The 515,119-nt window shown below is 44.5% G+C and overlaps 2 protein-coding genes across 8 annotated transcripts; one reads left to right on the top strand and one right to left on the bottom strand.

Annotated features, from left to right (window-relative positions):
* Positions 1 to 17,654: 17,654 nt before the first annotated feature.
* Positions 17,655 to 132,018, bottom strand: dnal1 (dynein, axonemal, light chain 1). Its single transcript, XM_063032882.1, has 8 exons — positions 131,975 to 132,018; positions 131,851 to 131,889; positions 111,031 to 111,140; positions 85,061 to 85,116; positions 61,501 to 61,556; positions 47,785 to 47,911; positions 36,512 to 36,652; positions 17,655 to 18,324 (listed from the first exon to the last, which is right to left on the bottom strand). The coding sequence occupies exons 1-8, from the start codon at positions 131,975 to 131,977 to the stop codon at positions 18,281 to 18,283; spliced, it is 576 nt and encodes a 191-aa protein (XP_062888952.1). The 5' UTR covers positions 131,978 to 132,018; the 3' UTR covers positions 17,655 to 18,280.
* Positions 132,019 to 251,835: 119,817 nt separating this feature from the next.
* Positions 251,836 to 514,400, top strand: LOC134349510 (polypeptide N-acetylgalactosaminyltransferase 16-like). 7 transcript variants are annotated; one of them, XM_063053962.1, is made up of 17 exons: positions 251,836 to 252,676; positions 259,926 to 260,011; positions 330,863 to 331,038; positions 348,372 to 348,521; positions 423,254 to 423,352; positions 445,123 to 445,190; positions 472,691 to 472,756; positions 476,181 to 476,302; positions 485,734 to 485,821; positions 487,343 to 487,427; positions 492,920 to 493,023; positions 496,973 to 497,099; positions 499,978 to 500,070; positions 501,049 to 501,132; positions 502,965 to 503,109; positions 506,055 to 506,174; positions 511,295 to 514,399. In XM_063053962.1, exons 1-17 carry the CDS (start codon positions 252,388 to 252,390, stop codon positions 511,445 to 511,447), a joined length of 2,055 nt encoding a protein of 684 aa, XP_062910032.1. In that variant the 5' UTR covers positions 251,836 to 252,387; the 3' UTR covers positions 511,448 to 514,399. The 7 variants fall into 7 exon arrangements, with proteins under 7 accessions (XP_062910032.1, XP_062910040.1, XP_062910057.1 ...); XM_063053970.1 differs by having other exon boundaries at positions 506,058 to 506,174; positions 511,295 to 514,398; XM_063053987.1 differs by lacking the exon at positions 499,978 to 500,070 and having other exon boundaries at positions 511,295 to 514,400.
* Positions 514,401 to 515,119: the final 719 nt, after the last annotated feature.

The raw sequence follows: 515,119 nt of genomic DNA, 5'->3' as shown, positions 1-515,119 counted from the left end.
ATCTCGTTAGTACTTCTATGTACTGATTAAGGAAACTTTCTTGAACACTTCTGACAAACTCTATCCCATCTAGTCCTTCTACAGTATGGGAGTCCCAGTTAAGTTAAAAGTACCTACTACATTAACCTTGTGTTTCTTGCAACAGTCTGTAATCTCTCTACAAATTAAGATAGCTTATATACATAGATTGATTACATGTGCATAAAGTGGCATTAGATACGGGATTGTCTGTATATAAGGTTATCCTATCAGAAAACGTGAAGCGGTGGTGGTGGGAAGGGCTAGCGGGTGGAGATGTTGATCAGTCTGTGATCTCTACAGATTTGTTCCTCTAAATCCTGTAGATTGGTGGGTGGTCTATAAGATAGCCCCATTAACATGGTCATACCTTTCTTATTCCTCAGTTCCACCCATAAATCCTGACTAGACGAGTTCTCCAGTCTGTCCTGACTGAGCACTGCCATGACATTTTCCAACTAGTAACACCACCCCTCCCCCTTTAATCCTTCCCGCTCCATCATGTCTAAAACAGAACCCTGGAATATTGAGCTGCTAGTCCTGCCCCTCCTGCAACCAAGTCTCACTAGTGGCTACAATATCATAATTCCATGCCCTGAGCTCATCTGCCTTTCCTACAATATTGAAATGTACACAACTCAGAATATTAGTCACACCATGCTCAACCTTCTGATTCCTGGTGGTGTCAGAGGTCTCAACAACATGTCTCCAGACCACTCCACTACCTGTTCTGGTTTCCATCCCTCTACAACTCCAGGCTAACCCCTGCCCCACCTCCCGTGCAGCACTAGCAAACCATCCTGCAAGAATATTAGACCCCTTCAAATTCAGGTGCAAGCATTCTCTTCTGTACTGGTCCTACGTTCTGTGGAAGAAAGCCCAATGATCCAAGGATCTGAAGCTCTCTCTCCTACACCAACTCCTTAGCCATGATGATGGTGAGGACAATATGAGTGAGGTTGATGTTCTGGAACACGTTGATATTAAGGGAGAGGAGGTGTTGGAGTAGTTAAAATACATTAGGACAGATAAGTCCCCGGGGCCTGACGGAATATTCCCCAGGCTGCTTCATGAGGTGAGAGAATGCTGAGCCTCTGGCTAGGATCTTTATGCCCTCGTTGTACATGGGAATGGTACTGGAGGATTGGAGGGAGGTGAATGTTGTTCCCTTGTTCAAAAAAGGTAGTAGGGATAGTCCGGGTAATTATAGACCAGTGAGCCTTACGTCTGTGGTGGGAAAGCTGTTGGAAAAGATTCTTAGAGATAGGATCTATAGGCATTTAGAGAATCATGGTCTGATCAGGGACAGTCAGCATGGCTTTGTGAAGGGCAGATCATGTCTAACAAGCCTGATAGAGTTCTTTGAGGAGGTGACCAGGCATATAGATGAGGGTAGTGCAGTGGATGTGATCTATATGGATTTTAGTAAGGCATTTGACAAGGTTCCACACAGTAGGCTTATTCAGAAAGTTAGAAGGCATGCGATCCAGGGAAGTTTGGCCAGGCAGATTCAGAATTGGCTTGCCTGCAGAAGGCAGAGGGTGGTGGTGGAGGGAGTACATTCAGATTGGAGGATTGTGACTAGTGGTGTCCCACAAGGATCTGTTCTGGGACCTCTACTTTTCATGATTTTTATTAACGACCTGGATGTGGGGGTAGAGGGGTGGGTTGGCAAGTTTGCAGACGACACAAAAATTGGTGGTGTTGTAGATAGTGTAGAGGATTGTCAAAGATTGCATTGATAGGATGCAGAAGTGGGCTGAGAAGTGGCAGATGGAGTTCAACCCAGAGAAGTGTGAGGTGGTACACTTTGGAAGGACAAACTCCAAGGCAGAGTACAAAGTAAATGGCAGAATACTTGGTAGTGTGGAGGAGCAGAGGGATCTCGGGGTACATGTCCACAGATCCCTGAAAGTTGCCTCACAGGTGGATAGGGTAGTTAAGAAAGCTTATAGGGTGTTAGCTTTCATAAGTCGAGGGATAGAGTTTAAGAGTCGCAATGTAATGATGCAGCTCTATAAAACTCTGGTTAGGCCACACTTGGAGTACTGTGTCCAGTTCTGGTCACCTCACTATAGGAAGGATGTGGAAGCATTGGAAAGGGTACAGAGGAGAGGATGCTGCCTGGTTTAGAAAGTATGCATTATGATCAGAGATTAAGGGAGCTAGGGCTTTACTCTTTGGAGAGAAGGAGGATGAGAGGAGACACGATAGAGGTGTACAAGATAATAAGAGGAATAGATAGAGTGGATAGCCAGCGCCTCTTCCACAGGGCACCACTGCTCAATACAAGAGGACATGGCTTTAAGGTAAGGGGTGGGAAGTTCAAGGGGGATATTAGAGGAAGGTTTTTTACTCAGAGAGTGGTTGGTGCGTGGAATGCACTGCCTGAGTCAGTGGTGGAGGCAGATACACTAGTGAAATTTAAGAGACTACTAGACAGGTATATGGAGGAATCTAAGGTGGGGACTTAAATGGGAGGCAGGGTTTGAGGGTCGGCACAACATTGTGGGCCGAAGGGCCTGTACTGTGCTGCACTATTCTATGTTCTATGTTCTATGTGTTAAACTGTGTGATGTTCCTAGTTCTGGCCTGGCCAGCACATGGCACGACCGTGGAGGAGGACTTGTCCTTTAACGTAGCACCTAATAGCCTGAACTCACCTTGCAGAATCTCATACCTCTTCTTACCTGTCATTGGTACCTGTACGGACCGCGGCCTCCACCTGCTCAACCTCACACTTAAGAAGGCTGGGAAGAGGGATTTCTCACAGGTTGGCAGCAGTTATTTAAAAAGGGATCTTCGAGAGCGAATGTCCATTGTACATGGCCTATCAGCAGCTATAACCGGAGCACTAACCATGAGTTAAATAGCAGGGAAGGTTGAAGCATGAAAGGGAGACACGGCCTAGCGGAGTGGACATCAACGGAGTGATCTGAGGCTTTGGCTCATTCAGGCTTTGGCAATAACGGGTTGAGGTGAGGTAAGTTACCCGTGAGGAATAGTAAAAGGGAGTATGTCTGTGAGGCCGGTGTTCTGTGCTGGGTGTCAGATGTGGGAAGTCTGGGAAACTCCCAGCCTCCCGGATGACCACATCTGCGCCAGGTGAGTCAGGTGGGAGGAGGGAATCAAATTAAGGAGACTAGGAGAGGGGGGGATTGGTTCACAAATGGAGAAGGCAGGTAGGCAGTGTGTGAGGGAGGATAGGCAGGGGACAGAGATCAGGAGCAATCAGACTGAAGATGTAAGGGGCAAGGAAGAAAAAGATAACAAAGTTGTTTGCTCCGTTAAGGATAAACGGAGAGTGGGAGGTGGAGAATTTCTCAAATGCATCTATTTTAATGCTAGGAGCATTGTAAGAAAGGTGGATGAGCTTAGAGCATGGATTGATACCTGGACATATGATGTTGTAGCTATTAGTGAAACGTGGTTGCAGGAGGGGTGTGATTGGCAACTAAATATTCCAGGATTTTGTTGCTTCAGGTGTGATAGAATAGGAGGGGCAAGAGGGGGAGGTGTTGCATTGCTTGTCAGAGAATATATAACAGCGGTGATCCGGCAGGATAATTAGAGGGCTCATCTATTTGGGTGGAATTGAGGAATGGGAAAGGTGTAGTGATGCTTATAGGGGTGTATTATAGACCACCTAATGGGGACCGAGAACTGGAGGAGCAAATTTGTAAGGAGATAGCAGATATTTGCGGTAAGCATAGGGTTGTGATTGTGGGAGATTTTAATTTTCCACACATAGACTGGGAAGCCCATTCTGTAAAAGGGCTGGATGGTTTTGAGTTTGTCAAATGTGTGCAAGATAGTTTTTTGGGGCAATACATAGAGGTACCAACTAGAGAAGGGGTAGTGTTGGATCTCCTGTTAGGGAATGAGATAGGGCAGGTGATGGAGGTATGTGTTGGGGAGCACTTCGGGTCCAGGGATCACAATACCATTAGTTTCTGTGTAATTATGGAGAAGGATAGGACTGGACCTAGGATTGAGATTTTTGACTGGAGAAAGGCTAACTTTGAGGAGATGCAAAAGGATTTAGAAGGAGTGGATTGGGACAATTTGTTTTATGGGAAGGATGTAATAGAGAAATGGAGATCATTTAAAGGTGAAATTTTGAGGGTACGGGATCCTTATGTTCCTGTTAGGTTGAAAGGAAAGGTTAAAAGTTTGAAAGAGCCATGGTTTTCAAGGGATATTGGAAACTTGGTTCGGAAAAAGAGAGGGATCTTCAATAAATATATGCAGCTTGGAGTTAATGAGGTGCTCGAGGAATATAAAGAATGTAAAAAGAATCTTAAGAAAGAAATTAGAAAAGCTAAAAGAAGATACGAGGCTGCTTTGGCAAGTAAGGTGAAAATAAATCCAAAGGGTTTCTACAGTTATGTTAGTGGCAAAAGGATAGTGAGGGGTAAAATTGGTCGCTTGGAGAATCAGAGTGGGCAGCTATGTGCGGAGCCAAAAGAGATGGGGGAGATTTTGAACAATTTCTTTTCTTCGGTATTCACTAAGGAGAAGGATATTGAATTGTGTGAGGTAAAGGAAGCAAGAAGGGTAGTTATGGAAAGTATGACAATTAAAGAAGAGGAAGTACTGGTGCTTTTAAGGAGTATAAAAGTGGATAAGTCTATGGGCCTGACAAGATATTCCCTAGGACCTTGAGGGAAGTTAGTGTGGAACTAGCAGGGGCTCTGACAGAAATATTTCAAATGTCATTGGAAACGGGGATGGTGCCGGAGGATTGGCGTATTGCTCATGTGGTTCCATCGTTTAAAAAGGGTTCTAAGAGTAAACCTGGCAATTATCAGCCTGTGAGTTTAACGTCAGTGGTGGGTAAATTGATGGAAAGTATTCTTAGAGATGGTATGTGTAATTATCTGGATAGACAGGGTCTGATTAGGAACAGTCAACGTGGATTAGTGCGTGGAAGGTCGTGTTTGACAAATCTTATTGAATTTTTTGATGCGGTTACTAAGAAATTTGATGAGGGTAAAGCGGTGGATGTTGTCTATATGGACTTCAGTAAGGCCTTTGACAAGGTTCCACACGGAAGGTTAATTAGAAAGGTTCAATCGTTAGGCATTAATATCGAAGTAGTAAAACAGATTCAGCAGTGGTTGGATGGGAGACGCCAGAGAGTAGTGGTGGATAACTTTGTGTCAGATTGGAGGACGGTGTATAGCGGTGTGCCTCAGGGATTTGTACTGGGTCCAATGTTGTATGTCATATATATTAATGATCTAGATGATGGGGTGGTAAATTGGATTAGTAAGTATGCAGATGATACTAAGATAGGTGGTGTTGTGGATGATGAAGTAGGTTTTCAAAGCTTGCAGAAAGATTTAGGCCAGTTAGAAGAGTGGGCTGAAAGATGGCAGATGGAATTTAATGCTGAAAAATGTGAGGTGCTACATTTCGGTAGGACTAATCAAAATAGGACGTACATGGTAAATGGTAGGGCATTGAAGAATGCTGTAGAACAGAGGGATCTAGGAATAATGGTGCATAATTCCCTGAAGGTGGAATCTCATGTGGATAGGGTGGTGAAGAAAGCTTTTGACATGCTGGCCTTTATAAATCAAAGCATTGAGTATAGGACTTGGGATGTAATGTTGAAATTGTATAAGGCATTGGTAAAGCCAAATTTGGAGTATTGTGTACAGTTCTGGTCACCGAATTATAGGAAAGATGTCAATAAAATTGAGAGAGTACAGAGGAGATTTACTAAAATGTTGCCTGGGTTTCATCTCCTAAGTTACAGAGAAAGGTTGAACAAGTTAGGTCTTTATTCTTTGGAGCATAGAAGGTTGAGGGGCGACTTGATAGAGGTGTTTAAAATCACGAGGAGGATTGATAGAGTTGACGTGGATAGGCTTTTTCCATTGAGAGTGGGGGAGATTCAAACAAGAGGACATGAGTTGAGAGTTAAAGGACAAAAGTTTAGGGGTAACATGAGGGGGAACTTCTTTACTCAGAGAGTGATAGCTGTTTGGAACGAGCTTCCAGCAGAAGTGGTTGAGGCAGGTTTGATGTTGTCGTTTAAAGTTAAATTGGATAGATATATGGACAGGAAAGGAATGGAGGGTTATGGGCTGAGTGCAGGTCGGTGGGACTAGGTGAGAGTAAGAGTTCAGCATGGACTAGAAGGGCCGAGATGGCCTGTTTCCGTGCTGTAATTGTTATATGGTTGTATGGTGTGTCAAGCTGCAGCTCTTTAGAGACCGGGTTAGGGAACTGGAGATGCAGTTCGATGACCATCGTCTGGTCGGAAAAAGTAAGGAGGTGATAGAGAGGAGCTATAGGCAGGTGGTCACATCGGGGCCTCGGGAGACAGATAAAGTGGGTAACAGGAGAGGGAAGGGCAAGAGTCAGATACTAGAGGGTACCCCTGTGGCTGTCCCCCTTGACAATAAGTACTCCTGTTTGAGTACTGTTGGGAAGGTGGGGGAGGGGACAGCCTATCTGGGGGAAGCGACAGTGGCCGTGCCTCTGGCACGGAGTCTGGCCCTGTGGCTCAGAAGGGTAGGGAAAAGAAGAGAATGGCAGCAGTGACTCTATTGTTAGGGGGTCAGACAGGCGATTCTGTGGACGCAGAACAGAAGCACGGATGGTAGTTTGCCTCCCAGGTGTCAGGGTCTGGGATGTTTTTGATCGTGTCCCCGATATCCTGAAGTGGGAAGGTGAACAGCCAGAGGTCGTGATACATATTGGTACCAATGACAAAGGTAGGAAAGGGGAGGAGGTCCTGAAAACAGACTGCAGGGAGCTAGGAAAGAAGTTGAGAAGCAGGACCTCAAAGGTAGTATTCTCGGGATTACTGCCTGTGCCACGTGACGGTGAGTATAGGAATAGAGTGAGGTGGAGGATAAATGTGTGGCTGAGGGATTGGAGTAGGGGGCAGGGATTCAGATTTCTGGATCATTGGAACTTCTTTTGGGGCAGGCGTGACCCATGCAAAAAGGACAGGTTGCACTTGAATCCCAGGGGGGCCAATATCCTGGCAGGGATGTTTGCTAAGGCTGCTGGGGAGAGGATTAAACTAGAATTGCTGGGGGTGGGAACCAAACTGAAGAGATGGAGGAAGGGACGGTTGGCTCACAAATAGAGAAAGCTTGGAGACAGTGTGAGAGGGAGGATAGGCAGGTGATAGAGAAGGGATACGCTTAGACCGATGGTTTGAGATGTGTCTATTTTAATGCAAGAAGCATCATGAACAAAGCGGATGAGCTTAGAGTGTGGATCAGTACTTGGAGCTATGATGTTGTGGGCATTACAGAGGCTTGGATGGCTCAGGGGCAGGAATGGATACTTAGAGTGCCAGGTTTTAGATGTTTCAGAAAGGACAAGGAGGGAGGCAAAAAAAGTGGGGGTGTGGCACTGCTGATCAGAGATAGTGTTACGGCTGCAGAAAAGGAGGAAGTCATGGAGGGATCGTCTACTGAGTTTCTGTGGGTAGAAGTTAGAAACAGGAAGGGGTCAATAACTCTGCTGGGTGTTTTTTTTTATAGACCACCCAATAGTAACAGGGACATCGAGGAGCAGATAGAGAGACAGATTCTGGAAAGGTATAATAATAACAGGGTTGTCGTGGTGGGAGATTTTAAGTTCCTAAATGTTGATTTATTTAAATATAAATCTCAGGATATAAAATTATTCATGGGAGATTTTTACTCCAAAGTTGGACAGGAAAGGGTTGATAACATCATAGGACCTTTTGGATTAGGGGAGAAAAATGAAAATGGAGAAAGATTTACTGATTGGTGCATCAGAAACAACCAAGTGATCACCAATACTTGGTATAAAAACCATCCACGCAGATTGTGTACTTGGATTAGCCCTGGAGATAGAACAAGGAATCAAATAGATTTAATTACCATCAATGAATGCTTTAGAAATAATATCACAAATTCTAAAGCCTATCCAGGAGCAGACTGTGGTTTAGATCACCATCCGGTAATAGCTACCATCAAAACAAAATTAAAGAAACTGAAACGTGGAAAAAAGAGGAAGAAGTATATGTTGGGAGAATTTAAAAATGATAGCATACTTCAGCAACAATTCAAAACAGCTGTAGAAAAACACCTCAATGAAAATGAAACAACACCTATTTGGGACAGATTTAAATATGCTATACAGCAATCAGCAGAGGAGATAATCCCAGTACAAGAAATCCAACACACCAGCAAGGGGTGGATAACCCAAAAAATTCTAGATCTGATGGAACAAAGAAGGTTAGTGAAGAATGATGAAGTGCGATACAGAGAGCTGGACAGACAGATCAGACAATTGTACAATATTGCAAAGGAAGAATGGCTGAATCAAAAATGCAATGAAGTAGAAGGCCATATTAACAACAGCAAAGAAATGCACAAGAAAATTAAGGAATAGAAGAAATAACTAAAGCAATGAAAAGCATGAAACACGGTAAAGCCACTGGACCTGATGGAATTTCAGTAGAAATGATAAAAACCCTAGAAGATCTGGGCATAGATACTTCTTTTGAACTGTTTAATGGTATATATGAGTCTGGTGTATTGCCTGACGATCTCTTGAAATCAGTATTTATAACTCTGCCAAAAATTCCTGGAACTATTGACTGCGAAAATTAGAGAACAATCAGTCAATTAATAAAGATTTTGTTGAGAATTGTTGAGTTGAATTAAAAACAAGTTGAGGCCAGAAGCTTCTAAACTGCAATATGGGTTTATTGAAGATAGAGGAACTAGGAACACAATTTTCATACTACAAATGCTTTCAGAAAGGGCAATTGAATATCAAAATGATGTCTTTTTATGTTTTATTGATTTTACTAAAGCATTCGACAAAGTGCAACATGAAAAATTATTTCAAATTCTCGCTAAACTAAACATTGATGGAAGGGATCAACAACTGCTTCAAAATTTATATTGGAACCAAATGGCAGCGGTAAAAATTAATGATAATATAAGCTGTTGGACTAAAGTTCAAAGAGGAGTTAGACAGGGATGTGTTGCCTCACCGGAATTATTTAATATCTATAGTGAAATGATTCTCAGAGAAATGGAAGACCTAGATGGGATAAAAATTGGAGGTGTTAACATCAACAATATAAGATATGCAGACGATACCACCCTAATAGCAAGTGCTGCAGAAGACCTACAAATCCTCCTAGACAAAGTAGTATAAACAAGTGCAGATTTTGCTCTAACCATCAACTGTAAAAAAAATAAATGTATGGTAATATCAAAACAGCAGGAAACTCCCAACTGCCAATTGTACATCGGTAACCAAGAGATTGAACAAAAAACCAGCTTTGATTACCTTGGTAGTTTTATATCACAAGATGCTAGAAGTAAAGTAGAAATAAAAAGAAGAATTGCCATTGCCAAAACCAACTTCCAAAAAATGAAACCCATTTTTACCAACAAAACATTTTTATGACAACAAGACTTAGGCTACTAAAATGTTACATTTAGTCAATCTTGCTGTATGCTTCTGAAGCATGGACTATAATACCAGAACTCCAAAGAAACTTAGAAGCAACAGAAATGTGGTTTCTTAGAAGAATGTTGAAAATATCATATAGAGATAGGGTAACTAATGAGGCAGTACTCCAATGTGCCCATACAAAAAGATCTTTAATGAGAACATTAAATGAGAGGAAACTTAAATTCCTGGGCCATGTCATCAGAAAGGGAGAAACAGAATGCCTTACATTACAAGGCCATAAGCCTGGGAAACACGGAAGAGGAAGGCAAAGAAGAAAATATATGGACACTGTGAAAGAACTAACATATCTAAATGTGCGAGATATCATTGACGCTGTGTGGGATCGTTCAATGTGGAGTGCCATGATTGCCCAAGCAAGGCACATGAAGAAGAAGAAATGTTGATTGGCATCTCCCTAGAGCAAGGGGTTTAGATGGGGTGGAGTTTGTTGGGTGTGTTCAGGAAGGTTTTCTGACACAGTATGTAGATAAGCCTGCAAGAGGAGAGGCAGTACTTGATCTGGTATTGGGAAATGAACCTGGTCGGGTGTCAGATCTCTCAGTGGGAGAGCATTTTGGAGATAGTGATCATAATTCTATACAATAGCATTGGAGAGATAGGAACAGACAAGTTAGAAAAGCATTCAATTGGAGCAAGGAGAAATATGAAGCTATCAGGCAGGAACTTGGAAACATAAATTGGGAACAGATGTTCTCAGGGAAATGTATGGCAGAAATGTGGCAAATGTTCAGGGGATTTGTGTGGCATTCTGAATAGGTACGTTCCAATGAGACAGGGAAAGGATGGTAGGGTACAGGAACCGTGGTGTACAAAGACTGTTGAAAATCTAGTCAAGAAGAAAAGAAAAGCTGACAAAAAGTTCAAAAAACTAGGTAATGATGGATCTAGAAGATTATAAGGCCAGCAGGAAGGAACTTAAGGATGAAATTTGGAGAGCCAGAAGGGGCCATGAGAAGGCCTTGGTGAGCAGGATTAAAGAAAATCCCAAGGCATTCTACAAGTATGTGAAGAGCAAGAGGATAAGATGTGAGAGAATAGGACAGTGGAAAAGTGTGTATGGAACTGGAGGAGATAGTGGAGGTACTTAATAAATACTTTGCAGTGTTCACTACGGAGAAGGATCTTGGCGATTGTAGGGATGACTTACAGTGGATTGAAAAGCTTGAGCATATAGACATTAAGAGTGCTGGAGCTTTTGGAAAGCATCAACAGACAATAGACAATAGACAGTAGGTGCAGGAGTAGGCCATTTGGCCCTTCGAGCCAGCACCGCCATTCACTGTGATCATGGCTGATCATCCACAATCAGTATCCAGTTCCTGCCTTATCCCCATAACCTTTGATTCCGCTATCTTTAAGATCTCTATCCATCTCTTTCTTGAAAGCATCCAGAGACTTGGCCTCCACAGCCTTCTGGGGCAGAGCATTCCATATATCCACCAGTCTCTGGGTGAAAAAGTTATTCCTCAACTCCGTTGTAAATGGCCTACCCCTTATTCTTAAACTGTGGCCTCTGGTTCTGGACTCACCCATCCTTCCCGCCTCCAGCGCGTCCAATCCCTTAATAATCTTATATGTTTCAATAAGATCCCTTCTCAGCCTTCTAAATTCCAGAGTATACAAGCCCAGTTGCTTCAATCTTTCGACATATGACAGTCCTGCCATCCCGGGAATTAACCTTGTGAACCTACGCTGCACTCCCTCAATAGCAAGAATGTCCTTCCTCAAATTTGGAGACCAAAACTGCACACAGTACTCCAGGTGTGGTCTCACCAGGGCCCTGTACAGCTGCAGAAGGACCTCTTTGCTCTTATACTCAATTCACCTTGTTATGAAGGCCAGCATGCCATTAGCTTTCTTCACTGCCTGCTGTACTTGCATGCTTGCTTTCAGTGACTGATGTACAAGAACACCTAGATCTCATTGTACTTCCCCTTTTCCTAACTTGACTCCATTTAGATAATCAAGTTGGATAAGTCTCTGGCACCAAATGAGATGTAAAACAGGCTATTGTGGGAGACAAGGCAGGAGGTTGCTGAGCCTCTGGCAATGATCTCTGCATCAGCAATGGGGATAGGAGTGGTTCCAGAGGATTGGAAGGTTGCAGATGTTGTCCCCTTGTTCAAGAAAGGCAGTAGAGATAGCCCAGGAAATTACAGACCAGTGAGTCTTACTTCAGTGGTTGGTAAGTTGATGAAAAAGATCCTGAGAGGCAGGATTTATGAACATTTGGAGAGGCATATTATGATTAAGAATTGTCAGCAAGGCTTTGTCAAAGGTAGGTTGTGCCTTATGAGCCTGATTGAATTTTTTGAGAATGTGACTAAACACATTAATGAAGGTAGAGCAGTAGATGTAGTGTATATGGATTTCAGCAAGGCATTTGATAAGGTACCCCATGCAAGGCTTATTGAGAAAGTAAGGAGGCATGGGATCCAAGGGGACTTTGCTTTGGGGATCCAGAATTGGTTTGCCCGCAGAAGGCAAAGAGTGGTTGTAGACGGGTCATATTCTACATGGAGGTCGGTGACCAGTGGTGTGCCTCAGGAATCTGTTCTGGGACCCCTTCTCTTTGTGATTTTTATAAATGACCTGGATGAGGAAGTGGAGGGATGGGTTAGTAAATTTGCTGATGACGCAAACGTTGGGGGTGTTGTGATAGTGTGGAGGGCTGTCAGAGGTTACAGCAGGACATTGATAGGATGCAAAACTGGGCTGAGAAATGGCAGATGGAGTACAACCCAGATGAGTGTGAGGTGGTTCATTTTGGTAGGTCAAATATGATGGCAGAAATATAGTACTAATGATAAAACCCTTGGCAGAGTGGAGGATCAGAGGGATCTTGGCGTCCGAGTCCGTAGGACACTCAAAGCGGTTGCGCAGGTTGACTCTGTGGTTAAGAAGGCATACAGTACATCGGTTTTCATCAATCATGGGATTGAGTTTAGGACTCAAGAGGTAATGTTGCAGCTATATAGGACCCTGGTCAGACCCCACTTGGAGTACTGTGCTCAGTTCTGGTCACCTCACTACAGAAATGATGTGGAAACTATAGAAAGGGTGCAGAGGAGATTTACAAGGATGTTGCCTAGATTGGGGAGTATGCCTTATGAGAATAGGTTGAGTGAACTCGGCCTTTTCTCCTTGGAGCTAGGGAGGGTGAGAGGTGACCTGATAAGATGATGAGAGGCATTGATCATGTGGATAGTCAGAGGCTTTTTCCCAGGGCTGAAATGGCTATCATGAGAGGGCACAGTTTTAAGGTTCTTGGAAGTAGGTACAGAGGAGATGTCAGGCTAAGTTTTTTTTACGCGGGGGTAAATTTTTACACAGAGTGGTGAGTGTGTGGAATGGGCTGCTGACGACAGTGGTGGAGGTGGATATGATAGGGTCTTTTAAGAGACTCCTGGATAGGTACATGGAGCTTAGAAAAATAGAGGGCTATGGGTAACCCTAGGTAATTTCTAAAGTAAGTACATGTTCGGCACAGCTTTGTGGCAGAGGGCCCTGTATTGTGCTGTAGGTTTTCTATGTTCTACTCAATCCAAGATAATACCACAACCTCATAAGATGAAGAACTCTAACAGATTTGTCAAGCAAGATTTCCCTTTAAGGAAACCATTCTAACTTTGACTTATTTTATCATTAGTCTCCAAGTACCCTGAAACCTCATCCTTAATAGATTCCAACACTTTCCCAACCACTGAGGTTAGGCTAACTGACATTTAATTTCCTTTTTTTTTGCCTTCCTCCCTTCTTAAAGAATGGAGTGAAATTTGTAATGTTCCAGTACTCTGGGACCATGCCAGAATAAGTGATTCTTGAAAGATCATGACCAATGCATCCATTATCTCCTCGGTAACCTTTCTCAGGACTCTGGGATGTAGTCCATCTGATCCAGGTGTCTTACCCACCTTAAGACCTTTGAGTTTGCCTAGCACCTTTTCCTTTGTGCAACGGCATTCACTCCTGCTCCCTGACACTCATGGACTTGTGGCACACTGCTAGTGTCTTCCACAGTGAAGACAGATGCAAAATACCCATTAAGTTAATCTGCCATTTCTTTGTCCCCCATACCTATCTCACCAGCATCATTTTCCAGTGCCCCATTATCAACTCTCATCTCCCTTTTACTCTTTATATAACTGAAAATACTGTTAGTATCCTGCTTTATATTATTGGCTTATTAGTTTCCCCCCATTTCATCTTCTTGCTTCTTCAGCTTTTTTGTTGTCTTTTGTTGGAATTTAAAAGCTTCCTAATCATCCAACTTCCAACTCACTTTTGCTACCTTAAGCCCATTCCTTCACTTTTATGCAGTCCTTAAATTCCCCTGTCAGCCACAGTTGCCTAGCCCTACCACTTGAGAACAACTTCTTCTCTGGGACATATCTATCCTGCACCTTGTGAACTATTCCCAGAAACTTGAGCCATCTCTGCTCTGCTGTCAACCCCACCAATATCCACCTCCAATCCACCTGGCCAAGCTCCTCTCTCATGCCTCTGTAAATCCCATTGTGATACTGATACTTTTGAGTTATGCTTCTCGCTCTCAAATTGCAATATGAATTCAATCATATGATCACTGCCTCCTAAAGGTTCCTTTATATTAAGCTCCCTAATAACATCTGGATTTTTGCACAACACCCAGTCTAAGATAGCCTTTCCCCGGGTAAGCTGAAGCACAAACTGCTCTAAAAGTCCATCCCATAGTCATTCAACAAATTCTTTCTCTTGTGATCTGACACCAACATGATTTTCCCAAAACCCTTGCATATTTAAGTCCTGCATTACAATTGTGTCATTACTCTTATTACATGCCTTTTCCAGCTCCCTTTGCAATCTCAACCCCACATCTTGGCTGCTATTTGGAGGCCTATATGATTCCCATAATGGTGCGTTTTTTTACCCTTGCTGTTTCTGAACTCCACCCACAAAGATTGAACATTCTCTGACCCTATGTCATCTATTTCTAAAGATGTAATTCTATCTCTTACCACCAGAGCCACACCACCACCTATCCTTTCGATACAAAGTATATACTTTGAGGTTAAGCTCCCTTCTAAAGCCTTATTTCAGCCACAACTCAGTGATGCCCACAACATCCTACTGACCAATCCCTAATTGTGCCACAAGTTCGTCCACCTTCTTCCAAAGGCGTCCTAGACCCTGGCACCCGGGAGGTAACATTTCATTTGAGTATCTGTGTATCTCATTCTTCTCCACAGAACCTCCTATCTGTTTTCCTATCAAATCCTCTATCACCACAGCTCGCCACTTCTCCCCCTTTTCTTTCTGAGCCACAGGCCTGCCTACCCTTCCCACTTTTATTGATCCCAAGATGGAGCACACTGGTTGAATGTCTTCCTTGCTGTAAAATCCTTTAAAGTCAAGGAAAGAGTTCCTTTGCCCTGGTAACATGCCACAAAACAACATTTGAGCGATGAATCTGTGGAATGCTCTGCCACAGACAGCACTTGGAGGTCAAGTCTGTAGGTACATTTAAGGCAGAAGTTGACAGTTTCATGTTCAGTCATGGCGAGAAGGCAGGTGTATGGAGTTGAGTGGAATCCGGGACCGGCCATGATGGAATGGCAGAGCAGACTCGATGGACTGAATGGCCGAATTCTCCTCCTCTGTGTTAAACAGTAAGGAGAGTGAATATGTGGAGTGGCCACCTACTGAAAGATCCCTATCAGATGGTTCAATTCTGCATGCTCATCAGGACTAGGTGGAGGAAGATCTTATTCACCTCATTGGAGCAAAACATTTATTGATGCTGGAAATTTAATCCAAAACAGAAAATTTTGGAAGCACTTGTCTAGTTAGGCATCAAGTGTGGGAATTTGACATCTTGTGTCAGGGACCCTTAGAAGAGCAAGAAAACTGTTTAAAATTGCAGAGAGGTGACAGCTTACCTGTAACAGGACATAGCAAAGTTAAGACCAGAAAATATAAGAGCAGAATTAGGCCATTTGCCCCATTGACTCTGCTTCACCATTTCATCATGGCTGATCTATTTTCCCTCTCAACCCCATTCTCCTGCCTTCTTCTTGTAACCTTTTTCATACTGACCTATCAACCTCTGCTTTAAATACACCCAATGAGCTAGCTTCTACAGCCACCTATGGCAATGAATTCCACAGTTTCACCACCCTCTGGCAAAACAAATTCCTCCTCATCCCTATTCTAAATGGACATCCCTCTATTCTGAAGCTGTGCCCTCTAGTCATCGACTCTCCCCACTATAGGAAACATTCTCTCCACATTCACTATCTCAGCCTTTCCACATTCAACAGGTTTCAATTAGATTACCCCTCATTCTTCTAAATTCCAGCAAGGCCCAGTGCTATCAATCGCTCCTCGTAAGATATTTCATTCCTGAAATTATTCTCATGAATCTCCTCTGAACTTTCTCTAATGTCAGCATATCTTTAAGTAAGGGACCAGAAGAATCACAATACATCAAGTGAGGCCTCACCAATGCCTTATAAAGCCTCAGCATTACATCCTAACTTTTATACTCTTATCCTCTTGAAATGAATGCTAACATTGAACTTGTCTTCACTACAGATGCAACATGCAAGTTAACCCTTTGCACCTCGGATTTTTGAATTTTCTGCCCATTTAGAAAATAGTCTATGCTTTTACTCCTTCTACCAAAATGCATAACCATATACTTTCTGACACAGTATACCATCTGCCACTTCTATGCTCATTCTCCTAATCTGTCTTAAATCCATCTGCAGCCTCCCTGCTTCCTCAACACTACCTGCTCCTCCACCAAACTTGGCCAAAAAGCCATCAATTCCATCTTTGATATACAGCATAAAAACAAGTGGTCCCAACACAGACCTCGTGTGAAACACCACTAATCACCAGCAGACAACCATATTTATCCCCACTCCTTCGCCTCCAAATCAGCCAGTCTCTATCCATGCTAGTATCTTTCCTGTAATACCATGGGCTCATATCTTGTTCAGCAGCCTCACATCAAAGGCCATCTGAAAATGCAAGTACACAACATCTACTGATTCTCCTTTGTCTATCTTTGAGGAATGCAGAAGAAACTTACCAGAAATTTACTCACACAATGGCCACTCTGCTTGTCTCTACCTTATTTTTATTTGCCCTTGCTAATGATTTGCGATTTGATTAGGCTGCCAGGAAAAAGCTGAAAGCCTGTGAATTCTCTTTTTTAAATCTCTTGCCCCGACCTGTGATATTAAATGATTAACAATCATTTTATAAGGCAGCTGGCAGTAAACGGAAAGGAGTGGTACAGCCATGTGTGTGGAGAGGAGGGAGGCAGGAGAGGAAGCAGTAAATGCCAATGGGAAGGACGCACAGGAGCCTTAGTTCCCACACCACCAGATTTAGGAACAGTTGTTACCCCTCAACCATCAGGCTCCTGAATCAGCGTGGATAACTTCGCTCACTTCAATACTGAACTGTTCTATCACCTATGGACTCGCTTTCAAGGACTCTACAGCTCATGTTGTCAATATTAATTAATATTGTAATTGCAGAGTTTGTTTTCTTATGCACATTGGTTGTTTGTTCGTCTTCATATGTAGTTTTTCACTGATTCTATTGTGTTTCTTTGCATCTCCTAAAAATGGCCACAAGAAAATGAATCTCAGTAGTGTATGGTGACATGTACCTACTTTGATAATAAATTTACTTTGAACTTTAAATTCAGGCACCTAAATAAACTACCATCAGTAATAGTTCTCATGAGAAAGGAAGTTAGCATCCTTACCAGTACAAACCCTTATGTGACTCCAGGTTCATGAATGTTATTGACGTTTTGGAAAACACTGGGGATGGACAACAAATTTAAAAACTTGACTGTACATATGCGGATAGGAGACAGATAGAAGATTAGCATAGATGAGGTAATTGGCAGCACCTGAATACAAGCCATACAAATTTCATAGAGGGCCGAAAGTTTCCAAATTAGTGTTGCACTTTGAAAATAATATGCATTCCAACTCCTAGACAGTCTACAAAAGTAGTGAAAAGGCTTTGGGTAAATTGTTGGGGAGGAGGAGTGATTAGGTGCTGGGGGATGGGGGGAATTGGGGCATTGTTGTGGAGGTGAAAAATCATTAGAAAGACATGAGAAAGTTAATCTTCTTTAATAGTTACCAGAATAAATCATTTTCCACAAGATTGTGCATACACGTACATCTTCTTCTGATAAATAATTTTGTATAAAACAGATAAAATCACTTTACAAAAATAAGAATATCACTTATAAAGTATGTCTGTTTGATGGAATAAGCATGGAGAAAAGCTGATGTTTTATTGCATTATCCAATAAGTAAGGGTAGGGCCTAATCCAATAATATTCATTGACCACATGCCTAGATTGTAACAATATTCATTTATATTACAATTGTTAAGAGTTTTAAAGAAAGCAATTTCATGTGCTTTACCAAAAATGAGCAATCGTTTACCATGTTGGCAAACAGTTAACGCACCTGCCACATAAAAGGTAGAAATTTTTTAAAAACTGTAATTCAAGCTATTATTTTCCTGTTCGTGGTTGAAGTTTTTCAGTGTTGGCCAGCAGATTTCAGATGATCACATTGTTTCAACAAACACAACAACAAAACAAAAAATCACATAGGCAACATGACAACAACGTGCTAGGAAAGTTCCAAAGACTGCAGGTTGTGATCATCTTCACAATGTTCACTTGCAAGGAAGATACAGAAAGTGCAATAGGAAGGTCTTTCGGTCATCAGCCTCAGTGATGTGAGAGTTAGTCCTCAGCCTCTTCTTCCACCTGTTTAATGACAGGCACCCCTACATTTACAAAAGATTACACAGTTAGAAAATTGTTTGCCATTTGACAACTGACAATTCCTCATTCAAGCTTAAGGATCCACTGATGAACCAGCACATTTCATGACTGAAGAATGCAAGACACAAGTCCCTTTGAAGCATAATGTAGGAAGCATAACTGTGGATTTCTAGGTGATCCCAAATCCCACATTCTTAGACATAAATGACTAAGCAATGAATGGCTTTAATTTCATATTTCCTTTTGACATAGGAAGTCATTCAGCCATTGAGTCCAAACAGTCCTATTCCCCTACCTATTTTTCCAGTAACTCATTTTCTGCCACATGCCCACCAACTTCACTAATTCTCTTGCGAACTACCTTCACTTGGGGAAGTGTACCGCAACTGATGCCTTACCAATCAGCTTGTCATTGGGATATGGGAGAAAAACACCGAAATAAGCAAATTTCAGGAATAAACATCAACTAACACATCGGGAAGAATTTTGCTCTTCTGAACTGTACCCAACACATTACTCTCCGCAACTTCTGCTATCTCCAAAGGGACCTCTTGCCAAACATATCCTTACACCCCCACCTTGCACCAGCTTTTCATAGGGATCGCTCCCTCTATGATTCCCTTGTCCATTCGCCCCTCCCCACTAATCTCCCTCCTGGCATTTATCCCTACAAGCAGCCAAAGTGCCACAACCTGCCCATTCACTTCCGTTCAGGGCCCCAAACAGTCCTTTTAAGTGAAGCAACACTTCACCTGTGAATCTGCTGGGATCATCTATTGTGTCTGATGCTCCCAATGTGGCCTCCTCTACATTGGTCAGACCCGTTGCAAATTGGGGGATCACTTCATTCAGCACCTCTGCTCCATCTGCCAAAAGCTGAACTTCTCAACAGCCAAACATTTTAGAACATAGAACAGTACAGCACAGTACAGGCCCTTCGGCCCACAATGTTGTGCCGACCCTCAAACTCTGCCTCCCATATAACCCCCCACCTTAAATTCCTCCATATACCTGTCTGGTAGTCTCTTAAATTTCACTACTGTATCTGTCTCCACCACTGACTCAGGCAGTGCATTCCACGCACCGACCACTCTGAATAAAAAACCTTCCTCTAATATCCCCCTTGAACTTCCCACCCCTTATCTTAAAGCCATGTCCTCTTGTATTGAGCAGTGGTGCCCTGGGGAAGAGGCGGTAGCTATCCACTCTATCTATTCCTCTTAATATCTTGTATACCTCTATCATGTCTCCTCTCATCCTCCTTCTCTCCAAAGAGTAAAGCCCTAGCTCCCTTAATCTCTGATCATGATGCATACTCTCTAAACCAGGCAGCATCCTGGTAAATCTCCTCTGTATCCTTTCCAATGCTTCCACATCCTTCCTATAGTGAAGTAACCAGCACTGGACACAGTGTGGCCTAACCAGAGTTTTATAGAGCTGTATCATTACCTCGTGACTCTTAAACTCTATCCCTCGACTTATGAAAGCTAACACCCCATTAAGCTTTCCTAAAATTCTTAACTACCCTATCTACCTGGGAGGTAACTTTCAGGGATCTGTGGACATGTACCCCCAGATCCCTCTGCTCTTCCACACTACTAAGTATCCTGCCATTTACTTTGTACTCTGCCTTGGAGTTTGTCCTTCCAAAGTGTACCACCTCACACTTCTCCGGGTTGAACTCCATCTGCCACTTCTCAGCCCACTTCTGCATCCTATTAATGTCTCTCTGCAATCTTCGGCAATCCTCTACACTATCTACAACACCACCAACCTTTGTGTCGTCTGCAAACTTGCCAACCCACCCTTCTACCCCCACATCCGGGTCGTTAATAAAAATCACGAAAAGTAAAGGTCCCAGAACCGACCCTTGTGGGACACCACTAGTCACAGCCCTCCAGTTTGAATATATTCCCTCCACCACGACCCTCTGCCTTCTGCAGGCAAACCAATTCTGAATCCACCTGGCCGAACTTCCCTGGATCCCATGCCTTCTGACTTTCTGAATAAGCCTACCGTGTGGAACCTTGTCAAATGCCTTACTAAAATCTATACAGATCACACCCACATTTTAATTCCAATTCCCTTTCCCGTTCTGACATGTCGGTCCATGGCCTCCTCTTGTGCCACGATGAGGCTGCCCTCCAGGTGGAGGAGCAACACCTTCCTCCTGGGGAGCTTCCAACCTGATGATATGAATATCAATTTCTCCTTCTGGTAATTCCCCACTCTGGCCTCTTGCCTCTTCTCACCTGCCTATCACTCCCCCTTGGGTCTGGTCCTCCTTTCCCTTTCTCCTGTGGCCCACTCTCCTCTCCCATCAGATTCCTTTTTCTCCAGCCCTTTATCTTTCCTACCACCTGGCTTCACCTATCACCTTCTAGCTAGCCTCCTTCCCCCACCCACCCCCCATTTTATTCTAGCATCTTCTCCCTTTCTTTCCAGTCCTGAAGAAGCATCTTGGCCCAAAATGTCAACTGCTTATTCATTTCCATAGATGCTGTCTAACCTGCTCAGTTATTCCAGCAGCATTTTGTGGGTGTTGCTTTGAATCAATCTGATGGCTTCCTTTTTCATTACAAGTCTGAGGTACAAGATATTGTATAAAGCCATCCTTTGATCATCAGTTATCTGGTGACCCACCTCATTTAACCTGTTTTTAATGATTATAACCTCTCAGCTCTAATTTTGCACGCAAATGATTTCTGTACATTCACCAGTGTTTCTACATTTGTTTCACAACAGATACATGGTAATTAGATTATGCTGTGAAGGCGGATGAAGGCTGCAACAAATCCATCAGCTCTAATCCTCGTGGTTTCCATGCCATTGGAATCAGTTGATGAAGTATCGTGTGCTTCTTGGAGTGTAACATCAAGTACACTTTAAACAAATACATGCACAGGCATCTTTGCTCTGTGGGCCACTTCTTCAAGTCTTTTGGCGATCAGGGAGGGCGATGGGAGCAGGCAATGTGATGGCTGGAAGCTCCTAGTCAAGTACCAGCACAAAAGCGGTGAATACTTGATTCAGTCGCTCAACTTTTGGACAGAAGCAGGATAGTTGTTCGGCAGCAGTATTCACACCTGAGCAGCCCTATTTAGGATCCTGAGCTGGGAAGGGTCTAGAAAAGGTGCCCTAAAAATAGTCTGTTTCACCCCATCCTGTATAGAAAGCCGCGTCCAGAGGGATCACCATCATGTGGTCGAAAAACATCGCGAACTGAAACTATGAAATTTGGAACCTGGAATGTACGATTCGAAGAAGGAGTCTGACAGTCTGAGTGGGAGTGCCGAGAAAGACATTTTTGAAATTTTCGTGATTTTTTTTCTCCAACGGCTTTCTGAGAGGCGGGACTGCGCAGGCGTGTGACGTCGGGCAGTGCAGCGCGGCAGATTTAAAAGGAACAAAGCCTCATAGAGCAGGCAGCGTAGTTTGCGGGCTACGGAGTGAGCCGGGAGCAGAGTGAAGGCTTAAGGGCTTCGGCTCACCGGGCTTAGGCGGAAGCGGGCGAGGCGAGGAAGGTTTGACATTCATTTTCTGTTGCTATTTGAGGAGAGGGGCGTTATGACTGTGAGGGCAGTTTGCTGTTCTCGGTGTCGGATGTGGGAGGCCCTGGAGTCTCCAAGCCTCCCGGACGTCTACATCTGCGCCAAGTGCATCGAGATGCAGCTCCTAAGGTACCGCGTTACGGAACTGGAGCTGAAGCTCGATGACCTTCGTCTGGTCAGGGAGAGCGAGGAGGTGATAGAGAGGAGTGGAAGGCAGGTGGTCACGCCGGGGCCACGGGAGGCAGACAAGTGGGTCACGGCTAGGAGGGGGAAGGGGAAAAGTCAGGTGATGGGGAGTACCCCGGTGGCTGTGCCCCTTAACAACAGGTACTCCTGTTTGAGTACTGTTGGGGGGGACAGCTTACCCGGGGGAAGCGACAGTGGCCGTGCCTCCGGCACAGAGTCCGGCCCTGTAGCTCACAAGGGTAGAGCAAGGAAGAGGAGGGCAGTTGTGATAGGGGACTCGATAGTAAGGGGGTCAGATAGGCGATTCTGTGGACGCAGTCCAGAGACCTGGATGGTAGTTTGCCTCCCTGGTGCCAGGGTCCGGGATATTTCTGATCGTGTCCAAGATATCCTGAAGTGGGAGGGTGAGGAGCCAGAGGTCGTGGTACATATAGGTACCAATGACATAGGTAGGAAAAGGGATGAGGTCCTGAAAGGAGAATATAGGGAGCTCGGAAGGGAGTTGAGAAAAAGGACCGCAAAGGTAGTAATCTTGGGATTACTGCCTGTGCCACGCGACAGTAAGAGTAGGAATGCGATGAGGTGGAGGATAAATGCGTGGCTGCGGGATTGGAGCAGGGGGCAGGGATTCAAGTTTTTGGATCATTGGGACCTCTTTTGGCGCAGGCGTGATCTGTACAAAAAGGACGGGTTACACTTGAATCCTAGGGGGACCAATATCCTGGCAGAGAGATTAGCGGGGGCTACTGAGGTGACTTTAAACTAGAATGGTTGGGGGGTGGGAATCAAATTAAAGAGGCTAGGCGTGAGGAGGTTAGTTCACAACAGAGGGATGGGAACCAGTGCAGAAAGACAGAGGGGTGTAAAGTGAGGGTAGAAGCAAAAAGTACAAAGGAGAAAAGTAAAAGTGGCAGGCCGACAAATCCAGGGCAAGCATTAAAAAGGGCCACTTTTCAACATAATTGTATAAGGGCTAAGAGAGTTGTAAAAGAGCGCCTGAAGGCTTTGTGTGTCAATGCAAGGAGCATTCGTAATAAGGTGAATGAAATTGAAAGTGCAGATTGTTATTAATGATTATGATATAGTTGGGATCACAGAGACATGGCTCCAGGGTGACCAGGGATGGGAGCTCAACGTTCAGGGATATTCAATATTCAGGAGGGATAGACATGAAGGAAGGGGAGGTGGGGTGGCGTTGCTGGTTAAAGAAGAGATTAGCGCAATAGAAAGGAAGGACATAAGCCGGGAAGATGTGGAATCGATATGGGTAGAGCTGCGTAACACTAAGGGGCAGAAGACGCTGGTGGGAGTTGTGTACAGGCCACCTAACAGTAGTAGTGAGGTCGGAGATGGTATTAAACAGGAAATTAGAAATGTGTGCAATAAAGGAACAGCAGTTATAATGGGTGACTTCAATCTATATGTAGACTGGGTGAACCAAATTGGTAAAGGTGCTGAGGAAGAGGATTTCTTGGAATGTATGCGGGATGGTTTTTTGAACCAACATGTCGAGGAACCAACTAGAGAGCAGGCTATTCTGGACTGGGTTTTGAGCAATGAGGAAGGGTTAATTAGCGATCTTGTCGTGAGAGGCCCCTTGGGTAAGAGTGACCGTAATATGGTGGAATTCCTCATTAATATGGAGAGTGACATAGTTAATTCAGAAACAAAGGTTCTGAACTTAAAGAGGGGTAACTTTGAAGGTATGAGACGTGAATTAGCTAAGATAGACTGGCAAATGACACTTAAAGGATTGACGGTGGATATGCAATGGCAAGCATTTAAAGGTTGCATGGATGAACTACAACAATTGTTCATCCCAGTTTGGCAAAAGAATAAATCAAGGAAGGTAGTGCACCCATGGCTGACAAGAGAAATTAGGGATAGTATCAATTCCAAAGAAGTAGCATACAAATTAGCCAGAGAAAGTGGCTCACCTGAGGACTGGGAGAAATTCAGAGTTCAGCAGAGGAGGACAAAGGGCTTAATTAGGAAGGGGAAAAAAGATTATGAGAGAAAACTGGCAGGGAACATAAAAACGGACTGTAAAAGCTTTTATAGATATGTAAAAAGGAAAAGACTGGTAAAGACAAATGTAGGTCCCCTGCAGACAGAAACAGGTGAATTGATTATGGGGAGCAAGGACATGGCAGACCAATTGAATAATTACTTTGGTTCTGTCTTCACTAAGGAGGACATAAATAATCTTCCAGAAATAGTAAGGGACAGAGGGTCCAGTGAGATGGAGGAACTGAGTGAAATACATGTTAGTAGGGAAGTGGTGTTAGGTAAATTGAAGGGATTGAAGGCAGATAAATCCCCAGGGCCAGATGGTTTGCATCCTAGAGTGCTTAAGGAAGTAGCCCAAGAAATAGTGGATGCATTAGTGATAATTTTTCAAAACTCGTTAGATTCTGGACTAGTTCCTGAGGATTGGAGGGTGGCTAATGTAACCCCACTTTTTAAAAAAGGAGGGAGAGAGAAACCGGGGAATTATAGACCGGTTAGCCTAACGTCGGTGGTGGGGAAACTGCTGGAGTCAGTTATCAAGGATGTGATAACAGCACATTTGGAAAGCGGTGAAATGATCGGACAAAGTCAGCATGGATTTGTAAAAGGAAAATCATGTCTGACGAATCTCATAGAATTTTTTGAGGATGTAACTAGTAGAGCGGATAGGGGAGAACCAGTGGATGTGGTATATTTGGATTTTCAAAAGGCTTTTGACAAGGTCCCACACAGGAGATTAGTGTGCAAACTTAAAGCACACGGTATTGGGGGTAAGGTATTGGTGTGGGTGGAGAATTGGTTAGCAGACAGGAAGCAAAGAGTGGGAATAAACGGGACCTTTTCAGAATGGCAGGCGGTGACTGGTGGGGTACCGCAAGGCTCAGTGCTGGGACCTCAGTTGTTTACAATATATATTAATGACTTGGATGAGGGAATTAAATGCAGCATCTCCAAGTTTGCGGATGACACGAAGCTGGGTGGCAGTGTTAGCAGTGAGGAGGATGCTAAGAGGATGCAGGGTGACTTGGATAGGTTGGGTGAGTGGGCAAACTCATGGCAGATGCAATTTAATGTGGATAAATGTGAAGTTATCCACTTTGGTGGCAAAAATAGGAAAACAGATTATTATCTGAATGGTGGCCGATTAGGAAAAGGGGAGGTGCAACGAGACCTGGGTGTCATTATACACCAGTCATTGAAAGTGGGCATGCAGGTACAGCAGGCGGTGAAAAAGGCGAATGGTATGCTGGCATTTATAGCGAGAGGATTCGAGTACAGGAGCAGGGAGGTACTACTGCAGTTGTACAAGGCCTTGGTGAGACCACACCTGGAGTATTGTGTGCAGTTTTGGTCCCCTAATCTGAGGAAAGACATCTTTGTCATAGAGGGAGTACAAAGAAGGTTCACCAGATTGATTCCTGGGATGGCAGGACTTTCATATGAAGAAAGACTGGATGAACTGGGCTTGTACTCGTTGGAATTTAGAAGATTGAGGGGGGATCTGATTGAAACGTATAAGATCCTAAAGGGATTGGACAGGCTAGATGCAGGAAGATTGTTCCCGATGTTGGGGAAGTCCAGAACGAGGGGTCACAGTTTGAGGATAGAGGGGAAGCCTTTTAGGACCAAGATTAGGAAAAACTTCTTCACACAGAGAGTGGTGAATCTGTGGAATTCTCTGCCACAGCAAACTGTTGAGGCCAGTTCATTGGCTATGTTTAAGAGGGAGTTAGATATGGCCCTTGTGGCTACAGGGATCAGGGGGTATGGAGGGAAGGCTGGGGTGGGGTTCTGAGTTGGATGATCAGCTATGATCATAATAAATGGCGATGCAGGCTCGAAGGGCCGAATGGCCTACTCCTGCACCTATTTTCTATGTTTCTATGTTTTTAACTCTGATGGATAACCCAAACTCAGACCGACCAGAGAGGAGGACTGCCTTTGTTGCCAAGGAACTCCAAAACTTCAACTTTGACATTGTTGCTCTGAGTGAGACCCGCAGAGCTGGAGAAGGGCAACTAAAGGAAGAGCAAGGTCAATACACCTTTTTCTGGAAAGGACTTGATCCTGAACAACTGAGGATCCATGAAGTAGGTTTTGCCATCTGAAACAGCCTACTTCAGAAGCTGACAGAGCAACCACTGGGAATCAACCAACGTCTCATGACTCTGTGAATCCAACTTGTCATGAACCAACACGCCACGAAGTAAAGATGAACTTCTACGCCCAACTTGACCACATCCTCTCCTCTGTTCCCAAGAACGACAAGATCATTCTCTTGGGAGACTTCAATGCCAGAGTTGGGAAAGATCATGGGCTCTGGACTGGAATAATAAGCAAAGAAGGAGTTGGCAAGGTCAACGCCAATGGAACACTCCTCCTCACCAAATGTGCTGAACACAACCTGGTGATTACAAACACCCTATTTCGCCAGGAAAACAGGCACAAAGTCTCCTGGCACCATCCATGCTCCAAACACTGGCACCTCATCAACTACATCATCGTATGATCTTGGGACCAACAAGATGTACTGATAACAAGAGCTGTTACTGGTGCCGACGAGTGCTGGACAGACCATCGACTCATCTCATCCACCATGAAAATGAAGTTTCGGCCTAAAAGGAAACACCAAAATCAGAACACTACTAAGAAATTTAATGTTGACATCCTTCAAGACATCAGCCATGTACAGAAGTTCCAACAAAATCTTCAAGAACAACTGCCTCAAAAAATCCCACCATCTGTAGAAGAACACTGGAATCAATTGAAGAATGCTATCATCACCTCCTGCAAAGAAACAATTGGGTTCAAGATGAAAAAACATCAGGATTGGTTCGATGATAATGACAAACTGCTCCAACAACTCATCGACGAAAAGAGAAAAGCTTTCATTTCCTTACAAAATGACCAAAAATTGGCTACCAAAAGGAAATGCTATCAGGAATGCAAAGCTGCAGTCCAGAAGAGCACCCAAAACCTGAAAAAACAATGGTGGAAGAAGAAAGCTCAGGAAATCCAACAACTAGCAGACACCAACAACACTCGAGGCTTTTTCAACACAACTAAAGCTATTTTTGGCCCATCCACTCACGGTCAAGCCCCTCGCAAAAGCAAAGATGGTTCAACCATCCTGAAGAGCAATGCTGACATCAATTCTAGATGGAAGGAGCACTTTGAAGATCTTCCAAATCAAACCGTCTCATTTGACAGGAATGTGATTAACAACATTCCAAAACAGCCGGTTGACAACTCACTAAGCAAAATACCAACACTTGAAGAAGTCAAGGAAGCTATCAAAACCTTGAAAAACAACAAGGCAGCTGGACTCGATGGAATACCAGCTGAGGTCTACAAAATTGGAGGTAATCAACTTCTCATCAAGATCTGGATAAATGAAGACGTACCAACAGACTTTAGAGACTCAGCAATCGTTACCATCTACAAAAGGAAAGGCAATCGATCCAAATGCGGAAACTATCGTGGAATTTCCTGTTAGCAACAGCAGGAAAGATCCTCACCCGCATCATGAACAACCGGCTCAAGCCTTTAGGCCAGAAGATCCTTCCGGAGACACAAGCCGGTTTTAGACCAAGACGTCGAGCAATCGACATGATCTTCACAATGCGACAACTACAAGAAAAATGTTGTGAACAACTTCAACCTTTGTACATGGCATTCATCAACCTCACCAAGGCCTTTGACTTGGTATGAAGGGAACTCCTATGGGATGTCCTATCCACCTATGGATGCCCTGAAAAGTACATTCGAATCCTGAGACTCCTCCACGATGGCAAGCTTGCCACAGTCATGGTCAGCAATAGTAACTGTGTGCCTTTTCAAGTTAGATCAGGAGTAAAACAGGGATGCATGATTGCCCCAACTTTGTTCACCATCTTTATTGTGACAATCATCCACATTATCAAGGACGACCTACTCCCGGGAATCGAAACAGGACAGATGGCAGACTTTTCAATCTTGCCCGTCTCAAGTCCAAAACGAGGACATCCACGAGTTCCCTCATCGAGTTCCAATACGCAGATGACAACAGTGTTGCAGCTCTGTCAGAAAACCACCTACAACAGATTCTGGCTGCCTTCAACCGTGCATACACAAAACTTGGACTTGCCAAGAAGACTCAGATCACCTATCAACTGTCACCAACTGAGACAAATCTGATAGAACCATCAATTCAACTTGGCGAAATAACCCTGGAAAACATGGACCACTTTCCATATCTTGGAAGTCAACTCTCCTCCAATGTTCTGGAACAGCTTTTGGACATCTCCGAGTCTTTCATGATCGTGACATCTGAACAGACACAAAAATGTTAGTGTACAAAGCAGTGATAATCCCAGCGCTCCTGTATGCATCAGAAACCTGGACAACATACCGATGACATCTGAAGGCACTTGAAAAGTTCCATCAACGCTGTCTTCGAATCATCTTAAATATCACCTGGGAAGATAGAAGAACCAACGTCAGTGTGCTAAGTGAAGCAAAAACAACAAGCATTGAAGCTTACGTCATCAAGAACCTACTGAGATGGAGAGGTCATGTTGTTCGGATGAAGGACGAACATCTGCCGAAACAAATCTTCTACTCCCAGCTTAAAGAAGGCAAATGTAAAAGAGGCAGACAACAGAAGAGATTCAAAGACGTCTTAAAAGCCAACATGAAGAAATGTAACATCGACATCAACAATTGGGAAACCAATGCCAAGGACAGGAGACTCTGGCAAGCCATCATCCAAGAAGGAACAGCAAATTTCGAAGCCAACAGATGTGCAGAATTAGAAGAAAAGAGAAGCAAATGGAAAGAGGCAGCAACAACCAAAACTCGATCTGCCATCTAGAACTACCTGTCCTGGATGCGGAAGAACTTTCAAAGCCAAGATTGGACTCATAAGCCACTTGAGAGCCCATAAGTAGATCAACAGAGCGAAGACCATCCTCCTCAACCTTGAAGGATAGCCATGACGACGACGAATTAGATTATGATTACCACATACCACAAGAGAGTGAAATATTTTTGTCTTCATGATATCCAGCCATTCCATAGGCAATTACGTTGAGGTAGTGCAAGAGGAAAAGAGAATACAAAACATAACATTGCTGATACAGAGAAAGTGCAAAGGCCATGATGAGGTAGATTAAAAGATCAAGACTTCATCTTTATTTTACACAGAGTCCATTCAGAGTCTGATTACAGTGGAATAGAAACCACCTTTGAACCCAGTAGTACATATCCTCAACCTTTTGGTACACAGCAAAATCCCAGAGATGGTCTTTAGAAACATGTAAATTTCATTAGTCACCTGAGGAAGAAGAGGAGCTGACATGCTTTCATAGCCATAGAAGCTACTAGACGGGATCAGAACAAATTATTGTTGACATTTACATGCATTTCCACCCCAGCACCACTGACACAGACAGGGTACTTTACCCCACTTCCTGAAGTCAGTTTCCAGATGACATAGAATGAAAGGCTGTTGTTTTGATACCATGTTACTGGCTTTACATCCCTTTTCTGCACTGTCTTGTCATTGTTTGAGGTCTGGCCCACCACTGTGCTGTCAGGTGCAAAGTTGCAGATGGATTTAGAGAAAAATCTAGCCAAATGGTTGAGAGTACACAGAGTAAAGTAAGGGGCTGAGGACACTGACCAGCAGCAAAAGGTCATAACAAATTGTTGTTTTAATTAGTTAGGAAGTCAAGGATCCAATTACACAGAGGGGGTGACATGTCCATAACACCTAGGAGTAGAATTAGGCAATTCCGCCCATGAAGTCTGTTCTGCCATTCCATTGTGGCTGATTTATTATCCTTCTCAACCCCATTCTCCTGCTTTTTCCCCTTAAACTTTGATGTCATGATTTATCCAGAACCTATCAACCCTTCACCTTAAATATACCCAATGACTTGGCCTGAAGCAGTCTGTGGCAATGAGTTTCACAAATTCACCACCATTTGTCCTCATCTCTGTTCTAAATGGACCTCTCTCAATTCTAAGGCATGATCTCTGCTCCTAGACAACCCCCACTATAGGAACCATCCTTTCCACATGCACTCTATCCAGGCCTTTCCATATTCAATGTTTTAATTATTGCTTTAAAAAGAGCTCTGACCAACGACCAGCCTGGATGTCGGAAGTTTTGAGAGGAGGTGACTTCAATCAGGTCCACTGCCCAAGTACAAAAGACAGCGACGGCTCGCTACAGCAAACAAGAGCTTTGACCAGCAGACAATCAGGAGATCTTAAAATTTGAGAGGGGGAAACTTCAATCACTTCCACTGCCCAAGTACGAAAGACAGCAGCGGGTCGCTACAGTGGAAAAATGGCTTTCACCAACAAACAACTGGCATTTGGGATTGATTAGTAAGAGCAAATTAAAGGAGGTCAGGGCAAATGCAATGGCCATCATCTGAGTGGACAGAGTCAGAATGGTGATCTTGAGGCTTTAGCTTTTTGAGGCTTGATAGAAGACAGGCATCAGTCAGAGAAAGCAAAAGAAAAGAAAAACTCTTCCCCCCCACCTTCCCTTCTTTATATCTGCTCAGCCAGGTATGCAGAGATGCCAGGAAGGTTACTTGAATGCTCTTCTTGCGGGATGTGGAAAGGCAGGGATACCTTTCAAGAATCACTAGGTTCTGGAAAACTAGAAAATTGCAAATGTCAATCCACTCTTCAAGAAGGGACAGAGGCAGAAGAAAGTAAACTATAGGTCCATTAGTCTGACCTCAGTGGTTGGGAAGATTTTGGAGTTGATTATTAAGGATGCGCTCTCAGGATACTTGGAAGCAGATGATAAAGCAGGTTGTAGTCAGCATGGTTTTCTCAAGGGAAAATCTTGCCTGACAAATCTATTGGAATTCATTGAAGAAATAACAAGCTACGAGCCCATGGTATTACAGGAAAGATTCTAGCATGGATAAAGCAGTGGCTGATTGGCAGGAGGCAATGTGTTGGAATAAGGGAGCCTTTTCTGACTAGCAGCTGGTGACTAGTGGTGTTCCACAGGGGTCTGTGTTGAGACAGATTATTTTTATGTTATATGTCAATGATTTGGATTATGGAATTGATGGCTTTGTTAGAAAGTTTGCAGACGATATGAAGGTTAGTGGAAGAGTAGGTAGTTTTGAGGAAGTAGAGAGGCTACTCTGCATTGGTAAGGGAATGTGATGCAAAGGCTCTGGGGCATTCACTTCCATCACTCATGACATGTGACATGACTGCACCTACACTACAAGGCGAGGCATCACAGGCAAGCTTCAGTGGACAATGTGGATCATAATCTGTGAGTACAGTGTCTGACATCAACATTTCCTTTGGCTTTTTGAAAGCCACCTCACGCAGCTTTGCCCATTGCCATTTCTTCCTAATCTGTAGTAATGAGTTCAAGTGATGGAGCAAAGTAGTCAGGTTTGGCAGGAACCTGTTGTAGTAATTGACAAATCCTAAAAAGGACTGCAGCTCTGACACATCATTTGGCCTTGGGGTAGCTACCACTGCTTGAATTTTCTCAGCAGACTTGTTGCATCAATGGTTTGAAATGTTTAAAGAATCCACACTTGTTGTGACATGCTCTGAGGCCATAATTTCAATCCTCAATATTGAGATCTTGGAGCTGTTGCTTGTCATTTTATTGGTAATAATGATGTCATTCACCAAACACCAGGTGTCTGGGCAGGCTTTGCAGCACCTGGTTTGCAGGTTTCTACCACAGTGCAGATGTTACTCCAAAACCAAGCCTATTAGAGCAATAAAGATTTTGTGACTTTGTATGGTGAGAAATGCTATGGACGTACACTTCTTCCAGTCAGCTGTAGGCAGGCCTCAGCTAAGTCCACTTTGCTAAACTGTTTCCCTCCAGAAAGGTTTGCAAAATATTCTCTATCCTGGACAGAGGTACTGGGTTGATGGTGACGTTCAAATCACCACAGATCCTGACAGACCCTCCTTCTTAGGTACTGGGAGGACTGACATTGTCCATAGGCTCCATTTTCATTTAGCACTATTTTACCCTTGATATGTTTGAGTTTTCCAATGCCATCCTTGAACACTACTGTGGCATCATCCAGGACCTTTTTAATTCACTTTCAGTTGACTCCATTGCAGGGGATGTGGCAAGCAAATGGTGGATGGATCTCCAATCAAGTTGTAGTTGTCTTAGGCAAATAGTCCTACAATGCTGGCTCTCTGTTTTTAACACACAAGGCTTGTTGGTTGCTGTACTTCACTGTTAAGAATGTCATTCCCACGGGAGTTATTTTTTCCTACAAGTTCTTAGTTTCCGTAATTTCCTTTAGGGTCAATAAAGTATCAATCTGTCTATCTATCTAATTTGATATCTGCAGGGAAATTAGAATCCTAATTCACTTCTGGTGTAAGCCATATTGCTGGTCTATTATTAGTTTTCATATAGTAAATCTAAATGCTAATCAGTCCTCAGTCACTCTCATCATCATCATCATAATCAAAGTTTTCATCAACAGTGTGCAGATTAGTGCTCTTTTTGAAACTGCAACTTTTCTTTTAATCTTTTTCTCTTCCCTGTGCAGTCCATTTATTTTTGTCTGCCCAACATGCTCTTTGTATGTGTTCTACTTTGTTGCATTTTCTGAAAGTTTTATTGTTTGACATCAACCTACATTGGTCTGTTGTATGTGAGCCCTTGCCACAATGATACAACAGTTTGTTCGGCCAGGCAGGTTTTTGTTCAGAAATGGTATTTTTGATCGAGCTCAATTTCATTCTCAACTGCAACTCAATTGCGTCTTTGGCTGCCCATTCCATTGCTACAGTGATTTCAACTGCTCTAATAAATGTCAGTCGTGCTTCAGTTAGGAGCAATTTTTGAATGCTTTCTTGTAAGATTCCACAAACTAAACGATCTGTCAGTGCATCATTAAGCCTGTTACTGAACTGACAATGTTCAACTTCTTCAATTCAGCCACATAAGCTGAAATGGACTCCCCTTCCTTTTGATTCCGCTTATGAAACCTAAAGCGTTCTGTAATCAACAATGGTTTCAGTTTTAAATGTTCTTGCATTATGTTCATGACATCAGCAAAGTTCATTTCTGTGGGTTCAGTTAGAGCAGTTAAACTTCTAAGCAAACTGTATGCTTTCCCACATATTGCACTCAGTAACAATGGTGCTCATTTTTCATCGGCTATTTCTTTTGTTTCAAAATACTGCGCATTCATTCAGTGTACATCATTCAGTCGCCACTGTAATGTTTGTGACTCCAGAAATTAATCGAAAGAAAAACACAGGAACCCAGGTTACTTGCCTATTTAGATTTTCTTACCTTTTGTTTAGTGAGACATTCCCATGTGATATGGTGGCGTAATGACGTATGCCAGTCACATACGTCTTACATATAACCCATAATGAAAGATGCAAACAAATAAAGCATGCTTAATCAAACAATGCATTTACAATATTACTGAAATATCAAGTACACTACTGTGTTCCCTTTCCAATGATCACTGCCTCCTAAGGGCCCCTTTATCCTCTTAATCAAATCTATATCATTACATAATACCCAATCCAGAACTGCTGTTCCCCTACAGTGTTCAACCACAAGCTGCCCTAAAAAGCCATCTCATAGACATTTTACAAATTCCCTCTCTTTTGGGATCCAGCACTAACCTGATATCCCCCAATCTACCTGCCTATTGAAATCCCCCATAATTATTGCAACATTGCCCTTTTTACATGCCTTTTCTGCCTCCTGTTGTAATTTGTAGCCCACATCTTGGCTATGGTTGGGAGGATGGTATATCACACCCATCAGGGTCTTTTCACCCTTGCAGTTTCTTTACCTACAAGGATTCTGCATCTTCCTATCCTATGTCACCTCTTTCTCAGGATTTGATTTAATTTTTTTTAATCAATAAAGCCACCCACCCCCTATGCCTACCTGCATGTCCTTTTAATGCAATTCATATCCTTGGATGATAAGCTCTCAACTACGACTCAGAGGTGCTCACAATCTCATATCTGCCAATCTCTAACTGCGCTACAAGATCATCTGCCTTATTCTGTATATACTGTGTGCATTCAACTATAGCACCTTCAGACCTGTATTCATCACCCTTTTTAATTCTGGCCTCCTGTTACCCCCTAGATCTAGGACTTTGGAGGTGAGTTTGTATGGAATTTATGGTCTTGAAGCTGGAGCTATGGTCAACAAACGTAAGTCTGACACAGATGTCTTTGTTATCCAGATTTCCCAGAGATAAGTCTAGGGCCAGAGAGATGGTGTCTGCTGTGGATCCACTTCAGCTGTAGGTGAAATGCAGTGGGTCGAGGTCGTCTGCGAGGCTACCTTTTGAACGACTTCCTGATGATGGATGACAGAGCCACCAGTTGGCAGTTACTGCCTTATTTTTCTGAGGTGCTACCATCATTATGACCTTTTTAAAGTAGCTGATCTATATAGGATCTGAGAACACAGCTCGGAACTCCATCCAGCCAGGCACTTACTGGAACTTCACTCTCCAGAAGAAGAGATGCTCTTTTGCACATGACGGTTGTAAATTGTTATTGGAGTTACTGTCACTTTCCTGTCAACTTGAACCAGTCAGGCCATTCTCCTCTGACCTCCCTCATTAACAGGTGTTTTTGCCCACAGAACTGCTGCTCACTTGATGCTTTTTGTTTTTCGCTCCATTCTCTGTACACTCTAGAGAAAATTCACTGTGTGAAAATTCCAGATGAGCAGTTTAAGATACTCAAATCACCCCATCTGGCACCAACATTTATTCCATGGTCAAAGTCACTTAGATCACATTTCTTCTACATTCTGATGTTTGGTCTGAATGACAACTAAATCTTTATAAGCAACATAAACAAAATGCTGGAGGAACTCAGCAGGCCAGGCAGCATCTATGGAAAAGAGTTAACAGTCAACGTTTCAGGCAGAGACCGTTCATCAGGACTTAAGAAAAAAGATGAGAAGTTAGAGCAAGAAGGTGGAGGGGAGGGGAGGTAGAAGTACAAGTTAGTAGGTGATAGGTGAAAATGGGAGAGGGCGAGGGGTGAAGTAAAGAGCTGGGAAATTGATAGGTGAAAAAGATAAAGTGGCAGAAAAGGGGGATTCAGATAGGAGAGGGTAGACGATCATGTAAGAAAGGGAAGGGGGAGGAGCACCAGAGGGAGATGATGGGCTGGTAAGGAGATAAGGTGAGAGAGGGAAACAGGAATGGGGAATGGTGAAGGGGTGGGGGGCAATTACCAGAAGTTCGAGAAATTGATGTTTATGCCATCAAGTTGGAGGCTACTCAAACCTCTTGACTCTGTCTGCATGATTTTCTGCATTAAGGTGATGGCAACATGATTGGCTGATATTTGCAATAACAAGCAGGTGTGCAGATGTGCCTAATTAAGAGGCCACTGAGTGTGGATTTCCTGTATAGGTCAGGGTCACCTCACAGCAGCCTTGTATGACTTTCTGTACTGGATCCTCATGCTTCATTTTCTCTTTGTAAGCAGTTGATGTTTCATCCAATGAAGGGTTGGGGCATGAAATATCCACTGTTTAATCCTCTCCAGTGGTGCTGCCTGACCTGCTGTGTGTGTTGCTTCAGATTTCCAGTATCTTCAGAATTTCTTGCCAGAGCACCATGAGGAACTTGCCAGAGCCTTCAATGCCTGAGCACCATGAGGAATTGATTAGGCAGTGGATCCCTCCTTCCCTCTTTGTCCAAGGACATCACACTATCCATCTGTTGAATTGAGAAGCCTTCAGGTTGTACAACAGGTGAAGCAGATATGAGTTACATCTCACATGAACGATGCATAGTACACTACATACTGAAATCCTCCGGGTGATTACTAAGATCTACCTTCATCATCTTTGCAAACAATCAGTCAGTGTGACCCTTACTTGCCAGAAAGGAATATCAATAAACCTGATTCAACCACTGTGTGGCAGTTTTAAAGATGTATTGTTTTAAGATTGGTCTTGCTCACCACTGTAACTTGCAACCTGCTAGGCTTCTACTTTATATCTGTCATAAACTAAGCTAAAGATTTACTGCTTGCATTGAATTTTGTATCCAACCCCTTCACCCACAGATCCCAATATCTTCAGATATAAAATCTTAGTTTTAAATTAGATCCACAAACTCATTCCTCCTTTTTCAGTACCCTCCTTCAGCCCCATCTCCAAGATTGCTGCTTTTTCCCAATGCGTCACTTACGTACAAGCCCCTAACTGCACCATTGGTTGCAATGCGTTCAACTGTAAAGGCCCATACTTTCCCCACATCCTAAGGCCACTGGCAATTCCAGCCCCATACAGCTGACTAAAGGGAGGATCAGGGTAGGATAGTTAATAGACATTTTGGGATCATTAGCTAACATATATTTTCAATAGGCAGTACAGCCTCCTTCTATGCCCATTATGAAGTACGTATTGGCCTAATTGACATACCATCCAGTTTTTTCAGCCGGGTGAGTCTCCTTGTTGCTTCATCCACCCAGGTGCCTTCAGACGAATACTTCTCTTCTAATGGGTTCCCCACAAATACAAGGTCAACCAGGTTAGGAAGATCGGCTAGCTTGCTAAACTCAGCTAAAGGCAACAAAGACAATTATGAGAAACTGAGTGCAGGTAGAGGGTTGAGGTGGATGGTGAGAGAGGGAGTGGCGGGGGGTAGCTGACAATGGGGGTGTCGGAAGTGGGTGACTGTGCAAGATTGGGGGCAAGTAGAGGGGATTGACTGGGGGAATAAGAGGGCAAGGAGGTGGGTAAGGGGAAGAAAGATGGGGTAGGTAGGGATAGAGAGGAGTGGCAAGGTTAGGGAGTGGGCAGTGCTGAGGGAGAGGAGAGTTTGATAAGGAAATTGGTAACTAATTGCTATCCTATGAATAAATAAAAATTCATTACCTGCACCCTCACCGGAATTAATATTTCTTCAAAGAGGTAAGGCAGTCCAAGTCAGAGGGGGTAAATAGTTGCCTAATGGTTATTATGCTCTCCTGCACATTGCATACAAAATCCTGAGGAGCTCTGACACAGGGAATGCTTCCTCTTGTGGGAGAACCTACAAGAGCAAGCATCCCCCTTTTAGGAGAGCCTAAGAATTTAAGGCAAATGATGTGCATATTTTCCTCTCAGCAGGTCAAGAATCTTTGGACCCTTTCCTCAAAGCTCATTGCAAGAGGAATGTTTGACCCTTTTAAAGTAGATGTAGACAGAGTCTTGTCAGACAAGGTTGGTGGGTGGGAAGGTGGGGGGAGGGTGAGAAGGGGTTGAAATGCTAACATAGGAATGCATAGCCAAAGTTAAAGTCAGAGAAGTGGCAAAGAAGTCTCAAGGGGCCAACTGGCCTTGTACACTGGGCAGAAAGTGGAACAAAAAAGGGAGATTTAACACTTCTCATGTTACTGATAGTGAGAGAATTTTATGCTCTACAAACATAAATGCCAAAAATACGCCTGGAGCATAAACCTGTCATTTTCTTAAATGCAAGCATTTAAATAGCTGCTTTATATATGCAGAATGCCACAAGATTTGCAGTGATTACTGTGATATTACAAATGCTAAGTTTGTATATAGTCTATTGTGGAGCACAGCCTCAGAATAGAGGGACATCCATTTAGAACGGAGATGAAGAGGAATTTCTTTAGCCAGCGAGTGGTGAATCTATAGAATTTGTATTTGTTGCCACAGGCCATTGTGGAGGCCAGTCATTGGGTATATTTAAGGTAGAGGTTGACAGATTTTTGATTAGTCAGGACATGAAGGGTTATGGGGAGAAGGCAGGAGATTTGGGCTGAGAGGGAAATGGATCAGCCAAGATGAAATGGCAGAGCAGTCTTGATGGGCAAAATTCTGGAGGAATTCAGGAGTCAGGCAGCATCTCTGGAGAGGAATAAAGAGCCATGTTAGGATACCGTTTTGTCAAGCACCTTTGCTGCCCCCACACAAACAGGATTTTCCAGCCAACCATTTTAATTCCACTGCCTATTCCTATCCTGACATGTCAATCTATGGTCACCTCTACTGCCACGATGAGGCTACTCTCAGGTTAGAGGAGCAACACCTTGCAATCCGTCTGGGTAGCCTCCAACCTGACAGCATGAATATTGATTTCTCTAACTTCTGGTAATTTCACACCCCCTTCCCCTCCTTTTTCCATTCCCCATTGTGGCTCCTCTCTTATCCCTGCTCTTCTCCTTGCCTGACCTTCACCTTACCCTGATGCCCCTCCTCCTCCTCTTTCTCTCATGGTCCACTCCCCTGTCCTGTCAGAATTCATCTTCTTCAGCCATTTACATTTCCTACCTACCACCTCCCAACTTCTCACTTCAACCCCACCCATCTATCTTCCCTCTCAGCTGGTTTCAACTCAGCCCTTTATTCTAACAAGCCGAGCCTTAGTTTAGTACTCCTCAGCCAAGAGAATCCCCAGGAATTTTGCTCAGGAAGGTAGTGATGAGCTGCCTCAGAGATCCACTTCATCTCAACTCATAACAAACCTGATATCCCTGGAACTTATCCAGTGAATCTCCACTGCACTCCTGCATGGCAAATATATTGTTTTTTTTTTAAAGATAAACTAAAACTGTACACAATACTCCAGGTGCATGTTCACCAAGGCATTATATAATCAGTAAACCTCTTTACCCTAGCAATATAGATTAATTTTCAGGATCTGCATGTCTATAGCAATTCCAGAGTCTATTTCCATCTCTAATTGTCCTTGAGAAGATGGTAGTGAGCCACCTTTGTAAACATTGTAGTCATACTGGTTCCAGTAATCCAGATAGATAGGGAGGACCCAGGATTTGGATAATGTTACAAGGAAGGAACACTAATATATTTCAAAGCCTTGATGGCATGTGACTTGGAGAAGACCTGCATGTGATGGTGTTCCCTTGCACCTAAATCCTTGGTTTCTTGGTGCTAGAAACTTGGACTGAGTTTCTCATCAGTACTGAGCCCCAGATCATTGATAGTGAAAACACTGCAATAGTAATGCTATTAACTGTCAAGGGTCAGAGACTAGATTCCTTCTTGCCTACATTTCTTTGACATAAATATTACTTGTCACTTTTCCGGTCCATGCTTGGATGTTGTTTTGTGCACACTTTATTTGACCAAGAGTTGTGACTGGAATTGAACATGTCAGTAGCACTGAGCCAACATAAAAATGGAGGGCTAAACTTGTGAATCTGTAATACAGTACAGTGTGATAACAGCATACAAAGACTATACAAGAGGCAGTAAGCAATCTCCTAACAAACTAATTAGACCAGCTGTACAATATTGCTATATATAGCCAGGGATAGTGGTGGAAATTATGTATCATTACTAATGACTAGATTTGTTTAAATTCTAGATTATTTACTAAACTTAAATTGCAGATTGGAACTCAGATGGATCTTTACAGCAAAACCATTAGCTTCGTGGTTATTGTTACTGAAAGAAATTTATTATTTTTATTCAAGATATACTTGTTTAATTTAAATTTCCCAGCATTCATAGTGGAAATGGAACAATGGTCCAGAACTCTTGTTTGCCAGATAAGTAATTTAATCACAATTAGTGGGTGGATGGGGCCTGGATAAGTGCTGGGAGCTCAGTGGAAGTGCTGCCTTGGGAAAGTCAAGCAAATAAATCACTCAAAAGCTACAAACCTGAACTGGGTTCATAGAAGCTCTTGGTAAACTCTTTGAGAAATCACCCTTAGGTCACATAAAAAGCAAGTGCTGCAGGGGCTGAGAATGCCTGCTCTTACAGGAGTTGCTTATGGATGGCACAGGCTGCATATGTACCCTTGAATTTCCAGGAAATAATGTTGCATATGGATTGTATCTCACTGTACATATCTGTCCCTGCTCCAATGCTTCAGATACACAGAGGACCAAGAAAGAAAATTGTAATCATAATCTATTTTCTAGATAATTATATTCAAATATTTTTAACTTAATAGCTCCTTTTTTTAAAAAAGGTTAAGGAAGATTAAGGATGGAGTCACATCAAAGTGGCTTAATCAAGCTTAAAATTGGGCTGAGAAAGCCAGTATGAATGTAACATTTCCTTGGAGCTTTAAAAAACACATTATAGGGTAAAAATTCAGCTATGGTCTCCACAATTGTGACTGGTGGACCCGTCTCAGCACACTTCATTCCACTGATTCACAAGAATGGAATGCCCAGAGACAGATACACCAAAAACAGATAATCTTACATGCATTTATGCTTTGAGAGGTTGGTTATGACTAGACTGAACTCCTGCCTCAGCAAGGACCTGAACCCATTGCAATCTGCCTATCGCCGCAATAGGTCAACAGCAGACGCAATCTCAATGGCTCTCCACATGGCTTTAAACCACCTACAACACAAACACCTGTCAGGATACTGTTCATCAACTATAGCTCAGCATTTAATACCATCATTCCCACAATTCTGATCGAGAAGTTGCAGAACCTGGGCCTCTGTACCTCCCTTGTAAATTGGATCCTCGACTTCCTAACTGGAAGACCACAGTTGTGGATTGGTGATAACATATCCTCCTCACTGACGATCAACACTGGCTCACCTCAGGGGTGTGTGCTTAGCCCACTGCTCTACTCTCTGTATACACATGACTATGTGGCTAGGCATAGCTCAAATACCATCTACAAACTTGCTGACGATACAACCATTGTTGGTAGAATTTCAGGTGGTGACGAGAGGGCGTACAGGAGTGAGATATGCCAACTAGTGGAGTGGTGCCGCAGCAACAACCTGACTCTCAATGTCAATAAGACAAAAGAGCTGATTGCGGACTTCAGGAAGGGTAAGATGAAGGAACACATACCAATCCTCATAGAGGGATCAGAAGTGGAGAGAGTGAGCAGCTTCAAGTTCCTGGGTGTCAAGATCTCTGAGGATCTGACCTGGTCCCAACATATCAATGTAGTCATAAAGAAGGCAAGACAGTGGTTATACTTTATTAGGAGTTTGAAGTGATTTGGCATGTCAACAAATACACTCAAAAACTTCTATAGTTGTACCATGGAGAGAATTCTGACTGGCTGCATCACCGTCTGGGATGGAGGGGCTACTGCACAGGCCCGAAAGAAGCTGCAGAAGGTTGTAAATCTAGTCAGCTCCATCTTGGGCACTAGCCTACAAAGTACCCAGGACATCTTTAGGGAGCGGTGTCTCAGAAAGGCAGAGTCCATTATTAAGGACCTCCAGCACCCAGGGCATGCCCTTTTCTCACTGTTACCATCAGGCAGGAGGTACAGAAGCCTGAAGGCACACACTCAGCAATTCAGGAACAGCTTCTTCTCCTCTGCCATCCGAATCCTAAATGGACATTGAAGATTTGGACATTACCTCACTTTTTTAAAAATATACAGTATTTGTTTTTGTACATTTTAAAAAATCTATTCAATATACGTAATTGATTTACTTGTTTATTTATTATGTTTTATTTATTATTTTTTTCTCTCTCTCTGCTAAATTATGTATTGCATTGAACTGTTGCTGCTAAGTTAACAAATTTCACGTCACATGCTGGTGATAATACACCTGATTCTAATAACAACCAAAGACAGATTTTACCCCAGTTTCCAACACTGCAGGATACTGAGGGAATTCAGAGACCTGCAATCTGCATTAGTATTTATAATATACACAAAATGCTGGAGGAGCTCAGCAGGTCAGGCAGCATTTCTTATGTTTCATTAGTATTTGTAGACAGTTTCCCACTACTGTCTGTAAAGACTTTCCATGTTCTCCCCGTGGGTTTACTCTGGGTGCTCGTTTCCTCCCACATTCCAAAGATATACATGATCATAAGACCATAAGACATAGGAGCAGAATTAGACCATTTGGCCCATCGAGTCTGCTCCGCCATTTAATCATGGCTGATCCATTTTTTTCTCTCAGCCCCAATTTCCTGCCTTTCCCCCTCATATTCCTTTATGCCCTGACCAATCAAGAATCTATCAAACTCTGCCTTAAATATACCTAAAGACTTGGCCTTCACAGCTGCCTGTGGCAATGAATTCCACAGATTCAATACTCCCTGGCTAAAGAAATTCCTCATCTTCATTATAAAAGGACACCCCCCCCCCCATTATTCTGAGGCTATATCCTCCAGTTTTAGACAGTCCCACTATAGGAAGCATCCTCTCCATATCCACTCTAACAAGGCCTTTCAACATTTGATAGGCTTCAATTAGGTCCCCCTTCATTCTTCTAAATTCTATTCAATAGAGGCCCAGAGCCATCAAACGTTCTTCATATGACAAGCCGTTTAATCCTGGAATCATTTTCATGAACCTCCTCTGAACCCTCTCCAGTTTCTGCACTTCCTTTCTGAGATAAGGGGCTCAAAACTGCTCACAGTACTCCAAGTAAGGTTTCACCAGTGATTTATAAAGTCTCAACATTACAACCTTGCTTTTATATTCTAGTCGTCCTGAAATGAGTGCTAACATCGCATTTGCCTTCCTCACCAGACTCAACCTGCAAATTAACCTTTAGGGAATCCCACACAAGGACTTGCAAATCCCTTTGTGCCTCAGATTTTTAAATATTTTCTGTCCATAGAAACACAGAAAACCTACAGCACAACACAGGCCCTTTGGGCCACAAAGTTGTGCTGAACATGTCCCTACCTTAGAAATTACTAGGCTTACCCATAGCCCTCTATGTTTCTAAGCTTCATGTACCTATCCAAAAGTCTCTTAAAAGACCCTATCGTATCCGCCTCCACCACTGTTGCCGGCAGCCAATTCCACGCACTCACCACTCTCTTTACCCCTGACATCTCCTCTGTACTGACTCCCCAGCACCTTAAACCTGTGTCCTCTTGTGGCAACCATTTCAGCTCTGGGAAAAAGCCTCTGACTATCCACACGATCAATGCCTCTCATCATCTTATACACCTCTATCAGGTCATCTCTCATCCTCCGTCGCTCCAAGGAGTAAAGTCCGAGTTCACTCAACCTATTCTCATAACGCATGCTCCCCAATCTCGGCAACATCCTTGTAAATCTCCTCTGCACCCTTTCTATAGCTTCCACATCCTTCCTGTAATGAGGCAACCAGAACTGAGCACAGTACTCCAAGTGGGGTCTGACCAGGGTCCTATATAGCTGCAACATTACCTTTCGGCTCCTAAATTTAATTCCACGATTGAAGAAGGCCAATACACCGTACGCCTTCTTAACCACAGAGTCAACCCGCGCAGCAGCTTTGAGTGTCCTATGGACACGGACCCAAGATCCCTCTGATCCTCCACACTGCCAAGAGTCTTACCATTAATACTATATTCTGCCATCATATTTGACCTACCAAAATGAACCACTTCACACTTATCTGGGTTGAACTCCATCTGCCTCTTCTCAGCCCAGTTTTGCATCCTATCAATGTCCCACTGTAACCTCTGACAGCCCTCCATACTATCTACAACACCTCCAACCTTTGTGTCATCAGCAAACATACTAACCCATCCCTCCACTTCCTCATCCAGGTCATTTATAAAAATCACAAAGAGTAAGGGCCCCAGAACAGATCCCTGAGGCACTCCACTGGTGACTGACCTCCATGCAGAATATGACCCGTCTACAGCCACTCTTTGCCTTCTGTGGGCAAGCCAGTTCTGGATCCACAAAGCAATGTCCCCTTCGATCCCATGCCTCCTTACTTTCTCAATAAGCCTTGCATGGGGTACCTTATCAAATGCCTTGCTGAAATCCATATACACTACATCTACTGCTCTTCCTTCATCAATGTGTTTAGTCACATTCTCAAAAAATTCTATCAGGCTCGTAAGGCATGACCTGCCCTTGACAAAGCCATGCTGACTATTCCTAATCATATTATACCTCTTGAAATGTTCATAAATCCTGCCTCTCAGGATCTTCTCCATCAACTTACCAACCACTGAAATAACACTCACTGGTCTATAATTTCCTGGGCTATCTCTACTCCCTTTCTTGAATAAAGGGACAACAACCGCAACCCTCCAATCCTCCGGAACCTCTCCCATCCTCACTGATGATGCAAAGATAATCGTCAGAGGCTCAGCAATCTCCTCCCTCCCCTCCCACAGTAGCCTGGGTTACATCTCATCCGGTCCCAGCAACTTATCCAACTTGATGCTTTCCGAAAGCTCCAGCACATCCTCTTTCTTAATATCTACATGCTCAAGCTTTTCAGTCTGCTGCAAGTCATCACTACAATCACCAAGATCCTTTTCCATAGTGAATACTGAAGTAAAGTATTCATTAAGTACCTCTGCTATTTCCTCAGGTTCCATACATACTTCCCCACTGTTACACTTGATAGGTCCTATTCTTTCATGTCTTATCCTCTTGCTGTTCAGATACTTGCAGAATGCCTTGGGATTTTCCTTAATCCTGCCTGTCAAGGCCTTCTCATGGCCCCTTCTGGTTCTCCTAATTTTCTCCTTAAGTTCCTTCCTATTAGTCTTATAATCTTCTAGATCTCTAACATTACCTAGCTCTCTGAACTTTTTGTAAGCTTTTCTTTTCTTCTTGACTAGATTTATTACAGCCTTTGTACACCATAATTCCTGTACCCTACCATAACTTCCCTGTCTCATTGGAACGCACCTATGCAGAACTCCACACAAATATCCCCTAAACACTTGCCATATTTCTTCCGTACATTTCCCTGAGAACATCTGTTTCCAATTTAAGCTTCCAATTTCCTGCCTGATAGCCTCATAATTTCCCTTACTCCAATTAAACGCTTTTCGAACTTGTCTGTTCCTATCTCTCTCCAATGCTATAGTAAAGGAGATAGAAATATGATCACTATCTCCAAAATGCTCTCCCACTGAGAGATCTGACACCTGACCAGGTTAATTTCCCAATACCAAATCAAGTACAGTCTCTCCTCTTGCAGGCTCATCTACATATTGTGTCAAGAAACCTTCCTGAACACACCTAACAAACCCCACCCCATCTAAACCCCTTGCTCTAGGGAGATGCCAATCGATATTTGGGAAATTAAAATCTCCCATCACGACAACTCTGTTATTATTACACCGTTCTAGGACCTGCTTCCCTATCTGCTCCTTAATATCCCTGTTACTATTGGGCAGCCTATAAAAAACACCAAATTATTGTCCCCCTCCTGTTCCTAACCTCCCCCACAGAGACTCAGTAGACAATCCCTCCATGGCGTCCACCTTTTCTGCAGCCGTGACACTATCTCTGATCAACAGTGCCATGCCCCCACCTCTTTTGCCTCCCTCCCTGTCCTTTTTGAAACATCTAAAACCTGACACTCGAAGTAACCATTCCTGTCCCTGAGCCATCCAAGTCTTTAATGGCCACAACATCATAGCTCCAAGTACTGATCCACGCTCTAAGCTCATCCACTTTGTTCACAACACTCCTTGTGTTAAAATAGATGCATCTCAAACCTTCAGTCTGAGCGCGTCCCTTCTCTATCACCTGCCTATCCTCCCTCTTGCACTGTCTGCAAGCTTGCTCTATTTGTGAGCCAACCTCCTCTTCCCCAGTCTCTTCAGTTCGGTTCCCACCCCCCAACAATTTTAGTTTAAACTCTCCCCAGTAGCCTTAGCAAACCTCCCCGGCAGGATATTGGTCCCCCTGGGATTCAAGTGCAATCTGTCCTTTTGGTACAGGTCACATCTGCCCCAAAAGAGGTCCCAATGATCCAGAAATCTGAATCCCTGCCCCCTGCCCCCTGCTCCAAACTCTCAGTCACGCATTTATCCTCCACCTCATTCTATTCCTATTCTCACTGTTGTGTGGCACAGGCAGTAATCCAGAGATTACTACCTTTGCGGTCCTGCTTCTCAACATTCTTCCTAACTCCCTGTACTCTTTTTTTCAGGACCTCTTCCCTTTTCCTACCTATGTCATTGGTACCAGACCTCTGGCTGTTCTCCCTCCCACTGCAGGATATCTCGATCTGAAACATCCCGGACCCTGGCACCTGGGAGGCAAACTACCGTCCGAGTTTCTTTCCTGCGACCACAGAATTGCCTGTCTGAGCCCCTAACTATAGAGTCCTCTATCACTACTGCCATCCTCTTCCTTTCCCTACCTTTCTGAACCACAGGGCCAGACTCTGTGCCAGAGGCACGGCCATTGTCGCTTCCCCCAGGTAGGCTGTTCCCCCCCCCCCCCGAACAGTACTCAAACAGGAGTACTTATTGCCAAGGGGTACAGCCACAGGGGTACTCTTTAGTACCTGACTCCTCCCCTTCCCCCTCCTAAAGGTGACCCACTTGTCTGTCTCCCCTGGCCCTGGCGTGACCACCTGCCTATAACTCCTTTCTATCACCTCCCTGACCAGGCGCAGGTCATCGAGCTGCATCTCCAGTTCCCTAACTCGGTCCCTTAGGAGCTGCAGCTCGACACACCGGGTGCAGATATGGCCATCCGGGAGGCTGTCCATTTAGAAAATAGTCAACCCTTTCATTTCTTCTACCAATGTGCATGACCATACACTTCCCAACACAATATTCCATCTACCATTTCTTTGCCCATTCTCCTAATCTGCCTAACTCCTTCTGTAGCCTCTCTACTTCCTCAAACCTACCTGCCCCTCCACCTATCTTCATATCATATGTAAACTTTGCAACAAAGACATCAATTCCATCATCCAAATCACTGATACATAATGTAAAAAGTATCAGTCCCAACATAGACCCCTGTGGAACACCACCTGTCATATTCCCATTCTTTGCCTCCTGCCAATCAGCCACTGCTCTATCCATGCTAGAATCTTTCCTGTTACATCATGGGCTCGTAGCTTGTTAAGCAGCCTCATGCGTGGCACTTTGTCAAAGACCTTCTGAAAATCCAAGTACACAACATCATCCGATTCTCCCTTGTCTATGCTGCTTATTATTTCAAAGAATTCCAACAGATTTGTCAGGCAAGATTTTCCCTCGAGGAAACCTGCTGACTATGGCTTATTTTATCATGTGCCTTCCAAGTACCCCGAGACATGACCATACACTTCCCAGCACTGAATTCTAAATGCCTTTTCTTTGCCCACTCTTCTGATTTGTTTACGTCCTTCCGTAGCCTCTCTATTTCCTCAAAAATACCTGCTCCTCCACCTATCTTTGTACTGTCTGCAAACTTAACAACAAAGCCATCAATTCCATAATCCAAATCATTGACATATAATGTAAAAAGAATATGGGTCAGTAAGGTAATTCATTATATAGATATAATTGGCAGTGCAGGCTCGTTGAAGAATATGGATCAGTAGGGTAATTCATTATATAGGTATAATTGGCAGTGCAGGCTCGTTGAAGAATATGGATCTGTAGGGTAATTCATTATGTGGGTGTAATCGGCAGTGCAGGCTCGTTGGATCAGAATGGCCTGTTACTGTGTGGTATTTCTAAGAAGTAACTTTTGTACGGAAGACTCAATCATAGCTTTAAGGGCCAAAGAAACAGTATTGTTTGCTGGTGAAGTGCAAATATTCCCATAAAGGACTAACTTACACTATTTTGAAGGGCGCTAGGTGAGTTTTTGCTGCTATACTGACCAATATTTATTCCTCAACCATGAGTGTTGAATCACATCAAACACAAATCGGTCATCCTGCTTCTTGCATGAGAACAGAGGCTGTATTTCAAAAATATTTCATTGATGATAAAGCATTTTTATGTTTTGATGTTATTATATGCTCTGAAGAAATGCAAGTTTTTCTTAAAAAAAAAGACATGGAACGTACCCCAATCCTTCACTAGGTTGTTCGACATGTATAGTACTTGTAGCTGCTTCATAGCATGAATTCCTTTAAGCTTCTCTATTAAATTATATGATATCCACAATTCTTCCAATGTCTCCCCGACTGCCTCCTGCAGAAAGTCAAACTGATTACAACAGCAAATGTACATAATGCTAGGAAGCTTCACTCGTTTCTTTGTACCAGCATTTAATGATCAAATAACAATTATTTCATTCCTGTGGAGTCTAGCAGTGCAAAAGGATTTGAAAGTTAAATAGGAAAATAGGCAAGCTGGCAGAATATTGAAGTTAATCCACAAGGCAAGGTACATTTAAGAATAGCTAAAAGCTAGTGGACAGGTACAAAAGAAAATTAATATAAACAAAGTAACCATCTTTACAAGATGAGCATCAAAAGAAGGAAGGAAAGTAAGAAAGAAGGAAATGCAGAGTTTTAGGGTGAGAAATCTAGAGAAGAATTAAATATTGTTCTTTTTCTCAGGGGACTGGGTTACCACGCATGGAAATATGTTAATAAAAATTTGTTTGGTAAACATCCGGAGCACAACTTCTAGTTCTGGACACCATGTTTCTGATATATTGGTTTTGTAAGGGGTTGCTGTGCAGTCATTAGACTGGTATCAAAATGGAGAGGTTTAAATTATGAAAATAGATTCAATAGTTCCATTTAATATCAGAGAAATATATACAATATACATCCTGATATTCTTTTTCTTCCCAGACATCCATGAAAACTGGAGTTCCCCAAAGAATGAAAGACAGTTAGAACATTAGACCCCAAAGCCCCCTCCAACTCCCCCCCACACACAAGCAGCAAAGCAACAATCCTCCCCTACTTCCACCCATTTTCACAAAAAAGCATCAGCACCCTCTAATCACCAAACGAGCAATAGCAAGGCCCCCCCCCATAAAGACCATGATAAGGAGTACGACAAAAACTAGTTGTTCACCCAACAATTCGACCTGCCACAGGCTCTCTCTCTAATAGAGGGAAAAAAAGGTGTCCCTTTTCACAGCGAGGCGGAAGGCCATAACAAAACAACACGCTGATTTATGGTATTGTAAGTCTGTCGCACCGCTCCCCCTCTCCTCTCCTTCCCCACCCTGCAAAGTTCTGTGATCTGAGAATTCGCAACAATCTCGAGAGCGAGAGAGTTACATAGATAGTAATGAATAACCTTCTCTCCCCTCTGCTCTACCACCATTTCAGTCACCCAATCTCCATCCAATTTCAAACATTCCTTTTGCAAATCACTTCCACCTGTAAATTAAGTATATTGCTTTCCAACTTTTTCCAGTTCTGATGAAAGATCATTGACCTGAAACATTATTCTGTTAACACACATCAAAGTTGCTGGTGAACGCAGCAGGCCAGGCAGCGTCTCTAGGAAGAGGTACAGTTGACAAGGGTCTCAGCCCGAAACATCAACTGTACCTCTTCCTAGAGATGCTGCCTGGCCTGCTGCGTTCACCAGCAATTTTGATGTGTGTTGCTTGTATTTCCAGCATCTGCAGAATTCCTCGTGTTTACATTATTCTGTTTCTTGCTCCACAAGTGTTGTCTGGCCTGCTGAATCTTTCAAGTGTTTACTGAATATGCTAAATTTGTATTCCCTTAATTGTGAGATGGGCAATTTAGATGTAACCAAGAACCGTTCTCAGATGAATTTAAGTTAGAGATACCACTAGACAGATTAAATGATTCATATATTAACTAAATAAATACAATAAAAATCCAATGAATGAAATGCCCATTATTATGGACTCTTCTTATCATTGATAAGACATTCCTTTTATAAATTTGGAACAGGAATGAAGCTGTGCTGTTATTTAAATGACGTAGACTTTGCGGCTGTAACATTTGTGAAACAGGCAGTATTAATCTTTCTCACTCACTCTACAAAACTGAAGGTCTCCTACATGAAAATCTGAAGCTGCAGTCTGGAATTTCTTACTGCTCCACTAGCTACAGTTTGCAATTTGCTCCAATGTTGCTTCTGGATATTAGTGATCTGATGACAACTTCAGGTATTTCCAAACTTTTCTCAGAGTAGATTAGCCTGAAAATATTATGCTTTGTGTATGATATATATAGATCCACTAAAGCAAAATTAATGGCAATTTGGAATTGGTAGTATCTTGCTGGCTCTAAACTACTAATTTTGTTTGGGTTACTTTATTTGTCTTCAGACTAATATTCCAAAAATTAAAAAAAGATTTTATTTTTGAAATTAAGTTTGATTCTGATACCTACGTTTACTGCACCGTTATGTTCCAATGACTGTTTTACATTCATAGCAGATGTCTAAAGCATCAGCATACAGTATTAGCAATAAGTAGAAGATGGACAAAGGAATAGGAGCAGTAGATAATACTAAAGAAAGAACATGTACACCATTGAATGGCATCAGACTGAAACATCAGAGGTCAAAGATAGGTTTTTATTGCCAGATTGTCCAGGATTGAATCGCTCGTCATATGAAGAGTGTTTGATGGCTCTGGGCCTGTATTCACTAGAATTCAGAAGAATGAGGGGTGGGCTAATTGAAACCTATTGAATGTTGAAAAGTCTTGACAGAGTGGATGTGGAGAGGATATTTCCTATGGTGGGAGAGTCTATGATCAGAGGACACAGCCTCAAAATAGAAGGGCATCTTTTTAGAAAGGAGATGAGGACGAAATTCTTTAGCCAGAGTGGTGGACCTATGGAATTTGTTTCCACATACAGCTGTGGAGGTCCAGTCATTAGGTATATTTAAGGCAGAAGTTGATAGATTCTTGATTGTTTGAGGCGAGAAAGCAGGAGATTGAGGCCGAGAGGAAAAATGGATCATCATGATGGAATGGCAGAGCAGACTCAATGGGCCAAATGGCCTAATTATGCTCCTGTATCTTAAGGTCTTATAATACAAATGGAGACACCAGGCTAAATATAGAAAACAAAGTGGAAAAGTTAATAAAAGGTCAGAGAGAAAGAAGATGACTCTGAGCCATCTTCTTTTCTTGCAGATACCATCAGGTAGGAGGTACAGAGAATTAAATCTCACACCACCAAGTTTAAGAACCAACTACTTCTCTGCAAACATTTGATTCCTGACCAACTGCCATAGCCTTAATCACTACAATTTAGCATTACTACTTTGAACACTGCACAAAATTGACATTTTTGTTCTAATTATATCCTTTCATGTAAAAATTCTGTATAATTTATGCTTATTTTATCTTTTTCTTATGAATGCTGCTTGTATGATGCTATGTACCTGGAATGCAGCTGCAAGTACTTGAGCATATGACAATAAATCTGACTTCGACTTTTAGAGTGTTGAAGTTAACAAGAGAAACCTCAATGTCTTCTATACTAACAAAAATGGATAGTAAGAGGGCTGGGCTAAATAAAGATTAAAATAGGAATCTATGCATGGAGCCAGAGATCATGGCTGAAACACATATTAGTATTTGGAATCTATTAATCACCAGGCAGAGGACAGTACCAACATCTCAGCAAAAGTGGAGAAGTAGATCAGAATCAGAATCCGGTTTAATTTCTCCGGCATATGTTGTGAAATTTGTTGTCCATGCAACAGCAGTACAATGAAATACACAATAATAGAGGAAAAAAATGCTGACCCACCATAGAATCTGGGCCATTCTCTCAGTAGCAGAGACACCGTAAAGTGTTGCACCTTGTCTGCTTGGGCCATGTCCCCTTTTGCAATCGCTGACCAAACGGTATCTATGCACAGGTCACCTCACTGAGTGGTGGCCACTTCCCCAGAACTCAAATCCGGCAACTGCTTTGTTTTCAGAGCACTCAGGTGACAGTAAGCTTGTGGAATGGCACCATCAGAAGCTCCCAAATGACCTACTGCTTGATTCTGCCCTGCCTTTCCTTTGCCTTCCCCATGATGGAAAACTGGCACGTATCAGGACAATGCATCAACATCAAAGTTCCAACGCCCTGGCTGGTACTTCAGGCTGAAATCATGGGCAAACAACGCTGCCAACCACTGATGGCCAGTGGCATCCAATTTTACCGAAGTCAGGAAATAAGTTAATGGGTTGTTGTCAGTCCTCACCTTGTACTTGGCACCATATAGATAGTCACTTAGCTTATCCACCACAGCCCACTTCAATGCCAGGAACTCCAACTTGTGTGTGGGGTTGTTTTGCTCAGAGGGTGACAAACGCTACAGGTCTCAACCCTGTGCCCTGATCCTCATACAGAACACCCCCTAAGCCCTCCCTGCTGGCATCTGTATGCAGTGCATATAGCAATCAGGGGTCGGCAAAAACCAGCACAGGTGCTTTCATCAGTACCTCCTTCAGCAACTGAAAGGCCTCTTCACATTTTGCATCCCATCTTTGTACAAAATGCTCTGAAGAGCTAAGGTAATCTTCACCATCCTCTCCTTTCACCCGCCTCCCTTTCTTCCCCATGGGAGGGTAACCACACAGAAGCTGATTTAAAGGGTGATTCACTTGAACCTCTGATAGCACCCACAGAACCCCAGGAACAAGCGCAGGCAGCTCACAGTCTGGGGCCTTGGTTATCTGATCACTGCCTCTATCTTAGACGGATCTGTAACTACTCCATCCGTGAGACTGTGTGCCCAATGTAGCTAACAGATGTTTGGCAGAACTGGCCCATATCCAGGGAAAGTTTTAACCCTTCAGCTTTCAGGCAGCCCAGCACCTTCAGTAGCCTCACTTCATGTTCCTCCAATGTGGAACTGAACACTATGAGATCATCCAGGTAAACGAACATCTCAAGCAAGTTCATATTCCCCACTGTTTTCTCCATGACACACTGGAAAGTCACCAGGGCTCCCGATATGCCCTGGGGCATCATTTCAAAGTGGAAGAATCCCACTGGACATGTGAATGCCATCTCCTCTTTGTCAGCCTCACTCATAGGTATCTGATAATACCCACACTTCAAGTCCAGCACACTGAACTACTTCGCACCACTCAGGCAAGCCAATGTGTCCTTGATTCTCGGGACCGTATACTGGTCGGGGACTGTACAATTGTTCGGAGTTCGATAGTCCACACACATCTGTACCCTCCCATTCTTCTTCCTGGCCACCACTATTGGAGACACATAGAGGCTTCTGGATTCAGCGATGAGTCCTTCTGCTTCCACAGATGCTGCCAAACATCCTCCACCTCTTCAGGTGACAGTTGCCATGACCTTTCTCTGAACAGGATGTCCTCTGTCATCCGGATGGTGTGGCGAGTGCTCTTGGAACAACTCACATCAAACTTGTCAGTAGAAAAGACACTTCCCATCTTCAACATTTTCTCTATTAACCTCCTCTTCCAACCTCCAGGTACTGGGGGGTCCCCAAATTTGAATGACTTGGCAGTCAACTTTCCCTTTTATGGAGACAGATTCTCCCTGGCTTGTCTCACAGGGACACTAGACATTATTGGCACTGGAAAGAGATACCGCCTGACCCTGAGGGTGACTTCCCTCTCTGAGGTATTCCTGACAATCAATGTCATCCTGTTCACCTGTACAACCGAGAGCTTTGGCTGTTCGGGCCTCACCAGTACCATAGCAGGTAAGCATGATTCCTCTTCATGGTCTTCCAAAACATCCACTGAGGACCTCGGCATCAGGCATTCTGGGAAATTTGGGGCTTCCTGTCACTCTAGCTACTTCCCCAGGCTGTAACACGACTGGTTTGGACTGGGTGTATCACACCATCCCTTGTTTATGCTCATCATCCAGCCCAGTGTGGCCATGCACTTCCTCAAAAGCAGCTTGGGACACAGGGCATTGCTTTCAGAAATCTCTCCAACTTTCTCCTTTCAGGCTCCTACTGCCCTCCCACTTACAATAGGAGTATTACTGTCACAATAGGGTTTATTTTAATGAAATAAGTAGTGCAAATTTTTTTTTAAAGTATTGGATGTGATAAAAACTTGACAAGAAAGTAGTACTGGAACAGCTGACCGAAGGATGGAAGTGCCTCCTAGGCTACTGAGAGATTCAGAAGAGAATTGCAAGAAGGCTAGGAACGTGCTTTTTGGCATAGCAGTGGATAGAGGAATGTGAAAATATTACATCCTTGCCCAGAAGGAAGTCCGAGGAAAATCTGGATCCATGGGTTGGCCAACATAACCTGAGTGGTAAAGAATCACTTTTAAAATGGTAATCAATAAAAATTACTAATAGTAACCTTCAGAAATCTGAATAAAGGAGAGCTATCATTGGATTTTTAGAGGCAAACTAGGTTTCACTAACTAAGTGTTTTGACAGGGAAAGTCCATGAAAGTAATGCAATGGATGTCAACATCTCAGTTGTACAGGTGAACAGGATGACATTGATTGTCAGGAATACCTCGGAGAGAGAGGTCACCCTCAGGGTCAAGCAGCAAATGCCAATGGTGTATCTCTTTCCAGTGCCAGTAATGTCTAATATCCTTGTGAGACAAGGCAGGGAGAAACTCTCTCTGAAAAAGGGAAAGTTGACTGCTGAGTCATTCAACTTTGGGGACTCCCCAGTACCTGGAGGTTGGAAGAAGAGGTTGATAGAGAAAATGTTGAAGCTGGGAGGTGTCTTTTCTACTGACAAGTTTGATGTGGGTTGTTCCAAGAGCACTTGCCACACCATCCAGGTGACAGAGAAAGGTCATGGCGACTGTCACCTGCAGAGGTGGAGGATGTTTGGCAGCATCTGTGGAAGCTGAAGGAAGCTGGGATCATCACTGAGTCCAGAAGCCCCTATGTGTCTCCAATAGTGGTGGCCAGGAAGAAGAATGGAAGGTACGGAAAGTGTGTGGACTATCGAACTCTGAACAGTCGTACAGTCCCCGACCAGTGTACGGTCCCGAGAATCGAGGACACATTGGCTTGGATTTTAATATATGGGGTTTCTGAGATTGAGGTAGGACCTCCCACTAAGAATAAGAATACCGAGCACCTCTTACTTTATGACATCATTGTGTGCTGTGACGTATGACATCATTGTGTGGTGTGTCATATGACATCATCATTATGTGCTGTGTCGTCATATAGGCATCCGTTAGTCTCGTGAGACTATGGATTTGCGCCTTGGAAGGTCTCCAGGGCGCAGGTCTGGGTAAGGTTGTATGGGAGACCGGCAGTTGCCCATGCTGCAAGTCTCCCCTCTCCACGACACCGATGTTGTCCAAGGGACTCTAGATTTTCCAGTCTATCTCATGGTGGGAAAAGCTCTAAAAATAAACCAGGAAATTATAGGCTGGTGAGAATGGTATCAGCAGTGGGAAAATTATTGGAAGATATTCTAAGGGACCAGATATATGAGAATTTGGATAGACAGGGACTGATCTAAGAAGAGTCGGCATGGCTTTGTGTGTGGTAGGTCGTGTTTAACCAATCTTATTGCGTTTTTCCAAGGAAGCTACTAAGAAAGTCGATGAAGACAAGGCAGTGGATGCTGTCTATGGGGACTTTAACAAGGCATCTGACAAGGTCCTACATGGGAGGTTGGTCAAGAAGTTTCAGTCGCAAGAAACCAAAGAGTGGTAATAGATGATTCCCTCTGACTGGAGATGTGTCTAGTGGAGTGCCACAGGGATCAGTGCTGGGTCCATTGTTGTTTGTAATCTATATCAATGATCTGGATGATAATGTGGTTAACTGGGTCAGCAAACTTGTGGATGGCACCAAGCCTGGGGGTGTAGTGGACAGCGAGGAAGGCTACAATAGCTTGCAATGGGATCTGGATCAGTTGGCAAAATGGGATGAGAAATGGAAGATGGAATTTAATCCAGACAAGTACGAGGTTTTGCACTTCGGTACTACCAACCAGGGTAGGTCTTACAGAGTGAATGGTTGGGCACTTAGGAGTGTGGTAGAACAAAGGTAGAATGCAGGTCCATAATTCATTGAAAGTGGTGTCACAGGTAGATAGGTTTGTAAAGAAAGCTTTTGACACATTGGCCTTCATAAATCAAAGTACAGAATACAGGAGATGGGATAGGTGAAGCCTAATTTGGGGTATTGTGTGTAGTTTTGGTCACCTACCTAGAAGAAAGATGTAAATAAAGTTGAAAGAGTACAGAGAAAAATTACAAGGATGTTGTCGAGTCCGGAGGACCTGAGTTATAAAGAAAGATTGAATATGTTGGGACTTTATTCCTTGGAAGATTGAGAGGAGATTTGATAGAGGTATACAAAATTTTGAGGGTACAGATAGGGTAAATACAAGTAAGCTTTTTACGCTGAGGTTGGGTGGGCCAACAACTGGAGGTCATGGATTAAGGATGAAAGATTAAAAAATTTAAAGGGAATATCATGGGAAACTTCTTCACTCAGAGGGCTGTGAGAGCTGCCAGCACAAGTGGTGCAAACGAACTCGATTTCAACGTTTTAAGCGAAATTTGGATAGGTACATGGATGGTAGGAGTATGGAGGGCTATGGTACCGGTGCAGGTCAATGGATGTAGGCAGCTTAAATGGTTTGGCATTGATTAGATGGGTCAATGGGCCTGCTTCTGTGCTGTACTCTTCTATGAGTCTATGACAAATGTTCCTGCTCAGTCAGTCAGCGGGTGCCGTCCTGAATCCGGGGTTGGCGGATTCTGCTACCTTATCAAAAATCAACAAGCTCACAAACTGAACTGGAGACCTTTCTGCTCCATATGGCACTGTAGTCTTTAACCTAATTTATCCCTGATGGCATCAACAAGTGGCGACTCTGCGTGCAGCTCCGATGAGAATCGTCAAATATCCCCATTCAGGACTACTACAGTTGAGATCCACAGTTACAGTCATACTTCAGTAAGCAGATTGTTTCAAAACATTTAAAAACATCTATCGATACTCAAATCCAGAAGGTCCCAGACTGCAGACTCATGTTGTGAGTGCAGTTCCCCTTTAAGAAAGCATGGAAGCCAAGCCGGTCTATAGGTGCAATTGAAACAAGAGGCTTTTGATGCAGCCCCTCCTCTCCTTTTCCTCTAATCCCAACTGTCTTGCTGGTGAATGTACAGTCTAAATTTGAAGACCTCAGAACAAGAATACAGTACCAGATGGACATCAGGGACTGCTGTGTACACTGATTTATGGAAACACGGTTCACCCCTGCCATTTTGGATGCAGTGCTGAAAATGACTTCACCATTCTCTGCAAAGGCAGGACAACTCAGTCTTTTTAAGGAGTATACTTTATGATCAACTCACCACGGTGCACAGACATGGCAGTTCTATCTCGGTCCTGACCAGCTGACCAGGAATATCTTGCTGAAATTTCATCCATTTTATCTGCTGAGGGCATTTTCCACCATCAGCCGGGTAGTGGTGTACATTCCACCTCAATTTAACACCTGGCAGGCACTGGAGGAGCTGAGCACCGTGATCAGCAGTCACAAATCTGCACAGCCAGATGCTTTCCATATTATTACAGGGAATTTCAACCAGGCCAGCTTGAAGAAGTCTCTGAACCACCAACATATTGCCTGTGGAACCAGAGGAGCCAACACACTTGACCACCATTATACCACCGTCATGAATGCTTACAGTGGCATCCCACGAGCATACTTTGGAAAGAGCTACCACCTGGCTGTATTTCTGCTCCTGGTGTATAGGCAAAGACTAAAGACCACAGCACCAGTGGTGATGAACAAGGTGGAATGGTCAAGAGAAGAGGAGGTGCTCTTACAAGACTGCTTTAAGACCAAAAGACATGGAAGCAAAATTAGGCCATTCAGCCCATCAAGTCTGCTCCACCATTATATTATGGCTGATCCCAGATCCCAGTCAACTCCATACACCTGCCTTCACAGCATTTCCTTTGATGCTGTGACTGATCAGAAACGATCAACTTCTGCCTTAAATATACCCACAGACTTGGCATCCATCGCAGTCTGTGGCAGAGCATTCCACAGATTCACCACTCTCTGGCTAAAACAATTCCTCCTTACCTCTGTTCTAAAAGGTCAACCCTCAATTTTGAGGCTGTGCCCTCTAGTTCTGGATACCCCCACTAGAAGAAACATCCTCTCCACATCCATTCTATCTAGTCCGTTCAACATTCAGTAGGTTTCAATGAGATCTCTCCACATTCTTCTAAATTCCAGTGATTACAGGCCCAAAGCTGTTAAACACTCATTTGTTAACCCCTTCATTTCCAGAATCATCCTCGTGTAACGTGCTGTAAGGTTTCACTGCTAACGTAATGGCCGCTCTGAGGGACTGGCACCCTCAGTCTGGGGGTGACATGACCCGGTACAGAATCTGGTTCTGCAACTCCAACCAAAGCCATTGTCTCAATAATGGAGCTTGCAGGCCTTCACGAACCTCCTCACAAGAGGGGTGTTGGTCCCCACCAGAATTGAAACGCCGCCCTTCTTGCAAAACACAAAGTCTAATCCAGGTGTGAAAGGCAGTGACATAGCTCCCCAATACACTAGGGGTCACACTCTGTTCCCCCGGTGCTACATAGGCCAGCCTATCCTAATTCTCTGAAACCTCTGCACCCCCTCACCTAACTCTTCAGGTTCAGACACGACTTCAGATAAGTCTTTGGTGGTAAGTTGCCCTCGTCAGTCCCAAAACAAAGGTCAATGGGCAACCTGGCCTTGCGCCCAAACATCAGATAGTATGGTGAGTACCCGGTAGCTTCAACAAAAGATGGAAGGGCGGGCGTGTCTTACGAGACTGTTGGAGACCCCAAGCAATCAGGTCCTGGGACTGGGCACCCCTGGCTATCTGGTCCACTCTTAACTAATCCACCTCAGCTGCCTGAATGACCCCTCTGTGCTGCAAGCAATTTAGCTGCCTCTCGAGTCGAAAAATATAAGCAGAAAGCTTCTCCACCTTCTCCTGTTGCATGTTTTCTCTCCTCTTTTCTCCCTGGCAAAAGACTGCAAAACCCCAGCTCCCAGACCCACAAGAAAGAACTAGATCTGTGGCATTCACGACTGGTGATCCAGAGCTATACAAAAAGCCCAGGTATGATCTATGGAAGGCTATTTTAAGAGCAAAAAAAAAATTCATATCGAAGTTAGAGATGAACATAAAGTCTGGCAGGGTTTGCAGGCTACTACTTCCTACAAGACGAAGTCTAACATCATGAATGGCTGTGATGCTTCACTCCCAAATGAGCTCAACACCTTTTATGCATGCTTTAAAAGAGAGAATAAAACTACACTTCTGCGAATTCTTGCAGCATCTGGTGACCCCATGATCTCTGTCTCGGAATGTGACATCAGAACATGTTTCAAGAATGTGAACTTTCGCAGGGCATCAGGCCCTGATGGTACATCTGGTAGGGCACTGAAAACCTGTGCCAACCAACTGGTGGAATTTTTCAAGGATATCTTCCATCTCTCGCAGTTGCAGTCAGATTCCCACCCATTCAAAAGGGCAACAATTATACCCGTGTCAAAGAAGAGCTGGATGAGGTGTTTCAATGACCATTGCCCACTTGCACTCACATCTACTGTGAAGTCAGTGGTCTGAGAAGCTGGGCATGGCCAGAATCAACTCCTGTCCAAGGAAGGATCTCGACCCATTGCAATTTGCATATTGCCACAATAGGTCTACTGTGGATGCAATTGCACTGGCTCTCACTTGGACTTGGATCACCTGGGCAGTAGTAATACCCAAGTCAGGCTGCTGTTTATTGTTTACAGCTAAGCATTCAACACCATCATACCTTTAGTCCTAATTAACAAGCTCCAAAACCTGGGCCTCTGTACCTCCATCTGCATCTGGACCCTCGATTTCCTCATTGGGAGACCACAGTCAAGGTGGATCAGAAATAACAACTCACTGACAACCAACACTAGTGCACATCAAGGTTAAACATTTAGCAGACTGCTCTACTCTCTACACTCATGACTGTGTGGCTACGCACAGCTCAAACCACATCTATAAATTTTCCAATGACACAACTATTATTAACAGAATTTCAGATGGTGATGACAAGTGTGACGAAAGAGGGTTACAAAAGTACACATAGACTAAGATGTTAACTGTCCTGTGCTAGCACCAGTGGGATCAACAGTTGATCTGCCACCTGTCTTCAGGAGAGAGAGATAAGTAAGACAATGGAGTAGCATTTGGAAATGTTAATGAAGAGACGAGAGAGTTTAACGGAAGGAGACACCGGTCTGAATACTGTCAAGACTGGCTCCTTTTGAACCCTGAACTGTTTGAAGTGTGATGGACAGGCGATACCCCAGCAGGGGGATAAAAACGGGCAGGTTCGCTAAGACAACACACACGACACCACGAGATAACGAGACCCTGGAAGAGGTGCGCCCCCGCAAGTCGGTGCGAGTTTTGGAGGTCTGGTCGCGGGGCCAGCCATAGACGCACAGGGTGGAAAGATATGGTTGGCGGGAACCTGGTGTGTGTCCGCCCTTGCCTGGGTGTCGGGTTCACCGCTGAAGAACGATCGTGTCTGGAACGGAGGGGTCACAGTCGGTGACCTCAGAAGACATTACAAAGGGCTCGCCCGAAAGCTAACTGCGAGGAATATCGAAGGTCTGTTTGGAATCCGATTTGTATATTCATTCGTTTTCTCTCCCTCTCTCCAACGGCACGACGGCGATTACTGCGAACTGAACTAAACTGAACTCTGTCACTTGTGATTGAACATTTTATCCCTAGACTGCGATAGAGCTGATTGACCCTATTATCCTAGTTCTGTGTACATGTGTGTTTATTCATTGCTAACCTGTTGCATTTATATCCTTACTATTAGAGTACTGTGTTGCTTATTTCTTTAATAAAACTTTCTTAGTTCCAGTAATCCAGACTCCAACTGAGTGGTCCATTTCTGTTGGTTTGACAACCCAGTTACGGGGTACGTAACACAAGGAATACAGGAGTGAGATGGATCAGCTCTTTGAGTGGTGTCACAATAACCTTGCACTCAATGCTAAACCAAGGAACTGATTGTGGACTTCAGGAAAAAGTTGAGAGACAACACACCGGTCCTCATCGAGGGATCAACAGTGAGCAGTTTCAAGTTCCTGGGTGTCAACATGTCTGAAGATCTATCCTGGGTCCAACTTATCGATGCATTACAAAGAAAGCACACCAGCAGCTGTATTTCATTTGGAATTTGAGGAGACTTAACAAAGACTCTCAAAAATTTATACAGGTGTACCATAGGGAGCATTCTAACTGGTTGTTTCACCATCTGGTATGGAGGGGACACTGCATGGAATCGGAAAGAACTGTAGAAAGTTGTAAACTTAGCCAGTTTCATCTTGGGCATGAGCATCCCCTAAATCAATGACACCTTCAAAAGGCAATGGCTCAGGAATGTGGCACCCACCATTAATAATCCCCATCATCCAGGATGTACCCTCTTCTTTTTGCTACCATCTAGGAGGTGGTATGGAAGCCTGAAGATACACACTTAATGTTTCAGGAACAGTTTCTTCCCCTCCTCTATCAGATTTCTGAATGGACAATGAACCCATGATCACTACCTCACTATTGGAGGTGGGGGGGGGAGGGTGTGTGTGTGTGTGTGTGTGTGTGTGTGTGTGTGTGTGTGTGTGTGTGTGTATGTATATGTGTGTGTATACGTGTGTCTACCTATTGCAAGGTACTGCTAACACCAAACAAATTTCATAACATATGCCAGTGATATCAAACCTGATTCCAACTTTACTACACCATTACAGAAAGAAGTTTAGATTTTAATTAAGGACGTTAAAATCAAATAGTCAATCTGTTATTAACTTACCAGACCATTCAAATTCTTTATGTTGTTTCTTCCGAGAGATAGAATTTTCAATTTCTCTGGAAAACACAATAATTCACTATTACATTTAATTTTACAATAATCAGCATGGATGTGTCAGCATGTTCATCAAACCATCCAATCACGTTGGGCACGTCACTTAGGACTCTCCCCCACCCACTTAATCTTATGGAAGAGGGGAGAATAAAATCAGTAAAATCCAATGTGTAAACAAAAATAGATGGGTAGATGAAAGATAGATAGATAGGTGGATGGACAATATATAGATATTTATTGATCCCAAAGGAAATTACAGTGTCATAATACCATTACAAGAGGACAGATATACAAATAAACAAATATTAGAAGGGAAGTAAAGAATAAAAAATAAGTTACCTCAATCAGTTTAACAAGGGGGTCATCACTTTCCCAGCTATAGATAACTCATTATAGAGCCCATGGGCCGAGAGTAAGAATGACCTCATATAGCGCTTCTTGGAGCAGCACAGTTGTCTTAGTTGATTACCAAAAGTTCTCCTCTGTTCAGCCAAATGGCATACAGAGGGTGAGAGACATTATCCAGAATTCTCAGGATTTTCTGTAGGGTCCTTTGTTCTGCCACAGCCTCCAGTGTGTCCAATTTGACTCCTATAACAGAGCCAGCCTTTCTAATCAGTTTATTGAGCCTGTTGGCATCACTTGTGTTGATGCCATTGCCCCAGCACACCACAACAGAGAAGATTGTATTGGCGACAACAGACTGGTAGAACGTGTAACGGAGACGCCAGCATACTCCAAAGGACCTCAGTCTCCTCAAGAAGTGGAGGTGACTCTGCCCCTTCTCGTACAGAGCCTCTGTGTTGGTGTTCCACTCAGGTCTGTCATCCAAATGCACCCCCAGGTACTTTTGTAGGTCCTCACCACATCCATGTCATTCAGGTGAATAGTAACAGGAAGCAGTGCAGGCTTAGTCTTCCTAAAGTCCGTCACCATCTCCTTTGTCTTACAGATGTTGAGCCGCAGATGATTCAGCTTGCACCATTTGAGAAAGTCCTCCAGCAGGGGCCTGTATTCATCCTCCTGGCCTCCCTTTACACACCCAACTATTGCCGAGTCATCAGAGAATTTCTACAGATGACATGACTCAGTGTTATACCTAAAGTCCGAGGTATACAGGGCAAACAGGAAGGGAGCCAGTACTGTTTATAACCATGTCTCACACACAGCTCTGAAGCCACACAAACTGCAGTCTGCCAGTCAGCTCGTCCATTATTCAGGATACAATGGAAGTGCCAAACTGCATTGAACTGAGCTTTCCCCCCCAGCAATGAGGGGTGTATAGTATTGAAGGCACTTGAGAAATCAAAAAACATGATCCTCACAGTCAAGAGAAGATCTGCAGATGCCGGAAATCTGAGCCACACAAATAAAATGCTGGAGGAACTCAGCGGGGCAGGCAGCAACTATGGAAAAAAGCACAGTCGATGTTTCAGGCTGAAATTTTGTGTGTGATGGTCCTCACGGTGCTGCCTGCTTATCCAAATGAGAGCAGGCTCTGTACAGCAGGTAGATGACAACCTTATCGACTCCAATGTGCTCCTGGTAGGCAAACTGCATGAGGATTGATGGATGATCTGACCAGGGGTTGGAGGTGAACCATGACCAGCCTCTCTAGGGTCTTCATGTTGTGGGAGGTCAGGGCCACTGGACGGTACGCATTCAAGACTTTTGGTTGGCCCTTATTGGGTACTGAAACCACACATGATATTTTCCACATAGTCAGGACCCTTTCCAGGCTGAGATTCAGATTGAAGATGAGTTGGAGAACTCCACACAGCTACTCAGCACACTCCTTCAGGACCTTGGGGGTTCATACCATCTGGTCCCAATTCTTTGCCGTGTCTGAGTTTCCCCAGAGCCCTTCTCATCTCCTCAGTAGTGAAGGTGAGTCCATGATGACTGGGAAGTTGATGGAATGTGGGGGCTGGTGGAAGGTGAAGATTGGAACGATAGCAGTTGGTATCTGGAGATGTGGATGTTAGGTGCAGGGCAAGGAGGGGATGTAGACAGTGGTAGCCTGTGTTCATCCACATGTTGAACTGGGGAGGAGGGAGGAATGGAATGAAATGAAATTGAATTGAATTGGCTTTATTTCTTACATTCTTCACATACATGAGTAAAAATCTTTACTGAAAATCTGTCTGAAAGTGCAAAGTGCAAATTATAGCAATTTGTAGTAAATAGTATGTGCAGTAAGATAACTCGCCAATTCATGGTGTTAAAAGTCGGATGCGTCGCTTTTTTCGAGCTCTGTGCTTGAAGAACTTGGGTCTCTGGGTACACAGCCAGTAGCTAGCTCGCTCCTTACGATCTTCCGTCTCCCATGACGCACTGGCCTCGAGTCCGCCCGCCTCCAAAGCCACAAAAATCTGGCACCCTGAAGGTGTGCTAGTCTTCTAAGCCGAGTCCTTGGGATACCGAAAGGTGGCCGATCGTAAGACCCCAAGAGCAGGTCCCATTTCTGCCAAGAACTGGGTCAGGGTCTTCAAAAGAACCCCGAAAAGGAAAAAAAAGAGATATTAAAGATAGAAATAGAGCTGCCTCTGAAGATGCAAGCAGAGAAGTCGCCGTAGGGTGCCACCATCCTAAGCTCTGCCCTCCGCAAAATCTTCCTCCTTTACGCTGATTTGTCACCACCTTTGATTCAGCCAACCACAGTGGTGTTGTCAGCAAAAGGTAATTATGGCATTAACCTCGCAGTCATAAGTATAAAGCGAGCAGAACAGGGGGCTAAGCACACAGCCTTGTGGTGCACCCGTGCTGATGCTGACTGTGGAAGAGATGTTGCTGCCAATCTGAACTGACTAGGGTCTGCAAGTGAGGAAATTGAGGATCCAGTTGCACAAGGAGGTATTAATCATAGGTCTTGCAGCTTACTGATTAGCTTTGAGGGGATGATAGTTTTGAATGCAGAGCTACAGTCAACAGCACCCTGATGTACGCATCTTCACTGTCCGAATGTTCCAGGATTGAGTTAACAGCCTATGAAACGGCATCTCCTATTGACTTGTTGTGATAGTAAGCTAAGTGGAGTGGATCCAAGTCACTGCACGTCAATTAATGAATAAATAAAGGTGCAGTCAGACACAACTGTCTAAGTGATCTACATTAATCCCACTGAAAATTTAGTGCTCTGCTAGATCTTCTGAATGCTAGGAATGTAATTGAGGAAAATTTTGCAACCCACAAATACAACAGAAGCACAACTTCCCACCATAATTCAGCTGTGGGAGGCTCAGAAAACTTGTATGAGCCAGTTGGCTCTATAAGAGCTCAACGGGGCAGTGACAAGTACAACAGATTTTCCAAATCTGTCAACTGGGATTACACTGTAGAAGTTGTGGCAAGGCAAGGGTTAACAACATCCAGACAAAGTTAGATTGCAAACACAGTGCAGAGGGCCCAGGCAAGAAAGGTCTTTGAAGAGAAAAAGTACCCAATGTTTTCAGAGATAAATAAGCTCTTCTCAAGCTTCCAGCCAGGCACAAGTATCAACTTTAACCGATCTTTCGATGACAAACTCTGCCATCTTCATCAGGGATAATACCTCTACACATCTAGTCCGCTGGAATATATACTCCTGTCATCCGTCGCTCCTGAACGGTTAGTCCTCATCCAATCAGGCTTCCACTGTTCCATCTTGTTTACAATTGAATTCCAGCTCTTACTTGGAGCAAGACCTTTATCTTTGTTAAAATTCTTTTCCTCTGTTTTTATTTCAAAGGCTTCCTTCACCTGATGGTCCCAGAAACCACTGGTACAACACAGTAGTTATGTACCAAAGTCAATCCTATTGCTATTGTGAAATTGGCAGTAGCAGAGTATTGCATTCGTAATGGCTATAGGATTGACTTCAACAGCATAAAATGACTGATTGGATGAGGACTAACCAATCAGGAGGGACTGATGATGGGGGAGGTGGGGGTGAGAGTGTTATGTATAACACTGGACTAGACATGAGTAGGCATCATCTCTGAAGATGATGGCAGAGTTTGTCATTGAAAGATCAGTTACAATTGATATCTGTACCCGCCTGGAAGCAGAGAAGATTTATTCATCACTGAAGTGCATAGCCTCCCTTTACAGAGCAGATTCTTGGAGCCATTTTCACTTACTGGAGATGAGATAAGAATAAAACAGAAGGATGTGAAACACACACACACACACACACACACACCAAGGGGAAATTGCTTTACTAACTTCAAAGTATCATTGGTTGCCAGCTTGTAGTTTCTATTAACTTTTAATACCTGATTTGTGAATGGCGATTTGTCCTGCAAGCAAGGAATTGAAACATATGCAGCTCACCAAATGGTCAATATTTGTAACTGCCAGTCAATCCTGTATAAAAATGGCATTTCTCTGTTCACTTCAGAACAGTGTGGTGACAGGGACCTCGCTGCTCTCCTTGTGCACAAGTAAAATAAACTATGATGCGTGTGTTCAAGGTCCAGTTAATCAGCAATGACAGTTACTCAGAGGTACCAGCAAGATGGCTAGCCCCTTAACTTTGGTACACGGGAGAAAGGAATTCAGCCCTGGTAGCTGATCAATTCTAAATTCTAGACAGCTCATATTTGAGGAAGGGACTGAGACTGCTGCTGGAATACAAGCTTCCTCCAGCGTGGCACACACAAAATGGTGGAGGAACTTGCAGGTCAAATAGCATCTATGTAAATGAATAAACAGTCAATGTTTCAGCTCCCAATAGCACTATGGGAGACAGAAGGCAGAAGGATGCAGAGGAGATGAACAAAATGTTGACCTAATTTGAACTAATCTAGTAGCAGCTCTATGAAAATGTTTCCCTCACACTAGATTGGCATAAGATACAGCACCATACAAAACACAATGATGGTAATGAATATGTAGAACGAGTGAGTAACGGTTTTCAAAAGTACTCTAAAAGTGGGCACTTGGCCAAGTGGTTAAGGTATTCGTCTAGTTACCTCAAGGTTGCTAGTTCAAGCCTCAGCTGTGGCTGCGTGTTTGTGCCCTTGAGCAAGGCACTTAATCACACATTGCTCTAGTCTGTGCGAGGAGTGGCGCCCCACACAGACTTCCAATCTGCTCCTTGTAAGGCACGAAAATGCCCGACGCAGGCCTCTCATGGTCTGAGTCGACGTTCCCCTCTCTCCCTAAAAGTGGGGATGCTTGTTTAATAAATGTCATTTTAAATAAATTACATACTGTTACAAAATGTATACTGTTACTTGTGTGAGATGAGAAGAGCTAAGTAAAATTGTGAGTGTTGTGCAATATTGCCAAAACCAATTAAAACATCATAGGATTAACACTGTTAAGGGGATGAGGACAATACTTACGTGAAGTTTCCCAGGCTGCTCCACGATAGCCTCTGGACAATATTGTATGTCATTTCAAAATTATTGCAACAGTTGTCCGATACAATTTTAACATAGTTTTGTTTTCATATTTAACTAAATTGACAGTGACCAAATTTTGGCTAATCATTACCAGATTAACTTCTGTTTAAAATTTCACTGTTAACATTAACTATTTTATATGCATATACTCCGGTCACCCACTTGATACTGTATTATTTCTGTTCTCAACAGCATAGGTTTATATTTTAGATAATACTATTCTAAATATGTGATTTTATAATTCATTGATTCCTGTCAACAAACACAGAAATGGGGATGCTGGACATGGTAGGGATAGAACATGGGGATGTCCTTGAAGGATAAGTTTTTGTTTTTGAACAGCTTGGGCACTGACCCAAAGATGCCCTCAGCACCAAGACAACTTAGTTAACAGTTTTTGCTTCAACTGCCACCAGCACCACAGACTATGCAGTTTCTTTTAAATAATTCTTTCCCAAACTGTGCTTAAGAACTTGTACAACCTTAATTTTGCCCCTTGTATTACCCCTTAACCATCAGACTTGTGAACCAGTGGAGATAACTTCATTTAACTTCACTTGCCCCATCACTGAATGGTTCCCACAACCTATGGACTCATTTTCAATGATACTTCATCTTATATTCTCGATATTTAGTCATTGAAAAGAAACAGGACCTTTGGCCCATCTAGTCTGTGCTGAGCTATTTAAAATGCCTACTCTTATTGACCTGCACAGGGACCATACCCCTACAATCAATGTACCTATTCAAACTTCTCTTAAACATTGAAATCAAGATTGTATATATCATTTGCACTGCAACTCATTCCACAATCTCACGACCCTCTGAATGAATGCAGAAGGTTGTAAATCTAGTCAGCTCCATCGTGGGTACTAGCCTACAAAGTACCCAGGACATCTTTAGGAAGTGGCATCTCAGAAAGGCTGCGTCCATTATTAAGGACCTCCAGCACCCAGGACACGGCCTTTTCTCACTGTTACCATCAGGTTGGAGGTACAGAAGCCTGAAGGCACACACTCAGCGATTCAGGAACAGCTTCTTCTCCTCTGCCATCCAATTCCTAAATGGACATTGAAGCTATGAACACTACCTCGCTTTTTTAAAAATATATTATTTCTGGCTTTTGGCACGATTTTTAATCTATTCAATGTACATATACTGTAATTGATTTACTTATTATTATTTTATTTTCTCTTCTATATTATGTATTGCATTGACCTGCTGCTGCTAATAGTACAGCACAGGCTCTTCGGCCCATAATGTTGTGCTGACCCTTAAACCCTGCCTCTCATATAGCCCCCCCACCTTAAATTCCTTCATATACCTGTCTAGCAGTCTCTTAAATTTCACTAGTGTATCTGCCTCCACCACTGACTCAGGCAGTGCATTCCACGCACCAACCACTTTCTGAGTAGAAAAGCTTCCTCTAATATCCCACTTGAACTTTCCACCCCTTACCTTAATGCCATGTCCTCTTGTATTGAGCAGTGGTACCCTGAGGAAGAGGCGCTGGCTGTCCACTCTATCTATTCCTCTTAATATCTTGTATACCTCCATCATGTCTCCTCTCATCCTCCTCCTCTCCAAAGAGTAAAGCCCTAGGTCCCTTAATCTCTGATCATAATATATCACATGCAGGTGAAAATAAACTTGAGTCTGATTCATGTTCCCCTTAAACTTTTCACCTTTCACCCTTAACCTATGACCTTTAGTTACAGTTACAGTGGAAAAAGCCTGCTTGCATTTACCCTATCCATACCCCTCATTATTTTGTATATCTCTATCAAATCTCCTCTCAATCTTCTATGTTCAAAAGAATAAAGTCCTAACCTATTCAATCTTTCCATATAACTCAAGTCTTCCAGACGTGGCAACATCCTTGTAAATTTTCTTTGTACTCTTTCAACTTTATTTACATCTTTCCTGTAGGTAAGAGACCAAAACTGCACACACTGTTCCAAATTAGGCCTCACCAATGTCTTATACAACTTCAAAATTACATCTCATCTCCTGTACTCGATGAAGACCAATGTGCCAAAAGCTTTCTTTATGAACGTATCAACCTGCGATGCAGTGATCCAGTTAATCACATTATCATCCAGATTGTTGATATAAATGACAAACAGCAATGGACCCATCACTAATCCTGTGGCACACCACTAGTCACAGGCCTCCAGTCGGAGAGTTGACCATCTACTACCACTCTCTAGATTCACCCACAAAGCCAATGTCTAATCCAATTTACTACCTCATCTTGGTGTCAAAATGGCTGTGTGCTGTGTCTAGTGTGGTAGTGTTTTGGATAGTGCTTGTCGCTCTCACTTTCGGCTTCCACCGCTGGCTAGTAGTCTTGTGAAAAGGAAAGATGAATGTCTAAGTCTCCCCTTGCCAGTATATAGCCTCTCCAACAGCAAGCCTCATGTACTGCCTCCTTGCTGGCAACACACAGAAACTGAACTCCTTTTGGACTCGGGCTGAACTACAGAGGATGGGGAGGAGGTCTGGCTCCTGCACATGGAGCACGCAGGCCCACCAGTGTGTGGACACACCCTGATGCTCGTGAACCAGATCCCCAACTAAGGGTAAATAGCCACTGCCTTGTGGGTAGCCTCGGAAGAGATGAAGGCTATGGGAGTAAACCCAGACAGGAAAACCAGAGTGGTTGGACGTTATTGAACATCCTTCTGGCAGCTCATGCAGCCAAGCTGGTGCCAAATGTATTGCTACATAAGCTTTTCCTTAGACTACAATGGTGAGGCCAAGAGGAGGATCTTGACGATTGGGCATCTCAGGATCTCCATACCTTCCACCCAAACTTGAGATGATGATGAGCTTCACCTATTGTCTTTCAAGACAGACCGATATGAAACACCACCTCATCTTGAATGCTGAGCGACTGGACCTTCTTGACCAACCTCTCATGAGGGAACTTGTCAAATGCTTTGCTGAAGTCTGTGTAGACAACATCCACTGCCTTGCCTTCACCAACTTTCCTGGTAACCTCCTCGAAAAGCTCTATAAGATTGGTTAGACACAACCTACCATGCACAAAGCCATGTTGACTATCCTTGATCAGTCTATATCTATCCAAATACTCATATATCCAGTCCCTTAGAATACCTTCCAGTAGCTTTCCCATTACTGATGTCAGGCTCAGTTTCCTGTTTTATTTTTAGAGCCTTTCTTAAACAGCAGAACAGCATTAGCTATTCTCCAATCCTCCAGCACCTCGCCTGCTACTAAATATCTCTGTTAGGGACCTTGTAATTTCTGCACTTGCCTCTCACAGGGTCCAAGGGAAACCCTGGTGATTGATCCACCCTAATTTGGCTCAAGACAGCAAACATCTCCACCTCTGCAATATGTATGCAGCCCATAAATTTGATGCTGTTTTCTTTACTTTTATAGAATCTGTGTCCATCTCCTGAGTAAATACAGATCTCCCCCATCTCTTTAGATTCAATGCATGGATTACCATTCTGATTTTCCAGAGGACCAAGTTTGTCCTTGCAATCCTTCTGCTCTTAACATTATCTGCAGAATCCCTTAGGATTCTACTTTACCTTGTCTGCTAAGTCAACCTCCCGATTTCTCTCTCTAAAGTGTTCTCCGGCATTTCTTATACTCTATAAGCAATCTTTGTTCCTACCTGCCTATACCTGCAACACAACTTTTTATTAAAACCCATGACCTCAATATCTCTTGAAAACTAGGTTGCCCATACCTGTTATACTTACCTTCTATTCTGACAGGCACATACAAGTTTTATATGTTAAAATTTTCACTTTTGAAGCCCTCCTACTTACCAAGTACACCTATGCCAGAAAACAGCCTGTCCCAATCCCCACTTGCCAGATCCGTTCTGATAGCATCAAAATTGGCCTTTCTCCAATTTAGAATCTGAACACATGGACCAGGCCCATCTTTTTTCATAATTACTTTGAACCTAATGGCATTGTGATCACTATGCAAAGATCACTACACAAACTTCTATCACCTGCCCTGTGTCATTCCGTAACCGCAGTTCACATACTGATTAAGGAAACATTTATGATAACATTTGACAAACTCTATCCCATCTTGTCCTTTTACAATATGGGATTTTACAATATTTCCACAATATGTGTAAAGTTAAACACACCTACGAAAACAACCTTATGTTTCATGCAACAGTTTACGATCTCTCTAGAAATTCGTCCCTCTAAATCCCACGGTCTGTTGGGTTGTCTGTATTGTAGCTCCATTAACATAGAAACATAGAAAATAGGTGCAGGAGTAGGCCATTCGTCCCTTCGAGCCTGCACCGCCATTTATTATGATCATGGCTGATCATCCAACTCAGAACCCCGCCCCAGCCTTCCCTTCATACCCCCTGACCCCCGTAGCCACAAGGGCCATATCTAACTCCCTCTTAAATATAGCCAATGAACTGGCCTCAACAGTTTCCTGTGGCAGAGAATTCCACAGATTCACCATTCTCTGTGTGAAGAAGTTTTTCCTAATCTCGGTCCTAAAAGGCTTCCCCTCTATCCTCAAACTGTGACCCCTCGTTCTGGACTTCCCCAACATCGGGAACAATCTTCCTGCATCTAGCCTGTCCAATCCCTTTAGGATCTTATACGTTTCAATCAGATCCCCCCTCAATCTTCTAAATTCCAACGAGTACAAGCCCAGTTCATCCAGTCTTTCTTCAATGAAAGTCCTGCCATCCCAGGAATCAATCTGGTGAACCTTCTTTGTACTCCCTCTAAGGCAAAGATGTCTTTCCTCAGATTAGGGGACCAAAACTGCACACAATACTCCAGGTGTGGTCTCACCAAGGCCTTGTACAACTGCAGTAGTACCTCCCTGCTCCTGTACTCGAATCCTCTCGCTATAAATGCCAGCATACCATTCGCCTTTTTCACCGCCTGCTGTACCTGCATGCCCACTTTCAATGACTGGTGTATAATGACATCCAGGTCTCGTTGCACCTCCCCTTTTCCTAATCAGCCACCTTTCAGATAATAATCTGTTTTCCTATTTTTACCACCAAAGTGGATAACTTCACATTTATCCACATTAAATTGCATTAACGTGGTAATACCTCTCTTATTACTGTTCCATCCATAATGCCTCACTAGACAAGTTCTCCAGTCTGTACCGATGGAGCACTGCCAAGACATTTTCCCGATTAGTAACGCCACCTCTCCCTCTTTAATCCCTCTCACTCTATCACGTCCTGAAACACCCTAACTACCAGATGAACTCAATGCCTTCTATGCCTGCTTTTAACTTCAGCTGTGAAGATCCCTGCTGCACCTGATAACCCTGAAATCTATGTCTCAGAGGCCGATGTTAGACTGTCTTTAAAGACAGTGAACCCTTGCAAGGCAGAAGGTCCCAATGGAGTACCCGGTAAGGCTCTGAAAACCTGTGCCAACTAAATGGCGGGAGCATTCAAGGACATTTTCAACCTCTCACTGCTACGAGCAGAAGTTCCCATTTGCTTCAAAAAAGCAACAATTATACCACTGCCTAAGAAGAATAATGTGAGCTGCCTTTATGACTATCACCTGCGAGCACTCACATCTACAGTTATGAAATGCTTTGAGAAGTTGATCATGACTAGACTGAACTCCTGCCTCAGCAGGACCTGGACCCATTGCAATTTGCCTACTGTCACAATAGGTCAACTGCAGATGCAATCTCAATGGTTCTTCACGCGGCTTTAGACCACCTGGACAACACAAACACCTATGTCAGGATGATGTTCATCGACTATAGCTCAACATTTAATACCAACATTCCCACAATCCTGATTGAGACGTTACAGAACCTGGACCTCTGTACCTCCCTCTGCAATTGGATCCTCAACTTCCTACTGGAAGATCACAATCTGTGCAGATTGGTGATAACATATCCTCGCTAGCGATCAACACTGGTGCACCTCAGGGGTGTGTGCTTAGCCCATTGCTCTACTCTCTAAATACCCATGACTGTGTGGCTAGGTATAGCTCAAATAGCATCTATAAATTTGCTGATGATACAACCATTGTTGGTAAAATCTCAGATGGAGATGAAAGGGCGTACAGGAACGAGATATGCCAACTAGTGGAGTGGTGTCACAGCATCAACCTTGCACGCAATGTCAGTAAGACGAAAGAGCTGATTGTGAACTTGAGGAAGGGTAAGATGAAGGAACACACACCAATCCTCATAGAGGGATCAGAAGTGGAGAGAGTGAGCAGTTTCAAGTTCCTGTGTGTCAGGGTCTCTGAGGATCTTACCTGGTCACAACTGTACGGGGTCTTTCTTTTGTTACATTTAAAATGGCGACTTTGTTATGTTAATCTGGGGAATGCGGCTTTGTTGTGCTTTAACGCTGAAGAGAGTTTGCGCTAACAGTTTGTTTTACTTTAAAATGAGATAACAGGGTTCTATTAGCGAATGGGTGGTTATGTATCATTTTGTTTTCGGATACCATGCTGTATGATATGACTGTGGACTGAGTTTTGGTGGGGAGTCGGAGGAGAGACGAGGAAGACCGCGGACGTGTGGAGAGGCTCCGGTCGATCACTCAGGGTGGTCCCGAGCTGTGAGTCGACGGAATTTGGGTGGTCGTCTGAAGTCGAATTGAGCTCCAACATAGCGCGCAAAGAACTTGGACTTTGATAAGTGTTGGCGCCTTTTTTTTCATTACTTTCCTCTCTGTATCAAATGTATATTAATGTCATAGAATTAGTAATATCTATAAAGTGTATTTGTTAAAATTTACTGGGTGTGCTGGCTGATGATTGATGTTTGTGATTGATTCAGGCGGCAACCGACCCTGTGGGGAGTGTTGAGGCATGTGCTGGGCTGGATTTCCCCTAGACATACATGAGCCAATATAACTGAACGTTACAAGTGGGGGCTACCGTCCTGGATTTGGACTTCTCGGGAAAGTTGTACTTGTCGTTGTGGTAAGTGGTGTGAAGATGGATCGAGATAAGATTGTAAGTTGGTGTGAATTGGAGGAGGTACCGGTGAATCATGCGTGTGTGGTAAGCGGGGTCAATTATCGCATTCCGGCAGAGGTGCTGGTGCGAGGGTTGAGTTGGATTAAAGGTATCGGGCAGGTAGAACTTGTAGCTAGAAGGGGTGGGAAAGAACCGGCGTCTAGCTGGATGTTGGTGCGGACGAGTGCCAACGTCATGACGTTGGAACTACCAGCGACAGTCCATGCCCCGGGGGAGGCGGGGCCGTGGGGTCTCCATACCCTCCCCGAGGACGCAAGTGAGGAGCTGCCGGAGGAGGAGGAGCTAGATGAGGCCCCAAGGGAGGTGCCAGTAGCCAGGGGTGGAGGTGTGGAGTGGGAAGGTTTGGCCAGGCCCGGCCCCCATGGGCAGGATGAGACTGCCGAGTTAACGGCTGCCATTACCTCCCTGGCAAGAAGGGTTGAGGGGCACCGCCCGAAGCTGAGAATTTTCTCGGGAGCCAAGCCCACCCCAGAAGGGGAGGATGACTATGATACCTGGGTTGAAGATACATCCCAATTGTTAGAGGTGTGGCCAGTTTCGGATGAGGAAAAGAGACAGCAATTGGTGGAAAGCTTAAGGGGCGGGGCGGCCTGGGTGGTCCGTGATCTGAGAGCGGCACATCCCTTGGCTTCCCTATCGGAGTGTTTGGACGCTTTGGAGGAAGTGTTTGGACTGTCAGGGGGTCCCTGGCGGCATTTAGCGGAGTTTCAACAGGTGGGGCAGAGAAGAGGGGAAAAGTTCTCAGACTATGCTTTCAGGCTGGAAGGAAAGCTTACGGGGTTGCTTCGACGAGGGGTAGTGAAGGAGGACGAAGTGGCGGAGTTAAGGATGAGCCAGATATGTAGCGGTTCCCGGGAGGATGACAGGGTGGCTTGGAGTGTACGGCAGTCATTTAAGCAGAGCCCCCCTCCATCATTCGGACAGCTGATCCGAGAGGTACGGGCCGAGGAGTGTGCTTTGGGCCGAGCAGGGGGCTCGGACCCTCAGGGACGGTCTTCAGCGGTTCAGGAGGTGGTAGTCGGGGTGAGACCAGAGAAATCCAAAGGGTCTCCAGGGGGCCGTATCGGGAGGAGAGAGGCGGCGAGTAGTGGGTGCTATAACTGTGGGAGAGAGGGGCATTTCCGCCGGGAATGTGAGTGGCCGGGGGCGTGCTACTGCTGTGGGGAAGCTGGCCACTTGCGGAAGGATTGTGAGAGACGAGATGCGCCGAGGGGAGAGGGCCCCTGGGCCACTAAGAAGGGAGAGGTGTCGAGAAACTTAGGAGAGGCTCAGTGAGGGAATGGACTGGAGTCTCCAGAGGAACACGTTCCCAGAAAACCGCTATGGAACCCCAGAAAGAACAAGCCCAAATTCCTGATGGACTGGTGGGACCCCGTTCCAGCGTGTCCCTACGGATAGAGGAAATCTTTGCAAAAGCCGTCCTTGACACCAGGTCGCAGGTTACCTTACAGTACCGGTTGTTCTACAACAAATATCTGAAACATTTGGCAGTCACTCCGTTTAAAGCATTGGAGATTTGGGGCATAAGTGATGGTGATTACCCGTACGATGGATACTTGTCAGTGAGATTGGAATTTTCGGAGGGAGATGTGGGAGTATCGGAAGCCTTTGAGACGCTGGTGTTGGTTTGTCCGGACCCGGTGGAGACCGGTGGTGCTGCCCTGTTGGTGGGGACTAACTCCCCTCTGGTGCGATGGCTCTTGGGAGCCTGTAAGAAGAAGGGGGGGGGAGAACTTTTTGGAGACCCTCTCGGTACACCTCGTGTTCCAAGCGGTGTACGAAGGAGTGAGTGACCCCCAGGGGCTGGATCCTGAGTGCAAACGAGGGACGGTGTGGTGCACACTCAGGCGAGGCCTAAGGTGATACGGCCAGGGGAGGCGGCATTAGTGATGGGGACCCCCAGATTCCCCGGATTACCGCCAGGCGAGGCCCTGCTAGTAGACGCCCCCGACGACCTGGAAAGGGAATCCTGGTTCCCGGCTGGGGCGCTGGTGAGACCTGAATTGCAGAGGCCCTCAGCTGTACAGGCACGGCAGATGGGGGTGATGGTAAGGAACATAACGGAGAGGGAGATCACCTTTAAGCGCGGGATGCCCCTGGCGCACTTGTTCCCGGTGATGGTGATGTCCAGCGCCCCCGTGAAGCCCACTGGAGGGAAACGGAGGGCGGCTGACCGAGGAGGCCTTTAATTTTGAAAACTCCCCTGTACCGCCGGCGTATAAGAGCAGGCTGGTGGAGAAGATGCTGAAGTTAGGGGATGTCTTTTCTCAGGACGAGTTTGATGTGGGATGTTCCAAGAGCACTCGGCACACCAGTCGGGTAACAAATGACACCCCGTTTAGGGAGAGGTCGCGGCGGTTGGCCCCGGCAGAGGTGGAAGATGTGCGCAGTTGAAAGACGCAGGGATTATTGCGGAGTCCCGAAGCCCCTATGCGTCCCCCATAGTGGTGGCAAGGAAGAAAAATGGGAAGGTACGCATGTGCGTGGACTATAGGACCCTGAACCGCCGCACTGTTCCCGACCAATATACGGTCCCGAGGGTGAAAGATGCCTTGGCCTGTCTGAGTGGTGCACAGTGGTTCAGTGTATTGGGTTTGCGGAGTGGTTATTACCAGATTCCAATGAGCGAGACTGATAAGGAGAAGACAGCCTTTATCTGCCCCCTGGGGTTTTTCCAGTTCGAACGAATGCCCCAAGGCATCTCGGGGGCCCCAGCCACCTTCCAGCGGCTCATGGAGAGGACGGTGGGGGATATGAACCTGCTGGAGGTGTTGGTGTACCTGGACGACCTGATAGTGTTTGGTTCTATGTTGGAGGAACATGAGGAGCGGCTGCTGAAGGTGCTGAGTCGGCTGAAGGAGGAAGGGTTAAAACTTTCCCTGGATAAATGTCAGTTCTGCAAGACGTCAGTCAGTTATGTTGGGCACATAATCTCGCGAAATGGAGTGGCCACCGATCCGGATAAAATAGCCGCAGTCACCACCTGGCCGAGACCTCAGAAGGTGAGCGCCTTACGCTCGTTTTTGGGGTTTTGCGGATATTACCGGCGGTTCGTGAAAGGATATGCGAAAATGAGTCATCCATTGAACCAGCTGCTGTGTGGCTATCCACCTGTGGGGAGGAGGAGGAAGGGAGACTGAGGGTCGGAGGTAGGAGGATACTTGAACCCGGGAGAGCCTTTTGGATTGAGGTGGGATGCTCAATGTGAGGAGGTGTTCCAACCTCTAAAAAGGGTGCTGACGCAGGCCCCAGTGTTGGCATTTGCTGATCCCTGGAAGCCGTATGTTCTACACACTGATGCCAGTCACGACGGTCTGGGGGCTGTCCTGTACCAGGAACAGGGCAACGGATTGAGGCCGGTAGCGTTTGTCAGTCGGAGTTTGTCATCATCTGAGAGAAACTATCCCACTCACAAGCTGGAGTTCTTGGCGTTGAAATGGGCGGTGATGGACAAGTTGAGTGACTACCTATATGGGGCCCAGTTTGAGGTGAGAACTGATAACAACCCCCTCACTTATATCCTGACCTCGGCGAAGCTGGATGCTACTGGGCACCGGTGGTTAGCAGCCTTGTCTGCCTATGAGTTCAGCCTGAAGTACCGCCCGGGGAGTCGGAACATCGATGCAGATGCCCTGTCTCGTCGGGCGCACGACAAATCGGGCACGGCCGAGGAGTGAAAGAGTGTCCCCGCCCAGGGAGTAAAGGACATGTGTCAAGTTGGGAGCGACGGGGAAGTAGGAGCCCCGATGGGAACGGATCGGGCAGTAGATCAACTGGGGGCTGACGATGACGCGCTACCCACTGTTTACTGTAATTTGACTGCTCTGCGGAACAGGCAGCTGCCGGAGTTGAGTCCCCAGGAAGTGGAGGCGGCTCAGCGTGATGACCCGAGCATTGGCACTATCTGGTACGCGGTTAGCCAGGGTGATATGGGGCAGGTGGAGAAGGTGAAACATGCCTCCGTTCCCCTACTACTGAAGGAGTGGCCCCGGTTGAAGCTGAAGAACCACGTCCTGAACAAGGTCACGTCGCCCCCGGACCACCCCCCGGCGCTGGCAGCTGGTCATGCCTGAGAAGTATCGGAAGACTGTGCTCCAGGCTCTACATGATGATTCCGGGCACTTAGGGGTAGAGAAGACCTGTGGATTAGTCAAGGACCGGTTTTACTGGCCCCGGATGAGGAAGGAGGTTGAAGAAAGACCTGTAGTTGTTGCGTCAGGAGGAAGACCCTGCCTGTGCAGGCGGCCCCGTTCTCCCACTTGCAGAGTGCGGGACCCATGGACCTGGTGTGTATGGATTTCCTGTCTATTGAGCCAGACACCAGCAACATCGCCAATGTCTTGGTCCTCACGGATCACTACACTAGATATGCGCAGGCTTTTCCTACTAAGGATCAGAAAGCGACTACAGTGGTGAAGGTGTTATGGGAGAAGTACTTTGTTCATTATGGCCTTCCCCGGCGGATCCATAGTGATCAGGGACGGGACTTCGAGAGCAGGCTTATACATGAATTACTGGGTATGCTTGGAGTTGAGAAATCCAGAACCACCCCCTATCACCCGCAGGGTGATCCTCAACCCGAGAGGTTTAACCGGACCCTGCTGGACATGCTCGGCACTTTGGAGATTGGTCAGAAGAGTAAGTGGAGTTGGCACATCGCCCATTTGGTTCACTGTTACAATTGTACGCGCAATGATGCTACGGGGTACTCGCCCTATTATCTGATGTTCGGATGGGAAGCGAGGTTGCCCATTGATCTACGTTTTGGGACTGAAGCGGGGGAAATACCTTCGAAGCCATGTCTGAAGTATATGTCTGATATGAGTAGAGAGTTGAAAAGGGCGTACGAGTTGGCTGAGGCGGCAGCCACCAAGCAGAACCAGCGGAATAAGAAGAGATATGATCAGAAGGTAAAGTTCGTCCAGCTATTGCCGGGAGACCGAGTCCTTATCCGGAATTTAGGACTACCTGGTAAGCACAAGTTGGCGGACCATTGGGCGGCCACCCCCTATGTGGTGGAGAGTCAGATGCTGAATCTCCCGGTTTACCGGGTGAGACCTGAGGGTGGGCAGGGGTCTGTCAAGGTACTCCATCAGAACCACCTGTTGCCTCTGGGTCGAGAGGTGAAGATGGACCCAGAGCCCGAATGGGAGTTTACTCCTATTACGAGGACTCTGCGAGGGCGCGGGGCGCGGGAGAGCCCGCTGCGAAGAGAACGGGGCCAGTCCCCACCTCGAGAAGGGATACGTCATCGGAAGATGATGAGTCAGACGTGTGGTACCTGCTTCCGTTTGCTGATTCCCCGGTGCCGGGAGAAGAGACTCTTGGCCCTTCCCTCACTGAGTTAGGGGAACTGAGGGAGGGTGTTGCAGAGCCGCCTGTATTACAGCCGGGATTGGGGGAGGGTGTTGCAGAGCCGCCTGTATTACAGCCGGGATTGGGGGAGGGTGTTGCAGAGCCGCCTGTATTCCAGCCGGGATTGGGGGAGGGTGTTGCAGAGCCGCCTGTATTACAGCCGGGATTGGGGGAGGGTGTTGCAGAGCCGCCTGTATTCCAGCCGGGATTGGGGGAGGGTGTTGCAGAGCCGCCTGTATTACAGCCGGGATTGGGGGAGGGTGTTGCAGAGCCGCCTGTATTACAGCCGGGATTGGGGGAGGGTGTTGCAGAGCCGCCTGTATTACAGTCGGGATTGGGGGAGGAGAGGGTGGAGCTGGAACCTGAGCCAGAGGGCTCACAGGGGCAGAGGGGTCCCGGTGAGGGGGAAGGTCCGACAGATAGGCCCGAGGGGTCAACTGGGGTGTCTGAACAGGGAGAGTCAGCAGAGGAAGTACAGAGGCCTCAGAGGAGTAGGCATCCCCCAGAGAGACTGACTTATATAGCGCCGGGAGAGCAGGGTGTGATCTCTACTGCCCTGCAAAGTTATGTCACTGCTTTATGCACCTGGGTTGGGTTTTGTGTTTTACAAGGAGCACTGGTGAACTCTGTTAACGTCATGAGGGCATGACTTTTTGTGGTGGGGGGGGGAGAGTGTACGGGGTCTTTCTTTTGTTACATTTAAAATGGCGACTTTGTTATGTTGATTTGGGGAACGCGGCTTTGTTGTGCTTTAACGCTGAAGAGAGTTTGCGCTAACAGTTTGTTTTACTTTAAAATGAGATAACAGGGTTCTATTAGCCAATGGGTGGTTATGTATTATTTTGTTTTCGGATACCATGCTGTATGATATGACTGTGGACTGAGTTTTGGCGGGGAGTCGGAGGAGAGACGAGGAAGACCGCGGACGTGTGGAGAGGCTCCGGTCGATCACTCAGGGTGGTCCCGAGCCGTGAGTCGACGGAATTCGGGTGGTCGTCTGAAGTCGAATTGAGCTCCAACATAGCGCGCAAAGAACTTGGACTTTGATAAGTGTTGGCGCCTTTTTTTTTCATTACTTTCCTCTCTGTATCAAATGTATATTAATGTCATAGAATTAGTAATATCTATAAAGTGTATTTGTTAAAATTTACTGGGTGTGCTGGCTGATGATTGATGTTGTGATTGACTCGGGTGGCAACCGACCCTGTGGGGAGTGTGGAGGCGGATGCTGGGCTGGATTTCCCCTAGACATACACGAGCCAATATAACGGAACATTACACAACATATCGATGCAGTTATGAAGAAGGCAAGACAGCAACTATACTTTATTAGGAGTCTGAAGGGATTTGTTATGTCAACAAATATACTCAAAAACTTCTATAGGTGTACCGTGGAGAGCATTCTGACAGGCTGGACCACTGTCTGGTATGGGGGGCTATTGCATAGGACCGAAAGAAGCTGCAGAGGGTTATAAATTTAGTTGGCTCTATCTTGGGTATTAGCCTACTGTGACAGGATCCTGAATTATCCCTTATGGACTGTGCCTTTAAAAAGAGAGAGAGAGTGTGTGTAGCTGTATAGCACAAACAGCTTGGTACCGAGAGAGAAAGGGGTGAGGACTGCTCACAGTTTGTTTGGGATTTCTGCAAGGACACTGCCAGCTTCTGAGTTCCTACAGAGAGAGAAGAGAGGAGCTACTTGATGGACAGCTGGTGGTCAGCATGCAGAGATAAATACAAGGTCAGCTGGTTGTTACACACACATGGTTTTGGACACCGGATGAGCTTTGTTGTGCCCAGAGAAAAGTGTTTTTTTTTGAAGGATCGATCAGGAGAATCAATCAGTGGCTCTCACAGTGTGGACAAGGGGTGACTGGTGGGAAGTTATTAGTGTGTTCAGCCCTCGCCTGGGTTGATAACTTACCCACAGAAGACGGTCTCCTTGTTGTGGTCACATTCGGTAACTTCTAAAGGATTTCGGAGGACAACAGAAAATCGACAGCATCTGCTTACCTGGAGAAATAAACACCCCTCTTTCTCTCTCTCTCTCCATCACTACTCAACTCAATACCACAACCTGAACTGATTTCATTTACCCATCATCGTAAGGCTGTATTCATTTACCTCCTAAGCTTGAAGAAGCTTGACTTTTATATATTTCCACACTTATATATACATAATCATTGCTAACCTGTTTGATTTATCTGATTTTATATTACTGTATTGCGTAGTTACTAACAAACGAGCTTTAGTAAATAGCAATACCAGACTCCAGGCGTATTTCCATTTCTGTTGGTTCTTTAACCCGTTACGGGGTACGTAACACTACAAAGTACCCAGGACATCTTCAAGTAGCAGTGTCTCAGAAAGGCACAGTCCATTATTAAGGACCTCCAGCACCCAGTGCATGCCCTTTTCTCACTGTTACCATCAGGTAGGAGGTACAGAAGCCTGAAGGCACACACTCAGCAACTCGGGAACAGCTTCTTCCCCTCTGCCATCCGATTCCTTGGACACTAGCTTACTTCTTTTAATATATATTATTTCTGGGTTTTTTGCATGATTTTTAATCTATTTAATATACATATACTGTAATTGATTTACTTAATTATTATTTTATTTTGTTTTTTTTCTTCTATATTATGTATTGCATTGAACTACTGCTGCTAAGTTAACAAATTTCATGACATATGTTGGTGATAATAAACCAGATTCTGATGTATAAAACAACAGAACCTTGAATACTGAATTGCCAGTCCTGTACCTCCTGCAACCAAGTCTCACTAATGGCTACAATATCATGATTTCATGCATTGATCCAAGCCCTGAACTCATCTACATTTCCTACGTTGAATTTCTTGCGTTGAAGTATACGCAGCTCAGGACATTCGTCTCACCATGCTCAACCTTTTGATTCCTGACTTTTGACTTAGTTCTTACCAACATCTGTCACCACAACCTCTTCACTATCTGTTCTGGTATTCTGGATCCCATCCCCCTGCAACTCTAGTTTAAACCTCCCCGACCCCCGCATTATTAATTCCCTCCCAGTTCAGAGGCAAACTGTCTCTTCTGTTCAGGTCACACCTTCCCTGCAAGAGAGCCCAACGATCCAAAATCTTATGCTCTCCCTCTGACACCAATTCCTTAGCCATGCGTAAAACTATAATCTTCCTATTTCTGGCCTCACAAGCACAAGCAATCCTGAGATCATAACCCTTGAGGTACTGCCCTTAAACTTAGCACTTAACTCCCTGAACTCACTTTGCAGAACCTTGTCACGCTTCCCACCTAGGGTCATTGGACCATGACCTCTGGCTGTTTACCCTACCACTTAAGAATGCCGAGGGCTCAATCTGAGACGTCAATCAATCCTGAATGTTGATTGGCCGCTGCTCAAAGCTCCAAAATGTCGTGAGTCACAGCCTTTTCTACTCAATCGGTGAATCAGTTTGTTGTCTTTTGCACATTGGTTATTTGTCTGCCCTGCTGGGTGCGGTCTTCCACTGATCCTAATATGGTTCTTGGATGTATTGAGTATGCTCACAAGGAAACTAATCTCAGGATTGTATATGCTGACATATATATACTTTGATAACAAATTTAATTTTAAGTTTGAACTTTGTAAAATGCAACCCGATGTAAGCCTGCATGTAATTTTTCTTTGATGGCTTTTCTTCCTAATCTGATACTGGGAAAATATTTTGTGAAAATTTTAGTGGATATGTGGTGTGTGCATCTCATAACAGCTGATGTGGCACAGCTAACTTTCCTCCTACTTTGCTCAAACAGCCAAACTTTTTGCCTGTATCCTTGCAGCCAGTGCTATTGTAAATAATTAAGACTCGCGTTATGCCTTAGGAGTAACACTTAACAATGAAAAATTATGGAAACAATGCGAGTTTCTCACCTTTTTGGGAACTCTGATAAATCACAGTGAATTAACTATGAATCTTTTCCTGCTTTTCAAATACCTACTGCTACTGTGTTGTTATAAACTACACAGCTCATACAAATGAGGAGAATGAAATAACTGGAGGGAACAAATGAGCTAACTCCTTTGCTAAGGCAGCAACACCAGATCTTTATGGTCACGTAGCACTCCAGTGTGACCAGGCTGCCAATACTTTCCAAAAAGTTTTGATGAACTTGTCCAATTACAGCATGATGTGTCAGAGGCTGAAAAGACCTTATGAACTAAAGCACACCACGTGCAAGACTGCCAACTTCCATGCTCTTTACTTCATCCCTCCCCCTTCAGGTTTCACCTATCACCTCGCGCTTCTCTCTCCCCTCCCAGACCTACCAGCCAAGAGAATGGGTACCGGTGAGATCTTACCAATGAAATAACTGTCTTGAGCCCTGGTTCATAGGCCTGTTTCAAGTATCATTAACTACATACTTACACTGCTTTGAAGGACCAAGGGAAGACAATGTGGATACATGCCTGACACATTAAGCTAGCAGTGCCACTAGACCAGGGAACCAGGGGACAGAAGAACCTTGATGATAAGGACTAATTAAATGAACTCGATAATTGTTACCTGTGACTTTAAGGGATTACGATGCATTATAAACTTTGGGTAATCTGGGCACCTATTTCCTGTTTAAGTACAGAATTGCCTCATGGCACTAACACATGTAGTTAAGACCTGACAATTTTATTCTAAGTAACAAGTCCATAACCTCCTCATTTGTCTAGGGTGGGAAGGGTAATAAACTCAGGTAAGAGAAACTCAAGAAGCGTTTGCAGCTGGAAGAAAAGAAACCATGAATTATCTTTTTATCCAACAACTATCCATGATCCTGAAGTTTCTTGTGTTATTGGTAGATAAGAACAGATAAGAAACATTGTCCATTATTTCCATTCACCTGTGTCCCTTGAACTTAAGGAAATGGAACTAATGCTGGATTAGGGATAACAGCTTGTTCTTTGTGCTAGCTTTTTGAAACTGAATTCTAAATAACAAACTGTCTAGTGGGATTTGAGTTCACATCTTCTGAATTATTATTCCAGATCACTACATTACAAGACTGGTAGCATTATTGCTAAAACTTGCATACTCAAAGTTGCATTGTACCATTAGTGAACATTTAAGGTAATGGATAGTATCACGGTATTTCAGAACACATCTCTGGCGATATAATTTCTCTGGATATGTTTTCTGGAGTGACAGAGGTTGAAGAGAGACTTGATAGAAGTTTATAAAATTATGAGAACATTGATTTTCAGTCAGTATTTTACTCCCAGAGTTGAAATGCCTTACCAGAAGGCATGCATTTAAAGTGAGAGGGGAAAGTTCAAAGGAGATTTGTAGGACAAGTATTTTTCCCCCACAGAGATTGCTGGGTGCCTAGACTGTACTGCAGAGACAATTACAATAGAGGAGTTTCTTAGACAGGCAAAAGAATATGCAGAGAAGGTAAAGGTATGGACCATGAGCAGGCAGAAGGGAGTAGTGTAATTAGGTATCATTAATTTAATTAGTTCAGCATATCATGGGGCAAAGGGCCTGCTCCTGTGCTGCACTGTCTGGTGTTCTATGTATATCTCTGATTTTTAAAGGTCTTAGGATGCCAGTTTTGCCAATGTAAATGTTGTTAACCATCATGTAAAAATGGCATGCAACAAGCGCCAGCAAAAATCCAAATGTACACTGTTCCCTTTAATTGAAACATTATCACAGTTTCATTTAAAAAAAAATGTTTGTTGTAAAAATAAAAACAATTGAAAGAAAACATTACTAGAAGTCTGACACTTACTCAGTCCATTCAAATTCGCTATTTTTTCAATGCAGTTAGTTGAAAGGGACAACTTTCTGAAAAACAAGGGAAGGAATATTTCAGATTTTAGAGAACACTGCACATACCCTTCTTTGCACTGATTTTCATTACTTAAAGCGGCACTACTGGTTGAGAAACAAAGATTTTTTTAAAAAAAAATGAAATCAAGGCCTTCAGGTCCGCAAAACACCACCAAAATGACCAAACTAGCACTTCTGAGAAATGGTGGTTAGAACAATGTTCTTTCATTTCCAAGGTACAATCAGTTTGCAGATGATACCACTGTAGCAAACTATCTCAAATAAAAATCAGAGTACAGGATTGAGAGAGAGCCCAGTGACATGGTTGACTTCAGCAGTTGAACAGGGCACGACTGTGCAAGTGCGTGGAAGTTGGACCGTGAGGCAGCGGGAAGGTTTAAAAGCGAGCAGATTGACGAGGGTCAGTCATTTCTTCGGCAGTTGAACGGGGCACAACTGCACGAGCGCGTGAAAGTCGGACCGTGAGGCAGCGGGAGAGTTTAAAAGTGAGCAGGTTAACGGAGCGGGTGACGGAGTAGAGGGATACAGAGTAGGAAGGCTTTGGCTCGAGAGGCTTCAGCGAGCAGAGGCTGAAGAACGAGCTTCACTCCATGTGAGGTAAGGCTGGGTAAGTTCCTTTAATTTAATTACCTTAGGAGTAGGTAATGGAGGCAGCAGTTAGGGCAGTTGAGCGTTCCGTTTGCAGGATGTGGGAAGTCAGGGTTAGCACAATCGTCTCTGATGACTACACCTGTAAAAGGTACATCCAGCTGCAGCTCCTGACAAACTGAGTTAGGGAACTGGAGCTGGAGCTGGAGCTGGATGAACTTTGGATCATTCGTGAGGCAGAGGCAGAAACAGAGAGGAGTTAGAGGGAGATAGTCACCCCTGAGAGTCAGGAGACAGGTAGCTGGATGACTGTCAGGAGAGGGAAGGGGAATAGACAGAATGAGCAGAGCACCCCTGTGGCTGTTCCTACCAATAATAAGTATATCATTTTGGATACTGTTGATGGGGACGACCTACCAGGGACAAGTTGAGGTGGTTGCGTCTCTGGCATGAAGACTGGACCCTCCGCTCAGAGGGGAAGGAGGGAAAAGAGGAGAGCAGTAGTGATAGAGGATTCGGTAGTTAAGGGGACAGATAAGAGGTTCTGTGGAAGAGATCGAGAATCCCGGATGGTCTGTTGCCTCCCTGGTGCCAAGGTCCGCGATATCTCGGATCGAGTTCTCGGTATTGTTACGAGAATACACATAAAATTAAGATGTTTGCTGGCCTGGGCTAGCATCAGTGGCATCAGCAGTTGGTCTGCCACCTGCCCTCAGGGGAAGGAGAGATAAGGAACAATGGAGCAGCGTCTGGAGATGTGTAATGAAGGGATGTGGGAGGAAGAGCTGTCTGGAGCGGCTCCCCCCTTTGAGCCCTGAACTGTTTGAAGTGATGGACAGGCGATACCCCAGCAGGGGGATAAAAAGGGACAGGTTCGCTAAGACAGACACACACGCCACCCGAGGTAACGAGACCCTGGAAGCGGTGCGCTTCTCACGAGTGGTGAGAAGAACCGGACAACGCACAGGGTGGAAAGGTACGATCAGCGGGAACCCGGTGTGTGTCCGCCCTTGCCTGGGTGCCGGGTTCACTGCAGAGGATCGACCGCATCTGGAGGAGGGGTCACAGTCGGTGACCTCAGGTGACATCACCAAGGACCCGCCCAAATGCTGTTTGTGAGCCATCTCGCTGGTCTGTGAGTGAAGCTGTGCTGAATGATGAGTTGTTCCTATTCTATGTCTCTCTTCCCCACCTTGTCCATCGCCATGGCAACGATTACTGCGAACTGAACTTTGAGTCATTTTGAATTTGGTCATTTAACCCCTAGACAACGATAGAGCTTGATTGATGCTGTTATCTTAATGCTGTGCACATGTGTGTTTATCATCACTGAACTGTTGCATTTATTACCCTTTCGATTACTATGTTGCTTGTTTCTTTAATAAAACTTTCTTAGTTCTAGTACTCCAGACTCCAACTGAGTGATCCATTTCTGCTGGTTTGGCAACCCAGTTACGGGGTACGTAACATAAGTGGGGTTCTCGTCCGCGATTTTGAACGCTAAATTTGGGACGGAGTAAATTGATTGGGTTAAAATTCCCGAAAGAAAGAAAAGACAAACAGCAGAAATGGAGGTTGAGGAATTTATAAAGGCGCCGACCTTGGAGGCATTAGAGGATGCCAGGAAATCGGAATTGTTAGCTGTGGCCAAACGGTTGAATCTTTCTAAGGTGAAGTCGACAATGAGGAGAGAGGAGATACATAGAGCTATTGTAGAGCACTATGTATCTAAAGGTGTGTTTCCCCAAGGTGAGCTGGGGGAGGTGTCTGTTGAAAAACCTGCTGGAGACGCAGTACAGGTACAGCTTGAAAAACTGAGACTCGAGCACGAGTTCCGGGTACGGCAGTTAGAACACGAAGAGAAAGAGAGAGAGGTAGAAAGGCAAGAGAGAGAAAGACAGTTGGAGAGAGAAGAGAGAGAGAGGGACAGACAGTTGGAGAGAGAGGAGAAACAGAGGGAAAGGGAATTTGAGCTGGAGAAGTTAAAGATAAGGGCCGAGCAGGGGCTCGTGCCGAACCAAGGTGGAGGGTTCCGGGCGACCCAGGAGGTTAGGCTGGTTCCCCCATTTGACGATACCGATGTGGATCGGTACTTTCTCCACTTCGAAAAAGTAGCTATAAGTCAGGACTGGCCGAGGGATAAGTGGGTTGTTTTACTTCAGAGTGTACTGAAAGGGAAAGCCCAACAAGCTTACTCCGCTTTATCCCCGGAAGATGCCCAGAAGTATGAGGTGGTGAAGGAGGCCATCCTCAGGACTTATGAGTTGGTCCCGGAGGCATACCGGCAGAGATTCCGGAATGCGAGGAAGCGGTGGGACCGCACGTATTTGGAGTTTGCTCGCGAGATGCAAACATATTGTGAGCGTTGGTGCGCCTCGAAAGGGGTAGAGGGGGATTATGACAGACTGCTGCAGCTGATTCTGATTGAGCAGTTTAAAGGTTGTGTCCCTGAGGGTATGAGACCCTACCTCGATGAGAAAGAGGCAGCCACGTTAGCCGCAACTGCTAAGTTAGCGGATGAGTATGCGTTGACGCATAAAATGAAGGTTGCCCCGAGTAAAGGCTACCAGAAGGGTAGTCAGGACGGCGGGGAGAGTCCACCGGAAAAGTCAGAAAGTAAGCCGGGGACTAGTGAAAAGGATAAGGCAGACCGGGAGCAGTCTGGTAGGAAGTCTCCTGGGGTCGTCTGTTATAATTGTGGGAAAGCCGGACACTTTGCGTCCAGGTGCTTTGCCCCAAGGAAGGAGACGGGGAAAGGAAAAGTGGAAATTTTGAATGGCTGTATCGAGCTGTTAAGCGAACCGCTAGGGAAGGACAGGTCTGAAAAAGTCCAGGAAGGGCGCGAGAGGTTTATCTCGGCCGGACTGGTGTCAGTGAAAAAGAGGTTAAAACCAGTTCCAGTGCGGATCTGGAGAGACACGGGAGCGTGTCAGTCACTAATACTGAAGAGTGTATTAGAGTTTAGCTCAGAGACCCAGACTGGGGAGGTAGAGGTCAAAGGTGTTGGGGAAGGGACAGAGTCAGTCCCTTTGCACCAGATACATTTACAGAGCAACCTGGTCTCTGGACTAGTCACGATCGGGGTGAGGTCCGAATTACCGATGAAAGACGTGGAAGTCTTGCTCGGTAATGACATCGCCGGAGGAATCGTGTTCCCAGTCGTGAGATTGACGGGTCAGCCTGCCAGCATGGAGGCCCCGCCCGCGATGGTGAATTTGGCTGAAACATTTCTGCCAACCTTGTATGAGACAGGGTGTAGTGAGATAAGAGGTAGTGAGGGAGCTGGGACGGACGTAGCAGTAGCCAGGAAAGAATTTGTGCAGACGCAGGAGCGAGACGAGGGGCTGATGGTTTTGGCCGAGACAGCTCTCTCTGACACAGCCTTGACAAGGGAACTAGTAGGCTATTGTGCGGATGAGGAAGTGCTAAGGAAGAAAGGGAAATCAAGTACAGTACCCGCAGATGAGGAGTGGGGGGTGGTGCAAAAGAGTTACGGGGATGAGGTTTTTAACATGGCCCACGAGGTACCCCCCGGTGGACATTTTGCGGTGCTGGAGGAAACAGTTGGTGGAATCATGAAAGAGAGTTACCGGCTGCCCAGGGGGAAAAATGTTATTGATCATGACCGACGCGAACTGACACGGTCACCGGCTTTTGATATGCTAACAAACCTAGTCGGTGTTAGCGTGGAAATCAATGAAGCTAGGGGCCCCTTGATAAGAGGAAAAAACCATTTTGAAAAGATTAGGATGGGATCGGTCAGATGGGAGAAGGCTATTGTTTTGGCCAGGTCTACTGATAAGGTCTCTCCCTTAATCCCCGAAGGAGTAATTAAACGACTCGCACCCATGTGTTTGATTGTCCCGAGGAACTGCAAAGAACTGGGACGTTGGGTTATGTCTGTTACAATAGGGCAGCCAAGCAAACAACACCCATATTTTTCGAGTAATTCAGTGACTAAAGGGCTGATGAACACAGAGGTGTGTATTGGCAATTTAATACGGCTGTCTGAAGCCAGCGTGATAGTGAGCCTTGGAAAAAATGAATTCGGCCACACGAATGTCACTTACCTGGGAATTGTGGTGACACAGGGGCAGCTGGCAGTGATGCAAGCTACAGTGCAGGCTATCGCTGACCTCCCAACCCCGACAGACAAGAGGGCCCTCAGAAGGCTTTTGGAGATGGTGGGGTACTGCAGGAAGTTTTGCAATAACTCTGCGGTCAATACCCGTCCCCCTCCTACTAAGCCCTTGCGAGGGAAAATTGAGTCGGAATGGGACGACCCTTGTTGTTGTGGTCCGGGACAAAACCAAATGAGAGGTTACATTGGTCGCAATTCATCAGTGTTTTTGGCCACTATGAAGTTTGCTGAGTTGGAGCCTGGTCTAAGGGATTATTAATAACACGTGTAAAAGGAACAGAAAATGTGATTGTCTGTCAAGGTGTTGACAATTTCAAATTCTCTGTATTAGCTAAATAACTGTTAAAGATGTATATTGTGTATGTATCAGATAATGTAGTCATGTTTGTAATTTTTACCTCCCGGTAAAAATCCTTAAAGGGGGGAAGTGTTACGAGAATACACATAAAATTAAGATGTTTGCTGGCCTGGGCTAGCATCAGTGGCATCAGCAGTTGGTCTGCCACCTGCCCTCAGGGGAAGGAGAGATAAGGAACAATGGAGCAGCGTCTGGAGATGTGTAATGAAGGGATGTGGGAGGAAGAGCTGTCTGGAGCGGCTCCCCCCTTTGAGCCCTGAACTGTTTGAAGTGATGGACAGGCGATACCCCAGCAGGGGGATAAAAAGGGACAGGTTCGCTAAGACAGACACACACGCCACCCGAGGTAACGAGACCCTGGAAGCGGTGCGCTTCTCACGAGTGGTGAGAAGAACCGGACAACGCACAGGGTGGAAAGGTACGATCAGCGGGAACCCGGTGTGTGTCCGCCCTTGCCTGGGTGCCGGGTTCACTGCAGAGGATCGACCGCATCTGGAGGAGGGGTCACAGTCGGTGACCTCAGGTGACATCACCAAGGACCCGCCCAAATGCTGTTTGTGAGCCATCTCGCTGGTCTGTGAGTGAAGCTGTGCTGAATGATGAGTTGTTCCTATTCTATGTCTCTCTTCCCCACCTTGTCCATCGCCATGGCAACGATTACTGCGAACTGAACTTTGAGTCATTTTGAATTTGGTCATTTAACCCCTAGACAACGATAGAGCTTGATTGATGCTGTTATCTTAATGCTGTGCACATGTGTGTTTATCATCACTGAACTGTTGCATTTATTACCCTTTCGATTACTATGTTGCTTGTTTCTTTAATAAAACTTTCTTAATTCTAGTACTCCAGACTCCAACTGAGTGATCCATTTCTGCTGGTTTGGCAACCCAGTTACGGGGTACGTAACAGTATTCTCAAGAGGGAGGATGAGCAGCCAGATGTCGTGGTCCATGTAGGGACCAATGACGTGGGTAGAAAGAGTGAGGAGGTCCTGAAAGGTGAGTTTAGGGAGTTAGATGCCAAGTTAAAGGACAGGACCTCCAGGATAGCAATCTCAGGATTGCTACCAGTGCCACGTGCAGGCGGGTTTAGAAATAGTAAGATAGTGCAGATCAACACGTGGCTGAAGACATGGTGCAGAAGGGAGGGCTTCAGATTTATAGATACCTTGGGAGGTTTTCCAGGGAAGGTGGGACCTGTTCCGGCGGGACGGTTTACATCTGAACTGGAGGGGGACAGATACTCTTGCAGGTAGGTTTGCTTGAGAGGCTCCAGTGGATTTAAACTAGATACAAGGGGGGAGCGGAACCAGAGTGTAGGAACAGATGTAGTGGAGAAGGAAGAAAAAGAAAATAGTAAAGTTGTTTGCACCGTTAGTGACAAACAGAGAGTAAGAGGTGGTAAATTTCTTAAATGCATTTATTTTAATGCTAGGTGCATTATAAGAAAGCTGGATGAGCTTAAAGCATGGATTGATACCTGGAAGTATGATGTGGTAGCTATTAGTGAAACATGGTTGCAGGAGGGGTAAGATTGGTAACTAAATATTCCTGGATTTCGTTGCTCCAGGTGTGATAGAATCGGAGGGACAAGAGGGGGAGGTGTTGCATTGCTTGTCAGAGAAAATATTACAGAGGTGCTCTGGCAGGATGGATTAGAGGGCTCATCTAGGAAGGCTATTTGGGTGGAATTGAGGAATGGGGGGGAGACTTCCGGTAGCGCTCATGGAGTGAAGTCGCGTTCTTGACTCGCTCCATTACCTCTGAGTTTTTTCTCTCTATGGTCAGCTATACTTTAATTAACTATTAAGGCATCAATTTTTACAATACTTTGAATTAAACTGAATTCTCTGACAATTGGATGATACTGAGATCGGCTATGTCTAAGAACGGGAAAGACGGCAAGGATGGTAAACCTCCGGTTAAACCGAAAGCTACGGATCTCCCTCCGACTGAATCACCGGTGACTTTGAAAGCTATATCGGAGTTAATTCAGAGGGAAATTTCAACCTCTGTTAGGGAGATGATTCGTACAGAAATTATGGGCTCTGTTAAAGACCTGATTCATATGGAAATCTCAACTAAGTTCCAGAAAATTGCCGATTTAATTGATAAGATGCAAACATGTATTGCGGAACATCAGTCGGCTATATCTGGTCTTCAAAAATCCGCGCAACAAAGTGAGCTTAAGATGGGGAAAGTCGAAGAAACAATTAATGTAATGAAGAAGAAACTTGACTTTTTGACTTTTAAAAACTCTGACTTGGAATCTAGAATGCGACGGCAGAATTTACGAATGATTGGCGTCAGGGAAGCCGTGGAAGCTAACAACCCTATGAAATATTTCTCCCAACTTTTAAAAGATGCATTCCCTACTGTATTTCCTGACCAACCACCGCTACTGGATCGTGTTCACAGAATCCCATCATACTCGTCTAGGTCAGATAGACCTAGGCATGTTATCTTACGTTTTCATTACTTTCAAGACAAGGAGAGACTGTTTCGATTCGCTCGATCTAAAGGTTTCATTGATTTTTCGGATCTTAAGTTCCGATTCGTGGAAGATTTCAGTAAACCAATTTGGGACCAACGGGTCCGTTACAGATCCGTGATGTCGGAATTCTATAAGATGGATTTAAGACCAGCGCTGCTGTACCCTGCACGTCTAAGGATTCGCATGTTAGATGGAGCTCTTCGTTTTTTTGATTCTCCATCGGATGCCCAGAGTTATCTGGATCAACTTTCATCTTCAACATCTTAATTGCCTTTTTTTAATTTTCTCCGTTGATCGGAGGCTGTGAATTGGTTGGTTTTAACTTTTCTGTGCCCTATTTGGGCAGAAAAGTTTACTTTCGATTTCTTAATATGGCTGCTAAACTTTCTTTTTAACTGCGTCATTTCTTTCTTTTCCCAGGGGATTCTGGGTGGTTACTTCCCTTTTGTCATCTTACGTATTTCCTGTGCGGCCTTAAATTTTGTAGTTTTTTTTAAATTTTATTCTGTTTTGCTTTTTATAATCATTTTATGTTAATAATCCTATTTTTTTTGTTGCTGTGTCTATTCATGAGTTTGAGGTTTATTGTGGTTTTTTTTTAATATATACTTTCCGGCTTTTGTTCTGTTCTGTGTGTATTTTAATTGAGCTAACTTTTTTTTACTTATTTTTTTTTACTGTTTTACAATTAGCTGATCCTTTTCATATTTATACCTTTTTTTTAGGGAGCGTATACCGGAAGTCATGGGGGTAGTTTTAGCGCTTGCTTCTTTCTGGCGGGTCTGCTTTAGATTTCGCCTTGGGGTCCTGGGGTGGGGGGCGGTGGGAGGGGCTTCACGTTTTAGTTTGTTTCTCTTTGGGCTATATACATTATTGAAGTATTGGTTGCGTCCTTTTCCCCGGTATCTTTTGTATGTTCTGTTTCCTCTCCGGGTTTGTGGGTCGCGCCTATTGTCAATCCTCCTTGTTATGGGTTGACTTTAGGATTTATGGAGTCTATTATTAATTTTGTCTCCTGGAATACTAATGGTCTTAATCATCCTATTAAAAGGAAAAAAGTTTTTAAAGTGTTCCGGAGACTTAAAGCACAAATTTTATTTTTACAAGAGACCCATGTACGGAGGGGGGACAGACTACGTTTTTTCAAATTTTGGAAGGGACAACAATTTCATTCGAACTCCAATGCTAAGATTCGAGGCGTCTCTATTTTTATAGACTCCTCAGTTACTTTTATACAACAGGATATTATCTCTGATCCGAATGGTAGATTTTTATTGGTTAGTGGTTTATTATTTAATAAAAAAGTAGTTTTGGTTAATGTTTATGCTCCTAATATGGATTGTCCGGAATTTTATAAATCATTGTTTGATCAGTTTCCGAATTTGAACGAGTTTTCATTGATTTGGGGCGGAGATCTTAATACCTGTTTATCTCCAGCTTTGGACCGTTCGGCTCCTTTACGGACTTTACCTAATAAATCTGCAAATTTGATTAATTTTTTCCTTTCTGATTCTGGGTCGACGGACATTTGGCGTTTTCTGCATCCTCAGGAAAAAGATTTTTCCTTCTTTTCACATGTTCATCATTCCTATTCAAGAATTGATTATTTTTTCATTGATTCTCGTCTCATTCCTTCAGTGATTAAATGTGATTATGATTCTATAACCATTTCGGATCATGCTCCACTTAAGCTTTCTATTAAAATTATGGCCAATATACCAAACAATAGACAATGGCGTTTTAATTCGCTGTTGCTTCAGGACTCGGACTTTGTTAATTTTATGAATGAACAGATTGAGCTTTTTTTTACAATTAACCATACAGAAGATATTTCGGTTAACACTCTTTGGGACACTTTTAAAGCCTATATTCGGGGTCAGATTATTTCGTATTCCGTTGCTTTGAGGAAGAAACAGAAGCAGGAGGAGATGGTAATTGTGGACAAGATTAAAGAAATTGATAAGAAATATGTTATGGCTCCTTCTGAGGAGCTATACAAACAAAGAACTGAACTTCAAATGGAACACAGTTTACTACTCTCGTCCTCGATTGTAAACCAATTAAAGAAAACAAGAAGTGATTTTTATGTTCACAGTGATAAAATTGGCAAGCTGCTGGCTAATCAATTGAAATCTAATTATGTTAAATCTCAAATCAATCAGATTTATAACCAAAATGATCGATTGATATTGGATCATGTGGGGATTAATCAAACCTTTTGTGATTTTTATTCTTCTTTATATCAATCAGAGTCTCCTCGAGATTCTAAATATATGAATGATTTTTTAGATAAGTTAGACTTCCCTCTGATTTCACAGGATATGTCTTCTTTATTAGATACTTCCATTACAATGGATGAGATTAAGAATGTTATTTTTTCTATGAATCTGGGGAAAGCTCCTGGCCCTGATGGGTTTACCGTTGAATTTTATAAATGTTTTGCTTCTTTATTGATTCCTTGGCTCTATAAGGTTTTTGAGGCTTCTTTGAAACTTGGTAAACTTCCGGAATCTTTTAATAGAGCATCAATTTCTTTAATACTAAAGAAGGATAAAGACCCTGCTCAATGTGCATCTTATAGACCAATATCTTTATTAAATGTTGATTCTAAAGTTTTTTCTAAGTTATTAGCAAATAGACTAGAAAAAGTACTTCCTTCTATTATTTCGGAAGACCAAACGGGTTTTATTAAAGGTCGTTACTCTTTTTATAATATTCGTACATTGTTAAATATCGTTTATACTCCCTCACAAAATGTTCCTGAGTGTGTTATTTCTTTAGATGCCGAGAAAGCTTTTGATAGAGTAGAATGGCCTTATTTATTTAAGGTGCTTGAAATGTTTAATTTTAGCTTGAAATTTATATCCTGGATTAAACTGTTATATCACTCCCCTGTAGCCTCGGTTCGTACTAACTCCTTAAACTCACCTTTTTTTCCTCTCTTTCGTGGTACTCGACAAGGCTGTCCTCTTAGTCCCCTATTATTTGATATTGCATTAGAACCTCTTGCAATTGCTATTCGAGAATCTTCAAATATTACTGGGATAACTCGGGGATTAAAGTCCCATAAATTATCACTCTATGCTGATGATTTACTTTTATATATTTCTAATCCTGAGAGATCCATTCCTGCTGTTTTAGAGTTATTAGCACAATTTGGTCTTTTCTCAGGTTATAAATTAAATCTTAGTAAGAGTGAACTTTTTCCGATTAATAAACATCTTCCCTTATATTATAAATTTCCATTTAAATTGATTAATAATTACTTTTCATATCTTGGGATTAAAATTACTTGTAAACATAAAGATTTATTTAAGACTAACTTTTTACCATTAATAGACCATATTACTCAACTTTCATCTAAATGGTTTCCCTTATATTTAACTTTGATTGGTCGTATTAATGCAGTTAAGATGTTTTTTTTGCCAAAATTTTTATATGTGTTTCAGGCATTACCAATTTTCGTTCCTAAATCTTTTTTTGATAAAGTTGACTCTAAAATTTCTTCATTTATTTGGCAGAATAAGAATCCGAGACTGGGTAAAATACATTTACAGAAAGCTAAGAGAGATGGAGGTTTAGCATTACCTAACTTTAGATTTTATTATTGGGCTATTAATATTCGACATATGAAATTTTGGTTACTTGACCGGGACATACTATCTATTCCTAAATGGGTAGCATTGGAATTACAATCTGTTCAGGGTTATACACTTGGTTCTATTTTAGGTTCCTCTCTTCCTTTTGATTCGAAACGTCTTAAGCAGGTCTCTAACCCGATAGTTAAATATGCTTTGCGCATTTGGTTTCAATTCAGAAAATTTTTTGATCTTAATCAATTCGGGTTAGCGATTCCTATTTTAGGTAACATATTTTTTCCTCCCTCTTTTACGGATCGCGCTTTTCAAACTTGGAAGACTAAGGGTATTTTACGGTTTTTGGATTTATTTTTAGATGGTTCCCTTATGTCTTTTGAACAATTATCTAATAAATATAACTTATCAAGAATACATTTTTTTAGATATTTACAAGTTAGAAATTTCCTAAGTACTATACTTTCTTCCTTTCCAATGCTTCCTCCTATATATATTTTAGATTCGATAATTAACCTTAATCCATGTCAGAAAGGTGCATCGGCTATGATTTATAATATTATTATGAAACTTAGGAAAGCTCCATTTGATAAGATTAGGGTAGATTGGGAACAGGAATTGGGGCTTACCATTTCTGTGGATGATTGGGGGCAGATTTTACAATTAGTTAATACTTCCTCTATTTGTGCTAAACATTCCCTAATTCAATTTAAAGTGGTTCATAGAGCACATATGTCCAAAGATAAGTTAGCGCGTTTTTACTCGCATATTAATCCTTTCTGTGATAGATGTTCGGGGCAGATAGCCTCTTTAACTCATATGTTTTGGTCTTGCCCTACTTTGGAAACTTTTTGGAGAGATATTTTCAATATTATTTCTAAGGTATTAAATATAGATATCTCTCCTCACCCTATTACTGCTATCTTTGGACTACCTAAAATTTCTAGTAATCTTTCCCCTTCAGCCCGTAGAATGATTGCATTTCTTACTTTAATGGCGAAAAGATGTATTTTACAACATTGGAAAGAGCTTAATGCTCCAACTACCTTTTTTTGGTTTTCTCAGACGATTTTATGTTTGAATCTGGAGAAAATTAGAAGTAACCTTTATGATTCTTCATTTAAATTTGAACAGATTTGGGGACCTTTTATTCGATATTTTCATTTAATGTAATATTTACCCTTCTTGTTTTTTCTTCACTGTTTTAATGGAGGTCGGGATTGAGGACGTGATTTTAAGTTTAACTCTGTTTGGTTTCAAGTTAGCCCATTGCTTTGCTTTGCTTTTAGTTAGTTGCACGGTGGGTTTTTTTTTGGGGTTTTTTTTTCTTTTTTTTTCCATTGATATATATAAAATCTAGTATACTATTATGTTATCTTGGTTTCTTATGCTTAAATTACATTGTTTGTAGTATTTTCTTTTTGGTATTGTTATCTTTTGGAATTTTATTATACTTTAACATTGTATTAATGTTTATATGGCTTACCTTTTTTGTATACTTACTCAATAAAAAGATTTAAAAAGAAAGAAAGAGGAATGGGAAAGGTGTAGTAACACTTATAGAGGTATATTATAGACCACCTAATGGGGAGCGAGAGTTGGAGGAGCAAATTTGTAAGGAGATAGCAGATATCTGTAGTAAGCATAAGGTGGTGATTGTGGGAGATTTTAATTTTCCACACCTAGACTGGGAAGCCCATACTGTAAAAGGGCTGGATGGTTTGAAGTTTGTAAAATGCGTGCCGGATAGTTTTTTGCAGCAATACATAGAGGTACCAACTAGAGAAGGGGCAGCATTGGATCTCCTGTTAGGGAATGAGATGGGTCAGGTGACGGAGGTATGTGTTGGGGAGCACTTCGGGTCCAGTGATCACAATGCCATTAGTTTCAATACAATTATGGAGAAGGATAGGTCTGGACCCAGGGTTGAGATTTTTGATTGGAGAAAGGCTAACTTTTTGAGGAGATGCGAAAGGATTTGGAAGGAGTGGATTGGGACAATTTGTTTTATGGGAAGGATGTAATAGAGAAATGGAGGTCATTTAAAGGTGAAATTTTGAGGGTACAGAATCTTTATGTTCCTGTTAGGTTGAAAGGAAAGGTTAAAAGTTTGAAAGAGCCATGGTTTTCAAGGGATATTGGAAACTTGGTTCGGAAAAAGAGAGATATCTACAATAAATATAGGCAGCATGGAGCAAAAGAGGTGCTCGAGGAATATAAAGAATGTAAAAAGAATCTTAAGAAAAAAATTAGAAAAGTTAAAAGAAGATATGAGGTTGCTTTGGCAAGTAAGGTGAAAATAAATCCAAAGGGTTTCTACAGTTATGTTAGTAGCAAAAGGATAGTGAGGGATAAAATTGGTCCCATAGAGAATCAGAGTGGACAGCTATGTGTGGAACCAAAAGAAATAGGGGAGATTTTGAACAATTTATTTTCTTCAGTATCCACTAAGGAGAAGGATATTGAATTGTGTAAGGTAGGGAAGTTATGGAAACTATGATGATTAAAGAAGAGGAAGTACTGGCACTTAAGGAATATAAAAGTGGATAAGTCTCCGGGTCCTGACAGGATATTACCTAGGACCTTGAGGGAAATTAGTGTGGAAATAGCAGGGGCTCTGACAGAAATATTTCAAATGTCATTAGAAACGGGGATGGTGCCGGAGGATTGACGTATTGCTCATGTTGTTCTATTGTTTCAAAAGGGTTCTAAGAGTAAACCTAGCAATTATCGGCCTGTGAGTTTGACGTCAGTGGTGGGTAAATTGATGGAAAGTATTCTTAAAGATGGTATAAATAATTATCTGGATAGACAGGGTCTGATTAGGAACAGTCAACATGGATTTGTGCGTGGAAGGTCATGTTTGACAAATCTTACTGAATTTTTTTGAAGTGGTTACCAGGAAAGTTGACGAGGGTAAAGTGGTGGATGTTGTCTATATGGACTTCAGTAAGGCCTTTGACAAGGTTCCACACGGAAGGTTAGTTAGGAAGGTTCAATCGTTAGGTATTAATATTGAAATAGTAAAATGGATTCAGCAGTGGCTGGATGGGTGACGCCAGAGAGTGGTGGTAGATAACTTTGTCAGATTGGAGGCCAGTGACTAGTGGCGTGCCTCAGGGATCTGTACTGGGTCCAATGTTGTTTGTCATATACATTAATGATCTGGATGATGGGGTGATAAATTGGATTAGTAAGTATGCAGATGATACTAAAATAGGTGGCGTTGTGGATAATCAAGTAGGTTTTCAAAGCTTGCAGACAGATTTATGCCAGTTAGAAGAGTGGGCGAAAAGATAGCAGATGGAGTTTAATGCTGATAAATGTGAGGTGCCACATTTTGGTAGGACTAATCAAAATAGGACATACATGGTAAATGGTAGGGCATTGAAGAATGCAGTAGAACAGAGGGATCTAGGAATAATGGTGCATAGTTCCCTGAAGGTGGAATCTCATGTAGATCGGGTGGTGAAGAAAGTTTTTGGTATGCTGGCCTTTATAAATCAGAGCATTGAGTATAGGAGTTGAGATGTAATGTTGAAATTGTACAAGGCATTGGATGGCCAAATTTGGAGTATTGTGTACAGTTCTGGTCACCAAATTATAGGAAAGATGTCAACAAGATAGAGTACAGAGAAGATTTACTAGAATGTTATCTGGGTTCAGCACCTAAGTTACAGAGAAAGGTTGAACAAGTTGGGTCTTTATTCTTTGGAGCGTAGAAGGTTGAGGGGGGACTTGATAGAGGTATTTAAAATAATGAGTTGATGTGGATAGGCTTTTTCCATTGAGAGTCGGGGAGATTCAAACAAGAGGACATGAGTTGAGAGTTAAAGGGCAAAAGTTTAGGGGTAACATGAGGAGGAGCTTCTTTACTCAGAGAGCGGAGGCTGTGTGGAACGAGCTTCCAGCAGAAGTGGAAGAGGCAGGTTCGATATTGTCATTTAAAGTAAAATTGGATAGCTATATGGACAGGAAAGGAATGGAGGGTTATGGGCTGAGTGCAGGTTGGTGGGACTAGGTGAGAGTAAGCATTCGGCATGGACTAGAAGGGCCGAGATGGCCTGTTTCCGTGCTGTAATTGTTATCTGGTTATATATGGTGTCACGACAACAACCTTGCCCCTCAAAGTTAACAAAACAAAAAAGCTGATCACTGATTTCAGGAGGTTGGGCAGTACACAGGCTCCTTTCATCATCAACCATGCTAAGATTAAGAGGGTTAAAAGCTTCAAATTCATAGGAGTCACCATGTCCTCATTGACCTTACTAATTTTTATTGATGCACCATAGAAAGCATTGTATCTAGATGCATCACAGCTTGGTATGGCAACTGCTTTCTGTGATGGAAGGAACTACAGAAAGTTGTGGATGCAGCTCAGCACATCACAGCAGCCAACCTCCCTTCCATGGACTGTCTACACTTCCCGCTGCTTCAGTAAAGCAACCAGCATAATCAAAGACTCTACTCACCCCAGACATTCTCTCTTCTCGGCTCTCTATTGAGTAGAAAGCCAGTAAGCACATACCACCAAGCTCAAGGACAGCTTCTACCCTGCTGTTATAAGAGCATTGAATGGTTCCCTAGTAGGATACGATGGACTTTTGACTTTGTTATGGTCTTGCACCTTATTGTCTACCTACAATGCACTTTTTTCTGTAGCTGAGCACTTTATTCTTCCATTGTTATTGTTTCACATTGTACTATCTCAATGCATGATGTAATTATCTGTATGAACAGTATACAAGACAAGCTTTACACTGTACCTTGTGTCAATCTATATACTACTAAAACTCTCATGCTCTGTTTGTCTGTTTGTGACCTCCAACTAGCGCAAATGGTGCATTACAGCGGCACTTTTTTTGGCTAAATCAAATTAAAATGCGCTAACTTACAGAATGCAGGCAAAGTTCAGGGTTATATATTCGTACAAAATTGCTCATTCGGCAATATCAACAGGCTCCCTTTCACCCGAGACCCGATCGGCCATCATGGAAATCGGGACGCCACAGCCTGATGCATGCCCACGGCCAGCCTGAGCTGCACCTCACGATGCTCACAGCAGCCACACCAACCGCAGCAAAAAGGCAAGGCTATCCAATTAGGAGAGCACCAACCACATCATCAAGAAACAACAGCATCTTGGAGGCTTTGGCGTTACTGCTTCCCATCTTCTATCAGGTATTAGGGTAAAAATATATGGATAGGCTAATTATGCCGTGTGGAAAGAGATGGGGGACATTATGGTCAAGAAATGATGCCAAATGTTGTCGGGAAGCAGCAAGGAGAGGGAGAGAACAACAATCGGATGAGGCCAGGGCCGCACAACTCCAGGATCAGAGAGAAAGAACAAATGGTAGAAGAGATGAAGAGACGAAGGATGAAAGGGCTGCGCGTCTCCAGAATGACAAAAACAGGCAAAGAAGGAGGAGAGAGGGAGAGACAGAGGTGCCTGGTGGTAGGACAGCGCATTCATGATGCAAAATACCCCTCAAAGTCAATGAGGATGCCCTTTGTCACATTGATAAAAACACCATTACTGCAAATTTACTCCAAAATGCAAAGCTTATTGTCTGGGATGAGTGCCCCATGATTAGGAGGGAGAGCTTTGAAGCCATGGACCGCACTCTTCGTGATGTATGCGGCAAGATTGAGGCCTTCGGGGGTATTTTAACCATTTGCTGTGGCGATTTCTGTCAGCTTCTAGCAGTTGTGAAACATGGAAGTGATGCTGATGTGGAGAATTCATGCATTACAAAAAATTATACCTACGGAGAAGTTTCAATTGAAGGGAAACATGCGATTGAGTGAGGGAGAAGGACGATATTCTCAGTTCTTATTGGATGTTGGAGAAGACAAGATTGAGAAAAATGAAACAATGAAATCAAATTATCTGAAGATATGATTCTGCCAGCAACAACAATGGAAGAATGCATTGATTTCATCTACACGACATTCGACAATCCTGCAGAACTCTTCTCCAGGAATTCTATCTTGGTTCCTCTTAATGAAATGATGCGAAAAATAAACTTCACATGCATTAGACACTTCCCTGGAATCATGAAAGAATACTGCTCCTTCAATGCCGTAAGCAAAGGAGCTAACGCCACTCATTTTCCTACAGAATTCCTTGATTCCATCGAACTCTCTGGATTGCCACCACATAAACTTTACACCACATGCTGTCGGAGCAGTGCTGCCAGGATAATCAAGGACACGATCTACCCAGCCAACACACTTTTCGTCCCTCTTCCCTCCGGGAGAAGGCTCAGGAGCTTGAAGACTCGTACGGCCAGATTTGGAAACAGCTTCTTTCCAACTGTGATAAGACTGCTGAACGGATCCTGACCCAGATCTGGGCCGTACCCTCCAAATATCTGGACCTGCCTCGCTTTTTGCACTACCTCACTTTCCATTTTTCTATTTTCTATTTATGATTTATAATTTAAATTTTAATATTTACTAATTTTTACTATTTTTAATATTTAATATTTGTAATCCAAGGAGCAGGAAGCGCAGAATCAAATATCACTGTGATGATTGTACGTTCTAGTTTCAATTGTTTGGCGGCCATAAGTATAAAGTAAAGTAAACTGGAATTGAAGAGGGGATCTCCCATCATTTCAATGAGGAACTTGGATCCACCAAGGCTTTGCAATGGAACGCGAATGATGGTGGAAGAACTGCAGGACAATCTCATCGTAGCAAAGATAAACATTGGTGCATTCAAAAATGACATTGTCATGATCCCAAGAATTACTCTCAATTTATCAGAAGGGGAAGATGTCCCTCTTCAGCGGAGCCAGTTCCCGATACAGTCATGCTTTGCTAAGACTATATATACATAAGGCGCAAGGCCAAACCATGGAGAATGTGTTGATTTATCTGGTCAGCTGTATGTGGCTTTAAGCTGGGGAAAAAGAAATGAAAATGGTAGAGTATTCCTGAAGGGTGGCAGATCAACCAGAAATGTTGTCATAAAAAGTGTCCTTCATTAAACGAGGAGGAGCAATATCTGTCTTGCTACGCGTCTTTCTTCTTTAATACACTGAGTTCTTCTTTAATTGCTAAAGCACATCACATCACACTGCACTACTTTTCTCTCAAAAGGTGCTCCAATGGGTCACCCGGTTGCCTAGTAGTGAACCAATTCCAAGGATAAATGCAAACAACAGGAATTCTGCAGATGCTGGAAATTCAAGCAACATACATCAAAGTTGCTGGTGAACGCAGCAGGCCAAGCAGCATCCTGACGAAGGGTCTCGGCCTGAAACGTCTTCCTATAGATGCTGCTTGGCCTGCTGCGTTCACCAGCAACTTTGATGTATGTTCCAAGGATAAATGTCTTGCTTTGCTGGCTGCATGGAACTAAGCAAAATGATTTCATCTATTCTGACTAGATCTTAGTTGCAAGGAAGTCAAGGACAAAATTGACAAACTTACTCAAATGAGCATTTAATGGGAGAAATAGAAAAAAATGTTAATACCAAAAAGGAGAAAAATTTACATTTACATTGTACTTTTATACATAATTAAGCCTTTTATTATTACATGTAGTTATGGTTATAACATGGGAAGTCAAACATATAACTGACTAATCTGTGTCCTAATGTTATTGTCTGAGCAATAAATGTCAAGAATACTGAGAAAACACCCCTACACTTCATTGGTTAGTGCTTGGGTTCTTTTGTGTACACACATATAGAACATAGCAGGAGTTTATTTTTCTAATTTGTGCTCTTTATTGTAAAATTTTGTGCAACATATTTAGTTTATGTTTTTCTTGTGAATGATGTGTTTCTGGATCATTGGGACTTCTTTTGGGGCAGGTGTGACCTGAACAATAAAGATCAGTTGTACTTGAATCCAATGGGGACCAATATCCTGGCAAGGAGGTTTGTAAAGGCTATTGGGAAGAATTTAAACTAGAATTGATGGGGGGTGGGAACCAAACTGAAGAGATGGAGGAAGGGATGGTTGGCTCACAAATAGAGAAAGCTTACAGGCAGGGAGGGAGGATAGGCAGGTGATAGAGAAGGGATGCGCTCAAACTGATGGTTGGAGATGTGTCTATTTTACTGCAAGGAGTATCATGAACAAAGCAGATAAGCTTAGATTAGAGCGTGGATCAGTACCTGGTGCTATGATGATGTGGCCATTACAGAGTCTTGGATGGCTTAGGGGCAAGAATGGCTACTTTGAATTCCAGGCTCTAGATGTTTCAGAAAGGATGGGGAGGGAGGCAAAAGAAGTGGGGGTGTGGCACTGCTGATCAGAGATAGTGTTACAGCTGCAGAAAAGGAAGAAGTCATGGAGGGATTGTCTACTGAGTCTGTGGGTGGAAGTCAGAAACAGGGAGGGGTCAATAACTCTACTGGGTGTTTTTTATAGACCACCCAATAGTAACAGGGACATCAAGGAACAGATAGGAAGACAGATTCTCGGACAGTGCAATAATAACAGGGTTGTCGTGATGGGAGATTTTAATTTCTCCAACATTGACAGGCATCTCCCTACAGCAAGGGGTTTAGATGGGGTGGAGTTTGCTAGATGTGCTCAGGAAGGTTTTCTGACACAATATGTAGATAAGCCTACGAGGAGAGGCAGTACTTGATCTGGTATTGGGAAATGAACCTGGTCAGGCATCAGGTCTCTCAGTGGGAGAGCACTTTGGAGATAGTGATCACAATTCTATCTCCTTTACCAGAGCACTGGAGAGGAATAGGAACAGACAAGTCAGGAAAACGGTTAATTGGGGTAAGGGGAAATATGAAGCTATCAGTCAGGAACTTGGAAGCATAAATTGGGAGCAAATTTTCTCAGGAAAATAAATGGCAGAAATGTGGCAAATGTTCAGGGGATATTTGTGTGGTGTTCTGCACAGGTACCTTCCAATGAGACAGGGAAAGGATGGTAGGGTGCAGCAAACATGGTGTACAAAGGCTGTAGAACATCTAGTCAAGAAGAAAAGAAAAGCTTACGAAAAGTTCAAAACACTTGGTAATGATAGAGATCTAGAAAATTATAAGGCTAGCAGGAAGGAACTTAAGAATGAAATTAAGAGAGCCAGAAGGGGCCGTGAGAAGGCCTTGGTGAGCAAAGTTACGGAAAACCCCAAGGCATTCTACAAGTATGTGAAGAGCAAGAGGATAAGACGTGGGAGAATAGGAGCAATTGAGTGTGACAGTGGAAAAGTGTGTATTGAACTGGAGGAGGTAGCAGAGGTACTTAATGAGTACTTTGCTTCAGTATTCACTACGGAAAAGGACCTTGGCGATTGCAAGGTAGAGTTACAGCGGACTGAAAAGCTTGAGCATATAGACATTAAGAAAGAGGGTGTGCTGGGGCTTTTGGAAAGCATCAAGTTGGATAAGTCACCGGGATCAGATGAGACATACCCCAGGCTACTGTGGGAGGGGAGGGAGAAGACTGCTGAGCTTCTGGCAATGATCTTTGCATCATCAATGGGAACAGGAGAGGTTCCTGAGGATTGGAGGGTTGCAGATGTTGTTCCCTTATTCCAGAAAGGGAGTAGATAGCCCAGGAAATTATAGACCAGTGAGTCTTACTTCAATGGTTGGTAAATTGATGGAGAAGATCCTGAGATGCAGGGTTTATGAACATTTGGAGAGGTATAATATGATTAGGAAAAGTCAGCATGGGTTTGTCAAAGGCAGGTCGTGCCTTACGAGCCTGATTGACTTTTTTGAGGATGTGACTAAACACATTGATGACGGTAGAGCAGTAGATGTAGTGTATATGGATTTCAGCAAAGCACTTGATAAGGTACCCCATGCAAGGCTTATTGAGAAAGTAAGGAGGCATGGGATCTGAGGGGACCTTGCTTTGTGGATCTAGAATTGGCTTGCTCACAGAAGGCAAAGAGTGGCTGCAGATGGGCCATACTCTGCATGGAGGTCGGTGACCAGTGGTGTGCCTCAGGGATCTGTTCTGGGACCCCTGCTCTTCGTGATTTTTATAAATTACCTGGATGAGGAAGTGGAGGGATGGGTTAGTAAATTTGCTGACGACACAAAGGTTGGGGGTGTTGTGGAAAGTGTGGAGGGCTGTCAGAGGTTACAGTGGGACATTGATAAGATGCAAAACTGGGCTGAGAAGTGGCAGATGGAGTTCAACCCAGATAAGTGTGAGGTGGTTCATTTTGGTAGGTCAAATATGGTGGTATAATACAGTATTAATGGTAAGACTCTTGGCAGTGTGGAGGATACTTTATAGTCGCCAAACAATTGGTGCTAGAACATACAATCATCACAGCGATATTTGATTCTGTGCTTCACACTCCCTGGATTACAAATATTAAATATTAAAACATTAAAAATAGTTAAAATTGGTAAATATTAAAAATTTAAATTATAAACCATAAATAGAAAATAGAAAAATGGGAAGTAAGGTAGTGCAAAAAAACTGAGAGGAAGGTCCGGATATTTGGAGGGTACGGATCAGAGGGATCTTGGGGTCCGAGTCCACAGGACACACAAAGCTGTTGTGCAGGTTCACTGTATGGTTAAGAAGGCATATGGTGTATTGGCCTTCATCAACCATGGGATTGAGTTCAAGAGCCGAGAGGTAATGTTATAGCTATATAGGACCTGGTCAGACCCCACTTGGGAGTACCGTGCTCAATTCTGGTCGCCTTACTACAGGAAGGATGTGGAATCCATAGAAAGGGTGCAGAGGAGACTTACAAGGATGTTGCCTGGATTGGGGAGCATGCCTTACGAGAATAGGATGAGAGAACTTGGCCTTTCCTCCTTGGAGCGACGGAGGATGAGAGGTGACCTGATAGACGTGTGTAAGATGATGAGAGGCATTGATCGTGTGGATAGTCAGAGGCTTTTTCCCAGGGCTGAAATGGCTAACACGAGAGGGTACAGTTTTAAGGTGCTTGGAAGTAGGTACAGGGGAGATGTCCGGTGTAAGTTGTTGTTGTTGTTTTTTTTTAAACGCAGAGAGTGCTGAGTGTGTGGAATGGGCTGCCGGCGACAGCGGTGGGGACGGATACAATAGGGTATTTTAAGAGACTCTTGGATAGGTACATGGAGCTTAGAGAAATGGGTGACCCTAGGTAATTTCTAAAGTAAGTACATGTCCGGCACAGCATTGTGGGCTGAAGGGCCTGTATTGTGCTATAGGTTTTCTATGAAATGCTATGTGCCTGTATTGCTGCTGCAAGTTTTTCATTGCATCTGTGCACAATGGCATTTGCGCATGACAATAAACTCAATTTTCACTTTGAATAGGCCATTCAGCTCTTTAGTCTCAACCTGCTATTCAATAAGATCATCTCAACACCATATTTCTACTCTCTTCCCATATCCCTTGATGTGTGTGTAGAAATCTTTTTCTTAAATATGTTCAGTAACTGACCTTCACCGCTGTTTGAGATTTAAGAAATCCAGATTCACACCACACTGAGTGATAAAATTTCTCCAGTTCAGTTTGCAAACCAACACTGTGAATTCTCATGTTAAACCATTTACACTCATATCCCAAGTAGTCAAGTGATATATCCACTGTCAGGCCCAACTGAATGTACATGGTTCAATGAAACACTCTCTTATTCTTTCAAATGCAAGTGGACTTAGGCCTTATCAATCCAATCTGCACACTCATGAAGGACATAAAGCTCAGAGGAACTCCTGTAATAATCACATGAAGCTGAGATTATTGAACTACAACACAACCATCTTCATGTGCTTGGTATGACTCCATCCAGTGGAGCATCTTCACATTTAGTTTACCAAAACTACGAAGTCATGCTCAGTCAAAAGATTCACTGATGTTAAAATCCGAGATTTTCATCTCACCTTGTTCACCTTGATACTGTAATCAGCCAAAGATCCTGGCAAAATCCCACCTGAACACAATCACAGAGCACACAAATAGGGCTTTCACTCTGCCCATTTACAATAATTTTATTTTAGTCTCCACATATTCACTTCACCAGATTCTGCCTACATAGAAGGGGCAATTTACAGTGGCCAATTAATATATCACTTGCACATCTTTAGCATGAGGGAGAAAACAGAACACCCAAAGAAAAGCTGGTGGTCATAGGAAGAACCTGAAAACTCCATAGAGATGATATTGAGGGCGGGCCACAGCTACAATGTTCACCCCATAATTATTACAGCATTAGTTAATATTATTAACAACATCTTCCATCAATTTACACTTATTAGAGAGCAAACTGATGGATAATGACAAAACATGGGCAAATTTTCTACATTGTCAAGTAGATGTCAGTTTCACAAGTCTACTGCAACAGTTTGGTTGGAGGTGTGGCTGGTTTCGCAGTAGAAATCTTTCACACTACAGCTAGGATACTGACAGATCACAGTATTCTTAACTGCTGACACCATATAGAGTGAATCAACGTGATTATGGGGATGTCAGACACCCCTGGCTGTTGCAAATGCTTCAGTCATTTCTTTGGTATGTTAAGAGGGGGATGATCACAGACCTTTTTCTAAACATTAGTGTTTAAATCTCCAGTATAATCTAAATCTGGAAGTGCTTTGATCTGATCCATTAGTTGCAGGCTTGCTTACAAACAAATTAACAGTCAAAGGCCAGTCGGGCCTTGGGGCTCGAACTTAATAAAATCACAGCTAATTAAACTATAACTTCGACTCTACAATTCCACCTACATGCATAATCTTTCAACTCTTGCTCATCAGGAATCTACCTCCTTCAATCTTAAAAATAATCAGAGTTTGCTTCCATTGCCCTTTGAGAAAGAGTTCCAAACACTCATGATCCTGAAAGAAAAATTCTCCTCCTAATGTCTTAAATCGACCACCTATTGTAGTGTCTCCTAGTTCTCAAGTCTCCCTCAAAAGGAGACATTCTCTCCACTGACTCCCTGTGAATGCCCCTCAGGATCCTACATTTTCAATCAAGTCACTTCACTCTTCTAAACTCCAGTGAACACAACCCAAGCTTGCCCAACCTTTCCTCAACTTAGTCACTCCTCCTTCTCACCATTCAGACAATATACTTTAAAACTGCCAAAAATGGAGATTTCACATTTTCCTCTGTTATTCCATTGGCTAGAACTTTTATCAGGTACTGTAACCAATTAGTAAATTCAACAGAACATCATTGTTTAGTACAGAGGTTTCACTTCAGTTATATAGGCTATGGTGAGGTCCAGAGTACCATGAACAATATTAACATTTTTATTTGAGGGTGATAACACATAGGAAGCATTTCAGAAAAGGATTACTAGAGTAAAATCTGGAATTGGCAGATTGCCTTGTGAGGAAAGGTTGGACAGGTTACTCTGGTATCCTCTGGAATTCAGATGAGTGATAGTCAACTTAATTGAAACAATTAAAGATCCTGAGGGATTTTAGGAGGGTGGATACGGTGAGGGCATTTGCTTTTTATGGGATATTTTAGAACTAGAGATTCCTGTCATCTTTAACATTTCGTATATTAACTTTTCCTATAAAATATGGTCAGAAATGGTAGTCTCAATTGATCACAATGCTCAATTCAATTTGCAATTCCAATGAACTAGCCTGAAAGGATCTAGGTAACATTTGGGCTTGGTCTGACAAGGAATCACTTATTTAAGACTTTTGCGCAGTAATATATTTGTCAACATGGAGTGGAGAGCGTGTTTGTAAATCTCGCAGGAGCAAAGGATGTTGGGAATGGCGAGGGTGGAGCATTGCCGGAGGGGTATGGGACAGATGGCAGAGGAGGAGTGCCAGGGGTGGGGATTGGAGAGGATCACATATACCCAGCCTTGAGACACCAGGCAAAGTCATAAGATTCCAAACAATTGATTTAATGATCATTACAGAATGTCTCTCTGGTGCTTCCCGCTCCTTCCCCTCCGTTCCTCTTTTCCTAACCATGATTCCACTCTCACTGCCCCCTTCCCACTCTCAGTCCACAATAGAGACCCATATCCGAATCAAGTTTATCACTGCATGTCATGAAATTTACTTTCATTTTGCAGCAGCAATACCAAAAACTACAGTACTCTCCAAAAATCTAAGGCACCTTAGCTATTGTGTGTACGTGTATGTTAAACACCTATGACTTTTACATAGTACTGCAACTTCTATCTCCCTCCCAACGAGGTTCAAGAGTCTTTTGAATTCTCTATGAAAGAGGGTAGAAGCAGAGTCTTAGAATGCATCAAGGAAGTGATAGAGGAATTCTTAATGAAGTAGTGAAAGATTACTTTAGGGAAACAAGAATGCTGAGATGATGTTGTAATCAGAACAGCTATGATCTTGAGAGGCCATGTGGCCACCTTTCACTCCAAATTTGTATGTTCATTTGAAGATACTTAGGAAAGGAAAAGAGATTATGAAAAAGATCAGATTAAAATTATAAGCCTGCAACAAACCAGCAAATGCAAGATTGAGCATTAATTTCTACAGCTTCCTCATCTCCACAATTGTTACTTCTGATTTGGGATGTGAATGAAATGACCAAAATCCTTGTTCCACTGTCAGTGAAATATCTATGGACACGGATATCAACAGATCACAACTCCTGGTCGTAAGGCCAAGATAAAGAATGCCCAATTAAACAAGATACAAAAATACCAGCGGAACAATTACTAAACATGTTAGGAGCTGCAAGGGTAGGAGAAATTTTGAAAGCATTATGGTTTTCAGGCTTTTTTTCAGTCCAATGGTAGCAAGACACAAATAAGTATGCAAGGTTCAATCCAAAAGAAAACTTACTCGCAGTTGATAAGCGTGGAAAGGGATGCATCCATCTTTTCAATGGGAGGGATCTGGCCATATAACTTCACCTCCAATGCTTCAGCTGCCTTCTCACCCGACTTTTCTTCCTGAAAAATCATAATTATTTTTCAACCTTTTAAACACTTCTGTCTAACACACAAATAATTTGCACCCTCCATTCCTTCTTCTGTTATTATCCCTCCAATGCATTGCCACAGATCCCACAACTATCTCTCCAGCATCTACAAAACTTGGAAATCTGTTCTCCTTCAGCTGTTAGTTTTTCCTAAGGTCGCCAACAATTTCATGCGGAAATAGAATTCCTTTACAGGTTTCCCCCGCTATCCGAAGGTAGAGCGTTTCTATGAAACTGTTTGTAAGCCGGAATGTTGTAAAGCGAAGAAGCAATTACCATTTATTTATATGGGACAATTTTGTGAGCGTTCGCAGCCCCAAAAATAAACTACCAAATCATGCCAAATAACAAACAAAACCTAAAATAACAGTGACATATAGTAAAAGCAGGAATGATATGATAAATACACAGCTTGTATAAAGTAGAAATACGCACGCAGGCGCTTGCGGCAAAAACAAGGCGCAAGCGCTTTCGGCAGAAAATCTCATGCAAGCGCTCTCGGCAAAAACACTCTCTCCAGTAACCTTTAAGCTATGAAGCTGCCAAATCATACCAAATAACATGTAAAAATACACAGCCTATATAAAGTAGAAATAATGTATGTACAGTGTAGTATCACTTACGGGAATCGGGAAGACAGCGCAGAGTGCACTGATGATGCTGTGTTAGGCTGAGTCGTCGGAGGTTGGGGTGGTGCAGTGGCCCCCATTCTCCAGGCCGCTGACCGATACTGATCCACGAAGAATGCAGGGGTCCAGCGGTAGCCGGGACGCATCCAGCACATCTTTAAGAAAAAAGCTGAAATAAACATGCTAATTAATTAGGTGCAGCCTGGCACATAATTAATTAGCTTGATTATTTCAGCTTTTTTCTTAAAGATGTGCTGTGTGCCTCCCGGCTACCGCTGCATTCTCTGCGAATCGGTATCTGTCCGCGGCCTGGAGGTTGGGGTGGTGGGACACTGGGGTGTCATCTCATCGTTGTCTGTTTCCATAGGGCAGGTAGCTCATCTTCTCCTATGACTGCCCGCCTCGATGTGGAAGGTCGAGGTTCGTCGTCTGCTGTGGCTGATGTGGAAGGCTTAAAAAACGACAGTATGCTTGATTGCTGAGTCTCGTGCATTTTTCTATCATACAGTTCTTTGTAAGCACTCAAACCATCTTGCAAATATGCCCTAAACCGACGTACCCTTTCAAAATTAAAGTCGTACTTTATCATTGCAGCGAAAATCTCACACAGTTGCTTCACATTCAGGTCCTGGACAACTTCACTTTTGGTCCATTCGCTACTGCTATCGGTTTTGATTGTTATCCTTTCCTCTTCCAATTGCATCAGCTCTTCATCTATCAGTTCTTGGTCATGGGATGCCAAAACCTCTTCAACATCATCTTCGTCAACTTCCACAAGCCAAACTCACTTCGTCCTTACTTCATTCACAATCGAAACGCTTAATTATGTCTAGTTTTACGCTAAGTGTAACACCCTTACGAGCTCTTTCAGGCTTTTCCGATACCTTAGAACTCATCTTGCAAACAGCTGCTCACATGCACGTGTTTAAGCAATGCTGGCTTGAATGCTGTTCCGAATCCGGGGGAAAGCGGCTGCTCGGGGCGCGGGCTGATTTTTTTTCATGCGCTGCCTTTTTTCGTAACAGTGAAAACACCTTCTGTTAGCGAAAACAGGGAACTAATATAGGTCTTTCATAACAGTGAGGTTTTGTAAAGTGAACGTTCGAAAAGCGGGGGACACCTGTACCTCACCAGAAAGCCTGACTTTGACAGAGACAATTTAGCAATTATTCCTTCCAGCCAAATGATGCTATAGAGATGTGCATAATTAGCCCAAACCTTTCAAAGCAAAATGGGTCAAGTGGGATGGAGAAGATATAGCTGTGGAAATCTGGGGGCTTGGAATGATAATTATCTCTACATTAATAACTAAAAAGAGAAGTTGAAGAAAAGGAGGAGTCTCTAGATCTGGACTGAGAAAGTGAGGGTAGAGTGGAAAATGGCAAAATAGGCCATGTAACTGCCTGTCCAGTTCAGCAATATGGCAGGAAGCAGTTATAGACATCAACACACCAACCAAAAGCTGAGGAAAAGAATCTGAGGAAGACAAACAATGAATATAACTGGACTTTAACACATTTCCCAGAAGGGGACAGGCATAGCTTGTGTCTATACAGATTTCCACGATACCTTTGATTTGAATTATAGAAATGTATAACAGAGAAATGGGTGCTTATAGTTCACCTCATTCATGCCAATCGTGATGCCTACCTACACCAAACCTCTTTATCCATATCAAGTCATATTCCTCTACACCTTTCTATCCAAGTACCTACTCTTTTAAACACTGCAGCTGTATCTGCCTTCATCAACTCCTCTCGCAGCTTATTCCAAATATTCATTACCCCTGTGTGTAAAACTTACTCCTCAAATCTCCTAAAAGAAATTCTCCTCTCTCATCTTAGGCATATGCCTTCTAGTTCTAGATGGCCTTGCATGTGAAGTTTAATGCAGACAAGAGGGAAGTATATCTTGGATCAGCTGTGATTACATTTCAAATGATCCTGACTAAATATCCTATCTATGCCCCTCAATTTTTTAAACCTCTATGAGGTCACTCCTCAGCATTTTATATAACCGGGAGAATAAACCTGGCAACTGTGGCCCTCCATCCCATGCAAATTCCTGGTGAATCTCTTCCACACTCCCACTATTGCTATCACTTATATCGCTACCACTTCTGTGGCCGCGAAAAGGAAACACGAATAGCAGTTTGCCCTCAAGCTGCCAGGGTCCACGATGTTTTGGAACACACCCACAATATCCTGAAAGGGTGAGCAGCCAGAAGTCATGGTATATATTGGTACCAACAACATAGATTTAAAAAAAGGGAGGAGGTCCTGAAAAAAGAATACAGGGATTTAGGAAGGAACCTGAGAGCAGGACTTCAAGGATAGTAATCTTGGGACTGCTCCCTGTGCAGAGCAACAGTGAGGATAGGAATAGAAAGAGGTGGCAGATAAATGCGTGGCTGAAGAATTGGAGCAGGGATCAGGAATTCAGATTTCTGGATAATTGGGACTTCTTCTGGGGCAGATGTGACCTGTACAAAAGGGATAGGTCGCACTGGAATCCAAGGGGGACTGATATTCTTGCGGGCAGGTTTGATCAATCTGTTGGGTTTAACTAATACGGCAAGGGGTGGGAACCAACATGATAGAACTGAGGATGAGCCAGCAGGTTTACTAGTAGATAATGGATGAAATATGATATCTCTTTTTTTCCTTTTCAAGGATCTTTTGAAGACCCTGACCTGGAGTTACACTCTAATTTCAGTTCTTTGCGGGAACACAGAACATCGGGAGCTGTGTGTCCAGAGACCTGAGCCTTTCTGCTGCCAATTCTCTGGGAGCAAAGCTTGGAAAAAGCGACGCAACAGACTTATAACATCATAAATCAGCGTGCTATTTGTTATGCTTCCCCTCTCGCTGTGAAACAGCGACACCTCTTTTTCTCTTATTAAGGAATTCTCTTGTTATGTCGAATTACTAGGTGAACGAGTAGTCTTTGGGGTACTACAAGTCTGTGGCTTTATTGATGCTTTGCTGCACACGAGTGGTCGATGAAGGGCACTGTGGCTTTTTTGCTGGTGGGGGGGATTGTTCCCTTGATGCTGCTTGTGTGTGGGAGGGGGAGGCTGGGGGGAGAGCTTTGGGGTTCTAATGTTTAACTGTCATTCATTCTCTGGGGTACTCCTCTGCTTTCATGGATATTTACGAAGGAAAACAATTTCAGGATGTATATTATATACATTTCTCTAACATTAAATGTACCTATTGAACACGAATGTAAAGAAAGACAAGCCAATGATTGGGTACAAATGCAGACAAAGCAAAGACTTAAATTGTACCACAGAGGCAAAATTCAAAAGGGCGAAGAACACAGGACCAAAGGTGCTGTATTTAAATGTGCGTAGCATTCGGAATAAGGTGGATGAATTCATAGTGCAATTAGAGATTACTGGTATGACGATGCGGCCATCACAGATTTGTGAGTGAAAGAATGCCACAGTTGGAACTTATCATCAAAGGATATATTTTGTATCGAAAGGACAGGCAGGAAGGCATAGGTGGTGGTGTGGCTCTTTTGGTGAAAAATGGAATTACCCCTTTAGAAAGAGGTAACATGGGGTCAGAGAATGTTGAATCTTTGTGGGTGGAATTAAGAAACTGCAAGGACCAAGATAGCCCTTATGAGAAGGCCTCTAAATGGTAGCTGAGATGTGAAGTTGAGATTACAAAGGGAGCTGGCAAAGGCTTGTAATAAGGGTAATGACACAATTGTAATGGGGGACTTCAATATGTAAGGGGATTGGGAAAATCAGGTTGGTGTTGGATTGCAAGAGAGGGAATTTGTTGAATGTCTACGAGATGGCTTTTTAGAGCAGCTTGTACTTGAGCCTGCTCGGGGAAAGGCCATCTTAGATTGGATGTTGTGTAATAAGCCAAATCTTATGAGGGAGCTTAACATAAGCAGACAGTGTTCATAATATGTTTGAATTCATACTGCAATTGAGACAGACAAGCACAAGTCACATGTATCAGTATCGCAATGTAATAAAGTGAATTACAGAGGCATGAGAGAGAAGCTTGCCCACGTAGATTGGAGGAGGATACTGGCGGGGATGACAGCAGAGCAGATATGGCTGAAGTTTCTGGAATAGTTCACAAGGTGCAGGATAGATATGTTCCACAGAGGAAGAAGTTCTCAAATGGCAGGGGTAGGCAACTATGGCTAACAAGGGAAGTTAAGGACTACATAAAAGCCAAGGAAAGGACATCTAGGTTCACAAAAGTGCATGGGAAATTGGATGATTGGGAAGCTTTTAAAATCTAACAAAAGGCAACTAAAAAAAACTAAAAGAAAGGATTCCAGGTGATTCAATCTCTCCTCGTAGTCTAACTCTTTCATTTCTAGAATCAACCTGGTAAGCCACTTCTGCATTGCCTCCAAAGCTTTCTCAAGTAAGACCACCAGAACTCACGCAGTCTCCAGATGCGGCCTCACCCGTAGCTTGTACAGTTGCAGCATAACCTCCCTGCTAGCAATGAAGGACAACGTTCCATTTGCCTTCTTGATAGCCTGCTGCACCTGCAAACCAACCTTTTGCGATTCATGCACAAGCACTCCCAAGTCCCTCTGCACAGCAGCACGCTACAATCTTTCAGCATTTAAATAATAATCTGATCTTTCATTTTTCCTTCCAAAGTGGATGACCACGCATTTACAAACATTGTACTCCATCTGCCAGACCCTCACTAAACCTATCTATAATCACTCTGCAGACTCTCTGTATCCTCTGCACAATTTGCTTTTCCACTAAATTTAGTGTTATCAGCCAACTCGGATACACTATCTCGGTCCCCTCTTAATGCATATCATGAACAGTTGCGGGCCCAGCACCAACCTCTGCCTAATGGCACACCACTCACCACTGATTGCCAACCAGAGAAACACCCACGTATCACAACTCCCTGCTTTCTACCGGTGAACCAATTCTCTATCCATGCTAATACATCACTCCAACTCTATTAACCCTTACCTTATGGACAAGTCTTTTATGCAGCACCTTATCGAAAGCCTTTTGGAAATCCAAGTATATAACCCTCTATCCACGGCGCTTGTTATATCCTCAAAGAACTCCAGTAAGTTTGTCAAACAGGACCTACCTTGCTGAATCCATGCTGCGTCTGCCTGATGGTTCCATTTCTTTCCAGATGCCTCGCTATTTCTTCTTTAATGACAGCTTCAAGCATTTTCCCAACTGCTGATGTTAAAATAACTGGCCTATAATTATCTGCCTTTTACCTATATCCATTTTTGAACAGTGGCATCTTTCCTATGGTATGGTGATCTAAATTGATTGAAACACACCAAGTGCATCCTCACCAGCATCTACATAACCATATCACGACCTCCCTACTTTCATAATCAATGCCATGACTTATGCCAAAAGCCTTCCTCACCATGTCGTATACCTATGAACATGGAACATAGAATAGTACAGCACAGTACAGGCCTTTCGTCCCACAATGTTGTGCCGACCCTCAACACTGCCTCCTATATAACCCCCACCTTAAATTCCTCCATATATCTTTCTAGTAGTCTCTTAAACTTCACTAGTGTATCTGCCTCCACCACTGACTCAGGCAATGCATTCCACGCACTATGAATCCACTTTAGGGGAATCATGTACTTGATAGTCCAAGGACCCTCTGTTCTACAACTACTTTCTGCCTGTTCCTTCAGTGCAACTACATTGATAAAATTTAGCTGAGTGTGTCCAACTTTAATCCTCTGGCTATAGAAATTCCTTCTTATCTCTGTTCTAAAGGTTCATCCTTGTATTCTAAGGCTGTGCCCTCTGGTCCTGGACTTCCCCCACTATTGAAAACATCCTCTCAACATCCACTCTTCCTAGACCTTTCAATATTCAATAGTGTCCAATGAGATCCCTCCCTCATTTTTCTAAACTCCAGTGAGAACAGGCCCAGAGCCATCAATGCTCCTCATATGTTAACCCTTTCATTCCCATGATAATTCTCATGAATTTCCTCTGAACCCTCTTGATGCTGGTACTTTCTATGATAGAAAAGGGACCAAAACTGCTCACAATGCTCCAGATGCAGCCTAACCAATGCCTTATAAAGCTTCGGTATTATATCCTTGCTTTTATATTCTAGTCCTCTCAAAATGAATGCTAACATTTCATGTGCCTCCCTCACTACCGACTCAACCTACAAGTTAATATTTAGGGAATTCTTGCACCTCTGATTTCTGAATTGCTCCTTGTTTAAAAAATAGTCTATGCCTTTATTTCTTCTACCAAAGTGCATTACCAAATACTTTCCTACACTGAATACCATCTGTCACTTCTTTGTCCATTCTTCTAATCTGTCCAAGTCCTGCAGACTCCCTGATTCCTCACCGCTGCCCACCCCTCCATTGATCTGAGTAAAAGAGAGGCAAGAGTAGATATCGGACCACTGGAAAATGACACTGGAGTGGCAGAAATAGGGGACAAGGAAATGGCAGATGAACTGAACAAGTTTTTTTGCATCAGTCTTCATTGTGGAAGGTATTATCAGTATCCTAGAGGTTTGAGAATGTTGGGGGCAGAAGTGAGTGTGGCTGCTATTACTAGGGAGAAGGTGCTTGGGAAGTCGAAAGGTCAGAAGATAGACAAGTCACCTGGATCTGATGGACTACAGCCAAGGGTTTGGAGAGAGATAGCTGAAGAGATTGTGAAGGTATTAGTACTAATCTTTCAGGAATCACAAGATTCTGGCATGGTTTCAAAAGACTGGAAGATTGCAAATGTCACTTTGCTCCTCAAAAAGAGAGGGAGGCAGAGAAAGCAAGTTGTTTGGGTCAATCGTTAAGGATGAGGTTCTGGGGCACATGATAAAATGGGCCAAAGTCAGCATGGTTTCCTGAAGGGAAAATCTTGCCAGATAAATCTGTTGGAATTCTTTGAGGAAATAACAAGCAGGATAGACAAAGGAGAATCAGTGGATGTTGTGTACTTGGATTTTCAAATGCTCTTTGAAAAGGTGCCACACATGAGTCGAAGATAAGAGCCCTTAGTATCAGAGGAAAGATACTAGACTAGCATGGATAGAGCATTGGCTGATTGGCAGGTAGCAAAGAATCGGAATAAAGGGAGCCTTTTCTGATTGGTTGCCAGTGACTGGTGGTGCTCCACATTGGTTGGTTTTGGGACCACTTCTTTTTATGTTGTATGTCAATGATTTGGAAGATGGAATTGATGGCTTTGAGGCCAGGTTTGTGGATGATATGAAGAAAGGTGGAGGGGCAGATGTGTTGAGGAAGCAGGGAGGCTGCAGAAGATTAGGAGAATGAGCAAAGAAATAGCAGATGGAATATGGTGTTGGGAAGTGTATGGCCATGCATTTTGGTAGAAGAAATAAATGTGTAGACTATTTTCTAAATGGGGAAAAAAATTCAAAACTCTGAGATGCAAAGGGACTTGGGTGTTTTTGTACAGGATTCCCTGAAGGCCAACTTGCAGGTTGTGTCAGTGGTGAGGAAGACTAATACAATGTTAGCATGCACTTTAAGAGGAGTAGAATATAAAAATAAGGATGTAATGCTGAATCTTTATAAGGCAACTGTGAGGCCTCACTTGGAGTATTGTGAACAGTTTTGGGTGCCTAAACTGAGCAAAGATGTGCTGGCATAGGAGAGGATTCAAAGGAAGTTCACAAAAATGATTCTGGGATTGAAAGGCCTATCATACGAGGAGTTTTTGATGACTCTGGGCCTGTACTGGAATTTAGAAAAATGGTGGGGGGGGGGGAGAGAAAGAACTCATTGAAACCTATTGAATATTGAAAACCCTAGATACAGTGGATGTGAAGAGGATGTTTCCTATAGTGGGGGGAGTCCAGGACCAGAGGACACAGATAGAGTAGATGTGGAGAGGATGTTTCCTATAGTGGGGGAGTCCAGGACCAGAGGACACAGATAGAGTAGATGTAGAGAGGATGTTTCCTGTAGTGGGGGAGTCTAGGACCAGAGGGCAGAACCTCAGAATAGAGGGGTGTCCATTCAGAACAGAGATGAGGGGAATTTCTTTAGTCAGAGGGTGTTGAATCTGTGGAATTCATTGGAGGCCAGATCATTGAGGGTATTTAAAGCAAAAGTTGATAGATTCTTGATAAGTCAGCACATGAAAGGTTTCCGGGAGAAGGCAGAATAGGGTTAAGGGGGAAATGGATCAGCTACGATCAAATGGCAGAGCAGACCAAATTTTGCTGCAGCGTCTTATGGTCTCTTACGGTCATCCAGATTATTGACATATAACATGACTATAAGTGATCCCAACACTGACTCCTGTGGAACAATATTAGACACCCGGCAGGCAACGAGAAAAGACCCCCTTTATTCTCAATCTTTGCTTCCTGCTAGTTGGCCAACCTTCTGTCTGTGCTAATAACTTTCCTGTAATATCATGGGCTCAGGGTCACTTGACGACTCCCTGATCTTTCACATCCTGGAGGACCATGCCACTGATATAAAACTAGTAAAGAAAATCTAAACAACCTTTCCTGGGCCGCTGTTTGGCCTCCTCATGCCCAAGGCTCTTTACTTACCACACACACACATAGGGCCACTCTTAGAATGATAGCTCAGCTAAAGCCTTTTATTGGCTGATGTATTTCACAAGTAGCCAAACAAACGCGTTTCTGTAAAGCTCTTAGCCAATCAGAACTGCTCCTATTCTTGGTCCAGTTCTTGCCAACAGACCCGCTGAAATGAGCATACTAATGGCACTTTCTTTACTGTCACATCTCCTGCAGCTGCAGAAAGCAAAGGATCAACATACACTGAAGTGACGTGGGCAGCACAATGGCATGACAATTATTGCTACTATTTCACATCTTGAGGGACTTGGGTTTGATCCTAACCTTGGATGTGCACAGTTTGCAAATTTCTTGACCCTTGACCACTTGGCCTTCTCCAATTTCCTCCCACATCCTTAGTATGTGAAGTGGATTAATTAACATGGTAAATTACCACTTAGAATAAATTAGCCATCCAGCATGGAAACAGACCTTTCAATCAAACTCATATATGCCCTGTTGTCTTGTGAACTAGTCTATCTGCCTTCGTTTGGCCAACAGCCCTCTAAACATCTCCTATCCATAGATAGCTTTTAAATGTTGCTAATATACCTACGTCAACCACAATTTCTGGCAGCACATTCTATATAGCACCACCCTTTGCATGAAAAAGCTACCTCAATATCCTATTTAAATCTCTCATCTCTGATCTTAAGCTCAAGTTTATTGTCATTCAACCATGCACATGTATACAGCTAACCGATACATCATTCCACGGTACAAAACGTAAGAACATAAGAAATAGGAGCAGTCGGCCATCTGGCCCATCGAGCCTGCTCCACCATTCAATAAGATCATGGCTGATCTGGCCATGGACTAATCTCCACCTACCTGCCTTTTCCCCATAGCCCTCAATTCACCGACTATGCAAAAATCTGTCCATCCTTGACTTAAATATATCTACTGAGATAGCCTCCACTGCTTCATTGGACAGAGAATTCCACAGATTCACCACTCTCTGGGCAATCCAGTTCCTCCTCATCTCCATCCTAAATCTACTCCCCTGAATCTTGAGGCTATGTCCCCTAGTTCCAGTCTCACCTACCAGTGGAAACAATTTTCCAACCTCTATCTTATCTATCCATTTCATAATTTTATGTTTCTATTAAGATTTCCTCTCATTCTTCTAAATTCCAGCAAGTATAGTCCCAAGTGACTCAATCTCTCCTCATTGTCTAACCCCTTCATCTCTGGAATCAACCTGGTGAACCTCCTCTGTACTGCCTCCAAAGCCAGTATATCCTTCCTCAAGTAAGGAGACCAGAACTGCACTTAGTACTCCAGGTTCAGCCACACCAGTACCCTGTACAGTTGCAGCATAACCACCCTGCTCTTAAATTCAATCCTTCTAACAATGAAGGCCAAACTTCCATTTGCCTTCTTGATAGCCTGATACACCTGCAAACTAACCTTTTGTGGTTCATGCACAAGCACTCCCAAGTCCCTCTGCACAGCAGCATGCTGCAATTTTTTACTATTTAAATAATAAATCTGCCCTTCCATTTTTCCTTCCAAAGTAAATGACCTCGCATTTCCAACATTGTACTCCATGTGCCAGACTCTTGCCCACTCACTTAACCTATATATATCGCTCTGCTGACTCTCCGTATCTTCTGCACAATTTGCTCTTCCACTCAATTTAGCATCATCAGCAAACTTAGATACAGGACACTTGGTCCCCTCTTCAAGATCATTAATGTATATCATGATTGCGGGCCCAGCACCGACCCCTGCAGCACACTGCTCACCACTGATTGCCAACCAGAGAAACACCCATGTATCCCGATACTTTGCTTTCTATTCGTTAAGCAATCTTCTATCCATGCTAATATATCACCCCCAGCTCTACACATCCTTACCTTATGGATAAGTCTTTTATCAAATGTCTTCTGGAAATCCCAAGTAAATAACTGTCATCTGTTCCCCTCCATCCACTACGCTTGTTATACCCTCAAAGAACTCCAGTAAGCTTGTCAAACAGGAGCTGCCTTTGCTGAATCCATGCTGCATCTGCCTGATGGATCCATTTCTTTCCAGGTGCCTCATTATTTCTTCTTTAATGATAGCTTCAAGCATTTTCCCATCTAGAGATGTTAAACTAACTGGCCTATAGTTACCTGCCTTCTGTCCACAACCTTTTTTGAACAGTGGTGTGACATTTGCCATCTTCCAATCCACCAGGACCTGCCCAGAATCCAGAGAAGTTTGGTAAATTATCACCAAAGCCTCTACTATAACGTCTGCCATTTCTTTCAGTACCCTGGGACGCATTCCATCAGGACCACGGGACTTATCTATCTTCAGGCCCACAAGTTTGCTTTGCACTACCTCTTTAGTGATAGCTACTGTATTGAGGTCCTCACCTTCCATCGCATCCATAACATCTCTCTTTGGCATGTTAGATGTGTCCTCCACCGTGAAGACCCGACACAAAATGGTCATTCAAAGCCTCTATTTCCTCATTACACAATATCAATTCCCCCTTCTCATCCTCCAAGGGACCCATGTTCATTTTAGATATCCTTTTCTGCTTTATATAATCATAAACATTTTTACTATCTGTTTTTATATTTTGTGCTAGTTTATTTTCATAATCTATCTTCCCTTTCTTTATTGCTTGCCTAGTGGTTCTTTGTTGCTTTTTAAAATGTTCCCAATCTTCCAATTTCCCACTACTTTTGGCAACTTTGTATGCACAAGCTTTTAGCTTGATGCCTTCTTTCATTTCCTTAGTTATCCAAGGTTGGCTCTCCCCACCCTTACTGTCCTTGCTTTTAACTGGAATACACTTCTGTTGAGCACTGTTAAAAATCCCTTCGAAAGTCTTGCAGTGTTTCTCGATCGTCCCACCATATAGCCTGTGTTCCCAGTCTACATTAGCCAAATCCTCCCTCATCCCATTGTAGTCTCCATTGTTTAGGCATAATGCACTTGCTTCAGGTCGAACTATTGCACCCTGCATTTGTATGAGAAACTCATTCATACTGTATCACTCTTTCCAAGAGGATCCTTAACTACAAGATCACTAGTTTCACCTGTCTCATTGCACAGGACCAGATCTAAGATAGCACGTTCCCTTGTAGGTTCAGTAACATGCTGTTCAAGAAAGCCATCAAGGATGCATTCTATGAAGTCCTCCTCAAGACTGCCTCAACCAACTTGATTCACCCAATCTATGTGCAAATTAAAGTTCCCTACGATAACTGCTGTTCCGTTCTTACATGCCTCAGATATTTCTCTGTTTATTGCCCGTGCCACTGTAATGTTATTATTCAGTGGCCGATAGACAACTCCTACCAGTGATTTTTTTCCCTTTACTATTCCTAATCTCTACCCAAATGGATTCGACATTCTGCTCTTTAGATCTTAAATCATCTCTCACTATCGCTCTGATCTCATCTTTAATTAAGAGTGCTGTGTCACCTCCCTTACCTTCCTATCCTTCTGTATTACCTGATATCCTTGGATATTCCCAATCCTCTCCACCCTGCAACCACATCTCTGTAATGGCCACTAAGTCATACCCCTTTGTACTAATTTGTGTCACAAGTTCACTGACCTTCTTTCGAATACTATGGGCATGCAAATAAATTGGCCTTATACTCACTGTGCTTTTAAAATCATGTAATCTTTTACTCTTTTGCACTTGATTTTTCTTCACCACTCTTACTTTTCTTTTTATCTTTTGCTTTTACTTTATCATTATCCACACTTTTTTTTTGACTTTATCCATACTTCCCCAATCTGTTGAACCCACCTCCCTACAATTTAGTTTAAAGGCCTATCCACGGCCTAGTTATGCGATATGCTAGGAGCCAGATCCCATCACAGTTCAGGTGGAGCCTGTCCCATTGGTACAGATCCCTCCTTCCCCAATTTCCCATGAATTTGCACGTGGCTCAGGTAGTAATCCAGGGATTACCACCTTTTTGGTTCTGCTTTTTAATTTAGTCCCTAGCTGCTCAAATTCCCTCAGCATAGTATAGATAGTCACACACAGCACATACAGTTACAATCCAGCAGATGCAGTCACAAAATAATATTAGCACAAGTCCGAGTGGCATTGCATTAAGATTGACAGGTTGACGAAGTGCATGTTGATGTAAGACAGTGTAATATTACTGGCACTATTATTATTTTAATTGAGATTCAGCTCGGAGTGGGCCCATTCAGCCCTTTGAACCACGCCGCCCAGCAATCCCCCCAATTTAATGCCAGCCTAATCACGGGACAAGTTACAAAGACCAATTAACCTATCAACTGGTACATCTTTGGACTGTGGGAGGAAACCGGACCATCCGGAGGAAACTCACGTGGTCATGGGGAGAACATACAAACCAATTAGAGGCAGCAGTGTGAATTGAACCCGGGTTGTCTGTACTGTAAAGTGTTGTGCTAACCAATATGCTACACAAATTTAAAATATTATTTATGATAATAAAACAAGCAGTATAAATACATCAAAATCAGCAATAAAAGATGAAAAGTGCAGGATGAGTGTGCGTGTGTGAGTAGGGGAGTGAGGGAGTTGGGGGGGTTCAGATGGGGTGTACATGTGTGCTGGGAGGCAGCAGGGTATTAAGAAATCTACCAGCCTGGGGGAAGAAGCTGTTACCCAGCCTGGCAGTTCTGGTTCTTATGCTGTGATACCTTCTGCTTACTGGCAGGAGGTCTCGGAGACTGTGGGAAAGATGAAAAGTGTTTTTGACAATGCTGGAGACACTGCATATGCAGCGCTTCTGATATACAGTATATCCTGAATGGGGTGGTGGGGGAAAGGAAGAGAGAGACCCCAATGATGTTTTCAGCAGTCCTCACTGTGCATTGCAGGGTCTTGCAATCTGATGCATTGCAATTTGCATACCAGGCAGTAATGCAGCTGATAAGAATGCTCTTGATGGTGCTCTGGTAAAATGTGGAGAGAATGGAGGGGATGGGGCTTTGCTTGCCTCAGTATCCTCAGGAGGTGGAAGTGCTGCTGTGCTCTCTTGGCTTAAGTAGTAGTATTGAGGAACCAAGTGAGCTGTCAGTAATATGCACACCTAACTCTCCACAGAGAAGCCACTGATCTGCAAGAGGGAGTGGTCAGCCAATACCTTCATGAAGTTCACAATCATGTTTTCAGTCTTGTCCACTTTGAGACTCAGCTGTTGTGTTTACACCAGTCCACTAGTTGCTCTACCTCCTCCCTGTACGGTGTTTCATCATTGTTGCTGATAGTGTTGAGTCATCAGTGAACCCAATAACATGGTTTAAAGATAGTAGCGTAGCAGTTAGCGCAACATTAGTACATCACGGGGCAGAGTTCACAGTTCAATTCTGATGTCATCTGGAAGAAGGTTGTATGTCCTTCCCATGAGGCATGCGTTTCCTCCGGGTGCTCTGGTTTCCGTCCAGATTTCAAGGAAGTACCGGTCAGTAAATTGTAAATTGTCCTGTGATATGGCTAGGGTTAAATAGGTGGATTGCTGGGCGATGCAGCTCGTGAACAGGAATAAATAAACTAACTGGATTCGGCATTAAATCTATACCCTCTTGTTTATAGCACCTCTCCTATGTTCCAGGGAATAAAGTTCCAGTCTACACAATCTATCCTTTTAACTCAAGCTTCTAAGTTCAGGGAACAAGCTAGTAAACTCTTTCTGATTTAATAACATCCTTCCAATAACATATTTATAGAAACTGTATAAAATTGGCCATAATACTCCATGTAGGGCCTTACCAACATCTTATTAAACTGCAACATAACTTCCCAACTCCCATAATCAGTGCACTAACTGATGAAGTCTTTCTGTGCCATAACATACCTCAGAGTCCTGCTATTCACTGAATAAATCGTACCCTGGACTACTCTCTCAAAATGCAATACCTCACATTTATCTGGATTGAAAGCTATTTGCCAATCATCAGATCTCATACCCAGATGACTGAAATCTGCTGTAATTTTTCATAACCTTCTATGTTGTCTACTTACTTTAGTGTCATTTGCACCTTAATAACCATGCCTTGTACACTCACATCAAAATCATTTATATAAATTAGAAACAAAAGGTCCCAGCACCAAACCCTGTATCACACCACAAGATACAGACCTCCAGTCTGACAAACAACTCTCAACCATCACCCTTTGCTTCCTACCACTAAGCCAATTATGAATCAAATCCACTATCCCTCCCTGGATCTCATACAATCTAACCTTCCAGATTAGACTTCCATGAGGGACCTTGTCAAAAGACTTTCTAAAGTCCTTACAGACAATATCCACTGTCCTACCTTTACTTGCTCTCTGGTTCCACCTTTAAAGAATTCCAAAAGATTTATAGACACAACTTCTCACATACAAAGCCATGCTGACTGTCCCCTCTCACACCCTGTCATTAGAAATTTACCCACTATTGGTGCCATGACTCTCTGGCCTGTTGCTTCCTTGTTCACTCTGCTACCCTTTATAATCTCCAGTCCTCTGGAACTCCACCTGCTCACAAATCCAAGTCCAAAAATGCACTAGGTCATCTCTAGAGATTTGTCCACTTCCATGCACTTTCAGGCCTCCAGTACCTCCTCCCTGCTAAATTCTATACAGTCCAAGACAACACCACTCATTTCTCTAACTTTCAGTTTTCTCCACAGTAAATACTGAAGAGAAATATTCAATAAAAATATCAACTATTTCCTTTGGTTCCACTCAGACGGCTTCACCTTGCCTGCCAGATATATCTCATATCCTCTGAATTTTTCTCTGAAGTGCACTCCTACAATTCTTGTAGTCACCAAGGGATTCACTAGATCCCAATTGCTTATGCGTAGTGAATGCCTTCCGCTTATTCTTACCCAGAGTCTCAATCTCTCTCAATAATCAGGGTTCCCGAAACCTATCAGCTTTGCCATTCACACTTACAGGAACTTGCAGGCCCTCAACTCTTGAAATCACACTCTCAGAGTCTGCCCACTTGGCAGGCACCCCTTTCCCTGAAAACAAACTTGCTCAATCAACCTCTGTAAGATTCACTTAAGGCGCCAAAATCTGCTCCGCCTCAGTTCAAAACCTTTGCCTGTAAACTGGCCATATCTTTCTTCGTAACTATTTAAAAACTAATAGAATTATGGTCACAGGACCCAAGGTGCTCGCCGACATACACATCCACTTGTCCTAGCACATTCACCAGGAGGAGTCCCAGGATTGTACTCTCTAGAAGTTCCTTCGATATATTGGTTAAGAAAGCTTCCTTGGACATCATTCACAAATTCCACAATGGTTGGCCTGTCAATATGATTTACCCAACCACACCCCAGCAGCTTCCAAATGAGTATACCTGTTATTGAGGGAAATGTCTACTGGGGAGAGGATCCTACAGTGTCTATCTCTTCCCCTTGCCTCTTCAGGTGGTCACCCAGTTATCTACAACCTGCACCCCAAGTGTGACCATATTCATCTATGACATATTCAGCATCCTGAATGATCCATGTCCAAATTCAGTTGCAGTTCCTTAATGCAGTCAGTGGTGCACCTCCCACAGATGTAGTCCTCAGGATGCTGGAAGCTTCCCCAATCTCCCACATTCTGCAGGAAATTTGCTGGTGAACACAGGCCAGGCAGCATCTCTAGGAAGAGGTACAGTCGACGTTTCGGGCCGAGACCCTTTGTCAGTCCTGATGAAGGGTCTCAACCCGAAACGTCGACTGTACCTCTTCCTAGAGATGCTGCCTGGCCTGCTGCGTTCACCAGCAAATTTGATGTGTGTTGCTTGAATTTCCAGCATCTGCAGAATTCCTCGTGTTTACATTCTGCATGAGCTCACCACTGACCTAACTTGACATCTCAACTAACTCATTCTAAATAGTAAAAGTTTTAATGATTTACCTGACCTCACCCGTTCCCCTTCTCTACTCAGCCTCCTCCCATCAAAACCTCTTGTACCAAAACCTCTGATGGACATTTATGAACAAGAATAAGATACAGGGTTATATAGAAACAAGGAAGGGGAAAATGGGCTTACTCCCTGGGAGCTGTCATTGATCTGATAAGCTGAATGTCCTCCTCTATCATTATAAATACAAGAAATAAAAACGCAGTGGGATTGCAGAGTTCAACCCACACCCCTTATTACCTAGAAGTATATCTGTATTTGATCTTGGAAAAAGATTTGTATTTACATATCGGCAAAAATTAAGACGTTTATCTCCCGGGAGAGGGGAGAAGATGGCAGCGCGCGCGGCCACTTCTGTGATGATATCTGTTATCTGTCAAGCAGGAGACCGTGCACAATTCTGATTTGATGGAGACAGACGTGAGAGCACGGAGGGACATCCGGAAAACTTCTGGAATGCCCGCTTTGCTGCTGCTGCTACTGTGTGGTAACCGGAATCTCCGGAGCTGAAGGCCCTGAAATCCTCGGCTTTGCGTGTTTCAGCGGCTGGGGAGAGGTCGAAGGCCCTCGGCAGAGGATGGCGCTCGGGAGGCTGTATCGGAGAGGCTGGTCAGAGGCTCGAAGTTTTCGGACGGATGGACTCAGTGTCGGCTGTGGTCTCAGTGTCGGCTGTTTCCAAAGTATTGGCAAGTTGACGGTGCCTAGAGGTTTACGGCAGGGAGTTTCTCCCTTTTGCCGCCTGCTATCGGGGACTTGGGAGTCAATTGACTCGGGACTTTGAGACTTTTTTTTTACTGTGCCCATGGTCTGTTGTTCAACAAATTATGGTATTGCTTTGCACTGCTGTAACTGTATGTTATAATTATGTGGTTCTGTCAGTGTTCGTCTTTGGTCTGTCCTGTTTTCTGTGATATCACTCCGGAGAAACATTGTATCATTTCTTAATGCATGCATGCATTTCTAAATGACAATAAAAGAGGACTGAATGTTCTCATAATCTAAAATATGCATTTGGTCTCTAGAAGCCTGAAGTCCCACACCACCACACTCGACTATAGCTACTTCTCTTTCATCATCTGGTTCTCAAACTAGAGTTTGATCAGCCTGATTACTTTGCACCAAAATGAACTTTTATAAGAAAAAAAACAGATTTTAAAAAGTTGTGTACATGTTTAACTTGTGTTTTTCTTATGAATGCTGCTTATCTAATGTCACAAATGTTTTTCGTTGCACGTGTGCATACATGTACTTGTGAATATGACTATAAACTTGACTTTGAAGAAAGTTTTACACCTTAGAAAGTTATCACTGGCTTGATTAAGAGGATACAAAAAAAATGACAGATGGAATCCATTCCAGAGAAATGCAAGGTAATATGCTTGGGTGGTAAAGATGGCAACAGAGTACAAAATAAATCATCATTCATTTGACACTAACAATGCATTTCACAATACGTTTCAATGAACATGCGAAAATAAAGCTAATCTTTAATGCTCATCAATTCTTGAAAGTACGGGACCAGAAGATAACGTAATTAAAAAAGGCATTTGAGATATTGGCAGAATTCAGGAGTAGGTTTATGTTATAACTGTATAAAAGGAAGACAGGCTATAGTCAGAGTACTGCACACAGTTCTTACCACCACAGCACAAAACAAATATGACAGCACTGGAATACAGAGGAGATCTGCAAGGATCCTGCCAGCCCTAGAAAATCATGGTTACCTGAAGGGGCCTTTTAGACTGGGGTTATTTTCTTTGGAATAAAGAAGATTGAAGGAACATTTAATTTAGGTAAAAATTGAACAAAGACTGCCAGCAAACATAAAAATGAATCCAAAAGCATCCAAAATGCTAATTTCCTACCGTGCTCTTCTCAATCCCAGTTCTGGTAAAATTTAACAGTGATGTGCCCTTGGACAGAGAGAGCCAGTAGACAGGGAGGAATGCTCAGGTTTACTGGGTACCACAGGTCCATCACGTAGGTAAAATATTAGTAGGCACAGGTGTCACGAGGGTATGCAATGCTTATAGTACACAAATCTGTCATCCAAATACAGAAATGGTGCCTGGTATAGCTGGGCATGGGATCTGTATTTATAAACTCAGGATACAGTACTGGTGAACAAGTTTAATTTTTGACAACAGCTACCATTTCACATTGGGCTACAAGTTTCATTGAATTATCTTCTCAAGTCAGGAATACGCATCTGAGCCTAATGCATTTCCCAACAAAAGGACAGTGGTTTTGGAGGATGAACAGGCTGGAAATGTGTCCAGCTTCCTAACTTGGGAGGGATTAAAGCTGAGGATCAGAGTGGCAGACGAAAGCAGCTAGCTTTTGAAAAAGCACTCAGTGATCTGAACTTTACTTAAAAGTGTATATCTGTATGTAATTGTAAATACTTTTGAGGGCAGCAATGTTTTAAAACAAAATAGGCAGGAACAGGTATTTAGATGATTATGTGTAGCATTCCATTTTCTCTTTCATTTAAGATTATTTGTTCCAACTCACACCATTTCAGAACATTGATTAGTCCATTGAGACTGTGCTGCTCCCATGACACTGTGAGAATTTCGTGGTGAAGACAGAAGCACTACCCATTGTAAGCCTATCCACAACATCTTATAGTGGCAACAATTCCAGCAACCTAACCTCATTCATCAACAGATTTAGGGACTAGAACAAAAAGAGAGAGGAAAGATGTAACAATCAAAGAGCTCAGGGCGAGGGCATTGGACAGAGGATAATGCGGTTGACTAGGTAATGGATGGGGGCATTCGAGTGGACTGCATAAGAGGCAGAGGGCACAGCGACAGATGAGATTTGGGACAGGAGTTGTTGGGGTCCATGGGCTGAGGGGCAGGGTGTGTAGGGGTCAACAAGGGATTGTAGGGGTGGTTGGGTTGAGGGATGGGGTGCTGGAGCAGAGAAAGGGAAGGGGATAAGGTTTTGGGCTCCATGGGACAAGGGACAGAGGTTACTAGGGTCAACAGGTGAGTGACAGATTGAGGGGTCAACAGGTGAGGGGTAGATGAGTTGTTGGACTCCAAAGGCATAGGAATTAGATGCTCGACAGAGAGAGGGATGAGGTGTATTGGAGCTCACAGGGTGAGGAACAGGATCACAGAAGCAGATATTATGATGAATGGAAGTGTGGGAGTTCACGGGGAGGGGACAAAGTTCTGGGGATAAAAGAAGAGCAGTAGGGCGAGAGGTGAGTTTAGGGGGATGGCAGTCTGTGTGCAGCACTCAGATTCGGTAGGGGACAAGGGTGGGAGGTGTACATTGGGAGACAGGGATGGTGGTCAAGGACCTCAGGTGGTGGGGCCAGGTTAATGTGCGCAGTGGGTGTGCAGAGTGGTGGGATAGGAGTGATTTGTACGGGGGTGGGGAAGAGAGGGTGGCAGGGTTGGGGTGATGACGGGTCAAGAGTGATGAGCGCGGTGGTCAGGGACTAGAGGAGAGAGGTGGTGGGTACGGAGGTCAGGCACGGTGAGGGGATGCGGATGGAAGGAAGATCAGTAACGGGTGGGGGTCGGGGTCAGAGGCTGACCCGGGAGTGTTTGAGGGAGGAGCGGGAATCCGTCTATTCTTACCCATTTGGCCAGAGCCTCTTTAATGGTCGTCGCTTTCGCCTAGAAAAGAAGAGTACATACGGCATTACCGAAGAGTGAGCCGGCGGACACAACAGGCGCGGAGGGCGAAATCGCAGTCACTCACCATCCTCCGGCTCCGCTGCCGTTGCTAGGCACACCGATGCCCCGCGCATGCGCGGCTCATGGGGGGCGGGGCCAAGTCCCTTCAAGGGCTCCGCAAGCCCGATGTCGGCTGGAGAGGGGTTTTGGGCCTATTCGAACCAGTAACAGTAACGACGGATCCCTACTAACAGATCCAGATAAAGCATGTGAGAGGTGGATTCAGTATATAGAGCAGCTGTTTGAAGATAATAGAGGGGAACTCCCAGACAGTAAACACCCTAATTCTGGCCCAACTATTACCAGAGAAGAAATAACTAAAGCAATGAAAGCATGAAACACGGTAAAGCCACTGGACCTGATGAAATTTCAGTGGAAATGATAAAAGCCCTAGAAGATCTGGGCATAGATATTCTTTTTGAACTGTTTAATGGTATATATGAGACTGGTGTATTGCCTGACGATCTCTTGAAAGCAGTATTTATAACTCTGCCGAAATTCCTGAACTATTGACTGCGAAAATTATAGAAAAACCAGTCTTATGAGTTACAAAATAAAGATTTTGTTGAGAATTGTTCTGAGTCAAATTAAAAACAAGCTGAGATCAGAAACTTCTAAACTGCAATATGGGTTTATTGAGGATAGAGGAACTAGGAATGCAATTTTCATACTACGAATGCTTTCAGAAAGGGCAATTGAATATCAAAATAATGTCTTTTTAGGTTTTATTGATTTCACTAAAACATTCGACAAAGTGCAACATGAAAAATTATTTCACATTCTTACTAAACTAAACATTGACCGAAGGGACCAACAACTGCTTCAAAATTTATATTGGAACCAAACGGCGGCAGTTTTTTTTAAGCATGTCGTACCAGACATTCAGCCATTCTTATCTGGCACGTGGTGTCAGGATTAACCGGGTCACGTTATGAACGTTCCTAACTTGTCCCTTGTATTTTTTACGAGGCTGAGTGGCTAGCTTGACACTCAACCCAGCTGCGTTTCCACGGATGCTGCCTGACCTGCTGAGTTCCTCCAGCGTGCTGTGAGTGTTGCTTTGACTGTACATTGTATCTGACTGTACACATGTACAATTACGTATACAATCTTAGTGCTTGGGCAATATTCTCCCATATTTCCCTTCCTTATTGCTTGTACATTGCAATTGAGTCGCAACGTAAAGATTTTTACTGCCTTGGATGTAAGAAATAAATAAATACAAATACAATGCAAGTATTCGGACTTATTGCCTCTTAGGAACACAGAATGTCAAATTCACCACCAGAGGCCATATCATACCTGTTTGGACACTGATAATGCCATTGCTTCTATTGATACCTGGTACAACAATACTCTACAAACAATGTTTCATCCACTGATACTTAAAACCCATCAAATTCTGATTCTGTACCATTGTAATGAGAAAGATCATAAATAAATGATTGTGTTAATAGGCCTTCATCATTACAATACTGTGGCAGTGTGGTTACTGTATCAAGTAATTTTGTGTACTTTCTGACGTGAATTAAATTGACCTATAGACGTAAGTAAAAATCAGAATATGTTGGTAACCCAACAATGGCCGATTATGACCAGACAGTCGTTGAGTTCAAGGACTTCACTAGACCATAAAATGATTTATCATAGGAGCAGAGTTAGGCCACTCAGCCCATCGAGTCTGCTCTGCCATTCCATCCTGTCTGATTTATTATAGCTCTCAACTCCATTCTGCTGCCTTCTCTGATGCCCAGATTGATCAAGAACCCATCAAACTCCTCTTTAAATATACTCAGTGACTTGGGCTCCACAGCTGTCTGTGGCAATGAATCCTACAGATTCACTACCCTCTGGCTAAAGAAATTCCTCCTCATCTCTATTCTAAATGGACATCCCTCTATTCAGAAGCTTACCCTCTGGTCCTAGACTCACTCACTGTGGAAGCAAGCTCTCCACATCCACTCTATCTAGGCTTTTCAATATTCAAAAGGTTTCAATGAGATCCCTCCTCATTCTTTTAAACTCCAGTGAATACTGGCCCAGTGCTCCTCATTTGTTAACCCTTTTATTCCTGAAGCAGTCCTAGAACTTCCCCTGAACACTTGCCAATGCCAGCATATCTTTTCTCAGATAAGGAGACCAAAACTCTTCACAATACTCCAGTGCAGTCTGACCAATACCTTATAAAGCCTCAGCATCACATCCTTGGTCTTATGTTCCAGTCCTCTTGAAATGGATGCTGTCCTGGCATTTACCTCTTTACCACCGATTCAGTCTGCAAGTTAACCTTTAAGGATTCCTGCACAAGGACTCCCAAATCCCTTTCCACTTCTGAGTTTTGAATTTTCTCCCCATTTAAAAAAATAGTCTATACCGTTATTCCTTCTACCAAAGTGTATGACCATACACTTCCCTAAACTATATTCCATTTGCCATTTCCATGTGCATCCTTGGACGTTAAGCTCCCAGCTATAATCTTCTTTCAGCCATGAATCACTGATGCCCACAATGTCATGCTTCCCAATCTGTAACTGCGCTACAAGTTCCATATACTGCGTGTATACAAGTACAACACCGTCAGTCCTGTATTCTTCACCCTTTTTGATTTTATCTGCCTCTTACATTGCAACTCATCCTGTTGACAATTTTGTTCTATCATCAACCTCTTCTTGCTAGCAGTCACTACATGTTGCCTTTGTTTGTAACCCAGCTACCTCCTCCTCAGTACTGTCATAGCTCAGTAATAAAGCAATCTCTGCTTGTAAGTTTTGCATAAAAATGTGCACCACACTTTTTTCCCTTAAAAAGGTTATCTATAGCCCAAAGGGAGGCAAATTTTAATTTTACTCATTGAAAATTGATGATTTTTGAAAAATCTATTTAGAACGTACTAAAGTGGACCTCATCTAAGTACTTTTGATTGAAGTAATCCACAAAAGAAAATGACTGTTCTGTGGGAAACTAGTAATAATTCAAACCAGCTGGACAAATTATCTGAGAGATGAAAAAACAGGTTTGGCAAAGTATCAAAGAAATACCTTTGATATTATCATAGAGGCTGTTTACGATGATCAACCAATGATATTTTTGGTTGCTCCTGATGGAATGGAAAATTATTTCCTTATTAATCCACTTTCAGCTAAAGTTCGAAGACAAAACATGAATGGTGTGATTGTTGCATCTTAAGGCATTACTTCAAAGCTGTTGTTCAGGGGAAATACTGCATATTTGGGATTTAAACTCTGTTTAAATTTGTCAAGTGTGGAGACTCTAAGTGTAACATTGATCAAGGGACTGCAATGGAAGAAGTTCTAATAGATCATAAAAAACTTATCATCAAGGTGAATGCACGATGGCTCCCAAAGCAGCCACTGAAACATTAGATCAAACATTGTCAGATCATAAACACAATAATAAATTAATGGTCAATGTTTCTTCTGTGCTTGCCAGAGATTTCAATGAAAGACTACCAGCAATTCTACAGAATACCAAAGCAGACAAATAAAAAGCCTGTATTAATGTGTCATATATTTAAGGAAACATTAGAAGTTAAAAAACGTGAAAAAAATCAAGTGCATTTTATCGATACTCCATTTGCAAGAGAGTTTACTTTGAATTTACTCAGATTAAGAAATGGAGAAATCAAACGTTAAGATTAAACAGGAATGATTTCAATATAAAACTTGGGACAAGTTATTACATCACATTATGATATGATGCAAGTTGTTTTTGCAAATATCTCTCAACACTGTTTGAATTATTAATGGTTCAAGTTAAAGTTTATTGTCATAGGCAATGAAAATTAGCTATTTGTAGCAATAGCAGCATAATACACTACAGAAATGACAAACCTAAGTTAACATGAACTTAAATTAGCATGAATTATACATGGAACACTACAAAAAAACATAATAGCATTAGGGAATTTGAGAGAGAGAAAGCAAAATATAATGCGATATAATGTTAGGGTTTCTGAGGTTGGTTAAGAAACCTCATGGTTGTTGGAGCTTGAGGTATGAGTCTTCAGGCTACTCTACCGCCTGCCTGATGGCAACATTGAGAAGAGGGCATGGCCCGGGTGTTGCGGTCCCTCATGATGGGTGTCATCTATGGGGCATCAGCATAGATAGGGAGAGCTGTATCTGTGATGGAACTGGATTGCACAAATGGGCTCTAGGTGAGGTCCATGACTCTCTGTAGCCTCTTGCATTCTTGTGAATTGGAGTTTCCGTACCATACGATGTACCATACGATACCATACCTATGATGCAGTCAGTCAGAATGCTTTCCATTGCACATCCATAAACGTTTGTCAGTGTCTTCGATAACATGCCAAATCTCCTTAAGGAAGCAGAGACATTGGCGTGTCTTCTTCGTGGTTATATCTATGTGCATGAAAGAGCAATTTTAAAACAATGCAAAGAACAAAGACACCTTGCGGCTTTCCAGACAACCCGTACAACATATCTATTGATAATGTGATAGGCATGAAAGAAATTGGACCTTTTTTGACTTCATTCTCCCCTTTCTTGATCTCTGTCCGCCTCCACCTCAGGAGGAAAACTATCCACTGATATTTACTGATAAACCTCTGACTGTCACAGCTACCTAGGCTGCACCTCTTCCCATTCTGCCTCTTGTAAGGACAGCATTCTTTTTATGCACTTTTTCCATCTCCATCATATTTATTCTTGGCCTTTCATTCCTTGACATCAGAAATGTCCTCTTTTTTCAGGAAACAAGCACCGGCCCCAAACTCTGGTTGATGGAGCTCTCACCCACATATCCTACATTTCACGCACTGCTGATCTCACCCTTTCCACCTCACTCCCTTCCATCCAGTTTCTATCCCCTGCCTTCTGGTTCCCAATCTGCCCAAAACCCACACACTGCTCGCCCTGAGCCCTCTCCCCCTGCTGTTCTCCTGTCCTACTCACTTTCCTTATTTGGTTCCATGCTCCATCTTCCTCTGCTACCAGCTTCCTTCATCCATTTGTAGCCTCCAACTATCATCTTCCAGACTCTGTTGCTTTTCCCTCTCCCCCTTCCTCCGTCTGCCTATTCCCCCTCCTCCCTGGATCCAGGTATCACCAGTTCTTATTACACTCCTCCCTCTCCTCACCTTTTATATTGGCTAAAACTTCCTCTATCTTTCACCCTGTGAAGGCCCTCAACCGGACACGTTGCCTCCTCTTTTTCCCTATATGTTGCCTGGCCTGCTGAGTGCTTGTAGCATTTGGTCTGTTGCTTCAGACTCAGTTTTGCTTTGAGCATTAACACAGCACAAGGGCAAATTGTTGACTTGAAACCCATTAATTTTCAAATGGTTACGTTTTTTTTTCAGTTGTTTCAGAGTTGAAACATATACTGTACATCTTTACTCTGGATTCAAAAGAAAGAAATAAAGTATTCTAAAGCACTTCAACATTGAAATCAGTAAACATTATGTATAAAAGTACATGCATATGTGGGGAGAACTGCATTAAAACTGGTTGGTAAGTTGATGGAGAAGATCCTGAGAGGCAGGAGTTATGAATTTTTGGAGAGGTATAATATGATTAGGAATAGTCAGCATGGTTTTGTCAAGGGCAGGTCGTGCCTTACGAGCCTGATTGAATTTTTTTGAGGATGTGACTAAACACATTAATGAAGGTAGAGCAGTAGATGTAGTGTATATGGTTTTCAGCAAGGCATTTGATAAGGTACCCCATGCAAAGCCTATTGAGAAAGTAAGGAGGCATGGGATCCAAGGGGACATTGCTTTGTGGATCCAGAACTGGCTTGCCCACAGAAGGCAAAGAATGGTTGTAGACGGGTCATATTCTGCATGGAGGTCGGTCACCAGTGGAGTGCCTCAGGGATCTGTTCTGGGACCCTTACTCTTTGTGATTTTTATAAATGACCTGGATGAGGAAGTGGAGGGATGGGTTAGTAAGTTTGCTGATGACACAAAGGTTGGGGGCATTGTAAATAGTGTGGAGGGCTGTCAGAGGTTACAGCGGGACATTGATAGGATGCAAAACTGGGCTGAGAAGTGGCAGATGGAGTTCAACCCAGATAAGTGTGAGGTGGTTCATTTTGGTAGGTTAAATATGATGGCAGAATATAGTATTAATGGTAAGGCTCTTGGCAATGTGGAGGATCAGAGGGATCTTGGGGTCCGAGTCCATAGGACGCTCAAAGCAGCTGCGCAGGTTGACTGAGTGGTTAAGAAAGCATACAGTGTATTGGCCTTCATCAATCGTAGAATTGAATTTAGGAGCCAAGAGGTAATGTTACTCCTATATAGGACCCTGGTCAGACCCCACTTGAGTAGAGTGCTCAGTTCTGGTTGCCTCACTACAGGAAGGATGTGGAAACCATAGAAAGGGTGCAGAGGAAGTTTACAAGTATATTTGACTGGATTGGGGAGCACGCCTTATGAAAACAGGTTGAGTGAACTCGGCCTTTTCTCGTTGGAGTGAAGGAGGATGAGAGGTGACCTGATAGAGGTGTATAAATTGATGAGAGGCATTGATCCTGTGGATAGTCAGAGGCTTTTTCCCAGGGTTGAAATGGCTGCCACAAGAGGGCACAGATTTAAGGTGCTTGGGAGTAGGTACAGAGGAGATGTCAGGGGTAAGTTTTTTTACGCAGAGCGTGGTGAGTGCGTGGAATGGGCTGCCGGCCATGGCGGTGGAGGCGGATATGATAGGGTCTTTTAAAAGACTTTTGGATAGGTACACTGAGCTTAGAAAAATAGAGGGCTATGGGTAACCCTAGTCATTTCTAAGGTAGGGACCCATGTTCGGCACAACTTTGTGGGCCGAAGGGCTTGTATTGTGCTGTAGGTTTTCGATGTTTCTATGTAAAAGTATTTTTATGCATTTTTGTTTTCAGTGTGTATGTTTTTATTGGTAGCTTTAATTAATCTACATAATTTTAACAACCTAAATATTTCATGGAAGAATTGTATAGTTAAGTTACTTTTTATTTAATTACACGCAGCTTCCTGGAAATAAATGCAAACATCATGGTTGCCTGTATAATAACCCAAGTAATGCTGGGTATAGTAGTTATTTTTTTTAATAAAATGGTCATTAGGCTTGGTTATTGGATGTAATTTTGCCACTCTTAGCCACTTCAGGACAGCTGGAATTTAATCTACTCATCAGGAGAACAGCAATAACTCTGCCATGATTATCCTCAATGTTGATGCCCCACAAGACTGCATCCTCAGCTCCTTACTTTATTGCTTGTACACTCACATCTGCATAGCCAGATTCTCGGACACCCTCTATAAATTTGCAAATAGTGAGTCAGATCTCAAGCAACAATGAGTCAGAGTACAGGAAGAAGATCAAGAACTGAGTGACATGGTGTCATGACAACAATCTTCCCCTCAGTGTCAGCAAGATAAAAAAGCGACTCGAAGTGGGGTAGAGTACACATCCTTGTCTGTATCAGGTGGTACAGAGGTGTATATAGTTGGGAGCTTCAAGTTCCTAGGTGTAAATATCAGAAGTAATTTGTCCTTGTCCAACCACGTGGATGCTATGCGTCAACTGTCTCTATTTCTGCTGAAAGCTAAGGAAGTTCAGCAGGTCCCAAATGACCCTTACAGGTTCTTACACATGTACCAAAAGCATCCTATCCAGAGCAACTGCTCTGCCCAAGACTGCAAGACATTGCAGAAAATTATGAACACAGCCCAGTCTATCACAAGGACCAGCCTCCCCTACATTGAGAGCAAGAGACTGCAGATGCTAAGGTCTGCAGCAATACACAAGAAGCTGGAAGAACACAAAAGGTGAGGCAGCATTTATGGAAGGGAAATGGACAGTTGTCCATTCATCTTTGGGTCATCACTTCATCTGGTCTGAAAGATTGAGGGGAGATAGCGCAGGTGGCATGGTAGTGTAGTGGTTAGCACAACGCTTTAGAGTACAGGTGACCCGGGTTCAGTTCCAGTCACTGCCTTTAATGTTCTCCCCACGACCATGTGGGTTTCTTCCAGGTGTTCTGTTTCCTCCCACAGAACAAAGACCTACCGTATGGTAAGGTAATTTTTTAAAAACAACCCCTCCCCCCAAAAAAAACAATCCGAATGTTGAAAGGCCCGAACAGGTTAGATAATGGCAAAGTTACTTCCCATGGTAGGGGAGTCTAGGACAAGAGGTCACAATTTCAGGATTGAAGGACATCCATTTAGAACAGCAGTGCAGAGAAATTACTTTAGTCAGAGGGTGGTAAATCTGTGGAATTTGTTGCCATGAGTGGCTGTGGAGGCCAAGTCATTGGGTGTATTTAAGGCTGAGATAGATAGGTTCTTGATTAGCCAGGGCATCAAAGGGTATAGGGTGAAAGCAGGGGAGTGGGGATGACTGGAAGAATTGGATCAGCCCATGATTGAATGGTGGAGTAGACTCGATGGGCTGAATGGCCTGCTTCTGCTCCTATATCTTATGAAGAGGTGAGGAGAAGGGACCCACAAAATACCTGACCTACTGTATGGATATCAATACATAAAAGGAAGCTTAGAAGTTTCCAACATTCTGTACGTACATATATTCATTCACGTGAACTAGTTGCCATTCTGCATGTTTAATAATTTTTCTTTTTTTTATCAATCTTATGTGTTTTTAATGTAATTCATTACAAAACTTTAGAGGCAATGGTTATCAAAGCAACCAACATAATTAAAGACCACCACCCACTCTGGAAATTCTTTCTTCTCCACCCCACCCCCCCTTCCCGTCAGAGAGAAAATACAAAATCCTGAAAGCATGTATCACTGGATGCAAGGACAGTTTCTCTTCTGTTGTTATAATACTATTGTATTACAATAAATGTACTACAACCTTTACTTTGGAACATTTTAGAGCTTCAAGGTACTTGCATTGTCAGTGTTTCAAGTTACTACACTACAATGTTACAAATTGTAACAATAAACACCAAATGGAAGTCAGTAGCTTATTGTTAATAAACCGCTGACCTGCTCTACTGTATTTCATTATACTCTTCAATTAATAAATAAAATCAAATGCATGTGATTTTTCAGTTTTCAGTCCAAGTATTCATAGTATGTATATTACAAAAAAAACATTTAAAGTGCTGCACAGTTTTTAGACCATATAAAAATTTACTGCTCAGAGCAATAGTTATTCTGGGTGACTGTAATAAAGATTAGAGGAGACATTGATACCCTGGGCCATGAACCACATAGGTAATAGCCTTCTGGTCACAGAAACACTTGGTAACCATTATCTGTTGCGCTGCCAATCAGCCAATTTGCCAGTCTCTCTCGAATCCCATGGACTCTCACCCTTTTTAACATGTCTGCTAAAAGCCTTGCTAAAATTCATGTAAGTAATATCAAATGTACCAAATCTGTAGATGCTCCTCACTAACTCTTCAAAAATTCAATCGTTTGTTAGACGTGACCTTTCCTGAACCAAACCTTGCTAAGTGTCCTTGATTAGATTTAAATGAATGTTTTTAACCCTCCTTAGAATATAGTCCCATACTTTATTTACCTTAGGTTAAGCTATATGTACAGTAACATTCTGTGCCTTTTTTGAGAATTGTGGGCATAGCTGGACATATTATGGAAACTAACCTTCCCTCCATGGACTCTGTCTACCTTCGTGCTTTGTGCTGTCTCGGTAAAGCACCCGACATAATCAATGATCCATCTCGGACATTCTGTCTTCTCCCACCTCCCATTAGGCAGAAGATACAAAAATCTATGTGGAAATACATTTGTAACCCTGAAGTCTTGATGAATTTATAACTTTTGTAAACCGTAATGTGACAAAATGGAACCTGTGTGATCCCAGTGTGCTTTGCTGGTTTGGATAGAGGCTTAGATGAAGTCTGTATGTGTTTAATGACAGGGGGTGTATTTATGATAAGGGATGTTTTGGCAACAGAGAAAAACAGGACACAGTTGTCATGGGGGGGGGGGAGGTGGAAAGAAGCCACAAAAGAGAAATGGGCTGATTAAAGAACAGATGTCAGGAACAAGAGATGGATCCAGGTAAGGAAGTTGATGAATCACTGGTCTCTGTAAATTATAAAAATGGTTTGTTTTGAGTTGTAAGTTTGAGGTTACATTCAAAAATGTTTTAATGTATGGAGGTAGATCTTCCCTTGCAAGTAATAAAAACTCACTTATAATTTGATCCACCCTTAATTTGTTGTAGTTTTTACTGTATCTCAGAAGAGTTAGCTGAACAGTGCATTACACCTAAAAGCACAACCACCAGGCTCAAGGAGAGTGTATAATCCCATTGTTATAAGGGTATTGAATGGTCCCCTTTTATGATAAGATGGACTCTTTAGCTCATAGTCTACCTTGTTAAGGCCTTAAACCTTATTACTACCTGAACTGCACTTTCTTTGTAACTGTAAAACTTTATTCTGCACTTTACTATTGTTTTCCATTGTATTATCCATTGGATGGTATCTGAGTAGCCAGGGCATCAAAGGTTATGGTGAGAAGGCGGGGGAGTGGGACTAAATTGGAGAATGGATCAGCTCATGATAAAATGGCGGAGCAGACTCAATGGGCCGAATGGCCTACTTCTGCTCCTTTGTCTTATGGTCTTATGGTCTTATGGTCTATTACCTCAATGCACTCTTGTAATGAAATGACCTTTGTGGATGGCATACAAAACAAAGTTTCTCACTGTACCTCAGAACATGTGACAGTAATAAACCCATTTGAGAATAGTAACCATAAGTTTTTGATTCTCACCCCAAGTCATTAAGTATTAAACCTAATCCTGATATATTCAAGAAGGAAATGAAAATACCTGTAAAAATTAAAGGGAATCAAGTGATAAGGGGAGAAGGCAGAAATAAACTACTAAATTGGATGTAGATTTGGGAACTGCTTTGTGGAGCATCTTAGAACATAGAACATCAAACAGAAAAGTCCCTTCAACCACTACACTCTTTCTTCCAGTGCAAGCCTGGTCTGAATCCAAACAGCCAATTCATTGCAGACGCCATGCAGCTTAATCTTCTGGATTGGGCTCCCAACAGGGAGTTTGTCAAACGCATTATCAAAATCTATGTAGACAGCATCTGCTGCTCTCGTCTCATCAGTCTCCCTCGTCACTTTGTCAAAAAAACTCAATCATGTTGGTAAGACACAACATGGCCTGCACAAAGCTATGCTGGCTCTCCCTAAATAGGCCATAGGGTTTCCAAATGCTCATATATCCCATCCCCTCGAACTTTCTCCAGCAACTTCCCTACAACTGACCTGAGGCTGCATCACTGTCTGGTATGGAGGCAGGGGAGCTACTGCACAGGACCGAAAGAAGCTGCAGAGGGTTGTAAATTTGGTCGGCTCCATCTTGGGTACTAGCCTACAAAGTACCCCGGACATCTTCAGGGAGCGGTGTCTCAGAAAGGCTGCATCCATTATTAAGGACTGCCAGCACCCAGGGCATGTCCTTTTCTCACTGTTACCATCAGGTAGGAGGTACAGAAGCCTGAAGGCACACACTCAGCGATTTAGGAACAGCTTGTTCCCCTCTGCCATCCGATTCCTAAATGGACATTGAACCCATGAACACCACCTCACATTTTTAATATATATTATTTCTGGCTACTGGCATGATTTTTAATCTATTCAATGTACATATACTGTAATTGATTTACTTATTTATTATTATTATTTTATTTTCTCTTCTTCTATATTATGTATTGCATTGAACTGCTGCTGCTAAGTTAACAAATTTCACGACACATGCCGGTGATAATAAACCTGATTCTGATTCTAATAAAGGATAAAACACATATGCGAGCACCTCACTAAAGAAAGGAACTAAGTTGACCAGTTTCCTGGCTCCCGTGTTTTTCATTTGATTAGTTTCTGGAGTCACAAAATATAACAGTGGTGATGAGGTAGTTTTAAAGTGAACTTGTGACGACTACCTACCTGTTGAAGTGCAGCACGTTTCTTTGGGTAGGGATAGAGGCAGCCAAGTTTCACAAAAGGCAGAAAACGGACAAAATTGACATCTTCATAAACAGTAAGTACCGGGTGGTAATAATAATAAATATATAAAAAGCAGAAATAGCAAGCTACATGGGATAGGCAGAACAGTCAATTACAAACAGGCAATGACTTGAGCCGTATTTTGAAGCCAATGAAAAACAAGGGCCAGTGTTACTGCGTGCAATGGATGGAAACGCATACAGTTTGTTTAGGAGTTTAACTGCAGCAACCAAAACAGCTGAAAACATCTTTTTTGATATGGTGAACATAACGCAGGGACATTTACAACCAAAACCACTGTTGATTGCAGAATTCTTTAGGCTTCATAAGTGGAATCCAAAAAAAAAGGCATTCCATTCCAGCTTATGCGACAGTATTGAAGAAATTGTTCAAGCATTTCCAGTTCAGAGATGGGCTTAATGATGCACTGAAAAATCATTTCGTTTGTGGAATCTTACAAGAAAACATTCAAAAATGTTTTGTCCTAACTTAAGCACAACTTACATTTAAAAGAGCAATAGAAATTGCTGTATCAATGAAAACAACACAGAGAGAAGCAAGTGAGTTGCAGTCAAAAATGAAATTGAGCGTGAACAAAATAGCAACGTTTCAACAGAAACCTTCCTGGCAGAACAAATTGTGTGACCATTGTGCAAGGGCTCACATACACCATACCAATGCAGATTTACAGGTTCATTTCATTTTATCATCAAAGCCCTCAACCATCAGGTCCCACACCACCAGGTTCAGGAACAGTTATTACCCCTCAACCATCAGGTCCCACACCACCAGGTTCAGGAACAGTTATTACCCCTCAACCATCAGGTCCCACACCACCAGGTTCAGGAACAGTTAATACCCCTCAACCATCAGGTCCCACATCACCAGGTTCTGCCATAATAACAATCCCCAACCCCCTCACTCACAGAAAAGAACAGCCACAATAACAAACCCCAAACCCCTCCCTCACTCACAGAAAAGAAAAACAATAACAATCCCCAAACCTTCACTTACAGAAAAGAACGTCACTAACAATCCACAACCCCCTCACTCACACAAAAGAACAACAATGACAATCCCCGACCTCCTCACTCACAGAAAAGAATAACAATAACAATCCCTGACCCCTCACTCAGTGAAAACAACAATAATAACAATCCCCAAACCCGCACGTACAGAAAAGAACAAGGTCACTAACAGTCCCCGACCCCCTCACTCACAGAAAAGAACAATAATAACAATCCCCGACCCCTCAATGACAGAAAAGAACAATAATAACAATCCCCGACCCCCTCACTCACAGAAAAGAACAATAATAACAATCCCCAAACCCTCACTTACAGAAAAAAACAACTATAACAATCCCCAAACCCTCACTTACAGAAAAGAACAATAATAACAATCCCCGACCTCTCACTCACTGAAAAGAACAATAATAACAATCCCCAAACCCTAACTCACAGAAAAGAACACTGTCACTAACAAATCCGGACCCCCTCACTCATAGAAAAGAACAACAATAACAATCCCCGACCTCTCACTCACAGAAAAGAGCAACAATAACAATCCCCAACCCCATCACTCACAGAGAAGAACAACAATAACAATTTCCGACCCCTCACTCACAGAAAAGAACAATAATAACAATCCCCAAACCCTCACTTACAAAAAAGAACAATGTCACTAACAAATCCCTACCCCCTCACTCATAGAAAAGAACAACAATAAAAATCCCCGACCCCCTCACTCATAGAAAAGAACAATAATAACAAACCCCAAACCCTCAATTACAGAAAAGAACAACGTCACTAACAATCCCCGACCCTCTCACTCATAGAAAAGAATAACGATAACAATCCCCGACCCCCTCACTCATAGAAAAGAATAACGATAACAATCCCCAACCCCCTCACTCATAGAAAAGAACAACAATAAAAACCCCTGACCCCTCACTCACTGAAAAGAACAATAATAACAATCCCCGACCCCTCACTCACAGAAAAGAACAACAATAACAATCCCCGACCGCTCACTCACAGAAAAGAATAACAATAACAATCACCGACCTCCTCACTCACAGAAAATAACAATAACAATCCCTGACCCCTCACTCACTGAAAAGAATAATAACAATCCCCAAACCCTCACTTACAGAAAAGAACAATGTCGCTAACAATCCCCGACCCCCTCACTCACAGAAAAGAACAATAATAACAATCCCCAAACCCTCACTTACAGAAAAAAACAACTATAACAATCCCCAAACCCTCACTTACAGAAAAGAACAATAATAACAATCCCCGACCTCTCACTCACTGAAAAGAACAATAATAACAATCCCCAAACCCTAACTCACAGAAAAGAACACTGTCACTAACAAATCCGGACCCCCTCACTCATAGAAAAGAACAACAATAACAATCCCCGACCTCTCACTCACAGAAAAGAGCAACAATAACAATCCCCAACCCCATCACTCACAGAGAAGAACAACAATAACAATTTCCGACCCCTCACTCACAGAAAAGAACAATAATAACAATCCCCAAACCCTCACTTACAAAAAAGAACAATGTCACTAACAAATCCCTACCCCCTCACTCATAGAAAAGAACAACAATAAAAATCCCCGACCCCCTCACTCATAGAAAAGAACAATAATAACAAACCCCAAACCCTCAATTACAGAAAAGAACAACGTCACTAACAATCCCCGACCCTCTCACTCATAGAAAAGAATAACGATAACAATCCCCGACCCCCTCACTCAAAGAAAAGAATAACGATAACAATCCCCAACCCCCTCACTCATAGAAAAGAACAACAATAAAAACCCCTGACCCCTCACTCACTGAAAAGAACAATAATAACAATCCCCGACCCCTCACTCACAGAAAAGAACAACAATAACAATCCCCGACCGCTCACTCACAGAAAAGAATAACAATAACAATCACCGACCTCCTCACTCACAGAAAATAACAATAACAATCCCTGACCCCTCACTCACTGAAAAGAATAATAACAATCCCCAAACCCTCACTTACAGAAAAGAACAATGTCGCTAACAATCCCCGACCCCCTCACTCACAGAAAAGAACAATAATAACAATCCCCAAACCCTCACTTACAAAAAAGAACAATGTCACTAACAAATCCCTACCCCCTCACTCATAGCAAAGAACAAGAATAACAATCCCCGACCCCCTCACTCATAGAAAAGAACAACAATAAAAATCCCTGACCCCTCACTCACTGAAAAGAACAATAATAACAATCCCCGACCCCTCACTCACAGAAAAGAACAACAATAACAATTCCCGACCCCTCACTCACAGAAAAGAACAATAATAACAAACCCCAAACCCTCACTTACAGAAAAGAACAACGTCACTAACAATCCCCGACCCCCTCGCTCACAGAAAAGAAGAACAATAACAATTCCCGACCCCTCACTCACAGAAAAGAACAATAATAACAAAACTCAAACCCTCACTTACAGAAAAGAACAACGTCGCTAACAATCTCCGACGCCCTCACTCACAGAAAAGAACAATAATAACAATCCCCAAACCCTCACTTACAAAAAAGAACAATGTCACTAACAAATCCCTACCCCCTCACTTATAGAAAAGAACAACAATAACAATCCCCGACCCCCTCACTCATAGAAAAGAACAACAATAAATATCCCTGACCCCTCACTCATAGAAAAGAACAACAATAAAAATCCCTGACCCCTCACTCACAGAAAAGAACAACAATAACAATCCCCAAACCCTCACTTACAAAAAAGAACAATGTCACTAACAAATCCCTACCCCCTCACTCATAGCAAAGAACAACAATAACAATCCCCGACCCCCTCACTCATAGAAAAGAACAACAATAAAAATCCCTGACCCCACACTCACTGAAAAGAACAATAATAACAATCCCCAAACCCTCACTTACAAAAACAACAATGTCACTAACAAATCCCTACCCCCTCACTCATAGCAAAGAACAAGAATAACAATCCCCAACCCCCTCACTCATAGAAAAGAACAACAATAAAAATCCCTGACCCCACACTCACTGAAAAGAACAACAATAAAAATCCCTGACCCCACACTCACTGAAAAGAACAATAATAACAATCCCCGACCCCTCACTCACAGAAAAGAACAACAATAACAATTTCCGACCCCTCACTCACAGAAAAGAACAATAATAACAAACCCCAAACCCTCACTTACAGAAAAGAACAACGTCACTAACAATTCCCGACCCCTCACTCACAGAAAAGAACAATAATAACAAAACTCAAACCCTCACTTACAGAAAAGAACAACGTCGCTAACAATCCCCGACGCCCTCACTCACAGAAAAGAACAACAATAACAATCCCCAAACCCTCACTTACAAAAAAGAACAATGTCACTAACAAATCCCTACCCCCTCACTCATAGAAAAGAACAACAATAAAAATCCCCGACCCCCTCACTCATAGAAAAGAACAACAATAAAAATCCCTGACCCCACACTCACTGAAAAGAACAATGACAATCCCTGAGCCCTCACTCACAGAAAAGAACAATAATAACAAACCCCAAACCCTCACTTACAGAAAAGAACAACGTCACTAACAATCCCCGACCCCTCACTCACAGAAAAGAACAATAATAACAAAACTCAAACCCTCACTTACAGAAAAGAACGTCACTAACAATCCCCGACGCCCTCACTCACAGAAAAGAACAATAATAACAATCCCCAAACCCTCACTTACAAAAAAGAACAATGTCACTAACAAATCCCTACCCCCTCACTCATAGAAAAGAACAATAATAACAATCCCCGACCCCCTCACTCATAGAAAAGAACAACAATAAAAATCCCAGATCCCTCACTCACTGAAAAGAACAATAACAATCCCTGAGCCCTCACTCACAGAAAAGAACAACGTCACTAATAATCCCCGACCCCCTCACTCACAGAAAAGAATAACAATAACAATCCCTGACCCCTCACTCACTGAAAAGAACAACAATAACAATCCCCAAACCCTCACTTACAAAAAAGAACAATGTCACTAACAAATCCCTACCCCCTCACTCATAGCAAAGAACAACAATAACAATCCCCGACCCCCTCACTCATAGAAAAGAACAACAATAAAAATCCCTGACCCCACACTCACTGAAAAGAACAATAATAACAATCCCCAAACCCTCACTTACAAAAAAGAACAATGTCACTAACAAATCCCTACCCCCTCACTCATAGCAAAGAACAAGAATAACAATCCCCGACCCCCTCACTCATAGAAAAGAACAACAATAAAAATCCCTGACCCCACACTCACTGAAAAGAACAACAATAAAAATCCCTGACCCCACACTCACTGAAAAGAACAATAATAACAATCCCCGACCCCTCACTCACAGAAAAGAACAACAATAACAATTTCCGACCCCTCACTCACAGAAAAGAACAATAATAACAAACCCCAAACCCTCACTTACAGAAAAGAACAACGTCACTAACAATTCCCGACCCCTCACTCACAGAAAAGAACAATAATAACAAAACTCAAACCCTCACTTACAGAAAAGAACAACGTCGCTAACAATCCCCGACGCCCTCACTCACAGAAAAGAACAACAATAACAATCCCCAAACCCTCACTTACAAAAAAGAACAATGTCACTAACAAATCCCTACCCCCTCACTCATAGCAAAGAACAAGAATAACAATCCCCGACCCCCTCACTCATAGAAAAGAACAACAATAAAAATCCCTGACCCCACACTCACTGAAAAGAACAATAACAATCCCTGAGCCCTCACTCACAGAAAAGAACAATAATAACAAACCCCAAACCCTCACTTACAGAAAAGAACAACGTCACTAACAATCCCCGACCCCTCACTCACAGAAAAGAACAATAATAACAAAACTCAAACCCTCACTTACAGAAAAGAACGTCACTAACAATCCCCGACGCCCTCACTCACAGAAAAGAACAATAATAACAATCCCCAAACCCTCACTTACAAAAAAGAACAATGTCACTAACAAATCCCTACCCCCTCACTCATAGAAAAGAACAATAATAACAATCCCCGACCCCCTCACTCATAGAAAAGAACAACAATAAAAATCCCAGATCCCTCACTCACTGAAAAGAACAATAACAATCCCTGAGCCCTCACTCACAGAAAAGAACAACGTCACTAATAATCCCCGACCCCCTCACTCACAGAAAAGAATAACAATAACAATCCCTGACCCCTCACTCACTGAAAAGAATAATAACAATCCCTGAGCACTCACTTACAGAAAAGAACAACGTCACTAACAATCCCCGGCCTCCTCACTCACAGAAAAGAACAATAATAACAATCCCCGACCCCTTCACTCACTGAAAAGAACGATAACAATCCCTGATCCTCTCACTCACAGAGAAGAACAATAACAATCGCCAAAGCCTCACTCACAGAAAAGATTAACAAAAACAATCCATGACCCCCTCACTCACAGAAAAGAGCAACAATAACAATCCCCAACCTCTCACTCACTGAAAAGAACAATAATAACAATCCCCGACCCCTCACTTACAGAAAAGAACAACAATAACAATTCCCGACCCCTCATCACAGAAAAGAACAATAACAACAAACCCCAAACCCTCACTTACAGAAAAGAACGTCGCTAACAATCCCCGACCCCCTCACTCACAGAAAAGAACAATAATAACAATCTCCAAACCCTCACTTACAAAAAAGAACAATGTCACTAACAAATCCCTACCCCCTCACTCATAGAAAAGAACAACAATAACAATCCCCGACCCCCTCACTCATAGAAAAGAACAACAATAAAAATCCCTGAACCCCTCACTCACTGAAAAGAACAATAATAACAATCCGGGACCCCTCACTCACAGAAAAGAACAACAATAACAATCCCTGACCCCCTCACTCACAGAAAAGAACAACAATAACAATTTCCGACCCCTCACTCACAGAAAAGAACAATAATAACAAACCCCAAACCCTCACTTACAGAAAAGAACAACGTCACTAACAATTCCCGACCCCTCACTCACAGAAAAGAACAATAATAACAAAACTCAAACCCTCACTTACAGAAAAGAACAACGTCGCTAACAATCCCCGACGCCCTCACTCACAGAAAAGAACAACAATAACAATCCCCAAACCCTCACTTACAAAAAAGAACAATGTCACTAACAAATCCCTACCCCCTCACTCATAGAAAAGAACAACAATAAAAATCCCCGACCCCCTCACTCATAGAAAAGAACAACAATAAAAATCCCTGACCCCACACTCACTGAAAAGAACAATGACAATCCCTGAGCCCTCACTCACAGAAAAGAACAATAATAACAAACCCCAAACCCTCACTTACAGAAAAGAACAACGTCACTAACAATCCCCGACCCCTCACTCACAGAAAAGAACAATAATAACAAAACTCAAACCCTCACTTACAGAAAAGAACGTCACTAACAATCCCCGACGCCCTCACTCACAGAAAAGAACAATAATAACAATCCCCAAACCCTCACTTACAAAAAAGAACAATGTCACTAACAAATCCCTACCCCCTCACTCATAGAAAAGAACAATAATAACAATCCCCGACCCCCTCACTCATAGAAAAAAACAACAATAAAAATCCCAGATCCCTCACTCACTGAAAAGAACAATAACAATCCCTGAGCCCTCACTCACAGAAAAGAACAACGTCACTAATAATCCCCGACCCCCTCACTCACAGAAAAGAATAACAATAACAATCCCTGACCCCTCACTCACTGAAAAGAACAACAATAACAATCCCCAAACCCTCACTTACAAAAAAGAACAATGTCACTAACAAATCCCTACCCCCTCACTCATAGAAAAGAACAACAATAACAATCCCCGACCCCCTCACTCATAGAAAAGAACAACAATAAAAATCCCTGACCCCACACTCACTGAAAAGAACAATAATAACAATCCCCAAACCCTCACTTACAAAAAAGAACAATGTCACTAACAAATCCCTACCCCCTCACTCATAGCAAAGAACAAGAATAACAATCCCCGACCCCCTCACTCATAGAAAAGAACAACAATAAAAATCCCTGACCCCACACTCACTGAAAAGAACAACAATAAAAATCCCTGACCCCACACTCACTGAAAAGAACAATAATAACAATCCCCGACCCCTCACTCACAGAAAAGAACAACAATAACAATTTCCGACCCCTCACTCACAGAAAAGAACAATAATAACAAACCCCAAACCCTCACTTACAGAAAAGAACAACGTCACTAACAATTCCCGACCCCTCACTCACAGAAAAGAACAATAATAACAAAACTCAAACCCTCACTTACAGAAAAGAACAACGTCGCTAACAATCCCCGACGCCCTCACTCACAGAAAAGAACAACAATAACAATCCCCAAACCCTCACTTACAAAAAAGAACAATGTCACTAACAAATCCCTACCCCCTCACTCATAGCAAAGAACAAGAATAACAATCCCCGACCCCCTCACTCATAGAAAAGAACAACAATAAAAATCCCTGACCCCACACTCACTGAAAAGAACAATAACAATCCCTGAGCCCTCACTCACAGAAAAGAACAATAATAACAAACCCCAAACCCTCACTTACAGAAAAGAACAACGTCACTAACAATCCCCGACCCCTCACTCACAGAAAAGAACAATAATAACAAAACTCAAACCCTCACTTACAGAAAAGAACGTCACTAACAATCCCCGACGCCCTCACTCACAGAAAAGAACAATAATAACAATCCCCAAACCCTCACTTACAAAAAAGAACAATGTCACTAACAAATCCCTACCCCCTCACTCATAGAAAAGAACAATAATAACAATCCCCGACCCCCTCACTCATAGAAAAGAACAACAATAAAAATCCCAGATCCCTCACTCACTGAAAAGAACAATAACAATCCCTGAGCCCTCACTCACAGAAAAGAACAACGTCACTAATAATCCCCGACCCCCTCACTCACAGAAAAGAATAACAATAACAATCCCTGACCCCTCACTCACTGAAAAGAATAATAACAATCCCTGAGCACTCACTTACAGAAAAGAACAACGTCACTAACAATCCCCGGCCTCCTCACTCACAGAAAAGAACAATAATAACAATCCCCGACCCCTTCACTCACTGAAAAGAACGATAACAATCCCTGATCCTCTCACTCACAGAGAAGAACAATAACAATCGCCAAAGCCTCACTCACAGAAAAGATTAACAAAAACAATCCATGACCCCCTCACTCACAGAAAAGAGCAACAATAACAATCCCCAACCTCTCACTCACTGAAAAGAACAATAATAACAATCCCCGACCCCTCACTTACAGAAAAGAACAACAATAACAATTCCCGACCCCTCATCACAGAAAAGAACAATAACAACAAACCCCAAACCCTCACTTACAGAAAAGAACGTCGCTAACAATCCCCGACCCCCTCACTCACAGAAAAGAACAATAATAACAATCTCCAAACCCTCACTTACAAAAAAGAACAATGTCACTAACAAATCCCTACCCCCTCACTCATAGAAAAGAACAACAATAACAATCCCCGACCCCCTCACTCATAGAAAAGAACAACAATAAAAATCCCTGAACCCCTCACTCACTGAAAAGAACAATAATAACAATCCGGGACCCCTCACTCACAGAAAAGAACAACAATAACAATCCCTGACCCCCTCACTCACAGAAAAGAACAATAACAATCCCTGAGCCCTCACTCACAGAAAAGAACAACGTCACTAACAATCCCCGACCCCCTCACTCACAGAAAAGAACAATAACAATCCCCAAAGCCTCACTCACAGAAAAAAAACCAATAACAATCCCTGACCCCCTCACTCACAGAAAAGAGAAACAACAACAATTCCCGACCCCCTCACTTACAGAAAAGAATACCAATAACAATCCCTGACCCCCTCACTTAGAGAAAAGAACAATATCACTAACAATCCCCGACTCCCTCACTAATAGAAAAGAACAACAATAACAATCCCCGACCCCCTCACTCACAGAAAAGAACAACAATAACAATCCCCGACCGCTCACTCACAGAAAAGAATAACAATAACAATCACCGACCTCCTCACTCACAGAAAATAACAATAACAATCCCTGACCCCTCACTCACTGAAAAGAATAATAACAATCCCCGACCCCTCACTCATAGAAAAGAACAACAATAACAATTCCCAACCCCTCACTCACAGAAAAGAACAATAATAACAAACCCCAAACCCTCACTTACAGAAAAGAACAATGTCGCTAACAATCCCCGACCCCCTCACTCACAGAAAAGAACAATAACAATCCCCAAACCCTCACTTACAAAAAAGAACAATGTCACTAACAAATCCCTACCCCCTCACTCATAGAAAAGAACAATAATAACAATCCCCGACCCCCTCACTCATAGAAAAGAACAACAATAACAATTCCCGACCCCTCACTCACAGAAAAGAACAATAATAACAAACCCCAAACCCTCACTTACAGAAAAGAACGTCACTAACAATCCCCGACCCCCTCGCTCACAGAAAAGAAGAACAATAACAATTCCCGACCCCTCACTCACAGAAAAGAACAATAATAACAAAACTCAAACCCTCACTTACAGAAAAGAACAACGTCGCTAACAATCCCCGACGCCCTCACTCACAGAAAAGAACAATAATAACAATCCCCAAACCCTCACTTACAAAAAAGAACAATGTCACTAACAAATCCCTACCCCCTCACTCATAGAAAAGAACAACAATAACAATCCCCGACCCCCTCACTCATAGAAAAGAACAACAATAAAAATCCCTGACCCCTCACTCATAGAAAAGAACAACAATAAAAATCCCTGACCCCTCACTCACAGAAAAGAATAACAATAACAATCCCTACCCCCTCACTCATAGCAAAGAACAAGAATAACAATCCCCGACCCCCTCACTCATAGAAAAGAACAACAATAACAATCCCCAAACCCTCACTTACAAAAAAGAACAATGTCACTAACAAATCCCTACCCCCTCACTCATAGCAAAGAACAAGAATAAAAATCCCTGACCCCTCACTCACTGAAAAGAACAATAATAACAATCCCCGACCCCTCACTCACAGAAAAGAACAACAATAACAATTCCCGACCCCTCACTCACAGAAAAGAACAATAATAACAATCCCCAAACCCTCACTTACAGAAAAGAACAACGTCACTAACAATTCCCGACCCCTCACTCACAGAAAAGAACAATAATAACAAAACTCAAACCCTCACTTACAGAAAAGAACAACGTCGCTAACAATTCCCGACCCCCTCACTCACAGAAAAGAACAACAATAACAATCCCCAAACCCTCACTTACAAAAAAGAACAATGTCACTAACAAATCCCTACCCCCTCACTCATAGAAAAGAACAATAATAACAATCCCCGACCCCCTCACTCATAGAAAAGAACAACAATAAAAATCCCAGATCCCTCACTCACTGAAAAGAACAATAACAATCCCTGAGCCCTCACTCACAGAAAAGAACAACGTCACTAATAATCCCCGACCCCCTCACTCACAGAAAAGAATAACAATAACAATCCCTGACCCCTCACTCACTGAAAAGAATAATAACAATCCCTGAGCACTCACTTACAGAAAAGAACAACGTCACTAACAATCCCCGGCCTCCTCACTCACAGAAAAGAACAATAATAACAATCCCCGACCCCTTCACTCACTGAAAAGAACGATAACAATCCCTGATCCTCTCACTCACAGAGAAGAACAATAACAATCGCCAAAGCCTCACTCACAGAAAAGATTAACAAAAACAATCCATGACCCCCTCACTCACAGAAAAGAGCAACAATAACAATCCCCAACCTCTCACTCACTGAAAAGAACAATAATAACAATTCCCGACCCCTCACTTACAGAAAAGAACAATAACAATTCCCGACCCCTCATCACAGAAAAGAACAATAATAACAAACCCCAAACCCTCACTTACAGAAAAGAACGTCGCTAACAATCCCCGACCCCCTCGCTCACAGAAAAGAACAATAATAACAATCTCCAAACCCTCACTTACAAAAAAGAACAATGTCACTAACAAATCCCTACCCCCTCACTCATAGAAAAGAACAACAATAACAATCCCCGACCCCCTCACTCATAGAAAAGAACAACAATAAAAATCCCTGAACCCCTCACTCACTGAAAAGAACAATAATAACAATCCGGGACCCCTCACTCACAGAAAAGAACAACAATAACAATTCCCGACCCCTCACTCACAGAAAAGAACAACAATAACAATCCCTGACCCCCTCACTCACAGAAAAGAACAATAACAATCCCTGAGCCCTCACTCACAGAAAAGAACAACGTCACTAACAATCCCCGACCCCCTCACTCACAGAAAAGAACAATAATAACAATCCCCGACCCCTCACTCACTGAAAAAAACAATAACAATCCACAAACCCTCACTCACAGAAAAGAATAACAATAACAATCCCCGACCCCTTCACTCACTGAAAAGAACGATAACAATCCCTGACCCCCTCACTCACAGAGAAGAACAATAACAATCCCCAAAGCCTCACTCACAGAAAAAAATACCAATAACAATCCCTGACCCCTCACTCACAGAAAAGAACAATAATAACAATCCCTGACCCCCTCACTCACAGAAAAGAGAAACAACAACAATTCCCGACCCCCTCACTTACAGAAAAGAATACCAATAACAATCCCTGACCCCCTCACTTACAGAAAAGAACAATATCACTAACAATCCCCGACTCCCTCACTAATAGAAAAGAACAACAATAACAATCCCCGACCCCCTCACTCACAGAAAAGAACAATAATAACAATCACCAAAGACTCACTCACAGAAAAGAACAATAATAACAATCCCTGACCCCCTCACTCACAGAAAAGAGGAACAATAACAATCCCCGACCTCTCACTCACTGAAAAGAACAATAATAACAATTCCCAAACCCTCACTTACAGAAAAGAACAACGTCACTAACAATCCCTGACCCCCTCACTCCACAGAAAAGAGCAATAATAACAATCCCCAAACCCCTCACTCACAGAGAAGAACAATAACAATCCCCAAACCCTCACTCACAGAAATGAATAACAATAACAATCCCCGACCCCCTCACTTACAGAAAAGAACAACGTCACTAACAATCCCCGACCCCTCACTCACTGAAAAAAACAATAACAATCCCTGACCCCTCACTCACAGAAAAGAACAATAACAATCCCTGACCCCCTCACTCACAGAAAAGAGCAACAATAACAATCCCCAACCTCTCACTCACTGAAAAGAACAATAATAACAATTCCCGACCCCTCACTTACAGAAAAGAACAATAACAATTCCCGACCCCTCATCACAGAAAAGAACAATAATAACAAACCCCAAACCCTCACTTACAGAAAAGAACGTCGCTAACAATCCCCGACCCCCTCGCTCACAGAAAAGAACAATAATAACAATCTCCAAACCCTCACTTACAAAAAAGAACAATGTCACTAACAAATCCCTACCCCCTCACTCATAGAAAAGAACAACAATAACAATCCCCGACCCCCTCACTCATAGAAAAGAACAACAATAAAAATCCCTGAACCCCTCACTCACTGAAAAGAACAATAATAACAATCCGGGACCCCTCACTCACAGAAAAGAACAACAATAACAATTCCCGACCCCTCACTCACAGAAAAGAACAACAATAACAATCCCTGACCCCCTCACTCACAGAAAAGAACAATAACAATCCCTGAGCCCTCACTCACAGAAAAGAACAACGTCACTAACAATCCCCGACCCCCTCACTCACAGAAAAGAACAATAATAACAATCCCCGACCCCTCACTCACTGAAAAAAACAATAACAATCCACAAACCCTCACTCACAGAAAAGAATAACAATAACAATCCCCGACCCCTTCACTCACTGAAAAGAACGATAACAATCCCTGACCCCCTCACTCACAGAGAAGAACAATAACAATCCCCAAAGCCTCACTCACAGAAAAAAATACCAATAACAATCCCTGACCCCTCACTCACAGAAAAGAACAATAATAACAATCCCTGACCCCCTCACTCACAGAAAAGAGAAACAACAACAATTCCCGACCCCCTCACTTACAGAAAAGAATACCAATAACAATCCCTGACCCCCTCACTTACAGAAAAGAACAATATCACTAACAATCCCCGACTCCCTCACTAATAGAAAAGAACAACAATAACAATCCCCGACCCCCTCACTCACAGAAAAGAACAATAATAACAATCACCAAAGCCTCACTCACAGAAAAGAACAATAATAACAATCCCTGACCCCCTCACTCACAGAAAAGAGGAACAATAACAATCCCCGACCTCTCACTCACTGAAAAGAACAATAATAACAATTCCCAAACCCTCACTTACAGAAAAGAACAACGTCACTAACAATCCCTGACCCCCTCACTCCACAGAAAAGAGCAATAATAACAATCCCCAAACCCCTCACTCACAGAGAAGAACAATAACAATCCCCAAACCCTCACTCACAGAAATGAATAACAATAACAATCCCCGACCCCCTCACTTACAGAAAAGAACAACGTCACTAACAATCCCCGACCCCTCACTCACTGAAAAAAACAATAACAATCCCTGACCCCTCACTCACAGAAAAGAACAATAACAATCCCTGACCCCTTCACTCAGAGAAAAGAACAATAACAATCCCTGACCCCTCACTCACTGAAAAGAATAATAACAATCCCCGACCCCTCACTCACAGAAAGGAACAACAATAACAATTCCCGACCCCTCATCACAGAAAAGAACAATAATAACAAACTCCAAACCCTCACTTACAGAAAAGAACAACGTCGCTAACAATCCCCGATCCCCTCACTCACAGAAAAGAACAATAATAACAATCTCCAAACCCTCACTTACAAAAAAGAACAATGTCACTAACAAATCCCTACCCCCTCACTCATAGCAAAGAACAACAATAACAATTCCCGACCCCCTCACATAAGAAAAGAACAACAATAACAATCCCTGACCGCTCACTCACTGAAAAGAACAATAACAATCCCTGAGCCCTCACTCACAGAAAAGAACAACGTCACTAACAATCCCCGACCTCACTCACAGAAAAGAATAACAATAACAATCCCTGACCCCTCACTCACAGAAAAGAACAACAATAACAATCCCTGATCCCCTCACTCACAGAAAAGAACAACAATAACAATCCCCAACACCTCACTCACAGAAAATAACAACAATAACAATTCCCGACCCCTCACTCACAGAAAAGAATAACAATAACAATCGCTGACCCCTCACTCACTGAAAAGAACAATAATAACAATCCTCGACCCCTCACTCACAGAAAAGAACAACAATAACAATCCCCAACACCTCACTCACAGAAAATAACAATAACAATTCCCGACCCCTCACTCACAGAAAAGAACAATAATAACAAACCCCAAACCCTCACTTACAGAAAAGAACAACGTCGCTAACAATCCCCGACCCCCTCACTCACAGAAAAGAACAATAATAACAATCTCCAAACCCTCACTTACAAAAAAGAACAATGTCACTAACAAATCCCTACCCCCTCACTCATAGCAAAGAACAACAATAACAATTCCCGACCCCCTCACTCATAGAAAAGAACAACAATAAAAATCCCTGACCCCCTCACTCACTGAAAAGAACAATAACAATCCCTGAGCCCTCACTCACAGAAAAGAACAACAATAACAATCCCCAACACCTCACTCACAGAAAAGAACAACAATAACAACAACAATAACAATTCCCGACCCCTCACTCACAGAAAAGAATAACAATAACAATCCCTGACCCCTCACTCACTGAAAAGAACAATAATAACAATCCCCGACCCCTCACTCACAGAAAAGAACAATAATAACAATCCGGGACCCCTCACTCACAGAAAAGAACGATAATAACAATCCGCAAACCCTCACTCACAGAAAAGAATAACAATAACAATCCCCAACCACTCACTCACAGAGAAGAACAACAATAACAATCCCCGACCCCTCACTCACTGAAAAAAACAATAACAATCCACAAACCCTCACTCACAGAAAAGAATAACAATAACAATCCCCGACCCCTTCACTCACTGAAAAGAACGATAACAATCCCTGACCCCCTCACTCACAGAAAAGAGAAACAACAACAATTCCCGACCCCCTCACTTACAGAAAAGAATACCAATAACAATCCCCGACCCCCTCACTCACTGAAAAGAACAACAATAACAATCCCTGACCCCCTCACTCACAGAAAAGAACAATAACAATCCCTGACCCCCTCACTCACAGAAAAGAACAACAATAACAATCCCTGACCCCCTCACTCACAGAAAAGAACAATAATAAAAATTCCCAACCCCTCACTCACAGGAAAGAAGAATAATAACAATCCCCGACCCCCTCACTCATAGAAAAGAACAATAACAATCCCCGACCTCTCACTCACAGAAAAGAACGTCACTAACAATCCCCGACCTCTCACTCACAGAAAAGAATAACAATAACAATCCCCAACCCCCTCACTCATAGAAAAGAACAATAACAATCCCCGACCTCTCACTCACAGAAAAGAACAACAATAACGATCCCCGACCCCCTCACTCACAGAAAAGAACAACAATAACAATCCCCAAACCCTCACTTGCAGAAAAGAACAATAATAACAATCCCCGACCTCTCACTCACAGATAAGAATAACAATAACATTCCCTGACCCCTCACTCACAGAAAAGAACAACAATAACAATTCCCGATCCCTCACTCACAGAAAACAACAATAATAACAAACCCCAAACCCTCACATACAGAAAAGAACAACGTCGCTAACAATCCCCGACTCCCTCACTCACAGAAAAGAACAATAATAACAATCCCCAAACCCTCACTTACAAAAAAGAACAATGTCACTTACAAATCCCTACCCCCTCACTCATAGAAAAGAACAATAACAATCCCCGACCTCCTCACTCATAGAAAAGAACAACAATAAAAATCCCTGACCCCTCACTCACTGAAAAGAACAACAGTAACAATCCCCGACCCCTCACTCACAGAAAAGAGCAACAATAACAATCCCCAAACCCTCACTCACAGAAAAGAACAATAATAACAATCCCCGACCTCTCACTCACAGAAAAGAATAACAATAACAATCCCTGACCCCTCACTCACTGAAAAGAACGATAATAACAATTCCCGATCCCTCACTCACAGAAAACAACAATAATAACTAACCCCAAACCCTCACTTACAGAAAAGAACAACGTCACTAACAATCTCCGACCCCCTCACTCACAGAAAAGAACAACAATAACAATCCCTGACCCCCTCACTCACAGAAAAGAACAACAATAACAATCCCTGACCCCCTCACTCACAGAAAAGAACAACAATAACAATCCCTGACCCCCTCACTCACAGAAAAGAACAACAATAACAATCCCTGACCCCCTCACTCACAGAAAAGAACAATAATAACAATCCCCGACCCCCTCACTCACTGAAAAGAACAATAACAATCCCTGACCCCCTCACTCACAGAAAAGAACAATAACAATCCCCGACCCCGACTCACTGAAAAGAACAATAATAACAATCCCCAAACCCTCACTTACAGAAAAGAATGTTGCTAACAATCCCTGACCCCCTCACTCACAGGAAAGAACAACAATAACAATCCCCGACCCCTCACTCACTGAAAAGAACAATAACAATCCCTGACCCCCTCACTCACAGAAAAGAACAATAACAATCCCTCACCCCCTCACTCACAGAGAACAACAATAACAATACCCGACCCCCTCACTCACAGAAAAGATTAACAATAACAATCCCCAAACCCTCACTCACTGAAAAGAACAATAACAATCCCTGACCCCCTCACTCACAGAGAACAACAATAACAATCCCCAAACCCTCACTCACAGAAAAGAATAACAATAACAATCCCTGACCCCCTCACTCACAGAAAAGAGCAACAATAACAATCCCTGACCCCCTCACTCACAGAAAAGAGCAACAATAACAATCCCCAAACCCTCACTCACAGAAAAGAACAATAATAACAATCCCCGACCCCTCACTCACAGAAAAGAACAATAATAACAATCCCCGAGTCCTCACTCACAGAAAAGAACAATAACAATCCCCGACCCCCTCACTCACTGAAAAGAACAATAATTACAATCCCTGAGCCCTCACTCACAGAAAAGAACAATAATAACAATCCCCGACCCCTCACTCACAGAAAAGAACAATAACAATCCCTGACCCCCTCACTCACAGAAAAGAACAATAACAATCCTCGTCCCCTCACTCACAGAAAAAAAAAGCCACAATAACCCGCAGACAAAGGTGGTGCCTTAGTAGTCTGGCAGTGAATCTCTACCTCACTGAGGCCAAATGCAGCTCTCTGACACCTCCTCTTACTTACCCCTGGAACAGGACCCACCAAAAACATCAAACCATTGTCTCCCGTACCACCTCTGCCCTTATCAACTCCAGAGAACTTCCATCCTCAGCCACAAAACTCATAATTCCCACATACCACACTGCTCGGTTTTACCTCCTCCCCTAGATCCACAAGCCTGACTGTCCCGGTAGACCCATAGCTTCTGCCTGCTCCTGCCCCACCAAACATGTATCTGCCTACCTGGACTCCATTTGGTCCCTTCCCACCTACATCCAGGATACATCCCATGCCCTCCACCTCTTCAATAACTTCCAGTTCCCCGGTCTTGACTGCTTCATTTTCACTATGGATGTCAAATCCTTAAACACTTCCATTCCCATCAAGAAGGCCTCAAAGCCCTCCGCTACTTTCTGGACAATAGACCCCACCAGTTCCCCACCACCACCACCCTCCTCCGGTTGGCGGAATTGGTACTCACACTTAATAACTTCTCTTTTGGCTCTTTCCACTTTCTTCAGGCCAAGAGTGTAGCTATGGGCGCTCGCATGGGCCCCAGCTATGCCTGCCTCTTTGTTGGTTATGTGGAACAGTCTATGCTCCAATCCTATTCTGGTACTGCTCCCCAACTTTTCCTTTGCTACATTGATGACTAAATTGTTGGTGCTTCCTGCACCCATGCTGAGCTCGTCAATTTCATCAACTTTGCTTCTAACTTCCACCTAGCCCTCAAATTCACTCGGTCCATCTCGGACACTTCTCTCCCCTTTTCAATCTCTTGCTCGCCATCTCTGGAGACAGATTGTCCACTGACATCTTCTATAAGCCCACTGACTCTCATAACTACCTCAACTATACCTCTTCCCACCCTGCCACATGCAAAAATGCCATTCCCTATTCCCAGTTCCTCCGTCTCTGCCGCATCTGCTCCCAGGATGAGGCTTTCCATTCCAGGACATCTCAAATATCCTCTTTCTTTAAGGATCGTGGTTTTTCTTCTGCCGTCAATGATGCCCCCACCCACATCTCCTCCATTCCCCGCACTTTGGCCCTCACCCCATCCTCCCGCCACCACAACAGGGAGAGTTCCCCTTGTTCTCACCTACCACCCCACCAGCCTCCAGATCCAGCACATTATCCTCCGCAACTTCCGCCGCCTTCAACAGGACCCCACCACTAAGCACATCTTTCCCTCTCCACCCCTCTCCGTCCCTCAGGTTTGAGGTACCTACGCTCTGTCCGCCAGAGAAAGCAGGATCTCCCAGTGGCCACACATTTTAATTCCATGTCCTATTCCCATCCTGATATGTCTATCCACGGCCTCCTCTACTGTAAAGATGAAGCCACACTCAGGTTGGAGGAACAACCCCTTATATTCTGTCTGGGTAGCCTCCAACCTGATGCCATGAGCGTTGACTTCTCAAACTTCTGCTAATGCCCCACCTCCCCCTCTTACCCCATCCGTTATTTATTTATATACACACATTCTTTTTTCTCTCTCCTTTTTCTCCCTCTGTCCCTCTGACTATACCCCTTGCCCATCCTCTGGGTTCCCCCCACCTTTTCTTTCTCCCTGGACCTCCTGTCCCATGATCCTCTTATATCCCTTTTGCCAATCACCTGTCCAGCTCTTGGTTCCATCCCTCCCCCTCCTGTCTTCTCCTATCATTTTGGATCTCCCCCTCCCCCTCCCACTTTCAAATCTCTTACTAACTCTTCCTTCAGTTAGTCCTGATGAAGGGTCTCGGCCCGAAACGTTGACTGCACCTCTTCCTAGAGATGCTGCCTGGCCTGCTGCGTTCACCAGCAACTTTGATGTGTGTTGCTAGAACCTGAGATGGTTTTTTAAAAAATTCTTCATGATCATTTATTTTACAGTTTAAACAAAGGCATTTGAAACTAAATATATAAAAAGCAATAAATTCCAACACCATATTGATTGCCCATGTAAAGGATTAAAATTCACTTAACATTCCTTGTTTTGTGTTCATTTTTAGCAGTAATCCACAAGGAGTGGAGTGGGACAAACTTTACATTGGGTTCAGTGAATGCTTGAATGTATGTAATTACCTGGGTCATGAATATATTGAACAGGGGGAATACATAGTCTTTACCATCTGCTGCTGTGTCAAGTCCCATCCTTCCATTGTGAGAGCACTCAGGCAGAGAAGCCAGTTTCATTCAGGAGCACATGATACATATGTAATTTGGCTGACCCTGAGCGATTCAGTTGAATCAGCATGTATAGTGCAGATGTGGAATACAGCCCACTACACAGTGTTTAAATGACATGATACTGACTTAGAGAAACCAGTCCCCTTGTGCTCATTCACCAGCGCCCACAATCCTTTGCATCCTGTAAAGGTCTGGACATTTTCCTTTGTTAAGCTTTATCCTCTGGTTCCTGTCTGATAGATCCTTTGCCTTCAAAAGAAAGCAATTATCAGCAGACCTCTGCACCCTGGCTCCATCGAGTCACATTTCCCCACCGGATCGAATCCTATGACTGGTTCTCCCCAGTGTCTTTTCTCTTCATCTTCTGCCAAATAAAGACCAGGGCCAATCCTCATATTCCTGAACCTGAGGTGGTTTCACAGCCACAAGTCACACCTGCAAGCAGAGCGAGACCTCGTCAGGAAAGGCACTATTCCCACAAGAGTATGTCATCCACCCCAGCAATTAAATCTTTAGGCTTGAAGGGATCAATTTAAAATTTACTATGCTGTGGACATCTATGTTATAGTTGTGTTATCTGGTACACTGTATACATAGTTGACTTGCATTCCATAGTGAGTTGGAGTTTATAGCTAGGCAGGGAGGTGAGTAGTGTATTTAATATTTCAGTAATATTTGAGTAATCTTGTAAACATATTGCTTGGTTGAACCTTCTGCATTCTGTTTGATCATTCATTGATCCTGTTATCGTTACTATTCTATAGATTTACTGAGTATGCCCACAGGAAAATGCATCTCAGGGTTGTATACGGTGACATATATGTACCTTGATAATAAAATTACTTAGAACTTTGAACTGGTTTAATGTGATAACTGTTCCAGTGAGGAGAGTAATCTGATAGTGAGGAGCTGGAATTGTCACGGTCCAGTCTGTTGACTCCTTATTTCAGTTAATTTCCTTTTCCTTGTGATCCACTGGACTCCTTGATTAGGGCACATGATCCTCATTCGAGCTGGCAGCGTAAAGACTCTGGCTTACATCTACTCGCTGCTGGTTCGTCACCGTAGCCAGTCTGGCTATGCTTGTCCTGGAGCCGCCGAGAATCATGGACTTGAAGTTGCTTCGGTGCCTGTGGCTGCTTAGTGGATTCAGTCGTTTTCGTGTCCAGCTGAGTTGCTGGCCGTTTTGCCACTACTCTGAGTCAAGATGCAAATTCTGTCATTTTCATGTCCTGCTGAGATTTGCTGGCCAATTGCCGCCACTCCAAACCAAGATACAAATGGACTGTCATTGTTTGGTTTTTGTCTTCTTGTTTCCAGCTGAGTAGGTCCGGCCTTTTGCCGCCACTCTGAGCTGGGAATTCTGTCTCTTCGTGTCCAGCTGGTGATTGCTGGCCGTTTGCCGCTTCATGAGCTACTCCGTGTTAAGATTTGTATTGTCTGTCTTCAGTTGGGTTAGTCATCTTGATTCCAGCTGAGTAGGTTCCAGCCGTTTGCTGCTACTGCGAGTTGGGAACTCTGTCTCTTCGTGTCCAGCTGAGTGATTGCTGGTCGCTTGCCGCTTCATGAGCTACTCCGTGTCAAGGTATGGATTGTCTGTTGTTGTTTGGTTTGGTCACCTCATTTCCAGCTGAGTAGGCCCGGCTGCTTGCTGCTACTCCGAGTTGGGTATTCTGTCTGTCCGTGTCTGAGTCCAAGTTCAAGTTCAAGTCCAGGCTCTGTATCCAAGTGTGACTCCAAGTCCAAGTCCAGGTTCCGCGTCCGAGTACAGGCTCCACGGCCAAGTCCAAGTCCAAGCTCCTCCTGTTTGTTGTCCCGCATTCTCGTCCACGTAAGCATTTTATCCTCGCTCCCCGGTTTTCCTGGCAACTATTAACAAACACACTTCTGTTAATGCTACTTACGTGTCTGTGTCCTGCACTTGGGTCCACTCCCTACACCGCTTGCAACAGGAATATTGTATGCTGCTCTGGTCACCAGTCTATGGGACGGATGTGATTGCACTGGAGAGGGTGCAGAGTACATTCACCAGGACGTTGCTTGAGATTGGATGTTTCAGGGGAGGCTCAGCAGGCTGGGCTTGTTTCCTCTCCAATAAAGGGGGCTGAAGGAGAACCTGATAAACATACACACAATCTTAATGGGAATAGTAGGTAGGATAGATAGTAAATTAGTTCAGTGTTGAGGAGAGTGCAGTTATCCATGATGGATCAGGAGCCTGAGGGGTAATAACTGCTCCTGTATGGCAACAGTGAGAAGAGGACATGGCCTAGATAGTGAGGCTCCTGGAAGATGGATGCTGTTTTTTGTGGCAGCACTCCTTGTAGATGTGCTCAATGGTGGTGGGGGGGGGGTGCTTTCCCCACAATGGACTAGGCTGTAAACATTAATGTTTGTCGGCTTTTCCATTCTTGCATATTGGTGTTTCCATACCAGGCTCTGATGCAATCTGTCAGAACACTCTCCACTCTGCATCGACAAAAGTTTGCTAAAGTTTCAGATGACATGCGTAATCTGCGCAAATTTCTAAGGAAGTAGAGGCTTCTTTGGCTCTTACATGCAGGTCTCAGGACAGATCCTCTGATATGATAATGGCAAGGCATTTAAAGTTACTGACCCTCTCCACTTTCAATTGTGTAATGAGGGGACTCCAGCATTTTGTGCATGTTACATTTATTTATTTTCCTCCCCTGGCCGGGTACAGGAGTACAGAATCAGAATGTCCCATTCTTGGTGTCTGGTTTCAATGGGCTTGAAGCATCTACGAATGTTCCTTTGTTTAATTGTTGCACAAGTATTAATAGAAACAATCACTCATCTGTTTTCAAAGCAAATCACCTAAGTGCCCTCTTGTGGTCAAACTGGCAGCCTGTGCAAGCTGGGTCCATGTAAACAGGGTCAAGATTTGTTCTCTTCTTCTGAGTTTATTAATGTTTATGAGCCCTTTTGTATGTATGGGGCATTCATAATTTGGCCATTTGTAGCTTAGGGTGGGCCCAAATGCCTCTCATAAATGCCTGAGGACAGTTTATGCTTTTGAAGTGTTGGTGCTTTAGGGATGACGAGGCTGGGATAAGAAATTCTGGAAATGGTGTCGGGATGGGGCTGTTCGGGATAGGGGGCTTGTACTGTGTACAAGAGAAAGTCAATGTCACTTGATGCCTTTCCAGTTGTAGTTTCTGATGTGGGTGTCAGGAGAGCATAGCGGTTACCACGATGCCATTACAGTTCGGAGTGTCGGAGTTCAGAGTTCAATTCTGATGTCATCTGTAAGGAGTCTGTACATTCTCCCCGTGGAATGCATGGGTTTTAATCGTGTGCTCCAAACATGTATCAATTGTTAGGTTAATTGGTTATTGCAAGTGGTCCCGTGATTAGGTTAGGGTTAAGTTTGGGGTTGCTGTGTGGTGTGGCTCGAAGGGCTGGAAAGCCCTGTTCCAGACTGTATCTCAATAAATCATTTAGTTAGTTCTTTCCAAAACTGAAGATGACACTCCCTTCCTCCAGGTGCCTGGCAGCTAGCACAGAACTATTTATTGCCAGTCCGAGTTGCAGATACAAGTGTGGTCAAGCATGAGTCCAATGAATCCATCTAACCAGTCTGCTCGATGAATAAAACGAAGGCCCACAGCAGGATGCATGGTGCCACCAAGGACTGAAGAATCTCATTTTGGAGGAGGCAATTCCTACAGGAGCATCTTATTTCCCAGTACTATGCCCTTTTCTATTACAACTATGTGAAGTTGCCATCTGCTCACTACCAGCCATTGCTATATCAAAAGTACTTGACAGGATGTAAAACACACTGGTGCTTGTGAACAGTTGAGAATAAGGAAGTTAGAGAATATTTTGGCACCAATAAGGAGAACATTCCCGAGTAGCACCATGGAATTATTCCTCTAGTTACAAAGGCAAAGGATTCCACCAGTAGTAAGGAGTGAGTGTATAACGCCTGGCCAATAATTGTCTTCCTTCTATGATTCTGGGAATGAAGAGGTTAACATATGAAGAGGGTTTGGCAGTTTTAGGCCTACACACACTGGAATTTAGAAGAATGCGGGGGTGGGGAAATTTCATTGAAACCTACTGAATGTTGAAAGGACTAGATAAGGTGGATGTGGAGAGGATGCTTCCTATGGAGGGGGGGATGGGGGGGTGGAGGTATCCAAAACTAGGAAAGGAAAGGTACATCACATCCGGAATTTCTCCGGTTAGCGGACGATTTCCCTCCACGCCACTCTGACGTAGTGGGGAACTGCGTACGAGGCAAGTTACAGCAGTGGTTTGCCATTGCCTTCTGCCAGGTGAGTTTCCAAAGAGATCACCGGCTCATAACCCAGCACGGATGGAAAGCATGCAGGGGAGCCGGCTGGATTCTAACTTGGGACCTTTCGTCCCAAAGTCCGATGCTGATGCCACTACGCCAGAGGCGACCTTATAGTCAGTGGTAAGGAGGAATTTTTTTTAGCTGGAGTAGTGAATCTGTGGAATGCTCTACCACAGGCTGCGGAGGAGGCCAAGTCCGTGGGTACATTTAAAGGAGACATTGATTGTTTCCTGACCAGTCAGGGCATCAAAGGATATGGGAAGAAGGCAAGTGTATGGTGTTGAGTGAGATCCAGATCAGCCATGATGAAATGGTGGGGCAGACTTGATGGGCTGAATGGCCTAATTCTGCTCCTATTTCTTATAGACTTATAGTCTTTGATTAACGATGAATGAACTGATCTGATTACAGGAGAACTTTTCTAAGCACTACTACTCTTTCAAAATTCAGGCAAGCACACCTATTAGCAATGGGAAGCCTAGAAATATGATAGTCACAGTGTCAATTCATGCTGAATGATACATTTGACCCATCATTCATGTCAACTTTCTGCTGAACAATCCAATCATCCTAGTTGTTTCCCCATCACCCCTGGTCATCCTAGTCATTTTCCCATCACCCCTGGTCATTTTAGCCATTTTCCCAACACTCCTGGTCATCCTAGTTGTTTCCCTCTCACTCACGGTCATCCTAGTCATCCCCCTGGCACTGGAGAACATTTCTCCCCATCAGCTCTGTACTTTGTTATGAAATTGTCTGTGGCTTGGTTTTCAGTACTCTCATTTCTGATGTTTTCCACCCATTGTGTAAGTACGTTCTTACTCACCTCCGGATTTCTTTAAATCTCTGATTGCTCATCCTTATACTATCAGAACCAGTGGATGTAGTGCAGCGGTCCCCAACCACCGGGCCGCGAGGAAACGATGTGATTCGCGATATGAGTCAGCTGCACCTTTCCTCATGCCCTGTCACGCGCACTGTTGAGCTTGAACGCACGCGAGGTCATTACCCGCGCGTCAACCATGTCAGCGCGGGAAGGAGATCAACTCCTCGAGTTTGCAAATGACGACGGGCTGAAAATTATGTTTGACATAACATCTCTGCCGGCATTCTGGATTAAAGTCAAGGGCGAATATCCTGAGATGGCCATGGAAGTACTGAAAACGTTGCTTCCATTTCCAATTTATCTCTGCGATGAATGTAACAAAAACTAAATTGCGGAATAGACTGGACTTAAGGAACCCATTCGAGTATCGCTGTCTCCCATCACCCGTCTTGTTGCAGGGAAACAAGCCCAGGGCTCCCACTGATTCAGCGATGTTGGTGCGTTGCAATGATTTTATATGTTCATACGGGGAAAATATGCGCTGTGTGTTTAATATCCAAACGTTACTTAAAATGTTATGATGCTATTGACTTACTTATATAACCATACAACAATCACAGCACGGAAACAGGCCATCTCTGCCCTTCTAGTCCGTGCCGAACGCTACTCTCACCTAGTCCCACCGACCTGCACTCAGCCCATAACCCCCATTCCTTTCCTGTCTATATTCCTATCCAATTTAACTTTAAATAATATCGAACTTGCTTCTGCCACTTCTACTGGGAGTTCTTTCAACACGTATTTCAAGCCCCCCTGTCCTCCCCTGATAATTGACTTATCGCTATATTCATGGGAAGAAAAATATGCGCTGTGTGTTTAATATTAAATTCGTTAGATAAACCCTTTTAGAAACGAAATTGAGTGTATTAGCCACTTATCACCGATATTCCGGTCGTGATTAACAGCGCCCCCCTCCCGAACAGAATCGCCAAAAACAATTTGTAGCAAAAAACAGCACGTGCACGCATACGCAGGTCACGCATGCGCACTGGTGCCCGCGCAAGGCTTCGTGGTCATTGTAGTCTTTTCGGGGTGAACACAACGTATTCGACTGCCACTGTACTCGTGTCCGTTGGCAACCACCCCCCGCCCCCCCCCCCCGGTCGGCCGGTCCGCAAGAATATTGTCAATATGAAACCAGTCCGCACTGCAAAAAAGGTTGGGGACCCCTGATGTAGTGTACCTGGACTTTCAGAAAGCCTTTGATAAAGTCCCACATGGGAGATTAGTGGGCAAAATTAGGGCACATGGTACTGACATGGATTGAAAATTGGCTGGCTGACAGAAAACAAAGAGTAGCAATTAACGGGTCCCTTTCGGAATGGCAGGCAGTGACCAGTGGGGTACCGCAGGGTTCAGTGCTGGGACCGCAGCTGTTTACAATATATATTAATGATTTAGATGAGGGAATTAAAAGTAACATTAGCAAATTTGCCAATGACACAAAGCTGGGTGGCAATGTGAAATGTGAGGAGGATGTTATGAGAATACAGGGTGACTTGGACAGGCTGGGTGAGTGGGCAGATGCATGGCAGATGCAGTTTAATGTGAATAAATGTGAGGTTATCCACTTTGGTGATAAGAACGGGAAGGCAGATTATTATCTAAATGGAGTCAAGTTAGGAAAAGGGGAAGCACAACGAGATCTAGGTGTTCTTGTACATCAGTCACTGAAAGCAAGCATGCAAGTACAGCAGGCAGTGAAGAAAGCTAATGGCATGCTGGCTTTCATAACAAGGGGAATTGAGTATAAGAGCAAAGAGGTCCTTCTGCAGCTGCACAGGGCCCTGGTGAGACCATACCTGGAGTACTGTGTGCAGTTCTGGTCTCCAAATTTGAGGAAGGACATTCTTGCTATTGAGGGAGTGCAGCGTAGGTTCACAAGGTTAATTCCCGGGATGGCGGGACTGTCATATGTCGAAAGATTGGAGCGACTGGGCTTGTATACTCTGGAATTTAGAAGGCTGAGAGGGGATCTTACTGAAACATACACGATTATTAAGGGATTGGACATGCTGGAGGCAAGAAGCATGTTCCTGCTGATGGGAGAGTCCAGAACCAGAGGCCACAGTTTGAGAATAAGGTGTACGCCATTTAGAACGGAGTTGAGGAAAAACTTTTTCACCGAGAGAGTGGTGGATGTATGGAATGCTCTGCCCCAGAAGGCTGTGGAGGCCAAGTCTCTGGATGCTTTCAAGAAAGAGATGGATAGAGCTCTTAATGATAGCGGAATCAAAGGTTATTGGGATAAGGCAGGAACTGGATACTGATTGTGGATGATTAGCCATGATCACAGTGAATGGCAGTGCTGGCTCGAAGGGCCGAATGGCCTACTCCTGCCCCTATTGTCTATTGTCTATTATCAGCTGATGGAGAACACATTCTTTTTGGTTAAATCTATGTCAGCTTATCATAATCATGTACACATTCATCAAATCTTTCCTTCATCTTCCTTTGTGCCAAGGAGAGCAACAGAAGCTTCTCTAATCAAACCTTGTAAAGTCCATCGCCTGGAGCAATTGTGGTAAAGCCTCTTTGACACAGTGTCAATTCACATAAAACCGCTCTAGGATATTCAGATCGATCGATTGTATGAGGCGACCAGAAATAGACATAGTACTCAGCATGTAGCCAAACCGGAGCTTTACAGGCAATAATAACAGCCATACGCTGTGCAAGTACCATGAGGCCCTTCACCGGTCAGGGTCGATCATGGATCGTTGCACAAGCCAGGGCCATATGGCATGGACAGCAAGCTGTTGCCCATGCATCCGGATCCCCATCTCCACGCGGCTGATAAGTGCACAGGAACGGCAGAGGCAGATACAGTTTGGCACCAGTGGCATCGCAGGAGTTGTCAGTCACTGTGGAACTCAATGTAAGACTGCCTGAAGTTGTCCAGCACTGTAGTTTTCCTCAGGTTGATTCCGGAAGTCTTCCCCATAAGAGGGTATAGCCACAAGACAGCGGAGGTTTGAGATCAGAGTTTTCCTTCTAAATGAGCTACCAACCATGGCTGACGAGCTCCATCTGCCCAAAGTGACAGGTTTTAAGACCCTGATAACCCGCCTTTGCCCCTTCTTCTGTCAGTAGAAATGGTTCCGCTGGGCTTGGTTGTCAGAGGATACTTGAGGTGCGTGCCATTGACCATTTAACAGGTAGTGGGAGCTCAACCCCACAACCACCCCTGCCGATGACAACTTTAAGGAACCTGTGAAAACTATACACAATAATTCAGTAACCTACTCATAACCACTGCAGGCATCATCTTCAAGCCTGATTCCCCACTTAACAAATCATAGCTGATAATCAAAATAGTTCTGCTGCCCTAACCTTTCGTTCTACTGATGTTCAGTAATCATACTTCCAGCAGGTTGCTTTCTCCAGATTTCAATATCTGCTGTGTCTTGAGTCAGTATCCTGGCAATGTTACTCACAGTGGGTAGCATACTCACAGTATTAAGGCAAGAAGCACTCTCCCAGTGTTAAGCAGGTAAAATTCTCCCAATGTCACCACAGGTAGCTGTAACACTGGGAGAATTTTACCTGCTTAACACTGGGAGAGTGCTATTTGTCTTAACACGACGAGTATGTAACATGGTGGCACAGCATTACAGTGGTTAGCACAATGCTTCACTACACCAGCCACACCATTTAATTCCTGGCACTGCCTGTGAGCAGTTTGTACGATCTGTGTGGGTTCTCTCCCAAAGACATGGCGGTTGGTAGGCGAATTGGTCTTTGTAAATTGTCTGGTGACGAGGTTAGGGTTAAATCGGGGTTTTCTGGGCAGCGTGGCTCCAAGAGTGGAGAGGCAATGCAATGCAATGCAATGCTGTGTCTCAATGATAAACACGTAATTGAACAAACAAACAACATTGTCCCAATCTTACAGCAGATGGTATTCTCTCAAAGTGGGGGCGACGTCTCAGCGTTACCGTGGGGAGCGTTGTCTCATCGTTACCGTGGGGGTGACGTCTCAGCGTTACCGTGGGGAGCGTTGTCTTGGCGTTACACTGGGGAGCGGTGTCTCAGCGTTACACTGGGGAGCGGTGTCTCGGCGTTACACTGGGGAGCGGTGTCTCAGTGTTACACTGGGGAGCGTTCTCTCAGCGTTACACTGGGGAGCGGTGTCTCGGCGTTACACTGGGGAGAAATGTCCCAGCGTTACACTGGGGAGCGGTGTCTCAGTGTTACCATGGGGAACGTTCTCTCGGCGTTACACTGGGGAGTGGTGTCTCGGCGTTACCATGGGGAACGTTCTCTCAGCGTTACCATGGGGAGCACTGCCTTGGTGTTACCTTGGGGAGCATTGTCTTGTCGTTACACTGGGGAGCATTGTCTCATCGTTACTGTGGGGAGCACTGTCTCGGCATTACCGTGTGGAACGTGGTCACCTCGTTACACTGGGGAGCATTGTCTTGTCGTTACCGTGTGGAACGTTGTCTCAGTGTTACCGTGGGAAGTACTGACTCTGCGTTACCGTGGGGAGTACTGTCTCGGTATTACCATGTGGAGCATTGTCTCGGCGTTACCTTGGGGAACAATGTCTCGGTGTCACGCTGGTGAGCGTTGTCTCGGCGTTACACTGGGGAGCGTTGTCGTTACCGTGTGGAGCATTGTCTCGGCATTACCGTGTGGAGCGTTGTGTCAGCGTTACCGTGGGGAGCGTTATCTCGGCGTTACACTGGGGAGCGTTGTCTCGGCGTTACCGTGTGGAGCGTTGTGACGACATTACCGTGTGGAGCGTTGTCTCGGCATCACTGTGGGGAGTGTTGTCTTGGCATTACCATGTGGAGCATTGTCTTGGCGTTACCGTGGGGAGCGTTGTCTCGGCATTACACTGGGAAGCACTGTCTTGGCGTTATCATGGAGAGCATCATCTCGGCGTTATCGTGGGGAGTATTGTCTCATCATCACATTGGGGAGCGTTGTCTCGGTGTTACACTGGGGAGTACTGTCTCGGCGTTACTATGTGGAGCATTGTCTTGGCGTTATCATGGGGAGCACTGTCTTGTCGTTACACTGTGGAGCGTTGTCTTGTCGTTACACTGTGGAGCGTTGTCTTGGCGTTACCGTGGGGAGTATTGTCTCGGCGTTACTGTGGGGAGCACTGTCTGAATGTTACCGTGTGGAGCATTGTCTCAGCATTTCCGTGGGGAGCGTTGTCTCGGTGTTACACTGGGGAGTATTGTCTCGTCATTACACTGGGGAGTGCTGTCTCGGCGTTACTGTGGGGAACATTGTCTCGTCGTTACACTGGGGAGTACTGTCTCGTCATTACACTGGGGAGTACTGTCTCAGCGTTACTGTGGGGAACATTGTCTCGTCGTTACACTGGGGAGTACTGTCTCGTCATTACACTGGGGAGTACTGTCTCAGCGTTACTGTGGGGAACATTGTCTCGTCGTTACACTGGGGAGTACTGTCTCGTCATTACACTGGGGAGTACTGTCTCGGCATTACACTGGGGAGCGTTGTCTTGGCGTTACTGTGGGGAGTATTGTCTCGTCGTTACACTGGGGAGTACTGTCTCGGCGTTACTGTGGGGAACATTGTCTCGTCGTTACACTGGGGAGTACTGTCTCGGCGTTACACTGGGGAGTGTTGTCTCATTACACTGGGGAGTACTGTCTCGGCGTTACACTGGGGAGTACTGTCTCGGCGTTACACTGGGGAGTACTGTCTCGGTGTTACTGTGGGGAGTATTGTCTCGTCGTTACACTGGGGAGTACTGTCTCGGCGTTACTGTGGGGAACATTGTCTCGTCGTTACACTGGGGAGTACTGTCTCGGCGTTACACTGGGGAGTGTTGTCTCGTCATTACACTGGGGAGCGTTGTCTCGGCGTTACACTGAGGAGCGTTGTCTCGGCGTTACACTGGGGAGTACTGTCTCGGCGTTACACTGGGGAGTACTGTCTCGGCGTTACTGGGGGGAGTATTGTCTCATCGTTACACTGGGGAGCATTGTCTCGGTGTTACACTGGGGAGCACTATCTCCTCATTACACTGGGGAGTACTGTCTGGGCGTTACTGTGGGGAACATTGTCTCGTCGTTACACTGGGGAGTACTGTCTCGGCGTTACACTGGGGAGTGTTGTCTCATTACACTGGGGAGTACTGTCTCGGCGTTACACTGGGGAGTACTGTCTCGGCGTTACACTGGGGAGTACTGTCTCGGCGTTACACTGGGGAGTACTGTCTCGGTGTTACTGTGGGGAGTATTGTCTCGTCGTTACACTGGGGAGTACTGTCTCGGCGTTACTGTGGGGAACATTGTCTCGTCGTTACACTGGGGAGTACTGTCTCGGCGTTACACTGGGGAGTGTTGTCTCGTCATTACACTGGGGAGCGTTGTCTCGGCGTTACACTGAGGAGCGTTGTCTCGGCGTTACACTGGGGAGTACTGTCTCGGCGTTACACTGGGGAGTGTTGTCTCGTCATTACACTGGGGAGCGTTGTCTCGGCGTTACACTGAGGAGCGTTGTCTCGGCGTTACACTGGGGAGTACTGTCTCGGCGTTACACTGGGGAGTGTTGTCTCGTCATTACACTGGGGAGCGTTGTCTCGGCGTTACACTGAGGAGCGTTGTCTCGGCGTTACACTGGGGAGTACTGTCTCGGCGTTACACTGGGGAGTACTGTCTCGGCGTTACTGGGGGGAGTATTGTCTCATCGTTACACTGGGGAGCATTGTCTCGGTGTTACACTGGGGAGCACTATCTCCTCATTACACTGGGGAGTACTGTCTGGGCGTTACTGTGGGGAACATTGTCTCATCGTTACACTGGGGAGCATTGTCTCGGTGTTACACTGGGGAGCACTATCTCCTCGTTACACTGGGGAGTACTGTCTCGGCGTTACTGTGGGGAACATTTGTCAGGTAGCACTCTTGCAATGTTACACATTGTCACATTATTACAATAGAGAGCAGGGTCTTAACGCTACTGTGTTGAACAGTGATTCCCGACGAGGGCAGTTACATGTGTTTAGGGGGCATTGGGGGAAATAGGAGTTGTCAGGGGATGTTCCAGATTCTTGGGTGAGGGGGGTGGTAAGCAGCTCCCTAACTTGAGGCATGAGACCTGACCAACCGTGTCAATTCGCTGCCGTCATCAACATCTGAAAGGCATTCCAAGTTTGAGTGATTTTTTAATTTCAATTTAGCCCCATTAATGATGGATAAATATGTACGTCATGATCTCTGAGTCTGAAGGCGGTGAAGACTTGAACTCTACTCCAGCTAAGAAACAGTAACTACAGAAAGTGTGTCAATACAATGTTACATACCTGGAGTATAATTTTATTCCATTCCCATCAGATCACAGACACCCCATGTGTCTTATTTGTAATACTGTACTGGACTGTCTGAAGAAGCTAATGAAGATTGCAGGAACACTTCCGCAAAAGTCTCCCTGAAAGGCTACTTGTGGTATTACTCAGTTCCAGAAGATGAAAGAAGCATTTGAAAAGCATTGCACACTCGAGTCATTTGCCAAGAAAGCTAAAGATGACCTTGATAATGGTCTCCTTGCTTTTTACAACATTTCCAAAGTGATTGCAAAGTGTGAAAAATCACATACAACTGCTGAAAGATTAATAATGCCTGCTGAATCAAAAGTGCTTACGACTGTTCTCAAAATGGATATCAGTATTTTAAGATCAATTCTTCTGAGTAATAACTCTGCAGCTCTTCGTAATGACAAAATGAGTGAAGGCATTGCGTATCAACAATGCACAGAGCTACAAAAAGCAGAATTTGGGATACAACTGAATGAGTCAATTGCTTCCGGATAAGAAGGCATTGCTAATGGCATATGTATAGTTTATCAAAATTGGAAAAGTTTATGAAGAGATTCTCTTTTGTAAAAAGTTAAAAACAAATATCAACGGAGAATCAATCTACGATGAGCTCAAAATGTTTATTGAGGATAAAAATATTCCAATTAGGAACATGATTTCTTGTGCAACAGATGGACCACCACATGTGATCGGTCGCCATGCTGGTTTAGTGGCATTCATGAATAAAGAAATTAAAGAAATAAAGAAGTCTTCTTGCAATCCATTGTATAATTTATCGTCAACATCGCGCAGACGAAAACCTCAGCCAACAACATTTTTCAAGCATGACTCTTGTAGTATCTGCTGTCAACAAAATTAAAGTTCATCCATTAAACAGCAGAATATTTTGCCAGTTATGTCAGGATAACAATGAAGAGTTTGAAGACTTGCTTCTGCACACTGAAGTGCACTGGCTGTCAAAAGGCCGCTGCTTAAAATGTTTTTTTGATCTTTCTGACACTGTGGTTGAATTTTTGCTCAAAGTTGACAGGAGCTTGGGAAACAAGATTGAACTTCTACGTGGAGATGTGGCATATCTAGCTGATCTGTATGACAAAATTAACATTCAAAATATGAAACTGCAGGGTGAGAATTTCAGTTTAATCCAGGTAAAAAGTGCAGTGTCCACTTTAAGCAGAAAGCTGGAAATATACAAGGAAAATATTGGGAGAAGAATGTTCCCTGCGTGGAAAGTACAGCACTATCTTTCGCAGATGATGATTTGCAAGAGCACTGCTTCCATCTACTGTCACTGAAGAAACATTTTCAGAACCGATTAAAGGATTTGAATGATCTGGAAATTCCAAACTGCAAGGTGGAAAAACAAGAAGAAAGCTTGAAAGAAATTATCGAAATTCAGAATAATGAAGAAGAAAAAAAATTTTTCCCCCCTATTCTCATAAAGTATGCTCTCCAATCCAGGCAACATCCTTGTAAATCTCTTCTGCACTCTCTCTATAGCATCCACATCATTCCAGTGCAGCAGCTTTGAGTGTCCTATGGACAAGAACTCCAAAATCCCTTGAATACTCCACACTGTCAAGGGTCTTACCTTTAATACTGTATTCTGCCTTCAAATGTGGCAACACTGTCACATGAAGTTTCCTGGTCTTTGGAGAAGAGCCAAGCTGCTTTTCATTGCATTTCCATGCTCCTACCTCATTGAAAGAGGCTTCAGTGCAGTGAACCACATGCTCACAAAAACAGAAACTTGGATATTGTTACTCTTAGGGACTTAAGGCTTTTGCTGTCACAGCTTGAACCAGATATTTCAACTTTTGCTAAAACCATCAAGCTCAAGGATCACATTATATCGAAGCTGTTGTGCAGCACATGGGTACTGTGTAGGCTAGGTTTAAAGACATAAACATTTAAAGCAGATTAATTTTTCTTGTGTTAGCATGTGGTAGACATGTTATTACACTATGAGGGAGCTGGAAAGTATATTGAGCCTACGAGGGGCTTTGGCAAGTATGAAGGTGCTTAAGGGCGGGGGGGGTGTTGGGCTATAAAAGGTTGGGAAACACTGGTATAGAGTATTGCCTCAGTGTTACAGTGGGGAGCATCGTCTCAGCAAACATCTCCCCAATGTCACACCAGGCAGCTGTCTCCCAATGTTGCAGCAGTGGGGAGCATCGTCACAATGTTAAGTGGGGGGGTACTGTCTGAGTACAGTGGGGAGCATCGTCACAATGTTAAGTGGGGGGGTACTGTCTGAGTACAGTGGGGAGCATCGTCACAATGTTAAGTGGGGGGGTACTGTCTGAGTACAGTGGGGAGCATCGTCACAATGTTAAGTGGGGGGGTACTGTCTGAGTACAGTGGGGAGCATCGTCACAATGTTAAGTGGGGGGGTACTGTCTGAGTACAGTGGGGAGCATCGTCACAATGTTAAGTGGGGGGGTACTGTCTGAGTACAGTGGGGAGCATCGTCACAATGTTAAGTGGGGGGGTACTGTCTGAGTACAGTGGGGAGCATCGTCACAATGTTAAGTGGGGGGGTACTGTCTGAGTACAGTGGGGAGCATTGTCACAATGTTAAGTGGGGGGGTACTGTCTGAGTACAGTGGGGAGCATCGTCACAATGTTAAGTGGGGGGGTACTGTCTGAGTACAGTGGGGAGCATCGTCACAATGTTAAGTGGGGGGGTACTGTCTGAGTACAGTGGGGAACATCGTCACAATGTTAAGTGGGGGGGTACTGTCTGAGTACAGTGGGGAACATCATTGCAATTGTTACACAATTCACACTACTTTGTAATCTACCTTGAGACTTATCACTTTACAAGCAGCCACAAAACAAAGAAACCCGTTAAAACCCATTAAACAAAGAAAGCCATCAAACACCCAATCTGTAGGGAATCGTGCAAACAATAGCAGGAAGCAAATAAAATTCAGACCTGAAGGTCTCGAAGGTGAGTCCACAGACACAAGCCAGACATCAGAGCAGCCAATCCAGGACCCTGCTGGCTGCAGAACACAGCCCTGGTTCAGTGCAGAAACAAGTAAAGCTTGTAGAGAAACAAGCTGAACACTAGCCGTCCCTCTCCTCTGGCCCTGACACGCTGACCTTTTCAAACTGGTCAGGTGCTTAAGTCAGCCAAACCTCCGGTCATTGGTTGATCTTGGAAGCAGGCTCGACTGCTTCAATACACCCTCCAGCCCAGGCCACGCTGCCTCGATTTGGCTTATACCTGATACGTCCAATCTGCCATGGTGCTTAAATCCGCCAAAAGCGGGCCGTATACCTCACTCCAACCTGGACCCTGATACTTCAATATGCACTCAGGCCTGGGCCCTGCTACCTCAACTTGGCCCACAACCGATCTTTCCAATGTGACAACGGGGAGTGTGGCCCCGGCGTGATAACGGAGCATCGTCTCGGCGTGACAACGGGGAATGTCGTCTCAGTGTGACAACGGGGAGTGTCGTCTCGGCGTGATAACGGGGAGTGTGGCCCCAGTGTGACAACGGGGAGTGTGGCCCCAGTGTGACAACGGGGAGTGTCATCTTGGTGTAACAACGGGGAGTGTCGTCTCGGCGTGACAATGGGGAGTGTCATCTTGGTGTAACAACGGGGAGTGTCGTCTCGGCGTGACAATGGGGAGTGTGGCCCCAGTGTGACAACGGGGAGTGTCATCTTGGCGTAACAACGGGGAGTGTCGTCTCGGCGTGACAATGGGGAGTGTCGTCTCGGTGTGACAATGGGGAGTGTCGTCTCGGCGTGACAATGGGGAGTGTGGCCCCGGTGTGACAACGGGGACTCTCGTCTCGGCGTGACAATGGGGAGTGTCGTCTCAGTGTGACAACGGGGAGTGTCGTCTCGGTGTGGTAACATGGAGTGTGGCCCCGGTGTGACAACGAGGAGTGTCGTCTTGGCGAGACAACGGGGAGTGTCGTCTCGGCGTGATAACGCGGAGTGTGGCCCCGGCGTGACAATGGGGAGTGTCGTCTCGGCGTGACAATGGGGAGTGTCGTCTCGGCGTGACAATGGGGAGTGTCGTCTCGGCGTGACAACGGGGAGTGTCGTCTCGGCGTGACAACGGGGAGTGTCGTCTCGGCGTGACAATGGGGAGTGTCGTCTCGGCGTGACAACGGGGAGTGTCGTCTCGGCGTGATAACGGGGAGTGTCGTCTCGGCGTGACAATGGGGAGTGTCGTCTCGGTGTGACAATGGGGAGTGTCGTCTCGGTGTGACAATGGGGAGTGTGGCCCCGGCGTGACAATGGGGAGTGTCATCTCGGCGTGACAATGGGGAGTGTCGTCTCGGTGTGACAATGGGGAGTGTCGTCTCGGTGTGACAATGGGGAGTGTGGCCCCGGCGTGACAATGGGGAGTGTCGTCTCAGTGTGATAACGCGGAGTGTGGCCCCGGCGTGACAATGGGGAGTGTCATCTCGGCGTGACAACGGGGAGTGTCATCTCGGCGTGACAACGGGGAGTGTCATCTCGGCGTGACAATGGGGAGTGTCGTCTCGGCGTGACAATGGGGAGTGTCGTCTCGGCGTGACAATGGGGAGTGTCGTCTCGGCGTGATAACGGGGAGTGTGGCCCCAGTGTGACAACGGGGAGTGTCATCTCGGCGTGACAATGGGGAGTGTGTCTCGGTGTGATAACGCGGAGTGTGGCCCCGGCGTGACAATGGGGAGTGTCATCTCGGCGTGACAATGGGGAGTGTCGTCTCGGTGTGACAATGGGGAGTGTCGTCTCGGTGTGACAATGGGGAGTGTCGTCTCGGTGTGATAACGCGGAGTGTGGCCCCGGCGTGACAATGGGGAGTGTCATCTCGGCGTGACAATGGGGAGTGTCGTCTCGGTGTGATAACGCGGAGTGTGGCCCCGGCGTGACAATGGGGAGTGTCATCTCGGCGTGACAATGGGGAGTGTCGTCTCGGTGTGACAATGGGGAGTGTCGTCTCGGTGTGACAATGGGGAGTGTGGCCCCGGCGTGACAATGGGGAGTGTCGTCTCAGTGTGATAACGCGGAGTGTGGCCCCGGCGTGACAATGGGGAGTGTCATCTCGGCGTGACAACGGGGAGTGTCATCTCGGCGTGACAACGGGGAGTGTCATCTCGGCGTGACAATGGGGAGTGTCGTCTCGGCGTGACAATGGGGAGTGTCGTCTCGGCGTGACAATGGGGAGTGTCGTCTCGGCGTGATAATGGGGAGTGTGGCCCCAGTGTGACAACGGGGAGTGTCATCTCGGCGTGACAATGGGGAGTGTGTCTCGGTGTGATAACGCGGAGTGTGGCCCCGGCGTGACAATGGGGAGTGTCATCTCGGCGTGACAATGGGGAGTGTCGTCTCGGTGTGACAATGGGGAGTGTCGTCTCGGTGTGACAATGGGGAGTGTCGTCTCGGTGTGATAACGCGGAGTGTGGCCCCGGCGTGACAATGGGGAGTGTCATCTCGGCGTGACAATGGGGAGTGTCGTCTCGGTGTGATAACGCGGAGTGTGGCCCCGGCGTGACAATGGGGAGTGTCATCTCGGCGTGACAATGGGGAGTGTCGTCTCGGTGTGATAACGCGGAGTGTGGCCCCGGCGTGACAATGGGGAGTGTCGTCTCGGCGTGACAATGGGGAGTGTCGTCTCGGTGTGACAATGGGGAGTGTGTCTCGGTGTGATAACGTGGAGTGTGGCCCCGGTGTGACAACGGGGACTCTCGTCTCGGTGTGACAACGGGGAGTGTCGTCTCGGCGTGACAATGGGGAGTGTCGTCTCGGCGTGACAATGGGGAGTGTCGTCTCGGCGTGACAATGGGGAGTGTCGTCTCGGCGTGACAATGGGGAGTGTCGTCTCGGTGTGACAACGAGGAGTGTCGTCTCGGTGTGACAATGGGGAGTGTCGTCTCGGTGTGATAACGCGGAGTGTGGCCCCGGCGTGACAATGGGGAGTGTCATCTCGGCGTGACAATGGGGAGTGTCGTCTCGGTGTGATAACGCGGAGTGTGGCCCCGGCGTGACAATGGGGAGTGTCATCTCGGCGTGACAATGGGGAGTGTCGTCTCGGTGTGATAACGCGGAGTGTGGCCCCGGCGTGACAATGGGGAGTGTCGTCTCGGCGTGACAATGGGGAGTGTCGTCTCGGTGTGACAATGGGGAGTGTCGTCTCGGTGTGATAACGTGGAGTGTGGCCCCGGTGTGACAACGGGGACTCTCGTCTCGGTGTGACAACGGGGAGTGTCGTCTCGGCGTGACAATGGGGAGTGTCGTCTCGGCGTGACAATGGGGAGTGTCGTCTCGGTGTGATAACGCGGAGTGTGGCCCCGGCGTGACAATGGGGAGTGTCGTCTCGGCGTGACAATGGGGAGTGTCGTCTCGGTGTGACAATGGGGAGTGTCGTCTCGGTGTGATAACGTGGAGTGTGGCCCCGGTGTGACAACGGGGACTCTCGTCTCGGTGTGACAACGGGGAGTGTCGTCTCGGCGTGACAATGGGGAGTGTCGTCTCGGCGTGACAATGGGGAGTGTCGTCTCGGTGTGACAATGGGGAGTGTCGTCTCGGCGTGACAATGGGGAGTGTCGTCTCAGTGTGACAACGGGGAGTGTCGTCTCGGTGTGACAATGGGGAGTGTCGTCTCGGTGTGATAACATGGAGTGTGGCCCCGGTGTGACAACGGGGAGTGTCGTCTTGGCGAGACAAGGGGGAGCGTCGTCTCGGTGTGACAATGGGGAGTGTCGTCTCGGCGTGACAATGGGGAGTGTCGTCTCGGCGTGACAATGGGGAGTGTCGTCTCGGTGTGACAATGGGGAGTGTCGTCTCGGTGTGACAATGGGGAGTGTCGTCTCGGTGTGATAACATGGAGTGTGGCCCCGGTGTGACAACGGGGAGTGTCGTCTCGGCGTGACAATGGGGAGTGTCGTCTCGGTGTGACAATGGGGAGTGTGGCCCCGGTGTGACAACGGGGAGTGTCGTCTCGGCGTGACAATGGGGAGTGTCGTCTCGGTGTGACAATGGGGAGTGTCGTCTCGGTGTGACAATGGGGAGTGTGGCCCCGGTGTGACAACGGGGACTCTCGTCTCGGCGTGACAATGGGGAGTGTCGTCTCGGCGTGACAATGGGGAGTGTCGTCTCGGCGTGACAATGGGGAGTGTCGTCTCGGCGTGATGATGTGGAGTGTGGCCCCGGCGTGACAATGGGGAGTGTCGTCTCGGCGTGACAACGGGGAGTGTCGTCTCGGTGTGACAATGGGGAGTGTCGTCTCGGTGTGATAACGTGGAGTGTGGCCCCGGTGTGACAACGGGGACTCTCGTCTCGGCGTGACAATGGGGAGTGTCGTCTCGGCGTGACAATGGGGAGTGTCGTCTCGGCGTGACAATGGGGAGTGTCGTCTCGGTGTGACAATGGGGAGTGTCGTCTCGGCGTGACAATGGGGAGTGTCGTCTCGGCGTGACAACGGGGAGTGTCGTCTCGGTGTGACAACGGGGACTCTCGTCTCGGTGTGACAACGGGGACTCTCGTCTCGGCGTGACAATGGGGAGTGTCGTCTCGGCGTGACAATGGGGAGTGTCGTCTCGGTGTGACAATGGGGAGTGTCGTCTCGGTGTGATAACATGGAGTGTGGCCCCGGTGTGACAACGGGGAGTGTCGTCTTGGCGAGACAAGGGGGAGCGTGGCCTTCTCGCCACAGATTCAACCTGCAAATTAACCTTTAAGGGATCCTGGGCAAGGGACTCCCAGGTCCCTGTATGCCTCAGTTTTTGTATTTTCTCTCCGTTTAGAAAATAGTCAACCCTTTCATTTCCTCTACCAAAGTGTATGACACTTCTTTGCCCATTCTCCTATTCTGTCTGTCCTTCTGTAGCCTCTCTACTGCCTTAAACTACCTGCCCCTCCACCGGTCTTCATATCATCTGCAAACTTTGCAACAAGGCCATCAATTATATCATCCAAATCATTGACGTATAACGTACTTGATTTGGTATTTGGAAATGAACCTGGTCAGGTGTCATTTCTCTCAGTGGGAGAGCATTTTGGAGATAGTGATCATAATTCTATCTCCTTTACAATAGCATTGGAGAGAGATTGGAACAGACAGGTTAGAAAAGCGTTTAATTGGAGTAAGGGGAATTATGATGCTATCAGGCAGGAAATTGGAAGCTTAAATTGGGAACAGATGTTTTCAGGGAAAAGTACAGAAGAAATGTGGCAAATGTTCAGGGGATATTTGTGTGGAGTTCTGCATAGGTACGTTCCAATGAGACAGGGAAGTTATGGTATGGTACAGGAATTGTGGTGTACAAAGGCTGTAATAAATTTAGTCAAAAAGAAAAGAAAAGCTTACAAAAGGTCCAGAGAGCTAGGTAATGTTAGAGATCTAGTAGATTATAAGGCTAACAGGAAGGAGCTTAAGAAGGAAATTAGGAGAGCCAGAAGAGGCCGTGACAAGGCCTTGGCAGGCAGGATTAAAGAAAACCCCAAGGCATTCTACAAGTATGTGAAGAGCAAGAGGATAAGACATGAAAGAATAGGACCTATCAAGTGTGACAGTGGGAAAGTGCGTATGGAACTGGAGGAAATAGCAGAGGTACTTAATGAATACTTTACTTCAGTATTCACTATGGAAAAGGATCTTGGTGATTGTAGTGATGACTTGCAGCAGACTGAAAAGCTTGAGCATGTAGATATTAAGAAAGAGGATGTGCTGGAGCTTTTGGAAAGCGTAAAGTTGGATAAGTCGCCGGGACTGGATGAAATGTACCCCAGGCTACTGTGGGAGGCAAGAGCGGAGATTGCTGAGTCTCTGGCGATGATCTTTGAATCATCAATGGGGATGGGAGAGGTTCCAGAGGATTGGAGGGTTGCAGATGTTGTTCCCTTATTCAAGAAAGGGAGTAGAAATAGCCCAGGAAATTATAGACCGATGAGTGTTACTTCAGTTGATGGAGAAGATCCTGAGAAGCAGGATTTATGAACATTTTGGGGAGGTATAATATGATTAGGAATAGTCAGCAGGGCTTTGCCAAGGGCAGGTTGTGCCTTACGAGCCTGATTGAATTTTTTGAGGATGTGTCTAAACACATTGATGAAGGTAGAGCAGTAGATGTAGTGTATATAGATTTCAGTAAGGCTTTTGACAAGGTATCTCATGCAAGGCTTATTGAGAAAGTAAGGAAGCATGGGATCCAAGGGGACACTGCTTTGTGGATCCAGAACTGGCTTGCCCACAGAAGGCAAAGAGTGGTTGTGGACAGGTCATATTCTGCATGGAGGTCGGTGACCAGTGGTGCCTCAGGGATCTGTTCTGGGATCCTTACTCTTCGTGATTTTTATAATTGACCTGGATGAGGAAACAGAGGGATGGGTTAGTAAGTTTGCTGATGACACAAAGGTTGGGGGCATTGTGAATAGTGTGGAGGGCTGTCAGAGGTTACAGCGGGACATTGATGGGATGCAAAACTGGGCTGAGAAGTGGCAGATGGAGTTCAACCCAGATAAGTGTGAGGTGGTTCAGTTTGGTAGGTCAAATATGATGGCAGAATATAGTATTAATGGTAAGACTCTTGGCAGTGTGGAGGATCAGAGGGATCTTGGGGTCCAAGTCCATAGGATACTCAAAGCTGCTGCACAGGTTGACTCTGTAGTTAAAAAGGCATACGGTGTATTGGACTTCGTTAATCATGGAATTGAATTTAGGAGCTGAGAGGTAATATTGCAGCTATATAGGACCCTGGTCAGATCCCACTTGGAGTACTGTACTCAGTTCTGGTCGCCTCACTACAGGAAGGATGTGGAAACCATAGAAAGGGTGCAAAGGAGATTTACATGGATGTTGCCTGGATTGGGGAGCATGCCTTATGCAAATAGGTTGAGTGAATTCGGCCTTTTCTCCTTGGAGCGACGGCGGATGAGAGGTGACCTGATAGAGGTTTATAAGATGATGAGAGGCATTGATTGTGTGGATAGTGAGAGACTTTTTCCCAGGGCTGAAATGGTTGCCACAAGAGGACACAGGTTTAAGGTGCTGGGGAGTAGATACAGAGAAGATGTCAGGGGTAATATTTTTACACAGAGAGTGGTAAGTCCTTGGAATGAGCTGCCGGCAACGGTGGTGGAGGTGGATACGATAGAGTCTTTTAAGAGACTTTTGGACAGTTACATGGAGATTAGAAAAATAGAGGGCTATGGGTAATTTCTAAGGTAGGGACATGTTCGACACAACTTTGTGGGCTGAAGGGCCTGTATTGTGCTGTAGGTTTTCTATGTTTCTATATAAAAAGAATTGGTCCCAGCACAGAACCCTAGTCACCAGCTGCCAGGGCACTCTTTATTCCACTGTTTGCCTCCTGCCAGTGGGACACTGCTTCCTCCGTTCTAGTATCTTACTTGTAATACTGTGGGCTCATAGCTTGTTGCGTAGCCTCACGTATGGCACCTTGTCAAAGGCCTTCTGAAAATCCAAGTACATAACATCAACCGATTCTCCTTTGGCTATCCTGCTTGTTATCTCTTCAAAGAATTCCAACAGATTTGTCAAGCACGATTTTCCCTTGAGGAAACCATGCTGATTATGGCTTATTTTATCATCTGCCTTCAAGTAACCTGAGAGTTTATCATAGAATTATAGAAATCTACAGCACATTACAGGCCCTTCGGCTGACAGATCTCAACCCTGTGCTCTGAAGCTGATACAGAACACCCCCTAAGCCCTCTCTGCTGGCATCCGTATGCGATACATATGGCAATTGAGGGTTTGCAAAAGCCAGCACAGACGCTTTCATCAGCAGCTTCTTCACCAACTGAAAGGCCTCTTTGCATTTTGTATCCCATCTTGCTCCAAAATGCTCTCAAGGGCTAAGATAATCTTTACCATCATCTCTTTTAGTTTTCCTCCCTTTCTTCCCCAAGGGAGGGTAATCGCACAGAAGCTAATTTAAAGAGTGACTCACTTTAGGCTAGTCCTTCACGAACATCTGATAGAATCCAAGGAACGAACACAAGGTGTTCACTGTCTGGGGCCTTGGCTATGTGGCCACCACCTCTATCTTAGACAGATCTTTAGCTACTCTATGCCGTGAGACTGTGTGCCCAACGTAGCTAACAGATGTTTGGCAGAACTGGCCCATATCCAGGGAAAGTTTTAACCCTTCAGCTTTCAGGCAGCCCAGCACCTTCAGTAGCCTCACTTCATGTTCCTCCAAGGTGGAACTAAACACTATGAGATCATCCAGGTACACAAACACCTCAAGCAAGTTCATATTCCCCACTGTTTTCTCCATGACACACTGGAAAGTCACCAGGGCTCCCGATATGCCCTGGGGCATCATTTCAAAGTGGAAGAATCCCACTGGACATGTGAATGCCATCTCCTCTTTGTCAGCCTCACTCATGGGTATCTGATAATACCCACACTTCAAGTCCAGCACACTGAACTACTTCGCACCACTCAGGCAAGCCAATGTGTCCTCGATTCTCGGGCGTATACTGGTCGGGGACTGTACAATTGTTCGGAGTTCGATAGTCCACACACATCAGTACCCTCCCATTCTTCTTCCTGGCCACCACTATTAGAGACACACAGGGGCTTCTGGACTCAGTGATGATCCCATCCTCTGCAGATTCTGCCAAACGTTCTCTACCTCTGCAGGCACCAGACGCTGCAACCTTTCTCTGAACGGGATGTCCTCTGTCACCTGGATGGTGTGGTGAGTGATCTTGGAACAACCTACATCAAACTCGACAGTAGAAAAGGCATCTTGCAGTTTCAACATCTTCTCTAAACAACTTCCTCTTCCAACCTCCTGGTACCGGGGAGTTCCCACAAGAATTGAAACTCTGATCTTCTCAGCTGGGTCCAGACAAACCAACTATAATATATCAAAAAACCTCAGCTACTCCCACATCTGCCTCTGAACACTCCAGCTTCAATGACAAGTAACCATCGTATGGATAGTCATCCATACCCAGACTGCAGATCACTGAGTGGTGTCAATGGTAAATGCATCAAATACCAGTTGGAAAACGAATGGTGCAGCAGAGTAACTTGAGAGCCAGTGTCAAGTATGGCGCTAGCATAAGTGCCCTCAATCCATGGCAATACACTGGATCTTGGCCCCACTAAACCCTCAGGAATAGGGTTTTTTTGCTTTGGGGTGTTCCTTGATATATTGCTGGGAACGTGTTCCCCCAGAGATGCCAGGCCGTCCCCTCACTGGGTCTCTCTGCGTAGGTATCCAGGTGCTCACTCTCCGAGGGTTTTCCTGTCGTTCACACTCCCGCCTGAAGTGTGCTTCTTCACCACAGTTCTTACAGACAATACCTGTTGCTCCCCTTCTCGCTGGACCCCGTTCTCTAGCAGCCCTCTGCTTAGTCCGTCCCCTCAGAGGGTCCAACTCCCTGTCAGCTTTATCGTGCGGGGCGGCTGCACTGACTGATAACAACCAGGACATCTCAGTCCTAAACTCTGCCATGAGCTCCTTTACCACTCCCGGGGTGGGTTACCAGTGGTCACCTCAGCCAAGGGGGCTGCTGCTGAGGACTGTACCCTGCTGACAGAGGCCTCCATCGCATTCTCCACCTCTCTTAATTCTCTGATCACCTCAACAAACAAGGGAGGGGCGATTGTCTTATGAGACATCCAGAGACCCCAAGTGATCAGGCCTGGCGAATGGGTGCCTTTTGCCACTTGGTCCATTCTTAACTGATTCACCTCGGCCGTTTAAATGCCACAAGCAACTCAGATGCTTTTCTATCTGAAAAATGTAGAGGGAAAGTTGAAACCCTGTCATGAACTCCATTGGGCTTCCCGTCGCACCCAACACACTTCCTAGCGCTTGCATGCAGCCAGCAGAAGTAGCAAAGGGATTCTGAGTCTTCAAGGATCTCACTACATCAGCAGCTGGCATCCTCAGAGCCTCTACCAATCGTAGTCTTTTTACGTCATCAGAGCACTGCCACTCACCCAGCAACTGAGAGGTCTGCCCCACCCAAGTCTTGTACTCCTCTTCCCCTCCCTTCAGGGGTGGGCTTCATTCCCGAGAACATGCTGAACGTATGATAACTGGGACTTTGAACTTGGGCATTTTGTCATTTATTCGCCAGGGAGTTAAGGGCTGATAGCAACTCAGAATGCTCAGCCCTCATTAGACCTTCCACATCAGGCTACACCTTCCCCTCACTCCACAGAAACAACAGCAACTTGCCTTTAAAGTCTCCACTCCCAGCTACGGGAGACTGGGCTTCTGCTTTGGCACGCTTGCCTACACTCCCCTCCTCCCCGAAAGTATGGACAGCCCACAACCTCCCTTCTCCCAAGGCCCCAGTAGTACCAGGCAGATCCACTGTCGTTACGTCAGCACTAGTCTGAACTAAAACAAAAGTCTTTGCCTGCCATTCTGCTCCATGACCGTAACTGTTCCTAATCTTTTAACTGTACTTAAAGTTTGAATCAACAATTCCTTGGGGCTATGAATACACGTGCATTGGTTACTGGTAGCCCCATGGATTTGCACCTCTGCTCACCCCCTGCTGCGTCCTGAACCATGTATCGTAATCACTTTACCGGACAATAGTTTAACACAGGCTTAAACACACAACCCACCAGATCACACAGCATCCAACAAAATCGATCCTGGAAGTTACCCCCAACAAATGTAACCCTACTGGTTTCCTTGGCTGCGTAGGTCTAGGGCAGACGCACTCTAGTCCCGCTAAACCCGTGAGATTGAGGCTCTCCCTCCCCAAACTTCGGTTTGTGCAGATGCTGTGTAATTTGCTACCTTGTTACAACTCAGTGCCAAGAAATAACAGACAACACACTGCACACGATTAAAAGAATTATATTTATGAAACTTAACTTTACTAAAGGGTTAGTAAAGAAAAAAACCCAAAAAGGGCCCATTTTAATTAAACAGTCAAATGTGCACAAGTTGGAGCTCAACTCTTCCAAAATTCATATTCTCCAATCCTCAGTCGATCTCAGCACCTGGCTCCATCGAATCACGGACCCCCACCGGGTTGAATCCTACCACCTGTTCTCTCCAGCGTCTTCTCTCTTCATCTCCTGCTGAACAAAAAAGCCCAAGACCAACTTTCTAATTGGATAATACACATTCCTCAGCATCCCTTATCTTCAACAATAACACAAACAGGCTGACAGCAGAACAGACTGCTCTTACAGAACTGCTAAATGAAATAGCCACAGCATAGCAGTAAAAACACTTGAACCAGGGTAATACTCCCCCCACCGCAGCTCCGAGACAACGTTGTCCACTGGAACACTTGAGTCAATACTCTGTAGTATAACATTGGGATGATACTCCCCACAGTAACAGAGACAATGCTCCCCACTGTAACATACCTCACTGTAGCATTAAGAGAATGTTCCTCACTATACCATTGAGGACCTGGTTCACACTGCAACATTGAAAGAATGTGCCCTACTGTAATGTTGAGAGAACATTCCCCACTGTAACATTGACATAACGTTCCCCATTGGACCACTGAGGACATGTTTTGAGACAGTAATCCCCAATGGACACTGAAACAATACTCCCAACTGTAACAATGAGACAAGGCTCCTCAATGTAATTTTGGCAGTTGTTCTACACCCTAACATGGAGGCTGTGCTCACCATGGCACCAGTCATAGATTGCCTTGCATTAAAATTATAACATATTACATTTAAAAGATAGCCTGCTCTTTTGCAGCAGTGATGAAATCGTCCACAAATAATGATGAAGGATCATTCAAAATGCAACAGAAACTGCCAGTGTGTTTCAGTAATGACACAGAGTGAATACTTACTGAATAACAAAACAGTGTATTCTAATTTGAAGTACTCTGTGTCTTTCTAGTAGAAACGGGAGAACATTCACTCCTTATTACTATCATTATTAGAATTTCTATTTGTAACCAAGGGAGACTGTTTCCTAGTAACCATGGGTGATCTTTTGCTTAGCAACCGATCATTAGTGTCTGCAGAACACTGAATATGTTCCCAATAGGAACATGAGAGTCATCACCCTGGTAACAAGAAATGTTGCCCTTATAATAACAGGAGAATATTTAAGAGGATCTTACCATCATAAACTGGAAATGTGTTTCTCATATAACAATTGGGACCGTTCCTTTAGCAATAACGAGAATCAGTGTCAGGTTTATTATCACAGATATATCACAAACTTTGTTGTTTTGCAACAGAAGTACAGTGCAATACATAAATTATACAACAAACGGTAACACAGCATTAAAGCCAGGACCAACAGGCTAAGGGACAGCTTCTTTCTACAAGCCATTAGACTTTAAATTAACATATCTGTACATTGTGACAGAGTCATAGCACAATGATTTTGACTCCCTCACGCTGTGAGATGGATGTAAGAGTTAAAAAAATTCAAATTCTATCCAATGTATCCGATTCTGTCTCTAAATTCCCACAGAATTGCTTTTCACTCGTAAGATAGCCTTCCTCGGCACATATCTGGACTTCTTATAGAGTTCTGGATCACCAATATTGATTTCCACAGATCTAGCTCTCAGCATGCTGAATATCACGGTTTATTCATAGTTTCTGGTTTGGGAATGTCCAGTATGTTCTCGAGGATGCACACTCATTCACACAGGTTTTGATGAAGTCAGTGGCAACTGTGGCATATTCATTCAGATCTGAAGATTAATCACTGAATATTGTCCAGTCCAGTAAGTGCAGCTCCACCTCCCCTTGACCATATCTTTGTGGTCCTCACCACTGGTGCAGTGGTCCTCAGTCTATGAATGTTGGAAGAGCTGACTTCCTAGCAACCATGAGATATTGATCCTTAGTAAGGATACTTAGTAAAGGTACCTTAGTTAAGATTCCTGGTGTCAGGCAAATGTCAACAAGACAAAGGAAATGTTTATTGACTTCAGAAAAACTCAAACCACTCACACCCTTCTTTACATCGTTGGCACAGCAGTGGAAACTGAGCAGTTTCAAACTCCTGGGAGTGTACATCTCACACAACCTCTCATGTCCCAGTGTCAAACTCCTGGGAGTGTACATCACACACAACCCCTCATGTCCCAGTTTCAAACTCCCAGGAGTGTACATCACACACAACCTCTCATGTCCCTGTGTCAAACTCCCGGGAGTGTACATCACACACAACCTCTCATGTCCCAGTTTCAAACTCCTGGGAGTTTACATCACACACAACCTCTCATGTCCCAGTGTCAAACTCCTGGGAGTGTACATCACACACAACCTCTCATGTCCCAGTTTCAAACTCCTGGGAGTGTACATCACACACAACCTCTCATGTTCCAGTTTCAAACTCCCAGGAGTGCACATCACACACAACCTCTCATGTCCCAGTGTCAAACTCCCGGAAGTGTACATCACACACAACCTCTCATGTCCCAGTTTCAAACTCCTGGGAGTTTACATCACACACAACCTCTCATGTCCCAGTGTCAAACTCCTGGGAGTGTACATCTCACACAACCTCTCATGTCCCAGTGTCAAACTCCTGGGAGCACACATCACACACAACCTCTCATGTCCCAGTTTCAAACTCCTGGGAGTTTACATCACACACAACCTCTCATGTCCCAGTTTCAAACTCCCAGGAGTGCACATCACACACAATCTCTCATGTCCCAGTGTCAAACTCCTGGGAGTGTACATCTCACACAACCTTTCATGGAAATGAAATACAATATTGGAAAGTGTGTGGTTATGCACTTTGGCAGAAGAAACAAAATGGGCAGACTATTATTTAAATGGAGCAAAAATTCAAAGTTCTGAGATGCAACGGGACTTGGGAGTCCTCGTACAGGATACCCTTAAGGTTAACCTCCAGGTTGAGTCAGTGGTGAAGAAGGCGAATGCAATGTCAGCATTCATTTCTAGAGGAATAGAGTATAGGAGCAGGGATGTGATGTTGAGGCTCTATAAGGCACTTATGAGACCTCACCTGGAGTACTGTGGGTAGTTTTGGGCTCCTTATTTAAGAAAGGATGTGCTGACGTTGGAGAGGGTACAGAGAAGATTCACTAGAATGATTCTGGGAATGAGAAGGTTAACATATGAGGAACGTTTGTCCACTCTTGGACTGTATTCCTTGGAGTTTAGAAGAATGAGGGGGGACCTCATAGAAACATTTCGAATGTTGAAAGGCATGGACAGAGTGAATGTGGCAAAATTGTTTCCCATGGTGGAGGAGTCTAGTATGAGAGGGCATGACTTAAGGATTGAAGGGCGCCCATTCAGAACAGAGATGCGAAGAAATTTTTTAGCCGGGGCCGGTGAATCTATGGAATTTGTTGCCATGGGCAGCAGTGGAGGCCAAGTCATTGGGTGTATTTAAGGCAGAGATTGATAGGTATCTGAGTAGCCAGGGCATCAAAGGTTATGGTGAGAAGGGGGGGGAGTGGGACTAAATGGGAGAATGGATTAGCTCATGATAAAATGGCGGAACAGACTCAATGGGCCGAATGGCCGACTTCTGCTTCTTTGTCTTATGGTCTTATGGTCCCAGTGTCAAACTCCTAGGAGTGTACATCACACACAACCTCTCATGTCCCAGTTTCAGACTCCTGTGAGTACACATTTCACAGAACCTCTCATGGTTCTAGAACACATCTTACACAATCAAAATGTTCAAAGTTCAAAATTCAAAGTAAATTTTATTATTAAAGTACATATATGTCACTATATACAACCCCGAGGTTCATTTTCTTCTGGGTGTATTCAGTAAATCTATAGAATAGTAACTATAACAGGATCAGTGGAAGAACAACCAGAGTGCAGAAGACAACAAACTATGCAAATGCAAATATAAATAAATAATGAGAACATAGCTGGCTGGTGGCATAGTGGCAGCAGCGCTGGACTTAAGAGCGAAGGCTCCCGAGTTCGAATCCAGCCGGCTCCCTTGTATGCTTTCCATCCGTGCTGGGTTGAGCATCGAGCTAGCAACTCGGCCTCGTAAAAATAAGAAAGCCTGCTAAAAAAAAACCGCCATCATGACCGCGTCCCAATGACTCCACTCGGAGTTAAGGGCTTTCTTCTTCTAATGAGAAGATGAGATAATGAGATCAAGAGTCCTTAAAGTGAGATCATTGGTTGTGGGAACATTTCAATTATGGGGCAAGTGAGTGCAGTGATCCCCTTTTCAATCAGGAAAGTTCACCAATGGCTCTTCTTTCTGAGGAGGCTGAAGAGAGCTAGAATATGCACATCAATACTCGTGACCTTCTACAGAAACCCCCTTTTACTGGGAAATGCGTATTGTTAGCCCCTTACTAACAGCCACTGGAGTCCGCGGCAAGAACCACTTTTCTCCGGCTTCATATATCTAGGGAGTATACAACTTTGGTCCCAACAAATCCATGGGGTTGGGATGCCTCATCCACCCAGACTCCGGTTTGTGTGAATGTTGTGTGATTTACGGCCCTGCAATAGCCAGTCAGCATGAAATAACAGATCGCACACTGCATACAATCATAAAGAAGTATATTTGTAAACATTAACTTAACCAACAAGTTAGTACAGAAAAGAAAGAAAAAAGCAAATTAATGAAACAGTTAAATGTGCACAGGCTGGAGCTCAAATCTTCCAAAAGCCATATTCACCGATCCTTGGCAAACCTCCGCACCTGGGCTCCATCGAGGCGTATCTCCCCACCGGATCGAATCTTATGACTGGTTCTCTCCAGCGTCTTCTCTCTTCATCTCTTGCTGAACAAAGACAAAACTCCACTACCAGTGTTGGTCACAAAACTGCTCCCCCAGGCTTCTCTAGAACCTTCTCCCCATTTCACTCTGCTGATTGGATGGTCCACATTCCTAACCATCCCTTATCTCCAACAGTAACTCAAACATTGCTTCTACAGAAAGACCATTACATGAAATACCCTGCAACAGTAGCAGTAAAACCTTTACCAGAGCGTTACATGCAGTAGAGAGAACATCATAACAAGCTGTATCATTGCATGGTGTGGAAACTGCACTACAGTGGACAGGAAGGCTCTACAACGACTAGTCAAAACTGCCCAACACATCACCAGCAGCAGCCTACCTGCCATCAAGGACATTTATACGGAAAGGTGCCAGAAAAAGCCCAGTAATATCATGAAGGATCCCACACACCCTAGTCATGGACTGTTTGTCCCACTCCCATCAGGGAGGAGGCTATGTAGCATCCACACCAGGGCCACCAGACTCACAAATAGTTAACAACAGGAATTCTGCAGATGCTGGAAATTCAAGCAACATACATCAAAGTCGCTGGTGATCGCAGCAGGCCAAGCAGCATCTGTAGGAAGAGGTGCAGTCGACGTTTCAGGCCGAGACCCTTCGTCAGGACTAACTGAAGGAAGAGTGAGTAAGGGATTTGAAAGTTGGAGGGGGAGATCCAAAATGATAGGAGAAGACAGGAGGGGGAGGGATAGAGCCGAGAGCTGGACAGGTGATAGGCAAAAGGGGATACGAGAGGATCATAGGACAGGAGGTCTGGGAAGAAAGACAAAGGGGGGGGGTGACCCAGAGGGTGGGCAAGAGGTATATTCAGAGGGACAGAGGGAGAAAAAGGAGAGTGAGAGAAAGAATGTGTGCATAAAAATGAGTAACAGATGGGGTACGAGGGGGAGGTGGGGCCTTAGCGGAAGTTAGAGAAGTCGATGTTCATGCCAAAATTTCCTTTTTTAAAGAAAGGGGCTTCCCTTCCTCCACTATCAACTCTGCTCTTAAACGCATCTCCCCCATTTCGCGTACATCTGCTCTCACTCCATCCTCCCACCACCCCACTAGGAATAGGGTTCCCCTGGTCCTCACCTACCACCCCACCAGCCTCCAGGTCCAACATATTATTCTCCGTAACTTCCACCACCTCCAACAGGATTCCACCACTAAGCACATCTTTCCTTCCCCCCCTCTCTCTGCATTCCGCAGGGATCGCTCCCTACACAGCTCCCTTGTCCATTCGTCCCCCCCATCCCTCCCCACTGATCTCCCTCCTGGCACTTATCCGTGTAAGCGGAACAAGTGCTACACATGCCCTCACACTTCCTCCCTTACCACCATTCAGGGCCCCAAACAGTCCTTCCAAGTGAGGCATCACTTCACCTGTGAGTCGACTGGGGTGATATACTGCGTCCGGTGCTCCCGATGTGGCCTTTTATATATTGGCGAGACCCGACGCAGACTGGGAGACCGCTTTGCTGAACATCTACGCTCTGTCCGCCAGAGAAAGCGGGATGTCCCAGTGGCCACACATTTTAATTCCACATCCCATTTCCATTCTGACATGTCTATCCACGGCCTCCTCTACTGTAAAGATGAAGCCACACTCAGGTTGGAGGAACAACACCTTATATTCCGTCTGGGTAGCCTCCAACCTGATGGCATGAACATTGACTTCTCTAACTTCCACTAAGGCCCCACCTCCCCCTCATACCCCATCTGTTACTTATTTTTATGCACACATTCTTTCTCTCACTCTCCTTTTTCTCCCTCTGTCCCTCTGAATATACCTCTTGCCCATCCTCTGGGTTGCCCCCCCCCGTCTTTCTTCCCAGACCTCCTGTCCCATGATCCTCTCATATCCTCTTTTCCAATCAACTGTCCAGCTCTCGGCTCTATCCCTCCCCCTCCTGTCTTCTCCTATCATTTTGGATCTCCCCCTCCAACTTTCAAATCCCTTACTCACTCTTCCTTCAGTTAGTCCTGACGAAGGGTCTCGGCCTGAAACGTCGACTGCACCTCTTCCTACAGATGCTGCTTGGCCTGCTGCGTTCACCAGCAACTTTGATGTATGTCACAAATAGCTAGCTTCCTCAAGCAGTAAGACTGGTCAACACCTCCACCCACTAACCCACACCTCCACACCCCCACACCCCCACCACTTTATCGTTTTGCTGTCAGTCACCTTATGTACAGACACTCCTGTGCCTAGTGTCACTTTATGGACATACAATCAATGTATATAAGCTATTTTACACATTTATATTTAGTGTGTTATTTTGTTATTGTGTTCTTTATCTTAGTGTTTTTTTGTGCTATTAAGATCTGGAGTGACAATTATTTCATTCTCTTTTACAGTCATGTACCAAAAATAACATTAAACAATCTTGAATACAGGAACATTTTCCTCCCAATTGGACATTAGCCTTGAAACAGAATAAAGTATGCCTTTGTAAAAAATAATGGGACATTCACTTGTTAAGAGTGAGAAATTTTTTTCTTCATCTCATGAGAAAATGACACTTGACCATAAGATTATTTTTTCCAACAACATTCAGAAGTTTTATGACTGAACAATGTGGGACCACTCCTACACAACAATAAACTTTATAAATTACTTTTTTCAAAAATGCAGCAGACTGTGTAAAGGGACTGTGTGATGTATTCATGATCATTGACAAGGAATGAATCCAATAGTCAAGGCTGGAAACAAAACATGAATAGGGAGAGGGAGCAAATAACAGTGTGGAGGCCTTGCAAAGGATACAGCAGAATGTACAGTTCTGTGCAAAAGACTTTGGCACATGTAAAAAAAAATCTGTAAAGTGAAGGTGCTTTCAAAAATAATGAAATGAATGGACTCTAAATATCAAAAAAAACTATAATGAGCAGTAAACAGTTAAAAAAGAACCTAAATCAAATCGATATTTGGTGTGACCAGCCTTTGGCTTTGCCACTGTTCATCTGCAGACTTTGACTGTCTCACTTCTATCTCTCCAGGTAATCATAGACAGTGTCGATGATGTTGAGACATGAAACCATATAAAACATCTAGGGTGCCTAAGGACTTTTGCGCAGTGCTGTAGAGCAGTTCCGGACATGGGTGGAGAAATGGCGGGTTGGAGTTCAATCTAAACAAGAGCGAGGAGCTTCAGAATCAGAATCAAATTTATTATCACAGCACGTGTCGTGAAATGCGTTAAGTTAGCAGCAGCACAATACAACACATGATCACATAGAAAGAAAAAATAAATAATGAAGGTGGAAAGTATACAGTTAATGGCAGGACTCTTAAAAGCATTGGTATGCCAAGGGATTTTGGGATCCGAGACCACAGCTCACTGCAAGGAGATGGGGTTAGGGTAGGAAAGCATATGCTACGTTCATTGGTTATGACACTGAACAAAAGGATTGGGAATTCAAGTTACAGAAAAGAGGCAGTCATTAACAGAAATCCAAAACTGACTAATCAAATGAGAACACCAAAATGGCAGAAGAGATTAAGAAACGGAATTGAAACTTTTAAGAGCAGAAATAGCCCACCTAATGAAGCATAAAATGGATAACCTGAGCAAGCAAGTTCGGGGAAAAGGTAAGGAAATACACTGTCCACACCAGATATGATCAACCCAACAAAAGCACTGTAGAATTCAAGTGGTAAGAGTGGGCTCCCTCACCTCTGCCCCTTTGACCCTCAACACAGGTGCCCCCCAGGGCTGTGTACCAAGCCCCCTCCTTTACTCCTTTTATACCATGACTGTGTCGCCACCCACAGCTCCAATCTGCTAATTAAATTTGCTGATGATGCTACACCAATTGGCCTAATCTCAAATAATAATGAGGCAGCCTACAGAGAGGAAGTCATCACCCTGACACAGTGGTGTCAAGAAAACAACCTCACCCTCAATATTGCAAAAACAAAGGAGCTGGTTGTGGACTACAGGAGGAATGGAGATAGGCTAACCCTATAGACATCAATGGATCTGGGTTGAGAAGGTGAACAGCTTTAAGTTCCTCAGCATCCACATCACCGAAGATCTCATGTGGTCTGTACATACCAAATGTGTGGTTGAAAAGGCACAACAGCGTCTCTTTCACCTCAGCCGGTTGAAGAAGTTTGGTATGGGCCCCCAAATTCTAAGAACTTTCTATAGGGGCACAATTGAGAGCATCCTGACTGGCTGTATCACTGCCTGGTATGGGAACTGTACTTCCCTCAATCACAGGACTCTGCAGAGAGTGGTGCAGACAGCCCAGCGCATCTGTAGAAGTGAACTTCCCACTATTCAGGATATTTACAAAGACAGGTGTGTAAATAGGGCCCAAAGGACTATTGGAGACCCGAGTCACCCCAACCACAAACTGTTCCAGCTGCTTCCATCTGGGAAGCGGTATCACAACATAAAAGCCAGGACCAACAGGCTCCAAGACAGCTCCTTCCACCAGGCCATCAGACTGATTAATTCATGCTGAGACAACTGTATCTCTATGTTATATTGACTGTCCTGTTGTACATAATATTTATTATAAATTACTATAATTGCACATTTAGACAGAGACATAAAGATTTTTACTCCTCATGTACATGAGGGATGTAAGCAAGAAAGCAAATTCAATTCAATTTATAGATACACTAAAACAAATGCTTGCTGCATACAAAGGCAGACTAAGTAGATACATGAAATATGAAGAAAACAAAATTATCAGTTCAGGAGCAATAAAAATGTTTATACAGGACAGTAAAACTAAATTTGACACACCAAAGTGTCACCAAACCGACCACAGAATTACCAACAAACACAGAGATAATGACCTTCTGGTCTAATATCTGGTCAAACAGGGTGATGCACAATCAAGAAGCCATCTGGATTAGGCAGAGAAAGGAGCACACTCACAACTGTAGACATACAAGCACCTGAATTTAGAATAGATATGTGTCACGAACCCCGTGACGGGAATAAAGAACCAGCAGAGATGGGAAACACTTTGGAGTCCAGTATTGCTATAAACTAATAATATTTATTAGTAACTATACAATACAGTAATATAAATGTAGATAAATCAAACAAGTTAGCAATGATTATGTAAAAGTAAGTGTGGAATATATATGTATGAAAAAAAACCAAGCTTTTTTAAGTCTAGGGTTAAAAAGATACAGTCTTATGATGGTGAGTAAAGTTCAGTTCAGTTCGTGGTATTTAGTTGACTAGCGATGGAAAGAGAGAGAGAGGGAGAGATTTGAGTTTTCACGTGAGTTGATGCCGTCAATCTTCTCGTCGTCCTCCGAAGTCCTTTACAAGTCACCGACTGTGACTTTAACAAGGGGGACCGGTTTTCTGTGGTGGAGCTATCACCCAGGCAAGGGTGGACACATAGACAACTCCCCACCAGTCAACCCCTTCTCCTCCTTCCACTGCAAGAGCAATTGAATCGATCCACCTGGTCGATCCTCCAAAACGCACTTTTCCTGCGGGCACAACAATGCTCATTCAGTGTCCAGATCATGTGTCTGAGGTCTGTATCATCTGACCTCCCATTTATCTCACCGTACTGACCATCAACTGTTATTCAAGTAATCCCTCCTTCCTTTGTCTGTGAAGAAATGTAAGCAGGCAACAAGTCCTTGAAAGTAACATTAATAATCTGCCTTTGGTCACCATAGCAACTTTCAAGCTGCTCGGTGCTGTCTCCAAACCTCTTTTCAAAACAAACCATCGGTGGTAACTAACTCTCTCTCTCTCTTCAAAAGCACAGTTAATAGGGGCACTTCAGGATCCCCTCACATATGCCAAAAGCAGTTATAAAAATATCCACAACTGGAAACTGGAAAATTACCAGCAGTGATAATACTCATAATTATTGGTATAAAAATTTTACTTGTCCTCATCCGTACCGAATAATGCATATAAACAATTTTCTTAAAATTCTTGAAAAAATGCCTGAATTTTTACAGAAGGTAAATCACATCTCTTACCTGAAGGAGAAATCACAAATGACCAAAGTATCATTCTATTACTTATTTACAAGCTATGTATAAAACTGTATAAAAAATTAAAGGTTCAAGGACCGACTGCAGGACCTACAGAGGCATCTCACTACTTTCCATTGCCGGAAAAATCCTTGCCCGCATCATCCTCAACAGACTGATTCCAACAGTGTCAGAAGAGAACCTTCCCGAGTCACAATGCGGCTTTCGCCCCGAACTCAGCACTGTCAACTTGATCTTCGCAGTGAGACAGATACAGGAGAAGTGCTTGGAACAGAACATGACATTATACTCTGTCCTCATTGATCTGATGAAGGCGTTTGACACGGTCAACAGAAATGCACTGTGGATCATCCTTAGAAAGCTTGGCTGCCCGCAGAAATTCACTACACTCATCCACCTGCTCCACGATGGCACGACAGGAGAAATGTTCTCAGATGGTTCCCCATCTGAGACTTTCAACATCTCAAATGGCATGAAGCAAGGGTGTGTTCTAGCACCAGTGCTCTTCAACCTCTTCTTCACCCAAATGCTGAAGCATGCTGTTAAGGACCTAGACCTGGGTATTTACATAAGATATCGCCTAGACGGATCAATGTTTGACCTGAGACGCCTTGCTGCAAAGACCAAAACGTTGAGGAGGCTCATCACTGAAGCCCTGTTTGCTGATGACTGTGCCCTCATGGCCCACCAGGAGAACCACCTGAAGACGATTGTTGACAAGTTCTCCGCAGCCTCAAAGCTGTTCGGCCTGACAATCAGCCTCGGTAAGACAGAAGTTCTCCTACAACCTGCACTAAACAGTCACCCTCATCAGCCATGCATCACCATCGACGGCACTGTCCTGAAGAATGTGGAGAGCTTCAAGTATCTAGGAAGCACCATCTCCAGTGACGGATCCCTTGACAAAGAGATCATAGCAAGGATCCAGAAAGCCAGCCAGGCACTTGGGAAACTCCGTGTCAAAGTTTTAGAGCACAAGGACAATCAGCTTTCAACCAAGCTCAAGGTGTACAAGGCTGTGGTTCTCACCTCTCTCCTGTACGGCTGCAAAACCTGGACCCTGTACCACAGGCACATCAAACAGCTGGAGCACCTTCACACGCGCTCTCTGCTGTCGATCATGAGGATTCGATGGCAGGACCGAATCACCAACCAAGAAGTCCTTGACAGAGCCAACAGCACAAGCGTTGAGGCAAGGATCCTCCAGTCCCAGCTACACTGGACTGGCCATGTAATCTGCATGGGTGAAACAAGAATCCCCAGGCATCTGCTCTACGGTGAGCTTGAGCATGGCAGTCACAATCAGGACCGCCCCAAAAAATGATTCAAAGACAATCTGAAATCGTACATCAAATGGGCAGACCTCCAGCCTCGACAACTTGAGGAGTCCGCAGCCAACAGGGCTGTGTGGCGCACCCTGACCAGAGAAGCTGCATCTGACTGAGGATGACTGAAATCAGCGCCTTGCAGCAGCACGAGACCAATGCCACAAAGCTGTGTGTGCACCTGTTCTAACAACCACCATTGCATGTCCAACCTGCAACTGCTTGTGTGCTTCAGCCTTCGGCCCCTGAAGTCACGTGCATATCCACAGATGACTGCACAATGTTTAGTCTTCCTCGGACCCCGAGAGACAACCACCATAAAACCGTAACATCATGCATCTTACAACTAATCACCACTCACTTAAATAACCATAATATACTTACAAAAGAGCAGAAAGGATGCTGTAAGGGAACGGAAAGATGTAAAGAACAACTGATAATAGAGTCTGTAATTTTAAATCAAGCCCAGAGGAAAAGCAGAAATTTTTCATGTGTTATATTGACCAGCACAAAGCATTTGATTCTATCCCATGCTCATAGTTTAGAGAAGTTGATTGATATATATCTGTATATCTACACCCAATACTTGTGAAATCCCTACAACATCTGAAGAAGCACTGGCGTACTATAATCACCCTATCTGTTAACAACCAGAAAACCACAGTTATCAAAATAAACAGGCTTTTTCCAGGCGACATCCCTACTCTGGTTTTGTCTAGTTTTAAACCCGCTCTCTGAATCAGACAAAAATAGCATACTGAATCAGAGACAACTAAACTGATTATACCTTGACACACCTTCTGTACATGGACAATTTAAAATTGTACGTATTATGTTTTGTAACTTCAAAACATTAAGCTAATTCAAAGGAAGACACGGGAGTCTGAAAGTGGGTCTAACTTTGTTTTACTTTAAGCGAGGCATAAAACGTACCATGTGGTAGTGTGATGATGTATGCAGTTCATGTATTTATGCATACAACTCGTAATGAATTATTTAAACAAAAATTTTTGATCAACTGATATATATACACACATGCAAGATTAATCAAATATTACTGAAATATCAAATACACAACACTCCTCCCTGCTTAGCTATAAACTCCAACTCAACAAAGAATGCATCTCAACTATAGACACAGTATACTGAATCATAATAATATAGTATACTGTATAATACAACTATTACATACAGACATCCACAGCATAGTAAATTTCAAATTGTCCCATTCAGGCCTAAAGAATTAATCATTGTGGAGGTTCTCTTACACTTTCCCGACAAGGTGGTCACTCTGCTCAGAAGGTGAGACTTGTGGCTGTGAAACAATCTCAGGTTCAGGGGCCTCCTCTGTGCTGGTCGTAGGAGTTGACTCTGGGACTGCAGGTAGTGGTTCTGACAGCGCTTGACATTTTTCTTTCTTCTTCTACTTTGTGCATCTTGATCTTGGGAAGGTGCATTTAGTTCACTGGAGTGTTCTCCTATTCATCCTTCTATTGTTCACTTTACGATCTGATCTCTCCTCCTGGTTTCCTCATCTACACCATCATCTGATGAATTCTCTATTTTGTATATCATTAACTCCTTTCTTTTTGGCCTTCCATTCATCCAGTTGGTTTTTGCGTCTAATTTTACAAATGGCTTTTTGTCTCCTACTTGAAGTTCATGCAATAACTTTAAAAGCTCGCTGAGTAGATTCTGGTTCTTTATACACACAAGACAAATGCTTGCAACTTTCCTGAAGCTCCTTGAACTCTCTTACAGCTTAGAGCCAAGCCACGTTTTGCAAGTAACTGCCCGATTAACATATCAGAGGCTTTCTGAGATGTTACCAACAAAAACTGTTGTAGTTGATCCACTGCTTTTGTCACTTTCACGATTCCTTTGAGCAGCATGCTCCTTCCTTGGTCCAATTACTTTCCAACCAGAGGCACAGAGGTTGGCACCAACACCCTGCTTGTCCTCTCTTGGGCAATGGTTCATGATGCATAACATAGACACAGCTGAGGCTTTATCCAGTACCTTTCTTAATTCGCTTTCAGTTGGCTTCATTGCAGGGTATGTGTCATGCAAATCGTGGATGGATCCCCAATCAAGATATTGTCTTACCCACAATGCTGGTCTTCCTGTTTTTCTCCCCCCACATACAAGCCTAATGTGGCTCGTTAGTTGCTGCATTTCACTGTTAAGAATGCCACTATTAAGAATACGATTCCCACAGGAGTTATCTTTTTTCCAGTATAAGTTCCTTGTTGTACAACTGCAGGCTTCTGTTTAGTATCTTTGAAATGCCATTCAAACTCATTTAGTGGAACGTCTGAAATGGCCAAGCAAGTGTCTAATTTAATTTTAATCAATTTGCTGTTCACTTCTGATGTAAGCCATATTGTTGTTTATTGCTAATTTTCACACTGTGAATCTCAAGGCTACGCAGTCCTGCATTAATTCATCATTATCAGATTTTTCATCAACAGCATGCATATTAGTACTGTTTTTGAAATTGCAACTTGACTTTTTAGCTTTTTCTTTTCCCTGTGCAGTCCATTTATTTTTATGTGCCCAACATGCTCTTTGTACGTACCCTTGGATTGTTGCATTTTCTTCAAGTTTCACCTTTAAACCTGCATTGGTCTGGTCTATGTGAGCCCCTGCCACAAAGGTAACACAATTTGTTCAGCCAGTCAGGTTTCTGTTTAGACACGGCAATTTTGTTCATGCTCGCTTTCAATCCTGACTGCAAATCTCTGTCTTGTTTCCATTGAAACAGCAATTTCAACTGCCCTTTTAAATGTAAGTTGTGCTTCAGTTAGGAACCATTTTTGAATGTGTTCCCTTGACCCCTACAGGAGGCAAATGCAGAAATTGCCAGGGTGTTAGCAGAGATATTTAAAACATACTTAGTGACAGGAGAGGTACCAAAGGATTGGAGGATAGTCAATGCTGTTCTGCTGTTTTAAAAAAGGCTCTAAATAGAAACCAGGAAATTATAGGCTGGAGGGTTTGACATCAGTAGTGGGAAAGTTATTGGAAGGTACTCTAAGGGACCGGATATATAAGTATTTGGATAGACATGGACTGAATAAAGATAGTCAGTATGGCTTTGCGCATAGTGGGTCACACCTAACCAATCTTATAGAGTATTTTGCGAAGTTGCCAGGAAAGTTAGTTAGTTAGTTAGTTTAGTTAGTCATACTTTATTGATCCCGGGGGAAATTGTTTTTTGTTACAGTTGCACTATAAATAATAAATAGTAATAGAACCATAAATAGTTAAATAGTAATATGTAAATTATGCCAGTAAATTATGAAATGGGCTGAAGTGGATGAAGGTAAGACAGTAGATGTTGTCTACATGAACTTTAGTAAGGCATTTGACAAGGTCCTGCGTGGGAGGTTGATCAAGAAGGTTCAGTGGCTCGGCATTCAAGATGAGGTAGTAAACTGGATTAGACATTGACTTTGTGGGAGAAGCCAGAGAGTGGTAGTAGGTGGTTGCCTCTCTGACTGGAGGCCTGTGGAGCGCCATAGGGACTAGTGATGGGTCTGTTGTTGTTTGTCATCTATATCAATGATCTGGATGATAATGTTGTTAACTGGGTTAGCAGATTTGTGGATGACACCAAGACAGTGTGTAGTGGACAGTGAGGAAGGCTATCATGGCTTGCAGAGGATCTGTATCAGCTGGAAAAATGGGCTGAAAATGGCAGATGGAATTCAATGTAGATAAGTGCAAGATTTTGCACTTTTGTAGGTCCAACCATGGTAGGTTTTACAGAGTAAACGGTAGGGCACTGAGGAGTGTCGTTGAACAAAGTGATCTGGGAAAACAGGTGAATTCATTGAAAGTGGCGTCACAGGTAGATAAGGTTGTAAAGAAAGCTTTTGGCACATTGGCCTTCATAAATCAATGTACTGAGTATAGAAAATAGATTTTACGTTAAGGTTGTACAAGATGTTGGTGAGGTCTAATTTGGAGTATTGTGTGCAGTTTTGGTCACCTACGTACAGGAAAGATGTAAACAAGGTTGAACGAATACAGAGAAAATTTACAAGGATGTAGCCGGATAGGTACATGGATGGCAGGGAAAAAAAACGTTTCTTCGCGTCCCAGCACCTTCTCAATTAATCAACTTTTCCATTCCTTGGACATTCCATCAAATTCTGGGGTTGCTTCCACTCTGGCTCCTCCTCCACGACATAACATGACGGGTTTAGACTGGCCGTACCACACAGTTCCTCATTTATACTCATCATCCTGCTTAAGAAAAGCTCGCACCTTCTCGAAAGCTGCTCTGGACACGGTGAATGGATAAGGTGTTCAAATAGTTCTCTCCATTCCTCTCCTTGCATGCTCCAAGTGGCCATCGCAATGGTACTCATCAGCACCAACCATCAGAATTGCAAGGGCACTGAGTGGCGTCATTGGTAAATGTGTCAAAAACCAGTTGTAAAAGGATCGATAAAACAAAGTTACTCGAGAACCTGTGTCAAGTATGGCTCTAGCATAAACGCCTTCAATCCGTATGGATACATCAGAGCTTGGTCCCACTAAACCTCCAGGAATAGTGTTCTGTACTTGACTATTTCCTTTGATACACTGATAGGAACGTATCCTCTCCGAAACATCAGCCTGTTCCTTTGCTGGGTCCCTCCGTAGTTTTACCTCTTTTTTCACTGCTTGATTCATCGCTGATTTAATTTTCAAAAATTTTAATTTCCTTCACACTCCTGCTTGAAATGTCCATCTTCTCCACAGCTGTAACAGTAAATATTGGTCACTTCCCTGGTCAAGGACCCTGTTCAGTAGCAGCCGTCTGCTTAGCACGTTCATCAGTGGGTCCGGCTCCCTATCGGCCTTGTCATGCTTGGTGACAGCATCCACTGATATCAACCGGGATACCTCTGCTCTCAAATCTTTCACAAATCCTGTAAAACCCCCGCCTGTTGGACATCAGGGGTCGCTTCAGCAACAGCAGCTACTACCGATGAATTTGCCCTGCTAACCGAAGCCTCCAGCTCCACTATCGCGTTTTCCTCCTCTCCAACTTCTCTGAGTAACTCAGTAAGGGAAGGAGGACGTATCCTGTGGGTCATTCGAATATGCAGAGCAATTACTCCACATTACAACACACTCTTCACAGCTTGCTCCATCCTCAAGCAATTTCTCTCAGACAGTTGAATGCCCCCTTTGTGGCACAAACAGTGTAGCAGCTCCTCCAACCTGAAAATGTAGGCAGGCAGCTTCTCTATTTCCTCCTGAAATGTGAGCCTTAACTCCTTCCTAAGATCGGCTGCACTTCCAGCAGAGCTTGCAGGTAATTAGCTGACACAGCTAATGGGTTTTCTGCCTTGAGCAACCTCACTCTATCAGTCACCGTCCCCTTTCATCTCTCTACCAGCGTCAGTTTTTCCATATTATCCGAGCACTGCCATTCATCTGATAACTGAGATGCCTGCTTAGTCCAAACCTCCTATTCTTCTTCCCCACTGGGTGTGGGCTTGACCCCAGAGATCACTCCCAGCCTACAATAACTTCGGTTCTCCGCAGATGTACTTCAGCATTTATCAACCAGTGATGTAATAACCAAAACGAGCTCAGTTTAAATCAAAAGCTGAAGGACTCAGTGGACCTTTCACATCAGACAGCTCCTTCCCCCCACTCGCTGAAACTAGAGCAACTTGTCTTTAAAGTTTCCGCCCTTGGCTATGGAAAACTAGACTTGTAATTCAGCACCCTCGCCTACACTCCCCTCTCTGAAAGTATGGACGGCCCATGACCCCACAATTCGACACCCTCGCCTACACTCCCCTCTCTGAAAGTATGGACGGCCCATGACCCCACAATTCGACACCCTCGCCTACACTCCCCTCTCTGAAAGTATGGACGGCCCATGACCCCACAATTCGACACCCTCGCCTACACTCCCCTCTCTGAAAGTATGGACGGCCCATGACCCCACAATTCGACACCCTCGCCTACACTCCCCTCTCTGAAAGTACGGATGGCCCATGGCCCTGTAATTTGGCACCCTCGCCTACACTCCCCTCTCTGAAAGTATGGACGGCCCATGACCCCACAATTCGACACCCTCGCTTACACTCCCCTCTCTGAAAGTACGGACGGCCCATGGCCCTGTAATTTGGCACCCTCGCCTACACTCCCCTCTCTGAAAGTACGGATGGCCCATGGCCCTGTAATTTGGCACCCTCGCCTACACTCCCCTCTCTGAAAGTACGGACGGCCCATGACCCCACAATTCGACACCCTCGCCTACACTCCCCTCTCTGAAAGTACGGAAGGCCCATGGCCCTGTAATTTGGCACCCTCGCCTACACTCCCCTCTCTGAAAGTACGGACGGCCCATGACCCCACAATTCGACACCCTCGCCTACACTCCCCTCTCTGAAAGTACGGACGGCCCATGGCCCTGTAATTTGGCACCCTCGCCTACACTCCCCTCTCTGAAAGTACGGACGGCCCATGGCCCTGTAATTTGGCACCCTCGCCTACACTCCCCTCTCTGAAAGTACGGATGGCCCATGGCCCTGTAATTCGGCACCCTCGCCTACACTCCCCTCTCTGAAAGTACGGACGGCCCATGACACCACAATTCGACACCCTCGCCTACACTCCCCTCTCTGAAAGTACGGACGGCCCATGGCCCTGTAATTAGGCACCCTCGCCTACACTCCCCTCTCTGAAAGTACGGATGGCCTATGGCCCTGTAATTTGGCACCCTCGCCTACACTCCCCTCTCTGAAAGTATGGACGGCCCATGGCCCTGTAATTTGGCACCCTCGCCTACACTCCCCTCTCTGAAAGTACGGACGGCCCATGACCCCACAATTCGACACCCTCGCCTACACTCCCCTCTCTGAAAGTACGGACAGCCCATGGCCCCACCTCTCCAGGCGCCCCAGTGGTAACAGGCAGTCTGAACTAAAACCACATCTGTGCCCATTGTTCCGTCAACCCACCGCTCCATGACCGTAACTTTATCTAATATTTTAACAGAACTTAAAACCCGAATCAACAATTCATCTGGTCTGTGCATATCCACCCTGCTCAGAACACAACCACCAATTACAGGTAACCTCTTTGACTCGCACCAACACTTAATCTCTGCAACGAATTCAATCCAGGACAATAGCCCCCACAATGAAGCCCCTTTTTACAGTGCATTTCTGGGAATGACCGTCGCTAACAGCGACTGGACTCTGCACGAGGAACCCACCTTTCTCAGGCTGCGGATGCCTAGTCCCGCTGTACCAGTGAGGTTGAGATATCCCGCCCATCCAAACCCCGGTTTGTGAGAGTTACTACACCACCCTCCCCCCTACCCCGCAATCCCCCGTTGGCAAGAAATAACAGATTGTACACTGCATACAAAGAGTATATTTATGAAAATTAACTTAACCGAAGAGTTATTAAAGAAAAGAAGAAAACAAAAAGGGCCCATTATAATGGAACAGTCAAATATGCACATTAGTTGGAACTTATCTTGAAGTTGTCTGTAACCCAGGTGCTGGACCCAGGGTCTGCGTGAAAGCACACACCACCTCTCAAATGTCGCTCAAAACCCACCTCGAACAAACGGACTGCCCCACGGGAATATTGGTCCTTCCTTCTTGGAGCCATTCATCTGCACAAAGCACCTTGTGTAACAGGGTCCGCATCATAAACCACCTTCCCTCCTGTCTTCTCCCAACTCCCACCCAGCATTCTCAAGAACCTTCTCCTGATTGGCTTCTCTTCTTCTTCTTGTTTAATGGCGGTTGGCAAACCAGCTTTAAGGTCCATTACCGCCACCTGCTAGGCTTCCATCTTCAACCAAATACGTCCTGGAGTATTCTGCTTTAAACAATCTAGTTCAGCCTGCAGATCTCTATTTACATCACTCTGTAATTGCAACTCCTTTTGTGAGTGCTGTATACGCTCAGTAGATAACAGTGCCGCAGTCTGCTTTCCTTCCCTAATTTTTGTCACATGGTTTTCAAGTAATTGCATTATTGATTTCATCTGCATTATTTGTAAAACTAAAAGCTTCTTGTTTAAGGATATTAATTTTTGCATGCTTAACATTTAAAATCACTGTTTTTCAAGTCTATCTGCTATTTCCAAGTTTTCCTTTTCTTGAATCATATTCTCTCATTGTTTACTGAGATCTTGAAGTTCTTCTTCATTTGCTTCCATGCTTTCATTTTGTAACCTGAATGTAGATAATTCACTTTACCACAATACCTTTTCCTTTTGTAATTTTGTAATAAGTTCCTCCATTTTCAATCTCTTTCCAACCTACTTTAGACAACCTAGTTCAACCTGCATATTTCTATTTGCTTCACTCTGTAATTGCAATTCCTCTTGCAAATGCTGTATGCGCCCATTAGAGAGCAGTGCCATAAACTGCTGTTCTCCCTAATTCCTATCACATGGTTTTCAAGTAATTGCATCACCTCAATTACATTGATTTCATCTGCATCATTTGTAAGACTAAAATCTTCTTATTATTTATCTCAAGCTTAACTTTTAAATTTTGTTTCCATGTTTTTGTTTAATAATCCGAATGTAAATAATTCACTTTGCAACAATTCCTTTTTCCTTTTATAACTTTGGAATAATTTCCTCCATTTTTTAATCTGTTTTCCAAGTCACTGAATTTTTGACAACAAGCATCCTTTTCAGAAATCGTCTCCTTTGTTCCTGAAATTGTTCTAGAAATTGTTCCTGCCTGTGGCCATTGAACTTTGCAGCTCCTCCTGTGGAGGGTCAGACACCCTGAGCCAATAGGCTGGTCCTGGACTTATTTCCATCCATTTCCATAGTTTGCATATTGTTGTTTGATTGTTTGTCGTTTTTGTATTGCTATATTTATGCTCTATTCTTGGTTGGTGCGGCTATAACGAAACCCAATTTCCCTCGGGATCAATAAAGTATATCTATCCATCTATCTTAAATGCAGTACTGTTTCATCCAATCTCTTTTCCAACTCACAGCTGTTCTTATTGAGTACTTCTATTTGTTGTTGGAGTTCTGCAGATTTACCCTGGGTTTCAACCATGTTTCTTGTATACATAAAATCTGAAGATTTTCCTTAAGTTCTGATACATATTCGTAAGTTCTTGACCATTTGCAATAATAATCTGCATTCCCTTGTAATATATATACTGATTAATATCCTGCCACTCCTGCCTGTAAACTGTTTGATCCTCCATTCAGCACTTCTTTGATTGCTTCCCACCTAAGCCCTGTAATACCAAGATACTTTTCTGCAGAAAAAAAAAATATAATATATATATTTCTATAACTTTAATTTTTTCAGTTTGTCTGTCTGCGCTGAACAGTTAATTGCATCTACCATAAACAGTACGAAATCTTTTCTACTCATTATTAGAGTATCCTTATTTATCATATTACAGCCCTCACAGTTCATCGGTTTATTTTTCCCTGTATTTGTTTGCTTGATAGCTTTCTCCTTTCCAGCAAATGCTTTCACTGCCTCCGCGTAACTGATTCCTTGAGTTACTTTCACATATTGTATCTCAGCTTCTTTCTTACTATTAATGCACCTTCGATAAGCTGCACTGTGTTCCTCGCCACAATTACAGCATTTCAGCCTAGCTCCTGCTTCACATTTCCCGAAAATTCATGTTCTCCAGCACATCTCCCACATCTTTGTTTCCCTCTGCAGACTGCCGCAGTATGCCTGAATTTCTGGCATTTAAAGCATCTTAAAGGTGGTGGTATATATATTCTGACCTCATAACACATATGTCTTAAATAAACTTTAGTCGGTAAAATCTCTTCATCAAAGTTAATCATAACTGATAAGCTATCACACTTTTTTCTGTTTTTTTGTAGCTTTCAAACGTTTGACCTCAATAATTTTTCCTCCTTTTATGTTCTGTTTAATCTTATCCATAGTAACCTTTGTTGGTATCCCCGAAATAACTCCTCTAGTCCACTTTCTGTTGTTGGGTATGGAGCATTGTACTTTCTTGCCATCTATTTTATTTAACCTTATCACTTTGCCTTGCTGAGCACTATCCCAGCAAATCACTAATAGCGATCCATTTCATAAAATTTTTGCTCTCTTGACCTTGCCTATAAGTTTGTTGGTTGTCTTTATCAAATGAATTCCAGTCACTGAAAGTCTTCGCTCAGTTTTATAATTGCTTTAATCTCATCTTCTTTCCATTGATTTGCCATCCTATTTTGATCATCCCCTGACTCCTCATAGTTTGATATCTCATACCTCTGTTTTCTTTTCTTACTCTTTCCACTCCATTCCTCTTTCCCACCATCTTCCATCTTGAACTCACTTCACTGGTCCTCTCGTGTCGCCATCTTCTCCCCAGCACCATCCTGATTGGCTGATACCACATTCCTAAATTGAACAACAAAGCCCCTTATCTCAGCTTAAACCCAAGCAAGCAGAAAGCAGAACAGACTGCTCTTACCTGCAGTATAGCAGTAAAAATCCTAACCAGGGTGTTGCAATATTTATCTTTCCAATGTAGCCAGCCATTTCTCCTCTTTTTTATGAGTATTATCCCCACTCTTACTCATTATACTTACTCTTTATGAACCCATGAATTCTTCTGTTTTCTTCCTTTTAAAAAACTTGGCATGTCTTCCCTTCTGAAGAACATGCTCGACAGCTTTTTTAAAAAAGGAATTTGACTGTCTGCATATGCTGGGCTGTTTTTTTAATTTGACCATTCCTCACTGCGTTTTTTTTTGAAGTTCGAATGTCTCACTGCAATTCAACAGGTCAATAGCCGTCTCGGGTTCATTTTGAAAATAGCTCATCACCAATGTTTTGTAACTTCACAACATTAACTAATTCAAAGGAAGACTTGGGGAATCCAGGTCTAACTTTGTGTTTTACTTTAAGCGAGGTGCACACTTACCGCATTGCAGCGTGGTGATATATGCAATTCACATATTTATACATATAACTTATAATGGATTATTTAAATTAATGTACACATGATTACTCAAATATTAAAATATTAAATAGACAACAATGCACTCCTTTATCAGTAAAGCTAAAGCAATAAATTCAAATAGCACCCCACGTGAGCATATGAAATTCTGATATGAAGTACACATTATTAAACTTGAATGAAAGCACAACACAGAAAAACTCGATGTTCACAAGGAAGTGTTGAATGAATGCCTCTCTCAGGTTTGGAAACCCCTTCCCAGACACAGAAGGGTTCCTTGTGGCAATATAGGATCAAGTGGTTAACACAAAAAATCATCAAAAATACAAATAAGAGACCAACAAATTCCAGTTGATAAATGCAGAAAATGCCAAAAGAAACCAGAAGCAATTGTGAGGGGATCCAGGAGTGCCCCTATTAACTGTTTGAAGAGAGACAGAGAGAGACATTTATCATTGATGGTTTGTTTGGAAATGAGAGAGAGACAGAGAGAGGGTTATTTACCACCGATATGTTGCTTTTGAAAAGAGAGAGAGAGAGAGACGAATATTAACTGTTGGACTGTCACTTTAAGGCATTGGAAGTAACTTTGGATTTTTACCGAGTTTGGAGTTGGAGACAGCACCGAGCAGCTCGTAAGTTGCTACGGTGACCGAAGGCGGTGTTATTTAATGGACACTCGATGTTATGATTTTCAGCACATTATTGATGTTACTTTCAAGGACTTGTTGCCTGCTTGTGCATTTTCTTCACAGACAAAGGAAGGAGGGACTTTTTGAATGACAGGTGATGCTCAGCCTGGTGAAATAAATGGGAGGTCAGATGATACAGACCTCAGACACATGATCTGGACACTGAATGAGCAGTGTTGTGCCCGCAGAGAAAGTGGGTTTTGGAGGATCGATTAGGCGGATCAATCCAAATTGCTATTCCAGCAGTGAAGAAGGGGTTGACTGGTGGGGAGTTGTCTATGTGTCCACCCTTGCCGGGGTGATAGCTCCACCACAGGAAAACCAGTCCCCCTGGTTAAAGTCACAGTCGGTGACTTGTAAAGGATTTTGGAGGACGACCAGAAGATCGATGGCATTAGCTCACCTGAAGACTCAACTCTCTCTCTCTCCCCATCGCTATTCAACTAAATACCATGAACTGAACTGAACTCAACATTGTAAGACTGTATCTTTTTACCCCTAGACTTAAAGAAGCTTGGTTTTCATACATATATTTCTACACTTACTGATTTACTTACTTATATATATAATCATGGCTAACCTGTGTGATTTATCTTCATTTATATTACTGTATTGCGTAGTTACTAATAAATATTATTAGTTTATAGCAATACCAGACTCCAAAGTGTTTTCTATTTCTGCTGGTTTCATTATCCCCGTCACGGGGTACATGACATAAACCAACACATTACAGGACCCTGCAGCAGTTTAACTCAGTCTGATTACTTACCACAACAAGTGGCAAACATCATTCACCAAAATCTTGCTTTAAAATATAAACTCAAAAAGGACACCATAACTTACAATAAATACCAGCCTGATCCAGTTTTAGTGTCAGAGTCCTACAGATTACAGTACGACCAATCCATTTTTACCGTTAGGAGAATCCATACTATCTGTTTGGATATAATATCAAGCAAACACAATTTACTTGATAGACATAGCCATTCCAAACACACATAACTTACAGAAATCAATGTGAAAAACACTAGAAATATGCTGAATTAAAAAAGGAAATTGAAAGACTTTGGATTGTATACAATACTCCAATTAGGCCTCACTAAAGTCTTCTACAACTGCAACATAACAGCCCATCTCCTGCGCTCAGTACTATAATCTACGAAGGCCAGTGTGCCAACAGCTTTCTTTATGGCCTTATCTACCTGTGATGCCACTTTCAATGAATTATGGACCTGTATTCACAGATCCCTTTGTTCTACCACATTCCTCGGTGTCCTACCATTCACTGTGTAAGACCGACCCTGGTTGGTCCTACCGAAGTGCAAAATCTTGCATGTCTGCATTAATTGCCATCTGCCAATTTTCAGTCCATTTTTCTAGCTGATGCAGATCCCTCTGCAAGCCTTCATTGCCTTCCTCACTGTCCACTACACCCCCAATCTTGTTTTTTTCTGCAAATTTGCTGGTCTAGTTAACCACATTATCATCCAGATCATTGATATAGACGACAAACAACGAGAGACCCAGCACCGATCCCCACAGCACCTCACTAGTCACGAGCCTCCAGTCAGAGAGGCAACCATCTACTACCACTCTCTGGCTTCTCCCGCAAAGCCAATGTCTAATCCAATTTACTACATCATCCTGAATGCTGAGCCACTGAACCTCATCATATGTCTTACTAAAGTCAGCAGGAGCTGGATGACTTGCGGATCATTCAGGAGAATGAGGAGATTATAGATAGTAGCTACAGGGAGGTAGTTATGACAAAGGAGCAGAGGACAGGAAATTGGGTCACTGTCAGGTGAGGGAAGAGGAAAGGGCAGGCAGAGCAGGGTTCCCCTGTGGCCATTCCCCTCAACAACAAGTATACCGCATTGGATACTGTTGGGGGGGATGACTTACCTGGGACTAGCTGCAGTAGCCGGATCTCTGGCACTGAGTCTGGCTCTACAGTGCAGAAGGGAGGGTGGAAAAAGAGGAGAGCAGTAGTGATAGGGGACTCGATAGTTAGAGGTGCAGATAGGAGGTTCTGTGGTCGTGACAGAGAATCCAGGATGGTTTGTTGCCTCCCAGGTGCCATGGTCAAGGATGTCTCTGATCGATTGCATGACATTCTGAAGTGGGAGGGTGACCAGCCAGATGTCATGGTGCACATCAGTACCAATGACATAGCAAGGAAGAGTGAGGAGGTCCTGGAGAGTGAGTATAAAGAGCTTGGTAGGAAGTTGAAAAGCAGGACCTCAAGGGTGGTAATCTCAGGATTGCTACCTGTGCTACGTGCCAGTGAGGGTAAGAATAGGATGCTCTGGAGGATGAACAAGTGGCTGAGGACCTGGTGTAGGGGGCAGGGTTTCAGATTTCAGCATAATTGGAACCTCTTCTGGGGCAGGTGGGACCTGTACAAGAGACACGAGTTACACTTGAACTACAGGGGGACCAATATCCTTTCAGGGAGGTTTGTTAGTGCTATTGCGGAGGTTTTAAACTAGATTTGCAGGGGGATGGGAACCAGGGTGCCAGAGCTGACAGTGTGGCTGGGGTGAAAATAAATGATGTTAAAAGTTCAAGCAAATCCGCTAATAGAAAGGTTGTGAGTGGTGGTAAAAATCTTCTGAGGTGTATATATTTCAATGCTAGGAGTATTGCGGGGAAGGCAGACGAGTTGAGGGCGTGGATTGACACGTGGAATTATGACGTTATAGCAATTAGTGAAACTTGGCTACAGGAGGGGCAGGACTGGCAGCTTAATATTCCAGGGTTCCGATCTTTCAGATGTGATCGAGGCAGAGAAATGAAAGGTGGGGGAGTAGCATTGCTTGTTAGGGAAAATATCACAGCAGTGCTCAGGCAGGACAGATTAGAGGGCTTGTCTACTGAGTCCTTATGGGTGGAGCTGAGAAACAGGAAAGGTATGGCCACATTAGTGGGATTGTATTACAGACCACCCAATAGTCAACGAGAATTGGAAGAGCAAATCTGCAGAGAGACAGCAGGCAACTGCAGGAAACATAAAGTTGTGGTGGTAGGGGATTTTAATTTTCCATATATTGATTGGGACTCCCATACTGTTAGGGGTCTAGATGGTTTAGTTTGTAAAATGTGTTCAGGAAAGGTTTCTAAATCAATACATAGAGGGACCAACTAGAGGGGATGCAATATTGGATCTCCTGTTAGGAAACGAGTTAGGACAAGTGACGGAAGTCTGTGTAGGGGAGCACTTTGGTTCCAGTGATCATTAACACCATTAGTTTCAACTTGATCATGGACAAGGATAGATCTGGTCCTAGGGTTGAGGTTCTGAACTGGAAGAAGGCCAAATTTGAAGAAATGAGAAAGGATCTAAAAAGCATGGATTGGGACAGATTGTTCTCTGGCAAAGATGTGATCGGTAGGTGGGAAGCCTTCAAAGGAGAAATTTTGAGAGTTCAGAGTTTGTATGTTCCTGTCAGGATTAAAGGCAAAGTGAATAGGAATAAGGAACCTTGGTTCTCAAGGGATATTGCAACTCTTATAGAGAACAAGAGGGAGTTGTATGACATGTATAGGAAACAGGGAGTAAATAAGGTGCTTGAGGAGTATAAGAAGTGCAAGAAAATACTTAAGAAAGAAAGCAGGAAGGCTAAAAGAAGACATGAGGTTGCCTTGGCGGTCAAAGTGAAGGATAATCCAAAGAGCTTTTACAAGTATATTAAGAGCAAAAGGATTGTAAGGGATAAAATTGGTCCTCTTGAAGATCAGAGTGGTCTGCTATGTGCGGAACCAAAGGAAATGGGGGAGATCTTAAATAGGTTTTTTGCATCTGTATTTACTAAGGAAACTGGCATGAAGTCTATGGAATTAAGGGAAACAAGTAGTGAGATCATGGAAACTGTACAGATTGAAAAGGAGGAGGTGCTTGCTGTCTTGAGGAAAATTAAAGTGGACAAATCCCCGGGACCTGACAGGATGTTCCCTCGGATCTTGAAGGAGACTAGTGTTGAAATTGCGGTGGCCCTGGCAGAAATGTTTAAAATGTTGCTGTCTACAGGTGAGGTGCCAGAGAATTGGAGAGTGGCTCATGTTGTTCTGTTGTTTAAAAAAGGATCGAATAGTAATCCGGGAAATTATAGGCCAGTAAGTTTAACGTCGGTAGTAGGTAAGTTATTGGAGGGAGTACTAAGAGACAGAATCTACAAGTATTTGGATAGACAGGGACTTATTAGGGAGAGTCAACATGGCTTTGTGCATGGTAGGTCATGTTTGACCAATCTATCGGGAGTTTTTCGAGGAGGTTACCAGGAAAGTGGATGAAGGGAAGGCAGCGGATATTGTCTACATGGACTTCAGTAAGGCCTTTGACAAGGTCCCCCATGGGAGGTTAGTTAGGAAAATTCAGTCACTAGGTATACATGGAGAGGTGGTAAATTGGATTAGACATTGGCTCAATGGAAGAAGCCAAAGAGTGGTAGCAGAGAATTGCTTCTCCGAGTGGAGGCCTGTGACTAGTGGTGTGCCACAGGGATCAGTGCTGGGTCCATTTTTATTTGTCATCTATATCAATGATCTGGATGACAATGTGGTAAATTGGATCAGCAAATTTGCTGATGATACAAAGATTGGAGATGTAGTAGACTGTGAGGAAGGTTTTCAGAGCCTGCAGCAGGACTTGGACCAGCTGGAAAAATGGGCTGAAAAATGGCAGATGGAGTTTAATACAGACAAGTGTGAGGTATTGCATGTTGGAAGGACAAACCAAGGTAAAACATACAGGGTTAATGGTAAGGCACTGAGGAGTGCAGTAGAACAGAGGGATCTGGGAATACAGATACAAAATTCCCCAAAAGTGGCGTCACAAGTAGATAGGGTTGTATAGAGAGCTTTTGGTACATTGGCCTTTATTAATCGAAGTATTGAGTATAAGAGCTGGAATGTTATGATGAGGTTGTATAAGGCATTGGTGAGGCCGAATCTGGAGTATTGTGTTCAGTTTTGGTCACCAAATTACAGGAAGGATATAAATAAGGTTGAAAGAGTGCAGAGAAGGTTTACAAGGATGTTGCCAGGACTTGAGAAACTCAGATACGGAGAAAGGTTGAATAGGTTAGGACTTTATTCCCTGGAGCGTAGAAGAATGAGGGGAGATTTGATAGAGGTATATAAAATTATGATGGGTATAGATAGAGTGAATGCAAGCAGGCTTTTTCTACTGAGGCAAGGGGAGAAAAAAACCAGAGGACATGGGTTAAGGGTGAGGGGGGGAAAAGTTTAAAGGGAATATTAGCGGGGGGCTTCTTCACACAGAGAGTGGTGGGAGTATGGAATGAGCTGCTAGATGAGATGGTAATTGTGGGCTCACTTTTAACATTTAAGAATAAATTGGACAGATACATGGATGGGAGGTGTATGGAGGGATATGGTCCGTGTGCAGGTCAGTGGGACTAGGCAGAAAATGGTTCGGCATAGCCAAGAAGGGCCAAAAGGCCTGTTTCTGTGCTGTAGTTTTTCTATGGTTTCTAAGTCCATGTAGACAACATTTACTGCCTTACTTTCATCCACTTTCCTAGGAACTTCCTTGAAAAACTCTATAAGATTAGTTAGACATGACCTACCATGCACACAGCCATACTGACTATCTTTAATCAGTCTATGTCTATTCTAATACTTATATATCCATCTGGTCCCCTAGAATACCTTCCAATAATTTTCCCACAACTGATGTCAGACTCTCCAGCCTATAATTTGCTGGTTTATGTTCAGAGCCTTTTTCAAATGGCAGAACAACCTTGGCTATCCTCCATTCCTGTGATACCTCTCCTTTTGCTAAGGATGATTTAAATATCTCTGCTGGGGCCCTGGCAATTTCTGCACTTGTCTCCCATAGGGTCTGAGAGAACACCTTGTCAGGTCTTGGGATTTATCCACCCTGATTTGCCTCAGAATGGCAACCACCTCCTCCTCTGCAATCTGTACTGGCTCCTTGAAGTGGACGCCACTTTACCTCACTTCTGTGTCTATTCCATCTCTGGGTCAATACAGATGCAAAGAATGCATTTAAGATCTCCCCCATCTGTTCTGGCTTTTTGCATGCATTACCATTATCATCTTCCAGAGGACAAATTTTCTCTCTTGCAATCCTTGTGCTCAACATATCTGTGGAAATCCTTGGGATTCTCTAGCACCTGTCTGCTAGGGCAACCCCAAGCCTTCTTTTAGCCCTCCTGATTTCTCTCTTAAGCGTTCTCTTGCATTTCTTATACTCCATAAGCAGCTCATGTGTTCCTACCTGTCTATACCTGCTCCCTAGCTACGGGTAAGTAGCCCCACTGCCTTGTAGGTAGCTTCAGGAGTGACAAAAGTCTACGGGAGTAAGCACAGACAGCAAATCCAGAGTGGAGCCCCTAAGGCAGTTGGATGTCATTGAACAGCCTTCCAGCAGCTCCTGCAGCTGAGCTGGTGCCAAATGTATTGCTTCATAAGCTTTCCTTTGAACTACACTGGTGAGGCCGAGAGGGGGATCTTGACGACTGGACATCTCAGGATCTCCATACCTTCCATCCAGGCTTGTGATGAACATCACTCATTCTTTTGAGACAGACTGATGCCAACCATACCTGCTATGCGCCTTCTTTGTTCTCTTAACCAGGGCCTCAATCTTTCTTGAAAGTCCAAGGTTCCTGCACCTGTTGTCTTTACCTTTTATTCTGACAGTCACGTACAAGATTTATACTCTCAAAGTTTCATTTTTGAAGACCTCCCACTTACCAAGTACAGCTTTGCCAGAAAACAGCCTGTCCCAATCCACACTTGCCAGATCATTTCTGATATCATCAAAATTGGCCTTTCTCCAATTTAGAATCTCAATCCATGGACCCAGCCTATCTTTTTGCATATTTATTTTGAAACTAATGGCATTGTGACCTCTAGATGCAAAGTGTTTCCCTACTTCTGACAACTGCTGTCACCTGCCGTGTCTTATTCCCTTATGGCAGATCCAGTATCATACACTCTCTCGTTCAAAGTGAAAACGTTAAAATTATAGACAAAATTATGTTAGCGAAAAGTAAGGTTAAGCAAGTAGGTTTTCAGCTGGTGTTTAAAAGTGTCACCTAAATCTGCATTGCTTAGTTTCAGGTATTGAGTTCCCCAGGTTAGAAGCATGGTTCCAAGAAGCTGATCTACCAATTATCTTTTGAGGGAGATCGTTTAAGTTTAAGAGACTGTTGGAAGAAGATCTGAGAGCTCGAGCAGGATTATAAAACCAAAGTGATTCTGTGATGTACTCCAGTCCCAGACCATTGACAGCTTTAAAAACAAGTAAGAGAACTTTAAAATGAATTCTGAAAGACACAGGAAGCTAATGCAGAGCTCATCCATATTACCTCTACACAATCACACTACAGTAACAGTTGCCTTATTAAATTAATGAATACAAAATAAAGACCTGGTTGTTACTCACCAAAATTTGTCTTAAATGACAATTCAGCAGCAGGAAATTGTAATATGGATGAGCCTATGTTAGGATGAGAGTGAAACCTCAATATGGTCTTAGTTAAAAATCTATCAACGATTTCCTTGTTTTGCACTATTTATTTTGGTAATACATTGCAATTTTGTGTTTTGCATTGTACTGCTGCTGCAAGTTTCACATCATACTGTATAAATCAGTGATAATAAAACGGACTCCTATTCTGGGTTTTATATGCTCATGCGACCAATCTATTCACATTCTGCTGCAAGTTTCACATCATACTTTTGACTTACAAGATATATTCATTATCAGCTATTCTGAGTTCTCTGCTCATCATTTTAATGATGGTTAGGTTCCTTGGGTTGCACTAACTAGGCCAAATAACATACTTAATATTTGGGATTCCAAGCTTTTTTAAAACTGGCTTTTAGGGGATAACATTTCATAATTCTCACTATTTTTCCATGAAGATCTGCAGCTGTGATGACAGTAGAATAATCAGCAAATGAGTGCCGGCCTGAATTCAACTCTGGCCTTATGAAAGGAGATTGAGGGGAGGTTTGAGGATAGTACACATCCCCATGACAAGTTTAGGCAAGACATAGGGAAGTATCCCCGTACTTTGATTGAGAATGAGGCTATTCATCCCATTCAGTCTGTGTTGGCTCACTAAATATTTCTATTTACCTCTTTACTTGTAACCCATTCTTCCTCATTCCCTTCAACTCCCCCCCTTAAAAACTACCCTCCCCTGTACACAAGGGGTAATTTGGAGTGACTGGGTAATCTACCAACCACTCAGCAAATGCTTCAATGTTAACTACGGGGATGCAGGTTCAAAAAGATGAGCAAAAGGCACATGGGGGCATGGGGGAACTTGTTCGGCCTCAGAGTAGTTATAATTGAGACATCACTGTCTGTCACGGTGGAGGAAATAGCAGGATCTAGTGTTTTTGGAAGGGCACTGCGTAATAAGTTTTCAGGAATAGCACCTTGCCTTCGGAACAAATCTCCTTCTGTCAGATCCGTGACCACCCTGCATTAAAAGAGCATGCAGTGGCAACTTCTACTTCTGCCCCTAAAGCCAGAGAGGAAATGGTGGAAGGAGAATGAGTGGGGCGGGTGCTTTTTGCACAGAGAGTGCAGAGTGCCTGGAACACACTGCCAAGGTGACAGTGGAAGCAGATGTGAAAGAGGCATCTAAAAGGCTCTTAGATATACACATGAGTGTGCAGAGACTGGTGGGGTATGGGCACTGTGTAGGAAGAAGGAATTAGTTCAGTTTGGTGTTAAATTACCCGCTGAGTTAGTTCAACGCAGCACTGGGGGCGGAAGAGCCCTACTGGTCCATGCTCTGTGTTCAGCAACTGGCCACAAGTCACTCTTGACCTCAAACGGTTTGATGAGAGGATGGAAATTTCAAAAGGTTCGTGTGATTAGGTGTAAATTGTGGACATTCTCACTCAGTTTGAAACTGTGAAGAGTTTGGGCTCTGTCATCATCAGGGCCGGGTGCTCCCGTGCCGTTGGAGAATGACACTTTGGCTGCTGGGGGGACTGGTCACGGTCTGAGTACGGTGGGTGTCAGGAGGGCGCGGGTTAGTGGAGGGATTCTGGCTGCACTGCCACCAGATGCGCGCGTTGGACCCAGGCCTTGGGAGACCATGTGGGAGAGGGTCCCGCACAACATGAGCCGCCTCGTGGGGTTTCCCACCGTGCAGTTCCGCGACGCTCCGAAGCGCTTCTTGTATGGACTGCTGCTGCACACCTCCCCCTTCCTCGCCCTGGTCTGCTGACTAGACTCGCCTTGGCGGTCCGTGTTACCATCTGGCAGCGGAGGAGGTCCCCAGTGGAAGTCCCTTTACGCAGGGGTGCTTCCCCTGTACATTGGGGGCCTGGGGTGGAAGGTGTTGCGTCGGGCAGTCCCGTACAACAGGGTCACCAACACCCCGTCCAGCTGTCAGTTCTGCGGGTGGGACGAGTCGGTGTACCACGCGTACACGGGATGGGAGAGGTTGCAGCCGCTCTTTGAGTTTCTCAGGAGGCTGTTGCTACTGTTCTGGCTGCACGTTAGTCCTGTGCTCCTCATCTCCGCACACCCAGCTTGGAAGGGCGGGGCATGAGGAGGAGCTCCTGCTGGGCTTGGACCTGGGCCTGGCCAAGGTGGCCATCCACAGGTCTAGGCGGCGGAAAGTGGAGGGCGCTGCCTGGGCCGACTGCCTGCCCCCTTTCCGAGGATATGACCGTGCCAGCTGTCCTTGGAGAGGGAGCATGCGGTCGCGGTGGGCACATTGGGGGATTTCCATGAGCGGTGGTCCTCCCATGGTATAGGCTGTTTTATATACGGTTGTAACCGTACAGTAGTTTGAGTGTAGCTACTGTCTAGTAAGTATTGATTGTCTTGTGTCTGTGTGTTGTAAATAAACTTTTACAGTTTTGATATAAAAAAGATGGAAATTTGAACGGGTTTGTGAAATTAGGTATAAATTGTGGACATTCTCACTCAGTTTGAGGTCCATTTATTTTTGCCTGCCCAACATGCTGTTTGTACATGTCCTATTTTGTTGCATTTTCTGCCTTTAAACCTGATGCACGTGAGCGTTGCCACAATGGTAACATAATTTGTTTGGCCAGGCAGGTTTCTGCCTAGGTGTTACAATTTTGTTCACACTTACTTTCTATCCTTGACTGCACCTCACTTAAATCTCTGGCTGCAGCTTCCATTGATACAGCAATTCTAACTGCTCTTTTAAATGTGAGTTGTGCTTCAGTTAAGAGCTATTTCTGAATACTTTTCTGTAAGATTCCACAAACTTAACGATCTCTCAATGCAGCATTAAGCCCATCACTGACCTGACAATCCTCAATTTCTTCAATTCAGCCATGTTCGCTCCCCTTTCTTTTGATTCCGGTTATGAAACCTAAAATGGTTTGCAATCAACAATGATTTTGGTTCTAAATGTTCTTGCATTATTTTCATGATATCAGCAAAGTTCATTTTGACTGATTTGGTTGGAGAAGTTAAACTTCTAAACAAACGGTATGCTCTTCCACCCATTGCACTCAGCAAAACTGGCACTCTCTTCTCATTTGCTATTTCATTTTATTCAAAATACTGCTCAATTTGCTCAGTATATATCAGCCAGTTATCCGTTGTGCAATTGATTGTATCTGTCTTTCCAATGTAGCCAGCCATTTCTGCTCTTTTTCAAAAATGTATGATTATTATCACCTGATACTCACTGTTTATGAACCCATAAATTCATCTGTTTTCTGTCCTCTTGTGAAGAAAGCACATGCTATGCTTTTTTTATCTTGAACATCTTGCTCCACTTCAGTAGGCAGGTAATCATTTCCGGTTCATTTTAAAACTTACTCATTACCATTACTATGTATTGTAGCTCCAAAACAGAAAACTAGTTGAAAGAAAAGCACAGGGAGCCCAGGGATAATGAGTGCACTTTCAGTGAGGCGCATAAATAGGATGTAGTGGAGTAAAGACGTATTGCGTTCACGTATTTTTACATATAACCCATAATGATTTCTTTAAACAACACAGAATACTTAATCAAACAGTATATTTACACTGTTATTGAAATATTAAATATAGGATAAACCAGGATAGCCTGCTGGTGCTGTTCATTCCTCATGCCCCATATTGAAAATCTCATCCTGCTGAAAAGGAAAGTCCCCCAAGTGAGGAGATAGCAGTTCTCCCTGGGAAGAGGCGGACTAGGTAAAGCAATCCACAGGGAAAGTCAAGAAGTGTCTATGAAGAGACAAACAGAGTTTAAATTCAGAGACATTTTATCATGCTTTTCATAGTTATTGACAGTTCAGGGGAAGTTAGATTACAAACAATTTAAAAATAAATCGACCAATTTAAGAGAGATTATTTGGATAACGTGTTGAAAGACTGTTCAGATCCACTTCAAGGAATGAAGGAAAAAATATAGCCTTAAACTCCAGTGTGATACCTGGAGCGTTCTGGGCTCTTGAAGCTGCTGTTTTTTGGACAACATGGTAAAGAGAAGCTCCAACTGTCCTCTCAGATGTATGTGTCAGATCTTACAACGTGATTGCTTTAGACCAGATCAAATCTACCCTGCATTTGGTCCATATTTTCCCCTCAAACAAAATCATTGGTTGTTATCTGATTGAGATCTTGCTTATTTCATGCTAATCAGACTCCAAAGGCCATTGTTCTTATAATGTGAACAGCCGTGTGTAAGCTTTTCTTTCCAAGGGCTAGCACAGCCATTAAGTAAATGGCTGGTGATTCAAAGCAACACAGGTTTGTTGAAAAATGCCTCTGCTGCCTTGGTTCCATGAGGAGGGGAAGGTCAATTTCCTGTTCGACAGCTTTTACATGTTACTCGATATGTAGACGATGATACAACACTTCACCAGCCTGACTGAACTTTTCTACAATTACACAGATCCCTGGACCTCCAATTCAGAGAGTGGTCTGACAAGCCAAGGAATAAGGGGGAAAGGATAGAAGGAGAAATGAGTATGTTGTCATTGGTTGGAAAACAAAGAGGTGACTCATCCCACAGTGTGGTGTACGGCTCATATTTCACATTCGAACATGAGTGAGGTTGGCTCGAAACTTGATCCACCCTGGAGAATTGCTTGAATTGGAACATTTGCAGTTTAACTGGAATTATGTGCAGATACTAAATTGTAACTGAACTGGAGCTTGTGATAAAATGATCGCATTTGTCGATAAAGGTGCTAATTGTTCTGCCAATTGACGGTAACCGTGTAGGGTGTGGTCAAGGAAAGAGAGGTCTGTTTTGTCTATAAAGCCCCTCAGGACCTTAATGTATCTCAGGTAACTAACTACGAATGAGGTGTTGTGACTGTTGAAATGTGGGAAAGACAGCAGTCAGTTTGGCAGGTTTAGGGTGAATGGTAACCACCAGGTCATAAGGGACTACACAGTTTCTCGTCACTGAAATAATGTTGCATGGATTCAGAGAGAGGGGGTTCATTCCTTTTGGGTCTCATCTCAATGGCAGCAGCTCACCACATATTTCTGAACATTGATCATAATAAACAGCAGGGTGTGTGAAATAATAAAAATAGTTTGCTATCGCTGTCCTGGGAATGTGTCTCTTTTAATTCACAGGATGAGAGTTTCTATGGTGGGTAAAACGCAAGTAGAGAGACACATTCAGCATTCAGTTTCTGCAAAAGACATTGCCTGGTGATTGAACTGTCATTTTGGACCCTGGACAAATTAAATTCCAAGTATTCACAATCTATAGATTCATAAGCAATCACTGATTTCACCTGTGATATCAGAATGTTGATAATGATCGATCAGCGAGAAGGTAGAATGCAACTGGACAACTGTAACAGTGACAGGCCGGAAAACCAGAATCCCTGAAATCACGGCATTGTTCCTGGCGTAGATCTTCAACCCAGCTGCAGGAAGTGCCTTCTGTGTCATTTTAACTCGTGCCTTTGCTGTGCTGGAGGAGATTTTTTTGTTTCCCCCCCCCCCCCCACAGATTGTTTAATAAATTAACAGTGCATTTTTCTCAGACCCTGCCTTGGAGTGTTTCTCATTTAGTAAGTGTGTGTTGTACAGCTGTCATCTGGGACCATGTTCAGAGGAAAGCCAGAGCACTAAATTCTTTGAGGCTGATGTAGTTCTGTGACATTTAATAGGTGGGGTAGCTTGCGTTAAGGTGTTTTGAATCCGAACAAAGCTAGACTATGAGGGGTGAAGTTAATAACTCATCTCCTTCCTCCTTAGGCCACGAACTTATCAATCACCCCTTGTAATTTTACAAGTACCACTGAAAGCATGTGTTCTTCCACAGGGACTAAGTACTTTTCACAGTCTACTAAAGACTTACTCTCTGATCACCGGCCATGTCCAATCTATTTTCTCTCAATCCACCCCAGCACCAATCAGCATGCCGCTTTCCTTTCCTCACCCTCTTTATCTGTCTATCACCCAGACACTCCCCCACTGTTCCCCCCTGCCATCCGCAACACCCTCCTTTTATTCTGTGCTCCACCTTCCTCTCCTATCAGATTCCACCACCTTCAGCGCTTTGACACCTCCACCTATCATCTCCTGGCTTCTGATGCCATTCCCAATCATCCCTCCCCCACCTGCCCTCACATGTATCCACCTGGCACCTGGAATCTGTTGCATCTCCACTCTATCCAATTTACCCTCAATCTTTCAGACCTGATGAAGGGTCTTGTCTCCCCATTTCCCTCCGCCGATGCAGCCTAACCCACTGAGTTCCCCCAGAATGTTTTGTTGAGGTGAGATATGGATCGTACACAGGCAAAAGGGATTAGTTTAATTTGGCATCATGTTCAGCACGGACATCACAGGCAGAAACTCCAGCTCTGTGTGAGAGACCAGGTGTCACTGCCATGCAACATGCTGGAGCAACTTCATGGTCAGGCAGCATCAGTGGGGGAAAATGGACAGTGGATGTTTTTCAAATTCTTCGAAGACCTGAAATGTCCAGACGAAGAGGCTTGTCCTGAAATGTCCAGACGAAGAGGCTTGTCCTGAAATGTCCAGACGAAGAGGCTTGACCTGAAATGTCCAGACAAAGAGGCTTGTCCTGAAATGTCCAGACGATTAGGCTTGTCCTGAAATGTCCAGACGAAGAGACTTGTCCTGAAATGTCCAGACGAAGAGGCTTGACCTGAAATGTCCAGACAAAGAGGCTTGACCTGAAATGTCCAGACGATTAGGCTTGTCCTGAAATGTCCAGACGAAGAGGCTTGACCTGAAATGTCCAGACGAAGAGGCTTGAACTGAAATGTCCAGACGAAGAGGCTTGACCTGAAATGTTCAGACGAAGAGGCTTGAACTGAAATGTCCAGACGAAGAGGCTTGACCTGAAATGTTCAGACGAAGAGGCTTGACCTGAAATGTCCAGACGATTAGGCTTGACCTGAAATGTTCAGACGAAGAGGCTTGACCTGAAATGTCCAGACGAAGAGGCTTGACCTGAAATGCAGACCATTCATTTCCCTCCATAGATGCTGAGCTCCCCCACTGCGTTTGGTCAGCATCTCCTGTGCTTCTCCCACTCAATATTGATTTCCAACATTTGTGAATATGAATTCAGTCAATCAAGGTGGCACAGCTAAGTCGAGTCACTGTCTCACATCTCTTCTGACACAGGTTCAATCCTTACCCCTGGTGCTGTGTGTGGTGTTTGCACACTGTGATCACGCTTGGTATGGAAACACCAATGCCCTTGTACAGAAAAGCCTACAAAAAGTAGTTGATATGGCCCAGTTCATCTTGGTAAAACCCATCCCACCATTGAGCTGTTGCAGGAAAGCAGCTCTCTTCTCACTGCTGCCATCAGGAAGGAGGTACAGGAGCCTCAGGACTCACACCACCAGGCTCAGGAACAGTTATCACCCCTCAACCATCAGGCTCATGATCCGGACTGGGTAACTTCACTTCCCACCACCTATGGACTCACTTTCAAGGACTTCACCTCTTGCTCTCAACATTTATTGTTTATTTATTTATTTTTCTCTCTTTTTCTTCTTGTATTTGCCCAGTTTGATGATTTTTGCATGTTGGTTCTTTGTCCTGTAGGGGCAGTCTTTCATTGAGTCCATTATGTTTCTGGTATTTACTGATACCTGTAAGAAAATCAATCTGAGGGTTGCATTTGGTGATAGGTATGTACTGTATGTACATTGATAACCAATTTACTTTCAACTTTCTGAATCCTGTGTCTCCCCCGGCTGCTCCTGTTTCCTCCGACATCCCAATGGCGTACAGATTGGTCGGTTAATTTTGATGAAGAAGTTCCATTAAGTTCAAGTGACTTACCTATGGACTTAAATTGGGTTTTTAGTGAATACTTTGCAGGAGTAATTTCAGAAGAGGCATTGTAAGTAAGCTGAACGTATATGGAATATTGAAGGGAAGATGTATTAAGGATTTGGCATCTTTGAAATTGGATAAAGTGCCAGGCTCAAATCAAACATATCCATGCTACTAAACAAAGTAAAAGAGGACTTGGTGGCAGCTGCAAGTGTGATTTTTATTTACCTTCCTTGGTGACAGAACTTTTGCTAATATTATATTGTTGTTTAGAAAGGAATGAAGGATTAAGTCTAGTAATTGCAGGCCATTGGTGACGGTCCACTCTAGGGACAGTAAACCCATTTGGAAAGCTACAGGGTAATGGGAATGGTCAACATATTTGCTTCAGGGAAGGTTATGTCTGATAAATAATTAAGCGCCTTGGAGAGTCGCAATCAATGAATTTTTTGCACAGAAGGAGACAACTTGCCCCACCATGTCTGTGCCAGTTGTAAAACAGGTACCTGGATTAATTGCCCCTTCAAACACTGGGTCTGTGGCCCTACTGGTCACGTATCCAAGTCCTGTTTAAACATGAGAGATTCTGCCTCTTTCAGCCAGAGTTCCTGTCCTGAACCAACCTGTGGAATAGACCAGCACGGGTCGGGAACAGCCTCCTCGGCCCACAGTGTTGTGCCGGACCAATTAGTCAATCACTTCTCAGAGCAGTTACACACACAAAACACTGGAGGAACTCAGCAGGCCAGGAAGCATCTAGGGAAATGAATAAACAGTTGATGTTTTGGGCCAAGTACCTTCTTCAGGACTGGAAAGGAAGGGGGAAGATGGCAGAATAAAAAGGTGGGTGGAGGGGAAGGAAGAAAGTGAAGGTGAGCAGACAGGTAGTGCAGAGCACCCCTGTAGCCATTCCCCTGAATAATAAGTTAACCGTCCTGGATACTGTTGGCGGGGACGACCGACCAGGTGTGAGCCACGGTGGCAGGGCCTCCGGCACTGAGTCTGACCTGGTGATGCAGAAGGGTGGGACGGAGAAGAGGAGAGCTGTCGTCATTGGAGACTCTATAGACAGGGGAGCAGACAGGAGATTTTGTGGACGTGAGAAGGACACCCGCACGGTTTGTTGCCTCCCGGGTGCCAGGGTCCAGGATGTCTCTGACTAGGTGCACAACATCCTGGTACGTGAGGGAAAGCAACCAGAAGTCGTGATACATGTTGGTACCAACAACATAGGCAGGAAGAGGGATGAGGTCCTGAAGTGTGAGTTTTGGGAACTAGGCAGAAGGCTGAAGAACAGGACCTCAAGGGTGGCGTTCTCAGGATTGCTGCCAGTGCTACGTGACAGTGATGGTAAGAATTGGAGGAGATGGCAGTTGAATGCGTGGCTGAGGAGTTGGTGCAGGGAGCAGGGTTTTAGATATTTGGATCATTGGGATCTCTTCTGGGGAAGGTGGGACCTGTACAGATTGGATGGGTTGCACCTGAACTCGAGGGGGAGCAATATCCTTGTTGGTAGGTTTGCTAGCATGGTTCGGGAGGGTTTAAACTAATTTGCGAGGGGGATGGGACCCAGAGAGATAGAGCAGTGAAAGAAGTGCATTTAGTAAAGCCAGATCTAACATATAGAGAGGCTTTGAGGAAAGAGAAGCAGAATAAACGGTGTAAAGACAGTAAGGCAGAAGGGCTGAAATGTGTGTACCTCAATGCGAGAAGCATCAGGAACAAAGGTGATGAACTGAGAGCTTGGATACATACATGGAATTATGATGTAGTGGCCATTACAGAGACTTGGCTGGCACCAGGGCAGGAATGGATTCTCAATATTCCTGGATTTCAGTGCTTTAAAAGGGATAGAGAGGGGGGAAAAAGGGGAGGAGGGATAGCATTACTGGTCAGGGATACTATTACAGCTACAGAAAGGGTGGGTAATGTCATAGGATCCTCTTTTGAGTCAGTATGGGTGGAAGTCAGGAACAGGAAGGGAGCAGTTACTCTATTGGGGGTGTTCTATAGACCCCCTGGTAGCAGCAGAGATACAGAGGAGCAGATTGGGAGGCAGATTTTGGAAAGGTGCAAAAATAACAGGGTTGTTATCATGGGTGACTTTAACTTCCCTATTATTGATTGGCACCTGATTAGTTCCAAGGGTTTAGATGGGTAGAGTTTGTTAAGTGTGTCCAGGACGGATTCCTGTCACAGTATGTGGACAGGCTGACTAGGGGGCAAACAACAGGAATTCTCAGATGCTGGAAATTCAAGCAACACACATAAAAGTTGCTGGTGAACGCAGCAGGCCAGGCAGCATCTCTAGGAAGAGGTGCAGTCGACGTTTCAGGCTGAGACCCTTTGTCAGGAATTCCTGTTGTTTCCGACTAGGGGGAATGCAATACTAGATCTAGTACTAGGTAATGAACTGGGTCAGGTCACAGATCTCTCAGTGGGTGAGCATCTGGGGGATAGTGACCACCGCTCCCTGGCCTTTAGCATTATCTGGGAAAAGGATAGAATCAGAGAGGACAGGAAAATTTTTAATTGGGGTAGGGTAAATTCTGAGGCTATAAGGCTAGAACTTGCGGGTGTGAATTGGGATGATGTTTTTGCAGGGAAATGTACTATGGACATGCGCTTGATGTTTAGAGATCTCTTGCAGGATGTTAGGGATAAATTTGTCCCGGTGAGAAAGATAAAGAATGGTGAGGTGAAGGAACCATGGGTCACAAGTGAGGTGGAAAATCTAGTCAGGTGGAAGAAGGTGGATGAGGTTTAGGAAGCAAGGATCAGATGGTTCTATTGGGGAATATAGGGAAGCAAGAAAGAAGTTTAAGAAGGGGCTGAGAAGAGCAAGAAGGGAGCATGAGAAGGCCTTGGCGAGTAGGGTAAAGGAAAACCCCAAGGCATTCTTCAATTATGTGAAGAACAAAAGGATGACTTGGAGATAAAGGTGGGAAGATGTGCCTGGAGGCTGTGGAAGTGAGCGAGGTCCTCAATGAATACTTCTCTTCGGTATTCACCAATGAGAGGGAACTTGATGATGGTGAGGACAATATGAGTGAGGTTGATGTTCTGGAGCATGTTGACATTAAGGGAGAGGAGGTGTTGGAGTTGTTAAAATACATTAGGACGGATAAGTCCCCGGGACCTGACGGAATATTCAACAGGCTGCTCCATGAGGCGAGGGAAGAGATTGCTGGCCTCTGGCTAGGATCTTTATGTCCTCGTTGTCCACGGGAATGGTACCAGAGGATTGGAGGGAGGTGAATGTTGCCCCCTTGTTCAAAAAAGGTAGTAGGGATAGTCCGGGTAATTATAGACCAGTGAGCCTTACGTCTGTGGTGGGAAAGCTGTTGGAAAAGATTCTTAGAGATAGGATCTCTGGGCATTTAGAGAATCATGGTCTGATCAGGGACAGTCAGCATGGCTTTGTGAAGGGCAGATCGTGTCTAACAAGCCTGATAGAGTTCTTTGAGGAGGTGACCAGGCATATAGATGAGGGTAGTGCAGTGGATGTGATCTATATGGATTTTAGTAAGGCATTTGACAAGGTTCCAGATGGTAGGCTTATTCAGAAAGTCAGAAGGCATGGGATCCAGGGAAGTTTGGCCAGGTGGATTCAGAATTGGCTTGCCTGCAGAAGGCAGAGGGTCATGGTGGAGGGAGTACATTCAGATTGGAGGATTGTGACTAGTGGTGTCGCACAAGGATCTGTTCTGGGACCTCTACTTTTCATGATTTTTATTAACGACCTGGATGTGGGGGTAGAGGGGTGGGTTGGCAAGTTTGCAGATGACACAAAGGTTGGTTGTGTTGTAGATAGTGTAGAGGATTGTCAAAGATTGCAGAGAGACATTGATAGGATGCAGAAGTGGGCTGAGAAGTGACAGATGGAGTTCAACCCGGAGAAGTGTGAGGTGGTGCACTTTGGAATGACAAACTCCAAGGCAGAGTACAAACTAAATGGCAGGATACTTGGTAGTGTGGAGGAGCAGAGAGATCTGGGGGTACATGTCCACAAATCCCTGAAAGTTGCTTCACAGGTGGATAGGGTAGTTAAGAAAGCTTATGGGGTGTAAGCTTTCATAAATCGAGGGATAGAGTTTAAAAGTCGCGATGTAATGATGCAGCTCTATAAAGCTCTGGTTAGGCCACACTTGGAGTACTGTGTCCAGTTCTGGTCACCTCACTATAGGAAGGATGTGGAAGCATTGGAAAGGGTACAGAGGAGATTTACCAGGATGCTGCCTGGTTTAGAGAGTATGGATTATGATCAGAGATTAAGGGAGCTAGGGCTTTACTCTTTGGAGAGAAGGAGGATGAGAGGAGACATGATAGAGGTGTACAAGATAATAAGAGGAATAGATAGAGTGGACAGCCAGCGCCTCTTCCCCAGGGCACCACTGCTCAATACAAGAGGACATGGCTTTAAGGTAAGGGGTGGGAAGTTCAAGGGGGATATTAGAGGAAGGTTTTTCACTCAGAGAGTGGTTGGTGCGTGGAATGCACTGCCTGAGTCAGTGGTGGAGGCAGATATACTAGTGAAGTTTAAGAGAGTACTAGACAGGTATATAGAGGAATTTAAGGTGGGGGGTTATATGGGAGGCAGGATTTGAGGGTCGGCACAACATTGTGGGCCGAAGGGCCTGTAATGTGCTGTACTGTTCTATGTTCTATAATTAGAAAGTGATAGGTGAACTCAGTTGCGAAGAAAAGGTAAGAGGTTGGAGAGGAAGGAATCTGAAAGGAAAGGAGAGTAGATCATAGGATAAGGGGAAGGAGGAGGGGACCCTGGGGGGAGGTGATAAACAGGTGAAAAGAGGTAAGAGGTCAGAATGGGGAGTAGAAGAGGGGAAGGGGAGGGAATTTGTTTATGGGATGGAAAAATCGATATTCATGCTATCAGGTTGGAAGTTACCCGGATGGAATATAAGATGCTGCTCCTCCACCCTGGGGGCGGCCTCATCGTGGCACAAGAGGAGGCCGTGGACTGACACGTTGAAATAGGAATTAAAATGTTTGACAGCAGGAAGTTCTGCTTTTGGTGGATGGAACAGAGGTGTTCGATGAAGCAATCCCCCAATTTATGACGGGTCTTGGCAATGTAGCGGGGGCCACTTCAGGAGCACTGGACACAATAGACGACCCTGGCAGATTTGCAGGTGAAATATTGCCTCACCTGGAAGGTCTTTTTGCGAAGTGAGGGAGAAGGTGAATGGGCAGGTGTAACACTTAGGCCACTTTCAGGGATAAGTGTCGAAAGGGATATTAGTGGGGAGGGACGAATGGACAAGGGAATCACAGAGGGAGTGATCCCTGTGGAAAGTGGAGCATGGGATGGGGGAGAGGTAAAGATATGTTTAGTGTGGGATCCCTTTGGAGATGGCGGAAGTTGCGGAGGAAGTTGTGCTGGATGTGGAGGTTCATGGGGTGGTAGGTGAGGACAAGAAGAACTCTATCCCTGTCAAGGTGGTGGGAAGGTGGGGTGAACACAGATGTTTGGGAAATGGAGGAGATGTGGGTGAGGGCGGCAACACCAGTGGCTGAGACGAGTAAAGTTGGACTTCACCAGTCTAACCATTTCCCCATTTTGCTTTTCTCCGTCTACATAACCATCTTTAATCTAATTGAATTACTGCCAGATGTTTCCGCACCTTTCCTCTTTCCTGCTTCAGGGCCTAAAACTGAATCCAGATTTGCTGCCCTTTCATAGGTCATGCTACATACAGGCTAAAACATTCCCCTGAATGCAGTTTGGGGAATCTGTGTTCTCTGAACTGACTGTACTCCAGTTAATATGAATGTGATTGAAATCTTTTATCATTCTGTACACCAGAAATTTGCTTACAGATTTGCTAAACACAAGAGATTCAGCAGATGCTGGAAATCCAGAGTAACACACACAAAATGCCGGAGGAACTCAGCAGGTGAGTTTGAAATGCTGAAGGATGGAAACATTTTGTAGATAAGGAGCCCAAAACTGATCACAATACTTGAGGTAAGGCCTCACCAGCCTTATAAAGCCTCAGCATCACATCCTTGCTCTTGTATTCTAGACCTCTTGAAATGAATGCTAACATAGCATTTGCCTTCCTCACCACCGACTCAACCTGCAAATTAACCTTCAGGATGTTCTGCACAAGGACTCCCAAGTCCCTTTGCACCTCAGATTTTTAGATTTTCTCCCTGTTTAGAAAATCGTCTGCACATTTATCTCTACTACCAAAGTGCATGACGATGCATTTCCCGACATTCTATTTCATTTGCTACTCTCTTGCCTATTCTCCTAATCTGTCTAAGTTCTTCTGCAGCCTTCCTGTTTCCTCAACACTATCTGTCTCTCCACCAATCTTCCATCACAATACCAGAGTCCAATGATTTTTGAAAGATCATTTCTAATGTCTCCACAATCTCTACTACTACCTCTTTCAGAACCCTTGGGTGCAGTTCATCTGGTCTGGGTGACTTATGTACCTTTAGGCCTTTCAGCTTTTTGAGCACCTTCTCCTTTGTAATAGTAACTGTACTCACTCCTCTTCCCTCACACCCTTCAACATCTGGCATCTATTGCTAGCGATCCACTCTCATCTCTCTTATTTTTTACATACTTGGAAAAAGCTTTTACTATCCACTTTGATATTGCTTGCTAGCTTGATTTCATATCTCATTCTTTCCCTCCTAATGATTCTTTTAGTTGTCCTCTATAGGGTTTTAAAAGCTTCCCAGTCCTCTACCTTGCCGCAAATTTTTGCTTTGTCGTATGCCCTCTCTTTTGCTTTTACATTAGCTTTGACTTCCCTTGTCAGCCATGGTTGTACTATTTTGCTATTTGAGTATTTTTTCATTTTTGGAATACATCTATCTTGTATCTTTCTCATTGTTACCAGAAATTCACGCTATTGCAGCTCTGCTGTCATCCATGCCTGCAGCTCCTTCCAATTTACTTTGGCCAACTTCTCTCTCTTACCACTGTAATTTCCTTTACTCCACTGAAATACTGCTACATCAGACTTTACTTTCTCCCTATCAAATTCCAAGTTGAACTCAATCTCCCATATTGTGATCACTGCCTCTTTAGGGTTCTTCTACCTCAAGCTCCAAAATCACCTCTGGTTCATTACAATAACACTCAATCCAGTATAGCTGATCCATTAGTAGGCTTAACAACAAACTGCTCTAAAAAACCATTTTGTAGACATTCAACAAACCCACACTCTTGAGATCCATTACCAGCCTGATTTTCCCAATCAACCTGCATGTTGATATCTCCCATGACTACCATAACATTACCCTTTTGACATGCCTTTCTATATCCCGTCATAATCTGTAGTCCACATCTCAGCTACTGTTGGGAGGCCTGTATATGACTGACAGAAGGGTCCTTTTACCCTTGCTGTTTCTTAACTCAACCCACAAGGATTCAACATCTTCTGATTCTATCTCACATCTTTCTACTGATTTGATGCCATTCTTTACCAGCAGAGCCACGTCACCCCCACTGCCGACCTTCCTATCCCTCTGGTACAACATGTAACCTTGGACATTCAGCTCCCAACTACAACCATCCTTCAGCCATGATTCAGTGATGGCCACAACATTGTACCTCACAATCTGTAATAGTGCAATAAGATCATCCACCTTATTTCTTATACTCCATACACTGAGACATAACACTTTGAGTACTGCATTTGCTACCCTTTTTGATGCTGCATCCCTAATACACTGATACTCACCCTGCTGGCTGTAATTGTGTCCTATCACCTTCCTGCTCTTCCTGACTGTCTGACCGCACGCCATCTTTGCTTTTTTATCATCCGTCCTATCCTGAGTCCCTTTGCTCCGGTTCTCACCTCTCCCACCCCACTAATTTGGTTTAATCCCTCCCCAACATTTCTAACAAACCTGCCTGCAAGAATATTTGTCCCCTTTGGGTTCAGGTGCAATCCATCACTTTTGAACAGGTCATACCTCCCCCGGAAGAGATCCCAATGATCCAAGAACCGGAAGCTCTGCCCTCTCCACCAGCTTCTCAGCCACATATTTACCTGCCAGATCATCCTGTTTCTACCCTCACTGGCACATGGCACAGGTAGCAATCCAGAAATTACTACCCTGAAGGTCCTGCTTCTCAGCTTTCGGTCTAGTTCCCTAAATTCACTTTTCAGGACCTCATTGCTTTTCCTTCCTATGTCATTGGTACCAATATGTACCAAGACATCTGGCTGCTCTCCCTCCCTCTCCAAAATGCTGCAGACGTGATCGGAGACGTCCCTGACCCTGGCGCCTGGGAGGCATCTTAGCATCCAGGTGTCCCATTCACGTCCACAGAACCTCCAGTCTGTTCCCCTCACAATTGAGTCCCCTATCAGTACCGCTCCACTCTTCTCCCTCTTTCCTTCTGCACCCCCCTTTTACACCTCAATAAAACCTCATTCTTCTACACTGCAATGAAAATCTCCTAACCTGCTCAACCTCTCTTCATATCATAGCTGCTTGGATCTCCACAGCATCCTTCTCAATCTCCTTTGCACTCTTGACAGCTTAATGGCATCATTGCTATAGCATAGTGACCGAAATTGAACACAGTTGTCCAAATATGGCCTCGGCAACATCTTGGATAATTGCAACATGACATTCAACTCCTATACTCAATGCCCCGACTGATAACAAAAGCCTCCTCTACCACCCTGTGTACCTGGAACATTACTTTTGGGAAACTATGTACCTCAGTTCCTCTCTCCTTCTGGAGAAAGATATCTTTATCCTTTAAAATGCTGGCACAATATTTTCTTCCTAATTGCTTGCTCTACATGCATGTTAACCCATAGTGATTGATACGCAAGAATACCTCGGTACTTCTAAGCACCAATACCTTCTAGTCTCACACTATTTTAAAATACTCTGCCTATCTATTCTCTATTAGATTATGAGGACACTCAGTCCTCGTTTATTGTCATTTAGAAATGCATGCATTAAGGAATGATACCATGTTCCTCCAGTATGATATCACAGAAACACAGGACAGATCAAGACTAAAACTGACAAAAACCACATAATTATAACATATAGTTACAATAGTGCAAAGCAATAACGTAATTTGATAAAGAGCAGACCATGGGCACGGTAAAAAAAAGTCTCAAGTCCGATAGCCCCATCATCTCACACAGATGGTAGAAGGGAGAAACTCTCCCTGCCATGAACCTCCAGCGCTGCAAACTTGCCGATGCAGCACCCTGGAAGCACCCAACCACAGCCGACTCTGAGTCCGTCCGAAAACTTCGAGCCTCCGACCAGCCCTCCGACACTGAGCACCGAGCACCATCTCTGCCGAGCGCTTCAACCCCACCAAACAACAAGCAAAGCCGAGGACTCGGGGCCTTCCCCTCCGGAGATTCAGGCGCACACAGTAGCAGTTCAGTGAAACAGGCATTTTCCATTTAATTCTATTGAAAGTTTTCATGAGAATCTAACCATCATCCATTGATATTACCATCACTGTGATCTGACCATTAACACTTTAGGTTAAAGATATGAACATTAGACCACCCACAATAATAATACTATATCTACATGTCAAGTTGGGCGTATGATGGATTGTTTCCTGGATGACTGCGGCTGCAGTAACATTCAAGAAGCTTGACACTATCCAGGACAAAGCAATCTGATTGATTGGCTTCCTGTCCATTGCCCTCAACATTTATGTTCACTACTGCATACAATAGGTGCAGTGTGCAACACTTACAAAACACATCATTGTGGCTCTCCCACTCAACGGCATCTATTAAACCTGTGATTTCTGCACTAAGAATATGGACAGCAGGCACTTGGCAAGATCACTATCTCCAGATTTGTCTTCAAGTTGTGCGCCATCCTAATTTACAAATTTCTAGCTACTCTTTCATCATCACTAAATGTTCCCTAATGGCATTGTGGGGGCACCTTCACTAGAAGCACTGTAGCCATTCAAAAAGTCTGGAAAACACCACCTTCTCAAGGGCAATTAGAGATGGCAAAAAATTCTGGTCCTACCAGTAAATTTTACTTAATACCATGAAGAAATAAATAGAAGTCATCACCTTGACCCAAAAATCTCTTGAAAATGTTTAACTTTCTCCAGCATTCACAGGTTTTTGAAAGACAGTTTCTGTGTGAAGGTGTCAGTACCTCCAATTGAACTTTGTCTTTTTGTGTGTTTTCCCCCTAGCCATCAGTCTGTGGTTTTGTATTACCATGTGCTCTTGTTTGTTTTCATGCCCCATGTGCTCCTGTCCCCGCTCCTGCTCTACTCCAGCCCCTGTATTACTGAGTACTCCATCTCTCACCTGTTTCTCATTATTACCTGTTTTGCTGCCACTTGTGTCTCATTGTGCTCCACCTATCATCTGCCTCTCTGTTTATTTCCTCAGTGTATTTCAGTCCTGTGTTTTTGCCAGATTGTGCCAGTGAGTTTTCCTGAGCCTTTCCAGCATTCATATCTGAACTCTGTCTGTCCAAATATTGACTCTGTCTGTTTCCCAATTCTGGTTTTTGGATTTCTCTGGAATTTTTGATCTCCGCCTGAACTTTGATGCTGACTCACAGTGTGCACAGTACTTGGTCTGTGATTGGGTCCCTGCTTCAGTGCCCTGACGGAAGGAATATTTTCTGGATGTTCTTGAAGTGTTCCCGCAACCAATGATCTCACTTTAAGGACTCCTTATCTTGTCATTTCATGTTCTCGTTACTTATTGCTATTTAATTATATTTGCATTTTCACAACTTGGTATTTTCTGCATTCTGTTTGATCGTTCATTGATCCTGTTATCATTACTATTCTGTAGGTTTGCTGAGTATGCCCACTGGAAAATGAATCTCAGGGTTGTATATGGTGACATATGTGTACCTTGATAATAAAGTTTACTTGGAACTTTGAACTGGTTTAATGTGATAATTGTTCCAGTGAGGAGAGTAATCTGATAGTGAGGAGCTGCAATATTGTATGCTGCTCTGGTCACCAGTCTATGGGAAGGATGTGATTGCACTGGAGAGGGTGCAGAGTACATTCACCAGGACGTTGCTTGAGATTGGAAATTTCAGGGGAGTCTCAGCAGGCTGGGCTTGTTTCCTCTCCATTAAAGGGGGCTGAAGGAGAACCTGATAAACATACACACAATCCTAACGGGAATAGTAGGTAGGGTAGACAGTAAATCAATCTTCTTTCCATTCACTCTACACTTCCTTGGAAAAGCAGCCAGTGTAATCAAAGACCATCCACATCATGGTCATTCTCTCTTCTTCCTGCTCCTGCCTGGCAAAAGAGCTTGTGAACACATACCACCAGGTTGAAGGGCAGCTTCTATCTACTGCTATCTGATTCTTGAATGGATGTCCCATATCAAAACTGGGAGAACAGAAGTGAATGCTTGATCTCCCAATCGACCTCATTGTAGTCCTTGCATCTGGTTTGTTCTGCCTGCACTGCACTTTCTCTGTAACTGACACACTTTATTATGCATTTGATTTTCTTTTCACTACCTCAGTGCACTTGTGTTTAGATGATCTGTCTGGATGATTTACAAGATTTTCATATACAAATCGGTACCACAAAATAATAGATAGTACACTGCATACAGTTAAAAGATTTAGCTTTATAATTCTTAATTTGACTACACTGATCCTCCTTCGATCTCCCCGGCCTTCAACAGGTCATGGCTCCGATCCGGCATCTTCTCTCTTCATCTCCCACCAGACAAAAGACCCAGATCACCCTGGTGTCAGGCACACGGCACGAAAACACCCTCCTGTCATTGGACAACTCACATTGCAAAGCACCCGTTATCTCTCACCATAACCCAAACACTGCTTCTACAGAAAGACCATTACATTAGCAGTGAAACCTTTACCAGGGTGTTGCATAAACTAATACCGATACCTGACTGCAAACTCAAAAGTGAAATTTTCTGCTGGCCAATCATTTCATTTTTGATTCCCATTCCCATTCTGACTTATCGACCCATGACCTCCTCTTCTGGTGCAATGGGACCACTCTCAGGTTGGAAGAACAACGCCTCACATTCTGTCTAGGTAGCCTCCAACCAGGTGGCAAGAACATCAATCTCTCTTTCCATTAATTTTTCCCCTCCCTCTTCCCTCTTCTTCTATCCCCTACTGGCCTCTTACTTCTTCTGTTCACCAGCCTATCATCTTCCCTTGGTGCACCTTCACCTTCCATTTTGCCCATGATACACTCTCCTCTCCTATCAGATTCTTTCACCTCTAGCCCAATTATCACCTCCCAGCTTCTTGCTTCAACTCCCCTTCTCCACACACAGGGCTTCACCTATCACCTTCTAGCCTGTCCTCCTTCTCCTCCTCCCATCTTCTTATCTTGGTATCTTCTCTGTTCCTTCCCAATCCTGGTGAAGGGTCCCAGCTCAAAATGTCAACTATTTATTCATTTCCATAGATGCTGCTTGACCTGTTGAGTTCCTCCAGCATTTTGTCATTGTTGGTGCCAGATGGGGTAGTTTGATTATCTCAGAAACTGCTAATCTCCTGGGATTTTCACACTTAACAGTATCTAGAATTTACAGAGAATGGCGTAAGAAACAAAAAACATCCAGTGAACAGTAGTTCTTGTGGGCAGAAGCATCTGCAAAATGTGTTGCATACCTGACTGCAGAGTTGTTTAAGACCAGATGGAATAGGTTCATACATAGGTTTTACTTCTCTCTCCAACTTCAAGGGAGACACAAGAGACAGCAGACACTGGAAGCTGGAACAACACAAAAGGCACCTGGAGGAACACAACAGGTCAGGTAGCATCTATGGAGGGAAATACAGTTGACATTTTAGTTCGAGACCCTGGATAGTTTACAGGGGATACTGTGTGAGGATGTTTTTCCAGTAAAAGGGTGGTTGGACTCTGGAACACCCTGCTTGAGTGTGTGGTAGAGGCAGACTCTCACAAGAGTTAAGAAACCTCTGGATGAGCATGTCAGACTATGGTCAAAGTGCTGGCAGGTATTGTTAGAGATTTGAAGTTGGCATGGACAAAGCAGACTGAAGACTGCCTCTGTTCTGCGTGACTCCATGCCTTTGGTTAAACCTGCTTAACATCTTGAAACCGTCTCTCCTGTTCTCCTTCAACTCTCTATGCTCCGAAATTCATTATAAATCAGCTGAACAAATCTTTCATGTAGAAACAACTGATTGATCTTGCGGTATGAACATTGCCTTCAAATAAGATTGAGTTATGAGAACCAAATATTTCATATGCACTTCATATCCACATATTGTAGATTTCAATAAGAGAAGTGGCAGTGTGCCTTAAGCAATTATATGGGGCCCTATCAAGAAAGCAGCTGGAATATTAGGTACAATTTTGGCTCCTTTAACTAGCAAAGGATAAATTTTCCACATAAGGAGTGGAGCAAATTTCATCTAACTGGTTCCTGAGGCAAGTGAGGAGAGATTGAACAGATTAGATCTTGGTTCCCTAAAGTTTAGAAGATTGAGAGATGACCTCATGGATGCATACAAAACTCTTGCAAAGCTTGAGAAGGAAGGATGTTTCCCTGGCTCAGGAGTATAACTGTATTCCAAGTTAACTACATTTCCTCATGTGATTGAAGACGGGGAGTCTTTGTGTACAGCTGCAATGGGAATTATTAAATATTCCCGTTTAGGTCTACGACAGCAGAAATCCACAGTCGCAGCCATGGGTATTTAAGTAAGCAGCATCATTTTAAGACATTTTAAAAACCTATCGATACTCAAAATAGGTGGAACCAGGACTACAGACTCAGATTGTGAGTACAGTAAAAAAAAATGGAAGTGAGGATGGCATGCTGGTTTACAGGTGTGACTGAAATGCCTAGCCTTAGACCCCCATCCCTAACTATCTTGCTGGCGAATGTACAGTCTCTGGAAAATAAAGTTGCAAACCTTAGAGCAAGATTGCTGTCCCAGTGGGATATCAGGGACTACTGTGTACTTTGCTTCTTAGTAAAATGGCTCACCCTGTCATTTCAAACACAGCATTGTAGCTCGATAGCTTCACCATTCTCTGAAAAGATAGCACTGCTCAGTCTCTTAAAGGTAGAGGAGAGACCATAAGATACAGGAGCAGAATTAGGCCATTTGGCACATCAAGTCTGCTCCGCATTTCATCATGGCTGATCTATTTTTTCTCTCAGCCCCAATCTCCTGCCTTCTCCCCATACCCCTTCATGCTCTGACCAATCAAAATTATATCAACCTCTGCCTGAAATATACATAAAGACCTGACCTCCACAGCTGCCTGTGGCGAAGAATTCCACAGATTCACTACTCATTGGCTAAAGAAATTCCTCCTTATCTCTGCCCCTCTATTCTGAGTCTGTGTCTTCTGGTCTTGGACTCTCCCACCATAGGAAACATCCACTCTATCAAGATCTTTCACCATTCAATAGGTTTCAAAGCGGTTACCCCGCATTCTTCTGAATTCTAGTGAATACAGGCCCAAAGCTATCAAACACCCTTCATACAACAAGCCATTCAATCCTGGAATCACCTCCTTTGAACCCTCTTCAGTTTCAGCACATCCCTTCTAAGATAAGGGGCCCAAAACTGCTTACAGTACTCTAAGTGAGGCCTCACCAGTGTTTTATAAAGTTCCAACATTACATCCTCATTTTTGTATTCCAGTACTCCTGAAATTAACGCTACCATTGCATTTGCCTTCCTCACCACCGACTCAATCTGTAACCTAAAACTCCCAAGTCACTTTGCATCTCAGTTTTTTGAATTTTCACTCCACTTAGAAAATGGTCAACTCATTCATTTCTGTACCAAAGTGCATGACCATACACTTTCCTGCACTGCATTTCATCTGCCATTTCTTTGCTCATTCTCCAAATCTGTCTAAGTCTTCCTATCACTCCTTTACTTCCTCAAAGCTACCTGCCCTTCCACCTTTCTTCATATTATCTGCAAACCTTGCAACAAAGCCATCAGTTCCAACATCCAAATCATTGACATATAATGTATAAAGAATCCATCCAACACAGACCCCTCTGGAACACCACTAGTCATTGGCAGCCGGCCAGAAAAGGCTCCCTTTATTCCCACTCTTTACCTCCTACAATCAGTCTCTATTTTATCCGTACTAGAATCTTTCCTGTAATACCATGGGCTCGTAGCTTGTTTAGCAGCCTCGTATGTGGCACCTTGTTAAAGACCTTCTGAAAATTCAAGTACACAACATCAAGCGATTCTCCTTTGTCTATCCTGCTTGTTAATTCTTCAGGGAATTCCAACAGATTTGTTAGGCAAGATTTTCCCTTGAGGAAACCATGCAGACTACGGCCTATCTTATCATGTACCTCATTCTTAATATCTAACTCCAACATCTTCCCAACCACTGAGGTCAGACTAACTGGCCTACAGTTTCCTGTCTTTGCCTCTCTCCCTTCTTGAAGAGTGGAGTGACATTTGCAACTTTCCAGTCTTCCGGAACCATTCCAGAATCTAGTGATTCTTGAAAGATCATTACTAATCCTCCACAATCTCTTCAGCCAACTTTTTCAAAACTCTGGGGTGTACACCATCTGGTCCAGGTGACTTATCTACCTTCAGATCTCTCAGTTTCCTAAGAACCTTCTTTCTAGTTATGGTAACTTCACACGCTTCATGGCCCCTGACACCTGGAACTTCTACCATACTGCTAGTGTCTTCCACAGTGAAGACTGATGCAAAACTCTTATTCAGTTCATCTGCCATTTTATTGTCCCCCATTACTACCTGTCCGGCATCGCTTTCCAGCAGTCCAATATCCACTCTCGCCTTTCTTTTACACAGAAAAAAATTTTATATGAAGAAACTTCTGGGATCCTCTTTAATATTATTGGCGAGCTTACTTTTGAATTCCATTTTTACCTAAATGACTTTTTTAGTTGCCTTCTGTTGGTTTTTAAAAGCTTCCCAATCTTGTATTGTCTCACTAATTTTTGCTCTATTATATGCCCTCTCTTTGGCTTTTATCTGGCCTTCGACTTTTCTTGTCAGCCACGTTTGGATCATCTTTACTTTAGAATACTTCTTCCTCTTTGGGATGTATTCGGAGAAGGGAGTCTGAGAATTGGAGCGGGAGTGCGGCGGAAGCCATTTTGAATTTTCCGGTTTTTTTTCCATTGGAGTTAAGAGAGGCGGGACTGCGCAGGCATGTGACGTCGGGCAGTGAAGCACAGAAGATTTAAAAGGAACACAACCTTATACAGCGGGCAGCATAGATTGCAGGCTGCTGAGAGAGCCGGGAGCAGAGTGAAGGCCTAAGGGCTTTGGCTCAATGGGCTTAGGTGGAAATGGGCGAGGTGAAGAAGGTTTGGTTTTCAATTTTTCCTGTTATTTGAGGAAAGGTGGGGAAGTATGAGTGTGAGGGCAGCTTGCTGTTCTCGGTGTTGATGTGGGAGGTCCTGGAGTCTCCTAGCCTCCTGGACATCCACATCTGCGCCAGGTGTGCCAAGATGCAGCACCGAAGGGACCATGTTAGGGAACTGGAGCTGCAGCCCGATGACCTTCATCTGGTCAGGGAGAGTGAGGAGTTGATAGAGAGGAGTTACAGGCAGGTGGTCACACCGAGGCCATGGGAGGAAGATAACTGGGCCACAGTTAGGAAGGGGAAGGGGAAGGGTGAGGTACTAGAGAGTACCCCAGTGGCTGTACCCCTTGACAATAAGTACTCCTGTTTGAGTACTGTTGGGGGGGGGACAGCCTACCTGGGGGAAGAGACAGTGGCCGTGCCTTCAGCACAGAGTCTGGCCCTGTAGCTCAGAAGGGTAGGGAAAGGAAGAGGAGGGCAGTAGTAATAGGGTACTCGATAGTTAGGGGTTAGATAGGCGATTCTGTGGACGCAGTCAGGAGAGCCAGATGGTAGTTTGCCTCCCTGGTGCCAGGGTCCTGGATGTCTCTGATGACGTCCAAGATATCCTGAAGTGGGAGGGTGAGGAGCCAGAGGTCGTGGTACATATAGGTACCAATGACATAGGTAGGAAAAGGGAAGAGGTCCTGAAAGGAGAATATAGGGAGTCAGGAAGGGAGTTGAGAAAAAGGACTGCAAAGGTAGTAATCTCGGGATTACTGCCTGGGCCACGCGACAGTGAGAGTAGGAATGCAATGAGGTGGAGGATAAATGCATGGCTGAGGGATTGGAGAGAGAGCAGGGATTCAAGTTTTTAGATCATTGGGACCTCTTTTGGTGCAGGTGTGACCTGTACAAAAAGGACGGGTTACACTTGAATCCTAGGGGGACCAATATCCTGGCAGGGAGATTTGCGAAGGCTTCTGAGGAGACTTTAACTAGAATGGTTGTTGGGGTGGGAATCAAATTAAAGAGACTAGGAGAGAGGAGGTTAGTTCACAAATAGAGAAAGCTAGTAGACAGTGTGTGAGGGAGGATAGACAGGGGACAGAGAATGGGAGCACTCAGACCGAAGACGTAGGGGAGAAGGAAGAAAAAGATAACAAAGTTGTTTGCTCCATTCGGAATAAACAGAGAGTAAGAGGTGGAGAGTTTCTTAAATGCATTTATTTTAATGCAAGGAGCATTGTAAGAAAGGTGGATGAGTTTAGAGCATGGATTGATACCTGGAAATATGATGTTGTAGCTATTAGTGAAACATGGTTGCAGGAGGGGTGTGATTGGCAACTAAATATTCCTGGATTTCGTTGCTTCAGGTGTGATAGAATCGGAGGGGCAAGAGGGGAAGGTGTTGCATTGCTTGTCAGAGAAAATATAACAGCAGTGCTCTGGCAGGATAGATTAGAGAACTCGTCTAGGGAGGCTATTTGAGTGGAATTGAAGGAATGGGAAAGGTGTAGTGATGCTTATAGGGGTCTATTATAGACTATCTAATGGGGAGCAAGAATTGGAGGAGAAAATTTGTAAGGAGATAGCAGATATTTGTAGTAAGCACAAGGTTGTGATTGTGGGGAATTTTAATTTTCCACACATAGACTAGGAAGCCCATTCTGTAAAAGGGCTGGATGGTTTGGAGTTTGTAAAATGTGAGCAGGATAGTTTTTTGCAGCAATACATAGAGGTACCAACTAGAGAAGGGGCAGTGTTGGATCTCCTGTTAGGAAATGAGATAGGGCAGGTGACGGACGTTTGTGTTGGGGAGCACTTCGGGTCCAGCGATCACAATACCATTAGTTTCAATATAATTATGGAGAAGGATAGGACTGGACCCAGGGTTAAGATTTTTGATTGGAGAAAGGCTAACTTTGAGGAGATGCAAAAGGATTTAGAAGGAGTGTATTGGGACAATTTGTTTTATGGGAAGGATGTAATAGAGAAATGGAGGTCATTTAAAGGTGAAATTTTGAGGGTACAGAATCTTTATGTTCCTGTTAGGTTGAAAGGAAAGGTTAAAAGTTTGAGAGAGCCATGGTTTTCAAGGGATATTGGACAGTTGGTTGGGAAAAAGAGAGGGAGCTTGGAGTAAATGAGGTGCTGGAGGAATATAAAGAATGTAAAAAAAATCTTAAGAAAGAAATTAGAAAAGATAAAAGAAGATATGAGGCTGCTTTGGCAAGTAAGGTGAAAATAAATCTAAAGAGTTTCTACCATTATATTAATAGCAAAAGGATAGTGAGGGATAAAATTGGTCCCTTAGAGAATCAGAGTGGATGGCTATGTGCGGAGCCAAAAGTGATGGCGGGGAGGGAGATTTTGAACAATTTCTTTTCTTCGGTATTCACTGAGGAGAAGGATATTGAATTGTGTAAGGTAAAGGAAGCAAAAAGGGTAGTTATGGAAAGTATGATGATTAAAGAAGAGGAAGTACTGGCACTTTTAAGGAATATAAAAGTGGATAAGTCTCCGGGTCCTGACAGGATATTACCTAGGACCTTGAGGGAAGTTAGTGTGGAAATAGCAGGGGCTCTGACAGAAATATTTCAAATGTCATTGGAAATGGGGATGGTGCCAGAGGATTGGCATATTGCTCATGTTGTTCCATTGTTTAAAAAGGGTTCTAAGAGTAAACCTAGCAATTATCGGCCTGTGAGTTTGACGTCAGTGATGGGTAAATTGATGGAATGTATTCTTAGAGATGGTATATATAATTATCTGGATAGACAGGGTCTGATTAGGAACAGGCAACATGGATTTGTGTGTGGAAGGTCATGTTTGACAAATCTTATTGAATTTTTTGATGAGGTTACTCGGAAAGTTGACGAGTTTAAAGCGGTGGATGTTGTCTATATGGACTTCAGTAAGGCCTTTGACAAGGTTCCACACAGAAGGTTAGTTAGGAAGGTTCAATCATTAGGTATTACTATTGAAGTAGTAAAATAGATTCAGCAGTGGCTGGATGGGAGACACCAGAGAGTAGTGGTGGATAACTATTTGTCAGATTGGAGGACAGTGTCTAATGGTGTGCCTCAGGGATCTGTACTGGGTCCAATGTTGTTCGTCATATATATTAATGATCTGGATGATGGGATGGTAAATTGGATTAGTAAGTACGCAGATGATACTAAGATAGGTGGAGTTGTGGATAATGAAGTAAGTTTTCAAAGCTTGCAGAGAGATTTAGGCCAGTTAGAAGAGTGGGCTGAAAGATGGCAGATAGAGTTTAATGCTGATAAATGTGAGGTGCTACATTTTGGTAGGACTAATCAAAATAGGACATACATGGTAAATGGTAGGACATTGAAGAATGCAGTAGAACAAAGGGATCTAGGAATAATGGTGCATAGTTCCCTGAAGGTGGAATCTCATTTGGATAGGGTGGTGAAGAAAGCTTTTGGTATGCTGGCCTTTATAAATTAGAGCATTGAGTATAGGAGTTGGGATGTAATGTTGAAATTGTATGAGGCATTAGTAAGGCAAAGTTTGGAGTATTGTGTACAGTTCTGGTCACCGAATTATAGGAAAGATGTCAATAAAATTGAGAGAATACAGAGGAGATTTACTAGAATGTTGCCTGGGTTTCATCTCCTAAGTTACGGGTTGAATAAGTTGGGTCTTTATTCTTTGGAGTGTAGAAGGTTGAGGGGGGACTTGATAAGAGACATTTAAAATTATGAGGGGGACAGATAGAGTTGATGTGGATAGGCTTTTTCCATTGAGAGTGGGGGAGATTCAAACAAGAGGACATGAGTTGAGAGTTAAAGGACAAAGGTTTAGGGGTAACATTAGGGGCAACTTCTTTACTCAGAGAGTGGTAGCTGTGTGGAACGAGCTTCCAGCAGAAGTGGTTGAGGTAGGATCGATGTTGTTGTTTAAAGTTAAATTGGATAGATATATGGACAGGAAAGGAATGGAGGGTTATGGGCTGAGTGCAAGTTGGTGGGACTAGGTGAGAATAAGACTTCGGCATGGACTAGAAGGGCCGAGATGGCCTGTTTCTGTGCTGTAATTGTTATATGGTTATATGCATCCTGTGCCTTACAAATTGCTTCCAGAAATTCCAGCTGTTGCAGCTCTGCCATCATCCCTGCCAGTGTTCTTTTCCAATCAATTCTGGCCAGCTCCTCTCTCAGGCCTCTGTAATTTCCTTCACTCCATTAGAATACTGATACATCTGACTTTAGCTTCTCCTTTCAAAATTCAGAGTGAATTTGATTATATTATGATCACTTTATGTGAAAGACTTCTTTTACCTTAAGCTCTCCAATCAATTCTAGTTCATTGCACAACACCCAATCCAGAAAAGCTGATCCTCTAGTGGGCTCAACCACAAGCTGCTCTAGAAAGCCATCTTGTAGGCACTCTAGAAATTTCTCCTCCTGAATCCAGTACCATCCAGATTTTCCCAATCTACCTGCATATTGAAGACCCTCATGACTATTGTAACATTGTCCTTTTGGCATGCATTTTCCATCTCCCATTGTAATTTGTAGACCACATCCTTACCACTGTTTGGGGGTCTGTATACAACCCCCATCAGGGTCTTTTTACCCTTGCTGTTCCTTAGCTCTATCCACAATGATTCAACACCTTCTGATCCTATGTCACCTCTTTCTAATGATTTGATTTCATTTTCTTACCAACAGAACAACGCCACCCCCTCTGCCTCCCTGCCTGCCCCTTTGATACAATGTGCATCCCTGAACAATAAGCTCCCAGCTATAATCTTCCAGCCATGATCCAGTGATGCCAGCAACATCATACCTGCCAATCTGCAACTGTGCTGCAAGTTCACTCCCTTATTCCGTATACCGTGCACATTCAGATACAGCACTTTCAGTCCTGTATTCACCCATTTCGATTTTGTCGCACAACGCTCAACCTTTTGATTCCTAAATTTGTCTGAGGTCTTACCAACATCTGATGTTGCAACATGGCCAGAATCAACTCCTGCCGAAGAAAGGACCTAAAATTGTTGCAACATCTTACCAACAGCTGTCTCCTCAATATCTCCGCCAACTGTTCCGGTACTCTTGAGAGGGAGTGTGCTTTATGATTAACTCATTATGGTGCACAGTCGTGGCGGCTCTACCTCAGTCCTATTCACTAGACATGGAACATCTTGCAGTCAAACGTTCCTTTTATGTGCCGAGGGCGCTTTCCCGCCATCATCCTGGCAGTGGTGTACATTCCGCCTCAAGCCAACATCAGGCGTGCACCAGAGGAGCTGAGCGCCGTAATCAGCAGGCACACCGTGAACAGGGTCTATCTACTTCAGAGTGAAAAGCGAAGACATCGGAAAGGGCTCAGAGTGCAGCAGAGGAAGGGGAATCCTCCGAAAATGGAGTGATCATTTACTTGGATGGTTTGGGAATATAGTGCAGGGGCAGGAATTAATTGGGACTGAAATGACTGGATATTAGGATGAGTTGGAAATGAATGGAGAGATGGGGATTCACTGGGAATGGAGAAAAGACATTGGGATGGGTTAGGCAACGCACACAAAATACTGGAGGAGCTCAGCATCTTGGAAGGATCTCTGCCAGAAACGTTGACTGCACTCTTTTCCATAGATGCTGCCTGGCCTGCTGAGTTCCTCCAGCATTTTGTTCGGATTTCCAGCATCTGCAGATTTTTTCTCGTTTGAGAGGGATTCGGAATGGGTTGAAAGTACACTGGAACTGGATTCGGAATAGAGGAACAGGGATTCATTAGGAATGAAGGGAGAGGGATTCCGCTGCGAATGGTGCAGGACATTAGGATGGTTCAAGAATAAAGGCACTTTTAAAGACGTGACCTCAGCTGCGGTGTTATCCGAAGCAGGACTGTGAGAATGCATTGAAATGATGCGATGGCGCGCGTTAGGACCCGGCGGTTGCCAGCACGGCTGTGTCTGCACTCTGCAGCGGTGCTTTGCCGACCAGGGTGTGAGGGGCAGGAGGCTGAGAGGCAGCGTCCAGCCCACGATGCGAAGGGTGCGGGTGAACGCCGCCGCCCTGCTCACCGTTGCCTGGATCCTCGGTTTGTTCTACTATCTGTGGCAAGGGGGCAAGCCCCGTCCAGCGGTGCACGGCCCCGGGGAGCCCTTGCATCAGCGGCAGCCCCAGCACCCCGGGCAGGTCGCCGGCGGCTGGCAGGCGGTGAGTGGATCGGCAGCGGGGTGCTTTCGGGGCGGGAGCGTCAACCATCCCAGTGGTTCCTTTTTTCCTCCACCACTCTCCCTCCATTCACTCTATCTCCCCACCAACAGCCCCCTCTCTCCCCCAACACCCCCTCTCTCTCCATCAACACCCCTCTCTCTCCACCAACACCCCCTCTCTCTCCAGTATCCCCTTTCTCTCCCCACCGCCCGTTTCTCTCCCTACCAACACCGCTCTCTCTTCCCACCGTCTCCGCGCCTTCCCCACAAACACCCCCTCTCTCCTCACTGTCCCCTTTCCATCTGTCCCTCCCTGTCCCCTTCTGTTCTGTTCTCACAATGAGGCCCACTCGTTCTCTCCGTTACTTTCCTCCTGACTCTGTTAACGTCTAATCCTCTCTTTCACCTCCCCACGATGCGCTCTCTGTATCTCCATTGTCCTCTGTTCCATTACCTCCCCACCATCCATTATCTCTCTCTACCGCCGATCCATTATCTCTCTAACCCCCACCAATTCTCTCTGTAACCCCCCCACCAATTCTCTCTGTAACCCCCCCACCCATTCTCTCTCTAACCCCCACCCATTCTCTCTCTAACCCCCCACCCATTCTCTCTCTAACCCCACCCATTATGTCCCTAACCCCCCACCCATTCTCTCTCTAACCCCCCACCCATTCTCTCTCTACCCGCACCCATTATTTATTATCCCTCTCCCCTCGTCTCTACCCGTTATCTATCATCCCTCTCTTCACTGACTACCACATCTTTTGTTTTTCGTCTCATTCATCTTTTTTAATGCTCTTATTTTTAAGCTTTGCCGATTTTTAGTTCGTTGTCTCTGGCGGCGTAATGCGGCTGTGGCGATTGTGCTTCATGCGTGTTGGATGGGGCCGGGACGGGGATGGGAGGGAGGGCGAGGGTCGTGAGAGGGAGATCCGCGAGCTTGGCGATCATTCTGAAGCACAGAAGGCGACACATCTAATATGTTGCAAATCGCGTATGCTGTGCATAATGCAAACGGTTACCACTGCACTTGCTACGGACACAAATCCCGTCGCAATTCAGGACACAGATTCTGCAAATATCTGGAAATCTTGATCAACAAATGTGGAGGAACTCAGCATCCATGGAAGCCCGTTGAAGGGTCTCGGCCCGAAGCGTCGACTGTTTATTACCTGCTGTGGACGCTGTCGGACTTGCTGAGTTGCCCCGGCAGCATATTTTACCATTTGAATTTAACGGCGGTGTGTTGTTGAAACCAGTTCCAACGCAGCGTGTGCAGCCGGTGCGCACAGAGCGGGTTTGGAGGTCTGTACGGGTTTGGAGGTCTGTACGGGTTTGGAGGTCTGTACGGGTTTGGAGGTGTGTACGGGTTTTGTGGTCTGTACGGGTTTGGAGGTGTGTACTGGTTTGGAGGTGTGTACTGGTTTGGAGGTGTGTACGGGTTTGGAGGTCTGTACGGGTTTGGAGGTCTGTACGGGTTTGGAGGTCTGTACGGGTTTGGAGGTGTGTACGGGTTTGGAGGTGTGTACGGGTTTTGTGCTCTGTACGGGTTTTGTGCTCTGTACGGGTTTTGTGCTCTGTACGGGTTTGGAGGTCTGTACGGGTTTGGAGGTCTGTACGGGTTTGGAGGTCTGTACGGGTTTGGAGGTGTGTACGGGTTTTGTGGTCTGTACGGGTTTGGAGGTGTGTACTGGTTTGGAGGTGTGTACTGGTTTGGAGGTGTGTACGGGTTTGGAGGTCTGTACGGGTTTGGAGGTCTGTACGGGTTTGGAGGTCTGTACGGGTTTGGAGGTCTGTACGGGTTTTGTGCTCTGTACGGGTTTGGAGGTGTGTACGGGTTTGGAGGTGTGTACGGGTTTTGTGCTCTGTACGGGTTTTGTGCTCTGTACGGGTTTGGAGGTCTGTACGGGTTTGGAGGTCTGTACGGGTTTGGAGGTCTGTACGGGTTTGGAGGTCTGTACGGGTTTTGTGCTCTGTACGGGTTTGGAGGTCTGTACGGGTTTTGTGCTCTGTACGGGTTTGGAGGTCTGTACGGGTTTTGTGGTCTGTACGGGTTTGGAGGTGTGTACGGGTTTTGTGGTCTGTACGGGTTTGGAGGTGTGTACGGGTTTGGAGGTCTGTACGGGTTTGGAGGTGTGTACGGGTTTGGAGGTGTGTACTGGTTTGGAGGTGTGTACGGGTTTGGAGGTGTGTACGGGTTTGGAGGTGTGTACTGGTTTGGAGGTGTGTACTGGTTTGGAGGTGTGTACGGGTTTGGAGGTGTGTACGGGTTTGGAGGTGTGTACTGGTTTGGAGGTGTGTACTGGTTTGGAGGTGTGTACGGGTTTTGTGGTCTGTACGGGTTTGGAGGTGTGTACTGGTTTGGAGGTGTGTACGGGTTTTGTGGTCTGTACGGGTTTGGAGGTGTGTACTGGTTTGGAGGTGTGTACTGGTTTGGAGGTGTGTACGGGTTTGGAGGTGTGTACGGGTTTGGAGGTGTGTACTGGTTTGGAGGTGTGTACGGGTTTGGAGGTGTGTACTGGTTTGGAGGTGTGTACTGGTTTGGAGGTGTGTACTAGTTTGGAGGTGTGTACGGGTTTTGTGGTCTGTACGGGTTTGGAGGTGTGTACTGGTTTGGAGGTGTGTACTGGTTTGGAGGTGTGTACGGGTTTGGAGGTCTGTACGGGTTTTGTGCTCTGTACGGATTTGGAGGTCTGTACGGGTTTGGAGGTCTGTACGGGTTTTGTGCTCTGTACGGGTTTGGAGGTCTGTACGGGTTTTGTGCTCTGTACGGGTTTTGTGGTCTGTACGGGTTTTGTGGTCTGTACGGGTTTTGTGGTCTGTACGGGTTTGGAGGTGTGTACGGGTTTGGAGGTCTGTACGGGTTTTGTGCTCTGTACGGGTTTTGTGCTCTGTACGGGTTTGGAGGTCTGTACGGGTTTGGAGGTCTGTACGGGTTTTGTGCTCTGTACGGGTTTTGTTGTCTGTACGGGTTTTGTGGTCTGTACGGGTTTTGTGCTCTGTACGGGTTTGGAGGTGTGTACGGGTTTGGAGGTGTGTACGGGTTTGGAGGTGTGTACGGGTTTGGAGGTGTGTACTGGTTTGGAGGTGTGTACTAGTTTGGAGGTGTGTACGGGTTTTGTGGTCTGTACGGGTTTGGAGGTGTGTACTGGTTTGGAGGTGTGTACTGGTTTGGAGGTGTGTACTGGTTTGGAGGTGTGTACGGGTTTGGAGGTCTGTATGGGTTTTGTGCTCTGTACGGATTTGGAGGTCTGTACGGGTTTGGAGGTCTGTACGGGTTTTGTGCTCTGTACGGGTTTGGAGGTCTGTACGGGTTTTGTGCTCTGTACGGGTTTTGTGGTCTGTACGGGTTTTGTGGTCTGTACGGGTTTTGTGGTCTGTACGGGTTTGGAGGTCTGTACGGGTTTGGAGGTCTGTACGGGTTTTGTGCTCTGTACGGGTTTTGTGCTCTGTACGGGTTTGGAGGTCTGTACGGGTTTGGAGGTCTGTACGGGTTTTGTGCTCTGTACGGGTTTTGTGGTCTGTACGGGTTTTGTGCTCTGTACGGGTTTTGTGGTCTGTACGGGTTTGGAGGTCTGTACGGGTTTGGAGGTCTGTACGGGTTTTGTGGTCTGTACGGGTTTTGTGGTCTGTACGGGTTTGGAGGTCTGTACGGGTTTTGTGCTTTGTACGGGTTTTGTGGTCTGTACGGGTTTGGAGGTCTGTACGCGTTTGGAGGTTGGCCGTGTGCTGTGGACAAATGTCCAGACAATCACCGCGAAGAGCGCTCTGGATGTAGAATCTCTAAACTTTTGTGCCTCGTCTGTGCTTTTTCTAAAGTGATGAGGCGACAAAAGCTGAACTGAAGGGTGTTTACTCACAGATGTCTTACCGAGCAGAAAATTACCATCACATTCAGTTGGCTGAGAAATGGGTTTGATATAAAGACAGGTTACTAAAAGTGGGCAGAGGCGGGCCCCTGAGTTAGGGGAGCGAATTTCGGTGTAGAGGACCCAGCTCGCTGATGCAAATGATAGGCAAGGGCGAGAAAAGCATACATACTGCCTCAAGGTATCGATGTGATAATCTGTCTGGATGGCGTGTGCAACTGTCTTTTTACACCATAACTTGGTAAATGGGACAATAGTAAACCGATTCCTCAATTTAGAGCATTTTGACCCTTTGACCCACCAATGATGCGGATTAATGCTGCACATGGGCCTAACTCCTGACTCCTCATGTGCCTCACACTAGGAAGAGGCCAGAGGCCAGAGGCGGAGGAAGGGTGAAATCTCAGTTATAAGGCCCGCTAGTCTGTACAGGGATCAGGTGAAAGCTGGGGAATAGCAAGAATCCAGAAAGTCTGAGTAAGTCTCCACAAAATAATATATTCAAGGAATGTCCAAGAACAGCGGCTCCCAACCTTCTTCATGCTGTGGACTGCCACCCGCGAGCAGGGGTCCGTGAATCGCTGATCTAGAGCTATAGAGACCACATGGAAACAGGCCACACCAACCAAGATACCACATTGGTTTTTAATGGCACAGGTACAGTGGAAAACTTTGATTTGCATTTCACCTAATCAGATCACATTACCTATGATATGTAATCGGATCACATGGAGCTGGTAGCTGGGGAGAGTGATATAGTTACAGTAAAATTGCAGTCCAGGCAGCCAGAAGATGCAAGGCCAGTGTGAGGTAGAGTCAAGAGAACATCTTATTGTACAAGGGATCAATAAATAGTCTTCAAGATGACTAGAAAATAAAAGTGATATGAACCGTTGAAGCTGTTAGGACCACATTTGGAATATCTTGAGCAATCTTGGCCTCTGTAACTAGGGAAGGATGTGCTGGCCCTGGACTGGGTCCAAAGGTTCACAAGAATGATCCCTGGAACGAAAGGCTTAACAGCAGGATGTTTTATGTCTCCACACTTATATTTGATGGAGTTCAGAAGGGTGTGTGTGTGTGTGTGTGTGTGTGCGCGCGCGGATTGAAACCTTTTGGATACTGGAAGGGCAACACACACAAAATGCTGGAGGAACTCAGCAGGAGGTTAGGCAGCATCAATGGAGAGGAATAAAGCATTTTGTGTTGAGACCCTTCATGAGGATACTGAAAAGTCAGGATAAAATGCACATAGAGAGAATGTTTCCATTAGTAGGAGAGTCTAGATTCTGAGGTGGTGTCCATTTAAAACTGAGATGAGGAGGAATTTCTTTAGCCAGAGGGTTGTGAATCTGGTGATGTTGGGGGTGGGGGATGTTGCATAGATACAAAGTCACTAGTGTATTTATGGCAGAGGTTGATACATTCTTCATAGGTGAAGGGTTAAGGGTTATCGGGAGCAGGCAAGAGAATGGGGTTGAAAACAAATCAGGCATGATTGGACAGTGAGCAGACTCAATTTATCAAATGGCCTAATTCTGTTTCTGTGTCTTACGGCCTTATAATAGCAGGGTAGAAGCTCCCTTAGGCTTAGTATATGTGCTTTAATATGTCCTGCCCAATGGGGGTGCGATAAGGGGGGATGTCCTTTTGCCTGTGTTTGACCCCTATCCCTCTAAATCCTTCCTATCCATGTTCCTGTCAAATCAAAGTGTCTTTTAAATGTTGTATTGGATTGGCATAACAACTTCCTCTGGCAGCTGGTTCCATATCCTGACCACACTCTGTGAAGAGGTAGACCCTGAGGTCCCTTTACAATCAGCAATCAGTGAATGATCATGCAGCATTTCATTAACTGTCAGGGCAGAGTCAGAAGCAAGTTTAATGTCACTGGTTGGGAAATTTGTTGTTTTGTGCCAGCAGTACATTGCAATACATAAATATTAAAAAAAAATATAACTTTCAGTCAGAAATAGATGGTGGTTGTCTATTATGCCCCATGATGACAGGAAACCTGTGTGGGAGAATTTTTAAAGTGGAAAAGCCATTGCATTAGGGTAGTTCCACTCTCTTGACCTCAGAAATCCAAGTCCAGGTTATAACTGGATCTTCCTTGGTTACAGTGGGTGACCATGGCCACGTCTGTGCCTTGTCCTGCCCCCTGTTTGACACAGAGCATTGAGCTGCCTCCTGTCCATTGAGATCTCTTCCGCCCCTCCACTGGAGCTGATTTCACTTTCTAGGACAGGCATGTCCCTATCTCACCAGGACACGAGACCTCTGGCTATCCTCACCTGGTCAGTCACAACTTGGAGGTCAGGTGAGAGATGAGTGTCTGTTGGGGACCAAAGATGAGTGAGCTGCCTTGGAACAGACATGACAGACCCTTCACCAGAGGTGCAACCCCTCTCTCAACACCCCATACACCCCAACAAAAGAAAAAGTGAGCACCGGACACAGTAAATGACCCCATCAGACCCACAGGTGAAGTGTCGCCTCACCTGGAAGGACTGTTTAGGGCCCTGAATGATTGTGAGGGAGGAGGTGTCGGGGCAGGTGTAGCACTTGTTACACTCGCAAGGGTAAGTGCCGGGAGGGAGATCAGTGGGGAGTGACGAATGGACAAAGGAGTTGTGTCGGGAACGATCCCTGTGAAAAGCAGAAAGTGGCGGGTGGGTGTGAACAAGTGAGGTGACATTTAACATGTGAGCCTGTTGCGCTGATTGCTCCTGGTGACCTCCGGTATATCGGTGAGACCCGACGTAGACTGGGAGACTGCTTCACTGAGCACTGTCTCTGTCCACCAGAAAAAGTGGGATCTCCCAGTGGCTGCCCATTTTAATTCCACTTCCCATTCCCATTCCGATATGTCAATTCATGGTCTCCTCCACCGTCACGATGAGGCCACACTCAGGTTGGAGGAACGACATCTTATATTCCGTCTGAGAAGCCTCCATCCTGATGGCATGAATATTGATTTCTCGAACTTCTGGTAATGCCCCACCTCCCCTTCACGATTCCCCATCTCCTTTTCCCTCTCTCACCTTATCCCCTTCCCATCACCTCCCTCTGACGCTCCTCCCACCTTTTCATTCTTCCACGGTCTTCTGTCCTCTCCTATCAGACTCCCCCTTCTCCAGCCCTGTATCTCTTTCACCAATCAACTTCCCAGCTCCTTACTTCAACCTCCCAGTTTCACCTATCACCTTGTGTTTCTCCCTCCCCTCCCCACACTTTCTTACTCTGACTTCTCATCTTTTTTTCTCCAGTCTTGATGAAGGGTCCCCTCCCCACACTTTCTTACTCTGACTTCTCATCTTTTTTTCTCCAGTCTTGATGAAGGGTCTCGGCCTGAAATGTCAACTGTTTTTTCCATAGATGCTGCCTGGCCTGCTGAGTTCCTCCAGCATTTTGTGTGTGTTGCTTGGATTTCCATCGTCTGCAGATTCTCTCTATTTAGTGAGGTAATATTCATGGGTTCATTGTCTATTCAGAAATTGGATCACGGAGGGGAAGAAACTGTCCTTGAAATGTTGAGTGTGTGTCTTAAAGCTGTTGTACCACTTGCTGATGGTAGCAATGAGAAGAGGGCATGTTCTGCATGAGGTGCTAGGAAAGTTTTGGCAACAGTGGTTGAGAATAGTTTCACTTCGTCTTGTGCGCTGGAACATTTAATGCAATGATTTATACAGTACCTGAGGCGCTCATGTCTAATATCAACCTTGTGTCAGAAAGAGGAATTTCTCACACAATTAAGGCTAAGTTGCACAATGCCCTGCTTCTGCAAAGACAGAGAGTGAAAAGATACTCAGCGTACCTTTCCCTGTTTGCTTAGAGTTATACAGGATGGAAATAGTCCAGTCCTGTCCAAGATGCCTGTCCCATTCGCCAGTATTTCGCCTATATCCTCTAAACCTTTGCTATCCATGTACCTGTCCCAAAGTCTTTTAAATGCCCTGATGCAAGGTTTTGACTGAAACACTGACAATTCCTTTCAACCCCATAGATGCTGCTCAACCTGCTGAGTTCTCCAGCAAGTTGTTTGTTGATCCAGATGTTAGCATCTGCAGTCTGTTGTTATCGTACCCACCTCTGCTGCTTCCTTCAGAGCGTCACTCCAGATACACACTCTGTGTAAACAAGTTGCCTTTCAGCTCCATTTTAACTCTTTTCCCTCTAACCTGGTGTGGCACGGCAGTGTAGCAGTGGTCTATTGCTTTACAGTGCGAATGATCACCGGTTGGGGTTCAGTTCCCAATGCTGTCTGTAAGGAGTTTGTATCTTCTCCCTGTGACTGCGCAGGTTTCCTCTGGGTGCTCTGGTTTCCTCCCACATTCCAAAGACGTACAGGTAGGATTGGCCAGCTGTGGGCATGCTATGTTGGTGACAAAAGCACGACAACTCTTGCGGGCTGCCCAGTTGTAATGGATTTAATTGATTTGTTTATTGAACATTTAGTTTTTAGATACGCACAGGATAATTTCTTCTGGCCCTTGAACAGCCCCTGATTTAATCCTAGTCTAATCAAAGGACAATTTACAACAACCATCATACATGGCCTATCAGCAGCTATAACCAGAGCACCAATCATGAGTTAAATAGCAGGGAAGGTTGAAGCATGAAAGGGAGACACGGCCTAGCGGAGTGGACATCAACGGAGTGATCTGAGGCTTTGGCTCATTCGGGCTTTGGCAATAACAGGATGAGGTGAGGTAAGTTACCCGTGAGGAATAGAAACAGGAAGTATGTCTGTGAGGCTGGTGTTCTGTGCTGGGTGTCAGATGTGGGAAGTCCGGGAGACTCCCAGCCTCCCAGATGGCCACATCTGCACTAGGTGAGTCGAGCTGCAGCTCCTTAGGGACTGGGTGAGGGAACTGGAGATGCAGCTCGATGACCTTAGTCTGGTCAGGGAAAGTGAGAACGTGATAGAGGAGCTATAGGCAGGTAGTCACATCGGGGCCTCGGGGGACAGAGAGTGGGTAACAGGAGAGGGAAGGGCAAGAGTCAGATACTACAGGGTACCCCTGTGGCTGTCCCCTTAACAATAAGTACTCCTGTTTGAGTACTGTTGTGGGGGGGGGGGGACACAGCCTACCTGGGGAAGGTAACAGTGGCCGTGCCTCTAGCACAAAGTCTAGCCCTGTGGCTCAGAAGGGTAGGGAAAGGAAGAGGATGGCAGCAGTGATAGGGGACTCTATAGTTAGGGGATCAGACAGGCGATTCTATGGACACAGGAAAGAAACACGGATGGTAGTTTGCCTCCCAGGTGCCAGGGTGTGGATGTTTCTGATCGTGTCCCTGATACCCTGAAGTGGGAAGGTGAACAGCCAGAGGTCGTGGTACATATTGGTACCAACGACGTAGGTAGGAAAAGGGAGGAGGTCCTGAAAACAGACTATAGGGAGTTAGGAAGGAAGTTGAGAAGCAGGACCTCAAAGGTAGTAATCTCGGGATTGCTGCCTGTGCCACGTGACAGTGAGTATAGGAATAGAATGAGGTGGAGGATAAATGTGTGGCTGAGGGATTGGAGCAGGGGGCAGGGATTCAGATTTCTGGATCATTGGGACTTCTTTTGGGGCAGGCGTCACCTGTACAAAAAGGATGGGTTGCACTTGAATCCGAAGGGGACCAACGTCCTGACAGGGAGGTTTGCTAAGGCTATTGGGAAGAGTTTAAACTACAATTGCTGGGGGTGGGAACCGACCTGAAGAGATGGCTCACAAACAGAGAAAGCTTGTAGGCAGTGTGAGAGGGAGGATAGGCAGGTGATAGAGACGGAATGCACTCAGACTGATGGTTTGAGATGTGTCTATTTTAATGCAGAAAGCATAATGAACAAAGCAGATGAGCTTAGAACATGGATCAGTACTTGGAGCTATGATGTTGTGGCCATTACAGAGACTTGGATGGCTCAGGGGCAGGAATGGTTACTTAGAGTGCCAGGCTTTAGATGTTTCAGAAAGGACAGGGAGGGAGGCAAGAGAGGTGGGGCATGGCACTGCTGATCAGAGATGGTGTCACAGCTGCAGAAAAGGAGGAAGACATGGAGGGATTGTCTACTGAGTCTCTGTGGGTGGAAGTTAGAAATAAGAAGGGGTCAATAACTCTACTGGGTGTTTTTTATGCATCACCTAATAGTAACAGAGACTCAAGGAGCAGACAGGGAGACAGATTCTAGAAGGGTGTAATAATAACAGGGTTGTCATGGTGGGAGATTTTAATTTCCCAAATATTGATTGGCATTTCCCTAGAGCAAGGGATTTAGATGGGGTAAAGTTTGTTAGGTGTGTTCAGGAAGGTTTCCTGACACAATATATAGATGAGCCTGCAAGAGGAGAGTCTGTACTTGATCTGGTATTGGGAAATGAACCTGGGTGGGTGTCAGATCTCACAGTGGGAGAGCATTTTGGAGATAGTGATCACAATTCTATCTCCTTTACTATTACATTGGCGAGGGATAGGAACAGACAAGTTAGGAAAGCATTTAATTGAAGTAAGGGGAAATATGAAGCTATCAGTCAGGAACTTGGAAGCATAAATTGGGAACGGATATTCTCAGGGAAACGTACGGCAGAAATGTGGCAAATGTTCAGGGGATATTTGCATGGTGTTCTGCATAGGTATGTTCCAATGAGACATAGAAAGGATGGTAGGGTACAGGAACTGTGGTGTACAAAGGCTGTTGTAAATCTAGTCAAGAAGAAAAGAAAAGCTTACGAAAGGTTCAAAAAACTAGGTAGTGATAGAGATCTAGGAAAGTATAAGGCTAGCAAGAAGGAGTTTAAGAATAAAATTAGGAGAGCCAGAAGGGGCCATGAGAAGGCCTTGGCGGACAGGATTAAGGAAAACCCCAAGGCATTTTACAATTATGTGAAGACCAAGAGGATAAGATGTGAGAGAATAGGACCAATCAAGTGTGACAGTGGACAGTGACAGTGTATGGAACCTGAGGAGGTAGCAGACGTACTTACTGAATACTTTGCTTCATTATTCACTACGGAAAAGAATCTTGGCGATTGTAGGGATGACTTGCAGCGGACTGAAAAGCTTGAGCATGTAGATATTAAGAAAGAGGATGTACTGGAGCTTTTGGAAAGCATCAAGTTGGATAAGTTGCCGGGACCAGATGAGATGTACCACAGGCTGCTGTGGGAGGCAAGGGAAAAGATTGCTGAGCCTCTGGCAATGATCTTTGCATCAATGGGGACGGGAGAGGTTCCAGAGGATTAGAAGGTTGCCGATGTTGTTCCCTTATTCCAGAAAGGAAGTAGAGATAGCCCAGGAAATTATAGACCAGTGAGTCTTACTTCAGTGGTTGGTAAGTTGATTGAAAAGATCCTGAGAGGCAGGATTTATGATATTTGGAGAGGCATAATATGATTAGAAATAGTCAGCATGGCTTTGCTAAAGGCAGGTCGTGCCTTACGAGCCTGATTGAGTTTTTTGAGGATGTGACTAAACACACTGATGAAGGAAGAACAGTAGATGTAGTGTATATGGATTTTAGCAAGGTATTTGATAAGGTACCCCATGTAAGGCTTATTGAGAAAGTAAGGAGGCATGGGATCCAAGGGGACATTGCTTTGTGGATCCAGAACTGGCTTGCCCACAGAAGGCAAAGAGTGGTTGTAGACGAGTCATATTCTGCGTGGAGGTTGGTGACCAGTGGTGTGTCTCAGGGATCTGTTCTGGGACCCCTACTTTTTGTGATTTTTATAAATGACCTGGATGAGGAAGTAGAGGGATGGGTTAGTAAATTTTCTGATGACACAAAGGTTGGGGGTGTTGTGGAAAGTGGGGAGGGCTGTCAGAGGTTACAATGGGACATTGATGGGATGCAAAACTGGGCTGAGAAGTGGCTGATGGAGTTTAACCCAGATAAGTGTGAGGTGGTTCATTTTGGTAGGTCAAGTATGATGGCAGAATATAGTATTAATGGTAAGGCTCTTGGCAGTGCGGAGGATCAGAGGGATCTTGGGGTCCGAGTCCATAGGACACTCAAAGCTGCTGCGCAGGTTGACTCTGTGGTTACGGTGTGTTGGCATTGGCCTTCAGCAACCATGGAATTGAGTTCAAGAGCCAAGAGGTAATGTTAAAGCTATGTAGGACCCTGGTCAGACCCTACTTGGAGTACTGTGCTCAGTTCTGGTCACCTCACTACAGGAAGGATGTGGAAACTATAGAAAGGGTGCAGAGGAGATTTCCAAGGATGTTGCCTGGATTGGGGGAGCATGCCTTATGAGAATAGGTTGAGTGAACCTGGCCTTTTCTCCTTGGAGCGATGGAGGATGAAAGGTGACCTGATAGAGGTGTACAAGATAATGAGAGGCATTGATCGTGTGGATAGTCAGAGGCTTTTTCCCAGGGCTGAACTGGCTATCATGAGAGGGCACAGTTTTAAGGTGCTTGGAAGTAGGTACAGAGGAGATGTCAGGGCTAAGTTGTTTCACGCAGAGAATGGTGAGTGCGTGGAATGGGCTGCTGGCGATGGTGGTGGAGATGGGTACGATAGGGTCTTTTAAGAGACTCCTGGATTAGAAAAATAGAGGGTTATGGGTAACTCTAGGTAATCTTTAAGGTAAGGATTGTGGGCCGAAGGGCCTGTACTGTGCTGTTGGTTTTCTATGTTTCTATGTAACCAATTACCTAATGAACTAATACGTCTTTGGTCTGTGGGAGAAAACCAGAACACCCGGAGAAAACCCATGCATTCCACTGGGAGGAGGTCGGAATTGAACTCTGACACCCGAGCTGTAATAGCGTTGTGCTAACTCCTATGCTACTATTGTGCCTATTATTTGACACAAACTACGCATTTCACCATATGTTTCAATGTATATGTGGCAGATAAGGTTAATATTAAAATATTAAGCATATGCCCTCCAGGTTTGGATTTTGTTTCCCTGGGGGAGAAGTGTTCTGCCTATGTATACCCCCCTTAACTTATACAGGTCTATAAGATAAACCCCCGGGTCTCCTGCTCTCTGGGGAATTTTTATGGGCAAGTGGTATCGCAACTTGAGATACATACTTTCAAAAGTAATGGCTGAGTTCTCCATTCCACCATCAGCTTCAGAAAAAAGACTATCTCTCTGTTTGGCTCTGTATTGAAATGCATAAAGGTTGTAGTTTAGCAGGAAAGTATTGCAGATACTGGAGAGGGCTGGAGATACTCAGTAGGTCAGGCAACATCTGTGGAGAGAGTGAAACAGAGAGAATATTTTTATTTCTTGGTTCCATCATCAGAGTCCTGAGGAATGGGAATTGAGGTGGAATACATCAAACAACAGGAATTCTGCAGATGCTGGGAATTCAAGCAACACACATCAAAGTTGCTGGTGAACTCAGCAGGCCAGGCAGCATCTCTAGGAAGAGGTACAGTCGACGTTTCAGGCCGAGACCCTTCGTCATACATCCCTGGTTTACTCTGTCCACAGATACCACCTGATTGGCAAAGCATTTTGTTTTTCTTTGTGAATCTCTTAGATATAGACCAAATCTAATGTAAATGTTTAGACAAATACTGTTGTAGTTCTCTGACTGAAAGAGTGATCGACTGAAGAGACTGCAGATGCTGGAATTTGGAGCAATACAAGAAGTGCTGGAGAAACTCGGGCCAGGAGCATTTCTGGAAAGAGATAAACAGTTGATATTTTGGGTTGAGATCCTTATTCTGGAATGCATTTAAACCTCGATCCAAGATGCTGACTGTCCATTTCCCTCCATAAATGCAGCTGAGTTCTTCCAGTGCTTTGCGTGTTGCTAAGTGATTAGTGATGATTGTTTATGAAATTTAAACTACAAGTTTAAAATTGCATATATTCAGGTTTAATTATTTTTTTAAAGTTACTCATCATCATTTTCTTGTATTGCAATGTAATCTTTCAGATCTACTCTTTATCTCTGTTTCCATTCTTGATTTGAGGTTGGATTAGCAAGGCAGGTGCAAAGACATAAAATTACCACAAATTACAAAAGAAAGGAGTAACAAGGTAATATTAATGGACTTGTGGACTATTCTGAAATCTGATGGTGAGGGAAAGAAGGTGCTTTGATGTGGATTCATTGATATGGGCTCCTCCTCCCAAATGGTAGCATGTCCTGGGTGGTATTGTACAGGATGTCCACGATAGCAGGCTGTGATAAACAGAGGCTAATAACAGTCTAACAGGAGGGGTCATCACTTCCCTGGCTATAGGTTGATTCATTATAGAGCCTAATGGCCGAGGGTAAGAATGACCTCATATAATGCTCTTTGGAGAAGGGCAGTTATCTTAGTCGATTACTAAAAGTGCTCCTCTGTTTAGCCAAGGTGGCATGCAGACGGTGAGAAACATTGTCCAGAATTGCCAGGATTTTCTGTAGGGTCCTTTGTTCTACCACAGCCTCCAGTGTGTCCAGTTTGACTCCTATAACAGAGCCAGCCTTTCTAATCAGTTCATTGAGCCTGTTGGCATCACCCATATTGATGCCATTGCCCCAGCACACCACAACATAGAAGATTGTACTGGTGACAACAGACTGGTAGAACATGTGAAGGAGAGGCCTGCATACTCCTAAGGACCTCAGTCTCCTCAGGAAGTGGAGGCGACTCTGGCCCTTCTCGTACACAGCCTGTGTTGTTGCTCCATAAGTCTGTCATCCAGCTGCACCTCCAAGTACTTGTAGGTCCTCTCACCACATCCACGTCCTCACCATCAGGGACAAGTAAATCTCGTAGAGCAGCAAGATGGAAACCAGCCTGTTTCTCACCTCTGTTTGTATCTTGTATGGTCTTTATCCCAAAGACCTTCAAAGTTCAACGTAAAATTATTATCAAAGTACAGATATGTCACCATGTATAACCCTGAGATTCATTTTCTTGTGGGCATACTCAATAAATCCATAATAGAATAATAACCATAATAGAATCAATGAAAGATCGCACCAATCTTGGGCGTTCAGCCAGTATGGAAAAGACAACAACTGTGCAAGCACAAAAATAAATAAATAAATAAGCAATAAATATCGAGAACATGAGATGGAAGAGTCCTTGAAAGTTTGTACAGGTGTGGGAATATTTCAGTGATGGGGCAAGTGAAGTTGAATGAAGTTATCCCCACTGGTTCAGGAGCCTGATGGTTGAGGGGTAGTAACTGTTCCTGAACCTGGTGGAGCGAGTCCTGAGGCTCCTGTACCTTCTGCCTGTTAGCAGGAGTGAGAAGAGGTATTATAATTAGAGTATATCGAAGATGATTAGGCTTAGTGGCCAAACACTTAGCTAGAGAAGGAGAGGCAGGAAAGGTTTAGTGAGGGGATGTTTGAAACTGGTGGGGAAGACTAGAGAGGACGGGCACGAAAGTATAGAGGAGTGGCTTGTGGGTTTGCATGATGCTGGAGTAGTGTGAATAGACAATAGGTGCAGAAGTAGACCATTCGGCCCTTCGAGCCTGCACCGCCATTCTGAGATCATGGCTCATCATCTACTATCAATACCCGGTTCCTGCCTTGTCCCCATAACCTTTGATTCCCCTATCCATAAGATACCTATCTAGCTCCTTCTTGAAAGCATCCAGAGAATTGGCCTCCACTGCCTTCTGAGGCAGCGCGTTCCACACCTCCACAACTCCCTGGGAGAAGAAGTTCCTCCTCAACTCTGTCCTAAATGACCTACCCCTTATTCTTAAACCACGCCCTCTGGTACTGGACTCTCCCAGCGTCTGGAACATATTTCCTGCCTCTATCTTGTCCAATCCCTTAATAATCTTATATGTCTCAATCAGATCCCCCCTCAATCTACTTAATTCCAGCGTGTACAAGCCCAGTCTCTCTAACCTCTCTGCATAAGACAGTCCGGACATCCCAGGAATTAACCTAGTGAACCTACACTGCACCTCCTCCACAGCCAGGATGTCCTTCCTTAACCCTGGAGACCAAAACTGCACACAATACTCCAGGTGTGGTCTCACCAGGGCCCTGTACAAATGCAAAAGGATTTCCTTGCTCTTGTACTCAATACCCTTTGTAATAAAGGCCAACATTCCATTAGCCTTCTTCACTGCCTGCTGCACTTGCTCATTCACCTTCAGAGACTGATGAACAAGTACTCCTAGATCTCTTTGTATTTCTCCCTTACCTAACTCCACACCGTTCAGATAATAATCTGCCTTCCTGTTCTTGCTCCCAAAGTGAATAACCTCACACTTATTCACATTAAACGCCATCTGCCAAGTTTCTGCCCACTCACCCAGCCTATCCAAGTCACCTTGAATTCTCCTAACATCCTCATCACAAGTCACACTGCCACCCAGCTTAGTATCATCAGCAAACTTGCTGATGTTATTCACAATGCCTTCCTCTAAATCATTGACGTAAATGGTAAACAACTGTGGTCCCAATACCGAGCCCTGTGGCACCCCACTAGTCACCACCTGCCATTCCGCGAAACACCCATTCACAGCTACCCTTTGCTTTCTATCTGCCAACCAGTTTTCTATCCATGTCAATATCCTCCCCCCAATGCCATGAGCTCTGATTTCACCACCAGTCTCCTATGTGGTACCTTATCGAATGCCTTCTGAAAGTCAAGGTACACCACATCCACTGGATCTCCCACATCTATCTTCCTGGTTACATTCTCGAAAAACTCCAATAGATTAGTCAAGCATGATTTGCCCTTGGTAAATCCATGCTGGCTCGGCCCAATCCTATCACTGCTATCAAGATATGCCGCTATTTCATCTTTAATAATGGACTTTAGCATCTTCCCCACTACTGATGTTAGGCTAACAGGGCAATAGTTCTCTGTTTTCTCCCTCCCTCCTTTCTTAAAAAGTGGGATAACGTTAGCCATTCGCCAATCCTCAGGAACTGATCCTGAATCTAAGGAACGCATAAGGAATCTAAGAATGCAGAGCTCTGAAACCTTCTATTTCTCACAGCTGCTGTTATGATTTAAGCTGCGCTCTGATGTATGAAGATTTGACCTGAGGTTATTTTCCCCGCTGTTACAGTTAATTTAGTGCCCCAGTATTGTTTTCTTCCTTGGAATCACTCGTTGCCTCTGCCTGTCCTCTGTGGCTATAATATGACATGATTGAGTACTGAGCCTATTGGCTAGATTGACCAGCTAAGGAATGAGGAGCTGGCTGCCTGCTTCATCAATTGGTTGAATCTTATTAATCTGGTAGTTTTCAATCATCTCCTGTCATGACATAATTCAGTCACTCTAACCATGGGATCCAGGCTCAAATGGCAGCAGCCTCCTGCAAGGCAGACAGCTAGCTTACCACTCAACCACCTGATAGTGGGATCAAATCCTACTCTTGGGTGTTTGAGAAGAAACACTCCCAGCCTGGCACTGTGTGAGTGCTGTGCCTCCACCATTTTTTTGAGAAGATAATAATCTAGAATCCCAAAATGAGCTGAACAGATTCCAAAAAAGATGTCCTGACCAATATTCACCCCAGTGACAAGACTTCAAAACAAGTGCTTCCTCTTAAGTACTTTGTAAGTTCCTGAGGGACAGTATGAATGTCAGTTTTCCTAATATCTTGAAACCTCAGCAATGTCTTCTGAAAATAGAATTGGTGCAGCTGCTGAGATATCATAGTTTCCAATGAGAAGGGCGCTTTGACCGAAGTCACCAAATTATTCTCATTGATGGGAACTTTGCAGTGATTGGAAACTTACTTGGAAGGAAAAAGACAGAAGAGATTCTGCAGATGTTGATAATCTTGAGCAACACACACAAGATGCTGGAGGACCTCAGCAGGTCAGGCAGCATCTGTGGAGGGAAATAAACAGTCGATGTTTTGAGTCAAAGAGTCTGAGCCTGTTTATTTTCCTCCACAGATGTGGAAGGAAGAAAACCTTTCTTTTTCTGCTGTGCCTTTGGACTTGAAGAAGATTTTGGGAAGGTTCTCAAGCCTGTAGCCAAAGAGGTTTACAGCCTGTTTCTTAGAAATAGGGGGATGGATATTATTCCCCAATAGAGTTGGTTCATGGTTTATCTGTATCTCATCCTGGCCAACTTGCAGTGACCCATTGAATCATATGAGTTTAGTCGAGGGACTATTGCAATATCATGTTTATTTTAACTGATCCATGGGAAAATCTATTTTACACCCTTTCTTGTAAATTTCTCTCATTGCTTTTGAATAGAGGAATCTAATTTTCATATAATAGCTGATAAGAATGTTTTTAATGGATTCTTACATCTTATTATTGAATGGAAGTTGCTTTCAACTTTGGAGCCCTTTCCAATCTCAGTCACTGGGTTATAATATCATTGCAGTCACAAATTAAATCTGCTTTTCCAGTCCTATAGGCTTTCGTGCTGCTTTTCATTTGTTCTTCTGACTCAGGAGACTGACCTCTGAGCTCAGCTCAAGATCTGAGTGAAACCTGGTTGTACATACTGGTGATGTGTTTCACGTTCAGGGTGATGCGTTTCACGTGCAGGGTGATGCGTTCTATGTGCTGGGTGATGCGTTCTACGTGCTGGGTGATGCGTTTCACGTGCTGGGTGATGCATTCCACGAACAGGTGATGCATTACACCTTCTGGTGATGTGTTCCACATGCAGGGTGATGCGTTCCACGTTGTGGTGATACATTCCACATGTAGGGTGTTGCGTTCCACGTTCTGGTGATGCATTCCACATGCTGAGTGTTGCGTTCTGCGTGCTGGGTGATGCATTCCACATTCTCCAATCATATCAAGGCAGCTGCTGGCAGAAAGGGAAAGCATTTCGATTTGCACACTGCCTATTTTCATCCTACAACATCACAAAGTGTCTCCTACCAATGGAATCTTTTCACATGTAGTCAATGTAAAAACAAAATAGAACAGGTAGGCAAACGATAAGCAGCAGAAAGCCTAACGGTGCAGTCAAATGATAAAACATAGAAAACTAGAAACATAGAAAATAGGTGCAGGAGTAGGCCATTCGGCCCTTCGAGCCTGCACCGCCATTCAGTATGATCATGGCTGATCATCCAACTCAGAACCCTGTACCTGCCTTCTCTCCATACCCCCTGATCCCTTTAGCCACAAGGGCCAACTGGATAATTGGTTCTTTCTGGTGCTTGGTGTGATCACTTGGTTTGCTCAGTGACACTTGAACAGTGAAGCAGTGACTGGGCTAATGGCCAAAGAATGTCTGAAGAAATGGGTGCCAGGGGTGGCATGGAATTTTATGGCATGTTGTAACAGTCCTTTGGTTGAGAGTAAATAAGGAGATGTTTTGTTATATACAAGTTTATAACCAGACCAAGTCGATGTCTGTTGCATTTCTTGGCTGAAAGACTCTTGTATTGTTTCCAAATACTGTTGTGAATGATGTTTTGATTTGGATTACTTTCTGCTCACTGCAGTGTAATGTTTTCCATAGACCTAACCTCATCCCCAATTAAGAAGCAAGAGGCAGCTGATACTGGAACCTGGAACAACAATCTGTTGCAGGAACTCAATGGATCAAGCAGCATCTGTAGGGGGAAGGGAATTGCTGATGTTTTGCTGAAACACTGCCCCTATCCTACAGCAAATTGTTTGTTCACCTCCCCCCACCCCAGGGTCCTCCCTTAGTGCATCAAAATAGACTGTAGCTGAAGTGTTGGTGTCCTCTTTCTTCAAGCAGCAATTGCCTGTATTTGTGTCACAAAAGAGCTTGGCTATTTCACTGCCATGTTGGTCAGCTCTAACCTCCAGCCTCTGTAGCTGTCCTGTGGAAAAGCTGGCGTAACTTGCACCAGGTTCCATGTAGCCATCAGTCCAGCTATCACTAACCCACTTCATCTCCCCGTTTAGCAGTGCCTGGATTTAAACATCCACCTTCCTTGTTATCAAACCCCTTGTGATTTTTGAACTCCCTATTTCTGTGACCTCCCTGGACCTGCAGTCCTTTATGATCTTTGCATTCCTCAAGTTCTGCATTGTTACTGGAACCTCTGTTTGCACTGAATGTGCTTACAACTGCTGAGGCTGAGACCCTGGACCACGTTTGCTCAGCTTTCTCATCCCTTTCAGGATGCTCCTTAAAATCTTCGGCAGTTCCTTGGGATAGTAGATGACCTAATTCTGCTCCAGTTATTCAGGTTGGCTGGTGAAGCCAATGTGGGAACTGCTGACTCTCCCAGAGAGGGCTTGGTGTGTGAGTGGATGGTTTGCGAGGTGATTCTCTTTTCTCATTGGTTACACAGGGCTCTGTGCACTCCTCATAGACGACCCAACAGCATACCCACTGCTCTGTCCACTTGGAGCAGTTGTGTGCTGCAGGTTCCCAGGGGTTAGTGGAGATGCTGCATTTTTTCTCAAGCAGGCAGTGGGCAAATCCTTGAATCTATCCTTCCTTCTGCCTAGTAATCTCTGTCTGTCTTGAGGGTCTGGTAGTCCTGGTCTCACAAACACACAGGATCACTGCTCCTCCATGGACCACAAGCCTGGTGCCGTGCTGAGGACTTGACATTTAAACATTCCTTTCTTCAGCTGACCACAGTTGGTAGTATTCAATTTACTCATCAATGTCTATCTTCACTAAGAGGAGGCTCCTATGATGTGGGAAGTAGTCCACATCTTTCAGGGTCCTTTAATGTCAAAGTGTAGTTTTCCTTCACTGTGCATCTCCTTAAATTCAACCAAATAAATAATCTATTGTTATTTCATCTACCTTCTCCTTTGTCTTGATGTAAATGTTTTGTCTTGTTATATCATGGGATGTGGTCTGCTGCATTACGTTTGCTCATAGTCTTTAACCAACATCAGGAAGCAGATTAACTCTTTAACTCGAGTTAGTAGTTATGGGACATTGCTAAATGCAAATTTGCATCAGCATTTCCAATCTATGGACAGTGAAGCAAATTAGGCAGCAGGATCTAGATCAACTGGGGAAGTGGGCCAAGGAATGGCAGATGCAATTTAACTCGTGTGAAATTTTGCTAAGTTCAACTGGGGCAGGAGTTGCACAACAAATGGCAAGGCTCTGGCAAAGGTTGTAGAACAGAGAGACCTGTGGATGCAAGTGCACAGTTATTTGGAAGTGGTGACACAGCTAAACGGGGTGGGTGTGAGGATAGTGAGGAAGACACTTGCTTTCATTGGTCAGACATTAAGTACAAGTTACGATTCTACAAGATATTAGTGATACTACATTTGTGTGCAGTTCAGGTTACCTAGCCGTAGGAAGGATGTTGTTAAGCTGTAAGGGGTCCAGGAGGCATTCATGGGGATGTTACTGGAATGGAGGGCTTGAGTTATATGGTGAGCTTGGATAGGCTGAAACCTATTTCTCTGGAGAACAGGAGGCTGAGGTTGCAGGCAGCGATTACCAGATTTTTTAATGCCGTGAACCCCAGGTTGGGAAGCCCTGGTTTAAAGGTATAAGGATCAAATATAGGCAAATAAGAGCAATGCAGGCAGGTGACTTGGCTGAGTTGGACTGAAGAGCCGGTTTCTATGCTGTGTAATTCTTTGCCTCTATTTAAAGAACATCATGAAGCAGGTTATCAGATCTTTAATGCAGGCTGGTGGCCATGGGATGTGCTGAATTAAATTTGTGTCAGCATTTCTGCTGTTATGTAAGTATACCACAGAGAGCTTCATTATTGCCTCTTGCAATATCTTGAGGTTGTGAAAGGCAGTTTCAAATACAAAGCTCTTTTATCTTTATTGCATCCATTGCCTCCTGGTGTAGACCTGGCACATAGAGCAAGTCTTTTGAACAGGAGATTAAATCGAGTACAGTTCTGCTGACCATGAATTAATCTGAGTACGCTACATGATACCAGTGCTTTGGAGTCAGTCCAAATTATAATGGTCACATCACAGTAACATTATACTTAGAATCCTATCAGTATTGTGCCAAGATTTGTGTCAATGCCCCTGGGCCTATAAGAAAATTTGTCCTTTGGAATCGTAGCAACTTAATGCATAGAAGGAGGATATTTGGGCCACTGTGCCATATTGGCTAAAGATTTGTGCTTGTCCCACTTCACGGTTCTCAGGCCAGGGCTCTCCAGGGGCTCATCCAGGCACTGCTCAGATATGAGGAGGGTTTCTGCCACCACCACCTTTCCTGGTATTGAGTTTCAGACTCCTGATACTCATTGAGTTTGTTCCTCAGCCACCCTGATCCTTCAATTAATTAGCAGATGGCTGTTTCTCCTGAATGTTGCTTACTTTGTGAAAGGAAATGCTCTTCTTGTTCATCCTACCCAGACCATTCATTTATACTCAGTTATTTCTCCCTTCCTCTGTCTGAATATCCTCGCCCTGCCTGGTTTAGTCTGTCCTCTCATCTGTGATCGGCTGTAAAGCTTCCTTTCTATAGCGTAGGGTCTAGCTTTCATTATTCTTACTGTTCAATTCAGTTAGTGTTGGATTTACACTGGGAACAGGCTCACAGCATAGATACTGGCTATTTTGCCCACCACGTCAATGCCGACTAGTCAACCTCATCCTTAAGGACTTATTTCATATATCTCTAAATCTGGACAATTCAAATGTTTGGCTTAAACGCTGCTGGCGACTCTGCTCCAACCATTCTATTGGTTGGTCCGTTCCAGTTACACACCACTCTGTGGGTGAGTGCAGAAGATCCACGTTCAATCTCTTCTCCCTTATCCTAAATATGTGTTCTCTGGTTTATCTACCTCTGATATTTCCTGCAGTCTGTCCTCATAACATTATAGACTTTAATCAATTGTTGCCTCACAAAAGCAACTAACATAATCAAAGATTCCTCCAATCCTGGCTATATTCTCTTCTTCTCTCTCCCATCAGGCAGCATAGTGGCTAGAGAGAGTACAGACCACCAGGTTCAAGGACGTCTTCCAGCCCCTTGTTACCAGGACCTCAAATGACCTACCCTGTACCCTCAAAGATGATCTCTTAACCTCCCAGTTTATCTCTCTGTGTCTGCATGCACTGCACCTTTTCTCTAACTGTAACACCGTATTCTGCATTCGTCCACCTCAATGTATGCCCAGGAGACAGATGGGCAGAATTAGGCCATTCAGCCCATCAAGTCTGCTCCATGTCTGATTTATGACTCCTCCCATTCTTCTGCCTTCCCCCTGTAACCTTTGGTGTCCTGACGAATCAAGATCCTATCATTCTCTTCTTTAAATACACCCACTGACCTGGCCTCCACCACTGTCTATGACAACGAAAACCACAGATTCATCACTCTCTGGCTGAAAAAAATTCCTCCTCGTCTCTGTTATAAAGGGATACTAGGATACGTTGGTAGGGATCAACCTCTCCTATAAGGCCTGACCAGCAGGCTGCTATAGTAACTTATGGTCTGGGACACCCTCCTTTGGGATAGTAAGAGTGAAGTATGGAGCCAAGTTGTTGCTTTGTCTATACGGTGGTTCCCTTGGACCTCACCACACCAACTGCTTGTATTAACAGCTGTTCCTGATGGGCAGCTCTTGCCGGATTGCTGTGTGTGCTGGGCACTAGTCCTATTACTATCTGACCGGTAGGAACCCTCATTCAGGAGGCACACCAGCCCCTCGTTCAAAAGGATCCAAGTCCGTTGCTCCCTGAAAGTGGCAATTCAAGCAGAGAGAGTGGTAACGAAGGCATATGGCATACTCACCTTCATAAGAACATAAGAGCAAGGTTGGCCATTAAGCCAATCAGGCAGGCTGCACCATTCAATGTTCTCACGAATGATCTGGCTGTGGACTCAGCTCCACTTCCCTGCCTTTTCCCCATAACCCTCAATTCCCCCACTATGGAAAATTCTCTCTAGCTGTGTCTTAAATATATTTAAAGAGGTACCCTCTACTGCCTCCCTGGGGAGAGAATTCCACAGTTTCACTCCCCTCTGGGAAAAGCATGTCATCTTCATCTCTGCCCTAAATCTATTATTCCCAGAGCTTCAAGGCCATGTCCCGAGTTTTAGTCTTTCCTACCGATGGAGACAACGTTCCTCCCTCCACCTTAGCAATTGCTTTCATAATTTTATATGTTTCTATAAGTTCCCCTCTCATTCAGCAAGTAGAGTTCCAGGCAACTCAGTCTCTCCTCATTGCCTAACCCCCTCATTTCTGGAAACAGCCTGGTGAACCTCTAAAGCCAGTATATCCTTCCTCAAGTAATGAGACAAGAACTGCATGCAGTATTCCAGATGTGGCCTCACCAGTACCCTGTACAGTTGTATAACCTCCCTGCTTGTAAATTCAATCCCTTTAGCTAAGAAGGCCAAAATCCCTTTTGCACCTGCAATTCATATGCAAGCACTCCCAGGCCCCCGGCACAACAGCATGTCGCAATCTTTCACCAATTAAATTAAAATTTACCTTCTATTTTTTCTTCCAAATGAGATGGCTTTCCATCTACCAGCTTTGTACTCCCTCTTACAGGCACTTGCCAACACACTTAATCCTACAGTATCTGCAGGCTCTCTGCATCATCGGCACAATTTTCTTTTACACTAAATGTAGTGTCATCAACAAACTTAGATACACTACACTACATTCAGTCCCTTCTTCCAAATCGTTAATGTAGAACGTGAACAGTCATGCGCCAAGTATTCTGCTCATCACTTACTGCCAACCAGAGGTACATCCATTTATCCCAACTTTTTGACTTCTGTTGGTTAACCAGTCCTCTATCCATGCCAATACATTACTCCAACTCCATACATTCTTTCTATATAGATAAGTCTTTCATGTGGCACTTTATCAAACTCCTTCTGGAAATCAAATTATATAACATATAACTAGTATACAACAGGCAGAAGGGATTAGATTAATTCGTATCATGTTCAGCACAAACAACGTAGGCCAAAGGAACCAATCCTGTGCTGCAGTGTTCTGTTCTGTTTCCTGTGAAAGAGTTCAGATATTTCTCTGTCAATGGCAACTCATGAAATGAAAGAAAATGGGCGATCGATATTTTAGATCGATATCTTTCAAGACCAGTCCAGCTGAAGCATTTCAACTTGAAACGCTGACTGTCCACAGATGCTGCCTGACCCACCGAATTCCTCCAGCATCTAGTGTCTTGCTCCAGATTCCAGCAACTACAGTCTCCTGTGCCTCTGTCAAAAAACAAAATAGTTTTCAAGATGCAAGTAAGTTTGCAGATGGTACATAGGCTGGTGGAGCTGTGGATAGTGTGGAGATTGTTATGGGTTGCAACAGGACATTGACAGGATGAAGGGCTGGACTGAGAAGTAGCAGATGAAGTTCAGTCTGGAAGTGTGTGAAGTGATTCCCTTTGGAAGGTCGAATTTGAAGGCAAAATACAGGGTTAATGGCTGGATTCTTGGCCGTGTGGAGGAATAGAGGGATCTTGGGATTCACGTTCATAGATTCCTTAAAGTTGCAGCGGAAATTGATAAGTTTGTTAAGAGGGCATATGGTGTGTTGGCCTTCATTATTTGGGGAATTGAGTTCAAGAGTTGTGAGGTCATGTTGAAAATCTATAAGACCCTAGTTAGACCACACTTGGAATATTGTGGTCAGTTCTGGTTGCCTCATTATAGGAACAACGTGAAAGCTTTAGAGAAGGTGCAGAGGAGGTTAATCAGAATGCTGCCTCGACTGTGGTGAGTCATGTTTCCAATGATGGGAGAATCTGAGACCAGAGGATACAGCCTCAGAATAGAGAGGCATCCTTTTAGAATGGAGATGAGGAATTTCTTTAGCCAGAGAGCAATGAATCTGTGGAAGACTTCATGTATACTTAAGGCAGAAGTTGATAGGTTCTTGATTTGTCAGGGCATGGAGGAATATGGGGAGAAGGCAGGAATTTGGGGCTGAAAGGAAAATTGGATCAGCCATGATGAAATGGTGGTGCAGACTCGAAGGGCCAAATGGCCTAATTCTGCTCCTATATCTTATAGTGTTATGGACTAGACGGCATGGCTGATGAAATTAGGTTGAGTGGACTAGGGTTTTTCTCTTTGGAGCGACGGGGGGTGAGTGGTGACTTGATAGAGATACACAAGATGATGAGAGGTGGAGATAGAGTGGACAGCCAGAGACTTTTTCCCAGGGCGGAAATAGTTAATACAAGAGGGCATCATTTTAAGGTGATTTGAGAAAAGTACAAGGCAACGTCAGAAGTACAGTAAGTTCTTAATGCAGGGAGTGGTGGGTGTGTGGAGTGCTTGCCAAGGGTGGAGGTACATTCAGATACATTTGGGGCATTTTAGAAATGATTAGGCATATGGATGATAGAAGCATGGAGGAAGAGTTAGATTGAATTCAGAGTAGGTTACAAGGTGAGCACAACATGGTCGGTTGAAGAGTCTGCGTTCTATGTTCTATGAAATGCATTCCTGGGCGTAACATGGTGAGAAGAGTGAAAGTATAATTTCCCAAAAGTTCGGAAGTAAAACAGAACATGCTGGAAATGTTTCCAGCATTTTCCATTTACTAAAAATATCAGCATTTGATAGAAATAGAATGCAGAATGAAGTGTTACAGTTACAAGGAGAGTGCAATGTAGCTAGGCAACTGAAGTGCAAAGGACACGAAGTTGATTGCGAGGTCAAGTTCATCTTTTAGAGTGCGAGAGCCTGATAAGAGGGATAGAAACTGTACTTGGGCCTGGTTGTCTTTCAGCCATAACTCAGTAATACTCACAACTTCATACCTGCCAGTTTTAACTATGCTGCAAAATCACATTCAGTCAGTCCTGTTTTCACTTCCATTTTCAATTTTGTCTCTACATTGCCTGAAGTTAAATTCTTAACCCTTCCCAAACTTTTTGTCTTATTCTTTATTCTAGCGACTTCAGTAATCTTTCACTCACCACTCCTTCCCTTTTGTTTGTCCACACTATTCCAAGCCGTTGAACCGACTCCCTCCTATTTAGTATTTAGTTGAAAGCCTTACCTACACCCCTAGTTATGACATTCACCAGGGGGTGGTTCAGGTGAAGGCTATCTCATCCTTCCCCAATACTGGTGGCAATGTCCCACAAATTCAGACACACTTCTGTCACACCACATATTTACCTCTCTGATTTTATTAGCTCTGTGCCAATTTGCACGTGACTCCGATAACAATCCAGAGTTAATTTTCTTTTTGGTTCTGTGTTTTAATTTAGTGACTAGCTGCCCAAATATTGTCAGCAGAACCTCTTTCCCTGCTCTTCTTGTGACACTGGTACCCACAAGGACCACGACAACTGGGTCTTTCCCTCCCACTCCAAATTCCTCTGTAGGTCAGATGAGACGCCCCGAACCTGGGTACCAGGCAGACAACACAGCCTTCGGGACTCTCGATCCTTGCAATAGAGAACTGTGTCTATTCCCTTGAATATATTATCCTCAATTACAACTACACTTCTCTTCTTTTCACACCCTCCCCACCCCTCGAATGGCTCCCTAACCCATGGTGCTACAGTTTGGTTTCTCATCTTTCCTACAGCTCCCACTCTCATCCTTATAGGGAGCAGCAACCTCAGATCTGTTGGACAAGCTCAGGGGCTGAGGCTCCTCCAGCACTAGCTCTCCTCCTCCTGTTGCATCCAGATAGGATACGATGCTCTCTGTAGTGCGTCTGTAAGATTTGGTGAGGGTCAACGGGAAGTAGAGGTGCTGGCCAGTGTGTCTGCCTGGTTTAACCAGGGCAGGCTAATGGTGATGTTTACACAGAAGAACTTGAAGTCCTCAACCAACCCTGACCTCAAATGCTCTTTAAAACTCCTCACCATAAACCTATGCCATCTTGTTTCTAATGCCCCTACCATTGGAGAAAGATTCTTTCTATCATAGAACATAGAGCATAGAAATTTACAGCACATTACAGGCCCTTCGGCCTACAATATTGTGCCGACCATATAACCTACTCTAGAAACTGCCTAGAATTTCCCTACCGCATAGGCCTCTATTTTTCTAAGCTCCATGTACCGATCTAAGAGGCTCTTAAAAAACCCTATTGTATCCGCTTCCACCACCACTGCCGGCAGTGCATTCCACACACTCACCGCCCTCTGTCTGAAAAGCTTACCCCTGACATCCCCTCGGTACCTATTTCCAAGCACCTTAAAACTATGCCCACTCGTGTTAGCCATTTCAGCCCTGGAAAAAAGCCTCTGACTATCCACACGATCAATGCCTCTCATCATCTTATACACCTCCATCAGGTCACCTCTCATCCTCTGTCGCTCCAGGGAGAAAAGGCCAAGTTCTTACTTACCCTCCTATCCAAGCCTTTTATAATGTTGATATACTTCTATCAGTTACATAAAATAGACTGGTACTTTTGGTACAGGGCAGCAATGTGTTGGAGCAGGTGGTGGGTTTCCTCTGGGTGCTCTGGATTCCTCCTGCATCTGAAAGACGTAAGATTGATAGGTTGATGGAATTGGTAGCTTTGTGGCCAGGTTTGCAGACAAAATGGAGGTAGGTGGAAGGGGCCAAGAATGTTGAGGAAGCAGGGTCTCTGCAGAAGGACTTAGATAGATTATGAGAATGGGCAAAGAAGTGGCAGATAGAATGTAGTGCAGGGAAGTATATGGTCATGCACTTTAAGAGAAGGAATAAAGGCATAGACTATTTTCCAAATGGGGAGAAAATTCAGAAATCAGAGGTGCAAAGGGAGAACATGTACGTAGCATGTTGCACCTGAACTTGCACATTGAGTCAGTAGTAAGGAAGGTAAATGCAATGTTAGCATTCATTTCAAGAGGACAAGAATGTAAAAGCAGGGATGTAATGCTGAGGCTTTATAATGCATTAGTCAGGCCACACTTGGAGTAGTATGAGCAGTTTTGGGCCCCTTATCTAAGAAAGACACTTCCCAGAAGAAGGCAATGGCAAACGACTCCTGTAGAAAGATTCGCCAGAAACAATCATGGTCATGGAAAGTCCATGATTGCCTAGGTCATACAACACAGCACATAATGAAAGAATGATCTAAGAGAGGATGTGCTGGCATCAGAGCATGTTGACAAGGATGATCCCAGGAATGAAAAGGTGAAGGTATAAGGAACATTTGATGGCTCTGGGCCTGTACTCACTGGAGTTTAGAAGAATGAAGTGGGATCTCATTGAAACCTATTGAATATCGATAGACCTGGATAGAATAGACATGGAGAGGATGTTTTCCGACAGCAGAGGAGCCTTGGACCAGAGGGCACAGCCTCAGAATGCAGGGGCATCCCTTTAGAACAGAGATGAGGAGGAATTTCTGCATCCGGAGAGTGGGGAATCTGTGGTATTGGTTGTCACAGACAGCTGTGGAGGTAGGTCATTGGTCGGTTGTTGATTAAAATGGGCAACAAGGGTTACGGAGAGAAGCAGTAGAGTGGGGTTAGGGAGATAATAAATCAGCTTAATTGAATGGTGGAACAGACTCGATGGGCCAAATGGCCTAATTCTGCCTCTTTGTCTTATAGTCTATGGTCTATGTCCGCTGTAAATTCCCTGTGGTGTAGGTGGTAGCAAGGAGTTGCTGGGAAAATGTAAGAGAATAGTTCATGGGAAATAAGCAGAGGAATGGGATGGAATTTTTCTGAGAGCTGGGATAGATGAGGTTGACTGGATGAGCTCCAAGACTGTAATGAAATTTGACTGAGGAAATGCAATGTGGCTGTTTTATCTACTCTCTAAATCCGTTGTCTATCAGCCTGGTCCTCCCCAATCTTAGGATTGTGTTTCTCAAGGGCCCCCAAATTAAATTTAAACAGATTTAACCTAATAACAGGCAGCTGGATAAGCAATTGGGAATGTAGAGGAGCGGAGATAGAATGACACGGTAGACCTGAAGCTATTTAGTAGTTTTCCCCGAGATCACCAGGCACAGCCTGATCCATTCCCGTTTCTGGAGGTTACGAAAAATGAGCCTTGCCCTCCAGGTGGCAGCTCTGGAAAGCCATGAGTGTTCATTGGATCTCTGTTCTTGAAAAAGCACACTTAGCCTTGTCAGGTCTGTGGACTGGGAGACACTTAAGAGTGAATGGAGTTCGGGTTAGAGGCAGCTGTGATGTAACTGGGGGTCCAGGGTGCTGGGAGTGCGCGTCCCACCCTGTGTTCATGTTGAGGGATGCAACTGTAGGCTCTGGGTTAATTTCACTGCAACTTAAGCGTTCCTTTTTCCTAGCAGCCAAAATCAGATAGTCTGGTGTTGGAGCTTTGTTCAGTAACACTTGGGTCAGTAAACCTTACGTCATTCTGAACTTTTCTTTCTCCAGTTCCACAACACTCCCACCTGTACCATGACCATTCTTCTCTTCCCATCACCCATATCCCTTACTACCTCCCCTCAGCCCTTCCTTTACCCATCTCTCCTCCTGTCACCCTTCACCCCCTTCTCATTTCCCGTCCTATCACCTCTCGCCCCTCTATCTCCCCTTCTAGCTTCCTTGCAATTGCCTCTCTATCTCCCATCTCCTGTCTTTCAACTTCTACCTTCCCTCTGATCCCTTACCTCCTTTCCCAGGCCTACTGCTCTCCCCAGTTACCCTCTCCACACACACCCTGTCCATTAACCCCAGATTCCTTAACCAATCCCTCTCATAAGCTAACTAGTTGGCAATGCCCCGATTCCTGGACCCATCATCAACCTTGTACTGCTCCGTCCTCTCATTCTTCTATTCTGTCTCTCCTCCTCCTCTTGCAAGTGCTGATATCCCTCTAACTTGTGACCAATATCTCACAGAGTCCCAGATGAAATTCCTGCTCCTACCTCATAACCAAAACAACCCCATGTAATGCAAGCACCCCCCCCCAAAGCAAAATATCAGACACCAAAAAGACAAAAATGTTGAAACTTCCAGCTGCTCAGATCACCTTCTACCTTGACTTGTAATTGGAGTAGGGTCGGCTCATTAGGGTTGCTCTAGTGGTGTTGTGTAACGTAGTCACCATACTTGCATTAGGTTTCCCTGATGTGGAGAACATCTAATGGGGGTTCAGTTATCCTTAAGCTCCTTCTGTTTATGGGATTATTCGTACCTGAACAAGAGGTCCAGATGCCAACAGTGGACATGGATAACTGGCATAACCTCAGAAAGGCTAAGCTGAGGGGACGAGGATAGGACATTGGAGCAGAATCAAGTCATTCAGCAAAATTAGTCTACTTCCTCTCTCAAGATTATTTATTGTCATTTCCTGCACACAAGTGTAAAGGGGAATGAAATAATTGTTTCTTTGGATCCGATGCAGCGCAAAAAATCCTCGCAAACTCCACAAAGGACACAGTGATAATAAAACACAATGACTTCTAGTGGTGGCGTTGGTGGGTGGAGCCTTACTGCTTGGGGAAAGTAACTGTTTTTGAGTCTGATGTACCTGGCATGGACGTTGAGCAGCCTCCTGCAGTTTAGGAATGGTTCAATCACGGCAATGTGAGAAGTAATGTGTCCTGGAACCTTTGGATTTTTCAGCCTCTGAGGACTGTGGGTGCCTGTTCATGGGAAGCTGAGTTTGGTGTTTTGGCTTTAGGAGAGCTGAGAAGTTGCTGGAACTGGAAAGTGGAGTTGAGGCCGAGATCAGATCAATGGTTGCACATAACCGAAGACTTATGGCCCAATTCTGCTCTTCTTTCTGAGCTTCTGAAAAAAACTAAGAAGAAACAAATGTAAGGCAAAATCAGTGCAGAATGGAGACCAACCAAATGAAGAGGCATAAGAAATGACGAAAGTACTTCCTTTACTTCTCAAGTCAAGTTGACTTTATTGTCATGTGTGCAGGTACAAAATCTTGCATCTCTATCTGGGCAAGGCAGCAACAGCCAGACCAATGGCACTCTGAGCCTCAGAGGGCAGGGAGAAGTTAACAGAGTAATAGTCATAGGGGACTTGATAGTTAAGGGGACAGATAGGAGATTCTGCAGCAGCAAAAGAGACACCAGGATAGTGTGTTGCCTCTCGGGTGCTAGTGTCCAGGGTGTCTCTGAGTGGTTGCAGAATATTCTGGAAGGGGAAGTTGAGTGGCCGGAGGTTGTGGTACACGTTGGTACCAATGACGTAGGCAGGAGAGGAGTAGGGGTCCTGTGCATTAAGTTTAGGGAGCTAGGAAGGAGGATGAAGAACACGACCTACAAGGTACCAATCTCCACGTTACTCCCAGTGCCACGAGTTAGTGAAGGTCAGAACAGGAAGATAGTGCAGATGAATGAGAGGCTGAGAAGATGGTGCAGGGGGCAGGGTTTCAAGTTCTTGGATCATTGGAACAAATTCTGGAATGGTGCAATAATAATATGGTTGTTGTGATAGGAGATTTTAACTTTCCTAATATTGACAGGCATCTCCTTAGAGCAAGGGGTTTAGATGGGTTGGAGTTTGTTAAGTGTGTTCAGGAAGGTTTCCTGATGCAATATGTAGATAAGTCAACTAGAGGAGAGACTGTACTTGATCTGGTATTGGGAAATGAATCTGGTCAGGTGTCAGATCTCTCGGTGGGAGAGCATTTTGGAGGTAGTGATCACAATTCTAACTCCTTTACCATAGCGCTGGAGAGGGATAGGAGCAGACAAATTGGGAAAACATTTAATTGGGGTACAGGAAATATGATGCTATTAGGCAAGAACCTAGGAACATAAATTGGGAGCAGATGTTCTCTGGGAAATGCATGTGACAAATGTTCAGGGAACATTTGCATGGTGTTCTGCATAGGTATGTTCCATTGAGGCAGGGAAAGGATGGTAGGGTAAAATAACCATGGTATACATGGATGTAGAAAATTTAGTTAAGAAGAAAAGAAAAGCTTATAATAGGTTCAAGAAACTAGATACTGTTAGAGCTCTAGAAAATTACAAGGGTGCCAAGAAGGAGCTGAAGAATGAAATTAGGAGAGCTAGAAGGGGCCATGAGAAGGCCTTGGTGGACAGGATTAAGGAAATCCCCAAGGCTTTGTATGTGAAGAGCAAGAGGATGAGCCATGTGAGAATATGATCAATCAGGAGTGAGAGTGGAAACATGTGCATGGAGTCGGAGGAGGTAGCGGAGGTACTTAACGTATAATTCGCTTTGGTATTCACCAGGGAAAAGGACCTTGGCAATTGTGGGGATGACTTGCAGCAGACTGAAATGCTTGAGTGTATAGACATTAAGAAAGAGGATGTGCTGGAACTTCTGAAAAGATAAGTTGCTGGGACCAGATAAGATATACCCTAGGCTAATGTGGGAAGTGAGGGAGGAGATTGCAGAGCCTCTGGCAATGATCTTTGCATCATCGATAGGGACAGGAGAAATACCAGAGGACTGGAAGGTTGCAAACATTGTTCCCTGTTCAAGGAAGGGAGTAGAGATAACCCAGGAAATTATAGACCAGTGGGTCTTACTTCAGTGGTGGGCAAGTTGTTAGAGAAGATCCTGAAAGATGGGATTTATGGGCATTTGGAGAGACATAATCTGATTAGGGATAGTCAGCATGACTCTGTCAAGGGCAGGTCATGTCTTATGACCCTGATTGAATTCTTTGAGGATATAACCAAGGTAGTGCAGTAGATATAGTGTATATGGACTTCAGTAAGGCATTTGATAAGGTTCCCCGTGTGAGGCTCATTCAGAAAGTAATGAGACATGGGATCCAAGAAGACCTTGCTTTGTGGATCCAGAATTGGCTTGACCACAGAAGACAAAGGATGGTTGTGGATGGTTCGTATTCTGCATGGAGGATGGTGACCAGTGGTTTTCCGCAGGGATCTGTTCTGGGACCCTTCCTCTTTGTGATTTTTTATAAATGACCTGGATGAGGAAATAGACGGGTGGGTTAGTAAGTTTGTTGATGACACAAAAGTTGGGGGTGTTGTGGATAGTCTGGAGGGTTGTCAGTGGTTACAGCAGGACATCGATAGGATGCAGGAATGGACTGAGAAGTGGCACATGGAGTTCAACCCAGATAAGTGTGAAGTGGTTAATTTTGGTAGGTCAAATTTAATATTAATGGTAAGACTCTTGGCAGTGTGGAGGATCAGCAAGATCTTGGGGTCTGTGTCCATAGGACACTCAAACCTACTGTGCATGTTGACATTATTGTTAAGAAAGCATATGGTGTGTTGGCATTCACCAACCGTGGGATTGAGTTCAAGAGCCGTGAGGTAATGTTACAGCTATATAGGAGCTTAGTTAGACCCCACTTGGAGTACTGTTTTCAGTTCTGGTCACCTCACTACAGGAAAGATGTGGATACTATAGAGAGAGTGCAGAGGAGACTTACAAGGATGTTGCCTGGATTGGGAAGCATGCCTTATGAGAATAGGTTGAGTGAACTTGGTCTTTTCTCCTTGGAGTGCCAGAGGATGAGAAGTGACCTGATAGAGGTGTATAAGATGATGAGAGGCATTGGTCGTGTGGATAGTCAGAGGCTTTTTCCCAGGGCTGAAATGACTAACATGAGAGGGCACAGTTTTAAGGTGCTTGGAAGTAGGACCAAGGGGGATGTCAGAGGTAAGTTTTTCACACAGAGAATAGTGAGTGTGTGGAACAGATTGTGGGCCAAAGGGCCTGTAATTTGCTGTAGATTTCTATGTTTCTAGTATCACAACAATATGTTATGCATAAATTGGTCAAAAATTACACAAGACACTGAAGCAAAAAAGGCTGAAAGACATCAGTGCAAAAAATACACAATCAGAGACAAGTCCACGACAGTGCAAGATGTGGCTCTTGGTTTTCTGTTGCTGAGGTGAGATTAGATTTGTGTAGGTCAAAAACTGAAAGCAGCTGTTTCTGAACCTAGAATCTGTACCACCTGCCTGAGAAGACCATATGACATAGGAGCAAAATTAGGTCATTTGTCCCATTGATTCATTCAATAATGGCTGATCCTTTTTCTCCACCTCGGCCCTACCTCCCACTTCCCCGTGTAACCTTTGATGCCATGGCCAGTCAAGAACCTATCAAGCTTTGCCTTAAATTCACCCAATGACCTGGCCTCCACAGCTGCATATGGTAACAAATTCCACAAGTTCACTACCCTCTGGTTAAATAAATTTCTCCGCATCTCTGTTTTAAGTGGGTGCCCCTCTATCCTGAGGCTGTGCCCTCTTGTGCTAGACTCCACCACCATGGGAAACATCCTTTCTATATCAACTCTGTCTAGGCCTTTCAACATTCAAAAGGTTTCAGTGAGATCCCCCTCATACTTCTAAATTCCAATGAGTACAGACCCAGGGCCACTCAAATGTTCCTCCTATGATAACCCTTTCGTTCTTGGAATCATCCTTGTGAACTTCCTCTGAACCCTCTCCAATGCCAGCACAACTTTTCTTAGATAAGGATCCCCAAAACTGTTCACAATACTCAAGGTGAGGCCTCACCAGTGCCTTATAAAACCTCAGTATCACATCCCTGCTGTTGTATTCTAGACCCCTTGAAATGAATGTTAACATTGCTTTTGCCTTCCTCACCACCAACTTGACCTGCAGGTTAACTTTTAAGGCAGTGTTTACCAACCGGGATTCCATGAGAGGCCGAGAGAGATCATGATTAATTTTAAAAAACACCGTTTTTGAACTTTATGCAACGCTCGCAGTGGTGGCCAGTGACCAAGCAGCCCCATTAGCAATCTCATTAGAGGTCACTCAGCCCGATATGGCAGTGCGTAATAGGACTGTGTTTGTTTGCTCAACTCCCTTCTCAGTTTTTAAGTGCTAGATAGGGGAGGCCATTGGAGACCAGTAGGCTGATAATTGGTGAGGGCTATATTGCAGAGGGGAGGACAGCAGGCTGTTGATGAGTGTGAAATGCATTTTACGAGTATTCAATGGACTTGCCCAACTCGGGCTGTGACGTCAGCCTCTCCCTCCCGAATTACCTCCCCCAGTTTCCCCTTGTGTGCTGCTGACAGACAATTCTGATAAGGTTAATGATGAAGAATAACAATCTTCTGAGTCATTTCACTGCACTAGTGCAACAACTGACACAAAAAAGTCCATCTGGTTTTTACAAAACAAAAGAAGTTGATTCACGTAACAGATACACAAAGTACAAACATTCAGTATTTACAAGACAGTGAATAAATGCAAATTAAAATATACTCATTACTGTCTCTAAGACAGTCAGTTCCCTGGTGGGCCCAGCATCCTGGAAACCCCCCACTGTACCCATTGTGATGGCATGCTCCCTCTCCGAGGACAGCCGGCACCAACCCACCCTCGGAAGAGGGACAGGCAGTCCGCCCTGGCAGAGCCCTCGACTTTCTACCCCCTCGACCTGTGAAAGGGCATCTTGGCCAGGCCCAGGAGCGAGATCCTTGTGCCGGCCTGCCCCTGCCTGTAGATGAGGAGCGCGGGGCTGATGTGCAACCAGAACCTGAGCAGCAGCCCGTTCAGACACTCAGACAGGGGCTGCAACCGCTCACACTCTGTGCAAGCGTGGTACACTGACTCCTCCCGGCCACAGAACGGACAGGAGGACGGCGTGTCAGTACCTGCTTAAAGACCTGTCGTACGGTACTGCAGGTCCCCTGCATAAAGAGATTTCCTCTGGGGACCTCCTCTGCTGCCTGATGGTAACACGGACCGCCAAGGCGAGTCTGGTCGGCAGACAAAGGCGAGGAAGTGAAAGGTGTGCAGGAGCAGCCCGTACAAGAAGCACTTTGGAGCATCACGGACGGGCACGGTGGGAAACCCCACGTGATGGCTCACGTTGTTCAGGGCCCTCTCCCGAGTGGTATTCCGGGGCCTGGGTCTGACAGGCGATTCCCGCCCACCGGGTGGTGGTGGTGCAGCCGGAACCCCTCCACTTCCCTGAACCCCCTCAACACCCAGCGTGATGGGACGGGGACTAGTCCCCTCGCAGCTGCAGCACCGCCCGCCATCGGTGCAGGAGCACCTGTCTGGATGAGATTAGACCCCAAACTCTCAACAGCTCTCGGTGAAAGCGAGGCAGTTCCCTCAAAGCGGCATATCTGGTGCTGTCCGCTAGAAGCCAGCAGTGTCTCAGGTGGGGAAAGTGCGTTGCCAGCGCATGCGGTCTCGCAGGGTGGTCGGTATACAGGTATATCTGCAGATCCTGTGGCAGACAGCTACCAGTTACGTATGCGCACACACACCAATGACTGACCGCCCTTCGCGATTGGGAGACTCAGGACCACAGCAGAGACCCGATGCCTCCCGTTGCCCCCAGAAGTCATCCACCCCTCTCCTAGGTCCTGGAGACAAAAGCAATGGGCAGGACGAAGTAATCAGCCGGTACCGTATCTTTACAACGAAAGCTACTTATCAATGGGTTTTACATGGACTGGTGATCCAAGTTGTCCTATTGCATTGTGCCTGGTCTGTGGCAAACAACCTACAAAAGTAGCAATGGCAAAATTGAAAAGACACTTAACTACAAATCACAAACATATGACACGTAAAATTGCTGATTATTTGAAACGACTATTGAAACCTCGGAACAAACAGATTAAAGCTTATGAAAATAAAGTCATAGTCAGTTACACGGTTCAGCAAGCAAGTTATTTAGTAGCTCTAAGACCAGTTAACTCGAGAGTGTTTAAAAATCTGTGTGAAAACCTGGACAAAGAACACACCAATTTCCTGCTACACACAGAGGACGAGTTCACAACAGTGTTTGAGCTCTTTTGGGTGAATTGCAAGAGTACTTAAAATAAAGTAGTAGGCCAGATTTCGCTGAGTACTTTGAAGGTGAAGAATAGGTGCAGAAACTAGCCTATTTGACAAACGTTTTTCATCATATGAACCAGTTGAGCAAGTCTCTGCAAGGCCCTGGAGAAAATGTTTTGACTTCAAGTGATAAGATTCGTGGATTTAAAAGGAAACTGAATCTTAGGAAAAACATTCCACAAAAGGAAATCTTGAAATGTTTCCACTGCTGCTTGGGCTTGAGAGTGAGGGAGGATATCATAAAGTCTCAAGTCTTACTGAAAACTACCTGGAAGAACTGCAGAACAAAATTGAACAGTACTTTTCCTCCCTTTCAAAACAAATGTATGACTGGGTGAGGGATCCTTTCTCTGAATCTTTTGTGCAGCCTGAGAACTTGACTTTGAGAGAAGAGGAAGAACTTTGTAAGCTGCACTCTGATCGTGCACTTAGGATGGGATTTACTGACCTGCCCCTGGGTAAGTTCTGGATTTCTGTGAAAGAAGAGTATCCTGCCATTCATAGGAAAGCAATCAATATTTTGGTGCAGTTTTCAACTTCTTACATGTGTGAGCAAGCTTTTTTTTGTTTAATAAGTATCAAGGGTAGAAATCATCTCATTTCAGTTGGAGCTGAAATCCATGTATCTCAAGTTCAACCCAGAATTGAGAAATTTATTATGTTTGCCTTAGCTTTTAAAATTTATGAAAGAGAAAGAGTAATTTCAAGAAAGGTAAACTAATCTTAACAATATTTTTTTCAGGAAAGGTTGGCTAAATAATCATTTTTTACTCAGGAGCGCTGACAAATATTTTTGGATTATTATATCTACAACTTGCTGATCACACTAACTTACTGTGAGATGTAGATGTAATGATTTTTATGCAGGGGTGCCCTGAGACCTGGAAGTTATTTCAAGGATTCCTCCAGGGCAGGAAGGTTGAGAAAGGCTGCTTTTGGTTCTTCTGCACAAGGACATCAAAGTCCCTTTGCATCTCAGATTTTCTGGATTTTCTCCCCATTTAGAAAATAGCCTGCACATTTATTTCTACTACCAAAGTGCGTGACCATGCATTTTCCAACATTGTATTTCATTTGCCACTTTCTTGCCCATTCTCCTAATCTGTCTTAAGTCCTTCTGCAGCCTACCTGTTTCCTCAACATTAGCTGCCCCTCCAGCAATTTTTGTATCTGCAAACTTGGCAACTAAGCCATCTATTCCATCATCTAAGTCATTGATATACAGCATAAAAAGAAGTGGTCCCAACGCCGACTCCTGCAGAACACCACTAGTCACTGGCAGCCAACCACAAAAGGATCGTTTTACTCCCACTTGCTTCCCCCTACCAATCAGCCAATGCTCTAACCAGGCCAGTAACTTCCTGTAATGCCATGGGCTCTTAACTTGGTAAGCAGTCTGATGTGTGGCACCTTGTCAAAGGCCCTTCTGAAAGTCCAAATATACAACATCCACTGCATTCCCTTTATCCATCCTACTTGTAATCTCCTCAAAGAATTCCTACAGGTTTGTCAGGCAAGATTTTCCCTTAAGGAAAGCATGCTGACTTCGCCCTATCTGTAGTTGGGAGGAGGAGAAGATGGTGGTGCGACGCAGCGCGCACGGCCTCTCCGGTGATGAATATCTGTAATCTGTCAAGTCGGAGGCCGTGCACAATTCTGATTTGATGGAGGCCGACATGAGAGCATGGAAGAACATCTGGAGAAACTTCTGAAATGCCTGCTTCGCTGCCACTGCTATTATGTGATCCAAAATCTCCGGAGGAGAAGGACCCGAATCCTTGGCTTTGCCTGTTGCTTGGTGGCCGGGGCCGGGGTCAAAGTGCTCAGTGCTCGGTGTCGGAGAGCTGGTCGGAGGCTCAAAGTTTTCGGACGGACTCAGAGTCAGACTGTGGTCGGGTGCTTCCAGGATGCTGCATTGGCAAGTTTGCGGTGCTGGAGGCTCATGGCAGGGAGAGTTTCTTCCTTCTACTGTCTGCGTGAGATGATGGGGCTGTTGGGACTTGAGACTTTCTTTGTTACCGTGCCCATGGTCTGCTCTTATCAAATTACGGTATTGCTTTGCACTGTTGTAACTATATGTTATAATTATGTGGTTCTGTCAGTTTTAGTCTTGGTCTGTCTTGTGTTTCTGTGATATCATACTGGAGGAACGTATCATTTTTTAATGCATACATTTCTAAATGACAATAAATGAGGACTGAGTGTCCTCAAAATCTAATCTACTCTTGTCCTGTGTCAGTAAGTATTCCATAACCTCATGCTCCAACTTCTTCGCAACCACTGAGGTCGGGCTAACTGGTCTATAATTTTCTTTTTGCTGTCTTCCTCCTTTCCTAAAGAATGGAGTGACATTTGCAATTTTCTAGTACTCCAGAACCATGCCAGAGCCCAATGATTATCGAAAGATCATTACTAATGCCTCCACAATCACTACCGCTACCTCATTCAGAACCCTAGGGTGCAGTTCATCTGGTCCGGGTGACTTAAGTACCTTAAGGTCCTTCAGCTTTTTGAGCACTTTCTCCCTTGTAATATTAACTGTACTCACTTCTCTTCCCTCACATCCTTCAATGTCTGGCATACTACTAATGTCTTCTACAATGAAGACTGATTTAAAATACTCATTTAGTTCATCTGCCATCTCCTTGTTCCTGTTTTTATTTCTCCAGCCTCATGTTCCGGCAGTCCTATATCCACTCTCATTTCTCTTTTATTTTTTACACACTTGAGAAAGCTTTTTCTGTCCACCTTGCTATTGTTTGCTTGCTTGCTTTCATATTTCATTCTTTCCCTCCCAATAATTATTTTAGCTGTCTTCTGTAGGTTTTTAAAAGCTTCCCAATCCTCTATCTTCCTGCTAATTTTTGCTTTGTTGTATGGCCTCCCTTTTGCTTTTACATTAGCTTTGACTTCCCTTGTCAGCCATGGCTGTACTATTGTGCCATTTTGAGTGTTTCTTTGTTTTTGAAATATATCTACACTGCACGTTCCTCACTTTTCCTAGAAATTCACACTATTGCTGCTCTGCTGTCACCCCTGCCTGCATCTCCTTCCAGTTTGGCCAGCTCCTCTCTTGTACCACTATAATTTCCTTTATCACACTGAAATACTGCTATATCAGCCTTACTTTCTCCCTATCAAATTTCAATGTTGAACTCAAATCATATTGTGATCGCTGCCTCCTAAGTGTTCCTTTACCTTCAGCTCCCTAATCACCTCCGGATCATTGCATCCAGTATAGCTGATCCCCTATAAGGTTTAATGACGAGCTGCTCTTAAAAAGCCATCTCATAGGCACTCACTTGAGATTCATTACCAGCCTGATTTTCCCAGTCTAACTGCATGTTAAAATCTCCCATGACTATCATAACATTGCCCTTTTGATACGCCTTTTCTATATCCCATTGTAATCTGTAGTCCACATCCCAGCTACTGTTGGGAGGCCTGTATGTAACTGCCATCAGGGTCCTTTTACCTTTGCAGTTCCTTAACTCAACCCACACGGATTCAACATCTTTCTACTGATTTGATGCCATCCTTTACCAGCAGAGCCACACCACCCCCTCTGCCGACCTTCCTATTCCTCTGATATAACGTGTAGCCTTGGACATTGAGCTCCCAACTACAACCATCCTTCAGCCACCATTCAGTGATGGTCACGACATAATACCTGACAATCTGTAATAGTGCAACAAGATCATCTACCGTATTTCTTGTACTCCGTGCATTGGGATATAACACTTTGAGTGCTGTATTTGCGAAACTTTTTGATTCTGCATCCCCAATGTGCTGATACTCATCCTGCTGGCTGCAATTTTGTTCTATCATCTGCCTGTCCTTCCTGACAGTCTGACTGTACACTATCTTTGCTTTTTTTACCATCCGTCCTATCCTGAGTCCCTTCTCTCTGGTTCCTTGCAAATTAGTTTAAACCCTCCCCAACAGCTGTAACAAACCTGCCCATGAGAATATCAGTCACCCTCGGGTTCAGGTGCAACCCGTCACTTTTGAACAGGTCATACCTCCCCAGAGGAGACCCCAGTGATCCAGGAACCTGAAGCCCTGCCCCTGCACCAGCTTCTCAGCCACGCAGAAATCTGCCAAATCATCCTGTTTCTACCCTCACTGGCACATGCACAGGCAGCAATCCAGAAATTACTACCCAGCAGGTCCTGCTTCTCAGCTTTCTGCCTGGCTCTCTAAATTCTCTCTTCAGGAACCCTTTGCTTTTCCTTCCTATGTCATTGGCATCAATATGTACCAAGATATCTGGCTGCTCTCCTCCCCCTCCAAAATACTGTGGACATGACCTGAGACATACCTGGGAAGCAGCATACCATTCCAGTGTCCAGTTCACGTCCATGGAATCTCCAGTCTGTTCCTAAGACTATTGTGTCCCCTATCATTACTGCTTCCTTCTTCTCTCTCTTTCCCTTCTGCACCACGGACCCATACTCAATGTTAGTAACCCGGTCTCCGTGGCATTCCCCTGGGCGGTCATCCCCCACAACAGTATCCAAAACTGTATATTTATTATTGAGGGGAGTGGCCACTGGTGTGCTCTGCAATAACTGCCTAGCCACTGTCCCATTCATTTTGACCGTCACCCAACTACTCGCCTCCTGCAACTTCGGGTTTACTACTTCCCTGTAACTCTGATCGATTATATCCTCACTCTCCCAACTGCTGCTCCAGGTCCCCAAAACAGTCTTCAAGGAGCTGCAGCCGGATGCGCTTCACGCAGATGTAGTTCCCTGGGAGACTCTGGGTCTCCCAGGACTCCAACATACGGCATGAAGAACACACAGTCACCATTTAAACTACACTAAGTACCCCTGACACAGTAAGAAAATAGGGAAACTTAACAGAAACTTACCCAGACAGCTTACTCAGAGCTAACGCCTCTTCCGAGCTGAAGCCTGACACTCCCACTCTCACCACTGGCCCACTCCCAACAATGGCCACCCCGCTTGTCCCTTCTGTACTGTAGTTTACTCCTCTCCACACTGCTCCCATCAAATGTTCTAGAATGGAAAACCACACCCCGAGAACAGATGTTGTGGAGGTAGAAGAATGGGAGAAGGGAAGACAATTTTTTCAAAGTGACTGTGTGGGAAGAGGTATAGCCGAGGTAACTGAGAGTCAATAAGGGATTTGAAAGCTGGAGGGGGAGGGGGAGATGCAAAATGATAGGAGAAGACAGGAGGGGGAGGGATGGAGCCGAGAGCTGGACAGGTGATAGGCAGAAGGGGATACGAGAGGATCATGGGACAGGAGGTCCGGGAAGAAAGACGGGGGGGGGGGTGACCCAGAGGATGGGCAAGAGGTATATTCAGAGGGACAGAGGGAGAAAAAGGAGAGTGAGAGAAAGAATGTGTGCATTAAAAAGAGTAACAGATGGGGTACGAGGGGGAGGTGGGGCCTTAGCGGAAGTTAGAGAAGTCGATGTTCATGCCATCAGGTTGGAGGCTACCCAGATGGAATATAAGGTGTTGTTCCTCCAACCTGAGTGTGGCTTCATCTTTACAGTAGAGGAGGCCGTGGATAGACATGTCAGAATGGGAATGGGATGTGGAATTAAAATGTGTGGCCACTGGGAGATCCTGCTTTCTCTGGCGGACAGAGCGTAGATGTTCAGCAAAGCGGTCTCTGACATGTCTATCCACGGCCTCCTCTACTGTAAAGATGAAGCCACACTCAGGTTGGAGGAACAACACCTTATATTCCGTATGGGTAGCCTCCAACCTGATGGCATGAACATTGACTTCTCTAACTTCCGCTAGGCCCCACCTCCCCCTCGTACCCCATCTGTTACTCTTTTTAATGCACACATTCTTTCTCTCACTCTCCTTTTTCTCCCTCTGTCCCTCTGAATATACCTCTTGCCCATCCTCTGGGTCACCCCCCCCCGTCTTTCTTCCCGGACCTCCTGTCCCATGATCCTCTCGTATCCCCTTCTGCCTATCACCTGTCCAGCTCTCGGCTCCATCCCTCCCCCTCCTGTCTTCTCCTATCATTTTGCATCTCCCCCTCCCCCTCCAGCTTTCAAATCCCTTACTCACTCTTCCTTCAGTTAGTCCTGACGAAGGGTCTCGGCCTGAAACGTCGACTGCGCTTCTTCCTATAGATGCTGCCTGGCCTGCTGCGTTCACCAGCAACTTTGATGTATGTTGCTTGAATTTCCAGCATCTGCAGAATTCCTGTTGTTAACTGAGAGTCAGTAGGTTTGTAAATGATTGGTACATGGTCTGTCCCCAGAGGTGGAGACAGATCAAGAAAGGGAAGAGAGCTGCGAGAGATGAAAAGTAGTTTAAGTTCTAAATACTTAGAATGAGCCTGTGTTTTCCCTTTCAAACAATACAGCATGCTAAGCCAGAACTATTAGATATTGAGAAGGGAGGGATGGGTCAGGAAGCATCCCAACAGAAATATGATATTCTGTGAGGCTTCAGTAATTCAGATAAAGACAGGGCTTGATCTCTTTCATGTATTTTTGGAAACAAAATGAATGTTTGCTGAATGATGATATTAAAGAGGGAGTGAGGTATTCTACAGATTTTTTGATACATTCAAACATTGCTGAAATTGAGGTTCATACATCAGTTTGGAATAAAGCAAAGAATTCTTTGATTGAAGACAGATGGAGACAGTTCACTGGGATAAGGGGATCATGGTTTCACTCGGTAGTATACCATCCATGCTCTGTGTAGTACTGGCAGCACTCTTTGGGTATCTCAGTTCCTGTGTCTGTGATGTCACTGTCACACTGGCACTTCATTTCCTGTGTCTGTGATGTCACTGTCACACTGGTACCTCATTTCCTGTGTCTGTGATGTCACTGTCACACTGGCACTTCATTTCCTCTGTCCGTGATGTCATTGTCACACTGGCACTTCATTTCCTGTGTCTGTGACAACACTGTCACATATCTTTTCTCCCACACTTTGGCTCTCACATTTCTAATGATCTACACGGAGGCAGTTTCAGAATCAGAATCAGAATCGAATCCTATATTATTGCCAAGTTATGTGGACACATACAGGGAATTTGATGCCGGTTTCCCTGAGCTCTCGCTGTACAGAATCAAAAAGCAAACAATAGTGCAAATAATCGTGAACTATATACAATGAGGTATACCTGTGTATGTACAGGTGGACTTGGTTTATAATAGACTAAAATTCAAGTGTTCATAAGACTGATGGCATACGGAAAGAAACTGTTCTTGTACCTATTTGTCCTGGCATACAGTGATCTGAAGCGCCTACCAGAAGGAAGGAGTTGGAACAGGTGATGTCCAGGGTGTGATGGGTCTACAATGATGCTGCTTGCTCGCTTCCTGACTCTAGATGCATATAAGTCCTGGATTGAGGGCAGCTTCACACCAATAATCCTTTCCGCAGCCCTGACAGTTCTTTGGAGTCTATTCTTGTCTTGTTTGGTAGCTGATCCAAACCAGACAGTGATGGACGAACAGAGAACAGACTGGATCATTCCTGAATAGAATTGAATCAGCAGCTCCTGAGGCAGGTTGTACCTCCTGAGTTGACATAGGAAATACAATCTCTGCTGAGCCTTTTTGATCAGAGTGTCCACGTTGGGTGTCCACTTCAGGTCCTGGGAGATCGTGACACCCAGAAACCTGAAGGTCTCCACAGCAGACACAATACTGTTGAGTATAGTGAGTGGGGGGAGTATTGGGGGGCTCCTCCTGAAGTCCACTGTCATCTCCACAGTCTTGAGCTTATTTAGCTCCAGATTGTTCTGATCATACCAGAGGGCCAGCCGTTCCACCACCCGTCTGTATGCAGTCTCATCACCGTCTCGGATAAGACCAATGACAGTTGTGTTGTCTGCAAACTTCAGGAGTTTAACAAATGGATCCTGTGAGGTGCAGTCATTAGTGTAAAGGGAGAAGAGCAGTGGGGAGAGCACACATCCCTGGGGGGCACCGGTACTGATTGTCTGGGTGCTAGAAATGATGCTCCCCAGCCTCACTTGCTGCACCCTGTCAGTCAGGAAGCTTATGATCCACTGACAGATGGCGGGGGAGTTTGGAGTGGAGGATTTCTGGGACGATGGTGTTGAATGCCGAGCTGAAGTCACAAACAGGACTCGTCATGTTCATGGTGGCTGTCAGAGCAATCCCATTTGTTCAACTTGTCCCTCTCACATGCCCCCATCCCCACCCTAATCCTCCTGCTGTCCACCGATAACAAGAATGACTTGCAGCATCAGTCAGCCTGGATTTGGGATATTGTGGAAGCTGTGGGTTTACCTGTTGCAGCTGTCCCGGAGAGGTGACCGGAGGTGGTGTAGCGCAGTGCCCATGCTGGGTAGGGGGGCTGGTCTCTCCCATTGGTGCGGCCCTCTAGTGGTCAACTGGTGGATTTCGACTATACCATTCTGTGGACTGGGGAGAACTGCTTGTTTTTGCCGATAACACCCACGCACAATTCACAGGGCATGTCACTCAGGGACTCAGGCTGTGTAATTTTTTTTGTGTGACTGTATGTTTAGTGCTATCTTATATCTACTACATTGCCTTGTTCTGGTATGGCTGTTGGTCGTGTGTTTTGGCTCCCGAGGAACTCTTTCGTTTGGCTGTATTCATGGGTATTCGTGTATGGCTGAATGACAATTGAACTAGAAGTTGAAAAGTGCCAGCATTGAAGAGGGTCCAGTGGAGGTCAATGTAGATAAGTAATAGAATACTGAGAGCTTGAGTTGTAGAACCTTCAGAGTGGGTCTATGCGTTGTGCAGTCAGTTCAGCGTTGAGGTGAGTGAAGTTATCCACGTTGGTTCAGGAGCCCGATGGTGGAAGGGTAATAACTGTTCCTGAATCTGGCAGTGTCGCACACAGGGCTCCTGGGCCTCCTTCCTGATGGCAGAGAGCATGGGGGTCCTTGATGATGGATGCTGCTGTCTTATGGTAGTGCTCCTTTACGATGAGGAGGACGTATTGTCAGGGAATTTAAAGTTACTGACCCTCTACACCTTCATTTCCCTCATTAAATAGCTCTTTAGTTTTGTACCAGCCTCCACATTTGTCAGATCACCCTTCCTAATTCCCCCCAATAAGATTCCACCATCCAATACATTTTCTCTTCTCTCTTTTCCCATCAGCGTTGCAGTTCCACCATCCACTTGCTTCTCACTTCATCACACTGCTGAACCACACATCACAGCGCTAAACCTCACATCACAGCGCTAAACCTCACATCACAGCGCTGAACCTCACATCACAGCGCTAAACCTCACATCACAGCGCTAAACCTCACATCACAGCGCTAAACCTCACATCACAGCGCTGAACCTCACATCACAGCGCTAAACCTCACATCACAGCGCTGAACCTCACATCACAGCGCTAAACCTCACATCACAGCGCTAAACTCTCTCAGTACTTTTATATTTGTGTGCTATAGCACTTTTTAAATTTGTAGTTATTTTGTAAATAACACTATTCTTTGCATTTCTGGTCAGATGCTAAATGCATTTCATTGGCTTTGTATCTGTACTCGGCACAATGACAATAAAGTTGAATCTAATCTAATCTAATCACATCCGTTGGTCCAGTACACTTACAACTGCACCTCTAATTGATGCTTCCTGTGTGCTACAACACTGAAGGCTGGCAGATCCATTCGTAGTGGTAAGTTGGTTTGTTATTGTCACATGTACTGAGGTACGGTGAAAAACTTTGCTTTGTGCGCCATCCATTCAGATCACTTCATCACATTGAGGTAGTTCAAGGGAAAAGCAATAACAGAGTGCAGAAAGTAGTGATACACTTACAGAGAAAGTGCAGTGCCGGTGGCCCATGTGCAAGGCTATCGTAAGTAGATGGTGAGGCCAAAGGTCCACCGTAGAGCATACTAGATGAGAGTTCAATAGTCTTAAAACTATGGGAGAGATGTTGTCCTTGATCCTGGCGTTATGGTCTTGTGTATCTTCCTCCCATTGAGAAGGGGCTGAAGAGAGAATGTCCAGGAGAAGTGTGAACAGGGTCTATTGTCAGGAGGCTGGTTTCTATAATATGTGCCTACAGCTCTTTAGTTTCTTGCTCCAGGGAAACAGTCCTATCCAGCAGCCCCGTGTTCCAGAAATTTCTTCCCTTGCTTCCCACACCTGCTGGGACACACCTCGTCAATCTATCTTCATGCACTTAAAGACTGTTGAAAGCTTCTCCTTCGTGATGTTAACACGTTTCAGGATATCACTGTTTTCTGACCTGAACTCACTGGATTCCATGTCCTTCTCCATGGTAAATACAAAATATACTAAACACTTTTTAAAGTGAAAGCAACTGTGTTTTAAGTTGTAGAGTAGTGGTTACCAACCTTTTTAAGCCCAAGATCCCCTACCGCGATCTCAGTGAAAGGCAAGATCTACCTACTAAATCGTTTAGAGAAAAAAACAGCTCAGATTGTACTTCCAATCTGAGGCCTTTTATTTGGGCGAATTGTATTTGAATTACATAAAATACTTCTGTCAAACTTTCAAATTAATTCAAACAAGAAAACACTGTAACTAGCATATCAAACAGGCCATAGCTGTCTTTCTTTAAGAATACTACAGTACTTCACACCTTTAATTCTGAGTTTCATTATTTATTTTTATTTCAACACGAAAAATAAATGAATAAAAATTGACTGTTGCACTCAGTGTGATGACTGGGGCTGAATACTTTCTGCTAGCTCCCTGAAATTTGGCTCATAACTACAGACAGCCAGTCTGAGACAGTCTGTGAGGTGTGATGTATTCCCCCCGCTAAGGTAGAGCGTTCCTATGAAACCTTTCGTGCCGAAATGCTTTACGCCGAAGAAGCAATTACCATTAATTTATATGGAAAAAAATTTTGAGCGTTCCCAGACCCAAAAAAATAACTACCAAATCATACCAAATAACACATAAAACCTAAAATAACACTAACATATAGTAAAAGCAGGAATGATATGATAAATACACAGCTAATATAAAGTAGAAATAATGAAGATTAAGCCAAAACCGATTCGTGGGGTGAAAAAAAACGGCACAACACGCATGCGCACACCGGTGCCCACGCAAGGCTTCATGGTCATGGTAGTCTTTCTTGGGGTAAATACAAATGTCCCGGGATTAGACTGCTACTTTTGTCCCTTATTTGGGAGTGAGAAAGTTGGCAACCCTAGTGAGGTGTCTGTCAGTAAGTCAGCTCCTGTACTTAGATTTAATAATTTTCATCTGTGAAAATGCAATTTCACTTGGATAAGCTGACCGGAAATAGGCACTGACTTTTAGTGCTATAAAACCAACGCGCACACTGCGCATTGCTCGGCCCCATCAGTAGTAATTGCCACCAGTTTATGAATGGGGATGTCATTTTCATGGACATATTTTTTTAAACTCATTGTAAATATCCTCACCTCTCGTTCTTTCCTTTAATTGCAAAAGAGTGAGGAAGTCCTCCTTTGTTGTAAAATCCTGGAAAGCCATTCTGACAAATACAACAAGCTGAGCTGTTTGCATTACATCCAGGAATTCATCGAACTGTAGTGAAAAATATCCACGTCCCCTGACAGTGACTCTACCTTCCTTGTCACTGTTGCAGGGCCAAGCGGTATATTATGTATTGCGGTTGTGCTGCCGTTTTTGTTTTTAAAGTCATTAAAAACAGTCTCTGCGGTAATGACCATTGCTTCCTTGAAGAAATCGCCATCTGTAAAAGGCTTCTTGTGTTTAGCCAAAAGGGGACTTACACGAAATGATGCTTCAATAGCAGCCTTATTTTGAGCAGCATGTTTTGTGGAAAACGATTGCTGAGCCTTCAGCCCCGATTTCAGCTCAACTTTCCTGGCACAAATTGTGCTCTTTGGGGGGGGGGGGGGGGTAGGTGTTGTGGTGCCGCTCCAGATTCCCTCTTTTAGTCAGTGCTTGTGTTTGGTGGCACAACATACATACACACTTGTCTTTCACCAAAGTAAACAGAAATTCCTCTTCCCATTCTAGATGGAATTTGTATGTTTTTGCCTTCTTTCATGGAGCCTCCGCTTTGCTATCAGGGTATCACGAGCGAGTGCTGATTGCGTTGCCTCTGATCTGGGTCGACATTTACGTGCTGGGTGGCACCTAATTAATTATCTTGTTTATTTCGGCTTTTTTTCTTAAAGATGTGCTGTGTGTATCCCGACTACCGCTGCACCACTGCATGCTTCGCGGCCCGGAGGTTGGGGACCACTGCCGTATATTGATGTTTGCGACAGTCTGTACTCTTAACTAATCTGATTGGTCACTTTGATGCAGCCCAGGCTACGCTGAAAACGCGGTGCATGGCGGGGGAAATACACACATGCGCACTGGGCAGAAAGAACGGAACTAAACCCCCGCAACCCGGAAACAATCTCTCTTTACAATCAGCGTTTTAGCGAAAATATTGCTATATTACCATTATCCTAATTAGTATTACTTACTTTTATAATGCTCACATTACAACAGTACTTGTGTATTTATTTTTGATTTTTCTTCGGGATCTACTGGGAATGTCTCAAAGATCGACTGGTCGATCGCGATTGGTGGGTTGGCGACCCCTATTGTAGAGCGTAGGTGGAGAGAATGGGGAACATTGGCCTTCATCACTTCGGACACTGAGTTCAGAAGTTTGAATGTTAGGTTACAGTTGTACAAGATGTTGGTGAGACTGCACCAGCATTGTTAGACCACAAGACATAGGAGCAGAATTAGGCCATTTGGCCCATCGAGTCTGCTCCGCCATTCAATCATGGATGATCCTTTTACCCCATCCTCAACCCCAATCCCCAGCCTTCTCCCTGTAACCTTTGATGCTGTGTCCAATCGAGAACCTATCAATCTCTGCCTTAAATACACCCAACAACCTGGCCTTCACAGCTGCCCATGGTAATAAATCCCACAAATCCACTACCCTCTTGCTAAAGAAATTTCTCCACATCTCTGTTTTAAATGGACACCCCTCTATCCTGAGGCTGTACCCACTTGTCCTAGACTCCCTCACCATGGGAAACATCCTTTCCACATCTACTCTGTCTAGGCCTTTCAACATTTGAAAGGTTTCAATGAGATGCCCCCTCATCCTTTTAAATTCCAGCGAGTACAGACCCAGAGCTATTAAACATTCCTTGTGTGATAACCCTTTTATTCTCAAAATCATCCTTGTGAACCTCCTCTGAACCCTCTCCAATGCCAGCAGATCTTTTCCTATATGAGGAGCCCAAGACTGTTCACAATACTCAAGGTGAGGCCTCACCAGTGCCCTTCCAAGCCTCAGCATCACATCTCTGCTCTTGTATTCTAGACCTCTTGAAATAAATGCCAACATTGCATTTACCTTCCTCACCACCAACCTACCTGCAAGTTAACCTTTAGGGTGTTCTGCACAAGAACTCCCAAGTCCCTTTGCATCTCAGATTTTTAGATTTTCTCCCCATTTAGAAAATAGTCTGCACATTTATTTCTACATGTCGAGGACATGAGTTGAGAGTTAAAGGGCAAAAGTTTAGGGGTAACTTCTTTACTCAGAGAGTGGTAGCTGTGTGGAACGAACTTCCAGCAGAAGTGGTTGAGGCAGGTTCTATGTTGTCATTTAAAGTTAAATTGGATAGATATATGGACAGGAAAGGAATGGAGGGTTATGGGCTGAGTGCAGGTCGGTGAGACTAGGTGAGAGTAAGAGTTCGGCACGGACTAGAAGTGCCGAGATGGCCTGTTTCCATGCTGTAATTGTTATATGGTTATATATGGTTACTACCAAAGTGCATGACCATGCATTTTCCAACATTGTATTTCATTAGCCACTTCCTTGCCCATTCTCCTAATCTATCTAAGTCCTTCTGCAGCCTTCCTCTTTCCTCAACACTACCTGCCCCTCCACCGATCTTCATATCATCTGCAAACTTGGCAACAAAGCCATGTATTCCATCATCTAAATCATTGATATACAACATAAAAAGAAGTGGTCCCAACACCGACCCCTGCGGAACACCACTAGTCACGGCAGCCGACCAGAAAAGGATCCTTTTATTCCCACTTGCTCCCTCCTACCAATCAGCCAATGCTCTAACCATGCTAGTAACTTTCCTATAATACCATGGGCTCTTAACTTGGTAAGCAGCTTCATATGTGGCACCTTGTCAAATGCCTTCTGACAGTCCAAAGGTACAACACCCACTGCATCCCCTTTATCAATTTTACTTGTAATCTCCTCAAAGAATTTGAACAGGTTTGTCGGGCAAGATTTTCCCCTTGGGAAACCATGCTGACTTTGTCCTATTTTGTGCTGTGTCACCAAGTACTCCATAACCTCATCCTTAACAATTGACTCCAATATCTTCCCAGCCACAGAGGTCAGGCTAACTGGTCTATAATTTCCTTTCTGCTGCCTTCCTCCTTTCTTAAAGAGTGGAGTGACACTTGCAATTTTCCAGTCCTCTGACACCATGCCAGAGTCCAATGATTTTTGAAAGATCATTTCTAATGCTACCACAATCTCTAATGCTACCTCTTTCAGAACCCTAGGGTGCAGTTCCTCTGGACTAGTTGATGTATGTACCTTTAGGTCTTTCAGCTTTTTGAGCACCTTTTCCCTTGAAACAGCAACTGCACTCACTTCTCTTCCCTCACACCCTTCAACATCTGACACACTGCTAGTGTCTTCCACAGTGAAGACTGGTGCAAAATACCCATTCAGTTGTCCTCTGTTATTCTTTCTCTGGCCTCATTTTCTAGCGGGCCTATATCCACTCTCATCTCTCTTATTTTTTACATACTTGAAAAAGCTTTTACTATCCACTTTGATGTTGTTTGCTAGCTTGCTTTCATATTTAATATTTTCTCTCCTAAGAATTCTTTTAGTTGCTTTCTGTAGGGTTTCAAAAGCTTCCCAGTCCTCTGTTTTCCCACTAATTTTTGCTTTGCTGTATGCCCTCTCTTTTGTTTTTTTCAGTAGCTTTGACTTCCCTTGTCGGCCACAGTTGTGCTATTTTGCCATTTGAGTGTTCCTTTATTTTTGAAATACATCTGTTCTGCACCTTCCTCATTTTCCTCAGTAACTCGTGCCATTGATATTCTGCTGACAGCATCTCCTTCCAATTTACTTTGGCCAACTTCTGTCTTATACCACTGTAATTTCCTTTACTCCACTGAAATACTGCTACATCAGACTTTACTTTCTCCCTATCAACTTTCAAGTTGAACTCAATCATATTGTGATCGGTGCTTCCTAAGGTTTTTTTTTACCTTACGCTTCCTAATCACCTCCGGTTCATTACATAACACCCAATCCAGTATAGCTGATCCTCTAGTAGGCTCAATGACAAACTACTCTGAAAAGCCATCTTGTAGGCATTCAAGATAGCTACATCCTGTGCGGCTACTGCACAGGACCAAAAGAAGCTGCAGAGGGTCGTAAATTTAGTCGGCTCCATCTTGGGTACTAGCCTACAAAGTTCTCAGGACATCTTCAACGAACAGTGTCTCAGAAAGGCAGCGTCCATTACTAAGGATGTCAGCACCCAGGGCATGCACTTTTCAGGTAGGAGGTACAGAAGCCTAAACGCGCACACTCAGCAATTCAGGAACAGCTTCTTCCCCTCTGCCATCAGATTCCTAAATGGACATTGAACCCTTGAACACTACCTCACTTTTTAAATATATATTATTTCTGTTTTTGCATGGTTTTAATCTATTCAATATACGAATACTGTAATTGATTGATTTATTGATTATTATTTTATTACTTTTTTCTGCTGCTGCTAAGTTAACAAATTTCAGGTCACACGCCGGCGATAATAAACCTGATTCTGATTCAAGAAACTCACTCTCTTGGGATCCATTACCAACCTGATTTTCTCAATCGACCTGCATGTTAAAATTTCCCATGACTGTCTCCCTTGCCCTTTTGACTCGCTGTTTCTATTTCCTGTTATAATCTGTGGTCCACATCCCAGCTACTGTTCGGAGGCCTGTATATAACTGCCATCAGGGTCCTTTTACCTTGCAGTTTATTAACTCAACCCACAAGGATTCAATATCTTCTGATCCTATATCGCATCTTTCTACTGATTTCAGAATCAGAATCAGGTTTATTATCACTGGCATGTGACATGAAATTTGTTAACTTTTCAGCAGCAGTTCAATGCAATACATAATATAGAAAAAATAATAATAAATGAAATAAAAATAATAATAAATATATAAGTAAATCAATTACAGTATACATATATTGAATAGATTTTAAAAAGTACAAAAGACAGAAATACTGTATATTAAAAAAGTGCTTACAACCCTCTGCAGCTTCTTTCGGTCCTGTACAGTAGCCCCCGTGTCCCCCCCCCATACCAGATAGTGATGCAGCCTGTCAGAATGCTCGCCACGGTACATCTATAGAAGTTTTTGAGTGTATTTGTTGACATGCCAAATCTCTTCAAACTCCTAATGAAGTATAGTCACTGTCTAGCATTCTTTATGACTACATCGATATGTTGGGACCAGGTTAGATCTTAAGAGATCTTGACACCCAGGAACTTGAAGCTGCTCACTCTCTCCACTTCTGATCCCTCTGAGGATTGGTATGTGTTCCTTCATCTTACCCTTCCTGAAGTCCACAATCAGCTCTTTTGTCTTACTGACGTTGAGTGCCAGGTTGTTGCTGCGGCACCACTCCACTAGTTGGCATATCTCACTCCTGTACACCCTCTCGTCACCACCTGAGATTCTACCAACAATGGTTGTATCATCAGCAAATTTATAGATGGTATTTGAGCTATGCCTAGCCACACAGTCATGTATATATAGAGAGTAGAGCAGTGGGTTAAGCATACACTCCTGAGGTGCACCAGTGTTGATCGTCAGCGAGGGGAATATGTTATCACCAATCTGCACAGATTGTGTCTTCCAGTTAGGAAGTCAAGAATTCAATTACAGAGGGAGGTACAGAGGCCCAGGTTCTGCAACTTCTCAATTAGGATTGTGGGAATGATGGTATTAAATGCGGAGCTATAGTTGATGAACAGCATCCTGTCACTGATGTTTGTGTTGTCCAGGTGGTCTAAAGCTGTGCAGAGCCATTGAGATTGCGTCTGCCGTTGACCTATTCTGGTGATGGGCAAATTGCAATGGGTCCAGGTCCTTGCTGAGGCAGGAGTTCATTCTAGCCATGACCAACCTCTCAAAGCATTTCATCATTGTTGATGTGAGTGCTACCAGGCAATAGTCATTAAGCAGCTCACATTATTCTTCTTAGGCACTGGTATAATTGTTGCCTTTTTGAAGCAAGTGGGAACTTCTGTCCATAGCAATGAGAGGTTGAAAATGTCCTTGAATACTCCTGCTAGTTGGTTGGCACAGGTTTTCAGAGCCTTACCAGGTACTCCATCGGGACCTTCTGCCTTGCGATGGCTCACTCTCTTTAAAGACAGCCTAACATCGGCCTCTAAGACAGAGATCACAGGGTCATCAGGTGCAGCAGGGATCTTCACAGCTGTAGTTGTGTTCTCCTTTTCAAAACGGGCATAAGAAGGTGTTGAGTTCATCTGGTAGTGAAGCATCGCTGCGGTTTATACTATTGGGTTTCACTTTGTAGGAAGTAATGTCTTGCAGTCCCTGCCAGAGTTGCATGCATCTGATATCGCCTCCAACCTCGTTCGAAATTGTCTCTTCGCCCTTGAAATAACCCTCCGCAAGTAATAACTGGTTTTCTGGTGCAGGCCTGGGTCGCCAGACTTGAATGCCACAGATCTAGCTTTCAGCAGACGACATATCTCCTGGTTCATCCGCAGCTTTTGGTTTGGGAATGTACAGTAAGTCTTTGTAGGCACACACTCATCCACACAGGTTTTAATGAAGTCGGTAACAGCTGCAGCATACTCATCTAGGCTCGAAGATGAATCCCTGAATACAATCCAGTCTACCTATTCAAAGCAGTCCTGTAGGCGCTCCTGTGCTTCCCTTGTCCATACCTTCTTGGTCCTCACTGCTGGTGCTGCAGTCTTCAGTCTCTGCCTATACTCAGGGAGTAGAAGTACAACCAGGTATCATTCTTTACCAGCAGAGCCATGCCACCCCTTCTGCCGACCTTCCTATCCCTCTGATACAACGTGTAACCTTGGACATTCAGCTCCCAACTACAACCATCCTCCGGCCATGATTCAGTGACGGCCACAACATCGTACCTCACAATCAGTAAAAGTGCAACAAGATCATCCACCTAATTTCTTATACTCTGTGCATTGAGATATCACAGTCTGAGTACTGCATTTGCTACCCTTTTTGATTCTGCATCCCTAATACACTGATACTGGCCCAGCTGATTGCAATTGTGTCCTATCACCTTCCTGCTCTTACCGACAGTCTGACTGCATGCTATTTTTGTTTTTTCACCATCTGTCCTATCCTGAGTCCCTTCACTCTGGTTCCCCCCCCCCGCCAAATTAGTTTAAACCCTCCCCAACAGCTCTAACAAACATGCCTGTGAGAATATTGGTTCCCCCTTGGGTTTAGGTGCAACCCGTCACTTTTGAACAGGTCATACCTCCCCAGAAGGGATCCCAATGATCCAAGAACCTGAAGCCCTGCCCCCTGCACCAGCTTCTCACCCACACATTAATCTGCCAAATCATCCTATTTCTACCCTCACTGGCGTGTGGCACAGGCAGCAATCCAGAAATTACCAACCAAGAGGTCCTGTTTCTCAGCTTTCTACCCAGTTAAATTCTTTTTTCAGGACCTCTTTGCTTTTCCTTCCTATGTCATTGGTACCAATATGTACCGAGACATCTGACTGCTCTCCCTCCCTCTCCAAAATGCTGTGGATGTGATCTGAGACGTCCCTGACTCTGGCACCTGGGAGGCAGCATACCATCCGGGTGTCCTGTTCACATCCACAGAATCTCCTGTCTGTTCCTCTGACTATTGAGTTCTCTATCACTACCACTCCCCTCTTCTCCCTCTTTCCCTTCTGCATCATGGACCCATGCTCAGTGCCTGTAACCCAGTCTCCATGGCACTGGCCCTGGGAGGTCATACCTCACGACAGTATTCAAAACTGTATACTTACTATTGAGGGGAGTGGTCACAGGGGTGCTCTGTGCTAACTGCCTATTCACATTTCCATTTCTCCTGAAAGTCACCCAATTACTCCCCTCCTGCAACTTCGGGTTGACTACCTCCCTGTAACCCTGATTGATTATCTCCTCACTCTCTCGTACAAGCTGAAGGCCATCCAGCTGCTGTTGCAGATCCCTAACACGGTCTTCAGGGAGCTGCAGTGGATGCACTTCACGCAGATGTAGCTCCCAGGGAGAGTCAGGGTCTCCCTCGACTCCAATATCTGGCATGAAGAACACACAACCATTTACTACACTAGGTACAGTGAGAGAAAAAAAAAGAACCCTAACAGAAGATTACTAAGAGCCAACGCCTCTTTCAAGCCAAGGTCTCCTTTGAGCCAAAGCCTGACACTCCCACTCTCACCACTGGCCCACTCCAGCAATGGCCGCTCCACTTGTCCCTGCTGCACTTTTAAACAAGTGTCACTGACCTGCGAGGAACCTCGTCACAGTGGCCTGCTCCTGCTGCTGATTGGGCTGACAGAATTTATGTTCAGTTTTGGTCACCTTGCTGTCGGAAAGATTCCATAAAGATGGAAGGAGTACAGAGGAGGTTGCCAGAACTTAAAGGACTGTTATGGAGAGAGATTTAGCAGAGTGGACCTTTCCCATTGGGGCGCAGGAAAATGAGGAGTGATCTTAAAGAGGTCAATAAGGTTGATGGGAGGATAGATAGGGTGAATGCAGACAAACTTTTCCGAGGGTTGGCAAATCAGAAACTAGAGGGCATAGGTTTAAGGTAGGAGAGGAGAGATGTAGCAGGAAATTGATGGCAACTTTTCACCCACAAGGTGGTCAGCATTTGGTACAAGTTGCCAGAGGAAGTGGTTGAGGCAGGTACAGTATGTTAACAAAATTAAAAAGGTACTTTTGACATCAGGAGTAGACACGGGAGTAGACCATCTAAACCGTCAAGCCTCCTTTGCCATTCAATAAGGTCATAGCTGACCTGGCTGTAAACTACCTGCCTTTTCCCCCATAACCCTTAATTCACCCGTTAGGCAAAAATCTATCTAACTGTGTCTTCTGTATATTTGATGAAGTAGACTCCACTACTTCCCTGGGCAGAGAATTTCACAGATTTCTCTGAGCAGTTTCTCTTCATCTCCATCCTAAATCTACTCAGCTTAATACCGAGGCTGTTCCCCTTATTCTTATTTACCAGTGGAAGCACCTTTCCTGCCTCTATCTTATCTACCCTTTTAATATTTTCATGTTTCTATGAGAACCTGTCTCATTCTTCTGAATTATAACAAATATAGTCCCAGGTGACTCAATCTCTCCTCAGGTTAACCCCTTCGTTTCACAAGTCCACCTGGTGAACCTCCTCTGCATCACCTCTAAAGCCGGTCTATCTTTCCTCGACTGAATTGACTTTATTTCTTACATCCTTCATATACATGAGGAGTAAAAATCTTTACGTTACGTCTCTGTCTAAATGTGCAATGTGCAATCGTAGTAATTTATAATAAATATTATGTACACAATAGTCAATATAACATAGAAATACAAACAACAGACATAAAATTTTATATGTTTTGCATGAAATTCCAGCAGCTGCAGATTTCCTGGTGTTTGCGTTTAACATAGAATTTTTATGTGCGTTGCTTGAAATTCCAGCATCTGCAGATTTCCTCGCGTTTGCGTTTAACATAGAAATACAGTTGTGTCAGCATGAATTAAGCAGTCTGATGGTCTGGTGGAAGAAGCTGTGCTGGAGCCTGTTGGTCCTGGCTTTAATGCTGCGGTACTGTTTCCCAGTTGGTAGCAGCTGGAACAATTTGTGGTTGGGGTGACCCGGGTCCCCAGTGATCCATCGGGCCTTTTTTACACACCTGTCTTTGTGAATGTCCTGAATAGTGAGTGGGAAGTTCACAACTACAGATGCGCTGGGCTGTCCGTACCACTCTCTGCAGAGCCCTGCGATGAAGGGAGGTACAGTTCCCATACTAGGCAGGATGCTCTCAATTGTGCCCCTGTAGAAAGTTTTTAGGATTTGGGGGTCCATACCAAACTTTCTCAACTGTCTGAGGTGAAAGAGGCGCTGTTGTGCCTTTTTCATCACACAGCCGGTACGTACAGACCACGTGAGATCCTCGGTGATGTGTATGCTGAGGAACTTAAAGCTGTTCACCCTCTCAACCCCAGATCCATTGATGTCAATAGGGGTTAGCCTGTCTCCATTCCTCCTGTAGTCCATAACCAGTTCCTTTGTTTTTGTGACGTTGAGGGAGAGGTTGTTTTCTTGACGTCATTGTGTCAGGGTGATGACTTCTTCTCTGTAGGCTGCCTCATTATTATTTATTATTACTTGGTCTTTTTAGGTACAGGAACAATGGTGGTTGTTTTGAAGCAGGAGGGCACTCTAAACTGGGAGAGGGACAGATAAAAAATGTCTGTAAACACACCTGCCAGTTGTGCCGCGCACATCCTGAGTACCCGCCCTGGGATGCTGTCTGGTCCCACAGCCTTGTGACTGTCCACTCGTTGGAAACATCTGCATACCTCAGCCTCAGAGATGACCAAGCTGCCAGTTGCATCATCAGCTCACCTCAGAAGTTCAGTATTGGCGACATCAAATCGATCGTAAATAAGTTTTTGCTCATTTGGGAGAGAGGCATTGATGTTGAAAACTCCACTGCGTTTAGCTTTGAAGTCTGGGATGGTGTGCAGACTTTGCCATAAGCTGCATGTGTTGGTGGAGAGTTGTGTCTGACTCTTGTCTCTGTATTGCTGTTTCACTGCGTTGATGACTTTGCGCAGATTGTAGCTATATTTCTTGAGCTCTTGTTGGTCACTGGCAACATAAGCTCTGTGCCGCGTAGTAAGTGTTGCTCGCATGGAACTGTTGATCCAGGGTTTCTGATTTGGAAAGACCCTGACCGATTTCTAGGGGACAACATCCTCAATGAAGTTCGAGATGAAACTCATGACCCCTTCCATGAACCCAGAGACATCCTCATCATGGAAGACATTCCAGTTGACGTCATCAAAGCAGTGCTGTAGCATGGAGGCCGACTGGCCGGATCAACAGTGGATGGTTTTAGCAATGGCTGCCTCTCGTTTCAGCTTCTGCCTGTACCTCAGCAGCAGCAAGATGGAAGAGTGATCTGATTTTCCAGATGGCGGGCGAAGGAATGCTTTGTAAGCTTTGCAGAGGGGGAGTAGCAGTGGTTGAGTATGCTGTCTCCCGTGTGCTCACCTGGATGTGTTGGCAAAACTTCAGAGAGACTTTAGTCAGCGACGCTCTATTAAAGTCACCGGTGACGATGAAGGCAGCCTCCGGGTGTGCAGTCTCCAGGGTGCTGATAGTCTGTACAGTTCCTTGAGAGCCAGGTCAGTATCAGCCTGCGGCAGAATATACACAGCTGTGATAATAACAGCCGTGAACTCCCTAGACAGCCAGGGAGGTCTACACAGCAGCACCAGGTACTCCAGATCCGGGGAACAAAAGGATTTGAGGGTGTGCATGTTCTGGGGATTGCACCAGGCATTATTGACCATGAAGCACACCCCACCTCCTTTACTCTTCCCAGAGGGGTTCTTTGATCTGTCCACCCGGAACAGGGAGAACTCAGAGGGCTCTGTGGCATGATCTGGTATCTCATCCATCAGCCAGGTCTCCACGAAGCACAAAATATTACATTCCTTTGTTTCCCACTGGTAGGAGATTCTGGCTCTCAGTTCTCACAGCTTATTGTCCAGAGACTGAACATTAGCCAGGAGTATGCTAGGGAGTGATGGCCGATTAGCATACTCTCTCAGGTCAGGAGACCAGAACTGCACACAGAACCCCAGGTACGGTCTCACCAGTACCCTGTACAGTTGCAGCATAACCTCCCTGCTCTTAAATTCAATCCCTCTAGCAATGAAGGCCAACATTTCATTTGCCTCCTTGATCACCTGTTGCATTTGTAAAGTTTTGCAATTTACGCATAAACACTCCTAATTCCCTCTGCACAACAGCATGCTTTCACCATTTAAATCATAATCTGATCTTCTATTTTTCTTTCCAAAGTGGATGACCTTCCATTTACCAACGTTGTACTTCATCTGCCAGACCCTTACCCGCTCACTTAACCTACCTATATCTCTCTGCACTCTCTGCATCTTTTGCTCAATTTGTTTTTCTACTGAGTTTAGTGACATCAGAAAACTTGGGCAGGGACATTGATTGGAAAGGGTTCCCAACCCTCCTTATACCATGGACCCTTACCATTAACAGAGGCGTCTGTGGAGCCCAAGTTGGGAACCCCTGGTTTAGATGGATATCTTGACTGGCATGGAGCAGTTGAAGAAAGGGCCTGTTTCTGTGTTGTGTCATTCTAGATCTCTATGAATTTCCGTGATAAAGTGGAGACTGGGGTTGGCCAGTTGACAGAATTTCTTATGGTGCCATTGAAGTAAGCAACACGAATCCGTCTGAGGAGGTATAAATAGAGGAAAAGATTGATGGCTGTAGTGGAATGTGAAACAATGATGGTTAATGAAATAAAGCCTGCTTAGGGCTGAATACCTGCATCCCAAAACAAATCGGGTATTACTCAAGCAACACACATCAAAGTTGCTGGTGAACGCAGCGGGCCAGGCAGCATCTGTAGGAAGAGGTGCAGTCGACGTTTCAGGCCGAGACCCTTCGTCAGGACTAACTGAAGGAAGAGTGAGTAAGGGATTTGAAAGTTGGAGGGGGAGGGGGAGATCCAAAATGATAGGAGAAGACAGGAGGGGGAGGGATAGAGCCGAGAGCTGGACAGTTGATTGGAAAAGAGGATATGAGAGGATCATGGGACAGGAGGTCCGGGAAGAAAGACAAGGGGGGGGACGACCCAGAGGATGGGCAAGAGGTATATTCAGAGGGACAGAGGGAGAAAAAGGAGAGTGAGAGAAAGAATGTGTGCATAAAAATGAGTAACAGATGGGGTACGAGGGGGAGGTGGGGCCTTAGCGGAAGTTAGAGAAGTTGATGTTCACGCCATCAGGTTGGAGGCTACCCAGACGGAATATAAGGTGTTGTTCCTCCAACCTGAGTGTGGCTTCATCTTTACAGTAGAGGAGGCCGTGGATAGACATGTCAGAATAGGAATGGGATGTGGAATTAAAATGTGTGGCCACTGGGAGATCCTGCTTTCTCTGGCGGACAGAGCGTAGATGTTCAGCAAAGCGGTCTCCCAGTCTGCGTCGGGTCTCGCCAATATATAAAAGGCCACATTGGGAGCACCGGACGCAGTATATCACCCCAGTCGACTCACAGGTGAAGTGTTGCCTCACCTGGAAGGACTGTTTGGGGCCCTGAATGGTGGTAAGGGAGGAAGTGTAAGGGCATGTGTAGCACTTGTTCCGCTTACACGGATAAGTGCCAGGAGGGAGATGAGTGGGGAGGGATGGGGGGAACGAATGGACAAGGGAGTTGTGTAGGGAGCGATCCCTGCGGAATGCAGGGGGGTGGGGAGGGAAAGATGTGCTTAGTGGTGGGATCCCGTTGGAGGTGGCGGAAGTTACGGAGAATAATATGTTGGACCCGGAGGCTGGTGGGGTGGTAGGTGAGAACCAGGGGAACCCTATTCCTAGTGGGGTGGCGGGAGGGTGGAGTGAGAGCAGATGTACTTGAAATGGGGGAGATGCGTTTAAGGGCAGAGTTGATAGTGGAGGAAGGGAAGCCCCTTTCTTTAAAAAAGGAAGACATCTCCCTCGTCCTAGAATGAAAAGCCTCATCCTGAGAGCAGATGCGGCGGAGACGGAGGAATCCTAGCACATCTTTCCCTCCCCCCCCCTCTGCATTCCGCAGGGATCGCTCCCTACACAACTCCCTTGTCCATTCGTCCCCCCCATCCCTCCCCACTGCTCTCCCTCCTGGCACTTAACCGTGTAAGCGGAACAAGTGCTACACATGCCCTTACACTTCCTCCCTTACCACCATTCAGGGCCCCAAACAGTCCTTCCAGGTGAGGCAACACTTCACCTGTGAGTCGACTGGGGTGATATACTGTGTCCGGTGCTCCCGGTGTGGCCTTTTATATATTGGCGAGACCCGACGCAGACTGGGAGACCGCTTTGCTGAACATCTACGCTCTGTCCGCCAGAGAAAGCAGGATCTCCCAGTGGCCACACATTTTAATTCCACATCCCATTCCCATTCTGACATGTCTATCCACGGCCTCCTCTACTGTAAAGATGAAGCCACACTCAGGTTGGAGGAACAACACCTTATATTCCGTCTGGGTAGCCTCCAACCTGATGGCATGAACATCGACTTCTCTAACTTCCGCTAAGGCCCCACCTCCCCCTCGTACCCCATCCGTTACTCATTTTTATGCACACATTCTTTCTCTCACTCTCCTTTTTCTCCCTCTGTCCCTCTGAATATACCTCTTGCCCATCCTCTGGGTCGTTCCCCCCCCTTGTCTTTCTTCCCAGACCTCCTGTCCCATGATCCTCTCGTATCCCCTTTTGCCTATCACCTGTCCAGCTCTCGGCTCTATCCCTCCCCCTCCTGTCTTCTCCTATCATTTTGGATCTCCCCCTCCCCCTCCAACTTTCAAATCCCTTACTCACTCTTCCTTCAGTTAGTCCTGACGAAGGGTCTCGGCCTGAAACATCGACTGCACCTCTTCCTACAGATGCTGCGTTCACCAGCAACTTTGATGTGTGTTGCTTGAATTTTCAGCATCTGCAGAATTCCTGTTGTTCGGGTATTACTCATTCTCTTTACTGCACCTTTAATGTGGAGGTAACGAATGGAGTACAGGGAAGAGCTCTTCAATGTGAGGGTGAGTTGAGTCAGGTAACTGGGTGGTGTTGGAGCAGAACTGTTTGGACCTCTGCTCAAGGAAAGAGTGTTGGTCCCTCAGGCCACCGTGGTGTGGATTTGAGATGCAGAAGGAATGCTGGAGAGATTGGAATGTCAGCATGTTAAAGTGGGGCAGGGCATAGGAGGTATCACTGGAAGGGGTTGATAAGGACAGAAAAAGTTGAGTCAAAGCAGGAAGAAACAAGTTCTCTAGTTGAAAGCAGTCAAAGGGTTCTGGGAACCTGGTGGATAGAACATAGAAAAATACAGCCCAAGGAATAGCCCTCAGGCCTGCACTAATCAAACTGATCACACCTCATCCCTTCTGCCTACACATGGTCCATATCACTCCACCCACCGTTCCATAGCCTCCATATCCAAGGAATGGCCCTCAGGCCTGCACTAATCAAACTGATCACACCTCATCCCTTCTGCCTACACATGGTCCATATCACTCCACCCACCATTCCATAGCCTCCATATCCAAGGAATGGCCCTCAGGCCTGCACTAATCAAACTGATCACACCTCATCCCTTCTGCCTAAACATGGTCCATATCACTCCACCCACCGTTCCATAGCCTCCATATCCAAGGAATGGCCCTCAGGCCTGCACTAATCAAACTGATCACACCTCATCCCTTCTGCCTACACATGGTCCATATCACTCCACCCACCATTCCATAGCCTCCATATCCAAGGAATGGCCCTCAGGCCTGCACTAATCAATCTGATCACACCTCATCCCTTCTGCCTACACATGGTCCATATCACCACCACCCACCATTCCATAGCCTCCATATCCTTCCTGTAATGGAGAGACCAGATTTGAACGCAAAGTCCTGAAGTGGGGTAACTGGAGTTTTGAAAGATTGCAACATGCTGGCTCTTGAACTCAGTGCCTCAACTAATGAAGGCAAGTGTGACACACAACCTCTTTACTACCCTGTTGATTTGTGTAACAACTTTCAGACCCTAAGATCCCTCTGTAGATCAGTAATGTTGAGTGTTCAGACAGAGGCTCATGCCTCTCTGCCTCTATTCCAATTAGCAGCTTCTGTTTTCTATCAGAAACAGGAGCAATTCTGCAGATGCTGGAAATCCAAAGCAGCGCGCACAATGCTGGAGGACCTCAGCGTCTATGGAAATGAATAAACAGTTGACGTTTTGGACTGAGACCTTTCTTCAGGGCTGGAAAGGAAGGGGGAAGATGCCAGAATCCTGTTTTTGTTTCCATTTTCCACCTTCTTCAGACTTTTTCTTTTTCCTTTGAACAGCAGTTGGATGGGTTTGTCCCTTTCACTGAATTCTCCACCATAGGTAATGGAGAGAAATGATCTAATGTAATAACTACCTTCTTCAACAGAACCATGTCAGTGAGTGGCCCGCTAGCTGACTTTCCAATGTACTTGAAGTGTTTTGAATTTATACCTCACTGAATAACTCTTGAGCTCTCACACCAAATGTCTCCTGACCCTGCATCAGTTCTCCAGGTCTTTCACAGTTCTATATACATTGTGTAACATTATCTCTGTTGTTTCATCTTTGAGTCCATTACAGTACACCCATTATGAATTGGGTGTGCTGGTGGTAAGGGAGATGTATTTCCAGTGTGGCCACTCAGTAGAACAAGGTAAGGTAGATGGATCTGAAACTGGAGATCAGAGTGGTGTGGGTCCGGGAAGACTTGAAGCATGTGTGAGAGCTGGATTCAAGAATAATAAGAGGGAAATGCAGATGGAGTTGGTGAAAGGGTAGGTTAGCGACAGCAAACAAGGGTCAGAGATGAGAGCAAAGAAGGTATGGAGAGAAGGTTAGAAAGGCATAGAGAGTGAGATGGAGTATGAGAGAATGTCCATTCAACAGAAGCCTAGCAAAATAGCAGAAGTAACTGTATCAACCTCCCCACCCGATTAATGCCTCCTTCCCTGAGTCTGCAGTTTCCATACTGGCCCCATTAGTCATTTCAGAATGCACAGGACTGCCTGATAGAGAAAAAAATGTAGTCCCCATTTTTTAACTGTGATGACTCACTCTAACCTTGCTGTTAACCCTACAGTGGAGTATTTGGAGCGAGTTATCACAGTAGAGAAAGAGTGGGTGACAGAACAGAGACAAGAGGAAGTGGAATGGAGAGAGGGTGAAAGTCAGAGAGAAAGAATGGCAACACAAGGGACTTCGCTTTGGAGTGAGAGCAAGAAAGTGAGACTGGAAACAAAAGGAAGGGGGATGAGGGGATGAGAACAGAACACCGAGAACAAGGAGAGAGTGGACTTTAGAGAGAGAACAGAACTGTGAGTAGGAGAAATGAGGCAGAGTGCACATTGAGATTTTTCATGAAAACAGAGCACACATGAACCAGAGAGATGACAAAAGAGCAAGAATAAACAAAGGAACAAATGGTGGGAGTTCTGAGAAAACATACTATAGGGAATGTGAGAATTTGGTCCCCTAATCTGAGGAAAGACATTCTTGCCATAGAGGGAGTTCAAAGAAGGTTCACCAGATTGATTCCTGGGATGGCAGGACTTTCATATGATGAAAGATTGGATTGGCTAGGCTTATACTTATTGGAATTTCGAAGATTGAGGGGAGATCTTATTGCAAGTTATAAAATCCTAAAGGGATTGGACAGGCTAGATGCAGGAGGATTGTTCCCGATGTTGGGGAAGTCCAGAACGAGGGGTCACAGTTTGAGGATAGAGGGGAAGCCTTTTAGGACCGAGATTAGGAAAAACTTCTTCACACAGAGAGTGGTGAATCTGTGGAATTCTCTGCCACAGGAAACAGTTGAGGCCAGTTCATTGGCTATATTTAAGAGGGAGTTAGATATGGCCCTTGTGGCTACGGGGGTCAGGGGGTATGGGGGGAAGGCTGGGGCGGGGTTCTGAGTTGGATGATCAGCCATGATCATAATAAATGGCGGTGCAGGCTCGAAGGGCCGAATGGCCTACTCCTGCACCTATTTTCTATGTTTCTATGAGCGAGAGAAAGTACTTGAAGGTAAAGTTGATCGATATACATTTTCCATCCACAGTAGTTCCACATCTGATGAAGTAGTAGCTCAGTGAGTCATTTAGTGAAATCAGAGATGGCTTTTGTGCCAAGATTATTACAGAAGGAAAATATTTGCTCAGTAATTTTTAAGCAGTTTGAGATGGATGTTAAGACGCTCTGTCATGCAGTGTAACACACCTCAGGATGAGGAGTAAGACCTGATTTGTTTTCCAGAAACACATGTTCCAATTTCAATACTTTTCCTAGATTGCTTCCAGCAAATTGCCTGTTGCAACTCAAGGGTGCCACTTTGATTTTAATTAAGCACAGCATGTCTTTGCAGATTTTAGCTTGTATTTCTGTTGCACTCTTCAAAAAACAAATAAAATTCAATAGTTTAATTTTATTGCCTTATATGTAAATACATGTATGTTCAGGTGCAATGAAAAACTGATTTGCAGCAGCATCACTGGCTCATGACATCAGATGAGCTGCATTTGCAAGGAAAACATTAGTATAGTACACAATTTTTACAAGAAAGGACACAATAAGGCCCATTCTACTGCAAAGTGGTAGTGGTCATAATGTTACTAAGCTGTGGTGATTAGATGGTTTAAGAATCGAATGATTGTTCTTGAACCTGGTGATGTGGAACTTCAGGCTTCTGTACCTACTGTTTGATGATGGCTAAGAGAAGATGGCATGGTTCTTTTGTTGAGATCGTTAATGATGGATGTTGTTTTCTTGAGACAGCACCTCATGTGGATACTACTGATGGTGGGTGGTGTGAAATGTGCCCAGGATGTAATGACCTGAGTGCTTCAGGAGTATGTATTGATTAGGGTGGAATTTCTGCCCTCTGAGATGTTACCGTTGAGCTAGAATGGATTGGCTGGTAGAGGTAATTAGAAACAGAGAGAGTATCAATGTAATTATTTTTTTTAAATCATTCAGAGAGACAAGAATGCCTCAGCGCACCCTGGGCAGAGCTCATACCCGGAGCCACAGGGTTGTGCATTCCAGCCGCCCCTCGGTGTATGATTGGATGAAGCCACACCTCGGTGTGTGATTGGATGAAGCCACACCTTGGGGTGTGATTGGATGAAGCCATCCCTCAGTGTATGATTGGATGAAGCCACCCCTCAGTGTGTGATTGGATGAAGCCACACCTTGGCGTTTGATTGGATGAAGCCACCCCTCGGTGTATGATTGGATGAAGCCACCCCTCGGTGTGTGATTGGATGAAGCCACCCCTCGGTGTATGATTGGATGAAGCCACACCTTGGCGTTTGATTGGATGAAGCCACCCCTCGGTGTATGATTGGCACTCCAGGGCATGGAAAAACTGCAGGGTTGTCTCTTTCACCTTGTTATCCTACTGCAAACACCAGAGCATTTTTCATAGCATGGTGTGCTCCATCAGGCTCCATCATTAAATGGTGAATTGACAACGGCTCACAGACTGTCAAGGATCTGGATGAGGGCAGTGAGTGAAACGTTGACTGCTGAGCGGTAAGTGGTAAGTAGGATACAGAAGAGTTTCATAGAGCTACGTAAACACAAAATACTCTGCTGATGCTGGGCTCAAAGCAACACTCACAACATGCTGGAGGAACTCAGCAGGTCAGGCAGCATCCGTGGAAAAGATCAGTCAATGTTTCGGGCCGGAACCCTTCGTCAGGACTGTAGAGGGAAGGGGCAGAGGCCCTATAAAGAAGGTGGGGGGAGGGTGGGAAGGAGAAGGCTGGCAGGTTCCAGGTGAAAAACCAGTAAGGGGATAGATCAAGGGGTGGGGGGGGGGGAAGCAGGGAGGTGATAGGCAGGAAAGGTGAAGAAGGAATAGGGGAAAACACAATGGGTAGTAGAAGGAGGTGGAACCATGAGGGAGGTGGTAGGCAGCTGGGGGAGGGGGCAGAGTGACATAGGGATAGGGGAAGGGAGGGGGAAGGAATTACCGGAAGTTGGAGAATTCTATGTTCATACCAAGGGGCTGGACACTACCTAGACAGTATATGAGGTGTTGCTCCTCCAACCTGAGTTTAGCCTCATCATGGCAGTAGAGGAGGCTATGTATGGACATATCTGAATGGGAATGAGAAGCAGAGTTGAAGTGGGCGGCTACCGGGAGATCCTGTCTGTTGTGGCGGACAGAGCAGAGGTGCTCGATGAAGCAGTCCCCCAATCTGCGTCGGGTTTCACCGATGTAGAGGAGGCCGCACCGGGAACACCGGATGCAATAGATGACCCCAACAGACTCACAAGTGAAGTGTTGCCTCACCTGGAAGGACTGTTTGGGGCCCTGAATGGTGGCAAGAGAGGAGGTGTAGGGACAGGTGTAGCACTTACGCTTACAGGGATAAATGCTGGGTGGGAGATCCGTGGGGAGGGACGTGTGGATAAGGGAGTCGCGGAGGGACCGATCCCTGCGGAAAGTGGAGAGGGGTCGAGAGGGAAAGATGTGCTTAATGGTGGGGTCCTGTTGAAGGTGGCGGAAGTTGCGGAGGATAACGTGCTGGATCTGGAGGCTGGTGGGGTGGTAGGTGAGGACAAGGGGAACTCTGTCCCTGTTGTGGTGGTGGGAGGATGGGGTGAGGGCCGAAGTGCGGGAAATGGAGGAGATGCAGGTGAGGGCATCATTGATGACGCAGAAGGGAAACCACAATCTTTAAAGAAAGAGGACATTTGAGATGTCCTGGAACGGAAAGCCTCATCCTGGGAGCAGATGCGACGGAGACTGAGGAACTGGGAATAGGAAATAGCATTTTTGCATGTGGCGGGGTGGGAAGAGGTATAGTCGAGGTAGTTATAAGAGTCAGTGGGCTTGTAGAAGATGTTAGTGGACAGTCTGTCTCCAGAGATGGAGACCGAGAGATCGAGAAAGGGGAGAGAAGTGTCCAAGATAGACCAAGTGAATTTGAGGGCTGGGTGGAAGTTTGAAGTAAAGTCAATGAAATTGACGAGCTCAGCATGGGTGCAGGAAGCAGCACCAATGTAGTCATCAATGTAGCGAAGGAAAAGTTGGGGAGCAGTACCAGAACAGGTTTGGAGCACAGACTGTTCCACATAACCAACAAAGAGGCAGGTATAGCTAGGGCCCTTGCGAGTTCCCATAGCTACACCCTTAGTCTGAAGAAGTGGGAAGAGCCAAAAGGGAAGTTATTAAGTGTGAGAACCAGTTCCACCAACCGGAGGAGGGTAGTGGTGGTGGGGAACTAGTGAAGTCTGTTATCCAGAAAGTAGCGGAGGGCTTTGAGGCCTTCTTGATGGGGAATGGAGGTGTATAAGGATTGGACATCCATAGTGAAAATGAAGCGGTCGGGATCAGGGAACTGGAAGTCATTGAAGAGGTGGAGGGCATGGGATGAATTCCGGATGTAGGTGGGGAGGGACTGAACTATGGGTGACAAAATGAAGTCCAGGTAGGCAGATACAAGTTCGGTGGGACAGGAGCAGGCAGAAACTATGGGTCTACCGGGACAGTCAGGCTTGTGGATCTTGGGGAGGAGGTAAAACCGAGCAGTGAAGGGTGTAGGAATCATGAGATTAGCGGATGAGGATGGAATGTCCCCGGAGTTGATAAGGGTGGTGATGGTACGGGAGGGAATGGTTTGAATTTTTTTGGTGGGGTCCTGTTCCAGGGGTAAGTAAGAGGAGGTATCAGAGAGCTGCCTTTTGGCCTCAGTGAGGTAGAGGTCCGTCCGCCAGACTACTACGGCACCACCTTTGTCAGCGGGTTTGATGGTGAGGTTGGGATTAGTGCGGAGAGAGTAGGGGGCAGTGCGTTCAGAGGGAGTGAGGTTGGAACAGGAGAGAGGAGTGGTGAAGTTGAGATGGTTGATATCTCGGCGACAGTTGGAGATAAAAAGATCGAGTGCAGGTAGAAGGCTTGGGCGGGGTGTCCAGGAGGGAGAGGAGGGTTGAAGATGGGAGAACAGGTCATCAGAAGCGGGAGGGGAATCCTTGCCAAAGAAGTAGGCTCGGAGACGTGGGCGATGGAAGAAGAGTTCAGCGTCATGGTGGGCACAGAATTCACTGAGGTGTGGACGGAGGGGGACAAAAATGAGGCCCTTGTTAAGGACAGAACATTCTGCTTCAGAGAGGGGAAGGTCAGAGAGGATGGTGAACACATGGCAAGAGTTGGGGCTGGGGTCAGAGGAGGGTAAAGAGTGGGAGGTCTCAGGAGGGAGACGAGGTTGGGATATTCAGGGAGAGCGGGGTTAGGGGATGATGAGGGATCAGAGGAATGGGGGGCGATGGGGGTAGGGGGAAGGTTGGGAGTTGTGGGGAGGATAGAGGGTAGTGTAGGAATAAGACGAGCAGTAGGAACCAGCAGCAGTAAGAGCGGTCCCGGTCTGGAGAGGGTCAGGACCTCAGTCTGAGCTGGATCTGGAGCTGGGGGTGGCAGAGCCTGTGGCCTACAGGGCCCCAGAACTGAGGTCGGAGTCGGAGGTGAGTGAGTCCTTGGCCCGCCGGGGGCTGGTCCCCATGTCTGGGAGGCCGTGGTTCGAGTCGGGGTCAGAGTCAGAGGTGGATGGGTCTTTGGCCTGCCGAAGGTCTGAGAAGTCGGGGTTCGGGCTGGAGCCGGTCGTCGTCGTGGGCTCCAGACGGACGAGCTTGTGGTCCTTCTTGGACGCGAGGAAGGAGAAGAAACGGCGGTTGGAGGTGTGAATCCGGCGGAGAATGAAGTGTAGGAGAGGTCCATGGCAGACGGTGGAGAGTGAGGCCCGGAGTGGTGGTAGAGAGAAGGACAGGGCCCGTAGGTATCTCCGCATGGCAGCGAGCGTAACGTGGAGAATCCGGCGGGAGCAGCGGAGCCCCTTTATCTTTCCTCTTACTGGTTTTTCACCTGGAACCTACCAGCCTTCTCCTTCCCACCCTCCCCCCACCTTCTTTATAGGGCCTCTGCCCCTACCCTGTTCAATCCTGACGAAGGGTTCCGGCCTGAAACGTCGACTGATCGTTTCCACGGATGCTGCCCGACCTGCTGAGTTCCTCCAACGTGTTGTGACTGTTTCATAGAGCTACAGGAGGTGAGTCTTTGGGCAAGCAAATGGAATGTGGAATTAGATCATCCACTGTGGTAGAAAACAGGAGTTAAACATTGAGAGATTGGCAGTTATTGATGTCCAGAGGCACCAGGATCCCATTGTATTTAACTCACGGAAATTTAACATGCAGATGCAGCCAGCAATTGGAAAGTGTTCTTTGTTGCAGGACGATTAAAGTTAGTGGGTAGAGAACAAAACAGAGAACCAAAAAGAATGAGGTAGTAAATTGGATTAGACATTGGCTATGTGGGAGGGGCCAGAGAGTGCCAGTAGAGGGCTGCCTGTCTGACTGGAGGCCTGTGACTGGTGGTGTGCTGCAGGGATCGATGCTGGGTCCATTGCTGTTTGTCATCTATAATCAATGATCTGGATGATAATGCGGTTAACTTGATCTGCAGATTTGCAGATGACACCTAGATTAGGGGTGAAGTGGACAGTAAGGAAGGCTATCATGGCTTGCAGTGGGATCTTGTTCAGCTAGTGAAATGGGCTGAAAAATGACAGATGGAATTTAATGCAGACAGATGTGAGGTGTTGCACTTTGGTAGGACCAACCAGGGTAGATTTTACACAGTGAATGGTAGGGCACTGAGGAGCGTGGTAGAAGAAAGGGATCTGGGAATACAGGTCCGTAGTTTATTGGAAGTGGCGTCACAAGTAGTTAGGGTCATAAAGAAAGCTTTTGGCTTATTGGCCTTCATAAATCAAAGTGCTGAGTACAAGAAATGGGATGTTATGTTGAAGTTGTATAGGGTGTTGATGAGGTCTATTGGAGTATTGTGTGTAGTTTTGGTCACCTACCTACAGGAAAGATGTAAATGAGGTTGAAAGAGCACAGAGAAAATTTACAAGAATATTGCCGTGTCTGGAGGACCTGAGTTATAAGGAAAGATTGAATAGGTTAGGACTTTATTCCTTGGCACGTAGAAGACTGAGAGAAGATTTGATAGATAGAGGTATACAAAATTATGAGGGGTACAAATAGGGTAAATGCAAGCAGGTGGGAGGGAGTTCAACTGGAAGTCATAAGTGAAATGTGAAAAGTTTAAGGAGAACATGAAGGGAAACTTCTTCACTCAGAGGGTCATGAGAGTGTGGAACGAGCTGCCAGCACAAGTGGCGCATGCGAGCTTGATTTCAAAGTTTAAGATAAGTTTGGACAGGTACATGATGGCAAGGGTGTGGAGAGCTATGGTCCTGGTGCAGGTTACTGAGAATAGGCAGCTTAAATGGCTCAGCATGGACTAGATAGGCTGAAGGGCCTGTTTCTGTGCTGTACTTTTCTATGACTCTAATAAGCTCTGGATTGTTACCTGAGCCACATGCAAATTGGCACAGGGTTGATAAAATCAGAGAGTTAAATGCATGCCTCAAAGATTGACGAGGGACAAGTGGTCTGAATTCAAGAGACATTGACACCAGTGTTGTTCCGATAGTATGGGCTCCACCTTAACCATGCTGAGAACTGTGTCCCAGTGAATCCCATAACTACAGTTGTGGATAGGCTTTAAGCTAGTGTCAATAGTAGGCAGATGGGTTCAACAGCTTGGAAAAACATGGATAAAATTAAAGGGAAGGTGAGTACAGGAGATATTACTATAGTCTCCAGGAAAAGGAGTAAGACAAATATTTTGCAAAGGGATAAGAATTTAACTTCTGGCAACATGGACACAGGCCAAAGGAGTTGTATTTGAATGATCTTGTAGCACAGTTAGAGAATTAGCAGGTATGATGTTGTAGGCATCACTGAGTCATGGCTGTGTTAAGATCACGGCTGGGAGCTTAACATCCAAGAGTATGGGCAGAGGGTGTCATTGAAATCAAATCCCAAGGAAGAAGTGATGTGGGATCAGAAGCCATAGAATTCTTGTGGACAGATTTAAGAAACTTAAACAATTTTAAACTTAACAAATTTAAGAAGATCCTGATGGGAGTTGTATACAGGCCTCCAACAGTGGCCAGGCTGTGGGGTACAAATTACAAAGGGAGATAGCCTTGTAGGAAGCTTGTGGTTGAGACCACTAAGGAAGAGGCAGTCGTGAAATGGATGTTGCATAATGTATCAGATTTGATTAGGGAGTTTAAGGCCAAGGAACCCCTAGGGAGAGTGATCATTATATAAGAACAGAAGTGACAGAGACAGAATTAGGCCAGTTGGCCCACTGAGTCTGCTTTGTTCATGGCAAGTTTATGATCCCTCTCAACTGCATCCTCCTGTCTCCTCCCTCTGTTTATTTACTGATACAACACTGAACAGGCACTTCCGGTCCTGCTTCAGCAACCTAAATACCTAATCACAGGGCAATGTACAATGACCAAATAATCTACAAAGAACAGTGCCCTTAAAAATATTCACCCCCCTCCCCGAAGTTTTCATGTTTTATTGTTTTACAACATTGAGTCACAGTGGATCTAGTTTGGCTTTTTGACACTGATCAACAGAAAAAGACTCTTTTGTGTCAAAGTGAAAACAGATCTCTACAAAGTGATCTAATTACAAATATAAAACACAAAATAATTGATCGCCTAAGTATTCACCCCTTTTAAAATGATACACCAAATCATCACTGGTGCAGCCAGTTGGTTTTCAAAGTCACATAATTAACTAAATGGAGATCACCTGTGTGCAGTCAAGGTGTTTCAGTTGATTGTAGTAAAATAGACCTGTATCTGGAAGGTCCAACTGCTGGTGAGTTGGTATCCTGGCAAAAACTACACCATGAAGACCAGAACACTCCAAGCAACTCTGCGAAAAGGTTATTGAAAAGCACAAGTCAGGAGATGGATACAAGAAAATTTCCAAGTTACTGAATATCCCTTGGAGTACAGTTCAGTCATCAAGAAATGGAAAGAATTTGGCACAGCTGTAAATCTGCCCAGAGCAGGCTGTCCTCAAAACTGAGTGACTGTGCAAGAAGGGGACTAGTGAGGGAGGCCACCAGGAGACCTATGACAACTCTGGAGGAGTTACAAGTTTCAGTGACTGAGATGTGAGAGGCTGCGCATACAACTGTTGCCTGAGTGCTTTACCAGTCACAGCTTTATGGGAGAGTGGTAAAGAAAAAGCCACTGTTGAAAAAAAACTCACATGAAATGTCAGCTAGATTTGCCAGAAGGCATGTGGGAGACTCTGAAGTCATCTGGAAGAAGGTTCTATGGTCTGGTGAAACCAAAATTGAACTTTTTTGGCCATCAGGCTAAATGCTGTGTTTGGCATAAGCCCCCTCCTGTTGAATGCAAGGTTATTGTTGCAACTCCACTCGACCAGCTGATCTGTCTCACTCCTGTACACCTCCTCATTACTGTCTGAAATTCTGCCGTCAATAGTTGTCACTGGTGAATTTATAGATGCATTGAGCTGTGCTTAGCCACACAATCGTGAGTGCAGGGAGAGAAGAGCATTGGGTTAAGTATGCATCTTTGAGATGCACCAGTGTTGATTGTCAGTGAAGAGGAGATGTTCTTTCTGATCTACACAGACTATTGTTCTGGTGAGGAAGTTAAAGATGTCCAATGTTCAAAAGTAAATTTATTATCAAAGCACATATATATCACCCTATAAAACTGAGGATCATTTTCTTGCAGGCATTCACAGCAAATCCAAGAAACACAATGGAATCAATGAAAGACGGCACCCAACAGGGCAGACAAACAATCAGTGTGCCAACAGACAGCAAACTGTAAATACAAAAGAGAAAAAAAGTATATTAATAGATATAGCCATTCCAAACACACACAACGTACGGATGTAACCATTCGAAGCACACACAACGTATGGATGTAACCATTGCAAACACACACAACGTACAGATATAGCCATTCCAAACACACACAACGTACAGATGTAACCATTCCAAACAAACACAATGTACGGATGTAATCATTCCAAACACACACAATGTACGGTTGTAACCATTCCAAACACACACAATGTACGGATGTAATCATTGCAAGCACACACAATGTACGGTTGTAACCATTCCAAACACACACAATGTACAGATTCAATACATGAAAAACACCAGAAATATGCTGAATTAAAAGAGGAAATTGAAAGACTTTGGAACATGATCAGGTGACTGACTTTTCAGTAGGTGAACAGTGACCACAACTCCTTAACTTTCAGGATAGTTATAGATTAGGATAGTTATGGTCCTTGTGGAAGAGTTTTAGACTGGATTAGGGGAAATTACAAGAGCTGTAGGTAGGAACTAGGAAGCGTTAATTGGGAACACCTTTTCTCTGGCAAGTCCACATCAGACGTGTGGAGGGTGTTTAAAGATCAATTGCACAGGGTACAGGAAAGGTGTGCTCCTGTTAGAGTGAAGGACAGGGATGGAAAGATAAGAGAACCTTGGATGTCCAGAGAGGTGATGAATTTAGTCAAGAAGGTAAAGGGAAAGTATGTAAAGCTTTGGAAGTCAGGATCAAATGAAACCCATGAGGATTGTGAAGAAGCTAGAAAAGAATTAAAAAAGGGAATTGGGAAAGTCAGGAGGGGCCATGAAAAATTCTTGGCACATGGGATTAAGGTGAATCCCAAGACATTCTATACATACATCACGAGTAAGGGGATAACCACAGAGAGGGTGGGTCATTTGCTTGGAAGCAGAGAATGTGAGTGAGGTATTTAATGAGTACTTTGCTTCAGTATTCACTAAGGAAAAGCATATGGAGGGCCAGGAGGTCTGTGATGAGTGTATAAGTACGTTAGGACATCTAGAAGTCAAGGAGGAGGAAGTGTTGGGTCTCCTAATGACTATTAAGTTGGATAAGTCCCCAGTGCCTGATGGGATTTACCCCAGGTTATTGAAGGATACAAGAGTCAAGATTGCTGGTCCCTTGACCAGTATCTTCATGTCCTTTCCAGCCACGGGTGACGTCCTGGAGGACGGATGAGTGGCTAATGTTGTACCTCTAGGAAGGGAACAAGGGAAAATCCTGGGTACAGTATACCGGTGAGTCTCATGTCTGTTGTAGGGAAATTGCTGGAGAAAATTCTTGGATAGGATATACCTGTATGAGCAATTGGAAACCTATGGCCTAATTATAGAGCACTGAGGGCAGATCTGATAGAGGTTTACAAGATTATGAGAGGCATAGAGAGTAGACGGGGAGCATCTGTTCCCCAGGGTTGAAGTATCCAATACCAGAGGGCATGCATATCTGGTGAGAGGCTTTAGGCTCTGCGGGGGGGGGGGGTAAGATTTTTACTCGGAGAATAACGGATGCCTGGAATGCCCTGCCTGCTGTGGTGGTAGAGACTAATACATTAGAGGCTTTTAAGAGACGTTTGGATAGGCACATGGATGTGAGGAAGATGGAGGGATGTAGACATTGTGCAGGCCGGAGGGATTAGTGTTTGGGTGCTTAGCTGGTTCAGCACAACATTGTGGGCGGAATGGCCTGTTCCTGTGTTGTACTGTTTTATGTTCTATACCCATACCTCAGTTTTACCAGCCTGAGCTGAGAAAAAATAAAAATAATAACAAATATGGGGTTAGTAAATATGCTGCTGAGGAGGCAGACTGCTTGGGATGGTTAGTTAGGCTCTACTGGCTCCACATTGGTGTGAGTTCCGGGAGAGGAGGTCCCTGAATGCATTTTTGGAGCCAAGCTGTTGGGAGAAGACAGTGTAGCAACGTGCAACACCAAAACTCAGTCAAGTTCAGGGGGAGGCAGGGAGCACAGTGTAAAAAGAGCTCTGTCCCAGATATGATTAAAATTCCAGGTAGATGTGGGATAGTCCACCATGTGACTAATCCCGCTTTTTTAATCTGTGTCAATATTTAGCTATTGATTGATTGAAAGCAGATGACCTGATCCAGTTGATTTTCACTGCTGTCTGTGCACAAACTGACCAGTAGTTTTCACATCACAGCAGCAGGCCACCAGGACCTGACGTTCCACCTCCAAAGAACTCTGCAGGTGAAAAAGGCCATTGTATTTTCATTGGAACACATACCAATCCTCATAGAGGGATCAGAAGTGGAGAGAGTGAACAGCTTCAAGTTCCTGGGCATCAAGATCTCTGAAGATCTGACCTGGTCCCAACATATCGATGTAGTCATAAAGAAGGCAAGACAGCGGCTATACTTTATTAGGAGTTTGAAGAGATTTGGCATCAACAAATACACTCAAAAACTTCTATAATTGTACCATGGAGAGCATTCTGACAGGCTGCATCACTGTCTGGGATGGAGGGGCTACTGCACAGGACCGAAAGAAGCTGCAGAAGGTTGTAAATTTAGTCAACTCCATCTTGGGCACTAGCCTACAAAGTACCCAGGACATCTTTAGGGATTGGTGTCTCAGAAAGGCAGAGTCCATTATTAAAGACCTCCAGCACCCAGGGCATGCCCTTTTCTCACTGTTACCATCAGGCAGGAGGTACAGAAGCCTGAAGGCACACACCCAGTGATTCAGGAACAGCTTTCCCTCTGCCATCCGATTCCTAAATGGACATTGAAGCTTTGGACACTACCTCACTTTTTTTTAAATATGCAGTATTTCTGATTTTGCACATTTGTAAAAAAAATCTATTCAATATATGTAATTGATTTACTTGTTTATTATGTTTTTTTTCTCTCTCTGCTAGATTATGTATTGCATTGAACTGCTGCTGCTAAGTTAACAAATTTCACGTCACATGCTGGTGATAATAAACCTGATTCTGATTTCTTTTGGTCTGGTTTGTATACTGGTTACTCAAGGCTGTCGATGGGCCTTGGCCTCTGGAGGTTGGAGGCTCCTCAGTGAAACTCCAGCCCTTTTGGCTGAGGTGGGGTCAGGGATCCAGACCCCAAAACGTGTTGAAATCATATTTCTTCCTTTCTTTTTCCAGATAACTAAAACACTGCCATTAGATAAAACTAAAGTGCAGACCTTTGATGAGAAGGCCTATCTCTCCAGCAAGCTCCTGCAGCTCGGAGAAGATCCCTATGGGCACCATGCGTTCAACCAGCGGGAGACTGACAAGCTGGCCAGTGACAGGGAGATCCGAGACACCAGAAACTACAGGTATGGACAACTGAAGATGCTGCTTCTGTACTCCATTCTCTCCCAAGTGTCAGGCCTTGTTATGGCAGCTTCTGATTCTTTCAATCACAGAACATGATGTCACTAGAAATGTATTGACCTGAGGGGGTGGGGGAGTGGGCCACTTTCTTGAAGAGCTTCAGGCCTTCTGGTGAAGTTGCCTCCCCAGTGACGTTAAGGAGGGAGTTCCAGGATTTAGTCCCAGTGATGCCAGAAGGCTGACACGTCAGGCAGTGCAAGCCCTGGAGGGGTTCTTGCAGATAGTGAGGCTCATCTATGCCCCCTGCCTTTGTCCTGGATAAAGGAGGTCACAGATGGTGTGAAAGAAATGCTGGATAATGCACACGGCAGCCATGGGCACTGATGGTGGAGCAGTGGTGTTTGAAGTGCTGATTGCATTGTTTGAGCTTCTTGAGTGTTGCTGGAGCTATACTTGTGTCCGTGAAGGCTGCTGTGGCCTGTGGAATTGTGAGGTAACTTAAAGGGGTAATTTCTAAGCCCCATGCCCTCTGCTTCCTCTGTCACATTGTAGGTAAATGTTTGGAGATGGTTTGCAATCTGCACCCAAACCTACTTGTGTCCTCACCCACTATCTCCATATTTCTGGTTTCGGATGCAGGAAACAAGGTTGATTTGCCCATACACTGGTCCAGTAATGATTTGGTTAACTGCGTTTCCTGTCCTCACCAATGTAAAGAGTTAATAAGTCCACCCTGAAGTCTGCTTATGTTACACAGCTATTCATCGTTATAATCTGCTGCTTTCACCTTTAAGTATGGACGTCTGGCTAATGTGGAACAGCAGAGGCTTTTGGTTTACCTGTTGAATTTTAAAATAATGGCTAATTTACTCATTTCCATGAAAGACATAATTATCCACAGCACATGCTTGAGAGAATTTTAATTAATGATTGTATACCTGAGTTACAAGAGAAAATATGTTTGAGTGCACCTTCTCTGTACTCTGTTTACTGAGTTTGCTTGAAGACGTTTGCCAAATACATTGCCAATACAAGTCAGTCTGTCAGTACTGGCAACCCGTGGTGCTGGAAGGACCCTGTCTGTACCCTGTTTAGTTCAACTGCTGTTGGCCATGGCTAAGCCGCACTTCAACAGCCCAGCCAGTGTCGTCTGGGTTGTCCCAGGCCGACTGGCTCATACCAGGCTAATTAACTCATTCCAGACAGAGTCAGAGTTCATTCATTGGTTTTGTGCCATGCTGTATGACGTGGGCACTCGTGCTCTTTCCATGACTATGATTGTTCTTGGCAAATTTTTCTACAGAAGTGATTTGCCATTGGCTTCCACTGGGCACTGTCTTTACAAGATGGGTAACCCCAACCATTATCAATACTCTTCAGAGACTCTCTGCCTGGTGTCAATGGTCACATAACCAGGACTTGTGATATGCACCAGTTGCTCATACGACCATCCACCATCTGCTCCCATGGCTTCATGTGGCCCTGATCGGTGGGGGTGGGGGTGGGGGGGCTAAGCAGATGCTACACCTTGCCCAAGGGTGACCCGCAGGCTGGCAAAGGGAAAGAGTTCTTACACCTCCCTTGGTAGAGATGTATCTCCACCCTGACACCCAAAGAGTTAGAGTATACTAACCTCAGTGCTGGTGGTCTGAGGAAGTGGATGGGCTTTAGCTGTTGCAGAGAAGGAGAGAGAGTTACGAGTGATCACTGAAAAGTGAGAGCGCGGGCGGACAGAACCACACTCGATGGCTCCTGAGGTCAGACCAACCCATGGCCACCACTTAGGGAAGACCAAAGAGATGAGAAAGAGTCAAGGTTTGTGGAATTAGATCCTGAGGGAGTTCAGAAGCAAACTAGAAGGGAATTAATTGAAAGGAATTAGACATTTCCATTGCTCTTTTCCTTGACATCAAAGGCCCTTAACACAGAACAGTACAGCACGGGAACTGACTACTTGGCCCACAGTGTTGTGTCAAACCATCTGAAAAGCTAATCAAAAACACGCAAACATTACTCCTTCCTACCTACACAATGTCCAGATCCATCCATCTTCCTTACATCCATGCATCTATCTATCCAAACATCTGTCTACTCTATTTATGCCTCTCAAAATCTTGTAAACCTCTATCATATTTCTCCTCAGTCTCCAGCACTCCAGAGAAAACAAGCTTCTCCAGATTGCAAATGGCCTCTAGACCAGGCAGCATCTTGGTAAACCTCTTCTGCACTCTCTCCGAAGCCTCGACTTCCTTCCTTAGTGGGGCAACCAGGACTGTATGCAATACTCCAGATGTGGCCTAATCAGAGTCTTAAAAAGTTGCCACATAACTTCTTGATTTTTGAACTCAGTGCCTCGACTAATAAAAGCAAACATTCCATAAGCCTTCTTAACCACCCTATCAGCTATGAACTTGGACGTGGGGTTGAGATTGTAAAGAGAGCTGAAAAAGCATGTAATAAGGGTAATGTCACAATTGTAATGGGGGAATTCGATATGCAAGAGGATTGTGAAAATCAGGTTGGTGTCAGATCACAATAGAGAGAACTTGTTGAATGCCTACGAGATAGCGTTCTAGAGCAGCTTGTGCTTGAGCCTGCTTGGGGAAATGCTATCTTAGATTGGGTGTCATTTAATAACCCAGATGTTATTAGGGAGCTTAATGGAAGGGAATGCTTGTGAGGCAGTGATCATAATATGATTGAATTCATATTGCAGATTGAGAGGGAGAAGCATAAGTCACATGTATCAATATCATAGAAACATAGAAACATAGAAAATAGGTGCAGGAGTAGGCCATTCAGCCCTTCGAGCCTGCACCGCCATTTATTATGATCATGGCTGATCATCCAACTCAGAACCCCGCCCCAGCCTTCCCTCCATACCCCCTGATCATGGTGGAGTAAAGGGAATTACAGAGGCATGAGAAGAGCTGGCGGGGATGATGGCAGAGCAAAGATGGCTGAAGTTTCTTGTAATAGATACAGTATGTCCCACAGAAGAAGTTGTTCTCAAATGGGTAGGAAACCGTGGCTGACAAGGGAAGTTAAGAACTGCATAAGAACCAAGGAAAGGGCATTTAAGGTAGCAAAAGTGAGTGGGAAGTTGGATGATTGGGAAGCTTTTAAAATCCAACAAAAGGCAACTAAAAAGCTATTAGAAGGGAAAAGATGAAATGCAAAGGCAAACTAACCCATAATATAAAGCAGGATACTAAAAGTTTTTTCAGTTATATAAAGAGTAAAAGGAAGGTGAGAGTTGATATTGGACCTCTGGAAAATGATGCTGATGAGGTAGTAATGGGAGCACAGAGAAATGGCAGATGAACTTAATGGGTACTTTGCATCAGTGTACACTGTGGAAGACACTAACAGTGTGCCAGAGGTCCGTGAGTGTCAGAGAGCAGGAGTGAGTGCCATTGTTATTACAAAGGAAAAAGTGCAAGGCAAACTCAAAGGTCTTCAGGTGGATATATCTCCTGGACCAGTTGGACTACAGCCTAGAGTCCTGAGAGAGGTTGCTGAAGAAATAAGACAAACGTAGAAACATACAAAACCTTCAGCACAATACAGGCCCTTCAGCCCACAATGCTGTGCTGAACAGGTACTAACTTTAGAAATTACCTTGGGTTACCATAGCCCTCTATTCTTCTAAGCTCCATGTACCTGACCAGGAGTCTCTTAAAAGACCCTATCATACCCATCTCCACCACCATCGCCGGCAGCCCATTCCATGCACTCGCAACTCTCTGCAAACAAAACTTACTCCTGACATCTCCCCTATACCTACTTCCAAGCACCTTAAAACTGTGCCCTCTTGTGTTAGCCATTTCAGCCCTGGGAAAAAGCCTCTGACTATCCACACAATCAATGCCTCTCATCATCTTATACATCTCTATCAGGTCACCTCTCATCCTCCGTCGCTCCAAGGAGAAAAGGCCAAGTTCTCTCAATCTATTCTCATAAGGCATGCTCGCCAATCCAGGCAACATCCTTGTAAATCTCCACTACATCCTTTCTATAGTTTCCACATCCTTCCTGTAGTGAGGTTACCAGAACTGAGCACATAACTCCAAGTGGGGTCTGACCAGGATCCTTTATAGCTATAACATTACCTCTCGACTCTTGAACTCAATCCCATGGTTGATGAAGGCCAATGCACCGTATGCGTTCTTAACCACAGAGTCAACCTGTGCAGCAGCTTTGAGTATCCTATGGACTCGGACCCAAGATCCCTCTGATCCTCCACACTGCCAAGAGTCTTACCATTAATACTATATTCTGCCATCATATTTGACCTACCAAAACGAACCACCTCACACTTATCTGGATTGAACTCTATCTGCCATTTAGCCCAATTTTGCATCCTATTGATGTCCCACTGTAACCTCTGACAGCCCTCCACACTATCCACAACACCCTCAACCTTTGTGTCATCAGCAAATTTACTATCCCATCCCTCCACTCCCTCACCCAGGTCATTTATAAAAATCATGAAGAGAAGGGGTCCCAGAACAGATCCCTGAGGCACACCACTGGTCACCAACCTCCATGCAGAATATAACCTACCTACAACCACTCTTAGCCTTCTGTGGGTAAGCCAGTTCTGGATCCACAAAGCAATGTCCCCTTGGATCCCATGCCTCCTTACTTTCTCAATAAGCCTTGCATGAGGTGCCTTATCAAATGCCTTGCTGAATACTACATCTACTGCTCTACCTTCATCAATGTGTTTAGTCACATCCTCAAAAAAATTCAATCAGGCTTGTAAAGCACGACTGCCTTTGATAAAGCCATGCTGACTATTCCTAATCATATTATGCCTCTCCAAATGTTCATAAATCCTGCCTCTCAGGATCTTCTCCATCAACTTACCAACTACTGAAGTAAGACTCACTGGTCTATAGTTTCCTGGGCTATCTCTACTCCCTTTCTTGAATAAGGGAACAACATCTGCAAATCTCCAATCCTCTGGAACCTCTCCTGTCCTCATTGATGATGTAAAGATCATTGCCAGAGGCTCAGAAATCTCCTCCCTTGCCTCCTACAGTAGCCTGGGGTAGTCTGATCCCGGTGACTTATCCAACTTGATGTTTTCCAAAAGCTCACGCTCATCCTCTTTCCGTAGAAACTCTAAACTTCCCTTTTGGAGCAACACACAAGAGGTTGGAGGAACTTAGCAGGTGAAGTAGCATCTGTGGAGGAAATGGAGAGTCAGTGTTTTGGGTTGAAACCCTTCAGCTAGACTGCATTTGCCCTTCCAATTTTCTAATGTACAGTATCATGTATATCAAAGTCCTCCCTTATAATCTGCATACCTTTTGGATTGGCTTTCATTTCTTCAAACTGTTAGGTTATAAGTAGGAACCGTGAAGGCTGGTCAGCCCTTCAAACCAGCTCACACATCCAGTAAGATCCAACTGTGGCAATGTAGTGTAGCGGTTAGTGTAACCCTATGCTCACCGATCGTGGTTCATTTCCATCTCTGTCAGTACCTTCTCTCCATTACTGTGTGTGTTTCCTCCAGGTGCTCTGGTTTCCTCCCACATTCCAAAGATGTGTAGTTAGGGCTAGTGAGTTGTGGGCACGCTTTGTTGGCGTGGGTAGCATGGCGGCTGTTGCGGGCTCATCAGCACAATCCTCGCTGATTTGATTTGACTCAAACGAAATGAACATCTTGATGTGCACGTGACAAATAAAGCTAATCTCTCTCTTTAGATCCAACATTATTCACTTTTTTTGGTCCTCTCCCTATGCACTTTAATCTTCTACTGATTAGAAATCTGTTTAACTCGTTTTCAGTATTCCCTGGGTCTGTGTGCTCTCATTTCTCTTCGGCAAGGACTTACACCTGTCCAGTTTGGAAAAGAATATCCTCTGCTCAGCCCATACGATACATAAGCAGAATTAGGCTATCTCACCCATTGAGTTTGCTCCATTGTTTAATCATGGCTGTTTTTTTTTAAGAACCTCATTCTCCAGTCTTCTCCCAAAACCCTTAACTCTCTTATCAGTCTAGAACATATCAGTCTCTGCCTTAAGTATGTCTGATGACTTGGCTTCCACAATTTTCTGTGACAACAAATTCCACAGAATCATAATATGCTTAAGAAATTCCTCCTCATCACAATTTTAATGTGGCATCCCTTTATTCTGAGACCATTCCTTGTGTCTGACACTCTCCTACAAATGGAGACATCCACTCCACATCCACTCAATCCAGGCCGTTCAGTTCTGTTAGTTTTCAATGAGATCCACACCCTCTCATCCTGAATTCCATCAAGTACAGGCCTCCAGACGCAAACCGTTTCTCATGCATGAAGCAGTTCGTTGCATGAGTGTACCTTTATTCTGAGACCATGTTCTGGACTCTGCCATGAGAGGAACACAGCCAGTCTCGCATTAGAATCATAAACACTGAATGTTAAACTTAACATCACATAGGTTTCAACAGGTCATTCTAAATAACCTTTATTCACAGGTCAGCAAAATAATATCTTTATTTAGATGGGGGTGGGGTGCAAAATAATTTGCAGTATTCTGGGTGTGGTCTCATCTTATCCTGTTGCAGTAGGACTTTGTCTCTTTAATAGTCTGACTCTGCTGAGGTCGGGGGCGTTATCCCACTGACTTGTTCCATCACGTGCTGCACTTGCACACCAGCTTCCCGTGCTTCCTGCCCAAGGGCTCTCAATGCCTCTGCGCCACAGCTTTCTGCTCTTTTTCTATATTTAACTACGGAACCTGTTCTGTTGTTCTTCTTCCCAACTGTATACTCCCATTTTATACTCCATTTGCCCATCGACGGCCTATCCCAGTTCTTTCCCTTTCTGTTCAGAGGGGGTAATGTCTGAGGAGGAGAGGGGAATGCTGAAGTTGAGCTGATTGATGTCTCGGAGACAATTGGAAATGCAGAGATCCAGAGCAGAGTGTCCAGGAAGGGAAAGAGGGTTGGAGACGGGACAAGGGGTCATCGGTGCAGGGTGTTGAATACTTGCCAAAGTAGTGGGCTTGGAGATGGAAGTGATGAAAGAGAGCTTGACATCATCGTGGAAGGAGGTGACGGAAGGGAGCTTGACTTCGTCATGGGCGGAAACAGGCATCACAGCACTTATTTCTGTTGAATGTCACTGGTTGCAGATCTCCATTCAGAATAATACCTCTCCTCCACTACTCTGTCTTCTGTGGCCAATCTAAAACCAATCCTGCCTGCTTTTCTGAGACCACTATTATTTAACAGAGGCACCCTTCTACCTTTTCCTAACTTCTCACCTTTGCTAATTGCCCTGTACCCATCAGTAATTGGCTCCCAACCTTTGTAGAGGTGTTTCTGCTGTGGCTGTTGGCTGAGATTTATTTAGAAGAAGAAGAAGAAGAAGAATATCTTTATTGTCATTGTTGTGGAGCAATGAAAGACAGTTTAGCAGCTCAACGTTTTGCAGCATGACAAAGAATATATACATAAAATAAACTAAAACCTCAGGAGTGCAGTCCAAAATTAATAATATATGGATGGGGGGGTAGGACTATTGCACACCTGCCATTCCTAAAGTGTGATGCATTTAGCTGCCGCCGACTTAGGAGGGGGGTCAGGAGAACGGAAGGGGGTGTTGTACATTTCACTGCTTGTGGGTAGAAGCTGTTAAGGAGTCTCTTTGTTTTCGTCCTTAATGCTCTGTATCTCTTCCCAGAAGATAGAGGGGAAAACAGGTGATGTCCAGGATGAGTGAGATCCTTTGAAATACAAGTAGCCTTCTTTTGAAGTCTGCCAGTATAAATGTCTCTGAGGGAGGGTAATGTTGTGCCAATAACCTGCTCTGCTACCCTCACCACCCACTGCAAGTCCTTCCTGTTCTGCTCTGTGCAGCTGGCAAACCACATTGCACAGCAATACGTCAGGAGGCTCTCTATAGTTGTCCGATAGAAGTTGATCAGCAGGTGATGAGGGAGGAGAGCGTGCTTTAGCTTCCTTAGGAAGTAGAGCCTCTGTTGGGCCTTAGATTTGTGCTCTAATTTTGTTTGTTCTGTTTCGAATGCTATGTGTGTTCAGATACAGAACCTTTACTCTCCAAAGCAGATTACTATGATGTTCTTACTGATAGCTGTGTGATCTTTTTATCCTGTGAAAAGTGGTGGGGCTTTTCCCCATCAAAGCACCTTTAATTCAGAATTAGCTCAACTAGCAGGCAGTGTAAAATAGTGACTGTCTTTGTGGCTTGTTCATTTCCTGTTATCTTACATTGCACAGGTCAGAGGAATATTGCTATGTCACTGACAGCAGGACATTCCAGCTCTGGGGGAGACAGCAAAGGCAGCGAGTTATATTTGCAGTTGTCTCCTTAACCATCCTGGCAACAAAAATGCTATTGACAATGAGTACATAAATCCAGGCTGCCAGGGAGCGAAAGGTCACCTCGCATGCATTTCGTTTCCCTGACTAGTGGCTACGAAGGCAGCGTCAGAAGCTGCCGTGCATGAGAAAGAGAGAGGGTGGTGGGGGAAAGGAGTGGAGGGAGGGAATGATGCAAAAAGCTGTGTTTCTGCTGGAGCCCAGAGCTGCGGGGAGTCCACCTGTTGCATTGTGCTCGATGAGATACAGCCTCCCACTCTGTATTAGCTCAGGATTCGTTAAACTCCTCCCCAACCAGAGTGATGGAGAGGTACAGGATGGACCTTTTCGGGCCACTGTGTCTCTGCTGGCCACCTACTTACACTAACCCCACACTGGCCCTGACAACACCAGCGACTAGGTTTAATTCTCGCTGCTGTCTGCACATTTGTATATTCTCCTTGTGACCACGTGGGTTTCCGCCAGGAGCTCAGTTTTCCGCACATTCTACTTTTGTGCTGGTTAGTGCTAGTGAGCTGTGGATGTGCTGTGTTGGCGCCAGAAGTGTGGGGACACTTGCAGGCTGCCCCCAGCACATCCTCGGACTGTGTTGTTTGTTGATGCAAACGATGCATTTCACTATGTACGTGTGACAGATAAAGCTAATCTTCAGGATGTGTGTGGTACTAGCAGCCGTGCGTGGTGTCCCACAACATCAACAAAGTCGATACTACCTTCAGAGTCCCGAGTGCAAGGCTTATGAGCTGCTCACTAACTCTGTGGATGGAGCACACCTATGCACTCGGTCTAAACCAGGGAGGTCAGTCCAGTTCAGAATAGATTTTCTGTCCAATATGTTCACTCTTAAGTCCACCAAATTACTGCAGCACTCTGCTGTTACTGACAGAAGGATGAGAGGATTACTAGAGGGACATGAAAGCACCAAGAGCTAGGGTTGAGAACTTAGATTCTCCTGTGTAATGGTAGAATGCAATCAAGACAGCTATCCTTAAAAATGTCCAGAAAGCAAGAGAGAGTCAGAAGCAGACAGCACAACTCCAGAAAATAATTGACGCCGACAGTTGAATGGGATAGATGCTCAGGGAGGGCTTCAAGAAGCAGGGAACCAACAAGCCTCATTCTTTGCATTGGAGTCCTCCAAGATCATAGGGAGATCTCTTAGCAAGCTTAACAGGGACACAGTCACCTCTAAGTAGGAGAGAGGGTGAACACTGGCCAGTCAACTTGAATCAGGAGGAGGCTTTTGACAGAACATTGCTCGTGTATATGATGGGCATGTTCTTCACAGTGGGATTTGGGCTGAAGATTCACAAAGATATAACAAAGCTCTGAAGACACATGTAATGACCAGTCTCTGATGCACCCCCTTAGCCCCAGTGTGTTTCCTCGAGCAGTCTGATGCCAGGGCCATATACAGATACTGCTGAAATTGTGTGAGGTGGTTCATGGTGACTCACTCATCTAATTTTCATCTCTTCATTGGTATAGTCATGACCAAAGAGACCTTTCCTCTGAGCTGGGCAAGGCTGTCTTCTGTCTTGTTTGTGACGGCCTTTTGCTGAGCTTATCGAGGAGAATGTGACAATCCCAGTCAGTGGAGGCACTCAGGTCGAGGCCTCTCTGAACGTAAACAATGCCGCTGTCTTCTCTCCAGATCGCAGATTGATCCGTGTCTGCAGTCAGTTTGAATTTACCTTGTGGGGCCAAGTCAATCACGGCGAAAACACGGCCCTGTTCTTTGTCAGCTGGTCAGACTCATCCTCTCACTGTTGGATCTGAGCCAGAAGGTTCTGGAAATATGATTTGGGGGAACTGGGAAGTGCGGCAAATGAAACATATACAGAAAATAAAGAAAACTTTGAGACACTGGCAACAGTGCTGTTGTACACCTGGTTATCAGGTGTAAGGTGCTTTCAAGAGTTTCTGTCCTTGGGGACTTCCGGTAGCGCTCATGGAGTGAAGTCGCGTTCTTGACTCGCTCCATTACCTCTGAGTTTTTTTTCTATGATCAGTTATACTTTAATTAACCATTAAGGTATCAACTCTTACAATACTTTGAATTAAATTGAACTCTCTGATAACTGGATGCATCTTAGATCTGCTATGTCTAAGAACGGGAAAAACGGCAAGGATGGTAAACCTCCGGTTAAACCGAAAGGTATGGATTTTCCTCCGACTGAATCACCGGTGACTTTGAAAGCTATATCGGAGTTAATTCAGAGGGAAATTTCAACCTCTGTTATGGAGATGATTCGTACGGAAATTGCAGTCTCTGTTAAGGACCTGATTCATACGGAAATTTCAATTAATCTCCAGAAAATTGCCGATTCAATTGATAAGATGCAAACATCTATTGCGGAACATCAGTCGGCTATATCTGATCTTCAAAAATTCGCGCAACAAAGTGAGCTTAAGATGGGGAAAATCGAAGAAACAATTAATGTAATGAAGAAGAAACTTGACTTTCTGACTTTTAAAAACTCTGACTTGGAATCTAGAATGCGACGGCAGAATTTACGAATGATTGGGGTGCGGGAAGCTGTGGAATCTAACAACCCCATGAAGTATTTTTCTCAACTTTTAAAAGATGCATTCCCTACTGTATTTCCTGACCAACCACCGCTACTGGATCGTGTTCACAGAATCCCATCATACTCGTCTAGGTCAGATAGACCTAGACATGTTATCTTACGTTTTCATTACTTTCAAGACAAGGAGAGACTGTTTCGATTCGCTCGATCTAAAGGTTTCATTGATTTTTCGGATCTTAAGTTCCGATTCGTGGAAGATTTCAGTAAACCAATCTGGGACCCACGGGTTCGCTACAGATCTGTGATGTCGGAATTCTATAAGTGGATTTAAGACCAGCGCTGCTGTACCCTGCACGTCTAAGGATTCGCCTGTCAGATGGAGTCCTTCGTTTTTTTGATTCTCCATCGGATGCCCAGAGTTATCTGGATCAATTTTCACCTTCAACATCTTAATTGTTATTTTTTTAACTATCTCCGTCGATCGGAGGCTGTGAATTGGTTGGTTTTAACTTTTTCGTGCCCTATTTGGGCAGAAAAGTTTATTTTTGATTTCTTAATATGGTTGCTAAACTTTCTTTTTAACTGTGTCATTTCTTTCTTTTCCCAGGGGATTCTGGGTGGTTACTTCCTTATTGTCATTTTACGTATTTCCTGTGTGGCCTTAAATTTTGTAGTTTTTTAAAAATTTTATTTTGTTTTGCTTTTTATAACTAGTTTATGTTAATAATCTTATTTTTTCTTGTTGTTGTTTTGTTTATTCATGGGTTTGGGGTTTATTGTGGTTTTTTTTTAATATATATATTTTCTGGCTTTTGTTCTGTTGTGTGTGTATTTTAATTGAGTTACCTTTTTTTTTACTTTTTTACTGTTTTACAATTAGCTGATCTTTTTCATATTTATACCTTTTTTTTAGGGAGCGTATACCGGAAGTCATGGGGGTAGTTTTAGCGCTTGCTTCTTTCGGGCGGGTCTGCTTTAGATTTTGCCTTGGGGTCTGGGGTGGGGGGTGGTGGGAGGGGCTTCACGTTTTAGTTTTTTTCTCTTTGGGCTATATACATTATTGAAGTACTGGTTGCGTCCTTTTTCCCGGTATCTTTTGTATGTTCTGTTTCCCCTCAGGGTTCGTGGGTCGAGCCTATCGTCAATCCTCCTCACTGTGGGTTGACTTTAGGATTTATGGAGTCTATTATTAATTTTGTCTCCTGGAATACTAATGGTCTTAATCATCCTATTAAAAGGAAAAAGTTTTTAAAGTGTTCCGGAGACTTAAAGCACAAATTTTATTTTTACAAGAGACCCATGTACGGAGGGGGGACAGACTACATTTTTTTAAATTCTGGAAGGGACAACAATTTCATTCGAACTCCAATGCTAAGATTCGAGGCGTCTCTATCTTTATAGATTCCTCAGTTACTTTTATACAACAGGATATTTTTTCTGATCCGAATGGTAGATTTTTATTGGTTAGTGGTTTACTATTTAATAAAAAAGTAGTTTTGGTTAATGTTTATGCTCCTAATATGGACTGTCCGGAATTTTATAAATCATTATTTAATCAGTTTCCGAATTTGAACGAGTTTTCATTGATCTGGGGCGGAGATCTTAATACCTGTTTGTCTCCGGCTTTGGACCGTTCGGCTCCTTTACGGACCTTACCTAATAAATCTGCAACTTTGATTAACTCTTTCCTTTCTGATTCTGGGTCGACGGACATTTGGCGTTTTCTGCATCCTCAGGAAAAAGATTTTTCTTTCTTTTCACATGTTCATCATTCCTATTCAAGAATTGATTATTTTTTTTATTGATTCTCGTCTTATTCCTTCAGTGATTAAATGTGATTATGATTCTATAACCATTTCGGATCATGCTCCACTTAAGCTTTCTATTAAAATTATGGCCAATATACAAAATAATGGACAATGGCGTTTTAATTCGCTGTTGCTTCAGGACTCGGACTTTGTTAACTTTATGAATGAACAGATTGAGCTTTTTTTTACAATTAACCATACAGAGGATATTTCGGTTAACACTCTTTGGGACACTTTTAAAGCCTATATTCGTGGTCAGATTATCTCGTATTCTGCTGCTTTGAGGAAGAAGCAGAAGCAGGAGGAGATGGTAATTGTGGACAAGATTAAAGAAATTGATAAGAAATATGTTATGGCTCCTTCTGAGGAGTTATACAAACAAAGAACTGAACTTCAAATGGAACACAGTTTACTACCCTCGTCCTCGATTGTAAACCAATTAAAGAAAACAAGAAGTGAATTTTATGTTCACAGTGACAAAATTGGCAAGCTGCTGGCTAATCAATTGAAATCTAATTATGTTAAATCTCAAATCAATCAGATTTATAACCAAAATGATCGATTGATACTGGATCATGTGGGGATTAATCAAACCTTTTGTGATTTTTATTCTTCTTTATATCAATCAGAGTCTCCTCGAGATTCTAAACATATGAATGATTTTTTAGATAATTTAGACTTCCCTCAGATTTCACAGGATATGTCTTCTATATTAGATACTTCTATTACTATGGATGAGATTAAGAATGTTATTCTTTCTATGAATTTGGGGAAAGCTCCTGGCCCAGATGGGTTTACCGTTGAATTTTATAAATGTTTTGCTTCTTTATTGATCCCTTGGCTCTGTAGGGTTTTTGAGGCTTCTCTGAAACTTGGTAAACTTCCTGAATCTTTTAATAGAGCGTCAATTTCTTTAATATTAAAGAAGGATAAAGACCCTGCTCAATGTGCATCTTATAGACCAATATCTCTATTAAATGTTGATTCTAAAGTTTTTTCTAAGTTATTAGCAAATAGACTAGAAAAAGTACTTCCTTCTATTATTTCGGAAGACCAAACGGGTTTTATTAAAGGTCGTTACTCTTTTTATAATATTCGTACATTGTTAAATATCGTTTATACTCCCTCACAAAATGTTCCTGAGTGTGTTATTTCTTTAGATGCCGAGAAAGCTTTTGATAGAGTAGAATGGCCTTATTTATTTAAGGTGCTTGAAATGTTTAACTTTAGCTTGAAATTTATATCCTGGATTAAACTGTTATATCATTCCCCTGTAGCCTCGGTCCGTACTAACTCTTTAAACTCACCTTTTTTCCCTCTTTTTCGAGGTACTCGACAAGGCTGTCCTCTTAGTCCCCTATTATTTGATATTGCATTAGAACCTCTTGCAATTGCCATTCGAGAATCTTCAAATATTACTGGGATAACTCGGGGATTAAAGTCCCATAAATTATCACTCTATGCTGATGATTTACTTTTATATATTTCTAATCCTGAGAAATCCATTCCTGCTGTTTTAGAGTTATTAGCACAATTTGGTTTTTTTTCAGATTATAAATTAAATCTTAGTAAGAGTGAACTCTTTCCGATTAATAAACATCTTCCCTTATATTATAAATTTCCATTTAAATTGATTGATAACTATTTTTCTTATCTTGGGATTAAAATTACTTGTAAATATAAAGATTTATTTAAGATTAACTTTTTACCATTAATTGACCATATTACTCAACTTTCATCTAAATGGTTTCCTTTATATTTAACTTTGATTGGTCGTATTAATGCAGTTAAGATGTTTTTTTTGCCAAAATTTTTATATGTGTTTCAGGCATTACCAATTTTTGTTCCAAAATCTTTCTTTGATAAAGTTGACTCTAAAATTTCTTCATTTATTTGGCAGAATAAAAATCCGAGACTGGGTAAAATACATTTACAGAAAGCTAAGAGAGATGGAGGTTTAGCATTACCTAACTTTAGATTCTATTATTGGGCAATTAATATTCGACATAAGAAATTTTGGTTACTTGATCAGGATATCTATTCCTAAATGGGTAGCATTGGAATTACAATCTGTTCAGGGCTATACACTTGGCTCTATTTTAGGTTCCTCTCTCCCTTTTGATTCGAAACACCTTAAGCAGGTGTCTAACCCGATAGTTAAATATGCTTTGCGTATTTGGTTTCAATTCAGAAAATTTTTTGATCTTAATCAATTCGGGTTAGCGATTCCTATTTTAGGTAACATATTTTTTCCTCCCTCTTTTACGGATCGCGCTTTTCAAACTTGGAAGACTAAGGGTATTTTACGGTTTTTGGATTTATTTTTAGATGGTTCCCTTATGTCTTTTGAACAACTATCTAATAAATATAATTTATCAAGAATACATTTTTTTAGATATTTACAAGTTAGAAATTTCCTAAGTACTATACTTTCTTCCTTTCCAATGCTTCCTCCTACATATATTTTAGATTCGATAATTAACCTTAATCCATGTCAGAAAGGTGCATCGGCTATGATTTATAATATTATTATGAAACTTAGGAAAGCTCCATTTGATAAGATTAGGGTAGATTGGGAACAGGAATTGGGGCTTACCATTTCTGTGGATGATTGGGGGCAGATTTTACAATTAGTTAATACTTCCTCTATTTGCGCTAAACATTCCCTAATTCAATTTAAAGTTGTTCATAGAGCACATATGTCCAAAGATAAGTTAGCGCGTTTTTACTTGCATATTAATCCTTTTTGTGATAGATGTTTGGGGCAGATAGCCTCTTTAACTCATATGTTTTGGTCTTGCCTTACTTTGGAAACTTTTTGGAGAGACATTTTTAATATTATTTCTAAGGTATTAAATATAGATATCTCTCCTCACCCTATTACTGCTATCTTTAGACTACCTAAAATTTCTAGTAATCTTTCCCCTTCAGCCCGTAGAATGATTGCATTTCTTACTTTAATGGCGAAAAGATGTATTTTACAACATTGGAAAGAGCTTAATGCTCCAACTACCTTTTTTTGGTTCTCTCAGACGATATTATGTTTGAATCTGGAGAAAATTAGAAGTAACCTTTATGATTCTTCATTTAAATTTGAACAGATTTGGGGATCTTTTATTCGATATTTTCACTTAATGTAATATATACCCTTCTTGTTTTTTTTTACTGTTTTTAATGGAGGTCGGGATTGAGGACGTGATTTTAAGTTTAACTCTGTTTGGTTACAAGTTAGCCCATTGCTTTGCTTTGCTTTTAGTTAGTTGCACGGTGGGTTTTTTTTTGTGGGGGGGGTTTCCTTTTCTCTATTGATATATATATAAAATTAGTATACTATTATGTTACCTTGGTATGTTATGTTTAAATTACATTGTTTGTAGTATTTTTTTTGTATTAATATCTTCTGTAATTTTATTATATTTTAACATTGTATTAATGTTTATATGGCTTACCTTTTGGTATACTTATTCAATAAAAAGATTTAAAAAGAAAAAGAGTTTCTGTCCTTGACATGGGTGTGGTCTATAATCCTGCAGATATGCTCTGACAATTACCTGGGACATTTTCCAGTTCACTTGGAACTCAGAAATGGAATGAAATTTATAAATTTCTGGAGGGGTATTATATCCAATGTGGCTCTTGTGCTGATGGTGACTTTGTGTGTTGCTGCCTTAATCTGTGCTGAGATCCTGAGTACGCAGGTACCAGATGTCACCGCATGGGGGGATTTTGTCTCTCTCCAGCATTTGGAAAGATAGCGCTGGTTATATTGCATTAATATTCCTCCTACCAAACTGACCCTCATTCAACACTTTACCTGGAAAATCCTTTTGATCACAAGGCATTAGTATTGGACTTAGTGTGTTATTGTCAAGTTACTGTGATGCAGTGAAAAGCTTGTCTTGTTCATACTGATCAGTCATTGCACATTTCTGGTCAAGATGGCACTGAGCTGCAATGTCTGTCAAGGTGGTGGCTTAGACAATTGCTTTTTAGCTTTGTAGGGATGGTTTTGGGGGTAAGCATGGGGAGTTGGGGGTCAGATTAGCTCTAGGGTCAAGGATGAGGGGGAGTTAGAGGTTAGGGGCAGTAAATGAAGAGCCAGGGGAAGGAGCCAGAGTCCAGATAGGAGTTCTGAGGTAGAAGGGCAGGGACCCCCACGGACAGGTTGGCAAGCCCTGTGGACCGCCCCCCCCCACCCCAGTCATTCAACCCCCACAGACCTGTGAGTCCAGGGTTTGGAGGTTCATGCAGGCAGGAGACACAAGGGCTGGTAACCCCTCCAGGTCAGCAGGTCCCAGGGTCAGAGATCTGTGTGAGTCCAGAGTTTGTGACCCGGAGTTCAGTGTCCATGATCAATGAGTCCTCGTGTCAGTACTGGATGCTGAAGACACAAGTCAGTGAGTCTAGAAGTTGAGGCTCGATAGTCAAAGTTCCTGGGTTGACGTGACTGGAGGTTGGAGGCTCACTGTTTGTGAGTCTGAGCGCCCGGGGCTGAGGACTCCAGGGGCAGCCTGTTTGTGTGAGTGGGTGGGTGACTGGGAGAGAAGAAAGGGGCTTCTTGTGTTGTTGTGCTGTTTTTGTTTTGTTTCATTATGTTGCTTGTGGTGTTCTGCTGAATCAGAATCAGAATCCCATTTTATTCTCTCCAGGTTCCATCACTCATCCACACAGTTTACTGCACCAGTTAACCTACCGCTGCGTGTATCACTGGGATGTCGGAGGAAACCAGAGGACCTGGGGGAAATCCGTGCAGTCATAGGCAACACCCACACAGCACCAGAGATGAGGATCAAACTCAGGTCTCTGATGTTATGAGGCGGTGGATCTGTGCCAAAGTGCCGTCTAGGCCTTACCAGATGAAGCAACAGTCCACAGGCCATGACCATAAGATATAGGAACAGAATTAGGCCATTTCGCCCATTGAGTCTGCTCTGCCATTTCATCATGGCTGATCCAATTCTTGTCTCAGCCCCAATCTCCTGCCTTCTCCCCATATCCCTTCATGCCCTGACCAGTCAAGAATCTATTAACCTCTGCCTTAAATATACGTGCAGACTTGGCCTCCAAATAATTCCACAGATTCACTTCTCTCTGGCTCATTCTAAAAGGATGTCCTCTGGTCTTAGACTCTCCCACCACAGGAAACATCCTCTCCACTCCATTCTGTAAAGCCCTTTCACCATTCAATAGATTTCAATGAGGTCACACCTCATTCTTCTGAATTCTAGGGAATACAGGGCTAGAGCAATCAAAAGCTCTTCATTCAATCCAGGAATAATTTTCGTGAACCTCCTCCAGTTTCAGTACAACCTCTCTGAGATAAGGGGCCCAAAAATGCTCACAATACTCCAAGTGAGGCCTCACCAGTGCTTTATAAAGCCTCAACATGACATCCTTGCTTTTATATTCTAGTCCTCTTGAAATGAATACTAATATACTAATATCGCATTTGCCTTCCTCACCACTGTGAATGTCCACACAACAAGGACATAATTTTCTTTTGTTTAAACAACTTTACTTTTAACATCTTTGTTCAATATCTGAGGGCTGCCACCTTTACATCCCCCTCCCCGTACACATAACGGAGAGTGAGCATGCATATTAAATACTTACATAGTTCAAATGAACAGAACTCAACAACCACAGACTCAACCTGCAAATTAACCTGAGGGAATCCTGCACAAAGGACTCCCACATCCCTTTACACCTCCGTTTTTTGTAATTTCTCTCCTTTTCAAAAATAGCCATCCTTTTCATTTCTTCTTAGTGTGCATGACGTACACTTCCGACACTGTATTCCATCTACTATTTCTTTGCCTATTCTCCTAATCTAAGTCCTTCTGTAGCATCTCTACTTCCTCAAAACTACCTGCCCCTCCACCTATCTTCATATCATCTGCAAACTTTGCAACAAAGCCGTCAATTCCATCATCCAGATCATTCACATATAATGTAAATAGAATTGGTCCCAACACAGACCCCTGTGGAATACCACTAGTCACCAACAGCCAGCCAGAAAATGCCCCCTTTATTCCTGCTCTTTGACATTGCTTTATCCATGCTCGAATCGTTCCTGTAATACCATGAGCTCATAGCTTGTTAAGCAGGCTCACGTGTGACACCTTGTCAAAGGTCTTCTGGAAATCCAAATACACAACCTCAATCAATTCTCCTTTGTCTATCCTGATCGTTATTTCTTCAAAGAATTACAATAGATTTGTCAGACAAAATTTTCCTTTGAAGAAACCATGCTGACTACAGCCTATTTTATCAGGTGCCTCCAAGTACCTCGAAACCACATCCTTAACAATCTACTCCAACATCTTCCCAACCACCGAGGTCAGTCTAACTGGCTTATAATTTCCTTTCTTCCTGCCTCTCTCCCTTCTTGAAGAGTGGAGTGACATTTGCAATTTTCCAGCCTTCTGGAACCTTTCCAGAATCTAGTAATTCTTGAAAAATCATCACTAAAGCCTGCACAATCTCTTCAGCCACCTCTTTCAGAACTCTGGGATGTACATCGTCTGGTCCAGGTGACTTATTTACCTTCAGACCTTTTAGTTTCCCAAGAACCCTCTCTCTAGTTCTGGTAACTTCACACATTTCATGCCTTCTGACACCTGGAACTTCCACTATACTGCTAAAATCTTCCACAGTGAAGACTGATGCAAAATACTTACTCACTACGTCAGTTATTTTGTTGCCGCCATTTCTACCTCTCCAGCACCATTTTCCAGTGGTCCAATATCCTCTCTCACCTCTCTTTTACACTTCATGTATCTGAAGAAACTTTTGGTAATGTCTTTAATATTATTGGCTATCTCACTTTTGTTCTTTAAAGTTGTTAAAGGAGGAGTGGTAATAGGGACAAGCTCCAACTACCTATTAAATGCTCCCAATGGCATATACCTCAAATAGCCTCTGATAACTAAATCCAGCTCCTGGCCTTCATGTGTAGTTTAGCTACTAAGCCCGGCAGAACTGCTTCTAACGACAGGAGAAAGAGCAAAGGTGAGTTACTGGCACCTTAAAATCAGTCGCTTCGGGCAGATGGGGCTCATCAGCTATGCTTGGCAGCTCATCTAGGAGAAGGAAACTCTGATCTCAAACCTCCTTTGCCTTGTGACTATACCCACTCATGGGGAAGGCTTTGGGAGTGAAGCTCGAGGAAAAAATCTGGAGCTGGAGTCCCTGAGGCAGTCCTATGTTGAGTTCAACGCTGACTGGCAACTCCTGTGATGCTGCTGGTGCCAAACTTTTTCGGTCTCTGCCGTTCCTTTGGATTTATCAGATGCATGGGGTGGGGGGGGGGGAGCTTGCTACATGGGGAGCACTTGCTCTCCATATCGTACTGCCCAGGTCTGCATACCTAGACATCTAGGGTGCAATATCCATGGTCAACTCTCACTGACGGAGGCCTCAGACTCAGACAGCTTACTTTTGTATTCCATCTTTATCTTCTGAATGAGTGTTATATAATAATGATTGTGATATAATAGCAACATTGCTGAACTTGCTTCTCTGTGCTCACCGTTTGTGGTCTGGCATGGGTCACCTGTGCTTTGGGGTGGTAATGTGTTGAAGACATTCCAGTAAATAGATGTCCTGGAACAGGGGTAATGTAAACTGATGGAAGCTGTTGTTAATATTGGTCTCAAGTAGCAATTACACACAAATGGCCAGTAGGTCTTTCCCCCAGACATTTGGCTCTAGTCTAAACACAGACCAAAGAGTTGAATTCCAGAGGCAAGGTGAGGGTGACTGCCCTCAACTTTGAGGCATATTTTGATCGAGTGTGGCATCATTGACCTCTGGTAAATCTGCAGTCAGTGGGAATTGAAAGGGAAACACTCCAGTAGCTGGAGTCAGACATCCCTCAATGGAAGATGGTTGTGGTGGTTGGAGGTCAATCATCCCAGTGCCAGGACATCAGTGTAGGAGTTCCTCAGGACAGTGTCCCAGTCCCAACCTGTACATCTGCCTCATCACTGACCTTCCTTCCACTGTAAGGTGAGAACTGGGGTGGTTTGCTGATGACCGCACTCTGTTCGGTCCAGTTCACATCTCCTCTCACCTGTAGCAGCCCGTGTCTGTGTGCAGCAAGTCTAGGGCAACACTCAGGCCTGGACTGATGATTTTGACTGACATTGAGCCACAGAAGTGCCAAACGGTGGCCATCTCCAACTTTGATCAGTGATAGAAACATAGAAACACAGAAAATAGGTGCAGGAGTAGGCCATTCGGCCCTTCGAGCCTGCACCGCCATTTATTATGATGTGTGTGTGTGTGTGTGGGGGGGGCACTTTTCTCTGTATATTTTGATGTACACATGATAAATAAACTTGAATCCTGAATCTTGAAATCAATATCCTGGGAGGGGTCACTGTAGACCAGATGCTCCACTGAATGAGCCTCTTAAAATGGTAAATTGGTTCATTTACTGTCTCATGTACCCAGGAACAGTGACAGACTTTGTTTTTCATATACTGATCATTTCATCACATGATATGGAAGTAGTACAATAACAAACACAAAGAGAATGCAGTATGAAGAGCAAGTGCAGTGTGGGCCACGATCAGGTAGATTGTGAAGTCAAGAGTCCATTCAATGGCCCCTTAAACTTGAGCCTGGAGGTATGTGTGTTCGGGCTTTTGTGTTTTCTGCCCGATGGGACGGGAGAGGGCAGGGAATGTCCAAGGTCAGTGGGGACTTTGGGTCTCTTGTCTCTTACTGTGGACAGAGTCCATGGAGGGGAGGCTGGTTTTCACGATGTGCCAAGCTGTGCCTTCAGCTCCCTGCAATTGCTTGCGGTGATGGCAGAGTAGTTAGCACAGCAAGTCGTGACCATGCAAATAGACAACTTGCTGAGGGTCAATGGGGATATGTCAGATGTCTTCATCCCCTCGATGCACAGGCTTGGTGAGCTTTCTTGGCCATGACATCTGCATCATTGGACTAGGACCAGGACAGGCTATTGCTGATGCTCTCTCCTTGGAACTTGAAGCTCTCAACCTTCTTGACCTCAGCACTGTTGGTGTAGAGAGGAGCATGTCCCCTCTCCCCCCACTACTTGAACTCAATGAGCAGCTCTTTCGTTTTGCTGACATTGAGGGAAAGGTTATTGTCACTGGGCTCTCTACCTGCTTCTAGTACCCTGGACTCATTGTCAGGAGCATATATAGAGTAGAGGGTTGAGGATACAGCTCTGTGGAGCACCAGTGTTCAAGGCTCATGGAGGACGTGTTGCTGCTTATCCTTACTGATTGGTCAGATCTGGATCCAGCTGCAAAGGGAGAAATTGAATCGCAGGTTTAGGAGTTTACTTGGAATGATAGTACAGAGGGCGGAAGTATTGTCATTAACTAGTAGTGTGATGTTAGTGTCATTACTGCCCAGATGCTGCAGAGATGAGTGTAAAGTCAGGGAAATTGTGTAACTTCACTGATCACAATTGCGAACTGATGCTGTGACCTACACACTCACTTCCAAACTGATGCTGTGAATTGGGTTTATTATCACCGGCATGTGTCGTGAAATTTGTTAACTTAACAGCGGCAGTTCCATGCAATACATAATATAGAAGAAAAATAAGTAAATCAATTACAGTATTTGTATATTGAATAGATTAAAAATTGTGCAAAAACAGAAATAATATATATTAAAAATGTGAGGTAGTGTTCATGGGTTCAATGTCCATTTAGGAATCGGATGGCAGAGGAGAAGAAGCTGTTCCTGAATCACTGAGTGTGTATCTTCAGTCTTCTGTACCTCCTACCTGATGGTAACAGTGAGTAAAGGGCATTCCCTGGGTGCTGGGGGTCCTTAATAATGGACGCTGCCTTTCTGAGACACCGCTCCTTCAAAATGTCCTGGGTACTTTGTAGGTTAATACCCAAGATGGAGCTGACTAGATTTACAACCTTCTGCAGCTTCTTTTGGTCCTGTACAGTAGCGGCCCCCCCCCCCCCATACCAGACAGGGATGCAGCCAGTCAGAATGCTCTCCAAGGTACATCTATAGAAGTTTTTGAGTGTTTTTGTTGACATACCAAATCACTTCAAACTCCTAATAAACTATAGGCATTGTCTTGCCTTTTTTATAACTGCATCAATGTGTTGGGACCAGGTTAGGTCCTCAGAGATCTTGACACCCAGGAACTTGAAGCTGCTCACTCTCTTCACTTCTGATCCCTCTATGAGGATTGGTGTGTGTTCCTTCATCTTACCCTTCCTGAAGTCCACAATCAGCTTTCATCTTACTGACGCTGAGTGCAAGGTTGTTGCCGTGACACCACTCCACTAGTTGGCATATCTCACCCCTGTACGCCTTCTCATTTCCAACTGAGATTCTACCAACAATGGTTGTATAAAATTTATAGATGGTATCTATATACTACTAAAACTCTCAGGCTCTGTCTGTCTGTTTGTGACCTCCAATTAGCGCAGACGGTGCATTACAGCGACACTTTTTTGGCTAAATCGAATTAAAATGCGCTAACTTACAGAATTCAGGCAAAGTTCAGGGTTATATAGTAGTATAAAATTGCTCATTCGCCAAAAATCAACAGGTTGCCTTTTACCCGAGACCCGATATGGAAATCGGGACGCCACAGCCCGACGCATGCGCACGGCCAGACTCAGCGGCGCCTCACGCTGCTCACAAACCCGCTCCACCTTCCATGGAGACCGCGACGCCACAGCCCGACGCATGTGCACGGCCAGACTCAGCGGCGCCTCACGCTGCTCACAAACCCGCTCCACCTTCCATGGAGACCGCGACGCCACAGCCCGACGCATGCGCATGGCCAGACTCAGCGGCACCTCACGCTGCTCACAAACCCGCTCCACCTTCCATGGAGACCGTGACGCCACACCACGACGCATGCGCACGGCCAGACTCAGCAGCTTGGACATTTTGGTGTTACTGCTTCTTAACGTCTATCAAGCATTGGGGTAAAAATATATGGATAGCCTAATTATGCTGCGTGGAAAGAGAAGAGGGACATTATGGTCAAGAGATGACGCCAAACGTCGTTGGGAAGTGGCAAGGAGAGGGAGAGAACAACAATCGGATGAGGCCAGGGCTGCACGACTCCAGGATCAGAGAGAAAGAACAACTGGTAGAAAAGATGAAGAGACGAAGGATGAAAGGGCTGCGTGTCTCCAGAGTGACACAAACAGGCAGAAGGAGGAGAGAGGAAGAAACAGAGGAGAAAAGGAAAGATCAACTCGAGAATATGTGGCACAGTAATTATTGCGAGGGTTGCTGAAGACGACAATGGCCGCTTTCGACGACGATACATTGACAGAAAGGGCAAGGCAAAATGCACGACTCAGATGCCGTCACATTTCTGCTGATGTTGGTTCGATGACCAGAGTATGCCCTCACTGTCGTGCCTTCCTGTTCACTGGAGAAACCGCACATTTCTGCTGTATGAAGGGAAAGGTCAGGATAGGCAATTTGCAGCCTCTACCTAATGAACTCCTCAACTTGTACAGCAATGATGAACCTATTGCAAACGAGTTCAGGAAGAACATCAGACAATACAATTGCCTCTTCCAAATGACATCCTTTGGTGCCAAAGAGGTACTTCCAGCTAGGAATCCATGGAATCCTTCTGTGATTATTCAAGGCCAAATCCGTCATTACATTGGACATTTAATTCCAGACCTGACCCAACAAGCCCGATTCCTTCAAATTTACTTCATGGATATCTAATGTTCATTCTGGTCACATATTTGTTTTGCTATGCATCTTTCTTCTTTAATAAGCTGAGTTTTTCTTCTATAATTTCCAAATCAGGGAGATAGCAATAGCATTCAGGAAAATTTAATGTTCATTCTGGTCATATCAGACTGCACTACCCTTCTCTCAAAGGGTGCCCCAAAGGCTCACCCCGTTGTCTAGTTTGAGCTATGCCTAGCCACACAGTCATGGATATAGAGACAGTAGAGCAGTGGGCTAAGTACACACCCCTGAGGTGCACCAGTGTTGATCATCAGCGAGGAGGAGATACTATCACCAACTGCACAGATTGTGGTCTTCTGGTTGGGAAATCAAGGATCTAATTGCAGAGGGAGGTACAGAGGCTCAGGTTCTGGAACTTAATATTAGGATTCCTCCTCTTGAAGTCAATAATTAGCCCCTTGGTCTTGCTGACATGGAGTGAGAGGTTGTTGTTATGGCACCACTCAATCAGATCTTCCATCTCCCTCCTATATGCTGATTTGTCATCAGCTTTGATTCAGCCAAAGACAGAGGGTCATTAGCAAGCTTGAATACAGGTGTCCCCCACTTTTCGAATGTTCGCTTTACGAAACCTCACTGTTATGAAAGACCTACATTAGTACCCTGTTTTCGCTAACAGAAGGTGTTTTCACTGTTACAAAAAAAGCAGCGCGCAAAAAAAATCAGCGCGCGATAAAAGGCAGCGTGCGCCCCGAGCAGCTGCTCTCCCCCGGATTTGGAATGGCATTCTCGCCGGCATTGCTTAAACACGTGCCTGTGAGCAGCCATTAGCAAGATGAGTTCTATGGTATCGGAAAAGCCTAAAAGAGCTCGTAAGGGTGTTAACACTTAGCGTAAAACTAGACATAATTAAGCATTTCGATTGTGGTGAACGAAGTAAGGATGAAGTGAGTTTGGCTTGTGGAAGCTGACGAAGATGATGTTAAAGAGGTTCTGGCATCCCATGACCAAGAACTGATAGATGAAGAGCTGATGCAATTGGCAGAGGAAAGGATAACAATCGAAACCAAATGAGTAATGATAAAGTATGACCTTAATTTTGAAAGGGTACGTCAGTTTAGGGGATATTTGCAGGATGGTTTGAGTGCTTACAAAGAACTGTATGATAGAAAAATGTGTGAGGCTCAGCAGTCAAGCAAGCCTTCCACATTAGCCACAGCAGACGATGAACCTTGACCTTCGACATCGAGGTGGGCAGTCATAGGAGGAGATGAGCTGCCTGCTCTAATGGAAACAGACGACGATGAGATGACACCCCAGTGTCCCACCACCCCAACACCCAGGCTGCGGACAGATACCGATTCGCGAAGAATGCAGCAGTAGCCGGGAGGCACACAGCACACCTTTAAGAAAAAAGCCAAAATAAACATGCTAATTAAATACGTGCTGGGCGGCACCTAATTAATTAGCATGTTTATTTTGGCTTTTTTCTTAAAGTTGTGCTGTGTGCCTCCCGGCTACTGCTGCATGCTTCACGGATTGGTACCGGTTTGCTGCCCAGAGGGTGGGGGCCACTGCAGCACCCAAACTCCGACGACTCAGTCTAACACACCACCATCAGTGTGCTCCGTGCTTTCCCAGTTCCGGTCAGTGATACTACACTGTACATACATTATTTCTACTTTACATAGGCTGTGTATTTTTACGTGTTATTTGGTATGATTTGGCAGCTTCATAGCATAAAGGCTACTGGACAGCGCTTGTGCCATGTTTTTGCCGAGAGTGCTTGCCTGAGATTTTCACTATGGAGAACAGTTCAGGCAATGATTGTGGAAAAGTATTTCTACTTTATATAAGCTGTGTATTTATCATATCATTCCTGCTTTTACTATATGTTACTGTTATTTTAGGTTTTGTGTGTTATTTGGCATGATTTGGTAGGTTATTTTTGGGTCTGCGAAAGCTACAAAATTTTCCCATATAAATAAATGGTAATTGCTTCTTCGCTTTACGACATTACGGCTTACGAACCATTTCATAGGAACGCTCTACCTTCGGATGGCGAGGGAAACCTGTATACATTGGAGCTGTGCTTAGCCTCACAGTCATAAATGTAACATGAGTAGAGCAGGGGGCTAAGCTCACAGCTTGTGGTGCACTGGCACTGTGGAGTTAATAGAGGAGATATTGTTGTTAAACTGAACTGACTGAGATCTGTAACTAAGAAAATCCAGGATCTAATTGCGCATGGAGGCATTGAGACCAAGCTCTTGAAGCTGATTGATTAGTTTTGAGGGGGCGATAGTAGTGAATGCTGAGCTGTAGTTGATAAGGAACATCCTGATATGTGCAGCTTTGCTGTCCAGATGTTGCAGGGTTGAGTGAAGAGTCAATGAGATGGCATCTGCCGTGGACCTGGTGCCCCAGTAGGCAAATTGGAGCGGATCCAAGTCGCTTCTCAGGCAGGATTTGATAGTTTTCATCACAGTGGATGTAAGTGCTTCTGGATGATAGTCATTGAGATAGGTTACTACATTCTTCAAGGTACTGGTATAATAGAAGCCTGCCTGAAGCAGGTTGATACCTCAGACTGCCAAAGTGAGAGGTTAAAAATCCCAGTGAACTCTGCAGACGGTGGATCAGCACAAGTCTTTCATACTCCGCCAAGTTATGCTGACCTTGAAAGATCAATCTAATCTGTCCCTCCCACAAAGCCCTCCATTTTTCTATCATCCGTGTGACTATCTAAGAGTCTCTTAAATGTCCCGAATGTACCTCGAGCACTCCCCTTGGCAGCCCGTTCCATGCACCCACCACTCTGTGTGTGTGTGTGTGTGTATAAAAACAACTACCTCTGACACCCCCCTGAACTTTACTGCAGCCTCCCAAAAGTTATGACCCCTCGTATTAGCCATTTCCACCTGGGGGGAGCAATCCAAGCTGTCCTGTCAGGTGCATGAATTGGGAAGGTTCAGGGTGATATGGGCCAAATAACGTCAAAAGGAACTAGCTGAAATGGGAATCACGGTCGGCATGTACCAGTGGCCAGACACCTTCAAGACTCAAAGTACTGTTGATCTCAACAGCATTTGACACAAGGATTGCAGTGCTTTGGGGAACTTGTACATCTGAAGTGCAGTCAGGGATGGGAATTCACTATTACCCTGGGCAAGCATGCCCAGTTCCTCTGGATGAACAAAAGCATAATTCATGATTGCAGGTGCACTCTATTGCTTACAGTTACACCGAAGAACCTCCCCATTCAGGAGGCAGAAGGGAATGGGTGAAGTAGGGAATGTGTGAAAAGAACAGGTGAGGAGATCTGGAGCCAGATGAGGATGAAAGCTCTGCAAACAGTGATTGGCAACTGAAACTCATTCAGCTTGCAAACTAGCCAAAATAGACCATAAGACAAAGGAGCAGAAGTCGACCATTTGGCCCATCGAGCCTGCTCCGCTTTTTTATCATGAGCTGATCCATTCTCCCATTTAGTCCCACTCCCCTGCCCTCTCACCATAACCTTTGATGCCCTGGCTACTCAGATACCTATCATTCTCTGCCTTAAATACACCCAATGACTTGGCTTCCACTGCCACCAATGGCAACAAATTCCATAGATTCACCACCCTCTGACTAAAAAAATTTCTTCGCCTTTCTGTTCTGAATGGGCGCCCTTCAATCCTTAAGTCATGTCCTCTCGTACTAGACTCCCCCATCATGGGAAACAACTTTGCCACATCCACTCTGTCCATGCCTTTCAACATTCAGAATGTTTCTATGAGGTCTCCCCTCATTCTTCGAAACTCCAAGGAATACAGTCCAAGAGCAGACAAACGTTCCTCATATGTTAACCCTCTCATTCCCGGAATCATTCTAGTGAATCTAATCTGTACCTTCTCCAACGTCAGCATATCCTTTCTTAAATAAGGAGACCAAAACTGCCCACGGTACTCCAAGTGAGGTCTCACCAGCGCCTTATAGAGCCTCAACATCACATCCTTGCTCCTATACTCTAGTCCTCTAGAAATGAATGCCAACATTGCATTCGCATTCTTCACTACTGACTCAACCTGGAGGTTAACTTTAAGGGTATCCTGCACGAGGACTCCCAAGTCCTGTTGCATCTCCGAACTTTGAATTCTTTCCCCATTTAAATAATAGTCTGCCCGTTTATTTTTTTCTGCCAAAGTGCATAACCATACACTTTCCAACATTGTACTTCATTTGCCACTTCTCTGCCCATTCTTCCAATATATCCAAGTCTCTCTGCAGACTCTCCGTTTCCTCAGCACTACCGGCCCCTCCACCTATCTTCGTATCGTCAGCAAACTTAGCCACAAAGCCATCTATTCCATGATCCAAATCGTTGATGTACAATGTAAAAAGAAGCGGTCCCAACACTGATCCCTGCGGAACACCACTGGTAACCGGCAGCCAACCAGAATAGGATCCCTTTATTCCCACTCTCTGTTTCCTGCCAATCAACTAACGCTCTATCCACGTATGTAACTTTCCTGTAATTCCATGGGCTCTTATCTTGTTAAGTAGCCTCATGTATGGCACCTTGTCAAAGGCCTTCTGAAAATCCAAGCATACAACATCTACTGCATCTCCCTTGTCTAGCCTACTGGTAATTTCCTCAAAAAATTGTAATAGGTTTGTCAGGCAGGATTTTCCTTTAAGGAATCTATGCTGAGTTCTGCCTATCTTGTCAAATAGTGACGTCAGTGAGGACTGGACAATTAGGGTGAGTGAAGAAGCAGATAAAACAGTTGGAAAAAAAAACAAAATTAAGGGACCGACACTTTCAAGGAAAGCATAAAATTTGTATTTTAACTAGAAAAGCAGAATACTTAATATTTCCAGTGTCTGCGCAGATTGTGAATAAAAAAATGTCAGTACTGTTCTATACAAATATGATTCAATGTGGGTAAATAGTGGAACTCTGACAATCCAGAAAAGAAGGGCATGAGTGTACTGGAGGATTTTTATCCTAAGCTGGATGGTCTTCGATGTTACAAAGACAACAGAGATATATTTCATTACTTTTCAGATATTTTGCAGTGGGGCAACAAAGCAAAAAACCAGGGTGATGGGGTGTTTATACAGTGTGTGTAGGAATCAAATGATGGGGTGATTATACAGTGTGTGCAGGAACCAGGGTGATGGGGAGTTTATACAGTGTGTGCAGGAACCAGGGTGATGGGGTGTTTATACAGTGTGTAGGAATCAGGGTGATGGGATGTTTATACAGTGTGTGTAGGAACCAGGGTGATGGTGTGTTTATACAGTGTGTAGGAATCAGGGTGATGGGGTGTTTATACAGTTTGTGTAGGAATCAGGGTGATGGGGTGTTTTTATAGTGTGTAGGAATCAGGGTGATAAGGTGTTTATACAGTGTGTTTAGGAACCAGGGTGATGTGGTGTTTATGCAGTGTGTGTCGGAATCAGGGTGATGGGGTGTTTATACAATGCGTGTCGGAATCGGGGTGATGGGGTGTTTATACAGTGTGTGTAGGAATCAGGGTGATGGGGTGTTTATACAGTGTGTAAGAATCAGGGTGATGGGGTGTTTATACAATGTGTGTAGGAAGCAGGGTGATGGGGTGTTTATACAGTGTGTAGGAATCAGGGTGATGGGGCGTTTATACAGTGTGTAGGAATCTGGGTGATGGGGTGTTTATACAGTGTGTGTAGGAACCAGGGTGATGGTGTGTTTATACAGTGTGTAGGAATCAGGGTGATGGGGTGTTTATACAGTTTGTGTAGGAATCAGGGTGATGGGGTGTTTTTATAGTGTGTAGGAATCAGGGTGATAAGGTGTTTATACAGTGTGTTTAGGAACCAGGGTGATGTGGTGTTTATGCAGTGTGTGTCGAAATCAGGGTGATGGGGTGTTTATACAATGCGTGTAGGAATCGGGGTGATGGGGTGTTTATACAGTGTGTGTAGGAATCAGGGTGATGGGGTGTTTATACAGTGTGTAGGAACCAGGGTGATGGGGTGTTTATACTGTGTGTGTAGGAGTCATGGTGATGGGGTGTTTATACAGTGTGTAGGAACCAGGGTGATAGGGTGTTTATACTGTGTGTGTAGGAACAAGGGTGATGGTTTTTTATACAGTGTGTGTAGGAATCAGGATGATAGGGTGTTTATACAGTGTGTGTAGGAATCAGGATGATGGGGTGTTTATACAGTGTGTGTAGGAACCAGGGTGATGGAGTGTTTATACAGTGTGTGTATGAAACAGGGTGACGGGGTGTTTATACAGTGTGTAGGAACCAGGGTGATGGGGTGTTTATACTGTGTGTGTAGGAGTCATGGTGATGGGGTGTTTATACAGTGTGTAGGAACCAGGGTGATAGGGTGTTTATACTGTGTGTGTAGGAACAAGGGTGATGGTTTTTTATACAGTGTGTGTAGGAATCAGGATGATAGGGTGTTTATACAGTGTGTGCAGGAACCAGGGTGATGGGGCGTTTATACAGTTTGTAGGAATTAGGGTGATGGGGTGTTTATACAGTGTGTGTAGGAACCAGATTGATAGGGTGTTTATACAGAGTGTGTAGGAAACAGGGTGATGGTGTGTTTATGCAGTGTGTAGGAATCAGGGTGATGGGGTGTTTGTACAGTGTGTAGGAATCAGGGTGATGGGGTGTTTATACAGTGTGTAGGAATCAGGGTGTTGGGGTGATTCTACAGTGTGTGTAGGAACCAGGGTAATGGGGTGTTTATACAGTTTGTGTAGGAATCTGGATGATAGGGTGCTTATACAGTTGGTGTAGGAATCAGGGTGGTGGGGTGTTTATACAGTGTGTGTAGGAATCGGGGTAATGGGGTGTTTATACAGTGTGTAGGAATCAGGGTGATGGGGTGTTTATACAGTGTGTGTAGGAATCGGGGTAATGGGGTGTTTATACAGTGTGTAGGAATCTGGATGATGGGGTGCTTATACAGTGGGTGTAGGAATCAGGGTGATGGTGTGTTTGTACAGTGTGTGTAGGAACAAGGGGGATGGGGTGTTTCTACAGTGTGTGTAGGAATCAGGGTGATGGGGTGTTTATACAGTGTGTGGAGCAACCAGGGTGATGGGGTGTTTGTACAGTGTGTGTCGGAATCAGGGTGACTCGGTGTTTAGACAGTGTGTAGCAATCAGGGTGATGGTGTGTATATACAATGTGTAGGAATCAAGGTAATGGGGTCTTTATACAGTATGTATAGGAATCAGGGTGATGGGGTGTTTATACAGTGTGTGTAGGAATCGGGGTAATGGGGTATTTATGCAGTGTGTGTAGGAATCAGGTTAATGGGGTGTTTTTACAGTGTTTGGAGGAACCAGGGTGATGGGGTGTTTATACAGTGTGTGTAAGAACCAGGGTGATGGGGTGTTTCTACAGTGTGTGTAGGAACAAGGGGGATTGGGGTGTTTATACAGTGTGGTGGAAACAGGGTGATGGGTTGTTTATACCGTGTGTGTAGGAAACAGGGTGATGGGGTGTTTATAGAGTGTGTGTGGGAATCAGGGTGATGGGGTGTTTATACATTGTGTTGGAATCAGGATGATGGCGTGTTTAGACAGTGTGTAGCAATCAGGGTGATGGTGTGTATATACAATGTGTAGGAATCAAGGTGATGGGGTCTTTATACAGTATGTATAGGAATCAGGGTGATGGGGTGTTTATACAGTGTGTGTAAGAATCGGGGTAATGGGGTATTTATGCAGTGTGTGTAGGAATCAGGATGATGGGGTGCTTATACAGTGGGTGTAGGAATCAGGGTGATGGGTTGTTTCTACAGTGTGTAGAAATCAGGGTGATGGGGTGTTTATACAGTGTGTGTAGGAAACAGGGTGATGGTGTGTTTATGCAGTGTGTAGGAATCAGGGTGATGGGGTGTTTATGCAGTGTGTAGGAATCAGGGTGATGGGGTGTTCATACAGTGTGTAGGAATCAGGGTGTTGGGGTGATTCTACAGTGTGTGTAGGAACAAGGGGGATGGGGTGTTTATACAGTGTGTAGGAATCAGGGTGATTGGTTGTTTCTACAGTGTGTGTAGAAATCAGGGTGATGGGGTGTTTATACAGTGTGTGGAGCAACCAGGGTGATGGGGTGTTTATGCAGTTTGTGTAGGAATCTGGATGATGGGGTGCTTATACAGTGGGTGTAGGAATCAAGGTGATGGGGTGTTTATACAGTGTGTAGGAATCAGGGTGATGAGGTGTTTATACAGTTTGTGTAGGAACCAGGGCGATGGGGTGTTTATACAGTTTGTAGTAATCGGGGTGATTGAACGAGGGTAATGGTGTGTTTATACAGTGTGTGTAGGAACGAGGGTAATGGTGTGTTTATACAGTGTGTGTACCAATCGGGGTGATGGGGTGTTTATACAGTGTGTGCAGGAACCAGGGTGATGGGGTGTTTATGTAGTATGTGTACCAATCGGGGTGATGGGGTGTTTATAAAGTGTACGTAGGAAGCAGGGTGATGGGGTGTTTGTACAGTGTGTGTGGGAATCAGGGTGATGGGGCATTTATACAGTTTGTGTAGGACCCAGGGTGATGGGGTGTTTATGCAGTGTTTGTAGTAATCGGGGTGATGGAGTGTTTATACAGTGGGTGTAGGAATCAGGATAATCGGCTGTTTATACAGTGTGTGTAGGAATCAGGATGATGGGGTGTTTATACAGTGTGTAGGAACCAGGGTGATAGGGTGTTTATACTGTGTGTGTAGGAACAAGGGTGATGGTTTTTTATACAGTGTGTGTAGGAATCAGGATGACAGGGTGTTTATACGGTGTGTGTAGGAACAAGGGGGATGGGGTGTTTATACAGTGTGTGTAGGAACCAGGGTGATGGAGTGTTTATACAGTGTGTGTATGAAACAGGGTGACGGGGTGTTTATACAGTGTGTAGGAACCAGGGTGATGGGGTGTTTATACAGTGTGTAGGAACCAGGGTGATAGGGTGTTTATACTGTGTGTGTAGGAACAAGGGTGATGGTTTTTTATACAGTGTGTGTAGGAATCAGGATGATAGGGTGTTTATACAGTGTGTGCAGGAACCAGGGTGATGGGGCGTTTATACAGTTTGTAGGAACCAGGGTGATGGGGCGTTTATACAGAGTGTGTAGGAAACAGGGTGATGGTGTGTTTATGCAGTGTGTAGGAATCAGGGTGATGGAGTGTTTATACAGTGTGTAGGAGTCAGGGTGATGGGGTGTTTATACAGTGTGTGTAGGAACGAGGGTAATGGGGTATTTATGCAGTGTGTGTAGGAATCAGGGTGATGGGGTGTTTTTACAGTGTTTGGAGGAACCAGGGTGATGGGGTGTTTATACAGTGTGTGTAAGAACCAGGGTGATGGGGTGTTTCTACAGTGTGTGTAGGAACAAGGGGGATTGGGGTGTTTATACAGTGTGTTGGAAACAGGGTGATGGGTTGTTTATACCGTGTGTGTAGGAAACAGGGTGCTGGGGTGTTTATACAGTGTGAGTAGGAACTAGGGTGATGGGGTGTTTACACAGTGTGTGTAGGAATCAGGGTGATGTGGTGTTTATACAGTATGTAGGAACGAGGGTGATGAGGTGTTTATACCGTGTGCAGGAATCGTGGTGATGGGGTGTTTATTCAGTGTGTGTAGGAACCAGGGTGTTGGGCTGTTTATACAGTGTGTGTCGGAACCAGGGTGTTGGGCTGTTTATACAGTGTGTGTAGGAACCAGGGTGTTGGGCTGTTTATACAGTGTGTCTAGGAACCATGGTGTTGGTCTGTTTATACAAAATAAACACCCCATCACCCTGATTCCTACATACACTGTATAAACAGACCAACACCATGGTTCCTACACACACTGTATAAACAGCCCAGATGAGGTGTTTATACATTGTGTAGCAATCATAGTGATGGTGTATTTATACAGTGTGTGTAGGAACCAGGGTGATGAGGTGTTTATACATTGTGTAGCAATCATGGTGATGGTGTTTTTATACAGTGTGTGTATGAATCAGGGCGATGGGTGTTTATACAGTGTGTGTAGGAACCAGGGTGTTGGGCTGTTTATACAGTGTACATAGGAATCAGAGTGATGGGGTGTTTATCTAGTCTGTGTAGGAACCAGGATGATGAGGTGTTTATACATTGTGTAGCAATCATGGTGATGGTGTGTTTATATAGTGTGTGTATGAATCAGGGTGATGGGTGTTTATACAGTGTGTGTAGGAAGCAGGGTGTTGGGCTGTTTATACAGTGTATGTAGGAATCAGGGTGATGGGGTGTTTATACAGTGTGTGTAGGAACCAGGGTGATGAGGTGTTTGTACAGTGTGTGGGAATCAGGGTGATGTGTTGTTTACACAGTGTGTGTCGGAATCAGGGTGATGGGGTGTTTATACAGTGTGCTGAGAAATCAGGGTAATAGGGTGTTTACACAGTGTGTGTAGGAACCATGCTGTTGGACTGTTTATACAGTGTATGTAGGAATCAGGGTGATGGGGTGTTTATCTAGTCTGTGTAGGAACCGGGGTGATTGGGTGTTTATACAGTGTGTAGGAATCAGGGTGATGGGGTGTTGATATGGTGTGTGTAGGAACCAGGGTGATGAGGTGTTTATACAGTGTGTAGGAATCAGGGTGATGTGTTGTTTACACAGTGTGTGTAGGAATCAGGGTGATGTGGTGTTTATACAGTATGTAGGAACGAGGGTGATGAGGTGTTTATACCGTGTGCAGGAATCGTGGTGATGGGGTGTTTATTCAGTGTGTGTAGGAACCAGGGTGTTGGGCTGTTTATACAGTGTGTGTAGGAACCAGGGTGTTGGGCTGTTTATACAGTGTGTGTAGGAACCAGGGTGTTGGGCTGTTTATACAGTGTGTGTAGGAACCATGGTGTTGGTCTGTTTATACAAGATAAACACCCCATCACCCTGATTCCTACATACACTGTATAAACAGACCAACACCATGGTTCCTACACACACTGTATAAACAGCCCAGATGAGGTGTTTATACATTGTGTAGCAATCATAGTGATGGTGTATTTATACAGTGTGTGTAGGAATCAGGGTGATGGGGTGTTTATACAGTGTGTGTAGGAACCAGGGTGTTGGGCTGTTTATACAGTGTATGTAGGAATCAGGGTGATGGGGTGTTTATCTTGTCTGTGTAGGAACCAGGGTGATGAGGTGTTTATACATTGTGTAGCAATCATGGTGATGGTGTTTTTCTACAGTGTGTGTATGAATCAGGGCGATGGGTGTTTATACAGTGTGTGTAGGAACCAGGGTGTTGGGCTGTTTATACAGTGTACATAGGAATCAGAGTGATGGGGTGTTTATCTAGTCTGTGTAGGAACCAGGGTGATGAGGTGTTTATACATTGTGTAGCAATCATGGTGATGGTGTGTTTATATAGTGTGTGTATGAATCAGGGTGATGGGTGTTTATACAGTGTGTGTAGGAAGCAGGGTGTTGGGCTGTTTATACAGTGTATGTCGGAATCAGGGTGATGGGGTGTTTATACAGTGTGTGTAGGAACCAGGGTGATGAGGTGTTTGTACAGTGTGTAGGAATCAGGGTGATGTGTTGTTTACACCGTGTGTGTCGGAATCAGGGTGATGGGGTGTTTATAAAGTGTGCTGAGAAATCAGGGTAATAGGGTGTTTACACAGTTTCTGTAGGAACCAGGGCGATGGGGTGTTTATACAGTGTGTGTAGGAATCAGGGTGATGTGGTGTTTATACAGTGTGTAGGAACGAGGGCGATGGGGTGTTTATACCGTGTGTAGGAATCGTGGTGATGGGGTGTTTATTCAGTGTGTAGGAACCAGGGTGTTGGGCTGTTTATACAGTGTATGTAGGAATCAGGGTGATGGGGTGTTTATCAAGTCTGTGTAGGAACCAGGGTGATGAGGTGTTTTTACATTGTGTAGCAATCATAGTGATGGTGTATTTATACAGTGTGTGTAGGAATCAGGGTGATGGGGTGTTTATATAGTCTGTGCAGGAATCATGGTGATTGGGTGTTACTGCAGTGTGTGTAGGAACCGGGGTGATGGGGTGTTTACACAGTGTGTAGGAATCAGGGTGATGGGGTGTTGATACGGTATGTGTAGGAACCAGGGTGATGAGGTGTTTGTACAGTGTGTAGGAATCAGGGTGATTGGGTGTTAATACTGTGTGTGTAGGAATGAGGGTGATGGGTGTTTATACTGTTTGTCGAAATCAGGGTGATGTGGTGTTTATACAGTGTGTGTCGGAATCAGGGTGATGGGGTGTTTATACAGTGGGTAGGAATCATGGTGATGGGGCGTTTGTGCAGTGTGTAGGAATCAGGGTGATTGGGTGTTTATACAGTATCTGTCGGAATCAGGGTGATAGGGTGTTTATACAGTGTGCTGAGAAATCAGGGTGATAGGGTGTTTACACAGTGTGTGTAGGAACCAGGGCGATGGGGTGTTTATACAGTGTGTGTAGGAATCAGGGTGATGTGGTGTTTATACAGTGTGTAGGAACGAGGGTGATGGGGTGTTTATACCGTGTGTAGGAATCGTGGTGATGGGGTGTTTATTCAGTGTGTAGGAACGAGGGCGATGGAGTGTTTATACCGTGTGTAGGAATCGTGGTGATGGGGTGTTTATTCAGTGTGTAGGAACCAGGATGTTGGGCTGTTTATACAGTGTACATAGGAATCAGGGTGATGGGGTGTTTATCTAGTCTGTGTAGGAACCAGGGTGATGAGGTGTTTATACAGTGTGTAGCATTCATGGTGATGGTGTGTTTATACAGTGTGTGTATGAATCAGGGTGATGGGTGTTTATACAGTGTGCTGAGAAATCAGGGTGATAGGGTGTTTACACAGTGTGTGTAGGAATCAGGGTGATGTGGTGTTTATACAGTGTGTAGGAACGAGGGTGATGGGGTGTTTATACCATGTGTAGGAATCGTGGTGATGGGGTGTTTATTCAGTGTGTGTAGGAACCAGGGTGTTGGGCTGTTTATACAGTGTATGTAGGAATCAGGGTGATGGGGTGTTTATCTTGTCTGTGTAGGAACCAGGTGATGAGGTTTTTATACATTGTGTAGCAATCATGGTGATGGTGTATTTATACAGTGTGTATAGGAACCAGGGTGTTGGGCTGTTTATACAGTGTATGTAGGAATCAGGGTGATGGGGTGTTTATCTTGTCCGTGTAGGAACCAGGGTGATGAGGTGTTTATACATTGTGTAGCAATCATGGTGATGGTGTATTTATACAGTGTGTGTAGGAACCAGGGTGTTGGGCTGTTTATACAGTGTGTGTAGGAACCAGGGTGTTGGGCTGTTTTTACAGTGTGTGTAGGAACCATGGTGTTGGTCTGTTTATACAGTGTATGTAGGAATCAGGGTGATGGGGTGTTTATCTTGTCTGTGTAGGAACCAGGGTGATGAGGTGTTTATACATTGTGTAGCAATCATGGTGATGGTGTGTTTATACAGTGTGTGTATGAATCAGGGCGATGGGTGTTTATACAGTGTGTGTAGGAACCAGGGTGTTGGGCTGTTTATACAGTGTACATAGGAATCAGAGTGATGGGGTGTTTATCTAGTCTGTGTAGGAACCAGGGTGATGAGGTGTTTATACATTGTGTAGCAATCATGGTGATGGTGTGTTTATATAGTGTGTGTATGAATCAGGGTGATGGGTGTTTATACAGTGTGTGTAGGAAGCAGGGTGTTGGGCTGTTTATACAGTGTATGTAGGAATCAGGGTGATGTGGTGTTTATACAGTGTGTGTAGGAACCAGGGTGATGAGGTGTTTGTACAGTGTGTAGGAATCAGGGTGATGTGTTGTTTACACAGTGTGTGTCGGAATCAGGGTGATGAGGTGTTTTTACATTGTGCAGCAATCATAGTGATGGTGTATTTATACAGTGTGTGTAGGAATCAGGGTGATGGGGTGTTTATACAGTGTGTAGGAATCGTGGTGATGGGGTGTTTATTCAGTGTATGTAGGAATCAGGGTGATGGGGTGTTTATCTAGTCTGTGTAGGAACCAGGGTGATGAGGTGTTTATACATTGTGTAGCAATCATGGTGATGGTGTGTTTATACAGTGTGTGTATGAATCAGGGTGATGGGTGTTTATACAGTGTGTGTAGGAAGCAGGGTGTTGGGCTGTTTATGCAGTGTATGTAGGAATCAGGGTGATGGGGTGTTTATACAGTGTGTGTAGGAACCAGGGTGATGAGGTGTTTGTACAGTGTGTAGGAATCAGGGTGATGTGTTGTTTACACAGTGTGTGTCGGAATCAGGGTGATGGGGTGTTTATACAGTGTGCTGAGAAATCAGGGTAATAGGGTGTTTACACAGTGTGTGTAGGAACCAGGCTGTTGGACTGTTTATACAGTGTATGTAGGAATCAGGGTGATGGGGTGTTTATCTAGTCTGTGTAGGAACCGGGGTGATTGGGTGTTTATACAGTGTGTAGGAATCAGGGTGATGGGGTGTTGATATGGTGTGTGTAGGAACCAGGGTGATGAGGTGTTTATACAGTGTGTAGGAATCAGGGTGATGTGTTGTTTACACAGTGTGTGTAGGAATCAGGGTGATGTGGTGTTTATACAGTATGTAGGAACGAGGGTGATGAGGTGTTTATACCGTGTGCCGGAATCGTGGTGATGGGGCGTTTATTCAGTGTGTGTAGGAACCAGGGTGTTGGGCTGTTTATACAGTGTGTGTAGGAACCAGGGTGTTGGGCTGTTTATACAGTGTGTGTAGGAAGCATGGTGTTGGACAGTTTATACAAGATAAACACCCCATCACCCTGATACCTACATACACTGTATAAACAGACCAACACCATGGTTCCTACACACACTGTATAAACAGCCCAGATGAGGTGTTTATACATTGTGTAGCAATCATAGTGATGGTGTATTTATACAGTGTGTGTAGGAATCAGGGTGATGGGGTGTTTATACAGTGTGTGTAGGAACCAGGGTGTTGGGCTGTTTATACAGTGTATGTAGGAATCAGGGTGATGGGGTGTTTATCTTGTCTGTGCAGGAACCAGGGTGATGATGTGTTTATACATTGTGTAGCAATCATGGTGATGGTGTTTTTATACAGTGTGTGTATGAATCAGGGCGATGGGTGTTTATACAGTGTGTGTAGGAACCAGGGTGTTGGGCTGTTTATACAGTGTACATAGGAATCAGAGTGATGGGGTGTTTATCTAGTCTGTGTAGGAACCAGGGTGATGAGGTGTTTATACATTGTGTAGCAATCATGGTGATGGTGTGTTTATATAGTGTGTGTATGAATCAGGGTGATGGGTGTTTATACAGTGTGTGTAGGAAGCAGGGTGTTGGGCTGTTTATACAGTGTATGTGGGAATCAGGGTGATGGGGTGTTTATACAGTGTGTGTAGGAACCAGGGTGATGAGGTGTTTGTACAGTGTGTAGGAATCAGGGTGATGTGTTGTTTACACAGTGTGTGTCGGAATCAGGGTGATGGGGTGTTTATAAAGTGTGCTGAGAAATCAGGGTAATAGGGTGTTTACACAGTTTGTGTAGGAACCAGGGCGATGGGGTGTTTATACAGTGTGTGTAGGAATCAGGGTGATGTGGTGTTTATACAGTGTGTAGGAACGAGGGCGATGGGGTGTTTATACCGTGTGTAGGAATCGTGGTGATGGGGTGTTTATTCAGTGTGTAGGAACCAGGGTGTTGGGCTGTTTATACAGTGTATGTAGGAATCAGGGTGATGGGGTGTTTATCAAGTCTGTGTAGGAACCAGGGTGATGAGGTGTTTTTACATTGTGTAGCAATCATAGTGATGGTGTATTTATACAGTGTGTGTAGGAATCAGGGTGATGGGGTGTTTATATAGTCTGTGCAGGAATCATGGTGATTGGGTGTTACTGCAGTGTGTGTAGGAACCGGGGTGATGGGGTGTTTACACAGTGTGTAGGAATCAGGGTGATGGGGTGTTGATACGGTATGTGTAGGAACCAGGGTGATGAGGTGTTTGTACAGTGTGTAGGAATCAGGGTGATTGGGTGTTAATACTGTGTGTGTAGGAATGAGGGTGATGGGTGTTTATACTGTTTGTCGAAATCAGGGTGATGTGGTGTTTATACAGTGTGTGTCGGAATCAGGGTGATGGGGTGTTTATACAGTGGGTAGGAATCATGGTGATGGGGCGTTTGTGCAGTGTGTAGGAATCAGGGTGATTGGGTGTTTATACAGTATCTGTCGGAATCAGGGTGATAGGGTGTTTATACAGTGTGCTGAGAAATCAGGGTGATAGGGTGTTTACACAGTGTGTGTAGGAACCAGGGCGATGGGGTGTTTATACAGTGTGTGTAGGAATCAGGGTGATGTGGTGTTTATACAGTGTGTAGGAACGAGGGTGATGGGGTGTTTATACCGTGTGTAGGAATCGTGGTGATGGGGTGTTTATTCAGTGTGTAGGAACGAGGGCGATGGAGTGTTTATACCGTGTGTAGGAATCGTGGTGATGGGGTGTTTATTCAGTGTGTAGGAACCAGGATGTTGGGCTGTTTATACAGTGTACATAGGAATCAGGGTGATGGGGTGTTTATCTAGTCTGTGTAGGAACCAGGGTGATGAGGTGTTTATACAGTGTGTAGCATTCATGGTGATGGTGTGTTTATACAGTGTGTGTATGAATCAGGGTGATGGGTGTTTATACAGTGTGCTGAGAAATCAGGGTGATAGGGTGTTTACACAGTGTGTGTAGGAATCAGGGTGATGTGGTGTTTATACAGTGTGTAGGAACGAGGGTGATGGGGTGTTTATACCATGTGTAGGAATCGTGGTGATGGGGTGTTTATTCAGTGTGTGTAGGAACCAGGGTGTTGGGCTGTTTATACAGTGTATGTAGGAATCAGGGTGATGGGGTGTTTATCTTGTCTGTGTAGGAACCAGGTGATGAGGTTTTTATACATTGTGTAGCAATCATGGTGATGGTGTATTTATACAGTGTGTGTAGGAACCAGGCTGTTGGACTGTTTATACAGTGTATGTAGGAATCAGGGTGATGGGGTGTTTATCTAGTCTGTGTAGGAACCGGGGTGATTGGGTGTTTATACAGTGTGTAGGAATCAGGGTGATGGGGTGTTGATATGGTGTGTGTAGGAACCAGGGTGATGAGGTGTTTATACAGTGTGTAGGAATCAGGGTGATGTGTTGTTTACACAGTGTGTGTAGGAATCAGGGTGATGTGGTGTTTATACAGTATGTAGGAACGAGGGTGATGAGGTGTTTATACCGTGTGCAGGAATCGTGGTGATGGGGTGTTTATTCAGTGTGTGTAGGAACCAGGGTGTTGGGCTGTTTATACAGTGTGTGTAGGAACCAGGGTGTTGGGCTGTTTATACAGTGTGTGTAGGAACCAGGGTGTTGGGCTGTTTATACAGTGTGTGTAGGAACCATGGTGTTGGTCTGTTTATACAAGATAAACACCCCATCACCCTGATTCCTACATAAACTGTATAAACAGACCAACACCATGGTTCCTACACACACTGTATAAACAGCCCAGATGAGGTGTTTATACATTGTGTAGCAATCATAGTGATGGTGTATTTATACAGTGTGTGTAGGAATCAGGGTGATGGGGTGTTTATACAGTGTGTGTAGGAACCAGGGTGTTGGGCTGTTTATACAGTGTATGTAGGAATCAGGGTGATGGGGTGTTTATCTTGTCTGTGTAGGAACCAGGGTGATGAGGTGTTTATACATTGTGTAGCAATCATGGTGATGGTGTTTTTCTACAGTGTGTGTATGAATCAGGGCGATGGGTGTTTATACAGTGTGTGTAGGAACCAGGGTGTTGGGCTGTTTATACAGTGTACATAGGAATCAGAGTGATGGGGTGTTTATCTAGTCTGTGTAGGAACCAGGGTGATGAGGTGTTTATACATTGTGTAGCAATCATGGTGATGGTGTGTTTATATAGTGTGTGTATGAATCAGGGTGATGGGTGTTTATACAGTGTGTGTAGGAAGCAGGGTGTTGGGCTGTTTATACAGTGTATGTAGGAATCAGGGTGATGGGGTGTTTATACAGTGTGTGTAGGAATCAGGGTGATGTGGTGTTTATACAGTGTGTAGGAACGAGGGCGATGGGGTGTTTATACCGTGTGTAGGAATCGTGGTGATGGGGTGTTTATTCAGTGTGTAGGAACCAGGGTGTTGGGCTGTTTATACAGTGTATGTAGGAATCAGGGTGATGGGGTGTTTATCAAGTCTGTGTAGGAACCAGGGTGATGAGGTGTTTTTACATTGTGTAGCAATCATAGTGATGGTGTATTTATACAGTGTGTGTTGGAATCAGGGTGATGGGGTGTTTATATAGTCTGTGCAGGAATCATGGTGATTGGGTGTTACTGCAGTGTGTGTAGGAACCGAGGTGATGGGGTGTTTACACAGTGTGTCGGAATCAGGGTGATGGGGTGTTGATACGGTATGTGTAGGAACCAGGGTGATGAGGTGTTTGTACAGTGTGTAGGAATCAGGGTGATTGGGTGTTAATACTGTGTGTGTAGGAATGAGGGTGATGGGTGTTTATACTGTGTGTCGAAATCAGGGTGATGTGTTGTTTATACAGTGTGTGTCGGAATCAGGGTGATGGGGTGTTTATACAGTGGGTAGGAATCATGGTGATGGGGCGTTTGTGCAGTGTGTAGGAATCAGGGTGATTGGGTGTTTATACAGTATCTGTCGGAATCAGGGTGATAGGGTGTTTATACAGTGTGCTGAGAAATCAGGGTGATAGGGTGTTTACACAGTGTGTGTAGGAACCAGGGCGATGGGGTGTTTATACAGTGTGTGTAGGAATCAGGGTGATGTGGTGTTTATACAGTGTGTAGGAACGAGGGTGATGGGGTGTTTATACCGTGTGTAGGAATCGTGGTGATGGGGTGTTTATTCAGTGTGTAGGAACGAGGGCGATGGAGTGTTTATACCGTGTGTAGGAATCGTGGTGATGGGGTGTTTATTCAGTGTGTAGGAACCAGGATGTTGGGCTGTTTATACAGTGTACATAGGAATCAGGGTGATGGGGTGTTTATCTAGTCTGTGTAGGAACCAGGGTGATGAGGTGTTTATACAGTGTGTAGCATTCATGGTGATGGTGTGTTTATACAGTGTGTGTATGAATCAGGGTGATGGGTGTTTATACAGTGTGCTGAGAAATCAGGGTGATAGGGTGTTTACACAGTGTGTGTAGGAATCAGGGTGATGTGGTGTTTATACAGTGTGTAGGAACGAGGGTGATGGGGTGTTTATACCATGTGTAGGAATCGTGGTGATGGGGTGTTTATTCAGTGTGTGTAGGAACCAGGGTGTTGGGCTGTTTATACAGTGTATGTAGGAATCAGGGTGATGGGGTGTTTATCTTGTCTGTGTAGGAACCAGGTGATGAGGTTTTTATACATTGTGTAGCAATCATGGTGATGGTGTATTTATACAGTGTGTGTAGGAACCAGGGTGTTGGGCTGTTTATACAGTGTATGTAGGAATCAGGGTGATGGGGTGTTTATCTTGTCTGTGTAGGAACCAGGGTGATGAGGTGTTTATACATTGTGTAGCAATCATGGTGATGGTGTATTTATACAGTGTGTGTAGGAACCAGGGTGTTGGGCTGTTTATACAGTGTGTGTAGGAACCAGGGTGTTGGGCTGTTTTTACAGTGTGTGTAGGAACCATGGTGTTGGTCTGTTTATACAGTGTATGTAGGAATCAGGGTGATGGGGTGTTTATCTTGTCTGTGTAGGAACCAGGGTGATGAGGTGTTTATACATTGTGTAGCAATCATGGTGATGGTGTGTTTATACAGTGTGTGTATGAATCAGGGCGATGGGTGTTTATACAGTGTGTGTAGGAACCAGGGTGTTGGGCTGTTTATACAGTGTACATAGGAATCAGAGTGATGGGGTGTTTATCTAGTCTGTGTAGGAACAAGGGTGATGAGGTGTTTATACATTGTGTAGCAATCATGGTGATGGTGTGTTTATATAGTGTGTGTATGAATCAGGGTGATGGGTGTTTATACAGTGTGTGTAGGAACCAGGGTGTTGGGCTGTTTATACAGTGTATGTAGGAATCAGGGTGATGTGGTGTTTATACAGTGTGTGTAGGAACCAGGGTGATGAGGTGTTTGTACAGTGTGTAGGAATCAGGGTGATGTGTTGTTTACACAGTGTGTGTCGGAATCAGGGTGATGAGGTGTTTATACAGTGTGTGTAGGAACCAGGGTGTTGGGCTGTTTATACAGTGTGTGTAGGAACCAGGGTGTTGGGCTGTTTATACAGTGTGTGTAGGAACCAGGGTGTTGGGCTGTTTATACAGTGTGTGTAGGAACCATGGTGTTGGTCTGTTTATACAAGATAAACACCCCATCACCCTGATTCCTACATAAACTGTATAAACAGACCAACACCATGGTTCCTACACACACTGTATAAACAGCCCAGATGAGGTGTTTATACATTGTGTAGCAATCATAGTGATGGTGTATTTATACAGTGTGTGTAGGAATCAGGGTGATGGGGTGTTTATACAGTGTGTGTAGGAACCAGGGTGTTGGGCTGTTTATACAGTGTATGTAGGAATCAGGGTGATGGGGTGTTTATCTTGTCTGTGTAGGAACCAGGGTGATGAGGTGTTTATACATTGTGTAGCAATCATGGTGATGGTGTTTTTCTACAGTGTGTGTATGAATCAGGGCGATGGGTGTTTATACAGTGTGTGTAGGAACCAGGGTGTTGGGCTGTTTATACAGTGTACATAGGAATCAGAGTGATGGGGTGTTTATCTAGTCTGTGTAGGAACCAGGGTGATGAGGTGTTTATACATTGTGTAGCAATCATGGTGATGGTGTGTTTATATAGTGTGTGTATGAATCAGGGTGATGGGTGTTTATACAGTGTGTGTAGGAAGCAGGGTGTTGGGCTGTTTATACAGTGTATGTAGGAATCAGGGTGATGGGGTGTTTATACAGTGTGTGTAGGAATCAGGGTGATGTGGTGTTTATACAGTGTGTAGGAACGAGGGCGATGGGGTGTTTATACCGTGTGTAGGAATCGTGGTGATGGGGTGTTTATTCAGTGTGTAGGAACCAGGGTGTTGGGCTGTTTATACAGTGTATGTAGGAATCAGGGTGATGGGGTGTTTATCAAGTCTGTGTAGGAACCAGGGTGATGAGGTGTTTTTACATTGTGTAGCAATCATAGTGATGGTGTATTTATACAGTGTGTGTTGGAATCAGGGTGATGGGGTGTTTATATAGTCTGTGCAGGAATCATGGTGATTGGGTGTTACTGCAGTGTGTGTAGGAACCGAGGTGATGGGGTGTTTACACAGTGTGTCGGAATCAGGGTGATGGGGTGTTGATACGATATGTGTAGGAACCAGGGTGATGAGGTGTTTGTACAGTGTGTAGGAATCAGGGTGATTGGGTGTTAATACTGTGTGTGTAGGAATGAGGGTGATGGGTGTTTATACTGTGTGTCGAAATCAGGGTGATGTGTTGTTTATACAGTGTGTGTCGGAATCAGGGTGATGGGGTGTTTATACAGTGGGTAGGAATCATGGTGATGGGGCGTTTGTGCAGTGTGTAGGAATCAGGGTGATTGGGTGTTTATACAGTATCTGTCGGAATCAGGGTGATAGGGTGTTTATACAGTGTGCTGAGAAATCAGGGTGATAGGGTGTTTACACAGTGTGTGTAGGAACCAGGGCGATGGGGTGTTTATACAGTGTGTGTAGGAATCAGGGTGATGTGGTGTTTATACAGTGTGTAGGAACGAGGGTGATGGGGTGTTTATACCGTGTGTAGGAATCGTGGTGATGGGGTGTTTATTCAGTGTGTAGGAACGAGGGCGATGGAGTGTTTATACCGTGTGTAGGAATCGTGGTGATGGGGTGTTTATTCAGTGTGTAGGAACCAGGATGTTGGGCTGTTTATACAGTGTACATAGGAATCAGGGTGATGGGGTGTTTATCTAGTCTGTGTAGGAACCAGGGTGATGAGGTGTTTATACAGTGTGTAGCATTCATGGTGATGGTGTGTTTATACAGTGTGTGTATGAATCAGGGTGATGGGTGTTTATACAGTGTGCTGAGAAATCAGGGTGATAGGGTGTTTACACAGTGTGTGTAGGAATCAGGGTGATGTGGTGTTTATACAGTGTGTAGGAACGAGGGTGATGGGGTGTTTATACCATGTGTAGGAATCGTGGTGATGGGGTGTTTATTCAGTGTGTGTAGGAACCAGGGTGTTGGGCTGTTTATACAGTGTATGTAGGAATCAGGGTGATGGGGTGTTTATCTTGTCTGTGTAGGAACCAGGTGATGAGGTTTTTATACATTGTGTAGCAATCATGGTGATGGTGTATTTATACAGTGTGTGTAGGAACCAGGGTGTTGGGCTGTTTATACAGTGTATGTAGGAATCAGGGTGATGGGGTGTTTATCTTGTCTGTGTAGGAACCAGGGTGATGAGGTGTTTATACATTGTGTAGCAATCATGGTGATGGTGTATTTATACAGTGTGTGTAGGAACCAGGGTGTTGGGCTGTTTATACAGTGTGTGTAGGAACCAGGGTGTTGGGCTGTTTTTACAGTGTGTGTAGGAACCATGGTGTTGGTCTGTTTATACAGTGTATGTAGGAATCAGGGTGATGGGGTGTTTATCTTGTCTGTGTAGGAACCAGGGTGATGAGGTGTTTATACATTGTGTAGCAATCATGGTGATGGTGTGTTTATACAGTGTGTGTATGAATCAGGGCGATGGGTGTTTATACAGTGTGTGTAGGAACCAGGGTGTTGGGCTGTTTATACAGTGTACATAGGAATCAGAGTGATGGGGTGTTTATCTAGTCTGTGTAGGAACAAGGGTGATGAGGTGTTTATACATTGTGTAGCAATCATGGTGATGGTGTGTTTATATAGTGTGTGTATGAATCAGGGTGATGGGTGTTTATACAGTGTGTGTAGGAACCAGGGTGTTGGGCTGTTTATACAGTGTATGTAGGAATCAGGGTGATGTGGTGTTTATACAGTGTGTGTAGGAACCAGGGTGATGAGGTGTTTGTACAGTGTGTAGGAATCAGGGTGATGTGTTGTTTACACAGTGTGTGTCGGAATCAGGGTGATGAGGTGTTTTTACATTGTGCAGCAATCATAGTGATGGTGTATTTATACAGTGTGTGTAGGAATCAGGGTGATGGGGTGTTTATACAGTGTGTAGGAATCGTGGTGATGGGGTGTTTATTCAGTGTATGTAGGAATCAGGGTGATGGGGTGTTTATCTAGTCTGTGTAGGAACCAGGGTGATGAGGTGTTTATACATTGTGTAGCAATCATGGTGATGGTGTGTTTATACAGTGTGTGTAGGAACCAGGGTGTTGGGCTGTTTATACAGTGTATGCAGGAATCAGGGTGATGGGGTGTTTATCTAGTCTGTGTAGGAACCAGGGTGATGAGGTGTTTATACATTGTGTAGCAATCATGGTGATGGTGTGTTTATACAGTGTGTGTAGGAATCAGGGTGATGGGGTGTTTATACAGTGTGTGTAGGAACCAGGGTGATGAGGTGTTTGTACAGTGTGTAGGAATCAGGGTGATGTGTTGTTTACACAGTGTGTGTCGGAATCAGGATAATAGGGTGTTTACACAGTGTGTGTAGGAACCAGGGCGATGGGGTGTTTATACAGTGTGTGTAGGAATCAGGGTGATGTGGTGTTTATACAGTGTGTAGGAACGAGGGCGATGGGGTGTTTATACCGTGTGTAGGAATCGTGGTGATGGGGTGTTTATTCAGTGTTTAGGAACCAGGGTGTTGGGCTGTTTATACAGTGTATGTAGGAATCAGGGTGATGGGGTGTTTATCTAGTCTGTGTAGGAACCAGGGTGATGAGGTGTTTATACATTGTGTAGCAATCATAGTGATGGTGTATTTATACAGTGTGTGTAGGAATCAGGGTGATGGGGTGTTTATACAGTGTGTAGGAATCGTGGTGATGGGGTGTTTATTCAGTGTATGTAGGAATCAGGGTGATGGGGTGTTTATCTAGTCTGTGTCGGGATCAGGGTGATGGGGTGTTTATACAGTGTGTGTTGGAACCTGGGTGTTCGGCTGTTTATACAGTGTACATAAGAATCTGTGTGGTGAGGTGTTTACACAGTGTGTGTAGGAATCAGGGTGTAGGGCTGTTTATGCAGTGTTTGTAGGAATCATGGTGATTGGGTGTTAATGCAGCGTGTGTAGGAACCGGGGTGATGGGGTGTTTACACAGTGTGTAGGAATCAGGGTGATGGGGTGTTGATACGGTATGTGTAGGAACCAGGGTGATGAGGTGTTTGTACAGTGTGTAGGAATCAGGGTGATTGGGTGTTAATACTGTGTGTGTAGGAATGAGTGTGATGGGTGTTTATACTGTGTGTAGAAATCAGGGTGATGTGTTGTTTATACAGTGTGTAGGAATCATGGTGATGGGGCGTTTGTGCAGTGTGTAGGAATCAGGGTGATTGGGTGTTTATACTGTTTGTGTTGGAATGAGGGTGATGGAGTGTTTATACAGTGTGTGTAGGAATCAGGGTGATAGGGTGTTTATACAGTATCTGTCGGAATCAGGGTGATAGAGTGTTTATACAGTGTGCTGAGAAATCAGGGTGATAGGGTGTTTACACAGTGTGTGTAGGAACCAGGGCGATGGGGTGTTTATACAGTGTGTGTAGGAATCAGGGTGATGTGGTGTTTATACATTGTGTCGCATTACAGTGTGTAGGAACGAGGGTGATGGGGTGTTTATACCGTGTGTAGGAATCGTGGTGATGGGGTGTTTATTCAGTGTGTCGGAATCAGGGTGATGGGGTGTTTATACAGTGTGTAGGAACGAGGGCGATGGGGTGTTTATACCGTGTGTAGGAATCGTGGTGATGGGGCGTTTATTCAGTGTGTAGGAACCAGGGTGTTGGGCTGTTTATACAGTGTACATAGGAATCAGGGTGATGGGGTGTTTATCTAGTCTGTATAGGAACCAGGGTGATGAGGTGTTTATACATTGTGTCGCATTCATGGTGGGGGTGTGGTACAGTGTGTGTATGAATCAGGGTAATGGGTGTTTATACAGTGTGTGTAGGAACCAGGCTGTTGGACTGTTTATACAGTGTATGTAGGAATCAGGGTGATGGGGTGTTTATCTAGTCTGTGTAGGAACCGGGGTGATTGGGTGTTTATACAGTGTGTAGGAATCAGGGTGATGGGGTGTTGATATGGTGTGTGTAGGAACCAGGGTGATGAGGTGTTTATACAGTGTGTAGGAATCAGGGTGATGTGTTGTTTACACAGTGTGTGTAGGAATCAGGGTGATGTGGTGTTTATACAGTATGTAGGAACGAGGGTGATGAGGTGTTTATACCGTGTGCAGGAATCGTGGTGATGGGGTGTTTATTCAGTGTGTGTAGGAACCAGGGTGTTGGGCTGTTTATACAGTGTGTGTAGGAACCAGGGTGTTGGGCTGTTTATACAGTGTGTGTAGGAACCAGGGTGTTGGGCTGTTTATACAGTGTGTGTAGGAACCATGGTGTTGGTCTGTTTATACAGTGTATGTAGGAATCAGGGTGATGGGGTGTTTATCTTGTCTGTGTAGGAACCAGGGTGATGAGGTGTTTATACATTGTGTAGCAATCATAGTGATGGTGTATTTATACAGTGTGTGTAGGAATCAGGGTGATGGGGTGTTTATACAGTGTGTGTAGGAACCAGGGTGTTGGACTGTTTATACAGTGTATGTTGGAATCAGGGTGATGGGGTGTTTATTCAGTGTGTAGGAATCAGGGTGATGGGGTGTTTATCTAGTTTGTCTAGGAACCAGGGTGTTGAGGTGTTTATACTGTGTGTAGGAATCAGGGTGATGTGTTGTTTACACAGTGTGTGTCGGAATCAGGGTGATGGGGTGTTTATACAGTGCGCTGAGAAATCAGGGTGATAGGGTGTTTACACAGTGTGTGTAGGAACCAGGGTGTTGGGCTATTTATACAGTGTGTGTAGGAATCAGGGTGATGGGGTGTTTATACAGTGTGTGTAGGAACCAGGGTGTTGGGCTGTTTATACAGTGTATGTAGGAATCAGGGTGATGGGGTGTTTATCTAGTCTGTGTAGGAACCAGCTTGATGAGGTCTTTATACATTGTGTAGCAATCATGGTGATGGTGTGTTTATACAGTGTGTGTAGTATGAATCAGGGTGATGGGTGTTTATACAGTGTGTGTAGGAACCAGGGTGTTGGACTGTTTATCCAGTGTATGTAGGAATCAGGGTGTTGGGCTGTTTATACAGTGTACATAGGAATCAGGGTGATGGGGTGTTTATCTAGTCTGTGTCGGGATCAGGGTGATGGGGTGTTTATACAGTGTGTGTTGGAACCTGGGTGTTCGGCTGTTTATACAGTGTACATAAGAATCTGTGTGGTGAGGTGTTTACACAGTGTGTGTAGGAATCAGGGTGTTCGGCTGTTTATATAGTGTTTGTAGGAATCAGGGTGATGGGGTGTTTCTATAGTCTGTGCAGGAATCATGGTGATTGGGTGTTAATGCAGCGTGTGTAGGAACCGGGGTGATGGGGTGTTTACACAGTGTGTAGGAATCAGGGTGATGGGGTGTTGATACGGTATGTGTAGGAACCAGGGTGATGAGGTGTTTGTACAGTGTGTAGGAATCAGGGTGATTGGGTGTTAATACTGTGTGTGTAGGAATGAGGGTGATGGGTGTTTATACTGTGTGTAGAAATCAGAGTGATGTGTTGTTTATACAGTGTGTAGGAATCATGGTGATGGGGCGTTTGTGCAGTGTGTAGGAATCAGGGTGATTGGGTGTTTATACTGTTTGTGTAGGAATGAGGGTGATGGAGTGTTTATACAGTGTGTGTAGGAATCAGGGTGATAGGGTGTTTATACAGTAATATCTGTCGGAATCAGGGTGATAGAGTGTTTATACAGTGTGCTGAGAAATCAGGGTGATAGGGTATTTACACAGTGTGTGTAGGAACCAGGGCGATGGGGTGTTTATCTAGTCTGTATAGGAACCAGGGTGATGAGGTGTTTATACATTGTGTCGCATTACAGTGTGTAGGAACGAGGGTGATGGGGTGTTTATACCGTGTGTAGGAATCGTGGTGATGGGCTGTTTATTCAGTGTGTCGGAATCAGGGTGATGGGGTGTTTATACAGTGTGTAGGAACGAGGGCGATGGGGTGTTTATACCGTGTGTAGGAATCGTGGTGATGGGGTGTTTATTCAGTGTGTAGGAACCAGGGTGTTGGGCTGTTTATACAGTGTACATAGGAATCAGGGTGATGGGGTGTTTATCTAGTCTGTATAGGAACCAGGGTGATGAGGTGTTTATACATTGTGTCGCATTCATGGTGATGGTGTGTTTATACAGTGTGTGTATGAATCAGGGTGATGGGTGTTTATACAGTGTGTGTAGGAACCAGGCTGTTGGACTGTTTATACAGTGTATGTAGGAATCAGGGTGATGGGGTGTTTATCTAGTCTGTGTAGGAACCGGGGTGATTGGGTGATTACACAGTGTGTAGGAATCAGGGTGATGGGGTGTTGATATGGTGTGTGTAGGAACCAGGGTGATGAGGTGTTTATACAGTGTGTAGGAATCAGGGTGATGTGTTGTTTACACAGTGTGTGTAGGAATCAGGGTGATGTGGTGTTTATACAGTATGTAGGAACGAGGGTGATGAGGTGTTTATACCGTGTGCAGGAATCGTGGTGATGGGGTGTTTATTCAGTGTGTGTAGGAACCAGGGTGTTGGGCTGTTTATACAGTGTGTGTAGGAACCAGGGTGTTGGGCTGTTTATACAGTGTGTGTAGGAACCAGGGTGTTGGGCTGTTTATACAGTGTGTGTAGGAACCATGGTGTTGGACTGTTTATACAGTGTATGTTGGAATCAGGGTGATGGGGTGTTTATACAGTGTGTAGGAATCAGGGTGATGTGTTGTTTACACAGTGTGTGTCGGAATCAGGGTGATGGGGTGTTTATACAGTGCGCTGAGAAATCAGGGTGATAGGGTGTTTACACAGTGTGTGTAGGAACCAGGGTGTTGGGCTATTTATACAGTGTGTGTAGGAATCAGGGTGATGGGGTGTTTATACAGTGTGTGTAGGAACCAGGGTGTTGGGCTGTTTATACAGTGTATGTAGGAATCAGGGTGATGGGGTGTTTATCTAGTCTGTGTAGGAACCAGCTTGATGAGGTGTTTATACATTGTGTAGCAATCATGGTGATGGTGTGTTTATACTGTGTGTGTAGTATGAATCAGGGTGATGGGTGTTTATACAGTGTGTGTAGGAACCAGGGTGTTGGACTGTTTATCCAGTGTATGTAGGAATCAGGGTGATGGGGTGTTTATCTAGTCTGTGTAGGAACCAGGGTGATGAGGTGTTTATACAGTGTGTAGGAATCATGGTGATGGTGTATTTATACAGCGTGTGTAGGAATCAGAGTGATGGGGTGTTGATACGGTGTGTGTAGGAACCAGGGTGATGAGGTGTTTGTACAGTGTGTAGGAATCAGGGTGATGTGGTGTTTATACAGTGTGTGTAGGAACCAGGGCGATGGGGTGTTTATACAGTGTGTGTAGGAATCAGGGTGATGTGGTGTTTATACAGTGTGTAGGAACGAGGGTGATGGTGTGTTTATACCGTGTGTAGGAATCGTGGTGATGGGGTGTTTATTCAGTGTGTTGGGATCAGGGTGATGGGGTGTTTATCCAGTGTGCAGGAATCAGAGTGATTGGGTTTTAATGCAGCGTGTGTAGGAACCGGGGTGATGGGGTGTTTATACTATGTGTAGAAATCAGGGTGATGTGTTGTTTATACAGTTTGTGTCGGAATCAGGGTGATGGGGTGTTTATACAGTGTGTAGGAATCATGGTGATGGGGCGTTTGTGCAGTGTGTAGGAATCAGGGTGATTGGGTGTTTATACTGATTGTGTAGGAATGATGGTGATGGAGTGTTTATACAGTGTGTGTAGGAATCAGGGTGATAGGATGTTTATACATTATCTGTAGGAATCAGGGTGATAGGGTGTTTATACAGTGTGCTGAGAAATCAGGGTGATAGGGTGTTTACACAGTGTGTGTAGGAATCAGGGTGATGTGGTGTTTATACAGTGTGTAGGAACGAGGGTGATGGGGTGTTTATACCATGTGTAGGAATCGTGGTGATGGGGTGTTTATTCAGTGTGTGTAGGAACCAGGGTGTTGGGCTGTTTATACAGTGTATGTAGGAATCAGGGTGATGGGGTGTTTATCTTGTCTGTGTAGGAACCAGGGTGATGAGGTGTTTATACATTGTGTAGCAATCATGGTGATGGTGTGTTTATACAGTGTGTGTATGATCCAGGGTGATGGGTGTTTATACAGTGTGTGTAGGACCCAGGGTGTTGGGCTGTTTATACAGTGTATGTAGGAATCAGGGTGATGGGGTGTTCATATGATGTTTGTTGGAATCAGTGTGATGGGGTGTTTACACGGTGCGTGTAGGAAACAGGGTGATCGGGCGTTTATACAGTGTGTGTCGGAATCAGGGTGATAGGGTGTTTATACAGTGTGTGTAGGAATCTGGGTGATGGGTTGTTTGTACACTGTGTATAGGAACCAGTGTGATGGTGTGTTTATAGAGTTTGTGTAGGCATCAGGCTGATGGGGCATATATACAATTTGTGTAGGAACCAGGGTGATGGGGTGTTTTTACAGTGTGTGTAGGAATCAGGGTAATGGAGTGTTTATACAGTGTGTAGCAATCATGGTCATGGGGTGTTTATACGATGTGTGTAGGATCGATGGTGATGGGGTGTTTGTAAAGTGTGTGTAGGTATCAGGGTGTTAGGGTCTTGATTCACTGTGTAGGAAGCAGGGTGATAGGGTGTTTATATAGTGCGTTGAGAAATCAGGGTGATAGGGTGTTTACACAGTGTGTATATGAACCAGGGCGATGGGGTGTTTATACAGTTAGTGTAGGAATCAGGGTGATGTGGTGTTTATACAGTGTGTAGGAATCGTGGTGATGGGGTGTTTATTCAGTGTGTAGGAACGAGGGTGAGGGGATGTTTATACAGTGTGCAAGAATCAGGGTGTTTGGGTATTTATACAGTAGGTTGGAATCCGGATGCTGGGATGTTCGTACAGTGTGTGTAGGAACCAGGGTGATCGTGGATTTATACAGTACATAAGAATCAGGGTGATGGGGTGTTTATACAGTGTGTGTAGGAACCAGGGTGTTGGGCTGTTTATACAGTGTATGTAGGAATCAGGGTGATGGGGTGTTTATACAGTGTGTGTAGGAATCAGGGTGATGGGGTGTTTACACAGTGTGTAGGAATCAAGGTGATGGGCTGTTTATACAGTCTGTGTAGGAATTAAGGGGATGGGGTGATTTAGAGTGTGCAGGAATAATGGTGATGGGGTGTTTATACAGTGTGTGTAGGAACCAAGGTGATGGGAATTTTATACAGTGTGTGTAAGAACCAGGGCGATGGGGTGTTTATACAATGTGTCGGAATCAGGGTGATGGGGTGTTTGTACAGTGTGTAGGAACCAGGGTGATGGGTGCTTATACAGTGTGTAGGAACCAGGGTGATTGGTGTTACTGCAGTGTGTGATTGAACCAGGGTGATGGGTGCTTATACAGTGTGGAGGAACCAGGGTGAGGGGATGTTTATACAGTGTGCAAGAATCAGGGTGTTTGGGTATTTATACAGTAGGTTGGAATCCGGATGCTGGGATGTTTGTACAGTGTGTGTAGGAACCAGGGTGATCGTGGATTTATACAGTACATAAGAATCAGGGTGATGGGGTGTTTATACAGTGTGTGTAGGAATCAGTGTGATGGGGTGTTTACACAGTGTTTTGGAATCAGGGAGATGGGGTGTTTAATACAGTGTGTGTAGGAATCAGGGTAATGGGGTTTTTATATGGTGTTTGTAGAATCAGTGTGATGGGGTGTTTCCACAGTGTGTGTAGGAAACAGGGTGATTGGGTGTTTATACGGTGTGTGTAGGAAACAGGGTGATTTGGTGTTGAAACAGAGTTTGTAGGAATCGGGGTGATGGGGCGTTTTTACATTGTGTTTAGGAATCTGGGTGATGGGGTGTTTATACAGTGTGTAGGAACCAAAGTGAAGGGATGTTTATACAGTGTTCAGGAATCAGGGTGTTTGGGTATTTATACAGTATGTTGGAATCCGAATGCTAGGATGTTCGTAGAGTGTGTGTAGGAACCAGGGTGATCGTGGATTTATACAGTATGTAAGAATCAGGGTGATGGGGTGTTTATACAGTGTGTGTTGGAGTCAGTGTGATGGGGTGTTTACACAGTGTGTAGGAATCAGGGTGATGGGGTTTTTGTAAAGTGTGTGTAGGTATCAGGGTGTTGGGGTCTTGATGCAGTGTGTAGGAACCAGGGTGATGGAGTGTTTATACAGTGCGTTGAGAAATCAGGGTGATAGGGTGTTCACACAGTGTGTGTAAGAACCAGGGCGATGGGGTGTTTTTACAGTGTGTGTAGGAATCAGTGTGATGTGTTTTTACAGTGTGTAGGAACCAGGGCGATAGGGTGTTTATGCAGTGTTTGTAGGAATCAGGCTGATGGGGTGTTTATATAGTCTGTGTCAGAATCAGGGTGATGGGGTGTTTATACAGTATGCGTAGGAACCAGGGTGTTGGGCTGTTTATACAGTGTACGTAGGAATCAGGGTGATGGGGTGTTTATCTAGTCTGTGTCGGGATCAGGGCGATGGGTTGTTTATCTAGTGTGCAGGGATCATGGTGATTAGGTGTTACTGCAGTGTGTGATGGAACCAGGGCGATGGGGTGTTTATACAGTGTTTGTAGGAATCAGGCTGATGGGGTGTTTATATAGTCTGTGTCGGAATCAGGGTGATGGAGTGTTTATCCAGTGTGCAGGAATCATGGTGATTGGGTGTTAATGCAGCGTGTGTAGGAACCAGGGTGATGGGGTGTTTACACAGTGTGTAGGAACCAGGGTGATGAGGTGTTTGTACAGTGTGTAGGAATCAGGGTGATTGGGTGTTATTTCTGTGTGTGTAGGAATGAGGGTGATGGGTGTTTATACTGTGTGTAGGAATCAGAGTGATGTGTTGTTTATACAGTGTGTGTCGGAATCAGGGTGATGGGGTGTTTATACCGTGTGTAGGAATCATGGTGATGGGGTGTTTATACAGTGTATGTAGGAATCAGGGTGATGGGGTGTTTATACAGTGTGTGTAGGAACCAGGGTGATGGGTTGTTTATACCGTGTCTGTAGGAATCTGGGTGATGGGTTATTTGTACACCGTGTACAGGAACCAGTGTGATGTGGTGTTTATAGAGTGTGTGTAGGCATCAGGCTGATGGGGCATATATATACAGTTTGTGTAGAAACCAGGGTGATGGGGTGTTTTTACAGTGTGTGTAGCAATCAGGGTAATGGGGTGTTTATACAGTGTGTAGCAATCATGGTCATGGGGTGTTTATACAATGTGTGTAGGATCGATGGTGATGGGGTGTTTGTAAAGTGTGTGTAGGTATCAGGATGTTGGGGTCTTGATTCAGTGTGTAGGAAGCAGGGTGATAGGGTGTTTCTACAGTGCATTGAGAAATCAGGGTGATAGGGTGTATACACAGTGTGTGTATGAACCAGGTCGATGGGGTGTTTATACACTGTGTGTAGGAATCAGGGTGATGTGGTGTTTATACAGTGTGTCGGGACCAGGGTGGTGGGGTTTATTCAGTGTGTAGGAATCAGGGTGATGGGGTGTTTATACAGTGTGTGTAGGAATCAGAGTGATGGGGTGTTTATAGAGTGTGTGTAGGCATCAGGCTGATGGGGCATATATACAGTTTGTGTACGAACCAGGGTGATGGTGTGTTTTTACAGTGTGTGTAGGAATCAGGGAGATGGCGTGTTTATACATTGTGTGAAGGAATCTGCGTGATGGGGTGTTTATACATTGTGTAGGAACAAGGGTGATGGGGTGTTTATACAGTGTGTGTAGGAATCAGGGTGATAGGTTGTTTATACAGTATCTGTAGGAATCAGGGTGATGGGGTGTTTATACAGTGTGTAGCAATCCTGGTGATGGGGTGTTAAGACAATGTTTGTAGGATTGAGGGTGATTGGGAGTTTGTAAAGTGTGTGTAGGTATCAGGGTGTTGGGGTCTTGATACAGTGTGAAGGAACCAGAGTGATAGGGTGTTTATACAGTGCGTTGAGAAATCTGTGTGATGGGGTGTTTATACAGTGTGTGTAAGAACCAGGGTGATGTGGTGTTTATAGAGTGTGTAGGAATCAGGGTGATGGGGTGTTTACACAGTGTGTAGGAATCAGGGTGATGAGGTGTTTATACAGTGTGTAGGAATCAGGGTGATGGTGTGTTTATACAGTGTGTGTAAGAATCAGGGTGATGGGGTGTTCATATGGTGTTTCTTGGAATCAGTACGATGGGGTGTTTATACGGTGTGAGTAGGAACCAGGGTGATTTGGGGTTTATACAGTGTGTGTCGGAATCAGGGTGATGGGGGTGTTTATACAGTGTGTGTAGGAACCAGGGTGTTGGGCTGTTTATACAGTGTACGTAGGAATCAGGGTGATGGGGTGTTTATCTAGTCTGTGTCAGGATCAGGGCGATGGGGTGTTTATCTAGTGTGCAGGGATCATGGTGATTGGGTGTTACTGCAGTGTGTGATGGAACCAGGGCGATGGGGTGTTTATACAGTGTTTGTAGGAATCAGGCTGATGGGGTGTTTATATAGTCTGTGTCGGAATCAGGGTGATGGAGTGTTTATCCAGTGTGCAGGAATCATGGTGATTGGGTGTTAATGCAGCGTGTGTAGGAACTGGGGTGATGGGGTGTTTACACAGTGTGTAGGAACCAGGGTGATGAGGTGTTTGTACAGTGTGTAGGAATCAGGGTGATTGGGTGTTATTTCTGTGTGTGTAGGAATGAGGGTGATGGGTGTTTATACTGTGTGTAGGAATCAGAGTGATGTGTTGTTTATACAGTGTGTGTCGGAATCAGGGTGATGGGGTGTTTATACCGTGTGTAGGAATCATGGTGATGGGGTGTTTATACAGTGTATGTAGGAATCAGGGTGATGGGGTGTTTATACAGTGTGTGTAGGAACCAGGGTGATGGGTTGTTTATACCGTGTGTGTAGGAATCTGGGTGATGGGTTGTTTGTACACCGTGTACAGGAACCAGTGTGATGTGGTGTTTATAGAGTGTGTGTAGGCATCAGGCTGATGGGGCATATATATACAGTTTGTGTAGAAACCAGGGTGATGGGGTGTTTTTACAGTGTGTGTAGCAATCAGGGTAATGGGGTGTTTATACAGTGTGTAGCAATCATGGTCATGGGGTGTTTATACAATGTGTGTAGGATCGATGGTGATGGGGTGTTTGTAAAGTGTGTGTAGGAATCAGAGTGATGGGGTGTTTATACAGTGTGTGTAGGAATCAGAGTGATGGGGTGTTTATAGAGTGTGTGTAGGCATCAGGCTGATGGGGCATATATACAGTTTGTGTACGAACCAGGGTGATGGTGTGTTTTTACAGTGTGTGTAGGAATCAGGGAGATGGCGTGTTTATACATTGTGTGAAGGAATCTGCGTGATGGGGTGTTTATACATTGTGTAGGAACAAGGGTGATGGGGTGTTTATACAGTGTGTGTAGGAATCAGGGTGATAGGGTGTTTATACAGTATCTGTAGGAATCAGGGTGATGGGGTGTTTATACAGTGTGTAGCAATCCTGGTGATGGGGTGTTAAGACAATGTTTGTAGGATTGAGGGTGATTGGGAGTTTGTAAAGTGTGTGTAGGTATCAGGGTGTTGGGGTCTTGATACAGTGTGTAGGAACCAGAGTGATAGGGTGTTTATACAGTGCGTTGAGAAATCTGTGTGATGGGGTGTTTATACAGTGTGTGTAAGAACCAGGGTGATGTGGTGTTTATACAGTGTGTAGGAATCAGGGTGATGGGGTGTTTACACAGTGTGTAGGAATCAGGGTGATGAGGTGTTTATACAGTGTGTAGGAATCAGGGTGATGGTGTGTTTATACAGTGTGTGTAGGAATCAGGGTGATGGGGTGTTCATATGGTGTTTCTTGGAATCAGTACGATGGGGTGTTTATACGGTGTGAGTAGGAACCAGGGTGATTTGGGGTTTATACAGTGTGTGTCGGAATCAGGGTGATGGGGGTGTTTATACAGTGTGTGTTGGAATCAGGGTGATGAGGTGTATAGACAGTGTGTAGAAATCATTACGATGGGGTGTTTATACGGTGTGTGTAGGAACCAGGGTGATTGGGGGTTTATACAGTGTGTGTTGGAATCAGGGTGATGTGGTGTTTAGACAGTGTGTAGAAATCAGGCTGATGGGGTGTTTATGCAGTGTGTGGAAGAACCAGGGCGATGGGGTGTTTATACAGTGTGTGTAGGAATCAGGGTGATGTGTTTATACAGTGTGTAGGAACCAGAGTGATGGGGTGTTTATACCGTGTGTAGGAATCGTGGTGATGGGGTGTTCATTCAGTGTGTAGGAATCAAGGTGATGGGGTGTTTATCTAGTCTGAGTAGGAACCAGGGTGATGAGGTGTTTATATGGTGTTTGTTGGTATCGATGTGATGTGGTGTTTATACGGTGCGTGTAGGAACCAGGGTGATCGGGCGTTTATACAGTTTGTGTCGGAATCAGTGTGATGGGGTGTTTATACAGTGTTTGTAGGAATCAGGGTGTTGGGGTGTTTATACAGTGTGTAGGAACCAGGGTGATGGGTTGTTTATACCGTGTGTGTCGGAATCAGGGTGATCGGGTGTTTACACAGTGTGTGTAGGAACCAGGGCGATGGGGTGTTTATACAATGTGTGTAGGATCGATGGTGATGGGGTGTTTGTATAGTGTGTGTAGGTATCAGAGTGTTGGGGTCTTGATACAGTGTGTTGGAACCAGGGTGATAGGGTGTTTATACAGTGTGCTGAGAAATCAGGGTGATCGGGTGTTTACACAGTGTGTGTAGGAACCAGGGCGATGGGGTGTTTATACAGTGTGTGTAGGAATCAGGATGATGTGGTGTTTATACAGTGTGTAGGAATCATGGTGATGGGGTGTTTATTCAGTGTGTAGGAACCAGGGTGTTGGGCTGTTTATACAGTGTATGTAGGAATCAGGGTGATGGGGTGTTTATCTAGTCTGTGTAGGAACCAGGGTGATGAGGTGTTTATACATTGTGTAGCAATCATAGTGATGGTGTATTTATACAGTGTGTGTAGGAATCAGGGTGATGGGGTGTTTATACAGTGTGTAGGAATCGTGGTGATGGGGTGTTTATTCAGTGTATGTAGGAATCAGGGTGATGGGGTGTTTATACATTGTGTAGCAATCATGGTGATGGTGTGTTTATACAGTGTGTGTAGGAATCAGGGTGTTGGGCTGTTTATACAGTGTACATAGGAATCAGGGTGATGGGGTGTTTATCTCGTCTGTGTCGGGATCAGGGTGATGGGGTGTTTATACAGTGTGTGTGGGAATCAGGGTGATGGGTGTTTATACAGTGTGTGTAGGAACCAGGGTGTTGGGCTGTTTATACAGTGTATGTAGGAATCAGGGTGATGGGGTGTTTATCTAGTCTGTGTAGGAACCAGGGTGATGAGGTGTTTATACATTGTGTAGCAATCATGGTGATGGTGTGTTTATACAGTGTGTGTAGGAATCAGGGTGATGGGGTGTTTATACAGTGTGTGTAGGAACCAGGGTGATGAGGTGTTTGTACAGTGTGTAGGAATCAGGGTGATGTGTTGTTTACACAGTGTGTGTCGGAATCAGGGTGATGGGGTGTTTATACAGTGTGCTGAGAAATCAGGGTAATAGGGTGTTTACACAGTGTGTGTAGGAACCAGGGCGATGGGGTGTTTATACAGTGTGTGTAGGAATCAGGGTGATGTGGTGTTTATACAGTGTGTAGGAACGAGGGCGATGGGGTGTTTATACCGTGTGTAGGAATCGTGGTGATGGGGTGTTTATTCAGTATGTAGGAACCAGGGTGTTGGGCTGTTTATACAGTGTATGTAGGAATCAGGATGATGGGGTGTTTATCTAGTCTGTGTAGGAACCAGGGTGATGAGGTGTTTATACATTGTGTAGCAATCATAGTGATGGTGTATTTATACAGTGTGTGTAGGAATCAGGGTGATGGGGTGTTTATACAGTGTGTAGGAATCGTGGTGATGGGGTGTTTATTCAGTGTATGTAGGAATCAGGGTGATGGGGTGTTTATCTAGTCTGTGTAGGAACCAGGGTGATGAGGTGTTTATACATTGTGTAGCAATCATGGTGATGGTGTGTTTATACAGTGTGTGTAGGAATCAGGGTGATGGGGTGTTTATCTAGTCTGTGTCGGGATCAGGGTGATGGGGTGTTTATACAGTGTTTGTAGGAATCAGGGTGATGGGGTGTTTCTATAGTCTGTGCAAGAATCATGGTGATTGGGTGTTAATGCAGCGTGTGTAGGAACCGGGGTGATGGGGTGTTTACACAGTGTGTAGGAATCAGGGTGATGGGGTGTTGATACGGTATGTGTAGGAACCAGGGTGATGAGGTGTTTGTACAGTGTGTAGGAATCAGGGTGATTGGGTGTTAATACTGTGTGTGTAGGAATGAGGGTGATGGGTGTTTATACTGTGTGTAGAAATCAGGGTGATGTGTTGTTTATACAGTGTGTGTCGGAATCAGGGTGATGGGGTGTTTATACAGTGTGTAGGAATCATGGTGATGGGGCGTTTGTGCAGTGTGTAGGAATCAGGGTGATTGGGTGTTTATACTGTTTGTGTAGGAATGAGGGTGATGGAGTGTTTATACAGTGTGTGTAGGAATCAGTTTGATAGGGTGTTTATACAGTATCTGTCGGAATCAGGGTGATAGGGTGTTTATACAGTGTGCTGAGAAATCAGGGTGAATAGGGTGTTTACACAGTGTGTGTAGGAACCAGGGCGATGGGGTGTTTATACAGTGTGTGTAGGAATCAGGGTGATGTGGTGTTTATACAGTGTGTAGGAACGAGGGTGATGGGGTGTTTATACCGTGTGTAGGAATCGTGGTGATGGGGTGTTTATTCAGTGTGTTGGAATCAGGGTGATGGGGTGTTTATACAGTGTGTAGGAACGAGGGCGATGGGGTGTTTATACCGTGTGTAGGACTCGTGGTGATGGGGTGTTTATTCAGTGTGTAGGAACCAGGGTGTTGGGCTGTTTATACAGTGTACATAGGAATCAGGGTGATGGGGTGTTTATCTAGTCTGTGTAGGAACCAGGGTGATGAGGTGTTTATACATTGTGTCGCATTCATGGTGATGGTGTGTTTATACAGTGTGTGTAGGAACCAGGGTGTTGGACTGTTTATACAGTGTATGTAGGAATCAGGGTGATGGGGTGTTTATCTAGTCTGTGTAGGAACCAGGGTGATGGGGTGTTTATCCAGTGTGCAGGAATCATGGTGATTGGGTGTTAATGCAGCATGTGTAGGAACCGGGGTGATTGGGTGTTTACACAGTGTGTAGGAATCAGGGTGATGGGGCGTTGATACGGTGTGTGTAGGAACCAGGGTGATGAGGTGTTTGTACAGTGTGTAGGAATCAGGGTGATGTGTTGTTTACACAGTGTGTGTAGGAATCAGGGTGATGTGGTGTTTATACAGTATGTAGGAACGAGGGTGATGAGGTGTTTATACCGTGTGCAGGAATCGTGGTGATGGGGTGTTTATTCAGTGTGTGTAGGAACCAGGGTGTTGGGCTGTTTATACAGTGTGTGTAGGAACCAGGGTGTTGGGCTGTTTATACAGTGTGTGTAGGAACCAGGGTGTTGGGCTGTTTATACAGTGTGTGTAGGAACCATGGTGTTGGTCTGTTTATACAGTGTGTGTAGGAATCAGGGTGATGGGGTGTTTATTCAGTGTGTAGGAACCAGGGTGTTGGGCTGTTTATACAGTGTATGTAGGAATCAGGGTGATGGGGTGTTTATCTTGTCTGTGTAGGAACCAGGGTGATGAGGTGTTTATACATTGTGTAGCAATCATAGTGATGGTGTATTTATACAGTGTGTGTAGGAATCAGGGTGATGGGGTGTTTATTCAGTGTGTAGGAATCAGGGTGATGGGGTGTTTATACAGTGTGTGTAGGAATCAGGATGATGTGGTGTTTATACAGTGTGTAGGAACCAGGGTGATGGGGTGTTTATACCGTGTGTAGGAATCGTGGTAATGGGGTGTTTATTCAGTGTGTAGGAATCAGGATGATGGGGTGTTTATTCAGTGTGTGTAGGAACCAGGGTGTTGGGCTGTTTATACAGTGTATGTAGGAATCAGGGTGATGGGGTGTTTATCTAGTCTGTGTCGGGATCAGGGTGATGGGGTGTTTTTACAGTGTGTGTAGGAACCAGGGTGTTGGGCTGTTTATACAGTGTATGTAGGAATCAGGGTGATGGGGTGTTTATCTTGTCTGTGTAGGAACCAGGGTGATGAGGTGTTTATACATTGTGTAGCAATCATGGTGATGGTGTGTTTATACAGTGTACATAGGAATCAGGGTGATGGGGTGTTTATCTAGTCTGTGTCGGGATCAGGGTGATGGGGTGTTTATACTGTGTGTGTAGGAACCAGGGTGATGGGATGTTCATATGGTGTTTGTTACAATCAGTGTGATGGGTGTTTATACGGTGTGTGTCGGAATGAGGGTGATGGTGTGTTTATACAGTGTGTAGGAACCAGGGTAATGGGGTGTTTATACAGTGTGTAGCAATCATGGTCATGGGGTGTTAATACAATGTGTGTAGGATTGAGGGTGATGGGGAGTTTGTAAAGTGTGTGTAGGTATCAGGGTGTTGGGGTCTTGATACAGTGTGTAGGAACCAGAGTGATAGGGTGTTTATACAGTGCGTTGACAAATCTGTGTGATGGGGTGTTTATACAGTGTGTGTAAAAACCAGGGTGATGTGGTGTTTATACAGTGTGTAGGAATCAGGATGATGGGGTGTTTATACAGTGTGTGTAGGAATCAGGGTGATGGGGTGTTCATATGGTGTTTCTTGGAATCAGTACGATGGGGTGTTTATACGGTGTGTGTAGGAACCAGGGTGATTTGGGGTTTATACAGTGTGTGTCGGAATCAGGGTGATGGGGGTGTTTATACAGTGTGTGTAGAAATCAGGGCGATGGGGTGTTTATGCAGTATGTGTAGGAATCAGGGTGATGTCGTGTTGATGCAGTGTGGTTAGGAATCAGTGTGATTGGGTGTTTATACAGTGTGTGTTGGAATCAGGGTGATGAGGTGTGTAGACAGTGTGTAGAAATCAGGATAATGGGGTGTTTATGCAGTGTGCTGAGAAATCAGGGTGATGGGGTGTTTACACAGTGTGTGTAAGAACCAGGGCGATGGGGTGTTTATACGGTGTGTGTAGGAATCAGGGTGATGGGGTGTTTATACAGTGTGTGTAGGAATCAGGGTGATGGGATGTTCATATGGTGTTTGTTGCAATCAGTGTGATGGGGTGTTTATACAGTGTGTGTCGGAATGAGGGTGATGGGGTGTTTATACAGTGTGTAGGATCCAGGGTAATGGGGTGTTTATACAGTGTGTAGCAATCATGGTCATGGGGTGTTAATACAATGTGTGTAGGATTGAGGGTGATGGGGAGTTTGTAAAGTGTGTGTAGGTATCAGGGTGTTGGGGTCTTATACAGTGTGTAGGCACCAGAGTGATAGGGTGTTTATACAGTGAGTTGAGAAATCTGTGTGATGGGGTGTTTATACAGTGTGTATAAAAACCAGGGTGATGTGGTGTTTATACAGTGTGTATGAATCAGGATGATGGGGTGTTTACACAGTGTGTAGGAATCAGGGTGATGGGGTGTTTATACAGTGTGTGTAGGAATCAGGGTGATGGGGTGTTCATATGGTGTTTCTTGGAATCAGTACGATGGGGTGTTTATACGGTGTGTGTAGGAACCAGGGTGATGAGGTGTTTATTCATTGTGTAGCAATCATGGTGATGGTGTGTTTATACAGTGTGTGTAGGAATCAGGGTGATGGGGTGTTTATACAGTATGTGTAGGAATCAGGGTGATGTCGTGTTGATGCAGTGTGGTTAGGAATCAGGGTGATGGGGTGTTTATCCGGTCTGTGTAGGAACCAGGGTGTTGGGCTGTTTATACAGTGTGTAGGAATCAGGGTGATGGGGTGTTTATATGGTGTTCGTTGGTATCAATGTGATGTGGTGTTTATACGGTGCGTGTAGGAACCGGGTGATCGGGCGTTTATACAGTTTGTGTCGGAATCAGGGTGATGGGGTGTTTATACAGTGTGTGTAGGAATCAGGGTGATGGGGTGTTTATACAGTGTGTAGGAACCAGGGTAATGGGGTGTTTATACAGTGTGTAGCAATCATGGTCATGGGGTGTTTATACAATGTGTGTAGGATCGATGGTGATGGGGTGTTTGTAAAGTGTGTGTCGGTATCAGGGTGTTGGGGTCTTCATACAGTGTGTTGGAACCAGGGTGATAGGGTGTTTATACAGTGTGCTGAGAAATCAGGGTGATAGGGTGTTTACACAGTGTGTGTAAGAACCAGGGCGATGGGGTGTTTATACAGTGTGTGTAGGAGCCAGGGTGTTGGGCTGTTTATACAGTGTATGTAGGAATCAGGGTGATGGGGTGTTTATCTAGTCTGTGTCGGGATCAGGGTGATGGGGTGTTTATACAGTGTGTGTAGGAACCAGGGTGTTTGGCTGTTTATACAGTGCTTGTAGGAATCAGGGTGATGGGGTGTTTATATAGTCTGTGTCGGAATCAGGGTGATGGGGTGTTTATCCAGGTGCAGGAGTCATGGTGATTGGGTGTTACTGCAGTGTGTGTAGGAACCAGGGTGATGGGGTGTTTACACAGTGTGTAGGAATCAGGGTGATGGGGTGTTGATACGGTGTGTGTAGGAACCAGGGTGATGAGGTGTTTGTACAGTGTGTAGGAATCAGGGTGATTGGGTGTTAATACTGTGTGTGTAGGAATGAGGGTGATGGGTGTTTATACTGTGTGTAGGAATCAGGGTGATGTGTTGTTTATACAGTGTGTGTCGGAATCAGGGCGATGGGGTGTTTATACAGTGTGTGTCGGAATCAGGGTGATGGGGTGTTTATACAGTGTGTCGGAATCATGGTGATGGGGTGTTTATACAGTGTATGTAGGAATCAGGGTGATGGGGTGTTCATATGGTGTTTGTTGGAATCAGTGTGATGGGGTGTTTATACGGTGCGTGTAGGAAACAGGGTGATCGGGCGTTTATACAGTGTGTGTCGGAATCAGGGTGATAGGGTGTTTATACAGTGTGTGTAGGAATCAGCGTGTTGGGGTGTTTATACAGTGTGTAGGAACCAGGGCGATGGGGTGTTTATACAGTGTGTGTAGGAATCAGGGTGATGTGGTGTTTATACAGTGTGTAGGAACGAGGGCGATGGTGTGTTTATACAGTGTGTGTATGATCCAGGGTGATGGGTGTTTATACAGTGTGTGTAGGACCCAGGGTGTTGGGCTGTTTATACAGTGTATCTAGGAATCAGGGTGATGGGGTGTTCATATGGTGTTTGTTGGAATCAGTGTGATGGGGTGTTTATACGGTGCGTGTAGGAAACAGGGTGATCGGGCGTTTATACAGTGTGTGCCGGAATCAGGGTGATAGGGTGTTTATACAGTGTGTGTAGGAATCAGCGTGTTGGGGTGTTTATACAGTGTGTAGAAACCAGGGTGATGGGTTGTTTATACCGTGTGTGTAGGAATCTGGGTGATGGTTTGTTTGTACACCGTGTACAGGAACCAGTGTGATGTGGTGTTTATAGAGTGTGTGTAGGCATCAGGCTGATGGGGCATATATACAGTTTGTGTAGAAACCAGGGTGATGGGTTGTTTTTACAGTGTGTGTAGGAATCAGGGTAATGGGGTGTTTATACAGTGTGTAGCAATCATGGTCATGGGGTGTTTATACAATGTGTGTAGGATCGATGGTGATGGGGTGTTTGTAAAGTGTGTGTAGGTATCAGGGTGTTGGGGTCTTGATTCAGTGTGTAGGAACCAGGGTGATAGGGTGTTTATACAGTGCGTTGAGAAATCAGGGTGATAGGGTGTTTACACAGTGTGTGTATGAACCAGGGCGATGGGGTGTTTATACAGTGTGTGTAGGAATCAGGGTGATGTGGTGTTTATACAGTGTGTAGGAACCAGGGTGATGGGGTGTTTATACCGTGTGTAGGAATCGTGGTGATGGGGTGTTTATTCAGTGTGTAGGAATCAGGGTGATGGGGTGTTTATACAGTGTGTGTAGGGACCAGGGTGTTGGGCTGTTTATACAGTGTATGTAGGAATCAGGGTGTTGGGGTGTTTATACAGTGTGTGTAGGAATCAGGGTGATGGGGTGTTTACACTGTGTAGGAATCAGGGTGATGGGCTTTTTATATACAGTCTGTGTAGGAATTAGGGGGATGGGGTCTTTTAGAGTGTGCAGGAATAAAGGTGATGGGGTGTTTATATAGTGTGTGTAGGAACCAAGCTGATGGGATCTTTATACAGTGTGTGTAAGAACCAGGGCGATGGGGTGTTTATACAATGTGTCGGAATCAGGGTGATGGGGTGTTTGTACAGTGTGTAGGAACCAGGGTGATGGGTGCTTAAACAGTGTGTAGGAACCAGTGTGAGGGGATGTTTATACAGTGTGCCGGAATCAGGGTGTTTGGGTATTTCTGCAGTAGGTTGGAATCTGGATGCTGGGATGTTTGTACAGTGTGTGTAGAAACCAGGGTGATCGTGGATTTATACAGTACGTAAGAATCAGGGTGATGGGGTGTTTACACAGTGTGTTGGAAACAGGGAGATGGGGTGTTTATACAGTGTGTGTAGGAATCAGGGTAATGGGGTTTTTATATGGTGTTTGTAGAATCAGTATGATGGGGTGTTTCCACAGCGTGTGTAGTAAACAGGGTGATTGGGTGTTTATACGGTGTGTGTAGGAAACAGGGTGATCGGGTGTTTATACAGAGTTTGTAGGAATCGGGGTGATGGGGCGTTTATACATTGTGGTTAGGAATCTGGGTGATGGGGTGTTTATACAGTGTGTAGGAACCAGGGTGACGGGATGTTTATACAGTGTTCAGGAATCAGGGTGTTTGGGTATTTATACAGTATGTTGGAATCCGAATGCTGGGATGTTTGTACAGTTGGTGTAGGAACCAGGGTGATCGTGGATTTATACAGTATGTAAGAATCAGGGTGATGGGGTGTTTATACAGTGTGTGTTGGAATCAGTGTTATGGGGTGTTTACACAGTGTGCAGGAATCAGGGTGATGGGGTGTTTATACAGTGTGTGTTGGAATCAGTGTGATGGGGTGTTTACACAGTGTGTAGGAATCAGGGTGATCGGGTGTTTATACAGTGTTTGTAGGAATCAGGGTGATTGGGTGTTTATACAGTGTGTGTAGGAATCAGGGTGATGGAGTGTTTATACCATGTGTATAGGAATCTGGGTGATGGGGTGTTTATACATTGTGTAGGAACCAGGGTGATGGGGTGTTTATACATTGTGTAGGAACTAGGGTGATTGGGTGTTTAAACAGTGCGTCAGAATCGTGGTGATGGGGTGTTTATACCGTGTGTAGGAATTATGGTGATGGGATGTTTATATGGTGTTTGTTGAATCTGTGTGATGTGGTGTTTATACGGTGTGTGTAGGAACCAGGGTGATGGGGTGTTTATGCAGTGTGTGTCGGAATCAGGATGATGGGGTGTTTATAGAGTGTGTAGCAATCAGGGTGATGGGGTGTTTAGACAGTGTGTATAGGAATCAGGGTGATGGGGTGTTTATACATTGTGTAGGAACCAGGGTGATGGGGTGTTTATGCAGTGTGTAGCAATCAGGGTGATGGGGTGTTTAGACAGTGCACAGGAATCAAGGTGATGGGTTGTTTATAGGGTGTGTGGGAATTGCAGTGATTGCGTGTTTATAGAGTGTGTAGGAATAAAGTTGATGGGGTCTTTATACAGTGTGTGTCAGAATCTAGGTGATGGGGTGTTTCTAAAGTGTGTGTAGGTATCAGAGTATTGGGGTCTTGATTCAGTGTGTAGGAACCAGGGTGATAGGGTGTTTACTCAGTGTGTTGAGAAATCAGGGTGATGGTGTGTTTTCACAGTGTGCCTAAGAACCAGGGCGATGGGGTGTTCATACAGTGTGTGTGAGAATCGTGGTGATGGGGTGTTTATCCAGTGTGCAGGAATCATGGTGATTGGGTGTTACTGCAGTGTGTGTAGGAACCGGTGTGATGGGGTGTTTACACAGTGTGTAGGAATCAGGGTGATTGGGTGTTTATACAGTGTGTGTAGGAATGAGGGTGATGCAGTGTTTATACTGTGTGTAGGAATCAGGGTGATGTGTTTTTTATACAGTGTGTGTCGGAATCAGGGTGATGGGGTGTTTTTACAGTGTGTGTCGGAATCAGGGTGATGGGGTATTTATACAGTGTGTCGGAATCATGGTGATGGGGTGTTTATACAGTGTGTAGGAACCAGGGTGATGGGGTGTTTATACCGTGCGTGTAGGAATCTGGGTGATGGGTGTTTGTACACCGTGTGTGGCAATCAGGCCAATGGAGTGTTTATATATGTGTGTGAGAATCGTGCTGATGGGGTGTTTATCCAGTGTGCAGGAATCATGGTGATTGGGTGTTACTGCAGTGTGTGTAGGAACCGGTGTGATGGGGTGTTTACACAGTGTGTAGGAAACAGGGTGATGGGGTGTTGATACGGTGTGTCTACGAACCAGGGTGATGGAGTGTTTGTACAGTGTGTAGGAATCAGGGTGATTGGGTGTTTATACAGTGTGTGTAGGAATGATGGTGATGCAGCGTTTATACTGTGTGTAGGAATCAGGGTGATGTGTTTTTTATACAGTGTGTGTCGGAATCAGGGTGATGGGGTGTTTACACAGTGTGTAGGAATCAGGGTGATGTGGTATTTATACAGTGTGTGTAGGAATCTGGGTTATGGGCTGTTTATACATTGTGCAGGAACCAGGGTGATGGGGTTTTTATACAGTGTGTGTAGGAATCAGCGTGATGGGGTGTTTATACAATGTGTAGCAATCAGTTCGATGGGGTGTTTATATAGTGTGTGTAGGAAACAGGGTGATGGGGTGTTGATACGTTGTGTGTATGAACCAGGGTGATGGAGTGTTTGTACAGTGTGTAGGAATCAGGGTGAATGGGTGTTTATACAGTGTGTGTAGGAATGAGGGTGATGCAGTGTTTATACTGTGTGTAGGAATCAGGGTGATGTGTTTTTTATACAGTGTGTGTCGGAATCAGGGTGATGGGGTGTTTATACAGTGTGTAGCAATCATGGTGATGGGGTATTTATACATTGTGTGTTGGAATCAGAGTGTTGGGTGTTTTTACAGTGTGTGTTGCAATCAGGGTGATGGGGTGTTTATACAGTGTGTGTAGGAGTCTGGGTGATGGGGTGTTTATACAGTGTGTGTAGGAATCTGGGTGATGTGCTGTTTATACAGTGTGTGTCGGAATCAGGGTGATGGGGTGTTCATATGGTGTTTGTTGGAATCAGTGTGATGGGGTGTTTATACGGTGCGTGTAGGAACCAGGGTGATTGGGTGTTTATACAGTGTGTGTCGGAATCAGGGTGATGGGGTGTTTATACAGTGTGTAGGTACCAGGGTGATGGGGTGTTTATACCGTGTGTATAGGAATCTGGGTGATGGGTTGTTTGTACACTGTGTGTAGGAACCAGGGTGATCGTGGATTTATACAGTATGTAAGAATCAGGGTGATGGGGTGTTTATACAGTGTGTGTTGGAATCAGTGTTATGGGGTGTTTACACAGTGTGCAGGAATCAGGGTGATGGGGTGTTTATACAGTGTGTGTTGGAATCAGTGTGATGGGGTGTTTACACAGTGTGTAGGAATCAGGGTGATCGGGTGTTTATACAGTGTTTGTAGGAATCAGGGTGATTGGGTGTTTATACAGTGTGTGTAGGAATCAGGGTGATGGAGTGTTTATACCATGTGTATAGGAATCTGGGTGATGGGGTGTTTATACATTGTGTAGGAACCAGGGTGATGGGGTGTTTATACATTGTGTAGGAACTAGGGTGATTGGGTGTTTAAACAGTGCGTCAGAATCGTGGTGATGGGGTGTTTATACCGTGTGTAGGAATTATGGTGATGGGATGTTTATATGGTGTTTGTTGAATCAGTGTGATGTGGTGTTTATACGGTGTGTGTAGGAACCAGGGTGATGGGGTGTTTATGCAGTGTGTGTCGGAATCAGGATGATGGGGTGTTTATAGAGTGTGTAGCAATCAGGGTGATGGGGTGTTTAGACAGTGTGTATAGGAATCAGGGTGATGGGGTGTTTATACATTGTGTAGGAACCAGGGTGATGGGGTGTTTATGCAGTGTGTAGCAATCAGGGTGATGGGGTGTTTAGACAGTGCACAGGAATCAAGGTGATGGGTTGTTTATAGGGTGTGTGGGAATTGCAGTGATTGCGTGTTTATAGAGTGTGTAGGAATAAAGTTGATGGGGTCTTTATACAGTGTGTGTCAGAATCTAGGTGATGGGGTGTTTCTAAAGTGTGTGTAGGTATCAGAGTATTGGGGTCTTGATTCAGTGTGTAGGAACCAGGGTGATAGGGTGTTTACTCAGTGTGTTGAGAAATCAGGGTGATGGTGTGTTTTCACAGTGTGCCTAAGAACCAGGGCGATGGGGTGTTCATACAGTGTGTGTGAGAATCGTGGTGATGGGGTGTTTATCCAGTGTGCAGGAATCATGGTGATTGGGTGTTACTGCAGTGTGTGTAGGAACCGGTGTGATGGGGTGTTTACACAGTGTGTAGGAATCAGGGTGATTGGGTGTTTATACAGTGTGTGTAGGAATGAGGGTGATGCAGTGTTTATACTGTGTGTAGGAATCAGGGTGATGTGTTTTTTATACAGCGTGTGTCGGAATCAGGGTGATGGGGTGTTTATACAGTGTGTGTCGGAATCAGGGTGATGGGGTATTTATACAGTGTGTCGGAATCATGGTGATGGGGTGTTTATACAGTGTGTAGGAACCAGGGTGATGGGGTGTTTATACCGTGCGTGTAGGAATCTGGGTGATGGGTGTTTGTACACCGTGTGTGGCAATCAGGCCAATGGAGTGTTTATATATGTGTGTGAGAATCGTGCTGATGGGGTGTTTATCCAGTGTGCAGGAATCATGGTGATTGGGTGTTACTGCAGTGTGTGTAGGAACCGGTGTGATGGGGTGTTTACACAGTGTGTAGGAAACAGGGTGATGGGGTGTTGATACGGTGTGTCTAAGAACCAGGGTGATGGAGTGTTTGTACAGTGTGTAGGAATCAGGGTGATTGGGTGTTTATACAGTGTGTGTAGGAATGATGGTGATGCAGCGTTTATACTGTGTGTAGGAATCAGGGTGATGTGTTTTTTATACAGTGTGTGTCGGAATCAGGGTGATGGGGTGTTTACACAGTGTGTAGGAATCAGGGTGATGTGGTATTTATACAGTGTGTGTAGGAATCTGGGTTATGGGCTGTTTATACATTGTGCAGGAACCAGGGTGATGGGGTTTTTATACAGTGTGTGTAGGAATCAGCGTGATGGGGTGTTTATACAATGTGTAGCAATCAGTTCGATGGGGTGTTTATATAGTGTGTGTAGGAAACAGGGTGATGGGGTGTTGATACGTTGTGTGTATGAACCAGGGTGATGGAGTGTTTGTACAGTGTGTAGGAATCAGGGTGAATGGGTGTTTATACAGTGTGTGTAGGAATGAGGGTGATGCAGTGTTTATACTGTGTGTAGGAATCAGGGTGATGTGTTTTTTATACAGTGTGTGTCGGAATCAGGGTGATGGGGTGTTTATACAGTGTGTAGCAATCATGGTGATGGGGTATTTATACATTGTGTGTTGGAATCAGAGTGTTGGGTGTTTTTACAGTGTGTGTAGCAATCAGGGTGATGGGGTGTTTATACAGTGTGTGTAGGAGTCTGGGTGATGGGGTGTTTATACAGTGTGTGTAGGAATCTGGGTGATGTGCTGTTTATACAGTGTGTGTCGGAATCAGGGTGATGGGGTGTTCATATGGTGTTTGTTGGAATCAGTGTGATGGGGTGTTTATACGGTGCGTGTAGGAACCAGGGTGATTGGGTGTTTATACAGTGTGTGTCGGAATCAGGGTAATGGGGTGTTTATACAATGTGTAGGTACCAGGGTGATGGGGTGTTTATACCGTGTGTATAGGAATCTGGGTGATGGGTTGTTTGTACACTGTGTGTAGGAACCAGGGTGATGGGGTGTTTATGGAGTGTGTGTAGGCATCAGGCTGATGGGGCGTATATACAGTTTGTGTAGGAACCAGGGTTATGGGGTGTTTATACAGTGTGTGTAGGAGCCAGGGTGATGGGGTGTTTAAACAGTGCGTCGGAATTGTGATGGGGTGTTTATACCGTGTGTAGCAATCAGGGTGATGGGGTATTTATACAATGTGCGTAGGACTGAGGGTGATGGGGTGTTTATACCATGTGTTGGATTTATGGTGATAGGATGTTTATATGGTGTTTGTTGAATCAGTGTGATGAGGTGTTTATACGGTGTGTGTAGGAACCAGGGTGATGGGGTGTTTATGCAATGTGTGTCGGAATCAGGATGATGGGGTGTTTATACAGTGTGTAGGAATGAAGTTGATGGGGTCTTTATACAGTGGGTGAAGGAATCTTGGTGATGGGGTGTTTCTAAAGTGTGTGTTGGTATCAGGGTATTGGGGTCTTGATTCAGTGTGTAGGAACCAGGATGATAGGGTGTTTATTCAGTGTGTTGAGAAATCAGGGTGATGGTGTGTTTTCACAGTGTGCCTAAGAACCAGGGCGATGGGGTGTTCATACAGTGTGTGTGAGAATCGTGGTGATGGGGTGTTTATCCAATGTGCAGGAATCATGGTGATTGGGTGTTACTGCAGTGTGTGTTGGAACCGGTGTGATGGGGTGTTTACACAGTGTGCAGGAATCAGTGTGATTGGGTGTTTATACAGTGTGTGTAGGAATCAGGGTGATGGAGTGTTTATACCATGTGTATAGGAATCTGGGTGATGGGGTATTTATACATTGTGTAGGAACCAGGGTGATGGGGTGTTTATACATTGTATAGGAACCAGGGTGATTGGGTGTTTAAACAGTGCGTCAGAATCGTGGTGATGGGGTGTTTATACCGTGTGTAGGAATTATGGTGATGGGATGTTTATATGGTGTTTGTTGAATCAGTGTGATGTGGTGTTTATACGGTGTGTGTAGGAACCAGGGTGATGGGGTGTTTATGTAGTGTGTGTCGGAATCAGGATGATGGGGTGTTTATAGAGTGTGTAGCAATCAGGGTGATGGGGTGTTTAGACAGTGTGTGTAGGAATCAGGGTGATGGAGTGTTTATACAGTGTGTATAGGAATCTGGGTGATGGGGTGTTTATACATTGTGTAGGAACCAGGGTGATGGGGTGTTTATGCAGTGTGTAGCAATCAGGGTGATGGGGTGTTTAGACAGTGCACAGGAATCAAGGTGATGGGTTGTTTATAGGGTGTGTGGGAATTGCGGTGATTGCGTGTTTATAGAGTGTGTAGGAATAAAGTTGATGGGGTCTTTATACAGTGTGTGTCAGAATCTAGGTGATGGGGTGTTTCTAAAGTGTGTGTAGGTATCAGAGTACTGGGGTCTTGATTCAGTGTGTAGGAACCAGGGTGATAGGGTGTTTACTCAGTGTGTTGAGAAATCAGGGTGATGGTGTGTTTTCACAGTGTGCCTAAGAACCAGGGCGATGGGGTGTTCATACAGTGTGTGTGAGAATCGTGGTGATGGGGTGTTTATCCAGTGTGCAGGAATCAAGGTGATTGGGTGTTACTGCAGTGTGTGTAGGAACCGGTGTGATGGGGTGTTTACACAGTGTGTAGGAATCAGGGTGATGGGGTGTTTATACAGTGTGTCGGAATCATGGTGATGGGGTGTTTATACAGTGTGTAGGAACCATGGTGATGGGGTGTTTATACCGTGCGTGTAGGAATCTGGTTGATGGGTGTTTGTACACCGTGTGTGGCAATCAGGCCAATGGAGTGTTTATACATGTGTGTGAGAATCGTGCTGATGGGGTGTTTATCCAGTGTGCAGGAATCATGGTGATTGGGTGTTACTGCAGTGTGTGTAGGAACCGGTGTGATGGGGTGTTTACACAGTGTGTAGGAAACAGGGTGATGGGGTGTTGATACGGTGTGTCTACGAACCAGGGTGATGGAGTGTTTGTACAGTGTGTAGGAATCAGGGTGATTGGGTGTTTATACAGTGTGTGTAGGAATGATGGTGATGCAGCGTTTATACTGTGTGTAGGAATCAGGGTGATGTGTTTTTTATACAGTGTGTGTCGGAATCAGGGTGATGGGGTGTTTACACAGTGTGTAGGAATCAGGGTGATGTGGTATTTATACAGTGTGTGTAGGAATCTGGGTTATGGGCTGTTTATACATTGTGCAGGAACCAGGGTGATGGGGTTTTTATACAGTGTGTGTAGGAATCAGCGTGATGGGGTGTTTATACAATGTGTAGCAATCAGTTCGATGGGGTGTTTATATAGTGTGTGTAGGAAACAGGGTGATGGGGTGTTGATACGTTGTGTGTATGAACCAGGGTGATGGAGTGTTTGTACAGTGTGTAGGAATCAGGGTGAATGGGTGTTTATACAGTGTGTGTAGGAATGAGGGTGATGCAGTGTTTATACTGTGTGTAGGAATCAGGGTGATGTGTTTTTTATACAGTGTGTGTCGGAATCAGGGTGATGGGGTGTTTATACAGTGTGTAGCAATCATGGTGATGGGGTATTTATACATTGTGTGTTGGAATCAGAGTGTTGGGTGTTTTTACAGTGTGTGTAGCAATCAGGGTGATGGGGTGTTTATACAGTGTGTGTAGGAGTCTGGGTGATGGGGTGTTTATACAGTGTGTGTAGGAATCTGGGTGATGTGCTGTTTATACAGTGTGTGTCGGAATCAGGGTGATGGGGTGTTCATATGGTGTTTGTTGGAATCAGTGTGATGGGGTGTTTATACGGTGCGTGTAGGAACCAGGGTGATTGGGTGTTTATACAGTGTGTGTCGGAATCAGGGTAATGGGGTGTTTATACAATGTGTAGGTACCAGGGTGATGGGGTGTTTATACCGTGTGTATAGGAATCTGGGTGATGGGTTGTTTGTACACTGTGTGTAGGAACCAGGGTGATGGGGTGTTTATGGAGTGTGTGTAGGCATCAGGCTGATGGGGCGTATATACAGTTTGTGTAGGAACCAGGGTTATGGGGTGTTTATACTATGTGTGTAGGAGCCAGGGTGATGGGGTGTTTAAACAGTGCGTCGGAATTGTGATGGGGTGTTTATACCGTGTGTAGCAATCAGGGTGATGGGGTATTTATACAATGTGCGTAGGACTGAGGGTGATGGGGTGTTTATACCATGTGTTGGATTTATGGTGATAGGATGTTTATATGGTGTTTGTTGAATCAGTGTGATGAGGTGTTTATACGGTGTGTGTAGGAACCAGGGTGATGAGGTGTTTATACATTGTGTAGCAATCATAGTGATGGTGTATTTATACAGTGTGTGTAGGAATCAGGGTGATGGGGTGTTTATACAGTGTGTAGGAATCGTGGTGATGGGGTGTTTATTCAGTGTATGTAGGAATCAGGGTGATGGGGTGTTTATCTAGTCTGTGTAGGAACCAGGGTGATGAGGTGTTTATACATTGTGTAGCAATCATGGTGATGGTGTGTTTATACAGTGTGTGTAGGAATCAGGGTGTTGGGCTGTTTATACAGTGTACATAGGAATCAGGGTGATGGGGTGTTTATCTAGTCTGTGTCGGGATCAGGGTGATGGGGTGTTTATACAGTGTGTGTGGGAATCAGTGTGATGGGTGTTTATACAGTGTGTGTAGGAACCAGGGTGTTGGGCTGTTTATACAGTGTATGTAGGAATCAGGGTGATGGGGTGTTCATATGGTGTTTCTTGGAATCAGTACGATGGGGTGTTTATACGGTGTGTGTAGGAACCAGGGTGATTTGGGGTTTATACAGTGTGTGTCGGAATCAGGGTGATGGGGGTGTTTATACAGTGTGTGTTGGAATCAGGGTGATGAGGTGTGTAGACAGTGTGTAGAAATCAGGATAATGGGGTGTTTATGCAGTGTGCTGAGAAATCAGGGTGATGGGGTGTTTACACAGTGTGTGTAAGAACCAGGGCGATGGGGTGTTTATACGGTGTGTGTAGGAATCAGGGTGATGTGTTTATACAGTGTGTAGGAACCAGGGCGATGGGGTGTTTATACCGTGTGTAGGAATAGTGGTGATGGGGTGTTTATTCAGTGTGTAGGAATCAGGGTGATGGGGTGTTTATACAGTGTGTGTAGGAACCAGGGTGTTGGGCTGTTTATACAGTGTATGTAGGAATCAGGGTGATGGGGTGTTTATCTTGTCTGTGTAGGAACCAGGGTGATGAGGTGTTTATACATTGTGTAGCAATCATGGTGATGGTGTGTTTATACAGTGTACATAGGAATCAGGGTGATGGGGTGTTTATCTAGTCTGTGTCGGGATCAGGGTGGTGAGGTGTTTATACTGTGTGTGTAGGAACCAGGGTGATGGGATGTTCATATGGTGTTTGTTACAATCAGTGTGATGGGTGTTTATACGGTGTGTGTCGGAATGAGGGTGATGGTGTGTTTATACAGTGTGTAGGAACCAGGGTAATGGGGTGTTTATACAGTGTGTAGCAATCATGGTCATGGGGTGTTAATACAATGTGTGTAGGATTGAGGGTGATGGGGAGTTTGTAAAGTGTGTGTAGGTATCAGGGTGTTGGGGTCTTGATACAGTGTGTAGGAACCAGAGTGATAGGGTGTTTATACAGTGCGTTGACAAATCTGTGTGATGGGGTGTTTATACAGTGTGTGTAAAAACCAGGGTGATGTGGTGTTTATACAGTGTGTAGGAATCAGGATGATGGGGTGTTTATACAGTGTGTGTAGGAATCAGGGTGATGGGGTGTTCATATGGTGTTTCTTGGAATCAGTACGATGGGGTGTTTATACGGTGTGTGTAGGAACCAGGGTGATTTGGGGTTTATACAGTGTGTGTCGGAATCAGGGTGATGGGGGTGTTTATACAGTGTGTGTAGAAATCAGGGCGATGGGGTGTTTATGCAGTATGTGTAGGAATCAGGGTGATGTCGTGTTGATGCAGTGTGGTTAGGAATCAGTGTGATTGGGTGTTTATACAGTGTGTGTTGGAATCAGGGTGATGAGGTGTGTAGACAGTGTGTAGAAATCAGAACAATGGGGTGTTTATGCAGTGTGCTGAGAAATCAGGGTGATGGGGTGTTTACACAGTGTGTGTAAGAACCAGGGCGATGGGGTGTTTATACGGTGTGTGTAGGAATCAGGGTGATGTGTTTATACAGTGTGTAGGAACCAGGGCGATGGGGTGTTTATACCGTGTGTAGGAATCGTGGTGATGGGGTGTTTATTCAGTGTGTAGGAATCAGGGTGATGGGGTGTTTATACAGTGTGTGTGGGAACCAGGGTGTTGGACTGTTTATACAGTGTATGTAGGAATCAGGGTGATGGGGTGTTTATACAGTGTGTGTAGGAATCAGGGTGATGGGATGTTCATATGGTGTTTGTTGCAATCAGTGTGATGGGGTGTTTATACAGTGTGTGTCGGAATGAGGGTGATGGGGTGTTTATACAGTGTGTAGGATCCAGGGTAATGGGGTGTTTATACAGTGTGTAGCAATCATGGTCATGGGGTGTTAATACAATGTGTGTAGGATTGAGGGTGATGGGGAGTTTGTAAAGTGTGTGTAGGTATCAGGGTGTTGGGGTCTTATACAGTGTGTAGGCACCAGAGTGATAGGGTGTTTATACAGTGAGTTGAGAAATCTGTGTGATGGGGTGTTTATACAGTGTGTGTAAAAACCAGGGTGATGTGGTGTTTATACAGTGTGTATGAATCAGGATGATGGGGTGTTTACACAGTGTGTAGGAATCAGGGTGATGGGGTGTTTATACAGTGTGTGTAGGAATCAGGGTGATGGGGTGTTCATATGGTGTTTCTTGGAATCAGTACGATGGGGTGTTTATACGGTGTGTGTAGGAACCAGGGTGATGAGGTGTTTATACATTGTGTAGCAATCATGGTGATGGTGTGTTTATACAGTGTGTGTAGGAATCAGGGTGATGGGGTGTTTATACAGTATGTGTAGGAATCAGGGTGATGTCGTGTTGATGCAGTGTGGTTAGGAATCAGGGTGATGGGGTGTTTATCCGGTCTGTGTAGGAACCAGGGTGTTGGGCTGTTTATACAGTGTGTAGGAATCAGGGTGATGGGGTGTTTATATGGTGTTCGTTGGTATCAATGTGATGTGGTGTTTATACGGTGCGTGTAGGAACCGGGTGATCGGGCGTTTATACAGTTTGTGTCGGAATCAGGGTGATGGGGTGTTTATACAGTGTGTGTAGGAATCAGGGTGATGGGGTGTTTATACAGTGTGTAGGAACCAGGGTAATGGGGTGTTTATACAGTGTGTAGCAATCATGGTCATGGGGTGTTTATACAATGTGTGTAGGATCGATGGTGATGGGGTGTTTGTAAAGTGTGTGTCGGTATCAGGGTGTTGGGGTCTTCATACAGTGTGTTGGAACCAGGGTGATAGGGTGTTTATACAGTGTGCTGAGAAATCAGGGTGATAGGGTGTTTACACAGTGTGTGTAAGAACCAGGGCGATGGGGTGTTTATACAGTGTGTGTAGGAACCAGGGTGTTGGGCTGTTTATACAGTGTATGTAGGAATCAGGGTGATGGGATGTTTATCTAGTCTGTGTCGGGATCAGGGTGATGGGGTGTTTATACAGTGTGTGTAGGAACCAGGGTGTTTGGCTGTTTATACAGTGCTTGTAGGAATCAGGGTGATGGGGTGTTTATATAGTCTGTGTCGGAATCAGGGTGATGGGGTGTTTATCCAGGTGCAGGAGTCATGGTGATTGGGTGTTAATACTGTGTGTGTAGGAATGAGGGTGATGGGTGTTTATACTGTGTGTAGGAATCAGGGTGATGTGTTGTTTATACAGTGTGTGTCGGAATCAGGGCGATGGGGTGTTTATACAGTGTGTGTCGGAATCAGGGTGATGGGGTGTTTATGCAGTGTGTCGGAATCATGGTGATGGGGTGTTTATACAGTGTATGTAGGAATCACGGTGATGGGGTGTTGATATGGTGTTTGTTGGAATCAGTGTGATGGGGTGTTTATACGGTGCGTGTAGGAAACAGGGTGATCGGGCGTTTATACAGTGTGTGTCGGAATCAGGGTGATAGGGTGTTTATACAGTGTGTGTAGGAATCAGCGTGTTGGGGTGTTTATACAGTGTGTAGGAACCAGGGCGATGGGGTGTTTATACAGTGTGTGTAGGAATCAGGGTGATGTGGTGTTTATACAGTGTGTAGGAACGAGGGCGATGGTGTGTTTATACAGTGTGTGTATGATCCAGGGTGATGGGTGTTTATACAGTGTGTGTAGGACCCAGGGTGTTGGGCTGTTTATACAGTGTATGTCGGAATCAGGGTGATGGGGTGTTCATATGGTGTTTGTTGGAATCAGTGTGATGGGGTGTTTATACGGTGCGTGTAGGAAACAGGGTGATCGGGCGTTTATACAGTGTGTGTCGGAATCAGGGTGATAGGGTGTTTATACAGTGTGTGTAGGAATCAGCGTGTTGGGGTGTTTATACAGTGTGTAGAAACCAGGGTGATGGGTTGTTTATACCGTGTGTGTAGGAATCTGGGTGATGGGTTGTTTGTACACCGTGTACAGGAACCAGTGTGATGTGGTGTTTATAGAGTGTGTGTAGGCATCAGGCTGATGGGGCATATATACAGTTTGTGTAGAAACCAGGGTGATGGGTTGTTTTTACAGTGTGTGTAGGAATCAGGGTAATGGGGTGTTTATACAGTGTGTAGCAATCATGGTCATGGGGTGTTTATACAATGTGTGTAGGATCGATGGTGATGGGGTGTTTGTAAAGTGTGTGTAGGTATCAGGGTGTTGGGGTCTTCATTCAGTGTGTAGGAACCAGGGTGATAGGGTGTTTATACAGTGCGTTGAGAAATCAGGGTGATAGGGTGTTTACACAGTGTGTGTATGAACCAGGGCGATGGGGTGTTTATACAGTGTGTGTAGGAATCAGGGTGATGTGGTGTTTATACAGTGTGTAGGAACCAGGGTGATGGGGTGTTTATACCGTGTGTAGGAATCGTGGTGATGGGGTGTTTATTCAGTGTGTAGGAATCAGGGTGATGGGGTGTTTATACAGTGTGTGTAGGGACCAGGGTGTTGGGCTGTTTATACAGTGTATGTAGGAATCAGGGTGTTGGGGTGTTTATACAGTGTGTGTAGGAATCAGGGTGATGGGGTGTTTACACTGTGTAGGAATCAGGGTGATGGGCTTTTTATATACAGTCTGTGTAGGAATTAGGGGGATGGGGTCTTTTAGAGTGTGCAGGAATAAAGGTGATGGGGTGTTTATATAGTGTGTGTAGGAACCAAGCTGATGGGATCTTTATACAGTGTGTGTAAGAACCAGGGCGATGGGGTGTTTATACAATGTGTCGGAATCAGGGTGATGGGGTGTTTGTACAGTGTGTAGGAACCAGGGTGATGGGTGCTTAAACAGTGTGTAGGAACCAGTGTGAGGGGATGTTTATACAGTGTGCCGGAATCAGGGTGTTTGGGTATTTCTACAGTAGGTTGGAATCTGGATGCTGGGATGTTTGTACAGTGTGTGTAGAAACCAGGGTGATCGTGGATTTATACAGTACGTAAGAATCAGGGTGATGGGGTGTTTACACAGTGTGTTGGAAACAGGGAGATGGGGTGTTTATACAGTGTGTGTAGGAATCAGGGTAATGGGGTTTTTATATGGTGTTTGTAGAATCAGTATGATGGGGTGTTTCCACAGCGTGTGTAGTAAACAGGGTGATTGGGTGTTTATACGGTGTGTGTAGGAAACAGGGTGATCGGGTGTTTATACAGAGTTTGTAGGAATCGGGGTGATGGGGCGTTTATACATTGTGGTTAGGAATCTGGGTGATGGGGTGTTTATACAGTGTGTAGGAACCAGGGGTGACGGGATGTTTATACAGTGTTCAGGAATCAGGGTGTTTGGGTATTTATACAGTATGTTGGAATCGAATGCTGGGATGTTTGTACAGTTGGTGTAGGAACCAGGGTGATCGTGGATTTATACAGTGTGTAGGAATCAGGGTGATGGGGTGTTTATACAGTGTGTGTTGGAATCAGTGTTATGGGGTGTTTACACAGTGTCAGGAATCAGGGTGATGGGGTGTTTATACAGTGTGTGTTGGAATCAGTGTGATGGGGTGTTTACACAGTGTGAGGAATCAGTGGTGATGGGGTGTTTATACAGTGTGTAGGAATCATGGTGATTGGGTGTTTATACAGTGTGTGTAGGAATCAGGGTGATGGAGTGTTTATACCATGTTTATAGGAATCTGGGTGATGGGGTGTTTATACATTGTGTAGGAATCAGGGTGATGGGGTGTTTATACATTGTGTAGGAACTAGGGTGATTGGGTGTTTATACAGTGTGTGTGAGAATCGTGGTGATGGGGTGTTTATACCAGTGTGTTTATAGGAATCATGGTGATTGGGTGTTACTGCAGTGTGTGTAGGAACCGGTGATGGGGTGATGAGGTGTTTACACAGTGTGTCGGAATCAGGATGATGGGGTGTTTGTACAGTGTGTAGGAATCAGTGTGATTGGATGTTTGTACAGTATCTGTAGGAATCAGGGTGATGGGGTGTTTAAACATTGTGTGTTGGAATCAGAGTGATGGGGTGTTTTTACAGTGTGTGTAGCAATCAGGGTGATGGGGTGTTTATACAGTGTGTGTAGGAATCTGGGTGATGGGGTGTTTATACAGTGTGTGTAGGAATCTGGGTGCTGGGGTGTTTATACTGTGTGTAGGAATCAGGGTGATGTGCTGTTTATACAGTGTGTCGGAATCAGGGTGATGGGGTGTTCATATGGTGTTTGTTGGAATCAGTGTGATGGGGTGTTTATACGGTGCGTGTAGGAACCAGGGTGATAGGGTGTTTATTCAGTGTGTTGAGAAATCAGGGTGATGGTGTGTTTTCACAGTGTGCCTAAGAACCAGGGCGATGGGGTGTTCATACAGTGTGTGTGAGAATCGTGGTGATGGGGTGTTTATCCAGTGTGCAGGAATCATGGTGATTGGGTGTTACTGCAGTGTGTGTAGGAACCGGTGTGATGGGGTGTTTATACAGTGTGTGTAGGAATCTGGGTGATGGGGTGTTTATACAGTGTGTGTAGGAATCTGGATGATGGGGTGTTTATACTGTGTGTAGGAATCAGTGTGATGGGATGTTTATACTGTGTGTAGGAATCAGGGTGATGGGGTGTTTATACAGTGTGTAGGAATCATGGTGATGGGGTGTTTATACTGTGTGTAGGAATCAGGGTGATGGGCTGTTTATACAGTGTGTAGGAACCATGGTGATGGGGTGTTTATACCGTGCGTGTAGGAATCTGGGTGATGGGTGTTTGTACACCGTGTGTGGCAATCAGGGCAATGGGGTGTTTATACAGTGTGTGTGAGAATCGTGGTGATGGGGTGTTTATCCAGTGTGCAGGAATCATGGTGATTGGGTGTTACTGCAGTGTGTGTAGGAACCGGTGTGATGGGGTGTTTACACAGTGTGTCGGAATCAGGGTGATGGGGTGTTTATACAGTGTGTAGGAATCAGGGTGATGGGGTGTTTAAACAGTGTGTAGCAATCATGGTGATGGGGTGTTTATACAGTGTGTGTAGGAATGAGGGTGATGCAGTGTTTATACTGTGTGTAGGAATGAGGGTGATGTGTTTTTTATACAGTGTGTGTCGGAATCAGGGTGATGGGGTGTTTACACAGTGTGTAGGAATCAGGGTGATGTGGTATTTATACGGTGTGTGTAGGAATCTGGGTTATGGGCTGTTTATACATTGTGCAGGAACCAGGGTGATGGGGTTTTTATACAGTGTGTGTAGGAATCAGCGTGATGGGGTGTTTATACAATGTGTAGCAATCAGTTCGATGGGGTGTTTATATAGTGTGTGTAGGAAACAGGGTGATGGGGTGTTGATACGTTGTGTGTATGAACCAGGGTGATGGAGTGTTTGTACAGTGTGTAGGAATCAGGGTGAATGGGTGTTTATACAGTGTGTGTAGGAATGAGGGTGATGCAGTGTTTATACTGTGTGTAGGAATCAGGGTGATGTGTTTTTTATACAGTGTGTGTCGGAATCAGGGTGATGGGGTGTTTATACAGTGTGTAGGAATCATGGTGATGGGGTGTTTATACATTGTGTGTTGGAATCAGAGTGTTGGGTGTTTTTACAGTGTGTGTAGCAATCAGGGTGATGGGATGTTTATACAGTGTGTGTAGGAATCTGGGTGATGGGGTGTTTGTACAGTGTGTGTAGGAATCTGGGTGATGTGCTGTTTATACAGTGTTTGTTGGAATCAGAGTGATGGGGTGTTCATATGGTGTTTGTTGGAATCAGTGTGATGGGGTGTTTATATGATGCGTGTAGGAACCAGGGTGATTGGGTGTTTATACAGTGTGTGTCGGAATCAGGGTGATGGGGTGTTTATACAGTGTGTAGGTACCAGGGTGATGGGGTGTTTATACCATGTGTATAGGAATCTGGGTGATGGGTTGTTTGTACACTGTGTGTAGGAACCAGGATGATGGGGTGTTTATACAGTGTGTGTCGGAATCAGGGTGATGGGGTGTTAATGGAGTGTGTGTAGGCATCAGGCTGATGGGGCGTATATACAGTTTGGTAGGAACCAGGGTTATATGTTTATACAGTGTGTGTAGGAACCAGGGTGATGGGGTGTTTAAACAGTGTGTCGGAATTGTGGTGATGGGGTGTTTATACCGTGTGTAGCAATCAGGGTGATGGGGTATTTATACAATGTGCGTAGGACTGAGGGTGATGGGGTGTTTATACCATGTGTTGGAATTATGGTGATGGGATGTTTATATGGTGTTTGTTGAATCAGTGTGATGGGGTGTTTATACGGTGTGTGTAGGAACCAGGGTGATGGGGTGTTTATGCAGTGTGTGTCGGAATCAGGATGATGGGGTGTTTATAGAGTGTGTAGCAATCAGGGTGATGGGCTGTTTAGACAGTGCATTGGAATCAAGTTGATGGGTTGTTTATAGGGTGTGTGGGAATTGCGGTGATCGCGTGTGTATAGAGTGTGTAGGAATAAAGTTGATGGGGTCTTTATACAGTGGGTGTAGGAATCTAGGTGATGGTGTGTTTCTAAAGTGTGTGTAGGTATCAGGGTCTTGGGGTCTTGATTCAGTGTGTAGGAACCAGGGTGATAGGGTGTTTATTCAGTGTGTTGAGAAATCAGGGTGATGGTGTGTTTTCACAGTGTGCCTAAGAACCAGGGCAATGGGGTGTTCATACAGTGTGTGTGAGTATCGTGGTGATGGAGTGTTTATCCAGTGTGCAGGAATCAGGGTGATTGGGTGTTACTGCAGTGTCTGTAGGAATGAGGGTAATGCAGTGTTTATACTGTGTGTAGGAATCAGGGTGATGTGTTTTTTATACAGTGTGTGTCGGAATCATGGTGATGGGGTGTTTATACATTGTGTGTTGGAATCAGAGTGTTGGGGTGTTTATACAGTGTGTAGGAACCATGGTGATGGGGTGTTTATACCGTGCGTGTTGGAATCTGGGTGATGGGTGTTTGTACACCGTGTGTGGCAATCATGGCAATGGGCTGTTTATACAGTGTGTGTGAGAATCGTGGTGATGGGGTGTTTATCCAGTGTGCAGGAATCATGGTGATTGGGTGTTACTGCAGTGTGTGTAGGAACCGGTGTGATGGGGTGTTTACACAGTGTGTCGGAATCAGGGTGATGGGGTGTTTATACAGTGTGTAGGAATCATGGTGATGGGGTGTTTATACATTGTGTGTTGGAATCAGAGTGTTGGGGTGTTTTTACAGTGTGTGTAGCAATCAGGGTGATGGGGTGTTTATACAGTGTGTGTAGGAATCTGGGTGATGGGGTGTTTGTACAGTGTGTGTAGGAATCAGGGTGATGTGCTGTTTATACAGTGTGTGTCGGAATCAGAGTGATGGGGTGTTCATATGGTGTTTGTTGGAATCAGTGTGATGGGGTGTTTATACGGTGCGTGTAGGAACCAGTGTGATTGGGTGTTTATACAGTGTGTGTCTTAATCTGGGTGATGGGTTGTTTGTACACTGTGTGTAGGAACCAGGATGATGGGGTGTTTATACAGTGTGTGTCGGAATCAGGGTGATGGGGTGTTCATATGGTGTTTGTTGGAATCAGTGTGATGGGGTGTTTATACGGTGCGTGTAGGAACCAGGGTGATTGGGTGTTTATACGGTGCGTGTAGGAACCAGGGTGATTGGGTGTTTATACAGTGTGTGTCGGAATCAGGGTGATGGGGTGTTTATACAGTGTGTAGGTACCAGGGTGATGCGGTGTTTATACCGTGTGTATAGGAATCTGGGTGATGGGTTGTTTACACTGTGTGTAGGAACCAGGGTGATGGGGTGTTAATGGAGTGTGTGTAGGCATCAGGCTGATGGGGCGTATATACAGTTTGTGTAGGAACCAGGGTTATGGGGTGTTTATACAGTGTGTGTAGGAATCTGGGTGATGGGGTGTTTATACTGTGTGTAGGAATCAGGGTGATGTGCTGTTTATACAGTGTTTGTCGGAATCAGGGTGATGGGGTGTTCATATGGTGTTTGTTGGAATCAGTGTGATGGGGTGTTTATACGGTGCGTGTAGGAACCAGGGTGATTGGGTGTTTATACAGTGTGTGTCGGAATCAGGGTGATGGGGTGTTCATATGGTGTTTGTTGGAATCACTGTGATGTGGTGTTTATACAGTGTCTGTAGGAATCTGGGTGATGGGCTGTTTATACAGTGTGTGTAGGAATCTGGATGATGGGGTGTTTATACTGTGTGTAGGAATTTGGATGATGGGGTGTTTATACTGTGTGTAGGAATCAGGGTGATGGGGTGTTCATATAGTGTTTGTTGGAATCAGTGTGATGGGGTGTTTATACGGTGCGCGTAGGAACCAGGGTGATTGGGTGTTTATACAGTGTGTGTCGGAATCTGGGTGATGGGGTGTTTAAACAGTGTGTAGCAATCATGGTGATGGGGTGTTTATACAATGTGTGTAGGAATGAGGGTGATGGGGTGTTTATACAATGTGTAGCAATCTGGTCGATGGGATGTTTATACCGTGTGTGTAGGAATCTGGGTGATGGGGTGTTTATAGAATGTGTGGCAATCAGAAATACTTGTTAGTTGTATAAGAAGTGCAAGAAAATACTTAAGAAAGAAATCAGGAGGGCTAAAAGAAGACATGAGGTAGCCTTGGCAGTCAAAGTGAAGGATAATCCAAAGAGCTTTTACAGGTATATTAAGAGCAAAAGGATTGTAAGGGATAAAATTGGTCCTCTTCAAGATCAGAGTGGTCGGCTGTGTGCGGAACCAAAGGAAATGAAGGCGATCTTAAATAGGTTTTTTGCGTCTGTGTTTACTAAGGAAACTGGCATGGAGTCTATGGAATTAAGGGAAACAAGTAGTGAGATCATGGAAACTGTACAGATCGAAAAGGAGGAGGTCCTTGCTGTCTTGAGGAAAATTAAAGTGGATAAATCCCCGGGACCTGACAGGGTGTTCCCTCGGACCTTGAAGGAGACTAGTGTTGAAATTGCAGGGGCCCTGGCTGAAATATTTAAAATGTCGCTGTCTACAGGTGAGGTGCCGGAGGATTGGAGAGTGGCTCATGTTGTTCCGTTGTTTAAAAAAGGATCGAAAAGTAATCCGGGAAATCATACGCCAGTAAGTTTAATGTCGGTAGTAGGTAAGTTATTGGAGGGAGTCCTAAGAGACAGAATCTACAAGCATTTTAATAGACTGGGACTTATTAGGGAGAGTCAACATGGCTTTGTGCGTGGTAGGTCATGTTTGACCAATCTATTGGAGTTTTTCGAGGAGGTTACCAGGTAAGTGGATGAAGGGAAGGCAGTGGATATTGTCTACATGGACTTCAGTAAGGCCTTTGACAAAGTCCCGCATGGGAGGTTAGTTAGGAAAATTCAGTCGCTGGGTATACATGGAGAGGTGGTAAGTTGGATTAGACATTGGCTCGATGGAAGAAGCCAGAGAGTGGTGGTAGAGAATTGCTTCTCTGAGTGGAGGCCTGTGACTAGTGGTGTGCCACAGGGATCAGTGCTGGGCGCATTGTTATTTGTCATCTATATCAATGATCTGGATGATAATGTGGTAAATTGGATCAGCAAGTTTGCTGATGATACAAAGATTGGAGGTGTAGTAGACAGTGAGGAAGATTTTCAGAGCCTGCAGAGGGACTTGGACCAGCTGGAAAAATGGGCTGAAAAATGGCAGATGGAGTTTAATACTGACCAGTGTGAGGTATTGCACGTTGGAAGGACAAACCAACGTAGAACATACAGGGTTAATGGTAAGGCACTGAGGAGTGCAGTGGAACAGAGGGATCTGGGAATACAGATACAAAATTCCCTAAAAGTGGCGTCACAGGTAGATAGGGTCGTAAAGAGAGCTTTTGGTACATTGGCCTTTATTAATCGAAGTATTGAGTATAAGAGCTGGAATGTTATGATGAGGTTGTATAAGGCATTGGTGAGGCCGAATCTGGAGTATTGTGTTCAGTTTTGGTCACCAAATTACAGGAAGGATATAAATAAGGTTGAAAGAGTGCAGAGATGGTTTACAAGGATGTTGCCAGGACTTGAGAAACTCAGTTACAGAGAAAGGTTGAATAGGTTGGGACTTTATTCCCTGGAGCGTAGAAGAATGAGGGGAGATTTGATAGAGGTATATAAAATTATGATGGGTATAGATAGAGTGAATGCAAGCAGGCTTTTTCCACTGAGGCAAGGGGAGAAAAAAAACAGAGGACATGGGTTTAGGGTGAGGGGGGAGAAGTTTAAAGGGAACATTAGTGGGGGCTTCTTCACACAGAGAGTGGTGGGAGTATGGAATGAGCTGCCAGACGAGATGGTCAATGCGGGTTCTTTTTTAACATTTAAGAATAAATTGGACAGATACATGGATGGGAGGTGTATGGAGGGATATAGTCTGTGTGCAAGTCAGTAGGACTGGGCAGAAAATGGTTCGGCACAGCCAAGAAGGGCCAAAAGGCCTGTTTCTGTGCTGTAGTTTCTATGGTTTCTATGGAAGTGGTGTTAAGTAAATTGAAGGGATTAAAGGCAGATAAATCCCCAGGGCCAGATGGTCTGCATCCCAGAGTGCTTAAGGAAGTAGCCAAGAAATAGTTGATGCACTAGTGATAATTTTTCAAAACTCTTTCGATTCTGGACTAGTTCCTGAGGATTGGAGGGTGGCTAATGTAACCCCGCTTTTTAAAAAAGGAGGGAGAGAGAAATCAGGGAATTATAGACCGGTTAGCCTAACATCGGTGGTGGGGAAAATGCTAGAGTCAGTTATCAAAGATGTGATAACAGCACATTTGGAAAGCAGTGAAATCATCAGACAAAGTCAGCATGGACTTGTGAAAGGAAAATCATGTCTGACGAATCTCGTAGAATTTTTTGAGGATGTAACTAGTAGGGTGGATAGGGGAGAACCAGTGGATGTGGTATATTTGGATTTTCAAAAGGCTTTTGACAAGGTCCCACACAGGAGATTAGTGTGAAAACTTAAAGCACACGGTATTGGGGGTATGGTATTGATGTGGATAGAGAATTGGTTGGCAGACAGGAAGCAAAGAGTGGAATAAATGGGACCTTTTCAGAATGGCAGGCAGTGACTAGTGGGGTACCGCAAGGCTCAGTGCTGGAACCCCAGTTGTTTACAATATATATTAATGACTTGGATGAGGGAATTAAATGCAGCATCTCCAAGTTTGCGGATGACACGAAGCTGGGTGACAGTGTTTGCTGTGAGGAGGATGCTAAGGGTATGCAGGGTGACCTGGATAGGTTCGGTGAGTGGGCAAATTCATGGCGGATGCAATTTAATGTGGATAAATGTGAGGTTATCCAGTTTGGTGGCAAAAACAGGAAAACAGATTGTTATCTGAATGGTGGCCAATTAGGAAAAGGGGAGGTGCAACGAGACCTGGGTGTCATTATACATAAGTCATTGAAAGTGGGCATGCAGATACAGCAGGCGGTGAAAAAGGTGAATGATATGCTGGCATTCGTAGCAAGAGGATTCGAGTACAGGAGCAGGGAGTTACTACTGCAGTTGTACAAGGCCTTGGTGAGACCACACCTGGAGTATTGTGTGCAGTTTTGGTCCCTTAATCTGAGGAAAGACATTCTTGCCACAGAGGGAGTACAAAGAAGGTTAACCAGATTGATTCCTGGGATAGCAGGACTTTCATATGATGAAAGACTGGATCGACTAGGCTTATACTCGTTGGAATTTAGAAGATTGAGGGGGGATCTTAAATTGAAACGTATAAAATCCTAAAGGGATTGGACAGGCGAGATGCAGGAAGATTGTTTCTGATGTTGGGGAAGTCCAGAACGAGGGGTCACAGTTTGAAGATAAAGGGGAAGCCTTTTAGGACCGAGATTAGGAAAAACTTCTTCACACAGAGGGTGGTGAATCTGTGGAATTCTCTGCCAAAGGAAACAGTTGAGGCCAGTTCATTGGCTATATTTAAGAGGGAGTTGGATATGGCCCTTGTGGCTACAGGAATCGGGGGTATGGGGGGAAGGCTGGTACAGGGTTCTGAGTTGGATGATCAGCCATGATCATACTGAATGGCGGTGCAGGCTTGAAGGGCCAAATGGCCTACTTCTGCACCTATTTTCCATGTTGCTATGTTTGTATACAGTGTGTGTAGGAATCAGGGTGATGGGGTGTTTATACAGAGTGTGTAGGAGCCAGGGTGATGGGTTGTTTATACAGTGTGTGTGGGAATCTGGGTGATGGGGTGTTTATACAGTGTGTGTAGGAATCGGGGTATGGTGTGTTTATACAGTGTGTGTAGGAATCAAATGATGGGGTGTTTATACAGTGTATGTAAGAATCTTGTGATGTGTTTATACGGTGTGTGTAGGAACGGGGGATGGAGTGTTTATACAGTGTGTAGGAATCAGGGTGATGGGGTGTTTATACAGTGTGTGTAGGAATCAGGGTGATGGGGTGTTTATACAGTGTGTGTGGGAATCAAGGTGATGTGGTGTTTATACAGTGTGTGTAGGAATCAGGGTGATGGGATGTTTATACAGTGTGTGTGGGAATCAGGGTGATGTGGTGTTTATACAGTGTGTGTAGGAATCAGGGTGATGGGGTGTTTATAAAGTGCGTGTAGGAATCAGGGTGATGGGATGTTTATACAGTGTGTGTGGGAATCAGGGTGATGGGTTGTTTATACAGTGTGTGTGGGAATCAGGGTGATGTGTTTATACAGTGTGTGTAGGAATCAGGGTGATGGGATGTTTATGTCAGCTCATCTGCTGTTTCTGACGTTTTCAGGTGTTCTTCACTCACGTACGCCGAGGACCTACCTGCAACAAGTGTCATCATCACCTTCCACAACGAGGCCCGGTCGACACTCCTGCGCACGGTGAGGAGGTCAGTGCTTTGCGACAGTGGCACTTCGTGAACGTTGGGAACGGCCGTGTAAATGTCTGGGTTGAGGTCAGATTGCATTGAGTGGGGAAGGGCTGAGGAATGGGGAGACTGGACCCTGCGCATTCACTGAGAAAAGCTGAGATCGTGCCTGATTGGGCCCATCTGACCATGTGAACGAGTCTGGCCCCCTCCCCCACAGACAGCCCATCTTCTGGTATCTGACTTACTTTGTCTTTCACTGGGTTCCTGATTCCAAGCAGCCTGACTGACCAGTGGGAAATGAGATTCTGCAGATGCTGGAATTGAAAAGCAATGCACTCGAGGTGCTGGAGGAACTCAGCAGGTCAGGCAGCACCTGTGGAGAGGTATAAACACTTGACGTTTTCGGCCATGACCCTTTGTCCTGCAAGCTCTTGCTCTATCCTTTCCCTCCGTTCTGGCTAGCTTCCCTTTATCTTTCTGTCCTGATGAAGATTCTCGGCCTCACCCGCTGAGTTCCAGCAGCATTAAGTGTGTTGCTGGTTGACTGACTGGATTTTGGGGAAGACGCCTTCTCCACGAGGATAGGTTCTGTGGAGCAGGATGATTTCTTTTTGGGTTTTGGATGATGGGATGTGGGGTCCTGGTCTCTGCAGTTAATAATGTTTGGCGAAGGTAGTGGTGAGATATTGGCAGAGTCTGATGCTGCCGCCTTGAAGTGCTGGGGAACATTAATGGCTCAGGCAGCATCTATGGAGGTAAATGGACAGTCAGTGTTTCAGGTTGAGACCCTTCATCGAGACTGAATGACAGAGGGGAGATGGCCAGGAGCAGGACGGGCAGAGGAGATGGACAGAGGGGAGATGGACTGTAAAGCCCTCCCCACCATTGAGCACATCTACATAGAGTGTTGTCAGAGGAAAGCAGCATCCATCATCAGGGACTCCCCCACTACCACCCAGGTCGTACTCTCGCCTTGCTGCCATCAGGAAGAAGGTACAGGAGCCTCAGGACTCTGACCACCAGGATCAGGAACAGTTATTACTGCTCAACCATCAGGCTCCTCAGCCAGAGGGGATAACTTCTTTCAACTCCACTTGCCCCATCACTGAACTGTTCCCACAACCTATGGACTCACTTTCAAGGATTCTTCATCTCATGTTCTTGATATTTATTGTTTCTTTATTTTTAATTTGATTAATTATTTTCTTTCTTTTTGCATTTGCAGTTTGTAGTCTTTTGCATGCTGGTTGTCTGTCCTGTAAGGGGCGATCCATTATGTTCTTGTATTTAGTGTGAATGCCCGCAGGGTTGTGTATGGTGACATATCCGTACTTCGGTGATAAGTTTACTTTGAACTTGGATCAGGAGCAGAGTGTAAAGGAACAGAGAGGGAGTAGTTGCGGGAGGCTGGAGAATTCAAAGTTTATGCTATCAGTTTGTAGCCTACCCAGGTACAGCATGAGGTGTTGTTTCTCCAGTTTGTATCCAACCTCACCCTAACAGAGGAGGAGATGGATCTGCGTAGGAATAGAGAGAGGAACTGAAATGGCTGGTGGGAATATGGGAAGAGTCCCATAGCACAGAAAGAGGTCCTTGTCGATGAGTCCATGCCAACCATTCACACAAATCCTACGCTTATCCCAGGTTTTATTTTCCTCACCTGCTCATAGCTCTCCTCAGGTTCCACCACTCACAACACAGAGCAGACAGTTAACCCACCAGGCCGGACGTAGGAGGAAACAGAGGCACGCGAGGAAACCCACAATGTCATAGGGAGAGTGTGCAAGCTCTGTACGGACAGTGAACTGTCAAGATCATGCCGGACCAGCTCGAGTTGTGAGGCAGCAGCGTCTCGGAGCTGCTTGGTGTCTAGACCAACTGGTATCTTTCAGGAGATATCACTAATGCGGAGAAACAAAATACTTGGTGACTCTCTCAGCAGCTTCAATATGTTGCAGGGAGCGGCCACTGTCCATATACAATGTTCCAGTGGTGACTGGCCATACACGGTGTTCCAGTGGCCACTGTCCACATACGGTGTTCCAATGGCCACTGTCCACACACGGTGTTCCAGTGGCCACTGTCCACATACGGTGTTCCAGTGGCCACTGTCCACATACGGTGTTCCAGTGGCCACTGTCCACATACGGTGTTCCAATGGCCACTGTCCACACACGGTGTTCCAGTGGCCACTGTCCACATACGGTGTTCCAATGGCCACTGTCCACATACGGTGTTCCAGTGGCCACTGTCCACATACGGTGTTCCAATGGCCACTGTCCACATACGGTGTTCCAGTGGTGACTGTATACAGTTTTCCCGCTGCCACTGTCTATCTACAGTGTTTCAGTGGCCACTGTCAGCTGACGGTGGTCCGGTGGCCACTGGCATAGACAACCCAGTGCCCACTGTCCATGCACAGTGTTCCAGTGGCCACTGTCCACATACGGTGTTCCAGTGGTGACTGTCCGTATTCCGTTTCTCAGCTGACACTGTACATCTACAGTGTTCCAGTGGCCACTGCCAGTCAACGTCATTCCAGAGGCCACTGTCAGCTGATGGCGGTTCAGCGGCCACTGGCCTAGATGACAATCCAGTGACCACTGACCGTAAACGGTGTCCCAGTGACCACTGACCGTATACGGTGGCCCAGTGGCCACAGTCTGTCTGCTGTGTTCCAGTGATGACTGCCCATAATACGGTGTTCCAGTGGCCGCCATCCATATACAGTGTTCCAGTGGTGACTGCCCAGGCACGGTGTTTCAGTGCTGGCTGTCCATGCACTGTATTCCAGTGGTGACTGCCCGCACACAGTGTTCCAGCGGCGACCAGTGTTCCAGTGCCCACTGGCTTAGCCAGCAGCCCAGTGTCCACTAGCTTAGCCAGCGGCCCAGTGTCCACCGTCCATATATGGTGTTCCAGTGGCCATTGACCATATACGGTGTTCCAGTGGTGACTGCCCATATACGGTGTTCCAGTGGTGGCTGCCCATATACAGTGGTGACTGTCCATATACGATGTTTCCAGTGGTGGCTGCCCATATACGGTGTTCCAGTGGTGACTGCCCATATATTCAGTGGTGACTGTCCATATACGGTGTTCCAGTGGTGACTGCAGCTCAAAATGATCTTCACTTATTGAGACCCAGTTTGAGATATCCAAAAGTGTTTTTACTTTCTGCTTCTCTCACACGTTCTTCCATTCATTCACTTCTCTGTGAGGTGAGGGGTAGATATGAGGGACTGCAGGTGCCGGACAAACTATCTGTGGGAGGAACTCTGTTGGTCAAACAGCATTTGTGGGTCAGAAAGTAATTGTTGCACTTTGGACCAAACCCCTGCATTAAGACCCAAAATGAACAGTTCCTATCCCCCATAGCTACTGCTCAGCTCACTGAGTTACTCCAGTAGATTGTCTCTCAAGGAAGGGCTAGGATTTGATGGTCCATGCCAGTGCCTGAAATTGCCCATCCCTCCACCTGCATCGAGCCCACGACTCTGCCTTGATCCAGAGCTCTCTGTCCAGAGCTGGGGTTATGAATGTCACGAACACACTTGATACATCATCACATCTGGCCATTAACTACTCACAGATACTGGTGTTGAGGATGAGCAAGATAATGTTGAACAGCTGTTTGCAATCTGTTTATAAATCCCGTAGTGTTCATGGGTTGACAGATTTGGGCCCTGGTGGAAGTGCTGGGTGATAAGACGTCATGATTTGTGTCAGAGCTGATATGAAGAGCAAGTTCTGGACCGTGTGCTAGAAATTCCTCTGTTCATCTTCAGTTGACTGCAAGAAAACAGTCTAGCCAGGGGCACAGCAATCACACCCTGTTTTGGGGTGCCCAAGAACCCTTTGGGCAATTTGTCGCCGCGCATTGCAGTGGGATTTCTTTCTTCCTGGGTGCTGTCAGCATTCAACTGATGTCGTTCCTCCAAACGATATCACAGCTGGTGGAATGCAAAAATTCATCAGAGAGACTTTCCAGCATGTTGATTTATTAAAAACAGTTCTCATCTACTCTGAGGGCAGCCAGAGACCTCCAAAAGAATACAGGAGAGAAATTGTATTTAAAAATGCCTTTGGATATCTCAGACAGGGTCAGGACTAATGAAGATAGTTTCTGCTGGTTGTCAACACTGAAATGTATGGAAAGTGGCAGTTAATTCCAACACCTCAGTGCTAATGCGATAGAGACCAGATATTTCACATCAACAGTCTGTTTAAAGGACCAGCATTCAGACGGTGTGCCCTCTGACCTCCAAAGATATCAAATACAACCTCGTAAATGTGCATTCACTGCTTCACTCACAGATTGAAGAGTCACAGTGCCTCTCAGTTTCCTGGCCGCTCATCATGTCAGACTGTAGCTGACTGGTGCTGCGTTTCGTGATGTCCTTCTCACTGGTATATTTGAATTGCTTTTTCAGTGATTAAAACATCACATCGTTGCAATCCTACAATATTCCACGATTCACACTGGGGCCACACCATGACTCCATATGATATAGGAGCAGAATTAGGCCATTCAGCCCATCGAGTCTGCTCTGCCATTCCATCATGGCTGATCCCGGATCCCACTCAATCTCATACACCTGCCTTTTCACCATTGGTCAGGACATCAGGAAACTATTAATTTCTGCCTCAAATATACCCACTGACTTGGCCTCCACCGCAGTCTGTGGCAGAGCATTCTATAAATTCATTACTCTCTGGATAAAAAAATTTCTCTTTACCTCTTCTAAAAGGTCGCCACTCAACTTTGAGGCTATGCCCTCTAGTTCTGGATACACCCACCATAGGAAACATCCTCTCCACATCCACCCTATCTAGTCCTTTCAACATTCGGTAGGTTTCAATGAGATCTCCCTGCATTCTTCTAAATTCCAGTGAGTACAGGCCCAAAGCTGCCAAACACTCCTCAGATGTTAACCCCTTCATTCCAAGAATCATCCTCATGAACCTCCCCTGGACTGTCTCCAATGACAACACATCCTTTCTGAGCTATGGGGCCTAAAACTATTATCAATACTTCAAGTGTGGCCTGATTAGTGTCTTATGAAGACTCAGCATTATCTCCTCGCTTTTATATTCTGTTCCGCTTGAAATAAATGCCAATATCGCATTTGCCTTCTTTACCACAGACTCAACCTGTAAATTATGGCTGATCCCGGATCCCACTCAACTCTGTGTGTTTTCCACAAGGACTCCTAAGTCCCTCTGGACCTCTGATGTTTGAACTTACTCCCCATTTAGATAATAGTCTGCACTATTGTTCCTTTTACCAAAATGCATTATCATACATTTCCCAACACTGTATTCCATCTGCCACTTTTTTGTCCATTCTTCCAATTTGTCTAAGTCCTGCTGCAATCGCATTGCTTTCTCAGCACTACCTACCCCTCTTCCTATCTTCGTATCATCCGCAAACTTTGCCACAAAGTCATCAATTCCATCATCCAAATGACTGATAAACAATGTGAAAAGTAGCGGTCCCAATACTGACCCTTGAGGAACACCACTAGTCACTGGCAGCCAACCAGAAAAGGCCCCCTTTGTTCCCAATCGCTGCCTCCTGCCTGTCAGCCATTTCTCTATTCATTGCCAGTATCTTTCCTGTGACATCATAGGATTTTATCACGTTAAGCAACCTCATGTGTGGAACCTTCTGAACTGCCTTTTAAAAATCCAAGTAAATGACATCCACTGCCTCTCCTTTATCCACCCTGCTTGTTACTTCTTTGAAGAACTCTTAACAGATTAGTCAGGCAAGATTTCACTTTACAGAAACCATGCTGACTTTGACTTATTTTATCATTAGTCTCCAAGTACCCTGAAACCTCATCCTTAATAATGGACTCCAACACTTCCCCAACCACCAAGGTTAAGCTAACTGGCCTATAATTTTCATTCTTTTGCCTTCTTCCCTTCTTGAAGAGTGGAGTGACATTTGCAATTTTCCAGTCCTCCCAGACCATGCCAGAAACAAGTAATTCTTGAAAGGTCATGACCAATGCATCCATTATCTCGTCAGCAACCTCTCTCAGGACTCTGGGATGTAGCCCATCTGGTCCAGGTGACTTATCCACGTTAAGACCTTTGAGTTTGCTATTTATTACAAAAGAAAAAGTGTAAGACAATGATACTCGCAGATCTGTTCATCTGTCTTCACTGTGGAAGACACTAGCAGTGTGCCAAAGTACTCAAGTTCATCTGCCATTTCTTTGTCCCCCATTACTACCCCACCAGCATCATTTTCCAGTGGTCCAATATCAATTCTCGCCTCCCTTTTACTTTTTATATAAATGAAAAAACTTTCAGTAACCTGATTAATATTATTGGCTAGATTGCCCTCATATTTCATCTTTTCCCTTCTTATAACTTTTTTAGTTGCCCTTTTTTTGATTTTAAAAGCTTCCTAATCACCCAACTTCCCACTCACTGTTGCTACTTTGTATGCTGTTCCTTGGCTTTTACGCAGTCGTTAACTTCCCTTGTCAGCCACGATTGCCTACCCCTGCCATTTGAGAACAACTTTTTCTGTAGGACATATCTATCCTGTGCCTTGTGAACTATTCTCAGAAACCTCAGCCACCTCTTCTCTGCCAGTATCCTCCTCCAGTCCTTCTGGGTAAGCTCCTCTCTCAGGCCTCTCTAATTCCTTTTATTCCACTGTGATACTAATACATGTGACTTACACTTTTCCCTCTCAGATTGCAGTGTAAATTCCATCAAGATCCCTAATAAGATCTGGGTTATTAACCTGGGCCAACGACACAGACACCACACACCATTCACACTGTGTATCATTGTGGGCTGCCAACATAGTCACTACAAATCACTCACACTGTGTGTAATCCTGGGCCAATGACACAGTAACCACAAACCATTCACACTGTGTGTAATTGTGGACTACCCACATAATCACCACACACCATTTAAACTGTGTGTAATCCTGGGCCAACGACTTAGTCACCACAAACCATTCACACTGTCTATAATCCTGGGCAAATGACACAGACACCACAGACCATTCACACTGTGTGTTACCCTGGGCCAACGACACAGACACCACACAACACTCAAATTGTTTATAGTCCAGAGCCAATGACACAATCACCACACACCATTCACACTGCGTATAGTCCTGGGTTAATGACACAGACAGCACAAACCATTCACACTGTGTATAATCCTGGGCCAACGACACAGACACCAGACACCATTCACACTGTGTGTTACCCGGGGCTAGCAACACAGACATCACACAGCATTCACATTGTTTATAATCCTGAGCCAAAGACACAGTCACCACACACCATTCACACTGTGTATAATCCTGGGCTACCCACACAGACACCACAAACCATACACACTGTGTGTTACCCTGGGCCAATGACACAGACACCACAAACCATTCACACTGAGTATAATCCTGGGTCGACGACAGTGTCACCACAAACCATTCACACTGTGTGTTCTCCTCGGAAAATGACACAGACAGCACACACCATTCACACTGTTTCTAATCCTGGGCCATCGATACAGACACAACACAACATTCACACTGTGTATAGTCCTGGGTTAACGACACAGACACCATAGACCATTCACACTGTGTATAATCCTGGGCCAACAATTTAGTCACCACACACCATTCACACTGTGTATAATCCTGGACTACCCACAGAGTCACCACACATCAGTCACGCTGTGTGTAACCCAGGGCCAACGACACAGACACGACAAACCATTCACACTGTTTGTTACCTTGGGCCACTGACACAGACACCACAAACTATTCACACTGTGTGTTATCCTGGACCAACGTCACAGACACCACACAACATTCACACTGTGTATAGTCCTGGCAAAGCACATTGTCACCACAAACCATTCACACTGTGTGTAACCCTGAGACAACGACACAGAGACCGCAAACCATTCGCACTGTGAATAATCCTGGGCCAACGACACAGACACCACACACCAGTCACACTGTGTATAATCGTGGGCTACCCACATAGTCACCACAAACCATTCACACTGTGTATAATCCTGCGCTACCCACACAGACACCACACACTATTCACACTGTGTGTAATCCTGGGCCAACGACACAGAAACCACATAACATTCACGTGGTGTATAGTCCTGGGTTAACCCCACAAACACGACAAACCATTCACACTGTATATAATCCTGGGACAACGACACAGACACCACAAACCATTCACACTGTGTGTAATCTTCGGGTCCCACATAATCACCACACACCATTCACATGTGTGTAATCCTGGGCCAACAGCACAGACACCACACATCATTCACACTGTGTGTAATCCTGGGCAAACGACACTGAAACCACACACCATTCACACTGTTTCTAATCCTGGGACATCGATACAGACACCACACACCATTCACACTGTGTGTAATCCTGGGCCAAGGACACAGACACCACACACCAGTCACACTGTGTATAATCGTGGGCTACCCACATAGTCACCACAAACCATTCACACTGTGTTTATCCTGAGCTAGCCACATAGACACCACAAACCATTCGCACTGTGTATAATCCTGCGCTACCCACACAGACACCACACACCATTGACACTGTGTATTACACTGGGCCAACAACACAGACACCACACACCATTCACACTGTGTATAATCCTGGGCCAACAACAGAGTCACCACACACCATTCACGCTCTGTGTCATCCTGGGCCAACGACACAGACACCACACACCATTCACATTGCGTATAGTCCTGGGTTAATGACACAGACAGCACAAACCATTCACACTGTGTATAATCCTGGGCCAACGACACAGACACCAGACACCATTCACACTGTGTGTTACCTGGGGCTAGCAACACAGACATCACACAGCATTCACATTGTTTATAATCCTGAGCCAAAGACACAGTCACCACACGCCATTCACACTGTGTATAATCGTGGGCTACCCACACAGACACCACAAACCATTCACACTGTGTGTTAACCTGGGCCAACGACACAGACACCACAAACCATTCACACTGTGTGTTACCTTGGGCCAACAACACAGAGACCACACAACATTCACACTGTGTATAATCCTGGGCCAACGACACAGACACCAGACACCATTCACACTGTGTGTAACACTGGTCCAACGACACAGACACCAGAAATCATTCACACTGTGTATGATCCTGTGCTACCCATATAGCCACCACACACCCTTCCAGTGTGTGTATCCTGGGCCAACAACACTGACACCACAAACCATTCACACTGTGTGTTACCCTAGGCCAATAATACTGACACCACACAACATTCACATTGTTTATAATCCTGAGCAACGACACATCACCACACACCATTCACACTGTGTGTAATCCTGGGCCAACAGCACAGACACCACACACCATTCACACTGTTTCTAATAGTGGGCCATCGATACAGACAACACACACCATTCACACTGTGTGTAGTCCTGGGTTAACGACACAGACACCACAAACCATTCACACTGAGTATAATCCTGGGTCAACGACAGTGTCACCACAAACAATTCACACTGTGTGTTCTCCTCGGAAAACGACACAGACAGCACACACCATTCACACTGTTTCTAATCCTGGGCCATCGATACAGACTCAACACACCATTGACACTGTGTATAGTCCTGGGTTAACGACACAGACACCACACACCATTCACACTGTGTATAGTCCTGGGTTCATGACACAGACACCACACACCATTCACACTATGTCTAAACCTCAGCCAACGACACAGACACCGCAATCCATTCACACTATGTAAAATCCTGGGGTACCTACATAGTCACCACACACCATTCACACAGTGTGTAATCCTGGGCCACGACAGAGTAACCACACACCATTCATACTGTGTATATAATCATGGGGTACCTACATAGTCACCACACACCATTCACACAGTGTGTAATCCTGGGCCAACGACAGAGTAACCACAAACCATTCATACTGTGTATAATCCTGGGCTACCCACACAAACACCACAAACCATTCACACTGTGTATAATCCTGGGCCAACGACACAGACACCACACAACATTCACACTGTGTATAGTGCTGGGTTAACGACACAGACACCACACACCATTCACACTGTGTATAGTTCTGGGTTAATGACACAGATACCACAAACCATTCAGCCTGTGTGTAATCCTGGACAAACGACCCTGACATAACACACCATTCACAATGTGTAATCCTGTACCAACAACATAGTCACCACACACCATTCACACATGTGTAATCCTGGGCCAACGACAGAGTAACCACAAACCATTGACACTGTGTATAATCCTGGGCCAACGACACAGACTCCACAAAACATTCACACTGTGTATAATCCTGGGCCAACGACACTGACACCACACACCCTTCACACTGTTTCTAATCCTGGGCCATCGATACAGACACCACACACCATTCACAGTGTGTGTAATCCTGGGCCAACGACACAGACACCACAAACCATTCACACTTTGTATAATTGTGGGCTACCCACACAAACACCACACACCATTCACATTGTGTGTAATCCTGGGCCAACAACACAGACACCACACAACATTCACATTGTTTATAATCTTGAGCCAACGACACAGATACCACATACCATTCACAATGTGTATAATCCTGAGCCAATGACACAGACACCACACACCATTCACACTGTGTATAGTCCTGGGTTAACGACACAGACACCATAGACCATTCACACTGTGTATAATCCTGGGCCAACGACTTAGTCACCACACACCATTCACACTGAGTATAATCCTGGACTACCCACAGAGTCACCACACATCAGTCACGCTGTGTGTAACCCAGGGCCAATGACACAGACACGACAAACCATTCACGCTGTTTGTTACCTTGGGCCACTGACACAGACACCACAAACTATTCACACTGTGTGTTATCCTGGACCAACGTCACAGACACCACACAACATTCACACTGTGTATAGTCCTGGCAAAGCACATTGTCACCACAAACCATTCACACTGTGTGTAACCCTGAGACAACGACACAGAGACCGCAAACCATTCGCACTGTGAATAATCCTGGGCCAACGACACAGACACCACACACCAATCACACTGTGTATAATCGTGGGCTACCCACATAGTCACCACAAACCATTCACACTGTGTATAATCCTGCGCTACCCACACAGACACCACACACTATTCACACTGTGTGTAATCCTGGGCCAACGACACAGAAACCACATAACATTCACGTGGTGTATAGTCCTGGGTTAACCCCACAAACACGACAAACCATTCACACTGTATATAATCCTGGGACAACGACACAGACACCACAAACCATTCACACTGTGTGCAATCTTCGGGTCCCACATAATCACCACACACCATTCACATGTGTGTAATCCTGGGCCAACAGCACAGACACCACACATCATTCACACTGTGTGTAATCCTGGGCAAACGACACTGAAACCACACACCATTCACACTGTTTCTAATCCTGGGACATCGATACAGACACCACACACCATTAACACTGTGTGTAATCCTGGGCCAAGGACACAGACACCACACACCAGTCACACTGTGTATAATCGTGGGCTACCCACATAGTCACCACAAACCATTCACACTGTGTTTATCCTGAGCTAGCCACATAGACACCACAAACCATTCGCACTGTGTATAATCCTGCGCTACCCACACAGACACCACACACCATTGACACTGTGTATTACACTGGGCCAACAACACAGACACCACACACCATTCACACTGTGTATAATCCTGGGCCAACGACACAGACACCACACACCATTCACACTGCGTATACTCCTGGGTTAATGACACAGACAGCACAAACCATTCACACTGTGTATAATCCTGGGCCAACGACGCAGACACCAGACACCATTCACACTGTGTGTTACCCAGGGCTAGCAACACAGACATCACACAGCATTCACATTGTTTATAATCCTGAGCCAAAGACACAGTCACCACACACCATTCACACTTTGTGTAATCCTGGGCCAACAACACAGACACCACACACCATTCACACTATGTATAATCCTGTGACAACGACACAAACACCAAAAGCCTTTCACACTGTGTGTAATCCTGGGCCAACGACATAGTCAGCAGAAACCATTCGGACTGTGTATAATCCTGGACTACTCACACAGTCACCACACATCAGTCACCCTGTGAGTAACCCAGGGCCAACGACATAGACACTACAAACCATTCACGCTGTTAGTTACCTCGGGCCAACGACACAGACACCACAAACCATTCACATTGTTTATAATCCTGAGCCAACGACACAATCACCACACACCATTCACACTGTGTGTAAACAACAGGAATTCTGTAGGTGCTGGAAATTCAAGCAACACATATCAAAGTTGCTGGTGAACGCAGCAGGTCAGGCAGCATCTCTAGGAAGAGATACGGTCGACGTTTCAGGCTGAGACCCTTTGTCAGGACTAACTGAAGGAAGAGTTAGTAAGAGATATGAAAGTGGGAGGGGGAGGGGGAGATCCAAAATGATAGGAGAAGACAGGAGGGGGAGGGATGGAGCCAAGAGCTGGACAGGTGATTGGGAAAGGGGATATGAGAGGATCATGGGACGGCAGGCCCAGGGGGAAAGATAACGGGGGGGCGGGGGGGAACTTAGAGGATGGGCAAGGGGTATAGTCAGAGGGACAGAGGGAGAAAAAGGAGAGAGAGAGAGAGAGAGAAAGAATGTGTGTATATAAATAAATAACGGATGGGGTACGAGGGGGAGGTGGGGCATTAGTGGAAGTTAGAGAAGTTAATGTTAATGCCATCAGGTTGGAGGATACCCAGACAGAATATAAGGTGTTTTTCCTCCAACCTGAGTGTGGCTTCATCTTTACAGTAGAGGAGGCCGTGGATAGACATGTCAGAATGGGAATGGGATGTGAAATTAAAATGTGTGGCCACTGGGAGATCTGCTTTCTCTGGCGGACAGAGCGTAGGTGTTCAGTAAGGCACTCTCCTAGTCTGCGTCGGGTCTTGCCAATATATAGAAGGCCACATCGGGAGCACCGGACGCAGTATATCACCCCAGCCGACTCACAGGTGAAGTGTCGCCTCACCTGGAAGGACTGTCTGGGGCCCTGAATGCTGGTAAGGGAGGAAGTGTAAGGGCATATGTAGCACTTGTTCCGCTTACAAGGACAGGAGGGAGATCAGTGGGGAGGGATGGGGGGGACGAATGGACAAGGGAGTCTTACTATTAAACCCGCCGTTAAGGGGGGTGCTGTTGTAGTCTGGCGTACTGACCTCTACCTTGCCGAGGCAGAGCGACAACTCGCGGATACCTCCTCTTATTTACCCCTCGATCGCGACCCCACTAAGGAGCACCAGCCCACTGTCTCCCACACCATCACCGACTTTATCCGCTCAGGGGATCTCCCATCTACTGCTACCAACCTTATAGTTCCCACACCCTGCACTTCCCGTTTTTACCTCCTACCCAAGATCCAGAAACGTGCCTGTCCTGGTAGACCTATTGTCTCAGCTTACTCCTGCCCCACCGATCTCGTTTCTGCATACCTCGACACGGTTTTATCCCCCCTTGTACAATCCCTTCCTACCTATGTTCGTGACACTTCTCACGCTCTTAAACTTTTCGATGATTTTAAGTTCCCTAGCCCCCACTGCTTTATTTTCACCATGGATGTCCAGTCTCTATATACTTCCATCCCCCATCAGGAAGGTCTCAAAGCTCTCCGCTTCTTTTGGGATTCCAGACCTAATCAGATTCCCTCTACCACTACTCTGCTCCGTCTAGCGGAATTAGTCCTCACTCTTAATAATTTCTTCTTTGGCTCCTCCCACTTCCTCCAAACTGAAGGTGTAGCTATGGGCACCCGTATGGGTCCTAGCTATGCCTGCCTTTTTGTTAGCTTTGTGGAACAATCTATGTTCCATACCTATTCTGGTATCTGTCCCCCACTTTTCCTTCGCTACATCGACGACTGCATTGGCGCTGCTTCCTGCACGCATGCTGAGCTCGTTGACTTTATTAACTTTGCCTCCAACTTTCACCCTGCCCTCAAGTTTACCTGGTCCATTTCTGACACCTCCCTCCCCTTTCTAGATCTTTCTGTCTCCATTTCTGGAGACAGCTTATCCACTGATGTCTACTATAAGCCTACTGACTCTCACAGCTATCTGAACTATTCCTCTTCTCACCCTGTCTCTTGCAAAAATGCCATCCCCTTCTCGCAATTCCTCCGTCTCCGCCGCATCTGCTCTCAGGATGAGGCTTTTCATTCCAGGACAAAGGAGATGTCCTCCTTTTTTAAAGAAAGGGGCTTCCCTTCCTCCACCATTAACTCTGCTCTCAAATGCATCTCCCCCATTTCACGCACATCTGCTCTCACTCCATCCTCCCGCCACCCCACTAGGAATAGGATTCCCCTGGTCCTCACCTACCATCCCACCAGCCTCCGGGTCCGTAACTTCCGCCACCTCCAACGGGATCCCACCACTAAGCACATCTTTCCCTCCCCACCTCTCTCTGCTTTCTGCAGGGATCGCTCCCTACGTGACTCCCTTGTCCATTCGTCCCCCCCATCCCTCCCCACTGATCTCCCTCCTGGCACTTATACTTGTAAGCGGAACAAGTGCTACACATGCCCTTACACTTCCTCCCTCACCACCATTCAGGGCCCCAGGCAATACTTCCACGTGAGGCGACACTTCACCTGTGAGTCGGCTGGGGTGATATACTGTGTCTGGTGCTCCCGATGTGGCCTTCTATATATTGGCGAGACCCGACGCAGACTGGGAGACCGCTTTGCTGAACACCTACGCTCTGTCCGCCAGAGAAAACAGGATCTCCCAGTGGCCACACATTTTAATTCCACATCCCATTCCCATTCTGACATGTCTATCCATGGCCTCCTCTACTGTAAAGATGAAGCCACACTCAGATTGGAGGAACAACACCTTATATTCCGTCTGGGTAGCCTCCAACCTGATGGCATGAACACTGACTTCTCTAACTTCCGCTAATGCCCCACCTCCCCCTCGTACCCCATCCGTTATTTATTTTTACACACACATTCTTTTTCTCTCTCTCTCTCCTTTTTCTCCCTCTGTCCCTCTGACTATACGCCTTGCCCATCCTCTGGGTCCCCCCCGCCTTTTCCTTCTCCCTGGGCCTCCTGTCCCACGATCCTCTCATATCCCTTTTGCCAATCACCTGTTCAGCTCTTGGCCCCATTCCTTCCCTCTCCTGTCTTCTCCTATCATCCATCCCCCTCCCCCTCCCACTTTCAAATCTCTTACTAACTCTTCCTTCAGTTCGTCCCCTCTCCCCACTACTTAGTTTAAACACACCCGTGTAGCAGTGGCAAACCTGCCTGCCAGAACGCCAGTCTGAGTAGCCAGGGCATCAAAGGTTATGGTGAAAAGGTGGGGGAGTGGGACTAAATGGGAGAATGGATCAGCTCATGATAAAATGACAGAGCAGACTCGATGGGCCGAATGGCCGACTTCTGCTCCTTTGTCTTATGGTCTTAAGGTCTCATGGGATGAACAGGAAATATAAGAATGGAGTTAGAGGGAATGAAAGAATAAGAAAAGTTAAGAAAGACAACAGAATTAAAGGGGCAGAAAGATCAGGAGGGGATCGGAGAGTCTGGCCGAGTGCAATAGGAATCAATGTGAAAGGTGAGGGGAGTAAAAGTATTACTTTAAAAGGATTAAAAGTATTATATATGAATGTACAGAGTATAAGAAATAAAGTGGATGAGCTTGAGGCTCAGTTGGAAATTAGCAAGTATGATGTTGTGGGAATAACAGAGACATGGCTGCAAGAGGACCAGGGCTGGGAAATGAATATTCAGGGTTATGCATCCTCTCGAAAGGACAGACAGGTGGGCAGAGGGGGTGGCCTGGTTCTGTTGGTGAGGAATGAAATTCAGTCACTTGCGAGGGGGGGACATAGAATCAGGAGATGTAGAGTCAGTATGGATAGAACTGAGAAACTGTAAGGGCAAAAAGACCCTGATGGGAGTTATCTACAGGCCCCCAAACAGTAGCCTGGATATAGGGTGCAAGTTAAATCAAGAGTTAAAATTGGCATGTCGCAAAGTTAATACTACGGTTGTTATGGAGGATTTCAATGTGTAGGTAGACTGGGAAAATCAGGTTGGTACTGGACCCCAAGAAAGGGAGTTTGTGGAATGCCTTAGAGATGGATTCTTAGAGCAGCTTGTATTGGAGCCTACCAGGGAGAAGGCAATTCTGGATTTAGTGTTGTGTAATGAGCCAGATTTGATAAGAGAGCTTGAGGTAAAGGAGCCATTAGGAGGTAGTGACCATAATATGATAAGTTTTAATCTACAATTTGAGAGGGAGAAGGGAAGATCGGAAGTGTCAGTATTACAGGTGAACAAAGGGGACTATGGACTCATGAGGAGGAAGGCCAAAGTTGACTGGAAAGATACCCCAGCAGGGATGACAGTGGAACAACAATGGCAGGTATTTCTGGGAATAATACAGAAGGTGCAGGATCAGTTCATTCCAAAGAGGAAGAAAGATTCTAAGGGGAGTAAGGGGCGACTGTGGATGACAAGGGAAGTCAAGAACAGTATAAAAATAAAAGAGATGAAGTATAACGTAGCAAGGATGAGTGGGAAGCCAGAGGATTGGGAGACTTTTAAGGAGCCTCAGAAGATAACTAAAAAGGCAATACGGGGGGAAAAGATGAGATATGAAGGTAAGCTAGCCAAGAATATAAAGGAGGATAGTAAAAGCTTCTTTAGGTATGTGAAGAGGATAAAATTCGTTAAGACCAAAGTTGGGCCCTTGAAGACAGAAACGGGTGAAATTATTATGGGGAACAAGGAAATGGCAGATGAGCTGAACAGGTACTTTGGATCTGTCTTCACTGGGGAAGACACAGACAATCTCCCAGATGTAATAGTGGCCAGAGGACCTAGGGTAACAGAGGAACTGAAGGAAATTCACATCAGGCAGAAAATGGTGTTGAGTAAACTGATGGGACTGAAGGTCTGCATCCCAGGGTACTTAAGGAGGTGGCTCTAGAAATTGTTGACGCATTGGTAATAATTTTCCAATGTTCCATAGATTTAGGATCAGTTCCTGCGGATTGGAGCTAATGTTATCCCACTTTTTAAGAAAGGAGGGAGAGAGAAGACAGGCAATTATAGACCAGTTAGTCTGACATCAGTGGTGGGGAAGTGCTGGAATCAATTATAAAAGATGAAATAGCGGCATATTTGGATAGTAGTGGCAGGATAGGTCCGAGTCAGCATGGATTTACGAAGGGGAAGTCATGCTTGACTAATCTTCTGGAATTTTTTGAGAATGTGACTATGAAAATGGACATGGGAAAGGCAGTGGATGTAGTGTACCTGGACTTTCAGAAAGCCTTTGATAAGGTCCCACAAAGGAGGTTAGTGTGCAAAATTAGAGCAAATGGTATTGGGGGTAGGGTACTGACATGGATAGAAAATTTGTTGGCAGACAGGAAACAAAGAGTAGGGATTAATGGGTCCTTTTCAGAATGGCAGGCAGTGACTAGTGGGTTACCGCAAGGCTCGGTGCTGGGACCGCAGCTATTTACAATGTACATTAATGATTTAGATGAAGATATTAAAAGTAACATTAGCAAATTTGCAGATGACACAAAGTTGGGTGGCAGTGTGAAATGTGAGGAGGATGTTATGAGAACGCAGGGTGACTTGGACAGATTGGGTGAGTGGGCAGATGCATGGCAGATGCAGTTTAATGTGGATAAATGTGAGGTTATCCACTTTGGTGGCAAGAACGGGAAGGCAGATGACTATCTGAATGGTGTCAAAGTTAGGAAAAGGGGAAGTACAAAGAGATCTAGGTGTCCTTGTTCATCAGTCTCTGAAAGTAAGCATGCAGGTACAGCAGGCAGTGAAGAAAGCTAATGGTATGCTGGCCTTCATAACAAGGGGAATTGAGTATAGGAGCAAAGAGGTGCTTCTGCAGTTGCACAGGGCCCTGGTGAGACCACACCTGGAATATTGTGTATAGTTTTGGTCTCCAAATTTAAGGAAGGACATTCTAGCTATTGAGGGAGTGCAGCGTAGGTTCACGAGGTTAATTCCCGGGATGGTGGGACTGTCATACGTTGAAAGATTGGAGCGACTGGGTTTGTATACACTGGAATTTCGAAGGATGAGAGGGGATCTGATTGAAACATATAAGATTATTAAGGGATTGGACATGCTAGAGGCAGGAAACATGTTCTCAATGTTGGGGGAGTCTAGAACCAGAGGCTACAGTTTAAAAATAAGGGGTAGACAATTTAGAACGGAGTTGAGGAAAAACTTTTTCACACAGAGGGTTGTGGTTCTGTGGAATGCTCTGCCTCAGAAGGCAGTGGAGGCCAATTCTCTGGATTCTTTCGAAAAAGAGTTAGATAGAGCTCTTAAAGATAGCGGAGTGAAGGGATATGGGGAGAAGGCAGGAAAAGGGTACTGATTGCGGATGTTCAACCATGATCACAATGAATGGTGGTGCTGGCTCGAAGGGCTGAATGACCTACTCCTGCACCTATTGTCTATTGTACGGTGTGACGTACGGTACGGTGACTGTAGTGTGGTGTGATGTACGGTATGGAGACTGTAGTGTGGTGTGATGTACGGTACGGTGACTGTAGTGTGGTGTGATGTACAGTCTCGTAGTGTGGTGTGACGTACGGTACGGAGACTGTAGTGTGGTGTGATGTACGGTATGGAGACTGTAGTGTGGTGTGACGTACGGTACAGAGACTGTAGTGTGGTGTGACGTATGGTCTCGTGTGGTGTGACGTACGGTATGGAGACTGTAGTGTGGTGTGACGTATGGTATGGAGACTGTAGTGTGGTGTGACGTACGGTACGGAGACTGTAGTGCGGTGTGATGTACGGTACGGAGACAGTAGTGTGATGTGCTGTATGGTACGGTGACTGTAGTGTGGTGTGATGTACAGTCTCATAGTGTGGTGTGATGTACAGTACGGAGACTATAGTGTGGTGTGACGTACGGTACGGAGACTGTAGTGTGGTGTGATGTACGGTACGGAGACTATAGTGTGGTGTGACGTACGGTACGGAGACTATAGTGTGGTGTGACGTACGGTACGGAGACTGTAGTGTGGTGTGATGTACGATATGGAGACTGTAGTGTGGTGTGACTTACGGTACGGAGACTGTAGTGTGGTGTGATGTACAGTCTCGTAGTGTGGTGTGACTTACGGTACGGAGACTGTAGTGTGGTGTGACGTACGGTACGGAGACTGTAGTGTGGTGTGACGTACGGTACGGAGACTATAGTGTGGTGTGATGTATGGTACGGAGACTGTAGTGTGGTGTGACGTACAGTATGGAGACTGTAGTGTGGTGTGACGTACGGTACGGAGACTGTAGTGTGGTGTGATGTACGATATGGAGACTGTAGTGTGGTGTGACTTACGGTACGGAGACTGTAGTGTGGTGTGATGTACAGTCTCGTAGTGTGGTGTGACTTACGGTACGGAGACTGTAGTGTGGTGTGACGTACGGTATGGAGACTATAGTGTGGTGTGACGTACGGTACGGAGACTGTAGTGTGGTGTGATGTACAGTCTCGTAGTGTGGTGTGACGTACGGTACGGAGACTGTAGTGTGGTGTGACGTACGGTACGGAGACTGTAGTGTGGTGTGATGTACGATATGGAGACTGTAGTGTGGTGTGACGTACGGTACGGAGACTGTAGTGTGGTGTGATGTACAGTCTTGTAGTGTGGTGTGACGTACGGTACGGAGACTGTAGTGTGGTGTGACGTACGGTACAGAGACTGTAGTGTGGTGTGACGTACAGTCTCGTGTGGTGTGACGTACGGTACGGAGACTGTAGTGCGGTGTGATGTATGGTACGGAGACTGTAGTGCGGTGTGATGTACGGTACGGAGACTGTAGTGTGATGTGCTGTACGGTATGGAGACTGTAGTGTGGTGTGATGTACAGTCTCGTAGTGTGGTGGGACGTACGGTACGGAGACTGTAGTGCGGTGTGACGTACGGTACAGTGACTGTAGTGTGGTGTGACGTACGGTATGGAGACTATAGTGTGGTGTGATGTATGGTACGGAGACTGTAGTGCGGTGTGATGTACGGTACAGTGACTGTAGTGTGGTGTGACGTACAGTCTCGTAGTGTGGTGTGACGTACGGTACGGAGACTGTAGTGCGGTGTGATGTACGGTACGGAGACTGTAGTGTGGTGTGACGTACGGTACGGAGACTGTAGTGCGGTGTGATGTACGGTACGGAGACTGTAGTGCGGTGTGACGTACAGTACGGAGACTGTAGTGCGGTGTGACGTACGGTACAGTGACTGTAGTGCGGTGTGACGTACGGTACAGTGACTGTAGTGTGGTGTGATGTACAGTACGGAGACTGTAGTGCGGTGTGATGTACGGTACAGTGACTGTAGTGTGGTGTGACGTACAGTCTCAGTGTGGTGTGACGTATGGTACGGAGACTGTAGTGCGGTGTGACGTACGGTACAGTGACTGTAGTGTGGTGTGACGTACAGTACGGAGACTGTAGTGCGGTGTGATGTACGGTACAGTGACTGTAGTGTGGTGTGACGTACAGTCTCATAGTGTGGTGTGACGTACGGTACGGAGACTGTAGTGCGGTGTGATGTACGGTACGGAGACTGTAGTGTGGTGTGACGTACGGTACGGAGACTGTAGTGCGGTGTGATGTACGGTACGGAGACTGTAGTGCGGTGTGACGTACAGTACGGAGACTGTAGTGCGGTGTGACGTACGGTACAGTGACTGTAGTGTGGTGTGATGTACAGTACGGAGACTGTAGTGCGGTGTGATGTACGGTACAGTGACTGTAGTGTGGTGTGACGTACAGTCTCGTAGTGTGGTGTGACGTACGGTACGGAGACTGTAGTGCGGTGTGATGTACGGTACGGAGACTGTAGTGTGGTGTGACGTACGGTACGGAGACTGTAGTGCGGTGTGATGTACGGTACGGAGACTGTAGTGCGGTGTGACGTACAGTACGGAGACTGTAGTGCGGTGTGACGTACGGTACAGTGACTGTAGTGTGGTGTGATGTACAGTACGGAGACTGTAGTGCGGTGTGATGTACGGTACAGTGACTGTAGTGTGGTGTGATGTACAGTCTCAGTGTGGTGTGACGTATGGTACGGAGACTGTAGTGCGGTGTGACGTACGGTACAGTGACTGTAGTGTGGTGTGACGTACAGTACGGAGACTGTAGTGCGGTGTGATGTACGGTACAGTGACTGTAGTGTGGTGTGACGTACAGTCTCATAGTGTGGTGTGACGTACGGTACGGAGACTGTAGTGCGGTGTGATGTATGGTACGGTGACTGTAGTGTAGTGCGGGATTAGAAAGTAATGATTATTTCAGAAGTCTGTTAGCAGCCGGGTGGACTTCTGATCATATGGTCTTCCAAGCTGCTGTATCTTCTCCTAAGAGATCGAAACAAGAAGGGTGTCTGGCCAAGGTCGCACGAATGCTTGATGATTCAGTGGGTTCACGGGTCCAATCTGGTGCTGATGCTCTCGGTTAAGTTTATAGCCATGTGTTTGGGGGACAACAGTGGGTGGGGAGTTGGGGGTGGATGTGGTTTGCATGTTTGACACTTACTTGGTAACGATTTACACTTCTCACTGCTTTCCACAGCATCCTAAATCGCAGTCCTCCCAGGCTCATCCAGGAAATCATCCTGGTGGATGACTACAGCCGTGACCGTGAGTAGCAGTTGTGTTGTCACTGGGGAGCACGTGGCAGGGGGTGATGATAAAGATCAGAGGGGTAAATCCATTTTTGTCCAATATTCAAGAGTCTGGCTGCAGCTAGGAACTTCAGCAGAACCCCTACAATGAAACAAGGCTGAGAACTGGTGTTAAGTGGAACATGTGGCCTGAGATTTTAATCAGGTTAATGTCACGGCATGTGTTGTGAAATTTGTTAACCTTGTGGCAGCAGTACAATGTTGTACATGATACATATAGAAAAAGAACTGAATTGCGCATGGCATAGATATGTATGTTAAATTTTGATAAGTAGTGCAAAAACAGAAATTTAAAATAAAGTGAGGTAGTGTTCATGGGTTCAATGTCCATTTAGGAATCGAATGGCAGAGGGGAAGAAGCTGTTCCTGAATCGCTTCCGAAACCTTCAGGCTTCTGTCCCTCCTCCCTGATGGTAACAATGAGAAGAGGGCATGTCCTGGGTGGTGGGGGTCTTTAATAGAAAAATAGAAACATAGAAAATAGGTGCAGGAGTAGGCCATTCGGCCCTTCGAGCCTGCGCCGCCATTCAGTATGATCATGGCTGATCATCCAACTCAGAACCCTGTACCTGCCTTCTCTCCATACCCCCTGATCCCTTTAGCCACAAGGGCCATATCTAACTCCCTCTTAAATATAGCCAATGAACTGGCCTCAACTGTTTCCTGTGGTAGAGAATTCCACAGATTCACCACTCTCTGTGTGAAGAAGTTTTTCCTCATCTCGGTCCTAAAATTCTTCCCCTTTATCCTTAAACTGTGACCCTTCATTCTGGACTTCCCCAACATCGGGAACAATCTTCCTGCATCTAGCCTGTCCAATCCCTTTAGAATTTTATACGTTTCAGTAAGATCCCCCCTCAATCTTCTAAATTCCAGTGAGTATAAGCCTAGTCGATCCAGTCTTTCTTCATACGAAAGTCCTGCCAGCCCAGGAATCAATCTGGTGAACCTTCTTTGTACTCCCTCTGTGGCAAGAATGTCTTTCCTCAGATTAGGGAACCAAAACTGCACACAATACTCCAGGTGTGATCTCACCAAGGCCTTGTACAACTGCAGTAGAACCTCCTTGCTCCTGTACTCGAATCCTCTTGCTATAAATGCCAGCATATCATTCACCTTTTTCACCGCCTGCTGTATCTGCATGCCCACTTTCAATGACTGGTGTATAATGACACCCAGGTCTCGTTGCACCTCCCCTTTTCCTAATCGGCCACCATTCAGATAATAATCTGTTTTCCTGTTCTTGCCACCAAAGTGGATAACCTCACATTTATCCACATTAAATTGCATCTGCCATGAATTTGCCCACTCACCCAACCTATCCAAGTCACCCTGCATCCTCTTTGCATCCTCCTCACTGCTAACACTGCCGCCCAGCTTCGTGTCATCCGCAGACTTGGAGATGCTGCATTTAATTCCCTCACCTAAGTCATTAATATATATTGTAAACAATTAGGCACGTGGCCAAGTGGTTAAGGCATTCGACTAGTGATCTGAAGGTAATGAGTTCGAGCCCCAGCCGAGGCAACGTATTGTGTCTTTGAGCAAGGCACTTAATCACACATTGCTCTGTGACGACACTGGTGCCAAGCTGTATGGGTCCTAATGCCCTTGGACAACATCAGTGTCGTGGAGAGGGGAGACTTGCAGCATGGGCAACTGCCTGTCTTCCATACAACCTTGCCCAGGCCCGCGCCCTGGAGGGCGAAGACTTTCCAGGCGCAGATCCATGGTCTTGCAAGACTAATGGATGCCTTTAAACAACTGGGGTCCCAGCACTGAGCCTTGTGGTACCCCACTAGTCACCGCCTGCCATTCTAAAAAAGTCCCATTTATTCCCACTCTTTTCTTCCTGTCTGCCAGCCAATTCTCTATCCACACCAATATCTTACCCCCAATACCGTGTGCTTTAAATTTGCACACTAATCTCCTGTGTGGGACCTTGTCAAAAGCCTTTTGAAAATCCAAATATACCACATCCACTGGTTCTCCCCTATCCACTCTACTGGTTACATCCTCAAAAAATTCTATGAGATTTATCAGACATGATTTTTCTTTCACAAATCCATGCTGACTTTGTCCGATCATTTCACTGCTTTTCAAATGTGCTGTTATCACATCTTTGATAACTAACTCTAGCATTTTCCCCACCACCGATGTTAGGCTACCCGGTCTATAATTCGCTGGTTTCTCTCTCCCTCCTTTTTTAAAAAGCGGGGTTACATTAGCCACCCTCCAATCCTCCAAAATCTAAAGAGTTTTGAAAAATTATCACTAATGCATTCACTATTTCTTGGGCTACTTCCTTAAGCACTCTGGGATACAGACCATCTGGCCCTGGGGATTTATCTGCCTTTAATCCCTTCAATTTACCTAACACCACTTCCCTACGAACATGCATTTCCCTCAGTTCCTCCATCTCACTGGACCCTCTGTCCCCTACTATTTCTGGAAGATTATTTATGTCCTCCTTCATGAAGACAGAACCAAAGTAGTTATTCAATTGGTCTGCCATGTCCTTGTTCCCCATAATCAATTCACCTGTTTCTGACTGTAAGGGACCTACATTTGTCTTAACCAATCTTTTTCTTTTCACGTATCTATAAAAGCTTTTACAGTCAGTTTTTATGTTCCCTGCCAGTTTTCTCTCATAATCTTTCTTCTCTTTCCTAATTAAGCCCTTTGTCCTCCTCTGCTGGACTCTGAATTTCTCCCAGTCCTCAGGTGTGCCGCTTTTTCTGGCTAATTTGTATGCTTCACCTTTGGAATTGATACTATCCCTAATTTCCCTTGTCAGCCACGGGTGCACTACCTTCCCTGGTTTATTCTTTTGCCAAACTGGGATGAACAATTGTTGTAGTTCATCCATGCGATCTTTAAATGCTTGCCATTGCATATCCACTGTCAACCCTTTAAGTATTATTTGCCAGTCTCTCTTAGCTAATTCACGTCTCATACCTTCAAAGTTAGCCTTCTTTAAGTTCAGAACCTTTGTTTCTGAATTAACTATGTCACTCTCCATCTTAATGAAGAATTCCACCATATTATGGTCACTCTTACCCAAGGGGCCTCGCTCGACAAGATTGCTAACTAACCCTTCCTCATTGCTCAATATCCAGTCTAGAATAGCCTGCTCTCTAGTTGGTTCCTCGACATGTTGGTTCAGAAAATCATCCCGCATACATTCCAAGAAATCCTCTTCCTCAGCACCCTTACCAATTTGGTTCACCCAATCTATATGTAGATTGAAGTCACCCATTATAACTGCTGTTCCTTTATTGCACACATTTCTAATTTCCTGTTTAATACCATCTCCAACCTCACTACTACTGTTAGGTGGCCTGTACACAACTCCCACCAGCGTTTTCTGCCCCTTAGTGTTATGCAGCTCTACCCATATCGCTTCCACATCCTCCCGGCTAATGTCCTTCCTTTCTATTGCGTTAATCTCCTCTCTAACCAGCAACGCTACCCCACCTCCTTTTCTTTCATGTCTATCCCTCCTGAATGTTGAATATCCCTGAATGTTGAACTCCCATCCTTGGTCACCCTGGAGCCATGTCTCTGTGATCCCAACTATATCATATTCATTAATAACTATCAGCACATTCAATTCATCCACCTTGTTACGAATGCTCCTTGCATTGACACACAAAGCCTTCAGGCTTGTTTTTACGACACTCTTAGCCCTTATACAATTATGTTGAAAAGTGGCCCTTTTTGATTTTTGCCCTGGATTTGCCTGCCTGCCACTTTTACTTTTCACCTTACTACTTTTTGCTTCTACCCTCATTTTACACCCCTCTGTCTCTCTGCACTTGTTCCCATCCCCCTGCCACATTAGTTTAAATCCTCCTGAACAACAGTAGCAAACGCTCCCCCTAGGACATTGGTTCCAGTCCAGCCCAGGTGTAGACCGTCCTGTTTGTACCGGTCCCACCTCCTCCAGAACTGGTTCCAATGCCCCAGAAATTTGAATCCCTCCCCCTTGCACCATTTTTCAAGCCACGTATTCATCTGATATATCCTCCTGTTTCTACTCTGACTAGCACATGGCACTGGTAGTAATCCAGAGATTATTTCCTTTGTGGTTCTACTTTTTAGTTTATCTCCTAACTCCCTAAATTCACCTTGTAGGACCTCATCCCGTTTTTTACCTATATCGTTGTTGCCTATGTGCACCCTCCCACTCCAGAATGTCCTGCAGCCGCTCAGAGACATCCTTGACCCTTGCACCAAGGAGGCAACATACCCTCCTGGAGTCTCGTTTGCGGCCGCAGAAACGCCTATCTATTCCCCTTACAATCGAATCCCCTATCGCTATAGCTCTCCCACTCCTTTTCCTTTCCTCCTGTGCCACATAGCCACCCATGGTGCCATGAACTCGGCTACTGCTGCCTTCCCCGGATGAGACATCTCCCCCAGCAATATCCAAAACAGTATATCTGTTTAGGAGGGATCTGTTTAATGAAAGCCGCCTTTCTGAGGCACTGCTCCTTGAAGTTGTCTTGGATACTACACTTTCTGCAACCTACTTCAATCTTGTGCAGTAGCCGCACCCCCCCCCCCCATACCAGACAGTGGTCCACCCTGCCAGAATTCTCTCCACGGTACATCTATAGAAGTTTTTGAGTGGCCTAGGTGACAAACCAAATCTCCTCAGACTCCTAATGAAGTATAGTCGCTGTCTTGCCTTCTTTACAGCTGCATTGATATGTTGGGACCATGTTAGGTCCTCAGAGATCTTGACACCCAGGAACTTGAAGTTGCTCACTCTCTCCACTTCTGATTCCCCTTATGAGGGTTGGTTTGTTTCCTCATCTTACCCTTTCTGAAGCAGTGTAATCAGCTCTTTTGTCTTACTGACGTTGAGTGCCAGGTTGTTGCTGTGGCACCATTCCACAAGTTGGCATATCTCACCCCTGTATGCCCTTTCGTCACCACCTGAGACTCTACCAACAATGGTTGTATCGTCAGCAAATTTATAGATGGTATTTGAGCCACACAGTCATGTGTATACAGAGAGTAGAACAGTGGGCTAAGCACACTCCCCTGAGGTGCACCAGTGTTAATTGCCAGCGAGGTGGAGATGTCATCACCAATCCACACAGATTGTGGTCTTCCAGTTAGGAAGTCGAGGATCCAGTTGGAGGGAGGTACAGAGGCCCAGGTTCTGTAGCTTATCAATCAGGACCCTTGGAATGATGGTGTTAAACGCCGAACTGTTTATGTCAATGAACAGCATCCTGACATAGGTGTTTCTATTGTCCAGATAGTTGAAGGCCATGTGACCTATTGTGGCGATAGGCAAATTGCAATGGGTCCAGTTCCTTGCTGAGGCAGGAGTTCATTCTAGCCATGACCGACCTCTCAAAGCATTTCATCACTGTCGATGTGAGTGCTACTGGGCGATAGTCATTAAGGCAGCTCACACTACTCATCGTGGGAACTGGTATAATTGTCACCCTTTTGGAGCAAATGGATACTTCTGACCATAGCAGTGAGAGGTTGAAAATGTCCTTAAATACTCCTGCCAGTTGGTTGGCACAGGTTTTCAGGGCCTTACCAGGTACTCCGTTGGGGCCTGCCACCTTGCAAGGGTCACCCTCCTGACAGCCTAACATCGGCCTCCGAGGCAGAGATCACAGGGTCACCGGGTGCAGCAGGGATCCTCACAGTTGTAATTTTATTCTTCCTTTCTTTCTTTCTTTTTAAATCTTTTTATTGAATAAGTATACAAAAAGGTAAAGCATATAAACATTAATACAATGTTAAAATATAATAAAATTCCAGAAGGTATCAATACCAAAAAAAATACTACAATGTAATTTAAACATAAAAAACCAAGATAACATAATAGTATACTAAATTTTATATATATATCAATGGAAAAAAAAGAAAAAAAAACCCCCAAAAAAAAACCCACCGTGCAACTAACTAAAAGCAAAGCACCTTAGAAGGTGTTGAGTTCATCTGGTAGTGAAACATCACTGCCATTCATGCTATTGGGTTTTGCTTTGTCGGAAGTAATGTCTTGCAAACCCTGCCAGAGGTGCCGTACATCCAATGTCGCCTCCAACCTCATTCAAAATTGTCTCTTCACTCCTGAAGTAGCCCTCCGCAAATCATACCTAGCTTTCTTTACAGACCTAGATCACCAGGCTTAAATGCCACAGATCTAGCCCTTAGCAAGCTGGAAGTTTCTGGTTCATCCATGTCTTTTGGTTTGGGAATGTACAGCAAGTTTTCATAGGCACACACTCATTCACATAGGTTTTAATGAAGTCCGTGACAACTGTGGCATACTCATCCAGATTCCAAGATGACTCCCTGAACATAATCCAGTCCACTGATTCAAAGCAGTCCTGTAGATGCTCCTGTGCTTCCCTTGTCCATACATTCTTGGTCCTCACTACCAGTGCTGCAGTCTTCAGTCTCTGCCTATACTCAGGGAGCAGAAGTACAGCCAGGTGATCAGACTTTCCAAGGTGTGGACGTGGGATAGCACAGTAGGCACTCTTGGTCTTAGTGTAATAGTGGTTCAATGTGTTACCTCCTCTGGTACTATAGGTGAATTGTTGGTAATAATTATTAGTGACCTTATCAAGCTGGCCTAGTTAATGATGGGGAATACATCAGGGTGTGCTGTTTCATTCCTCTTGGTTACATCGCTCAGTTCATCTAAAGCCTGTTTGACATTACCCTGAGGTGGAATATACACCACTAGCAAAAAGATTGGTAAAGTCTCCCGTGGCAGGTAAAATGGACAGCGCCTGATCGCGAGTGAACGGGAGCAGGACAGCGCCTGATCGCGAGTGAACGGGACCAGGACAGCGCCGGATCGCGAGTGAACGGGACTGGGACAGCGCTGGATCACGAGTGAACGGGACCGGGACAGCGCTGGATCGCAAGGGAATGGGACCGGGACAGCACCGGATCGCGAGTGAACGGGACCGGGACAGCGCCCGACCGCGAGTGGATGGGACCCAGATAGCGCCGGATCGCGAGTGAACGGGACTGGGACAGCGCTGGATCACGAGTGAACGGGACCGGGACAGCGCTGGATCGCAAGGGAATGGGACCGGGACAGCACCGGATCGCGAGTGAACGGGACCGGGACAGCGCCCGACCGCGAGTGGATGGGACCCAGATAGCGCCGGATCGCGAGTGAACGGGACTGGGACAGCGCTGGATCGCGAGTGAACGGGACCGGGACAGCGCCGGATCGTGAGTGAACGGGACTGGGACAGCGCTGGATCGCGAGTGAACGGGACCGGGACAGCGCTGGATCACGAGGGAATGGGACCGGGACAGCGCTGGATCGCAAGGGAATGGGACCGGGACAGCGCTGGATCGCGAGTGAACGGGACCGGGACAGCGCTGGATCACGAGGGAATGGGACCGGGACAGCGCTGGATCGCAAGGGAATGGGACCGGGACAGCACCAGATCGCGAGTGAATGGGACCGGGACAGCGCCCGACCGCGAGTGGATGGGACCCAGATAGCGCCGGATCGCGAGTGAACGGGACTGGGACAGCGCTGGATCGCGAGTGAACGGGACCGGGACAGCGCCCGACCGCGAGTGGATGGGACCCAGATAGCGCCGGATCGCGAGTGGATGGGACCCAGATAGCGCCGGATCGTGAGTGAATGGGATCGGGACAGCACCGCCACACTTCTGCTCTATCCTTTGGTGGGCAGCTCTTTCAGCTCCGGATACTCTGGGTTCCTGTCCACACCAGAAACTCTGGTGCAGGCCACAGCAGAGGACTTCTAATACCAGGGGTTCTCAACTTAAATCTATGCCCTCTAGTTTTAGATAGCCCTACCCTGGGGAAAAGACTGTGACCATTCATCTTATCTATGCCTGTTGGGGTTTTATAAAGTCATCCCTCAGACCCCTTTACCCTGAGAAAAGAGGCCCAACCTGTCCAGCTTCTTCATGTAACCCAAGCCCCCCGATCCAGAAACTTTCCTGATATCCTTGCCAGAACTGTGTGCCCGGAACTGCGTGCACTCCTCCAACTGTGTCTCATCTGCACCTTGTAAAGTTGTAACTTAACGTCCCAGCTCTTGTACTTGATGGCCGATGAAAGCAAATGGTCCAAATGCCTTTTCTTATGCCCCTGCGTCTCCATTTTCGAGGAACTTTTTACTCTGTATTGAACAAATCACTGTTTGACTGAGTCAAAATTTCCTCTAGTTAAACAAAGAGAAAACTGAGATAATTGCTTTTGGTGCTAAAAAAGAGTGATTAAAAGTCAGTACTCACTTTGAATCCCTGTTGTTACAATACACAAACCAAGCCAGCAACCTTGGTGTTGTGGTGGACTTTGAATTAACTTTAACTGCTACATTAAGACAATTTCAAAGTCAGCCATCTACCATCTTAAAAATACAAGTAAGTAACATCCACTGCCTCTCCTTTGTCCACCCTGGTACCTCAAAAGCTCATCCTTAATAATGAACTCCAACACTTTCCCAACTGGTCTATAATTTCCTTTCTTTTGCCTTCTTCCATTCTTAAAGAGTGAAGTGACATTATGTTTATTTCTCCCAATTACGTTACCCCCCCCACCTCACCTCAGAATTCACTAAAACCGGTATTGTGGGATTGTGGGCCAGCCTGGAGCTCAGATGAGCTGCCCAGCTGGGGTCCTGTGTTCCCTGGGTGGAGGAACCGCAGGTGTCTCTGGCTTGTCCGGGGGGTGTTGACATGCTCATGGTCATGTTGTAACGGCAGGGGCTTGGCAGCAGAATACTCCCAATCTTGGCGGGCCAGTTTAAGGTGATCTACTGAAATACGTTCAGGTTTACCCTCTTATCTATGAAAAAATTATTTTCTCCCCATTCCGTGGAACGGGCTATCGAAATGAGGCCTAAGGGAACGCTGCTGTGCGTCATGGCAGATGAAAACAAACAAGGTGGAATGTAGGTCAACAGGAACCCAAGGGTGCTGTGCGCCACGATGGGAGGTAGGAATAAGTGCAAAGGAATTGAATTTACTGAGGAGGGTGGAACACTGTTGAGAGGACGACCAGGCGGTCGAGGTGTCAGGAATGAAATCACTTGGCACTCATGACAGTTGTCCATATACCAACTCAGCCACAGATGACTGCAGGTCCTCTTTCAGAGCTGTTCTGAGCCCCAGCAGGACCCACGGGAGACGATCATGCAAACACTCATCGGTCAGGGAAGCCCTCAGAGCAGCCTTTAAGGAGCAGTGAAACTGCTCGCATAGGCCATTGGACTGCGGGTGATTCACCGTGTTGTGATGTAGCCTAACACCAAAGTTCTGGGCCATCACAACCCAGAGGTCTGAAATGAATTGGGGACCATGGTCAGAGGAAATATCAAATGGGGCACCAAACCGAGCAACCCAGGTGCTAATGAATGTCAAGCCATGTCTGTCGCCATTGTCGATGCTGGAGGCACAACCTCTGGCACCTGGTGGTGTGGTCCATCGTGGTAAGGAGGTGTGTGAAACCACGGGAGGGGAGAAAAGGACCAACTAGATCCACATTGACATGGTCAAACCATTGCTCAGGAACCTCAAAAGGTGCCTGAACACAACGGTTAATTTTTGCCCGCTGACACTCCACACAGGCTGCAGTCCAATTGTGCACATCTTCCTGAGGCAGTGTCAAACAAATGTCAGTGCATTCGGTTTCTGTGAGGCCTTCTGGCCTGGATGTGAGAGGCAAAAACAGTCCTTCTCCATTTTGCAGGCACAATGGGGCGAGGGCGACCAGCCTGGACATTGCACAGGAGAGAAACCGCAGCTTCCCCGAACTTGATGTCAGCCAACTGCAGGCCCGTGACTGCTGTTCAGTAAGCTTGGACCTCTGGGTCAGTAGCTTGGTCGGCTGCCATGCTGGCATCGTCATCCTCTAGCTGTACGGCCTCAGTGGCTGGCCGTGAGAGGCAATCAGCCGCAGCATTATTGTTTCCCGTGATATGTTGTATATCAGTTGTGAACTCTGGTACATAGGCCAGGAGGCATTGCTGCCATGAAGACTGACAGTCTGATGTTTTGGCCACATGTGCACGAGGGGTATGTGGTCAATGACTGCTCTGGAATGGTGACCCTCTGGAAGATAATGAAACTGGCGGACAGGCAGCTACAGATTGAGAAGCTCACAGTCAAACATGCTGTACTTCATTTTCGGGGGGATGGAGCTGCCGGCTGAAGAAGGCGAGCGGCTGCCTCACGTCTCCAAACAACTGTTCATGCACAGCACCCACGGCACAGTCTGAGACATCAATAGTAATGGTGTGTTGGGGAGTGGGAGCGGCCATAGGGTCTCATTGGAAACAGCTCGTTTGGTGTCACCAAATGCCCTGGTCACGTCCACTGACCAGTCAAGCACGTGATTGGGGGTATTACCTTTAAGCGCACTCTACAGGGGGAGCATAAGTTCAGCATCTCGCAGAATGAAGCGGTGATAGATATCCACCGTGCCTAAAAACTCCTGTCATTTTTTAGTAGTGCAGGGTGGTGGGAAATTTATAATAATGTCTACCTTTGAAAGGTGTTTCACACCTTCTGCGGAGATGTGATGGCTGAGAAAATCAATGGTTGCAACCCAGACTGGAATTTAGCAGGGTTAATAATCAACCCGTGCTGGCTTAAGGACTGGAAAAGTACGGAGATGAGATACGTGTTCAGATTTGGATGCACTGGGGCAAGTATGTCATGTGGGTAAACAAAAAGAACATCTAAGTCTTGGAGTCCATCAGCCATTGGAAAGTCTGTGCTGCATTTTTCAGTCCAAATGGCACGCACAGAAACTGAACAAGGCCAAACGGGGTTATCATAGTTGTTTTGGGAATGTCCTCCAAGCACACCGGCACCTGAGGGTAACCCCTAACTAGATCGACTTTGGAAAAAATTAACTTTCTGATTAAACATGGAGTAAAGTCTTAGATGTGTGGGACTGGGTGACAATCGGGGGTGGTGGACTCGTTAAAGCATCGGTGATCACCACGTGCCCTGCAACCACCATTGGACTTGGGGACCGTGCAGAGGGGTGAACCCCAGGGGCTATTCGACCGGTGTACAATGCCAAGTCTCTCCATGTTGACAAACTCAGCCTTCGTGGTTGCCAGCTTTTCTGGGTCCAGTCTATGCGCACAGCAAGGACTGGTGAGCCAGTTGTGGGAATGGGCATGACCCCATGTTTTGTGACTGTAGTGGAGAATGTGGGCTTGCTGAGGTCTGGGAGTTCACTCAGCAGTCGAGTAAACTCACATGCAGTGGTGCATGTGCTTGACAGGGTCGTTGTGGGGAACTTACTGGGGGAGCCGGGTAACGACACAAAGTCCTTGACATCCACAAGCCGGCAGTTCTTCAGATCGAACAACAGTCCTTGGGCACACAGGAAATCTGCACCGAGCAGAGGTCTAGTCAGTTCAGCGAGGATGAAGTCCCATGTGTAACGTTACCTACTGAAGCAGAGCGTCACCCATCGTGTCCTGTAAGTCTGGATCCTGCTGCTGTTGGAGGTCTCCAGCGAGGTTTCGTCGCTCTTTGTCTTCTCATCAATAGATGATGCCGACAGCACAATCACTTCAGCACCCGTGTTACACAGGAAGCATCACCCTGAAAGGGTGTCTGTAATGAACAGTAGACGACCCTGCCAGCTGGAACCCACAGTGTTCACAGACCTCTGATGGCCTGATGCAGTAGCACTGTCAAAGCTGCAAGGAGCTCGGCACTTTCTAGCATTTGTACCAAACCAAGTGTGGTAAAAACACAGGCTTGGCATGGTCTGTCTCTCAGACACGGCATCCTTATGTTGGGAGCCTTGCTGACCGGGCTTATTGAGGGAGAGAAAGGAGGAGGAATGATGCACCACTGCCTGGCTGAGTGCAGACCATCAGCCATCTTAGCAAGCTCCCTATAGTCCATCACGGGTGCATTAGTGAGGGCTATGCAAACTTGGTCAGGCACTTGCTGCATGAAGAGTTCTTTAAAACTAAAACAAGGACGATGATTTCCCAGGAGAGGTGGCATGTAGTCCATTTGCTCCGAAGGCCTAGCGTCTCCTAGACTGGGTAGGAAGAGCAACTGTTTAGCGTGCTTGGATTCTGTTAGTACAAAAGGTGAGCTTTCAGTGATTGGCATTTATCCTGTTCAGGTAGCTGTTCAAGTAGACTCACTACTGTCGCAGGCTGTGGAATTGCTGAGAGACACTTGTTACGTACCCCGTAACTGGGTTGCCAAACCAGCAGAAATGGATCACTCAGTTGGAGTCTGGAGTACTAGAACTAAGAAAGTTTTATTAAAGAAACAAGCAACACAGTAATCGAAAGGATAATAAATGCAACAATTCAACAATGATAACCACACATGTGCACAGAATTAAGATAACAGCATCAATCAAGCTCTATCGTTGTCTAGGGGTAAATGACCAATTTCAAAATGACTCAAAGTTCAGTCCAGTTAGTAGTTCAGTTCGCAGTAATCGTTGCCATGGCGATGGACAAGGTGGGGGAAGAGACAGAGAGAACAGGAACAACTGATCATTCAGAACGGCTTCACTCACAGACCAGCGAGATGGCTCACAAACAGCATTTGGGCGGGTCCTTGGTGATGTCACCTGAGGTCACCGACTGTGACCCCTCCTCCAGATGCGGTCGATCCTCTGCAGTGAACCCGGCACCCAGGCAAGGGCGGACACACACTGGGTTCCCGCTGATCGTACCTTTCCACCCTTGTCGTTGTCTGGCACTTCTCACCCACTCGTGAGAGGCGCACCGCTTCCAGGGTCTCGTTACCTCGGGTGGCGTGTGTCGCCTTAGCGAACCTGTCCCTTTTTATCCCCCTGCTGGGGTATCGCCTGTCCATCACTTCAAACAGTTCAGGGTTCAAAGGGGGGAGCCGCTCCAGACAGCTCTCTCTCCCACATCCCTTCATTACACATCTCCAGACGCTGCTCCATTGTTCCTTATCTCTCCTTCCCCTGAGGGCAGGTGGCAGACCAACTGCTGATGCCACTGATGCTAGCCCAGGCCAGCAAACATCTTAATTTTATGTGTATTCTCGTAACACACTACCAAGTAGTAAAATTTGGTGTAGTCGATGGTGATTTCTCACAGAGCAGACGGGGCCTCAGCTTGTACAAACCAAGTGATGGCAATTTGTTCTCAAACCCCCAGCAATTTCAAAGCGACTGTGTAGGTCGACATGTTCAATAACTCAGGAATCTTCCTGGAGCATTGTGGTCACCAATGGAGATTTTCGCAAATAAAATGAAATGAGACATAATGAAACTGGTAAGACATTTTTTCGAACTCCAAAACCTACACACAGAAGCATGCCAAAACTCTTTACCTAAAAATGTGGTCATGTCAGAGCAGCTTCTTAAAGTGAAACCCCAAGTCAATGTTGGTGGTTGTGAATTATGTACATTTCTCCCATTATATTACCCTACAATTATATTGAACTGGAAAGAAGGCAGAGAGGATTTAGGAGAATGCGGCCAGGACTTGTGGGCCAGAGTTATAGGGAGAGATTGAGCAGGCTGGGATTGTAGTCCTTGGGGCCACTTGCAGAAGTTCTTTTCTGATGACTCTGTGGTGGTTGTGTGTATTAGAGATGGGCAGGAGTCAGAGTACAGAGGAGTGGTGGACAAGTTTGTGGTGTGGTGTGGGAAGAATCCACCTGCTCCTGAGTGAGGCCAAAACCAGGCAGTTGGTGATTGATTTTAGGAGGAAGAGGACTGTGATGAGTCCTGTATACACTCTGGGAGAAGAAGTTGCAATCATGGAGGAGTACAAATACTTGGAAGTTCACCTTGAGAATAGACTTGAATGGAAAACCAACACCAAGTCTGTTTACAAGAAGGGAATGAGCAAAGAATATTTTCTAAGGAAGCTGAGACCCTCCAATGTGTGCAGCAGGATGTTGGAGGTCTTTTACCAGTCTGTTGTAGCCAGTGTAGTCTTCTTTGCAGCTTTATGCTGGTGATGCAAAAATTCTTTTTTTTTTAATTTTATTTTTTTTTGGATAAGGAATTCACAATTATCATGTACTTTTTTCACACATATAACCTTTTCCATTTTTTTATATGTATAAAACTACAATTATTTATACATTCTTAAGTACACATTGAGATGATATAAAAGCAAAATAAACATTTAAATAGATAATTATGTACTGTGGTAAATCTAACCTATTAGGCTAAGTAATGAAATTAGTTGTTAAGAAAAATGGTAATAATAGTTTCCATACAACCCTTCTGGACCATTTCCACTGGTCCAAAATGTTGCATACAAGCCTATATACCAACCATTGTAGGTGTTTATATCCCAATTTGTTCGTGCTTGTTCCTGCCCGCAGACATAATTATCCAATCCCTATGTACTTATTTACTTAATTTTTTCATTTTTTTTTATCCCTTTCCCAAATCTTTCCCTTTACTTGTGTTAATTCTCTATCTTCCAAAAAAAAACAAACATTTAGACTAGGGGTGCTTACGTTAGCAATATTACTGTGTTGATGAGAAGAGCAATATAAATCATTAGGAGAGTCATCTAAAGTCTGCTCGCATTGGGGTTATATATTCAATCCATTTATTCCAGATTTGATAAAATGTTTCTTTTTGAGTTCTCAGGGAGTAAGTCATCTTTTCCATTTTAAATATTTCCAAGATAATTTCGTACCAATCTTCTAATGTAGGTGGTATTGGATTTAGCTATTTTCTAGTGATTGATTTCTTACTTGCCGCTAAGAGGGCCTGCAGCAACTTTATATCTTCCTTCTGTTCAAGGAACAATACATGCCCCAAATAGAGCGTCTCAAAGTTCAGAGGTATCTGGGACCTAAGTACCTTAACTAATGTTCTATGAATACCTTCCCAAAATAGACTTAATTTAGGGCAATCCCAGAAAATATGAAAATGATTTGCCTCCTTGGAGCCGCACCTTCTCCAACACATCACATTTGTATCTTTATATTTTTCTTGATATGGGGTCTTGAAGTATCTTACAATGTTTTTCCAACAATGTTCTCTCCAAGTCAAAGAATTAGTCGAGGACCATTGAAAGCAGCAGATTTTCCCCCAAGCCTCCTCTGAAAGTACCAACCCCGCTTCTTTCTCCCACTTCTCTTTAATATACAGTGTATTTACATTTTTAGCATGGGAGAGTGCATTATATAGGCGAGAAACTGATTTACTAGGTATTGAACTGCAAGCCGAATTCAGAATCTTGAAAAATTCTAATTCTACTGTTGATAGGTCTGTATATCTACAACTCTGGTTAACATAGTTTCGTATTTGAAGGTACCTAAAAAAGTCGTTATGTTCTAGGCCATGTTTGTCCTGCAGGATTTGGAAACTTTGTAATACTCTTTTATCTATAAATGAGAGGTAGGTTGTAAGACCTTTCTTTATCCATAGCTCAAATCTTTTATCTCCTCTGTTGGGAAGGAATTCGGTATCATATGCACACCATCTAAAGAGTTTTAACATGTTATTAATTCCACATGAATTAACCACCTTCTGCCATACTTTTAATGTAAGATTTATCCAAGCATTATTAAATTTTTCCAACTGGGCCATCAATCCTTTGTCAGCTATTGAGGCCTGAAGAGGAAAACTGTCAACTAATCCAAATTCTATTTCCTTCCATCTAGCCTTATATTCCCTATTACACCAATATAACAGAGGGGTTATCTGTGAGGCATAAAAATAATTTCTCAGGCAAGGAAGAACCATACCTCCTCCTTCCTTCCCTAACTGGTGTTATATCGAATTCTAGGTTTCCTTCCTTGCCAAATGAAGCGGGAAATCCATTTGTCCCATTCCCTGAATTGATTATCATCCACCTCCACTGGTAAAGTACGGAAAAGATACAATAACCGAGGAAGAATATTCATTTTTATAGCATTTATCCTTGAATTTAAACTTAAAAAGGGGATAAGATTCCATCTATGCATATCTGCTTTTATCTCTGAGATTAATGGCCCATAATTTACCTGTGACAGTGTTGAAAGATCCTTCGGCAGGGTTATTCCTAAATATTTTAATGATTTAGCTTCCCACTTAAGATCGTATGTATCCTGCAATTTTTTGGATGGTGTATAATTTAGGGACATAACCTGCGTTTTCTTTACATTTATTTTATAACCTGATATTTTCCCAAAGTCATCCAACAGTGTAAACAATCCTATAAATGATTTTTCTGGTTCACTCAGATAGACCAAAACATCATCTGCGAATAACGCCACTTTCTGTTCAATCCCTGCCACCTTGATACCTTTTACGATTTCACTCTGTCTTATTAGTTGGGCAAGTGGTTCAATATATAGCGCAAAAAGGAGAGGAGAAATTGGGCATCCCTGTCTAGTGCCTCTCTCTAAAATGAAGGAGTCAGAGAGGTCCCCATTTATCTTAATTCGGGCTGTCGGGCTGTCATATAGAGTCTGAATTACTTTAATAAACCTTTCTTGAAAGCCGAATCTTCCTAACACTCTGTATAGGAATGCCCAACTAACGGAATCAAAAGCTTTCTCAGCGTCCAATCCTACTACCATTGTCTCTGTCTCGTTCTTATTAACCTGTTCTAATATGTGCAGAGTTCTCCTTATGTTGTCCTGTGTTTGTCTTTGTTGAATAAATCCAGTCTGGTCTAAATGGATTAGGCCAGGTAAAAGCTTTTCCAATCTGCACGCTAATATAGATGTAAATAGTTTGTAATCTAAATTAAGAACACTAATTGGCCGATAATTGCCACATTCTAGTTTATCTTTACCCTCTTTAGGAATAACTGAAATAATCGCTTCTCTCCAGGAAGGTGGAGTTTCTCCTCTCTGCAAGATCCAATTAAAGGTGTTAAGTAGTAATGGGGCTAACTGTGTCTTCAGGGATTTGTACCACTCTGAGGTAAACCCATCAGAGCCCGGGGACTTTCCAGCCTTTAACCTAGAGATGGCCACGTTCAGTTCTTTGACAGTTACTGGTTCTAATAAACTTTCATTTTGTAAATCTGTAAGTTTAGGTAGATCTAAAAAATTCAATACACTGTCTATATAGGGCTCATTGGGGGCCCGGGGTTGGGAGTACAGCTCTCAATAATATGTTTCAAAACTCTCTTGAATTTTCCCTATTGTACTCTCCACAAGCTTTGTCTTTGGATTCTTTATTTTATGAATTGTATTGTCTGCTTGTTGTTTTCGTAATTTATATGCTAATAATCTAGCTGATTTACCTCCTACTTCATAATTCTTTTGTCTCAGGTAAAGAAAATTTCTTTGAGTTTCCAACGTATAAATATCATCAATTTCACTTTGCAATTTCCTAATTTCCTGTTTTCGATTTGAATTACTTTTGTTGCTATCTACAACTTGAAGTTGTTTTAATTTTCCTTGAAGGTCTGCTAATTTTTGTGCATTGATTTTTTTCATGTGAGTAGTAATGGAAATAATTTTCCCTCTCAGTACAGCTTTCAATGTATCCCATAAAATCACTAGTGATGTTTCTCCCGTGTCATTAAGGTCTAGATATTCTTTGATTTCTCCCTTTAATCTCTCCATTACTTTCAGGTTATTGAGTATATGTGAGTTTAGCCTCCATAGTGTTTTCCTCATTTTCCTTTCCAGGATTAGAGACGTAGAGACTGGGCTATGATCCGATGCAAAAATTCTAAATAAACTCATGGAAACTACTGGATCTCTCCTTGGCTACAAACTGGACTTTTTTGAATTAGTGGTGGAGAGGAGGTCACTAAACTGTTATCCATTATGGACAATCTGGCATCTCCTCTCCATGACGTACTGAATAAGCAGCAGAAGCACCCTTTTGAACAGGCTCTTTCATCTCCACTGTCACAGGGATCGTTACAGAAAATCTGCCCTACCAAATGCAATAAGCATATACAACAGTTCATCTGCATGTGACAGGAGAACACACATCATAGTACAATAGTCTCTTTTTAAAATTTCATTCATTATTATTGCACATTAGTACATTATTATTATGTGTATTATTGTTCTATATTTTATTATTAGTTAAGTCTGCACACTGCTAAGTGTGTTTTTAAATATTACTGCTGTAGTGAAAGAATTTCCCACTCGGGATCAATGAAATACTTATTATTATTATTGCACTTTATGGTGTATAAAATAATGAGGGGTACAGATAGTGTAAACACACATTAGATAGATTTCTGTTCCCATGGAAGGGAACTATAAACTAGGGGGCATAAATTTAAAGTGACAGAGAAACGTCTTCACACAGAGGGTGCTGCATGGAAGGGGCAGCTGGAAGAAGTGGTAGATTAGCAACATTTCAAAGACATTTGGATAGGTACATGAATGAGAGGTTGAAAGAGATGTGGGCCAGACCTGTGCAAATGGGACTGACTTGGTGGTCAGCACGGATGAGTTGGGCTGAAGGACCTGGTTTCACGATGACATAATGAAGCCCACACCTTGGTGCCCTGCTGAATATTTGCCCACGAACTAATCTCACTAAGGTTGCCTCAGAGGTGCCTGTTGTCCATTGGCTGCAAAATATTTTGGGATATCCTGATATTGCAGATGGGGCTAAACTTGGTCATCCATTTTCATCAAATAGAAGGTTGCTTTAAATGTGGAAGGGGCCCACAATGCTTTAGGTCCAAAAAATGGGCTACAGTCAGTTTTGGGAGAAGGGGCCCAAGCTCATGTTGTTTAATGTAACATTGGATATTAATGTTGAATTTAGCTTTATTTCCCAAATCCCTCATCATTTTATACACCTCAACCAAGTTTGCCAATAGCCATCTTTGTTACAGAGGAAACAACCACAGTGTATGCAGTCTTTCCTCTTAGGCTATGTCTACACTACGCTGGATAATTTTGAAAACGCCGGTTTCGAGTAAAAACGATAGGCATCCACACTAAGCGTTTTTCAAAATATCTCTGTCCACATTAGACGGATATTCGGGCTAATCTCCTCCTATGGGCATGTGCAGGACACACAGACAACAAGTGAAGAGGAAATGGTATACTTAGTGCGTGTTTGTCCAGTTACAAAGTAGAAAAACTTAAAAGGAATTGCTCTTGGCTCTCGCGCAGGAGGACTTAAAACTAAAAAAAACAAATACTGGACCATATGGAGGTGACCGACAGGGAATTCACGGACAGTATGACCCGGCTGATGACAAACACTGGAAAACTGACTAACTCTGTTGCATTAATAAGGCACCTTGTTAAATGTATAAAACATGTCTGCATCAGTGTTATCTTGTATTTCCATACAATGTTACATTAGGCTGTTACACATCTATTGTCAGAGAAGTACTTGCATAAATAGGTAAAGCACCTTCATACGAGCAAGGACAGAAAACAGGGCAAAGTGAGTATACTTGTTTCTTCAGTAAGCTATGGGTCAAAGTATTTGGTGAGTACATTTTTACCTCTTCTGGCTTCAGTCTCGTTGCCATCTGTTCTGAAATTGTTAGGTTCTGCGAAGCGCAGAATCAAATATCGCTGTGATGATTGTACGCTCTAGTATCAATTGTTTGGCGACAATAAAGTAGTAATAATAATAAGAATAATAAGAAGAAAACAATGAAATGCCGCGCTGTCGCCATCTGTTCCGGCACGTCATGACAGCGGTTTTAAAAAGCTCTGGTTACCCCGTACACACTGCGACGGATATTAGGCGTTTTCAGGTTTATTCACTCTGGAGACCATTTCTGAAAATCTCCATTTTCGGGGGCTGAAAAAGCCTTTTCAGTGTGAACGGAAGGTCAAAACAAAGAGAAAAAGCTTTGTTTTCAAAATTATCCGGCGTAGTGTGGACGTAGCCTTAAATTTAACACAGGTAGTCTCCAAGGTTTCGTTCTGAGACTTGCTTGCAACATAAAGAGTCCTTTGTTCCTTTTACAGAGAAGGTTTATTCAGTGATAATAGTATCACATCATTAAAATACAACAATACTACACAATTCACGCTATTAGCAGTCAATATTGTTCCGGAGACTTAAAGCACAAATTTTATTTTTACAAGAGACCCATGTACGGAGGGGGGACAGACTACGTTTTTTCAAATTCTGGAAGGGACAACAATTTCATTCGAACTCCAATGCTAAGATTCGAGGCGTCTCTATTTTTATAGATTCCTCAGTTACTTTTATACAACAGGATATTATCTCTGATCCGAATGGTAGATTTTTATTGGTTAGTGGTTTACTATTTAATAAAAAAGTAGTTTTGGTTAATGTTTATGCTCCTAATATGGATTGTCCGGAATTTTATAAATCATTGTTTGATCAGTTTCCGAATTTGAACGAGTTTTCATTGATTTGGGGCGGAGATCTTAATACCTGTTTATCTCCAGCTTTGGACCGTTCGGCTCCTTTACGGACTTTACCTAATAAATCTGCAAATTTGATTAATTTTTTCCTTTCTGATTCTGGGTCGACGGACATTTGGCGTTTTCTGCATCCTCAGGAAAAAGATTTTTCCTTCTTTTCACATGTTCATCATTCCTATTCAAGAATTGATTATTTTTTCATTGATTCTCGTCTCATTCCTTCAGTGATTAAATGTGATTATGATTCTATAACCATTTCGGATCATGCTCCACTTAAGCTTTCTATTAAAATTATGGCCAATATACCAAACAATAGACAATGGCGTTTTAATTCGCTGTTGCTTCAGGACTCGGACTTTGTTAATTTTATGAATGAACAGATTGAGCTTTTTTTTACAATTAACCATACAGAAGATATTTCGGTTAACACTCTTTGGGACACTTTTAAAGCCTATATTCGGGGTCAGATTATTTCGTATTCCGTTGCTTTGAGGAAGAAACAGAAGCAGGAGGAGATGGCAATTGTGGACAAGATTAAAGAAATTGATAAGAAATATGTTATGGCTCCTTCTGAGGAGCTATAGAAACAAAGAACTGAACTTCAAATGGAACACAGTTTACTACTCTCGTCCTCGATTGTAAACCAATTAAAGAAAACAAGAAGTGATTTTTATGTTCACAGTGATAAAATTGGCAAGCTGCTGGCTAATCAATTGAAATCTAATTATGTTAAATCTCAAATCAATCAGATTTATAACCAAAATGATCGATTGATATTGGATCATGTGGGGATTAATCAAACCTTTTGTGATTTTTATTCTTCTTTATATCAATCAGAGTCTCCTCGAGATTCTAAATATATGAATGATTTTTTAGATAAGTTAGACTTCCCTCAGATTTCACAGGATATGTCTTCTTTATTAGATACTTCCATTACAATGGATGAGATTAAGAATGTTATTTTTTCTATGAATCTGGGGAAAGCTCCTGGCCCTGATGGGTTTACCGTTGAATTTTATAAATGTTTTGCTTCTTTATTGATTCCTTGGCTCTATAAGGTTTTTGAGGCTTCTTTGAAACTTGGTAAACTTCCGGAATCTTTTAATAGAGCATCAATTTCTTTAATACTAAAGAAGGATAAAGACCCTGCTCAATGTGCATCTTATAGACCAATATCTTTATTAAATGTTGATTCTAAAGTTTTTTCTAAGTTATTAGCAAATAGACTAGAAAAAGTACTTCCTTCTATTATTTTGGAAGACCAAACGGGTTTTATTAAAGGTCGTTACTCTTTTTATAATATTCGTACATTGTTAAATATCGTTTATACTCCCTCACAAAATGTTCCTGAGTGTGTTATTTCTTTAGATGCCGAGAAAGCTTTTGATAGAGTAGAATGGCCTTATTTATTTAAGGTGCTTGAAATGTTTAATTTTAGCTTGAAATTTATATCCTGGATTAAACTGTTATATCACTCCCCTGTAGCCTCGGTTCGTACTAACTCTTTAAACTCACCTTTTTTTCCTCTCTTTCGTGGTACTCGACAAGGCTGTCCTCTTAGTCCCCTATTATTTGATATTGCATTAGAACCTCTTGCAATTGCTATTCGAGAATCTTCAAATATTACTGGGATAACTCGGGGATTAAAGTCCCATAAATTATCACTCTATGCTGATGATTTACTTTTATATATTTCTAATCCTGAGAGATCCATTCCTGCTGTTTTAGAGTTATTAGCACAATTTGGTCTTTTCTCAGGTTATAAATTAAATCTTAGTAAGAGTGAACTTTTTCCGATTAATAAACATCTTCCCTTATATTATAAATTTCCATTTAAATTGATTAATAATTACTTTTCATATCTTGGGATTAAAATTACTTGTAAACATAAAGATTTATTTAAGACTAACTTTTTACCATTAATAGACCATATTACTCAACTTTCATCTAAATGGTTTCCCTTATATTTAACTTTGATTGGTCGTATTAATGCAGTTAAGATGTTTTTTTTGCCAAAATTTTTATATGTGTTTCAGGCATTACCAATTTTCGTTCCTAAATCTTTTTTTGATAAAGTTGACTCTAAAATTTCTTCATTTATTTGGCAGAATAAGAATCCGAGACTGGGTAAAATACATTTACAGAAAGCTAAGAGAGATGGAGGTTTAGCATTACCTAACTTTAGATTTTATTATTGGGCTATTAATATTCGACATATGAAATTTTGGTTACTTGACCGGGACATACTATCTATTCCTAAATGGGTAGCATTGGAATTACAATCTGTTCAGGGTTATACACTTGGTTCTATTTTAGGTTCCTCTCTTCCTTTTGATTCGAAACGCCTTAAGCAGGTCTCTAACCCGATAGTTAAATATGCTTTGCGTATTTGGTTTCAATTCAGAAAATTTTTTGATCTTAATCAATTCGGGTTAGCGATTCCTATTTTAGGTAACATATTTTTTCCTCCCTCTTTTACGGATCGCGCTTTTCAAACTTGGAAGACTAAGGGTATTTTACGGTTTTTGGATTTATTTTTAGATGGTTCCCTTATGTCTTTTGAACAATTATCTAATAAATATAACTTATCAAGAATACATTTTTTTAGATATTTACAAGTTAGAAATTTCCTAAGTACTATACTTTCTTCCTTTCCAATGCTTCCTCCTATATATATTTTAGATTCGATAATTAACCTTAATCCATGTCAGAAAGGTGCATCGGCTATGATTTATAATATTATTATGAAACTTAGGAAAGCTCCATTTGATAAGATTAGGGTAGATTGGGAACAGGAATTGGGGCTTACCATTTCTGTGGATGATTGGGGGCAGATTTTACAATTAGTTAATACTTCCTCTATTTGTGCTAAACATTCCCTAATTCAATTTAAAGTGGTTCATAGAGCACATATGTCCAAAGATAAGTTAGCGCGTTTTTACTCGCATATTAATCCTTTCTGTGATAGATGTTCGGGGCAGATAGCCTCTTTAACTCATATGTTTTGGTCTTGCCCTACTTTGGAAACTTTTTGGAGAGATATTTTCAATATTATTTCTAAGGTATTAAATATAGATATCTCTCCTCACCCTATTACTGCTATCTTTGGACTACCTAAAATTTCTAGTAATCTTTCCCCTTCAGCCCGTAGAATGATTGCATTTCTTACTTTAATGGCGAAAAGATGTATTTTACAACATTGGAAAGAGCTTAATGCTCCAACTACCTTTTTTTGGTTTTCTCAGACGATTTTATGTTTGAATTTGGAGAAAATTAGAAGTAACCTTTATGATTCTTCATTTAAATTTGAACAGATTTGGGGACCTTTTATTCGATATTTTCATTTAATGTAATATTTACCCTTCTTGTTTTTTTTTTCACTGTTTTAATGGAGGTCGGGATTGAGGACGTGATTTTAAGTTTAACTCTGTTTGGTTTCAAGTTAGCCCATTGCTTTGCTTTGCTTTTAGTTAGCTGCACGGTGGGTTTTTTTTTGGGGTTTTTTTTTTCTTTTTTTCCATTGATATATATAAAATTTAGTATACTATTATGTTATCTTGGTTTCTTATGCTTAAATTACATTGTTTGTAGTATTTTCTTTTTGGTATTGTTATCTTTGGGAATTTTATTATACTTTAACATTGTATTAATGTTTATATGGCTTACCTTTTTTGTATACTTACTCAATAAAAAGATTTAAAAAGAAAGAAAAGCAGTCAATAGCTTCAAATGAAGCCAGTCATTTCTGTCTAGAATCCACTCGAGCCCCTGCAACCCCATTGGTCGCAGAAGGCTCTCAATGTGCCTGTGAGTGCTGTGTGCTCCTTCTCCAAGGGCATAAGGGCACAGACATAACCCCAGAACAGGGGCAAGCATTCAGCTCTTCTCTCATCCCTTTTCCAAAAGCAGGTTTATTTAGTGATGATAGTATTGCAAAATTACAATACTGCAGTAATCCATGACTCACTATTTACTGTCAGTAGATATGACACAATCATCTCTATCAAGAACACATTCGAGTTCCTGCAGTACGCATTTGATCTGGAAATCCCCTATTGTACCCATGAATACTGTTATGTTTTATAACTCCAGAAATTAATTGAAAGTAAAACACGGGAGCCCGGGATAAACGTGCCTACTTTGTTTTAATTTAGTCAGGAGCTCATTTAAGATGTGGTGGTGTGATGACATATGCCATTCACATACTTTTACATATAACCCAGAATGATTATGTAAACAACAAAGAATACTTAATCAAACAATATATTTAGATTAGATTAGATTAGATTCTACTTTATTGTTATTGTGCTGAGTACAGATACAAAGCCAATGAAATACAATTAGCGTCTGACCAGAAGTGCAAAAGAATAGTGTTATTTACAAAATAACTGCGATTAAAAAGTAAGTGCTACAACACACAAATATAAAAGTACTGAGACAGTACAGTATGGGTGCATTACCACTTAGCACTGTGATGTGAGGTTCAGCAGTGTCACAGCCTCAGGGAAGAAGCTCTTCCTGTGCCTGCTGGTGCAGGAGCGGAGGCTCCTGTAGCGCCTACCGGATGGGAGGAGAGTAAAAAGTCCATGGTTAGGGTGAGATGCATCCTTGATAATGCTTTTCACCCTGCCCAGGCAGTGTTTATGGTAGATGTTCTCAATGGTGGACAATTGGGTGCCGATAATCTGCTGGGCAGTTTTCACCACACACTGGAGTGCTTTGCGGTCCAGTACGGGACAATTGCCATACCACACTGAGATGCAGTTGGTGAGTATGCTCTCAATGGTACAGCGGTAAAAGTCTGTCAGTATCCTGGGACAGAGGTGAGCTTTCTTGATGCTCCACAGGAAATAAAGGTGCTGTTGCACCTTTTTGATCAGGATGGAGGAGTTCAGGGACCAGGTGAGATCCTCAGAAATGTGGACACCAAGGAATTAAAGCTTGATGCACACTCCACTACAGCTCCGTTGATGTAGATGGGGACGTGAGTGTGGCTCCTGGCATGCCTGAAGTCCACAATGATCTCCTTGGTCTTCTGGGTGTTAAGGGCCAGGTTGTTGTTGGCACACCACGCAGCCAGGTGCTGGACCTCATCCCTGTAGACCACCTCGTCATCCCCTCTGATCAGGCCAACCAACATAGTGTCGTCTGCAAACTTGATTATGGAGTTAGAACCGTGTACAGGAACGCAGTCATAGGTGAAAAGGGAGTACAGAAGAGGGCTCAGCACACAGCCTTGAGACACACTGGTGTTCAGGGTGAGAGTGGAGAAGGACAGGTTGTCTAACTTAACTGATTGGGGTCTGTTACTCAGAAAGTCCAAGGTCCAATTGCAGAGGGATGAGCTGATACCAAGCTGGCGAAGTTTGGCGATCAGCTTGGAGGGGATCACAATATTGAATGCCGAACTAAAGTTAATGAACAGCATTCTGACGTAAGAGTTGGGGCTGTCCAGGTGGGTCAGGGCAGAGTGAAGTGCCGTGGATATTTACAATGTCACTCAACTATTACTGAAATATTAAATACACTAGATACCACATGCTCCTTCTCCAGGGACACATGGGCATGGATGTAATCCTGGAAGAGGGGCAGGCCCCGGGGTAAACTCTGATCAACCTAACCCCCTTCACACTGGATGACCAAAGATCACAGGCATTGAGCAGAGAGCAACCTCTCACACTCCACATATACATGAAACATTGACTCCCTCTGGCTGCAGAAAAAGAAGTGGGGAAGTGAGGCGGGGGTGGGCTGAACAATTTGTAAGTCAGAAGTGCAGCTGCTCAGCATATATTCAGTCAAAAGCACAGGCCAGCCAAGGGCAACGTTCACTCAAACCAGGGTGTTTGGCTGAACCATTCAGCTTTCTCTGTGACATACAATGATATTGTTGCTGTAGGAAAACTGTTATCCACACTCAGTCATGAGCTCTGTGTGCAATAAAGGACTGGCTGTTTTCATTGATGCTCCACATCACTCAATGTCAGCAAGACGAAGGAGCTGGTGTAGACTTCAGGATCATTGGAGGCGGAGAGGATTAGCAACTTTAAATTTCTAGGTGTTACCATTTCCGATGAGCCGTCCTGGAGCCAGCATTTAAGTGCAATTGTGAAGAAAGCAGGGCAGCATTTCCTTATGAGTTTGCAGAGATCTGGCATGGTGTTTAAAACTTTGACAAACTTATATAGATATGTAGTGCAGAGTATATTGACCAGCTGCGTTACGGCCTAGTATGGGAACATCAATACCTTTGAATGGAAAATCCTTCAGAAGGTAATGGATTTGACCCAGTACATTGGGGTAAAGCCCTCCCAACCATTGAGCACATCGACATGAAATGCTGTCATCAGAAAGCAGCATCCTTCATCAGAGATCCCCACCACCCAGGCCATGCTATTTTCTCACTGCTGCCTTCAGGTAGAAGGTACAAGAGCCTCAGGGCTCACACCACCAGGTTCAAGAACAGTTACTACCCCTCAACCATTGGGCCTTGAACAAAAGGGGATAACTACACTCACTCGCCCCATCATTAAAATGTTCTCACAGCCAATGATCTCACTTTAAGGACTCTTTATCTCATTGTCTCATGTTCTCATTATTTATTGTGATTTATTTATTTGCACTGTTTGTTGTCTTCTGCACTCTGGTTGGTCGGTCATTGATCCTGTTATAGTTACTATTCTATAGATTTGCTGATTATGCCCACAGGATAAATGAATCTCAGGGTGGTATATGGTGACATATATGTACTTTGATAATAAAATTTACTTGGAACTTTGGTAGGATGTCTCCTGACATCTTAACCTTGCACCAGAGCTGTGAACTGAGTTTCCATCTGGCAGAAGATGCCTGCAGCCTCGCAGTAGCTGGTAAATCTATCCCACACTCACTGTTATGTCTGGGGTGTCCGCAAGTCCAATTTTAATTACTCACCATGAACAGAAGACGACGGAGTGAGCTGATAAAAGGATAACAATGCTGAGAGTTGGTTGTCGGATGATCAGGTAGCAACAATGTGAATGTGTTTCACCTCTCATATGTATAGGTGTGCAGGCATCGTGAGAGAGAGAGTCAGTGTGGATCTGATGTGCGTGTTCTTGAGGTATCAAGGATCCTTTCCAATATCAATCCATTGTTGTCTCTCTTTCAGCTGAGGACTGTGAGCTCTTAATCAAGATTCCCAAGATCAGATGTTTGAGGACCACTAAGCGTGAAGGTGAGCCAGGTTCCAAAGTTTTCCCATGTCCTTGTTTATTTTTCCAATGATAGAGTCACAAGATCAGTTGGTTGGGATGCAGTCTCCAAAGTAGCATGCTGATATCTGCACCCTGACAACAGATGGATCCTTGACTGCATGGGCTCCCTGGGGTGCTCCCGGTTCCTCCTACATCCCCAAATGGTGGGCTGCCGTAACCGAGTAGGGAAATGGTAGGTCTGGGATCAATTGATGGGAATGTGGGGAGAATAGATTACAGAGGAAATTAATGGGGCAATAAGTTTGCTCTGTTAACTGGTACAGACTCAATGGGCAAGTGGCTTTCTTCTGTGCGTAAGGGAACTTAGAATACGGCCTGCAGCCAAGTTGACAGGCGGCTAAAGGAGAAGTGTGGGAAGATGGCCCTGTCTGAACCTCTGTTCTGAATGGAATGCTCATTGGGACAGACAGCTCCGTTGGTTGGGCAGATGGAAAAAGAAGTATCAATAATTATAGGGCTGATCAATAGTCAGAAATGGTACAAAAAGTAGAGAACTTTAATGGAGAGCCACACAAGTTGCATTCTAATATCTCTTCCAAAGTTTCTGCAGAAAACAGTTTCAAAAGAAAGATTTCCACCTGTTGGCATAAATATCAATTCCTCCTTCTGATGAAAAATGTTTTCCCTCCCCCTCCCCCCCGCTTCTAATCTCCACTCTGGCTTCTGCGTCTTCTCACCTGCCTATCATTCTCCCCCTGGGTCCCCTCCTCCCTTTTTCCTCTGGTCCACTCTCCTCTCCTGTCAGACTCCTTCTCCAGCCCTTTACCTTTCCTACCCACCTCGCTTCACCTATCACCTTCTAACTGTCCTCCTTCCCCTCTTCCCACCTTTCTATTCTGGTGTCATCTCACTTCCTTTCCAGTCCTGATGAAGAGTCATGGACCAAAACATCGACTTTTATTCATTTCCACAGATGCTGAGTTCCTCCAGCATTTTCTATGTGTTGCTTTAACTATTAAGCATTAGCTTTATTTGTCACATGTATATCGAAGCATACAGTGACCAGCACAGTCTGAAATATGTGCTGGGGGCAGCATGCCAATGTCGCCACGTTTCCGGCGCCCACATGACCTACTAACTCTAACCCCCATGGGAGCTTCTGCAGTTTTGTTATTCTCTCCTAGAAAGAGAAGGTCTGGCCCTCACATTTAGATTCTGCCCTTGAGTCTTAGATTCCCTAAGAGCAGAAGGAGTTTCTCCTGCCATTTTATTAACTTTCCTTTGTACCTTGAACACTCCAATGTCTTTTAATCTAAGATACACTCCCACACGGGTAATCCTGTGCTGGCAATGTTTTAGAGTCTAAATTATACAGCAGGGAAGCAAGCAGTCACTTCAGCCCAGCTTGTCCGTGCTGACCACTGTGCCTTTTTGAGCTAGTCCCATTTGCCCTACCATTAACCGAGGGGGTCCAGGCACCCCAGATTTCTGCTCTAAACCTTTCCTATTCATGAACTGTACTTGTCCAAGTGTCTTTTAAACATTTTAATTTTACCCATCACCACCACTTCTTCTGACAGCTCAACCCACATACACATCACTGTGTGACAAAGATGCCTTTCAGATTGATCCCTTTTAAGTCTTCCACCTCTCACCATAAATCTGTGTCCACTACTTTTGGACTCCACTAGACTGGGAAAAAGACCAGACCATCCACCTTGTCAACTTCCTTCACGACTTTATGAACCTCCATGTGGTCACCCCTTAGCATCTTATGTTTCAGCTCCATCACGGTCACAACCCTTCCCACATCAGGGACGTTTTCTGAAGCGGTACCTCAGGAAGGTGGCACCATCACTGAGGAGCCTTTTTCCATTTCTACTATCAAGGCGTGAAGAGATTCAGAAACAGCTTCCTCCCTCCTTCGTCATACGGACAGCAAACCCATCAACACTACCTTGTTATTCCTTTGTTTGGAACTACCTATTCGTTTTGTAATTTATAAAGTGTTTTGTCTTTGCACTCTAATGCTGGTGCAAAACAACAAAATCCACATCACCTGTGAGAATAAATCAGATTCTAATTCTGAATCTGATTCTGATTCTGAAAAAAAATCTCCCAGCTGATCCAGTCTGTCTTCTTAGCTCAAAACATTCAATTACTTTGAGCACAGCAAACTCTACCTTCAGAATTCAGTCCATTGGAGTTAACGGAATGAATCCCAAAGGGCGTGCATGAGGTCTTCTTGTCACCTGGTAGCATGTTCAGTGTGACCAGCCGGGGATGAATTTGTAGACCCCAGTACATTACTGTGCAAAGTCTTAAGCACATTGGCACATATATATAGCTACGGTGCCTAAGACTTTATCCTGTAATCATTGTATTGCTGTAGTCATTTTATTGGTATTGCTGCAAAAAAAAACAAATTTCATGGTATACATGAGTGAAGATGAATCTAATTCTGAAATGGGTCTTATTGTGGACTGAGAGTGGGAAGGGGGCAGGGAGATGGGAATCATGGTTGGGAAAAGGGAGGGAGAGGGGAGGGAACAGGAAGCACCGGAGAGACATTCTGCAATGATCAATACACCAGTTGTTTGGAATCAAATGACCTTGTCTGGTGTCTCAGGGCTGGGTGTGTCTGTATCCGCACCACTCTCCACCCCTGGCACTCCGTCTCTGCCACCCGTCCCACACCCCTCCACAAAGCTTCACCCTCACTATTCTCAACATGCTTTGCTCCAGCAGATTTACAAACTCACTCTGCTCCACATTGACAAATACAGTACTGTGCAAAAGTCTTATGCACTATATATATATATATATATACATACACACACACACACACACACACACCACGGGGTGATTGATAAGTTCGTGGCCTAAGGTAGAATGAGTCAATTTTAGAAAACTTAGCACATTTATTTTTCAACATAGTCCCCTCCTACACATACACACTTAGTCCAGCGGTCGTGGAGCATACTTTGTAGAAGTGGTCCACAGCAGGGGTGATTGATAAGTTCATGGCCTTAGGTCGAAGGAGATGAGTTATACAGCTTTTGTTACGTGCACGTGCAGTTCAACTCTGAGTGAAAATGCAGAAAGTTTGAAGTTAATAACTCATCTCCTTCTACCTTAGGCCACAAACTTATCAATCACCCCGTGTTTGTGTGTGTGTGTGTGTGTGTGTGTGTGTGTGTCTAAGAATTTTGCACATTACTGTACATAAACTAGGAATGCGACATGGGAAATGTTTAAATAGGACAGTAGCAGAGAACAGGATGAACTTCCCAGTCATGAGTTCTTCACCCTGTAATATGCACCATTTTCCCTCTTAGATTGGTATTAGATTCTGTCTCATGACCCAATCTTGCCTTGAAGGTTTGCTTGGTTAATGACAAATTGTTTTCCTGGACCCATTGTAAAGCACTTCTCCTTCAACAGGGCTGATTCGATCACGAGTGAAGGGAGCTGATGCTGCTACTGCGGAGGTCCTAACCTTCCTGGATAGCCACTGTGAGGTAAACAAGGACTGGCTACAACCCCTCTTGCAAAGAGTTAAGGAGGTGAGTCTGAGTGTGTGGTTCTCAGTGGCTAAGCAGTAAGGCAGGGAGCAGGGTTGAGTGAATATATGTGCCCCATTTTAAGATTAGTGTTATAATTCCTGGGAATAGACCATCCATATGGAAAAGAGTAAACAGTGAACTTTTTGGGCCGAGACCTTTCACCCGTCTTGAAGAAGGGTCTCGGCCCAAAACATCGACTGTTTACTCTTTTCCACAGACACTGCCTGACCTGCTGAGTTCCTCCAGCATTTTGTGTGTGTTGCTTTGGATTTCCAGCATCTGCAGATTTTTCTCATGATAGTGATAAACTATGCATGTACCCTATCAGGGTCCCTGAGAAGGTGTCGCTAACTCCTATGCTACAGATATTGAACCGAACCGAATTGAATTGACTTTATTACTTCATATACATGAGGAGTAAAAATCTTTACGTTATGTCTCCATCTAAATGTGCAATGTGCAGTTATAGTAATATTTCATAAATAGTATGTACAACAGGATAGTCAATATAACATAGAAATACAGTTGTGTCAACATGAATTAAGCAGTCTGATGGCCTGGTGGAAGAAGGTATTCTAGAGCCTGTTGGTCCTGGCTTTTATGCTGCTGTACTGTTTCCCAGATGGTAGCAGCTGGAACAGTTTGTGGTTGGGGTGACTCGGGTCCTGACTGATCCTCCGGGCCCTTTTTACACAACTGTCTTTGTAAGTGTCCTGAATAGTGGGAAGTTCACATCTACAGATGCGCTGGGCTGTCCGCACCACTCTCTGCAGAGTCCTGCGATTGAGGGAGGTACAATTCCCATACCAGCCATTGATACAGCCAGTCAGGATGCTCTCAATTGTGCCCCTGTAGAAAGTTCTTAGGATTTGGGGACCCATAAAAAACTTCTTGCTGGTGTGCTTTTTTCACCACACCTCCGGTATGTACAGACCACGTGAGATCCTTGGTGATGTGGATGCCGAGGAACTTAAAGCTGTTCACCCTCTCAACCCCAGATCCATTGATGTCAATAGGGGTTAGCCCGTCTCCATTCCTCCTGTAGTCCACAACCAGCCTCTTTGTTTTTGTGACATTGAGGGAGAGGCTGTTTTCTTGGCACCACTGTGTCAGGGTGATGGCTTCTTATAGTGAAGGTACTCCCACCATGCAGTTATGCAGGGACCCAGAAGCAATGAATGAATGGCAAAATACAGTATTTCTAATCAGAATAATATCTGATCTTCAGGATACAGTTTCAGAGTTGGGATGTCATGTTGTAGCTATACAAGTCATTGTAGAGACCTCACCTGGAGTAATATGCACAATCTGGTTACCGGAAAGAGGAAGGACGTTACCAACATCCACAAGGACATTATTAAGATTGCAGGGCTTGACTTATACAGACGTGCTGGACAGGCTGCGATCATTTTCTCTGGAGCATAGGAGATTGAGTGATCTCAGAGAAAGTTATAAGATCATGAGGAGGTGGTCACACTCTTTCCCCAGGGTAGGGGAGTCTAAAACTAGTGCGTGTAGATTTATGGTGAGAGGGCAAAGGTTTAAGGGGAGTTTGAAGCTGGTGATGAGCTGCTAGAGGAAGGTGAGTACAATTACAATGTGTAAGAGATAGTTTCATGGAAATTAAAGGTTTGGAGGGATAGGAGACAAATGCAGGCAAAGGGAATTAGCTCAGATAGGCATCTTATCCTCAGGGTCTGTTTCTATCCTCTATGATTCTATGACGTGGAGTGGAGCGAGGAGGTAGTGTTCCCATAGGACTGGTACCTTTTGTATTTAGTCATGCAATCATACAGTGCAGAAACAGGCTGCTCAACCCAGCATGTCCATGCTGACCATCCAGTGCCCCTTGTTCCTTTGCTCTCACAATAGGACATTACTTTTTTCCCATTCCTGTCCACACACATCCTCGAGAGTGAGTTGCCAATTCAGTTTGACTCTTTTGTTTTGGATTCCAAGCAGTTAATGCACACTGAGAAGACTGTCTAAACACACTTAGAAGTAGAAACGATTCCTGTTGCTTCTCCGCCTGCACAATCCCGTCCCCGTTACTGAGGAGAGAGTTCCAAGTTCCTGTGAAGAAGCTACTTCCAAAGATTCTGAGAATTTTGTTCTTCTCCCCTGGAAGGCCCCTGAGTTTTTAGTTCACTGAGAGCAGAAATAATTGCTCTCTGCCTATTCTATTATTTTTCCTTTGTACCTTGAAAACTCCAGTTGTCCTCCTTTAATCAAAGATACAATCACACATGGAGGAATTGTGCCTGTGGCCTGGTGCCCAGAACTGTACAGAGTCAGACAGCAGGGAAACAGGTGTTCAACCCAACTTGTCCATGCCAGCCAAGGTGGCTTACTAATCTAGCAACATACATCAAAGTTGCTGGTGAACGCAGCAGGCCAAGCAGCATCTATAGGAAGAGGCGCAGTCGACGTTTCAGGCCGAGACCCTTCGTCAGGACTCGGCCTGAAACGTCGACTGCGCCTCTTCCTATAGATGCTGCTTGGCCTGCTGCGTTCACCAGCAACTTTGATGTATGTTGCTTGAATTTCCAGCATCTGCAGAATTCCTGTTGTTTAGGCTTACTAATCTAGTTCCATTTGTCCATGTTTCGCCCTTATCCCTCTAAGCCTTTCATATCCGTGCACCTGTCCAAATGTATTTTCAACTTTGTTATTGTGTCTGCCTCTACCACTTCCTCTGGCAGCTCATTCCACTTACCCATCACCCTCTGTGTGAAAAGATTTCCCCTCAGATCCCCTTCAAATCTTTCCCCTCCCACCTTAAGACTTCCCTACTCTTCCCTGACTAAGTCACAAGGACTGATTCCTGAGATTGCTCAGTAACTCCAATGTGCTATTTTGTGCATTTGACAATGTGGTAGAAGGCAGGGTGACTGCAAGGATGGGTCTTGGAGTCCCCTCCATCAAATTGTGTTTGCGTTGCAAAACTGTGTTTTCTTGGACAATGGCAGGCCCAATGTAACCAAAATTGACTGCAAACCCATTCCTATCTCAGTAAACTAAGGGCAGATGCTAACTGTCTCTGCTCTCTGATGTGCTGCCCAATTAATCCATAAGACCATAAGATATAGGAGCAGGATTAGGCCATTTCGTCCATTGAATCTGCTTTGCTATTTCATCATAGCTGATTCCTTTTCTCTCTCAGTCCCAGTCTACTGCCTTCTCTCTGTATCTCTTCATGCCCTGACCAATTAAGAAACTATCAACCTCTGCCTTAAATATACATAAAAACTTGGCCTGTGGCAACAAATTCTATAGATCCACCATTCTGGCTAAGGAAATTCCTCCTCATCTCCATAGTAAATGGACACCCCTCTATTCTGAGGCTGTGTCCTCTGTGTGGTCTCAGACTTCCTCAATACAGGAAACATCCTTTCCACATCCACAATGCCGAGGTCTTTCTATATTGGATAGATTTCAATGAGGTCACCCCTCATTGAATTCCGGAGAGTGCAGGCCCAGAGCCATCAAACACTCTTCATATGACAAGCCTTTCAATCCTGGAATCATTTTCTTGAACTTCCTTTGAACCCTCTCCAACGTCAGCACTTAGATAAGGAGACCAAAACTGCTCACAGTAATTCAAAGTGAGGCCAGTAATTCTCTTGTCAGCAATCCCATTTTCTCCTGCAAGTATTTATTTTCCACTGCCAGTATTTATTTGCTGCCAGTTTTATATGTGGCTGTTCCTTCACCCCACTTTCAGTAGTGTAGCCATGGTTTGTGGTCTGCATTTCACAAATTCACAATCAGATCAATAATTTACCCTCAATTTCCTAAGCTTCAACTTTGGTCCAGGCTCTTATGGGTGATTTTTATCAAATGTTTTCTCTAAATCCATATAAATACTTGCCTCTTGTAAAACTACATGCAAGTCTTTGTTCACTTTCTTTTGTTTATTGCCTTTAAGTTACTGACAGTGAATGTTGTGGTGAGTGGTCAGTAAACCGTGTAATAGAAACCATAGAAAAACTACAGCACAGAAACAGGCCTTTTGGCCCTTCTTGGCTGTGCCGAACCATTTTCTGCCTCGTCCCACTGACCTGCACATGGACCATATCCCTCCATACACCTCCCATCCATGTATCTGTCCAATTTATTCTTAAATGTTAAAAAAGAACCCACATTTACCACCTCGTCTGGCAGCTCATTCCACACTCCCACCACTCTCTGTGTGAAGAAGCCCCCCCAATGTTCCCTTTAAACTTTTCCCCCTTCACCCTTAACCCATGTCCTCTGTTTTTTTTCTCCCCTTGCCTCAGTGGAAAAAGCCTGCTTGCCTTCACTCTATCTATACCCATCATAATTTTATACACCTCTATCAAATCTCCCCTCATTCTTCTACGCTCCAGGGAATAAAATCCTAACCTATTCAACCTTTTTCTGTAACTGAATTTTTCAAGTCCCGGCAACATCCTTGTAAACCTTCTCTGCACTCTTTCAACCTTATTAATATCCTTCCTGTAATTTGGTGACCAAAACTGAATACAATACTCCAGATTCGGCCTCACCAATGCCTTATACAACCTCATCATAACATTCCAGCTCTTATACTCAATACTTTGATTAATAAAGGCCAATGTACCAAAAGCTCTCTTTACGACCCTATCTACCTGTGATGCCACTTTTAGGGAATTTTGTACCTGTATTCCCAGATCCCTCTGTTCTACTGCACTCCTCAGTGCCTTACCATTTACCCTGTATGTTCTACCTTGGTTTGTCCTTCCAAAGTGCAATACCTCACACTTGTCTGTATTAAATTCCATCTGCTATTTTTCAGCCCATTTTTCCAGCTGGTCCAAATTCCTCTGCAGGCTTTGAAAACCCTCCTCACTGTCCACTACACCTCCAATCTTTGTATCATCAGCAAATTTGCTGATCCAATTTACCACATTATCATCCAGATCATTGATATAGATGACAAATAACAATGCACCCAGCACTGATCCCTGTGGCACACCACTAGTCACAGGCCTTCACTCTGAGAAGCAATCCTCTACTACCACTCTTTGGCTTCTTCCATCGAGCCAATGTCTAATCCAATTTACCGCCTCTCCGTGTATACCTAGCTACTGAATTTTCCTAACTAACCTCCCATGCGGGACCTTGTCGAAGGCCTTACTGAAGTCCATGTAGACAACATCCACTGCCTTCCCTTCATCCACTTTCCTGGTAACCTCCTCGAAAAACTCCCAATAGATTGGTCAAACATGACCTACCACGCACAAAGCCATGTTGACTCTCCCTAATAAGTCCCTGTCTATCCAAATGCTTGTAGATTCTGTCTCTTAGTATTCCCTCCAATAACTTACCCACTACCGACGTCAAACTTACCGGCCTATAATTTCCTGGATTACTTTTTGATCCTTTTTTAAACAACGGAACAACATGAGCCATTCTCCAATCCTCCGGCACCTCACCCGTAGACACCAACATTTTAAATATATCTGCCAGGGCCCCTGCAATTTCAACACTAGTTTCCTTCAAGGTCCAAGGGAATACCCTGTCAGGTCCTGGAGATTTATCCACTTTAATTTACCTCAAGATAGCAAGCACCTCCTCCTTTTCAATCTGTACGGTTTCCATGATCTCACTACTTGTTTCCCTTAATTCCATAGACTTCATGCCAGTTTCCTTAGTAAATACAGACGCAAAAAACCCATTTAAGATCTCCCCCATTTCTTTTGGTTCCGCACATAGCCCACCACTTTGATCTTCAAGAGGACCAATTTTATCCCTTACAATCCTTTTACTCTCAATATACCTATAAAAGCTCTTTGGATTATCCTTCACTTTGACTGCCAAGGCAACCTCATGTCTTCTTTTAGCCCTCCTGATTTCCTTCTTAAGTATTTTCTTGCACTTTTTATACTCCTCAAGCACCTTATTTACTCCCTGTTTCCTATACATACCATACAGCTCTCTCTTCTTCTTTATCAGAGTTGCAATATCCCTTGAGAACCAAGGTTCCTTATTTCTATTCACTTTGCCTTTAATCCTGACAGGGAACATACAATCTCTGCACTCTCAAAATTTCTCCTTTGAGGGCCTCCCACTTACCGATCACATCCTTGCCAGAGAACAACCTGTCCCAATCCACGCTTTTTAGATCCTTTCTCATTTCTTCAAATTTGGCCTTCTTCCAGTTTAGAACCTCAACCCTAGGACCAGATCTATCTTTGTCCATGATCAAGTTGAAACTAATGGTGTTATGATCATTGGAACCAAAGTGCTCCCCTACACACACTTCCGTCACTTGTCCTAACTCATTTCCTAATAGGAGATCTAATATCGCATCCCCTCTAGTTGGTACCTCTATATATTGATTTAGAAAACTTTCCTGAACACATTTTACAAACTCTAACCTATCTAGACCCCTAACAGTATGGGAGTGCCAATCAATATGTGGAAAATTAAAATCCCCTACCACCACAACTTTATGTTTCCTGCAGTTGCCTGCTATCTCTCTGCAGATTTGCTCCTCCAATTCTCGCTGACTATTGGGTGGTCTATAATACAACCCCAATAATGTGGCCATACCTTTCCTGTTTCTCAGCTCCACCCATAAGGACTCAGTAGACAAGCCCTCTAATCTGTCCTGCCTGAGCACTGCTGTAACATTTTCCCTGACAAGCAATGCTACCCCCCTCCCCATCTTTCATTCCTCTGCCTCTATCACATCTGAAACATCGGAACCCTGGAATATTAAGCTGCCAGTCCTGCCCCTCCTGTAGCCAAGTTTCACTAATTGCTATAACGTCATAATTCCACGTGTCAATCCACACTCTCAACTCGTCTGCCTTCCCCGCAATACTCCTAGCATTGAAATATATACACCTCAGAAGATTTTTACCACCACTCACAACCTTTCTATTAGCGGATTTGCTTGAACTTTTAACATCATTTATTTTCACCCCAGCCACACTGTCAGCTCTGGCACTCTGGTTCCCATCCCCCTGCAAATCTAGTTTAAAGCCTCCCCAACAGCACTAACAAACCTCCCTGAAAGGATATTGGTCCCCTTGTAGTTCAAGTGTAACCCGTCTCCCTTGTACAGGTCTCACCTGCCCCAGAAGAGGTCCCAATGATCCTGAAATCTGAAACCCTGCCCCCTACACCAGTTCCTCAGCCACTTGTTCATCCTCCAGAGCATCCTATTCTTAGCCTCACTGGCACGTAGCACAGGTAGCAATCCTGAGATTACCACCCTTAAGGTCCTGCTTTTCAACTTCCTACCAAGCTCTCTATACTCACTCTCCAGGACCTCCTCACTCTTCCTTGCTATGTCATTGGTACCGATGTGCACCACGACATCTGGCTGATCACCCTCCCACTTCAGAATGTCATGCAATCGATCAGAGACATCCTTGACCCTGGCACCCAGGAGGCAACAAACCATCCTGGATTCTCTGTCATGACCATAGAACCTCCTATCTGCACCTCTGACTATTGAGTCCCCTATCACTACCGCTCTCCTCTTTTTCCACCCTCCCTTCTGCACTGCAGAACCAAACTCAGTGCCAGAGATCATTTGATGATGTCTTTCCCCCATCTATCTGAAACAGCAGTATGACGTGTGCAGTCTTCCAGACTAAGGGATGGACTTTGGATAAGATCACAAGGATGTCCGTGGTATTCTCACCTACCTCAGTGAAAACCTGGGACAAGAGCCATCTAGTCCCATGTACTTATCGCTCTCGTGACACTAATTGGTTATTGATTGTAGTTTTGGCAGGCATTGTGGGCTGAAAGGCCTGTTTGTTTACTCTCCTGTTCTATCTTCTAAGTCCTTGTCCCTAATTTCATCATGGGCTATTTTAAATATAACCTCTCCTGCCATTGTAAAGTACTCATTCAACATAGCCATGGTTTACTTTCCACCACTGTTATCCATTTTGAAGAGGCCCAGAATGCTTCTGAGTAGTAGCTTCTTTAACCAGTATAATAGTAAACATTAATTCTGACATCTTTTGCAAGTTTCTTTTCTTACTTGCAGACAATGGCTCGCAGTATTTTGTGGCCTAACTGCCCCTCTGTATAACTTCCCAATGCTGGAGTTTCTTGCCTTGCTGCTCCTTGCCTCTATCTAACCACAGTTATATTTGCTGGCAAACAGAACACCTGGCCCTCACATTAACTTCTTTCTGAAACACCTCTTGCTGATCGATTATTGTTCTGCCCACTTTCTATCTCAAGGTATGGGGATATGTCTCACCCAATCTAATGTCCCAGTTGTTAATTTGTGTTTTTCCTTTACACTATTTTAAGAGCTGTTAGATAAAATTAAATCTGGTCTATCGCTCTTTAATAAATTTGCTCAGGTCTACCTACTTGTGGAAATGTTTTTAAGCTGCATTGGTCAAAATAGGAGCAGACAACAGAAGTGAAGTTACTTCAATGCCACTGTTACTGGCTTTGTGCAAGTAAGGATGATCTGGGGAAGTGTGGTAGGCTGAAACGGGCAACCATAAACCAAAGGAGTCTTTGGTGGTTCATAAGTCAGATCCTTTACTCTCTTCAATTCTCCCCCACCATTGAATTACTTCTCTGGATTCCTTGTAGATGGGCACATTGTAAGCACAATATCTCGTGAGCAACAGACAAGCTGCTGAGGAAATTTGGGTCAGGATTAAAGCAGATTGAAACCTGCATCAGTCCTGAGCCATAACGTTGAAAATTCCTTTTGTCACACAGACCTGCTGATTTCCTCTTGCAGATTGTTCGTCGCTTCAGATTCTAGCATCTGCAGCCTTTTGTGTCTCCAACCCTTCATGAAGTCCAGCCTAGAGGAAAGAAGGACTTTCTATTCCATGATCTCCATCAGTTTCAGAATTTCTTTTGGGTGTGACGATGAAAATGTAGCAGCTGGGTTGTACACTGCAAAATCTCATGCATAGCTAATGTGATATTACAAAAACAGATTTTCTGGTTTTTGGTTGGGGAATAAATATTGTCTAACGAAGTGGGGAGAGCTCCCCAGTTCATCTGTGTGAAGGAGGTCAGTAGCCTGTGATGGCACCTGAAAGGTGCTGCTCTAACAAAGTGGCACTCCCTCAGAAGGGCGTCAGGGTCACGGAACTGAGATTTGCATTCGGTCTCAGGACTGCACTATCCTCAGGCCTTTCTGACATGAGGTGGAGTGCTATAGACTGTGCAGCCTGTCTGCTCAGAGAGCAGAGTGACTGGAGGGAGCGAGAGGTCCCCTGCAATAGCAGACAAACCAGCAAAGGCTTCCTGATCCTTTTTCCAGTTGTTCTTTGTGGGATCCTGCATGTAGAAACTGCCTTTGACACGAGCAGCACAAACTTCATGGATTCAAGGATACGCTCAACCAGTGACAATTCTCTCCTGCATTGAGAATGTTTCCATTTTCCGTGCTAATGACGCTGACTGTTCTCTTCCCAACCCCGCAGGATCATACTCGGGTGGTGAGCCCCATCATTGACGTCATAAGCCTGGACACCTTCGCTTACTTGGCCGCATCTGCAGATCTGAGGGGAGGTACAGAGTGTGTTTCCTTCATTGCTATTTCCTTTCAAAGAAAACAAGGCTAGAACGACCAAGCATATAGCTCAATTGTGGGTTTTGGCTGATCAGAATGACCTTTAACCCCTCATATATTCTGAAAAGTTAATTTTAACTTGCCCATCCTGGAGGCCCATTGTGACGTGCTGCTGATTATATCTTCTATGAATAGCCCATCCTTGGTAACATCTCCAGTGCTTTATGTTCAGGGCTGACCCTGGAACACCCTCTTGATTGAGGAAGTCTGCCCACCATACCCTGAGCCCAACTGAGTTCCACTCTCCTCCCCACCCTACCCTTTCTCTTCTCTGACAAGCAAGGTTGAGGAGCTCTGAAGTAGCAGGCTTAGCATTTGACGGTGGCTGGTCTGTGCCTCCTTGGCACTGGGCCGCTCCCCAGCGCCGTCCTGAGTCAACAGGATGTTCTCCCATCAGTCGGAGGTACATGGGGCACAGTGCACATCCATTCTAGGGTGTTGTTCCTCTAGTGTGTGTCTCGCCTTACCCTGGCAGCGGAGACAGACGTCATTGTGGGAATGAAGAGGAGACTTAAGATGGCTGGCAGTCAGGAAATTCAGAGTAACGCACACAAAATGCTGGAGGAACTCAGTAGGTCAGGCAGCATCAATGCAGAGGAATAAACAGTTGACGTTTTGTTCCGAGACCCTTCATCAGGACTTGGGAGGTCCAGACGGTCCACGGCAACTGCCTCACTACTCTGTCCAAAGCACTCTTTAAGTTTTTATGTATTTCTGTAAGCCGCAAGAGTCTAAAGACCCAAATCTAATCAGTAAACTTTATAACAACATACATCAAAGTTGCTGGTGAACGCAGCAGGCCAAGCAGCATCTATAGGAAGAGGTGCAGTCGACGTTTCAGGCCGAGACCCTTCGTCAGGACTCGGCCTGAAACGTCGACTGCACCTCTTCCTATAGATGCTGCTTGGCCTGCTGCGTTCACCAGCAACTTTGATGTATGTTGCTTGAATTTCCAGCATCTGCAGAATTCCTGTTGTTTGCAGTAAACTTTATAAATTATTTTCTTTCTGATTTGGAATTAAAATGGGTGTATGTATCTTGATCTCTCTGCCTCTTGCAGTTGCTTAATTTTGGATTAACTTGGAGTACCCAGCCGAGATCTAGGGCAGTGGGTGCAGGGACCCCCACCCCTCCCTCTGCAGCTTCTGCTTACAAGAGCCTTAGCCTGCTGATATTGGTCTACATCCTGAGTTCCTGTCTTTCAGCACTGTTAGAAACTCCTTCACCTGAAGGATGGCAGTAGTTCAAGAAGGCAGATCACCCCCAGCTTCTCGGCTAAGCTGCCTGTCGTAGCCAGATCCCGTGTCTATACATGCAGAGAATATGAGGTTAGAAGTACAGGCAAGAGCTGAATGTGTGAGCCACAATATTGGTGTTCCCCTCAACTGCATTTTACTGGCAGGTTCCCAGTATGATTCCCCTCAGTTCATCCTGCTGTTTTTCCCTCCCTCTTCCTGTAGGCTTTGACTGGAGTTTGCACTTTAAATGGGAACAGATATCCTTTGAGCAGAGGATGGCAAGGCCAGATCCAACCCAATCAATCCGGTGAGTGGTGGGCGAACTGCTGGCATTCACTCCAGTGTTAGTTGCCTGACTGACTGCCACAGCAGCTGCTGTCGTTGAATGAACTGCTTTCTCTGGTTCCCCCACACATGGGGAGAACATAGAACAGTACAGCACAGGAACGAGCCCTTTGATGTCTCTGCAATCATGATGCCCAATTAAACTAATCGCCTCTCCCTGCACATCAGAGAGTCACAGAAAAGTACAGCACAGAAACAGGCCCTTCGTTCCACCGAGTCCATGCCGAACCATTTAAATTGCTTCTGTCCATCGACCTGCACTGGGACCATGGCTCTCCATATTCCTCCACTGTTAGCTATTTATGTGTCTGACAGCCTCTTAAACACCACCGTTGTATCTGCTACTCCCACTTCCCTGCTAGTGTGTCTGAGGCCCTACCACACCCTCTGTTAAAAGAAAACAGTCCTATACATTCCTTTGAAACTTTACTGCTGTCACTTTAAACCTATGCCTTCTAGTATCTGACATTTCTACACAGGAAGAAGAATCGGCTTGAGCCTTCTGTGAAATTTAAAACACATTTGTCTCCTCCCTTTTCCAGTTCTGGTGAGGGGTCTTTAACTGAAAGTGTTCACTCCTTCCCTCCCTGTGGATGATGCGTGGGTGCTGAAGTTTCCAGCATTTTCTGGTTGTTTCTGATTTCCAGCATCTGTAGATTTTGTTCCAGCATCATAAAACCTGGTAAATTTTAATTGCTTTCATTACATTTTTCACCTTTTTTTAACACAGAACATAGAAAATTACAGCACAGTGTAAACCCTTTGATCCACGATGCTGTTCCTACCCTTTAACCTACTCTAAGATTTAACCCTTCCATCCTACATAGCACTCCAGTTTTATTTCATCCATGTCCCTAACTAAGTGTCTTTAAATGTCCCTAATGTATCTGCTTCTACCACCACCCCAGGCAGGACATCCCATCCATCTATCACTTTGTGTAAGAATCCCCCTATACAGTACTTTCCTGCAAAGTCCTTAAAGTTATGCCCTCTCATATTAGCCATTTCCACCCTGGGACAAAGGCACTAACTGTCCTCTCTCTGTTCTCTAATCCAGGCAGCATTCTGGTAAATCTTAAACACAAGAAGTTCAGCAAATGCTGGAAATCCAGAGTAACACACACAAAATGCAGGAGGAACTCAGCAGGTCAGGCAGCGTCTATGGAAAGGAGTAACCATCTTGTCCTGATAAAGAGTTTCAACCTGAAATGTCAATTGTTTTCTCCTCTCCATAGATGCTGCCTGATTTGCAGAGTTCCTCCAGCATTTTCTGTGTGTTGTCCTGATAAATCTCTCTGCACCCTCTCCAAACCTTCTACGTCCTTCCAATAGGGTGACCAGAACTGAACACAATACTCCAAGTGTGGTCTAACTAGGGTTTTATAGAGCTGCAACATTACCACATGGCTCTTGAACAAAATCCCCCAACTAATTAAGGCTAACCACCCTATCAACTTGTGCAGCAACTTTGAGGACTCTATGGGTGTGGACTCCAGATCCCTCTGATCCTCTAGACTGTTAAGAATCCTACCATTAACCCTGATTTCTGTCTTCAATTTCAAATTTCCAAAGTGAATCACTTCACACTTTTCTGGATTGAACTCTATCTGCAAATTCTCGGCCCATCCTATCGATGTCGCGTTGTAACACATGACAACTTTCTACACTGTTCACAACTCCACCAACGTTCATGTTATCTGCAAACTTACTAATCCATCCTTCCAACTCCTCAAGTCTTTTATAAAAATCACTAAGAGCAGGGGTCCCAGAACTCAGCCCTGCAGAACACAACTGGTCACTGACCTTCAGTCAGGTCAATTCTGTATCCACGTAACCATGTTTGTCTGCATTCCATTCTCGTGACTCTCTGAATGGGGAACGCTATTGAATGTCCGAATGCCATACTAAAATTCACGTACGCCACATCCACTGCTTTAGTTTGTTTTGTGGCTTCCTCAAATTCAATCTGGTTTATGAGTCATGGCCTGCCCCTCACAAAGCCCTGCTAACAATCGCTCATCAGTCTATGCTTCTGAAAATACTAATAAATCCCATCCCTCAGAATCCTCTCCAATAGTTGGCCCACCACTGATATAAGATTCACTGGCCTATAATTCCCAGAATTATCTCTATTACCCTGAATAAAGAAATACACTTGAAACCCTCCATTCTTCTGGTACTACTCCTATGGCCAGTGAGGACACTAAGATCATCACCAAAGGTACAGCAAACTCCTCCCTCACTTCCCATAGTAACCTAGGATTGTATCCTGTCTGGCATGGGGGACTTACTTATCCAAATGTTTTTTTTAAAAAGTCCAGCACATCCTCTTTCTTAAAATCGACGTGCTCCAGCATACTAGGCTTTTCTTCTCTGTTCTGGCATTGGGTAAGGTCCCTCTCACTGGTGAATACTAAAGCACAGTATTCATTCAGGACCTTCCCTCGCCCCCTTGACCACAGACACTTGATTTCTCTTTTATCCCTAAATGGATCTACAGTGGCATGCAAAAGTTTGGGCACCTCTGGTCAAAATGTCTGTTACTGTGAATAGTTAAGTGAGTAGAAGATGAATTGATCTCCAAAAGTCATAAAGTTAAAGGTGAAACATTCTTTGCAACATTTTAAGCAAGATTAGTGTATTATTTTTGTTTTGTACAATTTTAGAGTGAAAAAAAGGAAAGGAGCAATATGCAAAAGTTTGGGCACCCCAAGAGATTTGAGCTCTCAGATAACTTTTACCAAGGTCTCAGACGTTAATTAACTTGTTAAGGCTATGACTTCTTCATAGTCATCGTCAGGAAAGGCCAGGTGATGCAAATTTCAAAGCTTTATAAATACCCTGACTCCTCAAACTTCGTCCCAACAATCAGCAGCCGCTTAGCACTCTGAAAATTAAAATAAATGATGCCCACAAAGCAGGAGAAGGCTATAAGAAGATAGCAAAGCATTTTCAGGTAACCATTTCCTCAGTTCATAATGTAATTAAGAAATGGCAGTTAACAGGAACGGTGGAGGCCAAGTTGAGGTCTGGAAGACCAAGAAAACTTTCCAGGAGAACTGCTTGTAGGATTGCTAGAAAGGCAAATGAAAACCCCCGTTTGACTGTAAAAGACCTTCAGGAAGATTTAGTAGACTCTGGAGTGGTGGTGCACTGTTCTACTGTGCAGCGACACCTACACAAATATGACCTTCATGGAACAGTCATCAGAAGAAAACCTTTCCTGTGTCCGCACGACAAAATTCAGCATCAGAAGTTTGGAAAGGAATTTCTAAACAAGCCTGATGCACTTTGGACACAAGTCCTGTGGACTGATGAAGTTAAAATAGAACTTTTGGGCTGCAATGAGCAAAGGTATGTTTGGAAAAAAAGGGTGCAGAATTTCATGAAAAGAATACCTCTCCAACTGTTAAGCAAGGGGGTGGATCGATCATGCTTTGGGCTTGTGTTGCAGCCAGTGGCACAGGGAACATTTCACTGAATGAATTCAATTAAATACCAGCAAATTCTGGAAGCAAACATCACACTGTCTGTAAAAAAGCTGAAGATGAAAAGAGGATGGCTTCTACAACAGGATAATGATCCTAAACACACCTCAAAATCCACAATGAACTACCTCAAGAGGTGCAAGCTGAAGGTTTTGCCGTGGCCCTCACAGTCCCCTGACCTAAACGTCATCAAAAATCTGTGGATAGACCTCAAAAGAGCAGTGCATACAAGACGGCCCAAGAATCTCACAGAACTAGAAGTGTTTTGCAAGGAAGAATGGGCAAAAATCCCCCAAACAAGAATTGAAAGACTTAGCTGGCTATGGAAAGCGTTTACAAGCTGTGATACTTGCCAAAGGGGGTGTTACTAAGTACTGACCATGCAGGGTGCCCAAACTTTTGTTTCGGGCCCTTTTCCTTTTTTGTTATTTTGAAACTGTAAAAGATGGAAATATAAAAGTAATCTTGCTTAAAATATTAAAGAAATGTGTCATCTTTAACTTTATGCCTTTTGGAAATCAGGTCATCTTTTACTCGCTTAGCTATTCACGGTAATAGAAACTTTGACCAGGGGTGCCCAAACTTTTGCATGCCACTTGAGCCATCCTCCCGTACTTCTTGTATGTGTAGAATGCTTTGGGGTTTTCCTCACCAAAACCTTCTTATGCCCATCTCCCCCACCCACCCAACTCTCCAGAGTCTCTTCCTGAACTCCTCCTGACTGATCTGTATTTCCCAAACTTTAAATAAGTTTCCTTCTTCGTCTTGACTTGATGTTTCACATTTCGTTTCTTTCACCCTATCCAGAACCCCATGCAAGTGCTCCCCCAACACCCTCCACATTCCCTTTGTGCATCTCCCTGAGTACATCTGTTCCCAATTTATGATCCCAAGTTCCTGCCCAATAGCATTAAAATTCACCCTCCCCCAATTAAATACTTGTCCATACTGTCCGCTGCTGGATGATGGTGAAGGTTGTTGTGCTCACCAAATTAATTCCTTAGTATTGTAATGTTTATCCTTACATTGTAGTCTTTGTGTATTTTGTGCCTTTAACTTGATAGAACATAGAACAACACAACACAGGAACAGGCACTTTAGCCCATGATGATGTGCTGAACTAATTTAAACTAGTGAATTGAAGCCTAATAAACAACTCCCCTTTGGCCTACAAAAGTTTGCACTCTTCCAATCTCTGCATATCATGTGCCTCTCTAAGAGCTTCTTAAATGCTTCTATCATATTTGCCTCCAGTATTACCTCTGAGAGTGTATTCCAGGCATTCACCAATTTGCCTTGTACATCCCCTTCACACCTTAAATGGATGCCCCCTAGTATTAAACATTTTGACCCTGGGAAAAATATACCAGCTATATGCTTCTCATAACCTCTCTATCACTGCCTCTCATAATCTTATGAACCTCTATCAGATCTCCCCTCAGCCTCCACTTCTCCAGAAAAAACAACCCAAGTATATCCAGTCTCTCTTTTTAACACATGACCTCTAATCTAGGCATCATCCTGGTAAATCACTCCTGCACCTTGTCAGTTTGAACATTGCTGTTATTTTCTTTATTGATCCATGACGTGCCAATCGTGGTGATATATTCTTGCTCTTGGTTTGATAGATTTCCATTTGATCATCGTTTTCATGGTTTTCTGTTGTTGCTCTTTTTTTTGTTCTAAGTAAATTGTTTCGGTTGATTTCCTTTTTTTGTTAAGTCCTTACAAGCTTGTATCTTTGTAGCAAGCTCAATCATCAGCTTTATGCCTGCTCTCAGTGCAATCCTATCTATTTCATTTTCCATTACGAAGTGCAGTTGTCTTTCTCCTCTTTACACTCATTTGAAGTTTAAATCTCCTAATGTGGTGTAATTATCATGCTCGGCCATCTGGTGTGGGCTTTGAACCCATCGTCTTCAGGCTCCAACGAGCTGTGGCTGACGCCTCTGCTTTATTTCCATAGGACCCCTGTTATCGCTGGAGGGATCTTTGTCATAAATAAATCCTGGTTTAACCACCTTGGAAGATACGACACACAAATGGACATCTGGGGTGGTGAGAACTTTGGTGAGGCTGTTCTCTTGCTGATCTTGGGTTTCTTTCGGTACAAGATTAATTCAGAAGATTGGGTTACAGAGGAGATGTCCCTAGACGGGGAGTGACTTTTGCAGTTTTATGAAGAAAAGACCTCACCAGCTCTGCATCTGAGGCTATAGAGTACTTTGCTTCCAATGAAGAGACCAATAGTTTGTTTCACCTCTGTCACCCACACACTTCCTCATGAGGTCTGGGTTATGTGCTCAAGTCCTGGGGTGGGATTTGAAACCTCTGATGGCAAGAGTGCCATGCACTGGGTTGGATGTTATCAGAGCCCATGCTCCGAGTTTTACTCTGTCAACAGTGAACCACCAATGGCGCTGCGATTGGAAAAGTATATATTCTGGTGAAAGTCTGTATTGGAGGATGAGGATTCCTTCAGCTCTTAATGGTCCTGTGACGTTGTCTGCAATGTCCCAGGCTGTTAATGGTGTAAGGGAAGGGTTACCTTCAGATTCAGTGAAGAGGGAGGAGTAAAGTATGAGGTTCTCACCACTGCAGACAAATAGCGCAGACCAGAGCCCATTAAAATCTCTGTGCCCACAATGTAACACAAGCTACCTAATTAATTTACTACTACTGTGCCCCCAATACATATTGGATTCTGTGGCTCCATGTCTGTTTTAAGTCACTTCCTTGTTCAGGCCTCCCCTCCCTTATTTTGCCATGACACCATAAGATACAGGAACAGAATTAGGCCATTCTTGGCAGGTTTTTTCCAAGTCTATTCTCCTGGCTTAGCCCGCTTCATCATTTAAGGACCTAGCAATCTCTGCCTAGAGTACACTCAGTGACTTTGCCTCCACAGCCGTCTGTGGCAACAATTTCCACAGATTCACCATCCTGTGGCTGGAGAAAACCCTCTGCATCACATTTTTAAAGGCACACCCCTCTATTCTGAGTGTGCCCTCAGATCCGAAGACTAATGGAATAAATAATATATTAAGTATTCATCATTAATTTATTTGTTCATTAATTTATGTATTGATTATAATAATTAATCAATAGTTTATCAGAAATGTTTGGCACGTTGTGAAATTTGTTGTTTTGCGACAGCAGTACCTTGCAATTCATAATAATAAAAACTATAAATTACAGTAAGTATATAATAGAAATAAAATAAAATTAAATAAGTTGCAAAAAGAAAGGAAATATTATTAATAATAAATAACGACTAATCGAGCCATCCTCTGAAAGCCCAAGCTATCCAGGCCTTTCAGTATCTGCTAGCTTTCAGTGACCCTGATTATCCCTCTGAACTCCGGCCAGTGCAGGCCCAGAGATATTAAATGTTCCTCATATGGTAAATCATTCCTGTGAACCTCCTCAGGACCCTCTCCAGGGCCCAACACATATATACAGGGCCCAAACCTGCTCACAAATGCAGTTTGACCAATGTTTTATAAAGCCTGGACAGTACATTCTTGCTTTTATATTCTGATCTTCCTGAAATGAATGCTATCAATGATTGCCTGTTGACTAAGTGAATTGTCTATTGGTGGTGGGTTCTCAGGTGGCTGTAAAGGCCGATCCCGTTTGAGGGCTCTGCACACCTTGCGCCCAAGGTGTTACTCACTCCACCTGTGCCTTCAATAGCCAGGATCCTGAGAGCAAGACTTGCCTCCCTAAAATATTATTTCTTGCCTCTTCTTGTAGATACTTCCTAAGCTATCACGGTGAAATGTCATCTACAGCAAAGAAATGGGCCCATTGGCCAACCAAATCTATGCCAACTATCAAATACCCAAGTATCCATACCTACCCCATTTACTCGGATTTAGTCCACTAGAGTTTATACCTTGTCAGTTCAAGAGTTTACTTCAATATTTCTTAAATGTTGAGAGAGTCTCTGCCTCCACCACCCCTTCAGGCAGCACTCTCCAGATTCCAACACCCTCTGGGAAAGAAATTCTTCCTCAGCTCCTGTCTAAATTTCTTACCCATTCTTTAGCCCAATGGTGTTCCAGGAAAATTATTTGTTGTCATCTGTTGGTTTTGAAGTTTCCGGTTTAAGAAGGCACAGCAACTACTTGCCCCTAGCAAACAAAACGAAGAAAGCTAAGTATATTTTTTTTCTGCACATTGGGTGTTTGTAATGGGTTTCTTTGCTTTGTGGCTGCCTGTAAGGAGACGAAACCGAAGGTTTTGCAGTATATAGTATACATACTTTGATAATAAATGCACTTCAAACTTTGACTTTAGTGAGGTCAGATTAATATCTGTAATAAAACAAATAGTTTTACACAGTACGTGTAGCTCTGGTCACTGCCAGTGATCACAATCTGTCCTGTAGGAAGGGTGCAACTGGACTGCAGAGAACGCGGAGGAGAGTCTTCAAGATGTTGCCTGGGATAGAGTTCTTCATTTGAGAGGAGACACGGTAGAAGCTGTGTCTATTCTCCCAGGAATGGAGGAGGCTGACGGAGACCTGACAGAGGGGTACAAAATTGTAAGCTGTACCGAATAGCTAGAAACTGCTACACTTTCCCCCGTGATGCAGTTATCTGAGGGCAGTGGGTTAGGGGTAAGTAGTCTAAGGGGAATCTGAGAAAGAACTTTATCGCAATGGCATAAAGAGATGAAGGAGACAGATACTATGCATTTAAAAAGTATGTAGACAAACATTTTAATTGCCAGGATACGGGGGGAAGTGGACCAGGCATTGAACTGGTGGTCCAAAGGATCTGTGTGTGTGCTGTATGACTCTATGACATGTTCCCTTGCTCTCAGTCTGCAGGTGAGCTGGACCGTGACAAGGTGCATTCCTTCTCTGGAAGAATAGAACCAGCCTGCAGAAACAGTGGAGACTCTTTAATGCAGATAGTGCAGCTAGCTGTTGTTTGATGCGCTGGTTAGACTTTTAAACCTACCCTAACCTTCTCAGAGAGTGTGACTTGAATGAGCTACCAGTCATTTCCAAGATACTGGGATCTGCCTCATCCCACTTTCTCCCGGGATGCCATCCACGGTGTCCCAGCACAGGGTTCTCAGTGCTCCTGGCCATGTGTGGCTACTGGCACCAAGCACGCAGCCAGTCAGCAGCCTCCATGGACACGGAAGGTGGCGCGGCTTCCTGAGCGGTCTATCTGAGGGCCAGGCTACTGCAGGGGAGAGTGCCGGCAGTCAGCTGATTTACTCCCATGCAAAAGAGGTGCTTTACAACCATGGAGATAATCAGCAGGGAAACAGGCCTTGTGGCCCATCTTCTTCGTGCTGACCAACATGCCTCCCTGAGATAGACCCATTTATCTGAATTTGGCCCATATTCCTCTAAACCTTCCTTATCCATATACCTCTCTAAATGTCTTTTAAGTACTGTATTGTAACTTCACCCACGTCAACCACCTCTCTGACTCTCAATCCACATACCCACCACCCCCATGTGAAAATAGCCCCTCAGGACTCCCTTTAAGTCTTCTCTCACACCTTAAACCTGTGTCCTCGAGTTTTAGACTTGTCTGCAGTGAGAAAAAGTAGGTGACCATATTTACCTTACCTAGACCTTCGTGATTTTAATACCTCCTCCACTCCAGGGAAAATATTCACAGCCCTTTCAGCCTCTCCCTATAATTCAAGCCCTCCAGTCCCAGTAAATGTCCTTAGAATCTTTCCCACACCCTTTCCAGCTTCATGATATCCTTTCTCAAGCAGGGCAACCAGACTTGTACATAACACTCCAAGTATGTTCTCACTAACCTGTACAACTGCCCTTCCTAGTGAGCAGCATGTTGGGTCCATCCAGTGTGCCAGGAATTTGGGGTTTGGCAAAGGCTGAGGGTGATTCATGGTTTCCCCTGCTCGTTGCCTGAGTAGGGGGGAGGTCGTGGTGACCAAAGGCCCCTACCTGTGAGGAAGGTGGAAGGTGCACACCTGTGGTCTTGCTGTTCATCGCTCTTGCTGTTCCTGTGCTCACTTCCAGAGCTGTCTTTCCGTGTCTGGATGTGCGGAGGAAGTTTGGAAATTGTTCCATGCAGTCGTGTTGGGCACGTTTTCCGCAAGCGACATCCGTACGACTTCCCCGAGGGCAACGCACTCACCTACATCAGGTCAGCCCTCATGGAGGGTGTAGCCCCCAAACTAGAGCAACTCCTACAACGTGCAACGTATTCCTGAGGGAAACGCACTCACCTACAGGTCAGCTCTCACGGAGGGTGTAGCCCCCAAACTAGAACAACGTATTCCCAAGGGAAACGCACTCACCTACATCAGGTCAGCTCTCATGGAGGGTGCAGCCCCCAAACTAGAACAACCCCTAGAACGTGCAGCGTATTGGGGGAATGAGGGTCAGGCAGGGAGCTGGTGATCAGGTTGAACTGGTGATCCCACCTCCCAACTACTTGCAAATTAACAAACATGTAGGGTGTGTTTGCAGAAATCAACAAGCCGAGATGGTGTTCCTACCTAACATCCCGCACCTGTCCACCCCCAATGGGACAAAATGCTTTCGTAGTGCCAACTTAGCAAACTAAAGGGAAACTAGAAGTTTCAAAGCTGCACTCTGAGGACAGAGAGAAGTCACTTTCAGTGATGGGCTGTACATCCATTGGACTATACATCCAATGATAAATTGTTTCTCTTGCTACCCGCTGCCTGACTACAGAACACGCCCAGTCATCTCATTTTGGATTTCTGGCACCTGCAGCTTTTTGCTTTAAGTACAACACCCATGTTGTTTAAGTATTGTACCAATTGAGGCAAGACCAGGACACAGGCAATGCCATGAATAGACTTTGAAAAGGTAAGTCAATTCATGGTTTTAACATAATAAAGCAAAAAAGGAGCCAGTCTGTGGAGAAACAGGGAATCACTGATAGAAACATCTGGATCTGTGTTTAAATAGGTGTGTGTGTGTGTGTGTGTGTATACACGTGTACACACTCCAGGAACGTAGTAAGCTTTCTGGGCAAGGATAGCAATGCGGACGCAGGAGACTGCAGATGCTGGAAATCCGAAGCAACAAACTGCTGGACGAACTCAGTGAGTCAAGCAGAATCCATGGAGGCAGAGAGATGGTTGATATTTCGGGACTGAGACGCTGCATCAGGGTAGAGGGGAGATAGCTGGTTTACAGAGTGAAACGGGGTTGTGGGTAATGGTGGCACCAGATGATGGGATGACGAGGCGAGAGTGGAAGGTAGGGACGTGGAGGGAAAACCACTGGGAGATGCCGTGAATGGATAGTACATATCCAAAATCCTTCTTGGGGCCAAAATGGAGGGCCACCTAGTTCCACCTGTCCATCATCCTGTTCCTCACCTGCTTCTACCACTTCCCCTTGGCACTCTGCATCCAAGTGCAGGGCCTTGACCTGACATGTTGGCCATTTCTCTGACCTTCTGAGTTCTTCTAGCAGTATCACAGGCCTTAAAACACCAACCATACAAGCAAAGGGAGACTGGTGGAGACCCTAAGGTCTCCCCACCCTGTTACATCCAGGCCACACCACTGAGAAGCGTGGGATGTCCTGGAAAATGGAAGGAAAACAGGGCTGATGGAGGTTGGGAGGGAAGTGTCTCTCTTTCCCTCTTCTAGTGGTGGAGAGCATTGTGTACCACAGTCCCTATGGCAAGAGGCTGAAACAGACCCAGCTCTCCGGGGCAGTAGAGTCCTCTGTGTAGGATGTGACAATGGCTGAGTTCCACCCCTCTCTGGGGAAAGAGCTGAAACCTTCTCAGGCAGCGTGAAGCTGAAGTGCTGACAGCAGTAAAGCCTGGCTCCCAGGGACCACCTCCTTCATCTTGTCAACCAACCATGAATGTAAGGCAGAGGTAGCAAACATTGCCGTTGTAAGTTGCAGAAAGTGTAATATTATTATTTAAACAGAGGAAACTATTCAATGAAAGTGGAGCAGGGTTGTGGGTGTCAGTGATAGTGCTGCCTACCAAGTCCTTCAGGAGTCACACGGCTCCCTGTGCAGGGACACACATGCTTTGGAGGAAGGTCAGGCCTGTGTGCTGTCCCCTGCACACCAGGCTGCCTGGACTGTGAGAGGTCAGCGTCCAAGTCACAGTGATCTATTCCTTGAGTACAGAATGCACCAACTTCACAACCAGAAGCCGTCATAGTGGGAAGCAGAGAATGAGCGGGTAAAGGACTTTGTGATTATTCTGGAACTGTTTAATTGTACCAAGGTACAGTGAAGAATGTTTTGCATGCTCTACACATATGTCATTCCATATGCAAGTAGGTTGAGATGGTATAATGCAGGATAAAGTCCTGCAGCTGCAGGGGAAGTGTAGTGCAAGTAGACAACCCATAATGAGGGACATTGTGAGGTTAGGAATTCTTACTGTACATGAGGTCTTATAACAGTGGGATAGAAGCTGTCTCCAAACCTACTGGCTCTCGTCTACATCCTTTAAAAGATTGCTCGATAGAAGGGGGGAGAAGGGGGGGTGACTGGGGTGGGAGGGTTCTCTGGTTATATTGGCTGTTTTTGATGTTGCAGCAGGAAGTGTAGACAGGGTCAATGGTGGGAGGCTGGTGTTTGTGATAGACTTGCCTGCATTTACAACTCTGCAGTTCTTGAGGTCTTGGGCAGAGCAGTTTCCATACCCTGCCATGATGCATCCGGATAAGATTCTGTCTGTGATGTATCTGTTAAAATTGGTAGAGGTCATCGGGGATATGTTGAATTTCCTTAGTCTTCTGAGGAAGCAGGGATGATAGTGTACTTTGTTGGCCATAGATTCCGTATAGTTGGACCAGGACAGGCTTTTGATAATATTTGCAGCTAGGAACATGAAGCTTTCAACTGTCTCTAACAAACACTATTGATGTAAACAGGGGGTATACTCTACTACAATTATCTAACAGAATTAATTAGTCTGGGATACCAAAATGTCACTTGCTTTGAGTGGTTACTGGTCAGTCCAAAATCTTATTTGATGCTTCAAGTTTCTTTATTGAATGTCTTCACTGAAGGAACACCAAACGCACTGTGGAGGTTTGGATGGATGATTACAAACAGTACTACTACAAAGCCCGCCCTGCAGCTGTTGGCAAGCCTTATGGAAAGTGAGTTTGCAAACTCCATTCCTGTTATACTGTCTGCCTTTTTCTTTACACTCAGTAATCAAAATCTACTTCCGTGCAGCAGCTGGTGACATTTCACTGTATAGACCATCAACAGGACTGCCCTGCAGAGGGAACCCACAGCAATGAGACATCCTTTCCTGGTGCCTGATCTTCTGGGATCTTTAAAGGACTGAATTTCTAACCTTTAACTTCATAAGTGCTACACATCCTCGTCACTGGGTGATAAGGTGTGTGGACAAGGGCAGGTGGCTGAGGCCCTCGAAATTCAAGGATGCAGAGTTTGTGGGCCATAGTGTAAGCACAACCCACACCCTATCACCTGCCTTGCCTGTATCTGGAGCTGTGTGAAAGCTCAAGAGGACCTTATGTATAAAATTATGAGGGGTGTAGAGGGGGTGAATGCCCAGGGAATTAAGAACTAGAAGCATAGGTTTAGGATGAGAGGGGAAAGATTTAATGAGACGTGAGGGACATAGACAGTGGTGCATGTATAGAACAAGCTGCCAAAGGAAATGGTTGAGGCAAGTACAATGATGAAATTTGAAAGACAGTTGGACAGGTACTTGAAGAGGTAAAGTTTAGAGAAGTAGTTCAAGTTCATGATTATTTTCATGGGCATACCTACATAGGGTATAAATACCAGGCAAAATAGCTTTTTGCAGTAGCAACACAGTACATTATGAAGACGAGAACAAAACAAGTAACACAAACCAATTAATATAAATTAAGCATAATTTACACACCCATGGGCCAAACCCAGGCAAGTGGGAATAGTTTAGACGGATGCTTTGGTCAGCACGAATCAGTTGGGCCGAGTGGTCTGTTTCCGTGCTCTGTTGATCCATGACTATCACTTAGAAGGCACTCAGAATGTCTAGCCCTCGAATGGATATGGTCCACTTTTCCCTGGCTGTTCTCAAGTTGACTGCAACTGTGTGGTCTCTGTCTCTGTTTCAGTGTTGCTGATCGAGTTGAGCTGCGTAGGAGATTACAGTGCAAGTCCTTCCAGTGGTACCTCGAAAACATCTATCCCGAACTGCGGTAGGATTACTATCAGTTTCCCTTCACCTCCCTCTCCTCCCATCATGGGTGCTTACAATACTCAATGACTCCCCTTCCCATTACCGGCAGTGCCCGAGGTTACTGAGACTAGGACTGATGAGTTGTTCTGACAAGAGCCAGCACGGACACAGGGGGCTGAATATGTCCAGTGGTCCTCAAAGTCCCTGTACTGTCCTCGAAGGTCGTTTTACAGCTTTGCCAGTCAACTTTTGGCTCCAGTCTACTTGGGTCAGATTCTCCCTCATCCTATTGAAACGTGCTATTTATTTTTATTTTGGATTGCTCCTGCTGTTTTAAGCTATCCTGTATTTCTGCTATCTCCTACATGTCCCCTATCAAAACCTGGTGCTGCTGAATACCTTCATTCCCACAACCAGATAAAGCAATGGAGCAGAAACACACAGCTTTGAAAATTATCCTGGACACATTGTAAAATATCAGTCTTAACTGTGGTTGCCATTAGAGTTCCTCTTTATATCTACCCAGCAGTCTTTGCACTTCCGACATACTTGCCCCCTATAACTCTCCCACTCAACTTTCAGCAGCTTACAAAGTATTCCACCTGCACTAGTTTATATGAGAACATGAATCTTCCTGATAATCTTTTAAATGCTTCTTTCCTATCTTGAATCACCTTAAGCGCCACATGCACTTCTCAGCAGCTCGCCATTTTAATTTTGCACTCTGCCCTCGGCCTCCTCCATTGCCAAGATGAGGTGAGGTACAAACCAGAGGAACAGTACATCATGTTCCATCTGGGTAGTCTACAACCGATGGCATGAACACTGAATTCTCCAATTCCCAATATCCTACTCTACTCCTCTGCTTTTTCTTTCTCTTCCTGACCTTATCATTCCTCCTGCACCCCTTCCTTTTCCTCCTGCTTTGAATCCATCCACCAATCATCCACACATCCTCACACCCTACTGAGCCCCTCCGCCCTCTCCACCTCCCTCTCTCGGTTCAACACGCCACCTTCCTCTCCACATTTTCAGTCCTTTGTCACCTCCCAGACTTTGTCACAGTTTCCACTCTCCCCTCCCTCATCTGCTATTCATTTTCTTCTCTATCACCTGCTCCACCTTTTTTACCGGCCTTCTCCCCACTGTCTTTCAGTCCTGATGGAGGTTCTCAGTCAGAAACATTTCCCTCCACAGATGCCCTCTAAGCTGTTGAGTTCCTGGGAGGGGTTCCCAACCTGGGGTCCACAGACCCCTTGGTTAATGCTAGGGGTCCATGGCATAAAAAAGATTGGGAACCCCACCTGCAGTATCTCGTGTGTTGCTCTGGGTTCCAGTGCCTGCGGTCTCTTGTGTCTCCACTTTCATTTTACCTAAGGGATTGGAGGTTCTGGTTTTGCAATTCATCTTAATAATTTAGCCCTGGAATAATTCTGGTGAATTTTTTACAAAGCTACACATTAAACTTCCTAAAGAATGGACCCCAGGACTAGGCTCAGATCTCCAGGCGGGTTACCTTGAGCTCAGTAGGACACCCCTCATTGCTTAGTACCTGTTGTTCTCCCCTCTCCCACACCTGTACCAACTACAGGGCTTGAAGCTTCTTACAAAGTCACTGTAACATTTGGAGTCGGTATCTTCCCGAAAACATTCTGTTCCCTTGGTCTGCATGAGGAATAATTGAAATATTGGCCCTCAGCTTTCCTGGAATCCTCCTTGTTTGCTGTAGATATGGATTATGTAGATATGGATTAGTGTCAGCCCTGTTGTATAACATTATTTTTACAGTAATTCTTTCGTTATAGTTTGTCAACTTGAAGGCTAAGGTTCATTCTTTAATTTTTGCTTCAGAATTCCAGAGAAGGAGGTGCATGAAACAGTCGTGATACGACAGAAAGGAAGATGTTTAGAACTTCAGAGTCCTTATAGAACAGCCAACCCCATCATCAAACTCGGCCAGTGCTCAGACACTCAAAACATAATTTCTTCCAGCCAGGTGAGTGGCAGCCTCCAAGTTTCCAAGCAGCTTACTGTGTTGTACTTGGAGAAAAGGCTAGAAGGATAGGACAAACTGGATCACTCATTGTAGAAATATCACAGTTGCTGGTGAACGCAGCAGGCCAGGCAGCACCTCTAAGAAGAGGTACAGTTGACGTTTGAGCCAAGACCCTTCATCAGGACTAACTGAAAGAAGAGCTAGTAAGAGATTTGAAAGTGGGAGGGGGAGGGGGAGATCCGAAATGATAGGAGAAGACAGGAGGGGGAGGGATGGAGCCAAGAGCTGGACAGGTGATTGGCAAAAGGGATATGAGAGGATCATGGGACAGGAGGCCCAGGGAGAAAGGGGGAGGGGGGAAAAACCCAGAGGATGGGCAAGGAGTATAGTGAAAGGGACAGAGGGAGAAAAAGAAGAGAGAGAAAAAGAATGTATATAAATAAATAACGGATGGGGTACAAGGGGGAGGTGGGGCATTAGCGGAAGTTAGAGAAGTCAATGTTCATGCCATCAGGTTGGAGGCTACCCAGACAGAATATAAGGTGTTGTTCCTCCAACCTGAGTGTGGCTTCATCTTTACAGTAGAGGAGGCCATGGATAGACATATCAGAATGGGAATGGGACGTGGAATTAAAATGTGTGGCCACTGGGAGATCCTGCTTTCTCCGACGGACAGAGCGTAGGTGCTCAGCGAAACGATCTCCCAGTCTGTGTCGGGTCTCGCCAATATATAGAAGGCCACATCGGGAGCACCGGACACAGTATATCACCCCAGCCAACAGGTGAAGTGTGCCTCACCTAGAAGGACTGTCTGGGGCCCTGAATGGTGGTGAGGGCATGTGTAGCACTTAGAAAGGATAAGTGCCAGGAGGGAGATCAGTGGGGAGGGATGGGGGGATGAATGGACAAGGGAATCGCGTAGGGAGCGATCCCTGCGGAAAGCAAGGCGGGGGGGTAGGGAAGGATGTGCTTAGTGGTGGGATCCCATTGGAGGTGGCGGAAGTTACGGAGAATAATATGTTGGACCCGGAGGCTGGTGGGGTGGTAGGTTAGGACAAGGGGAACCCATCCCACCTCACCTACCACCTCGTGTTCACTCATTGTAGAGACAGGACAGACTCAATGGGCTGAACAGCCTCTTCCCTTGTTGCAATGATTCTGTGATGTGCCGTCTCGAAATACATCCCAAGGGGCAAACTCATGGAGGGATTCCCAACCCAAGAGCAAGAATTTTTAGTGGGTAGGGAGCACATGGTCTGGTATGATTTAGGATAGGGATGGCAGAGCCTTGGGGTTGAATAGAGTCAGAGGGTAATGCAGAATGGAAATAGGCCTTTCACTCATTCCAGCTGAGGTGCCCACTTAATCTAATCCCATTTGCCCACGTTTGACCCAGATCCCGCTAAACCTTTCCTACCTATATGGCTGTTAAATGTTGTTGTTGTACCTCCCACAACTACTTTCTCAGGCAGGTCATATACTGACTGCCTTCTGTGTGAAGAAGTAGCCCCATAGATCCCTTTTCACCTTAAACCGATGCCCTCTAGTTTTTGTCGTGCTTTCTCTGGGGAAAAAAGACTATGCCCTATTCACCCTATCTATGTCCTTCATGATTTTATACACCTCCATATGTCACCCCTCACTCTCCTACTTTACAGGAATATCGTCTTAGCCAGCCCAACTCTCCCTATACAGTAAATGAGGACCTCAACATCCTCATAATCTCTTTCCAGCTTAATAGAATCCTTCCTACAACAGTGCAACCACTCACTTCAATTTTTGGTATCTCACTGATGGGGCTGCTCTTTGTGTCTGAGAACTTGAATAAATCAGCATGATTGGGAATGGTACAATGCTCTTGTGGAATAAATCAGCATGATTGGGAATGGTAGAATGCTCTTGTGGAATAAATCAGCATGATTGGGAATGGTAGAATGCTCTTGTGGAATAAATCAGCATGATTGGGAATGGTAGAACGCTCTTGTGGAATAAATCAGCATGATTGGGAATGGTAGAACGCTCTTGTGGAATAAATCAGCATGATTGGGAATGGTACAAAGCTCTTGTGGAAAGTCTTTCTTTTCTGAAGCACCTCTGTATATCCCAGTTTGCACTGTCCCTCCCTCCTGATTCAGCTCAGCAGGAAAGGAAACTGCTCAACTTTCACACTGCATCCCAAGCACAGCAGGGAGAGTCTGGGTAATCTACCCCGGTGATGGTTGATGTGAGATGTGAAGCCTCAGAGGAGGGAGGAGTCTTCCTCAGAAAGTGCAGTTACTACACAGTCGTGTCCCAGGCCTGAACTTTCATTGGAGACAAGGTGGAGGATGTAGCCCAGTGGTGAGCCCAGCTCTGATCTGAGCCAGTGGCCCTAGTGTTGCAGCAGTGAAGATCATAAACAGGGAAGGCAGGGAAGATAAATTATCTCCGATGATAGCGAGACCAATATTTTTTGTGATTTATTTAATGGTCATCGCCTTCAGAAGAGAGGAGGAGCTGGCAAGGTGCTACAGCAGTTAGTGTTGTTGTTGTTTCACAATTCCAGCAACACAGATTCGATCCTGATCTCATGTACTGACTGTGTGGGGTTTGCACATAATCCCTGTGGCTACATGAGTTTCCCCCGGCTGAGCCAGTTTCCTCCTGCATTCCAGACGTGTGGGTTGGTAGGATAATTGTCCTTAGTGTCAAAAGAACCACTGAAGAGTTGTGAAGCTTTGTGTGAGAAAGAACAAGTGGTAGGGTTACACAGAAGGGGATGATGGGAGTTCTCCTTTAGGAGGCTGCTTGGAGCCAGTGGGCCAGATGACCAACTCCTTTGTTCTGATAAGACAAGATAAGAAGGAACCTGGAGAAAGGGAATGGTTTTATAGATATATGAAGCTGCTGATATAACTTTGGTTATGCTGGAGCTCTGACTGGGTTTTTGACTGTTTCACTCTCAGCAGGAATGGGTTTTGTCTGAATCCATGATTAAGCAGATGGACAAGTGTGTGGCGATTACAAACTTCTCCACAGATTCACAGGTTGTGCTGGACCAGTGCAACCAAGGGGATGGCAGACAGGTAAGAGACAAAGAGCACAGGCAGAGGGGAGGGCCCTCTCACCATTACTACAAGGCAGACTGCAACCTCCTTCCCCAGCCAACACAGTGCTGAGAGTGGGGACAGTGTGCAGGTCACACACAGCAAAACACCCAGCAAGTCAGGTGGAATCTGCAGAAGCCAAAACAAGAGAAAACATTTCAGGTTGAAGTCCCTTTATCTAACAAGTGTCAACTCTGCCTCTCCACAGGCATTACCTGTGTTTACTGTATTTATTTCAGACTTCTAGCATCTGGACTTTGATTCTCAAACTAGATAATCTGGTGTGTTGAAAAGCAAAGCTCTCTAGATCAGGGGATGCCAACTTGGGGTCTATAGACCCCTCAATTAATGGTAGGGGGATCCTGGCATAAAAAAAAGGTTGGGAACCACTGTTCTAGATGCTGGAAGTCTGGAATAAAAACAGAAAATACTGGAAACACTCAGTGGGTCAGGCAGTATCTGTAGAGAGGAAAGCAGGATTAGGTTGATGACTTTTCTGGATCTACCAGCTCAATGGCATGGGCATTTCAGCTAACCCGCATGCCCCACTGTTCCCTTCTCAGCCCCCAGACCCCTCCTTACTGCTTTTTTGTCTCTCCCCCTCTTCCCCCACACTCTAGCCACTAAAACCCCTGTCTGCCCACTGTATCCATCTGTCTACCATGCCTCACATATCTGGTTTCTTATCAGATTCCATCACCTGTAGCCCTTTGTTGCGTCCACCGATCACCTCCCAGCCTCTGTTGCTTACTTTACCCTTCCCCCCGGCCCCACCTGCCCATCAACCCATCCTCTATTGGTTCTATCTGTCAGCTGCTGGTCCATCTCCCCTCAACATGCTTGACCCAAAATTTAGTGATGCCATGCTGTTGCCTGAACCCCTGAGTTTCTCCAGCAGTTCTTTCTTTGCTTTGGATCTAGCTGTGTTTGGTTCAATATGTATTTCCTCCCTCACATTGATATAATTTACATGCAGAATAATCACGCTGTTAATCCTCCATTGTGCTTTTATAATTCTGTTCATCCATCTACCTCACCTATTCTACAATAAAGCTTAGGACAATAAGCAAACTTGGGTACAAAGCCTTCTTTTGTGTTATTTGGCCATTAATAAAGATAGCACCTAGCTAAGGCTATTCTAAGGTGAAACCACTTAGCCATAGAGTCATACAGCATAGAAACTGGACCATTGGTTCAACTCATCTATGCCAAGTGAGCTAATACCATCTGGCTGTGTTTGGTCCACAGCCCTTTAAACCTGTGTCCAGGTTTTTAGCTAAACAGGTTTTAAATGTTACTAATGTGCCCCCCTCAACCATAATTCCAAATACACACCACCCTTTGCATGAAGAAGTTGCGCAGGTGTCCTTTTACCATCACTTGCTCTGATCTTAAACCTATGCCTTCTTATTTTTAAGCAACCCCTTTCTGGGAAAGAGACTATGTACTTTCACCCTGTCTACACCCCTCATGAATGTTTATACCTCTATCAGGTCACCCCTCAATCTCCTACATTCCAGGGAATAAAGTTGAGTTGAGTGGGATCCGGGATCAGCCTTGATGGAATGATCGATCAGACTCGATAGGCTGAATGGCCTAATGGTGTTATGGTCCTAATCTACACAACCTCTATTTATATCTCAGGCCCTCAAGTCAAGGAAAGTCCTGGTAACTTCTCACTATGAAAGTACATCCTCATCCTTCATATTTCCTGCTGTTCTCACCTAACCATGCTTCTAACCAGAATTTAGTCTTACCAGCATCAATGTAATTAAAAGTATGTTGGGCAGGGCATTTGGGTTTGTTAGGAACAATCCCACCCCTCACTCTGTCGATTCACAAATAAGAGAAAATCTGCAGATGTTGGAGATCCAAAGCAACAAACAGAAAATGCTGGTGGAACTCAGCAGGCCAGGCAGCATCGATGGAAATGAATAAACAGTGGACATTTCGGGCTGACACCCTTCATCGTTTCCCCCCCCCACCCCGTTGTTTTTCTTTCATCAATATCATCTCATGAAGTATTGCATCAATGTGGGTGTGTTAGCAGACAGCACTGTGTATGACACAGCTGACCCAAGCTTTACCCAGAAGGTTGCTTTAAAAGGTGGCCTTAAGGAGGCTACTGGTGTAGTGGTATCGAGGCGGATGATCCTGAATTCAAATCCAGCCGGGTCCCAAACTGGGCAGCAGTATCTGTGCAGAAGAATACTTCCATATCTTGCCACAAAAGCCCTATGGAAAGCTACACTATTCATAGGGTTGCCATGAGTCGATGATGACTCGAAGGCAGTCAGCAATAACACCAAGGAGGAAAGACAGGCAGAGGCATTAAAGATAGGAATTGCCAGCTCCAGGTTTTGGAAGTTGAATGGTATAGCTGACAATGTGGACTAAATCAATTTAGAAGAAATAAAAAATACTGGAGGAACTCAGTAGGTTGAGAAGCCTCTGTGGAGGCAGAGGGGTGGTCAAGATCCTGCATTCCTTGGAATTTCAGCAGTTCCAGATTCCAGTTTCTGCAGTCTCTAATTTAACTCAGATGTTGGAGGGATTAGAATTAACATTGCCCAGCCATGGAGTATTTCTCATATTTATTATGACAGAGAAGGTGGTCATTTGGCCCATCCCATCAAATCCAATCCCATCAATCCATTCCCCCACTTCGTTCCTTCTACCCCATATCTTCTCACATGCCCATCAAGAACCCTTTGCTTTTCCAACCTTCCACCATATTGTTAACCTGCTGACCAGTATGTCTTGGGATGTGGGAGAAAACTGGGCTAAGTGAATCTCATTCCACACCTGAGGTTGGGATACAGTGCCAGGGCAATGTGGCTGGTGTCCAAGCTGGAGTTGGTGCGGCCTGCCCAGTGTTCACTCAGCAGAAAACGAGACATATTGTCTTTAGCTGTAGACTGCTGCAACATTTGTGGATTTAGGGACTTGGACTATATATATTTTTTTTGTGACTGTATTTTACTGATATCTTACTATATATATATATATGCTTGCTGTTGGCACTCTGTCTCACACCCTGGGCCCAGAGGAACACTGTTTTGTTTGGCTGTATTCATGGAGAGTTAAGTCTGGTTGAATGACCACAGAACTTGAACTTGAACCCATGTTGCTGAAGCTGTTCAGCAGCAGTTGTACTAACTGCACTGCTGTGTCATTGCAGGATGGAAGAGATTGAAAGGTTAGGGAGGAGCGAGCCGATAGGCAGATTAGAAATAAGAGATGGTAAATTTAAAACCAATGCATTTCTTGACTGGTTTAATCAGCTCAGAATCATTTTGCCCTTAATTACAGATCACAGAAACTTCTCCATAACAAATAGCTACAATTTCCTGGCCCCCTCTCCTCATCTTCCTTATAAAAAAAAGCTAATTTACACATGTAAGTGTGCTGTTGAAATGTCCAACTGGTGAACTAAAACAGCTTTGAAATGTTAATGAATAAAGCATCTGCAACTTTGTCACTTTCTGGCTTTAGAACGTCACTATAGCAACCAAGAGGCCCTGGGGATTTGCCTTTTCCTTTAATGCTCTCTTCCTGCTTGTGTTAATTTTGCTGAGTTCCAGACCCTGATTCATTTTTAGCTTTACTGAAATGTCAGGACCATTATCCCTCTCCCTGCAGTGAAGATTGAAACAAACCAGACAACGAGTTGGCCAGCTTTCTATTGCTCTTTTTAAGGAGCATGAATTATTCTTATCAATTGCTTTCTTGTAGGTCTTAACATTTGTATTACTCTCAATGTCTCTCTCAACTTTCTCTTCAAGTTTCAATTTGATGCTTTCTTCTCTAGCCGTAAGAGTATACCCCTTATGTTCTGCATTTCTGTGGGCTTTTCCCTTTAATCCTGGAGTTTTTCTCAGCCTGTTTATTAACTATGGCTGTTTCATTTGATTAATAGACAATTGTACACTTTGGAGTATATAATGTTCCGTGTTAAGCCAAGCCTTTTTTTTAAACACTTCCCTACGTTCCTTTCTGGTCACTTTTTTCTTTGCCACCTCTCTCTGCCTTGTCCTGTTAATATTTAGGACTGAGCATTACTGTCCCATTCTGCACATTCACACACTGCTTTAATTAGACATTAATTATTCATGCTGACAAAACAGGCAATTACTTTTAATAGCCTTTCAGATTAAGGGATTCTTTCCAATCAAACCATTGCCAAGATAACAGTGCAGATAAAACTATCTCAGTTGTCAGGAACTTGGATGAGATATAAAGTGGAATTAAACAACCATCTGCTTTGTGTGGTTTACTTATCTGACCTTCAAACTAAAAGAAAAAACAATTTTCTGGAGCTGAGACTCAATTAGGAAGTAGGCAGCTGTGTATTAGAGGGATCAATGGTGAAGCAGTGTTCTTGGTCATGGGATCTCGATTAATTCTCGAAACTGGAGGACAAATCCCAGGCTCCAGTTCCATTGCTACTCCAAGGGAGAGTTGTTCAGAAGAAGGAAAGAAAAGCCGATATTTTCTGAGGCCCCTGTCATAACCCTCAGACACCACAGATTTTTTTTAACCAATTAACTCCTTTTGAGATTTGGTGACTGTTGCAAAGAATGTCACAATCAACTTGCAGTCAGCAGCCTGCCACAGATAGCAACATAGATGTGACTAGATCATTTGATATTATTTCTTGTAGGGAAAAATTTAGCGATAAGTATATGCTGAGACACCCAGATAATGTTGCTGCTCCTTTTCAATTGGATTCTTTGGAATCTTTTCAATGTTAACAACTCCTCTGGTTAATCTCATCTGAAAGGCAGTACTTGTGACACTGCAACACCCGACAAACTTCATGACTTGGCATTGGAGATTTGCCGAATCTCTCACAGAAGGCATCATCTGTCAGATGGGATGAGAAAAGGACATTACAGATCCCATGAGTATGTACAGGGGTGTCCCGAATGATAGACTTTACCAACAGCACAATGACATTAGCACATTGCTATTCATGAAATCCAACAATGTTTTCTGCATTATGTCTGTGAATCACATTGGGATGCACCAAATGTTTAAATGAGGTTAAAATCTGTCATAACTGTATATAATCATTGCCCCTTTGTTGTTAATTTCAGAAATGGGCACTGAAGGGAGGAGCCATCCAACACCTTATAACTGGGGTGTGCTTGGACAGCCAAGCAGCCAAGTTGGATGCCAACCAGGTGGGCACCACACCTTGTCAGCCCAAGCTTTACAGCCAACAGTGGGATGTGTTGAAAGTCAGGTGACATCAGAAGTTGTGTGGCCCATATCAACGTGCATACATGTGAACTGGGATTTTCACTCCTGAGATACAGTTCAACAAGATGGGATGCTGATGAACTACACAGAGAAGAAACATTGGGTCTGGAGCCTCGACACAACTCAGTATGGATGGGACTGGAGCTGTCTCCAACACAAACAACTTCATTCCCCGGGTTCCCGTCATAGTGGGCAGGATGTTAATGTAATATTTTAGTGACCCCAGAGCAGTCTCAGAGGGTTAGTCACTTTGTTCACATGCAGAGTGTTGCAAGGTCAGAAAGCTAACCTGATCACCCGTTCCGGAAGTGTTATTACACCACTACCCTATTGATCACTTCTTCACGTTTAAACTCATGGCGGGTTTGTGAGTTTTTGTTGTTCACAACTAGACTGTAAATAAAATCATAGCTGGAGTTAACAGATCTTTGGGTGATCAGCTGATGTTGCATGTCCCGGCAGTAAGTACAGAAAAAACAGTCATAGAGTAATACAGCAGCAAAACAGGCCCTTTGACCTAACTGATCCATATTGACCACATGTTCCTCCCTGCTAGTCCCAGGTCCATAACCCTCCAAGCTCCTCTCCTCCATGTACCTATCCAATTTTATAATTGTACCTACCTTCACCATGTTCTCTGGCTGTTCACTCCAGATACTGTACTCACTACCTTTTCTATAAAGAAATTACTTGTCAGGTCTCTTTTAAAATTTTCTCCTCTTAACTGTATCTATGCCCTCTAGTTTTGGACTTCCCAACCCAGGAGAAAAGACTCTGACCACCAACCTTATCCGTACCCCTCATGATTTTAAAAACTTCTACAAGATCACCCCTACAGGGAATAAAGTTGCAGCATGGCCAAGATCTCACTACATCTCCAGTCCTCTAGATGATGCAGCAATCTCTTCTGCATCCTCTCCAGCCTGACAATGTACCAGCATGGCCTAAACTGTACACAATGTTCCCATCAACAGCTTACATAGCTGAAATATAATGTCCCCACTTCCAAAGGCCAGCCAATGTGCTAAAAGCCTTCTTCACTACCTGGTCTACTCACGTGGCCACTTTCAGAGAACTGTGCCCTTGTACTCCCTGGTCCCTCTGTTGCACAACACTAGTCTGTGCCCTGTCCAAATGCATCACCTCACACTTATCAAGTTGAAATCAACCCATCTACCTGACTGATCGAGATCTCTTTGTAATTCATTGTGACCTGTTTCAAATTAGCAGGACCCTAGTTTGGGTGTCATTAGCGAACTTGCTAATTACACCATGTACATTCATATCCAAACCATTTGCGTCCCTATACATAATGAATGATAGAGTTCCCAGTATAGACCTCTGGTGTTTTCAATCCTCCAGTTGGAGAATCAACCTTCAACAATCATCCTCTGCTTCTAGTCATTGAGCCAATTCACTAGCTTCCCTTGAATTCCATGCAACCCGATATATCTTCCAGGTATCCACCAGTATCCATGTTACTTAAAAGTTCTGGAAAATGTCTTAAAATCTCATACAATGGATAAATAAAATCTATGGACTTTAATTCTTTTTTTTGTACTTCAGAGACTTCCAGCAATAAAAAAAATGGAGTTTAATATCCGACAACATAAAATTCAACCTCCAAATAGATTGTAACGAGATGGAAGGAGAGGAAGTTACGTTTCCAAGAAGTTATCTACTTTCAGTTGACCAGTGCCAAGAAATAAGGCGACGTTTGTCACATAGTCAACTTGCCAAAATCACTTGACCTTACATTAAAGCAGGTTTGGAGTATGGACTAGTTTGGACAGGTTCATTCAGGAAGCCAATGTACTGTCAAATTTTCCCTCAGTGGGTACTCCCTGTTCACTTTTAATGATTTAAGCAGATTTCCTCAGGTCAAATTTACTCTACTTTTTGTTGTCTGGCATTCAAGAAAATGATATATAACTTAATACCCTAACTAAAATTGAATAAATTTCTACATACCTGAAGTGGCACAAATAGAAACAGGCCGAACAAAGACAAATAGGATTAACTCGGGAAGGAAACTTAGTAGGTATAGGTGACGGCCAGTTTCCGTGCTGTGTAAAGCCCAATTTGTACTTCTGTGTCAAATATACGCCATAGGTACCACATACCCTACGCTGTAGGGTGACGTGCACTTTCCCAAAAATGTACCTCACGCATCACGGCGATGCAGACTGCAACAACTGTGATTGGTCCACTTGGTAGCATCGCATTTCCTCCTACGCATTTCCAGTTGCATTTCTCCACCGTGTCTGTACACTGATATGAAATAAATGGTTGGAGACGATGAACCAAATTGTCAAATCTACCTGCTGACATCTGAAAATATTTGAAATGCATTTCCTCGTCCATGTCCCTCACGAAGAAACTCAACACAGTGGCATAGAAATCCCACCGCCAACTAGCGTTTTGGCAGTGAATTGCAGAGCGACGCAGACACAACCACGCATGCTGGCTATGGTGTAGGGCTACACAAAAGTATAAATCAGGTCCACGGCGTAGCCTGTATGCAGAAGTGTAAATCAGCCTTAAATATACGACATCATTGCAGCAGCTGTCTGAGTGAACGGAGTCAGAGCGGTGATCTTGAGCCCTAAACTCTTTGAAGCTTCAGCAAAGAGAAGCTTCAGTCAGAGAAAGAAAAGTAAAGCTCTAGGTTAAGTTGTTTTTTCCCTTCCCTTCTTTATATCTGCTCAGCTAGGGCAGTAGAGCTGCCAGGCAGGATTGTAGAATGCTCCTCTTGCAGGAAGGCGGGGAGACCTCCAGTGTCCTTGATGACTACATCTGCGAGAAGTGCATCCAGCTGCAGCTTCTAACAATCAGCATTAAGGTGTTGGAGCTGGAACAGGATGAACTCCGATCGTTCAGGAGGCTGAGGGGGTGATAGGACATATAGAGAGGTAGTTACACCCAAGGTACGGGACACAGGAAACTGGAAGAAGTCAGGACAGGGAAAGGCAGAGTACCCCTGTGGCCATCCCCCTCAACGACAGGTATATCACTTTGGATTTGCTGGGAGGGGGTGGTTCTCCTAGCAGAGGAAAGTCACAGTGGTCCATTCTCTGGCACTGAGTCAGAATGGTAGGGGAGAGAAGAGGCAGGCTATGGTGAAAGGGATTTATTAGTTAGGGAAATGGATCGGAGGAGGTTCTATGGGCGAGAATGAGATTCCCAGAAGGTATGTTGCCTCCTGGGTGTCAGGATCCGGGACATCCTGGATCAAATCCTCAGCATAATTAAGTGGGAGGGTGAACAGTGAGAAGTTGTGCTCCACATGGGTACCAATGACATGGGCAGGACAGGTGATGAGGTTCTGCATAGTGAGTTTAGGAAGTTAGATTCTAAGTTAAAGGGCAGGACCTCCAGAGTTGTGATTTCAGGATTGCTATCGGTGCCACATGTTAGTGAGGGCAACTAGGAAAATTATACAGTTTAATATGTGGCAATGGAGTTGGTGTAGGAGGGAGGGCATAAGATTTTTGGATCATTGGGCTCTCTTCCAGGGAAGGTGGGACCTGTACAGAAGGGATGGTTTGCACCTGAACTGGAGGGGGGCTAATATCCTAGTGGGAAGGTTTGTTAATGCTGCACGCTCGGGTTTAAACGAGAGTTTCAGGGGGATGGGAACTAGACTGCCAGAACAATTA

Source organism: Mobula hypostoma, chromosome 1 (assembly GCF_963921235.1).
Source record: "Mobula hypostoma chromosome 1, sMobHyp1.1, whole genome shotgun sequence".
NCBI classification, from domain to species: domain Eukaryota; kingdom Metazoa; phylum Chordata; class Chondrichthyes; order Myliobatiformes; family Myliobatidae; genus Mobula; species Mobula hypostoma.
This window is presented reverse-complemented; position numbering and strand designations above follow the sequence as displayed.

Bases quoted from the DNA above. Each gene is read 5' to 3' on its own strand.
- dnal1 (XM_063032882.1), bottom strand. The intron at 61,557-85,060 runs GTAAGTGTCAGA...TGTGTTTTCCAG, and splicing joins AGCGAATTTGAATGGACTGA to AGAAATTGAAAATTCTATCT. The intron at 18,325-36,511 runs GTATGTCAATTA...TTGTAAATGTAG, and splicing joins CCGGCTGAAAAAACTGGATG to GGGTGCCTGTCATTAAACAG.
- LOC134349510 (XM_063053962.1), top strand. From the start codon at position 252,388: ATGGCGCGCGTTAGGACCCGGCGGTTGCCAGCACGGCTGTGTCTGCAC. The intron at 476,303-485,733 runs GTGAGTCTGAGT...CCAACCCCGCAG, and splicing joins TCTTGCAAAGAGTTAAGGAG to GATCATACTCGGGTGGTGAG. The intron at 506,175-511,294 runs GTAAGAGACAAA...TGTTAATTTCAG, and splicing joins ACCAAGGGGATGGCAGACAG to AAATGGGCACTGAAGGGAGG.